Source organism: Miniopterus schreibersii (genome assembly GCF_964146895.1).
Source record: "Miniopterus schreibersii genome assembly, chromosome: 13".
Taxonomy (NCBI): domain Eukaryota; kingdom Metazoa; phylum Chordata; class Mammalia; order Chiroptera; family Miniopteridae; genus Miniopterus; species Miniopterus schreibersii.
Genome location: NC_138113.1, coordinates 18,830,865 through 19,407,580, shown reverse-complemented (window position 1 = coordinate 19,407,580; position 576,716 = coordinate 18,830,865). Strand labels below are relative to the sequence as shown.

Below are 576,716 nucleotides of genomic sequence, written 5' to 3'. Positions count from 1 at the left end.
CATAATCACAGCTGTAAACCTACTTTTGCCCCACCCTGCATATATTACAGGTCAGGTAGTTTTTCATGAAAAACACTGGCACATAGATGTAGCCATCGGTATAATAAGTCACACGCAAACGTACACGCTGCTTCTAACGCAAGTGGAAGGGAAGCTGAGGGTGACTCAAGACAAACTGTAGCCTCTGGTCATTTAGTGTGGTGTGTCAGGACAGTGCCATTTCCTCGGGATAGGAGTTTACATGTTCACATTCTGATGCTCCTGGTTTCTAGCTGGGTGTTATAAGGAACCATTTTAAGTTTTTGGGTCTGAGTTTATGCAACTGAAAAATCAGAAATATATATCAGATCAGAAATGTCCAGCTTATCTGCTTTGCCTGTCTATCTATCATCTATCAGCTATCAATTATCTATCTATCTATCTATCTATCTATCTATCTATCTATCTATCTATCATCTATCTATCTATCTATCATCTATCTATCTATCTATCTATTATCTATATCTATCTATCTATCTATCTATCTATCTATCTATCTATCTATTATCTATCTATCTATCTATCTATCTATCTATCTATCTATCTATCTATTATCTATCTATCTATCTATCTATCTATCTATCTATCTATCTATCTATCTATCATCTATCTATCATCATCTGTCTATCATCTATCATCTATCATCTATCATCTATCATCATCATCTATCATCATCTATCTATCTATCATCTATCTATCATCTATCTATCTATCATCTATCTATCTATCTATCTATCATCTATCTATCTATCTATCTATCTATCTATCTATCTATCTATCTATCATCATCTATCTATCTATCTATCTATCTATCTATCTATCTATCTATCTATCTATCTATCATCTATCTATCTATCTATCTATTATCTATCTATCTATCTATCATCTATCTATCTATCTATCTATCTATCTATCTATCTATCTATCTATCTATCTATTATCTATCTATCTATCTATCATCTATCTATCTATCTATCTATCTATCTATCTATCTATCTATCTATCTATCATCTATCTATCATCATCTATCATCTATCTATCTATATCTATCTATCATCTATCTATCTATCTATCTATCTATCTATCTATCTATCTATCTATCTATCATCTATCATCTATCATCTATCATCTCTCTCTCTCTTTCCTCTTTCTCTCTCTCTCTCTCTCTCTCTCTCATCTATCTATCATCTATCATCTATCATCACCTACTTACCTACCTATCTGCCTATATACCTAGCTACCTACCTGTTGGAGCAGAACCTTTCAAAATGAAATCTTACATGTGACCCCAAGTTGTAAAACAGATGAGAGGGGAGTTATTCTTGTTGAAGGTGGTGCAGGGCTTTGCCTCATTGGCTCTTTCCCTTTCTTCTTCCAAAGATCAACCAGAATCTCCTGTCCTCCTCTAGCCTCTGTTTTCCACCCGGTAACCTCTCAGGATAATATTATTCTATGAAACATAATTTAAAAAACCCACAAACAACAGGTGCAGATTATCTCTCAGTTTTCCTTATATTTGAACACTTAATGATTGAATAAAAGGAGGGGACCCTTAAAATGATTATAAATTTAAGATTAATATCTCCTGCCTTCCCTCCCTTTGAAATCTTGCTGGAGTTTATCAAAGTGGATGGTCTGAGGTAAATTCTAACTGCATTTGTTTATAAATAGGTAACCAAATCAGTTTTTAAAATAAATTCATTATTCTCACAAATTTGTAGGTTCTTGGGTCAGTGTCATCCTGTTAAATACGCACATTCAAATCTTCTGAAGTACTTATATATTGATTTGTACTTTTATTTCTAAATATCTTAACTATTCCTACATATATATAACACCACACAAAATTTAAAATCTTTGATATACATTTTAATGAGTCTGTAATTTTCTAGTATGTATCTATTGCACTTCTGATTGTGGTTTCATTACATTTGTTGTGAACTGATATTGAGGTAAACTCATATTTTCACTAACTAGGGTTATAGTACATGTTACCATTAATTATATCTCCTTTTATGTTTCTCACTAAATTTCATGATTTCATTCATGTGGGACTTATATATTTTTTGTTAAATGTGTTCCTAGTTATATTTTAATATATAGGGTTTTCTTTTTTATTATTTTTAATAGGATACTTTCTTTCATTATATTTTCATAATTGATAAATGTTGGTGTATAGAGAAAAGCTACTTTTAAAAAAATATTAAGCTTAAAACTATAAACTTTTACTGGTTTAAAATAAATTTCTGGTTATTTTTTTGGTATCCAATCATATCTCACCCAAAGTGATACATTTATCTCTCCTTTCAAATACTATACCTGCTGGGAATATTAAATGATACTTTTGGTAAAAGAGTCGACAGCTTTTTATTAGCTACACTTACCATTTGGCCCAGTAATGTAATTCTTTAATTATAAATACAAGAGAAATAAAAACATGTCCACTTAACAGAAATAATTCCTCTTACTAAGTAAATCTATTTTGGGAAATGAAAAGCTATCTAAAGAAGATTTAAATAGTTTTGTTTTCTGTTTTGCTTGCTTTTTATGAATCACGAGTGTAGGAGTTAAAAGTTGGACCATGACAGGGAGCTTTACCTGGCAGTGTCTTGACTGATTTGTCACACACGAGTCTCGAGAGGCTGCGATTCCAGGGGTGCTACTCAAGGGGAGGGGGATAGGAGAACCCCCGTGGCAGAGGGGAGCCTGAGCGAGGCTTGGGCACGTAGGTGATGTTGCTTAGCCTCCTGGCCGTGTTGCTGGAGGACGGGGTGGGTGGAATTCCTCTGTCGCGGGGGGAGTGGGGTTCTTGGCGTACCCCAGGAGTAAGAATTTCTGGAGGATGAGGTGTGGTAGAAAGCCTGTTTGCATGGAATTGTATTTCTTGGTTTCCAAAGTCCCATTGTCTTTACACCAGGCCTGGAAAATATGCAGCTGGGGGTTCAGTAGAGCTAAAAGCAGGGCCAGTGTCTAGAGTTTTCGTTCCACGGTGAGCTGGGTCCGGTGCAGCACCAGGCTAGTGAAGGCCCCTCAGTCCATCGCGTGGGCCCCACATGGCCGTGAGCCGTGTGGGCGAAGGCAGGGAGCTGCCCCTGCAGCAGGAGTCCCAAGAAGGCAGGAGTGCCGAGAGCACGGGAGAGCTTTCTTTGTGCAGGGGTTAAGTATTTTGGTCCCTTGCAGTCGCCGTGCGTATACTGGCCACGGACACGCTCCCGGGTGTGACTGACAGCTAAGGTCTTCCCACGTCACCCAGACCTTACTGGGCATGCATCTGTTGTCCAGTCCCCTCCCCCGGCGACATGCAGGGAACAGGCTTGGAGAATGCACACTGCAGCTTCCTGGCAAAGCGGTATAAATGGCACGCTTGTATTAGTTAGTCTCCCTTCTACTCCTTTCCTGTTCTTTAACATCCAGGTTATTATAACAGTATCGGCAGGAGTCCTTGGGTCAGAGGACTCAGAAAGGCAGCAGCAGCTTGGGACATTGTAAGGGCAAGGCCGTATTTGATCAACAACAAACAGCTGTTGGGTGAGCTTTCATGGGGTATTCAAAGCAGATAGACTCTAAATGGCTAAACATTTGTTTGTTTGGGCTATGTTTTAAATAATTAGATGTGTAAGGATTTGAGTCTGGCACTGGCAGGCTTTTGAGCTAAAGGGTCTGAGTCTTCAGTGAAGAAATAAACAACCTTAGGGCCAATACATAGAGGCTGTTTTTTGCTCATTTATATAAAGATGATGCAATAGAAAGAATAGCAGGTTAGATTCATAGCACCTTGACTGCCCTTGAGGTTTTAGGAACTTTGCTTAAGTATGTCACTTAATATCTCTGAATCTGCTGTTCCTCTTCTCTAAAGTACAGATATTAGACGAGGGGTCCACCAACTACGGCTTGCAGGCCAGACTTGGCCCACCGCCTTGTTTTGTAAATATTTTAGTGGGACACAGCTGCCTTCATTGGTGTATGTGTTTCCTATGGCTGCTTTACTTCTGCAAAGGTAGAGCTGAGTAGTAAAAGAGACCATATGGCCTCCAGAGCTAAAATATTTACTGTTTGGCCTTTTGGAGAAATGCTTGCTGAGCCCTGGACTAGACTGTACACTTTCTTCAGCTTAAACTATTTTGATTAAAAAAAAATAAAAATCAAAGCCCAGCTCTTATCATATTTATCAGAGTTTCTGCTTCTTATTTTTACTACCTTTTGAAACATCAATCAATACAGTTAAGCTGTGGAGCTTATTTGTAGGTTTCATACCAAACGTCACAAGCGTCATTTCTCATGCATTTAAGGAGATGTTGCCAGTCTCCCTGAATAAATCAGTAGCTATTACATTTTCATGTCTAACCTGAAATGAAAATGGAAAGAGAAGACAAAAAGAGTGCAGGAAAATGAAAAATACAATACTTAATTGAAATAACACGAATATTTTATGTTGAACAAAATGTAATTACCTAATCGGGTTTCCGCCGGTGGCACACTCCCCTCCCCGCCCTAGTGTGAGTGACTGGTCACTTCGTCTCTGCAGGAGTTCAAGCCTGCGTTTCACCTCTCACCTGGCAAAAGACGAAAACTGGTCAAAAACAACCAATTCACGTTAGTTACTAAGATTCTTATTTGGCAAGCATTGTTCTTAATTATTAATTCAACATTTCATCCATCAATCACTGGTGATTATACAAAGCTTTAAATCACAAGAAGTCAAACTGAAGCCTCTAAGAAATCATTCTTTCCGAATAAAGGTCAAGGTTGTTTTGCTATACGCTAAATAAAATTTTATGCAGATTTTTATGATAGTGCCACTCAAGAATAGAAACACATTATAAAACTGCATCATCTGTACTTTAAAATAATTTAAAGCATGATGGATACTCTTCTAAAAAAAAGGACATGTGCGCTTCTCAGGATGTTTTTGTTACATACATTCAGAATAATTCCTTCATGGAAACGCTGCTCAGCCTGATTGAAATGACAGTTCATTTATATTTAGTCCTACCGTGCGTATTGCAGCTGTAGTAAAATGATAATGGCCGCAGTGTTTCATGGATTTTCAAATAGAAAATGCAAGATGGAATTGAAAGCCTTCCAGTATGCTTTCTGTTTACGTGAAAAGTAGGGCATGCGGTTCGACCAGGTTTTCTAATTTCACTACGTATTACGTTGCCGCCTGTGGAAACTTATAAGGAACCGGGTCAAGGTCTGGCTGACACGGCGGAGTAGTTACAGTGTTGCAAGTGCTGCCTTGATGCTTTACGGCTACTTCCCAGGCGCTGGCTGCAGCCCCGCTCTTGCTGTTGTGTGATCTTGGTCTTCACGCCGCTGAGGACGCTGAGGCCGGGTAAAGTGGACGTGAGAGCCAGGACAGAAAGGCAGCAGAGCCAGGCTTCACACCAAGGCCCCTGCCTTTAGACACCCAAACACAAGGGCAAAAGTATTTTCTCTCCCAGCAGGCTAAGCCGACGCTGATCCTGCTGCGGTTTGCTGAAACCGACATCAATAATGAGATGGATGAAATCTCGGTGAAACAAAATGACAGTGAGAACAAAACCCCGTCCAGTGCTCTCTGAGACTTTCCATTGTCGTTTGTCAACTTGACAAATATGAAACATCAGCAAAAACAAAGAGTAGAATGGACGCAGCGAAAGGAAAGACAAAAGCAAAGAAGCCAATATTAATAGCAAAGTCAAATTGTTGCGGGATGGTTATTATTTAAATCATATTTCCCCCCAAATGTGCATTCTCTTCGTTCCTCTGCTGCTGCCTGGTGCCACGGCCCCTTGTTTTCTCTCAGTCTAATTCCTGCCTCGTCTAGGAGCTGCCCCGGCAGAGCGCCCGCTCGGCCCTGCCCAGGGCCGTGTGAAGGACGGGGAGGGTGCAGCAGCCGTCCCTGGGCCTGCGGTTAGCAGGAGCCCGTGGCCTTCGGCAGTCACCAGGTCAGAGGGACCTGCCTCCTTAAGCGCAGCAGCTCCGCTGGCCCCGCTGCAGCTCTGTGGAAGCCGCGGAAGCCACCGGCCTGTCCCTGCAGCAGGCTTCTGAAGAGGGGTTGGCCTGCTGCTGAGCAGGGCGCATGCAGGACCTCATGGGCCTGCTGGGTGGCCGCAGGAGCCCTTAGCCCAGCCCCTTCCTGTAGAGCTGCTGGCAGGTGGTAAGGAGCCGAGGGGCGCCCTGGGTGTGCAGCGAATGGCTCGTGCCCTCGGGCACACCCCGGCTCCAGAGGCTGGGCTGTAAGGCCAACGCCAGCAAGTGGTCAGGCTCTTCCCCCAGATCCTGCTGCAGAAGCGCTGCCAGGGCTCCTGATGCCGGCTTCAGGTCGCAGCGGGACGCCTTTCACTAAGAAGGACTTTAAAAGTTCTAACCAGTGCTTGATATTTCTGTGGCAAAATACAATTCTTTAGAAAAACTGTCTGTGCCTATTGCCTGTGGGCACCCACTCCCCTTCCTAGAGAATTATTCTTTCTTAGATGGTGTTATTTCCTTCCTTGAGTAGAAATCCTCTCTCAACCACTGACTGCTTACCAGACGACTGTTGTGTAAAGAGTTTGTGATAAGAGCTTTAGAAGCTTTACATCTAAAGTCTGTCTGGAGGCCCCAGCAGCTATTTGTATAGTTATCGCTGCTCAGCGTCTTCTGAAGGCGCAGGGGGACTGGGAACATTCGGGCCCAGCCTGCCCAGGCTGGAGGCCCATTTCTGCTCCTAGACTTCCTTCCATTAGAATCTGACCCATGGCCAAGGCTCTGTGTCAGACACGCACATGAGAGTCTGACTCAGGAGGGGTGATGTGGGGGACGATGCCGGGGGAAGAGACACAAGTGTGGTGAAGAGGCGTCTGTCTGTCAGGCCGTCCTGGGACAGAGCTGACAGCGAGTAGGCCAGGGCTCCAGTTCGGGGGCAGCTGCAGGAAGATTTCCGCTGGAGTGGCCTGTTAATCGAGGGACCTTAACTACATTCCTCAGCTCTCTCTTTGGCCTTTGCAGAGACTCATTGAGCTGCCTCTATTGGTTTAATATATTTTTTGTAGGCGAGGTCGTGATATAGCTAGACTAGGTATTTTTACAGAACTCTCAGTAGCAAATAACCAAACTTCCAAACATTACCTTTCTACGGTCATTTTGACATCTCGTGTAATCCTTAGTAGAGAGAGTATAGCAGATGAATTCCCTTAGATACCCAAATAATTTAATCCATTCTCTATTCTCTTTCTCTTTACTTTCTGTAACTGTTCACCATGTATTGGTATATCTGTCTTACTGCCTCAAGATTATAAATTACTGAAGTAACTAAAGGCATGACTTGTGCGGAAATAATTTTGTATCTTTCACATCTATCCAAATAACTTTCATATAGTGGGTATTCAATAAATGTTGAATATATAGCTCAATGCTTCTACCTAAAGCTTGGATATGAAGCAAATTATATGTATCAAGCTCTTGAAGGCAAATTTGCATCATGTTTATTATGAGTAGAAAATGTAACCTTAGAACATAACAGGTTAAAGGTAACTTAAGGGAGGGAGTAGAAATAATAGATGAAAAGAAGGAAGGAGGGTGGTAGAACAGGAAAAATTATTTATCATCTACAAATTTTTCTTTAGTTTTGGACAAAGGGAAAGAAATGCTTTTATATAAAAATTTAAAAAGAAACATTGTCACTTCAATTCTTTGAAAACAAATATGTCATAAAATTTAATAAAAATTGTCTGGAATATCGTTGTGTTATTAGTTTTTACAGTGAAGTGTGAAAAATGCAATACAAAAGATAAAGTAATAAGTCAGGCTGCCAGCATGATGCACGTTGTGGGAGTAACGTCACAGTTAGACTGGCCTCGTGTTTACCGGGTTGACAGAGGCTAATAAAGTTAGTCTTGAGGCCATAGGCATAAATGACTCCAACTCACACAACCGCCAAGGTGGGGAAGGAGGATATGATTAAGCCAAACACAGAATGAGATATGTCATTTTCAGGAACTAAAGTCACAACGTCTGAGGCTTATTTGGGACAGTATTCTCATTTGGTTACCCGTTTCTCTATTGAATTTTTGCAGTGAAGTCAAGTTTACTTCCTGTCAAGTGTCACCAATTCAATTTTCAAAGTTTGCAGGTCTGCATACACTTCTGCCTACCCTGAGAAAAAATTAATAAGAATCCTTCAACCATGAGAGGAGAACTGGGTCAGAAAGCTTCTCTGTTAAGACTGCGTCACCCTCCACAGCAGGCAAAAGATCAGCAAAGTATTGCGAGATACAAACATCACTATATTGAAGGTGTAGGGTCAAAATAATTCTAGACGGCAAAGGAACTGGATGCCATGTTCACCAATTTTCTTTTCCCTTAGGAATCTTTTCAGCAGTATTTCTGGAAGATGGTCTAGTTTCTGCTGAAATAAATTGTAGTGGTGGGGACTCTGTTTCCTCCTAAAGTCCCCATTTATTTATTCCAAAGTTGCAGGTTTGATCCCTGGTCAGAGAACATAAGAGAACCAACCAATGAATGCATAAATAAGTGGAACAACAAATCTATGCTCCCCTCTCCCCTTAAATCAATCAATAAATAAAAATTTTAAAAATTCTTCACTTAAGCCATCTAGACTAGAAAAATATCAAGAAAAATGATTAGACTTGTTTTTATCATAAAATCAAGGGTTCTTTCAAATGTGATCTCTAATTAATTTAACCAATTTTGATTATTTTAATATCTTCTTTAAAAATTTATCTGTATTATAGCTGGCCATAAAAATACCCAACATTGGCTATTGATGTTATTTTAGTATACGTATCTTCACCCAATAGCTTGGATCAGTAAGGTTCAATTCAAGAGACGCCCTTGAAGGCTGTGAATTAAAGATGTTTTTAAAATCTCTCCAGGTAACATGTGGCTTCTGCTCCCTGTGCCATGGTGACCACAACAAACTGAATATTCTTTCAAGTTTCAAAAAGACAATAATAGTGGATGACAGAAATGAAGAAATATGTTGAATGAACTGGCTAAACAAGTATTTCCTGAGTAAATAGTGGCAAATTTGGCAATTACCAGGTGTTATCATAGACTCATAGATTTGCTAGATGGTTTGATATTTTATCTTAAAGTTTGTATCGTATGCCCACGTTTGTTGTGCGTGTGTAATTTCTGCATGCATGTTTGTGTGTAGTTAAGCAGGGTATTTGACAAAGTTCCTCTTGATACCTTGCAGGCAATATGGGGTTAAATAATTACCACATTTTACTGGTTCATAGCTGGTTGAATATTTACACACCGATTATTTATTAATGAATAGATTTAAACCTAGAATGAAATCTCTGTTGCAGCAAGTTTTCTACTTTTCTATAGTTTAAACATCTGTGTCTATGACTTGAATGCAGATTAAAATAAAGCACAGTTATGAATTTTTGAGTTAATACACAAGGTGACAGAATCAAGGTTCCAAAAATATCCAGCAGCAATGGTAGTCATAATTTTAATTACTGCATTTTGGAGTAGCTACTATGTGCTGACTAGGCACCTTTATACACTGCATCTCATTTGATTATTACAACTACCCAAGCAGTCATTATTATCCTTGATTTAAAAATAAAGCACATAAAAATTAAATGGCATACCAGTGGCAGAAGAAAAGCTTTATCTCAGCTCTGTCTTACTCAAGAGCTGGTGCTATACCTATGCCTCGCTAGTTTATACAATTTCTGAATAAGAAACTGAATAGAGACAAATACCAATACCTTTGTATTTAGATACAAAAAGTCATTGTCCTATATATAGCACGTTGACTTGAATTAAAAATACTTCTAAAAAAAGAATTTAGTATATATGAGTAAAGAGTCCATTCAGCTGCTAATGAAGATAAAACAATCATACATCTTAGGCTGCATGGAAAATACTAGACCAAAGGGATAATACTTTTATTCTGTTTCTGTTCGGCCAGGTCACATTGAGACTACTGTGCCTAGTTGGTTATTCGCCCCTAAATATTTATATAAACAAACTAGAGAGACTCTAGAGAATGTGAGTAATTAGGACAGTAGGACCTTGAGCATTTTCCTTGCTTATCTGTTTATTGTTATTCCAAAAATGTGTTGTATGGGAAATGTCCCGAATTTCTGTTTGGAAACACATGCAACAGTACTCCACCTGGTCTCACCAATTAATATCTCCAAAACCTGAGAGTTAGGGTGCTATATAAGATTTAAACTCATATAAACTTACTTGATAGATAGGATCTCTGAATGACTCTTAAGAGCATCATGAAATACTTTTAAAAAATACAAAGCAAATATAACAATGCAAACAAAATCTCATAGGGCTATCACACTCAGAAAATTTAACTCCCCCTAAAAAGTATAATATAGAGGAGCATAACTAGGGTTTCTAACTATGTGAAAATATTATAAGATATATTTATAAACATACATACTCATGCAAGCGAGGGGTTTACATGTTCTGTAAGTCCGACTGCTTCTAAGGCGCCATGAACCTTTCTATAGCCACCAAGGAGGAGCGAGCGGCTAATACGAAGCACCCTGGCAGAGGCGGCAGGGATCCGGGGCAACCTGACCAGCTCACAGGAGTTACACTCTGCTCCACCTCACGGTAGACTTCCAGACAGTTCGTTCAGCCTTTGATTTGTTGAGCATATAAACTTCCACTGGGGCTTTCAGACCAGTTCCAGCTGATCTGACAGGAGCCTGGGAGCCTTCTGCTTTCAATTTAGGGACTATGATCCAGCACATGGTGAGTGAGATTTTCCACTGGCCGCACTGGTTTTCTTGAGTGCCTCTAGCTATGACCGGACGCATTTTCTGTTCTTTGAGGAAGACTAAGGTAAGACTAATTTAAAAGAAATGCCTGTGGCTGGAATACAAAGAGGGTTCCACTGTGTCATCTGGGGAATTTTCATTAACTAAGAGGGAGTGAAGCAATGAAAATTGATGTTCCGTGAATATTCTGGTTTTGCATCCGCCAAATGAATTGAGAAACTCTACCAACTGGAAAAATTATTACTTTAGTCTTTGTCAATTATGTTACCAAAAAATGCTAGCAAAGGTCATAAAGGTAAAAGTCATAAAAATTTCCACAAATACAGCAAGGCCTATCAAGATTACTTTATTTGAGTCACATTAGTTCTCTGTGCCAAGGACCATAAAGTATTTTTCATTTATATTAGTCGACACTGTTGTTAATGGACATAGCTTAGATCTGCAGCAAATAAAATTGCCTCAGGTGATATTTCAAAGGCTAAAAGTTAGAATTGTGTTCACTGAAGAGAAACACTCCATTTAAAAAGATATATTCTATATTTTAAACAAACAAACAAAAGATATATGCATTTCCTCAGTACCCTTCCTCCATATAAAAATGAAAGTATTGATGATATTGCCCTGACCAGTGTGGCTCGGTTGGTTGGGCTTCGTTCTTTGCACCAAAAGGTTGCCTGTTGGATTCCCATTCAAGGCACATGCCCAGGATGCTGCTAGATCCCCAGTAGGGGGCAGGAGGCAGCTGATTGTTGTTTTCCTCTCACATGGATGTTTCTCTCTTCCTCTCCTTTCTTCTCTCTCTAAAAATCAATGAAATATATATTTTAAAATTTGTCTTTATTGATTTCAGAGAGAGGAAGGGAGAGGAATAGAGAGAGTAGAAACATCAATGATGAGAGAGTCATGGATCGGCTGCCTCCTGCACACCCCCTGCTGGGAATCGAGCCTGCAACCCGGGCATGTGCCCTGGTCAGGAATCGAACCCCAATCTCCTGAATCATAGGTCGATCGATGCTCAACCGTTGAGCCACACCAGCTGGGCTCAATAAAAATATTTTTAAAATAATAAAGTATTGATGATATTATTGTTAATGCAAAGAACGCACTGAGCTATATTTATTGGCTTAGTTAGAATATCAGGCCTCTGCATTCTGGCATAAGCGTGAGTTTAGTGCAAGGCTTTCAAGCAGTTCAGTTCATGTACTTATTAAAAATATTTATATTATTCAGTTGACTGGCTCAGGAATTTATTGCTAACTACAACAGAATAAATAGGATATTATTTTAAAAGCTTATTATTGATAATTTTGTGCCTCTTTTCTCTGGGCATGGCAGAGGTCATGTAGATCAATTATATCATAAGAAAAACAATAATGAACATTTCCATAATTTTAATAGAAACCTAGCCTGGACTGATTATCTAGATTATTCAATCTGGTTTATGACCAAGATGTCCAAATTAATCAAAAGCATTGGGTCTTTTGCTTATGCCTCTGCTTAAATTCCATACTTTGCTGTATGAGGCAGAGAAAAGTAATATAAATGTGGAGACGGGCATGGGTCAGTAGCCCCTCACCACAGCCGTGTGGGAAATGGTATCCAAATCAGGACACAAGCCATCATCTAGGAATGTGCATTTACATTCATGCAAAAACAAAATAAAAGCCAATTTTAATATATCTTCTACAAACAGGAGAGTGTCATGGCGAGATTTTCATAGGGAAGGGTACAGTGGAAGGGCAGGAAGCAGCTTGATGCCTCTTGTCAGTGCCCTGCAGGACATAGAATTAAACTAAATAAAGCAGGAGCATGGGGAAGAGGTGGGAGGAATGATTGTGGGTCATGCAAAGAACACAATCTACAGATTTGGGTGGTTGAATATTAAGCAATGAGAGAGAAAAGTATCAGAGATGACGACTGTGGTTCTGCTATTCCCAGGAGAGAGTCTAGGAGTTAAGAGAAATGTGCTTCCTGTCGCTATGTCTGAGCCTTTGGTCATATTTTCCTTTAATTCCATTTTAACAGAAGAGGTAAAGCATATCTCTTTTAACTTGCAACTTGTCAAAGTGTATGTTGCTTCAGAATGTAATTGTTCTACTGTCTAGCAAGTTCTGTTTGGGAATTGGAAAAACATTTCCTAGTGACAAGAGCATATTTCAACTGAAGCAGTAAGTTGGTTTCGAGTCCTTAGGTTATGTTTCAGAAAATGAAAAGCAACCCAGTCAAACAGAAGGATAGGCGGGCCTCACAGGCTAACCAAAGCCTTTATCTCTTTCTAATTTTGCTTTCATGATTCCCACAGAGTAAATGATATTGCTCAAAGTGAAATGGGGCACTGTATGTTCACTCTCTTGTTTTTTGTGTATATTTCAAAAAAAGCCAGGCCTGGAGCAAGTCCAAAATTTAGAGCCACACTGTCAACACCAGTGACAGACGTTTGCATCGTGCATAGCTTTTTTATTTTATTTTTTAATTTTTTCAAGAAATTCACTTCAATCAAAAGCAGTCCTGGGAGGGCCCGGGGTGGCAGCTTGGGGGGGTTCATGATTTTGATCTGTGAAACACAGCCAGCAGCCGACGTAGCCGCCCCTCTGCTGGAGGAGGTCAGCTCCCTCGGGGCCGTCTCATCCTTGCCCGAGAAGCACATTGTCTTTGGATTGTCCGCTGCTTCTGGTGCCCTGGGTCCCTTCTGCCCTGCACTTTCCCCATCAATCCAGAACTTTGATTCAGTGAGATGTAAGTACTAAAGAGCTGTGTAACCTGACATAATTTGGAAAAGGAAAACATATTCTATATTCAAAGGGACACATTGTTAATCAAGGAATATTAGAGGACATTTAAATAAATTACTTTTCTTTTGCTCAGAGGATTCTGAGCACATTTCTCTAACTATTAAACACAGTATGGCTCTGGGTAGCTATTCTGTTGCCAACACTCTAACATTTAGCTGAATCTCTAAGTCTGTTTTAGTATTTCAGGATTACATTTAACCATCCTTTCCTTTCCCCATAACTCAGAGTCGTCATCATTGTAAGCTCTGATTATAGCATATTGGCCAAAAACAGGAAAATATTTTTCCTTTAATGTTCCATTTTAAAATAGTGCCTGGGGTGCCTTTAAATAAAATTGAAGTTTACTATATACCTTCACATAATTCCTTCCCTCTATTAACTACCTTCTTAAATCCATATTCTTTATACCTGCATTATTTATCATTCAAATTTTATAACTTTGTTCCTGGGATACTTCATTTAACTTATTTTCCTTATTTACTGAGCCCCTCTGAGACATCTTTTTTAAAATAAGGGAATAAAACTCTCTGTGTGAATTATGGAAGAGTCCCCAGGAATAAGTAGTTGAATCAATTTTTGGGCAAACAGCCATGCTCTATGAGAAGTAAAACACTAAAAACATGTTAGCAGAGGTGTGTGTTGTAATTACACAAAAGACATATGTTTAACAATATCTTTACTATTATGTTGCATGATAATTAAGCCTAAGTGGAAAAGTCTAATGTCAATATTTAATATTTCTCATGCTGAACCAAAGCATGTTTTTTCACCTGCTTGCGTGCTTTCCAGGATTGGGAAGCAGCGTGCACTAAAATGTGAGTTCCCCAAAGGGAACTAGCATCCTGTTCCCAGGGCATGCTCTGGTCTCAGTGCCCTGTCTGCTTTATGGGAGTTTTACAATACATGCTGAGTGAGTAAATCTGCCTATCTGTACACTTACGTTGACAACTGTCCATGAAAACATGTATTATATAAGCATCATTTCAGATTGGCCACTGGCCAACTGAGATGATCACACAAGCCCACACCATTCTGGACTTATTTATGAGTTCCTTGTTTGTATCTAGCATGGTTTATACTCAGATCTACAAAAAAGAAAAGCCAGAGCCCATGCTCTTCAGCGGCTAACAGTCTAGTGGGGAAGGTAAATAAAATAGGAAACAGTGTGGAATGGCTGGATCATAAATCACCTAGGAGAGAATCAAGAGGCTGGAAAATCATGCATAGCAGTTGGATTATCTTAAAAGCAATGGGAATATCTTGAATTATTTTTAAGCACGCGGTGACAGGAAACACTTATGAAAATGTAAGCAGTCTAACACTCTAAAAGCCATAATTCTCTGTATCCATAACTCTAGTTCAGGTCTGAGAATTCCTATAACTGCCTTTCTAGCTTCTAAGTGGTTCTCAACCTTATCTGCGGATGAAAATTTACATTTTAAAGCATATAAAATGAAGTCTGGGCTTCAGTACTTATTCTGACTTATGGGTATAGATTGGGGACTCAGACATCGTTTTTTGAAAGGAGCACCCCAAGGCAGTTCTAATGTTGGTTTCAATCATGGTTGAAAAATTGTGGTTCTCCGTTTGTTTGTTTTTTCCTTCTACAACTTGGAAGGACTAGGCTTCAGAAATTCAGGCAGGAGGCTACAAATGGATGACTAAACAAGTACTAATATGGTATGGCTGTAATGCTGTGAGAAGTCATGTGACTTTGTAGCTCACCCATGTGCTGGTTTGAAACAAGCTAGTGATGCTCTGTTCCCCCCACTGACTTAGCAGCTCTTGGTAAAGTCCCTCTGGCAGTGTCAGGTAAGCCAGGTCCAAATCTTACACAGATCTTTGACCTGATTTTAGGGATGATGGAAGAAGGGACCTAAGATGTGAAGGTGGGGATCAGGATGGAGAAAGGCAGAAGTAAAAATGACTTGAAATTATAAGTCGCTTTTTGACCTCATTTTGCTATCATACTAACATGGGTCCCACAGAAGTGGAACATGCCTTCTCCCCAAATCTGGAGAAACAATCTAATGTGAAAGTGATATCTTTCCATAAAAAGGAGTTACTTATCATTTATATTATTTATCTTGATTAAAGATTTATGTTGTTCATACAATTATAGAAAACAAATTACTCAATGTCTATTTCCATATTTTATGGTTGCATTTCACACACACACACACACACACACACACCCCTCAATATGAACACACCCGTAGCTGTCAGAACATGATGTCATGGCCTTGAGGGGCTTTACAGTAGCAGCAGGCTCTTGCCTCCCTGGTCCTCCTCGATGCTCAAGAGCTATGTTTTTCTTCATAGTTATCTTATCCCTTGAGTTGGGACTTTTATTAGCAAGTAAGTTTAATACATTTTCTTATGTCTCAGTTGGGCAAGACCAACAGATAAAACAATTTTTGGCTTCCAGACCAGAACAAAAGTGATAGTGGGGGTTACTCTGAAAGGCTTTGTAATCAATTTTTTAAGTACATTGGGGACAAGACCCCATTTCTTATATAATTTAAAATCTAGATCTAGAAACATAAAGCTCTACTCTAGTTGCTGAAACGGAGAGTAGCTTAATTTTTTAAGTAATAAGATGTTTGAAGTTGGACTCCAAGATGACAGCCAATGCCCAAGGACCTAGTTCCTTATTTTCTGTTCTGCCATTTTTTTTATCATGTGGCCTCCACTCTCATGATCACAGGATGGCACTGCTCCTGAAGGCGTGATGTCTATTTCCCTTCAATGGGTCTGCAAAGTTAAAGGAGAAAAATCCAAAGTTCCATGCCAGCTGAGTTCATCTGTTTTGTAAGACTTTCCCAGAAGGCCCACCCACAGATTTTCTTTCACATTTCATTGCTCGTACCTTGATCATGTGGTCACCACTACCTGCAAGGAAGACCAATATGGACTAAGCTGGCCAGCCTAGTCCACCACCCAGTTTCTCTCTCCTATTTACCTCACTCCAACTTCTTTGTTCCTAAACTCTAATATCTGGAATGAAATTAAGAAGACCAGTGAATGCCATAAAGCTTAAACTCATTGTTAAGACTGTTGATATTCACCTTAGAAACCGCAGGTTAAGGCAAGGTTGGAGAGTGTGAAGGGTCACCTCAGACATGGAGAGGAGGAAATGGGGCTTTTCTCCTATCAGCGCTGACAGAACACTTCAGAACTTCAGACTTTAATAATTGAGTAGCTGATTTGACTTTAGTCAGTTCTTACTAAGAATTGTGCCTCTAGATGCTCTTTCAGAATAAATAGAAAAAAAAATAACTGGAGTAAAAGAAACACCTGTGATTTTCTCTTCAAACTATCTTAGGATCTAGGCAGCAATTAGTGTTGCCAAATTAATACAGGAAGACATTGTGGTGGTGGTGGTGCTTTTCCTACATTATTAACTACCAATACCACATACCAATGAGGGAACATAGATATTAAGATTAATAAGTTGTTACTGCATCCAAGAAAATCAGTCACAGCTTTTATTCCTGTGGGTGTTCAGGGAATACATTTATTAAGCTAATAAGTGTGTCCATGTTACACCTAAATAATATATACTTGTTTTAAAATCCATCGTTTTCTTAATAAATATTTGCACCTCCATTAGAAATAGCAATTTCCAACCTAATTACTTGTTATTGAGTTTTTCTTGGCACATGACCACATACATATAAATACACACAAAAACTGAAACAATTCTCTATTCTCCATATTAAACTAGTATTTCTTACTCACTGGTAGTGATAACAGTTAAACACCCACACTCACATGCCCATAATTATCCCTGAGAGTTATGAAGTTTACTTTCCTGGTTCTCTGAGTTAAGAGAATAGAACTTTCATTTTGCTTTGACATTCACTACAGCTTAATAATTTAAAATACTGAAAAATAACAACCCACCGAAATTACTGTCCTGTTTAATTCATACAAATTAAATTGTATTAATTCATAATGAATGGTTCTAGGAATTCTTTTTAGGAGAAGTATTTAAATTTCACTCTTTGGTTCTAATTTGGATGCAGCAACTTTTGATGAGAATTCAGATCTTGGTGAAGTACTGTGAAACATGTTTATCAAAAGGGTTTCAGTTAATTCGTCACCTTGTATTTTGTGTTATGACTTTCATGTTTAAAGCAGTCATGACATTGCTGACAAAGAGCTGTATGTGTTGTAATTTTATTGTCAGTTGAAATTACACGTGAACTGCTTATATACTCTGAGGCAACGTATCCCTTGCTTGAGGGTCAAAGCTTGGATTTTGATCACATTGCTGTTAGTTTGCAGACACATTCACCTTTTGGTTTAAAATATGTATATATTATTTTGTCATGAGTACAAATCTACAATCTCTCTGTACCTAACCTTGGAAAGTAGGCTGTGATCAGTCAATATAGCACATATATCGAAGGATGAGATGGGAAGATTTTAGGAAGAAGTTAAGATGATGCAATTTACTGTATCCCAGAAGTTGATATTTTGATGTGGACCTGGAACCACAGATGGGAAGGAGTGATGCAGCACTTTCTGTAGGTATTTTGCAGAATTTTCTACTCTATGGTACAATAGAAAGGTAATAGGGATCTTTAGGAGAACTATTTTCAATTACCAAAAATAAAAGATAAAAAACCCAGAGAACAATGTTGATCCCTCAAAAGGGAGCATAAAATTTTGGGCACAAATATTCCAGTGGTATCATCAGAAAACTGAAAGTTAAGCTGAAAAGTGTCCAAACATGTAATTAGGCAGAATTTTCATTTCTTACCTTTAGTTGTTTAATCTAGATGTTTAAATGAAAAGTACTACAAAACTATTACAGAGTCTATCAGTACCTCTTCCATATGATACTTAGGTCTACTGCATGCTTACTGAAAGACTAGGCATTTTTACATATAGGACTAGGCAATTTTGCAATAAAATTATCATATTTCTTTTATGTATCCTTTGCAACTTCTGTCTGAGGCAAAGCCTAAGGAAGGAGTTTCCCTTTCGACAATTCTCTCCTTTTATTTCAGAAGGTCTGTAGCTGTTAAAAGTAACCTGAGATTAGGGATAATCTGTCTCAAGACAGTTAGTGACATATGTTTGATTGAGATTGATAGTCATGCAGCTGGAAGATTAGATTGCCAAGCCATATACTTAAGTTGAGCGTCTGTATTTATTAATTAATATTGGGAGAACATCTCAAGGAGACAGAGTCTAAAATCTTCTCTGGAGTTCGGAGGGTTTTGTGAGCTTGTCCCTGGGAAACAAGGTTTGTGATATAACTTAGAGTATGGTGATAACATGGTAGCAGGAGCCACATGTAAAATAAGATAGGCACTTACTTCAATCATGACCTTGGAAAATTTCTCAGTGACAGTGTGGGAGGCTTATTCAGGAATGCAATTGGAACAAGATGTGCTGCTTTTCTTGAGTAAACTGTGAGTCTTTTAAATAGTCTTTAATTACAATTTCTGTGCACAGTGCTTGATGGTGCCGGTGGAGCTGAAAAGCAATGCTGTTTATTTCATTGTCAGGGAGAATATGAGGGAAAAGACAGTCTCTAACATGCCCTGGAACCAATTTAAACATTCTGAGGAAAAATTCATTGCTTCATAGTCATGTAAAATATTGAGTAAACTTTGAATTCGAGAATAATTTAAATCTTCTCTAAGAAATTTGTTATTAACAGTTATTTATATTTTATTTAACATATTTAACAATAAGCAATGTAAGAAAGTTGTTTTGCAGGGCACTATTTTTTTAACCCATAAAGTTATTTTTTGTTTCATGAGTTTACAAATATTGAAACGTAATAATTTCCTCTTATTTATACATTTTTTTCTTTTTTCTTTTTTGAATATTCTTTTAAAATTAAGCCAGTGACAAAATAACTATAACTCAAGTAAAATGATATCGTGAACCAATTGACTCAAATGAGGTTTGGTCATTAGGTTTTTAACTCTTATATAATAGTGTTATTTTAAAGTTGGCAATACCATTTGTTACTCATACATGATTTGATATCAGTAATCTACGATGGGTAGAACAAGCCAGAAACAAAACAAATAGGAGAGTAGGTAATGGATACGTATTAAATTGAAAGTAGAGAGAAGAAGCTTATGGAACCAAACAATAATCAGATGGCCTGTCAGAGTATTCAAACCCAAGATTTATGGAATTCTCTGGAAAATGACATTTGATAACTTCTGGGATCATTGTTAGATCTGCTTTATTTTACATCATATTTGGGTTCTTGTTTTAAATAATCTTTAAATGAACAAGAGAAATATGCTCTTTAATGAAACCATTTGTTAAAACTGTTCATAAAATACCCCCCTGGCAATACAAGCCAGAGTTCTCCACAAAAAGTCTTTATTGTACATATCCATTAGTTAATAAAAAATTAACACACAACACTAATATACAGGGTGGGGCAAAAGCAGGTTTCCAGTTGTGAATACACAAAACACAGAGTTTATTCTAGTATTATTATTTATTGTTGTATTATTTATTATTATCATTAACCTACTTTTGCCCACCCCTCTACTATATAGCTCATCAATTCTAAAATGCACTTTTTTCAAATTTCCAAAATCAGTATGCACTTCACAGCTATACTCAGGTAGCTACCCAGTTTAATAATTTCAAGTTATGTGTCTTGATGATTCTGTGCACACTGAGTTTAATTGCTATTTAAAAGTCTTCAAAATGGTTATCCTGTGATTCCAAGGGAAATAAAAAGATTGTGTAATCAGCAAAGCATGACAGCAGGGTGGCAGAGCACAGATCCAATATAAATGGAGCAAATATGTCTTTGGAAGAATGACTTCAATGCCATATTTTCTTCCAAAGCCACAAAATTTATTACATATCCTGAGGAAGGAAGATATTCCCAAATAAATGAAGCTGTTATATTAATTTTTAACAATTTCTATCAAACACCAAGTAATACAACTAATGATAGCTTGAAAAATGTGAATACCTTAGAATAGATTAAGGAAATTACAAAGCAACAGCTTCTATTTTGACCAATTATATGTCATTCTGGACTCTTTTTAAAAAACATGTGTCTTTGGATTTTTTTTGCCAATGGCATATTTTTCTTTCCTAATGTTATGACTGGTTTTTATCTTGGAGCCTAAATGTCACATAGACTATGGAAATATGAGGTATTATGATAAATCAAATACTTATAAATGAAATACATGTAACACTTGCCTGTTTTATATTAACTTTTAAAATAATTTTTATCATCACTTTGAATATTTACTGTCAATCTCTTTTGGCCTGCAAGGACCTACAACCAAGATTGCTCTACCCAGAAAAGCTATCATTTAAAATCAAAGGACAGATAAAGAGCTTCCCAGACAAGAAAAATCTAAAGGAGTTCATCACCACTAAACCAGTATTACATGAAATGTTAAAGGGTCTTCTTTAAGAAGAAGATAAAAAAGATAAAAAATATGAACAATAAAATGTCAATAAATACAAATCTATCAATAATTGAATCTAAAAAACAAAATAAATGAATAAGCAGAACAAAAACAGACTCATAGGTACAGAGAACATTTTGACAGTTGCCTGATGGGAGCGATGTTGGGAGGGAATGTGTGAAAAAGGTGAAGGGATTGGCAAGTACAAATTGGCTGTTACCGAATAGTCATGAGAATGTAAAGAACAGCATAGGGAATATAGTCAATAATATTCTAATAACTATGTATAATTGTCAGATGGGTATGAGATTTATTGGGGTGATCACTTAGTAAGTTATATAATGTCTAATCACTGGGGTGTATACCTGATACTAATATAATATTGTATGTCAACTGTAATTTAAAAAAGTAGTTTTTATCAATTATTTATATAATATCTATAGAAAAGTATTTTGTGCACATGCATTCGTGTTTTCTTTTTGAATGACTAGTGGATATTCTTCAATGCATACAACATACATTGGAGAACATCAACATAATCAATCCCCTCTCATAGGAAAGTTTTCTTCACTTAAGTTATAATTCATTACTTTTTATTAAATTGCCAGATTTGAATTTTTTAAAATCATGTAATAAATTATTATCTGCATGCTTACATGTACTGAATACTGTGACGTTCTCCCCCTACCCCACATCCTGTCTTCAAGTATTAATGCAATAACTGTTGGGAATGTCAGATACTAAAAGCTCTCAGCTTTTCCCCTACTGGAACATGTCCTAGGCCACGTAAGACTGTTTGCCCAAGGTTATGAGCCTTCCCAGAGAGCTGCTCATGTTCAGTGCTCATATGGAAACACAAAGGCCTGATGCCCAGGCCTCAATTTGGAACAACATTAAAGGGCCATCTCAGCTTCAGAGGTCCTTACTGGACCTAGACAAAGGCTTTAGTGGCTTCCACATTGTGACTCAGCTTCTCTCTATGCTCAACCCTGCCGTTCTCTTTCTTACAGGTGTTATCTCCCAATAAATCTTCACACCACTCCCCATCTCAGCGTCTGATTCCAGGAAACCCAATCTATGGCACTATATCATATTCTAATTCTCACTGTAGAGAGAACTTGCATGGAGTTTTAAATGGTAATTAATCTATAAATCTTTTTAATAGATTTTATTTGTAATAGAAACCACAGTGCCTTGAGTTATGGTAAGAGAATTAGAAAGTGCTATTATTAAGGAAAGCTGGTCTGTGATTAAAAAAGAAATAGCCTGATTACATAATGACTCATACAATATAGGAGGTTATTTTCTTCCCATGAAAGAATGGTGGGTCTGCTTGTGAGCATTTAGTATTATTTATTCCACAGTGTTCCTTCCCCATTCCCTAGGGCGTTACTATAACTTATATCCTGGGGAGAGCAGAATTGAAAGGAGAGTATAGGATGGGTGATACTCACTTCTTTAAAGCTGTAGCCTAAAAATTGCATAAATCACTTTAGTTCACATTCTATTGGCCTCAGTTACTTCCTTTAAGGGAGGCTGGGAAAGGTAGTGCAGGTGGGGCCCAGGACTAAGCGGAAATGGGTTTTTTACTAACTACCAAGTCCTTTGCTTTGCACACCTTTCTCAGAATGCAAACGAGCTCCCATGAAAGACGGTCAAGTAAATGCGTAGTTACTAAACTCACTCAGTCACAGCGAAATGAGAGCAAATGAACTGGCCACAAAGAATTTGAGTCATTTTAAACTGAAATTCAGGAAGTAATAGGACCTCATACCGGTGTTGGTTGTTTAACTGGATAGCATACAATTTTTTAAATGTTGAAGAAGGAACTCCAAGATATAATATACACCTTCCTAATATAAGCAGAAAGTGAAAGTATATTCTAACATATCCATAAACAGCTTCTACCTTGAAGGGGTTGGAACTAGGGGTTTATTTCAACCTTTGAGGAAATTAAGAAACCTACTTGAAGTCCAAATAAATTCCAAATGGGATTTCAAAAATTAACAAAATGGCTCTTCATTTAGAATAATAAATAGATGACACTAGTCAGTAAAATATTGAAAATGAAATGTAATTAAAGAATTTTTTTTCCATTTAAATGTGCTGAAATGAATTAAAACACTGTGGTACTGCTATAATAATTGACAAAAAAATCAACACTTAGTACAGTGACTGACATATAGTAGTTGCTTGAAAAATAGTTCTTCAGAGAATGAATGAATTAAATGATAAATAACAAAACTGATAAAATTATAAACATTAATTATGTAATTATATGGCATTTCAAATGAGTAAGGAAAATATGACCTATTCACTAAATATTGATAGTATAATACATTTATTACCTGGAAAAAAATGAATCTGTGTTGTGTTAGAAGCAACCAACTCCAACGTATGCATTTTGTAACTATTTTATTTTTACGAAATAAATAGAACCATTGTTTATCTTCATCATCTTTCATTAGAAGAAATTGATTTTAGAGAGGTTAAGTTTCTCTTCTAAAGGCCAATTAATTTATTAGAGAGCAGTAACCAGTATAGCCAATTCAGTGCTTGTTCAATATTATGCTTTCTTTAGGTGAGAGTTAAATCCGCATAGCACCTGCTGTGAGGCTCAAATTTAATTCCTTCACACTCTTATCCACAGAGACATAAGTGGAGAATGGAATTAAAAGGTAATCAAGCATGTAATCTTAAAATATAACTATTTCCTATTTTCAAAAATCTCCAATAAAAGTAATTCCACAGCAATTTTTCCCAGAGTGAGTCCTAGGATTTAATAATATACTTTATCTTCCAAATGTCTAACCTCAGTCTCATCTTAATCTCATTTGCTGCAGCTTGTACCTTTTCTCTCATGTTGCTCTTGAAGTAGTTTATGGCAAATTCCAAAGAGCTGACATTCATCAAACTTGAATTTAGTGGGAATCTAGATATGACAAAGTGTGCACATTTTTTCAAGTAACGTTAAATTAGTTTGACTCTATTTTCAAAAGTTTATAAGAAATGGCGCTGTCAATGGAATAGGCCCTATACAGGTATTCTATTGATATCGGAAGGTTTAAATCATTTTCTGTAATGGTTGGCGTAGCCCCGAAACACTCCTGTTTCTGGAGCTGAGGTGTGTCACTGTGCTGGGTGCCCTGCTCAGCTCCCCTTCTCTAGCTGGTGCACTCCTGTCCCAGCCTCTGTTGAGTGTTGGTTGCTAACAGCTCAGATTCTCCCGAGACTTGCCACCTGGCCTGATATACCTGGAAAATGGTGAGACCTCCACCAAGGGGTGTTTACAGCTCATGACTGGCTGATACTGGAGTACAGAAGATCAGCTTCTTGTCCACAAGGGACATTGCATTACTATTCAGGCTTCAGAGCTCACCTGGGATCAGACTGAGTGTGGGGTTCAGCTGAGCCCACGCCTCTGTCCAGGTTCCTGGTACCTTGCTTCCTGTGCTCCCTCACGTGTTTCTTCTGAGTGCACTCCCTCGCTAAATTGCTTGCACAAAAATTCTCACATCAGGCTCTGATTGTAGGGGACACTATTTACGACAAGGAATGGACAAGGAATTTCTTTGATCCCCACTGAGAAATTGTTTTCCTTTGAACCATTATTTAGGATAAACAAAAGAACCCTACTATTTGAAAATGTGATGCCCTGTTAATATTGTATAATAATCTGTGTCTACCAGCTCCTAAACAGCTTCCTAAATTCCTTATCTCTCTTCATATGGAAATATACACTTATTTCTTCCCTGTACTTAGCTTACGACACTGTCCATTGGTTTAACTACAGCTACTCCCCACCCCCCCATTTCTCATACGGAACCGGGTTATAGCCAAAGCATGGCTTCATGATCCATTTCACATATGGCTGCAAGCAGAGAGGCAATCACAGCACCTGGCCCTGTCAACCAGGGAGGGGGGCTCTGCGGTCTCTCGGGATGGCAGTGCTGAACTATGAGGGCCATGTACACAGAAATGCAGAAGCAGCCAGTCAGTCACTTCTCCATTCAATCATACATTCAGCAAGTTTGTGTCAAATACCTTCTGTTGCCAAGAACTGTGCTGGGGCTAGAAATACAATGGCATCCCTGGCCTAACACATAAACCTTCCTTTAAGGAACTTCTATTGGTGGAGGTAAGAGAACATTAATTCAGTAATTATAATAAATGCTATAGGCCCTGTGATAGTAAAAGCAGAAGGTGATCACTAACATATAGCAGAATCATCCAATGCATGGCTTCCTGGAGGAAGCAATGCCCCAAGTGGAATGTGAAATTTGAGTCACAGTGAGCAGGGAAAGTGAGAAAGTAGAGAGCGCGCTAGACAGAGAAAGGCCACGTATGAGGCCCAGAAACAAAAGCTGTCTGATATTTGAGGAAGCGGAGTGAGTACGGCTGGACGGGGGGCAGGGCAGTGAGAGGTGAGACAGCGACTGGAAAGGAAAGGGGCCTGTGTTCCTGTGTAAAGCATCCGATTGTCTAGCCACCATGCTGTACACCTGAAACGAATGCAAAGTAATATTGAGTGTACACTGTAATTGACAAATAGCACTTAAAAAACAAACAATAAATAAACACAAAAGGGCCTTGTGTTATATATGACAGAATAAGATGATTCTCCCCCACTTCATCTCTGAGTCTGGGTAGCAACAAACTGCTCCTCTTTCGGTAGGCACATAGCTTTCAGAAAACAAGTAACGTTACAGTTTATTAGAACGTATGTGTTCACATTTCGGTCAGTGACAAAGCAGGAGACTTGAAAAGCAGTAGCATTTTGGGGGCCTGGGTAGCTGTATCCCTTCCCTTTGGCGTATCAGCTCAACCATCTTTGGCAAATGTGCCGCCAAAGTGCTGCCGTATCCTCATAACAACTCACAGCGACGCGGCGCTTTGACCTTTACGAAGATCTCACTCCGTTTCCTGGGCCCAGCCCACACTTTTGCTCTTAGCTGCTAGTGACTAGTTCTTGTTTATTAAAGTGACATTTTCTATTACATTGGTCAGATAGGCTCTTTTATCACAATCATATAAAGGAAGGGGAGGCTAACGGCTTTAAATGACTTTTGTGAATTAACAGATCAAGAACAGGTTGATTTCTGAAGCCATCCAGCTCTAGATTGTGTCCAAAGCTCATTCTAAAGCACAGCATCCATCACAGTCCATCTCAGTCCCTCCCTTGGCTTCGGGTCTTCACTAAGTAGAGGGCTGGATTCAATACTTACAATTTTGTTTAAAGTCTTTAGTGTTTGTAACCTGAGGCACGCTATGTGTGACTATGTCCTTGCTTCATGGAAACAAGGTGGCTGTTTTTTTTTTTCTTGCCAAAGACAGAGAGGGGGGAAAAATGAAGAATATCATAATTTGAAGGTTTAGTTTTTAAATTTTCAAGTTTTCAGTCATTGCACTAACAAATAAAAATCAATAAGTAGGATTATTCCATATATAAGGATTACTTCAAACAGAAAACAAATGATGTTTTTGTGTTATGTAGTTAATGGAAGTGATGGCCAGGTGTTTGCATGACCACAGCTGAATTATCAAGTATAGAAATGCATTAAAAAGGCAGATGGAGGTCTAGAAGTCAATTAAATTCTGCACATTATAGGGTTGGGCAAACATTTCATTTTCTAGTAGGTGAGATTGTTTTCATTTTATTTTTCCTGATAGTGATAAACCTTTTTGTTATTGTTATTCTTCCTCTGTAGGAAATTAAGGACATTACTTAAAATGTTAAAAGGTCTCACTTTTTCACGTGTTACATGGGGTAAAGTTTTTCCATGGTGAGAAATATTTAGATATTGATGTGTTAAATCTCTTTCCTTTGTGATAATCACAAAGACTAAATCATGTCTGTGATCACACTTCTTCCGAGTAAAGGAAAAAGAGCAGGGGGTGACCCGGCATGTGATCAGGGACGTTGTTTTCAGTACACTCTGAAGACAAGTGTGAAGTGTGAAATAAGACAGCTTCCTTTGAGGTCCTCCCTCATCGGCAGCCAGTGCCCACTTTTATGCCTTGTCGATCTCATCCTTTGTTATGGTCTCCACTCACTCCTGTGTCTGTCCCTGTCAGACTTAGCCCTTCCATAGTGAGTCACTGCTGTTGAGACACTGTCTCTCCTATTGGGTGTTTGACTTTGAGTTCAAAGGTTTCTTTATTTTCACTTTCTACTTTATGTATTTTTGGAATTTTTTTGAGGATACATAAGTTTTATAATGAGAAAATGAAAATATATTTCCATTTTGTGAAAACAAGGTGTTTGTGGGTAAAGTTGTTTTTTTTTGTTTGTTTGTTGTTGTTTTTTTGGTGACTTTTTTTTTTAAAGACTGGATTATAGGAAAAGTTCAATGGGAAAATTAATGGAGAAGATGTTGCCCCATTATTCTGTTCCACCACAATCCATTTGTCCCCTGAGAGTGACCGAAAACACTTAAGATATTTCTAACAGAGGGAATTTAATAATGGGGATTGGTTACATGCATGATGGAAGAGTTAAGAAGACAAATGTGGTATAGAAAGAAAGCATGGCAATTAATAAGTCATTATTAAGTAACAGTAAAAAAATAGTGACTGATTTAAATAGGAAGTTTGTAAAGATGACTTCAAGATGATACCATATTTCTTCTCAGGCATTTCTGGAAAAATGATCCTATCTTTAATAGAAAATAGGAACCAAGAGCAAAACCTGATTTAGAAGATAATGTAATGATTTGAAGTGATCATGGGAAATCCAAGCAGACATTTTTTAGTATTATTATCAGTATTTGGCACATAGGAGATAATGGTTACCTGTGCTTTGTTTTTTTAATGTGTGAGAAATATTAAAAATATAAAGGTTAAATCATCTGTATAAATTCAATATTTATCAATAGTGGATAAAATCACAAAGAGCATATATAGGTGATAGATAAAAATGCATCTTCACTTTAATTACTATGACTTCTTATGACTTGTCTAGAGTGCCTGGCCCCCTTCGTCCATCCCGCCCCACACACACTGGATTTTATCATGTTGCTTTTCTCCACAGTGAGAGAAAACAAGGGAACTAGCCGGTTCTCCCCACTGGTTTCAGAATTGCTTGGAGTGTGAGAATCATAAAAACAGTAATTTGTAAACAGTGTTTCCACTGAGTGAAGAACAGTTGCCAAGCTGATGAGCATGACTACTGTACTCCGATCAGCAGTAACTGTGAGCGTCACGCTTTTCCTGGTGATATCTCAGCCACTTACCTGAGAACACAGGAAACGGGAATGCCGAGAGTCTCTGTAGTAGGACGAATCCCTCTAAGAGAGGACCTCCCAGCAACAGTCTGGCAGGTTATACTCTAATGGTGGGAAGTTCCTGTTTCCTCTTCGACTTCATCTCCTGCTGCCTCCTTGCCCCTTGCGCTCCAAGCAGGTTGGGTTCCTTGATGTCTTTGAGGATGACATCCCTGTTCCCACCTCAGAGCCTTTCTTCTTCCCCGAAATGCTTTATTCCAAGACACCCGCCCATTTGTCAGGATGTTACTTAGAGGCAGCTTTCTCAGCCAGACCTTCCTTGGCCACCCTTCATAAAACTGTAAGCTCCCAGCCCAAAATTCTATAGTCTTTTCCTGTGTATTATTTTTTTCTCTGTAATATTATTTATTCTTTCTTGTCCACCTCACCCCACCAGAATTTAAGATTACGAAGCAGAGGGTATTTGGTGGTTCCCCAGCACATGGAATAAATACTCAATAAGTATTTGTTCAAGGAATAAATTGCAAAGACACCAATCTAATTCCAGAAGTCCAGTTGGTAGCTTTAAAAGTTAGTTATATTTTATAATAACTCTGGAAGAAGTGGGGACATTATATCTAATTTTAAATACATTGTCTTAGAACAGCTTGTGAGTCCTTTGATTTTATGTAGTAATTCATGAAATAGGGTGCATTTAACAGTGGGTGATTTTGTGGGGAAGACATACTTGGGAAGAGAGTTAAGTCCTTTCCTGATAAGAGAATTCAGTAGAGTTACTTTCACTTCAAATAGTTTTACCATATTCAGGCCAGGGACACTTATGCTATAAAGTAACCATAAATACTACGAAAATACTCTTCCCTTCTGAGAAGAAGCATGTGTGTGGGAGGAAATTCTGGCAAAGTGGTCACTTAGTAAATTCAGCCAAAATTTTGATGGTTTAAGCAGAAAATATGGGTATTTTAAAAAGACATACCCCAGAATAGAATACTTGAAGGTTGCTTTGGTTTAATTATAGAAAATTCACTGACCTTCCTGATCTCCTAAGCCAGCTGTTGCCAGCTGGTCGCGTTTTATATGGAAATAGCACTAATGCAGCCACACTTGACATTAGCTCTTGGCTCTGCCTCTTAAAGGTTTCTCCAGTGTTGAACTGTATTGCTCAATCCTGATCACACTTTCTATATGTTTTTAAGATATTTCTCCCATACCAATTTTGACTTGCAACATGAACCAAGAGTGGGAGGGGGCTACATGAATCTGAAGACTCTCATATATGCTGAGGTCATAACATTAGAGAACAATTTGTGGATTTTATTTTTTTCCTTATTTTTATTTTCGGACCCTCTCATTTATCCCCTACACTCTAAGTATACTCAGCAACCATAATTCCTTTATGGTCACCGATGAGCAAGGAGGAAAAGGGATTTTGAGCTTCTTAAATGTAGGGTTCAATTTGGGAAAAATATAAAGTATGTCTTAGATATTATCATAGACACCAAAATACAGTGTAGTGTTTTTCTAAGATCCTCTTTAACGTAGTAATTGCACCTCTGTCTCCTTTATGGGATTTTTCTACTCAATACAAATATCATCTCCTTTGTTTTATTTAAGTAGTTAGCACCTGAATAGCAAATTTGTAAATATAAAGCAGACAAGAGTTTGAAAACCCACATGGTTTTCTCAGTTCTTTCCCTCTAGAAAATAATAAACCTACACAAAATAGTGATTAACATTCTCTAACGAGAATACTTTCAAAGAAGCAGTATTAAGCTTTCCTGCATCATCTGATTACATAAAGCATCTTTAATATTTCCATGAATCAACTATATTCGCTATAACCAACTTTCTCTTTGGCCGAGATAATTTTCTAACCAGGAGGTTTTTCCTAAAACTCTCAAATTGCTTTTACGTTTCACTGTTTACATTTTACATTTACAGTTATGAGTGTGTGAAATAGAGAGTTTATTCTTGTACTACTACATATTAATTATTGTATTATTTATTTGTATTAAAACTCTAAACCTACTTTTGCCCACTCCATATGTCTGTGCCAGTGTAAAATGAGAAAGCAGTGGCAGTCAGAAGTTCAGGACTAAATCATAAACTTACTAATTTCTATGGCAGATAGTCTCTTGCCTTTGCAGTATACTGCTAAGTAAATATTAAGTCAGTTTTTTTTATGTGTATGAACCAAAGCCATATCTTGATTTCATTTGGCCCTTATTTCAATTTCATTATATGGTATAACCCAAATATATTGATACTATAAAATTAACTCCTGCCCAACAAGGGGAGTTATCTTTTTAAATACAAATGACATTCAATGCCTTGGAAAACAATATAATTTATATCAAAACTTTGTTTGTTATTCAAAATAATTAAGTTTGTACATATATCTGTAAATGTAATGTTGTAGGACTTAGAGCAATAAATATAAACAGCAAAACCCATAAGGTATAAAATCTTAGCATTAATCCTAAGATTCACAAATTGGTTAACATTTGATTTACTCTAAGGATTCCTAAAATATACATGTCAGATGACTCTTATTACATCAACTAACTGAGAGCTCAGTCCAATGAATGTCAGGATCTGGCAGCTGTGATGGTTAGAAATGTAATTCTTATACTGAGTGAAATGAATTCATTCTCTCCTCAGGTCATATCTCACCTGTTAATTAGTATGCAGAAAACTCCTATATCTCAGTCACCAGTCTTGCTATCCCTAGAAATTCCAGGCTTGAATTTCAAATTGTCATTTATATAAACACCAGTACAAAGAGTGAACCCCTCTAAATCACCACCACTCGAATTGCATCTGAATGTTCTTAAGCTTCCAACATCTGCAATATGTATTTCACACCCTCCTGCTGGAAAACGTCTTTAATTTTGACCTCTACTTCACACCGTAGAGTCAGTCCTTCAAAAATGTATGTCGATTTCACTTACAAAATATTCCTTCTATTTATTCCCTTCTTATCATTTTCATTTCAGCAGCCTCTGCAAGTCCTCATCAGCTATCCTCCCCCTTTCTTTTCCTTCTGTCCACTCTTGGATTCAAACAATTGTTTTGATCACAGTCCCTCGTTTGTGATGTATTGCCGTAATTACTCAGCACATGCACCTCTTGCTATTTTTCTCCTGATGATATAATGAATGAACATTGTGGCCACATTTCTGATCCCTAGAACTGGAAAATTAACAATAAATATGTGCTGCTCTCTGATCCTAAAACCCTGTTCCCTCTAAATTCCAAATATACCAAATAGCCTTCACTTCTAGAGATTTGTTTTTTTTAAATGAGTGCTAATATCTGGTGTGGCAATCTTCTTCCCCTTATTCTTTGTTTCAGAAGAATCTAGAAGTCTCCTGGCCATTTACCCTTCCATACAGATTTGAAATGAAAGTTCAGTGTCACATCTCATGAAAAATCTGGTGATAAATTGTTATTATGGTATCATTGACTCATTAGAAAGTATTGCTATTTCTATAACTATAATCTTATTGATGACTATAGGATCTCTTTGCATTTATTTGTCTTCTTTATTAAATTTTAGCACGTTTTTATTTATTTTTTTATATAGGTTTTGCATGCCTTTTGTTAGAATAGTCCCAAGTGTTTTTAAGTTTTTGCTTTTTATTACTATAAGTGGTGTCTACTTTAAAAAAGCTTTTTATTAAAAATAATACACATGCAGAAAACATACATATCAAAAATCCAGCTTAATGAACTTTAACCAAAGATGCTATGCATCAAAATCAAGAAAGAGACTATTCGCTGATGACTTTTTGAAAAAATTCCCTTTTTAATTTTTGTGGCATGTTTTGTACAGCTATCAATTCCTTTACGATATTTTATGATTGAGATAATGATCATAGTTCTTAGGACAAACTACCAGGCAGGAGAGAACTTTGTAGAACAATGACCTGAAGGTGTTTAGGTGAAGACCCTCTGCAAGCCCTAAGAGCTTAAGCAGCCTTGGTCCCCTCAGATCACCATTTCCAAGGCATTAAGACACATCAACCTGGGGCAATCAGAGTTCTCCTTGTTTGTTTCCAATTCTTCCAGGATTGCTGTCCTTTGTTGCTGATGTGTGGTGATTATAAGCCAGTTTTCACATATTTTGCTCTTTTGTCTGATTGCTCCAAGTGGGATAATAATTCTAGTTCCTATTATTCCATTTGAAGGGAGATTGATTTCTCCTTCTCATTTCCATTTTAACTCTCTTTTTCTGTCTAATAAAACAAAGAAAACTTAAGCCAGAAGATAGAAAGTTTTGAACAGAACTCAAGTTGTAGAAATAACTATCAAAAGGAAAGAGGGAAATGAGGTCTAGAATAGACAGGACCTTCATTGAAATATGAGTTTTGCTTTCCGAAAAGCATTCTTTACTACTGGCATTAGCATCTGAAGAGAAGATCATGAATAAACATGATTTCTCTAAATGTGATCTAAAGCTATGTCAAGGTAACCTATAAAAGTGGTACGTGTAAAAATATTAGAAATATTAGATACCTTTAAAATAGACATGAAAAAAATCACAAACTCAGTCCCCAGAAGGCTTTACTCATATTTTTTTTAATTTTGTTGATACTGGAGTTCACATCTCTACATCCCACTTGATCTTAAGATTAGTTTAACTCTCTTGATTACAAGAAAGCCTTCTAAACAGTTCCAGGCTTTTAAAAATTGTAGCATTTATAAGTTAAAAAACAAATTTCAGTATTTTATGTTATTTTATTATGCGTTGTCAATTTCTTTATATCACAGACTCCTGTGACAATAGAAATCAACTGCTCTCTCCACATTGTTAGATGTTTACATCCATTTCTTTACTTTTATTTTCTTATGGCTCTTATATAAATTTACTGGGTATCATTGCAGTCATGCTGTTTTATTTCTTACAAACTCTACCTTATAACTGTTTAGTTCAGGTTTTAAATTCCTATCTGCCTTCATTGGTTAGGTGTAGCCAAAGGAAATGGCTTGTACTCACTTTACTTTTAAAAATGTATCTATTGTTAGTAAAGGCTATTTCTGCAAGGCCAGTAATAAGAGTTCTAAGTCAAATACAGAGTAAGGAACACTAGGAACAGAAATCTAAGTACTTTAGATGGAGCCAACCAGCTAAAAGAGAAGCCAAAGGAGGATGTCAAGTATTGCAGGGAGAAATAGGCTTGTAGCTGAGATACAGAACCATTCAGAAATCGGATGGAAACAGACAGATTGGGAGAGTATAAAGAAAGCAGGTCTTAACCTACCCAACTGCAGGCCTTTGGAGAACTTCTTGGATGGCATGTGGTAGGGATCAAGATTTTTCCTCCGTGAGTATTCAATTGAGTCAGCATCTTTTTATAAAAAAGTCTAATTTCTCTCACTGCTTTGTCAAATAACATCATTTTTATTAATCAGGTGATGCTTTACATATAGGTCTGTTTCTAGTTTCTATTCTGTTCTACCTGTTTATCTTTTAAAGTTTATATTCTTATATCCTTAGAATTAAATTACTAACTTTCACAAAATAAAAACTCTTAGCTTCACAAAATAAAACCTAGCATTCTCATTGGACTTTAATTGTATCTATAGATCAATTGGAGGGAATAGATAATATTACCCTAGTGAATTTTCCAACTCACACATATGGTTTATAATTCCACTTATTTAAGTCGTCTTTGTTTTTGCTTCAGCATGATTTATAATTTCCTGTGCACAAATACTTCACATGTAACTACCAGAACAATTTTAATCTTTTAAATTATCCTTTTAATAGTTTTACTAATAGCTTGTTCAATTTTCCCCCTTTAATTATATTTTTAATGCTGAAGTTTTAAAAAACATTTACATAATCCTAGGAAGTCCCTTTGTGACTCTTCCCAGTTAAGCTTGAACCCCCAGCCCAACCAAATATATATATTTTAAATTTCTGTCATCACATAATAGCTTTGTTTATCCTCAAACTTGATATAAATGGAATAATACAATGTGCAGTCTGTTGTTTTTGGCTTCTTCCTTCATTCAGATGGTTGCATATACAAGTAGTTTGTTCCTTTTTACTACTAAGTACTAGTCTGCTGTTTTACCATACTATAACTTGTTTATGCATTCTCTTGCTTTTGAACATTTGGGTAATTTACAGATTTTTATTATTATGGATAGAGTAGCTTTGGGTATTCTTCATAAGTCTTTTCCTAGGCATATTTTTTCAGTTAATTTTGGTAAGATATTTATCTAAGAATGGGATTGATGGGTCATAGTGAGTTGCATGCTTAAATTTATTAGAAATGTTCAGTTTCCCAAAGTGCTTATTTTACATTCCTATCAGTAAATATTAGAGTTCAAGTGGCTCTATATTCTTGTTAACACCCGGTATTACCAGTCTTTTAATTTGGGTGAATGTATAGTATTATCTCATTGCGGTTTTATTTTGAATTACCCTGTGACTGATGATTTTGATCCCAGTTTTATATGGTAATTGTTCTCACAAATATCTTTTGTAAAGTTCCTCTTCAAGACTTGAAGCACTTTTTTGTTTTGTTTTGTTTTTAGCAAAGAGAGCTACCTTTTTATTGTTGAGTTCTTTATATATTCTATAGATACAAGTCCTTTGTCAGAAATATATATTTTACATATTTTTCCAGTTGGTGGTTTACTTTTCCACTTTCTTAACATTATTTTTTCTCCTGCTTAAAAAAAAAAATTATTTTGCAATAATTGTAGAATCATCAGAAGTTCTAAAAAATGGATTGGAAGGTTCCTTGTACCCTTCACCCAATATAACTATAGGACAATACTGAAACCTGGAAAATGATTTTGAAAGCATTATATGAAGATATTGAAGGGGGAAAATAGAATGATTTTTCCCCTTTCCTATGGAGTATGCATCTATCAAAAAAGCTTAATTTTTAGAGAAAAATTAATTATTTTGGGTTCTCACAGGCTTTGAATTCTTGTGATTCTAATTTACATCAACAAGAAGGCTGGTTTATGGGAACAGGGGTGAACAATGCCTGTACTTTGATGTCAGAATGAACTCTGCTCTATTTTCCTGAAACTTTTGGGAAAATCCCCAAATCTGATATGCTTCACTTTGAAAGAGTTCCTGTCTCCAAGGAGATTTATAAAAAACAGACTTCTGGAAATGGGTCTAACAAAAAGCAATGCATAGTGATGACAGATCACACCCAGCAGGTGGCTCAGAAGGATGCCAGTGGAAGCCCTTGGAAAGTGGTCACTGTGAACCACTCCAGTCCTCCATTTCCAGGTATTATTAGTTTCGAGGAGAACTTTGAAAAACCCCAAATGGAAAAGTCTCTGAACACTTAAATCCTGGAAAAGTCATCTTTAAATATTTATTTTTTAGAAGTAGTTCACATATTTTTCAACCTGAACTTTTATACAAAATCCCAATTTAGAAAACTAACAAACACAGATCAGTTTTTGCAGTGGGAAAGGGAGGTCCCGCAGTGCAACTTTTCAGCTCAAAGTGTCAACTCCACGGGCCACTCTATGAGATCCAGTGTAGGCAGATAAAAAATAAATATAAAAACAAAAACTTTCTGGAGGCTTTTACTTATAGATCATTTCCATGTATATTCCTTAGTGTGTGTCTTTCAGACCGAACTTCTTGAATATCACCTATGACTTTTCTTTGCGAGGTCTTACTGGTAATTAACAGATTCCCAATGAACAATCGCAGGCGATGGGAGACCCAGCAAGGCCACCTCTGAAGCAGTGCATTCTAAACATCCTTTGTGCAACCACAGAATAGCAGTCTACATCTGCCCTTTGCGTGTTCACAACCGACGGAAAGCAGTCCTAGAGCCATACTCTTCCAAGAGTTCTGCCCAGGGTCAGAACTATTCCTGATTCATTTTAATCTCAGAGTCACTTGATTATATTTCACTTTTAGACAGTGTCACATTCTTTTCTGGAATATAGCTTTCTGTTTCTTTCCTATTATTTCTCCTACCATGTATATTTTCCAGGGCATATTTGATTCCTGGTGGCACCTACACCTGTTTTGTAATGAGAGGTACTCAATGAATGTTTATAGTGGTAAGGAAGTGGGGACTGGAGCCAGAAACACTGGATTTGAATATAGCAGGTACATAAGTTAGCTACATAACTTTCTTTTATTTATTTTATTTTATTGATTTTTAGAAGAGAGGGATGGAGGGGGAGAGAGAGAAACACTGATCAATTGCCTGCCACATATGCCCTGACCGAGAACCAAGCCCACAATGTGGGTTTGGGCCCTGACCAGGAATCAAACTCGCAGCCTTTTGGTGCACAGGAGGATGCTCCAACCAGCTGAGCCACACAGGCTAGAGCTCAGTCCACTTCTTTACACTTCAGTCTTTACATAGCTAAACAGGGATAATAGTTCTAAACTAGGAGTGGGAAAAGAGGTTGTGAGGATTAGAAATAATTTTTATATAACATATCTAGTATATTATCTAGCACATGGTAATCTTCTGAAACACTAGTTGCTTTATTTTTTTAATGAATATTGTTAAGGTCATTGCTGAATTAACTCTTACCTAATTCAATGTAATAAATGCTATTAGCCTACTGGAAGTATTTTTAATTTTAGTTAGACTTTAGAGGTTTGAGCAAGAATAATTTCTTTATGACTTGACTAACTTTATTTGTGCAAGAGAAAAATACTAATATACGCTAACGCACTAGAAAAGTTTAATTCCATGAACCCTGAGGAATACTTCCAGGGTATGAAACAACAAAGCCATAGGCAGTGTCACTAATCCTAAGGTTATCAGCTCCCCTGTGTTAAATTGCATAGGGGTAAAACACAATACCTAAGTTCTCAAAAATTAGTCACTTTTTATTTTATAATTGGAATCATCCTAGAATATTGGATACAATGTTAATTCTAACCTTTTAAAAAGCATTTTATCAATTTCCCTGAAATGGTATCTAAAGTTTAGGCTTGATACTGTTATATATTAAGGTATATTAAGACCAATTAGGCCCCCCTACACTGTTATAAAAATAACTTTAAGGTGACCTGTCAATTGTGCATTGACACAAGCTTTAATGGGTACAGCCGAAGTATAGGATCATTCAAGTAGTGCTAATATGACATTGCTAAACCGGCAGAGGATATGAGGTCCGGTTGTAAGCCTGATAGGTGTACTTAGAGGTGTGCAGCATCATTAAACCTTCCAAGCTATGTAGATCTACCAAATACAACATATCCTGAAAGTCTGTGTCATCTGGAGCTTTGATAAGTTCAACTTTTATTTAATCATCTGCACTGTTTATTGTAACATATTAAGAAAAACTGTTCTTTGGAACAGAATGCTGATATCACTGTTCTATCTACCTTCTTCCATTGTCCAGACCCTGAGCCATCAATCTACTCCCCTTAAGTTTAACTATTTTGAAGTAAACGTCTCAGAGAAAATTCAAATTCAGCTGTTGACCTTGGTAGTGGATCCTAGCTTCACAGGCTAACTTGTGAAAAACAGAAACACTAAAACAAACTTCCCACCTTGACAGTTCTATAAGTTACATGACTTGCGCCATGCACAGATTTGCAGGGTATGCTATCTGCTCAAATTTAAATTTAGTTACAGCTCAAGGAAACCAAAGCAGAACTCCAGTATTTCTTCTGGCTCTCGCGAGGCCTGTCAAATGAAGTGCCAGTTGTTCTTGGATTGGGGCAAAGGGCTGATTTTATAAGAATTGCCGTTTCCTCCTCGCCTTGCTCCATTCGCGGAACAGCTGTTAGCAACAGGCTATGTGGGGATTTTTGTTATTCGAACATAATACCAGCATCGCTCCTTAGCAGAGCCCAGGAGGCGGTGGAAGAGTCCATCCCATTGGGCTGCAGAGTGCGGTGGGCCAGTCCCAAAGGGGAGCCGGCCTGACTGTCCCCTGGGCCGCTGCTGAGAAGGTGGAAACCCCTGGCGATGAGACGGGCCGAGAGCCACAGACTCACAGGCCCAGGCCCGAATATAGCCTGGCAATGAGAGAAGAAATGGAGGGGAGCCCAGAGAAATCAGCTTTCAACTATGGCAGCAAGTCTAATGAGATTTTTGAAGTAATTAATTTTCTAAATTTAGACTTAGTTTTGATTCTAGGGTTAAGGGAGAAATGAAGTAAACGTCCTGCTCCGAGCTGACTGTGGCAGTGGGAGGCCCACTGAGACTCTGGGTCGGCGCCCCTGCAATGGGTCGTGATGGAGGCTGCACAGAGCGATGGGCAAGGTAAACCCAGCAAAGGCGGTAAATGAGAGGGCTGAAAGTATGGGTGAACTCAGAGCAGCTCATAGGGTCATAATGAATATTTCCCGGCAAATAATATGAGTGTAAAATGCACGTTCCACATAAATGTGATTCTCATTGAAGAAAAGAATATAGAATGTTAAAAGTGCAGTAAGAAGGAAATGGCACCAAGCTCAAAGTAAATATTCTGCTAAGTAAAATTTTAGAGGGATAGACTGTTGTGAAATACAGTAAATCCAAAATCTTGGAAACAGCTTTGCCTAACTGAAAGCGAAATAGGGGTTAGGATATGGAGCTTAATAGTACTTGCGATACTAAAATGTGGATATAGGCAATCCAATTTCTTACCTTTAAGTACAATGTTACCATATCTTCTCTTTTAAAAAACATTGAAAATATTAATTGAACACTAATTATATGTCCAGAGATATATGTTAAATTCTGGGCTTAGGCATGTTTGTTGGGGACTCATGAGAACCAAGGAAATAAGGAATCAATAAATAACTGAGCTTGTCAACTGGTTAGGGAACACAAAACAAGACACAAGGGACACTGAGAACTAGGTAAGATAATGCTCTTGCCTAGGGTTGTGGAGCTAACCTTTCTACATCTAAGAAGTGATTTTAGGATGAAACAAAACACTATTCTTTTAAATTAAAAATGTTAAATATATATTTGAAGTGAACTTAGACTCAAAAAGAGCTAGGCTAATATCCATACCTCCAACAGCCATGTGATCTCTATAAGCTTTTATTTCTTATCTATAAAACAGGAATCTTGTCATTTCCTTTTAGAGTCATTTTGTAGTCTAATAAGTTAATACACTTAAAACATTTAACACTATGAGTAGCACCTAATCAATATTAAATAAATGTCAGTTACTTGTGGTCAACGCAAATAGTCTGAAGATATTAAATAGAAAATTCTAGAAATAATTTACATGTTTTAAATTGCTCACTATTCTGAGTAGCATGATGAGATCTGACACAGTCCCACTCCATCTCATCTAGGGCATGAATCATCCCTTTGTTCAGCATATCCTTGCTGTATAAAGCTACTGCCGATTAGTCACTTAGTAGTCTTCTTGGTTATCAGATTGTCCTGGTATTGCAGTGCTTGCACTCAAGTGACCTTTCATGCTAAGTCACAGTGCCTACGTCATTCATGTCATCACATAGGCTTTGTATCATTTCACATCATAACAAAAAGGGTGAGTACTGTGCGATAAGATATTTTGAGAGACCACATTCACATAACTTTTATTACATTATATTGTTATAATGCTATTTATTACTAGTTATTGTTAATCTCTTACTGTACCTAATTTATAAATTAAAGTTTATCATAGGTATGTATACATAGAAAGAACAACAACATAGTATATAGAGGTTTTGGTACCGTTTGTAGTTTCAGGCATCCATTGGGATTCTTGGAACATATTCCCTGTGGATAAGGGGGTATTACTCTAATTCACAGCATTTCTCGATACCAGGAAAACTTAGTAGTCTGTACAATATGGTCTTCACTGGCATTTGCCATTGATTTATATTATATTACTAACTGTTAGTAATGGGATAAAGTTTCTGGCATTTTGGAGGGCCGTTAATTCCAATAGCTCATTTAATAACAATTTCTATAATAAGTATGAATGAGACTCAAGGGCTCGTAACAGATAATGTCCCTGGTAAGAGGTGAGCAATTCTTCCTTTTTTCACAGTAGAAAAAAATATAACAAGCACAAGGTACATCTTCACTTAGCAAAACGTTAATTCTGGAGTTATTGGATGCCCAATTAACTGTGTGCCCAGAATAGAATCACAGGTAAAAAGAAAACAGTGTGTTCACCTGTATGACAGCCCACAGCAGCTAAGAGCAGTCCTGACTCTCTATGGTCACTGCTCTTTCCTCCACGGCTCCATCCAGTTCTAGAAGGGGAATGAAAGGGTGTTGGAACAAACAGTGTTTACAAAAATAATAACTGAAAATGGCTCCAACTTGGCAAAATACTTACACCTGCAAATTTAAGAAGCTGAGCAAACCCTAAACAGGATTAAGTAAAATATATAGAGAGATAAATATAGATATATGCCAAGATATGTCATAGTCAACCTTATGAAAACTAGTGATAAATAAAGCTGTGAGTGAGGAATTACACCTTACCTGTAGGGGAAGAGCAGTCTGAACGACAGCAAAGGCTGTCTAATGAAGCATGGACGCCAGAAGAAAGTGGCACCATGTTTTTCAAATGTTGAAAGGGAAATGTCAAATCAAAATTCTATACCCAGAGAAAATACCCTCGAGGAATGAAGACCAAATCAAGATATGCTCAAATGAAAAACCAAAACAAGAGGAGTTTTTCACCAAGTCTCTACTGAAATAATGGCTGAGGGTTGTCATCTAAACCTAAAGGACATGGTAAAAACAAAACCAAACCAAACCCTCGATTTCCTTTATAAAAAAATTCTAGATAATGCAAAAAATCTCCTGTGACAGAAGATCAACAGTCACCTAGGGAATGGATGAGAGGACATCGGGAAGAAGGAATGGGTTGCAAAGTGGCCAAAGGGAAAAATTTAAGAAGTAAAAGTACTTTAAATAATGAATTATTTCTCGCTTTGAAATATAAGATATGAAGTCAGAGATTTTTATTATGTATTTGTAGACCCTGCCATGTCCTTCTTCTCCTCTCATCTTCCTAAGAGCTCTTTTAATGGCATTGGAATTACTCCCAGACTTTAAAATAAGAACCACAAAGCCAGCTCTACCAGAAAAATGTCTTCTCATATAATTGAACCAATGGAATAATGTTGGTACTTGTTCAATCAAGAATCCAAACCAATCTGAGTTTATCACATACATAACTCCCATGAAAGAATCCAAAGATGCTAAAGAGTTTTGTCATATTGCAAATGCTTTGCACAAAAGAATATTTGAAGAGTAGTTTGCTGTGGAAGGCTTTCCTTTAAGTGCTTTTATTTAGTCTATGTTAAGTCTACTGCTTTTGAATTTTAAAAAGAAAACAAATACAAACAAATAAAAATCTATCAAAATTATCCTAAGATTGAATTTGCATCTATTTAAAGTTTCTCTATTGAGGGAAACAATAGCTATACATCCGTACACACACACATGCAAACACACACACTTTTTAGATTGTCTAAACTATATTTGACTTCATGGGCACATTATTGTGAATACATGTCATTCTTTGATTGTACAGAGTTTCCTTAGTGCTCTGTTTACAATTCTTGATGGAAAACTAAATTCTCTAAAGCAAATTTTATTATTCTTCATAAATAGTTATTAGAAAAGTTAAGGAAAATTAGCCACACCGAAGAGAAAAACCCAATGAAATATGAACTGTAAATATTAGAAAGTCATGTCAACAAAATTGCTCTGACATTGCATTATAATTAGATGACCTGTTTTAAATTCAGGAGAAGTGATATAAAATATGTACACATGAAATTAAAGCATTTTTATTATCAATTACTGCAACCCAATAGGAGTCTACATGACCATCTTCTTTGATATTGCTTCGCTAGCTTCTAGTCCCCCTCTTATCACTATAAACAAATACATTCAAACTAAGAAACTTAATTGAGAATGTTTAATAAAACTGGGAAATTCTTTTAAAATATCGTAATTCAGAGATATTTGGAAACATGCAAGCAACTTTCTGATTCCTCATGTGCTTAGTTGTATTCACAGAACTAAACAAAAATTTATTGGGAATTAATGATACTTAATTTTTTTGTTGTCTTAAACTGTCAAGAGATAGTTTAATTCACTACTGTGGCTTTCTAAAGGTGTGTCTTGAAAATGTGGATCTGCAAGGATCACCTGGAATTCACAGTTGACTGTACATAACCTGTCCTTTGACTAATATTTCCTTGCTTCACTCTTAATGCTGAATTGGGAGCCTAGGGTTTCAAATCACAGTATAGAAACAGAGAATTTAAGTAAAGGAATTCAGTTAAAGCTACTAGCACTGTGGATATGATACTGTGCAGATATGGGGGAATACTAAAAATCCTAGTTTGGTTTCTGGATCAGCAGCATAGTGGATAAAAGCATGTTCCCTGGAGGCACTGAACAAGTTTTCAAATTTGGAGTGACCTTTCCTATGGGTGACCTTTTCTATGACTCAAAATTGTGCTAATAAAAGTAAATCACTAAAGGAAAAACGAAATGATAAAAGTATTCGTACAATCTGAGACAAATCAAGAAAGGAGAGTAAAGAAACAGAATGAGGCTACATAGTATAAAATAAGATGGCAGATAGAAACCCAAATATTTTGGTGATTCTATAGAATGCAACTGTACTAAATGCTCCACGTAAAATATAAATATTTCGAGAATGCACTTAAAGTTTTAAAAATCTAACTATGAGTTGTTTACAAAAGGCACATATAAATATACTGATATAAAACTAATAGAAGAAAGTTGAAGGAAAAATAAACACTTTATAAACTGTATCCACAAGAAAGATTGTGAAAGATTGTGCAGCCATGTAAACATCGGATGAACTAAGCTTTAATGCAGAAAGGATACTAGAGGTACGAAGAGGAATTCCAAATGATAAAGATTCACCAGGGAGATACAGCCATGCAAAGTTTGTATATACCCAATAAAATAGTTATAAAATGTAGAAAGCAAAAAGTGACAGATTTAGGGGAAGAAACAGTTAACTCCTTATACAATTATAGTGGGAGATTTAAACCAGTCTCTTTTAACATTGTATAGAAAAAGATGAAAAAGTTAATATAAGAAGAGCACAAAACACAAGAAAATAAATATTACTAGTAAATAGAGTTCCCTCAAAAATTCCTGGTACAATAACTAATGTCTATAAAAAAGGAAGTTATTGTATCACTTCTACTAGAATATCACTTCTATTTGAGGTTATGAGGTATAAAAGTCAAGATTCAGTGTTGTCACACATTGGAAATGACACAAGCTAGGTTTCAGTGCCGAGCTTGGAGTAGCTATGCATCATCCAGTGAGACTAGTTTATGAGGCCTAAACTGAAAAATGGTTCAAGACCTCACCCTCCCCATCTTTTCCACACTCCTGTTCACTCTGTGAACACTCCGTGCTCAATTCCCTGCATTCCATTAGTAACTTGACAAAGTCAAACCCATTAGCCTAGCACAATCTTTAATAAAAGAACATTTATTATTGCTCCCCCCACTGCTTCTTAAGGCAAGATTACATCAATAATGGACTATTCCATTTTCCAGTTTTCAGCTTTATTAGTTTGCAGCCAAAACTTAATCAAGATTTAAGGTCAATGAACACAGAGCCTGTCTAAGCCCTTGAGGGAGTGAAAGCAAAAAAAATAAATGTGACTTGGGCAGGTTCTTATCACTGCCAGTAGAACCGTAGAACATAAAATAGCAGCTAGATGTTTAAAGACTATTTTAACACTAAAATAGCCTGGCTTGCTTATAATTTGGAAAAGTTAACCCAGTTAGGGCCAGTTGGTGCAATTATAAAAAAAGAGAAGAAAACTTGATTGTTTTCCCATGCATGAAAACATTAAGAAAATTACATTTTCCCCTTTTGTCCAAGTATTGACTATAATTATACATAGAAGTGATTCTTAGTTACTATAAAATATGGACGTGCTTTTTTACATTGCTCCCAACTACACTGCTGATTATTAAAGGAGCATAGGAAGGCTGTGGTTTAATGAGGGCAGTTTTGAAAAACAGTGGTGGGGGGAGGCCATTACTGCATAATATTGCTGCCCTTTCATCATTAACTTGAAAGCACAGCCAAAGCTGAACATGTCTAAACTAGTTACGCTACCATCCGATTATTATTTTCCCACAAGTTGTTCTGTTACTACTTGCTCTTTCATAAAAGAAGGGGAAATACAGATATTTAAGGCTGCATCTTAAAATCAAATTAGATTACTATTTTCCTGTAACATGGTTTAAAATGTTCTCAGCCTGGTAGGAAAAACAGAAGCTCTTGCCTTTTATTAGTATATTTTTAGAAACAGAATGGAAACTAGGGAACAGAAGTGAATGATAGACATCAAAAGAAAAGAGATGTTCTGAGTCTGAAAACATAAGTTGGAAGTTCAAAGGAAAGTAAAAAACCGCACAAAACAGCATGAATTACATTGTAGGCCATTCAGATAACTTTGCCATAGTCTTAGTGATTAGGATTATTATTTTTACAACTGTCTACTGCAGGACTCAGTGGAGGGTCATCAGAGAGCAGTGTGCCTCCTAAGGTTCCTTCTCCCTTCGCCACCAAATACCTTTATTCTTCCTCTTCTGTCTTGTTCTCTTTAGCTTCAGGCCCCGTGGTGAGTGGAGCAGTGGAAAGAGGAGGGAGGGAAGCGGGACGTTCCTGATGACCGGCGTCACTGTGGAGATCCGCCACCTTCTGAACTTGGCAGATGTTCACGCTGACTCTTCCTCATAAAATCCCTGTCACTTTGATCACTCAGTTTAGGTTCCACCCGCATTGGTGAACTCTCTCCATTCTTCTAACTTTTCCCTTGTGATTCTTTTAATAGATCTAGGCATCTATCTGTCATTATGTCCAGCTCTTTCCGCTGAGAACTTGAATATTGTCCTAAAGCACCCAATGCTGGCTTGCTTTCCTTTTATCTAGTCATGCACATGTGTCAAAGGAAATTCTCATGCATTCAGTACCCTGAAAACCCTGAAAAACTTGCGAGTGCGGGCCAGTTCTTAGACAGTCACAAATGTTCCTTTTCTCCGCCAGCCAAGCAACTGGTTAATCATTCAGTAAACCTTCAGATTTCTTTGTTATATGTCAGAGGCCAGTCCATGGTGTCCCACAGACTAGACTGGAACCATATCAGCTCCACTTAAAGCAACTTCCCAATGGAAGTCACTCATTATGCTTGAGGTAAGGGATGGGCCCTCCCTTAAACCTCCTATAAACAGTGTGAAAAACAACATGCCAATATCTTTCTGTCAAAATTATATTACCGCCTCAAACCCACTTATTTCCTCAATGGGGATGGAGGCTCTAAAAGTCATAACGGGTTGACAGACACTTCTGGAATCATGCACTTGCACCTCTATTTGGAATGTGGTGTAAACTGTCATGCTCCTTCCACTACAACTTCCATTTAACATTGTGCTACATTATTATTAATGTTATCATTGTTCAGCTAGTTTCATCTGAGATATCATCATTGAACAAAGTTAGTAGATTAATCTCAGTTTTGGCTAGAAATTCAGTGAAAAACAATTTTAAGGTGCTATGGTCTATTCAAGGTGAGTGTTTATGATGATTAGTGCATACATAATATTATGTCCTTTGGCCAAATATAATTTTGCTCTTTAGATGACAGGAGCTCTAAAATATGACATTCTAATTGAGTCCTTGAATAACTGTTCAGAAATGCCTTACATATTCATTAATGTGTTTTCCAGAAAGGTTTGGTAGAAAGGTGTCCAAATCATTCTTCTACTTACAAGAGTAACTAGTAAAGAAAGCTGCTGACAGTAAAGACTGCAGGGCCAAGTCCAAGAAACCTGGATTTTCCCCTTCATGACAGTGTCATCTCACATGAGACATTTAATTTCTTTGAATTTCAATTTTCTTGTTTTCCAAAATGTTCAATAATCCTATACAGCCTGCTTCATAAATGGTAGAATAAGCACTACACATAAAAGTGCTTAAAAATTTTAATAAAAAATTAAGTCATTTTATTTCATTATTATCAAATAATGTCTTGGGGACATTATTTAAATTATCTAAATTTTAAAAATTATCTAAATTTCTTCAAATTGGTAGCTGATGACTAGTTGTGACTATTTGATTACTGATTTAAAAAAAGAAAAGAAAGTCCTATTAGACTGAGGTTATGGGAGGTGTTGTGAGAGAGCAGAACCTTTTAGTGTGATATCATACACTTCGTAGATGGAGCTCATATTAATATTTTCGAAAGATCCATTAAAATTTTTCATTCCCAGTCTTTAAAGGTTGTTATGGCCAAAGTTACTCATCTGTAGCTGAAGATTCAAATATATTTTTTTCCATGAATAAAGGTGCTACTAGATGCACAGGCAACTCGTAATATATCTATTTTGACAGGAAACTCAGTGTATCAAAAGAACGATTTTGGCTTAATCCAAATCAAGTGCTAGAAAAAGTAAAAAATCAACAGCACTCAGTAAAGCAGTAAAGTTAGTTACATTTCCTCTAGTTTTCAATGTCTATATTGAAAACAGCTGTGACGTTAGAAATGGATCCAACCCCAAATGCCCAAGCTGTGCCAAAACCTCAAAACCACCAAAGGTATAAAACCACGTCCTACTTAATTGAGGCTGGATGAAGAATGATAGCAACATATTGCTTGCGGTTTAGCGTGGAGCTTGCCTCGGGCCAGGAGGAAAAGCGGCCCCAGATGCTCAGGGGGCCCACACGTTTCCTTCTCCGATGCTCTCATGTGGCCTCCCAGCTAATTGTTCATAGCAGATCCGAAGAAGAAAAAAATAACATTTTAGCTTGGAGACTATTTCCAAAGATGAATATCTGGACATACAAAGCGTACTTTTCTCACTTCAACTTTGAATCTCATAGGAGTAAAGTAATGTGGCTTCTTCAAACCGCAAAATGAAACTAATTCTTAAATCATAGCAGTTTGCTGTCTGGCTAAGGAAGCACCAATTGAATAGTTGTTTAGCACAACCTTTAGCTCGGGGTGGTGTAATTAAGATCTAATTAAGGCTCTAATTTATTTCCCCCATAACCCTTTGCCCATCCTGCACCCTCCTCCACCTCCACCCCGCCCTCTGCAGTTGCCACGCTATTGCCTACGTTCATGAATTTTCTCTTTTTTTCTTTTTTGCTCAACCCCATCCCTCCCCCCCCCCCCCAGACAACGCTCAGCCTGCTCCCTGTCTGTGATTCTGTCTCGATTTTGCTTGTTATCATTGCGTATAGTCAATTTACTACCTTTCTTATTCATTATAGGCTCAGCGTCATAGGAGCACAGGCATGATATATTACTTTTTTTGAAGATGCTTTTTCTCTCTATGATTTTCTCTTCATTGGGATCTAGGTTCACAGTAAGGGACAAAGTTAAAAAGGCATGCATTTTCTGCTGTTTTCAGCCTTCAGGAAGCATTATTTTCTAAAACATCCCATGAACATAAGGACCTATTTATAATTTGTGTGTGTGTGTGTGTGTGTGTGTGTGGTTGTTTCTGAAAGAACATTATTTTCTCAGAAGCATATCCAATTCTAACAGCTAGGAAAACCTACAGTCTTAAATAGCTTTATTGTTTTGCTTTGTTTTGTTTGGTTTGGAGGGGTGATATTCTCAAGGGACCATCATTATTCTCTGGAGAAAATTTTATTACCGTTCTTGTTTTTGTTTGTTTTTTTCTTATAGAAAACGTGTAACAAAGCAAAATAGTTGAGTGTGATAGCTGCGTTATTTGCGCTTGTATGTAGGACTATGTTTATAAAATGTCTATGACAATGCTAAATGAAAAGTAATGTGCAGTCACACATACAACAGAACTGCAACTAAAGGACACGTAGAAAAGTGATAATCAGCCAAATGTTCACGGGGTTTGTGCTTGAATGGGATAGTAGGGATGTTTTTCTGCTTTTACTCAGTAATTTGAGTGCTTTTACTTTTAATATAAAATGAAATGAAAAGGATTAATTCTATATAACTTCAGATTTCTCTTATAGCTTAATTTACACATTTCCTTCATTTATTTTTTATTTTTGTTTGCTTTCTTTGCTCACTCAAATGATCATTCTTGGAAAAATAGTATAAACTGGAAAACTGTATACATTTAATAAACCCCCAAACTTTTATTATGTAAATACTTTTATTTAAATCAAACACATGTCATTTACTTCTACTTTAATGTTTTTCCTTAAAGTTGGTCATAATTCTAAAGGATCTGTCACATTACATTTGAAGATTCTGAGTAGGAAAGTACGAAACGGCAAGTGAATAGACAGAGGTCAGGTAAAAAACATGAAATCTAGTTGGAGAACATTATCAAGTGCTAGATAACTCAGCCTGTGGTTTTTGTTCTGTTCACAAATGTTACTTAAAAAACAAAACTGTGACTGCAGGGCAGACTCCTGGGAAATCAGAGTGTTGCCATTTAAGCGCTGTGATTTTAGAGCAGCGGGCGGCCCCTTCCTGTCTTAACTTACTTGGCTTCTCCAATGGCTTACTCCACTGAGGCCCCAGCACACGTGTGTGTGTGTGTGTGTGTGTGTGTGTGTGTGTGTGTGTGTGTGTGTGTGGAAGAGAGGAGAGGGGAGGGGAGGGGAGCCGGGAGATGGGAGAGCAGTTACTCTTGCAGCCTTATACTTAGTGAAATTATAGAGTCATAATTATTGTGGGGACAAAAGGCAGGCGATGTTACGCTGAGGGGCCAAAGCGTTGTAAATACTGCTCTCCTTGGCTTCATCCTTCTGTAGCTTTTTAAAAGAAAGATTTGTCAGCGTTCTAGGAATGGATTTTAGGTGCAATAGAATCCATGCAACTCAGTAAGTAGTTGAGTGGGTATATGGTAGACATTCTTAACAAAATGAGTCATGTCAGATTTGCACGTGAGTATGAAAGTCTTGGCATTGAATAGAGGGATGATTTTTGTCTTCTAGCGTTTTGAACATTATTTCCCATTTGATGTTTTTGGTAGATTAAAGAGCATTACGTTAATGCCCTTACTCAAGGTAATAAATATATTGACTAGGAAAGGATTCTGACATTTCCATATGAGATTTTCCTTTCAGTTTACATTAAAATTTGTCATCAGTTGATCTTTCGTTCAATTGATTGCTGATAGTTCTATACAATCATTGACCCCCATGAACATTTTGTAGCTGTTATAGCATTATTGAGTTCCTACTGTGTGTACAACATTTTATTAGAAGACTATTTACATGGCACTTAGGGACATTACATATGCTATGTGGATTAGATTGTAAGAGAAAAGTCATTAAAGGAACTCTGGCAATGGTTTCCACATGAAGGAATAGTTTTTAGCCATTTATTTGGACACCACCTGTCCTTCCTACCAAAATATTATTATTTCAATCTACAGGCCACTTCCTCATTTATCTATATTTAGCTGTTTAGACAAGTGTAGATTTTTCTATGTTTATATGATGTCTCCAGCAATGTGGATATTCTATTTTGTCAAAAAGCCCTTTTGAGACCTGTCAATAGAGGTCTGGAAAACAACTTAGTCTTTGGATAATGGAATGATCTTTGAACTGGAATGATTTAGCGTAGGTTTCCTAACAGTGACGATTAAACCGCTATCTTATAGTCATCATTCTTTGGTCATTCACAGCTCCAGAGAGCATCTGTTATACATTTACTGAGTGAAAAATCTCATAAAAGCTTTCTTAGCTCTTTGATCTAATTATACACCACAATCTTTTGGGAGAAAAAAGTGTTATTTGGGGCTCAATGACCTCAAAAATATTCTTGGTTTCAAAAAGCACAAGGAAAAGCATAAATATTAAAAAGAAGACAGGAAATCTTGAGTTCAAAACTTTACAATTTACAGAACTAGTTGAGAAAATTATTAAATTTAATTAAATGGAGATGACATAGCTTCCATGCTTACATCAAGAGATTTGTACAAGTGCCCTGAAGTGTTCAAACTGCTCTGCAAATATGAAGTATTGACTTCATAAAGTATTGTCTAAGGCAGTAATTATCATTGTTATTTTTAAAAGTAAGAAACTCATATAGAGCTCACCTTACATTTTAAGATATATACCTTGCTCAACCTCTGTTGGTCCCTCAAAATGGCATTGCTCTTCCTACAAAGATACTGTTTTGAAGCGCATTACCAACTAAGGGGAACAGGATGCTCAGAAATGTTAGGCTGCAGGAAAATTTGGGAATAGTTATAGAAAAGCTTTTTTTTAAAATCTGAATTATTAAACTTTTAAGTTTTCTACTTAAAAATTTTTTTTTTATTATTGTCAGCTATATTGGCTCTTTGTTCATAACATTCTGCAAAGTTCTATAAGAGAAGGTATATTTAAAAATTGACAAATTTTCTTACTTATTTATTTTTATTAAATTTATTAGGATCATATAGGTTTCAAGTGTACATTTCTATGATACATGAGCTGTATATTGCAGTTGGTGTCCACCATCCAAAATTTTCTGAAGGTAATAAATAATATACATTATCTCTTGCATTAGAAAGGGTACAAATCTAAATAGAATTGACCCTTCTATTCTCTAATTTAAAAAATAAAATAAATAAAATCTATCTCTCCTGTAAATTCTTTTTGAGTTAAAATGTTGCTTGTTAGAGAACAATGCTATAATTAAAAAGTCTTATTTGAAAACTCAAATTCAAGATCATCTGAAACTAAAATTAATGCTGCGTACTTGCAGTATTTGACTAAGTTCTGTATTATTTGGGTGTCTTTTTTGTTATTTGATTATTTACTAATACTATAAGTATTTAGTGCTGTCGGTATGTCTGTCTCACATTTTCCCTTTTCAAGATAAATTTTCTTTTTAATGGAGGGAGCTTGGAAGATTTTTATTGTTAAAAATAACCAATTTCTTTGCACATAGTGCTATTGTAAAACAATGGATTGCAATGGTAATGAAATCACTACCTCTGTGTTGTAGATATTCCTGGAATATTCTAGGTGCGTTCATAGCCATGCTTTATCAGCTCAGTATAATCCTGTGATTAGTTCTAGGAATACAGTCAGAATGAAGTGTTTCAAACTTGCTTTTTGTAAATGGTCTAAGATTTATAGCTTCCAGTGTCATAAACAGTAGAAATGCATTTGACTTATATGGCATGGATTTAAATGATTATTACCAATAGAACAACTACTTTTTAAAAAAATTATCTGCTTCAACTACTAATTCACAAATTAAGCAAGGTTTAGGCTGTGTTTCTTCTATTTTCTATGGTCAGTGACCACTGTATATAATTACATAGAGGTATCTTATAGAATGAAAGTAAGTTTACTGGGCCTGGCAATGGCTAAAATTATGGGGAACTAAAGGCTGGAGAGGAATGGGAATTTATTAGTACAAGAGTCCACACAAAGACTTCAGAAAAAATGATATAAGAATTAGGATATAATTCAAAAAAGCTAAAATGTTGGCCTTTTTAAATTCTATAGCTCTGTACTGCTTTTTATAATTTGTTACCCAACTGTTAATATTAAATTCACAAATGTATTCAACCACTTGGTGTATTAAGTGCAGATGCTATGAAAGGCCATGAATCTGTAGCTTATTTACAGGTCATTAAATTCGGTCAATAGAACAATAAGCATTTAGTGTGCATCAGCAGGTCACAGAGCACTACACTAAAGGCTAGAAGTTATATATGGTTTCACACAATCCAAGAGAAAGATTTTCTCTGTTTTTTCTCAACAACAGAAAGATGACCATGCAATGACCATGTTAGGTGCTCTGATTCTCAGTCTCTGTCTAACTCAACAGAAACAACAGTCCACTTATCTGATCAGCTGATCTTGTTTAGAACTCAAAAACTTGTGTTAAATTGCTAAGCCAAGATTATTTGAGATTTTAGAAAATTAAGTTGTTGGATTTTAGAGAGTAGGAGGTATGTAATATGGTATTAATATTATATACACATGAGGCATATTTTTGAATTGCATGGGGGAAATTGATGTATGTTTAGAATTATATTCCTCATCATTTATATAAACTTATTAGGCTATAGAAGTTCCTCAGACTGTTTCGATCTGCCCTTCCTCTGGCCCCCTTCAACAACTCCGCATCCTTCCTCTGCTCAGAGTGATCGCTGCTCTCTCCTCTTTGGCGGTGTCCTCAGGACAGCTGTCTTCACGTTCTCTTGTTGGGACCTACCAGATTTCTTCCATTGAATCACCCACTGATCAACCCAGAAGTGCTCCCGCAGGTCAAGATATTCCCACTTTTATGTAGCTTTTATACACACTAAGCCAACTGAATGAGAAAACAAAACACTATGATCATACTAATAAGCATTAATTCAAAATTTTAAAAATGAGAATTCTATCCAATTCTGTGATTGAGTGAATTTATGAGAGCAGGAACTCTCGATCCAAACCTCAAAGTATCTAATCCCCAGCCCCAATCCTCACAAAATAAGTGAAGTAAATTGCTGATAAGATGTTTTTCTGACTACTAAAGTGTTGAATACAGAAAGAATGCCCTTATTTATAGGTGGTTGTCTCAAATACCCACTTAATTGCTATTTTAGACTCTTCCAAAAATAATTCATTGTCACCATCTCTCTGCAAAAAAATGTATCTAAACTCAAAAAACAAAAACAACAGCAACAACAAAAAACAACCTCTCAAGTTTCTACAGAGATGATGTGTCTGAGAGAAGTTGCCCTCCAAGCTCTGTTCTTTTTGAAATATTACTCTAAAAAAGGTCCCAATACAGATGTCTCTCTGTCACTCAGGCCTGGTATGACAGCGAAGGGAAGGAAAATCTGTTTCATCTGCTTCCTAAAGGAACAGGAAAGGAATGGGTGGCTCTTTGATGTGTTCTCTTAGAGAAAAGTTTAAACTGAGATATTGAAAAATAAAATCAGTGTACCACTGTGTTGGTACTTTCCTTAAGATTATTATGGATTTCGTCAATGTCCTGGTTACAGAGTTCCACAGGTTTTGAGTGGTGGTCCTCAATACTATTTCCCCCCATAATTTCTTAGGTTTTTCTGAAGTTTTTTAGAAATGCATACATAGCGCTGGAGCAGAGACATTTGGTTTCTCTGAGCTGTGCTTGCTTTAAGTCGGGGAGAAGCACTGAGGCTTGGAGGGATTATTCCCATTCTGAAGTATAGTAGTAAACTTGAGGGGTGCAACTTAATGCCTAGTTCTACTCAGTGAGGGACTTGGCGTGGAAACAAGATGGTCAAATATTTTTCACGTCACTCAGTTCTTTTCAAATTGGACTGTATGGCCTTAATAGAGAAAGGATTTGTTTATTTTTTATAGTTAACACATCTTGTTTCTGAGCGCTAGGATGGTGAGCTAGGCCTCATCAATTAAATATTCCATATTTGTTTTTCTTCTAACCAGGTGTGAAATTTAAAAGAATTCACAAGGTGTAAAGTCTGAGCCTAAAATTTGGCTGAGAAATGGGACTGATTGTGTTGAAAACCAATCATGTTACTTCATTTGAACACATTTTCTTAAGATGTAGGGACAAGAGAAGAAAATGAGGGTAGTAATTACTCCTCAAATTAGGATCGTGGTGACCTTGTGCAAATTCTCCTATAATTATGAGTAAAAAGACGTATTTCACAGCCCACGGTATGTGGCAATAATTACAGAAGTAATTCTGGAAGAAAAAAATATAGCCTGAAGTTGTTGACTCCAGCTGTTCTTCTGAAATAAATCAGAAATTGAGCAGGCCAGACCTCTCTGAAGAATAGCTAAAATTAAAGGGGGGGTGACAATCAAAGATACAAGCTTGCAGAGGAGGCTCTCCCAGACAATATACCGATCCTGCTCAGAAACATGCACTTGAAGAAGAAAATTAATCAATTCTATTAATAATCACAAACATGCAAATTTTTTCTCTTTTAAAAAAATTATCTTTATTGTTGAAAGTATTACAGGTGTCACCTTTGATTTTTTTTTTCTTTTAATTTAACAATGATAGCCCTGCATCATAGGTGGAGGATTCTTTACTTTACTTTCATATATAAGTTTATGCCAACCAGTTGGGGCGACAATGATGCTGTGATTCCTGAGGCTGGTAAATTATGAAGTAGTCATTGTTCAGAAATCTGGATGAACTGAGAAGTAGTGGAGCATTGTGGTTAAGCAGAGGGTCTCACATCAGACAAACTGATGTTTGAATTCTGGCTGTGCTGTTTATTGTGTAACCTTGGACATGTAAACTCCCTAAGCTTCAATTTTCTGTTACAACAAAGCAATAAAACTCATGGTTGTGTTTTGATGTTGAATTTAATAATGCCTGTAAAGCCACTGTGCTCAGTAAATTTTAGATCTGGTTAGACATCAGGGTAGCCTACTAACTGGATGTAGATAGATAACATTGATAAGTTAAATTGCACCTTGTTTTTCACAGCCATAGACCCCTCCAAGATCATAGGCACTCTCAATCCCATCCCCTAGAATGGTCATCATGTCTTGTTCATAAGGAATGAATTTGTCTTTTCTCAAGGGAATGCATTACCATTTAAAATATATATATATATCTTTATTGATTTCAGAGCGAGGAAGGGAGAGAAAGAGAGATAGAAACATCAATGATGAGAGAGAGACACTGATCGGCTGCCTCCTGCACGTCCCCTACTGGGGATCAAGCCTGTAACCCGGGCATGTGCCCTGACCGGGAATTGAACTCCATCTCCTGGGTCCTAGGTCAATGCTCAACCACTGAGCCAAGCCCGGCCGGGTGCACTACCATTTTTATGTCTCTGAGTTGGAAAGAAGCCATTGGCAGTCAGTGTTGGGTTGACCCGAGGTCTTTCCTGAAACTTTTTGTTTTGATGCTCATGAAGGCCTTGAAGCTGAAGGGAAGGGGGAGTAGATAGATTTTTTGTTATGGGAACTAAGACCTAAATACTCAGAAAGGACTAGAAACAAGGAGAAAGTGGTGGGGCCCGGGTACCAGTGTGCCATATCTTGAGGATTCTGCAGTGAGTCCACTACCCAGGTAATGGGTGAATGGATGTATGGGGAGAATTTTGGAAATATCCAAAGAATGGTGCTGGATCTGAGAAGCAATCTAAGCCCTTCTTTCCAGACAAAACTCCTTAAAACAATGTGAGAATTGCTTTTGTCTTCTGTTACTGAGTGCAATCGAAGGGACACAGGGCTTACCTGAGATCAGAAACTTGCTCTGTAAATTGCAGTTTTCATGCAAGTGGAAAGAAAAGCCCTGTGCATGGCTTCAGCCTTTGAGTGCCATGTTATTTGGCTACTCAATGAGGACACCTCACTGAAACCCCTGCCCCAATGGAAGATTACCTTTGGGCCCCTATGGCAGGAGGGGAATTTCTTCATTTGTCTCTTAAGGCCAGTGTGGGAGTGCATTAGGTGATCCCGAGCTGGGAAGAAAAGAGAGCAGACATTATCATTAGAATCACTTTAATATATTTCAAAATCAAGACCACTGTTTGATCTTCTAATCATGGGTAAGGAGAGTTTGATTAAAAGCCTTTCACATTTGAACTCTCAGGAACAGTTCAGCTCTACAATTTTTGAAAATGGAAAAGTGCTTTCTACCCAAATATATTAAACACTTTTCAACCTTCACAGAAGGTAGTTTGTTGTAACTGTTGTTAATTGTGTTGCTTTGTTGCACCCTGGAGTCCACCAGATAAATGGTGGTTTCATTAAAAACCCACCAAGTAGTGAAGCTCTGAATGTATGAGGAAAATGAAAAACATGATAGTGTTTTAATCCTGGAAACCAAGAAAAACATGTTCTAAATGAAAAGATGGGAGTGGGCCCTATTGGGGAAGTCAGGGACAGATCACCAACTACCTCCTTCCTTTAACATATAAAATAAATGTTTTTCATTCCTTCTTTTTGGTTACATTGATTCTTTCCATGGAATCTAAGTACTTTAAAAAGAGCTTTCAGAAATCAGTTTTTTAACAGGTACAGTTAATATCCTTTAGTTTAGATGGACTAGAAGACTGCCAGAGCTGGGAGAAATTAAATCATGATTGACTTAGAAACGTTGAACAGCAGAACACAATGCTCCTACTAGAAATTAAGAATCTTGTCCTGTTCAACAATTTTAGGAAAATGCAGATTTGAAACAGAAACCTCCCAAGAAGTTGAGCTTATAAAGTTTCCAGAGACGTGTGCCAATCCTTTACCAAAGCCAGGGGTGTGTAGTCCTTTTAAGAGCTGTTATGTGTGACTTTATTCTGAGAGGGAAATGTAAGTAATTATTTCCATTTTACAAATCAGTTGCAGTGTACCAAAGCATGTGCATGTGCGATGTTACACATATAAGCCTACGTCATAATGTGTTATATAAGCAAACAGCACTTGTCATTCTTTCAGTGATTTTCAAAATATTTTATTTTTTTATTTTTTATATTTTTTACTTTTTAAAAAATATATCTTTATTGACTTCAGAGAGAGGAAAGGAGAGGGAGAGAGAGACAGAAACATCAATGATGAGAGAGTCATTGATCGAGCCCGCAACCCGGGCATGTGCCCTGACAGGGAATCGAACTCTGATCGCCTGGATCCTAGGTTGATGCTCAACCGCTGAGCCACACCTGGCCAGGCCAAAATATTTTATTTTAAAGCAAAAATGATTAATATGCTCAGAAAAGAGAGTAGGTATGAAAATGAAATGGATTTATTAAATCTTAGCCAATAAATAAATTTGAAATTTCCATGATCACTCATCTCTATGTAATTATTACTTCAGAATTTGTACCAAAGTAATATGAAGCATAGTTAACAAACAACTAGATATTTTAAATAAACATATGGTTCAAATCAGATTTGATCAGTATATTTTTTATTCTACCATTAATATCCTACTCAAATTTATTGGCTAATTGCCTGAGGGAAAAAAATGTTGCCTACCATGTACTTTTGCATACATTATCTCTTTTTTTCCAATTGTTCTATGATTATTGAACTTATGAAAAGCACATGTAAATTTTATCACATTGAATAGATTTTAAATTGTAGATTTTTTTTTGCTTTTTTGTTCCCCACATTGTAGGAGAATATTCATTTATTCATAAAAGATGTACATAATACCTACCCAATGCAGACTACTGTGCTAGGCACCACAGGGAAATACAAAGATAAAAAAAGCCCTGATCTCAAAAAAATTCATCATAAGATATATACAGATATTTATAATAATGGGCATTGTGATCTCTTTTAATTTTCAGTATGACCATGGGCAGTTCATTTCATTAAATATCAGAAAGGTTAATTGAATTGACAAAAATCCTTGCAGTATTTTGGTCCTGTCCAAAATGTACACAGAGACATTTGGTCCATACTGACCCATCTACCTCACTCCATGTGACATTACCTGCTAGGCTACTGAGGTTAAAGGTTACCATTAGCAGTAGAGCCACAACACAATTATTGGACTAATAAAACATGATAGTGTTTTAATCCTGGAAACCAAGAGAATTAAAAAAGTGTTATGAGCTATTTGAACCCAGGCACATTTCCTAAGCCTGGATGCTTTTGACAGGGCCAAATAGCAAGGACAGTTTGACGTAGGCCAAATATGCTCATGGACATTTTTATATCACCAAATATCAACAACCTTTTGGCATGGACCAGATGTCTGCATGGATATTTGGACAGGGCCAAATGCCTGCTAATCAACAAAAGTCATTCAGCTAGTTAAGTACCTAAGCCAGAATTCAGAACAAGCCCCGTCTCTTTTCAAAATTCTTAGCTGTAAAACATGAAATATATACAAGATCTCTGTAATAGAAATAGAAAATAGTATAGCCCTGGCTGGTGCCCCTCGGTGGTTAGAGTGTCAGCTGTGAACCAAAGGGTTGGGTTTGATTCCCAGCTCCAGTCAGGGCATGTGCAGGAGGTAACCAATCAATGTCTCTCTCATCTCCCTCAAATTGATGTCTCTCTCTCTCTCCCTCCCTTCCACTCTCTCTGATAAATCAATAGAAAAAATATCCTTGGGTGGGGATTAACAAAAAAAGAAAGAAAATAGTAAAAAGTCTAAAAAGTAGGAAAAATTGCTCAGATAAATTAAAACAGACCCAAATATATGAATTATGGAGTGTACATAGATTATTATAATATTATAGGACTCAATACTATTTGGGGGGGTATGTTTTTATTGAATTTTAGAGAGAGGGGAATGGAGAGAGAGAGAGGGAGAGAGAGAAACGTTGATCTGAGAAACATTGATTGGTAGCCTCTCCCATACACACCCCAACCAGGGATCAAACCTACAACCTGGGCATATGCCCTACCAGGAATTGAACCCTCAAGCTTTTGTCGTATGGGATGACTCCAGCCAACTAAGCCACCCAGGGAGGGCAATACTGTTCAAAGTTCCAATATCCCCAAATCGATGTACAGATTTAATAGAATCTCAATCAGAATCTCAAGTTAAAGATATTGACACATTAATTCTAAAATGTGTACTGTAATGCAAAAAACTAAAAGTAGTTTAATAAGATGAACAAATTTGAAGGATTTAAACTGATTTCAACATCATGTAAAGTTACAGTGATGACAAGAGCATGGTGTTGATATAAGGGTAGAAACATAGTAAATGGAATATAAAATCCAGGAGTCAACTTGAGCACATGTGATTAATTCGTTTCTGGCCAAGGTTCCAAATCAATTCTGTGGGAGACAAAAATCTTTTTAACAAATGGTGCTGTAACATCTGGATATCCAAATGGGAAGAAAATGAACTATGTCCTCTACCCCAGCTAGACACAAAAATTAATATGGGGTAGAGCATACTTCTAATTTTCTAAGAAAATTTAGCAGAATATTTTTGTTACCCTGGAGTAGGCAAGGATTTTTTTAAGCAAGACGTGGCAAGCACTAACCACAAATGAAAAGTGATAAGTAGGACCTCACAAAAATTTAAATTTCCTGTTCATCAAAAAATATCGTTAAGAGAATGACAAGGAAAGCCATAAACTCAGATAAAATAGAAATACATATATCTTTAAAAAAATAGTTGTATCTTGTTAATTGTGAAGAACTCCTGCAAATGAACAATAAAAAGAGAGACAATGAAGTCTGTCAAAATACTGCAATAGATAGTTCTCAAAAGGTATGTGGAAGATCAATAAGCTCATGAAAAGTGATCAAAACTTTTGACCATCAGAATAATGCACATTAAAACCCATAGTGTAAATTCATTTCAACAAATTGGACTATGTAAAATAAAAGTAACAATGTCAAAGGATAGCAAGGATGTGGTACATCGGAAACGGTCATACACTGTTGGTGTGAATATAAAATTGCTTGCCTACTTTGGTGAACTGTACCAGTTGTTCATAAAGATAAATGTATACCTCCACTAAGAGCTGGCAAACTTTTTCTGTAAATGGCCAGATGGTAAACAGTTTAAGCTTTGCGAGTCATATGGTTTCTACTACAACTACCCATATTGGCCCTTGCGGCACAAAAGCAGCCATAGATAATACATGAACAAAAGAGCATGACTGTGTGTTAGTAAAATTTTCTTTACAAAGACAGGTGGTGGGCCACATTTGGCCCGTAGATAACAGAGTGCTGATTCCTGACCTAAACTCTTCATAGAAATCCCCCTCTTATAGATAAATGAAAATGTTAGTCTATTAAAAGACTCAGATGCTAGTGTCTATTATAACTTTATCTATAATAGACAAAATATGACAGCAACCCGAGTGCCTATCAACAAGAGAAATGAACAAATTCAGTTATTTGTATAATGAAATACAACTCAACAGTTAAAAAGAATAAAATACAAATGCATGCAACTAACATGAATGAAATTAAAAATTTTAAAAAACCCACAAATTTAATGACAATGCCACATGAAGATGACTGAGTTGTTAACACAGGCACAGTTGGTTAGGCTGTGGAGTGACCAGAATCATCACGCATTGCTGGTGAGAGTACACTTTGTACAAACAATTAGGACATTTTCTTTAAAGTCTAGTATACATAGAATACATGTTAGATGGATTAGATATACATTTGCTTTTATAAAATACTGATAATTTTCCAATGTAGATGTACCATTTTACACTAATACCAGCACCTACTGTAAGACTCAGCAGTTCCACTCTCAAAGAAATAATACCCTCAGAGAAACCAGACTCCTAAGAGAGGTCCCACCCTCAAGAGAAATGAAAGCATATGTTCATAAAAGACTTGTACAAGAATGTTTATAACAAACTCATTCATAACAGCCAAAACTTGGAAACAAGCCAAGGGTCCTTCAACTGAAAAAAAGGAGATAAAATGTTTGACATAATTCATACAATTTAATACCGCTCAGCAATTTTAAAGAAACATACAAATTACTGATATCCTCAACATAGGTGATTCTCCAAAACATTTTGTTGATCCTTTTTTTGAGCCAAAGAGACCAGAGACAAAAGAAAACTGTAAAATCTAAAATAAAGGAAGAAACAAATATATTTTGATAGAAATCAGAAATGGTTGCCTCAGCTAAAGTGAGTTTATTGACTAAAATAGAGAAAGGTACATTCTGGGGTAGTGTGAGGGTTCCAGCACTTGTTTTGGCTGGTCATACAGAGCTGTATACAGTTATCAAAACACAGAACTGAAACTAAAATCAAATTTCATGGCATGTAAATGATATATCCTTTTTTTTTTATACACAAAGAGAAAATGCCAACAAAGACCAAATCATATACATTGTCAAATGTTCCGATTTACCAGGAACATCTGACTTCTGCAGCAATCACTATATATGGCAAAAGGCCAGTCACTTTTTAATTTTGACATGTCTATTTTATATCCTTAAGTGTCCTTTTATGTCATCCACATTTCTCTGGGTGGTGGAAAAGAGACTTACGCAATGCCATCATTATGCTTCATGGTTTACAAAGCACCTCGATTTATTTTCTCACTTAACTCTTAATATCCCTATGAGGCATCAACATGTTAATTTTGCTGTTAAGAAATTACGAGTAGAAATAATATGAGGGATTTCTCCAAGACCCAAAAGTTAGTAACTGACAGAGCTGAACTTGACTACATTTTCCTGACTTGAGAGCTGCTGGCACATTACCTGTTCTCTATGACTGTGGCTGCCACAGACCACATCCTGAACTGAGTCAACTACTACACTGTATGTGACTGTGTTTCTATAAGAGAATTGTTTCTAGTTTGTCTTACTCATCTCCCAGGGATCCTTGTCAGCCTATTTCAAAGAAGAACAGACTATTAAGACCGTAAGAATGTTATGTTGTAAAAGAGAAGTGAAACTGAACAATGGTTTTCACACAGGGGGAGGGATCTGATGTGTATCAATATGTATAAAGAACTAGGACAAAAACATACCAAAGATTAATATTAGAGAAAATTATAGTTGAAATCTATTCCATTTCAATTCTAAAATCAGTGGTGTATCTTGGGTTGTTTACAGATCTTAGCTATTGTAAACTGTGCTGCTGTGAACATAAGGGTGCATAAATTCTTTCTAATTGGTGTTTTGGGTTTCTTAGGATATATTCCTAGAAGTGGGATCACTGGGTCAAATGGCAATTCCATTTTTAATTTTTTGAGGAAACTCCATACTGTTTTCCAGTCAGACGAATTTCAGAGGGAAGGTGGGGTTGGAGAGTGTGTGTGTGGGATTAATCAAAGAATTTAGATGCATATATACATGACCTGTAGACACAGACTATAGTGTGGAGAAGATGGGGGGGGGGGTTGGGGTGGATGCCTGGTGGAGGGGATCAATGGGGGGAAGGGGACATTTGTAATACTTTCAACAATAAAAAAATCAGTGGTATATCATGAATGATCATTAAAAGTAGTTATCAACTCAAGGTTGTTAATCATCAGAGAGATGCAAATTAAAACTGAAATGAGATATCACCTCACACCTGTCAGAATGGCTCCATCAACAAATCAACAAAGGACATGTGCTGGCGAGGGTGTGGGGAAAGGGGAGCCCTGGTGCACTGCTGGTGGGAATGCAGACTGGGGCAGCCACTATGGAAAACAGTATGGAGGTTCCTCAAAAAATTAAAAATGGAGCTGCCTTTGACCCAGTGATTCCATTTCTAGGAATATATCCTAAGAATCCTGAAACACTAATCAGAAAGAACATATGCACCCCTATGTTCATAGTAGCACAGTTTACAATAGCTAAGATCTGGAAACAGCCCAAGTGCCCAGCAGTAGATGAGTGGATAAAAAGCTGTGGGACATTTACACCATAGAATACTATGCAGAAGAAGGATCTCATACCCTTTGGGACAATATGGATGGAGCTGGAGAAAATTATGCTAAGCAAAATAAGTCAGTCAGAGAAAGGCAAGTACGACATGATCTCACTCATATGTGGAATCTAAAGAACATTATAAACTGATGAAAAAAATAGATTCAGTGACATGGAAGCATGGATTAGACTGATGAATCTCAGAGAGAAGGTGGGGGTGGGTGGTGAGAGATTAACCAAAAAATCTATATGCATATATGCGTAACCCATGGACACAGACAATAGTGTGCTGAAGGCCTGGGGAGCAGAGTGGGTGGGGGGGTGGAAGGGGTCAATGGGGAAATAAGGGGATATCTGTAATATTTTGAACAATAAAAAAAAAAAGCTGTGGTATATTTACACAATTGACTACTAAGCACCTGTAAAACAAAAAGGAAATTTCTTTTTCAACAGCATGGATGGACCTGGAGATTATTATGCTAAGTGAAATAAGCCAATCAGAAAAAGACAAATACTATATGATCTCACTAATATGTGGAGTCCAATGAACAAATAAATTGACAAAGAAGATAGAAACAGAGGCATGGATACATGGAACAGACTGACAGCTGTCAGGGAAGGGGGACACAGGGAACTGGGTGAAAAAGGTGAAGGGATTCACCTAAGAACATATATGCATAACCCACAGACACAAACAACAGTGTGGTGATGGCCAGAGGGAAGGAGTCTCAGGGCTGGGTGGAGGGGAGCAAATGGAGGGGAAATGGGGACATCTGTAATAGTGTCAACAATAAAAATAAAAATGCATAGTGTTGGAATAAAAGAAAAAGTTTTCACACCAATTTTAGTGACCAGAAGTTGAATTTAAATATTTTATAGTATGCATAGTTCAAGAGATAGGCACGACAGCAATGTTTGAAAAAGTTATAACTGCCTGTGAAGACAGTCCAGGCTCAGGTTGTAGTGATCACCTTCAGCCTAGGACCAGAATGACAAATGGGTTTCTATCTGCATGCCAGTTCACAGTGCTTGGTGGTGACTACCTGGATTACAATGATGAGAAGGATTCATAATCTCTGGGTGAGCTTCATGGAAGTGTCATTTATTGTGCTCACGATGGGAGAGTGGTATACATTCCTTGACCATGACCCTTGGAAATTTCCACTCCGTGAAGACAGCTTTAGGAGAGCAGCCCTCCCCTTTTCTTCTGAGCTTTCTGGGCTTTCCCCAAGCCATGTGCCTCCAACGGCCAAAAAAATGCAGATTAAGTGATTCAAATGTCCAAAAAATGAGAGGATTTCAGGATAGGCAATATACAGAAGTGTGCAGTGACAGATACAATGCAGTATCAGATGCAATGTCAAGCTATGTCCAGTTTAGGTTAAGACCTCCCTGGAATCTCTTGTCATAGTAACTATATCACACAGAGGTATTTTTATTTAATCATAAGCAAATACCTTATTCATTCCCTTAGAACCTTCAGTCGGCTCATCCAAGAAACTTTTTTTAGTTTTATCTTAACTCTCCTCTCTATGTAACAAAACAATGATAAAAGCACTATTCTGGATATATATGGCATTTTACAATTTACGAGACACTTTCAGCTCTTTCCTCCTATCTGATACTTTCAATAGCTTTCGGAGGTAGATTAATATTATTCCCATTTTTTATAAAAGAAATAAAAAAGAACGAACAAAAGGGTAAGTCATCAAAGAAACAATTTTCCTTCCTAAATTCGGAATGACTCAGCTACCTGACTTTTAAGTCTTTAATACTAATCCTCAGTTAGTGAGCATGTGCGGACATAGTGTGTGGAGATGTAGAGTTAAGGCAGATATCCAGGAAGAAGCTGGAATATATCCTCAATATATTGAGAGAAGTTTAACAAAATGCCATTAGGCATTGCCCTGCTCTTTGAGTTAAGTCCTGTAGTGGAATTTCTGACCCTGGTCAATTAGGTCCATGAATGCTAAAGTGAAGTGTGGTCTTAGAATGCTCACCACATTGTCAAGAAAAGGTAATCGTTATTCGGAAAGCCCCTCAGTACATGTCCTGCTACCTAGGACATAGGAAATCTAATGTCAGATCAACTAGTGGAATTATAGAACTGCATTGATCTCTAGAGAACCTATTTGAAAGGTTTTTCTGCTCCTTGGATGAAACATTTGTGTGGTGTGATTTGCGCAGCTCCATTGTAAGTGCTGCACATCCTGTATTTAGCTCTGGACTAAAGCTTCTCTGTGCTGTTTCAATATGCCCGCTGGCCTCCACAAAGACCTGATGCAATGCAATGGTAATTTGAGGTAATTTGTCAGTAGGAAACAGGAAAATCAATTATTTCTTTTCCATTCATGGTAAACCATTTTTCAATCTTAATACTTTTCAGATGTGTTTGTGGGGATACAAATGTTTTCTCAGTATAGTTTGTGTCTAACCATCTTTCCCTTTTAAAGACTAGGAGATAAATAAAATGAATATAGCAATTAAGTTTAAATCCTCTTTTTCATGTTTATTTCTGATGCAATCAGAAAGAATAAAAAAATATATAACACTCCAGGATTTTTCAGAACATTAAATGACATGCCAAATGGGAAATGATGGTGTCAATTATAAAGAAAATCTTTTTAACCTGGGATGCAGGGTCCAATTGTTACTATCAAAGGCACCAGGGTCTGTGAATAAATTTTAGAAAATTGAGAATACCCAGAATTATAGGAAACATTTGTTTGTGGATGTACATCTGTAATGCCTCACATCTGAGTGTTGTTTTTGCTGTATATCAGTGTTTTTCTTAGTAACATAAACAGAATTTCTCGTTCTCATTTTATTGCTGAAGAAACTAAGAGCAAATGACAAGTTATTTAAACAGGATTCTGGGTATCAGGACCCAGTTTTCTTGATTCTAATCTGTTCTTTCTACTGCAATGAACATACTTTCAAAACCACGGGACCAGGATTCTGCTTGAGTCTATCTTTCGTGTGATTTCAAGGCGCAGAGGCGGCCTCCGTTGTTCACAGCTTCCTTATACATACGTCTGAATGCTCTTTGTCACCCTCCACTGCCGGTCTTCGGTCTCATGTGCGTAGGGGACCGAGTCAGCCACCAGCATTCCTGCCCAGGGCCTGTGCTCACATGGAAGTTTCTGGGTGAGGAGCTGCCCTCTGCTGGAATGCAATGGCACATGGAGAGTGTTCTAAGGGACTTTCTTTCCGCAGCTATATTTCAGCTTATACCTTATAACTGGCATTGTATTAGGCACAGGGAGAAAGAGAATCCAGGCTCTTCTAGCCGCCTGGCTTGAGAAAGGTCTTGAGCTGCGGCAATGTCATCAGGTTTGTGTTACAGAACGTGAGTCACTATTCTTTTTGGAGAGCAGGCTGGTGCTTGGTGCAAGGCCGAGGGACCAGGCAGGATGGTAGTGTAAATAGTGAGGAATGGGGCGAGGGGTGGCAGTGGGATGCGGGAAAATGGGTGAATTTGGTAGATGTTTAGATATTTCAATGGAAAGTTTTTAGAGGCCGTTGCACTGACTGATGAGAGGAATGGGGGGAGCAAGGGGTTGAGGAAGGTGCCTGGGTTTCCTTCTCAAGCATCAAGGAAGATGAGGGTGACATCATACCAAACTTGGGGGTCAGTGGGACTTTTTTGAATGAAGACAATTATTAGTTCCCACTTGGAATGATTTACTTATTTTCTTCAGAGACGACTTTAGAAGATTAAAGAGCTCTGTGAAAAGGCTTGAAGAGGGTTTTTGCTTGCTTGCTTTTTGGACTGGGGCATGATGGCCGGCCCAGCCGCGCTAACACGCAGCAGAGACGTTTTCCACGGCTGAGGCTAGCTCTCACCGGGGTTTCAGTGGGATGAACTCTCCTGTCTCACCAGTGGGGTAATTTCCACGCCTGTCATGTTTCAGTGTGTCCTAGAGCCAGTCAGCTGGCAGCAGTTTGTTCTATGTACTGAGAGCATTTGTAGCTTGAAATCGATTTGTTAGCTCAATTCAGTGACTGCTAAGCGTGCTGAGAATAGGAGGCTGAGGGGCGTGTGTGGGGGTCTCAGTGTCCTGCACGGTGGCCTGAGAACTAGGAATTCTTTTCAGATGCACTTGCTGGGGCTTTTCACCCGTTGCCTGAGCAACCTGAGGACATTGCCACTGCCTTCCCCTCCTGTGAGATGAGTGCAGTCCTGTGGGTATGCGCTCCTAAGGGCGAGTGCCAGCAATGTTGCCATATTTTAGCATTATGGGGCTAGAAGATTCAAGTAGAAAACACTACAATCGAATGTGTGAAAGAAAAAGCAACACACCATGAGCAATACTTTTTATAGCTATATCCATCTCTACTATGACATTTATTTTTAATTCTCATGTCCACACTAAGATGTAGGCAATAAGGATTATATGTTGTTTTTAAAGATAAGAACATAAACAAGACTTTCCATGACTTGCCCAGGGTCATTTTATAGTTTATGGTCTAGACCAAAGCACGAGTCTGATCATTCTTGGCAATAAATAAGATCAGGGTATTTTGCCCCTTTAGGAGACACTGGGCAATATCTGGAGACATTTCTGTCACAGATTGAGGGTGTGATGCTACGGACATCTAGGTGGTAACAGTCAGTTATTCTGTTAAACATCCTACAATGCACAGGAAATCCCCCGACAGGTACACACGTGCACGTGTGCACGTGTGCACACACACTCACGCATACACAGGCCAAAAAGTTATCCAGCCCCAAGTGTCAAAGTGCTGGGACCCTGGGTTCAGGCAGGGTGAGCCTAGATAAAGTCTGCTGTTGATCTTAGGGAGTTTGCTTTGTCCCACATACTGTACCTTTTGCAATTCCGGGGCAGGGGTGGATCTGATAGATATGGAAATGGGCCACTTAGCTACATGAGGAAGTAGAAAGTGTTTATAGCTGTTTCCACATTCCAGGGGAAAGGTGGGGAGATTATTCCACTGTTTACTGTCCACCGATTACCTAAGTTGTGACCTACAGACCTCTCCATAGTCCTTTCCCCTCAGCATACATCTCCTTAGCTTGTCACTGCCCTCAACATTTAAACTCCTTTAGGGCGGAGTAGCAATCTTTCCCACTTTTATATTCCCAGTTCGTTATAACAATAATATAATGTAGGCAGTCTATAAAATTTGGTTGAAATAATGAAGATGAAAGCCCAGGGCAAGCTCTGGACAAGGCGATACAATTTAGCATAGATTTAAATGAAATTACAGTACAGTGAATTTTAAATGACATACTTAAGACTTGGAGAAATCATCGGCAACCTGAGCTCTAGCAGTTCCTCCTGGGCAATGGAGATGAGGCAAAGCAATTAGAAGGGACCTAGCTTCCTTCGGAGCTGTGGCAGCCAGAAGCCACTGTTGTCCATAACTGCCTTCACATGGCTCTAATATCTGCAAAGCCAAACTAAATTCCCCCTCAAGTTAGATCTTGAAAGAGGTAATACAATCGCCATAATAAGAAAGTGGGTAGAGTGAGCCAAATGCAGTGAGAAGGTGACCGGAGTGCTCCCCTAACTAGTATAAACCCCCTCATGGTCCAGCAGTGTATCTAGCCCTTCATAGGGCTTTATAGCAGACACTATTAGATGCTTCCTAATATATATTCTCCCTTTCTTCCCTGTTAATAGAATCTGGATTGAATTCAGAGAGACAGTGTTCTTGGCGAAGCAGTCATTCTCCCAGCCTCCCTTGCTGGTGGGCGTCCACATAAAGCTTTCATACCTCCTGTCTTCAGATCAGCCCCTCTGACCAACCCCCTTTCCCCCAGATAATACACAATCTATCCAATTCCTTTTCCAGAAATTCTTCTCAGTTATTAATTTATATTTTCTTTTTCTAATTTCTTTACTCGCACATGATTATATATATATGTATATATATAATTTTTTATCAAATTTATTGGGGTGACATTGGTTCATATGGTCATACAGGTTTCAGCTGTGGATTTCTATGTTACAAGATCTATGTATTGCACTGTGTCTCCCATGATTTTAAACACATTTCAATCAATCTTTCACTCTGCCGCTCTACCAAAATCCTTCTCACAATCACTAACGCCCTCCATTTGTCAATACAATAGTTATTTCTCAGCCCTCCTGCTCTGGATCACAACATCCTTCTTGAAAAACTTCCTTAATTTTCTTCCTTTGGAACACCACTTTCTCTTCAGTTGTCCTCCAAATTTCCCAGGCTCTTGTTTTTGTTCTCTGCACTGGTTCTCCTTCCTATGTCTGAACTCTGTGCGAGAGTTGCTCAGAACTAGGGCCTTGGAACGCCTCTCTCCTCACACAGTCCTTTGATCACCTCAAGTATCAAGTCTTGAACACACCATAAGTTCACTGTGAACTCCCCAAATTTTACCTTTGGTCCAGATTACTTCACTGAGATCCACATTCTCAAACTCGTGATATTTCCACTTAAATCTCAAGCACTCATCTAAAATTTAACAAGTTCAAAACTGAACTGATGATTTCCTTTAATCCTGCCCCTTCTCTGTCCTAGGCAACTCCCTAGTTTCATTTGTTCACGCCAAAATCTTCAACATCATGCTTTATAATTCTCTTTTATTCACACACTACATTGTCCAGTCACTCAGTCCTGCCAGGTCTACAAGCAGACTAGATGCAGAATCTGACCACACTGGTTCAAGCCACCGTCGCTCCTCACCGGTTGTTGCAGTATCCTTCTACATGCGCTCCTGTTTTCACTTTTGTTCTCCTTATGGCCTTTCCTCTACAGAGAAGCCAGAGTAACATTGCAGAATGTAAGCCATGGCACATCACTTCTCTGCTCAAACCCTCCAGACACTAGCCTTTACCTAAGATAAAAGCCAAAATCTTTAGGTGACCTCTGCAGCCCTGTGTGACCTGTCACTCTCCTGTCCTGACTTTCTCTTCTGCACTCCCGACTTGCTCCCCTCATCCTACCGACACTTTATGCAAGGTGCCATCTCAGCATTTGCAATAACTCTTGTCCTCCTCTTGTCCTGCATACCCTGCTCTGCGGCATTGCCACCTCACACATAATGCATATGAATATGTTTATCGTCTGTGGATTTTCAGTAAAATAGAAACTTTAAGAAAGCTGGCTCATTTTTTGCTTACCTAAAGTAGTGTTTGGTACCTTGTAGAATTTCAGTGAATACTTGTCTAATGAACAAACAAGGGAATGAATGAATAAATGAATAATTATGACTGACTTCTATGCACTAATTAGAATTTCGTGCATCCCCAAACTTGAGAAGACATGAGAAAATCCTTAATATGCAATGTTAAGTTGCCAAAACAGGCAAAACACTGCTTTGAAAAGATAAACCCAATTTTTCATAATGTATAATCACACACACACACACACACACACACCTACACACATACACATGGGCAAAAGCAGGTCTACAGTTGTGAGCACATGTAAAACAGTTTATTCTTGTATTATTTATTAACTATTGTATTATTTATTTGTATTACAACTGTCTTCCTGAAAAAGGACCATCATTTCTGAAGTTTAGGAGAAGACTGGAACGGACTCATGTTTCACTAACCTTTCTATTTTGAGTTTTTTATTCCCAAAAGACTGTTATAAGTCATTAATTCTCATTCTTCACACCATAAAACAGGCTTTTTTTCATTACCCTTTACCCCTATTGGCAAGTATTCTGCACTGACCACTCATAACTTCTTAATAAGAAAGCTTCTCTGAGTAACAGCATTATCTGCAACAGACTGAGTCCTTACCAGAAAGTAAGTTTGGGAAGGAGGAAGGGAATATAGTTTGAGAATGCTGAAGAAAGATTTCAGGTACATAAAGCTAGTACATAAAACTAATACATTTTAACATAGGTCAATACATATATGTTTGAGCACCAGGTGTCTTCAGTTCTTTGCAAAATTCACCTAAGAGATTTTTACGCGAGTATCCTTATTTTATGACTGCTATTTTATAAAAGGCAATTTTTGTAAAGTACTTTTTAATAATCAGCTTTGTAATAGGTAAGAAATTATTTGAAATAAAATAACAACTTTTGTGGTAATCAAACCAATAAAATTTGCTCTATAAATTTGCATAAGGGCCACACTCCTCTCTTGAGCCAGAGTATACACCATGGAGCTGATTTGGAGTCTTGAACCAAATAAATGACACAAAGAAGTTCTTAGCTATAATTTCTCTTTGCTTTGGAAAGCCACCCTTCTTTTCATTAATATTTGAGGGAACTTTCATTTACAGAGTATATGTGCTCACCACACTCATTTCTTTAAGTAAACAAAAACCCAATTCAGATTGTTGACCATAGTCCCCTCTTATTTGCAGAATTTCTGCCTTAAAATCCATTTTTGAGTGAGTAAAGTATTAGCTTTTCTAGTCATAAGGCACCATGAAAAACATTAAGTCCATTTTCATTCAAGCTCATGGAGGGGTAAGCTATGGCAGAAGCTCTAGACATAATAGCCGAGTCTGTGTCCATAGTCTGTCTATGCAAGTTTCTAGTAGAAAAGTCTAGTTTCAAGGGCTTGATCTCAGTGTTCTAGTAACTTGGGCCATAATACTACTACCGCATAAGATTACGAGAATTAAAGTTATGTATAAGAAAGTAGTCAACACAGGGCCTGGGACTTTGCAGACTCTCCATAAAATCATTTTTCTTTCCAACGAAGATGAAAGCTATCATGTTTATTCTAATGCTATTACTTTTAAATAAGCAGACAAAGGCTTAATTTGAATCATAGGTAGGCTACTTACAAGACTAATACCAGTAGTCAAGTCAATTTAATAATTTAGTGGTACATACAGATACGCACACACACATTTTATGTCAAATGTAATTGACATTAACATTCATACTAAAAACCTTCACTTTAAGTTTTTCACCCAAAGATTTTCAGCAATTTGTTTGATGTTCTGTAATTTTATTCTCTTTAAGAGGTTCAGAAAAGGAAACAATGTATCTACTTCTCTGAGATTACTTGTAAGAAGTGATAAATTCAACTATATAATCCAAGGCTAAAACATTTAGATATATGTAAAGTCACAAGCTATTTCGGTAAATTGATGAAAGAGATGTATTTCCCTCTGAAATATGGCTTCTTAAGACAGTGCATTTTGTTCTCTACTTCAGATTTACTAGGGTGAATAAAAGGAATTTCAAGAAAATGCCATGTCTTATGGTTACACAGGGCTCTACCTGGAAAATAGCATATTTCAAAGACTGACTGAAATCTGGGTTCTTTATTTTTAACCTTAGGTTTTAATCAGAGTTTTATGACACAAAAATGCCAAATAAAAAACAAATTCAGACTTGTGTAGGAGAGCCTTTCTCAGAATGATTATTACAGTAGAGAGAGAACAGTTGCAGCATAGAGAGAGCCCAGGCCATGGCCATGGCAACTGCAGGTGTCTCTAAGGTCAGGTAGGGGAGGGTGCTTCTTATATAGGAGGGAGTAAAGCAGGTTACAAAGAACAGGTATCAGGCGGTGGATCAGGAAATGTCCTTGTTCTGGTCAGTGATTTGGGACATGGGTGGTTAAGGAGGGGCTGTTTCTTGTTCTGCTGCTGCCTGAGGCTATGTGGGTCTCTAAGTTCAGGGTCCTGTGTGCAGGAGAAAAGCTTAACTCAAGTTTGGTCAAATCAATTTCACAACCATTTTGTTTAGATTGATGCAGGGACAAATGGTTCAGCTAATCCTATACAAGGCAAAATGCGGAATTTAGAGGGTCAGTTGCAAAGTGTAGTCTTACCCAAGTCATGTGGGGAAAGGTAGTTATTTGTAGTAAGCTGTTTTCTAGAACACATGAGTGGGGGGATTTCTTTAACCATCTCTGTATTTTAGGATCACAGGTTAAAGTTGAACATTTTCATAATCTAGTCAAAATGTCTGAACTTCTAATTTTTCAACATTTGGTAGGCAAATAACAATAGAGAGCTAATGGTTTCTGACTCATATTTGTATCAGAATTCACCCCCTTTCATGTGGAAAGCTAACATGCAATTTCCATGGCTCTAGCCTTGCTACCAGATTCAAACAATAAACTCCTAGATAAATAAGTGATAGTGGCCTGGTTTAGTTTCTGAAAGGAAATATCTTAGCCACTCCTTTAATTAGTGTTCTTTAATATACAGAACATTATCCAATAGAGGCAGTCATTATATGCTGACTGAATTGCATTAATCCATATGTACTTAATTATTATTAAAAAAGAGACATTATATTCACTAATATATTACTTGATTGGACTAATTGCTATATTGTAAATATTACCTATAATGTCCTTCTTAAATTTTAGAAAAGACCTTAATGTTCAAAGTGAATACATCCTTATTCCAAATAGGAGCATTATAGTGTGGTGGAAGGATGCAGAGTAGAATGCCCACATAGACAGTTAATTTTGTTGTTGCAAGTGTGTTTCAGTTTGTCTATTGTCTTTCATAGTAGTAAAAAGAGTTAAAATGGAGAAAACTTAGTATATTACCTATGGCTTTTATTTTCTGATGCTTAGGCATCTTGGGGCCTTGCTGACTCTGGATGGACTACTTCTCCCAGGATTAGCTAATTCCTAGCAAAAACTCACTCATACCTTTCATATGAAAACCAACCAATCCAGAGCCCATAGTGCTAACAACCTCCTCTATACTCTCATACCCTGAGTCACTATTCTTCTGCCCAGGGCCAAGCATCAAACAACTAGAGACAGCCCGTGTCCTAAAACCTGCTGAAATTATTCAAACTACTTGATCCTAGGCCTGCTTACCCTGACTTGCCCATTCTTTCTAATGGAAACCTCAATAAAAGTTCTTGCCCATATTTCCCTGTGCTCCCTCTGCCTCCTGACTGACCCCTGTGCTTCCGTGTGACTCCCACGTGGCATCGCATGCCCTTTTCTCTCGGGATCTATGAGCATAACAAACTACCTTTTTAATGACAGTCTTCTGTTGGCCTTGCTATACCTAAATAATAATAAAACCTATATTTTAAAACACAACCTTGTTCATAAAGGAATTTAGAGTGTAACATTGGAGGCTGAATAATTCACACAAGAGAACAAAAAGAAAACAATCACACAATATATAAGTAGCGCAAATCTATGCAAACCAACTGCTAAGGTACTGTTGGCAGCCAGCATGAAAAGGCTCTGTGAGAGATGAAAGAAAACAACGTTTGGAGAAATGTGGGATGCTTGTTGAATAAGAAAAGGTTCAGGGTCTTTTTGGAGAAGGCTATGAATGAAGCAGTGAATTTGGAAGTGATTCCCCTGCAAAATTAATTGAAAGAGGTGTGGCATTATAATTTTATTATAATCTTTCTGACATTTTTTTCAGAGGCAAATGGAATCCAAGCTTTCATTTTGATTTTTAAAGGAAATATTCTGAACAACATATGATGCTTATGGACATAAACTTCTGTATCCAGGCAACACTGCTTTAAAGAAGGGGATAGATTATTGACATTTTAGAGCTGGGGTTTCAAGAACACAAAAAGAAAAGGCAGTTATGGAAGCAGAAATATCCCACAGGCCAGGGCTCTTAGAAAATTGGGATAATTACTGAAATCAATTCTGGCTTACAAAGGACATAAAAGCTGAACACACACTGTTAAATTGCATTCTGCTCACCTGTGGTTACCATTTTCTTTTTTTTCATAATGCTCAGATTTTGTAAAGGCCAAGTAGAGTTTCTAACAGACCATTAATGAGAGGCACTTGTGGCAGTAATGGGAACACCAACCTATCACAGCTCTTAAAAACCTATATCTTATGTAACTTGGAAATTCATAAAAATGAAATAAAAACTAAGTCAATTCCAGCAAATGACATTTATAGGTAACATGTATATGGAACTACTTTTTAAAGCTTTTAACACTTATATAATTCAATTTATTTATGATGTGGTTAATACTGCTTGGATTTGAGAAGTCATATGTATATGAATAATCCCATGAATCTTTGGTAATTATTCATTCATTCATTACTGCACCCTCCCCGGTCCATGCGTAATTCATGAATCATGTGGTTGATTTTTCAGGACAAGAGATAATGGTAGACATAAGTCCTATGGTGTGAATGGCTGCGTCAGCACGGACACAGGGTGAGCCACAGTGTGCTGGCAGCATGCCCAGTGCAAAGGAGACCGCATGTACATGATCCCACTGCCCGGGAGGAGGACAAATGCCCAACCAGAGGAATGGTATTAATACGACTTCAAGTCTAGTTAAACCACAGGACATTTAGACAAATTCAGCGCAACTCTGCTGAGGCCTAGCAAATGGATTCCATAATGTGTTCTGCAAGCATGTTGTTAGAATTTATCAGTGATAGTGAAATTCATACTCTATTCCTAAATTAATATAATTCATACCTATGCCAACTGTTTGAAGAATTACAGGTAGCATATAAAGAGTAAAGTTTTTTGAGACAGATAGGCCTAGTGTTGATTCTTAATACTGCAACTTTATAAAAGAAGAACTGAACTTCAATTATTGAACCTTTTGGAGCTTTCATTTTGCTCATTTCTATAAGTATACCACCTATATAGTAAAGACTTATTAAAATCAGGTCAACATATAAAAGAACAAGGCTGGGCCATAGCAGGTACTCAAAACATGGATTAGCCTTCAAAGAACAAATCCCAAAACAAATTGGGATTTTTAGAAGAAATGACTTGAAGTCACCCTTGATTCTACTCAAAACAGAAAAGTGAGTGGTTTACGTCTCTCACCATCCAGTTTCCCTTTCCAAACCATTTGCTTTTTGTGTGGTGGCTTAGTGCCTGTCATTATTCTTGATATGCCTCTTCTAAGGAGAAAATCTGTAATTCATTTACACTGTGCTTTAATGTTGATTGAATTATCTCTGTAAAGGACTTAACGTGGTTTTGAAGCCTAACTACAGAACTGGAGACTTCAGCTAGTGAATGCTTATTTTTGGCCTAGGTGTATATGTGTGTTTGAGTGGGACAGAGAGGGGAGAAGGAGGGAGTTCAGAAATTGGGAGCACCATGGGGATAGCTAGGATGCTGATTTCCTAAATTCACACATTACCCAGGAAAACAACTTTACTTCCCGAAGGAAAGGTTTCTGTTCTCTTCTAAGGAACTATATGTGATTAATTATATTCCGAATATTTTCTAGGGACAGATTTCTATGCAATGTGTTTTAAGTAGGTTTTTCTTCTACAGAACTTTTTAAAAAAATATATGTTTTTATTGATTTCAGAGAGAGGAAGGGAGAGGGAGAGAGAGAGATAGAAACATCAATGATGAGAGAGAGAGTCATTGATCAGCTGCCTCCTACAGACCCCCCACCGGGGAGCTCACAACCTGGGCATGTGCCCTGACCAGGAGTCAAACCATGACCTCCTGGTTCATAGGTTGACGCTCAACCACTGAGCCACGCTGACTGGGCTCTACAGAACTTTTAAATGGTTTTCTATCCAAAAGTGATCCATACAAAAAATTAGTAAGGAGAAAGTTATATAATATACAGTTGACTCTTGAACAACACAGATCCACTTTTATGAGGAATTTTCAAAAATAAATACCTGTACTGTTTTTGATCCATGGTTGGGAATCCATGGGTATGGAGGGCAACCTATATGCATTGATCTAACCCATTTTATATGGGCCACTTGAGCATCAGATTTTGGCATCCATAGGGTGGGGTCCTAGAACCAATTCCTGAAAGATACCAAGGGATAATTATTTTTTTAGGGAGTCAAAAGATATATGCAGATTTTTGACTGCATGAAGTGATGTAATCCCTGCATTGTTCAAAGGTCAACATTATTAAACAATACAAAACCCATGTTCTTATAAGACTTTAAGGAAATTAGTCTTTGTGTTGTCTTTGACATTTAATTTTATTCACTTGCTTTTGCCATTTCCGGATGAATGTGCTTCCTTACTTTCTACTCAGTGCTGACTGTAAGTATTAGAGAGAAAAACACGATTGCAAGTTTGGAGTCCTGATATTGAGAGGCTGAATTACTAAATGCTGAATTAATTTTGAAATCTCGGATTCTGGCATTCATATCTTCAATGTAATATTTCTATCATCATTCAGAGGACATTTTTATTAAAATTTCATTTCCACTCATCAAATATCTCTACCCTCTTTCCCCATCTGAACAAAGGATATCGATAATGGTACTCTCTCAATCCTTTAGCTTGATGAAAATAAAAACACACAGTTTCTTTATTGATTCCTTTATTGTCTTCTATTATTTGCTTGGGGAAGTAGGTTGCTTTGGAGGCGGTCTCAGCTATCAGTATCATCTACTCTCAGCATGAGTATGTGTGTGTGTGTGTGTGTGTGTGCATGCGCGCCCATGCACATGAGGTTCTCTTCATGAGATTTTAAAATTATAGCACCTGTCTGAAAATAATCCTACCCATATTTTTTGTACAAGAAGATCCAGTGCCCTCAACTGGATTTCAAATGCAAAAATAAGAAAATATACATTAGTTTCATTCCCTTCAATACAAGAGATAAAAACATAAAAAAAAACAGTAGAAGCAATAAGGATAAGTCAGGACTTCTTTATATCTTCTCTCTAAAATGGCTAGATTGAACTAGATTTTGAGAAAATCAATTTAGTCATTCTTTCATTTTCAACTTTTGTTCTAATTGACTAATTCTATCAATCAGCAGCTGACAATACTTTTTCCTAACCCAGGCATTAGATTTTCTATCTTGGATAATGGGATGGAAGTAGCTAGATGTATTACTATTGATGTGGTCCTATTACCTAATTCAACCAGCAATGTGTATAGCAACTTTAAATTTGGGATAATTAAGCCTTTGAAATACTTATTTGCTGATCACTATTCACCTTAATTTTCATTCAGACAGATGGTCTCTAGTGAGCACTGCCTCTTGGTATTGATGACTTCCGTTGAGTGTGGGCTTTACCTAATGGCTGGCTTCTAACAAATAATGGATTCTAGTAATGTGAAGTAACTTTTGTAATTAGGCTAGAAAAATACTGATTGTTTGTTTTCCCCCCTTGGACTTCCATCTCTTACTCCCTGGCTCACCTGCTCTGTGAGATGACAGCTGGCATGTTGTGAGCTGGAGAGACCCACACAGCAAGAAACTAATGTTACTAGCCAATAGCTAGTGAAGACCTGGGGCCTGTCAGCAGATATGTGAGTGAGGTATAGGCCAGATATATCAAGGGCCATGTTCACAGTTAAGCCTTGTGATGACTACAGCCCTGGCCAAACACCTTGAATGCAGCACTGTTAAGACACTCTGAACCAGAGGTACCCAGATAAATACTCCAATTGATGATCCACAAAGACTAAGATAATAAATGTTTGGTTTGTTGCTTTAAGCTGCTAAGTTTTTATATTTGGTACTCAGCAATTAATAACAATACAGTCAGATTCTCTGTCTTTCTGATAAATCTCTTATCAATTTCTATTTTTTTTCTTCCCAAATTCTATTCTGTTCTGTCAAGGACTATATATAAACCATAAGTTTAAAGAAAAGAGCTACCATCACACTTTTTGGTACTCTTTTATTTCCAATTTGTGTTCCAAGTAATGTATTTTTTAAATATTATACAAGATTGGGGATTTCAGGCTAGCCTTTTTTATTTTACCAAGCTATATTTTTCTTTAGAAACACTACTTTTTCTCAATGAATAACAAGTCAGTAAGAGAATATATTTCTTTGAAATAGATTAGCAGAGATATCTGCATAATCCATTTTTTAATTACAGAAAAAAATAATGAAGTCAAATAATTTAAATCATGTGGACATCTTTTTATTTTAAAAAAATCTTCAATTAAGATTTTCATTCAATAATAACAAGACCCTTAATAGATAAAGAAACAAGAAATTAACCTATGTTAAAAAAAATATTGGGTAACTTCTAAGTGTCATGCTGTGAAATTCTTTCCATGAGACAAAAAGCCTTATGGAGAAGATATGACTGGATTTTTATTAGGACATACAGTTTTTAGAAGGTTTTAGAAAGTTGAAGATATGGCGTTTTGATTGACTCTCCAATCTTGTCCCAGTAGGACACACTAGAAACTAACCACAGTAGTAGTTATGTTTTAAAATGTTAGTTTGTGGCATATTGAAATTAACCAACCACATTTGAATATTTGGTGGGAAACTATCAGAAAATATTTATCTATTTATATGTATTATAGAATGATTCTATTTACTGTTTCTAGAGAATGTGTTTCTTGATTTAAAGCCATAGCATCCAGGCTGTTTAGTTACTATGAACTACTCTCAGAAAATGGAGTTCCCTGTGCAGGAAATGCCAGATACAGAGTTATTAGAGGGTAAGAAGCTCCCTGAGGAACCTGGGGGTGGATCTGTCAGACGCCCTCTTGGTTTCCACAGTCTTAATATAGAAGCTTCTCCTATGTGTATATTCTTGTTGTAAGACAGGAAAAGTATTTTGCTAAATGTCTCTTGGAAACCAAGAAGTAAGAGGTAGAAAGAAGTTCAGAGGCAGAACTGTTAGCATGAAGTATATTTTTATCAGTTCTGTCCCTCAGAAAAGACTTCCTCGGTATTTTCCAAGGAGGAGAACATTCTTCAAAAATGGGATTTATTGAAAGTTGAATATAGTCTTAAGCAAGTTTCCCAGTGCAACATATTTCTTGGTTGAGGAAAGTGTTTATATACCTAATATTAACATGCAAATCAAGTTGGTTTGCCATTTCCTGTCCTATTAAATTTGACTTTAAAAAATGCTGTTCTTTCTTGTAAAGACATGTGAGGGAGGAACAAATAATTTCCTCCTACTTTTCTAAATTCTTCTGGCTGGCTAATGAAATTAACATGAGACAGATTAATAGGAGAAAAATGCCAAAATTTATCATGTATGTGCATATGGGGTTCCATAAAAATATGAGACCCAGGACAGATTGAGCAGTTAAACCTTGATTACATAACAACTTGAGCTAAGGAAAATAGGGGATTGTGGCTTGAGACTTCAAAGTAAAGGAAAGCAATTCATATGGAGCCAGAAAAGCAAATGTTTGGTAAATAAATGTTTGCTGGGCCATCTTTAACAATGGGACACAGAGAGGACTTTGATCAAGGGACCCTGTGCTAGGTTCCTCCCTATCACACACTAGTTCATATTAAACTATGTTTGTGATGATAGCTTCCTTCCTGGAGCAGGTCCTCTAAATTCTTTTAGGCAGTTAGGGGGAAGGTCAAAAGTTGTTCCTGAGTCTTTCATTTTTTGGAACTAACCAGCTTAAGATAATCAATATCCCACAGAGGCATATTTTGGGGTGGCAAATTCTACTCTCCTCAGAAGTTTACTGGGGGAAATCTGGAGCTATTGTAAGAGATAGATAGATGATAGATAGATGATAGATAGATAGATGATAGATGATAGATAGATAGATAGATAGATAGATAGATAGATAGATAGATAGATAGATGATAGATAGATAGATGATAGATAGGTATAGATAGATGATAGATAGATGATAGATAGATAGATAGATAGATAGATAGATAGATAGATAGATAGATGATAGATAGATAGATATAGATAGATAGATAGATGATAGATAGATAGATAGATAGATGATAGAGAGATAGATATAGATAGATTAGATAGATAGATAGATAGATAGATAGATAGATAGATGATAGATAAATAGATAGATAGATGATAGATAGATAGATGATAGATAGATGATAGATAGGTGATGATGATAGATAGATGATAGATAGATAGATAGATAGATAGATAGATAGATAGATAGATAGATAGATGATAGATAATAGAGTTGTCTGTATATGTATCTTTAGCTCAATCTGTCATCTATCTAAAGGTATTTTAACTTTAATATATATATATATATATGAATTATGCTTATAACATTAATTTTATTAATCATTTTAGCATTTTCTAAGATTTCCCAATGGATTCTTTATTATAACAATAGATTTGATAGTATTTTCTAGTATACAGGAAGTTCTCAAGAAATTGAACTTGTGGAAAAGAATCTTGTTAGAACACTTGCAATGAAAAATAGAATGGTAATAAATTCTTTAGAATATTCAGTGTACTCAAAGTAATATTTCTTTCAAACCTGAGGCACAATTTAGTTTTTCTTGGCAATGTAACATTCAAAAAAGTTTCAAGAGTATATATTTAAAATAAAAACTAAATGGAAAAGGAAGCAAATCTTATCTGATTTACAGTTATTGTTGCCTACCAACATTACCTTTCTCCCCCCAAAAGTTCTTGTTCCTAGTTCTATACTGTTGGCAACGTTTAATTTTTATTTGAGGTTTAAATGTCAAAATGAACTTGTCTTTAAACTTGTCTGTTTTCAATCTGCAGGTTGTTTTTCTTCTGAATGAATGGTTGTGATTGCAAATTCAATTGGTATAAAAAACATCTAGTGTTTAGAAAACAGAAATAGGAAACAGCCAAGACATTTGATAACAAATAATTTGCGATATTGTGTTTAAAAGGATCAACTAATCAGTCCTTGAAGGGAAGTACTTTATGAACAAAATGCCCTGAAAGGGACTAAAATAATCTATAAAGATGCAAGAAAATCTGCAGTTTTGGATAATATAACAGAAAGAATGTCACTTGGAAGGAATTCTTTTTACTTATCCAAATTGCTGGTTTTTATTTCTTCAGAGAAAATCTAATTTCAACATAGAACTGTCACTTTATTTTGAGCTTACCAATTATTTATCTGGATCAGCTAATGAAAAAGTTTAAGTATTTTTGATTTAAAGAAAAGGCGCAGTAATTTTGAAGTAGGATTATGTTATTTCAAAACATACTGTTTAAAGCAAATAGTCTTATATAAGCTATTTAATTTTTTTTTTTGGTAAATAACACCAGAAACTAATGGCATTGAAGTTATTCACATCTGATCATGACACCCCCAATCATTTTCTGTGTTGTTAAACAGAAAACTAAACAATGATTGATGGTTACACCAAATTGATATATTTAAAAGATTTCATTAAATGCATCCTTTGGTAGGTCAGGCTCATAGGAAGCTATCTTATCCTTTACAATTCCTTATCAATATAAAACTTCTGAAACTAAAAATCATGTTTAAAACTTAAAAATCAGTAATAGGTTGGTGACTAGGAAGAATGTATGCCTTGGTTAAGGGTATAATAATATAGTAATTCATGTAGAAAAGATAACTTCAAGAACAGGGTTTAAACGAATCAAAACATAAATTAGCAGTTTGCACGATGCAGATAAAGCTGTGGTATAGGCGGGTAATGGGGTTGAATGATATCGGGTGGGGGAAGGAAGTAGAAAAAGCACACATCTCTCTGTGTCTACATGACATGTTGAGGCATTTTCTTAGGCACCTTCTCTCTTGTTATAATAGCAATAGAGTGGTGAAGTAGATAGTATATTCATTTTACAGCTGAACATGTGGACAAGTGACATTCCTTAGCCAAGGTCAAACAGCTTATAAGTTTTTGATCCAATTACTTGTAGTATCTTGGTTAAAATACTTCTGTGAAGATTACTTGAGAAATTCAAAGAAATTTGTCATTGAACAAACTCACATGTGTGATGCAAGACTTTCTATTCCTCATAGTATCGTGTGAGCAAAGCAGCAATGAGATGTGAAGCGTCACAGTGCATATGGGCGGTGGGCATGCGCCTGAAGCTTAGGTTAGGAGGTAGTAATGGAGCCTGTAGGTTAAAAGGCAGCTTGTAATTTAACTTTCCAAGTTAAAGAAAACCTTAAGTACCAATGTAAGGAACTTGGACTTTATGTTGCACTCAACAGGGAACCATCAAAGATTCTGACCAGATGGCAACCAAATCAAAATTATGGTCTAGTATTTGCATTTCCCCAACTTGTTCTTGGGAGAAAGCATTCTCTAACTTAGCATCATTTCCAAAAATTGTTTGACTGAAATGCATTATGCTGTAGTTCTTTTAACTAAGAAGTAAATTTAATATAATTTAAAATTAAAATGATATTTAATTTAGGAATAAAATATAATATAGCTTTATAACAATTTATTTACATCAAATTTTGGTACCTTAATTTTTTTAAAAAACTAAATTAGGAAATTTCTTTTTAATGCAAAATCTTTCTTATAATGAAAAATTATCAGTCCCAAAGGGAAATCTTAGGAGACTATAGGTGGACAATATTTATTTAAAAAGCCAAAGTTTACAGTAAAATGTATTAGAAAACATTTCATGGGATAAGTTTTGAGGTGTAAAGGAAACATGGAAGATTTCCCCAGCCAAACAAAATTACGGAATGCCTTCTACATGCTAGGAACTCTTACAGCTTCCAGGATCATATACAGCAACGAAGGCAATCCTGCCCCTTAGTGACCTTTTATTTCAGCGAGAGGGAGACATTCAATAAACAAACAAATAAAGAAATAAAACTCTGATAAATACAATAAAATGGGTCAAGCAAGTAAGGATTTAAGGGGTGGGTGGGGGGACACTGCAAATAGAACACTTGAGTGGAGGCCTGAAAGGTGTGAGGAAATGAGCTAACTGCAAGCTAATCTGCAGGTCAGCAATTCTGGCAAAAGGAAGAATGAAGGCAAATGATTTAGTAGAGTTGTGCCTGTGGCGCTTCAGTCCTCCAGGTGTGCTTGGAGCATGTGACAGAGCGGAGTCTGCGAAAGGGGAGAGACACAGCAGGCTAATATCAAGCAGGTGGCTGGGGAGGCCAGGGCATCGGAAGACATTATTTGACTTTTGGCATTTAATCTGAGAAGGGAATTTATTAAATAATTTTTTGTAGTAGGCAGCCAGGGCAAAAACAGGGATACTAGTAATAAACAATTACAATTATCCAGATAGAAGACAATGATGGCTTGGAGTTTGCTGTAGAAGTAAAAATCTGAGAGTTGCAAAATTCCTGATCTGTTTTGAAGCTCTAGTCAACAGAATTTGCTGATAGTTTGGGTGTGGGATGAGAGGAAACAGAATACTCCAAGAGAGAGAGATCGAGGAGCGGAAGGTGTTGGGACAGTTAAGGAATCAAGAGGTTAGTTTTATTCATGTTAAGTTTGAGATGGATCTTAGATATCTGCTGGTAGATGCTGATTAATTAGTTTTATATAAAAGTCTAGAATTCAGAGTAATAGTCGTATTTAGAGATGTAATATGGGTAATACTAAGAATATAAATAATGTTTACTACTGTAAGATTGAATGAGATCTCTATGGAGTGAGTGTAGGTCAAGAAAAATCTGAAGCCCAAGCCCTGGGGCTTTCCAAAACTTACAGGTTAGAAGGAAAAGGGAAAACCAACAAAGGAAGCAGCAGGAATGCAGGTAGGATGCGCATCGAGGGAGACCGATGTATTGAAAGCCAGAAGAAAGAGTTCCTGAGGGAGTGAGTGATCAGCCGTCCTGGTAACTAAAACCTGTGAACTGAGCAACGTGCTGGTCCCTGTTGACTTTGACAATAGCTGTTCCTCGGAGTGGTACAGAAGAAGGTCTAATTATACTGACTTAAAGAATAAGTGAAGGATAACAAATGGAGGCTGTTTTTTCAAGGAGTTATATTGTATAAGAGAGAAAATAAATTTGCAGGAGCAGAATGTGGGCACAAATACATATTTTATAATGGCATATATTATATCAGGTTTTTATCCTAATTGAAATGATCAAGCAGAGATGAAAAATTGATAATGAAGCAGAGGGAGGGGAAATTGAGTAGATGAGAGAAGATTAAATGTAATGTATAGAAATATGAATATTTTGTCCATAATAACAGAAATATAGGCAGGCTGGTAGATGTAATCTTAGGAACGTCTGCAAGTTTTCTTTGAATACTGTTATTTGGGTTCACATTATATCCCTGTTGTCTGTTTAAAAAGATATTGCAAGTCACAGATTTAATTGTTTTTTGTGAAATACATAATGGTTTTTAGATTAATTTAAAAATTTCAGGTACTTTTGCTCTCAAGTAAGTGCTTTTTAAAAAAATGATTTTAAATAATTAACATATTTAGCGTCATAAAAGGCTTGATAAATATAAACATTATTTTAATGAATTCTTCTTTTCTGACTTGCTTTCAATTTTGTGAATGATATCAGTAATTTTCTAATGTTCTCTTTCTATTTTCTAACTGGAGCATGCTAACTTCTTTATAATTATAGATACTTTTAGGAAAACAAAATGGGAATGTAATTTCTTGGTTGACATCACTTTATGGCACTTACTTGAAACTCCAGACATCCTTTATTTCTATACAAATCAACTCTTCAAAATTTTGTTCAACAGTAGGAAAAGCATTTTACTGCACATGAAAAATGAGAAGAGCCAACTTTATTCTGGAATAGTAGCTTCCTAAACTACATACTCAGCAAGACAGTCACAAACATATGTTCATTACTGAGAAACTTTATTTTAATTTTCAGGTGAGTTCACCTAAATGAGTCAGCAGTACCTCCAAAGATTTGATTTATTTCCTGGTAAAATTGTGTAAACTCAAATCATGATATAATGCACTACTAAGAGCATGGTTATTATTCAACTTTAAATAAACTAGTTTTGGGGATGACTGACTTCTGGGTGAAAGTAGTAACTTCCTTTAGAGCAGAATTCAAAAGCAGATATAGAAGGAAGACCACTGTCTTAACAATATTAACATTTACTAAATGCCTTCCTCTCTATTTTGACGTCCTATCCATGGAGTATTTGAAATAGAGATGTTTTCTGCTCTCTTCTAATACCCATGTGAAAAGAAGTGAACCAACTCCTAATTTTTGTTTGTATTTATTTTAATTGATCTATTTGACATAGTTTTAGAATGATCCTACATAATCTTATACAAGAATGATCTTATATGACCCTAAATATTTATGATACGATGGATTGATATTTTACCAGAGTCCATTATGAAAGAACTTACAACCAAGAGGGAAATCAACCAAATTGATTTTAAATATTTAGCTGAAAGTTACATCTAATATATTGTTCTGAAAAATTGCATACTTAGACAAATATATGCACAGTGACTAATTTTCACTGTTCTGTACTAACTGCCCTCTCTGTAAATATCAAACGTTGGATGATTTAAAATTTTAATTCATGTCAAAATAGAATCCAGTCAAAATAAGTGTCTCTTCCTTTAAAATGCTCAGTTTTATCATTAAGCTTGTGACATATCTCATTCTACTAATATAAATTTCAAAAGAAGGGGCTGTTTTTATATGCTCGGCAAAATAGAATGGAAAACTACAGGATTTTTGGACTGTAGTTTATGAAAAGGAAGGACTTATTGTTACTTGAAATGATCCTGTCTTTCTCATTGGATTTTTTGTGTGAATGATGCAATGCATTATCTTTCAGAGTTCTACTTGAGGACACCACTTTTTACATCATGATGGAAAGTTATTTGGGCAAAATGGTGTACTTTGTTTTTCAATGAAAAAAATGTTTGTTGCAATCAGCACACAATGCATTTTTTTAAAAAAACTGTTCATATTATGTTTTCATAGGGAGTTTAGAATGACCAACATGAAGTAATTATTTGAAATGAGAGCACTCTTTCCTGAAACTCCATCTCACAGAAAATAAGAAGATACTATAAACATCTACTATTTTTAACAAAATTATCATGTTCAGGGTACAAAAATTGTTATAGCATATGGTGCCTTATAGAAAACTAAACTCTCTTCAAGTATTGGAATAGGCTTTCTAATATTTCTTGTTTCTAACCATATCCAATTTTATAGAAAAGGTCTAGAACTCTAGGGATAGCCATTTTTCTTATCAAGTGAATATTTTACAAGTGATTGGTCAAGGGTGATGAAATCTGAATCATGGATTCTCTGAAAGAAGATTAAAATTAAACACAGATGCAAAATATTTCATAATAATAGTATTAAGTATGTATCAATCATGACATGTGAGGAACAGTTTCACATCTCACTTCTTTTATTATTTTTTAAATTTTATTTTTATTGTTGACATTATTACAGATGTCCCCATTTCCCTCCCTTTTGCCCACCTCCACCCAGCCCCCTTCCCGCCTTCCCTCTGGCCCTCACCACACTGTAGTCTGTGTCTATGGGTTATACATATATGTCCTTTGGAGAATCCCTTCACCTTCTTTCATCCATGCCCTCCTTTCCCCTCCCCTCTGACAGCTGTCAGTCTGTTCCTATCCATGTTTCTATTTCTAGTTTGTTCATCAGTTCACTTTGTTCATTAGATTCCACATATAACTGAGATCATGTGATACTTGTCTTTCTCTGACTTGCTTATTTCACTTAGCATAATAGTCTCCATCTCACTTCTTTTAAACTCCATGTGTCAGATACTTCTATTACCTACATTTTGTGGGTGAAAGGATCCAGGCATTGAGAGGGTAAGAAATTACCTATGGTCTTACAGATGCTAAATGGTGGAATTGGAATTTAGATCCATGTACTTTGTGTAAGTTGCAGAATTTACATGCTTAGTGATTATATTCTATTAGCTCATCCATCTCATTGTTTGAAACACAAGTTTTAGATATTTTTAGAGCTCTCTCCTTGTAGAGATTGTTAAGCTTGTAATAAAGTAGTGTAAACCTGCCATGAAGAGGCCTCCTCCAGAGACACTAAAACGCTGAATTAAAAGTAGGAAGTTTCATATGAACTTTCTTGTTTTGCTCTAGGGCTTTCTGCCTTACCCACTCATCACCCTCAAGTTTTACAGAGTTTTGTGTTATGCAAAGAAAATAAAATAAAATTGATGCTTCTTTACTATTATACACACACACACACACACACACACACACAGAGATTTTTATTTGTGGGGAATTTTTAGACTACTTCATTCAAGATGAAGACTTTAGATATTTAGTAATTTGTTTGCTACTCTTGTCAAACTAAGAATTCTGGAATTAAATTAGTATGACTTCCATTTTTAAATCTGATATGGTAAGAAACCAAAGGCAGGAATATTTTGCAAAGTTTTTTTATCTAGAAAAAATTATTAATCCATTTTTAAAAAATTAATGGAAATTGCTTATTAGACTACTTCACCTTATAGTCCCATTTTTGGTAAATAATAAAATATGTAGAATTTTCATTTACCTCTTTTTCAAAAATAAGGCTGGAAAGTAGATTTATACTGAGCTGAAAATTACAACTCAACTAATATTGTTTTTAAAAAAGTAAATGTAGTTATATGTCGATTACTCCCAGTGCTCACCTATTTACTGATTTCAAGGCATTCAAGGCAACACAATTTTCCTGTGATTATTCCCAGTAAAGGGACACTAAGAAGGGCTGAAAAGCGCTATCTGTGAGCCTGGCTGTGAGTTAAATTAATTTCAAAGTAAGTGCTTCGTTCAGCATTTTAATATCTTGTTTGTTTTATTAAACTTGAGTTAAGTTTTTTCTTAAATCTATATAGGACAACCTCAAGAACACTTATTTGTTCTTGAAGTAGAAAATGCAAGCTAACACGACAAACATTTACTTAGTACAGAGTGTATATATTTTTTTAATGAGGTGACTGTCCGATACTGAATTGTTTACCAAATGCAGAGAGAATCTAAGTCTTAATTTTGGTTGTTACATAACTATAGGAAGAATTTAATGCACACACACATGTACATACACAGAGGCAGTTCTTGTTTTGCAAAGCTCCAACATGCATGAATTTTAGTTACCGTATTTAGTTAAATTATATCACTCCCCAGTTACACAGTTCAAATTTTAATTACAATATATTAGCTGTGAATAAATGCATGAAATACAAACTTTACTACTAGTTCTTTGGCCCACAAACCACTGCATAAATAATAGAAGTGCCACATGATCGATGACTAATCATGTCACTTCCTTCAAGTCTGTCCATGAGTGGTCCCTGCTCTTGTTATTTAGTTCATGAAGTGACAACATGTCCCAGAGCATGTAATGCTAGTAAAATACTCCACGTTAGAGAAACTCGCAAAGGTATTTCACAACGTTGAAAGCACAAGTACTAAAATGTTGGAAGCTATTCTAAACTTAGAGAGAAGTATGACCATTTGCTAAGGCATAGAAAAGGTGCTTGCTTCATATTTTGTGTTACACAATGAGAATTAGGCAAGCACCGTTCAAGCTACCTTGATAAGTTTATTACCAATAAAAAATTACCTTCAGTCCCAATGGTTCTAACATTATAAATTGCAGTGTACTAAATAAATATTGATTCTACTGCTTTTTCATTTTCTTCTACATTTATAACTGACAGTAAGAGCTTTGAATGTTTTGACAAAAAGTTTATAGATCATAGAATAATCGTAATTTTTCTAACCAGTTACTAAGATGAATTTGTATAGATTCAGGTTTCACAGTCATTTGCACAGTCCTGCACTGCCATAGAAAGAGAGGACTGCATATATACAAGGAGATTAGGGTTTTAATTTCCAATTTGGAATAGATGGATGCATCTTCATCTGAGAGATCTCACTATTGGAGACCTTAGCTGATCAATAATAAAGAGAAAAATATTTCTGGTGAGAATTGTAATTTCTTCCTTAACTGTAAAGAAAACTGTTCACCATTCTGATCTTAGTCCAAATTGTAAGAAAGGCGTCTATAATAACAAAAGGGAAGTGCTTTCTCAAGGACAGAGTTGATGAAGAAAAGATCTCCCATGCCATCTGCTGACTTAGCAAGATTAAAAATGGGAACTTTCTGTGGACCTGTCTCTGTTAACACTACCGTTAATGGTCTATTACAGCCGCAGGACCGTGTGTCTCTAGGTTATGTAGCAATGAACCATCATTCATCAAAAGCAAACATTCTCAAGCTCGACTGTTATTAGATACACAGCAGAGATCAAATCACAAAGATTCAAACTATGCAGCAAAGAGAAATTTATGATGCACATGACAACAAAGAGGAAACACAAAGTTGTTATTCTTAGTGAAAGAAGTCAGACATGAAATAGTCCATATTGAATGATTCCACTTGTATAAAGCTCTAGAAAATGCCAACTCATCCACAGTGATAGCAAGCAGATCAATAGCTGAGTAGGACATGGGGTTGAGGGAGGGATGGACTGCCAAAGGGCGTGATTGAAAATGTTGCAGTCGATAGAAACAACTTTTGCATCTTGATCATGGTGGTGGTTTCTCAGGCATATGCATCTGTCAAAACTCATTGAAATGCATTGTTTAAATGGGTGTAGCTTGCAGGATGTAAACTTTATCACAATAAAGTTATTTAAAAGTTATAAGGGATTCAGGATTTCAGAAACATCAGACTAGATTGTATCAAATCCTAGAGGAGCCAAGGTGTATAGATGTATTCTTTGAATTTGATACGTTTCTACAATAATTTTTCAATTCTATTCTCTCAATCACAATGAAAACTTATAAAACAATGATGTAAGCATTTTCCACAGGTGACAACTTTCTTGTTTTGTACTGACAAGTGCTATTCAAACAGATGTCCATTTGTGTGTATAATCATTTGGTGCTACATAATAGTCCTATGGTATTTTAATTATTGCGCTATGATCAGAAAAAAAGTGATGTAGATTTTATGTGTAAATTTTGCATCCCCATTTAGTGCACATTAATTTATGTCAACCAACTAAATATCCATAGAAGCTCAGAAAAAAGAAAAATATATTTTTAAATCTCCACAAAGCAGGTATATTGTTTATATCTCAACTTAACAGTGCTTGCCATGTTCACGTAATGAGAGGGAAAAAATATCTTTTAGAGTTTAAATTTAATTTTACTTCTTGGTTTTATAGTTTTTCTTATAGATTTATAAAATATACAAGAGCCATATGTCATATACACATAGTTTATATGCATACAGGTAAAGTATTATAATGACAATAGCTAAAAGTCATTTTTATTTGACAGAAAATTTTAAATTACTCTGGTTTGAGAAAAACCTAAATATCACTTTGAAAATGTTGATAATTTTATTATAATTCTATATCTGGTAATGATATTTCTGTCAAAAATAATGTCATTAAAATTCAGTGTAGAAATATTCTTTTGAAGTCATAACATTCCCTCCAGTTGTTTATTATAAATATCCTATATTTTAGTGATATTATAAAGTCAGCAAGAACTTACTGGCTTGTCTTGATAAATAACTATGACTTCAGACACTAAGAAAACTCATTTATGTTTGTAAATTGCAATTCATCAAATGTGTTAGAAAACAAGCAATTCACAAATTGGGATCACTGATATGTGTAGCATGATTTTGGAAAAACTGGCAGCATCAATATGCTTTTTTTTTTTTAAACTGGATATTTAAAAGATATTCCTGATAGTTTTCCTGGTGGTTATATTAAGTACAAGTATGTTTTCCTTGGCAACTAGGGTACATAAATAGAAAAGTGAAGATTGATAAGATTCCTTTAGCCGATTTGTTACAGCTAAGGCTCAATCAGTATAAAGGCATTCCCTGAGCAGTGTTTTCATGCCTCTTCATTTCAATAACCCTGGAACACACAGCTCATGCCTCCAATGGAAACAGGCAAGCCAGCTGGGAATTCATCCAAGTTTCCAAAGCAGGAACAACAAAACGAGACTACCTATTAGCAAAAGCCAAAACACGTTCGGGCGAGAAGTGCTGCCTGTCCTAGCTTCCCTGTCACCCCACCAAGCCACCAGCTGGTCAGCAGGTGGGCCTTGGCGTCTTGGAATACTGGCTTTCTACAGGCAACACAAGGACCATATTCCTGGGATTTTAGTAGAGGTTTTCCAAAGTGAATCCTTGTAACGATGGGCTTAGTGAAGAGAAGGTTATTTATATGGGAAAGCTAATCAAAGCTATTTAGGACTTAAAATGAATACATTTAATGATACCTTCAGTGTAGCCAGTTATTTTTACACACTGAAATTTCCCTAATATCAATTTTTACCAATTTTGCAGAAGGAGAATAGGGAAAAGGCTAATCATATATTAGATATAAATAAGCTACACTGGAGCTTCATTTTATCACTTAATTAGTTAAATAGTGTGGAAGCCAACATTATCCAAGGTAAGAGAGCTTCATGATTCTGGAGCTGAGAGATATTTTTATTTTCACTGGGCCTATGTTGACGTCTGCAAGTTATTTCCCCTTCTGAATCTGTTTTATATCTTCAAATGAAGTAGATAGACTAGATCTGACATTTTAAATCAAAGCTTAAATGTATATACCTCAGAGGCCCCTAGGGACCTAAACAGAGAGTGACTGAGTAGATGTCTATCAGCCTGTCCCTCACTGCCAACCATACCACCAATCAACAGAAATACACTATTTTGTTTTTATATACTGTACTGTATTTAGTGGATTTCTTTTTAGAGAAAATTGATGTTGAAATATGTTTTTAAGTGCTGGTAACTATTAGAATGGATTATCCCTATGGTGCCTTTTAAGATCTGTACTTAGACCTACGAGCATTGGAAAGTGGAGTGCAGAACTTGTTATTACTGTTAATAATGACACTAGCATGTCACTAAAAGACAGACTTTTAAATATAATAAGTTCTCCACTTAAAGCCAGGCACATATTTGTTCAGAGTTAGCTATTTGGAAGATGATGAAAAGCGTTTTTTCCTCCATAGAAACAGTTTTTAAGGTGAAGCAGTTAGGCTACCTGGAAAAAAAGAAAACTAATTTAACTGCCAAAAGAGGAACATCCATTTTCATTAAAGAAGGGTGTGAGCCTTGGCCAGAGTGGGTCAGGTGGTTGGAGCGTCCTAGGGCCCACCAGTGTGGCGGGCTCAGTTTCCGGTCAGGGCGTACCCAGGTCGCAGGTTCGATCCCAGGTCCTTGGGGGCAATTGCAGGAGGCAACTGATCTACATTTCTCTCTTGCATTGATGTTTCTCTCTCTCGCTTTTATCTTCTCTCTAAATCAATTCAACAAAAGAAGAGTGGGAGAGCTACTCTCACAAAAAGTGCAGTTAAATTCAGGAAGAAAAACTATCATAAGTGGACTTTTTTCATTTTAATTTTTAATATTTGAAGACAAATGACCAGAGACATTTAATCTATTTCACCATCTTCTTTGGTTTTAAAAGTTATCCAGAGACATGATTTGCTCAACCCCATTTATATCCTGATATCCCTCTTCAAGCTAAAGAAAGCTTTTAAAATTGGTGTTAAAAGTAGGGGAAAAGCAGTGACAATAGCTTTCACTATCTAACTTTTCCCACCTTTGATCAAATAGGTAGATTTCTAATCAAAAGATGCTGATAATTCAGGGAGTAGCTCTATTCAGACTGGTGGAATGTTGTTATGATTTTAAAATCTATCCTGAGATTAAAAGTATGTTATAAAGATCAGTAAATGGCGATCCAGGAAAAAACCCCAATTTGAGTCTAATATCTAGATAATTTAGTCAATAAAATGCAAATATTCAGTCATTTTGACTGCTAGTTATTCTACTTAAATAAAAATATCATACTAAGTCTATTTCACTTATGCTGGAATATTTTTCAGCTAAATGTTGTAATGGGAGGATTTGGTTCAGAATCGATGGCTTATTAGTACATTGTTCAACATGCTAAATAAATGGGACAAACTTCAAAAGTGATCATAATAATTTCCATGTTCTCCAACTTCAGTACTTAGATGTTTATATGGCTTGTCATTCTTGACCTTCCAACAGTAGAGTAATTGGCATCCCACAAAGATTTTAGTTTCCATGAGCCTGATTGTGGGAAATGGAAATTCCATATTATTATATCCCAGCATTATACTTGTCATGGAGAGAGTTACATAATCATTCTGACCTAAAGGTTAGTACACAATGGATATTCTGCATATGTTCTGAAACCTTGCAATTAGGAAGGAAAATTTTTAGTAGTTAATCTGTAACTACTATAAATAATCAATCTGTATTGTTTCATCATTAAATAAGAATTCTCCATATCTTTATTTTTAAGCACTAACATAGGACTTTTTTTAATGAACTACAAATACACAAAATTCTTTCCCCCACTTTTATGATAGGAACGCATTAGTGTATTTTCCCATAAAACAAAAAAATATTTCCAATTCCCCACTTCCCTTATTACAGCACAAATTTAACTGAACAAGAAATTTGAAGTTTGAGTATATTCCCACAAGATTTTAAACATCAGAAGGAATGTGTTTCCTTAGGCAATTATTTTTAGGAAGGTAGTATGTACTTTTCCCGGCAGAGGTTTCATTTTGATATGAGCATGACTGATACATCATGCATAGTAATTCTATGTCATTTGCGGGAGATAGTCATCACCAAAAACACACACATGCGTCATGTGGTATATGAAAATTATGGCTTGATTAAATTTTTGTTTAATTCCAGGAAATACTATAGTTTCTTGAAAACATAAATTTTAGAAGAAGAAAAAAAGATTCCTCTTTCTGGGAAAGCAAAGTGAAGGGGCCAACTAAGACATTTTTTTACAAAATATTCTTCCAACAATGTTAGCATATTGTTGGATGTGCCCTTCTTTCTATCTGCCTTCCTCCCCCTGACTGGAGAGAGAGATTCCTACACATTTCAGGGTCTTCAGCAGTGGTCTGAACCTTCTCGCTGCCCTGCTTCATTATCTGCATGTATAAATCATTACATACCTAACTAAAATTTTTGTTTACTATAAATTAAAATTGTATTACAATATTCTAAAAATTATACTTACATAACAAAAATGTTACTGTTAATTTCTTGCCAAATGCTATTATATAAGATATACTCTTCAGTGTTTCTACATCTAAATCATGATTTTCCCAATCATGTAAAAAGACAATGCCTTCTAGAGACTCAAAGATTTCTTGTATTCTATCAAAATTAATCTAGCTGGTATTTTTTTCCTTTTTATGGAATTTATTGTGGTGATACTGGTTAACGATTTTATACAGGTTTCAGGGGCACAATTCTACAACACATCATCTATACACTGTCTTAACTAGAATATTCCTAGAATTTATAATATATGCGCTAATATAGAATTCTAGTTCAATTCAAATTAAGACATACTCATTTCAGAAAAGATATTGAGTTGGATTACAAAATATTAAAAAGTGGATTAATTCAAAATGGAATGAAAAATAAGATACAATATTTGGGATATAAAGGAGAAAATAGAAATAAGATTTTAAATGTCTTAGGTAGTAGTCAGCTAAGTAGCTAGAGTAGCTAAAAACCAAGAAACTTAAAATGAGATATGCCCATATGCAATAACATATGTAGATCTCCTAATTGCACCCATTTTAATAATATTCCTTTTTTTAAGAATATTATATTAAAGTATAATAAAGTACAGCTTGAGCAGCTTCTACATGTTTGTAGGCACCCAGGTAACTACCAGTCAGATTAAGAAACAGGACAGTCAGACATTTTCAGTAAATACCCTGCACACCCAGGATAACCACCACTCCCTCTAACGCATCACAGTTGGTTAGTTCACATAGAAAATAATCCTACATTATATATTTTGTGTGACCATCCCCTTTTTTACATCTTTATATCTGTGATATTGAGTGTAACATTAGTTCATCCTTTATTACTAACTAGTAGGCCCAGGATTAACAGTAGTAATTACTTATATGAACATGCGACTGGTAATGGTCAGTGCAAGCCTCTCGTTCTCTCTACACAGGTTACTCGAGCATTTCCACCGCAGTCCCTTTGTCACCTCTCATCTCCAAAGGAGAGGAACAGTGGTCAAGCCAAAAGCGGAAGACCCCATCTTTTGCAGGGTAAGATGACATGCTATTTCTTCGTTCCCTGCGTTTCGATTACCATGGATAAGTAAACCACTGAGCTCAGAATCCAAAAGCCACAAAGAGCCGCTCCATTCCATCCCTGACCGAATGGCAGGACCCGGTGGCTGATGAGCGGCGATCATCTCTGACAGCTGCAGGCAAGAGGGCAGGCCGGGGAGGGAACTGGGTGTGACAGACGGTTCAGCCATTCTTCAGGGGCACGGGGCACGGGGCACGGGGCTGGGAACATGCAAGCGCCAGCCACATAGTGATGGCTGCCATTTGAGAAGGGTGTTATGGGGAATATTTGAGGTGATGCATGTGAGAACTCTTGATTTCAGCATCAAAAGTTACTTTTGCTCAGTAGGTCTTTATACAGCGTTAGATCTAAAATATGCCTTTCGCTTTTCCCAGCAGTTCAAGTAATTTCTCAAACTAAAACATGTGAAGCACATTGTAGTAATTAACTTATTATAGTTTATTTCCTATTATCTAAGTGCCTCTAGCTGTCTCCTTTGCTAGGGACCCAGATGGCAGCCTTTTCATTCTTAAGTATGGTTTGTGTCTCAGCAAATACAGTCCTATATTATGCAAGACCAAGGTCATTCTTGAGGAAGTTCATGTTTTCTGCAACAGTTAAATGCGTTTTTATTATAAACGTGTTTTACAAACCTCATCAACTTTGATAGAAAATATATTTTTAAATGATTTTGTAATTTCATTTCTGTGTGCTTTTATATTTCTAAAATAGGGAGAAATTTTCTTAATGCAGCATGTTGATTTTGAAATAAATAACAGGCATTTTCCAATTATGTGTTCCATTTAAAAATAATACATAATTCACAGTTTTACTTATTTATTGAGTTATTTACTCTTATTTCACTTGCCTCACACTCTAAAATTTAAACTACATTCTCTTAACTTTTTTTAAATTCTAGAAAAATTTTGACATGTATAGATAAATCAGTTGTTCACAGAGTAAATACATGTCATAAATTATATATTATTTAAGATAATAAGACATCTATAATTTATACATATGATTATTCTTAAATGTTTATAAATATTATTTTTCTTACCATCTTTGGTATTAAAATAAAATAAAATACTTTATTTGGTCAGTAATCCATAAGTACCTTTTTTCTCTACATCATTTTTCATTCTATTCATGTACCCATTCACACAAGAAAATATATTCATTTTTGAGAAAATACCATAAAATCATGGTGATTAGTTTTGTATAAATAATTTAATACCCAACTATTTACATAAGGATTCTGTGTTGCAGGGTTTTGTTGTGAAGGATCTTCACCCTCCCGTTGGAAAGCCGACAGCAAGCTCTCATTGTACTCAAGCTCTCACAGTGAGTCAATTTCTCTCATTCTTTTTAGAAAGCTTGTTTCTAAATCATGGAGCAAATTTGTTGCTTTACAAACCAATTTCTGTAGAGAATACATTTTAAAAGATAAAAATTCTTAAACTATAAACTCTTCTAACATTTTAAAACATACAATTATTATGGATTAATGTAGTGTTATGCATCGATGCTCGCTTTTCAATGATTATTTAGAATTGGTGATATTCTACAATCGCCAATTAAAAATTAGAGAAGGGAAAGTCGGTAACTGGATGTTAACTGATTATACTATGGTAAGTATTGTTTTGTCCAAACTAACCTTATTTTCTGGGGTGACAGGATTGGCAAATTGCATGTTGTTGATAGAATAAACCTTTAACTTTATTTGGGCACTACCGAAATCTTTCACGCTATCTCTTCCAAAACGTTGGGAGAGACACATTGTATGACACAGCAGCATAGTCCACTGATATACTCCAAAGAGTGTGGTGTAGTGGGTTCAAAGCAACATGAAGGAAGGGCTTTTACTGGCTCACACAGAGCTTTCAACAACTTCATCAACAACTTTGAAGATGAGAGAGGAGACATGGTTATTAAATTTATAAATGACTATACACCTGAAAGATTAATTAATGTAAGAAATAAGATGCAAGGAAATGTTTATGTCTATGATGAATCAAGTCCACAGATGAAGTTTGACTGGTAAAAATGTAGAATATGGATTCCACACTAAAAGATATGTAAAAGTAGCAGTGGAAACCAGCTTGATCATGAATATGGTGGTTGTGTGTGTGTTGTGTGTCCATATGTATGCTGGTAAGAGACTTTGTGGTTTTTATTTATCAATAAAGTTAGTCTTAACTAAAAATATCAGATGGCAATTAGAACGGCTAGAAGGTTGAGTTGCATTAATAGAAAAATAGTGTCTTGACCTAGAGAATTACTAGCTCCTCTGGACACTCTCTGGTTGTACCACAGCATTATGTACAAGTTTAGGAACCACATTTTAGATCAACAGTGACAAACTGGGTAACTTTTCTATCAGTGATACTTGATCTTCTGGAGATCACAGATAGTATCCCATTGGGAATCTAAAAGAAGCTATAGATATCTCCCTAGGAAAAGGTGCTTTATATATATATACATAAACATATATAGGTGTGTGTGTGTATATATAACATAATATATAATACATAATACATAACACATAACAAACACATAATATATAATACATAACATATAACACATAGCACATAACATATATAATATATAACACATAACACATAACACATATATGATATATACACATAGTATATATAATACATATATATACAGAAGTCTATAAACAATTCCAGAAGGTTTATAGCAATCTTGGAAACTGAACTATGAATTCCCTAGAATCTCTGATTCAGCTTAAGAATCTGAGATCTAAGGCCAAGTGGTGAGGTGGTGAGGATTGTTGATTTTCTAACATATGAAAACAGTTAAAGGAATTGGAGATGTTTAGTCTGGAGTAAAGAACCCCAAGAGGTAGGAACAAAATAGCTGCCATAAAATATTTGAAGAATTTTCATGTTCAAGAGTTATTGCATTTATTTCATATATCTCCAATGAGAAGAATAGCAATACCAGAGAGACATATTTTGCATAAGTAAAAATAGAAAAAATGAGAGAAATTAATTCAATTTAATATTCAATCAGTGCTCTCCACATGGTATGCTAGACTAGGAGGATGAATGCAAATATCAAATGGAAAATACCATCTATTTCCTTGAAATATTTAGAGAAAAATGTTCTAGCTCAAAAAGCAAAGTGCTTTTAAGGAGAAATCTTAAAAATATATATGCCAGCTCTTTTATGACTGAATGGCATAGATAGTTTGGCAATCTAGAGTAGATTTCATTCTTAGAAAAATGATGATTTGAATGGCCACACTTAGTAATACAAATGGATACTATTTTAATAGGGCTCATTGCCCTGTGAAAAGGATGTGACAGTGACTTTGGGGGCCACTGATAGTTTTTATTCTGAAATTTCCTTGATGTACAGAGGTGATAGCTGGAATGTGGGTGAAAAAGTAAGTGTAGGGCATTTGGAAACATAGTGCTTCTCTAGGCTAAGGACAGGGCTGGGGAGAGTGGTGAGGATCTATTCCAGAACAGGTGCCAACAGAGCCCTTCTTTCATGCTAAGAATCATCAAAGACATGCCCATGCCTGCCAGGGCACAGGCTCCAGGGCACAGACACCATTAGCTGACCTCCTGGGGGGTTCTAACACTGCAGATGACTGCAAACTCACTGGATTGTGGGCATCTTGAAAAATTTACATCTCATTCTTCTTTTGGTATCTCTAATACATAGAACAGTAGGTACTCAACTGGAGTCTTCTTGAACTGGCCCTATGAGTCCCAGAAAACTATCCAAGAACATGTGGCTCATAGTGGTTGCAATGAAATTGCACTGAGCACTCCCCTGCCTAGCAGAGTCCCTTCCCCAAGTCTCCTGCTTACTGTTCAAGAGACCCATCTTCTCTCATTATCATGGGTCTCCTCCCACTTCTCTGTTAATCAATCTGGCTCTCACCCAAACATGATGTGATAATAAACCCTGTAAGTGTATCAATGGCTTTGAATTAAAAGCAGTATGGGGCATATTGGTTAAGAGTGAACACTCCAGTGTAGTACTCCCCGAGGTCCTGTCTCTCTTCAACTACTAATTAGCTGAATGATGTTGGGCAGGTGACTTAGTCTCTCTGTGTCTTAGTTTCCGTATGTGTAAAAAAGCCTGTGTAGGGAGCAAGGAGCATCTTGAGAAAAGGGAATATCTTTTGTGTCTCTTTTAGGATCCACTTTATTAGAGCCTCTGTCTTAGACTGAAATATTCCAGATGGGTATCTCCTTGTAGGAAAAGAATCTCAGACTAAAGTTCCTCCTGAAAGGTCACAACAGGTCCTACATATTCTTGGGCGAGTGCTGGTTCTAACAGAGCATGTTGTTTAGGCCGAAAGCCCTGCATGACCCAGCCACATGGTCAGAGCAGTTCCACTTTAAGTAAACTGAGCATGCCAGTGTAATCCAGAAGTACCGAGAGATCCTCCGGCAGTCTCTGCAGGTACCTGGATCGGCAAAGTCCTCTATGAGCCACTGACTGCAGACATGTTAGACTGGGTGGCATCTGTTTTGAACGGTGACAGTCTTTGGGTTGCAACAGAAGGAATGATATCTGGAAAGTGGTCACAGTAGACTTTCCAGCCCTCGTCCTTCCTGGTGAATGAATGAAATATACCCCTTTAAAGTAAATCAATCCTGAAGATTTTGAAAATAATAGGTTGAGGAGCATAAAAAATCAAGAGGAAGATGCTGGTTTTTCTAGTGTGTTGGAATTATTAATAAAAAGAGGAAGAATAAAACATCAACATTTGCTCAAAGATCACTGAAACTCAAAGGATTATATCTGAATTTGTCGGTTTGCATTTTCCTTTCTAGTCTTGTCCATTACAAGTCAGAGTACTCATGGGAACTGAAAAGAAGATAATGTTCTAGTTTATTTCTTCAAATTAAAGTCCAAAAATTATGCTGGATGGAAACAAGATCTACTGACTGATATAATGCCTTGGTCACTGCAAATAACCTGCTCACCTTGAAGGGTATTTCTGTGTTCAGTTGGTTTACTATGAAAACTCTAACTCTGGGTACTAATAGAATAGTCATTCTTTAGTAAGTAGGCATTATTATCAAATTGACTATGTCCCACCCAACACTAAATAGAAGTCTATGGGTTTGGTGCCTAGTCATCAGTACATATTTTTAATTAATAATAATTTGGATGATTTTAATGTGCATACAGGGTTGAGAACCATTACCATAGAGCAGTGTCTCTCAAAGTGTGGTGTAGCAACATGAGCATTGCTTGGAACTTGTCAGAGATGCAAATTATCTGGTCCAATCCTAAACTTCCGCATCAGAAACTCAGGAGTGGAGCTCAGCAATCAACATTTTTAACATGCCTCCAGGTGATTTTAACACAGACTCAACTTTGTGAATAGTGTCATAAAGTATTGTCATTTTTCTACTCATTAATGAACACAAATAGAACTTGTTCATTAACCAATGACAACCAAGAGGTCATCTGGAGGTAAGAACCATATCTAATGCTTCTTCTGTATCCACCCAAAGATAAACGGGTTAAATATACCCATGAGTACTCTAACTTGTAATGGACAAGACTAGAAAGGAAAATGCATAAAAGGCCTGGAGTGGGGCCGAGGTTGGGTGGAGGGGGGCAAGGTGAGGGGGGAATGGGGGATATCTGTAATAGCATTGACAATAAAAAAAAGATTCTGGATATATTTTGAAATTAGAGCCAATAGAACTTGTTTATGAATCAGGAGTAGATGGGGAGAAAAAGAGGACTCGCAGATCATTCTAAGGTTTTTGCTCGGACAACTGGAACAAACTATTGAAAATACAAAAATATATTTATAGTAGTAAGACTATACATGCTCAGAGATTCCTCCCCTTAACTCTAAAAGTGTTTGTTTCTGATGCCAAAATAAGGAATGCGAGCCCTTTACCCACTCTGTGCTTGTCTTTATGCCAGTTGATGGCTGAATTTAAGAACCGTGGTATCTATGTCCCTTAAGCTGCTCACAGTGCTTTCTCTGAAGAATACATACCTAACAAATTTTATTGGTTTATGTATATATGTAGCGAGTGTTGATCCAGCTCTAGCTGATGGAAGACACTGGTGATAAATTACTAAGACAGGGGCTGTTAATGTGGAGCTCACAATAAATGAGGTAGAGTGATCACACAGGACCCTCTGCTTCATCTTGACAACTCATTTTATTGCTCTACCTTTCCTGTACTGTCTGAATGATACTTTAGGAAAGGCACTCTCTATAATTTGGCTGCCAGATCATGACTAATTCTGGGAAAGAATACCTGTAGAATTAATATAGGTGTAGGCAATGTGGTATTTCTCAGTATGAGACAACATAGAGAAAGGTGCAACCAACATTCTGTGAAGCCATTAAGGAGCATGGATAACGTGAACCTGTCTGAAATGACTCAGGCAAATTCATTCTTTTTGAACAAGCTCTCTGTATATGAGGAACATAAATATGTCTTACATGCTACATAATATAATTTACAAAGAGCTCTGACCTACAAAAGCTTAAAAAAATAAACTAATGTCTTAACCCCCAAAAGAAAGATCCTAAGTTACATTTAGGAAAATAATAATACTCCCTAAACACTGATTTATTAAGAAGATCATTTGTGTTTTCAAACAGCTCTTGGTGGGTCGACAGATATTAGCAAAGTGATTTCCAGGAAAAGCCAAAGACTTTACTGACATATTTGTTTCCTAGAATATTGAAAATATTATATGCTGTGAAAGACAACCACCAGGAAAACTAATATTAAAAACTCTTATTTTCTAATTGGTACAAATCCATTTTTTTCCTAGTATTAAGCCTTTAATTATGATTTCCCCACCCCAAGGAGGGTCATGAAATAATTTGTTGAATTAGATGCAATTCATGCATCATTTGATGTGATTTTTCTATTTGTTAGCTCAGAGGATCTCTTACATGCAAAAAGATAAAGTAAAAATATTACATTCTGAACTATACTTTAGGGGAAAATTATATTCCTAAGGGCTGTACCCATAGAGAAGTGATGGGTTCCCAGAATATTGTTACAAAATATAGTTCTTCTTTATTCCCTCTCTACTCTCAGCAATAACACAAACAAACAGAAAATATTGCAGAGAAACCACTTTGCCAGGCGGGATTTAGCCAGTTCAAGTGCAATATGTACCGTCCTTTGGCATAAGAGGCATTTTTAGAAAAATGATTTCACAGTATCAGTTCACAGCCATGCTTCCGCCCTGGGCAGCACTGCCTGGGAAGCACAGCTAGTGCCCAGCGCCAGTCCAACACCTCGAAGCTGTGCCAAGCAGATGCGGAGCACCATGGTTTTCACCATGGGAACTTGAGGAAAGTATGTGGTTTTGTGTGAATGTATTTCCATGAATACAGAAATTTCAAGAAATTCTAAAGCATAGGATAGAGAAGATAGGTGGGAGAAGAGAAAGATTTTCTGGGAGAGATTAGTATATGAAGACTGACCTAGGACCATTTTCAGAATAGAATACAATATAACTATTCTAGGAGATATCTCTGTGGTCCACAACAATAACTCGTACGTTATCAGCAATGCATATATGTTTCACTAGTTGTTGGGTTTTTTTAAAAAAGATCCAGGCCATTGTTTTATAACATGATGCATTTATGTATGTATGTACATAGTCCATACAAACCATACAGACATGCAGGGGTCAACTGATAAGAGAGCCCTGAAACTCCTCAAATGGACCAATAAAATTGGGTCTATTCTGGAAAGAAAAGAGCAAAACTATTTTGCATGGTTTATATCCTTATAGAACTGAAAATTCTCCCTGGATCCTTAAACTCAATTTCAAAGGACTATCTCTGCCTTGCTCTGGCACATTATGCTTATCACAGAATTATGTTTTCTTCAAAGTTATTACTTGAGAGAAGAACAGATGCCAAATATAAAAAATTAATGCCTGAAAATCTCATTTTTCTTTATAGATCAAGTAATTTTTGTTTTAAAAATTTTTTTTGAATTAAAGTTTTGGATAGCATTCAAAGTTCTTTTCAAATTTTAAGCATCTTGGATATCTTGCCAAGCATATAAACCAAATTTTATTGGAAATGTAACAGTTCAATACGCGGTCTCAGATATTGCCTCCCCCACCCACATGGCAGGCCTCTTTTTCATTAGAGCCATCTCTCACCAAGCTGCCAACCTCCTTTGTGCTAAATGCTCATAAAACTTCCTCTTCTCATTGACTCTCATCTTGAATTCACATTTTGTTCTTCAAAGATCTATTTTCTCTGAATCTGGTAATTACTATATTTTTTTCTTTCTTGCCACCACACATCCTACACCCTCTACCTAATGTCACTTGGAAATCACCTTTACCTCTAGGACACGTTGCTGTTCCTATCAGGAGGACAAGGGCTCTGCATGTAAAGCCCCCTCCTTAACTCCAACAGCAAAGGTAGTGTTATGAACTCGGGGTTCCAGCCAGCCATAGCGAACTTCTCTTCAGGTCAAACACATTTTTTACCCTTTCTGTTTTCTCTGAAAAGAATATTAGCTCCTGTAAGTAGTGGTGACAGTTCTGGAGAAGATGAACTTCATAATATTGTGGAAAAGAACAATAATAAAAGAAATATTTCTGCCCAATCTTTTCCTGAGTCTCCAGAGAATATATGAAATTAAATGAGTTATTTAAATAAAGTACACAAGGTCAGTGGGTCTGGCTCATTAGTTTAAAAAAAACAAACACCTTTGTAAAGCAGAGAAAATAAGGTAGTTTTTCTGTTTTCTTTATAAGGTATAAGTATTGTTTCTTCAAAAGAGATCTTAAGTAAAGGAACCAATGTAAAGTGTCAACTTTCCTAGTCAAAAATATACGGGGGAAGTTGGGGGCCTTCTCTCCCACTCGCAAGTCCCTCGACCTCCCTCAGAGAGGGACAGTCAGCTATGAAGGACTTTAAAATCGCTGAGGATTCTCAGAGCACTATTGGGAAACAACAGTGCTAAACAACAGCACTAAGAGATGCCAAACTCTGAAAGGCAATGTTTATGATTTGGGAAAATCTCCTTATGATATATTCTTATCTGGTAATTGCTTGAAATTATCACTTGAATATATGTATGTTTCAAAAAAAGAAATATCTAAAAAGAAAAGCATTATAAACAGGTTTACCTCTTAGACTGTTATGTTGATATTTCAAAGAGAGGTTCGAAACTAACTAAAATATCTATATCTCATTCCCACCTTGAACGATCTTCTGCTTAAACAGCACGGCAAAATGTAGTCAGATTCCAAAAGTATTGCTTCAGCTGTGGTTCACAAAGGAAAAAATGTATAAGGAGACAAACTTCTTTCTTTTGGAAAGAAATTTTGCAACTGCTTTTATTTTGATACAAAGAGTAGTTATGGTAATTTTCATCACTCTCCCCATTGGCATTTTCCTGGAAATTACTAGGGAGGTAAAATTATGATGGTACTTCTTGTGTGATTCAAATAGCATTACATAACTATATTTTCCTTTATTTAGAAAAGATTTGATTTTAAGTTAGAAATTTATTCATTTAAGGTAGTTTTTTAATCTGATAGAACAATGAAATTCTCTTACTAGGGTTCTTTAAAAAATTAATATTTTCTTTCCTATCATGTGCTTTTTTGTTTGTTTGTGTTTCTCTAAAGAGCTATTCTTTTGCATGACATTTTACATGGTTCCATGTTGATGTGGTATAAAATAAATGTCCCAGAAAAAAACCCACGCCTATATGACAATGAATTTTCAGTGAAGGCACCAAGACTACACAGTGAGAAAAGGACAGTCTCTTCAATAAGTGACTCAATTTTGGGCCTTTGTTTTTTCTTTAACACCTATCTCAACATATTTTTCTTTCTTTCCTTTGCCTGCTATCCTTTCTTTTAGTCTTAGAAGAGCGGGTTCAGACTTATGTGATCTCTGCTGGCTGTTGCCATTTTCTCTCCACTGTTTTTGTCCTTAAGTCCCTACAATCTTGCTTTCCTCCCCAGCAATTTTCTACTCAAAAGACCTAATTATTAAAGCCAAAAATATGTTGAAAAGTAATACCTCAACCCTTCTACTATGCCTTCTGGTCACATTCTTCACAGCTATTTATAGTACATGAATCATCTTTTTCATCTTTTTTAACTCACCCAACACTCTCTACACCCTCCCATAACTGATAATATCCTCCAACCAATTCACTAAATTGTAAGTATTTATGCCTGAAATATTCTTCAAAATTTCATATTTAAAAGAGAATAGTCAGATTTTTCAATGAGGGGGGAAAAAAGAAGACCAAGAAGGAACTAGATCTAAGTAGAAAAGAAAGCAGAGAAAAGCTTGCTGGTTGAATCCTGGCCTGTGTCAGCTTCCATTGCCCTGCCTGGGCACATTAATTGTGCCAGTGATTTTTAGTTTCTTGTAAACTGTGTTAAGAAAATTTGTATTTTTCATTTTCAAAATATTAAAGTAAGTAGTAATAATTACTGATAAAAAATTTTAAAGTATACATGTCTAGCATCACAAAGTTCTGGAGATACTAATATTTCCCCACCCACATAGCAAAGTGAGCATGAGAGTCCAAGGAAGGGAAAGGTCAACTTACAAGTAACATACCAAAGTTAAAATCCACAAAGTGTATAGAAATGTGAACTGAGCCGAAGCTCAGTGACAGAAAGTTCAAAGTGGACAGTTTTCAAATTGCAGAACAAATGAGCCCTTTCAGTAAATATCAAAATACCTAACCAACTCTCGCTAATATATTTGTAACTGGGAGAACTACCCTGGGAAACAAAATACATATTTCTAATGACTGCATAGATCTCATGGACTTCCTTCCCAAAAAGACATCTCCACCTTGTAGGACTTGAATCGGAGAGATAAAGGATCAAAATCGACTATGGCTCTGAAAGAAGAGACAGAAAACATTTAGGCAGGAACCCAGGACTATCACAATGGAGGAGAGAAGAGAGATAGGTTCAGTGAATGCTCTTGTGCACCATCAAGATCCCTTCTTTTGGACAAAGGCATTCATTCATTCTCTTCAGCCACCAGATATATTTCCTGTTGATGGCTTACAACTGAGTCCTCCCCAGGATAAAGAGGTATGCCTTGTCAAGGTTATATCTCTTTCCAAGTAGCCTACATCTAGTAACTCTTGATGTGAGGTTACAAAGATCCAACCTCTTGCCTCAGTTTGGTATAATTCTGAAGGCCAGTCAAGCTCCACAGTTCACCGTGGAATGGGCTGAGACCTTCCTTGCAACTGCAGCATAGTTGAGGCTCTCTGTGAACCTGAATCTGCCTTCACTTCCTCCCTCATGGATGTTGTCACCAAGCACACTCTTATGGACTGAATGCTTCAAATTCACATGTTGAAATCCTAATCCCCAGGGTGATGGTATTAGGAAGTGAGGTCTTTGGGAGGAGATCAGGTGATGAGGGTGAAGCCTTCATGAATGAGCTTACTGTCCTTATAAAAGAGACTCCAGAGAGCTCGATGGCCCTTCACCCACATGAGAACATAAGAAAAAGACAGACATCTATGAACCAAGAGGTGGGCTCTCACCAAACACCAAATCTGCTGGGGCCTTGATCTTGGACTCCCCAACCTCCACAACTGTGAGAAACAAATTTTTTTTGTATTTAAGTCACCCAGTCTGTGGTATCCAATATAGCAGCCTGGGGAGACTAAAACATACATTTCCCAATAAAATTTCTGTGCAGTAATCTGTCTCTGAATCTATTTCCTGGGAAACCCAAGCTAAGATATCAGGGTTAGGTTCAGTTCTACAGTGGGTCAGAAGAAAGTCAGAGATCACCTACTCAGTCTCCTTTTGCAGAATCTAGGAAGAAGTCTACTCCATGGACAGGGTTGCTGCCCGGGAATCTGAGACTTCCCCAGAGCACTCCTCTCAGAAGGGCTGGAAGGGGTTGTATGAGGAGAACCAATAGGAAAAAGGAGAGCTGATCAATCTTGTTGACCCCGTGGAAGTGTATGCACCTTAGAGTTCCAAAAAAACTGAGCTCTAAATATGACTTTGCTTCTTGCTAACTATGTGATAAAAAGTGACTTCTGTGATTGTTAGTTTCCTCCTCTGTAATATGTGGATAGAAAAGGTGATTTTGAGTTCTATATTAGGTAATATTTGTGAAGTGCTTAGCACACTGCCTGATACAGAAAATTTAAGAGGAGTACCTACTTATATGTTTACAACTGTTACATCATTTGATTCTCCCCATAATTTTGTAAGGTGGCATCTTTTGTCTGCAATGATAAGGAAGTAAGTAGCATTAGAATGCTGGAAAGAAGAAAGAAAAAGAAAAAAGGAAAGGAAAGGAAAGGAAAGGAAAGGAAAGGAAGGGAAGGGAAGGGAAGGGAAGGGAAGGGAAGGGAAGGGAAGGGAAGGGAAGGGAAGGGAAGGGAAGGGAAGGGAAGGGAAGGGAAGGGAAGGGAAGGGAAGGGAAGGGAAGGGAAGGGAAGGGAAAGGAAAGGAAAGGAAAGGAAAGGAAAGGAAAGGAAAGGAAAGGAAAGGAAAGGAAAGGAAAGGAAAGGAAAGGAAGGGAGAGAGAGAGAGAGAGAGAGAGGGAGGGAGGGAGGGAGGGAGGGAGGGAGGGAGGGAGGGAGGGAGGGAGGGAGGGAGGGAGGGAGGGAGGGAGAGATCTGTAATAGTAACTTATAGGTTGGGAGGAAGGAAAGAGCAAATGGCCCAGAATGACAAGTGGCTTTAAGGGACAGAGCAGGACTTACAACAGAGGTCTTTGGGGGCTCTTACTCTGTGCTCTAGAATTTACTAAATACTTGATTTACTTAAAAATCAATCATATAAGGCAAAAAAGGGAAAACTTGACTTATGAACAAAAGTTTAAACAGAAATTGTTAGACAGAAATGGAATAAAAATCCCTAAAGAAAATCATTTCGATAATTGGGGACAAGGAACTTCTGGAACTGTGTTCTTGTAAGTGTTCCACCTCCATAATTCCATACTTAAAAGAAACCTATTAGTCACCATACTCTGAAAAGTGTGATACTGTGTGGGAAGTGTTGGGTTTTGCTAATGAAATATTCTCTTTGCTCGAATGGTCATTCACAGAAGAAGACATGGAGGTTGTTATCAATTTTTATTTGCATAGTAATTGAGAAGGAGAGTTTTCAAGCTATTCATTTTTTTAATGAGTGGTCCCCTGCTCGGTAGTTTATGAACAGTGCATTTCATGATTATTCTGTATTAAGGGAACAGGAGGGAGCATTTTTCTCTTTTTAAAAAATTATAGCACAATGGCTAGTTTTTCTAGGGAACAAATAAGTTTATTCACATTTCCATCCTAATAACATTTTAAAAATTGGGACATGCTGGGTGTTAGCCCCGTCACCTCATTCTTCCCACCCTATTTTCCTCCGGCAAATGACCTTTGCTTCTACCATGGTGGTAGCAGGAGTCTAGCTAATAATATAAAGTGACACCAGTAATGCCTTCGGGCAACACCTCGTCAGTCCCGTCTCAATTCTGAACCTAGCCCTCCGTTTCCTGGGGCCCGGAGCAGTTGTTAGAATTCCTAACACGACAGAAGTCAGGGAGATGGACTTACATTAACCCAGATCTCAAAAGAACAAAGTGTACATGTACGATTTCTTTTGAAAAATATAAGTTGATAGAAGAAAATATTCAAATGAGCTTCATCTTTTTATTCACTCTCAGAAACCTGCAACTGAGAATATAGAAAGTTCGTTTTAATTGAAGTATGGTGATGGAGTGAGATGCTTTCAATGGATTTTGACATCAGTCTTTAATAGCCTGTTGCATCGTCACTGCAGCGAGTACATACGCTAAGCAGACCTGAGCTAAGGACCGTGGTCCAGAGGACCCCACCCTGGGGCGCTGGGCAATGAACTGCTAGCTCCTCTTTCTGAGTCTGGCGTTTCTATGTTTCTAATCAACCATCTCACTTCAGTGGATATCCTTTCCCTTCTTATTTATTAATAGGATTGTCCTAGTCACAATCGAGCCATGCTGATGGAGTCATGGTTAGATAGAAACTACACTCTCATCTCTTCATTAGGACCACCTATTTCCAAGAAGTAATTACTTAGGTGGGTGTTTTCCCGTATAGCTGACTTCATCCATTTACATATTGATTTTCTGCAATCTGTTTTCAAAAGTTTAACAAATTTCTAATTCTGCAGAAAACATGTGCCCTTACCACTCTTTAGGATGTGACTGAGAGTTTAATCTTTGTATCTATACCTCTCTTGTGGTTTATTGTAAATACTATCTTGCAATAATTTTAAATTCAGCCTACATATTTAGGCTCATGATAAATAAGTCTTAAATAACCCAGGTAATGACTAGTTCATCCTTCCAGTTTTTAGCCTGAGCGACTGGAAATCCTGCTTGCTGTATCTTCACAACGCATCCCGAATGGGACAGCTCTGTTCTGCCACTCTCACCGTGGGCCAGGCTGCCCTCTTGCCTGATAGGATCGCTGTGTTCCGCTTCTGAACAGTCTGTCTGCCTCCACTTTAGTTCTGTAAGGTTTAAACTTAATAGCAACTGGGGGAATCCTTTAAGAATATATGTCAGTTCGTGCCCCTCTTTTGCTGGAATTCCTCAGTGGCTTTCCATTCTGTCCAAAAGAAAAGCTGACGTCCTGCACATTGCACACAAAGCCCAGTCATTCTGGCTTCCCACTGTCTCTCTGACAACTTGTCCCCCACTAACCTGCTTCCATCACACGAGTATTCCCCCAAAATGCCACATATTCTCCCATCCTGAGGATCTGCACTGGTTGTTCCTTCCACCTGGAACTCACTTCCCCCAAGTATCTGCTTAACCCACTCCCTCAGCTTCTCCAAATTTGTCCAAATGTCACTCTGTCCATGAAGCTTAGCTTCGCTGGCATTCTCCCTCCACTTTATTCTATTTCATATTTCTTCATAACAATTATCATCATCTAACATATTCTATAATTATTATACATATATGATTATGTGTATAATCTTATGCATATATATGAATTTTTCTGTTCCGTTTCCTTTTATATTCTCATCAGTTAGAATAATGCTGGCGCATAATAGGTACTCAATAAATATTTGTGCAATGACTAAATTTATTTCTATTCCTAATCTTACAGAGAAAGATAAATTAAAATTCAAGAAGATGTCATTTTCACTGAACAAATTGGCAAAAACCAAAAGTTGGGTTTCAGTTTTAGAATAATTTTTAAGTGCAACAGTGATAGTTTAATCTTTTCATTTTCTAATTTATGTCTAATTTATTAGCTAATAAAACAATAAAACACAATATCTGTGAGAGAGAAATCCCTATAATCTCACCCTTCTGTTCCTATTCCCATGGTATAGAAGCCTGTAAATTAGATGGAGCATTATGTACTTCTATATCACAGAGGGATATTCTCTCAGAAAATTCATCACAATAATAATTAATTCTTCATTGTCTATCTCTTCTTATATTGTGAGTTTCTTAAAGGTACATTTTGTCTACATTTTATTATTACATCCCCAGGCACGTAGTACTCCCAATAAATATACATTAAGTGAATTATTATACAACTTAACAAAGATTATATAACTCAGTTTAAATAACATATAGCAATATATAAACATCTTTTTGTCTCTAGACATAACTGGTTCTTAGCTTGAGACAATGTACTATAGTACACAGAGCAAAGGGTCCAAAGCCCAGCAAATCTTCCCCTTCACCCTCTGCCTGTGTGATTTGGAGAACACACATTAATCTTTCTAATATCAACTTGTGAAATTCAAATAATGTATCATCCAAGAGCTCCTGCGAAGGACAAGTGAGATGTTACATGTGAAACGATCACTAAATTCTAACCATTCCCCTTCTCTTGGAACACATGCTCTTCAGGAGGGTATTGACTTTAGTGATGGTACTTTTGCTCTGTTTCCCCACAGGTGTTAATTGCTGGCCTTTGGTTGTCTGTGTTGCGGTCAGTTCACTCCTTGCATCTCACCTTTTCTTGTGGGGGGAGCTTCCGCTCCCTCTTCTTCTGATCCTGCCATTTAGAGCCCTTCTCTAATGCATCACTTTGTACCTGTCCAGTCAAATTTCTATATATTCCCCACTCCTTCTGTTTATTGAGGACAGTATTAATAATAAATCTCTCCTCAAAAAAAACCAAAAACCCATTTCACCATGATGTATTAGCCTGAATGCTGCCATCTGTGGTTCAAATGGAATCTCAGACCAATGAAGCTCCTCCTCTGCCCATCTGCTGAGGGAAAGATGGACACTTAATGGGGAAAGGAAAACAGAACAAAACAAAACAGTGTCTCGACTTGCAGCATTCTTCTTCACTTCAATAGACCCTAACATGGAAATTAGGAAAAGCCATGACCTTGAAACCCTGTCCCTCCAGGCTCACAGCAGGAGATGACATCTCGGCCTGCGCGGCACTTTCTCACCCAGCTTGTTACCCAGCTCTGCTCCACAGGTTAACAGACACGATAATTAATTCTTCATGGGAGGCATTTCTATCTATTGCTATCAATTGCTCTCTGAGAATTGGAATTAGAAGACTTACAACCATCCCTCAAAGACCGAACTTGAAGCTGAATTGATTTAAAATAAGCCTGACGCCATGCAAGACTGAGAAATATAACATGGCCATCATTCCTCTCAACAAATTGCTAATCAGTAAGACTTGCAGGGGGTGGGAGTTGCTCTTTTCAGGCTACAGTAATTAAGGTAGTGTGGTTTGGAGAAACTACTGGAAAGCTATGATGAAAGGCATTGTGACTTTTTATTAAGAGAATGCCAAACAGTGCTAACAGTGTCTGGAAAATAAGATTACCATTTTTATTCTGGGCTCTGGAGGAGGGAGAAAATAGCCAATTAAAACATTCAGTACTAGGATTACCATGCTGAGCAATTAGTTAAAAGATATGTTCCAGTATTATTTTACCATTCAGCATATTGTCCTTCAACCAACCCAATGTCCTAATAACCATAGTGCGTGTGCTGGGGGCGGGACACACAACTTTTCCTTCTGAAAAAAGGAACCACCCAGAGTTTGAGTCAGAGTCCAGGATTTATATTTTAGTATTTTTTGTATATTTGTTATTTTAAGTATATTTTATATTAAAGTAAATCAGCAGAGAGGAAATTGTGAAAATAAATAAAAGGGTGCATAGAATGAAAAAGATGAAAGGAGGACTGGAAGGAGGGAGGGAAGGAGGCGGGAAGGAAGGCTTCAAGTAAATGACATTTAGGAAACACATGTGATAACGTTTCACCACCATTCCTTTTAACCAAGGCTAAGTGGCTTTTTTTTTTCTTTAGTGTCTCCCATATAATCATTTGTAAAAATGTCAAAACTCTCTCTGTCATTATTTGACCTTTAAGGATGCTTAATGAAGACTGAACAGTTTCCTTTCTGTGTCCTTTCTTTCTGTTCCTCTCTTACCTTAGGCAGGCTGCATTGCGTGAGAAGAGATAATAAAGGAAATTAAGAGAGCGGTTTCTATCTCTGGCTAATGAGTAACCTTCCTGTTTTTGTTTCTTCATAAGAGACTCCCATCGATAATATTAGCCGGGAGGACTTGTCACAGTAACTGTGTTGCCCTCTGCACCCGCTTGTACTTGTGCACCCACTAGCCTTAAACTCCATGGGGTTTGGTTTTACCCTCCTTTGCCTCAGCCCCTACCATCCCAGTTACCTAATTCTGCTCCTACCTTCCCGTGTTATAAATGCGAATAACTGATGTGCTCTGCAGTGAACCCCACATGCCCTGTATTAATTCCCATAATAACGATGTATCTTGTAAATTCATTTATGGGGGTCATGAAGTCAATTAGTTTGAGGTGCATTATTTCAGATGAGTTAATACACTTTCTCAGGGCTTCTACTTCACTATCAGATTGAAATCCCAGCTCCTATTTTGTCCAAACCTCTTAGAAAATGTGTAAAGCTGTGTCCTGTTTGCATGTAAGTTAGAAAGACGATTGATACGATGTAGCCTAAAGCAGGTTTGATTATTAATGTTTTGTTTAAGGTGCCTTCACTTGTGTTGAGACACATGTAAGAATACTTGCAAATACGGGTCAACGTGGCTAAAGCAATGTGTAGAAATAAGTGATGTAGATGTCTTGGGATATGCTGGGAATCCAACATACAGGCCAACAGCAGATAGAAATTATTTCCAACTCCAGAAATGTCAACCTCGCTTCCCACCCTTCTCATCGCCATGAGCCTCCTGGGGCTGCACCTCCTTTCCTCCTTCCCTTCGCTCACTTGTCTGTGTTAGGAACTATGTTTAGGGCAACCAACAGAAATTAGAAAACCACCACCTTTATTTTTTCCCAAACCTCACTTTACACTATTAATTACATTTCTAATGAAATTTTCATTTCCATTAGAAAGTTCCTCAGCACATTTCCATGAATTATTTTCATAAGGCTATGAAATTTCCAAGTGATATGGCACAAAATTAAATACTAGTATCTTAGGGGTAAAAGATGTTAGTCCAACCTTCAGCTGACTGCCCCATCCCAGTCCCTTTTGTATGGTCTGAAAGATCGCTACCCAGCCTCTGTTTGGAGTCCTTCAGTGATCAGAAGCCCTCTTTCTCACATGACCACATATTCAATTCTTAGTCAGTTTTAGTATTAAATAGCTTCCTATGTCAATAAGCTAAATGTTGCTTCTCTCTAGCTTTTATTCATTGGTCTATTCTCTTTACATATGATATTGTTTCAAATATCTGAAGATAACTGCCAGTAATTTTTTAAGATTTCTCTTCTTCAGGCTAAAGACATCAGATTTTCCCTTGTTCATATGTAATGCATTATTATATCCATATTTAAGTATGCAATACGATGCTTTGATTACTGTTTATATTTATGTTTATATTTATATTTATCTCTCTCGCTTTCAAATAAGAAAAGAGAAACAATGCCTCTAGTATTAACTGGGCTCAGTTAACTGTAAAAAGTATCACTTCACCTCCTCATTGTTAAAATAGAAGTGATAACAGTCATCCATCTTGTGGAGTTGCAGAAAGTACTTAATAAGTTACTGCATTTAAAGAACTTAGAATAGGGTCTGGCACATAGTAAATATTCAGTAAATGTTGGTATCATCATCATCATTATTAACAGACCACAAGTTTTCCTTTTTAAGTATTTCAAAACACTTTGTCAAGTTCTATTGGTAGCCTCCAGCACTACCTTCAATAAAATCTTCCTACCAATGTGGTGCAGAGAAAGACATACACATGAATATCAAGAAAAGAAAGCTGGACTACTTTTCATAGAAAATAACTCCATGTCCCGGAGCAGATGAATTACCCACCGAGCCTGAACCCAGGTTCCTTGGTCTCTCAATAAACATTTCCTAATTCTAAATCTCTAGGTGCAAGGTTAACATTTTAAATCTCTTTTTAGAGCATCAGTTGGTCCATAGAAATGTGTCTCTAGTCAAGTTAATATCTGACTTGTTATGTGGATTAAATTTGATTTGGCATCCTGGGCATCTCTGTTTTCCAAATTAGATCTTCTCTCTTATTTTAGGCTGCTTAAAAGGTTAAAAATCAAATTAAAACTTGTTTAATTAATTTAGGTTGGTTTTAGTGGTCATGTGTATATCAAAGTTAATAGGGGCAATCATATTAGTACTATTTATAATTCCAGGCCATTGCATGACAGAATGAAGACAAGAGATAATTTAATCTAGCTCAGTTTGAGAAAACCAAGCTCCAATCTTGGCTTTGGTTCAAATGCCTGAGAAATTGAAACACAGTTCTATCATTTGAAAGTGAAGCTCTGTGTGTAAGAATTTTGAAGATTTTGAATTATTAATTGTGCTTCCTCTTGCCCCTCCCCACCTCCACAATCCTCATACTAAAATGGCATTCTAGAAACAATAACCCAGGAAACAATAGGATTGGCAGGTTGTCTCTGATAATAACTGCCACAGTGGTTTAAGACTTAGGTTAAGGGCATGAACCCTCCTCCCAGAATAAGTGAGTCTGTGTGGTGTGACAGAGAACACTGGACTGAGTATAAAACCTGAATCTGCAGACAACTCGTGATGCTTCAAGAAGTTATTTTATCTCTCCGAGTTTTAGTTTCACTCTTTGAATAATAGGACTAAATCATACCTATGTGTTTGGACTGAATTAGGTAACCTGTGAAAGTACCTAGCACAGTGACTGATAAATGGTATTAATTCAGTTATTATTAATGCCAAGTAAATGTTAATTTGAAGCTTCCACCTGCACTATCACACCACCCAAAAGATCCCATTATAACTTTGTTCCTAAGAATCAGTGTGAAGTCAGCAACTAAGGATTCAGGTGTTGTAATAGGGGAATAATAAATGCCCTATCTTAAAAATCATCTTTAGCCTCCAAGCAACACATTCCCTTAAAGTGTAGCATCTAGCCATTCTTCATGCACATATTGCAACAGCAGTGCTTGTTTTGTAAAAGATATAAAGGTCAAAACTACTTTGGTCATTGGAGCAAGATTTATAATGTATATGTGTTCCATAAAATGATGATGCCTATCATTAAAAACCCTTCATCAGGTCCTACTCCATTCCCTTGAACTACCTCAAATATCACTCAGGTTATATTTACGATCTAGTTAAAAAGTTTCCTTGAACACCAAAGGATTAGCTAATAGATACTCATGTCTGGAAGTACATCATGGACAATGGAGATAAATTACAGCACTAGAAGTCACAGCAACATCCAAAAGGTACCTATGAAGGACTACTCATAGGTGAAGGATGACTACAGGCACTGGGGAATAATCTTCAGTGACTACATAAAGTTTCTTCCCACACAGTGGCTGGGATATGAATAGATCCAGAACGGACTTGTGGGACAGATGGGGTCAGTGGTCCAGCGCTACACCCAGAGAAATCGAGGGCTTCTCCCTACCTGGGATTTGGTCTATGACACTTCTACTTTAAGATAAAATTTAAAGTAATTCTATTAGATATTCAGTACAATAACGATTAAAGGGATAGAAACCGTACTGCTATTTACTTTGTATTTGTCTGTAGGGTACCATTTCCAAACCATCAGTTTTCCTGGTCAGAACGTCTCAGGTTCCACAGACTTTTTGCCTTATACATTAAGGTAGCTGCTCCCAAATACATTTTTAAAGCCATAGTTAGTGGTAAGGTAATCTATGCAGTAGCAACCATTGGAAAGTTGACTATTGAAGTACAGTTTTAGTGACTTAGTTATTTCTTACCCAAAAAACTCTGCCACCAAGGTATTTGTCTAGGACTACTCCACTAGTCATCAGGTGTCATCCACCTTTTTCACCGTCAGAATTCCCTTTAGGTCTATATATTTTATGATATATTTATAACCAGTTCACATTTCCAAACCTGATTTTGAATTTGAGTTATCTGTGGAGTGTACAAGTGTTTTTTGGTAACTTTTATTTTAACCTCAAACTTTAGCTATAAAATGGCCCAATGATCTATTTATCAGGATTACAATCTGATTTTCTACAAATGCATACCTTTGGTTTTATAGTCAAATGCTAATGGCTCAAGTCTTGAAAGTTATGAAATGATGATTTGTCATCAAGTTACCAGTAGTATATAATATAGTCTCAAGAAGAAAAGCTTCAGGTGGGTAGGACTGTCTGTTTCTTTGGTGAACTGTATCCCAAGCACTAAGAAGAGTGTCTGGCCTTCTGTTAGTGTTTACAAAAGGAATGAGGAGTGACTTCCAGATCTGGGATGGAATGGCCCCTATAACCATGTAGCTAATGTTCAGATGTTGAATGGATAAACTGCAGCCACATGCTACATTATTAGAAATGAGCATTTAAAAGTATTTTCATAGATGAAGAAAACATATTCTTCAATTGTTTTTATTCCCCTCTCATTTAAAATTCCAGTGTATTTTGGCTGCTTCTCATATATATCATTCAAGTTAGTGATATTTATGGTCAGTTAATTCATCTTAATACTTTCTGTCTTTTTATGTTATATTGATGAGTATTTATTCAAAGAAAATATTCTTAAGATTATCTGTACATTTGAATACTCAACAAATGTGTTTTAGAATTTAAATAGAGCCTCAGTTCCTTCAAATCCTATTATTCTATTTTTAGAATAGAGTCAAAATCCAACAATTTCTTACCAATTCCACTGTTATGTGTCAAGCTTAGGGCACCCTCGTCTTGCACTTGGACTGTAATGTTTCCCAGCTGGCTTCCTGGTCTACCTTTACACCACCACCATCACCACCACCACCATCACACAGACACACACAGACACACACAGACACACAGACACAGACACACACACACGCGCACACACACACACACACACACACACACACAGAGTTATACTCCATATAGCCACCAGGGTGATTCTTTTATAATTTAAGCACTTCCTCCATTATGTCCTGACCTCAGTAAGAGAACTCCAAGTCTTTGGAGCAGCCTGTGAGACCCTAAATGATCTAACTACTTGCTACAGCTCTTTCCTCCTGCTCCCACTATTGTCTTTCTCATTCATTTTCCTGCAGCCATGCTGCCATTTGTGCTATTTCTTGAACATGTTAAACACCTACTTCATTGCTCTTGTGCATCCTGCTTCCCCTAATTGAAATTTCTTCCCCCAGATCTCTGTGTGGTTCTTTCCCTACTACTTAAATGTTGCCCTTAAAGAATGTGTTAATCAAAGACTTAAAGCCATGTGGCCTTTAATAAGGCTTCCAGCAAGAGCTTGCAGGAGAAGAAGGTAAATTTAGAAACTTGAGGAAAGGGGATCCTTGCTCTGTGGTGGCAGAAAAGTGTAACAACAGTGTTGCCTGTAGTAGTGAACTAGCTGAGATTTGCAAGCAAAGTGTTAAAAGTGTTCCCTGGCTTCTCTTGCTGCTTATAGTAAGTTGCAAGAGTAAAGAAAAAAACTGACACCTCCCGCCAACAACAAGAATGAGGGTTGAAGTACCTTCTCCAGCCCCATTCAAGTCTTCAGAGGCAGCTTGACCGCCACCTTAGGAGAAACCCGAGAGGCAGCATCCAACTAAGCACTCTCGGGTTCCTGACCCTCACAACCTCTGTGAGATAATGTTTGTTGCTTTAAGACGCTAAATTTTGAGTAATTTACTCATTACACAAGAATAGGTCACTAATACAATTGTCTTGTTAAAAAATCTTACCTCCTATGAATGCTCCAACATCTGGCCTGTTTCTCTGGAGTTCGCTGCGTAGACAGATTAACAACAGGCCAGGGAGAGGAGGGACTGTGGCGTGGGATCGGTGCTGCCTTTCTGGGTGGTGTAGGCAAAGAGTTCCCTGCTGTCAGTTGTAACCTTCCTGTTCTTTGAATTATTGAGGATTTTTCTTCTTTTGAATACTATGTTGAGGATTCTCATCGGTTTTTTGTTTGTTTTGGTGCTAACATCATTTTTTAAAAATCCCCACCCAAGGGTATTTTTTCCATTGCTTTTCAGAGAGAATAGAAGGGAGAGAGAGAGAGAGAGAGACATCAGTGTGAGAGAGACACATTGACTGGCTGCCTCCAGCACATGCCCTGACCAGGGCCAGGGGTCAAGCCTGCAACTGAGGTCTGTGCCCTTGGGTGGAATTGAACCCGGAACCCTTCAGTCCATGGGCCGACGCTCTAGCCACTGAGTTTACAAGCAGGCAGAATTATCTACTCTTTTTTTGCGGAGTGCCTTTCTGTGTGTTTTCTTCGCAACCCTTTGAATTTATTAGGGTTTTCTGGCTTCCCAGAACCATGAAAGTAGGAGTTTTGTTGGGACAGGGCAGTATAGACAGAGGGATTGCTTGACACTTGGGGGATATTAAGTGGGAACAACAAGACTAGTCCTAGTAGAAGGGTATTCATAGGTCATAAAATTATCACTCCCATTCTTACCCAGCTTTATCCATTGAATTTATCAAAATTTGTTCTCTGATAATTATGTTGTTGATGAATTAAATGGAATATTTACTATTTAACAGTATAATAGAGCAATATTATTAAACATAAAGATGGCACTTTAAAATAATGTTCTTTTATTAAAAACAGTTTTGAACAGCCAATAATTTTTATTCAAAATCTATACCAATATTTCCTTTACATCTTTCTTATTTCTTCTTCATATTTACTTTTCAATAAAGCCTTCATAGTCTGCTTCATATTGATTCTTCACTGATACCAGGGCATTAATTTTTATTATAGAAATCAGGTTTCTTTTCAAAATGTGATCTGTTTTCAGTCCTGTATCATTTTGTTTAGTCAGTCTCATTTTTAGCACAAGATAGTTATTTCTGAGCTGCTGATGCAAACACTGAAAATTGGGGCATATATTTTTACTATGTAGGAGATACTAAATTAATATCTTCAAATTTATACTTAATATAAGATATATACATATGTATAAGGGTTCTACTATTTACTGGAAATGTTGCTAAATCTCCTGGACTCCTAAAATTGCCTAATAATGGCTATTGTAAAAGTTCAATTCCTGAGAATTTTAATCTTTCCCCTATAATGCAAGAAACAGAATCTAACTTAAAGTAGCATAGTTAATTTGGCTGTAGAAAAGATAGGTTTTGGAGGAATGAGTATGGAAGGAGATCAACTGAGAGATTTTAGTAATCTTGGCAAGAGATGATGAAAGACATAACCAGTATTGTGGGTAACAAAGGGGATAAATTAAGAAAAATTTCAGAAGTAAAATCAGCAAGATTTGTTGCATAATCCCTTAACTAGAAAAACAATGAATGAGTATTTGGACAGGATTACCCTAGTAATATCAATATTTTGCATCTTTAGGCAAGAAAAACACCAGAGAAGGGGGACTCAGCTTCTCTGCCTTTGAAAGAGTAACTGGTAAGAGAAATTAGGGAAGCATGCTATTTAAGTTTCATGTAAATGCTAGAGGAAAACTTTTACAAATATGTAATGTAACTCTTATTCTGAAATTCCTGTTTTATTTAAGAGGCTTGAGTAATTTAATAAGCCTCTCCAGCCCCCCATTAGAGGTAATGGTGGGACAAGGCCCTTTAGACTTGTCAGACTCAGTAATCACGTGGAACCGTGACTTGTATTGAGAGAAGGAAGAAGGTAGCTATTGTTGGTTGTGCACAGAAAGAACGAGTGGTGTAAAATAGGCTTTATTCATCATCTGTCTCTAGATTGAATTTAATATCCACCGATTAGAAGCTTTATAGTTGGGGCTGATGGAAATTGACAAGAGTGACTTTATAAAAGAATCCTAAGCACAAAAAGGGTTTGCCCCTTGTTCATGGGTGATAAAGGCTATGAAAGGGTGGCACAGAAACGGGAGGGGCTCTCCAACCCGCTTCCCTGTAGATCCCGGCTGCTTTGGCTCCTTTGATGAGTGGCAGCGTGAGAAGCCGTCGTGGGCAGCACGCTCCAGTGGACAGTGTCAAGAGGCTCTCTGGGAGGTAGGGAGCCAAGCGTCGTGGAGGCTGTGATGGGCTGCACCTAACGAGCCGGTTTGTAAGCTCTGTCCCTTTTGGGAGACAGTCAGCAATGGCAGTGGATGCTTTTAGGAATGCTGCATTTCTATTCGGGTAGATTGATGAAGCGGGTTCAGAGCCATTATAACTTGAGCTTTCAAAAGTATTTAACAGCCGATATCCGATCACATTTGGATGACGTGTAGGATGTGATCATTGCCCACAGTCACAGGATGTCCCGAACTACACTTCTTGACGTCCTGAGGCCAGCCTGCCAGTCAACTAAGGCAGCTTTGGTAGATGAAGAATACACCTGCCGTTGTAAATGTGAACACACAATAACAGAAGATTGTACCCGAGAAGCAAGATCTTTCTCTAAATCGGTCAAGAAAATGTCTTAAAATTGCCAGTGTCATAAGTGAGCGGTACTCAGTGTGTAGCTCTAACCAATAGCAGCATTACCTGGGAATTTGCTATAAATAAAATTTTCAGAACTTGTTTCAGACCTAAAGAAGCAGATCATCTGGGGTATGGCCTAGGGATCTATTTAAACCTGTTCTCTAGACAATGTTTTTGCAAGTTGAAGGTTGAGAATTGCCCTAAAGAATAAATGTACGTATGGGACTTCACACTGCATGGCGTCTCCGGGGTCCCCTACAGTCTCTGCTCTAGACATTACACCACAGTAGGGAGATGGGGAATGTGCAATATGAGCAAGTTTATCAGAAAACAGTGAGACAAAGAGCTCTAGACATGCGCATTAATGATGGTCAAACCGATGGGAAGAGGCCTGATTTGTGCTAAAATGGAATGCTCTGAAAAAGATCCATGTAATGTTTGAATTAATGTAAAGTAATGAGAGAGTGGCAGATGAACTGAATCACTGCAGACTCTCTTGATAGGCTGTTGACACAGTTATTATATAGGGCATCGGGAAGCACTTGGAAACTTTGCTAAGAAAACTCAGGTCAAACTTAACTTTCACATAAAACTCAAACTGACCTTTGAGGTGGTTTCGATGACCCTGTTCTTTGTCATTTACAAACAGTTACTAGTGTTGGCACCGCAGCAGAGAGGGCTGAGCTCCAAGTTAAGCAGTACTACTTGATACCTCATTTGTTCGTTTTGTCATTTTAAAAATTTATTAGATGGTAAGAAGACAAAGTAGTTGATGGGCCCCCAAAATGGAAGACTGTCATAATCTCAGAATTCAACTTTATAACTATAGGTGCAAAGCTAAAGGGTATTGTTCTCATCTCTTTCTTGAGAAAAAAAGAAAATCTCTTATTAAGGATGCAGCAATGCTTCGCCATGGGAATGTAGACAGAACATCCCTTATGGGAATAGACAAGAAACACCTTAGTCAATTAGGACATGATCCCTGGGACCTCCAAAGGAAGAGAGAATTTTCTTCATGCTTTTTTCAATTCTTTTTCTTGTGAAAAGAAGACATGTATAAATATAAGGAAAGGAGTTATATTTTTTATACTTGCTGAAAAGTATCTTTATGACTCTGTTATAGGAAAAGAATTCTTAAATGATACATAAATATGCATGACTCATACATTTTGCTAATGAGAAATTATACTGAAATTTTAAAATGTTATTAATTAAAGATATGATAAGATAGGGCACAAAACATGAAAATATATTTTTACACACATTGGGAACAAAGCTACATAGCTTTGTTTATAATTTTAGTCTAAAACTTGATAAGAGAAACATATATAACAGAATAAGAAAATAGACAAATGACATTTAAAGATATTTAACAGAAAAAGAAACAAACTCATTTAAAGTCTCAATTCCATTAGTCATCAGGAAAATCCAAATTAAAAATGACAGGCAGATAATATTTCACAACTACCATATCAAATATGAAAAGTTTGACTTCAAAGGTTTTAGACAGTAAATGGATAATAAACATTCTGTATGCTTTTGGTGGGGATGTTTTTAATTGGTCAAATCATTTTGGATATCAATTTAGTGATATACAATTGGCTACTATACAGCAATAAAAATAAATGAAGGATTGCAATATACATTAAAATGATGCGTGTCAAGTAATTTGCTGAGGCAAAAAAGCAAGTCATGAAGAATATCTCCATTTCAAAGGAAGCAAAATTAATGGAAATCAATTGATGTGAGATAAAACTAAAATGACAAGCAAGGATGTGATAAATCAAATTTAGTATGCATGTATTAGGGAAGGAGGTAGTGCAATTCAAAGGGACTCAGGGGGTTCGAACTTTTCAAAGAGGGAAATATATTGTGCAAAGATTTCTCTAGTTGCAGGAGGAGGGCGGAATGCTCATATGTGAATAAATCTCCCCTCCCTGGTGTAAGCTAATACTTATGTGATCCCTGTCTTCTATAGGATTTTCTATATTTTATAACTGGAATCATTTCCATCCTTCCATTTTAATGATTTTTAAAATTATCGGGTGAAGCATTGCTATTCTAAATGCTGCTAGCTATCTACAAATCTCTCTGTCCATCACACCAAACTCCGTGCTTCACTGATTCTTTCTTGCCTAAGTTCCATTACCAGTTTATATTCTGACTCTAAAAAAAGCCCTCCTCAAAGAAAGCCTGTTATTGAATTTTAAAATTTCCCATTGGTATGCATTTTCCAAAAATGACAATGGTACTTCAGTATAGCATTTTCCTAATAAAAGCACTTGCTCAATTTTTATATATCTTCAGACATCATTTAACTCAGATGAAACTGTTGAGATTTATTTTGCTATAAATTGTGTATTATTTGCCTACTGAAGGATGTTGATTAGGCAATACAGATTGATGACACTAATTCAATTCAGAAAAGCAACAGTAGAAGGAAGACTTTCTGTAGCAGAAAAAAAATCACCTAAGAGCACATGATAAAAATTTTTGAAGAAGACAGACACAGATTTAAATTCCTACTCCACAAATCAATATTTGTGGCACAGAGTGAACTCTCTAACCTCCCTAAACTCAAGGGAATTTATGTCCTATACCAAGTTCCTTGGTTGTCCTAGGCCTGATCTATTATTGGTGTCAGAGATATATGAAACTGTCAGCACAGTTCCTAAATGAAAGTAGACAAACAATAAGCTGCACCATTATTATTGTGAGTATTGGTTTGCCATTGCTAGAAACAGTTGGAAATACATATTTAATTGAAAAATATTTGACATTTTCTTTCCCAGAACAGCTTGCATTCTGAAATTGCTTCCATGTGTTAAAAGTTGGTTTCAACATTTTATGAGAATTTAAAATAATACTCTGACGGCTAGTTTTTATAGCTAGAAGTAGCTACAAAAAAAGGCTAGGCTAGTTTTTTGCAAGGTGTATAATTTAGTAAGAACCACCACCTCTCTTTTTAATGATATTGAAAAAAATAACTGTCGTCTGATTTTTCAAGCCAACCAAGGAAGGTAATTTGCTGACTTGAACCTCTGTGGATAGCTCTTAACAAGACAGCATGTCATTACATTAAAATATTTATTTCCCTATAACTTTCATCCTTCCCTTTTTCTTCTACTCACTGATTCTGTTGATTCAATCACTCATTCATTCACTTATTCATTCATTCCTATGATATCTATTTGGGCAACTAATATGAGCTCACCTTTAGCTAATGAGTACAATTCTCTTTCTTTTTCTCAGTACAATTCTTCAAATACTTTGACACCTATGAAACACTTGCTTTCCCTCTTAAGCATCACACTTCCATTTACTATTTATCATTCCATGTAGTTTTTGTGTCTTCACCATCGTAATCTCTCTCTTTTGAACATTTAAAAAAAAATCTCTTAGAAGGTATGCTTACAATTGGGTGAAAGTTTTGTTTTTTGGTATGTAAATTTTATCTTGCTATATACAACATTATCATAAAACATATTCGATAATTCCACACCTACAAATGTACTTACTGGAGCTACTAGATTATGTTGTAATTGATTTAAATTATTGATTTCCAGTTTCCTGGGAGCTAAATATCCCTTTGGGAAACTTATTCATATATAGATCGCTAACCTTCAATGTTGGATGTTTTTATTCAGTAGGTCCGAGTTGGATCTGGGGATTGCATTTCTTTTTTCATTTTGAAATAAGTACTCAAGTGATTCTTTTCTTCAAAGAAGTTTGGAAAACCTTGCTATTATTATAAATACAATTATATTAATTATAATCAGCAGAGGCAATTGTACAAAAATTAAATTCACTCACTGCATTTGTATGTAAAGCCATGGAATTTAAATTAATGCTATACTGAATATTCAGAGTGGTCTCATTGAACTCAGTGGGCAATAGAAGCAAAGCCCTTGGAGAAACAAAAGCCCTAATCTGACTCTGTCACTGACTGTGTAGCCTTGAACCATCCACTAATTTTCATGATCTACACAAAGAAAGGTAGTATTTGCATATATTTCACTGAATCTTTGAAAGATAAAGTAATATGGTTATAAACGTGTAATGGGATAGAACTTTATATAAATTCAAGGTTGTTATCATTACACACATTCAATAACATTTCCAGAGATTAGTTAAGGCATAATGAATTGATTACAATGAAAGTTTCCTAATATTTTCTCAGTTACTAAAAATATTAGGCATTTTAATCTTATGCACATCTGTTTCTCAGTCCTTTTCTTAAGAAAGATTATAGCCCAACTGGTACCAAGATGCTGATATTATTAAACACATTTTCTCCTAGGTTTGGACACAGGTGGAAATACAAACAACTATTTATTTATAAAATCCCTGTCAGTCAAATTGATTCCTCAGGGTGGAACGGAAGTGTAATCAAACTTACGGCTTTTGTGTTAATGAAGCCAATCTAAGGATCAAGTGCACTTGACCTTGAACAATGCATGGTTGATCGTTACATATTTTGATCAGATAAACAAGTGAAGGTCTTCTGTGTGCATTAATACATAATCAAGTCTGTAATTTTAATTTTATTTCAATATTCTCAGTTGAAAAAAAACAACCAACACCAACACAGTTGTTTTCTATGATTAGGTTGTTTGAACTTTCAATTTTCTCTTTGTACACATTCCATTTCCTTCTTCATTTTTAAGTATTATAGAATAAAATGTACTTTTCAATCAATCATTCTTTCTCCTTCTCTCAGTTTCTTAGGGAAAAGTATGCTCTCATATTTCCAGCTTGTGTTAAGGGTATTCGGCCTTGCTCAGGCTTTTGAGTAGCAATTCATGACAATAATCAATAGTATAATGTTGATTAGATTCTTCTAACTTAATCTAAAGTAAGAATGAATGAAATATACATGCAGACACAGCCTGTTATCTCATAATCAGGGTCCTGGTGTGGATTCCAGCCAAGGGCACCTACGTGGGTTGGAGGCTCGGCCCCAGTTGGGGCACATGCAGGAAGCAACCAATCGGTGCGTCTCTCTCACGTCGATGTTTCTCTCTCTCTCTTCCTTCAACTCTCTCTGAAAAGCAATGGAAAAAATACCCCCCAGTGAGGATACAGATTTAAAAAAAGAAAGAAAATTCTTCAGAAACTGTGAAACTATATGGAAATCTTAGTTGTCCTTGAATTGACAAGTTGGTTTAATCAGTAATGCTCAGTCTACAAATCAACATGCTGATTCCCAACAAATGGTGTTTTCTCAGTTAACATATTTTCATCTTTATAAAGAAAACTGCATTGAAAAGGGATGAGTCTTTAAGAATACAAAACAAAGGAGAAGATAAATCTCCTTTATTCAACAGGCATTTGCTCTTTCAGGTATTATTCTGGGTTCTGGAGAAATATAAAGGATCATAAGACAAGGTATCTTCTTCATGCAATTTAGGATGAAATAAGAAACCAGGTGTACAAACAAGCCACTAAAATGTAGAATGGCAAATGCAATGATAGAGAGAGGAAAGCACAATATCCAGAGATAATGCAGAGAAGGAAGTAATTAATTCTGCTTGAAGAGTGAGGCTGAGTTAAACAATATGCTGCAGAGAAATTAATATTTGAGTTAGCAGATAAGTAAAAGAGTTTTAGGTAGATAAAACAAAATGTGCACATTCATAGGAAAATGAGATGGTATTATGTGCTCCTGGAATATCAAGTATTGTTGCAATATAAAGTGAAGGATAGAGTAAGGTGGTAAGAAATGCAGCTTAAAGGGTAGGACAGGTGAGAGCATACTAAAGCATTCAGCCCTGCTAAGCTGGGTGTAGCTCAGTGGTTGAGCATCGACCTGGGATCCAGGAGATGGAGGTTTGATTCCCGGTCAGGGCACATGCCTGGGTTGCGGGCTCCATCCCCAACGGGGGGCGTGCAGGAGGCAGCTGATCAATGACTCTCTCATCATTGATGTTTCTGTCTCTCTCCCTCTCCCTTCCTCTCTCTGAAAAGATATATATTTAAAAAACGAAACAAAACATTTGGCCTTTTGGCTGCAAGGAATGGGGAGCAAAGACAGAACTACTTAGTCCCATGTCTAAAGTCTATTGTATGAGAATATGAGGGAAGATGAAGCTTTTTGATCTTACAAACCTATGCAAACTTAAATAAATGACAATGCTTGTAGGAAATAGAATATATAAGAATACTTGACAAATGACCAGATGAAACATATGTAGACAGCCCACATGCAAACAGACCTTTAGAGATAATGAACGAACAATTGCCTGCTCCAGAAGCCTACACAGTGCTGAATGTACCATTAAACTGCTGCTTAAAGATCACCATGTGTGATTCTTACAAAATTAAGAGTAAATCATTGGGAGAAAAACCAATTCCACTCTTCTTGATTTCCTTCACAGAAAACTTTATATTTGGTTGTTTTGTAGTAATTTCATTTTAATACAGTATACTTTGTGCTTGGACTTTGAATGAGGTCAAAATATGACATTTTAGAAATTCCCTACTTCTTCCTAAAGAAGGGAAAATGAAAACATGAGTAAACAGCAAATATTTTGTTCAATCATCACTTGTGCAATAGGTACTGGAAATTTGTTTTAAGAGGCAAGTGTGATGAATTGAGTGGTGTTGACCTTTCCTCCTGGAAGAAGATAAGGAGCTGTGACGTGAGACAAGGTTGTGGCTTTGGGTCGAATCTAGAGCCTGACCCTATTTTTGCCAATAGCATACTCAATAATCTTAAATGGTCTTCAACACTCTGAGCAACAGAGGTTCAACCAAATATTCCCTGTAGGCTGCTTAGCACAATGCCTAGCACATAGCAATCACTCAATAAATAGCAGCTTCCTAGGTCATACATTGTAAGGTTTGGACTATATGATATCTAAGGCCACTTTTGGTTCTAACATATGATTTTTTTATACCAGAAGTGAAATATTTACCATTTTCTTCCTTTTTCTTAGTCTTTGATGGTGCCCTTCTCTTTCAGAAGTTAATTACATAGCACTGATGACCCTGGGTCATCATTACAGTCTTTTCCAGGGGGAGGGATTCTCTAACTGGTGGCAGAAGAATCACCTTGGGAAAATGTAAAATGTATAAATTCATGAACCTCACCCACCAACATTTTGATTTAGTAGATTTGTGGGGTTGGGCAAAGATGATTCTCATCATGTGTTCTCAAGACCACAATTCAAGAAACATGTTGAAAGGGCTAATATTGATAGCGTGACACTGTATTGAAGAATAGCAATTTTGGAGCTGTGAAAAACATGGGATGTTGTTGTTGTTAAGAAATAAACAACCCATCTAACTTTTTTCCCAACAGAGTAAGCTCCAAATTAAAATTCATGCCCAATTTCTTTATAAAACTGTGTCCTTGCAAGTGCTTGTGCCATTGCTCATCCTGACATTACCAGACTTGCTGAGTGCACTGCAGATCCTGGTAAAGGACCACAGATTCCTGCAATTGCAGCACTTTTCGCCAAGCAACTACTGCTACCCTCTGTTGCGTTAGTTACAGAGGCAGGAAACAGTAGCCAGAGAACCATATAGATTTTATATGTGTATTGCAGCTTTTCCAGATGCAAAAACCAAACAAACCAAAACAAACAAAAAACTCTTCAAGTATTATTTCAGTGGTTGGCTATGCAAACCCTAATGACTTTTTATGGGGGAAGCATAGAGTTTCAGGTTTTAACTAGACTGTTCTTACTTGACAAAACTGCTGAGAATACAAATGATCGGAAAACAAAGAAAAATAATGCTTTACATAATGTGTTATTTCTTACTAGAATTAATAACCCATCCCTCAGTTCACGTTTGAGGTTATCATTATATAAACATTAATTATAAAAGTTTCTGGAAACCTCTTGATTAACAAATAAGAGGAAATCAGAGAAGGCAGACTTAAAATGCAAAGCCAAAGTCCCAGGCAGAATCAATAGGAAATGCTCATCTGAGATTTCAAAAGAAGCTTTAACTAAAGCTTAAAAAGAGGTAATGAAATAACTCCTCTAGGAAAGGCAGTCCTCTTAAAATATTCAACTACTTCTATCTTGTCATTCTATGGGGATTTGTGCTGAAGTCTGATTTATCTATCAATTAGAAATGAAACAGTACTATGTGAAATTCTTAAATGTCCAATTTCTAAAGTCACAAAATTAGCAAAAAAGACAAATCATATTTCTTTAAAACTCCTTGCCCAACAGAATAGATAGATTCTAAGGTATCACAACTTGGGTAACACTTTGAGTGGAAAGACTTCTCTGAGGCTTGGCTTCAGGAAACTGATTGCAGTGCAGGGTGGAACACTGTTACATTGGCTGGTAAATCAGAAATTTAGCCTTTGTGATTGTAGAGCCAGAACACAAGAAGGACTCTATCTTCTGAAACAGAAAAGAAGTGTGCAGGGCTGAAAGCAGAATGGGACACAGAAAGCAGTAATTCAAAGAGGAGTATTCATGCCATTCAAACACCTAATGATCTAAAACAGCTATTGAAGCTACGAGGTTGAGAGCTAGAGTCATTAACATATGGTGAGGTCTCTAATTTAAGTGAGAGTGATCTTGGATGTTTATCCACCATCAGCAACATGAAATCTTCCCAGGGTAACAGGCCAGGGAAAGGGAAGTTGTCAGGAGAGGTCACTAGGGCAGACTGGGATAAGGCCAGGTAACCTAGTTATCATTTTCCCCCTTCCCAACCCCTGGCAACCACTGATCTTTTCACTGCCTCCATAGTTCTATCTTTCCCAGAACATCATATATTGTTGGACTCATACAGTTCATAGCCTGTTCAGATTGGCTTCTTTCACTTAGTAATATTCATTTAATTTTCCTTCATATCTTTTCTTGGCTTGGTAGCTCCCTTTTCTTAGGGCTAAATAATAGTTCATTGTCTAGATGTACCACACACCATTTATCAATTCACTTACTGAGAGACTATCCTATGGGTTTTTATTTTGGTCATTGTGATTTTTGGTTTAAAATTTTCCATTTGGTCCTTCTTTATATCTTCTATTTTTAAAGGAAATTTTTAATTCACCCATGGTCTTCAACAGTGTTCACAAATGCTTGCTGAAGCATTTTTATAATACTTGCTTTAAAGTCTTTGTCAGAGAATTCCAACATCTATGCCAGCTTGGTGTTAGAGTCTACTGATTTCCTTTTCCCATGCAAGTTGAGATTTTTCTAATTTTTTATATGTCAAGTAATTCTGGATCTTATCTGGACTTTTTGAATACCATGTTATAAGAACTTGAGTCTTGCTTACATTCAATAGAGAATAGCTGGTGGTGTGTTAATTCAGTTCTTAATGCTTTTGAGACACTATGTAGGATCAGATCCATGCAGTCTGGTGTGCTCAAGAGTTTTTTAAAAACTGTATGCATCACTTCATTGAGTGTCTTCCTTTCCATGTTTTCCCCAGTGCTTTTAAGTTCCCTGAAGTTCTTCCTTTTGGTCTGCTGGTGAAAAATCTGGGGTTTTAATTACCCCATTCTGCCATGAACATCCCCTACTGCGCCAGTGTCTGGGGTTAAGCAACAGGGAAACAAAGAGAGAGAAAAGGCAGTGGGCCTCACCCAGTCCTCTTGGAATCAGAGCCTTGTAGAACAGAGGAGAAGGTCTCATTTCTCAGAGTTTGGACTCCCGCAGAATTCTGTTTTCAGTCTCTGTCATCACCACCATGGGCTGCTGGGGCGCTGGGGCAAGAGAGAAGAAAAGGTGGGGAGAGATTTCTGTATTTCCTCTGAATGTTAGGTGTTCTCTTTCCTGCTTCTCAAGCCAGAACTAAGGGATTCTTCCAGCCTCCCTCTGTGTCTCACTGTCCACTTCTGGTGTGCTGAGATCAGGCTAGGGGATACTAGAGGGAAAATATGGTAAACTTACCTCTTGTTCCATGGAATTTCAAATTCAGGTCTTCTCTGATCCACTGTCTATGATTTGCTTTACAGGGTTCATTAGCTGCTCTATGCATTCTGTCCATATTTCTTTTTGTATTCAGTGGGAAAGACTATACAGAACCAGAAAACCTAGTGTTGATTTTAAAACAAATAAATAGAAAGCATATTTAAAATATTCATAATTTCAAAATTGTTAAATGTAATTTCTTTAACACCTGGAAAAAAGAATAAATATACATAGTATGTGGGATGATGTATACATGTGTGCTGTGTGCATGAACATGTTCACAAGCAAATACATGTGTGGAAGTGCATAGCTAAGAACGTTGGAGAATGGATTCACCCTTATGAAATTAAAAGTTCTTTGCCTGAAATGACCATCATTAGTTATTTTTTGGCTGAGCTCTTTGAAAACTGATATCAAATTATACTGTTAAACTGAAGAAAAAAATTCTAGCCAATAATTAGTCATTAACTTTAGAATGGGGAAAGTTGAGTACGTAGTAAAATACAATCAAAGAAACCTGCTATTTGTGCAATTTTCTCATAGAAACACACTCTCCAACATTGTACATTCATGTTGTCAGCAGGCTTCAGTTGAGAGAGGTCCATCATGATCTCATAAGTAACTAATAGAAGATTCCCTCTTTTTCTTTCATTGCCCAGTTTTATATATCAAGTTAATAGAACACATATTAATGAAGAAACATCGTTTTCTTATAGCTACTGAAAGCTGCACTTCAGATTATTGAAACTAATATTTCTAAATTTAGTGCTTGCTAATGCACTCATGACTTCACTTGAATTACGAGAATTGCCTGGACATTTTTCCTCTGTTCATAATCAAAGTACATTTGCAAGTTTTTAAAAACCCTTTCTTAGGGCTTGCTGTGACAAAGACAGGGAACTTGTTAGCAGGTATTTTGAAGTTAATGGAGTTAAATATAGTGTTACATACAGAGTCTACCTCTAAGGGTTTTAAATAAACAATTTTGGATTTTACAAAGAGCAAAATGGAAAATTTCTTCTAACTCTAATCAGCTTATGGCAGGCATGTCAGTAGGCCGATGGCCTCAGTGGCATCCTGAGCACAGGGACCGAGCACACAATGACCGAGTTCAGCAGGCAGAGCTAAATGTGATGGTGCTTTTATTCAAGGTGCTTTTTTATTGGCTCAACCCAGGTATGTGCCCTTGACCAGAACCTAACTGAGACCCTTCAGTCCAAGGACTGACGCTCTAACCACTGAGCCAAACCAGCCAGGGCTGATGTGTTTATTCCATTTCCTCTCCTGGTCAGTGTGTTGATCGCTGAACTGGAAAGGTGGGTGGAAGACACTGCAAACGCAGTTAAGTTTTATGGAGGAAGAAACCATACAGGCCAGAGACCTTTCAAGTCATCAGAAGAGGCATTTTAAAAGTGTCCAGTGGTAAGAAATTAGAGTTTAAGAATGAGATCTTCGTCAAAACAGGCTAGGAATAAAATGTAAAGAGATATACTCTCCCGTGCAGGTGAAGCGGGCTCAGAACCCGAGTGCCAATTTATCTGCGGGAGAATACAGCCTTGCAGCTGCCTGCCAGTGGGCAGCACTGGGTAATTTAGTGAATAACATTCAGTTTCTCAGGCTGGCTCATTCATTTAGTCTGTTTAAAAAGGAACAATGATTTATCCATATCTTTACATAGAAAAACATCAGCTGGACATGCAGCTTCAGTTTCTGCACTCTGCGGCCAGACTGCCCATGTTTGATCTGAGCGCCACCATTTGTTAGTTACAAAATACTAAGCCAATTATTTAACTTGACCTCTAAGATTATTAAATACTAAGACTCTTAGTTGATGCCAGAGAAATAGTCAGACTATTCCTATTGATTCTGGATTTGGTGGCAAGTAGGAAAAATCATTTTGAAAACTCCTTTTGTATGTTGGCAGGGAAATTCTGAGCTGAAGTTCACTAAATAGGTTCTGGTAGTCCTTGGAAAGCCTAAAAGTGATGAAAAAAGAGTATAAAATATATTGTAGCTGTGCTAAAATTAGCTATTTGGTCTTATTGAAGCCAATACAGAACTTGCTGCTGTGTTTTTCCTTTAATGATAAAGAAAATACTTACGGGATTTGAAAAAAATATTTAAAAAAATATTGGCTCCATAGAACTGCAGAATTGAGTAAGGTTTGGCTTTTATTTTTCAAAATAACTAGTTCAAAATTTTCATTAAGTCTGCTGGAAGTTTTTTCATCCCATGATATTCCATTATATAACAAAACAAAAACCATTTAGGGAGTATCAATATGTCCTGACACTGTAGGGAAAATTAAATTTTAAAATGAAATCTACTTTCTGTCAAAAACATATTTTAAATGTTTGGACAATTCAGGAGGATTTTATTGATCATGTTAGAAGTAACTAGGAAATTTAGTAGTTTGCAGTTTTACTAAGCGTGGAAGCACAGACCGTGGTAAACAGAATAGGAGGGGAGACCTGTGTATTTATTAAGGGGGTGGACTTTTCCTCAATTATCAACACAGTCAGGAGGGAAACAGAAAATTCAGAAGACTGCGGAATGCTGGGGAAAGTGCCTCAACTGAACATCTGCTGACCTGAGCTAAATGAAGAAAATTAATCATATGTATGGGCTCCTCTCTCTATCTCATTCTGAAGACCCATCCTCTTATGTTATTTATTTTTTTATTTTTTTATTTTATCTTTATTGTTGAAAATATTACAGATTTCCCCTTTTTCCCCCCTTGCCCCCTTCCACCCTGCCCCGCTCCCCCCCTAGGCCTTCCCCCCGCTATTGCGTGTGCCCATGGGTTATGCATATAAGCCTGTAAATCTTTGGTTTATCTCTCCCCTCCCACCTTCCCTGTGAGATTCATCAGTCTGTTCATGAACTATCCTCTCATTTTAGACTCACCTTTTACTGGTCCTTTCCTACCCCAGATTACAGTATATTACTGTTCTCCCGTTCCTAACCCCCAGCTGTAGAAGCTGCTTGTTTTGCCTCTCTCTTCAAACCTCAGGCTGGGGAAAACATTATTTTCATTTTCCATAACTTTTTACTGATATTCCATGGTGCCTCCAGTTAAATCGAGGCGATATAGGATAGCAGCATTAAGAGTTCCTGTTCTGAATTTCACCATGGCACTGCCCTTGTCCTCACTCTGCCTTCTTCTCTCAGCCTGCTCTTTTCCACTTTCTAAAAATCTAACTAACACTACACTATAAAGTTCTGTAATATCAGTTGTTCATCAGAATGTAAAATTTCATGAGAACAAAAGCCAAGCATTGTTCAACTCTGTCTCCAGCACCCAGGAAAATGCCTGACACGTAGCAGCTTCTCAAAAATGTTTATAAAATGCCTAAATGAAAGAAATGGTTTCAGTGACAAATATTTTTTCCTCCTAGCCTGTTTACATCTGCTGCGATCTCTAATAATAACTCAGAATTCAGGATAAGAGTGGGCAGTAGAAGCCCATTGCTTTAATTAATACTGATGCACATACGAATACATTTCTCCTGATACTTAAAGCTAAGTGTGTGCCTTAAATGGGTTTTGTGCATTATTATTAGCAATCTTATTTCCAAATTCATGTACACAGCCACATTTTTTATATTCTGACAATCATAAAAGGCAATCTTAACTTGCAGTGGTACTTGTTGAGATTTAAATAGCACAGATGCACTCAATAACCTGTTGAAGGCATCCCTTCCTAAACTGTACAGATGAGCAATGAGTCTCTGCTCTCCCATCCTGGTAATCTTCCATGATGCAACTGAATATGAGGAATTAGTAATAAAACTTTCCAATAGCACTGACAGAGTGAATCTTACTTGACATTTATGAAATCAAGGGAATATGTTGACAAGAGAGTTTAAATAAGTACATATTGTAAAAGTGAAAATAAATGCCTTATATTGCAAATACTATTTATAAGCTCTCTTTCACTCCAGAGCCAGTGAAATTTTACTAACGAAGTTAGAACACGCAGGCAATGCAAACTACAGAATGCATGCTATACAGATACTACTCAGAAATACTTGGTAAAAGACACCATTTTGCTTAATGACTCAAAGATATGAATAACTATCCCGAAAAGCTCAACCTCAGGGCCTGGGGGGTGGGGATATACAGCAGCTGAGAGATTAGGGAGAGGTCGGTCCTTACAGCAGGTGAGGTGGCCATGGATGGGGCAGGACCTGGTTGCAGGGAACAAACATCATTTCATTATGAGCTGCTTTTAAAGAGCTGAAGGGGATTCATGAAGAAAATTTTGTATTCAGCAGCATTATAACAAAAGATAGTTATAGACGCAAGAAGAGGGTTGTAGCCCAGAATCCACAGAACAGCAAAGAGAGAGAGCATTTGGCCGCATGACCACACCCTGTCTGGGGAAGCACTGGGGGGCATGCTCCACTTACCCACATGCACTTGCCATTCAGCATACCCCCTTCCAATGTCTCAAGTGGCATGTCTTCTCGCTGAAAGGGATTCTTTTGGGAGACATCCCACTACCTGTAAAAGTGACCGAGGCTGCCATTAGTACAGGACAGAGGCAGCCTCTTAAAAAGAGAGCTGGTGTTGGGTAAGGACTATTTATTGATAAAAAGAAGCTGGGGAAAATAATGCTTAAGGGCATGTACTTTGTGATTAGCAAAGACTGGTTTCAAATAATGGACATGTCACCTAGGCTATGTGACATGAAAATGTTTATTTAAATCTCCTACCCCTCAGTTTCTTTTGTGAACCTGACATAATACCAGCCACTTCATAGTACTGTCAAGAAATTTTCATGATGTACAGTTTATGAAGTGCTTAATGCAGCACCTCATCTACGAAACAAAACACTGTACCCCAAAGCACCGCCTTGCAGCCCCAGCCTCTCAGTAGCGGATTAAAGATGGACAGCTGACTTAAGGCAAACCAGTTCATAGGGTAAACTAAACCATTCTTTCTGCTCCAGTATTTTGATCAAAGTGACACCAGCACTGTTGTCAGTCTGTGTTGGGGATGCAATTGAAATGCTGTGATTTTAATGGAGCAGCAAGTGTGGTAATGGAGCAGCCATAACAACCATGTAAGAAAAGGAAAATAGTCCAGAGAGGGAAAGTGGGGAGACAAATGAAGCGAAAGTATAGAGAAATGGAGGTGAGAGAGATGTCATAATACCTAAGATACTGAAAAATTACCCCATTTTCTCACATTCTCATTCCAGCCTCATAGAAGGCGTGGCTATACCATATTTCATGGCCTGGGATGACTGAAAGGATTTCTGTTTATGAGTGTGACCTGTATGTGAACTATAGCCTTTTCTGTAATGTGAGATCCAGTTGAGATTGCAACAGCATCTGTCGCTTGTCAGAGAGGGAGGCATGGTAATTATCCTCTTTGGCTTGAACTAGTTTACATCTCTCTTCCTTGCCACCTAAATTTCTTAATTAGAAGAGAAAGAAAGACCAGAGATGTAAAAGGTCACAGTTTCAGGGGGAAAATGTAGCATAAGAACCAGTCGTTGAGAAAGGTAGGCATTCACTGACCCCTAGTGCCATGTCCTTGCCTCTTAAAATCCAGTTTGTTGAGCACCGTCTCCGTATGCCTTTCCTTACATTACCTCACGATGCTCTAACAGCAACTGCATATTAATTGACATCTCAGTTTTGTAACTGATTAAACACGCTCAGAGAAGTGAAGTGGCTCAAACACAAATATTATAAGCACTGTTCCATGTGCCTTTAAGAGCATCCTGTCCACTTTCTACAGACATCTCGTCAGAAGGGGTTGAAGCAATAACAAGAGACAGTCTTCTTTTATCCTTGTACCTTTGCCAAAGAGTTGGGAGAAAGAAAAGTCTCTGCATGTCTTTGTCACTTTTTTGCTCTCTCAGTCTTGACAGCCTATTGTTGTCTCAAATGCAAACCAAGCCTTTCTGAAGAGCTTATGCATTCACTAGATGGTTCATTATTGGTTCTCTTCATGGTGAGCGGCACCAGATGTTAGACTTCAGTCCGCTAGGAAAAAATCCAGAGCCCAGAACTCAAACACAAACAAAAGGTTATTTAGAAAGTCACAGAGGTGGAAGAAGCGAGCCATGGAAGGAGTGAGCCAGCTGGGCCGTGTGGACTGAGGAAACAAGTGGGACAGAGGCAAAGGACACTAATACGATGCGAGAAAAAATCCTGTGGTGTCCGCTGAAGGGAACAGGGCTTACTTATCTTACCTTTTGAAATGCGAATAATCTCTGTAATTACCCATCAAAACCAGTTCTAGAAAATGACCAGACAAATGTCAAATAATATGATGGGGGAGGGAGCAAAAAAAGAAAAACAAAACAACAACAAAAAATAGAAACACTGAGCGGGAACAAAATAGACGCTCCCCTTACCCTTCGTAGTTCAGCCCTGAGCTTTGGAGAGTACAATCCATTTATCCACCCCCGTCCTGGCTCTTATGAATTAAACACAAGTTTGTCGAAGTGAGGCCTCAGTTCCGCTAGAGCAGAAGGGAGTGTGTCTGTGTGTGTGCACATGCACCAGAATTTGACAGAAGTGAACTTTGGAGAGGAAAGTGGAATGATTTGGAGCAAAACTCTGATTTTTTTACTCCATTTCTTTTGTTTGAACTGTTACAAAATGCTGAGTTGGGGGGGGGGCTGTAATTTAAACGTCTAACACACCCTCAGATATACACACTCATTTTTCTCTTTCTGTTGCACACAAACAATCCACACAGGAACACACGAAAACATAGTCTAAACCTAAAGATTAAGTTTGAAGGTAATAAAATGATTGGCTTGGAGTAAAAATCAAATATTAGCTAATAATATTCATGATTGTAGTAGTGGGAGAAAAGGTCTTTGAAACTTCCTTTTCTTTATTTTTTTAAATTTATTTTTTATTTATTTATTTTTTATGAAAACTCTGTATTTCATTTATTTATTTTTTAGTTTTTTTTTAAATTTATCTTTATTGTTGAAAGTATTACAGATGTCCCCTTCTTACCCCCATTGATCCCTCCACCCTGCATCCACCCCACCCCCAGGCCTTCCCCATACACTTATAAGTGTGTAAGCTCTTTGATTAATCCCTCCCCACCCACTCCCCCGCCCCCACCTTCCCTCTGAGATCCCTCAGTCTGTTCCATGCTTCTATGTCTCTGGATCCATTTTGTTCATCAGTTTATTTTGTTCATTAGATTCCACGTATGAGTGAGACCGTGTGGCACTTGGCTTTCTCTGACTGGCTTATTTCACTCAGCACAATGTTCTCCAGGTCCCTCCTTGCTGTCCCAAAGGACACCATGGGACAACATGAAATGAAGCTTCCTTTTCCTGACAGAATCTTCACTGGGCTGTCATTTCTTCACCAGTCACATAAACAGGTGAGAAAGAGGCAGAAATGAAATAAAATGAGTAATTATTACGCAGCAAACAATACGCCAAACATTTCACCTACATAATCTCGTTCATAGTGAAGAAAGTTTTACTATTTTCATTTTAGATGAGGTATTTGAGACTCGACAAAGCTAACTAACTTGCTGAAGGTTACCAGCTAGTAAGTCCTGAAGCCAGAATTCTGGGTGAGTCTTTTTCCAAACCCAGGCTAATCCGTCAAGGTCTCAGCAAGAATAGTATGCTCGAATTGTATAATTCCAGGAAATGTTGAGAGAAAGGCCTATTCATAAAAATTGGGTCATGGTAGAGGGAAGCAGAAGGGATAGTGCCTTTCCCAGGACTGGTAACTTCCAAAGCTGAGCATGGTCATGGGAATCTGGAAGACAAAATGTCTCTCCAGAGAGGCCGTCTGTGAGAGCCGTGGCCTTCCCTTTCAGATATTACCTCTTCCAGGAAACTCTAATCACCTAGAGAAATACACTGTCCATGTGTTACGGGATTCCTTTTGTAATTAAGTCTAAATTGCCAATGGCTTATTTTAGCACATCCCCATCCATGAAGGAGGAATTAAAAGTCTCAAGTCACCATCCCAGGTTCCTTTGCTAATTTACAAGAATCACTCTGTGAAGGTTTTTATTCTCTTACACAAGATATTGCGATGTTCCTTGGAAAGCATTTTCTTTTATGATTCTCCATAGTGATATTGTGAATGCATTGGTGTGGCCTGGTCCCCCGAATCATCCAGTAATTGGATAAGCCAAGAAATCTGTTCTGCCTCTTTCTTGTTTCTGATGCCTGATTAAGAACAGTTCACTGTTCATTAGGATATCTTCAGGAGGGGCCCAGAGGACACATAATTAGAAACTCACTCCCTGATTTGACTCCTGTTATGAGCAAATATGGAGGAACTTAAGAAGGGGACCTAAAATAGCAGAAAAATTGCCTTTAAAATTCACTATGCCATCATATCAGCAGAGGGTAAATGAGTACTGGGAAACACAGAAGACATTTATGGGGGAAAGAACCCCACACTTGCACAGGATTTATGAGATAAGACTATGCTTTATTGAATAAGAGATTATGTGGTTGAAGCAAGCATGATTTATATTTTTAAAATTGCATACATAATAGGGATATGAAAGGGATGAATTTGTGGTTCTATTTTAGGGAAACAGGAAAAGAGAAAAGCACAAACGACTAAAGTCTGCAAAAAACATAAGAGAAGAAAGGCTTTAAAATAAACATAAAGCATTAAACCACGTGTGATCAGGGAGAGGAACTCCGCATTAGTATTTATTTCAAAGAATTCCAAACGGGGTCATAACAATCTATTGAACGAACAGTGGCATTTTATAAAAGTAGAACTATCCAAACACAGGTGAGCAAACTTAAAAGCTGTTAAGAAAATATTCTCTGCTTTGAATTCTAAAACTATACCTGAATCGCTTAACTTGCAAAAATGGCTTTCAACCACATATAAATAGACGATCGTATGTGTAACTATAGTATTAAATAGTCCCCACAATGGTTTGCATTTTGCATAGTAAATGCATCTGCAATCTAGGATGCTTTTTTATGCCCTGGAATTTTCTCTCTGTAGAGTCGCTTTGCTCCGCATGAGTGGCAAAGTCAGCAATCCTGTCCTTCCTTAGAGCAGGGATGAGCAAGACAGTTAACGTGAGTCTGGTCGCTGGAATGTGCTGTAATGTGAACAGATGAAAAGTAGCGAGTCCAATACTGTGATGACCTTGTCCATGGCATCACCATCCCCAAAGGCGGGTGGCAGAGCCTTATGCTTACGTGGGACTAGAATCTTCCTCTATTAGCTGTGTGACTATGAACAAATTATTTAAGCTCCTTAACTCTAGTTTCCACATCTGTGAAAATTGGGATAACAGCACTTGCCAAGGCTGCTGCACTCAGTTGCACAGGCTGGCACAGCGCCGAAGGATGCCGCCAGGTAACCCTGGCGCTCAGGTGCCAGGCGCTGCTCTAGGGACCGCCTATATTGTCATTCAACCCTCCTCGCCATCTGCGAAGTAAGGATCACTGTTGGTTCCAGCTCAGAGGTGCGGGAACCGAGGGATAGGGATGTTAATGTTTAAGGACTTTTAATATTTGGTCTGAAGAATCATTAATCCGTGGCAGAAGATTGCTTGCCCGATTTATTTTATTTTATCTGTTTTTTGAAAATAACCTTCAACAACTGAAGGAAGTGCAAAATCAGATTTCATATTTTAATAGCATAGATGCTTCTCAAATTGGACGTTGTTCCACATGTTGGGATGACATTATTCTAATGAACTATTTTGATGTAGGGGAAGCTCTCTTGTGAGCAATCAGAGATGAAGAATTTAAAAGATGTGGTTTAAAGTGCTTCATTAGGTTGGAGTGCTTGACTGGAGCACTTGGTTAGACTACAGGACTTGGTTAGATTCAAGTGCTTCATTAGATCAAAGCGCTTCCTTAATTAAAGTGCTTGACCATTGGTCTGGTTGTCCCAGGGCTGCACCTTGAAGTGTTAAAACACATTAGATGTTTGTTCTCAGCATAAGTTGTACATTTGGGTTATACCTAAATTCAGTTACTGTACAGGTGGACTAGGAAAGACGTGGTTCTTTGATGGGAATAAACCACATAGCTACTTGAACCGAGGTCTTCAAAGTGTCAGAAAGCATTGCGCCACTTGAGCCGGGTTGCTCCAGCGCTCCTAAGACGCAGGCACTGTAGATGTCGAGCTCCCGTAAAAGCTGTGCTGGAGGGGATCCAGAGGAGCTCACGAAGCCAATCCACTACGATAAGAATATATCTGTGGCTCACCCCTCTCTTAATCATTCCTTAAGAATAATTCTGCATTTATTATAAAATATAATCCTAGCTCAACCTAGTATAGCACCATTGTTTCATAATAGATTTCAATAATGCACATGCATTTCCCTACATTTCATGCTGCCCAATTCTGAATAATCATGTCCTTTAGTGGTGTAATGGATAGCATATAAGTAGAGTTTGAAAGAAATTGTTTTTAAATTTATCAAAATATCCTACACGCTAGATTAACATTCTCTATTGCACCTCTCAGTTGTTTGTTTTTTGTGCTTGAAATGCAAGGAGTCCTTTACTTTCCTGGGTAATCCATTTAATTATTGAACAGTATTACGCTTTTCTTTTTCTAATTCTAAAGTGGGAAAAGGCAGCACCCTTCCTCCATCCAAAGTCTATGATCTCTCAGAAGAAAAAGTGATGTAGTCTCTGATTCAGCATTTCCAGTGATGTTTTTCAAATCACCCTTATTCATCCAGGTTTGATGCCATGGGCGCTGTTTCTTACGCTGGATTGGATACCAGCCCCACCCATTGCTCCCTTCTCTATGTCTCTAAGGATACGCAGCGAAGGTCTTGTCATCCCCCTGCCACGTGACAGCACTCCAGTTACTTTAAGATAACTATCATGCCCCACTGCCTCCAGGGCTTCTATTTTTCCAAGGCGCGCATATCATCAGGTTCCCGAGCATTCCTCCATGCCCACGTCTTCTTGCTTTGAGGAGTCTTCTGTCTGTAGAACTTGGGGGGATCATGTCTTCACCCCTGATGAGCTTCCAAAGTTGTAAGTGCCAATCCTGAGTTATTCACGACCCTAGACTTCATGCAGCAGTAGGAAGCAAAATCGACAACTTCAGTCTCTTTTCTGCCAGCCAAGAATATATCAGGGACCCATTGATATTGGTCAGGTGATTGGGTGAACCTTGTTTTCTGCCTAAAGACATCAGGAAGTTTTAATGTTGCTAAATGCTATAGTTACTCTCAGGAAGCCCGTTTATGACTGAGGCAACTGACAAAGTAACAATAAGGTGAAAAAATGCATTTGTATGTAATTATGACGTTGGGTGTCATCGTAAGAAGGGAGAAAAGGGCAAAAGCATTGAAAGCAGTAATGTAAACAAGAAAAAAAGACACACTCTGCTGGCTGGAGTATATCACACAGGAGCAAGAGACATACCACCAAGGAGAAGATTGGGAGATTGGACTTCAATAGCATGAAAAACATCATTACAAGAAAAAATTCATAGAGAAATATAAAGGAGAAGCCACAATTTGGATAAAATTATTTTTAACCTGTGCAAACTATGTAAGACCAGCAGCCGGCAAGTATAACTTATATAACACATAACTTATAATAAATCAGTAAGAATAATTTAAAATAACCAAAATGAGAAACAAGCAAAGGTTTTGCATTCATGGGGAGGAAATATAAATGGCCAAGAAGATACTAAACTTCACTCCTGAAAAGCACCATAATATGTAATAAATTAAAATTACATCTATAAGATTTGCAACAAATATGTTAATATAAGTAGGTAAACAGTAACTCTCATTCATTGCTGGTATGAATCTAAATTAGTGCACCAACTCTGAGAGTAATCTTACAATATCAAAGTTGTTTGAATAAGGGAAATTATAAACAATCTAAGCGTTTATTGAGAATGAATGAGAATATGTATTTGATGTAATCACACAGCTGTATATACTACAGTATTTCAAATTGATGGACTAAATTTACTTGTGTCAATGTCACTAAATCTGAAAAATAATGTTGAGTAAAAATATGTATTTAAATCTTAAAATACACATGTAACTTTGGGAGAAAATTAGTAAATCATTGAGAGAAAGATACATATGAAAATCCAGATGGGATTATTTTAGGAGAGAGGCAAGTGATTAGTGTTGGAAGAGCTATTCAAAGAGTGCTTCTTATGTATCTGAATTTATTTTATGTCTTTAAAAGTGTATCTGAAGAAAATATTGTTAATTGTTTAAATTTATTTAGGCTAGTTGATAGTTTCTATAATTGGTTTAAAACTTGTATACATTTTTAATAAATTATTCTCATATTTCCCATATGTTTGAATATTTTATAACATAAAATAACACAAAATAAGATAATCACCAAAATCAGTATATGAATTAAACCTCTAAAGACGATATTTATATTGTGAAGATAAAAGAGATCTTTACTTACTTAATATAGTTTAACATTATTAGAATTTCTGCAGTGAGAGAGTTTTCATACATTTAATTTCATGAGTAAAATATTAAACCATACAAATATAAAATAAATTTATATAAATAAAAAATAAAATAAATATATAATGATATATGTGTATGCCTGAAGCCTACACTCAAAAACATAGAAACTGGATGGTCATCCATGAATAATGTGTATGTAGAAAATGCTAAAACATGACTTCCTGGTCATCATATTTACACGATAGTTTTAAAAAGTCTATTTGCCTTTCTTTACAATTCCTATTATGTCACTTTTAAGTTGTGACACTCACTCCTAAAAATAACATTTCAAAAAAATTAAAATAAAATAACATTTCAAGTTGAGTGTAGCCAACCTAAATTAAAACATTTTCTCTCTCCAATATATACTTTACAAACATAACCTAAGATTATATTACTGTTGTTGTACCTTCGTCCCACAGTTGTCCCATGCTGTGCTTATATTCGGTGAAATGACCTGATTCGTCTTCATGGGCGGTATCGGTAAGCCATGGGCTCAGCCTGTGGCAGCCTGTAGATTCACCATCTTCCTTAATCCTCACGGCGTGGTGTGCCGACCCTCACTGTACAAATCAATGCCCCTTAGCCTCCACTAATGGAAAGGTTCTAGCGACCTTATAGAGCAGAACCATTGATTAAACAGAGCATGTTTTATTTAGGAATGAAAACATAGCTCTCGAGAATCCTATACTATGTCTATAACAATATAGTAAAGTGACACTACCTAATTAAAGTCACACATTACCTTTGACTCAAAACTGGTAAGTATAAATATAAATTAAAGTGTAGCACATTGTAACAAAGCAGTAGGTTGAATAAATTATTTAAGAGATATAAAACATGATAGGCCGGTCCATAGGCTGCAATAAAAGAAATTATTCTGATTTATCTTTGTCTCCAGTGAAACAATTTAAAAACCTCCCTTTATTTATTCTTATTAAAACTCACTTCAGAGATAAATTGATACAAGAAAACATTTGTTTTATAAAAAGCATAGTAGTGATATCCTATGCCTGAGCAGCTCCGCAGGCAGAGCCAGAACTTAGCACAGGTCTCTTGACTCCAAGGTGATAATTGCTTTGCATTGACTGCTCTGAACATGTCGTGTCGATGGGTTACAGCACACACACACACACACACACACACACACACACACACACGGTGACTTGAGAGAGATTAAGCCACTGAGAAGCAACCAGCTGCCTTATGGAAACCAGCATCTGTGTCTAGAAGGGCCACAGCCCTCAGAGAATGTGTACACGGTCCTCTGTTTCTCTTGTGAATCTGCAGTGTGTACATTTATCAAGAAAGAAGAAAGAGGGTATTGCTTGTGAGGAACAGAAGACCTAGCTCTACTGGGGATACAGAACTTCTGACAAAGAGCCCCGGCCGGCGTGGCTCAGTTAGCCGGGCATCATGCCCTGAGCCGAAAGGTTGCCAGTTTGACTCCTGGTCAGGGCACATGCCCAGGGTGCGGGCTTGGTGCTCGGCAGGGGTGTGCAGGCGGCAGCGATCAGTGTCTTGCTCTCACATCAGTTTTTTTCCTGTCACCTTCTTCACTGTTCAGTTTTCACACCCATCAGAGTAAGTGGGAATACGGGGGTGCGGAGGATCTTAGCCAGAGTTTCCCACACAAGTAAAGCGATGCTCAAGGTGCTGCAGCAAGGCCTCTACCTTATGTGGAACAGGAGATGCCAGATGTTCAAGCCGGGTTCAGAAAAGAAAGAAGCTCTTGAGATCTTAATTGCAGACATTTGCCGGATGCTCGAGCGCTCCAAAGAATTTCGGGTTAGTGTGTGTTTTACAGACACAGGAAGCCTTTGGCCGCGTGGATCATGGGGAGCTACGGTCGTTCTGCAGGAAACGGACGCGCCTCAGCACTTGATTGTCCTGATGGGTAACCTGCACCGTGGACAGGAGGCCACTGTCAGGACAGGACATAAACAGAAAGGTTTCCTGTAGGCAAAGTTGTCAGACAAGGGTGCATTTTATCTCTTTCATCTCTCTGTATATTTGTACTTTCATGAAATGGAGTCTGTCCTGCTAACCCTAGAAATGGATATAAAATTACTGAACTCTCCCTTACACCCCATGCAGAATGCTGGCTGGCCCTCCTAAGAAAGGTTTCACACGAGTGGGAACACGATTTTCAGATTTGTGCCCTGACCCTCACTTATCGCTTAGGAAGTATTTTGAAGAATCCACCACTTTTAACTCTTTAAACATTCCTTAGAGGAATCCCTATAGAATCATGAAGAACTGCTACATACTTGGAAAAAGAAATAAAAAGAAATGGGTTTTTGTCTGTTTCTGAACATATGTAGAAAAAGCACTTGAAGAAGAAGAAAGAAGTTTATACTGAAAGTACAGATCTGCGGAGAGCCACTTTGAGAAGGCTTTTCAGTTAGCACAAGGGACTATATACAAATCAGGAGAAAAGAGTGGGCGGCAAAGAATACACTGCTGATGTTGAAGAAGTTACAAGAAAGCCTGAGCGAGAGGGCGCGGGCTTAGGAGAAAGGCACAGTTTCGGAGCAAGGTCCTTGGAGCAGAGTCTGTTGTTTCTGCTTGACCAGCCTGGCTTCCTACACCCCACGTGGATTTATTTGGGGGCCGCCAGTCATAATGTCATCCCCCTGGCTGCAGTAAGTTTCTAGCAACGGCCTGAGACTCCTGAGTGCCTCCTACAATCTTTTATATGGAAGCAGGCGAGAGACGTTCTCTCTTCCTTTGGAGATGACAAACGTTGAATTTTATAAGCCGGGAGCTATCAGCAGGCACACTCCTCCCTCTTCATTTCTCATCCTGGCACCAGGAGAGAAAATGGCCAACACGCAGACAGATCAACAAAGGTCTGAAAGGGAAAGCCTTCCAGTGGCATCATTCAAAGCCCTAGAGTCATCGGTGCCAATCCTTGGGCTTCAGAGTAATGGGAATAATTTTTTCCCCCTGAAACTAGTATGAGTTCAGGTTCTGTTGGCGGCACACAGAAACCCTAACACAGCTGTCTTTTAGGTTGAAAGGCTAAGTTATCCAAGAACTTAAAACATGCATATATGCATAACCCATGGACACAGACAATAGTGTGGTGAAGGCCTGGAGGGTGGGGATAGGTGGAGGGGGTCAATGGGGAAAAAAGGGGGACAAATGTAATACTTTCAACAATAAAGATAAGTTTTTAAAAAAGAAAAGGCTAAGTTATCTACAGATCTATATTGCATTATTCTTTTTAAAAATGTAATTGTAAGGGAAAAATAATTGACAGCATTACATTTCTATAACATCTTTTTTTAAAAAAATATGTTTTTCTTGATTTCAGAGAGGATGGGAGAGGAAGATGGAGAGGGAGAGGGAGAGGGAGAGGGAGAGGGAGAGGGAGAGGGAGAGGGAGAGGGAGAGGGAGAGGGAGAGGGAGAGGGAGAGGGAGAGGGAGAGGGAGAGATAGAAACATCAATGATGAGAGAGTCATTGATTGGGCTGCCTCCTCCATGCCCCTCATTGGGGTTCGAACCCTCAACCTGGGCATGTGCCCTGACTGGGAATCAAACCATGATCTCCTGGACCATAGGTTGATGCTCAATTGCTGAGTCATGCTGGCTGGGCTATAACATCATCTTTAATGTGTGGAAGGAGCTCAGGTCCAGGCATAGATATCAATAATTCTATATTTTCTTTAATTATAAAGATTTCATGAAATACTATTTGTATAACATTTAACCATGAAAAACAGTTAAACAATAATTAAAATCTGGTTTATTGCCACAATAATTGCTTAACAATTTTACAAAAGAAATTTCATTGAAAACAAGGAAATAAAAATATACGGTCTATAACCCAGTAACCTTGGATTATTTATTGAGGCAACGTACAGTGACAAGTCCCAAATTGAAATGACTGGGACATAGGTCCTGAAATGGCATGATTGATGGCACATTTAGATGGTAACCTGCGACAAGAAAGCTATCTGGATGCAACATATGGATTTTGTCTAGCTCTAGGTTATTTTGTAGCAGAAAATATATTTGTAATTTATCAAACCATGTTCTCCTGTTCCTCAGCCCTTTCACTACCTATAATTTAGAGTGTGGTTGGGTGTTGGCACTGCCAGCAGGGGGATGGCACAGAAGTAGGCAAGGAAGCTGGAGGAAAATGATCATTATCGTTAAAATGAGGCTAGAGTTGTAGGTTTCTACAGTTTTCCATGATCTTTTCTTAAGGAGTCCTTTAAAAAACTAGACAAATGTTATACTCTTTATCCCAAATATTAAACAGGATTATAGAAAAGTTGTTTTTATCTCCAACTTCACTTTTCAGGTTTGAATAAAGAGCTTTTTAAAGGACAAAGTGTTTCTATAAACACCTTGAAAGATCATTTTCTTTCGATTATATTAGAACATTTATCAACATAAAACTAATAATTCCTTCCAGCAACAAAGAGGATTTATAACAACCTTTAAAAATAATTTTATTCGTGATGGGTTTTAGTCAAAGCAAAGCATTGTAAAATATTGATTCTCTGGGTGTAACAATTCAGAATTTCATTATATGAGGGGAAATATAATTTATTTTAAATTAAAATAGATACTCATCTCAAAGGTTCATATATTTTTAGTTGTGGACTCAAAGTGCTTTTGTTTTAAGTTAGCTATTTAGATTATTTTCCTTTTATTATTTTCACTGCATTTAAATATTTTTGATAGGATAGCCTGCTGTAATAGATGATTCTGTATATATGCAAAAGGTTAACTATTATAAATACATGTAATTATTTCTGAAAAGTATTTTTTAATCCAAGCAAATATTTTAGTTGATAAGTGTATAAAGTAAGTAAAAGTACATTATCTAAAGTAATTTAGATGCATTTCTTTTCATGATGCATTGAATTTTGGTCAAGGGAGTGATTTTTAACCTCACTGAGCCACTGATAACCCTGATAAAATTTGTATATCTGTTGCCAGAAAAATGCACACATACATCCCACATATATACCATTTATTGGGGGTACATGACGGTTGACTTAGACAGTAGATTTAGAACATATTTTAAAGTCAAATCTGTTTTTAATGTTAATTGTAAAATGTAATCACCACCATCCTTATTTGATAGTTTGTATAGATAGATTCAAAAACTGAAACAACTTTTTCTAAATGATTGAAGAGTTGATTATTGATTTGATCTATTTTCTAGAAAACAAGGTCACTATTCTCACTAAATTATTATTTGTTTTAAAAAATATAATTATTTTTACAAAATATGGTTTCAGTATAAATATACAATGGCTCCTTTATGGTTGTCTTTAATGACTTAATAAAGATATTAAATATGTCTCAGTTTTAATTCCTAATAATATGAATAAATAAAATCCATATAAACTAAATAACTTTGGTGTCATCCATGTAAAGGAGTCTTGAAACTAAAAAGATTAGGAACTGCCACTGTATAGATTGATTTGCAATGTATTTTTCATTACTTTACCATCTATCCAGAACATTTATCTATGTCGTGTCAATATATTCACATCTGCAATTTTATTTCTAAATGGCTGAATAATATCCCATTGTTTAAATGTTCCAAATTTATATAACCTAAATGTAAAAGGACTAATTTTTTAACAGAGAAGATAACACAGATTATATTAGTTTATGTTTTCTTTGGGAAGAGAGGAGAGCTTGCTTAAATTATAAGAATACATTTTTCAATGGAGCCCACAACTGACTGTGTTTAGTTTGTTTTGTTTTGTTTGAGGTTTTGTCACCATGGCAATTCCCTAAACAAACTTGATAACCATGAAATTACCTCAGGAAAATGAAAAGCCAGTCCTTAATTAGGCATTGTCTTATCAGCTTTAACAGAGCTCATATAGTAATAACGGCCATGGGGAAAGAAACCAATGGGAAATACCAAACATAATTGTCCCGAAATCCGTGAGTACCTAATTACTGTACATTTAATCGGTAACAAAGAGAGTTACCTTATGTTTCACTAAGCTCATAAGATCAATGTCAACCAAGTAAATACAAATTACCATTTAGTTATGAGCATTATTCAGGGATGCTGCATTTAATCTTGAACTCTGTAAGTTTTCTGAGTTCTATCTATTTTTGTATATTTAAGGAGAGGCTGAAATATTAAGCCCAGTATGTTATCCAGATTTTCAGAGGTCAGCTCATGCTCAGGGTATCAGGGTCTCAATGTCAGTAAACAACACAATAAAAACTCAGTATTATGGAGGAAAAACATCATAAATAATTCAAGTTTTGACTTGACTTTATTATAAAAAGAAAATCTTTGTTATGTTTATATTAGCTTGCTATTGCTGCTCTAAAAGGTTACCACAAACATTGTGGCTTCACACAATACAAAGTTATTCTCTTACAGTTCTGGAGTTCAGGATTCTAAGATTATGTTTGATGTTAGAACGGTTGTGCTCCTTCTGGAGACTTCAAGAGAGAGCTACTTCCTTGCCTCTCCTGGTTTCTGGAGACCACGTGCATGACTTGGCTAGTGGCCCCTTCCTCTGTCTCCAAATGCATTCTTCCAACCCCTGATTCCAGTGTTGTCTCCTGTTTCTAATTCTGACCCTTTTGTTTTCTTCTTACAAGGGTTTGTGACTTCATTGTGTCCCCCTGGATAATACAGACTAATCTCCCCATTGGAAGATCCTCAGCTTAATCATATCTGCAGTGTCCCTTTTCCCATGTAAGATAACACACTCACTAGTTCTAAGGTTTAACCTGTGGATTCTTTTTTGATGGGATGCATTATTCTGTCAACCACAATGTTTCACGCTAAACAGATCATTTTTACTTAGAAAGATTCTTGGTAATTATACTTATAAATCTCAGTGCCTACTTAAAGTATCTACTATGAAATATATTAAATAGATTTTCCAAAGTGTCTATGACTTGAAACAATTATATGTATTTATCTTAATCGCTATAAAATGTGATAGCAAATCGGGAATATCAGTTGATTTGCCAGAATACACCTAAGGTGTCTGCAGCAAACCTTGCTTTCAAGTTTCAATGGCCTATTTTGTTGACAGTTTCATGCATTCTTCAGGTATTATCGAGGATTAGTAGTCCTGGAAAAATCACCATATTAAAAAGAATGATATAAGATACTCTTTTCAGCAAAGAAAGGTACAGTGTTTGGGGTGGGGGAGTTATCTATGTTTGGACATGCGTATACAAATAAATATCATAAGTCATTATACAACAAAAAAAACTAAAAAAGAAGTATCTACTAAGAGAAGAACAAACAGTGCAAGTAGTGCAAAGTGAAAGTTTAAAGAAGAGAGAAGTCTGTTGATGAGAAGTGCATGCGAAGGCGCTGCGGCCCAGAGAGGGTACTGTAGGAGCGGGGCATGGACCGGCCCATCTGGCTGGCCTGGGAACTGGCAGAAGACATCCCAGGTGCAGGGAGGAACAGCGACATTCAAAGGGTACAGAGAAATAAAGTTAAAACACTAAGTTTTGACTTAACTGGAAAATGTCTTGAGTGACAGGTACAGATTTTGTATATTACTATTTAGATAAACAATAAAGATAGGAATAAAGATGAAAGAATCCTAAGGTAGAAGAAAGAGGTATAAACAAGAAGCTTGACCTTTTGAATTTTGCTAGCGGGGTGAGTGTGACCATGGCCCCTGCCCTTTCTCAGTCTCAATATTTCAAATGAAAATAATAGCTATCACAATAGCTATCCTATTCTTATAGTGTTTGGAGGATTACCTGAGGTCCCACATGCTAGAATTTTTTATAATTTCAAAGTAGCATAAAATTAAAGGTGTTATTAAAGTAGTAAGTAGAAGATTAATGCCCTGATATGAGCAAATCTTTATTTGCTCCAATAACTGTTGGCAGAAATGCATCTTAGTTTAGAGCAATCCCCTTTTAGCCCTAAGGAGAATGTGAACAAGTACATAAAAAGGAGAAAGGGGGGAGAGAGGAGAGACAGGGAGCTCATTCGTTTCCTTTCCTCCTTATGGTGCTATGAAACAGTAGATTGTTTCATCCCTAAGATTAAGAAAACAGTCAAATAAACAAAAACAGGATAAAAAGAGATATGCTAATGAACCAGACTTTTACACTGAGTCCTGTTTATTTGATTCAGACCTCCTGAATCTGGTACATTCATTCAAAACTATTTTAACAGCAAATATATGTTTTTAATACATTCTGTTTGGTATTGTCTCTTCTATCCTCTATTAAAAAGAGTAATAAAGAACAGACTCTATTATATGCAGATATCAATGGATATGTTTTACATTCCTCCAGCTTCAAGAGGTGCTTGGAGTTCATGCCTACCAGAAAAAAAAAGGAAATTTATAGTGCTGTTCTTGTGGGAACACTTGAGTGGAAATGTTCCTTCATTAAGAAAAGGAATGTGATCAGCACATTGGAATGTAAATTTCTTAGGCACATGGGTTTCCTTCGAGTATTTTAATAGAGCTTGACTTCATGGTTCCCTTAGTTTAAGAATTTGTTGGGCATCCACACAATTCCAGTCATTTCCAATAAGCCCATAAACAGATAAGAAAATATTAACAAGGTACAAGAGATTGCGTTTAGTTTAGATTTTTGAAACAACCTAAAATATAACAGTATTAAACTAGACACAAGTTAAATTTCTGAGTGATAAAAAGGGCCTTTAAGACTGTTTTACTTGTACCCTCCTGCCCAGACCACGGTCGGTCTTGTCCACCACTAGAGCCACACACATATATCATAGCCCACTGTGCGGACAGCATTGTATCCTTCTGGAACGTTAGGAAACTGTTTGTTTATCTTAGAAAAAAAGTGAACTGAGTATTTTCCATGGTTATTTTCAAAGACATTTGTCAACCTTGATTCTGGTTCTGGATCTGATGCCCTCTAGTTGTTTGACTCTCTATGAGATGAGACATTTAACATTACTGGGCACATCAGACATGATAAGGCAATTGAAAGTAATTTGAAAACTATCTAATTAGCAGTGTAAGTTGTTCCCATTTGTAATGGTGTTTGTAATAGCATAGTTTAGCAATGCATTTCATCTTCTCTGCACAAGGGGGGGGGGGGTTGCAGGGAGAGAGAGCCCCTTCTCAGTAGTTCTTTAAAAAAGTTTTCTTTTAATTGGATTTTAAAAGTCAGGAAGTGGAAGGAGGGTTCAAGACCCTCAGCCACCTCATCCAAAAAAGGAATGCATAAAAGTTATTAGAAATTGTCAAGAGAGTTAAGATAAATATGAAATAGCATGACAAGGTAAAATAATGCTGTATATAAAATGCACTGTTATTAAACACACAAAATTTTTGTGAAAATCTTCATTACAGGCCGATTTGACATAACAGGTTAGCCACTACACATTCTACAAAGCATAATTTAAAAAAGTATTTGCCTAGAAGGATCTATTTGCTAACCCTTGGGATCTCTTCCCCTTAGGGCTAGCAGAACAGTTGCAAACTAGAAAAAGGACTTATCTGAGGAGCCCTTGTACCTAAGTTAGCAGGGCAGGAAATCTGTACCCATTCGTCCCCGGGAGTCTCTGTCCTAATAAGTGACCCAAAAGGCCATCCTTATGCCTTAATATCTGTTCCTTACAAATGCTAACACTACTAGTGGGATTTATATTTGAGTTGGGGCAGAATGTTATTTCTGTGAAAATACTTCTTCATAATCATAACTTCCATTTGTTGAGCACAGTACATTCTCCTAGCTCCTTTCCATGTGCGCTTCTATTGGCCTGGGCATCCCTTTCCCCCTTCCCTCCTTTTCCCAGTTAACATCTACACACTCACTTGTTAATTATTGGTTCTGTTCCCTTTGGCATTCAAAAAACACCATTTACTGAGAATGACGAGAAAAGTGGTCCACCTGGGTCCTCACTAGAATTCCCATTGCTCAGGGCAGAGCTCCGAGTCCCCTGGCTATGCCAGCACCTCTGATGACAGATATCATGGGTCCCTATGTCTCCTCCACAGCACGCTCTCAACTCAGCTAGATGCCTTGCCTAACTAGACACAAGCTCTCAGAGCTGGGACATGTCTACCAAATTCTCAGTGCCTTGTGCGGTGCCCTACAGAGTTTATGTGCTCAGTAAATAGCTGCTGAATAAATCTGTACAGACACTTCCCCTATAACATTGTATTGAATTAAAAAATAATAATTCTGTGAGGCAGATGGGGTGATGTCCATCTTAAGCATGGAGAAGCAGAAGAAAGCAAGCATATAAATTGCTCACGATTACATAACAAGTGTCGTGAAGAGAGTGTATTTCACTGCAGCAGGCCTGACTCCAAGCCCTAGGTTTTATTTTCTTGTTTTTCTTTCACTGTGGGAATGGTTCCTTTGCATCAGGGCTGGGAATTTAAAATAAATTATAATAAATTAATCCTTGCTTTACATACAGTTTATAAAAACTCAAGGTATACAAAAAGTGGTATTGAGTTATATTAATAAATGTGAGGTTTCTCTAACAACACATGGATAAGTTATAGCTACTAAGCACAGGGCTCTCCGTTTTCTTTTGTTTGTTTTTATTGAATCCTCTTTACCTTTTATATTCAGTATTTAGCAGTAAATGGTGATTAGGTTTCATCGATAAGGTTAACATTCTCACTGGCTTTTTGAACCTTGGACCTAAGTTCTGTATTGTCCAAAAAGTCAGCCAATGAGCAGAGTTTCTTTAGTTTATCTTCCTAAACAAAAGCAACCTAAAGGTTTGAGGTGAGTAATCACCTAAGGACAGGTACTATTTTATTTGCATCTTACATGTAGGGGGACAATGAAGCCTGGAGAGACTCTATGACTGGCCCAAGCTGAAACCACTATTAAGTGGTAGGGCAAGATTTATCTGACATCAGAATCTGACTTTTTAACAATACCCAGCATTATCTCTTGCTAGACCTCTGTAAGCATTCAAGGTCAAGAAGCTTTATCTTTAAAAGCCACCAGAATTTTGTTACTTCATTAGAAATTATGTGTGCTTGTTATATAAAAGCAATTGCTTATTTCTCCTCAAATCTTAGAGTTAAAATCGTTGACTCAAGGAGGCATGACGCATTTGAGTCTCTGCTTTCTCCCCACCAGACACACACCAGGCCCAGTTTGAAGCGTACGGGTTTAAGAGAGTCTTGTGGATATGATTTGGCTCAGCAGAGGTTTGAACTGGAGCTAGACACAAAGAATGGAGAAGGCATAACAGACAGAGGGCCGAGGATCGGGGTGCTCTCCTAGCTGCACATTCACGTGCATCACTCACTGTGAGACTCTCCCCACCCGTTCTCTACTGGGTGGGGGGAGGGGGGAGAAAAGCACAGCCAAAGGAGAATGAATGAATGAATGAATGAATGAATGAATGAATGGATGAATGAATGAATGAGTGAATGAATGGGAACCTTCAGGAGTGCCTGCTTGTCACCTGTTCCTGAGCCAAGACCATAAATGAAGCACTGCCTTCCCTTCCCTCCAAGTCACCCATCTCACACTATTTTCTACTTGCTTTGGTTGGACGGTATATTGCTCACTCCACACATTAGATTTATGATTCAGAACTAGGTGATGCATGAAGAAAATATTCTTTTGCCTGAAGTTTCTGTGGCAGCTTGAAAATTCACTGGGGAAAAGCATGACTTTCGTCCATCATTCACGGTGGTAAATTCAGCGGCATGTGCGGCTTAGGAAATAGAGAGTGAAAGGAGAGGGGGAACAGTTTGGTGACTGGAGACCATGCCAGGCAGACTCACAACTAGAGAAGAGATCGCCACGATGGCTTTGTTTTGTTTTGTTTAAAGAATTTGGCTTTGAGGAGAGTGGCATTTTGCTGTTGCCATGAAATAAATTTCTTTGGGGAAAAAAATCTCTGCTGGTGCAGTTTCTCAAGGTGACCTGGTAGGCTCAGGATTTAAACTAGAAATGTCAACGGCAGAAATGAGTGGGAAGGAAAATAGTGCCGATGCCTTCTGAGAAGAGAGCTCAGGGATTTCAAAATAAAGTTGGGGCTTTAGATGCTTGGCACCATTTCCCCAAAGAAATTATGTTCAATTGCAGTTCAGACCTGAGCACTGTTCCACGGTGTGGCCGTGGGTTTTCAATTCTCTCCTCAATAGTAACAACCCAGTCAGATGAATTCCTCCCGTTCTGAGGCTGAGAAGGTGTCAGGACTTGTTAATGTTTCTGGAAGAAGAGAGGGAATTTTGCTTTTTGTCATGTGTGTTGGGTGAGGGTTAGAAATGTTAAAAATAACCTGTTGTTGGAATGAAAACAGCTGAAAACCAGTCTGTGAAAATGTTTGTAGCAGGCTGCTCGTGACATAAGATTCCCCATGACCTAGTTGCTTTGTAACCCCAGTAGCCTTCAAGCAGGGGCCTATTTTGATTCCCATTTTACAAACGAGAAAACATAGGCTTAAAAAGACATAGGTTTTTTTCTCTAAAAGTTCAAGAATTAAACCTACATTAGTTGGCCCCAGATCCTTAGTTCTTATGAAGCACTCACTGCCCAGCTATCCATTGAAGTTCTAATGTTCTTAATATTTTCATACTCAGCTAAACTTAGAAAAATTTATATTAAACAAACAAACAAAAAAGGTGTTTTGGGTTCTTTTTATTGCAAGACTCTTGCACTGTGAATTTCCATGAGCAGGGTATAATCTGTAGCATTTCTCACATTGGTATACTTAAAAAAATCTTAATTTTCTGTACATTTTCATCAAACAAATTTGGAAATTTGGGAAACAGTTTTGGGAAAAGACACAAGTGGTAGCTAAGTGTAACTATTAGTTTCTGTTATTGTCATAAACCGAACACATGGCAAAAGGATAATTTCAGCTACCCGAGAAGATAGGTAAGGAAAATGGATATTTGGTGACCCTTTAGACTCCCCATTTAAATTTACCAGGTGAATTCTTGAAGTTGCTTAGTGACTGACAAATAGGTTCAACACCCAGTTCTGCCATTTACCAGCTGTGGAAACTCAGATAAGTTACTATACTTCTGTGTGCTTCAGTTTCCTCATCTGTCAAATGGAGATAATAATAGTATCAGCCTCATAGGAATGTTATGAGGATCACATGAGTGAAAAAGCATTTATGTGAGTGAAAAGCATCCTAAAGCATTTAGAGTAGTTGCTGATACAGAATAACCTCCATGTAGGAGTTCAGTAAATAAACAATGGAAATCTGCCTTACTGATCTGTCATGTACTTAGATTTTTTTTAATAAAAGCCAAAAATTCATCTAGAGGAATGTTTATTTAAATGAATTATAACACCATGATAAATAGCAATCAAATGTTTATAGGTTTGATAATAACTTCTTTAAAACTTTGCATACACTTCTGGATCTACACTATTCCAAGAACACAGGTTTGAAAGACAGAAGGACTGATTCTGAATCCTGTCATTTTCAAAGCTCAAGAAAATTACCTAAGCCTCACTGAGTTTTAGTTTTCTCACCTGTTCATCAGAAATGATTCTCCTAGTCGGCATGGCAAAGGGGTTGAGCATCGACCTATGATCCAGGAGATCGAGGTTCGATCCCCGGTCGGGGAACAGGCCCTGGTTGCAGGCTCCATCCCCAGGGGGTCGTGTGGGAGGCAGGCAATCAATGCCTCTCTCATCACTGATGTTTCTGTCTCTCTCCCTCTCCCTTCCTCTCTCTGGAATCAATGAAAATATATATTTTTTTTAAAAAGTAAAAAATAAAGAAGAAATGATTCATAGCTGTTACTTAGCCATGTTACTTAGTGCATTTCAGGTCATGCATGTAACAGACTCATAGGGGGCATTGGGTAAATTTTAGATGCTGTTCATTGTTCCTTGTTTATTGCTAACAAGATGGTGCTGTGGCCTTGAGTGCTATGGACTTGGCAATGCACTGGCCTTTTATAGCACTGATCTTACATACTTAGTAATAAAGTTCTTTTAAGGAAACTATGTGAACATCAACATAATTGTCAGTAAACTCATATTCTAAAAATATATGAAATTGGACACCAATTATAGACAAGAATATAAAGAAAAAATAATTGTGTGCCTTTTAATAAGTTCATCTCTAATTTAACTTTATTTTCCATTGTTATCTAGCTGGATCTAACATTTCTATGTTGCTTTTAATTTTTTTCTTTATTTTCTCTTTTAGTGCAAGCCTTGGTAGCTTTGATCTGCTAACAACTAGTAAAGGTTTTAGCTGACTTATTGATATTTTAAAACAGCTGAACTAATTGGATTACTCAACTTTAAGAGTTGTCTATTTAAGCTAAGCAAATTCTAATTTAGGATGCCTTTGCCTTCTCTCTAGTTCCTACTTCATTTAAATTAAATTTTAACTCTCTGATAAGGACATAGTGCATTCTTAGCTCGCTTCAGATCCCATTATTGCATTCTGTATGTGATGAAGCAGGAGTTCTTTGCACTGCAGTGCCAGGTCTCACATCTCTCCACTGATGGCTCTGCTCTCAACTCTAGGGGACGAGATTCAGCATAAGTCTAGAGCAACAATTTTCAGCCTTTTTCATCTCATGACACACATAAACTAATCATTAAAATTCTGTGGTTGATCTGACAAAAAAAATAGGCATAATTTTAATTTAACCACTCTGGAAGGCTACTGTGTTGGCTGCTGTCATTTTTTTATTTGACAATCTAAAGGAAAAGAGATCAGTGCCCCTGACTAAATAGTCAGGTATCACGTTCTGAAAATTCTTCCATGCCAGTGTGGCGTGGCACAGGGGTTGAAAATCACTGGTCTAGTCTTGTTAGGCAGATTGTTAGGTAGCTTGGGATATGCAAAAGGGCACTGGTCTGTGAGTTAGAAGACTGAGTTCTAGTTTTGCCAGGTCAACGCTTGTCTCTCCCCTGTGATTCTTCCTCTGCCAGGAAGGGAGGCTGGGCTAAAGGACCCACAGGGTTTCTTGCAGTCAGATCTTTTTAACACCTCTTTTAATTTACTAACTAAACCCTCTCTTTCTTTGAAAGCTGCCCTGTTTTTAAGAAGGTGTTATGAAAATCTTTATATTATTTATTTTGCATGAAAGACACTTTATTTTAACTGTCATAGCTAATTCCAAACACAAAGTGTGGGGAATTCTTTTAGATAATTATATAACATGAGAGTCTATTGTGTGCATCATTCAGTTGATCTATTTGCATCCTAGGAGTCACCTTTGAGGCTCCATTCTCTCCTCTCCCATAATGTTGCCAATTAACATCCTCTCCCCCCCTTTCTTTGATATTTGCTTTAGTTGCAGAAACCAGCACCCCATATGTACAAGCAGCTGGTAATAGATAATAGTATTAGAAAATCAACGAAGTGCAATTATTAATAAGATCAAAAAAGGGGGAGGAAGTATTGTTGAGGAAAAATTATAACCAGAATGTTGATTGACTAAGACCTTTCAGCCTCTCAGCTTACTCTGAAATGAAAATTGTCTTAATTTTTTTATCTACTAGAAACTACTCTATACCTAAGTAGGCATAGTCCTCCAATTTATATTAACTCTTACATATTCAGTGAGAGGCTTAAGAATTAAAGGAGTACTTGGCTGCCTTTCCAGTTTTTACTTAATTGCAATATCACTTAATTTCAAAGTATTTAAACAGCATTGAATCATAACAAGAATATGCCTCCAACTTCCCTATATATCCTGTGCTTTAAATGAAGTTCAGTTTCTCCTGGATTCAATCTATTATACCCACATGTGATATGTGGAGTTCATTAAAATTAACTTCAGCTTGGAAATATTAAGACTCAAGTTCTGTACTTGAAATAATGGAGAAATAAAAAGGTCATATATTCTTGAATATATACATAAAGGCAAATCACACACCACATATAGCAGATATTATACATATTCAGATATATTTCACTGAAACAATATTGTAAACTTAAAATTGAAAATTCAAGGGTCACTTTTGACTCAATAACTTTTATAATTCAAGGACCTAAAGGAACTGTACATAAATCTTATAAGCTCAACAATAGAGAATCCTGTTCCCACTTCTTCAGAATGTCAGCAAACCAAAAGAACATCCCTGCTACAGAATGTTCACTTACACAATTATGTCATTTAGTATATGAAACGTACAAGGACATTCACGCCATTTAATCACTTTAAAAATATCACTCCCGTACCTTGAGGCCCCGGAGCTCCTTGAAAGTTCAGCCTCAGTCTGAGTTTCTTACCTATTCTTCTTGTACTTTATAAAAGCTTTATCATCTTAAAGCCTGTTTTATTTTACATACTGAAATGCAATCAAGTGTGTGGGTAAGAACAGAGAAATACTTTGATGGGAAACTGAAGTGAGAAAGATAGAAATGATATTTAAATTTTTTTTGAAAACAGAATAACAAAGAGTATAAAATCTGTCAAGAAATCTATATAAAAACGTGTAGATTTAAACATGTTTAATAAATAAGTTTGTATACAGGATAAAAAAAGTTAAAGCTGGATATTTAAGAATAATCACGCGGTTGATTCTTCTACATTGTGGCAACCGCTGGCTTGGTGCCCTCTCCCTTTTAAAGTAGAGGTGCCCTTGTCGGGTTCCACTAGGTTATGTTAACATGGTGAAGTAGATGCTTATGTTTCAGTGATGAGGTAGGTTGGCAAACATAACTGATAGTTATTATTTATATGTGAAGTCTTAATTCACTAGCTTTGTTTTTCCTTGACATGCCAATTTAGAGAAACATTTTGTTCCCAAGATTGTTGTCACACCCTCCATCATCTGGCCTAAGTTGTTTTTTTTAAAAATATGTCTTTATTGATTTCAGAGAGAGGAAGAGAGAGGGAGAGAGAGACAGAAACATCAATGATGAGTCACTGATCGGCTGCCTCCTGCCCACTCGCTACTGGGGACCGAGCCCGCACCTGGGCTTGTGCCCTGACCGGGAATCGAACCTCAGTCTCCTGGATCCTAGGTCTACGCTCTACCACTGAGCCACGCCAGCTGGGCTGGCCTAAGATTTTTATCTTCCTGCCAAAGTTTGTATGTTGGGACTGTTCTTATATATTAGCTCACATATGGAGACTGTTTCTGACTCAGCACCTTTCTCAAGGAGCAGGTTCCCCCACAACTCATCAATTTTAACCATGCAGATCACACACCTTCGCACCAATCTGAAAAGAACCAAAGTTGCCCTAAAGCACTATTAATAAAGACACCTGGGATTAGTATTTCCTTCCAGACAGGATTCCCAGAGTACCTTTGCCATACATTCCATGTGATATAGATTTAGAATTTTCTCCCTGTGATGATTAAGAGACTTTATATTCCAAAATCAATTCTCCCATCACAGTGTGCCATTGTCCAATATAGATTCTGTTTAAACACACACACACGCACACACACACACTCTCTCTTTATTCACATTTCAAATGCTGCTTAAAGCTCCTGTTGATTTTGTGAAACATTTTTGAGATTGAAGTACTTCTACCAGTTATTTCCACCCATCTGTAAGGGAGTCTGTGTTAAATTTTCAGGTAAGGAATTGGCAGTTGTGAGAAGCTATGTGGTTTTCCAGAACATCTTGGTAAATCGGAAACCTAACACAGATTGCCACTTCTTACTATGGCTCCTTATAGCTATATTTCTCCAGAGAGGAGATCTGTGGGACTATTTGGGACACACTGAAAGAAAAGAGAGATTGAATTTTAGCCAGAAACCGACTTGCTCTGGAGACATCAAGTTTTGTATAGCCCTTACTGATAACCTCTGCCAGTCCTCTCCACTTGACATGGCCTGGTTACTAAACAAAAATATCCCTCAGCCATCAAGCAGTTTGTTAGGCCTAAAACTCCATCCGTATACATATATACAAATGGATATATTGTTCCTGTATTGTAGCAGAATTTTAATATATGTAGTTAGTATGTTTTTACTGACAAGATTTGATTGGTGGTATATCAGATCAAGTATATATTTTACTGACATTCAATTATGCCTTAGGGCCAGGAAACCTTATGAAAATAATTTCAGTACGTAGGTGGCAGAACAGACCTGGCTTCACTCCCAGTTCTGACATTTACTACTGCATAGCAGGGTTAATAATTTAAGTTTCTAGTTAAGTGGGGAGGGAAAAATATATCTGTTGTACTTCTATAGCTCACTGGAAATAGTAAATGAAATTGTAGCTATTCTAATAATAATGCCTCGCTCTTTCATTTTTGTTTCTTTTGGTTTTAAACAATGCCTATTCTGAAAATATATAGACAGTTTAAAATTGCACATCCTGTTAAGACTAATTATCTCACTCCTCTTCCTTCTTAAGATGGCATCTTGGAATATCAAAAGGCTATGGTTCCCGTGGCGTGGGGCTCACCATGGGGTTGTGGTTGGTGGTTGTCCCTGTTTCATGCTGGTCCCCGGGCTGCACTCCACTGGCTATGTGGAGGCTGGTATCCTTGAGGTGGGGTTACTCTGTTCCTGTCAATAAGCATCCTACTAATGTACATTAATAGCTCTGTCCTCCTGACCTAGTCACAACTCTATAGCTCTCCCTTGCTGCTGACTCATTCCTGCTAAAGACTCAAGACCTCTGTATCTTCCTGAACCGTGACCAACTCATAGCTTAAAATTTTATCACTCTTAATTGCGACTATATCCCATAACGGATAAGAATTTTATGAGTATAGCCGCTTAGGGGATTTTTGAAACAGTTCTGCTCAGTCCCACATAAGTACTGACTCCATGAAATTTCCTTCCTACAAGCCATTGAAAAGCAACTTCATTCAAAAGGTATATTTTTAGTAAGGCTGATTGAAATCTTGAAACACACAGCACACAGAGGCTCATATCTGATGAAAGACCAAGGGGTGGTATGGAAGCTATTGTCTACATGTAGGCAGCTTGACTTGAATGGCAATGAGAGGAACACTAATAGGGTTCGAACCCAAGCTCATAAAGATATGGATTTGGTCTTCCCATGATAAGCCGCATCAGGTTTTCTTACTAATTAACTCAGCCAATGGTAATTCAGTCTGTGGGGACAGAGGGTTCTAGATCTTCATCTAAACTATTTTCTCATTTTATAACACTCCAGATTGGGGGGGGGGGGTATAACATATAGCCACTAGAGGACAGCAGAGAGCCAGGAGCAGATGCAGAGGGGGCTCCATACACTGACAAGTTTGAAGCAGCAGTTGATGTAGAAGAATCAGTAAATCGGAAAGGGCAAAAACAAGGTGTGAGCTTTATTATTGAAAGCTGGAGAAGAGGAAATGAAAATGACAGGTGAAGAATACTCTTTCACAAGTTTGTAATTTAAAAGAGAAATAAGATTCTGGAGGGGGTAATATTTTTAGAAGGAAGGAGAAAATTTATGAAACTTGGATTCAGTCATTGGTAAGAAACAGAAACAAACAAACCTCTTTGTGCTTGGAGTATGGGGGAGGAAAACATAATTTTTCCACTACCCTTTTAGGTTCCTGGCTGAGACACTGCCCCTCCCCAAGAAAATTAACAGGAGAAAAACTAAAAGAAGCTTAACAACAGGTGTACCTCTTATAGACATGGGAGATACTCTGGAAAACTGAGTAACTCCCCCAAATGGCCTAAACTACCACCTTAACTATCATCTCCAGCTAAAGACACAAGAAGATGTTGGTGGGTGGGGGAGCCAGTGATGGGAGGTTACCAGAAAAAGCAAGGTAAAGGAGGGTACGGTTGTTATGCAAATAGATATAAGCTATTGTCTTCTCCATGGACAAGTTTCTAGAGACTTAGCCACCCTTCTCTTCCTGGTTCAGAGAACCATTAACAAATGAAGATTTCCCTTATAAATGTAAATATCTCTTACAAAAGGATAACTTCTGCTCAGTTTTCAGAGCTTTTCCTATATCTGCTGCTTCTTAAAAACAGCCTAAAATAATTCTATGCCAAAAAGGCATATTTTGGAGTTGCAAATTCTGCCCTCCCTTTTGGGAGCCTTATATAACACATTTGAACCTTGTGCCGAAATCATCCCCATATAATTATCTTATAATTAAGAACTTGCAGTACTTTCGATAGCTAACTGGACAGAGTTCTGGCAGTTTCGGTTTATGGCCATGACAAAAATTTCATGTGCTAGTTATGTTTAGTGAGTTGGATGTAGCCCAAGTAAGAAATGTGTTCATAGAGTGCATTAGGTTCATTTCATTAGGCTGCTAGGAGAGCTTATAATAATGATATATTGCATTTATATACAAGTATTTTCATCACAGAACTCAAAGCACTATATCTTTCTTTGAAAGTTCTGCATACTTACTAACTCCTGTAATACCCTTGAGGAGAGAAGATGGCAGATACTGGTGTGTGTGTGTCTTTTTCTGGCAAAGGTACCAAGAAGCAATGTGTGTTTATAGAGACACAGCAGGACAGTACCTGATTAGCTTAACCTGGATTTATGAGACATAATTTATCAGTGTGCCCAGTGTCTGCAGCAAGCATGATAACATAGCCTGAAGAAATACCACATCTACTTAACACGTGGCAGGCTGTTGCGGGGAGATGGTGCGGGAACAATGTGTTTATGACTTCTATAATACACGTCTACACCATAGGAAAAATCTTATGAGGTCTATCTGTGTTAACCAAATAAAGAGAGTAAAACACTGGAGTAATTAAGCAAGCACCTTAATATACCAATTTCCATGCATATCTTTTTGCTAGACTTTGTAAATAGATATAATGAAAGTCTGCTTTCAACAAAAAACTGGCATAAAATAAACATTTGGGACAAATTCTCATGGATGTTGTAAATCAAAATTAATTTTAAACTTTAATAAAGGATAAAAAGCATTTACTTGAGCAAAAAGGAACTGCAGGCTGGGAGATACAGATTCAGGTAGCAACCTGAATTGTGTTCCACTGAGACAAAACCACCTTTTAAAACGAAACTCCCCACCCAAGTTCTCAATTAGGTCTGATTTATGAAAATGAGGTATACAAATTGTGCAGTTCTGATTGGACAGGGAAGGTCTCAGTGCTTTGGCAGAAAGATGAAACCAGGGTTTCCTGCAGTAGTCGGCTCAGATAGCTTAAATAAGCAGGGCACATAGAAAGCTGAAGTTTAGTCTGAGGTTCTTCTCAGCATGCAGAGTATGTGAAGGCCCTGTCAGCAAATGGCCACTTGCCACTTATTATTTATGAAATTTGGGCCCTCAGTTGACCGTGGGGAGTGGATAAAGTCTTTCAGTTGTTAAATACACATTTAAAAATACATGTGTTGGTCTATTTCCAGGAGCCCAGAGGGAAAGGTAGAAAAAGACAATATAGTGATCAAACAGATTTGGCAACTCTTATTTTTCTCATCAGTCTAAATGTTTATGTTGGGAAATATATTAAACATATAGATTTTAGATTATGTCATAGATCTGGAAAAGAGAATCATATACAAAGGACTGAATTTCATACCCCCGGCAAACCAAGTAGGTATTTACTGTTAATTATTTTAGAGTTGCTTTGACAGCAAGTCTCGTTGTTTTCAGTAATCAACTGAAGCCAAGGTGTTTAAGAATTCCTTTTCCCAGGCAAAACTCATCAGGCTTTATTTTAAGTATTTTTTAAATCAAACTGTGTAGTTCACTGAGGCTATAGTTAACTTTATCATAAAATCTATTTTAAATCCTGTGTATAGTAGTGTATTACAATATACAGTCTTCTCCCGGATAATTCATTAACTTTTCTCTTAAAATCGACATTCCAGACTTTGGCTATTTTGTCAGTATCATTTTAGATAAATCTATACATTATCTATTTCCATAGCAGAGACAATGACGGAAAAAAGAGACGGTGACCATTAACTATTAAACAAAACCAATGATTGTGAAATAAAGAAGAGTCTTCAAAGTCAAACTAAGCTATCCAAAAGAGAAATAAGGCGATTCTGTGTTAGAGAACTATTGTCTTATTATCACCATTGTCCTGACACTACCTCAGACAGGGGGTAAAACAACCGCCCTTGTGTGTTTCAGTGTTTAAGGGTGCTCTTCAGGCTTTGATCTGATTTAATTATGGTTTCCCTAAAATATGAAACTGATTGTGCTGAAAGTTTAAATCACTCATTAAAAAATCAAATAATTAATATAAAACGTTGTTATTCAGAGTCCATGCTTCCAATTAAGCTTTCTTGGAAACATTTATAGCAAATTATATAAAATGTGGCCGTTGGACCAGTGATGATGACTATCATAATGGTCAAAATCACTGAGCAGCTTGGCAAATAGATCTGTGAACATCTCTTTTAAAAAAAGTGCATTAGAATTCTGACTATTGGCACAGTTTATTTGTTGACTAAATGAATAAACAAATGGCTGTATGCATATGCTTAAACCAGTTGCCATGCTGATTCTTTAAACAAAAAAGAGTTTAATTATTTCCTGGAAGCAAATTGTACTAGAACCAACCAAACAGCAAAAGTATTCATTTAGTTACATCTTTGCATTAGTAAAAAAACATTTGCATTTTATGGAAATAGAAGAAAAGTCATTTGTTTAGAGTAGAAAACCTATGTACTCTCTGTTAATGAGACATTTTGATTGAAATGTTTTTCAGCAGATTCATCTGAATTAATAACCATAATTTATTAAAATCTTCATAAATGTGAGAATTATAAACACAGAGTTATAATTTAGAGTGTCTGATAAAAACAGGCACTCTTACCTAAGAAATTAGTACTATAAATGAGAGACTACAAATGTGACCTGATTGATATGTATCTATCAACCTACTTTAACATTTTTCATATATGTATTTTTTAAAAGCACATTTGAAATGGTCAAAAATTCATCTAGTTGACCAAATTGTTGAATTATAAATTATTCTTTTTGTGTAATATTACAAAATAAAATATTTAGCCACCAGCAGAGCATCACTGGTATGAAATACATCCCAGCTTAAATATTTTCAGTTATTATATATACATTTACAAAAATACTTGTGTTTATTTATTCCCAGGAGCTCAGGGAAGGTAGAAAAGATACCAAAGTGATTGAAGAGATTTGGCAACTCTCATTCTTCCCATCAGTCTAAATGCTAAATTATCTTAAATTTTCTTCTTTCAAAAATCTCGTGGTAAACACTATGCCAGGTTCAAAACAACTCCTAGATTCTTCTGGGGAAAAAGATAACAATAGGTATCTTGCAGATTCTGTCTCCGGGGTAGACTTCCTGCCTGTTATACCCAAGGATATAATCCAAAAATACGATCCTAGCCCTTTGCTCTTGCACAATCTTGATTAGACTTCACTTTGCAGGCAAAATGGTGGCCTGAAGTGACAGTAAATGCAATGAAATTAGGTGATCAGTTTGCAGGAGCATTTAAGTAACTTTTTTTCGTCGGTAATGGAAGATGCTGTCTCTGTTTTGAATGTTGAACTACTGATCGGAATAACCCTAATCAGTCTGACTCCTTGGACTTCAGTGTACATTTATATAAAGAGCAATATGGGAATGCCAAGGAAAATGTCCATCAGTCATCTGATTCAAAATGCCCTTTTCTAGCCTGAGAGATGTCATTCCACTTTAATTAGACAATTCAAATTATACCTTTCTTTTCTTTGAGCAACTTTGCTGCGTTATGTTCAGTGAACTTTGAAAAATAGTCATTGTGCTTCTTTCTATAACCAGAGTAAATTAAACTCACCATTTAAAAGAGAAATGGGGAAAGAAATTGAGTTCTCCAGTCCAATGATATATCTGGAGGCTCATATCCTACAAAAGAAATGTAAAGTCCTAGGATTTCTGAAAAGCCTATCTTCTCATAGAAAGCAGGGTTGTCAGTTGGTCTTAGACAATTTTACTATAAATCAGAACACCTGTGCCCTGTTCTGAGCTCTGTCACTAAAGCCCCTGTATCTTTCACGCCTGGCCTGTTTCTCAGCTTGCTCACCTGTGATGGGCGGCTAAGCACACGTATCTTACTCGTCTTCAGTTCTTTTTTGTTTATTTTATATTAAAGTAATTTCAAACTTACAGAAAAAATGCAAAATAGTAAAAACAAAAAATATTCTCCCATATATCTTTACTCAGATTCACCGGTTTTCAACATCTTGCCACAATTGTTTTGTCAATCTCTCTTGCATATTTATGTGCATCTATATGATTTACATACATATAATATATAAATTATTTTATGCATCATTTGAGAATGTTACATTCATGATTTCCACTTACCTATTTACAATTCATTGTATATTTCCTAAGGTACAAACTTATTCTAATTTTATTAAAATCTACAGATTTTTAATACTGTTTTATTTTAACTACTATAAATCACACATGTAAAGTTGAAATATGAAATTTAAAGAACTACTAAAAGTGTAAATTGTTTTTCTTAAGAAACTAGCCCAAAAGTATTTTATAAAAAAGCTACATTTCAAAGGAAATTATGGAACTTTCTTTTCGGAGATTTGGAAACATCATACCTAGAATATACCTACATGAAAATCTACTGAGTCCCAATTCTTATTTTTATAAATGATAGAATTAGATGTACAATTACCAGTAGTCTAAAGAGAAAATAATTCAGACTACTCAATAGGGAACGTATTTCATGCATCAAAGCAAGTCAATTAAGCTTAAATTAATAAAATAAAGTAGCTTTTAGTCACATTGTGTAAATAATAGACTAAAATAGAAGATGCTCACTCCTGCATTGCTAAGATCTTTCTGCTTTATTGGCAACATGTTTTTATATACATTTAGTCACTTTAATGCATCAAACGTGTAGAGTATATTTAATACAGTATCCTTTTGAACAGAATATTGCCAATTGCACAGCATATTCATTTCAGGATAAGTCTTCAAAGAGCATCAAAAATTAGCTAATGAAGAGAGAGATTTGAATCTGCTGCTACTTCCCACCCACCAAAGAGAAAACAGGCCGCTGTGTTTGGGATGATGCTCGTTTGAATAGAAGTCACGCCCAGGCTGGGCTAACAGAGCAGGATCTCCAGAGACCAGTGAGCTGCTTTTGAGAAACTTCGAAAAAGGCCTAACAGACCCACCTGAGCTGGGACAATAGCTGAGTTAGCTCTCGGGAGATTCATTACGGCAGAGAAAGGAAATGCCTACATGCGCCTCTTTATTGCCTCCAGGAGGCCAAATTTTTCCGTAGCCTATTGTTTCCTTTTCAGTTGCCATAGCGAGTGATAGCATGAATTGTTAAGGTTCTTAGAGAAAAGTTTCTTTTGAAAAGAAACCTTGCTTTCCAAAGAACAATGTTCTATACACAATGTGGTTCTCTGAGTCATTCGGGATTTTGATCATTGTGATTTTCTGCAGCATCCATGCAAAGCTCTCTTAATAAAGACTTTTTCAACACTCTCTGGCAGATTTAATATTTATTAAAAAATACATTTCAGAAGTTGTACGCCTAACTGTACCACCACAACAGTGTTTGCCCATCCCCAAGGCCCATCCATCCTTAACATAATAATTAATTATAAATATGATTTAGAAATTCGGCAGGTGCTAGTTTCATGCCTAATAACCTGACAAAGGTATAATTTTATTATACAGCTATTCTTTCGGAATTTTTAATTATGTGATAGAACTCTAGTTTTTGTTTTGAAACACACACATGTACATGGCCTGATAGTATTCTTTCTCTGTTATCCACTGTTAAAAAAAGGTACTAATGAGATTTTTGTACTAGATAATATGTGAATAACGTAACCTAAAAACTCTTTTATGGTAGAGACTTCTAAGCCTTTTCCCATGGAACTAGACCTTCGATTTATTATTGGTAACTGGTCACTGAGAGTAAAGGCTATGATTCTTAGGCAACTTCTGAAGATTGTGGTTATATAACTAACCTATAACACATAAGCTGAGAGATCCAATTTGGGGAATGTACCCTTGAAAGAAAAAAGTACCCTTTCTCCTTCCTTCAAGTCTTCTCTGGGAACATGACTGTGTTAACTGAAGTACAATTTGGGACTCGAGGCCAAGGGCTATAATATAGAAATTATAGAGCAGAAAGTTGAAAACACCCCAAGTCCCAGGAAATATAAAATCTTAAGCTGCCTCTATCTGGACTTAGCTTTTCTTTATGTGAAATAGAAATAAACTTATATATGGCTTAACTAATTTTATTTTTAATATTTTTTATTTTGAGATAATCATAGATTCACATAGAGTTGTACAAATTAATATAGAGAAATCTCATAAACCCTCCAGCATTTTCCCTCAAAGGTGACATAATCATAATCAGGAAATTGAAATTTTATGATGGGTCTCTGTTGCAAACCTATTTAGTGAATTAATTTTTATTTGGAATGCACAATGTTTAGGTCTTTGTTATACATGTAAGTTAAACATATGTCATAGCTAATACTCTTCATGCTACAAATTATTAGAAATAAAACTGCAAATAATAGTTTTAAGTCCTTTAAAAATTCTTATTATTCTTGCATAAAATTAAAGAATGATCATAGATTGAAACCAAAGCTAGTGAACATGAAGCTAGTATTAAGCCATCAAGCTGAAGCGGAGCAGTCCTGGGATGGAGATGGGAAGGTGCCAGTCCTATAAATGATAGAACAGGTTTTTTCCTGCAGTGTAGGAGCTGAAGACATGGCCTTTGGTCCTCAAAACATGGAGATTGGCTGTACTTTCAGTGAAAGGGTGGACAAAGCAAAAGCAACCAATGCAGGAGGGATGACCAGGGTGGAAGAAATGCTCTCAGGGATTTCACAGTCAACTGCTCTACCTTCTCACATCAGTTGGGAATGCAGTTTACCACTAAACCTTACGTTATTAACATCTCAGGAAATTGTGCTGTGAATATTTTCATGTGTTTTTTTTTTTTTGCTTTTGTTGCTGCTTATTATTAATTTTTCATTTTTTACTGTGCATTTCATTTTATTTTTGTTAAATTTTTATTTGAATTTTATGTCCTTTTTGTTTTTAAAGTGTTTATTTTATAGATTAAATAGTACATTAGACATGTACTGTATATAAGGAAGGTTAAAACAGGGAATCATTTGAGGGTCCAGAATGGATTAATCCCATTTGCATTACTTCCAATGGGCAGAAATGACTGGGTTTTCGAACAAATCACTTCTCGATTAATCACTTCTAGAACAAATTAAGTTCAAGGATCAAGGTTCCACTGTAATTCCTCATGGAATTTTTTTGAACATTAAATATGCAAAGCATTTAGAACATTAGCCAGGCACATAGAGTGCTATGTAGTTGTTACTTATTATGTCAAAATTCTGTTATGATGACTACCTCCAAAGACCTACTGAGAGTTAGGGACTATAAAAATATTAAATAAATATTTTAAAAAAATTATTATTACAGCAATAAACTGATGCCAAAGCAGGGACTGGTAGTTGCTCACCGAGTAGCAATTCTGTCTTTCTTCCTACTAAAAGAACCTGCTTTTATCCAGTGCAACAAAGCAACTGAATAAAAGATTATATTTCCCAGTCTTCTTTGAATCCAATGAAATAGGCACAGAAGCCATCAGATAGAGTATCTAGAAAATTTTTTAAAAAGAGTGACATTTGTCCCTTTAGCTTTCCCAGCTTCCTCTGTCTTCCTTCCTGGTACACAGAGGTACTGTCCGGAACCGCAGGAGCCCTCTTGCGTCATGAGGCAACCTCAGAGAGGGAGAATGTGTGCTAGGAAGGGCAGAATAGAAAGATAGAAAGAGCCAGTATTCCTCAATGTCAGTGAAGCTGCCCTACCAGCCCTGGGGGAGGGGGTTAGCTCCACAATCTTTGTGAGGCTCAATTAAGCTTCGATGATTATAAAAGCCTCTTTAATTTGGGTTTTGCATTATATGCTGCTAAAGTCAGTTCTGACTGGCACAGGGGCCTGTGGTGATTGCATTTGGCCCATAGTAAGAATATGCTTAGAAAAATTGGCGATCGAGTAAAAGACAAAAGGTAACCCTTTAAAATAATATGAATTCAGAGTCTACCACAGAGCCTTCGATGAGAAACCTTTTTCAGTTACTTTATGTTTTTGTTTTGGAAAAGAAGTTTCTGTTTTATAATTATGTTCCTCTTCTGTATCATTAGAGTACTTCTGTTAATTTCTCCTGAAGCAGATACAAGATTGGAATGCTTACGCTTGCTATTGGTTTTTCCAGCGTTATGAGCCTCAAGCTTTGATCGAAGGTTTCGTTGGCCTCGCACGTCTCAGGCTGCTGTGCAGCAGCGATCAGAGGGCCGTCGCCGTGTTCCTTGTGCTCAGTCAATAGCAATGCCGTGGTGTGTTCGTCGGCAGTGCGTGCACGCGGGGTTTAAAGATCAGGGGACAGAAGTCACAGTGGCTTTTCTCATTTAAGTTCATTTCAAGGCTCTCATTTCAAAGATGCACGGAGGTCTGTGATATGTAAAATATATATATATATATGACACATATTGTTACATGTTATAAGGTTTACATTTTTAACATAGACTTACAAAGGTTAGAAGAAATTTTGTCACTCTATTGCCTTACATGGCCTACTACTATTCCAAACACTGACCGTGTTATAGGGCCATAGAGAAGATGAAGGCCCTATTTGCTACTGGAAATATACTATTCATAAGGAATACCTCCGGTCATCTCTTTATGAGCCTGTGGCAACTTTTAGAACTGGAAGAAGACAAAATTTAACAGTCTCAACCCAGCAAAACAAACCTTTGTTTATATTGTCTTCTCCCTCATCAGTTAGAATGGAAAATACAGACATTTTTCATGCACTCATAACACTGTCGTTAAGATTAGAAACCCTATCATCAGAAGGCCTGTTTTCATTTTTATTTTTTCATACCAACATCCTTTGACAAAACCTTATATATCACATGAACCTTCTACTATATCATAAAACTTCATAATATTGTCTTTTAAGAATATATAAAAAATAAAACACTGTCACTTAACATCCCAGAATCCACAGGGCAAATTATCCAGGCATATACATCCTAATTAGCCACTTTAAATTCTTAAACTTTCAATACATTTTAAAATGTTTCCTTAACTTCTAACACAAAACACACAGCATACTATTTCTTTTTTTAAAACTCTGGAGCATTATTGGGATGCCAATTATTCTCTTCTGCATAAATGAAAGAAGATGTGAGAAGCACTGTCTAGTAGAGCTTTCTGTAGGGGCAGAAATATTGCGTGTCTCTGCTGTCCAGAATGTTAGACACAAGCCCCCTGTGGCTTTTGAGCATGTGCAATGGGGCCAGAGCAACTGAGGTACTGAATTGCAAATTTAATTTCAATTAATTTACCTTTAAATATCCACATGCAGCTTATGGCTACTTTATTAGACCACACAAGCCTACAGTGTTGAATTGTGAGGGGTTTAATATCTTACTGCTAGTTTCTATAGTTTTTTTTATTCTATCCATTCAAGAAGTAAATTTCCCAATCTCTTTTTATTATTAATAAACTAAAAATATTTTAAAAGACATTTTCTAGAATTAGACCCCTATTAAAATCAGCCAATTTAAGGGAAGGCAAGAACTTCTCTCTTCACAGGAAGGTGCTGTGTTATTCTAAAAAGATGCTTCAGTAAAAAGACAGTCCAAATAAAGCTCCATGTTAGTTGTGCGAAAGGATTTTTTGTAGGTCCCCACCATGCACCATAGAGTTGATTTACTAGACAAGAGTTCTAAAATAAAAGAATATGACACATTTATGAAAATTCTTTGTGCGTCAATATTACATTTAATTATAGTGGGTATTAAAAACCCAGATAGTTGTTGATTGTCGCTGCTATTAAATACAATTAAAGAAGATCTAATAAAACAGTTTGACAGGCTCTGAGACACGGACCCAGTTCTTGTCAGCAGGAATCTTATTAAGGGATATGAAGCTTGGGCTCTTGAGAAGGTTGGATAAGAGAAAGATTATTATTTTCTTAGTGTAAGCAATTAGATAGAAAATACTTGGATTTTTTTGCATATGAAACATTGCCCTATGAAAAATTCCATATTGGGACTCATCAACCTTCCTATTAAAATTGGTCAACTGCCACACTCAAGAACATTGTTGCTCTTACCTGACTCATTTTTCCTGAGCAAGGAGAAGAAAAGGCCATGCCTCACATATAGCTGTCCAACAAAAGAGAAAGGCAGTTGTGCTCAGTGCGTAGGTATATCAACTATTAATAGGAAAAATTAACCCACCTGTTCAGATCACTCTGTCGGAATACCGCCGAGTTCAACAGAACACTGGCTTTCAACGCTGTGGGATAAATTGTAAGGTGCTAGCAAAGCAACTAAAGTTGCTAATGCAAACCTAAGTATAGTCTTCAGATTAAGGGGTGTGATTTATTCTGCATTGTTCAGATCACAGAAAGAATACTGAGTTTCATTCTCAGCTTTGAATTATAATAGAGAAGGAACTAATGTAAAGTACATATAGAAGAAGTAATCCAAGAAACTATATAATTTAATGAACATTAAAGAACAGAAGACTAAGCAGGAACATTCAAGCTGCCCTCATCTTAAAATGCTGCCTTATAGAAGAAAAAATAAGACATATTACAGGAAAGAAAATTCAAACAGTGAATAAACATAGGACAATACGATCAACTTCAATAATCACCAGGGACATGCAAATTAAAGTCACATTTATCATATTGGCAAACATTTTAAATCTGATAGTGTAAATGTTGGAACGATGTAGAGAGAAAAATATGCTTCCTCATTTGATTTCCCTCTTGGTGGTCTCCTTCCTTCTTCAGTGAGGGGGAAAATGTCCTCTATAGGGGTTTTAATCTGGTGATTTTGATTGTATCTGGTACATTCGTCTAAAAAACTGCAAGCTCCGATGACCTTTGAGCTCCAGAATTTAGGAAGAATTCAGAGCAAAGGTGAACTCTTATGCACACATAGAACAGAAAAAAAGTGAATAGAAAAGAAGGATTCTATAAATGAAGTAAAATGCTCCACATATTGGAAAATATGATGTTTTTCCCCTGCTTCCCCTGAGTCAAGAGGGAGCCGAGAAACTGCAAGCTTTGAGTGGGAAACATCTCTCTGGCCTCTGTATCTCTGGCAAGAGAGAAGCAGCAGCTCCCAGAACTCCCGCCTTCCTGGCCGGGGGCCGGCCCTTCCTTTCCCCAGCACTTAGTCCCTGTAGATAGGACCCAAAATTTTTAGTTACTGGTTTTGTCCTGTAAACTAGGAATGTTCATTCCACTTTTTGATTTGATTGAATGCCATAATCGCAATGAAGTTTAGGAAATGCTGTATTTTTAAAATGTGTTCAGTAACTATGAGAAATATTGAAATGAAATAATATAGGACATAGAGACCTGTTTTAATTAGGCAGCCACCCTCTTGGTTACTGGAGATAATGGGATCACTTTGGAATTATGGTATTATAATCACAACTTTATTTATTTACTTATTTCCTTTTTGGTGCACTGCCTATAATCAGAATTAACCATTCCCCAAGTAAATGCTGGTTAGCTCCCTGTGGGTGAGTGACTACATTCAAAATGTGTTAAAAATTTGAGGTATCATAGCTATTAATACATTTATCCATCGTATCAGACTTTAAATATGTTCTCTTCAAAGTATTAAATATAGCAACACTAAAAAACCCTATAATAGAATATGATACGTGCAAAAGACAAGAAACAAAAAAGGAAGAAACATTTGTGTTTTCCTGAAATATTAACTATTATAAATTATAAGACATGACAGGGAAGAAAAGATGCATATATCTAGCCGAACTGTAGATGACACCAAGAAAGGAGACAAGCCAGAGTAACTGCGTTCCAAAGAGGAAAAAAAGTGATGATTTCAGAATTATTATTATTATTTTAAATACATCTTTACTGATTTCAGAGAGAGGAAGGGAGAGAGAGAGAAACATCAATGATGGGAGAGTCATTGATGGGCTGCCTCCTGCACGCCCCGACTGGGGATCGAGCCCGCAGCCCGGGCATGTGCCCTGACCGGGAATCGAACCCCGATCACCTGGATCCTAGGTTGATGCTCAGCTTCTGAGCCAGGCCGGCTGGACCGGAATTATTTTTAAATGTTCTGTTTAAAGAATTATTTTTAAACTTCTATACAAGAGCGGAAAAATTAAAGAAAAAAAATACAGTCCTTCTAATTGACACTAAATTCTTTAATATCAAACATTCCCAGGAAGTTTCCTGAATTTTTGTTCTGTAAAGATAATTCTATATTATTTTCCATTTTTAAAAGATTTCTGATGGTTCTACAAAAAATATTGTGACCGACACCTATGTGTGCAACTGAAATCAACAAGATAGTTTATTTTTTTTTTTAAGAATTAAAACTGGAAATGTGACTATTTAAAAAAAAGCTTCAGATTAGTTCCTGTCTCCCCTTTTTTTAAAGTACATCAAACCACTCTTGTGAGACCATTAATTTCTCATGCAGATGTTTACTATTGTGTTGGATCATGAGGACTTGTGACATCATCTGAATTTTCTTTTCTTCATTCGGCTTGCATTCTTCGTGCTTGAAGTGTGTAAGTGGGCAAAGAAAGAGCGACTTCTGTAACAGGCACCGTGAAGGGGGGTGTGGGTGCCGCCCTCACTTTGACAGCGAGCTGTATTAAATTTGTCGCCACTGCCTGCAATCTTTCCTTTCAATGCCAGCTCACAAAATTTAGGTCATCATTCGCCGCTCGCCAAGTTCACCAATGGCTTTTAGATTGCCCATTTTAAAGTATTTTACTCAGCCTGGGTGGGTATTTGTCACAACTGAGCACTCACATCCTGAAACTCTCTCCTCTCTCGGCCTCACCCTTTCTGCATCTCTCACCACTTCTCTTTGATCTTTATGAAATCACATATGTTGGCATTTTCTCGGCAATGGACCTGGGAGTTGTTCTCTGCCGAGACGCAGGTGAATGCGTACGGTTGGCTGGGGTGACGCTGGATCTCACCGAGAGAACGTGGCCCAGCCTGGGCTCTTGTCGCTGGCAAAACCTTCCATCCGGTGTCTCACGTCAAACACCCGCAAGCAACTGTGTACTCCACCCGCTTCCTCGCTTTCATTAACCCGCTTCTAAGCCCTGACACCTGTCAGTTCTAGCTCCTAAATATTGTCAACGCCCATTTCCTACTCTGTTAGTTTCTGGCACTGCCCTAGGAAGCCCCTCACCGCCCTCTCCCAGCACTGCCCGGGCTTCCCTGTCACATAGATCATTTTACCCCCAGTGCATCCTTCACACTTTTTCTAGTGTTAATTGTTAAAAAGCCAAAAGCCAGTCATGTTATTGCCACATTAAAATTCTTTAATTCTTGCCATCATCCAGAACAGCACTTCTCAAAACAGTGCAAACGATCAGCATCAGAATCACAGGGTGAGAAACACTGGAGAGAGGCCAGGGACCTTCAGCTGTATAAATTCTCCAGGTGGTAGCAGAACACGCAACACAATCTGAGAAACGCTCCCCGGGAGGGAAGCCACCCATCCACTTACAAGGCACCGGCTTCCCTTTGCTGTCCGGTTCGAGGCTGTTTTTCCCTACCCCCTTTCATCGTTCATTCCGGCATTCCTGGACCCATCGGTAACCCGCAGGCACCATTGCCTCTCACAGATTCACTCGTTGGAACAAACTGATCCTTCAGCTTGAAATTCCTTTTCATGATCATTTCCTGGGAGTTTTTATTTAACCTTCAAGTCCAGTTATTTGGTCTTGGGGAGCGATTTTGAATCTCTGTGTTCTCCAGGTCTAGCAGGCGGCAGACATCTATCAGGGTCTAGCATAAGAGCCACCCGAACCCCCCATCCCTGCACCCCAAGTTACCCCTGAGTTACTCCCTCTCCTCTCACTTATGTTAGTTACAGGAGCCCTTTCCTCCCATCACCAAGGCTCGGCCCCCTGACCTGTCCTCTGCTCTCTGCCCTTGACCTGAAACAGGGGCTGATGAAAAAAATGTCAGCTGCATCAGTTACCAATTGAATGTCAGAAATACATAAAAAAAACCCAAATCCGTGACGTATGAGGAGACGTCAGACTCGGGAGCAAGAACCCTGGAAGCCTGCAGAACTTTGTTCTAAGCCTAGATTGTTATTAATGAGCAGCGTGAGCAAACCTCTCCCTGCCTCTAGCTCTGGGGCTTCGAAACAGAAGAGCAAGAGGCTTTGGATGTTTGAGTGGCTCCCAGGGGCTTGACCACGACGTGTGGGGTTAGGCTCCGCTAACCCCGTCTGGGGAGAGGCCCTGCAGGCCTCCCAGGCGACTTCAGCGGGCTGTTGGGCTGGGCTCCTCTGCTGCAGGTGAGGATATTGTGTCCCCTCGGTGTCCTTCGCCCTCTGTGACCTTGTGGATTTTCACGTGTGAAGAGCGAATGTTTGTTAAGGTTTCTGCGCTCCCGGGGAACAGCTCAGTGTCTTTCGCATGACGTTGCTGTTTCCGGGAAAAGTGCACCTGGTCTGCCTGGAGGCGGTGACGTGGGCACAGTCTCGGATCCCTCACTCCGGGGAGTAGGACAGAGGCGTGAGGAGAGCTGGGCCCAATGCATTTGTTTTCATTTCCCCAAACACACATCCCCCCCTTTCCCTGCGCTGAGAACAGCACGCTCCTGGGCACCTGTCAGAACCTCTGTCCTTTCGCCCGTCGGGGTGCATTGGGCCCCCTGGACGTGACGTCTCTGAGGCGTGCAGAGCGGAGACACGCTGACCCAGGCTCACTGTGATGCCACAGACTAGTGGACACTGACCTCTCGCTCCGGTCCTGCGCCTGCTGAAGGAGCCCGCGAGCGAGAGGCAGGGGGCGGAGGCCGCGCAAAGGATGCTCAAGGGCTGACGCTGCGAATCTCAGTCTGTCCCCCAGAATCACCGACCTGTGCTGTCAGCTGCCTGCGTGCTGCGGCTGCTGCCACTGAGAGAACCGAGTGCTGTGACCGTGCACCCGGCGCGTGCGTTTCAGCAGCTTCTCTCCCCGCAGCCTCCCCCTCCTGATAAAGTATTCCAGAGAAGGCCGGATCATTAAATTATCTACCAACAGTGAGCCCAGCAGTGTTTCTTCTAATTCAGACTGACCATCGAGTAGCCTAATGAAAATTGTTAGATTCTTCCAAAATAGGTTTTTTTGTTTCATACGTTTCGTAGCCTTTTACTTCTGAAGTATAGAAAAGGGAGACAGTTTTCTTCCTTGGCTGCATTAATAACCAATAGCCAATTCTTAATTCAAGACTCAAATGACTTCACAATGTGCCGATAAATAGGAGCTATTAATGAACAATTTTAAAAATTGAGTTGGCTGTGTGTGAGTCAAGTAGGAATTGAATAACAGTATTCAGTGAGTTCCTGTGAAAACTAATGATGCGTCCCATCTAATCAATGTGATAAAAAATATAGATTTTGCTCTCTGATTCTATTCTAATGTAATATTAACAGAAGTTCTTATTATAAGTAACTTTCAGTTAACTTAATTTATAGGATCTTTCTATTTCTCTACGGTTATTATGGAATAATAATACTTTGCAGCAGCAAAATGGAACTGATTAAAAGATTTTATAGAAGCATTTTCATAGGGAAAAATATGATTTAAAAAGGAGACCATCCAAATTTTTGTTCAATATAGTTTGTCTTCTAAGCAATGAAGATTTTTTTTATATCTTCAATGGCACCTGCTTAGTGACTCCATAGTGACTCATTTATAAAAATAAAGGCAATATATAATATTTATTTTATGTCAACTCATTTTATAGTTCCATGCATAGTAAGGAAGCATAGACAGAGCATAAACTGTGCTCACTAGCTTCTAAAATGTTCTCAAAATATACCAATAACTCAATCCCGTCACCAACATACTTCTTCTAAATTAAAAGTAGAAGAGTCAGAGTGATCTTTATTCCTCACTTTAATTCCACAGCAGCCTGCTTATGTCTGCCATGTTTCTCTCACTGCATTATATTTAAGAATACACTCTTCCTTTTATTTTTTAAACTCCTTCACTTAAATAAATGAAGGAGGAATTTATTAATGGGCCACAAACTTCTTCCATACAAGCGTGTGCACATTTAATGCGAAATAGAGTAAAGCACATGACAGACTCACCAATGTAAGCATGTAATAGTCACAAGACCAGGCTCTTGTCATAACTGTCATATATCAATCACTTCATAGTGGTCCATTAAGTATAAAATGCTTACATGTTATTTATGTAAAAGTATTCCAGAATAACTTCATTCAAGAATTCTATAACTAATATTTAAGATAATATGTAATTATTTCACAGAGCCCCAAATCAACATCTTTTATTTTCTTTCTAAATCAGACAGGTTTTAATTTAATCACTTTAATTACTATCTTATTTTGAGATTATCTTACTTTTAAAAATAGGATTTATTTAAAATAAATGGCTAATTATAAATTTTTTTTCACTTTGTTTTTTAAAACACTGAAATGAAGTACTTTGAAAAAAATGATTTTTGACTCAAAGATACTTGTAGAAAAGATGCACTGTTTGACTATATTTTTAAGAACCAAACTTACAAATTCACAAATTAGCTTTCTTAATAAACTGACAAACAAAATTGGTCCAGAGGCATGGATGCATGGAACAGACTGACAGATCTCAGAGGGGAGGGTAGTGGTGGGGACCGGATGAGATTAACCAAATAACTTGTATGCATAGTCCATGGACGCAGACAATAGTGTGATGAAGGCCTGGGGCGGGGTGGGGGCTGGGTGGAGGGGGCAAAAGGGGAGAAAATAAGAGACATCTGTAGTACTGTCAACAATAAAAAATAAACTTTAAAAAGATTATCAAGGGGAATATCAAGTATTAGAGTCAAAGAGACTTAGGTTTGACTCTCTAATGTTACTTATTAGTCTTAGACAATTTCATTAAGGTCTTTGAAACACAGTTCTCTTACCTATAATATAGGGATAATAAAGGTACTTAACCAATTGTGAGAATTCAAATAATAAGTTCTAATAGTGTTTGGCACAATGACTTGGATATTAGTATTAATGCAGTCATTATCTTGGTATTTTATTTTTGAATCTCATTTTCTATAAAGAAAGTATAACATCAGAATATGAATGCTGCCTTTAAGTATAAAAGTCAGCTTTTTTTGTCCCTAGGTCTTATTGTTCTCACACTCCTGAAAACCCAAGAGAGTAAAATAAGAATTCTTCTAGTATTATTAAATGTAGCAGTTTATTTTATATACATTGATACTTAATATGATTTTTAACTACTTAAAATATTATTTTTTTAACCTTTAGATATATAAATTGCTATTCAGTGTGTTATATGCTATCTTATTGTTATATTTAAATTAAAACTATACACATACACACACACACACACACACACACACACACACACATGTCTTTAAATGGGTTTACCTTCCAGTTTCTTACCCTCTTCTCCCTAAAATGATTTTGGACTAAAGTTCTCCAAAAGTAGGTTTTTCTGAAGCAACCCCTACATTTTAAGAAAAGATTCCTGGATTTGTCACCCATTTCAATAGGCCCAATAATCCCATTAATTGGCTCAAATGCCTTTAAGTTTGTGTTTATCACCAGAAGAGCAAAGTCAACCCAACTGCAGCCTGGAGCAAGTGACTGCAAACCGTAGAGCTCTCCATGGTCCTGTCCGTGATGCACCTGATCCATCCTCTCACCTCAGGCAGTGGGAACTGACATTTGGCCTCTTGAAGATGTATTGATCCTACTGCCTAGATTTAACAGTTATGACTTCCCCACCCAGTTGCCTTGAATTTTGATTTCATTCAACTGGTCCCTAAGTTGTCTTCAAATAATCTCATCTCTCTACTTTTTAATACTATGTAATCAACTGTATGAATAATTTGTGAAACTATTGGGAGAGAAATTATGAAAAAGACTATGTGTCTATTCTAACTGTATTCACTATAATTCATATAAGATATCCATGCAAATAATTGCATTTTAAGTGAGGATGACATCAAGTAAAAAAATAGTAGAGCAATATGCAGAATATGTGGAAATACAGACATGTAAAAATTTCTGGGGAAATACCATAAGATATGAAAATGGTGGAAATTTGTGTGTTCAGGTACAGAGACTCACTATGACATTTTTGAATATCTTTATTTTTAACATCTTTAACATTTTCTGATCAAGTCATACATCCTTAAAAACCAAAAAATTATACAAATATGTGAAATCTACTTTAGACCCAATATGGAAAAGGGCTGAGATATTTTGATAACACAGAGTACTTCATTTTTCTATGTGATCACATCAATATTGTTTATTAATATTTCAAAGACCCGAATTCTAGATCTCATTCTACCACTCTCTCCCTGCATACCTCTCCTGATCTTTGTTTTCTTATCTTTAAATTGAGAAAGCTAGACTAGATGAGCCATTAGTTGCATTTTGGTTTAGATGACCTACAAAGTCTGATTTAAAATGTGCTTTATAAATCTCTTTATAATATTGCTAATCATACAACTCATATTGACAGATGATCAAAGGCACATGGAGTTCTTAAACTTCCAGTATATTTAAAAATGGAATTTTTAAAACAGACACCAAAATAAAATAAAATGTTTAAATGAGTATACTGTAAGAATTCACAAGAAGCTGAATCTGCAACACAAAAAAAGTTTAGAAAATAATAAGAAAATCAGTGATTTAGTGATCATCAATTTGCTTAAAATTGTTATTTCTTAATTTGAATCTAATATATTAATCGTATATCTACTACTTTTAAAGATACTGACAGATATCATCCAAGTTATGACAAATGTATCACTTATTCTCTAATTTTTATTGGATGTAAGAGGTTGTAGCAATAAACATTGTGTCCGTAGAAGATTCTTTAAATTTTTTTGCCCAGAAGTTGCCGGTGTTTTTGGAAGTTATCTGGTGTACTAGTTTTCTAGGGCTGCCATAACCAAATATCACAGACCGGGCCACTTAAACACCATAAACTTACTGCTTACAGTTCTGGAGGCCAGAAGTCCAGGATCAAGGTGCTGGTGGGTTTGGTTTCCCTCGAGACCTCTCTCCTTAGCTTGCAGATCGCTGCCTTCTCCCTGCGTCCGCACGTGGTCTTTCCTCTCGGTGTGTGCACCCTGGCATCTCTCTCTGTGTCCCGGGTTCCTCTTCTAATAGGGCCACCATTCAGGTTGGGTTGGGTCGCACCCTAAGGACCTTATTTTCATTTAATCACCTCTGTACAGGCCCTATTTCCAAATACAGCCACATTCTGAGGACTTCAACGTATGAATTTTGTGGGGAGGTAGGCAGAGAGACACAATCCATCCATAATAACTGGGGCAGAAGGCAGGGGTCTCAGCATCTAGTTCATTCCCCAGTTTCCAGAATGTGTCCCTGCCCTCAGTTCTGTTTGCCGTGCCCAGGAGCAGATACACTCTTCACCTTCTCCAGAAACTGAGCCTTCCGTTTCCTGCTGGTATGATTTCACTGTTCAGTGTGGAAAAGGGTCAGACATTTCTTCTTTATATTATTTAAATTTCTTTTTAAGCAGTCTTTTGATCAATTCTATTCTTATTAATCCCAGTTTTATTGTCATTCTTAAAGTTATGAGTGCTCTCGACTTTTGTATGTTCTAGTTATTACACAGTATTTGATTGTTTCTGGGCTGCCTACTCTACCGGCTTAGAGATCAGAATTCTTTAGCCTGTTGAATCAAGACCATTTTGGCCACCTGTTTTTTAGCTACTGAAATTGTTTATTGAAAGCCAAGAAATTATTGTGATCTTGTTTGGAAAATCACATTGAATACTGTGCATTATATTCAAGAGAAAAACAATTCTATTTTTTCTTTTTAAATTCTGAAAATTTATTTTGCTAATTCCAATTAAAGAATCATGATGTGAAGCTCTAGTTTAAAAATAAGCTACTTATATTTTCTAATATCCTAATCAAGATGAGAGAATTTTGGTGCATCTGCTCCCTCATTTTTTTGTTGTTGTTGTTTGCCAAGATATGGCTCCAGGGTTTTTAAAATAAGAATTTCCACATGAAGACAAAAATGTTTGTAACATATTGGAACAATTTTGTTCACTTTCCTTTTCCATCTAGATTGATTCAAGGAAATAAACATAAAAATTAAAAAAAAATCCTGCTCACATTTATTGAATACTGGGCAAGGTCTGTCTGAGGACAAGGACAGTGTTGGCTCCAGCAGTGACCTCTGAAAAGCATCCAGGAAAATGTTCAGCAATAAAAATGGTGTTTTATAAAATTTCCCAAGATGGCTCAGTACATCGTAGGTTATATAACTCTATGTTTTCACACCAACATTCCTGTGGTTGCATGAATGACAGAATATTGTGTCAGTAGAGAGAACCTGGGCATGTGGTGCAACTGACATTTCTATCGCAAGAGTAATTTTTTGTGAAAGATATTTAAATTTGCATAAAATTAGGCCAGTTGATGACCTCTTCAAAACCTCTTTGAGGTCCAAAATGGCATCGGAGTTACCTTTACTTAGATAAACAATATTTTTGTTTTAATATAAACAAATCATATATAGACAGTATTCATAATTTGAAAATAGGTAACAGGCATGAACTGTTTATGAGTGAGCAAATTTTCAAATCTCATTTATTCTACCTATTCCCCAATGTTTCACCTCCAAACTCAGAACAAATGAAACCATCAGGAAGGGTCCCTTGTCCTGTAGCTGTCATGATTTCTCTTCCAAACCGCCCATTGAGAGTATGACTTCCTCCATGAAGTTGTATACGCATGCTAAAGATTTAAAACATAATGCACTCATCACCTATTAGTCAACATTTGTTACCGACTATATTCATGCCTCGCTGCGTATTTGGAAAATTTGGAAAAATCAGTCGCCGAGCTGATTTCCTATCTTTGGTCTTCTTGACTTCTACACTGTGAAGGTGGGCAGATAGGGGAGTAAAAGAAGACTTCAGTAGGACCAAATAAGCAGATCAAGTTGAATTTCAAAAAGTATGTAAGTGCATGTTAATGATTTCCAAAGGGTGAATATCTAAAAAATTATATACGACTCTGTTTTTGAAGATTGTGTAAATATTGAAAGAGAACCCAGAAGTCACATTTATAACTACATTCCAGATACTACTCTATTATGTAATATTTTTAAAATTAGTCTTTTCTTTGATTCTATCATTCCCTCATATCTGAAAAATTATTGATATGGTGTAGAATGCATGAGAATTAAAGTTTTTAAATAAACTTTAATTAAAAATCTGAGTGATTTTTTTAAATACAAAGCTGTGAGCCTGAGGCCATTACAAAGGCAATGCATAATTATACCAAGGAAAAGAGAAGTTACATTGTGAAGGGGAGAAACTACAAAAATTTCCTTTCGACATTGCAAACCAGTACAAATTTTTAGAAAAGGTATGTGTTTGTGTGGGATTTTCTTTTAATGTTTGTTATTGTACACGAAGGGAAGAAAAATAGGCAGCTGCTGGGAAATAAGGTCATCACGAGGGACAGGCATTGAGGCTCCTGTGCCCCCCGCTTCCCTGGGCCCCAGACGGTCCGCAGGAAAGGGGCGGTGGCCCTCGGGGCTGAAACGGGGACTCTCTTTGTTACGCCCCTGCCTGCTGGGGCCCAGTAGCTGGGCCTACCCAGGGGCAGTGAGACTGTGGGAGGCAAGTGCTTTGAGCTCTTTAGAGAGCTGGCTTATGAATACTGTTATTATTACAGCTGGTGTTAAAGCTGAGCCCTGGCGGGCGCTGCTGTGCCGGTGGAGGCGCAGCCCCCTCCGCCCTGCCCTCCGCGGGCGCACCCTCTGCCGGCCCGCGGGCGCTTTCTCGGGGCGCTCACCCGCCCATTCCCAAGAAGGTCAGTCCCCAGAGAGGGCGCCAATCAGGCAGGAAATCTCAGAACACATCAAAGTAGCAATTTCAGTAAAAATAGCTGGATTCAGCCCGCGATAAAGTGTGTTCTCACAGAGTTTGCTTGACGCACACACTCATTACTGTACATCTCTCCCACTCACTGCAGGAACCCAAGGTGTCAGCTGGCAAGGAGCTTGGATTCTCCTCGGGCCCCCACGATTCCTCCAGCTGCCTCCCAACCACCCGCCTTGGGCTAGGAGACGCACTGATCCATTGTGTCCTGCCTTAATGTGCGCATCTTTATGTGCCCGAGGCAGCCCATTTTATAGAGCTGTTTTTGGATGCTTTTCTTTCTCTCTTTATGATGTCCAAAATTTAATTTAAATTTAAATACGTTTTACTTGTAGCTTGCACCTAGGAAGACTCAGAATCATAATAGAAGCACATATAGATATAGGAAAAAATATGCCTGTAAGGGTTGGTTCCCACAAGAAACTCTAAATGAGAAACTCCCCCAAAAGATTCAAGTTGATGTTGAACCCTGCCACATTCGCCACAGTGCAGTTGCAGAACTGGGTACTTTCTAAATTTTAGACACTTCATTATCATTATTTCAAACAGCACCCAGAAATACATGAAATTAGTATCCCTTTAATGTGAGCAATAGGGTACAGAAGAGTAGAGCATTTACATAACAAACCTTTAGGTCCACCAGAAGCCAACTTTTAGAGGCCACCTGCCCCAGACCAATCAGTTCAGAGATGGAGGAACTGGAGCCCCGAAAGGTGAAGTCCCTTTTAAATGTCACTTAGTTCATGGCAGAGCAGGGACCAAGGTCAGGGTTTTTTCTGAGTCAATGAATTTTCTGTTCACTATTCCTTCCACTGTTACATTGTATTAGTTTTATTCCTTTTGAGGAGCAGGAGTAAAAATTCTAAATAAAAATGCAAATTTTAGTATTAAAACAACAAATTGTATTAGTGGTTTTAAAGATTTAGGAACTCTGTAGTTCCTTTTTGGTTTTAGATTAATATATGTTTAAGACAAAACATATAAGATGATTGGAAACATTTTGAAAATACAGAAAAATAAACACAAATAAAATCACCTCCCAGAGAGAACAGCTATTATTTTGATAGAGTTTTTTTCCCAATTTTCTCTCACTTTCTTACTGGAAAAATAATTTTATATATTTATTCTTTCCTTTAGCTTCCATTCATGAACATTTTCCCATGAGTTTATGTATTTTTTAAAATGTTTTTCTTAATTATATAATACATTATGTTCCAGTTGGCCAAAACTTCAAACCATCTTCCATTCAAGGTATATTGTATTTTATATTTATCTTTTTTTCCTGTTTCCAAAAGGGAGCTAACACCTACAATGGAACAATATACCACTGAACCTAAAAATAAATTAATTTGCATTTACAAAAAGTCTAAAACCTCCAAACTTACATTTGCATTATAGTTTGATTTCTGTGGTCATTTCTACCTGAAAAGCCTTTAAATCAGGATTGAACCCAAGACAGAGTAATTCTTCTCTTTCTAGGAGATATAAATGGCTATAATGGGATTCTTATGGCAAATAGAATGATGGAATGAACATTTTGCATTTTAAAATAAATAAAAAAAGAATTGGTTGTGAAATCTGGAAAAATAGCTACATCAGTGCAAGGATGAACCAGGAGAGGAAAAGCTTTAAGAAGTTTTGAAATAAATTTAAGTTCTGATTATGCAAACTGCAGAAAATGGTACTTCTAATGTTAGCAAAAATGTCATTGCATCTATAATATGCCAAGCCCGGCATTAGGTGGTGGGAACAAGAGATGCATAACACATGAATCTAGTCCTAAAATAAATCACATCCTAATAGGATATGCCCATACACCAGTCACTACTATAAAGCTGTTCAACGTAATAATGATAATGGACCTACATTTCAAGTGATGTGGAATGACCAAGAAATCATTGATTTTGAGCCATGCTTGGGGGATGTAGAAGACTTCTCAGAAGGAAGGAGTTACAAATCACTCCTTCCCAGGGGTAAGAGATAGCATGTTCCATGATGAAATTATGAATACATAATAGGTGGTGTGCTGGAGAAATAACAGAAGAGTCATTCAGTCACTTATTTAACAAAAATGTACAGGACGTGTTCTACATGGCCCCCTCTCCTTCCTCTCCTATAAGATCCTGCTTGGCCTCAGGGAGTTACCTGGTCTTCAGATGCTCTCCGATGAGCACTGGGTGAATGAAGTCTTTACCTCTCCCTGAGTTTCCTAGACTATTTCTTTTCACCTTGGCAAGAGAGATGGGGCAGTAACTGGAGAGAGATTTGCCCTCTCGGGAGGTTATAAAGACAAAAGCCATTCTGCTTGTTTCTAATTAAAACAATCCTTACTGTAAAGAGGGAAAGACTCAGGATATAAAGAGAGTGGATAACTGCAGGAGAAACGTTTGTGTATCCAAACAGAGATGGGATCCAGTAGAAAGGTGAAAAGAAGAGAGCAAGGAGAGCGTACCCATTATTGGCGGAGGAAAGTAGAGACCTCCAGCGCAGGCCATGAGTGATTTGGCCATGGGGAGAGAAGGGAATTCTTTCCTGATGGCTTCTATTTGCTCAATGAAACAGCAGAAGTCATCACAGAAGAACCAGGAGAGAGGAGGGGAATGTGAGCATTTTAAAGAAAGATGAAGAACTGGTATCTGGGTATCAATAATATCTAATTTATTGGATTACGATGCTGGAGTTTGGGCTTGTAGCTTGCAATGCTAAGAGACTCTTTGAGATGGTATGCTGGGGAAACACAATTTAGATGCAGATGAGAAATGACCAAAAAAAAGTGTTTGAATGTTATTTTCTAACCAAGGAGGACATATGCTTTTAAAACAAGTGTAGACAGGATTGGTTCTAACATAAACATGTTCCTGCTTTATGATAACTTTTGACAATAATTTGTTCTTAAAATATATTTCTTTAATTCTCCCTGTAAAATAATAATGCTAATCACTGTGGGCTAAGAAATAAATAATTTGTATAAATGTCTACCTAGTAATTTTTAAAATCTGGCTCCATAATACCTTATAAACCAAATAAACTACTTTTAATTTATTAATTGCATATTATTTTCTCATATATTCCCTTGAATGCCATTTGAAACTATGAATATTTGGAAACAAATTAAGACCTATATGTTTCGTGAACTATGTTTCAAAACATTATGTCTTTCTGATCACAAAAATAATACATGCTAACTTGATAATTTGGGTAATATAAAAATTTACAGTAAAGAAAATAAAAACTATCTGTATTCCTTAGACACAAATGTAATCATTCTAATAATTATAGTATATTTTATTATATACATCTATCACCATTTATTTAATCAGTTATATAGGTCATTAACAGATGTAGATTGTATTTACAAAGAAATTTGCTAATGGACAATTGGAGGAGTGGGAAAGGGGCCTGCATGATTGCGACCCAAAGCAGATGCTTTTAAAACTACAGCATATTAGAGAATAAAAGGATGTAAAATCATGACAGAAGCATCCAAAGATTTTGAAAGATTTTATTATGGGCTCTCAGCATGCAGCTCACTTCCCTACTGTCCCCCGCTTTAAGTCTCCTACATGACCTGGACCCAAATAAGGAATAAACGTTGATTCTCTCTGAATCATAGCAAAATATGTATTGTATTACTTTGGGAAACTTCAGATCAAATAAAACCAGGTCAGGTTAACCCTATGGCAGTATTCTGTAAGCTTGCAGCAGTTCTTTTATCAATGCAGCTTATTGTGGCAGGACAAGATTTTCTGAGTCAGAAGCCATGCATGAACTGGGCCAGCGTTTTCATATCTTGAAGACTTTTAAAAATGAAGCATTATATACAAAATAGAAAGAGCAAAAGTGCTTTAAAATAACATTGGAAACTACCTTCTCTCTTCAAAAAGTAATTACTAAAACCACAGGATTTGAAAAAGAAGTAGGTGTTGGGAAAAGTAGATTTCCATCAAAATCACTTATTTTCAAGGTAACAATGCCCATGTTTAAAACCTTAAGACAAAAACACACACAAACAACCCTTAAGATTTCCTGTATTTTTTTTTATTTTTATTTTTTTTGTTTTTATGGTAAAGTCTGATGTTATAATAAGGCGATCTATTTTGTTTGTGGGTTTTTTCCCACCTTCACTTGTCCAAATCACAGACTATGAAGTACAGAGATAGTAAAATCAACATCTGCCAGGGGGAAAATTGAGTTCAGGGAGAGAATCATTTTAGAGTAAAAGAAAGATTTCAAGTTAATTGTGTCTTGCTTCAATATCAGCCCACTGAGGAATTAGCAGCCAAAATGAAAAACAAAGCAAACAATTACAGAAAATTTGTGACAAGATGCATTGGCTTTTCTCTCTCCCTCTCTCTCAGAGAGCGTCCTCCGAATTATAGATGCTGGACACGCGCGTGGGCCCTGTCGCAGGGTTGGCCTAACCGGAATGAGATTGTTCTGCTGGAGTATTAAACCCAGGGGTTGGTCAGCCATAGGATGATAAAGTGACTTGTCAAAAGAGGTGAGGACAGGCAAAAATCAAGCAATGGGGAGCGTTTTGATTTTAGCAGACTCTAAAAGAATGCTGGAACTGAACTGAGTTGTAGCAGGAAAGCTGTAGAGTGATTTTCAGGAGCAGGGACCCGTCACAGGCAACCAGGCAGGATTTTATTCCTTAAACAAACCACATCGATGAGCTCAACCTTCTTTTCTGAAGGGGCTCATGTGATGGGAAGGGGCTCCTGCAAGCATGACAGACACTCAGAAAAAGGAATTTTAGATAGAGATTAAATCTTGATAAAATTTTAAGGAGTATAGATTTTATAGAATATACTGTCTAATGATTCAGTAAGTTTTAAAAAAAAATACTCGGAAAGTAAGAAATATTTTTGATAACTCTTTAACCAAAAGGGCATCAAATGTGAAATTTTAAAACATCTATAAATCAATTTATTGTGGACAACCTATAGTTGGGTCTTGTGTTCTGACCCACTTTGATAATCGCTAACTTTTAATTGGTGCATTTATACCATTGATGTTCAAATAGTTATTAATATAGTTGGATTAATAGCTACCATATCTGTTGCTTTGATTTGTTGAACTTATTCTTTGTTTCCAGTTGTCTTCTACTCTTTTTTCTCCCTATAGTGGTTTTAATTGAGTATTTTATATGATAACATTTTTCTCCTTTCTTGACATATCAGTTATACTCTATTTTTAACTTTTAAAAAGTTATTGAACTAGATAGAAGCTCCTTCTTTTAGCACCAAGAAGTCTGCTTAAATATAAAAAAGCACTTGACCCAGTGATCCCACTGCTAGAAATATATCCTAAGAATCCCAAAACACCAATCACAAAGAACTTATACACCTATGTTCGTAGCAGCACAGTTTATAATAAATAGCTCAGATCTGGAAACAGCCCAAGTGCCCATCAGTAGGTGAGTGGATAAAAAAGCTGTGGGACATTCACACCGTGGAATACTATGCAGCTGTAAAGAAGAAGGACCTTTTATTCTTTGGCACAGCATGGAGGGAACTAGAAAGTATTATGCTGAGTGAAATATGCCTGTCAGAGAAAGACAAGTACCACATGATCGCACTTATATGCGGAATTTAATAAACAAAATAAACTGATGAACAAAATGGATCCAGGGACATAGAAGCATGGAACAGACTGAGGGATCTCAGAGGAAAGGCGAGGAGAGGGGTGTGGGTGGGGAGAGATTAATCAAAGAACTTATATGTTTATAAACATAACCCATGGACACAGACATTGGTGTTGGGAAAGCCTGGGGGTGGGGTGGATGCGGGGTGAAGGAGATCAATGGAGGTAAAAAGGGGACATCTGTAATATTCTCAACAATAAAGATAAAAAATTTTAAAATATATATAGAGTAGATATAAAACACCATTTTAATGAGATCAATTGTTTTCTATAAACTTTGTTATATTCTTTGACTTAATTATTTAATTTAAGGAATTCTTCATTTAAGAATAATTGCAGACACGCTAGGAATTTATCATTAAATGCCATCATCTTCCCAAGAAATATAATACTTTTGCTAAAGAATTTTGACACACAGTAAAATTGAACACCAATTCTAAAAGAAATAAAGATACTTCTTCACAATTTTATCAAGGAAAGTTACCTAGATGAAAGAATAACAATGTAGAAATTCATAATAAGTGCAATAATGTTAATTATATAGAGAATTATTAGCTCTTTTATCGAATACACATGTGGCTCAGATTTTAGCTGTTGTGCACCAAGGGCCCATGGTAAGCATTCATTTTGCTTAATGTTACGTCACCTTGTCTTCCTCAGGGGACTGCTGAGTCCTCCAGAACAGCAAGCATATTCTATTTACCTTTACGTGCCTCTTCTAAAAGAGAAATGCATTAGGAGAAATAAGTTAGACCTTCATTGAAAAAACTATTCCTACGTCTATGGCCATCAGACGTGTCAGTAGAAGACACACAAGTAGGATACTAGAAATGTCACTGCACATTTATTTGGAAATGTGAAGATCCCAAATAAATTTAATTTGATACACTTTTGCCTAGGTAAAATCTTTACTGTTATCCAAAGACAAAGAACAGCAAACCTTCATTAGTTGACATTTTCTTCCACCTCTGAAACGACTAGGACTGCCAAAAGCAACAACGTAATACTGACAACAAAAATCACTGAAAGGGCTTTCAGTTTATCAGGACACTAGACTAAGAGAGTTACAGAAATATGTCCTCTGCCCTTTAGACGCGCATGATTGATGTGGAATAACAACTTATAAGCAAATAATTAAAGATATACAACAGTATCACAATAGCACGCACACACTCTTCTTGAGTTTTGTATCCCGACTAACCCGAAGCAATTAACTTTTGTTCTTATGGCATTTTAATTTAAGAGAACAAAACATACACACTTAAGTTATTCTAGATTTATAAATACATGACAACAGAACTGCTTGTGTAATCTGGATGCCTGATGGAGTGCTGAATAAGTGAAGGAGTTAATACATAATTTATTTTTTTGTAGATTCCTCAATGGTTTCTGCCCCATTTTGATCCAGGTGTAACCACACTGAATTTTCCTTTCCAGGGTACCCCTGGCTTAGGAAAGATTGCCTTGATTTTGAATGATTTTGAAAAAGACCTTTAAAGGGTACTAGGAAGTCATGTGTGAAATGAGACCTGAATTTTTATGTGAGTGCTTACCTTGTGGTTGGTCCGTTGCATGTATTTACATGGTCTTGCTTACAGGGGGTGACATCTTAATAATTTTTAAGGTCACTAGCTTCAATAATCCATTGTTCTAAGACAGAAATCTTTCAGATAAGTTTGCTATTTGGTCTTATTTTTGACATCAACTAAAATTATTTTGTGCAAGTTTTTGTGCCAAACAAATTGTACTTCATATGTCTTCATTTCCTTCCCAAGTGCCATTCTGTCAACACAGTCTGTCCTTGTGAATTTTAATCACAGAATGGTATTGGGATAGTACGGGACATACTGGGGAGAAACAGAATGTGAATATGCATTCCATAAAATATTCCCAATAGTGATTCACATTGTCTGTCATATCCTGTGACTCCAATGGCATTATAATCATGAACAACAGAGAATGCACACTTATCATTTTTGTAACATATAATTATGCTACATGAAATGAGCCATATTCCCACACTTAACTGAGTGTGAATAAGATAGAATTAATTTTAAAGAGTTAGACATGAAATAGCCTTTTTTTATACAAATTTATTTAAAAAAATGAGTCAGCTATCGGAAACCACACTTTTCCCCATATGCCTGTTTATTTATTAGACATTTTATTTTTTTCTATAATAACAAATCCTTCATACTTAGTAAGACAAATTTTTGGTAGTAAATAAAAATATTTTCTACTTGTAGCTTCTTTCTTCCTTTCCCATATGTCTTTGAGATCTTTATACATTTGGACCTCCTATTTAAACAATGTTCTGGATTGTATTGGAGGAAAGAGAAAGAAAGGAGTCAGCGATGTGGTAAATTACTGTTTCCTTTGCTTTACTTTAAATACAATTTCTTCCCCACTCAGATACGTTTTCACAGAGTATGATGCTTGCATCAATTTTAAAAAGCCTGTGAAGCTAAATAATGCAGACATAGGAAATGATGAGGATATGTCTCATGGAGCATTCTAAATATCCATTTGAACAATTTGAAGGATTTAAATTATTTTCTTATTCAGTAAAATTCATTGTTCATATCTATAACTAAAGATATTTATTTTAAACCTATAAAAAGTCTTGCCTTGCTTGTAAAAGTAATGCGTGCTGGGCTTCACTGCAATTTACTTTAAATATTCACAGTTGTTTTGTATATATTGTCAGAGTACAAGATTAATTATTTCTAAAAGAAATGAAACTTTTGGAAAGTGACAAAATAAACTCCCCTTATTCAACAGAGCTATATGTCAGGATAAAAACAAGCAAGAAAGAAGGACACATAGGACTAAAAAAGGGAGGGAAAAGTATGGGGCCAGTTCCTAGTGAGCTAGGAATCTGCCCAGAGGGCTGATGGAAGTTGAGGTTGGTAGATGAGGGCAGGGGACAGTAGGAGCTAAGTAGGAGAGGAGTTGTTAAGAGCATCAGTAAAGGGGTTGGAAATTAGAAAACAGTAGAAGTAAATGTGGTCACATGCAACAGGGAACTGGTTCTGAAATCTGGTGCATAGCATCTTTTGAACATTGAAATATTTCTACAGGGATAGGCATGTGCCTTGCAAGTTTCCTTGCAGACTGTCTTGAATGTGTCTTGTATTTGTTTTCCATTGTTGCATTACATATTATCACAAACTTAGCCACTTAAAATTCTGTAGGTCAGAAGTCTGGGTGAGTTCAAGTGAGTTCCCTGCTTAGAGTCTCAAAAGATTGAAATCAAAATTTCAGCCAGACTGGGTTCTTATCTGAAAGCTCTGTGGAATAGTCCATTTCATGGCTCATTCAGATGGTTAGTAGAACGCAATTCCTTGGGACTGTAGGTCTGAAGCCATTTTTCGCTTTCTGGCTCTCAGCCAAGGGCCACTCTTAGGTCCTGGATGCCACCTACATTCTTTTTCACACGGCCCCCTCTATCTTCCAGCCAGCAATGGCCCATCAAGTCCTTTTCATGACTTAAATCTCTCTGACTTCCTTTTAAGCCACTAGCCACAGAAAACTTCTGTTTTTAAAGGGCTCACCTTGTTAGACCTGACCCACCCATATAACCTCCCTATCTTAAGGAAGCTGGATCAACTGATTAGTAACCTTAATTACATCTGCAAAATCCCTTTGCCATGTAACATATATAGTCAGGGGAGAAATGTCACATTGTATCATAGAGGAGGTAATTATACAAGAGCAAGAATAATTGAGGGTCATTCTCAGAAGTCCAACTACCATATCCTTTCTGGAATTTTGATGACCAGGTATTATCAGATATTTATACTTAACTCCACAAAAGCATATTTTCAAAAGTTCATTAACACATTGATAATTCCACATAATCAAGTAAAGATAAGTCATAGATTCTCCCTCGAAAATAAAACAAATTAAATAAAGTTATAACTACTGCGTACTAGCAGTTAGCCAAAGAAAGAAAACATATCCATACTATGATCTTTAAAAAATATGGATTGGGGGAAAATGACAGAAGATTCGGGGGTTTACTACTCTTTCCCATATTTCTTCTCAAAGAAAGACTGCGTGGTAGAGGTGAAGATAAATGTACATATATTTCAAAGCCTCGTAAACAGTTCCCCAATTTGGAGACCAGGTAAATGGCAAGGTGTGGCTAAAGCCCAAATGCAGACAATTCCTTTGGCGCAGAAGCAGTCCTGGATTTAGTAATATACTAGAGTCAGAAAATTGCCATACTTATCTTTTGCTGTTTTCAGGCTGGGAAGCAATTTAGAAGGAGGAGACCTGTTAATACTAATTGCCCAGAGGTATCCCAGTAGTAAAAAAAAAATCTACCAAAAAGAGCATTTTAGGAATAAGATCACGTCCTCCGAAGGATCATGAGGTAAGTAGAGAATTCAGAAAAGGGAAATCCTCTCCACCTTACAACAATAAAAGGAATTAAGCTTTATTATAGTTAGAATTTTTTAAATAATTGTGTAATTTAAATATTTTTCACAAAAATGTAATAAATGCAACACTAAGTGTAATCAGGAAATGAGATGTTCCAGATGTTTGTATATGAGAAAAAGCAAAGGACAGCTAACGAGTGTGGTTACCCCTTCACTTTTCCTAGAGCACATAAAGCCTCATAGGCTTAGAATTATACATGATAGCATTCGACGGTGCCTCTAGAAAGTAAGTCTAATAGCATATAGTCCAGGTCTCTCCTTAACAGGTGTTTTTTTTTAATTTTATTTTTCAATTACTGTTTGTATTAGTTTCAGGTGTACAGCGTAGTAGGCAATCATACTTTACAAAGTGTTCCCCCTGATCCTTCCAGTACCCACCTGACACCATGCACAGTTATTACAATATTATTGACTGTATTCCCTATGCTGCACTTTACATCCCCGTGACTATTTTATAAGTACCAATTTGTACTTCTCCTTAATGTGTACTTCTCCTTAAAATGCTAATTATTTTTGCAAGTTTTATTATATATGTTGAGATTTTGCTTATGATTTTTCAGGGTAACTCAACACTTCTGAACTTGCGTAAAGCCTTGCTTTACTTTCAGTGAAAGTTGCCCATTCTCATCACTACGTCTACAGAATACACAGTTTGGCATTTGCGTATAAGTTTTCTTCAAGGTCATGGTTTAGAACAAAAAATTGGAAGCTATTATGGAATTTTTGCATTAAGAATTTTATAAATTTTATTAGTGAGTAAAGTTAGGAAGGGCAGACCCTCTCACAGGACATGGTTTATACTGAAAAGAAAATGATGGTTGGCAGCAAATCAAACAATTACAGTAGAAAAAAGAATTAGCATGATATGTAATGATTCTATTTTGAATCTTTAAAGAAGATTCTTATGTGCTTTATTCTAATATCTTCAATCTTTTTAGTGTTTTTGTAAACATTTTAATTAATGTTTAATTAATGTAATTAATGCCCTTGAAAATAACTAACTAGGTTTAAGAGAGTGTTAGAACCAAATAGATTATAACCAAGTTGAATTAATAATACTCTTAGGTTGAGTCTTTCACCTGTGCAAGAAGACTAATTTTGAATCTAAACTAAAGTCGCTGATCTACCTTTTCTTAGAGAAGAGAAAAGACAGTGTGGGAAGCAGGAATGAGTGAGCATAATGCCAGCTTCATTTTACCTCATATGTTGCCTTGGAAAAGCACTAGTTGCATTCATGGAAATGACCTTCTTTACTTTATTATATTTCTGACCTAGTTAGGGGTGGTGTTATACTGCTGAGATAGAATATGAGGCTTATTGGATTATTGCGGTTTCTCAGGCTCAAACTGTAACCGTGTCAATGTGATGAAAGCAGTTCCAATGAAAAGTGGAAAATCAAGCTGTTCTTTTGCAAACTTTAGTCTGGAGTCTTCTCTTGCTGGCACAATAATTTTCAAACTTCAGTTGAGGTAAAGATATTTTATAAAAAAATAATGTTTTTCTCTGAGCATATATATGATCTTTTTGTATTACTCTTAAAATGAGAAATTATCTATTATTTAATCGCACAGCGTATTTCCTCTTCCTTCAGGATAGTATTACTGATACTTTACAGTATCTCTTCTCACGATTTGTGTGTCCTTCTGCTACCCCATTTCCCGAATACACACCAATGGACAGTGTGAGTAGCTGGTAGGCAGCCGAGACCGACAGTTACGCGCACAAACGCTGGACAATCGGGCTTAACTTATTTTGTGAATAACCATGAAAAATGTATTGATGATGACACAACGTATCTTCTAGAAATTTAGAAAACCATGATGTCAAAGTGTTCTATTTTTTTCTGGAGTGGTTTTACATGGAAGTCACATATAGCACTGAGACAGCAGAGAGCCAGCGCAGAATACAATGAATTTCACGGCCTGACGGGAATGTGAAGAACAGAAATGTAGCACGCCTCTCTCATTATTAGCTTCCACTTCCAGACCGGATTTTATTTTATTTTTTAAATTGCACTTTCAAGCTTAGCTTATCTCTGCAACGTCTTACCCACCAAAAAACTACCTGGAATGATTCATAGCTAGATTGAGTGAATGGATTCAAGATGGAAATGCACTCATTTTCATGAAAGCGATGATAACAAGTGATTCACTTTCCTACCAGTTTTAGGGCGTCATTGGCCTTGTTAATAAAAATAAAATACATAAACTCAATGCTGTATGCTCAAAGGGATTATGCTGATTTTTTCCTATATTGTGTATACAGTGCAAATCATAACCAGGATGGTTAACATAAAATATTAATAAATTTCCTGAGACAAAAACAGATTAGTCATAAAATAATGATTATGATTTTTACTGTTGTAAAGGATAGAATATTGGACATAATATACCAAAAATAAGAAATTGCCATCATTTTTATAATAATATTTTGATGACTGCAATTTTTGTTTGCAAAAGTTGTTGTTATGAATGATGCTGATGGGAAATTAATATCTCATTGCTAACAAAACTATTTTGAATTACCTTCAACTGTTTGTCTTCTAATTTTTCAGCTTCCAAGATCTTGGATTATTTTTTAAAGAAAATTCCACACCTCACACATTCACACACATACATATTTTTTCTTATTTAATAAAAAACAACAACAAAAACCAAGGTATTCTTTGGCAGGCTAGATAATCTTCAAGCAAAAGCCAGTATTTTTAAATGTGTTCGCAGGAAACCTAAAAGCTTTATTTCTGGTAATACGAGTCAACATGCCGTCAGTTACCTCCTCCAAGATGCAATTAGAGTCAGCACTAAATTTTGAGCTTCCGGCAAGAGGCTATATTCAAAACGGTTTCCACAGACCTATAAGCAAATTCACTTCTGGAAGAAACAGCAGAGCAAAATCCCACTGAAACTATTTTCTGGCAGTTAGATCATGGTGGAAAAGTTTGGATATCAGCTGGTTTTTATTACTGAATATTCCTTCAAGAAGCAAAAACATTAATATCAGTTTTCCTTTTTTTTAAATTTTTTGTTGTTTTTTAATTTATTTTTAATTTATCTTTATTGTTGAAAGTATTACATGTGTCCCACTTTTCCCCCCAATTGACCCCCTCCACTTCGCTTCCACCCCCTCCCCAGGCCTTCACCCCGTCATTGTCTGTGTCCGTGGGTTATGGATATAAGCATATAACTTCTTTGGTTAATCTCTTCCCACCCTCCACCCCCCTTCCCTCTTTCCTCTGAAATATGATCGTCTGTTGCATGTGTCAATGTCTCTGGATCTATTTAGTTCATCAGCTTCTTTTGTTCATTAGCTTCTTAAAGAAGACCCTTCAACATTTCCTGTAGTGCTGGTTTGGTGGTGATGAACTCCTTTAGCTTTTTCTTATCTGTGAAGCTCTTTATCTGACCTTCAATTCTAAACCATAGCTTTGCTGGGTAGAAAATCTTGGTTGTAGTTCCATGTTTTTCATCACTTTGAATATTTCTTGCCACTCCCTTCTGGCCTGCAAGGTTTCTGTTGAGAAATCAGCTGACAGTCATATGGGTGCTCCCTTGTAGGTAACTAACTGCTTTCCTCTTGCTGCTTTTAAGATTCTCTCTTTGTCTTTAACCTTTGGCATTTTAATTATGATGTGTCTTGCTGTGGGCCTCTTTGGGTTGCTCTTGTTTGAGACCCTCTGTGCTTCCTGGACTTGTAAGTCTATTTTTTCCTCCAGGTGGGGGAAGTTTTCTGTAATTATTTTTTCAAATAGGTTTTCAATTTCTTGCTCTCTTTTTTCTCCATCTGGCACCCCAATAATATGAATGTGGGGCCTCTTGAAGTTGTCCCAGAGGCTCCTTATACTATCTTCATATTTCTGGATTCTTTTTTCTTTTTGCTCTTCTGGTTGGGTGTTTTTTGTTTCCTCATGTTCCAAATTGCTGATTTGATTCTCAGCGTCCTCTACTCTACTGTTGATTCCCTATAAATTATTCTTCATTTCAGTTTGTGTAGCATTGATTTTCTCAATTATTTTCATCATACTCTTACTAATATCCTTGAGCATCCTTATAACTGTTATTCTGAACTCTGTATCTGTTAGCTTGGTTGGATCTATTTCATTTAGTTCCTTTTCTAGAGATTTCTTCTGTTCTTTCCTTTGTGACATGTTTCTTTGCCTCTGTATTTTGGCTGCTTCCAGGTGTTTGTTTCTATGTATTAGGTAGAGCTGCTATGTCTCCTGGAATTGGTAGAGTGGCTTTGTGTAGCAGGTGTCCGGTAGGGCCCAGTGGCTCAGCCTCCCATCACCTGAGCTGGGCCTTCTAGGTGCTCCCCTGTGTGGGCTGTGTGCACTGTCCTGTTGTAGTTGAGCCTTGGTTGCTGTTGGCGTCACTGGGAGGAACTGACCCCCAGGCCAATCGGCTGTGAGGACCAGCTGCAACTACAGCCAAAGAGCTGCTGTGCTGGAGACACCCCTATGGAGCAGGATTTACTTCAGTGGGGCTTTGGTGTTCACCAAGTGCGCCCCTTGAGTGTGTCACTCGTGGATGTGGTAGGGTTGTGATCCAGCATGGTCGAGTCTGACCACCAGGTGCACTGTCTCTGGGGCCTCCCAGGAGGTGCAAAGTCAGCCTGTGCCAGTGCCTTGCCCAGGGCCACCCAGCATGAGCTACTCAGCAAACCGTAGTTGGCTGCTCCTTGTGCTGGGCTTGGAAGTGTCCAGGAGAGGCCAGGCTATGAGCCAGCGCAGCTGCCGCTAGTGCCAGGCCTGGGGCCGCTTATCAAGCCGTATGGGGCCCGCTGCTGCTTGTTTGAGGGATTTTAGGAAAGGCCTAAGCATGAGGCTCCAGAGGCCACTTGCACAGAAAAGCCCCTGGAAATGGCCCGGATGAGCTGCAGGTGGGGAGGGCGGGGCCTCCGGGAATCACGGGGCGGGGCCAAAGGTGTGAGTCCGGTGCTGGTGATTCAAACATGGCGCCTGCCCGCCGGCTGTGTGTGGGGAGGACTCGCCACAGGAGCCATGGCCTCCGCCAGCCCTTCTGCCCGGGAGGAAGCCGCCCTCCGCCTCTCGCCCGGATCTCAGGCAGGTTAGTTCCTCCCCGAGTGTCCCGGGTCCTTTCAGGCTGCTCCCGGCGCTGGGCTCAGAGGGAGCGTCCGAGTGAGTCCGTGCCGGGCCCTTGAGAGGAGCTGCTGGGGCTCCCGCGGCCTCCGCGACCCTCAGTGACAGTCCCGATGGTTTCACAGCCCGAAGTTCTGGAGACTTCTCTTCCCGGCCCTGGAGCCCTGGGCTGGGGCCTGCTGTGGGGCTGGGACCTCTCGCTCCTCGGGGAAACCTTCCCCGTGGAGATTCCCTCCCGGGTTTAAACCGCGGCACCGGGGGTGGGCACACGGCGGGGTCTCCGGCCCTCCTCCGGGTCTCGGTGCTGCTTCAGCTCCCTGGCTGCAGGGCTTCTGTGCAGCCGGATCTCAGGAGGCTCCGAGTGAGGGTGGTTCTGTGTTTTAGTTGTGATTTTGCTGTGGTTGCGGGAGGCGGCGGGTCAGCTGTTTCCTACGCCGCCAGCTTGTTTCCTCTCCCGGTTTTCCTTTTATAAATTGCCAAGAAATTCTTTGTGACCAATTTTCAATTTTTTGAGAAGTGAGAGCAAATTTAAAAGCCACCTGCAGTTTGTTGCGGCTTGGACACTGAATGCCCTATTCCTCTTACCATGCGAAATTAAATGGCAAATCATCCACCTAACTCCCAGACATTTAAAAACTTGTGTCTCATCCACTACTTATTTATATTGAATTCTCCCAACAATCCTATACGATAGGTAGATACAACTATTATTTCACATATGAGAAAACAGAGCAAGGATGTGAAATAACTTCATCAGTCACTCTGCTTATAAGATATGGAGTTGGGATTTGCACAGAGAGCCCGGAACCTGAGGGTAGCCTCATAGCCACTGAGCTGTAGTAATTCCTTACATTAAAAACAATGTAAACAATAAAGGAAAATTAGTGTTGTACTCCAGCAGCTCCTCAAATAATAATTTAAGCAAATTGGTTAATAAAACAGAAATGGTAACACTTAGATAGTCTTGAAATAATATATTACAGCGTATTGAGCAAGAAATCTTGTCTGTGGAATGTAAAATTGGTTTGATAGAGAGTACTAGGCATCTCTCAATAGAACCAACTAGACTCTTAGGAGCCTACGTTAGAGACTATTAAAGTCTCTCATTGACCTTATCTGAGGACTTAGGGAAAACACTGAAAATTATAGGAAAATATACACTGAAATAAATTAATTCTCTAGACTAATAGACATCATATTTCAAAACGATGACTATAATGGATGCTAAGGGATGTAGCAAACTTGTGAGAATAAAAATTAGCGGAAATCACTGAAGTCCAGGGTGTGCCCTGTGTCAGGTACCATGCAAGGGAATATAGTTTGAATATGAAAGTCATTCTGTCTGATCCTACATTTGTTCCCTGACATCTAATCAGGTAATCATCTTACTATATCACATAAACACACAATTACCTAATAAATTTTTCAATAGGGATTTAAACACTATTTTATGTCAACATATGTTTTATAGGCCCTAAAATCTTAAAAATAATTTATTGAGGTGAAGTTCATATAACACAAAAGTAACCGCTTTAAATGAACAATTCAGTGGCATTTAGTACATTCACAATGTGGAACCACCTCCTCTCCCTAGTTTCAAAACATTTCCATCACTCTAGAGTAAAACCCCACATATTAAGCAGTTCCACCCATTTTTTTTCTCTTCTCTCAGACCCTGACAACCATCCATCTGCATTCTGTCTCTATGGATTTTCCTATTCTGGACATTTTATATAAATGGAACCATATAATATGTGACTCTGTGTGTCTGGCTTCTTTCACTGACCACACAGTTTTTGAAATTTGTTGTAGTATGTATCAGTGTTTCATTTTTTATGGCTGAAAGATATTCTACTGTATGCATGTACCACAATTTGTTTATCCATTGGCTTAATCCTTGGATTGATGCGCACTTGTACTGTTCCCACCTTCTGGCTATTTAGAATAGTGTTGCTATGAGCATGTGCACTAGTGAACTTGTTTGAGTAACTGTTTTCAGTTATTTGGAGTAAAGGTCTAGGAGTGTGGTTGTGAGATCATAAGGCAAATTTGATTAAAGGGACCAACAGTTTTCCTCAATGGCTGAGCAATTTTATATTCCATCAGCAACCTATGAGGGCCTCAATTTCTCTACATTCTTGACAACCTTGTTTTTTGTTTTTTGTTTTAAATTATAGCGTCCCCTGAAATTTTTCATGTTTTAAAATACAGTCCTTGAAATCCTAATTGCTTTTAAAGGCAAAAACAATCAGAAAACACATAAAAATAAAACAAAGACCCGAGCCACGTTTCCTATACTAACCCCCCCCAAATCTGTTCTGCTCCAGTATTTCAGAATTCTCATCTTGATGACAGGCACACATGGGCATGTAAATATATGTTAGGATACTTCCTTCTTCTCTTTTAATGTGGTTAGCAGAGTGCTATACATGATATAAAAAGAAATGTAGAAGCCTTCAAAATAATTAAAATATTTATGCACCCCGGTGGGATGTTTCTATGACAAAAATCAAAAAGGTTTAATTAACAGCTCATTGACTGAATCAAAGTTAAATGCGCTCTTTCAGCTAGAGCATGGATGTTGCATTTAATGAGTCAGAGCTCACACAGAAAGTAAATTGCACACCAGTGATGAGTAACTATCCCTTTACAGTAGATTAACTCACCAGGCTGTGTCTGTTTAAAATAGAAAGCTATAAAGGGTAGAGAAAAAGAGAGAATTGGCAACTACAACAGTTGATAAAGAAACTTGTCAGCCCTCCAAGAGTTGTATGTATGTGTCAGTGAACGTGATGCCCTCACATTTCAAGTGCAGCACTTGAAGCAGGTAGGTAATCAAACACACACACAAAATGGTAACATTTCTGAATAACCTCGAGTACAGGTTAACTACTCAATTAAACCCTTCTCTTTTGGTAACTCTCAAATCCGACTATTGAAGTTTCACCACTTGTGCCCACAAGCTAAATGACAGTGTTATTTTATTAATCATGAAGGTGAGCCATCTTTATCACAGTCCAAATAAATGATTTTAGATGATCCTTTAGTACATAAAGAACTGCTTAAAACACCTGGAAGTAAGCAGATATTAATATACCAGATAAAACATATTGGACTCCTACTCTGTGCTGGTCACTATTCGAAGCACAAATATTTTATCTTCACAAATATTCTATAAGATAGGCAATATTATTATTCTGATTTTAAGTTGAAGGAAACAAATCTCAGTAAGATTAAGTAAGTTCTACCAAGTCACACATTTTGTAAGACACACACCAGATTTCAAATTCAGTTCATCTAACTCCAGTATCTGTGTCAATACCATCTGAGCAATTTAAAAAATTAAAAACTTATACTCCCACTATACTACCATGACCACCATTCTGGGTTGTTTTTTTTTAAACCAAGGCAACTCTATTGTTTTTTCCTGATTATAAAGCAGTATTTTATTAGTATAAAAGAAGTAAAGTGTAACGAAAACAGGAAATAATAGTCTATAGTGCCACCACACAAAGATAAGACTTCAATAAGCAGTCACATTTATTTCTAAGGATACAAACACAGATATAGTTTTAAGAAAGAGGGAGAGAGAGAGAGAGGAGCGAGATGGCCTGGAACATATTAAATAACTGACGTTATTAACTTTTTAAAAGATATTATTATGGCTCCATGTAGCTGTAGTTCGTTTATCTTTATTGTCATAAAATATCCTAGGGTATAGATATACCACAATTTATTTAGCATTTCTTCCTTAGATGGATATTTAGATTGTTTCCAGTTTGAGTCTATTGCAGATAATACTACTATAAGCATTGCTTTTATATCTTGGTGCACATAGTACATACTGGTTCTCTGGGGGTGTGGTGGGGAAGAACCCCAATTTATGGCATTCAACAAGGTTCTAATGTAAATACTAGTGCTATGACCAACCGCAAACTAATACTGGTCTAAGGGTCAGATCGCAGATCACAACGTTTTTGAAAATTTGACAGCTGGCTCTCTGAGCCAGCACTAGCTGGTTTGAACACATCATTCCATATTTATACATATAGAACCTGTGGATTATAGAGTCCATACATGTTCACCTTTAGTCAATAATGCCAAATAGTCTTCCAAAGTAATAGTACCAATTTACATTCCTACCAGAAGCACACGAGAATTCCCAATGTGTGTCAGACTGTTAAATTTTAGGCATTCTGGAGGGTAAGTGATAGTATGTAATTGTGGTCTTATTTTCTATTTTCCTGATTGACAATGAGCTTGACAACCTTATCATGGGCTTATGGCTATTTCAATTTTCTTAGGATTCTTCAAGTTATTCGCTCATTTCTCCTTGTCTATTTTTTCTTACTGGTTTCAGAAGACCTTAGGTACTTAGGATATATCAATGTTTTAAGTGTTGAAAATTTCTTCACAAGACTATAGCTTGCATTTTTACTCTCTTAATGGAGTCTTTTTATGAATAATCATAATGTGCTCATATTTATTCACCTTAACCTCCTGATTAGGCTTTTTGCTTTGTTCAAGTTACACTTGTCCAAGATCATGATGACACTCTCCTTTATTGTCCCCTGATTCTGTATTGTTTTGCCTTTTATACTCTTATTTATTTTCTACATAAAAAGTAGATTTTGCATATGACATAAGGTAGGAGTCGAGTTTCATTTTTACTTTTGTGGTTATAAAATGCCCCGGCATGATTTATTGAAAAATATTTTCCTTTGGAGTAGCACTCATTTTATAAACCAAGACTCCACATATGCTTTGGTCTTTTTCTAGACTCAATTTGATTCCACTGCTCTGTTTTTTCTATCTTTACATATATATAACACTATCTTTTTTAGAGAAGCATTATGCGAAGTATGGATAGAACAAGCCAACCCACACTGTCCTTCTCTTCAAGGATAATTATGGTTACTTTAAAGATTTTTTCACAGATTTATTGAGGTTTGATTGATTCACAATAAGCTGCTCATATTTAAAGTGTCAACCAAATTAGTTTGACACACGTACACACCCATACACATGATCACAAATCAAGATAGTGCATACAAAAGATCGTTTCCCTTGCCCATTTGTTATCCCTCCATCTCACCCTTTAATCTACCTCCATTCACACTCAGGTAACCACTAATCTGTTCTATTGGCATGAATTAATTTGCCTTTTCTAGAATTTTATGTAGAGTGTATATTACATACTATCCTTGCTGGTTTTATTCACTCAGTATAATTATTTTGAGATTCATCCATGTTGTGTGTATAGTTCCTTTTATATCACTGAGTAGTAGTTGAATGTCTAGATATTCTACAATTGGCTACCCATTCATTTGTTAATGACCATTTTTGTCATTTCAAGAGTTTGCCTGTTACAAGTAAAGCTGCTGTAAACATTCATAAGTTCTTACACAGATGTACATTTTCATTTCTCTTAGGTAGATACCAAGTAGTGGAATGACTGGGTAATATATAGGGATGTGTTTAACTTTGTAAAAAACCTGTCAAATTTGTTCCAAAGTGGTCGTACCATTTTATGTTCTCATAAGCGATGGAGGAGCCCTCGGGGAGCTCCGCGTCCTCAGCAGCATTTGGTATAGCCAGTCTTTTTAAGACATTCAAATTGGTGTGTAGCAGCATCTCATTGTGGTTTTAGTTTGCATTTTCTATAAAGCTAATGACGCTGAGTATCTTTTTATTGGTTTATATGCCTTCCATATGACTGCTTTGGTGGAGTGTCGTTCAAATACTGCGTCTAGTCTTTTATTTTGGATGCTTATTTTCTTAGTGAGCTTTGTGATGTTCATATATATATAAATACATATATATATGAAAATCATGTATACACATATATATTCTTCATACAAATCTTTTATAAGATATGTTATTTACAAATATTTCCTCCCTGTCTGTCGCTTGTCTCTTCAGTCTCTTAATAGTACTTTTTGAGGAGCAGGTCACATTAAAATATTCACCAATATAAAGTTGTCATGATCATCTTTGTGCAAGAAACTTTGGCATCACTCTATGTCTTTCGTATATGGATAAATAAAATAAATTTCCTAGGTGAAAGGAGGAGTTGTTTCAGAATTTTCATACATGTCCTCAAGTTGATTCCCAGAAAGCGTATATCAATTGCACTCTGAGAGGATCTATAAATGCCTTTGTGTCACCATCCCTCATTAACATTAAATGGTGCATCCTCAAACCTGTTAATTTGATGACTAGGAAACATATTGCTATATATTTCTCTGATTATTCGTGATATTGATCTATTTTTAAATTTGTATTTGGGCTCTTCTGTGAAAATTTTGCTTTGAACCCTTTCTTTCTCTTTCTATTAAGTGTGTATGTTGCCTATGAGTTAGTGCATAAAAGAAAGAGGGAAATAAAAGATGACACTGAGAAAATATTAATATGTTTAAATGCATAAGAAAAATACTAATGAAATTTTGCTATGCAAGATTGTTTATGCCTCTCTTTAAATGCCTAAAATAAAAGCACAAAGACAGTTTTCTAAAGAGCCATTTTTCATGAGGAGAAAAGGTGAAGGAAGGCAGTCGTGCCACAGGTAAATCCCCATAACTGTCAGGTCCATCCCCACTTCCGTTACTTTTCTCCTTTTGGCATATCTGATGCTCAGCTTTTCCTACCTGAAAATATTTGTATCGCCTTGCTTTTATTACTCTATTTCTTAGAATATAAGGACATCTTCCTGCCTTTTCTGATGACAGGGCTAAAAAGTCCAGGCCCTGCCAAAGATTCTTTAGCCGTGTCTTTGGGGGGAGATCCCTGTTTAACTCTTGCCTAGTCAATGGGCACCCACTCCATCTCCACCTGTGATGTGCTCTACTGAGAGGTGCCCCTTTGAAAAACAGATTTCAGAAATGACCAGAGCAACTACCTGTAAGAATTTGATTTATGGCTCTTATTTGAAACCATTGATGGCCTTTTCAGTAGATAATCTTAATGACATTGCATATTCTTTACACAACACATATTTAATGATCAGGCTTTATGTGCCAGGCAATTTTCTAGCTTTGGTGTAGGAGAGTGGGAAAAAAACCACAAACCCTACTTCATGGAGTTTATATTTTAGTCTACATCTCTCTGAATAGATGGCACACATCTTGCTGTGACTCCCTTTCAACTGTTCTGAAAGTAAACACATAATTAAGATGTCTAATGAGCCTCTAACATTGTATAGTCCCTGTGGCCTGTATTTCTTTTCAAATTTCTCCAAATACCTCTTTCCACATAGAATAAAGCCAATATATTGAAATGTAATTTGATGTCTTCCTATGAAAGAAAGCTTGAGAACAGGTCGTTTTAAGTGTTTCATCTAAGTATGCATGGAGATAGTTTTATTGAATAGTTGCAATGAAGACACATGTGAGGGAAAATAATGACATGACATTAAACTGCTTTTAAATGATATCATCTAGTATTTCTTGAGCACTTACCATATCCCTCGCATTTTTCTAACCCTTTAACTTATATTAATGTGTGAAGTAGGTACTAGAGGAAAGCAAAACACAGAGATATAAATACTTGAACAAGATATTCATGATTAAACAATGAAAATGGGGGGGTGGCAAAATTAGGGCTAGCATTTGTAATCACTGTGCCCAAGTCCCAGGCATCAAAGTAATAGGACTCTATGCTCACAATTCTCCACTGGTTTCCTTCTTTTACTGGGACAACTAATACCAAACTTGCCTTTCCTCTCTTGCTCAAACCTCTAAGGTCTTCATAGGACAGGTACTTATCAACATAATATGGCAACCCCAAGATTTATATAAAACACATATACTCACAGTAACTGGAGGGGAGGGTAGCAGGAAGCTCGGAAGACAATGTCCCTTCCTTTTCCTGTCCTCTCAATTTTGGGGCAGCCTTTCCTGTCAGAAAGTGGTTTTGGGGAAAGATCAACAGAGACAATCGATGTTTTAAGCCTTTATCAATATCTGATGACATCATAGTCTGTACAAGATAGAGCTTAAATGTGATAAAAGCCACTCTTTAAGCCCATTTAAATCACGACTAACAGGAGAATTATTCAGACACTTGTAAAAAGGATAGATGAGATATAAAGAAATATTAGAGTGACTAATGGAGTAAATCCCTGGGCCTGAACTGGTCTGATAGTCCCACCTGTGGAACAGAAGGTAGAGAAGAGTCCATAACCACTGAGCCTGAGAGTGTAATGAATACTAAGTACATTCTTAATATAATTATAACTCCCTCTGCAGCTAATGAGAGCCTGTTATGTGGACTAAGAGTGCAATGAAGCAGCATACCATGACTCCCAGAAATTCTTGAAAGAAAAATATAAAAACTCCAACAAAATTAAGAACAAAATATCTCAAATACAGACTGGTGGTAGGTAGTAAAATCATAACACGGGGTTTGAAAATAGACTAAGACCAACATCCCTATTGCTATTTAGATACCCTTATGCACATCACAATGTGTGGGGAAAATAAGCAATATCTAAATTCCCATAAACATCCGAAGAACTGTTTTACAACTCAGACAGTGACAGCAAATCGGCTCAGGGACATGATGAAAAACCAGTAGGGCCGCAGGGGCTGAGCTGAGGGACTCCAAACAAAGAGGGTAAAATAGAATTACTCACAGAGCCCTCAGGGCAAGACCAAAACCCCACTTTAGTTCATTCTGATAATCTGTGAAGGTAACGATATAAAAATGTAAATTGCGACTAGGAAACTGGGAAGTGTTGAAGCTTCAAACACCGGAGAGAGCCCCGGTCCCACGATTAGCCTCACTGTAAACAAGAACACGGTGTTCAAGTAGGCAATTACAAATAATTTTAATGTTTCAGTGGCTATATATTTCCTAATGCCATGAGGAGACTGGTTGTATTTGATAAATTCCCCATAATTTGCTTTCTCAAAGTTTTATAGTGACAAGTCAAAATAAACCCCACCCTAATTAAAATAATCTAAAATATGGAAAGCCCAGACTAATTAATTCATCATGAGTACAGGATGCTCGTCTAGAAATTGCAGGGATTATTTCAGTCTGTAGGCCACACTGTTTTGCTGGGAAGAAACCTAGTCCATGTGGCAGTCACGTTCTCTGCCAGGGAGAGATTGGAGAAGGAACACACCGTATGGTCTTCTGATTTTTATCACATTGATGGAACCTACACTCCTCACGTTAGAAGCATTCAATCAAGGTCCCTCAGAAGCTGGTTTGTTTGAAATGGTTGAAGGAATCTTTCCAAACGTCTGGAATTCCCAGTGTTCTCCATGAGGGTTTACTGGTCTGGATTCATCATAAATGGACCAGTCCATTCATTCCATTTACTTAAAGAGTTACCGAATGTTTCTAATATAAATTTGGCTGCAACAGTATTCAGGAAGAATAATAAATCAATATTCCTTATTTAGCAGAGAAAAGTCTTTTGCTCAAAACCTTTACCCAGTCAAGCTTACTCTCTCTGAGTAAATGAAAGTGTTATACATGTGTGTTCATGTGAAATAAATGCATTAAACAGACTAAATCATTTTATTCTAATCAATGTCATGCCAGTGTCAATTAGTTGTATTTCATATTTGTAGGTGCTCTGCTTTGTTCTAAAAATGGAAGAGGGAGATGAAATGGGAGGGAATTTTAAAAAGTAGAATATAATAATGTACTTCAAAGATTTATAGCCCAATAAAAATATGTACAGTAGCAACAAGAGAGACTTAAAGTGTTGGAGGAAGATTGGAAAAAAAAATTAGACAACTCATTTGACAGGTAAACTGAAGCTAAATTTTTCTATGAGGTTAAATCTCTTGAAAGATATGGAGTAAATTTTGGCAATCCTCTTTTCTGTAAAAAACACTATCTTTTGTGAATAATACAGCAGCAATCTTTACAAGATAGTTATTATAAACCCTCTGTCATTTAAACGAGCAAGTGTTACAGGAATTCAAAGAAGGGAGAGATTAGAATGGAAAAGGCAGGACTTGGAAAAGGGTCGGAGTAATGTGAACGGAGAGAGAAAGGACGTTTCAGGTGTGCAAGTCCAACTGCTCAAAGGCAGGGTGGAAAGTCAGCGATTTACTCGATTGGAGCAGTAATTTGTGCCGGAGAAATAAGGCTGAAGAGGTACATGCGGAGTGACTCTCAGCACAGCAGAGGGTTTGGAAAGCCTACTTGTGGATATCCGAAATAATTAAATAAAAAACCAAACAGGTTGTTCATTTTCCAGTAGATATAAGTGGCAATTAAACTTGCTGTCTGGTTTTACAGTCTTTTTTTCTCCCCAGTTTTTCTCCTTTCAAACACCCTATTCCTACCTCACTCCCCCTCCCTGTGTTATTTTGTTTACCCCTTTCCTTCATGGAGAAGTGTTATTTCTGAGGATATTTTTATTTATTGAAAGCATGTCACTTTCGTTTTCCAGTGAGAAGTTCTAAGGTTTGAGCAGCCATGCTTTAGGTGACAGTTTTGAACCGTCCCTTTCAGTCCCCTGCCAGGTACACGTCAGTCAGATGGCAGACGAAGGGGATCAGGATGCTCGGGGTTTGCTGCGCCGGTGACTTTTCAAATGGGTTTTCCTGGCGCCCCAGAGCTCCAGGGGAGCCGCTTCGAGCAGAGCTGCTGTGCTTTTATTTATTTTATATTGAAACCCTGAATAAGTATTTATTTGGAAAAATGCTTTGAACACTAGCTCATAATTATTTTGCCCTAAGTTCAATACTGCCTCTCACCTAGGTTTTGTTTCTTCAAATGCACCAAATGTGGGCTCAGGTTTCCAATTATATCTTCAGCTAAGAAGCACGCGTTTAGGACAGACTTGCAGAAGCAGCTAGATTGCATCTATTTCAGTCTTTGTTAAAAGACTAGAACAACAAACCTGAAAAGATAAATGACATGTCAGAGCCATGCTGAAGACATGTGGTAATTAATAGGCAGCGGATAAGTTCACTTATCAAAATTCTGGTAGCGCACCATTCCTACTTTGAATTTAAATATTATTTGTGCATGTAAAATTTGTAGCATATACACTGAAAAATAAAAATTAAGTGTTGCAATTCAAAAGCAGTAGAGGGAAACATTTGAGTTAAATGAAAAGCACAGCCAATCAAAAGTAAAAAGAAAGTCAAATAGTAAATAATAATAACAATAATAATAATATAATAGGGGGAAAATAAGATAAAAAATATTCTAGTATCATTATCCTAACAAATTAATATTGTTTACTCTGTAAACTACATAGTAAAACTACTAAATGTAGTTTACAGAAATAAAAATTGTCAGACTATTTTTCCAGATATATGTGAGGTTTATAAGAGTCATATTAAAAATAATTTTAAAACTATAAAGCAGTAAAATATTACATTGCAATCATAAACTTATGCAACAGCATGATGAGATTTTATTATACTTCTATCAGTAATTACAGACAAAGCAAACAGAAAAATCAGAAAGAATACATATATTTGAACTGTATGTTTAGCAAATATGATCTAATAGGCACATATAATATCTTGCACCACACAATTGGAAAATATTATTTTCAGGCATCCAAGCAAATGAATAAATTTTGGCTACATTCTAAACCTTAACACAAGTCTCAACATTTTCCAAACACTAGTATCATATGAACCATTTTTAAACAATAAGGTTAGGTTGGATATCAATAATAAAAATGTAAAAAAGGAAACTATGAATTTGAAAAATTTTAAAAAACACTTTAAATAACTGGGTCTTTTGGTCTTAATTCTTTTTTTAAAGCAAATCTTTTTCTTTTTTAATTTTATTTATTGATTTTGAGAGACATTAATTTGTTGTTTCACTTATTTATGTATTTGTTGGTTGATTTTTGTGTGTGTCTGACCAGGGATGAAACCCACAATCTTGGCCTATCGGGACAATGCTCTAACCAACTGAGCTACCCTGCCAGGGTCTGGTCTTATTTCTATTAAGTAACCAATACCCTAGAGCTCAAGTGAAATTCTAGCCCTATAAACAGTCCGTACTCCTGAGTGCTCTAAAAATCTCTGAAGAGCCAATTTGCTCCTCTGCGAGGAGTCAGTAAATACTCTGTGTACAGAGGTGGCTGAATTGCACAGAGATGGAATGAGTCTCAGAAAGAGAGACTCAATGATTGCCTGGGGAAGCTGGAAGACTGTGCTGATGACTGCCCTGGAAACTGACATATATCACAACATGTGGTCCACACAGTGCTTGTGTGTGAATTATTTTATCTAGTTCTCATGAGCATTCTACAGGGTAAGCATAATCCCACAGTGGAGGAAACAAGTTCAGAGAGGTTGTTTTGTCCAAGGTCACATATTAACAAGAGGCAAGGTCGGGTCTCAAAGGCAGGTGTGTTTCCAAGCCCAGGGCTCTTTTCACTAACTCTGAATCCATGGCCAGATCACATAGAGATATTAAAGTTTTCCACTGCAAATATATCAGATACTCAGAGAAAGTTCTGTGAGCCCAGGATGGCTGAGATAGACTTTGGTTAGGAGGAGACATTGGACTAGAAGCTATGCAGATGCATTAGCGGAGGTCATTGTACCGAGCAAATCAGTGGAGCATCTGGGCTTGAGATGACCCAAGGACACATTATGCAATGGAGAGCCTGGTAACAGGTGTCATGGGATTCATGGACAGAGAACATTAGCAAGACGTGTTCATATTGGGGTATCTTTAACATGAATCATCAAGATTCTGAAGTACATTTTTGCTTAATGAAGAGTGGTCTTCAGTGTGCTGATTTTCTTTGCATTAATAGAACTTCCATCTGCATACTGTGGACCAGGGGCTTTCAAGTAGAGAATTGGAAAGAGCTGACTGGAAGAATCAATGGAGCGTGTTCTCTAATGTCCTTGTGGGATTGGTGCTGGGAGAACTGGGACGCCCTGCAAACGGAATGCTGTCACTCTGCCATTTCTGTCCTGAGCTACATAAAAATGCAACACCATGAATGGCAGAATGCTTTGCTAGCTGAGACACTCTTTCATTTCCATCATGTTAGGGTTATGAATATGACATACCTTTCACTTAAACATCAAATTAAAATGGAAATGTTCTTTACCTCACAGGTTTTCTTTCAAAACCATGTGTATTAACATTTGCTTTTATTTCCCCTTGACTGGTTCGATAACAAATCTCCCAGCAGAGAAGTAGTTTTCCTTGATAAAGGTTCTCAGATATGCCTTTGAAAAGCTTTAAGTAAGTTTTCTATTTTCCTGAAAAAAAAAAAAAAAAAAAAAAGGTGATCCTAATGTTATCTTCTTTTTTTTCTTCTGCTTTCAGAGATTTCTTATTGAACAATATGGTTGAATTATGAGCTAAATTAATACATATGTGTGTGAAATGTATTAGTATTTGAATGTATGCCTAAGGGTTTTTTTTGCTGTTGAAATTGTATCTAAGGTTTTCAGAATCTCTTTGAATAATGCACAGTCTTCAGAGTACTTCCTATAGAGTAAAATGTTTTTTGTATCCTATTTTCCAGTCTTTTAGGATCCCCTATTATATTATTTCATGGTAGTAAAAATCTCAAATATTTTATCAGCTTATTGGGTATTATTAGAGTTTTTTTAAAAACTCTTAGCTTGGATGACAAAAGATGCTATATGAGTATTTAGAAGAAATGGAAAGTGGTTGAAAGTCTACTTTGTGCACACACTTTTCCTCACCTTATATGATTTAATTAATAAATCAAATTAATCAATCTTGTGAATTTTTTAAAAATTTCCCCTTTATAATGAGAATTTAAAATGAGCTCAGAGAAGTAAAGTATTTTCCCCATACAATTAAAAAGTGACAAATGTGACATTTAAACCTATGTATATCTAATCCTAACATCTTTACTATGTCTATTACGCCATGCTGATTTTTTAAATTCAGGTATGATCCTTTTCTTCCATACATGAATCTGTGTCTCCTGGACTGTAGCTTCTTTTTGCTCAAATAAATATTTTTGATTCTTTATTACTCTAAAATTAATTCTGGTTTATGCTTTCACACCATGGAAGGAGAGATGCGCATTTATCTATCTGACTATAAATGACAAAGTAGGGCTGGTCTTAGCTCAATTGTACCTTTGTAAGAATTTCTAAAATGGCATTTTTTTCTTAATTTGTTTTACTTTGTTGGGCAGGAGAATTATTGTAGTAAACAGACAAAACCACAACATTTGCAATCTGAACAATACTCCAACCTGTGCATGATACGCAGTGTCTTTGTAATTTAGGAACATTTGGCAGAAGCTACCAGGAGACATTCCAGCTCCAAAGTGGGAGGTATTTCTAACATAGTTTCTAACAGTCAGAATGAATTGTTTCATTAAGGTGCAAGTCCCCTATCACTGGAGGAATTGAAACCTTGGCTTAATTAAACTCACATATTAAGTGGAAGTTATAGATAAGATTTTAAACATAAGTGGTAGTTAGACTACGTAATCTTTAATGATTTTCCCAATCCTAGAATTCAATATTCTATTTCAAAAAGATTTAGTGAAACTTAAAAAAATATATAAAATATATCTCCTCTTATATACCCAGGAAAGTACAGACATGGCTTTAAGAAAAATAAATAAATCTAGTTCAATTTATTTCTTTCCTTGAAGAATGAAGGAAATGTCTCGTTTTTATAAATCTTAATGTCTTGTATTTATAAATCACCCTTCATGCACATGGTTCCATTGGTTTCTGAAAACAATGGGAACCGAAGGGCAAGTGTTAATTCCATGTTGAGATGAGAAAGCAAAGGTTCAGAGATCTGGTTTCACAAAATGTTTTGTGAATAAAAGCTGAGGAGAGTCAACCTCAGATCTTTTGATGTCCTGTCCTTACTCTCTGTGTACCATTCTTCGTCTAGAAAATTTTAAGTTTAATTCTAATTTGCCAAAGCAAAAATGGAAATATAATAAGCCATGCAATTTTTATTATGTGAAAAAAAAAAAGTTTGTTTGGCAGGGCATCAAGTGAGACAAACATTTTTACTACTATAATGTATTTGTTCACTTGTTTGTTGAACGATTTCCTACTAGAATGTAAAATGTCTTAAGAGGAGTCTGCCTCTCGCCTTAGCTAGTTTCTACCAGCTAGGCTCTCAAATATTAGCTGTTTGAATGAATAAATGGTTTAAACAATTAATTATGTGGTCTGTGTCCAGTAAACCTTAGCTAAAATATGAGATTCAACAACAGTTTTATACATAAATCCACCTTAAATATATAACCAGAAAAGCATGGGCTTATGAAATGCTACAAATAGGACAGCCTAAATATCAAGATTAAATTTGTGTAGACCAGATAATCAGGTGATTGAGTGCATAGCCCCTTTTAATGGGCTGTTTGGACAGTGTACACAAATGGTTTTTTGTATAGTCAAAATTGAATTTTAGCTCCCAACTCTTGGTCCCTTGCTATTTCCATTGGGAATCACCTCTTCTCCCCTCTACTCCATATTAGTTTCCTGTTATTTTCACTAACAGCACAGGAGAGGGTTTGTCAGTCCTGATTGAATTCAAGATATAAAAAAGATTTTTATCTGTTGGAAGTATTAAATAATACACAGGTAGGAAGAAAATGATATGCAAATAGCTCCAAATAGGGTAGGACACAGTAGCTACACTGCAGAATCAAGAAGCTACTACCAAACAATACATTGCAAACCGGACCTGGCGCTGATACCAAAGCAAAGAAGAACAGAAGGCTTTGGGTGATTTTTCTTCAAGTGGCATCAAGTCTTCTTCCATTTGGTTCTTTGAGGAGAAATTTGTTAATTTAATTTTTTTTGTATTTTTACTAAGACTCTTTTTCTAGAGCTGTATTGGGTTCTCTGCAAAACTGAGTGAAAGATACGGAGGTTTCCCATGTATCCCCTGCCCCACGGGCACAGCCTCCTCTATTACCAGCCTTCCCCTCTAAAGTGGCGCCTGTCACAAATGCTCAGCGTTCATTGGCACATCTTGATCAGCCCAAATCCACAGTTTGCATTCTGTTCACTCTTGGGGTTGCGCTGTGCATTCTGTGGGTTTGGGCTAATGAATGATGACAGGAACGCATCGTCATGGGCCCGTGCAGAGAATTTTCGCCGCCCTTAAAATCCTCTGTGCTCCACCTGTGTATCCCTTCCCCCCCGAAGCCCTGACAACCACTGATCTTTTTAGTATCTTAATTGTTCTGCCTTTTCCAGAGTGTCATAGAGTTGGAATCATACAGTATGTAGCCTCTTCAGATGGACTTCTTTCACTGAGTAGTATTAATTTAAGCTTCCTTTGTGTGTTTTCATGGCTGGATAGCTCATCTCCTTTTAGCTCTGAATAGCAATCCTGTGTCTGAATGGACCAGTTTATCCAGCGCCGACTGAAGGACACCCTGCTTGCTTGCGGGTTTTGACAATCCTGAGTGAGAGTGCTATAAACATTCGTGTGCAGGTTTTTACATAGGTTTTACATAGTTTTCTACTCCTTTGGGTAAATACCAAGGAGCATGATGGCTGGATCATATGGTAACAATATGTTTAGTTTCGTAAGAAACTGCCAAACTGTCCTCCATAGTGGCTGCCCCGTCTTGCATTCCCACCAACAGTGGATGAGCGTCTCTGAGGCCCCACATCCTCACCAGCATTTGGTATTGTCAGTGTTCCATATTTGGGCCATTCTTACAGGTATGTAAGAATGACTGGTTCCTACTGTTGATTGAATTTGTATTTCTTTGATGACATATCATGTGGAGCATCTTTTTATATGTTGTTTGATGTCTGTATACTTTCTTGAGTGATGTGTCTGTTAAGGTCTTTGGTATATTTTTTAAGCAAATTTTTTGTTTTCTGATTATTGAATTTTAAAGTTCTTTGTATATTTTGGATTAGCAGGCCTTTATCAGATACGTCTTTTGCAAATATCAGCTCCCAATCTGTGGCTTGTCTTCCAATTCTCTTGACATTGTCTTTTGCAGAGCAGGTTATTTTTTAAAATTTTAATGAAGTTAATTTATCAAGTATTTGTTTAATGCATTATACCTTTGGTGTTTTACCTAAAATACCATTGTCATACTCAAGGTCATCTAGCTTTTTAAATTGTTTTTTCCCCAGAAAATATCTGGAAAGAGTTTCTCTGCCTTAGAATTACAGTGCTGACTTTGTTCTCTTGGGAAAAAATAATGATGTTGAAATAAAAGCCTTATAGATTGGTTCTATCATTTTTCTTAATAAGAATTAAAGCCCTATTCTCTTCAAGAAAATACGGTAAGCTTTCGCTTCAGTTGCACTCACTCCTTTAAAGTTATATGTTAGCTACCTTTTAGTCTGCATCTTTCTTTTTATAATTGATGCCATTAAATAAAGAAGGTGCTGATTTGAGGAGACAACTGACATTTAAAATGATAAAGATAAAATACTAAAGAGAAAACTAACAAATTTTACAAGTCTGTGGGAGAGGGAAGTCATGGCAAGGGAGGCAGAATATCAATTATAACAAGATGTTAACTATTTTTAACAAGATAAAACAGGAAGAAGCTAGGCATACATTATTTAGAAACAATTGGCGTCATCAGGCAACATGGTATTCATGATGTTGGGACACGTAATCATTGATATTCTGACCACAGTTTAACTCGAACTTACTGAACCTTATGTTTCTGGTGCCACAAAACAGCAAATTCAAATCATCGTTTGTTGGGGTGAGGGAATGCAGCAGGGAAGGGGGTGGCAGAGCCTCAATGATATAGCAACAGCTTAAGAACAGAGAAGTCTGGGTTCTAAAGATAGTAAAGCAATATTGCCAAAGAGGGTGGTGTTGAGGGAAGTCTTTAGAGAGCAGTCAAGAAGACAAAAACACAGGGGAAGGATGAAAGAAGATCTGAAGAAATTCTACAGCTTCTGAGGAGAGAGTGGTTTGGAGGCTGTATCTGTCACTTTCTGGGCAATGAGGTTGCTTTGGCTGATGTCTCATGAAAAGCCACTCCCTCTCTCCCTACTCTAGGATGTCGCAACCTCATCAGGGATTAGCCGTTCTTTCGGTAGGGATATGTTTTCTTTATGTTCCTCTCAACTCATTTCCCCCTTCTCTTGGCTTTCCTTTGTTGTCTTGGATCTTCTTTAGTACTGAAGACTGCGGCAGAATTGCTACTTGGTGGTATTTTTTTGGCACAAGCGCACCAGGGGATATTAAGAATAAGAGACTACTGCCATATGGGATATTATGTCACTTAAAATGTGTTGCTACAAGGCAGTCAGTGTTACAGGAGAAATATAAAAATATGGAGAAAAAATTGTTTGTAGAACTTTAAAAGCCATAGGAGAATCTTAACCTTTTAATAGTCACAGCAAACATTTGCACAGCACTTACAATGGGCCAGATATACTTCATATATGAATGAACTCATTCACTTCTCACACGGTAGATACTTTTATTTTGCCCACTTTACAAATGAGGCAAGTCTACACCACTGTCTTGTTCTAGAGACCTTAAGACCCAGAAGGTGGAAGGTCTTGCTTTCCAGGGGAAACAAACACAGATTTCTTTGCATTGACAGCACTAGAGCTCAAGGTAGGGTTGGATGTAAGAGGAAACAAAACTCAACAGCAGAAAAGAACTTTTGAAAGTCAAAGTAGGTCTGTTATATTTCTTATATGTGAGTTACCTAGTCATAGTTAGAAAAGTAATTCTAATTTAGTTTAATTTTTTTTCTCACTTAATCTGAGAGCATTTCCATTTCCCGGTATTTTCAGACTGAATTGTTACTAGATGATGTTGATTGAAGCCAAAACAATGACTTAGTACCACCTGGGAGGGGGCATCCATGACAGAGATGGTGTTTTGAATCATAAGGATTTAAAACATTTTTGGTTTTCTATTTTGTGTGTTCCTATTAAAGGCATGCATTTTTAGGAAATATTTCATTAAACACTTAGAAGGTTGGGGGTGAGGGGGATATCATTAAGTGATAATATCAATAGAATAGAACACTGTCCCAAGATAATGCTCAGCACTCCTGCTGGAGCATAAAAGGGGGGACAAAGCAGAAGCACTGATTTTCCAAGCAGGAGACATTTGTTCAGTGACAATGTCTTATTACAATTAATTTACTCTTAGTATACAAATGACGAATACAAGAGTAATTGCAGCCCCCGCAGATGAGGAAACATTGCTCTCCTGGTTCCTTTCTTCTTGGCCGGTACAAATCGCAGTTGGCAGCTGCTTGCTGCAGTGTTTAATATTTCCTTCTGTCTCGATCTTTTCCCATTATTATTTTTAGCAATGATTTTTCCTATTGACCTCCTCACACCCTCTCATTCTCAGTTTCTTCTACCTCATTGCACCCTGTCATTCTTAATAGTGATTTTTCATTTATTTATCTAAGATAGATTAAGAAATTATTTCTAAACCTGAATGTACATCAGAACCAGAATGTTTTATTAAAAATAATGAGTTCTGGGCCTCATCCCAGGAAAGCTTAACTAGCCATGAAAATCAGCAGTTTTAAAGTCAGTATTTTTTAAAAGATTCCGATATGATCATTATTTGCAGTCAAATTTGAAGATCCTTAATTGATATCCTTTAAATTATCCCAGTCAGCTTTCGAATGGTTTATTTCAAAGTGAAAGAACTTCTTAGATGCAAAATCAATGCATCATCCAGTTCAGAACAAATGCTCCTACACAGAAGCCCAAGTATACCTGCTCTCTGAACCTCCGAACAGCATGTGAGCTCAGACGTGGGTTCCATGTTGAGTATTTTTCTGATTCCCTACTGTTTTGATGAATGCAAGATTAAGCAGGCAGTGGACCTCCCGCCCACAGAGACCGTTTTGAAAAAAATGGACTCTGATTGCAAAGCTTCCACTTGGAGTCCAGTCCTCGCAGGAGAAACCTTTCTAGATGAGAGAGCAGCCAGCTCCTTTCCTGAGATTTATATGCCTCTTCCGCCTGAGCTTTTATACACAGTTAGAAGAGACAGCAAGCCTGGCAACTCTCCTCTCATGCATTTTCCAAAATATGTGGCAAACATCTGATAAGCTCAGAGAGGCTCCGTTCGCTATTATTAGGCTGGCTCTTCAGTGAGTACATGTGAAGCTGAAGCCTACAAAGAGCCCACAGGCCCTGTGGACGGGTTTGGAGCATCTGCAGTCGTGAATTATTGAACGGCCCAGAGCGTTGTGACCACGACACCAGCCCTTACAATGCCTTTGGAAAATTACATTATTATGATTCATCGTGAAAATATATTATTTATGGGAAATTTTTAAGGGTCTTTTGGAAAGTATCAAGTATACAGCTTTCAGTGCAGTGAAAATAAAGTTCTTATGTGATTTTTCCAGACAAAAAGCAAAGCAAAGACATAGTTCTACTATTCGAGCAGTATCTATTTATTTAAATTTTATAGGGATAATACAAGTTTGCTAGCACACCTTTCAACTCCATGAGCTAAGTCACTATTACTGCTTTTATGTACTCTTAGGGTAGCAGATCACGTAACCTTAACCAGTTAGTTGTGATAGTTAAAATATATATTGAGTGGTCAGATATATATTGAGTGGTCTAGTGTCTTGCCAGGTACTGAATTTATTTATTTACTTTCAAAATAAAAATAAATGTACATTTTCCTTGTTATGACATACACAGTCATGTTCATTGTTTTTAAAAAATAGACAAGATAGGAGAAAAGGGAAAAAATAACCCCATCAGAATTTCACACATGCATCGTCCGTCCGTCCACAGTCACATTTCAAAAATCACACTTCCTTCCAGATGTTTATGTATACGTGCACATACACACAGAGACAGAGACAGACAGAGAGACAGAGAGAGGATTGGGCCATTTCATACAATTTTTCTTCATATAATAACAACAATATGGAAAACAATATGGAAATTTTGTCAGTAGATACAGACCTGCATAGTCATTTATATAAATATAGAGAATGTCCTCATATGATTGCTCTACAATTTATTTAATATACCCTTTTACTGTTGAACACTTAAAATGCTTCTAATTTATTGCGCTCAAAAATGCATTAATACATATTAATACTTACTGTACATATGTCTTTGCATATTTGTATGCTTATTTCCTCAAGATAAATTTCTAAAAGGAAAACTACTGGCCCAAATTTCCCCACAGACATCACGGCTAACCTTCAAAACTGTGCTCTTTAGCCCCATGTCACACATGAAGGAAACGAGGAGAATTAGCCTGCGCAAGACCACAGGGCCATTAAAAATCTGAATTCAGATGAGGATTAGTCAAGGTGGTTGCTGATCTCATCTAACTGGTGCTTTAAAAACGTATTAAACTCAGACTGACTCTTGATACAATCAAGAGGTTAATTCCAAGTCCTCCTGGCCTTTGAGGTAATTATTTCCAAATAATAAATCTCAAGACCCATGCCTTATGTAATGGGAAGCCAGAACCCCAACAAGATTTCAGAGGCATATCAAGCACCTTATAGTCTTCTGATTGTCTCGTGTTCCACGGTTGAACTCTACAGAATTCTTGTTTCGGCTCTTCCAGTTGCTACTCTTTTTTGGTATCAATTCTAACCAGAAATGGACCCTTACTCCCATTCTCTCAAACCCCATCAATACGAGATTGTTGCATGTAACTCAGTTCACCAAAGGTAGGGTATTAACACAGGGGAAGGATAGAACAGCTAGAACAACAAATAATGTTAAGATTAAATATTATCCAGTTCTTATTTTAAAACTCCTTTGCTCTTGCCAGTTTGGGGGATTTCTTACCATCCATCGACCCCCATTAACTCCATCCTGAGATGTGGTCAACTTCTCCCCAGCGAATCTGGCTGAAAATTAGAATTGCTGGAGAGGCTTTATCAACATGTTGTAGTCCAAGCCCCACCCAGGCCATGTAAATGAGAATCTTGGGCGAGTGGAACCAGGGAATGAGTATTTTTCAGCTCCCCTTGTTATTTCAACCTTGTTATAACTGGGTTGACAATCACTCTTTCAGACCCTAGTCCAGTCTTCCTCTTTCAGTTCCTGGGTCCCCAGTCCTCTGGCCTACTAGCCAAAACCTGCAAACTAGTATTTCTTGCTTTTGCAGAGCAAGGTGTTTCTTTTTTCATATCATTCATCATCTTCTTTTTCTTAACCTCTCTGCACAATGCCCTAAGGCAAGACCTTTCCATACTAAAAAAGGTGATTTCCTAAATAAAAGTGAAGTTCTCTCCTAAGGGAAAATCTGCTGTTTTTTGAGTGCTGGGCCAAACGTCAGCACTCTCCAGCGATGGAAGTTTTTCCTTTCCTCACTCATCTCTGTAATAACCTTTAACACATTTAGTAACAAATAGGCATTTCTACCCTCTAGCGAACTCCATGTTTGTGGCATCCATGGTAAAATACATAAATAGACTATTAAGTTGGTAAAGCCCAAATAATCAGCCAGGGAGTCCTCTCCTAATGGCCATAGGGTTGTGGGCCTTGGCTTAATCATAGGATTTAGGCGGCAATGGATGAAAATCAGGATGTGGCCGTTGAACCAGTGCATGCCTTTTGTCACAGGACGCATTCCGCTCACCATCTAAACTGTGAGTGCTGCCCCCTCTCCATGAATTGCTGGCAAGTGTCCACTGTATACTTTCCAAAGTTGCTATGCGTCTGTCTAGTTCATTCATTTACCTCCAAATTTGTTAACATTTATGGCACTTTTGTGTCATAAAAGTGTCACATTATGGCACTTTTAAATAAATGAGAATTCATAGCTAATATGTTTCTTATTGTAAATTATACATTCCTAGAAGTTAAGCAAATGTCTGCGACTCACTCTCAATTTATAATATTCTACAGTGCAAGGACACTATCTTTGAAAAAAAGTTTAATTAGGTGCTTGTATAACATAACAAACCTTTCCTGGTGCAGTTATGGCCTGGAACTCTGACACAAGCAGCCATCCCTGAAAGACAGGTCGAGTGGATTGTTTCCATCTTTTCCCTGGTGACGCCTGCCTGCCTGCCTTGCCTGTAAAACAACAAAGGAGAAATCGAGAGGAAGTTCAAAACTGGCTCCTTCCAAGCAGAATACACACCGAGTGGGGCAAAAGTAGGTTTACAGCTGTGAGTATGCAAAACACAGAGCTTATTCTTGTATTATTATTTATTAATTACTGTATTACTTTCCACACAAACAAGTGTAAACCTACTTTTGTCCCACCCTGTACATAAATGAAGCAACTCGTCCGGTCAAGAGTCATAATCAGAATTTGCATCATGATTAAAAATTCACGTTTAAGGACTGGTCTCCTTCGAGTGGGTTCTATGTAAATCTTAATGGAAAGACACATCAGCCTTTCTTCTTTCTGACATTTCATTTACTTCGCTACCTGCCTTCCTTTCTTGAGAGTTTGGGACTTTCCCTGTAGAAAGTCACAGGACCTGTGACTGTTAGGAGAAGCGACATTGCTCTGTATCACCCACACAGAGACAAAGTCTGCTTTTGTGTGAGATCTCCAAGGCGAACTGCTTTTCCCAGTCATTTCACAGACTGTGTTCTGTTTATTTTGCAGAAGTTCATCCCATCCTCCACAATCTCATTTAAAAAATACACTGCAATGTCCGTTGTGTGCTAATTGTTTGTGAATGGCTCTGTTTCAAAGGGTGGCTCTGCTGTCTTAAATTACCTATTAATTTTTTTTTTTAAGAGAAAGGATGTAAAACTGACAGAAATGATCAATTGAAAAGCTGGGTTCTGAGATAAAGGAAAAATAGAAGATGCAAATTCATATCTAAAACATCTAAGCAAGGAGTCAATCCTAATAAATTGTTGATGGTTAGTGGAGTGCATTAGGTGATTCTGTTTTTACTTATTTCATACCCAAATGGAGTTAGGGCATGCCAGTGTTCAATCTCTGCAAAATGATACATGTGAGAGAAGTAGAATGTTTGTTAATATCTTGCTTCCAAGTAACATTTTTCAAAATTGGTTTTTCTTTATGTTTAAAGATTTAATTTTTCCTGTGATATGATGAAATTTATTTGTATGGAAAGGAAATAAGTTTTTCTGAGGCATTTCCCCTTTTTATGCTTTTAAAATCTGGTGTTCACATTGCAGAGAGTAAGAAAGGGAATGCAGAAATAATTAAAATAGAGAGTGACTAGTGGGTCTTCTAAGTCAGTGAAAGTGGAATTCTCAGAACTCTAAGGATAAGGCATGAGTTAAAATGATCTTTTAGTAAAATCTCTTTATTTCTACTCAATATAAAATTAAGGAATTATCAGAAACTACCCTTCCATGTTTCTCAGTTCTTTGTCTATGAACTTATTTGCCTCAATTTCTCCTGCTCTCCTTATTTTTAATTCTTTTCATTGTATGGCCCAAACTGGAAATGCCACTTGTCTTTAGGGGACAAAAATACAGGAGTGTCTACAATGGAGGTCTATGAACAGAGCTGGTCACAGCTTTCCTTCTTTCAGATATGTCTTCACATTTAACGTTCAAGACAACCGACAATGATGACATAGAATTAGACTTTTTCTATTCTCATTTGGTGTAATAACAGATACCTAATAGATATTATAGTGAAGTTATGCAATCTACAGATGACCAGGTACTTATTTTATTGCTTCATCAGAAACCACATTACTTCTCTTATAGAACTGGCACGCCCTATGCTTTGTACCACACTCTCTTAGTGACAGTCTTATCGAGTCCCGATGTTCCTAGATGAAGGAGGCATTATCTCGGGACAGATTGCCTGGCATGCCCAGAGCTGCTGCTGGGACTATGTACGCATCTCCTAACCTTGAGAAGGCCTCTGCTGAAACTCCAGTCAAGCTCTCCCAGCAGTGGGAGAACACAAGGAAATGGAACAAGCACCCTTCTTGGGCAGGGAAGGGAATAAAAGAGTACAGACACTTGTACCAGATGCCTTTAAGCGTATAATTTTACCTAAAAAAGAACACAGAGTAAATGGGACCTATAGACTTAACCTGAACAATTAGGATATTTAAATGTTACTTTTGTTTACCTAAAGAAAAAGATCTTTTAAATAATCAATGGTATTCATAAAGTGTTATCAGTTCTTTCCAGGACAACTCAAGTCAACCAAAATAAAATAAAATAAAATTACACCAAGTTCCTCTCCTTCGTCTGCACATATTTGAAACAGTTCCATTTTTTAATGACAACTTTTCATTTCAAAAGTAACTCAAATCAGTTTTGAGAATGTTTGAGACAGGTTTTCCTTCTCCGCTTTCTTTCAGTCTCTTTCTTTTCTACCTCTTGTATGCATCGTCTCCCAGCAAATACTCCTGAACTCCTTGAAGAGAATTAGCAGGCACACAAAAAGGAAAGCCAGGTGTCATCACAGCAACTCAGAGAAGGTCCACATTGGAAAACGCACATCTATGACCAGAGAAAAATCCAGTTAGGGAGGCATTCCCAGTGACCTCTCCCAGCCACAACTAATATATACAAGTAATACTGTATTTTTATAGTAAATACTGTATTTTACAGTAATACTGTATTAAAATGGAAAATATCTTTCATCAGTTGTTGGAGGTGGTTGTTTTTTATTATTTTGGTAGCAGTATTAATTTTCCCTTAGTTGACAAATCTGTCTACATTTCCATGTGTAAAATCAAGTTTGAGTGAGCCCCAGATGCATTTGTAAAGCATTCATTTTTCCAACCTGCAGCTTCCTGATGCTGCAGTGGGTAGAAATATAAATAGCCAAGAGATAGAATGTGCCTGATAATAAGAGAGCCCATGGAAAGTTTCTTCTAGTCATAATGTTTCTACTGCTCATCCTTTAAAGGGCTTGCTTTCTGTGCTTAGACTAGGGAAATGAGCCAAAGAGTAAGGGTGATCACTTACTTTGCTCTTATCAGTCCTTTTGATGTTGGCCCCTACTCCTTAGCTCCAAAAATAATTGCAGCTGAGAGTGGCAACATATTTATCACTATAGTATAAAAAAACCCCTAATGAACAATAACCAGACAGACAGATACATACACACATAGAACTATTTATAGATATATGTGGAGAGAGACACAGAGGGGGAGAGAGAGAGAGCAGTTTATATTTTCATATTCCAGGACAAATTCTCTTCTAACCTCTTCTGATTCCATGAACAGATGTATTCTCATAGAGTCCATATGAATGTAATATTAATAGTAACAGTACTGAGAATATAAAACTTGTGAACTTCATACAAATTTGATGCTACAACTATGAGAGGTAAGAGAGAAGAAGACAATTCACAGTGAATCAAGTGCTTAGACTTAATACCTAAGTGGTTGTTGTGCAAGTTTATAATATCTGCATCTTGCTTTAAAAAAAATGACTTCAGTGGCCAAAGTAATATTTGGCCTAGTCTAAAGGAGCCATTATTAGATATTATTAGCATATGCAGAGTTAAAGAAAGATTGAGTAGTGATTCTGTTACCTGATAGGTTTTCTCCCACTTCCCTTCCATTTCAGCCTTTATGTGCTCAGAGGTGAGTAAGGGTCTTGATCGTAGACGACCTTGATAGATTTAGTTGGCTCAATGAAACTGCAATTAGTCTTTACCTTCTTGGACATTCATGATTTTCCAACTGAAATAAATGAAAATCATAATAATTAACATACATAATCATCACAGTCTCTTATCATTTCCCACTTTTCCATTTTATGGACTACAAAGCATTTAAACGTGCCTAAGGTTGTTTAAACAGCAAAGTAATACCTCGAATTAGGTGTTTGCTGAGGTGAAGAGACTGAGTAGCCCTGACCCAATGCCTGAAGCTTTTTCAGTTCGCGCAATGTCAGTCATCAGGGTTGTGGCAAAGCCATTTCGGTAGCCAGAGGCCAATGTCAACAAGGACCTGGAGTGCAAATATTTTTCTGTGTTCTTCCTACTTGTATTGCTATGCTTGTTAGTGGGATTGTAAATAATGAATTTGTGCTCTGAAAATGGATTCCACTATGTGACCTGGGACAAGTATATTTACCTTAATACCTTCATTTGCAAAATGGGCAAAATAAAATCATCTTCGTAATTGGGTTTGTGTAGAAGTTATGTAAGATGGATTAGCTCACTGACTGGCACATCATAAGCTTTTAATACAAGTTATCATCATAATCATTACATTATTCTCTTGATTAATGATCACCGAGCAATTTCTTAGTTCTCTGATTGGACTATTCTCTTATGATCCAATCCTGTAAGGACAAGTCTAAAGATAGAGTGACTTATATTGCCCCGTCTCCACTGTCATTTGATATACTGCTCATTCTTTACTTGCATAGCACAAGCTTAAATCAATAATTACCACCCAATTATACCTAATGCACCTGCTTTGAAAATGTAATCACAGCAAAGACAATTTACCAGGATAGTGATTGCAAGATTGTTTATAATAGATAAAAAGCCATAATTAACAAATGATCTAAATGATCATCAATAGAAAATTAAAGGAACTATGGTTCAGTCTCAGGATAGGATACAATATGTTTAATAAGAATAAAGATGCTCTGTACACTTGAAAAAAACACCATGAAATATTTAATAAAAAGTGTGTTAGAAGAGTATGTATGCTGTAATGCTATTGATATTTTAAATTAAATAGATTGAGATACATTATACATAGCATGTGCGTGCATACGCACCTAATTATGCGATTAGCCCATCATGGAAAGATGATCTCTGAAGTGTGAGCATGTAGAGTTAGCTCATTCTTTGACATTGTATTTGCTATTTTATTATTTGCACTGCATTATCTGCGGGGACGGTGCTTTGGAAGTTGTAGCTCTTAAGAATCATTATTCTCACAGCCACATATGGAAGGAAAAATAATTCTCATAAATGTAATCCACCCCCTTTTGGGTTTCAAGATGCCTCTATTTTCTATTTAATTTCTTTCTCTAAAGGTCTGAGTTATCAAATCCTCAAAAGAAAAATTAATTTAACAGAAAAGATAAGGTACAAAGCAAGAGAAAAGAATGTATATAAAGGCTATAAACAGGATTTTACAAAGGCAAATAAAAGCTATGACTAGACTTTAGTTATGACTAGAAAGATTTCTAAGCTGTAGTGGTAGTTTTGGCTTTTTTAAAATCCTCATGGAAGAATAAAGCTAGTCAATCTGCACTACCCACCTCAGGCCCCATGAGCACCAACTAAACAAGCAACAGATAAGAAAGCAGAATTCTAGTGCCTCCTTTTTATTTATTTTTGTTTTATTGAATTGATTGGGGTGACATTGGTTAATAAAAGCATACAGGTTCCAAGTGTACAACTCAATAAACATTATCTGCACACTGCATCCTGTGCTCACCACCCAAAGTTAAGTCCCTTTTTGTCCCTATTTATCCCCCCTTTGCCCACTTCCACCTCCCCCACCTCATCTTTCCCTCTGGCTGTCACCATACTCTGTGTTTTCCATGTCACACATATATTTTTTTTGCTTAATCCCTTTAACTTTTTCCTCCCAGCCTCCCAAATTCCTCCCCTCTGGCATCTGTCAGTCTTTTCTATGTATCTATGCTTCTGTTTCTATTTTGTTTAAATTATTTTGTTGATTAGATTCCACATGTAAGTGAGAGTCCTATGGTATCTGTCTTTCTCCTGCTGGCTTATTTCACTTAGCATAATGATTTCCAGGTCCATCCCTGCTGTCGCAAAAGGTAAGCTCTTCTTTTTTATGGCCCAGTAGTATCCCATTGTGTGAATGTCCCACAGCTTTTTATCTGCTCACCTGCTGATGGGCACTTGGGCTGTTCCCAGATCGTGGCTATTGTAAATAATGCTGCAGTGAACATAAGGGTGCATATGTTCTTTCAAGTTAGGGTTTTGGGTTTCTTTAGGTATATTCCAGAAATGGGATCTCTGGGTCAAAAGGCAGAATGAAGGTGAAACAAAGAGCTTCCCAGACAAAAAAATGTTAAAGGAGTTCATTACCACCAGCAGGTAATGTGAACGATGTTAAAGGGCCCGCTTTAAGGTGAAGAAAGAATAAGAGAAATAGAGGAGAGAGAAACAATGGATAGGAAAACATGGCCCGTGTGTCTGCTGTCTGCAAGGAGCCCGCCTGAGAACAAAAGGTGCGCACAGACTGAGAGAGAAGGGCGGGAAAAATTCCTATGCCAATGGAAACCAAAAAGAAGCTGGGGTAGCAATACTCAAGTCTGACAAAATAGACTTCAAAGCAAAGGCCATAGCAAGAGACAAGGAGGGACACTGCGTAATGATGAAGGGATAGATCCAAAAGAAGCTATCACCTTTGTAAACGTTTATGCTCCCAGCCTAGGAGCGCTTACAGATAGAAAGCAGATCCTGGTGGGCACCACGGGAGAGACTGACCGCAGGGCGGTCATGGCAGGGGATTTCACCCCCACTCACATCAGTGGGCAGGTTTCCCAGACAGAAATCCACAAGGCAACAGTGGCCTTAAGTGACATACTACATCACATGGGCTTAATTGATAGTGCCTCCTTTTTAAATTTTTCAGCCCTATGTAAAATTTTAAGTTAAACTCAACTTTGCTAGGAGGCTTCATAGATTAACTCAATCCAAGGAATCATTACACAGTTATTTTGAAATCTGTACATTTACTGTTATTTGTACATTATTTTAAATAAAAAGTTTTCACTATGAATGTTATTACATGACAGTTCACAACCACTGAAATTGTGATTTTTTTAAAAAAAAATTCAAGAAAAATATTACATTTTTTCAAATAGTGTAAGAGCCAGTATAGCCCTGGCTGGGGGGCTCGGGTGGTTGGAGCTGCACCAAAGGGTTGTGGGTTCAATTTAGGTGTCATTACTGTAATATTTCAGAAACTCGGCCTTTGGCAGAAATATTTTTGCTAGCTTACAGGAAGCATGCGTATAGCTTTCTTTTCTTGAGGGAGCAAGAAAAGCTTATAGATTGGACAACTAAGGACAGAAGATGTCAACAGCAACAACGATTTCAAAGGCAAACAGTACTTGAACCAAGGCTCTCTATTCTTTAATGTCAATTCACCCCCAGCTATATACACACCCTTTTCCCACTAAATAAATCAAGCCTGTTCCTTGTGCTGTCAGATCTTCCTTGGCTCTACCTAGCAAGGTCAGAGCCCAGGTGCCCAACTCTGAGTCTCACTGTTAAACAGATACTTCTACTTTGTGCTTTTGATCTCAGGAAAAGGTGTTCTACAAATGTGCTGTATCGCCGTTAAATACCAACTTTCCTTTCCTATATTTTGATCACTGACATTTAAATGGTCCCTAATTAGGATTTGCTTAAAATACCACTGGCTGAATTTCTACCAGAACATATTTTGAAACTGGCAAATATTGACAACGCTTTTAGAGACGTTTAGCAAACGCCCACAAAATAGGGAAAACATCATTTCTTTTATAGCCATTTTGACAATGCAATTATTTTACGGAAAAGTTGGTGGTATTGGGCTAAAAGTTCTAGCTCATGCTGGACTAGAATTGGTAAAAAAAATTAAAAATTAAAAAAATCAAGAGTTGTTTTCTATTCAAAAGTTTTCAGTTGCCTTTTTTGACCCAATAAATAAGAATTGCTACAAAATGGCTAGTTCTCATTTCAGAATGAATTCTCTTATGCAAAAAGTGATTCTGGGCATCATTTCATTTTCCTGTGAAGCAGGAGACTTTATTAGCAGAGATCTGTTTTTCTGGTGGTGGAGTGGTTGCTGGTTTTAAGATAATTGACATTTACTACATTAATGCTATGTAATCTTCTTTTAATCTCAAAAGTTGTCAAGAAGTGAAATTTGTGCCATTGTATCATGCATTCGGAAGAAAGTGTGTGTGTGTATCTGTGTGTGTGTGCCTGCATACACTCATGCACATGTGTGCACAGCAGAGATGCAAGAGAGAAACTAGAAATGACTTCATACTTCTTTAAAGGGACTTTGCCCATATGTGCGTGTTTTTACTCTCTATACTCTATTGTGCCTAATATCCTCAATTCAAAGGAAAGCTATGGGTGTACATCAAGCTGTAGTGACCCAGAAGGTGGAGATATTGATATACATAAATGAAAGGAAAAATGTGATTTAGCACAGAGAACAGAGCCAATGGTCCACTTCTTAGATTAGTGGCAATGTTCTTGTCTTCTATCAATGTCTCTTTGGTGACTGTTCCGTTTTAAGTAAAGAACTGTGCTGATCAGATCACAAAAGTGAAATCTGTCCAATTGGCACTGAGATGTCTTGGCGGCCAGGCCAGAGGGAAGATGAGAAGATTGTGGCTGGCAGTTAGTATACTTGCTTAATGCCATGACACTCACCTGGAAAACAGAAGGCTACATGGCCGTACTAATAACCCACGAGAGGCATTATTCTGGAGGAATAATTATGCTTGTGTTTTAAGTCTATCTATAGCTTTCTCAGATTTGGTCATCCATCTCCTTGGCACAGCAGAAGTGTAGTCCATTGTCATAATGTGGTACCTATTTTAAACAAGAAAAAGAAATTAATATTTATCCAGCATTAATTGTGTGCCACATATGTACTTGTCATGAGACATGCATTACCCCATGGTGACAAGAAAATAATGGTCCTGCAAAGATGTCCTCGCCCTGTCCTCATCACCAGAACCTGGGAATATATTAATTTGCATGGCAAAGTGGATTTTACAGATGTGATTAAGGACTTTGAGATGGAGAGATTATCTTGGATTATGTGGATGAGTCCATTCCAATCCTGAGTCTTTACAAGTGCAGAATCCTTTCTGGCTGGTTAGAGAGCCAGAGAGATGAACCCATGAGAGGGACTCTTACTACCCTTGTTGGGTTTGAAAACGGACAGAGGAGGTCATGAGCCAAGGAATGTGGGCAGACTTCAGAAACTTGAAAAAGTAAGGAAATAGACCTACAGAAAGAATGCAGCTCTGCCAACATTTAGATTTTATACCCCAGTGGATTTCATGTCAGAATTAAATTTGGATCATTACTATGTCAATAAAAGTGTTATAAAAATTAGTTATTATTTCTAAATACCAGAATATAATTATAAGGAGATTAGACACAAATTGATTTAAGCTGAATTTACAAATGCAAATTCATTCACATTGCAGGTTAATACTTTGTTCTTCTCTGCAACTTTCTTGCTTGACTTGAATATTCTATTGACTTGCTATAGCTGTTAGGGGTCTTTTTTGCTGTGCCAGGATTTACTAGCAAAGTTTCTAAAACATTGCTGTTTATCCCAGAAAATCTGCATGCACTATATCACATAAAATTTTAATTGAAATGTTTGTTCTATAATAAACAATGTAGCCTGGCATTGTTCTATCTGCTTATGTAACAGTATCTCAATTGATTATACTCATTCATTGTTAATCAGCTTCTTACTAAAGGGTAAGAGTTTCTATAATATTCTTAGCAAATAAAATAATGGAATATAGAGAAACTTAAGAGGCTCTGAAGTATCTACCATATTCCCAGACCAGCTACTTTAGTATTTAAGTATAAACTCAGTCTATTATTGGATGCTGGGCTCTCCCCTTAAAAACAAAGGGAAACCTGCCAACCTGCTAAGAGCACTGGTATCGTCAGCAGGAGGGAAACCCACCAGAATAACAACACAGTTCAGGCCAGGAGCTTGGTAAGCTTTTTGGAGAACATGTTTGAGAAAGTTTCTATTTTCCTTCCACAGATTTTTTTTTAATGTATCAAAGGTATGTGAGGACTTTAAATGTAATCCTTAGCAATCCCCAGCTTGTCTTTAATAATTGCAAAACTACTTGCAAGTTTAGAGTTGACCACGTAAAGGTTGGTTATTTTCATTTTCATTTTGAGGTCGTAGATAGTATTCCACAAACTTCTCTTGTCTTATGGTCTGCAAAATACCAATTCCAGATTTTCCGTTTGGTACTTGCATGTCTTTCTGGAGCTGTAATGGATACCTTTTGTCCCAGGTGAAAAGCAACAAGAAAAATACACCAAGGCCTGGAATTCTAATGCTTACTGAAGCACTGGATCGGACATTAACAATTTAAGAGACAGACAGGTTGAATTTAGTTTTGGAAGACAATCAGACGTGGGTGTGGGTCTGTAAAACATATTCCTGGAAGAAAAAAAATACAAAAGTCCTGGATGGTTGAGACCACCTGGGCACATATGCTGGTTTGGGTTGTAATTCTCCATGTAACACTCTGCATGGGACACCCCCTACCCACCCTGTTCTGTGCATTTGCTTGAAATTAATTGGAAATCTTTAACTAAGTGATTCAATAAATAGGGTGCCAAAATGTTTCAGCTTTTCAAGCTTTAGTGAATTGCAGTTATTGGAAATAAACCAAAAGCGAACATATTGAAATATATTTCTACAAAAACAAGGAGGAATAGAACAAATGAAAAGCAGAGAGAGAACATATAAAATTTAGTATCAAAATTATGTAATTGTGCTCTGTGATATCTTGATTTTGGGAAAAAAAATCTTTGAATAGAGCTTATAGTTTTAATTGGATTCATATCTATTTTGAGAAGGCCTCTAATTTTGCGGTGACTAAATTTGGCTAAATAGTCAAGTGAATCATAAATAAGTAAAAATCATTTGATGAGTTTTGATTTGTAAACATATTTGTTTTAAAAAAAAGTACTTTGAACGGAGGTAAAATGATAGTACTTGTGAAAATATTTGAGTTAAAATATTTATGCATATTAATAAAAAGTTGAATTGAGAATACTCTTCAGAGATATTGCAGGTTTGGTTCCAGACCACTGCAATAAAGCAAGCTCTATTCAGAGATTTTTCCCAAAGCCAAGATATTACAGGGCACAGTTATGTAATTTCAATACTAAATTTTACATGTTCTCTCTCTGTTTGATTTGCTCCTTCCCTGCCTGTTTTTGTAGAAATATATTTCAATAGGTTCACTTTTGGTTTATTTCCAATAACTGCAATTCACTAAAGCTTGAAAAGTTGAAAAATGTTGGTACTATATTCACTGAATCCTTTACATAAAGATTTCCAATTAATTTCAAAGCCAATACAACCAAAATTTGTTTTATTTTTAAAAATTAGCAATAGCATCTATGATAATTGTCAAATATATTACCTTTTACTAAACGAAGTTTTGAAGCATGAGTTGGATGCTATGAATTTGATGAAAAAATTTGAATTATTTTTGGAATTAGTTCATTTCCTTTTCAAACCAGGTGACAATGATAAGATACTGACATTGTTTAATGCTGCTAAGTTCTTCTGCTAGTGGAACTAACATGCGAACATTTTTCATACATGTATAAGAAAACTTGAAATTAAAAATTAATGAAATGTGTAAGAAAAATTACTTGATCTAAATTAAAAATAATATATAGTAATATGAAAGTGTACTTTCTGCAGCTCCATGTGTGAAATTACCGTTTTTGTAAACTCTTCTTAAAACAATCATTGGCTTTTGAAGTACATGCTGATGCTTACTCAGCAGATTTGTTTCTTGTTTGTATACGTCCAGTGGCATCACCACAGCCGTCACAGAGAATGGTAAATGTTGACAAATAATTTGTGCAATGTAACATTAATCATCAACTTGAGAAATGAAAATGTAGTACTTAATTTTTTTTCACATGCATTTTCATTTTTTGAGCTCATTGTTGTTTAAAGAATATCTTTCAAAAAGACAAAAAGCAAATAATATAGATTTACACAGAACTACTATACTAAGGGATTTCAGACTGCCCCCATGTACTCTGTGGCTGAAGTACTTAGCCTCTCTTTTCTGTACATATTTCACATACACGTAACCTATAATTTTCCATATTTTCCACTGATCCTACGAAGTGGTTGCCTGGTGGCCTTGTGCATCCTGCAGCCAGGCACTCGGGCCCCAGTGCAACTGGCTGTAGCGTCAGGTAGCTGGCAGAAGCAGCAGAGTTGAGCACTTTCTCCCATTATCACCCAAAACCGGAAAGATGCACCTCACCCGAGCTTTCTCGGTCAACACATGCTGGCTAATACGTAAAAGAGAAATGTTTGATTAATTCTGGAAAAGTTTGGAGTAGCAGAGATGGGTTATCACTGGTCTTCTTTAAGGTTTAATGACCTGTTCAAGTAAGAAGTTTATTTACTATACATGCATCTCAACACTATGAGACCATTGCAAAAGCTAAACATTTAAAGTCAAAGAATAATAAATTCCTCCTGACTTATTTTAATGCAGCTACTAATAATAACTTACTATTTTTAAAAAAATGTAATGAATGTAAAATTAAACAGATACTTGGGGGTGGGGGGGAAAATGAACTAGATCTATTACATGCAAAATAGGATGTATGATCTTTCTAGCTCATAACCAGTATTCTACAACATTTGGTAAACCCAAATTTAAAAATAATAATAATAATACTTCTTCTCATCCTTTGAAGCCAAGAAACACTTAAACCCCAAATCTTGGAGTATCTAGCCTGTCTGGAAACTTGTATTGGCTCCTGGGGTGGAGTCTAAGCATCCTCCAGGGGGGCGTCGCTTATCCCCCAGCAACGGGCCCAGTCATTCCATCTCTGTGGGCAAGACGCTGTCGGTCACAGTGTCTCAATAATGACAGTCTACTGGCCATTGTGCTAGTGCTTGAAGCCATCACGCCACGTAACAAGTCGACAGATATTCCGTGTGCTTATTTGAACTACTTTTCTCTCCACGCAGCTGGAGTGAAAAGTTGAGTGGCCTGGGGCATGTGGGTTAAATGTCTATCAGGGGGGCTTTGGTTGCTTTCTCACTTAGGATAATTATCCTCTCTTGAGATATCTTCTCACAAACGACTAGGAGCCTGACAATAGCCTGAAAATAGCACAAACCCCGACTCTCTGACGCGATGCTTTCCCTCGGTGCTCCTTGCTGGTGAATGAGCTCGTCCCTCTTCTCACTGGGCGGTAGTGAGAGCTACGTATGAGCTGTGGTGTGGAAGTAACCTAAACTAGCCTTTGAGGCGGCCTTGCCTCCAGACTTGCTCAGGATGGCTTGGCATTGGTAACAGTGCTCTCCGTGGGGTCCAGCCTAGCTCTTTGCATCCATCTTCCAGGGGCAATTGAGGTAAAAATCTCATCTTGTCCTTAGGTATGATTTTGTTTTCATTTCCTTCCCTAAAGAATGTGTGACTAGAGTTGATTGGTTAAAAACCGAATACAAATATTTCTGTGTCTCTTAGCCAAATATCTTTGCTAGCCACCAACATACTCAATACCTTTAGAGAAAATATAATTCTGAACATGTGTCAGATGAATAGACTTTGCATATTATCGAAGATCAATAGTCCAAATCCCTTAAGAAGGTGTTGAGCTCTTCATGCTCTGGCTCCGCCCTGTACCCTTCAGTGCAGTGGACATTAACCTCATATGGCTATTTTAGCACTGGAAGGGTGGCTAGTTCAAACTGTGATGTGCTGTAAATGTAACATACACTCGATTTTGGAAACAATATTTTTAAAGGTAAAATATCTCATTTATGTGAGTTGATATTATGTATATGAATTATAAGTTGAAATAATAATTTAGAAATATTGGCTTGTCAAATATATTATAAAATTAATTTCACTTGTTTCTTTTTATTTGTTTAAATCTAGCTACTAGAAAATGTAGAGTTACACCCGGGGCTAATAGTTCATTTCTATTGCACACCACTGGCCTAGATCTTGCCTCTCAACCTGAAGCCTTGTTCTTTTTACTGTCCTGGCTGTAGATTTTTGCTTCAGCACTTTGTAAATAGAGTGTTCTGAATACATCACACTGCCTGCACAGCCATGCTTCACAAATGTTCTTCCTCTCCACGTCTACCTCACGATACCTGATAGAACAAAGATGATTCTGACACTCAATAGATTAATAGCTAAAAGGCATTTGTATGCCACTCTTCTGCAAAGCCATATCTGTTCTCCAAGATAGTTAACTGTGCTAATTCTATGCCTTATGCCTACATATAGTAATGGATTTATGACACTATATTGTAATTATTATTTACATGTGTCTACTTACTTGCCAACAAACTCCTTGAGGTCTGGGATCATGACATATATAATGAACACAGTACATAGATTTCAATGAATGTTTCATGAACTGAATCAAATAATAGCCTAATATATCCTGTTAATTATAATTAATTAATATTAGCACATGTTATGTCAACATTACATTAAAACAAACTGATATTGAGAACTTATGGATACTGAAGTAATTGAAATAATGAATTCTAAAAAATAATTTAGAAACTGAAATTGAAGATGGTTATCAATAATCAATATCATGTACTAAAGTTGCTTTTATATAAAAAGCAAAATTACTTAAAAGCAAAAAAAATATTTTCTGAAAGTTAATCATTACTAGCAATGATTGAGCCCTTAGTATGTGTGTGGCACTGTGTGAAGCACTCTTTATATGCTGTTTCGTTCAGTTTCCATAAGCTATTATCATGTCAGTTTTAGAGATGAGAAAACCCAAAGGTTAAATGACTTGTCCAAAGTCACCCATAAATGGGGTCAATCTGGGATTGAACACAGGTACTCTCACTTCAGAGCTCTTGAACTTCACAAACTTTTGGAGGTAAATTATAATACGTGTGGCTCCAACGTGTTTAAAGACCAATAGAAATGGAGTATTTTACAACATCCACATAGATAGATCTATTTTCCTTCATTCGAGCTAGGTTCTCTGTCCTCAGACTGGTTAAGAGGTTTACAGCATCACAGGCGTCACTGGGCCAGTCCTTTGCAGTGAGGATGGAAGAACATAGAGCAGTCTCAGCTGCATTCTCCAGGAGAGTATCGGGCCAGGATAGAAACAGGGAGACTGGCAGAGAGGAAATGGGGAGGCTGTCTTTAAAAACAATACACACCTCATAGAATAGCTCTCGGCTTTGCTTTGAACTGAAAATCTAAAACCACCGGTGAGCATTTTTATCTTCACTCTCCCATGCTATTTTTGGTCTGTATCTATTGTTCCTGGATTATTGAATACTTTCCTCACTGAGCTCTCTTTTCGTGCTATTCCAAAGCAATCTGAAAAGCATTGTCAGATTAATATTTCAAAAGGCTGTTTTGCATAAGTCAGTTGCTTAGCTCTAAAGTCCTTAGAGGTTCAGTACTATCTAGAATAGGGTTCAAGGTCCAACTGACCCTTCTGGCTTCCATAAGTATCTAATGCATCTTTTCAGTACTCAGCTACACTCCCGCCTTCCTCCACATATATGTATGTACATGTACTTGCAGCCTCTGCTCTGAGGATACGAGTGTCAACAGCCCCCCAAACCTGTCACCCACATTCATAGAGCTCTGCTTTTATTCATACTATTCTTTCAGCCTAAAATGTTCTCCTCCCACTCTTCATCTATACAAAGCTTATTTCTTCTTATAGTTGCAATTCAAGTCCTACTGTTTGCCTCATCATTTCAGATACAACATAGATCTTTCCTGCCCTGTACCTAAACACCAGGCTGTCTTATTGTTATTATATTCGCATTGCCTTGTATTTATATTCCATATACATATACTTACTCCTCTCAAAATGAGCAGCTTTTTCAGACACAGGTCATTGACTATACATCTTATATATTATTTAATACCTGATATAGATCTGTATGTATAATCAGAGCTAGTACACCTTTATTCTATTAATAAAACCCATTGTTGATTAGTTATTTCTCAAATTACCAGTTATAGAATGTATTAATCTATTGCAGTGCCAAGCAAATTCTTGGAGGATGCCAAAACTTATTAACCATGTTCTTATCATCTTGGTACAGATTGGTAGTAAAATGGTGAGAACTTTCTCTGCTCTGTGAGATAAACGTGAGGAAGGCTATAAGACTACGCTATAAGAAAGGTGTTCCGGATGCACAACCAGTAAAGCTGGGGAAGACTTAAGTCAAACTAACTAGAATAATGAATGTTGTACGTACTATGTGCTTTTGGGTTACTTGACCCACCCCAACTTAGTCGCACCTGATCTAGAATCCGCCCTCAGTACTTTATTGTATCAGCATCTTTTACCACCCCGTTGGCATTGCAGCGAGACAGGCTGCTGCCTCCCGTTGAGGAAAGAGAGAATTTATTTTGACATTTGCTCTCCCACTGGTCTATATTGTTATAAAGGTAACCAGGTAATAAAGAGATAATATGATTCAGACTGTTTTCAGTAGAAGTGTGGTTTTCTGAACCAAAGTGAAAGCTTTATAATGTTAACATTTAAAAAGTACAGAAAGGATGTTAGTATTATATAGTGAAGAAAACAGAACTTCTGAAAAGAAAGGAATTAAAACTAAAAATTAACTAATAAAAATATTTATATTAGAAAAATCCAGGCAAAGGTTTTTATACTTTCATGTTAGTTCAAATCTGTATTTCAGGAATGAGGGAAAGACGTTTTTGGTTTTTGTTTTTCATATGGCAAAAAAACCCTCACACAACCAAAATGGCCTAAAGACTATAACTGAACATACAAAGACGCATATATTTAGACACTGGCAAGATTGGAAGAAAAATTGGAAGTAGTTAAAGATATGGCCTTGCATTATAAATTATATGGATCCAACTTCCATGGATCCCTCGCCCAGTGCCCTCTTAATGTCTACCCCTTGCCACCCTGGTCCCATTCACAATTAAACATAGATTATATAAATGATAGGCACCTACGTCCAACCTGTCAGTCTTATAGATGAGTTTTTGAGCAATTTCTACAACATAGGTGGCCATGGATATGTAGACAGATGTTTTTGGTCTCTGAAATCAATGGTTACACATTCATGCACCCAAAATTATCCTCTCATTTAGAGGTCACAGGTGAGTCCCAGACTCTCCATTCCCATCGTTGTCTTCCTTCCTGGGCCTGTCTCCCCCAGACCTCCGCACAGGCACAGGAGGTGGACCTTTCTACTCTCCTCGATGCCCTCTCTTCTCTCTTTCTGCTCAAGTGTTTGTGTTTTCTCTTTATTGCTTTGCTTCTATTTCCTTGCATCGAATAGCAAGTGTAATTTCTCCCCACACCCTCTTCCCAATCACACAGAAAACATTCTCATCAAATGCAAGACCCCCTTTAGGGGTTGGCCCCAGGTATTTGAATTGTGGGGTCTTGACCTATGCTCTCTTACCTCTAGTTCTAGAGGAACCACTCATTTTGACCCGATTTTCAAACAAACAATTTAGTAACCATTTGTTAGGTGATTATTTTGTGCCAGGCTCTGTGCTGGGTTAGGGAAACTAAAGGTGAGTAAGTCAAACACCCTTCACTCCAGTGGCCGGCTGGAGAAAACAGGCAGCCACACACGGGGCACACCCTTGCTTGCGTGGTGTAACGGAAATGCCAGCAAGGGGGTGTGGCAGCAAATACTTCTTGCTTTTGCAAGACCCATGAGTGCGTTTTACAGATCTTTTTCTTTTTCAGGCAAATGAATGTGTTTTACAGCACAGCATTAAAGGTGGCACCTGCCAACCATTTGATAGAGACTTGCTGGGGGTGGGGGAAGAAGACCTGCGTCACCTTTACGGCTCTCTTCCATCTGATTGTTCTTGGTTACACCCCCTTGGACCACAGCCCTCTCTTCCTCTCTGCTCGTCTCTGCACCCCATGTTGGTATCATATGCCACACCTAGCATACTGCCTCTGGTCTCTCCCTCTCCCTACTCACTTTCTCTCTCTCTCCTCTCTCTCTCTCCCCCAAGAGGAGCAACAGGTATGAATTAGATTAAGATAGATGAAGCCACACTTTTTTTTAAAAGCAAAAAGGAATAGATAAAAGAAGATTAAAAATGGAATATTTATCTTTATAAATGAATAATTCAGATTTCTATTTCAAAAAATTAATAAAGGGAAATTTCTTTTAGAATCAGATTTACAGCTGTGTTCCCATATACACAACACGCTCAAAGTCACATGCAGCCGTTACCAAGAAGGGAAAACAGACTCTCGGTAGCAGCCGCCCTCTCCCTCGGGATGTTATTAGTTTGGCGGCAGCAGGATGCGGAAGGAAAGGCTGTTACTGGATCTCCACGCTGGAGCACGCAGACCCTCGTTTACAAGGCCGCACAAACCTTGGTTTTGTGCTGTACACTCACGGCCGATATTCTGTTGTTAAGACGCCACTAAGAACCCTTCTATTTAGCAAAGATGTCCCACATATTCACCTAAAAGTCTGTTTTAAATAGATGCAGCTGGTTCCCTGGGGGAGGAGTCCAGTGTCACTAGTTCAGGACAGCAGTGATAGCTTCTAGCTACACTCAGCTTCCCGGATCTGTTATCTGGAAAAAGAAACGAGACCTAGGATGATACGTAAGGAGGTGTGTGCAAAGCTGCTTTCCCCGGGGGGATTTAGGCAGCTCACAGGTATTGTGTTCAATCTGCCACATGGATCATAACATCAGGTGGAGAAAATATTGCAGATGTTGTTAATATCTGAAAATGATAGAAAGTAATGAAGAAGAAAAATCCTTCTATCGGCAACTCTCTGGCCTGCTAAAAATAGAAATTAAAGCCTTTGTAGGATTTTCCCCACAGCCCTTTATCCTAGCACCCTCTTCATAGATGGATTTTATTTCTGCTGTGATGTGTGCAATCACTGTTATTATCATGTGTAAGAAAACATTTAAATGGCATGTCGATTCCAATTAAAATAGCTGCTGTTAGAAGAAAGGATGGCCTGCTGTAAGGATTGCTGCTTGGCCTCAAATGTTATTTACGATGTATAATGTGCTGGCTTATGAAGGGATCTTTCAGATGCTAGAGTTTACAGTTCAAAAATGACTTTTATTTTGGGGGTAGAATGAGAGCGTATGCATGTCTTTGTGTGTGTGTGTGTGTTTACATGTAGCAGTAGATACCAATAGGTACACAAAAACAATTTTGTGCATAGCACTTCTTTCCTTGAGTTAATTTATGTTTGTGGGAAATTATGTGACCTCTAGTGAATTCATTCATAATGAATTGAAAATACCCAAGGGCAGGACACTGCTGGGGAGGTAGGAAGAGATGCATTGTTTATTGTCTCTCAGTTCTTTGACCTTTACTGCATTTAAAGTGATGCCAACACCTGGGAGCAAGGCTACGATATTAGCAACATGAGAAATATTCTCTCTTTTCACTCAGTGGAAATAGACCTGGGAAAATAATGCTCATTTACTTTCTATACTAACAGAGAAAACCAGGGGGTGTACTCTTCTGATTTAGGATGTAATTACCTAGGAGCATGCGTTCAGAGATCCCGTTCATATTTTGTCTGTCTCTTTGCTCCATTTTGTATTTAATGATATTTTACAACCTTTTAAAGAAGGGGCTCAAACACCCTTCCTCTGCCCCTGACACTCACTCGTTACTGATGCAGTACAAGAGCAAATGCTCACAAACTTCAGAGTTTCTCGGGACCAAAGACCTGGTTCCAGTGGACAGCAGGTTGTTCTGTGTGATCTGTCAATAAGCCAGAGATAGCTGACTAAAGAAAACCTGCTCCCAGTTGGATGAAGCAGGGAAGAGGGTCGTTGCTGACTGCTCCAGCGGCATTAGCCCATCACCACCCCGGCGAGCTGTCCCCAGTGTGGCCCTCGGCACATAATGACAACGGTGCACTTACTGAGACATCAGTCAGGACCTGACTGAGCGTCAGCTCTGTTCTAGTCACAAAATTTCATTCCACCCAGGTGAACGGTCTCTATAAAGACCAGACAGAATATATTTCCTATTAGAAAGAGAAAAGGGCACCAAGAAAAACGAACCCAAACACAGCAGCAGTGACTTACACTTGGGGCAGACGCTCGTGAACTCTCCTAAGCAGGGACTGACCCCTGGGCGTTTGTGGGTAAATCCTGGGCAGAGCAAATGCCAGACTGTCCTCCAGACCCCACAGTGCCTGAGTGTCCCCATCTGCTGGCTAATCCTGTGGAGCCAACATCGTCAGCGGTCAGCACACGCAGAGCTTGCGGTTCTTGCCTTTACAGGCCACGACCGCCTTTCTCTCCGGCTCCCGTGGCCCTTCTGTCTAAAGAGCTCCACCGATACTGAACACAACAGACGCTCAAAGTCGCTGTTTCTCCAGACCCAGAGGTTTGAGGGATTGAGTAGGAACCTGACTTGAGTTTGCTCTGGATAAAGGCTAATTACAAGGTTATGGGTTCTCAGGGCCTCCGTTCTTTGCTAGATGAGACATTCTTTTTGATATAAATGCCTCCAGGGATTACCTTTTCCCACCTACTGTTCCCACCTACTCATCCACTTGAGGTCAGATTTGTCGGAAAGGGGTTTTGGCTTCTGCATCTGTAATCATGCCTGTTTAATTTCTTTGGAAGGAGAGGAACAGTGTGGTAGCTTCATCAGGGAAAACTTGGCCCTCTTTACCACGAGATTTTCAGCTTCCACTAGGATCCGAGTGAGCTTAGCTAAAGCAAGCGGCGTGTGGGGGACTCTCTCCGTAAAGGTCGGCCTTCTTAATTAGATGAAAATCAGGCAGCAGCCTTAGGAAATGAAATGACTGTAGCCCACGCTCTTTCTGAGGGGCCCGCACGGAGTGTCCAGCCGACCCTGCTGAAAGCCGGAGAAGCTGAATTACTCCCGGGCGGGTAGGAAAGAGGCTGCAGTGTCACAACGGGGGCTCCTTGTGTGCAGACAAGTAGAGTGTGCGTGACCGTGGCTGAAACGGAGCTTCCAGTCCGTGTGTTCTGTGCCCAGTCCATCTTATTGCACCTTCTGCTTGACTTACCACCAGCACGGCTGCCACCCCCGGATACTTTCTGCTTTTGCTGCCAGTCTTTCATTCAAGGCCAGTGTGGAGGAGAAATCAGTACAGAGGCTCGGAGCCAGGCACTTCCACATGCAGGAGTTCACATAAACCCTGTGGCAGAAGTATGGCCACTTTTTTTTAAGAAGAGCAAATCGAAATTCAGAGAGGTTAATTAGTTTACCCAAGGTCACACAGCTAGTAAAGCATCAGGCTGGGCTGGACTGTCTGCCCCTAGGGCCCATTCTCTTTCCCTGAGAGCTAATGTCAGTATTGCTCCAGTTTCCTTCCCTGCCTCGCTTGGGAAGCTCCGGCCCGGCGTGTTAGGATGACACAGCACCTTCCCAGGATCACAGCACAGACCACTCTGTCTGGACATTCAGCCTGGCTCTGCCCCTGGGTTTTATTGCTGTTTTCCAATAGGACCCTGGCCCCTTCTGCTTGGCCAGGAGCTCTGGGAAGGCCTCACATGGGTACGTGAATCCAGAGGTTCCCCAAAGCAGTGGGCGCCTGCAGGGACTGATACCAGCCGCGTTCTCTGACTCCCCTCCTCAGACGGCTGCGTCGCTCCCGCCTGCCCCCACAGCCTCTCGGTGAATAGCGATGCTGTGACCTTGCTCTCCGTTTCAAACCCTAAAGAATTCCGGACCTGGGATTGTATTCATTGATTCGATTTGTATTCCGTCGAATACATATGCTGATTGTGGTTCTTCATAAATACATGGGACCTCTTTAATTGTTAAAAACTATCGCATAGCCCTAAGAGTTAAAAACACTTTCCGGACTCCGATTGCCTTAACACAGACAAAGGGTTCTGATTCAGCATACTTACGAAAACCCTCGCGCTCGAAGGCTTCTCAGAGAAGGTTCGGTTGAGGCACAGGGCCACGCTGCGTGATTCTGTGGGCATTGCCTGCGCTGAGCTCCAGGGGGAGCCCCCGAGGCGGCGCGGGGTCGGGGCCTCTTCCAAACGCCAGGCAAAGTTTGAAGCAGTGACTTGCAGCTGGGCTGCGCCTCGAGTTGCCAGGGGAGCTCTCAGGAGCAGTGCCTGAGCTTCACTTGAGGCAATTAAGTCGAAATCTCTGGGGTTGGATCCAGGCATCCGGAATGTTTTATTATCATTATTATTATTTTTTTAATCACTGGTTGAGAGAATAGGATCTGGAAATATCGAACCTGAATTTGAACCCCAATTATTAAATTCTCTAAGTGTCATGTTCTTCATCTGTAAAATAAGGATATGAATTGTTCTTACTTTATAGGACTGTAAATATAACCCCTACCATTGTATTTCTAGTAAATATTTTAAAATTATTATTATTATTGAGAAACATCACTGCTGCTCAAATACTTTACTATTTTTTAAAAATAAAAAGGATAATATATTACTGATTAAGTCCATTGTTTTCTCAGAGATTCAAATGTATATAAAATATGATTAATATAGGATGAGTGAGAAGATAATTCATTCAGTCACACCTGCATAAATCCTACTAAACTCTGAACGTGGAGCATTCACTAAACATAAGACCTGGCTAAAGTCTGGCAATGAACACCGTGCCCCCGGAGTCTTATCTTTCCATTCTAACCACACTCTGCTTTATCTGGTATATCCACATTACTTCAGCTCTCTCTCAAACTCTAAGCCTGAATTTATGGTGACCTGTTAGTTGTCTCTAGTGACCTCGAGTACTTCAAAGTTAACCTTCTCCTAAGTATTATTGCAGCAACAATTGTGGACTTTATAACCCGACTTTCTGTTTCCTACATGATTTGTGATACTAATGCATTTTTAAAGGACAAGTATTAGTCTACAAGCTAGTATAGAATAAATCTTGGTTTGTAACTCCAAATTTTGACTTCTACATAATTTATGAGACTAATACATTTAAAAGAATTATTAGGTATGTTTTTGGATACACAATGTATAAAAATGTAATTCTGTGACACCAAAAGGGGTAGGAATGAAGCTGAAGAGTAATAGACATTTTGTATGTTATTGAAGTTAAGCTGGTATAAATTCAAAACAGTGTGTTATAACTTTAGAATGTTAAATGCAATCCCCATGGTAACCACAAGGAAAATAGCTACAGAATATAAACAAAAGAAAATGAGAAAGGAATTTAAACACTTCACTATGAAAAAATCGACTGAACACCAAAGAAAACAGTAATGCAGGAAATGAGAGACAAAAAAGCTTTAAGGTATGGAGAAAGCAAATGGCAAGTTGACAGAAGTTCTTCCTTACCAGTTGTTACTTTAAATGTAAATGAATTAAACTCAAAAGATAGAGATTAGCAGAATGGACATAAAAACAGAGTCCAACTATAGGCAGTATACAAGAGACTCACTTTAGATGTAAAGAAACAAACAGATTGAGAGTGAAAGGAAGGAAAAAGATATTCCGTGCAAACAGTAACCAAAGAGATTAGGGATGGCTCTATTGATATCAGCAAAATAAACTTTAAATCATAACAGGCTACAAGGGACAAAGAAAGACATTATATATTTTAAAAGTTTTCATACAGCAGAAAGATATAACAATTAAACATATATGCACCTAATGACAGATCATCAAAATGTATGTAGCAAAAACTAACAAAATTGAATTGACCTGCCATTTGACCCAGTGATCCCACTTCTAGGAATATATCCTAAGAAACTCAAAACACCAATTACAAAGAACGTATGCACCCCTATGTTCATAGCAGAGCAATTTACAATAGCTAAGATCTGGAAACAGCCCAAGTGCCCATCAGTAGGTGAGTGGATAAAAAAGCTGTGGCACATTTATACCATGGAATACTACGCAGCTATAAAAAAGAAGGATCTTTTATCCTTTGGGACAGCATGGAAGGACCTGGAGAATATTATGCTAAGCGAAATAAGCCAGTCAGAGAAAGACAAGTGCCACATGATCTCACTTATATGTGGAATGTAATAAAATAAACTGATGAGCAAAATAGATCCAGAGACATAGAAGCCTGGAACAGACTGAGGGATCTCAGAGGGAAGGTGGAGAGGGGGGAGTAGGCGGGGAGAGACTAATCAAAGGACTTATATGTTTATAAGCATAACCCATGGACACAGACACTGGTCTGGGCAAGGCCTGGGGCTGGGGTGGATGCAGGGTGGAGGGGATCACTGGGGTAAAAAGGGGACATCTGTAATATTCTCAACAATAAAGATAAAGAAACTTTAAAAAAAACACTGACAAAGTTGGAGGGAGAAATCGTTCTAGAGTTGGAGACTATAGCCATTTCAAAAATGGTTATGGATCCAAAAATCAAGTGACATAAAATCCATGTCAGCTTAACTTTGTTGTCCTCAAGCAAGTCCTTCTTTATTTTTTCCTGAGAAGAGAAAGTGAAAGAAAAAAAGATGAACAAGAAAGTAAAAAGCACAGAAGAGTAGGTAAGAGAGGTAATGAGGAAAGGAAGAAAGGAAAGGCCAGGGAGACCAGGAAAAAAGCTGGAAACAGTCATGGCCACTTGCAGTCAAACAGTCAGAAGCCTCTACGTTGGTTTCCCTCCAGCTGCAAGACTCGGGCTCCAGACGAGCCCTCACATTGCCTCTTGCACCGCACTTACCATTGCCAGGGACACTCAGGGGGCTGCGTGGGCCTCAGATCCTCTTCCGAAGCCGGAGGGGTATGAATGGCGCCATCGCGGAAAGGAAAGGGGCACAAACCAGTGGGCCATCACTGCTGACGCCGGAATAGATGCCCATAAGCCGTCATCATCAAAAGAAGCCCTCCATGATTATCACCCAAGACCGCTGATCTTACAGACGAGTGCTTATCAATTGTGGCTTGTTCGAATCAACCAAAAACCAGCAGCCAGAGCCCACCCTTAGGGATTCAGGCTTGGTTGGTCTGAAGTAGGTTTTTATACTTTTTATTTAATTGCCGAAGGATTAGAATGTGATCTGAAGATTAACACCACCTTTATAAAAGGACAATTTCTGAAATATGCTGCCAGCTTATTTATTGATAAAAGAACTAATTTTGACTTTTGCAAACTGTTCATCTTTATTTCTTTGAAATCCGAGGGCATTTTCTCAGCCCTTTGAATTCATCTGACAGCATAAAAAACCAGTCATCAAATTGTCTTTAACACACATACATGGCACTGTGGGACAACTTTTGTATCTTATTTTGGCCACAACCTTACAAGGAGCTCAAGTCAGTCTGGATCCAAAGCCATTAAGTCCTTGATCCAAAGCCCAAACTCATACCTCGGTCACCGCACTTCTCAAAAAGGGTTTTAGTGTCCTGTCCTCCACAATTGGTACTGTGCTGTTTGTGTGGAATGGAAGTCAGTGAGCATCGATCCTGTACCAGTCCCATCCTTTCTTCCCGATTTGCCTGTGTCAGAAACAGAGTGAACTGCCCACTGCTGGCCTCCTCGCGTCTGCTGTGGGGGAAGCCTCTGGCTGTATTAATTGGTCTGCTTTTGAGACGATGCAGTGAGTGTGTACATATCCTCCTAAAGTCTTACATCTTATTTTAATAGGCTGTTAACATTCATCGGGGCAAAGCTTTAAAGTTTCTCCTATTTTCATAATCGAAGCCCCTCATGAAGCCCTTGAGTGAACGACAGGATTTCCCAGAGGCAAGTTCAGGCGCTACTGATAACAGTCCCAGAATAGAGACGCTGGAATGAACAAGTGGAAAGAATCCTGCTGCTGCTTTCGGAAGATACAGACTGAAACTGACCTGGAACCCTTCCAAGCTGCATGACCTTGAACAGATCATTTAACCCTTCCGAGTTTCAGTGTCTTTCCCATGGAGAGAGTCGTTTCTGCCCCAGCCAGACCAGGGATGATACAGTGAGCACACAAGAGGCCACCTTTAGGGGGACATTTTGTACTTCTGAAAAGTACAGAGCAAATGGGTATTTTTGTTCTGTCTGGCAATCGTCTCCACTCCCTTCCATGAGGGATTTGGACTCGCTAAGCACCAACATCACAGACACAGCTCCATGGAAGAGAAGACGTCAAGTGGCTGAGCAAGGTGACCCATGCAGGCGGGCTGTGGTCAGAGGTTGGCCTGGGTGCCAGGGACCCGAGGGGACAGAGACACAGTAGGAAAAAGAATCAGAGGGAGGTAATGCATACCTCTATTATGCTTTCTAGAATGAATTTTGCAAAATATTAGAAGTATTCACTTCTTATAAGTATGCATGTTTAACAACATGCATATTCTTCATGGAATAATCAAAGGATTCTAAGAAATAAGAACAAGGTTATCAAAAGTGCTTCAACAGAAAGCTCACTTGAAAATGCGTAATCATATTGGGAGAGAAAATCACACTTGATCCCCAGATGCTGAAAATGTATGACCAGGTGTGACCAGCAATACAGTCCCAGAAACAGGTAAGACAGCATTAGGAAGCCCAGTATGCTTACTGACAGTTGTCTGACTATAAAGGAGAGAGCAGGAGTTAAAACAAAATAAATATGTTTCTGCTATGCAATCATAACATAGCCTGAGCCTAAGGAACCTTCTTGCATGTTCCTTTGTTCTGCATATTAAATTAATCATAGAAAAGTAGATATTTCTTACTAGCAGCAACTATCAGTACTGTTGTTATCTCAAATGATTTTCAGTAAACTTCACAAAGCAATTACTGTTCCACCCCTTCCCCACTGTCATCTGCAGGTTGGAAAATGGAGACTCAGAGAGACAAAGTGCCAAAGTGCATAGAATCTAAGGGGTTTTTGTTTCCTTTTTTTTGAATTATCCCTTTTCCTCTTAGAGTCAAAAATTTGCCTTGGCTTAATAATTAACCATAGGAGGATGCACTTTTAGAATATAGAAAGATCTATATTCTTTGCAAATTGTGAAAGCAAAGATTGAAAAAAAAAAATCTATTTCTATTTCCTTAGTTTCAAGTAAGTGAAAACTGGGGGAAATTTATAGCCCAAACTAAAATCTTCTTAAAGCTAAGAAACCATAAAAATTAAATTTCCAATGGAAAGAAGCAAGTTTGTAGATTAATAATAGATGTAGTTGCAACTAGTAATGGAACAATGATTAATAGAAATGAAATAGCTGCATATTTCATCAATATGTTAATATGTATGCCACGGAATTATTTTTGAATCCATGTTTATTTGGAAAATGTTTGCTGCCTTTAACAATAAGACTTATGTTTTGCAGGAGTATAAAAATAAAAATGTAAATGAGGTGCTTATGACAACCTAATGCTATTGACAACCTTAATTAAGAAGTCATTTAATGATAATGTTGATAAATTGGCATCTCTTTGAGTCAGGTTGACATTACTCAAGACACAAGCATAATTGCTGTTCCTTCAGTAAAATACAGAGTTTAATCTGTGAAGGAACATCTGATGTCTATAGCAAAATTAAGGTCAAGGACTTGGCAAAATATGTTATAGACTGTAACAGATGTTCTCAGATTAAATCACAACTCTATTAAAAGCTATAGCGATGCTCAGTTGATAGAACCTAGAATCACAGAGTTGTTGAACCAAAAGGGATTTTTAGAGACTAGTCATTCCCATTATTTTAAAGCTGAGGAAACTGACATGCAAGAAAGGTTAAGTGATTAGCCCAAGGTCCCAGAGTTGGTTATCAGGGTCTGGACTAGAACCTAAGTCTTTCTACTATTCTAAGTTGTCTCTCAATTGTGACAGATGAAGGGATATTTTAATATTTTACTTAAAAATACAGTTAGGGTAAGTTATCCTGTGTGGTAAAATTAGACACAGGACTATTAACAAAATAGACCATTGCATCTTTTGAGGTCTTACCTGACTCCCACTCCTGGCTGTCGCCCAACCTTATACTTAATATTAAAGTCCAAATTCCAGGAAAGCCACCATTCTCTGGGCATTAAAAAATTATGTCCAGTTAATATTAAGTCAGCAACACACATTTATTAAAACTTTAGTAGAATCATTAAAAATCAGCAAATATTAGCACCGTGGGTGGCAGTTCTTTGAATTTCGATGATGAACATTCTCAGTTGATCTTTCACAAGCTTTATTGTCCACAGTTTGGGTGCTAATAGTAAACTTCTACGAATCACGAGTGGCAGCAAATGGGAAAATACTCTAACAAAATCAAAAACACCACAGTGTGTTTAATATGCTGTTTTTCATGAGGAAATCAACTTGACAGTGAAGCAACAACATACTTAGAGGGGACAAAATATGTGTTCTAAGATGCATTTAATTTACCACTCATTATTTTTAAGACCTTATAGACTGGAAATTAGAAAACCTGAGCTCTATCATCTCTTCTCTCATGTCAGGAGGGATTATGGCTCCAACTTTTCACTGACCTACTGGCATGCACTTTCTATAGGACAGACACCAATACATTGAGAAGAATACAGTTGGGCTTCATCCCAATAATGAAGATGCAGAGCTAATAGTCTCTCCCCATCTTTCCCAGTGGCTGAACCGGTCCTTATTCCCAATAACCTGACAGTTAATGTGGGCTCCTCACTTGTGCCCAACCCCCATATCTAACCAATCAACTTTATCAAGACTATATCTCATTGCCTTAACTTTACTTCAGTAGTTCTAAAAGTATGGGAATCAGAATCTCCTGGGGAACTTGGTAAAAAATATAAAGGTTGAAGTAGTATAGGTTTATGTCCTATCTTACTTCAAGGAGCCTGGGCCTCTGTGAGCTTCATTAGCTGTAGCTGATTATGAAATGCAGCAAATTTGAGAAACATTACTTTAGTGCATGCTCTTAAGATCTCTCTGCCAGATAATTGCGTTTGCTTCTTAACTGGTCTGCTTGACTCCAGCTTCTTACTGTACCAACTCATTCTTCAGCCAGTCAACAAACCTGAAAAAGTTCAAGCTTCAAAACAAAAAATTAATGGTTGCTTATCACACTCAAGAATAAGTCCAAATTTGCTCTGCATCTAAAGTCTTTCAGAACTTGGCTTTTGTAGTCCTCTCCCTGTCTCATTTTTCATTGCTGCAAAGTACACCCGCATTCCCCTCATGCACAAAGCTTTCTCAAAGTCTGGGTCATTTTCATGTACATAAACATGTTCATTCAAAACTTATTTATTGAGTTCTTATCATTTGTACAACACTGGATTTAATATAGGGTGGTGAATAGATGGAAATCATACCAGTGCTCCTTTAATATGTTAAGGGGAAGGGAAAATATATACAATTGACGAAGAATGGACATGATGATGCTTGTGTTTATTTTCTGTTCTTGAACTGAACATGGACTTCCAGGAAACTGTGTTTACCGGAAATCCACAAAAGTGGGAGACAGGAATTAACCTTTAAGCCCCAGAGGCAATAGTAGTCGGAGACATCCATTCTCACCCCTTTGTCCTAGCCTCTGCTCCTCAAGGTTGCAAAGCTAGAAAGTGACTCCACAGTGATGATGATCTTTGAGGGGGAAAAACCTAGGTGTCTGTCAGGAATAAATGAACTCTCCAAGAATATGGCTTTCACTTTGGTACACTTACCTTTTGCCAAGTTGCATCTGTTATGCAAAGATTCACATTAGTAGGGGGCACGTAGGAGGGAAAAGCAACTCGTCCGCCAATTTGGAATGGATTTCTTACCCGCCTCACTGCAGATGAGGGCCATTATTGATCTGATTTGGGTAGTTCAATGAGCAGAGCAAGCAGATTCCTAGACCAGAGAAAAGCTAAATGACTTTTGTCCTTGACCTAGAGAAATTACCTAGGCAACCAGTACTTAAAGTTTCTCTGTCTCCTAAATGAGCCTGGTCAACGGTGCACCATCTACATGAGTGAGTCTGATACAATTTAGGAAACACTACTCTAAATATAAAGATTGTAGGGAGCTTTTGTAAACAGATAAGTTTTACTTGCCTTCCCTCCCCTAAAATGGGGTAAACACAGCCTGTGAAAAACAGTGTCAGTTTCAAGCAAAATATATACTACCTCAGTAAATGAAAGTTAGTAATTTGAGGAAAGTATAATATTGCCGTAATAAATAATGCTTGATGACAAAATTATTTGGTTATTTTACAGTATTGCTAAAATGTGGAAATAGCACAAATTATAACACTTTTTTTTACTCTTCTGTAGCAAGCAGGATTCTCTAGTTGCAAACATAAGAAGCCAACTCTATAGTTTAAGGAGAAAATAAAAATTGTGGAAGGTCATAGGGGTGGCTCATAGGAACAAAAGGCAAAATGATAAAGAAGCTGGATAGAGACATGAAACACTTAACTCTGGGGACGTGGGTAGTCTCTCCTAAGGGGCAGTTGAGGAAAGTGAGTTCCTGATCAAATCAAGTGACAGCTTTTATAAAGGATATTCAAGGAGGAATGAGCCTGCATGAAAGAGTGATGTCTGAGAAGAGGCAAACACACTTTAGAACTCCTGAAGCCCAGCCAGTCAACATGCATAAACTTTAGTTGGTGTTGACCCCTTGATGAATTACACCAATTTAAAACTGGAAACAGCCCAGCGAATATTCTATCTAAAGAATGTACCTTGAAGACAGACTGCTTGAGGAATAATATTTTTTTAAACCTGACTGTTCTACTTTGACATCCATCAAAGTAATGTAAAAATATAGGTTAAATTGTGCAATGATAAACTTAATAAGGCTGTCGAGCCACAAGAGGTCATAGGAGGGAGGGGCAATAGAAAGAAGAAGGAAACCTACCTTCTAAATGGAAAAATAAAACTTGATTTGGGCAGTATTTAAAATGAACTGAAAATTAGTTCCTTTCGACGTGTGTGAAATTTTCTTAAAATAAATACCCTTTAGAGAACCATGAGGATGCTCAGCCCTAGTCAATGGATAATTTTATTGAACTGCTATTTAGTTCAACAACATTTTAATAATTCAGATGATACTGCAATGTTAATTGTCTCAGAATCAAATCCATAAGTCTTGATGATATAATGATAGAGTTTATAAGAGTAATGACATGAGATGAAATATGTCATTTCCCTTATACAACAGTAGAGTAGGGAGAGTAGTTCTCATTTTGGGGCCTGGTGTTCAATCTCACACTTGTTATCTATGTACTTTTAGGCAGCATTTGAACCTTTTTGATTCTCAGTATCATTGTATGAAAGACTAGTAATGAATTCCCAGCCTCTCTCACAGGATTGTGAAGTACATCAGGCAAAATGATTGGTGGTAAAATCACTTTGCCAACCCTACAGCACCCTGTACATCTAAGGATTGATTCTATTTACATTGACATGCTATTTAACAACAAACTTCAGGGAAGAGTTGGGATGCTTTGGATTTCTTGACTAGAGGTCTTAAAAGCAGTATTCATAGAATTTACATGCATCACAACCATTTGGAGCAGTATTTCTCAAACCAAAACAATTTTTTCAAAGAGTTAATGCCACTGTGCTAAGTTTATAGTATAGCCCTTAAAGGAAGTAATTTATGTCTATAACGTGTCTATCTCCGTAAACGATTTCTTATTTAAGACCGTGTGAAACAGCACTGAAAAAGCTGCAGCTGGGACTCCGCCTTTGACATGACAGAGCATGAGCATAGTTAATATTGCATACAGATATCTCCAAGTATTGGGTAGTGAGCTCACTGCTTAATTGTTCTGAAAATGATAGGGTATGTTCCCTTTAGGCTACATCACCATGGATTTTTTTTTAATTGCCCTTTAATAGAAATCATACTGTATTTTTAGTCTAGAGAAAACAGTGTCTGTGGGAACCACCTCTCCCACCCATGTCTTGGCAGTGGGAACTAGTGTCTCAGATCAAGTCTATTTACTGATCCCCATGGCAACAATGTGCTTTATCTTGGACGGATCCTAACATCGTAAGAACCCAATGGTTCTTTAGTATAATATCTCAACCCTTAAATAACAATCTTGATGTGAACTATAAATACTGTAAATAGAACCATTTTTAAATAAAATATTGGGATAAAGCTAGAAAGTTGTATGTAGTCTCTTCACTAGATTTTCATTTGGGAATAAATCCTCTGACTTTTCTGAGTAAAGACACTGGACCCTTGAAAGAAGTGGCTGAGTTAAAGTCGTGCCTTTTGTTACTTGATGGGGCGCTAAGTGGAGTGTAACAGTGTTGGGGCTGGGGCGCTGGTGTCCCTAGACACACGTAGCAACACTCTATGGAGACACTGCCCAGGCGCGTGGGTTGCCTAGGTTTAGGGACCATTCTCCTGTTGTTTTCCAGGTTTATGACAAGAAATTAAATCCCTAAAAGTTTCTACAGTGAGACTTTCCAGGTTGCTACATGTGTTAAAGCACACTGGCTAAGATTCTGACAACATGAAAAGATTGGGTTATACCCATCAATTGCTCTGGGGTTCTCAATAGAAACAAATGCTGTATGAACACCAACACGTGTATTATTATTCTATCGCCTGGTCAGACCTGACAGTTCTCAAGCTTACAGGATTACACACATTTTAATAAAATCCATGTTCCAGAGAACGCACTCCCTTCCATACAACTGCATTATAATTTTTGCTCGCGAGTGTAGGTGGTGGCACTGATATTCCACTTTCTTTGACAGCTTCCCTTCCAACGTTTCAAAGGCATTAACACTCAGCAGGAATAATTGAAATACTTTTTATACTTCAAAACCATTCCCTTGTATGATCTCAAATGATTGCTAAATCGGGGTTGAGTGAGCTGTAACTGGCAGTGTCGTTCATTGATTTTTGGGGTAGAGATTTAACATTTCTATGCATTTTAACACCCCCTCTTGGGAACTAAAGCATTGGGAGCCCCCTCTTTCTGTTCTCTCCCGAAGGCCTGCTGTTCTCTCTATCACTGCATGACCAAATAAAGTAGCTTGGCATTGTCCCTAAGAGGAGTGTGTCGGGACTCTGAGCCCACTGATGTTGCTCAGAACCACTTGCCTCTGCCCTCTGCAGTGTACCGGCGACCAGATGAGAAAGTGTTGTACGTCGAAGCGGGGTCGGAACAGTTCCCCGAACTGTACAGCCCGCCCAGGCTCCGGCCTGCCTCCCGAGGGCCCAAGATGAGCGGCGTCTGTGTCTTCCCCGGCCTGCAGTTACCTCGTGCGAGTGCTGGCTGGCAAGGTCTGGGCAAAGAACACAGATGACTTTGGGTGTCACTGAGGCCAAAAGCTTCATCTTACTCACATGCCTGGCGTGGTGACTGGCCCCTCAGCGCCTTACCTGGTTCTAGGAGTGAAAAACGAGAAGGGGCAAAGGGAAGATCCCCGAATCACACAGTGGTCTTTCCTTGTAATATAAAGAGGAGGCAGGTTTTCATTTTTAGCATAATTATAGTCAGAAGGAAATTCTAAACAAAGCACAAAGTGTAAGTTTGGGAGACATCGCTTCCGTAGTCATGTGTCTGTCTTCACCTGTCTGTGACAGTTTGTGTGATACATGAAGCATGGCTGTAAAATAGGGAGGCTTAAAAAACACATATTAGGATAATATATTTGTTTTCCAGTGTAGTTTGATTAAATAAGTTATGTTAAAGTGCTTTGCAAACTCCTAAAGTGGTATCTAAATATAAAATGTTGCAATTATAGATTGTTCAACAATATTTACTGAGCAGCTTCTATGGTCTACATCAATCAAATAATAACGTTGATCCTGGCCAGGTGGCTCCATGGGTTGGAGTGTTATCCTGTACACCAAAAGGTTGCTGGTTTGATCCCTGGTCAAGGCGCGTAAGGGAGGCAACTGATCGATGTTTCTCTCTTACATCAGTGTTTCTCTCTCTCTCTAAAAAAATCAATAAACATATCCTTTGGTGAGATGATAAAAATAATAATACTACTAACATTGGTAGGGACTAGGAAGAATGAAATGACTTTGCCCATAGCTATACTACTACAGAAAAGGGAGGACAACTAATATAAAAATAGATGGCACTGGCCCAGCCGGGTGTGGCTCAGTGGTTGAGCATCAACCTAGGATCCAGGCGATCGGGGTTCGATTCCCGGTCAGGGCACATGCCCAGGTTGCGGGCTCAATCCCCAGTCAGGGCCGTGCAGGAGGCAGCCGATCAATGACTCTCTTATCATTGATGTTTCTATCTTTCTCTCTCCCTCTCCCTCCCTCTCTGCAATCAATAAAAAAAATTTTTTTAAAAAAAGAAATAGATGGCACTGTATATTAGAGACCATTAAATGATGAGGCATTCTTATCCAATATACAATTGGGTTTTGAAATATATTGTTTGTTTCTGAAAGAGCCATTTTGTCACTGTGATTTCAAATGACAGCTCAGAAGCTGTCATTAGGAATCAAAATTAATTGAAGAACTTTTTCCTCCACAGACAACATTGCAATCTACAGAGGCTCTGTGAGCTTCGCAGCAGAAAGAGACATGCAACACGACAGGTCCTCAGGAGCTTCACCCCTGCAGTCACCATTGGCTGCGTTTGCACTTACTCCCCGCTGCACTCAGCCTCACAGTTGGACAACGCCTCTCATTCAAAATAAACCTTCCGTTCCTGATTGCTCCATATCAGGTTGCTGCCAATCCCAGCTGTTTCGTGATCAGAACATAGTGCTTTCAGATTTGTCTCCTCATGTCCTTGAAGCAAATGCACAAGCACAATGATAATGTTGTTATTGAAAAGTTGTAGTTTCCATTTATCTATACTGGTGGACAAGAAATTTGTTGAGTTTTTAGGACCAGAGATTCTCTCCCTCCATCATGGTTAAAGTTTTACATGCAGGATGAAAAAACTGAAGAAAAGCAGTAATTTGTTGAACTTGTTTCAAACAGAAAACAGTCTCATTAAAGTTGCTTGTAGATAGTTCTAAACTATCTTAAATGAGGGGAGCTCTTATTTGGAAAAACATATATCTCCGTGTAATGCCTATGCATTTTTCTAAACACTTGCTGAGCCCTTTTTCTGTGTTAATGAATGGCTCAGATGACATATGCAATAATTTACCGACTTAGATGGCTTTAAAGAATCTCCAGACATGGTTAGTTCCTAAGAAATGTTCAGTAGCACGTGATTTTTGCCAAGTCTCTTGATTTTGCTTTGGATCCAAAGGCCAGGTGTGTTCGGATAAAGGCTCCTCTGCTTTTTAGGCTTCACCATCGTCTCTCAGTTCTCCCAAGTTAGTGCCGACCTTATTGACTCAACTCAGTCTGGTTCCAACCAGCTTGACAGGCTGCCTCCTCATTAACCAGGGCATTTAAGTCCCCAACCCCAAATGTTTCCTGCGTGCCAGCTAGGCTACGGAGAGGGAAGGGTACAGCATTCCAACTTTTTCTCTCTATTCTATTGTCCAGCAATTGCAATCAAAATGCCTGAAATTGTTTACCCTTCTTTCAGCTCATCTCTTTAAACTCTACCTACTTTAACTAAAAAAACAATAACACCCTTCTTAACTGTACTTTATTTTAGCATTTAATGTCTCTGCTTGTTCTATAGAGATAAGTCCTTGGACATAATAATGCTTAAGTACATAGAAAGCTATAATAAACTTTAAATGATACACTGTTGTAATGAGTAAAGCCTTTAAAACATTGATTTTCTTTTTTATAGCTAGTGTCTGGTGACAGTCTTCATAACAGCAAAATCTGAGTGGATTAAGGGAAATATCAGTTCACAAATATTTTTTTGAAAATGTATTTATTTAGGAATGCAAGACATTATTAGGTATACAAACAGATGAATTCTTACTCTATTTTTCTGATCAAGAATTTATTAATCTATCCTTTTAGCCATTTATTCAGTTAAATATTATATTGAACGTCCTTTGTATGCTTAGTCTTAACGACACAAGCACAAATGAAATCTGTTCTCTGACTTCATGGAACTTGAAGTCTAATTCAAAAGCAAAACAACAAAATAGTAATTTCCCTACAGTTATAGAGTGGAAGGGCAGAGTTGTGCAAAGTGTGCTTCAAAAACCTAAATCATATCGGAAGAGCCATGATCTCCCCAGAGGAGAAACTAGCTGATGTAAGACTGAAAATTCAAGGAGAATTAGCCAAATAAAGAAGAGAATGAAGGATATTCTCAGAAGAATGAAAAGGCATTGGAGAAATAGCATGAGTGTGAGGAAAACCTAGGTTTTCTAAGTGGTCAGGCTGCACATGCAGTGTATGTCATTTGTAGTGGCTTCCATGAGAGACCCTGGTGGGTAAGTGACCAGAGATGAGATTAAGATGTGAACAGGAAGTCGATCTTGAAACATTTCTGAGAACTAAGTTAAGAAATTTACATGTCATCCTAAATGGTTTTGGAAAGTAATAAAAATGCTGAACAGGGAATGGCAAAATCAGAATTTGGTTTTGAATGACAACCAAATACTTAAGCCAGAAATCTATCAGGCAGGCATGTTATCACCCTCTCTTGAAACCTCTTACATTTAATCCACCAAGTCTCAGATTTCTCTGTTAAATATATCTGGGCTCCACCTCTACTTCTTTCCCCTCTGCTGCTACAATCTTAAACCAGGATCAACCAAGATGCCTTCAAAAATGTTTGAAGAATATGCTAACTGGTCTCTCATCTCTATCATCTACACGATAGCATGAATGATCTTGGAAAAATGTATATCGGACCATACTGTACCTCTCCTTAATAATGTTTCATTGATGTAATTATAAAAAGATGATTAAATAAGATCCTTCTGAGAACAGTATCTCTGAGGTGAGGCCCACAGGGTTGATAGAAGCTAGCTATTCAAAGAACTAGGGGAAAATCAGAATGACATCAGCAGCAGCACCCAAGGAGTGACAGAAGATATTTAAATAACTAGCTGATATACACAATTAAAATAAAATAATAATAAAAGGCACAAATGGAGTCCCTCCATGAAAGAGAAGCGAATGACAATTAGCACCAGTAAAGTCCTGCTATGGACTGAATGTTTGTGCCTGCCCCAGATCTGTATGTTGTAGCCCTAATTCCAATTTGATGGTATTTGGATGTGGTGGGGCCTTACGGGGTAATTAAGTTTAGATGAGATCCTGAGGATGGTGCCCCCATGATGAGATTGGTTCCATTGTAGGAGGTTGAAGAGACAGACGCTCTCACTCTGTCGCATGAGGATACAGTAAGAAGGTGACCATTTGTAAACCAGGAGGAGGGCCTTCACCAAGAACCCAACTATGCAGGCACCCTGATCTCAGATTTCCAGCCTCCAGAACTCCTGAACTTCCATAAATGTTTGTTGTTTATGGTATTCTGTTGATGCAGCCTAAACTAAGACAAGTCTTAAGGAACAGAGCAAGATCCCAATTTGAATTTCTCTATATATCAGTCACCAAGATGCCCAATCTAAATGGCAGAAAGGATGAGGTACAGGCAGAAAGGATGCCTAATGTTAGGTAGACATTTTGCCATCAGTTGGTGATTTCAGTTTGATAAAATTATATAAAGATCAAAGTGGAGCTGCAGTTTTAAGAAGGGCCAGGAAGAACACCTGCCAGCAAGGCAGTCTCCATCCTGCTCACTGGTTCCTGGTGAAGACCAGAGATACAAGCAGCACCTGTAGGTAGACTGAGGGGCTCAGTGCTTTGAGTTTCTGATGCTTCCATCTGAGAATGCTACCAAAATTTAAGAGTTCCATTTCCTTTCAGACACTTCAGTACTTGATCACAGAGTAGAAAAAAGTTACTTCAGAGTTCCACTAGCTAGTATGCTTCTGAGATAGAATGCAACCTTTTTTATTAAAAATAACTACAAATGTGTTGAAAATGTGGTATTTCATTAGAATCAGAGCAGACAGTCATGGAAGACCACATCACAATTACATGTATTATGTAAAAGGTTACATTTTAGGCCCTCATATTAACATACACCCCCATGGTTCAATATTTCTTTGCCAATTTTTGCCCTGATCCTGGCTCCAACCTTCATGTCTTTAATGATTAGTTGCGAGTATTCCTGCCCTTGGGCTGTCTATAAGAGCATCATATAGATGAGGCAGTTTGTGCAGTCTTATAAAACAAGGTAGTAGCTATGCAGCCATCAGTCTGTGGAGATGAAACAGAAAAGAGAAAGATATGATTGAAAGTCATTCAGTCAGTCTAAAGGAGAAGAAACAGACAGAAAACACATTGGATAATAAGAGGAAAACATTAAAATCAAGAAGAATCAAATAGGAAGTTTGGTAGTTTATCTTCCTGAATGCTGATGTTTAACAGGGACACCAGGGGCAAGGGGAGCCAGCTCTGTACCATATGCTTGGATTTTTAAAGAATCTGAGCCAAGTCAGAAAATTACTAGCCATGGAATTATATTAAACTCATATAGCTTTGCCAATAGAGCTATCTCTTTTCATTAAATCAAACATTTATAACACATTAATGAACACTACAACTTTACAAGGTTAGTGATCGATTTCTGCATTAGGTGAAAGGGAAATAATTATAGTTAATATTAAAGTAACCAAAACATTTACTAAGCTATAAATCTGTATAAAAAACAAAACAGCCAGCCTCCTCCTACCCCCAAATTGTTCATTTGCCACTTTTGAAAGACCTTCTTGCCTCCAGTGGCCCTCATAAATTCTAGTCTCCTTAACTTTTTATATACTGCCTTTCATAATGTTGTATAACACTTAAGTGTTCAACATTGTTCATGTGCTAGATAAAATATTAACTAAGACTTAGCTCCAGCACTAGGGAATTCATGGTATAATCAAAGAGTCAATGTAGCACTATAAATTGTACAAAAGAGACATTAGCAAAGTTCAGGTGGAATGTGGATGGAGAATTCGAGGAAGGCTTCACAATGAAAGTGACTTAGAGTTTGATCTTGAAGGATGAGCAGCACTTTGAAAAGAGAAAGAATTCTAGGTGACAAGAAAAATGTGTGATAACTTAGTTATAGAGATTTTGATGTGTGTGAGGTGTAGTGAGGAGTTCATTAAAATTGGAAAATAAGCTAGAGGAGAGAGTGATAGGATATATAACTGGACAGGCCATTGAAGACTGAAGTGTACTTTGTGATCACTAGGGAGCCAGGCACAGTTTGAAAAGAACAATAAATATGGAAATTTGTTGTTGATGATGATTTCATTATATATTTATATTTGAGGACATAACTCAAACGGAAAAGTAATATATCAGAAAAGACTGGTATGAGGAAGATCAGATCAGGAGCCTTTTCCAGGGAAGAAACAATAAGTCATGAGAACAGTGTTGTAAAGAAAAACTGAATTTAAGAGATATTTGAGGTGATCTTATAGAATTCGTGGTTCTTAAATGCAGGGTGGGTGCAGAAGGAACAAATGTCACTGAACTTTCCAACTTGAGAAACTGAATAGCTTGTACTCTTATTTCTGAAGAGGAAATCAGTATACAAGGAAGAGTGGTTTGAGTGGAAGAGTGCTAATAAGTTCAGTTTCAGACATGTTTTATTTGAGGTAATTGCAAGATATCCAAGAGGAAAGATCAAATACAAATTAGAAATATAAAGAGAGTTCAAACGAAAGGATGTCATGAAGAGAGATATATATTTGAAAATTAGTAGCTTATGTGGTAATTGTGATCATGGAAATTGTTGAAATAACTCAGAAAGGTTAGAAAAAGAGATAGAAGAGAGAATAGATACCTGGGTTTTGTATCTGAGACCTAATTGTCCTTCAAACAAGATCCTAAAATCGAAAGTGCTTGTGTTATATTTTTTAGAAAAAAGTTTGTTGGGTTCTGTACTTTTGTAAAATAATTGTAATTTTAAATAATGAGATAAATTTAGTATTCAATAAGAATTACAAATTTACTTAATTATATCCTTAGATAAAATTTTAAGGATATAATTAAGTAAATTTGTAATTCTGATTGACTGCTAAATTCAAACTTGGATGTTAGTATTTAAAAATGGAGAATTAAAAAGAAACCTTTCATTGAAACTTTATTTGGTTTAAAACAAAGCCCTAACAAAAGCCTGCTCTCTCTAGCCAAAGAACCAAGAAAAGGGTGTCCTAGAAAGACAGAAAACATTTAGAAAAAAACTGCTTACTCCAGCTAAACACCACAAATAGACACAGGATTGTAAAAATGCTGAAAATCAAAGACAAGGATAAACTTTGAAAGCAGTAAAAGAAAAACAATGTGACATTTACAAAGGAACTTCAATAAGATGGTTTTCTGACTTCTCAGCAGAAACAATAAAGGCCAGAAGGCAGTGGGATAACATATTCAAAGTGTACAAAGAAAAAAAAAACCTCTCAACCAAGAATCTTATAATCAGTAAAGCTATTTTTTAAAGAATAAGGAAAAATAAATACTTTTCCAGATAAACAAAAGCTGAAAGAATTGGTTGCTAGCAGACTTGCCCTATAAGAAATATAAAAAGTTCTTCAGGCTGAAAGTAAGCAAACTTAAATGGTAGTGTGAAGCCACATAAACAAAGAGCACTACTAAAGGTAATTAGGAAAATATAAAATACACTATAAATAAATATTTTTTCCTTTCTTCTAACCAATTTAAAGAGGAATTGTATAAAATTATCTATATAATGTATCGTTAAGCCTATCACATATAAAAATGTTATATATGTGTAATGTATTTGCCAATAATACAAAGCACAAAGGAGTCAGAGGGAGCAAAGCTATATCTGACTAAGAAAGTGACTAAAGTGATAAAGTAATAATTATAACAATGTATTACTGGTTTGATAACATTAATAGATGTAATACATATAACAACAATTCCACAAAAAGGGGGATGGGAGTAGAGCTATATAAGTGGAATATTTCTCTATATCACTGGAATTAAGCTAGTTTAAATCTGAGGCTGATCCTAAGATGTATGTATAACCCTCAAGCAACCAATAAATAATAATTCAAACACATATTTTTTAACAAGAAAAGAGATATAAATAGTATTCAGAAAACTACCCATTAAAAAAGGCCCAGATGACTTCCTTTTCAATCTGAAAATGAAATTAAGAAAAGAATTCCATTCACAATAGCATCAAAAAGAATAATATACTTAGGACTAACAAAAGAAGTGCAAAATGTGTACTCTGGAAACTATAAAATATTATTGAAAGAAATTAAATAAATGGCAAGCACCTTGTATATGGATCAGAAAACAATATTATTGAGATGGCAGTGTACCCTAAGCTGATTTATGAATTCAACATAATTCTTATCAGAATCTCAGTTGACTTTATTATTAAAATTAAAAATCTGATTCTAAAATTCTTATGTCTTGAAAGGGACCTAGAATAGCCAAAATAATTCCAAAAAAAAAAGAACAAAGTAGGAGGACTCACGCATCCTGATTTCAAAACTACTACAAAATAATGTAATGAAGAGACTGCGTTACTGGCACAAAGAGAGACATATAGGTCAACAGGAAAAACTGAGACTCCAGAAATAAACCTACACATCTAAGGTCAGCTGATATTCAACAAGGGTACCGAGACTTTTCAATGACAAAGAATAGTCTTTTCAGGAAATGGTGCTGGGACAAATGGATATCTAGGTACAAAAGAATGAAGTTCATTTTATACAGTAAAGTTAACTCTGAATGGATGAAAGACCTAAATATAAGAACTAAAACTATAAAATTCTTAGAAGAAAGCATAAGGACAAATCTTCATGACCTCACATTTGGCATATGATACCAAAAGTATGAGCAACAAAAGAAAACTGCAGATCAATAGAACATCATCAACATTTATAAAACTTCTGTACTTCAAAGAATACCATCAAGAAAATGAAAAAAAAATCCACAGAATGCCAAAAAATATTTGAAAATCATATATCTATAGAACTTGTGTCTAGAATGTATAAAAGACATTTACGACTCAATAATAAAAAAGACAAAAACACAGTTTTTAAAAAAAATGGCCAAAGAATAGATATTTGTCCGAGGAAGATACACAAATGAACACTGAGCACTTGAAAAATTGTTCAACATCATTAGTCATCAGGGAATGTAAATCAAAACCACAATGAGACACCACTTCACAAACACCAGGAGAGCTAGAATCAAAAAGTCAGATAACAGAAAAGTCAGGTAACAAGCACGTGGAGAAATTAAACCCTCACATTCTGCTGGTGAGAACGTAGATGGTACCACTGCTTTGGAAACCAATCTGACAGTTTCTCAAATGATTAAACACAGCATTATCAACAAGTCTATTCCTGGGTACACAGCTCAAAGAAATGAAAACAAATGTCCACGCAAAAACTTGTACAGATGTTTATAGCAGAATTGTCCAGAATTCCGAAAGATGGAAAAGATGAAAACCATTCAAATGTTTACTAATGAATGAATGGGTAAGCAATGCACGGTAGATCTACACAACGGAATATTATTCACCCATCAAGAGGAATGAAGTACTGACTCCTGCTACAAATGGACGAACTTTGAAAAGTGAAAGAAGCCAGTCACAAAAGACCACATATTATATGATTCCAGTCACATGAAAGTCCACAAGAGGGAAATGTACAGAGACAGGAAGTTGATTATTGGTTACTTAGGGCAAGGAAGGATGGAGGGACTGGGAGGTTGTAAAAATGTTTTAAAATTGATTGTGATGGTTGCACATCTCTGTGAATATACTAAAAACCATTGAACTGCACACTTTAACTCGGTGAATTGTATGGTATGTGCATTATATCTCAAAAAACATTAAAAAAAGAAATCTGAACATTGTGTTAAGGGAACCCAACTGAGACTAATTATTATGTTAATGGTGGTACTGGAAACGTATCAAAAAAATCTCCTTAGAAGAGGTGATGTTTGAGCTGGATCTTTAAGGGTAAAAGCCATGTTTAATCTCTTTTCCTCATTTCTAGCCCTGCGGGATGGAATGGAAATTTTGCTATTAATTTGCCTTCAGGACCTTTGAAAACTTGCTGTGTGCCTTAACAAGACTTTTATAAAAGATTACCCACATCATTAGATGAAAAACAGAAAAGAAACATTTTTTAAATCACAAAAAATTAATATCTACAGTCTTTTAAAAACTTACAATCCTCACCTCTCTTTAATAGTAATAATTGGTATCAGCTATCCACTCTACATGGTCTGTGCTAATGTAGTGGCCCATTGAGTTGGGTAACTAGAAACATTAGATAATCTTCCTGGATGAATCAGGATGATGTCAGTATTTCTGAACATTCTGTTTTCTGTCTCCTTTGAGTTGACAGACCCTCCTCAGATAGGCAATGGGATATTTGAGATTCTTATACCTTACACAGCAGGGAGGGTTGCTCGGCTAATGGTCACTAGTTGAGAGTACACTACCATCTACTCATTTTACACTCATTTATTAATGCATTTAATTCTTCAACAATCTTGTTATGGTTTGCTTACTACAGGATGGACACCATAAGGAATGTTGACGATATAGAGCTGACGAATAACAGGATGCTCCCGTCCTCTAGGAGCTCACAGTCGAATGGCCAGGGGCAGACAGGTAGGAACAGACTATAATAAAATGCTACACGTGCTTTAGAATACCTGGCTGGGAGGTCAGAAAAGGCTTCAGAAAGGAAGAGACACTGAGCTGAATGTTAAAAGACTGAGAATATGCTCTACTGGCAAAGGTGGAATGCGTGTATGTGTGCACATATTTTGGGGGGAGGTGCAAAACACCTCATTGAGAGGAACAGCCTGTGCAGAGCACTCCACAGTGACACAGCAGGCCCAGAACACTGTACTATACCCGTCCTTCAGGGACTGAGGCAAATTGATGTCAATACATTAGATCCTAACCTAAGTTCTGCACCTATAGGGTTCATAGGAGACCAATTTAACCTCTTTCTTGGGAAGCATGATAGGCCTTTAACCTCTTTATCAGGAGATCTTTTCCTATCCACACATCCCACAGCATCTTCCAGAACTGGGAAAGATCACCCAAGCCCAGAGAACTGAGTATCCCGGGTAAGGCAGGAAACTGGCTCACTTCCGCAGCTAACCTCACCAAGAACATGCCATCTCAGTTTGGCCAACCCGCACTAGGAAAATAGATTTTGGAATATACAAGCTTTTCATGCCTTGGCTGTTCCTAACCTCAGAGCAGAATTCATAAGAGGTTTTAAATTAAGCCAGTCAAAGTGTCTGCAAATTCTTCTCTGAACAGAAAGCAGACTCCTAGTCCCTGTTACACGTAACTGTGGAGTCACTGTGGGACCTATGTATCAACTACCCTGTATATTAAATAAACACTTTACATTGCTATAACCCCTTACAGCTTACGAATATCTACCGCACGCATTAACTCATAGGATAATTCTGTGGTTAGCAGGTCGAGTGTTCTCTTGAGTAACACAGGAGAAGATAAAACTTTGTGATGTGACCAATGTCATACAGCTAGGAAGTAACAGACAGGACCAGAGCATAATCTTTTCATTCGAATCCTGAGTTCACAATCTAGAATCCACTTTTTGTATTAATCTTGGTTTTATTTTTCTCACAAGACAGGAAGTCCAGAGGTGGGTAGTTCAGGGTTGTGGCAGCGAGTCCATGCTGTCTGTTTGGCCCACCTTCCTTACTCCGTAGGCCTTTGTCCTCTGCTTGTTCCCTCCTGGTCACCAAATGGCTGCTGCAATTTCAGGCTTCCAGTTTTCTGTCTCAGAAGGAAATAAGTGGAAGGGGTACAGGGACAAGAGGGACAAAAGCTGAGCCTGCCAGGTTTTAACAGATAAATCACAGCTTTCCTGAAGTCCCACCCAGGGGATCCTGTTTACACCTGCCTGACCAATACGCATGGCCATGCCCAGCTGCAAAGGACAGTGAGAAAAGAGAGTTTTGCTGTTGGATTTCTAAAGTAGAAAAGGGCAAGAGAAGAGAGGATACCGAGTGCTCCAGGGCAAGGTTATCATCTACTCTGTCCATCACTGAGCTTTATTTGGTCAGCTTTTTAAATATCATATATTCATTTTCATTAGATATAAACTATTAGTATATAGAATATATATGCTATTACATATATAGTATGTTATTATGCAGGTATTATATATATTATTTAGAGAATATATAACAGAGTATATTATATAAAATATGAAAATATATTTATATATCTGATTGGATTTAGGGGGAAGAGGTTAGGATGTCAGTATTTTGAATGAAAAACACAACCTTGCCCCTTCCTGCTCTGGCCTAGTGCTTTTGCACAGAGGTTACTAAATTCTAGGATTCCTCAAACTTGTCATCCACATGTCTGTTTTGTATTCTTCTCTCTTTTTTCTTTTATTTCTTTTATAGAAATGTTAAAATATACACAAAGTAGAGAGGATAATATAATGAACCCTTATGGACCAGTCTATAGGTATATCTATCTATCGATGCAACAGTTATCGTTTTGCCAGTTGTCTATCCCTCCTTTTTTTCTCTGGAATTTTTAAGTAAACTAATTTCATTTCAGCGCACCAAAATGAATTATGCCTGCATGCTTCAAATTTCCTTTTTCTTCCTGAAACAAGAGACTTTATGAGAGTTTTAACATGATTCTGAGAAAAAATTACGAATGGAAATATGTTATTTGGAAATTACTTTTCTCTCTCTATATATATATTTTGACCTCTTGTTACACAAGAGTAACAACAAATTTAAAAAAGAGAGAAATTTAAAACCTGAGAAGCTAAATTACAAAGGAACTGGAAAGCTAAGCAGAGTTTGGGCAACCCCCTGAGGGAGTACCTCTCACCTACTACACAGAGCAGGATTTATCACCCCCTCCCTTCCCCCCTCATAAAATTTAGGCCACAGTTATGTGTCATTTAAAGTAACGCTGACACTTAACAAGTGTAGCAATTGGTTCTCTATTTAGGTTTACATTCTTTAACATTAAAAAAAGTTTTCTAAATCTCAAACCATATGCTCTACAGTAGCTTACTTAGTAGGAACCACCACAATATCCTAAATGAGAAGCTGTTGAAATAAGAACCTGGCCTCTCCTTTCCTTTTAGAGATTTTGATTACTTTAACCTTCTGCTGCTACCTAACCCTTTGAAACAAATCCAGAGCATTAGCAACTATTCCTAATTAAATGAATACATTATGTATGTATTTATTCACTCACAATGGCATCCCTTTGCTCGGCCATTCATTTCTATGTTCATTCATTCACTAAACACCTCTCGGGTCCCCTACCTATCTTGCTGCTAAAATCTTTAAGGATGAAGATCCTGGGACCCTAATCGTACTCTGTTGTCATAAAGCTAAACAAAGCCCGGTCCTGCAATCTCCGTGTGGGAATCGGAGAGAAACTGGTAGTTCTCTAAAGGTCTGGAGAGGAGGAATGTGAGTCTGGAAAGGGTATTTGCAAAAAGGCACAGTGGCAGGATGGTGGGGTGAGAAACGGGCCTGGCTGGGAGGATCCCTATGGGTATTTTTATCATCTATGTGTTGGATGAAGCGGGGAGCTGCCAGAGAGCTTCTTTTCGACAGCTTGGAGTTACTGTTGGGAGCAGATCCATGTATGGAAGCGAAAGCCGAAAGGCACAGATAAGCAGAGATCAGCTATGCAAACCATGTTTAGAGACACTTAAAGGACAAGCATCCCAGGTCCTTTCTTTCTGGTAAATTTGGAGAAGCCATCACACCGGGTCTTTTTTCACCTCCAGCCCATGCGGACGAGCAGCCCAGCTTGCCGGAGAGGTAGGTGCAGGGCTTTTGTGCTGCAAGTTATCTGAAGGAGCATTCGAGAATGTTTCCTCCCAAGCTCTTGATGTTCCGTAAGGGAAACTGCCAGATTATATTTGGGAGAAGAAAAAAAAGATTTGGGCTGGGGTTCGTGACGAAGAGGTATTTAAGGGCTCTGCCTTCACGAGACAGGCGGCTTGGTTACAGGGGGAAAGTGACAGCCCAGAGTTGTTGCCAGATGCAATCCCCGTGGCCGGGGGCACTTACCGTTCAGATTTTTGTGGATCTGAGTCTCCCTGGAGGCTGCCAGCACCTTTGGAATGGCCGCGGCTTCCAGAGGGTTCTGATGGTGTGTGTCTGGGGGTGGGGGTGGAACTTGCCCCGGTCTTCGCTGGCTCCTCCAGAGCCCGCATAAACCCGCGTGGCCGGCTCTTCCTTAGACATAGGAAAAGCTGCTTGCAAACGACATTATTATTTTTGGCAGCCCAAGTCGCCTTTTGCAGTTTCTCAGCAGATCGGAGGCTGATCACTTCCTGTTCAGAGATCCTTGCGTTTCTTTCACAAACGCGGGGTCTTGCGCAAGCTGCAACTGCTGAGAGCAGCTGGAAGCCCTGCTTTTCTCAGCACCCTTCGCGTTCTCTTGCTTGCCTTTCTGGTTCGTGACTGAGCACTTGGGACGCTGGGGAGAACATTTTGCGGAGGTTATCAGCGTTCTGTCGCCGGGGTGTTTTGGGAATGGATTGGGGCAGGATAACAGGAGCCGTATGTCTCAGGGGTCCGGAGAAAAAGTCTGACCGTGAAGGCAGGAGCGATGCTGGTCCTGCCGCTCGTCTGTTTTCTAGAATACCGGTTAAGGAGCCAAGCCATATCCATTACACTTGAAATACTGCTCCGGTTAATCACCAAATTGTAATAATTAGATCATTAAAGCAGTTCTTTTAAAACTGTTAGAAAAATCTGAGAACTCCTGCAAATACTCACAAAAGTCAAGGGAAAAACGTTACAGGTCACATCTACAAAATGTGTGTGTTTTCAGTATTTAATGAAAAGAAATTTTACCCAAGATAATGGGATTGAAATTCAAGGTGCCTCTTGTTGCAAATACTGTGTCTGTAGTTCAACTAGCATTTGAACCCACTGCTCACGTAACTAAACGTTTTCAGTCTTATGCGAGAGCACGAGAGAAAAGGAAAAGTTGAATGTGGCATTTCCTTCCCTGATGACACAGCGTGACGTGGAGAGAGATGGATGAGCAGGTGTCAGAACACAATGAAATGCTTGTAGTGCTGACCGAGGAGATGTTTCCTGAGTAAGTTAGCCAGCCGGGAAAGGCGCGTCACAAGGAAACACACGTTAAATGCCTTCAGTGATGTGGTGGCTTCCTTCAAGTTGCAAATGTTCCGTGATTCCAGAAAGTGGCAGGGGGGAAAAACCATATCGTTCCATCTCCATAATAATATATTATTACTAAAATAATAATAATACTACAATATGCATGTTTTCATCGAATTACTCCTTTCCCTGCCTATCTCCTTACGCCGGCAGCACATTACATTAGCAACACATTCGCACTTACCCTCTCCACATCTCTAAAACAGGCCGCTTTACTTCGGTTGACAATCCTAATTCCGTATGAGACAGAGAGAGAGAGGAAGAGAGAGAGAGTAAACTATGCCTCCTTTTTTTAAAACGAACAGAGACAAGATGTCATAACTTTAGCTAAAGTGGAACAGGCCTACCTACAAAAGTATGATTTGAAAATGTTTAATTAAACACTACATACCAACCAGGTTTCCAAAAGGGACAGCACCGCAGGATTTCGGCAATTTTCAATGTGTAAACGATTATGTCACTAGTATTTGTGATCAGAGGCAATGCGCCTATGACATCATAGAGTGTTTCCTCATTAGCTTACTGGCAAGCGCATTTCAAGTGTGCGCACCTCATGAGAAATGTCTGCTTCTGTTTTTCTTTAGCAAAACTTTATGATAAGTGTAGTAAACGTAATAAAGAATAACTTACTGTTCTTTTTATATACAGCATGTCAACAACTTCTATGGGGAAAAGGTGACACACAGTCAAGCTAGTTGACCTTTTGACATATGGCTTCTTAAGCATTCAGTGACGCCTTTACAGGTGGAAAATCTTGAAAAGATATTTTGAGAAGAGAATGGGAAGTAGTGACAGTGTCTTATGGAAAAAAAGATGACGTATGCTCTATCTGTGCTACAGTTAGCTGAGAATGGAGCAAATTCATGGTGGCCAAGAATGATAGAGAAGTTAAAATTTGTCCTAAGACCATAGAGCACACATTTAAGGCCTCTGTCTGTGTAACAGGACCAGACTGGATCCTCCTGGGCCTGGTCAATGAGCAGGAGGAGCGAGTGTTTTTAGGGGCTTTGATGGGGAACAATATCCCTGAATACTGGGGGGAAATTTGTATGAAAAGTAAGAGTGGAGATTTACTCTTCCAGAGGTATGGAAAATGTTAGCCCACAGGAAAGGCCGTTAAGGTTCACAGAAATGAGTGCTTTGGTTACTCTTTTTAAAAAATTCCTTTGGGAACTTTAGATAAAATAAATTTTACTCAGGTAATTAAAAACTGTGGGACACTCAGACAAACTGCTGAAGGTTTTAAGAAATTTAAATTGACAGAAAGCATGAGACTAGGAGATGGTACCGGTGAGGAGCCTGAATGCTAGAGAGGCTACCTGCTTTGTCTGAGGCCAGTCACTGGAACAGAGGGCTCTCCAACAGCCCAGACCACAGGGCTTTCTGATCAGAACTGCTCTCCTGTGCTGCACCTCTTCCAATTTCTTCATCTTAATGGTATATAATATTTTCAAGTGTCATGGCAAGATATTAGAAAAAAATTTCATGCCAGAAATTTTTTAAAGTAGTTTTAAGGTATGTAAAGTAATGGAAGGGGGACAAATTTCCACGACATTTCATGCTGCTGAGGAAAAAATGAACCTTCCTATTCCATTCACTTCTTCCCCTGAGATGAGTCACAGTTCTCAACTCTAACTGCACATTAGAATCACTTAGGGTGGGTGATGTCCACACCACACCCCAATGATCTCAATATGCTGATAGGGCGCAGTCAAGGGCAGCTAATATTTTCAATATACCTCATGATATTGGGGTTATTATTATCCTCAAGGTGATAATAATAGATATCTTATAGGTCAGGTGTCTATATTATTGGACATTGAAACATTTTTGAGCATAAAAGGGGGAACTATTAATAATTACACTGGATCAACAGCAGTGAACTGAGAATGTTCCTGGCAAACTGGGACATATGCTTGCACTAATTAAAGGGCTGTTTTCAGGAATAAATGAGTACTGAGGAGGTATTCAAAGAAAAGCAGCTAAAATTGATAGCTACCAAACTCTTTCACCAAATACTAGATTTATAACATATTAATGGGCTATAGACTAAAAATAATTCTATAAAAGAACACACTAGAGACTACTAGATTAAACCCAGGTAAATTGATTATTTACTGAAGACGTTCTTGGAGTTTTTAATAAGCTAGTCTGCCTTAAGAATACCTAAGCCCTGTTTATGGTATGCAGTGCTTCTCAAAGTCGTTTGTCCATAGATTTAATTTTTTCAAGAAGATAATATCTGTTAACTCCAGCCTTCCAATGAACTCAGTATGGGGAATAGTCAAAGGTATGGTTCAGGGATAGAGTGGAATGGGTGATGAGTGTGATTCCAAGGTTTTATCCAGAAATTTTAGTTAGATTGCAGGGCAGATAACTCAGTGGTGTGGGAATTCCAAACCACAATTTAGAAACAGTGTCACTCGATTTAGCTGCTATCAAAATGTCAAGGTTGTTCTGATCTCCTAGAGAAACAAAGAAGCCTCTTCCTGTTTTCCATGAAAATCTAATATTTGCTTTGTTCTTGTGGTTCCACAGACTTCAGTTTATGCCTGGGAATTTTTAAAAGCAGGTGCCCTCTCCTTCTCCTCCAGTAAGGACTTGGGATCAGAGTCAAGGACAGTAGGTCAGAAAAAAAAATTTTTGAATTGCCATTGACACAGAAGCCAGGAACATATATGGAAAACTAAAGTGTGTGAGATATGAAGGCAAGAAGGTGAGCTCAGAAATGGAAGAAATACGTAACCTGTTAGATGCTCAAGCAGAATGTTGTCTGGGTCCTGGGGGGGAGGCTATTGCTGGCAGCAGACTTCCCATACACTCTGATGGGAGTTATGTAGGTAAACCAGCAACCAGAACACTTGGGAATGTTCACCAACTTCTAGACACTGGCTAACAAATGTTCTGTAAATTTTAGAAAGCTGTTTAAATGGTACCTCTTTAAATTTCTTCTTTTACCTAATATTTCCTCAGTGGGATGATGGGTTACCCTCTATGCTCCTATAACTACCGATAACAATGATAGCTAGTGCATAAAGCAATTCTATGTGCCAGGCGCTTTTCTCCGTGCCGTTACATACATTAACGCATTGAACCTTGACAATAACCTTATGAGCTGGATCCTACTATCATTCTCTCAGATGAGAAAAATGAGGCAGAGACAGACTGAGTAAATCTTCCCAAGGTCACACAGCTTTTAAATAGTAGAGGGGGACAAATCTGGCTTGAAAGTCAGTTATTACCCACTCCATTGTCGGCAAATGCATCACAGAGATTAACAGACAAAGGCAACTTCTCTTATCTAGTAATGATAGTTCTAGTCCTTATGATCACATAGAACATAATTTTATTAAATTTATTGGGGTGACTGGTTAATAAGATCCTATAGGTTTCAAGTGTACCTTTCTATGATACATGATCTGTCTATGGCATTGTGTGCCCAGCACCCACAGTCAGATCATCTTCCATCACCATATATTATTCCGATTGACATCCCTTGAAGTCTCTGAAGACCAGCAGTTACTGCATTTTTCTTAAACTTTCTCTATGACTCCAGTTCCTTTAGTTAGTTCTCTTATGACATGCATGTGAATTCCTGCTCACTTTAATGCCTAAAATCTCATATTTGGAGGTGCACTGATTTGTCTATTTTATTATTTATTTAGTTGATGTATTGAGGGGGTTGATAGCCACAACTGGGCCAAGAAGTACTTGTCAAGTAATTCTAAGGGCTCCATGTGTAGGATCTTGAGACCCAACACTATTAAATTAAATCTTTTAAGATCTTTGTAGATCCTAAATGTCACTCAGCCTGTTTTCATTCTTCAACTTTGATATCTACTGCAAACGTAGTGAGAATGGTTTTTTTCTTTCAATCCTCTGACAAAGTGTTCGGCCAAAGCCAAGGACAGCACCAGGCAGAACACCACTCATATTTTATCCATCACAAGTCAGCAATCTTTAAGCACAGTTGTTTAGTAGGGATTCTACTTAATTGCAGTCAGTTCATATTCCTCCATTTGGTACAGAGTACCTTTGTGTAGTTATGTAAAACATCCTGATGAAGGTCAGAAATCAAGTGCGAGCAGCATTTCTCTGCTGGGCTAGTTTAAGATCCTTTAATGTTATGAGGTTAGGCTGATTCAGCTTTGAACATTGACACTGTGCTTATTTGCCATCTTATGGTTCCTCTTCCAATCTCCAGAGTTCCTCGAAGACTACTGGTTTGTTCAGCATTCTTTTGTGAGATGTTTCATGCATTAGAATGTAATTTACTTATGCAAAGCACCTGAACAAATTTAGAGAAGCTATGTACAGTTTTACCATCACTTTTATTTTTGACTCTAGTTTCCCATTGCTAATGTTTACTGTCCACCCTCCCAAACATACACCGAACTATCTATTCAACCCATTTTTGCAGATCCCCTGACTCCATACTTCACATGTTCAAAATTAAATTCATCATTTTTACTATCCACCTGGTCAATTTTTTTGGTTTATCTAACTCTTTGTTTAACCTTAAACCAAAATGCAGCTTAGACATTTTCCCTTGACTTGCTGTCTCCCCACAACAAATAAGTCCCCAAATCCTATAGTCATACCTCCTGAATGTCTCTCACATCCATTACCCCTGCCTTTTATAATTTACTACTTGAGCGATTGCGATAGCATGCGATAACATGCCTTCCACCAGCACGGTCGCTCCCGAATATTCTTCACTTTGTTGCCACAGTGATCTTGCACAATTTTGATCGGGCATACTCATCTCTAAAATCTTGTAATAAATCCCTATAACTTCCAGGATAAAATCCAAACTCATTAGCTTAGTACCAGAGACCCTTGAAACTGTAGCCCTGCCTACGTCCCCTAAGCGCGCCGCTCTCTACCTCCCAATGAACATTCTTTGCCGCAGCTTTACCAACTACTTATGATTCACTACAGTAGTCAAGAGTGCGCATCTCTCCTTGCCTTACATGCTCGTTACCTTCTTTCTTCAGTGTGTATGTTCTCTTTTCACTTAACAAACGCTGCTGCTGCTGCAAGACTCAATGTAAGCACCATTCTCTCTGTGACTCTCCCCTGCCATTACCGTCCTGATGTGTAGTCTGTGGCCTCCCTCGTGCTCCCGCTGCACCCGCACACATCGCCATGACAGACCTAGTATTGTCAGCGTGTGTTTCTGCCTCCTCATCAGACTCTAAGCAACGTGGGGCGTGCACTCACCTTCCCTGGCCTCACACACGAAGGGCTTGGCACAGTGGCCGGCATACGGTGGGTCTAGTCCATTAATGCTTATTAATAACAAAATAGGTAAGTCAAAATAATTCTCATTGGATGAAGAACTAGAAGAAAATGTACTCTAAGGACCTATGTTTTTCTTTGGTCTCCCACATACCCCAAGCAGAGGATCTATCCCTTCCTCATTTAGCTCCAAAATATTCAGCTAATTTTAAGAATCCTATTTGTTCTTTACATTCTAAGGTCCACCTGACTAACTTATCAACAGATTTTTGTAACATTACTCATTCCCATGTTGAAGGATGTGTGGGTTTTGGTGGTTGATTAACTCTGAAATAAACGGTCTATTTATTGTAAGGCTATCCAAAGTCACCAATCTCGAAAGCTGTCAACCTCGCCAGCCTCAAAGTGAGAGGACTTACACAGAAGAGAGGGTAACTGGAATCTTTCTCTTTCAGTTGAATATTCTCTTTTTAATTATTTTATCTTTCAATATTCACAAATATTCTGAGAATAACTTTGTAAAAACCAAGCACTGGTTTATCTGGTTATAAAGGGCAAAACAACACATGGTGATAGCAAGAAGTTTCTATCGGCATTTTTAGCAACATTATCCAAATCTTAATTCAGCTGTTTGAAGTACTTGCCATGTAGCAGTATTTTCTCTCTTCCAATAGTTCCAAAATTGGGGTGGGTAATACTTTTAGAAATTTTATTTTAATCACAATACCACACACCACTGGAGTAGTGCCTCCATTTGGATCTGGAAGCTCGTCTCAGTTTACCAGTGTATACAAGCGAATATGCCAAGTATACCTAGTCAAGTAATCTGTTTACTTGAAGCAATGGACATGCCATTTAGATAACATCTAAAAATTGAAATAGATTCTAAAACTTGACTTAGCCTTTGTATTTTTCCATTTAGCAATATCAAAGTGTCTCCTACCAGTGAGAATAAAATGATCATGAATAAGGGCTGGGTGCCTCAGAATTGCTGAGTTTTCTCCAGAGCTCTTCAAATGTAGCTCCTGAATGGGTCTGCTTTATTTAAAAAAAAAAAAAAAAAAGATAAATGATACTATTTGAGAACCAAATTATTTCTGGCATCTAACAACTGAATAATCACTGAGAGTCCTTTATGACAAAGGCTAACCCTGTTCACAAAGGAGATATGTCTTGAAACAGGCACCAGTTTCAATGTGTGGAGACAGAGAGGTAAACAACTACACTCAAAATCCTAAGTCCTGGCTTCAAGTTCCAGTTCTGTCACAAAACAAATAGTTAGCAAGTCACTGATCTGCTCCAGACCTCTGTTTCCTCTAGGGGCGAGGAATTTGTATTTCATAACCACTGGAATGTTTTCTTGCCGTAAAGTTCATGGTCAGAAGTTGGAGTAATAGACTTTTAAGAAGGTTCTCCTTGTACATGTTGGTTTTTCACTCACTGATACATCTGCGATTTGTTCCTACGCCCCCTCTTTGTTCTCGATATTGCTTATCATTTTTACATAAACTGGCCTCGTCATTGTCATCTGATGCAGAAATAAGGAGACATCGTTGGAAAAGAAATAAAAACACACTTTAAGGGTTTGTCCTGAACTTGAAGGCTTTTTGGTCCTCCTACATATTGAATATAAAAGAGGTTGACCTCCGGTGATGCTTTACTTTCAGACACAGAGAACAAGTATTATTATTATGACTATTATTTGTTGAGCTACTACACTGTAAGCAGACGTGCCAGCATTTGAACATATGTCTGCCAGACACTAAAATCTATGCTCTTTCCACTATGGGTTGTGACTCAGATACTGGTCACTCAAATTGGCAGCTTTTATTATCATGAAATCTAAAAGAAAGCATGTCTATGAAAAAATCATATACTTGTGTATCAACTGATATATAACTTCTCCAATTTTATCTTCACTTCATGTAGTATAGTGCTTATGTTAAGGTGAACGGATACAAAACTGACAAACCTGATGTCAGACTTCCAGTCATGCTCCCAGCTGTAGGAGGTTTCACTTCAGCTTTACATTCAGTTCTTCGTTTGTAAATGAGTGATAGTAATATCGACTTCACTGGTTTGGGGGAAGGGGCTGGCCAAATGAGGTAATAGATGATAGAGCATAAAAGCATGATGTATGACAAAGAATCCTCTTTTGTTTTCCCCCCTTTATTTACCTCTATATTTTCATTTAAAAACACAGCTGAGATCACCAGACAGAGGCAGGAGCAGCTCTGCCAATGGCTGACACAAATTACATTCATGAATGAATGACATGAATTTTTCTGAACATCAGCCAAAAGAAAGATGAAACTAAGTAATCTCTAGGTCCCATTTGGCTTCACATATTATATTTATGATTTATTTAACCTCAAAAGCAATTTCTCATGCTTGTGTTTCCTCTTTGAAACATAAAGCTTACTTTAAAACGTTTTTCCAAAAAGCTATTGGATTGAGGACAGAAATGTCCAGGTCCCTAAAATAAATTACAAGCTAAATGGATGAGTCACCAAAAGGCAGTGGGATAGCCAGACATGTCAGATCCTTTCGTTATTAGAATTTGGGCCAAGTGACTCAAATATTTGATTGTAGTGATTACAAAGGCCTGTAGAGGGGAGAAGGCGCACACATTTTAGTAGATCAGGTCTCACCTTAAGTTTCTCAAAGTTGCAAAAAGGGGAAAAGTATCAAGTGTTAAAAATAAAAATTAAAAAAATTGAGAGAAGTAGAATGAAAAATGAGAAAACCCCATTCCAGAGACAGAACAGGGCTACTGACTGGTTGTCTGTTGACTAAAGTAATACAGGAAAGATTGTCGTATTTTGATGGAGGGAGGACTGGAGTCTAGGCTTGGTTCTCCAGCTCCCCAGTTCTGTGATCTTAGTAAGTTTATTTTCATTTTCTGGATCTAAGCGTCTTTGACCAAAGGTCCCTCACAGCTGTTAAATTTTATGCACAGGAGAAGCACAGATAATCTTATAAAATCTCCATCCTTTTTTATACGGAGAGGACCTCCTTCTGTTGGTTTGTCTTTGAGCCTTACCAATTCAAAAGAGAAATTCTATACAGGGTGGGGCCAAAGTAGGGTTACAGCTGTGAGTATGTGAAACACAGAGTTTATTCTTGTATTCTTATTTATTTACTATTAAATAATAAACAACTGTAAGCCTACTTTTGTCCCACTCTGCATTTTAACACTGTTTTTTTTATTTTCACATTCTTATATTGGAGAAATATAAATTTGGTAGGCAGTATAGTGAATGGCAGGATTTTCAAGTCCAGATGTGAGAAAATATCACTTAACCAATTGCTCGTTGTTTCTTATTTGTAGATATTCTCACTCTGTGTCTAGTTTAATGAATATATTTCTCTATAATATGAGTGGTATCTTTGCCCATATGTTCCAGGCAGATGGCAGTCATCATAAAGTTTTACTGCACCTTGTAATCTTTGCTGCTTTTTCTCTGATGTTCTGACCCCTTGTGTTCAATGCCTTTGACGGGCATCAGAAGTCTCCCATTTTGAGTTTTATTCTTAGACATCCCTGGCTGTCTGAATAGGTAGTTGTGACCCCATGACTCCTTCTTCCCCCCAAATCATCTCAGAGCATCATCATGTTATATTCGCCTTTGCACCTTAGCACACACAGAATTTTTCATTTACCGAGGATTCACTGAGTGCCTAAGAGATAGTCATCTCTGTTTCCTCACACTATTGGAATGCCAGGTATTAGCAGATTCTAATCAGTCTTGAATAAGCTAAAGTATTTGTGTTTATAAAAAGAAGCACAGTTTATGCATTCCAAATACGAGTGACGGATTTAGAAAAACAATTAGGGCATATGAAAGGAATAAATGAAGATCCTAAAATTTCACAACAAAATTATTCTGTTTAATACCATGTGAAATGCTTAGGTTTCTGTTCAGAATCTGCATCCATAACCAAAGGTTAACGCAATAACAAGAAACCTCTCCCTCCACGCTTTCCAATGAGCCACATGTTTTAAAGTCAAATGCATGGCATCTGCCCTCATAAATACGTGATGGCTCCTTCCCAGTGACGGATGATGCTAAATGGTGCAGCTTTCCTCGGGTGTAAGTAAAATATCCACACAGTTTCACCAGTTTCTTGGTGGAAGAAAAAGCTTATACATATTTCAAGGCATCAAAGTTTTCATGAATGTGCCTTGATAGGGGGAAAACAATTTTCTGTGTTTGTTTTTCACACACAGATCGCAGCCCAAAGTAAAATGCTAGAAACGCCCCCCTCCCCCAGCCCTTGGCAACCACTTTCTGTTTCTTTCTACTGTACTTTCTTCTTTCTTTCTTTTTTCTCTCCCTTTTCCCCAGTCTGGTAACCACCGTTCTACTCTGTGCTACAATGAATTCAAGCAGGGCCTTATTAAGAAATAACTGACATGCATCACAGTTTGAGTTTAAGGTATACAGCGTAATGGTTTGATTTACATTTATTGTGAAGTGATCACCAGGATAGATTCAGCTAACATCCATCATTTCATATAGATACTGTAAAAATAAAGAAAAAAGAAAAAAAAGCTTCTCCTTGTGATGGGAGCTCTTAGGATCTACTTTCTGAACAACTCTCCTGTCTGTCATCCAGCAGCGCTGGCTCTGGCCACTGTGTACTTTACATCCCGAGCACTTATTTATCCTGTAACTGCAAGTTTATATCTTTTGACCACTTTCCTCCCGTTCTCCCTCCCCCTCCTCTTTGTCTCTGGTAAAGTCGGGTCTCTTTTTCTTTGAGTTTGATTTTTTTGTTTGTTCTTTGGGGGTTTTGAGATTCCATATGTAAGTGAGATTATGCAATTTTTTTTCTGTGTCTGGCTTATTTCACTTAGCGTGAAGTCCTCCAGTGCCGTCCACGTTATTGCAACTGAGTCCTGGAGATGGATCACGGTGATGCTTGCGCAGTAATATGAATACCCTTAAAACCCCTGAACTGTACACTTAACATGGTTAAGACAGGAAGTTTTATGTTATGTGTATTTACCACAATAAGTAAATAAATAGAATTTTTTTAAAAAGATGTGTATCCTCATGTGAAGGTTAGCTCCCTCACTTCGCAGTGGGCTGTAAAATCTGAAAACTGGCTTTTTAATAAGGGGCTACTGCCTCGGCTCCTTGGGGATCCAGAGCAGTGTTTCACTGGCTGAAGTTTTGGGGATGGCGCCTGCGGGACACCTCTGCCGGCAAATGTTCTGGTTCTTTCCCTGCTCCCACTAACCCCGTGGCAGGCTGTCAGGAAGCCGTTTAAGGGCTCTCGCTGGCCGAGGCCTGAGAGCTCAGTTCCGCATCTGTCTCAAGAGAGAGGACGGAGCCTGTCCGCTTTCCCACCCTCAGGCTTTCTTCTGTCCTCTGCCCTTCACCGAGCAGAATGTTCTAATCCCAAAGTGAAACCGAATCTTCCCCCCACTTCCCCTTCCAGAAACATGCCGCAGTCCTCTTCCCAGCAGACTAGACAGGGCTGGCCTGGCATCTTACAGGAGCAACGCCGAATGTCAGAAAAGGCAGGGGAGACGTCCAGGTGGGTGAAAAGGCACCGACCACGGCCTTGGGAGGAAAAGTCCCTTGTCCTTTGCTCTGCCTTGTCCTCGCTAGGAGCCCATTTCCCATCCTGCCCTGGTCAGTGTGGCGGGTTGACCGCCGCACAAGCACTTTTGCATATACACATATTTTTTGGTTTGCAAGGCTCACGTGGTCCTATGTAAGCCCAGCACAATTTGAGGTAAATTAGACCCTTGTTTTACAGATGGTGAAGCTGAGCAGGCAGACCTGGTTTCTAATTCTGTTTCTGTTACAAATCACCAGCAAGGTGGCCCTTTAGAAGGGTTCCTTTAGCTCTCTAAGCTCCATGTCCTCTCTGGAAAACAGGATCCCGATAACTGAGGAGGTTGATGCAACCGTTACACGAGATATTTGCAAAGCACTTAATGCTACGCCTGACACAGAGTAAGCACTGGGCCGATGGCACTTACTGTCGTGACAGTCTTGCTGGCACTGTCATTACAAGTATCTGTGGACCCCTAGCAGGCTCCTGCCTCCGAGCTCAGCATCTTTCCTCTGCCGCAGAACCACAGTCTCATACCTCGCTGCAGCCCACCTCCTGCAGGTGGAGGCCCAGCCCCAGAGCCCGGCGGGTCCCCTCGCCACCCTTCCTGAAACGTCACAAGTGCATCCTCTGTGGAGGCATTAAGGATTCTACGACACGAGCACAGCCCTGGAAAATCTGCCAGGTGAAGGAACCAAGTTACCGTAGGTGACACCAAAGCCTTTGAAAGTAAAGATGGCTTGGGTGGGAGGAAAACAAAACAGGAATGAAGAGATTAATAGCTTAATGCAAAACGGTTTGGTTTTCTTTTCCTCGCCCCATCCCCCAACCTTTGGTCACTTAAAAAAAAGCCACACAGTTGGTTTTATTCAAAAGCACACTGTCATATGAGACTTCCCTTTTGACAGTTAAAAGGGAACATGTTCATTCCTTCCACGTGCTGAGCAGACTCACACACACACACACACACACACACACACACAGCCCCCAAACTTCAAGAACTTCAGAATCGTGTTTCAAGAGAATTTGCCTGCACAGTCACATCCTATGAAATGAGATGGCGAGAGTCAATCCTAAGAGCATTTTAATGGGCTCGAATCTGTTAAATTCTATCTCTTGGCAATTCTCTGGCTTTTCCAGTCTTTCACTAGCTTTCTCCGTGAGTTTGGGGGAGAGGGAAGAGGAGAGTTACGGATAAAAAAGCCTCTACTTTCTCTCAGTCTATTTCTATCCACAAAAAGTGTCCCCCTTGTGGTAACAGCAAAGGCTAGCCTGGCACTGCATCTCACCTTGTGAGATTTTACACATGCACAAAGACCTTTGGTTTTCTGCCTGTTCACTCTTTAATAGTTCTTGCTTCTAAAAGGTTAAACTTTTATCCCAACACTCATTCCGATCTGAAAGTTAATGCTAAACTCAAAGCCAGATAGGCAGGCAGCTGACTTTAAACTTTTTAACCTCACTTGTTATTATTTCGAAGTCTTTCTTCCCTGGGACTGGCCGCATTGCTTTTCCATGAAGTGGTATCCGAGATTAAGATGGTATTATCTGCCCATTAACCGTTGACCTACTGGAGCATGTGAAGTACTTAAGCACAGAGTCTGTCTCGGTGCCACGGCTGACCATTAAGCTTTCTCAGTTACGCAGCCCAGCTCTGCCTTTCTAGCGGCGATGAGAAACCAGTCTGAGTCAGCAAGCACCACCACGGGCTTCTTTCACCCCTGTTCCTCCTCCCTGCAGTCAGAGTAAACACTAAAGTGGTGAGAGTTGGCAGTTTTGCTTATTTTTAAGGAAGTATCTCAGCTGAAAGTCTGGTTCTCTGTTTTGAGCAGATAGTAGGAATTCACATTTTTTTCCTCTGTCTACTATGCTGACATATCCAATTATCTTCTCTAAAACTTCAGGAATGGTAAAGGTTTACATAGTGCTTTATGCAAGAAAATGAAAGGTGATTAAGCACTCTGAGACAATCATCTTACAAAGGAAATCCAAACCAGACTCTCTCTTATCGGAGAATTACAGAGAGAGAGAAATGTGAAATATTTCTCTCAATTAGCTATCTTCTAAAGTAATTTCTAGGGGAAATGTGTGGTATAGACTTACAGTGTTGAAAATTGTCAAATATTAAAGAGAAAATCGGAGTAGTGGCCTGCAGTGTGAAATTGGCATTATTAGATGAGGAAGACTAATATGTTGGCCAAGAAAAATGGCCCCAAATCCAACTATGGCTGTCGTATAACTTGCACAGCTAAGGGAAGCACAAGCAGGTCTCAGTTATTATTTTTCAAGTTCATTCATTCATGCAGTCATTTATTGAGCACCTCGTATGGGTCAGGTGGTATGTTAGGTGGACCCGCTTGATACAAGGCACTATGCTAGATTCTGGAATCACCAGAGGGAACATTCGCTGCCCTCGATGAGCTTACAGTGCAGCGCAGAGCTAGAGATTAAACAGAAATTACACTCATTGCAATTTTCACTCTTTATTATGCTAAGTGCAATGTATGAGGCAAGGGACCCGAGCTGGTCTGGGTAATCGGGGAACGTTTTCTTAAGGAAATGACATGGAGCTGAGTTATGAGAAAATCACCACTAAATTTTAAAGCACTTACAGAATAAAAACAGCAGTTCCCTACCAACAAAGTGAAAATGCGAAAATACAGACAACGGAAAAGGGTGTAATACCATAAAGACGCATAAAATATGTATATAACATTTACAAAAGTCATGTGCTATTTACACTATGTCATCCTATAACCTACTTTTCAAAAAAGAAGTGATCACACAAGGCACTTACAGTAAGAACACTTGTCCAGCAGGTAACTAAGTACACTGAGCAAAACTGAGGCTGAATATTAGTGAAACATTCTGAAGTAGTCCTTCTACCTCTCAAACCATGATGTCTGTGAGACAACCCGAAATGCAGTTGATGAGGAGAAATATGTAAAATGTTTGACTGTCAGTGATTAACATTAAAATTTCAAGTATTGGATACGGGACTGAGGCATATTTAGAGTCTCTGTCCTTTCCACTGTATTGATTACTTAACAGGACTTCATAAATAATTATGGAGCAACTGGTGCTTTCTCTAAGTCTTGAATTTATTTATTTAGAAGGGACAGATTTTCTCTTTTCTGACAGTGCTTTGATAATTTACTTAATATTAATCCCTCCAAAATAATCGTTTTACTATGTGGCTGCTTTTTAATAATTAGTATTGGCTCTCCAAGCATGACCTGGTTGATTTTTTCCTGTGATCAAGCATCTGCTCACCTTCTATACCACCTCATGCCCTCCACCAGCTTCCTCCGTACCCCATCTGCTTTACAGCCACCAACGACTCCATTTGTATAAGAGCAATTTATTTTTAAATTTCTTTGTTCAACAGATCCTGAATGTCTGATATGCTCAGATCATATGTGAAGTTTTCTACATAGTATTTTTTGAGTATTGCCAGGAAGGTGCTATATGTATAAAATGTCTTCTCCTTTTTGCTAGAAATTCTAGCATTGGTGGGATTACTTCTTATTAAGGTTATTTTCCTGGACATCTATTTTATGTGGTAACTATTCTATAGAGAGAGCAACAGTTTTAGCCACTAGTAATGTAAAGAATGTTCAGTTTGAAAAGCTGTCCTTTTTAGGTGTTCATTTGATGGGAGGAATCAGAGCAAAAGGACACTGGTCCCTAAGATAAAGAGGGGCGATAACCATGATGAGAATAGACCACTTCCCTCATCATCTGCTTAATATCTCCTCATATTTAAAAGTAACTGTATTTTGAACAAGCAGGACTTACAGGGAGTGATCATCAAAGCAATATTGTTTTTCCTCCCACTGTTCTTTTCAACCTCAACACAAACCTGGGCAGTAAGCGATAAAAGGTAATTGTTAGTAGAAACTCTGCAATCATTTTAAGACATTAACACAGTCCCAATTCAGAAAGCAGAATGCCTGGTCCCATATCATGAACAGTTTAATCTGATATAACCTTGAGCCCTTTTCCCTGGGCCCTGCCAAGGTCGGCTGTCGGCTGATGACTTGCAGGTTGAGGGCTGGGGATTGGGGGTGTCTGTTCTCTGCTTGTCTACCTGCTTCCACTCCCCCTCCGCTATTCTTAATCAGACTTGCGTTGTGGGGGAAAAGAAAGAGGGGGTGGAAATAAGAAAGTGCCAGAAAGCTCTTATTGTTTATGTTTAGTACGATAACTTCTCATAGTTGTACAGGTGTCTAACTTCCTCTCAGTGGAACTATCTTGGATTCTTAAGAGATCCCAGCAGTTAATACAATAAATGATAATTCCCCAGACTCAAGGGACACATTGCCCTTTTCTATGACTTGCCCTTCCATCCTCAGCATCTCTCTGCTTAGGTCCCATCATATGCCAGGTGGCCCTAATGGACAGAACCTACCATGACCACACACCAGCTCTCCTGTGTTCGTGGCCCCCATCTAGTCCATGAAAAAGACTTAACACATCCTTCGAATGCTGCCTCTGGCTGCTCACTTAAGTCCCAAATGCAGGCCTCAGCACCTCTCTCCTGCCCTGCTAACTCAAGTGACAGCACCAACTTTCCCTTTTCCCTTTTTGAGTATATGTCGGGCATGCTATTCCCCAAATTTCAGGAGACACATTTCAAGCCCTCTCACTAGCTCTGGGTGATGAGGACAGGAAGTGCTATGTGTGCCATTTATGTAGAATCATCAAGGAAAGCCTCTATGATAAAGTTACATAAAAATAATTTATTTTAAGGATATTGGGAAGCCCGTAGCATCCCTGGGAAGTGGAGAAGCAGAGTTGAAGTATGACCAGAAAGAAGGGAAAGATGGGCACTCAGACTCCATGCTAGTCCAGTAAGGACACTGCCTTCAGATCCCTGGTACCCAGGTTACACCACCACCCCTTCCATATCAGATAATGCTGTTCCTTCCACCGGGCACTACGATCACTGCTGTACCTAGAAATTGGATGTGGCTGCTGGTCCCACCGCCCTAGAGTGGATACTCCATTGCTCCTGTTTCCCTGCCTCACTAGTTCCCACTGAGAGGCAGAGCCAGGGGTCTTCACTGATCTCAGGTTATATGCCCACATTCTAGGTGCCCGGATACTAGTGAAAATTATTAGACTTTCCAACATCTATGGTGAAAGTGAGCTCTGCCTTAACATTTACTGACTAAATAATCATTACTGAACGCCTGCTATCTACTAGGCACAATTATGCACTAGGCCCTGGGGCTGAGCAAGACAATAAGATATGGTGCCCCACCCCTCATGGAGCTTCCATTCTAGAGGAAGGTAGGAGGTAATGTTAACAGGTGTTGCAGGAGGAAATAAAGCATGAGAGAGGACTGGAGAGGGAGTAGAGGGAGTTATCCAAATTCATATGGTGGAGAATTTCCCAAACCAGAAAAGAAAGAAGGTCAAATATTTAGAAGCAAAAAGAACCCAATAAATGTCCACTACAGCATCGTAACTTAGAGTAAGGTGTCAATGGAAATCGTCTGAACACCGTCCCAAAGGTAAAGCTCTAACACTAATTTGACTAATAGCGGTATGATTGGAATAATAATATTTTCTCCCAAAGTGACAGTTTGTGGGGGATGATTTTATTTGAATACATAATAACAATACATTTTTTAAAAAAGTAGAGTCAAATAATGTTAGTTATAGTTATACCTGTTCTGTGAAGGAATCTCCTCAACAGAATGATGGTTGATGTTGATGTCAGCATTCTCAGTAACGGTTTTTATCAGTTAGGATGAAGGTCAGCTGCAAATGACAAAACCTAAAGTAAACATTTGTCAAATACGCTAGTGGTCTGTCCCTCTATGGTGCACACCAGCTGGCGATGGTGGTCCAGGGCTGACAGAGCAGCTTTATGATCCCTTAGACCCCTTCGATCCGTCTTGGTGCTGTGTCAGCCTCAGTGTGCTGTGTTGCATGGACCACGGTGGCTGCTTAAATCCCAGTTCTGAGTCTGCATTCAAGCCAGCAGAAAGGAGAAGGTCATGGGGCACCTGGCAGCTGTCTTTCAGGAAGGTTTTCTGGAAGTTGTCATGTAACACTTCTGTCTCCATCTCATCAGGCAGAACTTAGTCATGTGGCCATACTTTCCTGCTTAGTCCAAGCAGTTAAAACTGAGGGATCTGCTAGCAACAGAATATTGGACGAGGTGGTTTGCAGTCTGTAATTTTTTTCATTGGTTTTGTTTCTGTTTAATGCAGCTATCTTCCTGTGGAGGTTGCGACTAGGCTTACTCTCCTCTCTGAATGGCCAAGCTTTCCCCATACTTCCTCCTGCTGCTTATAAGTTTATGGCTATTTCGCCACCCTCCCCCTCTACACACACCCTTGGTTTATTAGATTATGAGCTTCTGAGGGTCAGAGATGTATCTTCTTTTACTTTTCATCACCCAGAGTCTTGAGTGATTATGTATTTTAAATTTAGATTTTAAAATATAAAAATATCTAAGTAAATAGAGTAGCAATAGTCACTAATAATGCAAAAATATTCAACTAATCAGTATATCTTTTTACTTATTGTCATCAGCACTTCATCTCATCCTGTAAGAGTGTAACTACGGCTCTTATAATAGAAATAAGGAGAAACCTTGTCTCTCTATGACTTTCTGAAAACAGGAAGTAAATATAAGCGACATTGTGTTGTGGTAAACAGAAGAAAGGCTCTGGAGACAGAGTGCCTGGACTGAAATTCCAGCTCTGCCCCTGACCAGGCAAGTTACTTAGCGCCTCTGTTCTCCAGTTCCTTCATTGTGTGAAACAGAGGCAATTACAAGGATGGATGGTCATGTGTTATTCTGGATGTACCGAGAAGCTAAGGAAGTTTTGTCCAGGGACCCTCATATTCACAGCTTCCGCCAGCGCCCAGGCCCTGGGAGGAGGCCTGGCCATATGTTCCCATGAACATGTGCTTTGGTAAAATTTACAAAAGTAAGATATTTTTGTTTGTTTTGTTAAAGCAGGCCCCCAGACTGTATAAGCTTTAGTCCCTACAAAACCAAACCCTCTCTGGCAGCTGTGCACTAAATCGGAAGCCACAAATGACCCAGCATCAGTGGATCCTTGAGCTAAAGAGCCTATGAGGCAGGGAGGGTGGCTCCTGTGGGTGCAGGTCAACCAAATCAGAGATACGTGGGATACCTGTTTTTAAAAAATGCAGGAACCTCAAATGAGTATCTCCAGAATGAGAATCGTTGGGGATGGGTCCTGCGAATCCTTATTTTTATCAAACTTCTCAAATGATTCTATTGTGTCATCAAATTTGAAGTACTCTATTGTAATATCTCTTTCAACTATGAAATTCTAATATAAAATTACAATTCTGACTCAGAAATCACTAACCTAAAGGCTGTGGAAGAGTCAGATACCTGGCCTCCTCTGGCAGGAGTTACCCCAGGTGAGGAATTCTCTGAATTTTGACAGAGACAAAAAGTAGTAGAGATGTGAAGACTTGGGATCCTCCTGCACAGCAGGTAAAAGCAACTTGTCTGAAAGGGTTCAGGCTTATCAGCCATTCATCTTCCACTGGTACCTTTTCAAGGACAGAAAAACTCTTCCACTTTCTCCTCCTACCCATGAGCCCAGTGGTAAAGATTATGATAATTTTCTGCAATATGCGATTTTATTAGCTAAAAGCAAGCTATGGTTTTCTGAGGAGAAAGGAGAGGAAGCTAAGAGTTACTGACTGTCATTCTTTCTAAACACACTGCTAGATGTTCTGCAAATGTTTTCTTGCTAAATTTTTACAAGAACTTGCAAAAAAGGTGGAAATCCTATTTTTGTGAATAAGAAAAATGAAGCTCAAGCAGATTAACTAATTTTGCAAAAAATCACATGGCCAACATAGAGCAGGGCTTTAAACTCCGGTATGGCTGAATTCAAGGCCTATTTTGCCTCCCTTCCCCAACACCGTGATGCTCACAAATAAATATGGCATTCGTTGGTCTGAGAGGTGACTTTCAAAGCTGCAAACCTTTGAAAGATATGACAGGATATGTCTCAAACCCAATCAATTGCCCTTTGTTATATCCATTCCTCCCACGGTAACTCATGTTCTTTAAAATACTCAAGTGCCTACACTCACACACGCGCACACACACACAGAAGAACATTTGCTTCTGTTTAGAAAATGATCCTCACCGATGCCTGGATTTTCTGACACAGTTGTACCTAAGGGCAAGGAATGCACTCCTCTCTCCCCTCCCACAGAGAAGCATATCACTATAATTAAAAGGTTGTGGTTGTGATCTCTTTTATTTTTAGGCATTTGTGTGTAAACATTGATGCAGTTATAGACACCTACAAATTTCTTCCAAGTATAGGATTAGGTGATGGGTGCAGGCCTCAGAATCCCACGGCCTCCTCCTTTTAGCATATCACTGAGCGCACTCACTCCTGACCGGGTATGGACTGGGAAACAGATTGTAGAGCGGTCAGTGCATCCAGCACAACTTGAAAAATCACATCTCCGAGCCCCTGTCACCCAACAAGACTTGGTTAGGGTTCAGCTAATACGCTCAACCTCTTTCATCAGAGCAGGGTCAGGGCAGCCTTTGAGGGCAAAAAGCAGTTCATTTGGGGACAGGAATAACATTTGACTCCCTCTTTCAATGTTTCACAAGGTGTTGGGGTGTTTGTTTGTTTTTTGCTTTAGTCCTAAGATGAAATGTTTGTGGTCTCTTTACTGGCACCAATGAAAATCAGAATCTAATTGGAAAAAAACAGCAATAAAAATACGCAGCTTTTGCCCTGTGGTCTGTCCTTAGCCCATGTTCCTCCCTTTCTTCGCTAAAATCAAGTCACTGTGGAAACCTCATCATGGGCCCTCAGGCAGTGTTCATGGCTATATCCACAGACCGTGACATCAGGAAGAGGCTGCCCCAGGACAGTAAGTGCTGTCCCCTGGGTGGGGATTGAGGGTAAGAAGTGACACAGCGACTGCTAAATGGACCACGATGGAGAGATAGATAAGGCAATGCGTGTTCCATGGGCTTGTAGTTTCCTCCCAATAGTAATGACTTTAAAATGTTTTCTGCATATCCAGAGGTGCTAGGGTGCCAAAACACCTTGTACTCAAAGCTGAAACAGAAACACTCATTTATTATTAACATTTTAGTGATTTTCCCCAACTAAAAAGAAAACCAGTGTTTTAAGAGATGAGATCAAAAAGCCCCTACTTATTGCCCCTGAAATAGTTTCTGTTTTTGACCAAGATGAGAAATTTCTGTTTCCTCCTCTGTAGTACGTGTGAAGTATTTATCACTGTTATCTCTGTATCAGAATACCTTGAGAGAAAAAAAAGCAATCCTCAGCCAGGTGACACAGAAAGATTTTTATGAGCTTCAAGAATATTGATTTCCCTCAGCCTGAGAACATTATGATCAGAAGATAAATAGTACATAAGGAATTTGAGGTTTCGATTCTAGGGTAACAATGAATGCATTGTGACTATATGCTTAAACAGAAAATAGTCAACAAGTATAATTTTACATTTATCAGTTAAAATCAAATACAAAAAACCCACAAATTCTGACATTTATTTTTAAAAATATTAATTTAGAATTGAATTACCACCCAAAGGGAGCTGCCACATTCAGTCAAATATATTTTAAACATTTATTCAACAATAACCACATGTCTAAATGTCCACACGTTCTGAATCAGTGGTCTGAATTGATGAAGCTTGAAACTTCTCCTGAAGTTTAAAATTAGTTGGTGAATAATGAAATTCAACATCCAGCGAAATGGGCGTGACTTTCCTTCAGAAAGTTTAGCAAAGTATAAAAATCATTGAAATCTTGCTCTCTCTGAGATCCTTTGGAACTGAACAGAAACTGATTTTTTGAAAAAGAGAAAGAAGGTCACTATACTTTCATGAGAGCTTTTCAATGGAAAGAACTACTTCAGCTTTTTTCCACTTAAACAAATCACAGACTTTTAAGTGGATAGTCCATTTGATTTGATAGCTTTAAGTATTTTTAATTACTGCTCGGATGTAGAGACACAAAATGACCGCCTGTTGCCATTTGTTGGAGTGGCTTCACTCTGTGAAGGTCATGCGGCCTTTAGTTGGCCTGAGCAATACGTAAACAGGGCATGGAAGACACTTGGCTCAGCCCAGTACTCCGCTGATTATGGCTCAGGTAACGGTCATTCTCACTATGACAAGTAGGACTGCCGTAAGCAGGTGTCTGGTTTTGTTTTTCAGAAAAAACGGTAATGGTTTTGTGCGCGTGTAAGGGAGCAAGCGAGCGAGCATGTGTACAGTGATTATAAAAACTGGGCGGGGGAGTGACTCTGTCATCCCCAGCCAGGGTGTAGCTGAATATAAAATGCAGAACAAAGATATTACCGCTCAAAGAAAGTTAATCAACAGGAAAAAGACAAAACAAAACCAAAAAAAAACAGTGCTTAAAACTCTCCAGAAACTGTATCACTGGATTTTTATAATTTGATGTCAAAATATGTGGCCAAAGGAGGCAGACTGGAATAATAACAATGCCGTGTCATACACTAACATAGCTTTTTTATTTTCCTGAGAAGTTCTTAATCCATTGTGATCGTCTCTGACCTTTCCTGAGCTGCAATCCAAATAGCTCCTAAAAAGTACTGAGTCACAGCTATGCTGGAAACTCATATGGCATGTCAACCTACTCTAGCTCAGAAACAGGCGTTTACTGAGCATGTTCTGGGTCCCTTGAAACTTTCGTAACCAATGTCTTTGCATTCAGTTCCCACATTGACCAAATCTTTCCCTGCACACACACAGGCATGCACATACAGGCACACACAGGCACAGGCACATGCTCACATACACACATATCTTTATTGAAATTCAGCAGTTCGACTCAAGGGCAAATTACTCATGAGGCTTAAGTGTACAGAGCAGAGAAAAATGCAGTTAAGTTCATCACCAGCCAGAGGAAGGAAAGCTTTCCTTGCCAACTGACCCCTGCTCTTACTTCAGCAAAAGGTCAAGAATCTTTTCATTTGGGTAGTGCCTGAAAAGTGAAAGTACTGTTGCTAAAACATTGTCTAAGTGGCAAGAGATTATCCTCTTTTCAATAATGTGGGACAAAGAAACAGGGAGTGAGCTGGAGGAGTGGGGCAAGCGGATCATTTTACAGATAAACAACCCTAAACAGAGCAGATAGACTTGACTTACTGGCCTGTATTCAGAGGTTCTAAGAACAGGGAGCTACAAAACTTAGCTCTCAATCTAGCACTAAATTATAAGATCTGTATCTTTTAAGATAACAGAAACCTTGCATCTTCTTCACACTCTGTAGTATTCCAGCCTATTAAAATAAGCTAAAAAGATCATGTTGCCCAAGAAATTCACGTATTTATTGAATGAGCTCTCTGTTTCTGTTTTCAGAGAAAATAGTATTGCATGGTTTTAAACATTCAATGTTGCAAATAATGCCTGACACTGTCATTGCCAGCGTTGCCTGCTATAGGTAAAATGTGCTCAAAACATCAGAGCAAATAGTCTGATAACTTTTATTTATTGATTTACTGCTTCACTCACCTCTTCAAATATTTAATGTGTACTTAATATGTAGTAGGCATTAGGTTTGGTGCTGTGAGTAAAGGAGTGACCAAGACAGATAATGGAAAGATAATTATATTAGAAAGTCTGAAATGGGTGAGCACTATTCCTAGATACTCAGAGACCACGAGAACACTGTAGGTCCTCTACCCATTCAGCTTCCCTGGAGAGAAACGAAGTGTGCATTTCCCATAGGATGCTCTGCACTTCTTGATACAGTCATTACATCTGGACCGAAGTTAATATTGGAGATGCCAGCCTCTAAGTGTGTGCCCCACTTTTGGGAGGTTTTCACTGATAGGTTTAGAAAAGACATTAAAGTCCTTTGTTCATAGGAAGTAATCAATAAAACTCATTAAAAGAATGATTGGACCATCTAGTATAGGGATGGTAAAGAGGTTTCGTTCCACATCTGAGCTCTGAGAGTTGCTACGGGAGCTCCTGGAGTGGCTGTTACGGGCTAAATTGTGTGTTGATGAAAATCACTCTGAGAGTTAAGGTCTTATGTTCAAACCTCAGAATTCATGGGAGGGATTTAAGGGCCAAAGCTCAGCTACCTAAATGACCACATAAAATTAGTGACAGCCCAAATCCTTTTTATGTTTTTTTGATTCCTCAATTAAAATCTCAAGTTTGTATTGGAAGGGCCTGAACAGCCCTTTACTTCTCAGGCCTTATTTCTCGCCACTTTCCATATGCATTAAGCATGCTACACACATCAAACATTTTCACATCCCAGGATGCAAGTTGATCCCTCATGCCACTATTGTTTTTCATGTCACTGCTTCCTCCTGTGTTGCCTTCCAAGACAACCTCTAGGGGTCCTTTAAGAATCAGTTTAGCCGTCAACTTCTCTCGAAAGCCCTGCTCTGCCCCTCCTCATTTCTTTCCTCTCTGTGCAGAGCCGGCCCTGTCTCCTCTCTACACAGTATCATCCAGACTGTGCCTCTGTTCTGCAGTTGCTGGCCTGTCCGTCTATCTGTCTGTCTTTGCATTCCCCAAGCTTGAAATTCCCAGAAGGCAAAGATTTTGACTTACCTCTGTCTCTCTCTACAGACCATGCTAGTAGGACTGCAGTAAATGTTGGTGGACCAGATGGATTTTAAAATGGATGAAAAGCAGCGTTCCCATGGAAGTTAAGGATCCACTTTTCCTCAGCTTCTTCCCTTCTATATCTAGAGCCAGGGTAGTCACTACATCTGCAGTATTTCAGACAAGTTCCAGTTGCTTAGAGACCTCTCCATTTTCATTGATTTGCCCGGAGGTAGCTGCCTGCCGCAGAGGACAACTGCAGGGGTGCATGTAAAGCACTCACAGGGTGTGACAATTACTCTTTCTGAGTCTGATATTGGAACCTCAGAACCATTTCTTATGTTGTCATTTCTTTTATGTCATTAATTCCCCACCAGGACTTGAGGCCTCAGTGCTGACCCATGTGAATTGAGCCTAAACCACAAATGCACTGCCCACATCATGATGTCTCACCTCCTCCTAACTTCTGTTTTTCTTCCACTCTCTATGGACTCTCCAGACAACTTCTGCCTTAAATCATGCATTGTTCAGCCAGACCCTGACTCCACTTCTCTGCAAAGACTGTGATCTGAACCCTTACCCTTGCTCTTTTGTTCGCATTGACAGTCCACAGCAACGTACAGTCCAGAACAGATACGCCCCCTGCCTCTCCTTTCTGCTGATTCAATCCCAATAAATTATCCTATTAGCTGTGCTTAGAAAATATTATTTTCTGTTCAATCAATTATTCTAGTTAGTGGAGTTTAGCTATGACCACACATTAGTTTCTAATTCTAGAAAACTGGAACATGAGATATTATGCTTAACCCTAAAGGATACTCACTGTAATTAGTTTTTCTTTAATGACTAAGACTTTGGGGACCATATATTAATTTAGGATATCATTATGACTATCAATTATTTTCTCATAAATATGAAAAGGGTCCAGTTAATTGAATGCCCCAGAAAATAACTACTAAACAGTTACCTTATTGTTTTTGTGCATCTTGTTGTATCCTTTGTTTTCAGTTTAATACAGCAAACCAATTTGCTTCTAGTGGATAAATAGGGTGCTTGTTTATTAGTAAATTTCTTTGTGAAATGTTATGCTAGAGGAAAGATGACTTTGAATGGGTATGGGGCAAGGATCCTGGTCTTTGACATTGAAAGCATGCTATGACACAGGATAGGGACAGTCCAGGAAGCGAGTAAGAACAAAATAAATGGCAGGACATCTAAGGTGAACCCTTAGGTGTAGAACCTGTTGTGCAGAAAGGAACGTAGATGGAACTAGGCATCAGGTACTCAGGCGGTGTTTTAAAATCAGGAGCAAAGGGACTGTCATCTAAGGTGCCTGCTCCCTGCTTTTCTAAACTCTTGTGTTAGGTGCTTCCCAGGACGCTCCATTCTCCTTGCTCTCTTCATAAGTCAATGGCCACTTATTCTGGGTTCCTTCTCTGGGCTCTCCTCTTTTCTCAGTCTTAAATACAGGCGTGCCCTGGGCTCAGTCCTCAAGGCCCATCTCCTTTCTTTCTACTTTCACTCCTTATTTGATTCCACCCAGTACCATGGATTTTTGATGACCATCCATGTGACAATAATGCTCAAATTTTTATCTCAGGCCTCAACTCTGAGTTCCAGACTCATATGCTCAATTGAGAAGTCAACATTCCTGCTTGAATATCTACTAAGCATCTCAAACTTAATACATTCAAAACAAAACATTTTATTTCTGCCCTCTGGATTCCCTGTCTTAGTAAACGGTAAGCATGTTCACACAATTGCTCAGTAGAAAAATCCACTCAACCTCAGTTACTTCCTTTTTGATCTATTGGCTAATGGTGTGGTCTCTACCATCCAAAAAGATCCCAGATTGGGCCATCCTGTCCCACTGCTCACATCTTGTGAAAGCCATGAGCAACTCTCTACCCATTGGTCTCTCTGCTAGGCTGATGGAAATGTACTCACAGTGATCCTCTTTAAACACGACACTCTTCTACTCAAAACTTTCAAGTAGCTTCTGGCACTTTTTAAATAAATTGTAACAACCTCTCAGTTCATCTGCCTCTACCACTTGTTCACCCAACTCCAGCCACATTGGCTCCTGCTGTTTCCTCAAATGCAAAGAAGCCAAGTTTCTTCTTACCTTAGGGAATTAAGATTTTCTGTGACCTCTACCATTACTGCTCTTGCCCCAGATATAGACTTCTCCCTTACTTTTTCAGAGCTCCAGGCAAATGTTACCTACTAAGGGAGGCCTTCCCTGACCACCTTACCAAAACCCCTTCCTTGCTATTCTCTAGCCCATAACTTGCTTAACTTTTTTCTAGGAATCATTACTACCTAACATTAGATTATATATTTGTTTATTTTCAGTCTTCCCCAACTGAAAGCAAGTTTCATAAGAGTAAGACTTTATTTCTCTTTCCTTAAATGAATAAATTGGCTCCAGAAGGTATCCAGAGCTCAACGTCTTTGCCAATGCAGTCAGATAACCGGGTTTGGACCACAGTGCATGGTGGCCCTGGGGAACTGAGATAGCCATCTGCTTTACACACTAAGCCCAGAGTTTTATAGGGTCTCCTTTGATGAAGACAAGGGAAAATGGGTTGTTGCAAATTGGATGACATGAAGAATAGGTGCATGGGAAAAAGTCATTGTTCTTGAAAGAGAACCTTACACTTGCATGAAAAATCAAAATGTTCCACAACTAAACTCAGACTGTTCTAATTAACTTGTGAATAATACTTTTAATTTCTCATTACTTATTTATTTCCATGCTTTGAAACAAAACAAAAGCTCTTAAAGATAAAAATAAGTCTGAGAATATGTTAAGGTTGTTGACTGTATTTTGAATAGAAAATTGCTTAAAGGTGGGAAATTCTCCCAAACCCTTTAAAAATTCTGAAGCATCACAGACTGTTATGTTTGGGGCAGGGGGCGGGGGGGGGGGGGAGACAGAGCTGAAATAGGAGAACCTACAGCATATCTAAAAAAAACAAAAGGTTTATTTTGTTTTTCTTCTAGTCAATCAGTCTAAGACAGCGGTTCTCAAAGTGTGATCTGGGGATTCCCATCATCTCAGAGACTCTTTCAGGGGGTCCATAAGGTTAGTACTATTTGCATAAGATGTGAAGATATTCCTTTCCTTTTCCATTCTCATTTTCTCACACGTGTACACTGGGGTTTACCAGAGGCTACATGGTGTGTGATATTACAACAGGTTAAATGGGAAAATATATATGAAAATTCAACCATCTTCTCTTAAGCCAAAGTTTTTAGTATAGACTCAGACAATCGTTTTAGCTTTTGAGCATATATAGCTAACCAAAGCTTTGTGAACACATATCCAAATGGAAACCCATGGAAAGTTTTAAGGTCTAGCATTGTGGCTCTGAGCACAGGCCTCCCAAACCAAACTTCCTAAATTTACTCAACCTTTCTATGCTTCAGTTTCTTTAACTCTCAAGTATGGATAATATTAGTACCTAAATCAAAGGACTGGTAAAAAGATGAAATAACATCATACTTATAAAGTATCCAGAACAGTGCTATGCATATTTCATAAATGTTAGCTACTATTGTAGTTCATATATAAATGTTAGCTGCCATTATAATCATTACTGAGAATAATACCAAAATATTAGTAGGAACTGGGGGGAGGGGAGGGAAGCTAACAATAAAACTGTAAGAAGTATTGGGGTTTCAATGTAATTAGAAATTGAAATATAAATTTAATATTACCATTGAGGCAGTATCCTTTTCTGAGAAATCAAAGATATTTCATTCAAAAGTAAACTCCCTCTCTGATACTCTATTCAGTAACTATGTGATTAGGCAACTTTGTGCATATTATATACATGCCCCAAAGAAGAAAACAGAGACTGCATATTATGAAGATCAGTAATTAAGGAAAAAATAATCTGTTAGTGTGAAGTGTATCATTTCCTGATAACATTGCTTCCCAAGCCAGGAAGCCATATCTAAAATCAGATGACTAGAGAACAGTTGTCCTGACAAAGGGTAATGGGAGTCCATGAAAACCAGGCTTGTAAAAAGACAGTCTGTTGAGAGATCCAGTCTCACCCTTTGCACTACAGAAAGGACAACAGGGAGAATACCCTTAAATGGAATGCCCTAGATAATGTAAATTACTTTTATGTTAATACAATGGCTATAACTTGTGAAAGTTATATTTTTGGCATGTTTTTTATCCTAAACAGGTCTATATCTACATTGACATTGAATATCAATTCATATTAAAATTAAGATCACTAAATAGAGTTTTCAGAGTTGCAGAATTTGGTCCAATGTAAGAAGAAAATACAAAAAAATCAGAGTTGTCTACATATCTAATTTGAGGTAATGAGTTTCTTGCCATTAGATATCTAAATCATTTTATCAGAAAAAAAAGTAATAGGTCTACGCAGTTCTACTCTTTATCCATTGCTCTTCTATAATAGAAATAAACTGCTCTATGAGGCAACTCTCATTCATTTATTCAACAAATATTTATGGTCTAGACATTCTTCTAGCAACTTGAAATATATCAATGAACAAAACATATAAAATTCCTGCCTCACATGACATATTATTTTGAGACTAGGCTGATTAATAAATAATAAGTAAGTAAAAACTATATGTATCGGAAGGTTTTATGTGAAGAAAAATAAAACAGAAGAGGGATAAGGAATGTTGGAATGGAGGTTAGGGGACATTAGTTAAGTATTGAGGGATGTTCCCAGAGGAAATAGAGGAGGTGGGAGTAAGGATTTTATTTGTCCATTGATTAAAATTTGCTACTGGGAATCACGTCAAATAATTTGTTTTAATTAGGTAATTATGTTTGTCTTTAATATTCCAAGCTAAATATCTTCAGTTATTTTATTATCTACCATGTGCTAGGATTTCTAGTTTCTTCACGTCTTAGGTCTCTCCCTTGGACAGGACCACTGTAGTCTAAAATACAGAGTGGAATGGGAAAATTGCCCACCACCCCTTTCTGTGTTCTGCCTTCGGTGTGAGTGGTACTTCCTTCAGGATGCCTTTCTGACTCCCAGATCTGAACTATGTGTCTCCTCTAAGCATTATCTTAGCTGCATTATGTTATATTATAATTCACCTTAAACTTGGCAAGCTCCAGGCTGCCTTCTAAGCCATAGCCCCACCACAACAGATAGGGTGTATATTCTGTTCCATCATTGTGCTTGACACATAGTAGGTAGGTATGCAGAAATGTTTGTTGAGTTGGGCGGATTAATATCCCTCACAATCTAGTCGTGTATAATTCTAGTCTCTGCTGACTGGATATGTAAACTCCAGGAGGGCAGGAAGTTTTATTGTGTTTACTGCTGTGCCCGGGACACCTAGAATAGGACTGGTACATAGTAAGCACTCAAAAAACATTCGTTGGAGAACTATACAGCTTTGAAACAGCCAATAGGATAACAACAGTTAGGACTGTGTAACTGGCAAATAATTCTAAAAACTCAGTCTTATATTAATCTAGTGCTTCATGCTTTACCAAGTACATTCTCATGTGTTTTCTTCCACAACCTCCCCAACTCCGCGGGGTAGGTGGGGTGGGATGCTTCATTTCCATTTTATAAAGGGAGCAATTTTACGAGGCGCACTGAGATTAAGAGTTATTTTGATAGATGTTGTCAGGCTTGCATCCAGATCTTCCAGTTCAAGGTCTTACAGTTTTTTACAGCACAACACACAAATATAAGTTTACTGCAGGGTTGTCATGTAATATGAACATTTCTTTATCACGCCCAAGTCAGAACATCACTGGTGACAGCACTTGGCTTCCCATAGCACTTAGATTCCTCTGCTCTCATGCCCATATGTTTATAATGCCCCTGGTCTAGATATAGGTCAAGTTTGTTCACAGTCAATCTCAGTCTATTTCTTTCTCTCCTGTATACTCGATGCTCTGCCCTTTTCACGTATTAGATGATGCATGATAGCTGGATAAACATCTTTTACAGTTTCTTGGGTTTTTTTAAAGATTTGCCAGCATGTAATAGAAACATGTATATTAAAATTTAGTCTTAAAAAGTTTTGATTAAAAAATGAATCTTGCCCGATCTTGCCAAACTTATCTGAGATTCTCACTATTTGTAATTTCAAAAAAAACTGTTCCAACCTCTTGCAATGGCAGTAATCATTTCAGGTTTCCTGTCAACTTTATTGCCTTCGGGGGTATGGACAGGGTATTTCCAGACAGATGCCTGAGGTCAGTAACTTCTTATTTTAATGAAGGGTGTGCTTCCTCTATATGACTGATGGAGAAACATTATTTTTAGGCAGACAGATCAAGTTGGTGTGGTTAGCTCACAATTTATTACCATCTTAGTACATGTGGTGATGGGAGAAGTAGTAGGTCCCTGTTTCACAGGCGCTGAAATTGTGCTAGTGCCATGAGAGTTTAGACATTGACAAGTAAGGTAGTCTGTTCCAACAGAAACGCGGTGGCAGAGAGCGAAGTGAGATGGTTTCTGTGGTTAAGGCTTGTCAGAGATTTCAAGGCAGAAAATAAGTGCATAAGATTGGAAAAGCAGGCAAAGAATGGGTTTTAGGGTAAAAAATGCTGAGTCCAAGTCCAGCTTAGGTGTTGATTAGCAGTGTGAACACGAGCTTTTCTCCCATCTGTAAAGTAAGGTTATCAATACTTACATAAGAGAGTGGTTCTGAAGATTAAATAGCATAATATGTATAGTTTTCAAGAACCACAGAGCATGAGCAGTGAAGATTTCTGTTTGAGAAACTAAACCTTTGGTGGAAGGCTTCCAGCAGCCTCGTTCAGGAGAAAATCAGCAATTTCACATGTGATAAGAAGCATCAAGTCTAAGCATAAAATTTTAAAAGTTGGGTGGTAGATATTATAGTAATAGCAAAAACACATCTGTAATCTGTACAGTGAGATTTAAAGGGAGAAGAAACAGTGGTACATGGTTGGTTTAAATGGCAATGAGCAAGCACCTTCTTCACTGACAAATTAAAATTGGTTTTATTGGGTGTTTTGCAAGTAAATATTACTTTGTTAATTTGGATAAATATTCATGTATTAATGAAAGTAAGTAAAGTGGAAAGAGAAAATTACTCAACACCACCATCCAGAAATCAGTAAATATGTTACATTTGAAAGATTAGCTTTTCAGAATTTTCCTATGCATACCTATACATCTTTATTTATGCATGTAAAATTATTCTTTTTATAAATATACCATCCAACTATATGTGATGTTTTGTCACCTGCTTTTATCACAATATATGTTCATGTCAGCATAGATTTATATTCTGTATTGACCCATAGATCATTCCGTTCATGTCAACATGGATCTATAATTCCATTTTTAATGCCTGCCCACGATTATCATAATGCATCAGACAGCCTATTGTGGTTGGACATTTAGATTGCTTGCAATAACTTTCTGCTATTAAAAACAATGAATTTTGCTATTACACATAATGAATTCCAATTCATAAATTATCAAGTAATGTTACATAAAATATTACCAATTTGAAATCTCCAGTGAAATAAAGAATCTGGACAATAGTCATCAATAGTTGCTGAAAACACTAGTTGAAGAATTTGAATGAATTAAGCTGAAGATACCTGAGCACACTAGTAAGTTTAACAACACAAAAGAAGGCAACCAGACATGATTTGCTTCTTAATGTGGCAAAATGGAAGATATATATACAACACTCCCTATGACACAGTCAGGCCAGCCAAGCATCTAAGTGTATAGAAAAGATAGGGGGCAGAAATCCATAAAAAGATACCACAGCGATGCAATCAGCATATTGCAGAATGAGTGAAACTTGACAGAAAAAAGGACTTGAATTCTTAGGGACTTTAAATTACAAGAATAAAATGAGAGGGTGAATTTATAAAGAGGGTCTTAGAGACATTTCAGGCATGTGTAATGTTCTAATGCTATTTAGATCAGTATTCTCATACACCAAGTACAAACAGGTTAATGAGAGTCAGAGAAATTTCTACATTAAATTAAATAATAATTGTTAATATTTTAGGCATGATAATGTTGTTACAGTCATGAAAAACAAAAAAGAGTCATCTTTTAGAAATATACACTCAAGTATTTATTGATGAAATAATGTGATATCCAAAAGTGGCTTTAAAATAAGCAAGCCTGAGAGGTGGAGGGGACACCTGGATGCCACAAAATTGACCATTTGTTGTCAACCGGTGATGCTGAAAATGGGTACATAGGGACTCATCCTATTTCTCCTTCTATTTGTATGTACTTTGAAATTTACTATAATAAAAAGTAAAGAAAATAATGCAACATAGATTATTATGCACAAATGATTTATGCATACTAGGAATACACAAAATACAGACAAGAAATGCTACTTTTAATTAAGAGAAAATTTAAATCAAAAGAGAAAATTGTGATAATCCTAAATTCTTTCTGTTTCAGTTAATTAAGGAGCTTACTTAATCCTAATGGGCAGTGCTAAGAACCCGACTCCCAGATCTGAGCTATGTGACTCCTCTATGCATTATCTTAGCTGTAATGTGGAGAGACATGAAAAGTCTTCATAATTCATTGAGTGATGGCTGATTTTGAAAAGTTCTGTTTAGATGGATAAAAAAGCGTATTTCTGTAAAAAGAAATAATAGTAAGTAATGAAAAAAATACACACCACTTATTTTTAAATAAATAAATGGCACTAAAGTTAGTGTTATCTCAAGGTTAACTTTCCTGAGAAAAGGAATTACTATATTTTGAGCAAGATAAAGAGAATTCCCCATCATGGAAGCTTCTAATAATTCCATGTCACCTTTCTCATAAGGTGCAATGTAGACCAAGTGATGGAAAGTGAGCTTTGAAACAAGGGGCAAGCTCTGAGAATTTATATCATGAAATACCAGTTTTAATGGAAAAAGAGGCAGAAGTCACCTCCACACTCCCATTTTACAAATAATCAACCTGCAATCTAGGAAGCTGAAGTAATTTTCTTAAAGTTAAAGCCACAGAACAGTAATTACATTTATTTTTGCACGGTCATATGGTCACATGTAAAAAAAGCCTTTAATCCCATTTTGTTATCAAAAATTGCTTGTGAAGATTACAAAGGTGATAGGCATACAAATTTAAAATAATGAATATAATAGATAAAGATGGTGAACATACTAGTGAATTCGGGTGTCACAAAAAACCACCATTGTTTTTTCTTTGGGAAAAGGCGGAAATTAATCAGGATTTAATGAAAGTGAACAGCATTCTGAAGGCAATAACAAGGCCAGAAGTTATTTATGTGAATGTTAAATGCAAAGAGACATTATATGACCTTTAATTAAGGAAGAAATTGTCTCTAAAAGGAGCAAAAGGTAGCAAAATCATTATTCTGTAGAAAAAAACAAAAGGAGACAAAGACTGCAGCCACCCATGTGTTTCACTGGGAGGAGGACGTGGCCGAGACCGCGTGGCCTCCTGGCCTCCTTCCTCCACACCCGGCAGCCCGTCACCCCCCGTCAGAAGCAGCCCCGATCCCCACGCTGCTGGCCTCCGCTTAGGAGGGCACCCTGCTGGTGGTCTGTGGGGTGATACTACACAGGGCAAGTCCTTTCCCCCTGAGTTATTTCTTTATCAGAGAGATGGGACTTCATCAATCCCCCATCACACGCTCAGCTCTGTGCACAGGGAGACATTTTCAAAATGGGCAGCTTGAGGTTAACAGTGGAGTCTTTGGGCAGGGAAAAAACTGAAACTGAACGACCCTCCTGAGGGTCAGATACCTTACATGGCATTATAAACACTGTGTTCCAACCAGCTCGGCCAGCCTTTCAAAGGATTTAATTAACTGCTCCCCTCCTGTGCGCAGGTGGGATGTCACTCTCAAATGAATTCACCTTTTAAAACATATCCAGCTTCTTTCTTTCTCTGCATATTTTGTTTTTAGATCATCAGTTCCTATAAAATATATGATTAACTAACCTCGATATTTAGACACGATTTAATGCTCTCAGACCATTTACAAATGAGTTAATGATGTCATGTAATCATAAATAGTGTTTTCAAGTATATTATACATGTGAATAAAGAAATGAAGCATCATCCATTGAAAATTTAGAGACCAAGTCAAAATTTCCCTCTCTGTGTTCTTTGGGTGTAAAGAACCAACTCACATGAGCAATTAGCTCTTCTTACATGCACAGCTTGGGTCCAAGTACCCTGGATGCAAGAAGGCATGGTACCGTACTTTCATCACAGGGGACTTTATTTATACTTATTGCCCCAAATGATTCTCACGATAATATTGAAAGAAACAGAAAGTTATTAGCATCCTCAATTTGTAAGGGAAACAAGGCTCAGAATGGTGATGAGTTTACCAGCAGCTAGTTCGTAGCAGAGCTGAACTATACATTCTTTCCACTCTCCAGGTAGTTGACCAACCAATTGGATAGAAAAGCTGCCAGGAGGACCCTTAAGTCATTTTCCAGTGATAGGCCCCAGTGGGGGGCTGCAGAGTCTCCTTTCCTGAAGAGGCTCCCTGAGGGGCATATCAGTCCAGAACTGCTTCAGTCAGTTTAAGTTATTGAAAAAGCCTCATTTTTTGTAATTGACTCATTTCTATTTGTGGTTAAATTTCAGTCTCATAATCCATTTAAATTTCTCTCCCAAATCCTGCCCTCGCCACAGCAGACAACGCTTGCAAATTGGTTGAAGTTACAGCCTTGGAGAGGTTATCGACTTCTTCAGATCCAGTTTCCCCCTTTTGTACCCAAATGCTGTAGCAACCTCTTCATTATTCTGAAAGTAATTATAACAGCATATTCCATGATTATTTTTCATATTCTATGACATAATATAAAACTCTATAATATAAAAGGAGAATCAATGTCAATATTTTATAATAAACGAGCACATTGTTCATTTCATGAAACTCACATATGACCACGCTAGAGGACAGGATGGAGCAGTCAGGTGCTTGTCCCAGGCAGTGCCACCAGGGCAATGGCTGCAAATGCTGATCAACAGCAGCATGGCCACCAGTGAAGCGATTTTCCAAAATGGTGAACAGCTCTTGTTAAATTCCAGACAGAGCAAAGCGGGATCTCTGCTCACTGTGTCCAGCAGTTACATCCCCCTGCTCCAGGGGTACATGATGCAGAACTCAGCTGAAGGCTAAGACTGGAAAAATCAGATGACAGCCTCTCCTTCTTACACTCTTTAAAGCAATTATTTTGGGTGCCCCCTCTCTTCGCTTCAGAGGCGGAGCCCGTTGAGTTCTGTCCTTCCACAACGCCTAACAGAGTGGGCAGCGGGCAGCGTAATCTCCGATTTGTTTATATACCACAAAGCAGAAATTTTAACTTCAAATACAAAGGGGGCAATGTCGGAATCTTTTAAAGTTATGAAATGCATTGCTTCCATTCAAGAATTTATCCGGTGCTTTCCTTTTTTGTTTACTTGAGCTAGCAATATTTCTTTTATCTATAAGATAGTGACTTAGAAGGGCATGCCTAGGAGATGCGTAGGCGCGAAAAGAATGGGATTCCCCCACATGATCTGAAAAGCACACTGGGGGAGAACTGGGGTCATCGTGGTGACTACTGGTAATCACACGGGAGACCTGACAAGGCACAACAGTGATAAGTAAAATCATGTCTAGAAAATATGACTTAATTTGTTTGCAGTTTTCCAGTTGTTAAGTCTCTCCCTTAATACAAAACTTGGGATTCTGGTAAAGCATGTGTGAGCAAGGAAAGCAGGAAAAGTGAAGTGTTTACTTATTGTAAGGCTGAATTTTTCCATAGAGAAACTAAGGCAAGTTCTCAGAAGGAAACAGATGAATTATCTTGATCTTGGAAAAAGACCGAAAGGCCACCTACCTGCAGCCCCTGCTAACATCCTATCCCCTCATATTCTGTGCTTTACACTCTCTGATCTTTTTTCATTTCCTTAACTGCTCACCCCCAGGACCTTTGCACCTGAAGCTTCTTCTGTCCAGAACTAAACTACGCTCACTCAGCTCTTCTCCTAAACAGTTCCCAATCTTCTTTTTGAGCTTTACAGACTCTCCTAAAACAGGTCAGCTCCCTCTGTTAGAAAATTATACAGAGTGATTAATATCTCTTTTCCTTCCCAAGATACAAGCTCCATTTGTTCATTGATGATTCCCTTATGTCTAACATAGTGCCTTGCTTAACAGTCACTCAAAAATACTCAATAAATAAGTGGGTAAATGAATAACTAATTTTTATCTATGATTAATAGCTACCAGGTAATTAACAAAATGCAAGGCCACTTCCACAGAATTCAAGCTCATATCTGCTCTAATCATGAGATGCTATTTCAAGGAAAGAGGAAAGAAGGTTCCAAACTTGTCAGGAAATTCATCAGACATTTTCCTAACAGTAGTATTTATATATAAATAAAATTTTATTTTATTTACTTAAATAACTTTATTTAAACTTACTTAATTTTAATAAATTAATAATGAAATGTATTAAATTGGTTTAAATAAAATAAATAACAATTTCACCTTCAAACAAAGGGCTAAACATCTGATAATCTAGCATATGCTTTCCATTTAAAAATATATCTCATAATGTCAAGTAGTGTTCATGTTAAATTAACACTAGATTTCTCATAATGATAAATGCATAGTTTTTAGTTTGTGTCAGATTAAGGGTGTGTCACAAGAGATGTCAGGAAGACGTGGAAAATCAAACCAATTGATATTATCCTTCGATCTATTATCCAGCAAATAAGACTGCTTTTAGCAAAATGTTGTTCTGAATATATATACGATCAAAAGAGAAAAGATTTGATTAAATGTTACAATTACATTCAGGTTTCCTTCCCTGATTCTAATTATTTCTGAAATAATATTAAAAGCAGCTGTAGTTAGGGGCAGCAAGAGGCTCTTTATGAAGCCCGTACTTCATTCATCCAGCTTGGCTCCTTTTGGCTTTCACACACCGTGGATTTAAATGTCTGGCGATTTACTGGTGGAGTGGTGGGGTGCGTGTAGGTGGAAAGAATCTTTCACAGGCTCTTTAGATACAAGTCAGCTCTATGTTGTAGAAAGAAAATCAGAAATTCTCAACTTCCTATAACCTATTTAAGAGTCAGCTGCACAAGCAGGGGCCAGGCAGTGGGAGAAGTCTATCAAAGGGGCAAAGAATAAGTGGGCACCCTGTCTGCAGGGAATCGAAACACAGTGATCAAACCAACCCAGGGTCATCTATTCTTTGTTGTCACCATGTGCCATCTCACCCATGAAATGCTCTCCCTGCCTGCTGGAGCAGACCCCCCCTCCACGTTAGTCTGCCGCTCTTCAAGGGAAAACTTTCCTGTGCAATACTGAGCCTTATAGAAAGCATATGTGTTCCAATTGAAACCATCCAGAATGATCCCCCTGAAAATGAAAACTCGGTATGTTTTAAAATACTGGCCTGAGGGGGTTGGGGGTGGGGTTAATGGTATTCAGCCAAGAATTGAGCCAAAGAGAAAAATAACTATATTCTTAGCTTTCTTCTCTGGTCATTGTTTAGAGCCCTCTTTTGGACCTTCTGTGTGACAACTGTAGTCATCTTCTCACGGGTCTCTCCTTCATCCCTGGCCACACCCACTGTCACATATCTCATACGCTTTTCAGATCGCACCTTCTTCGTAAAGCAGATAGCTGGCTAGAGCATTCATGCCAAAAAATCTTTGGTCTAATTCTAGCTATGAGACTTAATTCCAAGAAGTCATACATGGTGTCTAATTCATTTTTTAATCACCACAGAACTTAGCTCATGGCCCTGAATAGTCACTCGTCGTTTGCTGCCTGATTTAAAAATTCATCCAGTAAATCTGCTTCAAAAATTCCTTTAAGTGATTGCCCTATAATGAGGCATGTTCCATTAATATGCATCATTTATTGAACACATATTCATTGATCATCTATTATGAGTTAGGTAGGCACTTTGCTGTGTTGACTAATTTTTCTATCCAAATCTGCCTTTCCTTGAGCAATTTCTACATACAGAGGCTTTGTTTGTTTGGTTTTTGGCAAAAGAAACAGGAAGGACAAAAAACTTATCTTAAGATCCCTAAAGTACAAAATTCAGGATTTGGGTTTATTTAGGTTTCAGATCCATCAGTGTTCATGTCAAGAGACCAATGCATGGGTCATGATCTACGTTAGACTATGAGCCTCTAAGAAGACTTGAAACCAGATATTTAAGATCTGACAAAAGACCATTAATGTTAAATAAAATTAGGGGAAAAAGAGGTCAGCTATTATTTCTGTGTTAGTTGCAAATCTGCAAATAGTGATTTTCCCACAATTAGATATTTAGCAACAGTTAAGAACCATGTGTGTGGATGAGTGTGTGAGTTTGCATAAGAGTCTGTGTATCTGAGAATAGTATGTGTGTGTGTGCATACTAGTTGTATTGTGTAATCTCAGATAAGAGTGTAAGAAGGAAAAGGGGTTGTGAAAAACTCATGGAAAAAAGCGCTGGAGCCATCATGAAGTCACACATATGTGACTTCCCTTCCTCGGCACCTGGGCTGTTGACTTGCGGGCACGAGGTTTCAGCCATGGGAGCCCACTGTTGCAGCTTCCCATCTAGTTGCTTTAATAGGATGCTGTTCTTTAAGTAAAACCAAAGGGGGCACTCAGGATTCTTATAGCAACTCTGCCTTAGAATCAATGCAGCCGTTTCCTGCGCAACCTCGGGGGGCTGTCTGCCTTTGGGGAACAGCTCTGGGATTCATGTCGTGTGAAAGGCTTCTGAATGCGGTGGTAGGAGCCCTGTGACCATGCCCTGCGGCTAACCTGATGGAGGCAGTGGCTTTGAGATGGGAATTCCTAAGGGAACCTCAACTCAGGGCAAAAACAAATGATCAAACAACAAAACCCTGGACTCTATAATTTCATCTGTTTGGGACTCGCAAGAAAGGGATGACATCACTGTGAAATCCTAACTTCATTCAGGTCTCTGCAGACTGACCATCTAAACTAGCGCTCGCTCTTGGATCCTCGCATCATTCTTTCATAGCAGTCCCTCCATCGGACACCCTATAATGTGTTGATGTGTTTATTTTGCTCTCTGCCTCTTGTTTTTCTAATGGCATGCGAGTCCCAGGAGGGCATGAACTTTGTTGTATCTCCAGGGTCTCACACAGTGCCTGGCCCAGAGCAGGTCCTCATAAATATTTGTTGAATGAATACACGAAGGAATGAATGAACAGATGAATAATATGACTAGTCTCAACTGTGTGTGTGTGGGGGGGGGGGGGTGCACGAGCGCATTATCTCTGCTCTGCCCAGCTTCTTGCCTTTGTAAGAGTTGCTTGACCACTGACTTTAAACACAGCAGGAAGTTCACAGGTTTCTTGATTCTTGAAAAATAATAAATGAAAATACAAGTATAATACCCATAAAATATGTGCCTAAAGAACCCCTCTTAACAGGAAATAAGAGGTTCTCTGACATGCTTACAAACTGGGCCAAACGGGAGCTTATAAGTAATTCCTGAGATAACCGACAAAGGGTCAGCTTACAGGCGCAAGCCCGAGGCCCGGTCAGATTGCCATCTCTGTGTGGTCTGGCCTCCTGCAATGTCACAGACAATCTGTCATTGCAGAGCAGGTGGCCAGGCAGAACTTTGGATGTGGATACAGTGACAATGTCAGTTGCTAACCAGGGCCGTCACTGTGCTATAAGGAGATGATTGCTATTAAGTTGCAATTTGTACTGGACAGGGGCCAAAGAGTCTCCCCATATAGGCCAGTCCCCATACAGGGGACATTATGTGCTTCATTAATTCAACTGCACACACTCAAAACTGCTCTAGATGCTGGGGACTGAGTGTGCAATGAGACAGACACGGGCCCTCCAGTCCTGGACTTCACTTTCCTGATCACATCTGCCGAGCTGCTTATATATCTTTGTCAGGCCATTTACAATACCCACCTGTGCCTTGTGGGGACTCAAAAGACCCTCAAACATTTGTAAGTTCTCTTAAATTTCCAAGAAAAGTCCCCATTTCTATATTCTGCTAAATATCAATGTTCAAGGGAGCAGCAGAATAGAAACAGCATTGTGGCAGATATAAGGAGATGTTTTTACTTGTTTTTACTACTAATTAGCAATTTGATATTAGGCCAGTGGTTCTCAGCTCTGGCTAAACCTTAGGACCACCTAGGGAACTTAAAAAAATACCAGTGCCCATCCTCCACTTCAGACCAACAGGAACAGAATCTCCAACAGTAGGGCCAAGACTGGGCAAATCTCTGTACTTTCTTTCTCAGTCTTTAAAATGAGAGTAATCACAGCTTCCCCAACTAGTCTGGAAGGATTTCTTATATAAAACTTAGGTGGCAAATGGCAAATAATTTTAATATCTACATAAACAATGTGTTTATTTTGGTCTACGCTCAAAAATGCAAGAGTTTATCCAAAGATGACTAAGCTTTTGTGGATGTGACAGGGTAATAGGTCAAAAGAAAAGGGAAACAATGTAGTTTCTGAACTTCTCTGCCCCTGATTGCTCAGGACTCTTTAGGTCACACTAGATAAGATTCTGAATTTTTAAAGAGACAAGAGCAGATAGTTTTGTAATTTCTGGACACTTCCAGTGGTAGCAGAATCAACATCATTAAAACCATGAATTAAGACACCCTAAGTTCAGCTTATTTCCCCCTTAGGTATTTTTGTTATGACTGTTTTCAAGGGCTACTCCCTGGGCACCGCGGTAACCACTAAAACATGGGCAGTTCTCAGAAGATTCTCATCAGTGCCCAGCAACTGGAGATGCGGAGGAAGCTATACATCATAGGTGATGCCTTATAAAGGAGATTTATTGAAAAAGCTCAAGTGCCGTCTCTCAGGGACATTGCCTCAGAACTGGATTGCAGGGAACAACTGCCTGGTACAGAGCACCCCGGGGGCTTCGTCTTGAGTCCCTATTGATGGAGAGCCCTTGAATCAATATTGAGGGAAGTCTGTGCAAACTCGGTGAAGAAGTTTATGTTCCAATAAGATCCCCTGTTAATAAAATTAATGTGACAACCAAAGTCTTCATTGCAGTGGAATTTGTTTAAAATGGCTCTATTGGAAATTATGCCCTCAGATTATAAGAGATGGGACCAAGCGGATATCCAGACATAAACAAAATAAATATTGTGATTCAGCCAGAAGGTGCCCCTTTATCAGTCACATAACCACATTCTTTACTTAAAAAATCAAGTAGCTTCTTTTACTGCATTCAGGGGAAGTATTTTCGTACTGTGGAGGCATCCATTTTCCTGGATTATTTGTTGTACAGAATTCTGTATGATAACATAGTTACTATCAGTAACGAAATGGTCTGATATGTGATAACATAATTATTATCAGTAATGAAATGGTCTGATATGTGAAACCTAGTTGTATAGAAACTTTTAATACCCTATGTATATTTTTTTTATGGAACTTTACAAATAATTATACAAACATTATTAAATAATTACTATAATCAGGAACTATGTCAAGCACATTACATACATTTTATCCCCCCTATAGCTCCCTGAAGGAGAATTTTACTATCTAGGTTTTCTTGAAAGAAATTGTGACTCAGAGAGGTTAAGAAACTTCCTCCAGGTCATACAGCTAAAGGTGATGTTCTGATTCCAGATATTCTAACTCCAAAGCCTTAACTCTTAACTAGTCTCTGTTCTTTTCTGACCCACTAGCTACTCTAGATAATGATTTTGCTATTGAGTTACTCATTGGCAGCCTTACCATTGGCCAAGTTGTGGGATGCAGGCCAGATGTGTCCTTAACATAATAAAGGGCAAAAATGAGAAACGAAAGGGTTAGGATTTAGTGCAAGCCCAACCCTTGGCTATAATTGCTCAAATGCAGAAGTACAGGCACCTGATATCCAAAGACTGTGACCAATTCATAGGAAGTGGGTGACTGCCCAGCAATGGAACAAGGGGAGATGGGTGACAACTGTGGCTCTACGAGTAAGGCTGCTCCCACCAGTAGCAGGGCCCACTTACCAAATGGGGTTCCACTGTGGTGCTCAACTATTTAAAACAAAACAGAGAAGTAAAAGTTGAATTGCAGGAATAAGACCCCAGAGAAAGAACAAAGGCACTTAGAAGCAAACAAAGAATCCTGTCACCCCTGAAGCAAATAATCCCTGAATCCCATCAGCAGCAAAGAAAACCTAAAGGACAAATGGGGCCAGAGACCCACCTGAGGTTCCTAGGTATGAGGAAATGGTTAATGCCAAGCTCCACTAGTTGGCCAGGCTGAGGGCATTATAGTATTTTTTTTTTCTTATGTAGAAATCAGTATCAGACTCAGCCCATGAATGAGCAGAGATCTGAATGGTGACAACTGGCAAAAGAGTTAATAAGGTCAGGAAGGACTATTAACACCAAGCACTAAAAAACCCCCAACAAAACAAAATAAGACGAAACAGTGATGGTACCTCTGACCTAAGTAATTCAAACTAAATAGAAAGTAATTACATTATAACAAAGTATTTTTTCCTATGATGAAAAATTAGTGGGTGTTTTAGTAAAATATTAAATATATATATATTTAATATATTTTAAATATATATTATATATTTATAATTATATTATAACATAATATATTATAAATTTGTTATAAGTATATATAATATAGTATATATTTTAAATATATATATATTTTTAATTTGGGTACCCCTGATCATATGCCTAATTTTTCCCTAGACTGGATAAAAAGTCACAAGTTTTATACTTGGTCTGAAAATGAGCTGATTAAATCTCCTGAAAATTTGCAGGAAAATAGTTCATGGAAATCTGAACCATCTTTAGAATATATCAGACTTAGTGAGTCTCCACATGGTCATGCCATAGTGCTTGGGTATGTAACGGTGGAAACCCATAGCTCTGAATGTCAAGTCCAAAGGAAAGAATGGCAATTAATATCCAAGAATACAATTAAGAAATACTCTTGCCACTGGAATGTAAATCACCACCTTCCTATATACAATATTTCTTGTTTCCAAAGCCACAGCCTGCAGCAGCCTCAAAATTTCCTTAGCTAGAGCCTTGTGCCAGTGATGTAGCCTTTGATAATTCTTGCAATAAAAATCCAGTCATGCTTGACATTTAGGAGGGAGCAAAAGGTTTGATTTGCCTCAGGGACCTGGAACCCTTATAGAGATACCTTTAATGAGAAATGAAAGGCAAAATAAAAATTAGGGGTTCAAAAATTGAGCCAAATAAAAAAGGGTGCCAAATTACTAGGCACCGGGTGGCCTTTAAAGGTTCTAGGTAAAGAGAGGACCATTTAGTGGAGGTTTTTCCTTGTCAGCTATTGGCAAGGTGGATTTTGGAATAAAGTCCTTGGGCCGCTGGAATAAAGACAATTAAGAACAAGGCTCCCTCACCCACCTCACAAGCATGCTTATACTTTCAAGAAAATCTGAGCTTTCACTAAGTGGCCCATAATAGCAGTAACAGACCACACCCTTTCTATAGGATCTAATCCAATGAGATGTGCTCCACTCACATTTTCATTTAGCTCTTGCACTCAGTTCCTTGGGTTAGCTTTGCCCCATTTCCTATGGGTGGGGTCTCTAGTTATGTGCTTTCCTCTGTCATGTAAAAAGCAGCCATTTTACTCTCCAAGCCCCTTTTGTTGAGTGTGAGCCAAATGCCTGCCTGTCTTTTCACATTCCCTTAAAGTCAGGGCCCTAAGTAATTTTTGGCTGAGGACATGCTCTAACAGAGATGGTGACCTCTGTCTCCCCAAGTGTGCTTCTGTTCACACCCGCTAGTCAGCGCAGTCTAACAAAAAGTTTGTGTGCAGATGGCTTCCAAGAAAATTTAACTCCTAGCAGGGGAAGGAAAATGTTCTTGGAGAGGAATGATTCCTGGGAATACGCAAATAAGACAAGGAGAAGCTTGGCATTTCCTCCACCAAGCCCAGTGTCCATAACCACCGGCTGGAATTCCAGAGAACCTCCCTAATTACAGTGAGGGCCTCCTTCAGGCAGCACCACCATCACCAGTGAGATGCTGAAGCGCAGATCCCAGGCCTGCTCCGGATCTGCTGCAGAAGAAACGACGCTCCCCAGGTTCCTCGTATGCAGATTCTTGTTCAAGGAATATTGGCCTAGGACAGGGAATTTAAACCTAGGTTACATAGGAATCAACCAGGAAACATAAAAAAAATTACTGATGTCTGGGTGCCACCCCCAGAGAGTCCTAGCTAATGGGCCTGGGGTGTGGCCTAAGTACTGTGATGTTTAAAAGCTCCCCAGGAGATTTTGAGGGGCAGTCAGGATTGAGAGCCACTGGCAGAGGCAGAGGAGGGCTACTTCCATTACACCCTCTTTGCCCTGCAGTCAAACAGTGGGGTTCCTGGTCAGAAGCTCTTTTTCCTATGGGCTGGCTGCCCGGAGCTGCACTGTAAGTGGGGGGGGGGGGGGGGGGGGTCTGCTAAGAAGCTTAACCTTCTGCTTAGTGCCCCGCAGCTCTCCCTTCTCCCATCTTCCCCAGGTAGCTGTCAGCTGTCCCTGACCCCCCCCCCCCCCAAGCACGCACACCTTGGACACCATGCGGGCAGCGAGTATCTCTACCGGTGCTTTAAAAACACAAACTTGGAGTCCCGCTTGAGAGCGACAGCGTCGGAATCTCACGCCGGGACGCTGAAATCGGCATCTGTAGCCCGCTGCCCGTCCCCGAGGGGCAGCCAGGCTGGTGAGCTCCACCGCGGGCGCTGCCAGGTCTCGAGGGACCTGCGGGGCTGAACGGGCCGCGGAGAGCGGGGCCCGGGCCGGTTAGGGGAGCGGGGCGCGGGCCCTGACGGCGCTTCCCCTGGAAAGGGCAGCGAGCGGAGCGTGGGCTCCGGCGCTGGGTGCTTCCCAGCTCGGCCTGAGCGCGCAGCTTTTACTCCTCCCTGGAGTTGAGCAGCTGCGTGGCTGTCACATCAAACGGCCTCTGGGTCTCGATCCCCGGCCACCGCAGCGGTTGCGGGAAACGCGGCGCGGGGCACCTCGGGGAGCGGCGGGGAACACCTCCCTCCCCTCCCCCCCCGCTGGCGTCAGCCCGCGGGCCGCGCGGGGCCGCCGGCTGGGCAGGGAAGGCGCGGAGCGGGGCTGGGGAGTCGATGGGACGCCCCGGATCCCCTGCTGGAAGGACGCGTGCCCTCGCGCCGGGCGGGAGCGGGACGGCGGGCAGGCAGGTTGGTTCACCGTCTGCGGCGAGAGGCGGCCGGCGGGCCGGGGTGGGCGCTGCCCGCGCCAGGCGAGGGGCTCGGAAAGAAAAGTTGCCGCGCGGAGCGCGCGTGTCCCCGGCGGCCGGGCGCCCGAGAGCGCTGCGCGCGCCCAGGACGCACTGCGGGCCGGCGCCCCGGGGCAGCGAAGCACCTCGGCGGCGCCGGCCGGCTGGGGCTGGGGCGGGAGAGGCGCGGGCTGCGGGCGGCGGCGGGCGGGCGCGGGGACTGCGGGGCGGGCGCGCGGGGAGCCTGCGGGCGGCGGCGGGCGTGCGCGGGGCGGGGGCGGGAGCGGGAGCGGGGAGCGCGCGCCGCCCGCCCGGCCCTCCCCGCCGCCGGCCTCCGCGCCGCCTCCCGCCCGCGCGCACCGGCCGCCGCCGCCCGCTCGCGCCGCCGCTGCGCCCGAGCCCGCCGCGCGCTCCCCGAAGATGGGGGCGACCTCGTCCCGATCGGGGGCTGCTTAAAAGGAGGGAGCGCGCCGCGTCCCCACGGGCGAGGAGGGACGGCGCCGGCCCGTCCGGCTCCCGGACCAGGTAGGCTCCGACGCCCGGGCGGGAGGGCTGTGCTCCGGGGCCGCCAGCTGGTTCCCGTTTGCCGTTCGGAAGGCTGGCTACACGTCCCTGCGCTCTGACAAAGGGCCGGTTCCAAAATTCGGTGTGTGTGTGTCCGTACACATTTTCTGGGGTGCCTGGGGTGCCCGGGGAGGCGAGTGCTCGGGGCTCGTGAATGAGCCTCCCCCGTGCCAGCTGCGGGAGGAAGAAAGGGCTGCCCGGGGAGATGCTGCGCCCGCAGCGCACGGGCTCGCGGGGCTGGGGGCGCGGGGCCCCGCGACCGCCGGGACTGCAGCGCCGCGGGCGCCAGGCGTCCCCACCCCCTGCGCCCCGAGGCCACCCTCCTGGCAATCCCTGGGGGCCGCCCCGAGGCCGCGCGCGAGGCCCCGCTCCTGGGCGAGCGCCGGGCGCTCCTTCGCCGGGACTGCGGCGCAGAGGGAGGTGTGGCCGCCGGGGCCCGCGGGGCACAATGCGGCGGGCGCGGGCTGGGGGCCCCTTCTCGGGCGCCGCGCCGCCGCGTGCGTTGGGGCTTCTGCACAGACTGGCGTTTCCCCAGGAGACTGGAAGGGAACTTTGCAGCTGCATTATCTGCCCCTGGAGCTCTGGGGAGATGGACTGTTCTGAGATGTGAGGATACCCTTCTTGGCTCCACCTTAATGAAAAAGAGGGAGGTCTTACGGGTGGACACTAGGCTGAAGAAACCAAATCCGCCCAGGCGATGCTTTTAAAAACACAGTATGTGTGCATCCTTGATTTTTTACCCCCCCCCCCCCATTCTGCTGACTGATGAATGGCTTGGGCTGGCAATTCATATTTCCCTCTCCAGACAGAGTGGCAGTGGTTGGGGTGAGAGCGGAGCGATCAGATTTAACAAAGCATTTTTTGGAGAGAGCGAGGTGCATGGTGCCCGCAGCCACTGGAAAGAAAGTCGTGCTTTGCACTAGGTGTCTGTCTGCCTTAACCCCCTTGGGCCTGGCTCCCTTGCGGGGCGCCCTGCCTCACTCCGCTAGTCAGCCACTAGTGGTTGTGAATAGAACAGTACAAACTTTGTCCTGCTGGAGGTGTAAAGACTAAAAGAGGAAGAAAGGATATCAGTAGGAGGGGTAGTGGAAGGAGCTTTTTAAAAAATGACAGATAGGGTAAAGACAGCACAGGCATCTTGATCATGGAGGAGCTGGCAGAGTAGGTGGAGATTCTGATCCGGTCTGGTTAACGGCAGAGCTCGAACATCTCCAAATATGAGCAATGGAACAGCCGCGCTCCAGCGTCTGTGTGCAGATTTCCTAAGGGAAACCTCGGGGGCAACCAGGAGGAGATTCACAAGATGTACATCCCGCCCAGGCCCCCAACACGCACACACACACCCCCCACATGCTTTCCCTCTCTCCCAAAGCTATCCCTGCAGCAAGTCAGGAAAGGAGGGAGGAAGATGTAGCTAGAGGTTTCATTCATTTCAGCTAAGAAAACAAAGCCTAAATTGGAATGATTGTCTTTAGGTTCCTCTTTCAATTCCTGTGTTACTTGGATTTAGCTCGGTGGGTTTTGCCAAACTTGCTTAATTGGGAGGTTAGGCGGGTATGAAAGGGGGAAGGAAGGGAGAGCTAGCTTCATTCTGGAGGCCTCGTGAGTGAAAAGGTGGGGGGAAGACCCACTTATTTCATCCAGAAGTAAGATGTGTTTTCTTAAATGGTTTTCATTTTATACATCCTGCTGGCTTGAAGGATTCCTTTTGGATCTAAAGGCGCTTTCGCTAAGATTTCTCGCAGCCACTATAAAAGGATCCATGCTTCCCCCCTCTAAAATGGCTGTTGTCTTTTATTAAATATGGAATGCTTAATTCCTAAGGAAGAAAAAAAATTGACAAAGGTAAATTATTATTCACTGTTGAGCTGTGCAGACGTGGCAAAGGATGTATGTGTCCGTGACAGTCAGACTTCATTTACTCTGTCTTGCAAGCTTAGCAGGGCTGGAAGAGAAGGGCAATGAATTAGAAGAATGTGAAGGTTATGCTTTGTCATCTATTTATCTATCTACCTACCTTCCTATCTAACTGTCTGTCTTTCTATTTACTTTTTACTATTACTGTTTCATGATTTCCACTGTATCTTTTTGGATTAAGATTGAGAACCAGATAACCCTTTTGCTGACTATGAAGGGAAATAAAATGCATGGCAGTAGCAGTACTTTAGCTCCAAATAAAATTACAAAAGGCTGGTGAAATACAGTCAGTAACACCTAAGGACTATTTGCAAGAATTACATTAATTGCTCTTTTAAGCTTACTATGTTTTGAGAGAAGAAAATATTCCAAGAGAGCTTCAGCATTTTGTTAGCAAGCTATATTTAACATGTTTTTTATCAGACAAAAATAGACTTTTATTTATCTTGCAAAGTAAACGCATGGTTCCTTCCCTCTAAGTAGTTAATGTGTTTCTTTGACAAAATAAATGATGAGGAAAGCTCTGCAGATCCAGTGAAGTTGCATTCCTTCTTTAAAGCAGGTTAAAGGTTTCATGGAGCTCATGGATGTGTTTCTTCCAAAGCGAGTGCATTTTAGGATTTTACCACCTGATTTTTGTGTTGCGATTCAGTGAGAGGAGCCCTATCTCCATGATGCCTTCAGGTGGAGGGAGAATAGCATGTAGGTAATAAGCAAGCAACCTGCCCAATCAGCATGGAAACAGGTGAGAGCAAAACAGATTAAGTCAGCAAAAAGAAATAAGCAATTCAAAGAGGATGGTAGAGCACATATCTTTCATGGTTTATATTTTTGCAGAGTGTATGTATGTTGCTTTTAACTGAAAATTACATCATTGCTTTACATTTGCTAAAAACTTAGGAATCAACATGCGATGATCTCTCTTTTCTTCTTCCTGATCCTTTTACCCCCCCCCCCCGTTTTGCCATCTAAGAGATAAATGTCTCTTGCCAGAACATCTTCCCAGATCACCCAGACCTCATAGTTAGACCCCTCATCAGAACCTCTGCCAAACTGTCTCCCATCTGGCCAGCTTCTCCTGCTCCCTCTTGTGGCAGATGTTCTCCCTGCCTTTCCCTGGGCCCCAGAATCCCATCCAGCGCCACCTCCAAGTCCCTCAGCTTCCTCTCCCTCGGGCTCCAGTTCTCAGCAGTGACTGTGGCTCACCAAGCCAGAGGGTTGCTGACCTAGCTGTTTCCAATCTCCCATCTGAACGAAGGGGTGCGTAGGGCCTGGAGACACCCTTGAGATTTAGACCCATGGGGATGGACTGGATTCTGGGAAGGTGAGCTTTAGGAGTCTGCCTCTGGAATGTTGACTTGGACTCAGGGCTTCTCTGCTGGAGCCTCATCGAGTGCAATGGGATTATTTCCAGTTTTCTTTCTTTCTCTTGCAAAAGATACCTCTGAGTGTGTGTGTGTGTCTGTGTGTCTCCATCTCTCTTCCTGCCTCCCGCCTTCCTCAGCCCCTCATTTCTTCACACACACGTCACAAAACGTATTTTACATAACACATATTTTGAAGACTCAAACTAATCAAGGATTAGGTTCTCACTAGGGTTTGTAAATCAAACGGCCCATTTTCTGTTCTGAGGACTCCTAGGGTAAATTCTCTTCCTAGTGTGTTTTTATCAAGAGAAGCTAAGAACACAAATGAGGGGTTGGGCGCCTTCCCCGGGTGCGAACTTGGGAGACAGTTTCTCGCGGCCCCACTGTCGCTGCATGCGGGTTTTCGGCAGCTCGCTTTGCTCACAGCCCTGCACTGAACCCGAGTGTTTTCTATCTACGTGTGACTGTCCTTTGGTCTGCCCAGCCAGGAGCTGTAGTAAGTAACAAGACAGACAAAGGTTCACGAGAGTCATATTTTCTCCTTACCTGAAACTTCCCAGCCAGTTTCAGGAGGAGAGAAGCCCTGAGGGGAAGGAAGTGCGTTTGTGGTCAAGGGCAAGTACCTTACAGGCAGACGTCTAAAGGGATTTGAGGAGAGCTAAGCGTCCCTAGGTGCGAAGCATTTATCCATCGGCCAACGCAGGATTTGAAATTCCCATTATCAGAGACACTCCAGGGAATAAGTAATTCTACCCAGTAGATACCCAATAAAATGCAGTACAGCCTGAAAGGAGCTATCATTAATTCTCACAGACAATTAGCATCTTACTCTTTTTTCTAAACTTCAGTTGGTTTATCAGATCAGCCAGCAGAGAAAGGTCCTGCGGGCCTGGAACACAGGAAGATGCGGAGGAAGTGGAAGAACTTTGAAACTAGGTTGTACCTACTTAGTGCCCTCCAAGGGCCCCTCTGGGGGGGGGGGGGAGTGTGTGGGACCTGAGTGCCTGGGAACCGGCTGCCCAGAGTAGCCAGAGGCAACGATAAACTCCAACACTGAAATTTTACCTCTGGGCCAGCACTGGGAACAAAACTTTGATCCTTTCTTGAAATGTTAGCCCTTTTAAAGTCTTCTGAGAAATGGGCAAAATCTTTTCCCTCGTGTGGAGCGATGTCCGGAAGCTCTTGACCGCCTTCTACAGTTTCAGTTTCGAGTCCTCAGGCCAGTAACCTCGAAGGCTAGGGCGCAGGCTCATGGGTTCATGCACAACTATTAGACAGAGAAAAATACATGTAAATAGTGGCATCCAGCTTCATTTTTTAAAAAAGAAGGAAAAGGTAATCACGTCGTAGAAATCACTGCATGTGAAGTCAGCATAATTAATAGCCGGGTTGAATCCAGTGTGACGTGAAGTCTAACAGGCAAGAGGGTGATTCAGCAGTTTATTCCAATCAGCCGTGCTATTTAGTGAGCACTTACTGGGCTTTGCAGAGAGTGCAGATGAGGAAGGGGAGTTACTCGACATTTGTTGAGCACCTACTGTGTTCCAGGGACCAGTCTAAGCGCTCAGTGCACACTTTCTCACTGAATGCTCTTCGGTGCCCTGCAAGGGAAGCATTCTTTTCCCGACTGAAAGATGAGGACCATGGCTCTGCTAAATAACTGTCCAGGACTTAAGAGGTGGTGCTTCCAATTTTTGAGGCTGTTCAAAGCCATGTTCTCTGTTCTTAGAGATGTTCTTTGGCCTAGAACAACCAAATACCTGGCCGAGTGAGACAGACCGCTGCAGCTCATGAACCAAGTGCTGTCGAGTCGAAAGGAAGAAGAGAATATTGGAAAAAGCTTCATGGCGGAGGAGGCATTTTAATTTGTACTCAGAGAGTGAAAGAGACTTTAAAAATAACTAAGTCTAGCTATTTTTAAATAAACAGCCCCAGCTAATTTACGACAAGGACTACCCTGGAGCAATGTTAGGGCCGTTTCCAGACTTTCCAAGTCAGCTGTCTGTCACAGTCAGGACCATGCCATGGGAACTGTGGATCTGGAACAAACGATGGCATACGCCATTGCACAAATGTGTTTTGTACGTGAAACCAAAATGTATGATGAATTTCCAGCACAGCCTTGAAGGAGAGAGGCTGTAACAATCTGAGGGGTCAGGCAGGTGACACCTGCCAGTCTCCTCCTCTCTTGAATCGGATGGTTATGTTTTCTGAGCCATTACAGCTGTTTATTCTGTGTTTGGCACTGAGTGTCTCTGGTGCTTTCCCCCTTGAGCTCCTTGAGCTGCTCCAGCTCCTCAGGCCTGCTTCCACTTGGACCTAGGGCTCTCGCAGCCTGCTCTGCCCGATGGGTAGCATCCAGGCCTAACAGCAGGTTTACAGAAACGGGCTGCTTACTCTACCTGCGAACCGAAACTTCCTCCCTAGGCCGTGGTGGAGCTCCAGAGTGAGCAGCGTCAGCTGGGGCGAAAGGAGAGCGTTTGGGCAGGTGCTCAGATGCCTCTCAAAACAACCCGCCTTTTGATTGTTGGCGGATGTGAGCCCCTTAGAGCTTAACTTTGTGAGTTGGTGCTGGGCAAAGTTGATGGCTCTTTTCTCCCTGACTCCTCACTGCCTTTCTTCTGCTGGACGTTCCTCTACCTTATCAGTGGCCTGTTTTAAGAGCTCCTCCTTACCAGTCCTCTTCCTGCTGAGCACCACAGCTAGCTGCTCTGGGAAAGACTTCAGAGATCATCTCTGTGTGTTTTTTAAACAAATAAGCATATGAAGAGCATATGAAATTAAATTATTTAAGAGTGGAATTGGAGATAGTGGAATCCAAGATCGATAACTCTGAAGTCATTTCACCAAAGTTACATCTCCCTTTTTTCCTAGATCATGTAGAAGGCTCCAGAAATATGCCTGTGTTTTCTGGCCTTAGGACTCCCTGGATGAATGACAATGATTCCCCAGAGTGGAAAGAGAATTATGCCTTCTGCTTCCAGATTGAGGATGTTGACTAATCAAAGGAAGGACCCTAGAGTACTCAGAGTAACATCATTTGAATTCAGCAAATGGTGTATTTAACACCTGTGCCTCATTTTCTTCATTTATTAAATGGAAATAATAATAATAGTAAAGAGCCTTATGGGATTTTTGTAAGGAATACTACATTAATACTTGTAAAGCATTTGGAACAGTTTCCAGCACATGAGTGCTCAGCAGATATTGTTTCTTAGCAGATATTGTTTCTTAATACACGAGAGAGAGGTAGTAAGAGAGCCCCTGTCCCTGACTGTGCACCTTTACATGAACGTGCTCACTGTAGGGCATTGCCATGGGCAGGTGAAGGAAGACAAAATCATACACAGTGACATACACCGAAGGTCACATAACTGTCTTTTAAAGGGCGACAACATTTTTGGCTTTAGGGACCATGAGGTCTGTCACAATTATTCAACATGTTGTACTGAGAAAGCAACCACAGACAATACTCAAATGAACGAGTGTGCCATGTTCCATAAAACATTATTTATTGACACCGAAATGTGAACATTATAGAATTCTCACATCATGAAGTATTGTTCTTTTTTTTTCTCAAATATTTAAAGATGTAAAACTTAATTTCATGGACCTTATTAAAAACAGGTAGCAGGCTGAATCTGACAAATTTGACCCATTGGCCATAGTCTGCCAACTCCTGACACACAGGTAGATTGTGAGAGAGACACAGGCAACAGTGGGCTCGGGGAATCTTAGCAATTGGATCGATGTTGTGTGAAAAGAGATGACCTAGAAACTCAGAGACCTTGATTTAGAGCCTAGCTCTGTCATTTCTGAAATGTGTGGCTTTGAAAAAGGTCTTTTAGGGTATCATGGCCTGAGTTTTGATGTCAGGAAAAGGGAGAATGGACAAAGTTGGGTGACTTTTAGGGGACTTCCTAGCAATCAAAGGAGTTTTATGAAGGGAAGTTGGGCCTTTGAGACAGATCATGGAGGTCAGGGAGAAAAGCATGAGAAAGGAATATGTGGTGCCGGTTTGGGCACTTTTCATTTAGTGGCTCCGTTGACCTGGGAGGGAGGGAGGTGCTGTGGTATGGTGATGACCGCGAACGCCAAAGTGAGGGACTAGAATATCACAGCTTCAGACTGTCAGCAAAACTTCCCAAGTTGACAAATCAGGCTGAAAAAGGACAAGTGACTTGTCCACGGGCCACATGGCTGGTCAGTGAGAGCCTAGTCCAGCCCCCAGGCCAGTGACCCTTCCAGCCACACATTGCCCCCCAGCAGTGTAGTAGAATGCAGTTAACTGTAGCTGCATAACTGTGACCTCGGAGGGGAAAAGTCTCATGTAAATTATGGTAGCTGCATTCAGTATTTTCTAAAAACAAGATCTCATACCCCAGTGTATCTAACAAGGTAGGGCTGTGAGTAATCCCATTGCCGAGAAAGGTCATTGAAAAACTGTCAACCTAAGGCCTTGCACTCCAACAACCTTTTGCCTGGCCTCCTGCTGAGTGTCTTAAATTTCAGCTCACATATTATTTCTTCAGCAAAGCCTTTCCTAATACCCTAGTAGGTCAAGTCTTCCATTACTTATGCTTACAGGATGGTATTTTTCCTTCACAGCACTTATCAGAGTTAATAATTATGTTTCTTTTCTGTAACAATTAAATTAACATCTGTTATCTGTGTTCCCAGCTAGATAATAAATTCCAAGAGGAGAGAAATTGTGTCTATTTAGTTTATGGTTCTAGTCCCAATACTTTGTACATAGCAAGGCACATAGTATACCTTTGTTGAATGAATGAATGAATGAATGAATGTTCTCTTGTTAGTCATTGATATTGATGAAAACAGTCCTTACATAAGCAAAGGCTTAATAGGCAGAAGTTACTGTCTTCATTTGCTGAGTAAATGATTGACATTTCTTCCTCCACTAACTTTTTTCTCTACATTTTTAATTGGTCCTCTCCTATGGATCTTCCGATCACAAAAAGACAATTACATAATAGTCTTGGCATAGTTATTAATATTAAAGTCATAACACTTAAGCCAATATTTAAACAATTCTTCAACTACAAGTATATAGGGTTGGCTTAAAGGCCATATGCACTAGATGCCTTATTTTGTAGAGAAACTGTATGTTTCATAAACTACGCTCAGAGATTTGTGTAAACACTTTATTTTTTTCTATATAAGCCACTCAATTTATTCCTCTAAATAATAAAATTTGGCTAGCTCCTTTCTAAGCTGCTTCTATTTTTAAAAGTAATTTGTTCTGTGTACCTATACACTTGTATTTAGAGCCACTGAGTATATTGTCAGGAACTTCAAAAAATTTTAATGTAGACTATTGATGAAGGGTTGCCATTACCTGAGCATCTCTCAGCCTGAGTTCTTCTTTAAATATTTCTTTTTACTTCCTACTTTTGCTCTCCTCAAGTGCACCTTATTCATTCAAGGACTGTGATTTGAGACTATGCAGGAAAATTTAAAAGACTCACAAACCTCAAGTTTGATAGGATTCCATCTCCCGAAAAGCAATCTACTTGAAGATGAAGCTTAATGACTCAGGAAAAAAGCTGATGAAATTCACCAGCCTCACATACCCAGCATTTTCCTTGTTTAAAAAGATTTTTTTTAAAGCATTCTAAAGGTTCCTATCACATAGCTTGAAATTGGATTTTGTATTAAAACTCCCCTAGTCCCAAGGGGCAGACTGGAAAGCAAAGAGAGTGACCGTGAAGAGTTACTGTTCAGTGGAATTGAATGGGGGAGTGGATGACGGCCCATAAAGAGCCTGTCCTTTAAAGAGCACAGCCCTCCTCAGCACCAGGGCCTCTAGCCTGGGGTTTATGTGTCTGCATATTTTCTACCTCTGTTCAGGACTCGTGTATGGAACCTAGAAAGGAGGTCTCTGAAAATTCCATTCACGCTGGGTCTTCCTCACATGTCCATGAAGTGTCCCAGCAATCCTCACCTGTTTCTACATAGGGAAGGCAGGACTAACCCTTGGCAAAATTATGAAGTAGATGTAAGTTATTCCCAGTGCTTTAGTCTCCTTTTTGAGGGGGCCCCTGTGATCTTCTGTACGGTTCATTCTTCTCTGCCCTCCTCTCCCCTGCCTCCCACACACACTCACCAAGGGGCTTCACGTTTGATGCTGCCTGGAGTCCAGTCTGTGAGAAGGAAGTTACCTGAGATCTTCTTTCACATCAACATCTGCCTGATATTACAACAACCACTATCTTCTATTTTTTAGGCATTACCTCCTGTCAGGTACCTTATTTAAGTTCTTTTGCTCTCCAGCCTCTGCTTGCTAAACTTGTCCCCTGCCTTTTATGACACGTCTACACAGTTCTACCCTTTCAACCCTTTATGCCGATTTCTCACAGTGCCTGGTGCCAAGACTGCCCATATCAGAGTCACCTGGGGAACTTGTCAAAATTCAAATTTGGAGATTCCTCTTTAGAGCTACTGCATATGTGATTATCAGGCCCAGTTATTTGCATTTTAATGAGCTTCCCAGGTGATTCTTACCTGAATGGAAGTTGAAGAAGCATTGCTTTCATCATTTCTTCCTTCCAGAATGTCCTCTCACTATCTCCAGTTTTTGTCACCCTTCCAGTCCCCTCCATTTATGGAATTTTCCATATTCTTCCTAGTATTCATGGTCATTTGAGTAATTATCACTTGAAGATTGTAAATTCATGAGTGCAAACACCATGTGTTAATCACCTTTGTAATCCCCACAGTTTTAGGCCTGGGGCTTTGCACATAGAAGCCACTCAATAAATGCTTGAAGAATAAATGAATGATTCACTCTCTAGAACTAGAAATATATGCAGGGCTGTACTTCACTCAAAAAAAAATTTCTTAAGTTGAAATGTCATCAAGCTAGTCTGGAAAATATTTGTAGGTAGGAAATCTTTCTTTGGTGACTCAGATGTAAATACATGTATATGACCTCATTTTTTTTCCGGTGTGTAAGGTCAAACATCAAAGAAAGGCTGCTCTTTCTCTTCAGAGTGCATGGTGAACAAGTTATTATCTGAAATGGTTATTATTGTCCATCGTGATGCCCCTGAAAGATCCACAGAGAACATAAGAGATGCTCCAAGGCCCTGCCTCCAGGAGCTGATTACACTTGGAATCTCTCTGTTGCAGGACTGTAGGATGAGCGGTTTGAAGTTTCTAGGACCCTGGTTGTACTAACCGCAAGACCCCATTAACCCAAGGTCCGTTAACCTGGGGACTGTGTGGCCCACTGTCGGAATGCCTAGGAAGTCTCCTCTCTCCTGGGATTCCCTAGGGATGAAAGAGTCCTATCTTTTATAAAGGGGACTCACTCCTTGACTCTTGTAATGCCCCACTAGAATTAGTGGGCCTCACTGGGGATATTCTCTTACTCTTTGCAACACAGTATCTGGCGCACAAGAGTGTCTAATAAACACTTGGCAGACAAAACCGTGAATGAATGTGTTGTTTTTCCATTTCTTTGGATAAGTTACCAATTAAAAAAAAATTTTTTTAATGTCTTGACCCTAAGACAGTTCATCTGTGAGCTGCATTGAAATTCTCCAAAAAAATATCGATTTATTCTTATTTGAACAAAGTATTAATTCATTATGCCAAAACTTGATATTCTCTCCAGCTCCACTCATTGCCCTCTTTTATTTTAGTTTTGCTTGCTCACTGCTAGGAGTTCTTTCTCTCTTCTCTTTTTTCCTGACCAAGTGGAAAAACCTTGAGATTATTCCATGATTTTGGAGTGATTTCAGACGTCAGGTTTTAGCTGATGATCCTCTTTTCCCTGCTACGTGATGAAGTGGTGAACAGGAGCGCCTACGAAACCCTCCCTTGGGGGCTGGAGGGGCAGGAGACAGGCAGGAACACGAGAGACAGTGCACACTACTCACGCTGCGGGTGGGAGGAAGGTTGTTGTGCGCTAAGTATCTACGGAAGGAGCTCTTGGCTGCCGCAGAGCAGTAGTTTAGCCTGGACAGTGAAAACAAACGGGAAGGTGCCACCATTTGGGAAACCACTATGGTATAGTCCAGAGTGCCTGGCCCTTAAGTTTGCCTCCCTTCAGCCCGTTTACTCTTATGAAAGATTGATTTTCCTCACTTGTAAAATGGCAGTGTAACCTCCTTGCAGTATTGTCATAAAGGTCAGGGAAAATGGATGCAAAGCAATCGGTACAGCATCTGGGACAAAGCAAGGGCTCAGTCAGTGGTTTCAGTCATTGTCGTCATGAATGCCCCAAGTCGGGTGCTCACACTGCCCGTGGCGCTGGCGCAGTGGATCAGGGACCATCGTGGCTGGCGTGACGTGGAGCTCTCTGAATTTCCTCTAACCTCCTTGTCATTGATTTATTACTGGAAGACTCTCTTTATTCTCCAGCTTTCATTCTCCTGCCCATATTTCCATGTCAGTGGGCAGAGTTAATATATTTACAGTTAAACTCGATGCACTTTCCCTTTTGTGAGGCCTTGGTCATGGAGGTGATTTTTGGTTGGTTTTGACTGGATGCCTTTTTATTGTACTGAAAGGCGAAAAAGATATGCTTTCTTGAGAATGTCCAAACTATTAGGACCTTCTCATCAGAACACATGGTCTTGGCATTCCAGCAAAAAGATCAGCAAGTTGGGGCTGGTGTAGGGGGACCCCCAGCCAAGTGCTGGGGAAATGTCAAGGCCCCAGCCCATTTCTTTGTTCTGGAGATCAGAGGTTCTCTGCCCAGGAGCTGAGATACGTTTCTTCTCCCCCTAACACTGGCATTGGCTCTTCAGTATGATACTGGCCTCTGCTCATTTTAGGGAACACTTTTAATTGCAAGTGCCCAGGCCCAGCTCCGGATTCTGATTTGCTATCAGAGATTTGGCGGGCCAGTGCACAACCGTGTTTGAATGATGTTGTTCATTCAGGACTCAGGTCCTGTGCATCTTCCATTTGCCAGACTCTGCTCTAGGACCCAGAGCTACATCAGCAAACAAAAGAGACACAGATCCCTGCCCTATTAGAGAGAGAAAGACAATAAACAGAACCATTAAGTAAATTGTACAGCATATAAAAAATAATAAGTTCTATATAGAGAAACAAAATAGGGGAAAGGGCCCAGGGGTACAGCTCACGACTTTTTAATAACTTCTTCTTTATCCTAAATCCTAAATCCATCTTTCCTTTTTTGGCCACGTTGCCTGACCATTACCCCCGTTACTTCCTTTAATGAATGACGGTGGGTGTTTTCTGACATGGGACAGGATCCTCACTCTAGTCCTGTAAGTTCAGGCCCAAGGACTTGATCCTCTTACATGACCTCTCACTGCCTGTCCCCTTGAGGACCTGTGCCAATTTATCAGGCAGCAAAGAGGAAACTGTCTCATTGAAAAGAAAAAAAAAAGGGAATAGCCGAGAGCTACGTGGAAACCGAGCGCCTTCCTGAAGTGTGGTCAAGCCTGAATGCCTGGGACTGGGGGCCAGGACAGTAATTTGCAGCCTCGATGAGTAGTCAGATACAGAAAGTCAAGCTCTGGCATCATGTCTTTTGTCTAGAAGCATTCAGAAGTGCTTGCCTCAGTAGTGCGTAGAATTTGTGGTTGCTCGGAGCAGATTAATTGCTTAGCTTTGAGGCTTTCAGTCAGCAAGCATTACATAGAAGGGAATTCCAGGTCCTGATGGAGAGACAAGGAGTTCCTTGGAATAACCCCAGCTGCCAGTCAACAGAATGAGATTAGGCCGCCTCTTGCACTGGACCAGTGGGCGTGCTGGAGGGATTCCTTGTCTCTGACTCAGGTCCTCCTTGCTAATCAAAACGGCTGTAGCTTTTCACAGGAAACCCACTGCTCTGCTGCCTCACTGATCCCCAGGCCTGTGCTGTGGAGTCTTCCTCATGCTGTGTTTACACGGGCGGTTCGATGCAGGCAGGTACATGCTTCCATTCCTGTGAGATCTCCCTTTCGCGTAGGTTAGTGGGCTCACTCAGTTGGATATCGTTTCACCATCCTTTGCCAGTGCCATTTCTGTAATCTGCAAGTGGTGGGGTTTTTTGATTTGTTTTAAAATAAATAGTGAGCGAAAGATAATTCAGGTATTCCTGATCTTGTGCTGAAGACCCATCTGGACGATGTAATGGGTATTTCCAGGCAAGAACTGGCCATGGATGTAAAAATTGATCTGAAGTCACCGTTAAAACCAGCCTACCCCTTGTTACAGAGTTCAGTGGATTCAGTTAGCGCAAAATACTAGAAAGCCAGGCAGCAGACCAACATATCGACAGCTTCTATTTCCTGCTTAATTTTCATGGAAATATACATTTGAGGGAAAAGTGGGGCGGGCCAAGTAGGTCTACATCTGATGACAGAGGAAAGACCCTGAAAGATTGGAGGCAAAAGAAAGGAGAAGGAACTCTTGCTTAAGTAACACCCATCCCACTTCCGCACAAGCCTTTGGATTTGCTGTTAACTTAAGAAAGAAAGAAACCGAAGCCCAGAAAGTTCTTTCTAGTTGCTTCATTGACAATAAGCTATATCAGTGATTTGTATCCACTGATTTCAACATTTATAATACTACCCGTTTTCTAATATAATTGTAATGTTTTTGAGTTAACCTCAGAAGCCCCTTCCTTGTTCTCTGATGGCGGTGATGGATTTTCACTGCTTCATCCACCCATGCACATCTGGTCCCCTTTTGGCTAAGAACATACTGTGAGATGTGAGTTGGGGCAGGGCTTTTCCTTGGCCGACCTACGAGACTGCCCCGAGAGTGCGAGCAGGGAGAGGATGCCAGGTGATTGCTGAAAGGCTGGAGAGTGAAGGGCAGCTGTCTCTAGGAACCTGCCAGCCCACGTTACATCGCAGCTATTGATGCTTGTCTGTTTGACTCTCTAATCCATGAGATGAGAGCCAGGCTGTTGGAAACCTTCCATGGGACTTTTGCCACTGAGGCCCTCCTACCCTACATGAAAGCCAAGACGTTTTCCAATGGGCTCGTCCAAGCCCAAGTTTACTAGTTCTCAAAGATTACTTCACACACTATCAGGGATGATATAATGGAGCAGTAGATTACATCAGCCTCAGAGACAGCCCAGGGTTTGAATCCCAGTTCAGGAGTTTACTCTCTGTGTCGGAGCCCAAAACAGCACTAGGTGTTAGACCAGTGGAGTCAGACCAGACCTGGATTCAGCAACTTCGGTACTTGACTTCTGGATAAGAAAGAATTCAGAGCCAAGCCTCAGACTATAAGCAAAAGTTTAACTAGAGGTAGAAGAAGTGAGCTGTAGAAGAAATGGATTCAGGAAACAAGTTATAGAGGCAAAAGAAGGGCCCTTGGAGCTTAGGAAACAAAAAGGTAAAGGTAAGGCACTTGGGGGGAAGAAGAGGGAGAGAGGACAAGAAATGTTGGCTCCAAGGAGAGCATGCTGGGTCCTCTGTTCTAGGGCTTTTAAGGGTGGAAATTTCAGGGGTGGTCCCAGGGAAGTATCTCAATAGAATATTCATCTGCTTTCCAGGTATGTCCTTTTAGGGTCATGGTCTCCATGATTGGTCAGCACCAGGACAGGGGGTCATTGGTCAATGCAGCTGGTCCTGAAGCAGCTGTGGTATCACTTCTTTGGTTTTGCTGCTTTTCTGGGCCTGAGGCTGAAACACAACTGAGTCCTAGATGTATTTGTTGAGGGTCAGAACCTCATTGTCCTCCGGGTTTAATGCTTAAGGGCTGTTCTCTGGCCCCCTTGTTCATTGCCCTCTAAGGGGGTCTAACCCACATGACTAGCAACATACCAGACAGGGGAAGGTCAGGGGAGGGTCCAAAGTGCATGACCAGTGCTATGAGAAGTCAGAGGGTCTAAACCGCATGACCAGAGATATGCTAGGGGAGGAAAAGTTACCCTGGGGACAAGGGCCTGGTTTTCCCAGTTTAGCCCTTTGCTAGGCACCCAGGGTTTTCCACTCTGGTGACCTTCTTCTATACCAGGCCCATCATCCTTGCTCTGCTCATATCTGTCTAACTGCCTACCACATCTGTATGACTTTCAACAAGTACTTAACCTGTCTGAGCTTCCGTTCTCTCACCTCCAAAATGCGCCAATAATATCTACTGCTGAGGGTTATTATTAGGTCACTGGGCACTGCACAACCGCAGGGGGTGCTGTGATGGAAATAGCAGCAGTAGGAGCTGTGTAATGCAGCAGTGCTGGTTATTGTAGGTATTAGATAGAACGATCCATGTAAAGAATTTCAGCATGGTGTCTGGGGTAGTGTTGAAGAATGGAACCTAGTGTTATTCTCTTAGGCAATCAACTCTCATTTGCTATTGTGCTATTTTGAAACTTGCTTTTAAGAAGGAAAATAGTTTAGGGCACAGAAAACACAATATGCAAAGACCTGGAGGTAAGAAAGGTGTGTGTTTTTTTCATGTTCAGACATGAGACTTTCTATATTCTAGAATTCAGAGGCTACATCCTAAAAGATCTGAAACAGCCTATTGAGGAGCTTGTGTTTGTCTTCAGGGCAATAGGCAACCAATGAAGAGTTTTAAGGGGAGCAAGAGAGTCAAACTTGCCTTAGGAAGTTCATTTTGGCTGAAATGTGAAGAATGCAATGGATAGTGAGATTTGGCAGCAATTTGAAGGCAGTGGTTAATCATATCAGTCTCAAAGACAGGTGCAAGTTTGAATCTCTGTTCAATGTTTACTGTCTCTGTTCTGTACCAGTCTCTGAACAGCTACTCACCCTTTCTGATCCTTACAGTCTCCGAAGACATTTTAAGTTACAAATCTTCCAAAAGGGTCACTACAAATGTGTCTTTTACCTTTTTAAACTTTAGATCTCTACTGTATCATTTTTATACCTGCCAGGCATTGGGATCGTTTATAAAACAGATTTTTTTATAATAGTCAAAGCTGGTCTTTTTGTTTCCACCCTTGTCCCTATAGTCTTTCTCCACTGAACTAGAGATCCTTTTTAAAAGGAAAATCAGCTCATATTATACTTGTGATCAGAGACTCCCTGTGGTTCCCATCTCCCTCACACTCAAAAGTCAGTGCCTTATAGTGGCCTCAGTGCCCCTCATGGTCCTTCTCCCCGTATGCCCACCCCTGTGCCCTGCTCCCTTCTCTCATTGCCCTCTCATTACACTGGTTTCTCTGTGGTTCCTACAACATGCAAAGCACACTTCCACTCATCAGGGTCTTGGCACTTATCTGAAATTGTCTTCTTGCAAATATCCATCCTTAAGACATGGTCCCTTGCCTCCTTCAAGACTTTGCTCAAATGTGCCCTTGTCAGAAAGGCCTTCCTTAACCATCCAGTATAAGTCATGCATGTCGTGTGAGTGTATACACACACACACACACGCACACACACACACTCACACACTCCTATCCCTTTATCTTGTTCCCACTCTATGACAGCACTTTTTCCCATCTGACATTTCCATTTATTTGTTTGTTTCCTTCATTGACTAATTCTCAGGACCTGGAAGAGAGCCTAGCAGGTCATTCTGAAGCACATTAGGTGGCACAAATAAATATTTGTGGAATGAAATGGCTGTGTAAGGGAGTCAGAACTAGACCTTCCACTACTTTTGCAGCTGGTTTGACGTCATCCATTTTAAGATATCCTGCAACCCACCCAAAGCCTTATACTGTCTAAACAAGCAGCCATAGTGACCGTGGACTTTTGCATATTCTGAACATACGCTTCTGTTTTTCTGCCTATTCCTTAGAATGGAATCCTACCACCACAACTCTCTCTGTGTCTTCGTTAGCATGAGGAAAATGTCAGAGCATATCTCCCAACAGTGATGAAGGGCCTTAGGTGAGGGTGGGTTCTCTGAAGGTCTGCCAGTGTGCTGGGCCCTGGTGCAGTTTCCAGTATGTGCCATCAGCAGCTAACATGGGCCTGTGAATACAGGTGAATGTGGGAGAGACTCAGACAGCCTGAGGCTATGAGAGACCAATCCAGCTCCATTTTGAACTTTTTATTGGGCCACAAGGCAGTGTTCTGGCTCAGGACCCCTTCCTGTCACCACTTTGCTGTCATAATTAACCTTCTAGACCAAAGTTACCCTGACTTGGAGCAAACCTTCCTCTATTCCACCAAGCCCTGGAGGCAGAGGTGATGTAAGCTCGAAGTTGAGTTTTGCCTAAGCTGGTGGGTGAATTCAGAGCCATGATGGCTCAGTCCACCACTTTGCTTTGCTTTCCAAGCTTTGAGCTGCTCAGTGACTCTGTTGCCATAACCCTAATTGCCTACAGCCCTTCATCATATGTCACTTTGTGGTCACTGTCATTCTGCCACATGAGCTAATTGAGATGGAATTATCACTCCTGCACTTTTTGGTCACTTGAACCCTCTATAGAACTAAGATGTGTTTTAGAAGGATCATGGAAAGTATGACATCAACACTAAGAAGGAACACTTTATGGCTGGTAACACTGATTTCACAGCCTGCCAGGAAAGAGCCTTGCACACACAACCAGATATGGGCCTGGTTGTCTCCCTTTCCTGTTGTGGACAGCCTGCAGATTCTCTAGCAAGGTCTGTACACAGATATGAAGAGCTGTGCTTGAAGGACCAGCTGCCCAGCTGCTAATGCGTCAGGAGACCTGGGCTTGCTGAAAATTAGGAGGAAATGTGCTCTCATCAAACATGCTCTTAAAAACTGTACTAAGTGTGTGGAAATATTGCATTACAGCAGACTTTTTTCCTCAAATACAAATACCACTGAGGTTTGATTGCAGGCAAATGTGAAGATATCTCTGTGTTTCCAAGTAAGTTAGGAGCAGTAAGACATGATTTCATGACATTTAGTGTAAAGTGTGCTCCAGAGTTTAAGATGATCACCAGACCCTGTATTGGTAGGATTTTTAAATTCTGAACTTCAAACCATTTTATTTTCTTTTTCTTAGATTTATTTAGGTTGATAAAAATTAGCAAAATCTTCCAAAGCAGCTTCTACCCACATTTTACATAGGATTGGGAAAACATCAAATACTATCCATGGAAGGGGGGGAGATGGCTTAGGAGGTAACATTTCTGACCTTAATTGCCTCATCCATGAAACCTTAGGACCACCACTAAAGCATCAATCTTATAATAGGGTGATTTGGTCAATGAAACAGTTTCTGGAAGGTAATTGTAGTAACCAAAATTTAAAAGGAAATCTGCTTCAGCAACAAGGAGAAAGTTATTTACCGCTTCAAGAGTTTGGTTTTTTTCCTTCTAATTGGCTCTTAGCATACATCAATGTGCATGCAGCCGGGCAAGGCTATCACTGAACTGTTCATTTCCAGTAAGTCAACTGTGTGCATTGCTCGGTGAACGGGGACTGCATGTAGACAATCCACAAGCAGAGAGACTGAGCTGTAAACTTTACTTAATCACACGTGGATTCTTAGAACAATGATTCAGCATCGATGGTGATAGTGACATGTAAGCAAATCATTGGTTAAATTAATAAAAATAAATAATTAGTCGTGCTTTGGCTCTGGCTCTAATGATACAATTTCTTTTTCCCACCCAACCCCCATCTTATTTTTAGCAGTAGGTTGGGACAGTTGGAAGCCAGCCACCGTACATCATGTTGCGAGTAAGTCTCTCACCCACCTTTTCCCTGGGATTTCATCTGTTGGCCATCATGGCTGTCTTATTTTCCCATGTGGACCACATAAGTGCTGAGGCAGAGATGGAAGGAGAAGGCAATGAAACTGGTGAGTGTACCGGCTCATATTACTGTAAGAAAGGGGTGATTTTACCCATTTGGGAGCCCCAAGACCCTTCCTTTGGGGACAAAATTGCTAGAGCTACTGTGTATTTTGTGGCCATGGTCTACATGTTTCTCGGAGTCTCTATCATTGCCGACCGGTTCATGTCCTCCATAGAGGTCATCACATCCCAAGAGAAAGAAATAACCATAAAGAAGCCCAATGGAGAGACCACCAAGACAACCGTGAGGATCTGGAACGAGACGGTTTCCAACCTGACCTTAATGGCCCTGGGCTCTTCTGCCCCCGAGATTCTCCTTTCGGTGATCGAAGTGTGTGGCCATAACTTCACTGCGGGGGACCTGGGCCCCAGCACCATCGTGGGAAGCGCCGCCTTCAACATGTTCATCATCATCGCCCTTTGTGTCTACGTGGTGCCCGATGGAGAGACCAGGAAGATCAAGCATCTGCGCGTGTTCTTCGTGACGGCGGCCTGGAGCATCTTTGCCTACACCTGGCTTTACCTTATCCTGTCCGTCATCTCCCCCGGGGTCGTGGAGGTCTGGGAAGGTCTGCTCACTTTCTTCTTCTTCCCCATCTGCGTCGTGTTTGCCTGGGTGGCCGACAGGAGGCTTCTGTTTTACAAGTATGTCTACAAGAGGTATCGGGCTGGCAAGCAGAGGGGGATGATTATTGAACACGAGGGGGACAGGCCGTCTTCCAAGACTGAGATCGAGATGGATGGGAAAGTGGTCAATTCCCACGTTGACAACTTCTTAGACGGCGCCCTGGTTCTGGAGGTCGATGAGAGGGACCAGGACGACGAAGAGGCCAGGCGGGAAATGGCCAGGATCCTGAAGGAGCTCAAGCAGAAGCACCCAGATAAAGAAATAGAGCAGTTGATAGAATTAGCGAACTACCAGGTCCTCAGTCAGCAGCAGAAAAGCCGGGCCTTCTACCGCATTCAGGCCACCCGCCTGATGACCGGAGCGGGCAACATTCTGAAGCGACACGCGGCCGACCAGGCGCGGAAGGCCGTCAGCATGCACGAGGTGAACCCAGACATGGCCGAGAACGACCCGGTCAGCAAGATCTTCTTCGAACAAGGGACCTACCAGTGCCTGGAGAACTGCGGCACCGTGGCCCTGACCATTGTCCGCAGAGGTGGCGACCTCACCAACACCGTGTGCGTCGACTTCAGAACCGAGGACGGCACGGCCAACGCGGGCTCCGATTATGAATTCACCGAGGGGACCGTGGTCTTCAAGCCCGGCGAGACCCAGAAGGAGATCCGCGTGGGCATCATCGACGACGACATCTTCGAGGAGGACGAGAACTTCCTCGTGCACCTCAGCAACGTCAAGGTGTCGCCCGAGGCCTCGGAGGACGGCATCCTGGAGGCCAACCACGTGGCCGCGCTCGCGTGCCTCGGCTCGCCCTGCACGGCCACCGTGACCATCTTCGACGACGACCACGCGGGCATCTTCACGTTCGAGGAGCCCGTGACTCACGTGAGCGAGAGCATCGGCGTCATGGAGGTGAAAGTGTTGAGAACGTCTGGAGCTCGAGGAAACGTCATCGTCCCCTATAAGACCCTCGAGGGCACTGCCAGAGGTGGAGGGGAGGACTTCGAGGACACCTGCGGGGAGCTCGAGTTCCAGAACGATGAGATTGTGTAAGTTCTTCTTTTAATATATACGTATGTGCACGTGTGCTGAGTGCGTTCATGGATGCGGGAGTGTGTGCATGTTCTTAGAAACTAGATGGCGTGGAAGGGATGGGATAGTCCCTCTACCTGACCGCTTTCAAATCTCAGCCCTCGCTGTGTATCATCCACGTGCTCTGTACACAGCATCTTAGTTTTAGTTTTACTTTTGCACTTTTATATATTTTAAGTACATTATAGATCATGATAAAATAAGTCTGCTGACACTGTTTATCAAACCACTTGTGATGGGTTGAAAAATTTGCGTTCTATTTTGGATCACATAATATACACACAGTAAGGGAATGTTTAAGTCATCACAGCAGGTCGCCGATTCCATTGCTGAGTACTAATTGGGAAAGCCCAGAGAAGACACACTTCTGAAAAGGATTTCCTGGCTCCCAGGGCCGGCTGAAACAGTTTCTGCGGCTTTTATCCGACACTGTGGTTTTGTGGCAGTGTAAGATAATGTTTTGCGTAAATGTTAATGCTTAGTTATGACTTAATGACCAATCCTGCTTTTTCAGTTTTATGCCAGCGTGGAAAAAGTCATGTAGCACCTACTTAGTTCCAGTCTCATTTTACTTTACATGATGAAAGAAACCCTTTCCCCGGCTAATGCACTGATGGGGAGAGAAATGAGATTCTGTCCAAGCATTCTGCCAGGGCACAGGTCAGAGAATAGAAGCGGGGAACAATTTATTGCTCCTAATGCCACTTTACGGTGACATTTGCCAACATTGTAACATGTAGCGCCTGGCTGTGCACTGGTTTTTCCGTTGACAGTTGCTATTTAGAGAGCTATTCCTCCTTTCTTGCCTAGGAGGGGGCATTGCACTCACCGAAAACAAACCAGAAAATTTGACTCAATGAGCACTGTCCAAACTGGACAGAAGGAAGAAGGGAAACTATTTACAATATCTGCAATGCAGCAAAGGTCAATAATTAAATGATTCTGTCGGTTGAAGCATTGCCAACGTAGGAATTTCAGGAAAAAATATAAAATATAGTTTGTTCTATAAATGGTTAACTCTTGTGTAAATGGCATATAGATGTCAAATGACAAATATAGTCTCTCCAAGATGAAATTTCTCCTGCTAGAAGTATAGGGAAAACAAGCACGGGGTGGGGGTGGGGTGGGCAGAGGGAACACATTTTTCTGAGCCTTCCAAAGCCTGACATTGTTTTACAGAGATGAATAATTATGGGTGTGATATCACAATGAAATCAAGCACAACAGAGTATAATATCCATCTTTGGATGTGTGTGTGGGGGATAGCTTTTGATGACTATCTCTATTTTATGTTGGTGCTTATAAATGTTAATGTTTCACTTATTGAAATGTGTTTTCTTAGGGCACGTGTTTTGTAAAAAGGTGATATAGTAGCAAATGAATATCCTGCGTACACCCAGGAAGGATTTTCCCAAAGGCTTTGTGTCGTATGCGATCCTGCCCACGTTAGCGTATAAACTGTATTCCTTTGCAAGGAATATAATTTCTCGTTATGTTTTCTAATCATTTCAGTTATTTAGCCTCTTGTATTAGCTAGCATGTGGAAGCCATATAAAAGTGTGTTGCATATCACTAAAGGAGCACTGCATGCTATCAAATGAACTCACTAGGGTGGCCCCTAAATATCACCAACTGGGTGTTTTGTTTTGTTTACTCATTTGACTTAGGATGGTTTCTCATGAAAATTTTGTCTTGGTTTCTCGTAACGGCTCTGTACTTGCTTATTTGAGAGGCTTCTCCTATATATTCTGCTGTCCAGAACTTTTACCGAACCATAAATAAATAAATAACCTTCTTTTGGGCACAGTGTAGAAGCAGAAGGGGGGAGAAAAGACTGAGTGATTTGATGGAAAAATTTCTTCTGCCAGCTCCATGTAAAACACTCGGCCTATGCCACTAAGTTGATTTAATTCTTGAGAAGGAAGGAGTATTGCCAAACTCAAGCTTTAGAAATCTATATATCTTATGAAAGATGGTAAGAATTGGTGGAATTATTAGTATGGCATCTCTGTATACATGTTCTTAGGATTATTATAGACCAATCGCCAGGTCCTATTTGTAAAATCTCTCACTGAATTTTATTCACTAAGTTGAAATGTGGAATTTTAGAAGTGGTGAAACATTGTATTTACAAGTGGAATACAATTACAGCCCTATATATTTTTCTTTAACTAGAATTTTAATTTTGAAGAATTTTTATCTTGACATTATAGAGTTTTACTACTGATGAAAAACTTGGTAGATGTTTTAATAGGTCTCTTGCATAAATAAATTTGTTTGGGTGACTGGGACTTAGCCTTAAGGTAGGCACCAAGGATTCAAACATGTTTCTAGAAAAACCTAATATTATCACAGTTTCCTTATTCTATATTTTTTATGGATTTTTTTTTTCTGGTACTTGCTTCTAGTGTCATTTCCACACAATCAGATCCAAATGAGAGAGTTTTGTCCTCATGCAGTGAAATTGAACTTTGTAGAGTCAACTCAATTTATCTTTAAGAATGAATTTTTATCTCCTCGAATTACACAGTTAATCTCAAGATTACTTTCTTAAAAACCTGCAATACATAGATGGGACCATTGACACCACTGAGCTTCATTAAATACTTCAAAAAAATCTTTTTTGTTTGTTTGTTTGTTTAATGATCTGTGCAAATCCAGAATTTATGATTCTTGTTAGAGCACCATAAAGAGATTCCTCGACATGTCTGGATGTAAAGGCTATCTGATTTTAAGAAGCCATTAACCAAGGTAGAAACAGAATCCAGTCTGATCAGGGGTGGAGATGAAGAGGCAGTCACCTTTATTGAACCTTTGGTTTTTAAGAACAAAATAGATTCCTAATCTTTGATCTTATTTTTAGTACAGGAGTCATTTAAATTTATAAGTATGTCTGTGACTGTTCATTTATATTATTTTATATAAATTAGTTGAATTATTTCAACCTGACCATTTTATGATCAAAATCTATATTTGAGAAAATACTGATAAGTGATAAGTGGTGCTTATGGTCTCTAACAAAATGTTTTCTTGGCAAAACACTTTATAAGTATAATGGATAAGCCCATTAAATAGATATAATTACACATACATTTGTATAAACTCAGTCAATGACAGATATTCAACTCATGCCAGCCAATCTTGACTTTCAACAGATAATTCTGTTAACAGCTAATAAAAAGTAAATGAAGAATATGCTGATTTGATTTGTGGCTTAGTAGGTGATATCCACAAAGTTGATGTGCTATTAATGGTTGTTCTTTAATGATGCTAGTTCAGTGGTAATAATTATTACAAAATGTTATTTGGTCTTCCAAGGTCTAACCTAGTTTGACTCTTCCAGAAAATGTTAAGGTTAATTAACTAATATAGATACATATCCATTTTAATTATAGCACTTAGTTGTAGCTCAGCATTAATATCATTTTTGGAAGACAACTCAAAAGATCACCAGCATTTACTATTACATGTTTAAAATGTAGAGTTGAAAAACAAAATATGTAAGTTGGAAAATTTATATAATATATTTCTTAACAAATCAGTTTCCTGGGCATTCTAGCCACAATATAATTTATTAAACAATAGATCTTTCCAAAATTAATTGTTTTAACAACTCTTACATTTTCAAGTATGATTGTAACTACATTAACTAGGAAATAAAATATGCAAGACATCTTAACAAATATACCTATTTGACACTAAATATTTACATCACATTTTTGGGGGAAAAGAAAATTTCATTATTATATAGATTTTATGGAATTATTATTATTATATTCCAGAGAATATAATACTTTGTGTTTGCTGTTTATATTACCAATATTCTTTTGCTTTATAGAATTCTAAGGAATAAAGACCTAGCTATGGGAGAGAGTGCTTCAGTTCTGAGCGTAGATGAAATATGTAATACAAGAAGTCAACCAACTGTAAAAAAAAAATGAAACAAAAATATTAAGAAAACTTGAAGTGGTCTGAAGAGTAATTATGTGTTTGGGGAATCAGAAATGATGAAAAATACTAGAGAAAATAACGTTAGACAGGAAAGGCTCTTAGCACATATTACCTTGAGTCCAATACAGTGAAGACTTACTTCATGGCAGAAGAATTTTATCTGCTACATTTAGCCTATGAAAGCGCAACCTACTTAATTAAAATTAAAAATAGGTATTTTACATTGACATAAAATTTTCCTGGGTAATATGCTAATTAAGAAATTTAGATGGATAATTTTCGGATTTTAATGGATTTGTTGGACTATCTTTTCAGACTGAAATGTTTATTACTTCTTGGAACCAAATCGCATGTAGTAGTATCTGCAAATATATATTATAACTACAAGAAATGTTTTTATAGATGCATCTGCTTTCATGAATGGCAGGGTGAAAATAAAGAAACAAAACAGAACATTTATGCCTTTGAACTCGCTGCCTCCAGGAGCCCTAATTGATTATGTGCGTAAGGGTTGTTTACACCTCAGCCAGATTGCCGCCTTTGCTGGTGTAATTTCATTTCCCACTGCTAATTAGAGTTTGGGGTTATAATGTAGTATGCAAAGAAATTTTATCTTAGCAAGTGAGGAGGTTTCAGAGTTGAGACACGCTGAACTGTTTAAATTATGGACTCTTTTCTGAGTCATCCTTCCAGGCCATTACCTAGCAGGCCAAATGCTTCACTGGTTCAAGGCTAGAAAAGAATTTATATATCAGCCGATCTGCACATACTTAATAAGCTCTGATTTGTATCCAACACTAGGCTAATCATTGTGAAGGAAACAGAAAAATATGCCCCTTACGCTCTAAAACCGGAGGTGAAATAGCTCGTATTTTGGTAAGTGCAGGCATCGTTATGAGGACAGGGTGTAAGCTGCAGGAGAAGCCCTCATTCGGGACAAAATATCCGCGTTTACTTTTGAAGGACAAAAGGCATAATTGGAGAGGAAAATATGATGTGCATTTCGAGATGGAGCCTTATCTCGGTAACCCTGCGAGTATGGACAGTTTCACTGAACAGACAGGATGTTTATCAAATGTAATAAAAAACGGGGTGAACAAGTGAACATTTCTTTTCTTTAATGGAATTTTAAATCATTGTCAGGGCATTTAAATTAATCTGAGTATATGTCTCTTTAAGCCAGTCATGGAGGGACAAATACTGCATGAATGTACTCATATGAAGTATCTAAAATAGTCACTCACAGAAGCAGAGAGCAGGACTGTGGCTGCCAGGGACTGGGGGGGGGGGGGCAGAACTGGAGAGTTGCTGATTAACAGGTATAAAGTTTCAATAATGCAAAACAAATAAGTTCCAGAGATCCGCTGCCCTACATCATGCTTCTAGTTAACAGTATTGTATTATGCGCTTAAAAATCTGTTGAAAGGGTAGATCTCATGTTAAGGGCCTTTACTACAATAATATAAAAATTTTAAAAATGGAAAATATAACTGATCCACTTGAAAAAAGTAAGCTTATGTGCTTGCCCTCTGTACCACGTTGCCTTTCTCAGTTTCTAAAGAAAATTTACTAGATTTCTAGTAAAATGTAAATTTTTTTTTTTTTGCACTCTGAATTGGTCCTTGGTCCCAAGGAATGGTTTTGACCCACTTCAGTCCTGCTGCCCCTCGGGCAGCCCTTAACCCATTTAGCCTCCCACTCGCACTGCATTTTCTCAGAGTTACTGGTGTGTGGCCACCATCTTAGTAAAACCTGAACAGATTCTACACTAAATTGTAAAGTGGGAAGAAATTTTCTTTGGTTTTCTTTCCTGAGGACACTGCTAACTGGGGAAAGAGATTTGAGCATGCCTAATTCTTTTGAATGGAGCAGCCTTGAGGGTCTAACACCTCAGATAGGATTAGTTGTTGCTCTGCTGCTCTGTCCTTCTTAGCTGAGGTGTGGAAAATTTTCTATGGGTCACAATAGCTTGAGAACCACAGAGGTTTTCCTATAAAATACAGAGTGGAGCAGAAGTAGGTTGACAGTTGTGAGTATGCGAAACACAGTTTATTCCTGTATTAGTATCTGTTAATTTTTTGTTATTTTCCATCTGAACAACTGTGAACCTACTCCTGCCCCACCCCGCATCTTCATCATGGTCAGTCGGAGATTCTTTCTCTGGGATGGGAAAGCTGTTAAGCCCCTATGACACTGTAAATGCCATGCAACCAAGTGTTCTCTTTGCCACAGTCCAGTGAATAGAAGGGGCTCTAGGCCAGGTGACAGGAAAGGAAGAGAGAACAGCCAAAATGGAAGATGGGTCAGTGGCACCAGAGGTGATCCGTATAAGCAGCCACCTTGGGTGGACCCCCCGAGGGGAGCCCGGGGAAGTGCTTGCTGAGCAGGCCAGCAGCTGCAGCACTGGTGGCCATGAGCTGCTGGCTCCCCACACTGCCGGGCACTTTCTGACCTGGTGGTGGAGAGTCCGGAGGTCCTGGGAGGTAGAGCAAGCAGTTGACAATATGGGCAGAATTAAAGGAAATCTCCTCCTTTGCTTCCCCTCCTGGCTCGACGTGCCACCTACGTAATACCCATCTATCTGCCAGAGGCTGAGCCGGCCAAGGCTCGTTCTTTTCACAGACCTATGCAGCTGTCTCAGTGTAGGGCCAGGCGGAATAAACAATGCCTGCTCATTTCCTGCCTTTCTCGGAGGACTGGTGCTCTAGATGACATTTTCTTTCCTTCTTATAATTGTCTCTGCAGGGTCAGACGGGAATAGGCATTGTGTTCTTTGGTGACAGTTGAAGATATGGAGGCAGGGGCAAAAACAGAGCCAAAAGCAGGGCTTGGGTCCCTTGCCTCTCAGGCTGGTATGCATGATAAGAGGGGAACCAGGGAAATTTCACTTAACCTGGTAATTCAGATATTAATGAAATAGCCTGGGATATTTTATTTCCAGATACAGTTTTTCTTAGGCTTAGATCTGAGAGATCTGGAGTTCTGGGCACCCTTGAAGCCCTGTAGTGACCCTCAAACCCAAGATTACACCACTTTTCCATGGTAGACTTCCTGAGATAAAGACAGATTTAGGAATGGCCCGCAACTTGGATTCCACACCTAAGTTTGAGCTCTACTCCTGTCCCCTACTAGCTTTGTGGCTTTCAGCAAATTAATTAAGCTCAGCTTATCTGTAAAGTGAGGATGATGGTGGTAGAGATGGTGGTGGTAGTAACTTGTGGTGGTGGTAGTGTTAATGATGATGGCGATGGTGGTGGTGGTGATGGTGTTGGAATTAGTGATTTTGGGATATGGTGGTGGTAACGGAGGAGGTGGTCATAATAATGACTGTGGTAGTCGCAATGGTGGTGGTGGTATTGGAGGTGGTGGTTTTGGATATGCTGCCAGTGCTGGTGGAAGTGTTGGAGGTGGTGGTGGTGCGGGAGGTGGTGGTGGTGCTGGTGGTACTGGTGTTGGTGTGGGAGGTAGTGGTGGTGTCGGTGATGGTGGTGTTGGTGTTGGTGTTGGTGTGGGAGGTGGTGGTGGTGCCGGTGATGGTGGTGTTGGTGTTGGTGTGGGAGGTGGTGGTGGTGCCGGTGATGGTGGTGTTGGTGTTGGTGTGGGAGGTAGTGGTGGTGTTGGTGATGGTGGTGTTGGTGTTGGTGTTGGTGTGGGAGGTAGTGTTGGTGTTGGTGTTGGTGGTGTTGGTGTTGGTGTTGGTGTTGGTGTTGGTGTGGGAGGTAGTGGTGGTGCCAGTGATGGTGGTGTTGGTGTTGGTGTGGGAGGTAGTGGTGGTGCCGGTGATGATGGTGTCGGTGATGGTGGTGTTGGTGTTGGTGTGGGAGGCAGTGGTGGTGCCGGTGATGATGGTGTCGGTGATGGTGGTGTTGGTGTTGGTGTTGGTGTTGGTGTGAGAGGTAGTGGTGGTGCTGGTGTTGGTGTTGGTGTTGGTGTGGGAGGCAGTGGTGGTGCCGGTGATGATGGTGTCGGTGATGGTGGTGTTGGTGTTGGTGTGGGAGGCAGTGGTGGTCTCGGACGTGGTGGTTGTTTTGGAGGTGATGGCGGTGTTGTTGGAGGTGGTGATGGTGGCAAAGGCAGTAGTGTTCTAGGGTGTATTGAGAGCCAGGCTTCCTGCTTTTTTCTTACACTGTTCATTTGATTTAATTGTTGCAACAACTTTATTAGGTACGTCCTATTATATTAATTTTACAGATGAAACAGTTGAGGCTTAGAGAGTAACTTTCTTTGGGTCACACAGCTAACAGAGGAGGACCTAGAATTCAGCCACGGGACTGCCCTACTGTAAAATCTGTGCTGCCCCATCGGGGCTCTTCCCCCCTCGAACGGCTTGCAGAGGCCAGGATGAGCATGTAGGAGGCCTGGGATGCAGTCACCTGCCCACAGCATGGCCACACAGCTCAGGAAGGAGAAACTGGAGCAGTCGTTTATCTTTTCTGCAATTCTTGAACGTGTATTAACCACACTGCACCCCACCCCCACTCTTGAGGAGCCGCGATTAACTGAGTTTGAGAAGCAAGAAAAATCCTAAATGCTATAATCCCTCCATGGACCTGACCTGTCCGTTTGCTGTCTATTATGTCCTTTCTTGGTATTTATTTCCCTTTGCTCCTAAATGAAAAAGAAACTTTTCATTACCAGCTTTCTGTCATTGCCGGCACTGGCCCTGTAACGTTTTAACTTCCTTATATGGCTGAGCAATGACTGAAGCTTTCCTCCATACTTAAAATAGTAGCTCCTTGGCCTATCTTTTTTAGATATAATACAAGACGATGTAAATTAGTGACGACAGAGAACCTGTGCTAGGGAACACTCCTTACCTTGTGTCAGCGCTACAGAGAAGTTTAAACATTATATTCTCTATGTTCTCTGCTCCTGGGGGTCATTAATAGTTAGAACCCTTGGTTAGATTTTCCTAGAATAAGTGACCCATGTGGCAGTTTATCTGATACACACCTACCCAGAGCAAATGGAATTTTCAGATACTTTTAAAAATCCAATTCCAAGTTGCTCTTGCTTCTGAACTACATTTTCTGTAGGAGACGAAAATGACAATGACAGAAATCTTCTCCCTAGAATCAGGTGGCTGTCCAGTGACGACTTGCAGACACTTGATACAAGATCAGTATTCAGGCGTTTGTAACTGATTTGCTTTTTAAGTCAAGTAGTTTTACTTTATTTTTTTTTTTTTTAATTTTTGTAGGTGGGTTATTGGTCTTTGGGAGTAACTCACTGTTGATGTGTTTATAAATATAATGAATTATAACCTTTAACAGAAGCCTCCAACCATTCCCTTTCAACAGAAAACTTTTCTATTACACACACACACACACACACAAACACTTTCTACCAAGGTAAAGGTGGGAAAGTAAAATTAAGTCCTATTTACATAAAGTTTATAAAGACGGGAAAGTAAAAAAAAAAGTTCTATTTATATAGAATGTAATTTGGGGGCGCAATAAAATGAAAACAATTCCCAGAGGACAGCTTTCATTCCCACACGCTAAACGTTAGCAATCTTAACTTGACACTGTTTTTAAATGAGCTGTTCAGTTCAGTGTGTACCTGTGTGTGTGTGTGTGTGTGTGCACGCGCGTGCATCAGCTCTGAGAGGGGAAGAGGGAGAGAGGCAGGCAAAGAAAGAAGGGGGAAGGGAGGGATCAGAGGGGGCAGAGTGGGGATCAGGAGAGGGGCAGCAAGGGACTGGAGGCAGAGAGCGGGGAGGGAGAGCAAGGGGGGAGAGAGGTGTGGGAACAAGGGGTGACAGAGCAGAAATAGAGAAGGGACACGAGAGGAAGCAGAGAGAGTGGGAGGGGGGAGAGGAAGGGGGAAGGAAGGGAGGGAGGGAGGGAGGGAGGGAGGGAGGGAGGGAGGGAGGGAGGGAGGGAGGGAGGAAGGAAGGAAGGAAGGAAGGAAGGAAGGAAGGAAGGAAGGAAGGAGATTCCCCCTCTATCCATCTAGGTATCTGTCTGCATCTCTACTTATCCCTGTGCCCATACCTCTGTCCATCCGTCTGTAAGGAGAAAGAGAGGAGGCGGGAACTGGAGGGCTGGCCCGAGAGGCGGAGGCAGGGCGGTAAGGGAGGGAAGGTAGGAGAGGAGGGGGGGGGAGAAGAGGAGGGAGGAGTGCGGCAGGCAGAGGGATGAAGGCAGCCGCTGAGAACACACAGCCCCGCTTAGATTTCAGCGATTTCTAAAGGGAAGCGAAGCCTGGGATTAGTCCCGAGGACAGTCTGCGAGCAAGAAAGGAAACGGCCTCACTCAGGCTGCTGCTTTAGTAAAGGCCCACAGCAGCTTCTTTGAAATCGAAGGTCTGTAACGGTTGCCCGAGCCCGTCCGAGGAGCCGGGAAGCTTGTGGACGCTCCCTGGGTTGGAGAGAATGGGTAGGGCTGGTACCTAGTCACTGATTCCTGCTTTCAGCAGATGTTTTATGAGCACCCATCCTGTGCCATGTGCTTCCGCAAGATGCTGGGACAGCACTGGTGACTGGGACAGGCCCTGCCATGGGGAGCCCTGGCTGGACTTGAGGCGGGTGTACGATACTTGGTCACACACCGACATGGGTGTCCCGTTACCCCCAAAGCCCTCTGTGCCTCCCTTGGCATCCTTCTCTCAGTGCCACCTGATGGGGTCTGACCACTGGTGTTTAGGCTGAGAAGGTGTGACTATGAGCCAGCTGTCCGTCCGTGTCGCCGGTGGCCACCCCTGGCAGCCGCAACCCACTCTGTGTGCCTGTTTTTTCCCAGAAGAGAGCAACCCAGCTCCTTGTGGGTCCCCACCTTCATCCCAGATGGCTCTTGTCATCCTTTGGCTGCCCTGTTAGATGGAGACCAGGAGAGCAGACACTGGGAACAGTTCGGGTCTGATTCATTGTCGTAGCAGTAATGACCTCCAAGGGGCAGGGAGCAGGGGAAGGTGGCAGCATTGGCTTTGAGCCTGAACTGCTACCTGTCGTCCATCGTCCTAATCCTGTGCATCACCAAGGGATGTTGTGCCACTCATGTCCAAGTCCATCCTCTAAAATGATATGATTTTATTGAGCCTAAACAACAAGGCTGTTGCAGACGTTGGAGCTACCCAGCCAGGCATTCAATGAGCCGGGGCTTGGTGCCTTCAGGCCTCACACTCAGGTAGCCTGAAATCTCAGAATATCTGAACGTGGTATTGAAGGCGGATGGACAGGTCACCAAGGAAAGGCAGAAAGCTGTGGGGGCTTCTTGAGTTGTTAATAGGGGAAAAAAACCTCTGTATGGGTGAGTTCTGGATGCTAAATTGATCTATTATAGGAAGCAGTTCACCTGGCCTGCACATGGTCTATCTAGTACCATGCTATATGGGAGCAGTGGAGTGTCCACTTCTATTACGACTGCTATGAAAACAAATTCCCAGGTGACAATGTCAGAATCACATTCTTACCTTTACTCCAAAATGAACAGTTCTGTGGAGTCGGGCGATTTCTTTTCCTTCAACTTTAATGCTGCCTTAAAAGAAACCCGTTAACATTAGCAACTTACCCATGAATCCTCATCCTGGACTCTGATCCTTCCTTCCTTCCTTCCTTCCTTCCTTCCTTCCTTCCTTCCTTCCTTCCTTCCTTCCTTCCTTCCTTCCTTCCAGCAAAAATCTATTAACTTCTTAACTGTGGCTTGATTTATGCTTAGTCTAGAGACTTGAAGATTTAAGACAATTATGTATGTCCACTCTATTGATTAAAGTGGTCATATTGAGTTTGTTTCAATGTCTTACATAAGTTGACATTCCCGTCACAATGCATGTAGGGTAACCCTGTAATTTCTTGTGCAAATCGAAACACATTTTTAGTAAAGGGAGGCACTACTAATGATTATGCATATGCAATGATTAGGAAGTGTGGCATAGTCACCCTATGCTAACCACCCTCTAGGTGTGTGCTCTCTCAGAAAAGTATAGATTGCTTTTCTGTTGAAGACACTTGCTGATACAAGAGCGATAGTCATCAGAAATAGAAGACTTTGTATTTGATGTTCCTGTCCTTTTTTTTTTTAAATGAAGCTATTCAAAAGCATCTTAATACAACTTGGCTAGTAAACATGTCTGCTGGAATGGAGAAAGATATGAAGAATTAATTAGAGGCAATGGAAGAGGGAATCCATTATGCCTAAATCACAGCTCCAGTGATTTGCTACTCTAACCACATTGGCAGGTTATGTATGTATGTGTGTATATATATACACACACACACACACACACACACACACACACACATACATATACACACACACACATGGATTAAACAATTGCTTTTTCTTCTTTGTCTTCAGGGAAATTGTAGAGTGCAGCTGAAGCAGCTCTGTGGCCCTGTACTATAATGTTGTCTCTGCAAAACTCAAAAAATTACTATTTATGTCTTTTAAAAAAAAAGAAAGACTCCACGAAGGCCATTAAGTCCTCCCAGCTCTAAAACGCAATTCGTCAGCAATGTTATACCCCCCTGAGACTCTGTGACCTTGTATTCATGATCTTGCCCCTGGCCTTGGTTGCCCACGCCTGGAGACATGCTGAATGTCCCCTAAGTCACTGTGTGCTGCCTTAGTCCATTCCCATCAGCTTTCTTCAAGCATTCCATGGACGCCCCTCAGGGCCTGCCCTTAAATACACTTCCATTCCCTTCCACAACTTTCTGAGCCAGTTAATCCATGTGCTTTGGTATCCAGATGATGCAAATTGATGTTCCTTCTTCCCCAATATTGCCATCTCCAAAGGGTTTTCTTGAATTGAAACATATTGTCCTATTATAAATATACACCACATAAATATACTTATATAAACATAACCAGTAGTATTTCTCAGGATGGCTGTGTAGGAGAAGAAAGAACAGCATTGATCTCTAGGCATAGGCCAATTCATTTCCAATCAAGCTATCTGTATATGTTCTGTAATATATACATTGTCTCATCATGAATGTGTGACAAATTAAGCTTATTTATTAATTGAAAAAGTGGAGGGAGGTGTTGCAAAAGTACATGAATAGTCAATAAACCTCTAAGAGACTAAAGCAAGACCCCTCTTAAATATTAGGCTGTGGGTAGTACAGAAAAATAATTGATGAATTAAGTATTTTAATTAATAAAGTGCCAGGTATTAATAGATCAGTCAAGGTAAGAACAATATAGAATTTAACACAAGGAAAAATCAATCAGGCAAATACAGTATCAGAATCATTAGACCTGGAAATACTCTTAAGTATATAAAAAAAAAAAAAATCTGAGGGTTTAATTGACTACAAGTCTCAAGTTGCTCAGCAGAAAGCACAGGTGACACTGTGTAATGTCCCAGTGCGCTAGGCACACGTCAGTTACACTGTTGCATGAAAACACACCTGGGCCTACATCTCACGTGGGACCTTATCTACGGCTACAACTCATGTCGGGCCTTATCTATGTATATAGATAGATGCTTCCCCAGCATCTACGTGTCTCAGTGGCTAGAACCTCAACAGTTCCTAGAGTTTTGGTCTCAATCTAGTATATTGTTTTCCAACAAAACCAATACCTAAAATAAAAGGCAGCAAAGAATGCAGTTTCGCTCAGCAGTTCCATAATCACTTTGATTTGTGTCTCATTTTAGAAGACACTCGAAGGACATGAATAATATCTTTACACTGGAGAAATCAAGCTGTTCATTGCCCATTTCTAAATTGCGCATACACTTGAGGGGTCATTTAAACATTAGGCTATTTCTCTTGCAGAATTTTCATGAATTTTCTTTTTCAATTGGTATAAAATACAGTACTCAAGAAATGGATTTTCTTCCCAGCCCTTAGGTGGTAAATCAATCTGTATTATTAACATGCAGCACCTAGTGAGACACCCCATCATGTGCCTGCAGTGGATCAGCTCGTAGTTCACGAGAATATAACACATCTTCTTCTGTTTACCTCCATTATATTCCCACCTGTTCATCATGGATTAGTAAATATAAGTCTGCCTTATAAACAAGGGGAGTTGGAATGAGCCTTGACACATATCACACCTTTGTATGCCTTTGGGTGCCTTAAAGGGTGTTGATTTATATCATGCTGTGCAAGGTTATTATATATCATAAAGCCTCAAACAAGCTACGGCACATAAGCGTTTTCACTTGCATTTGATATGAGGCTTGCATGGTATTTGGAGAAAAGGTGGAAGGTAAATCAAACACAAAGTGTAAAGCAACATCTGAATTCTTTCTAACTTTTTTTTTTAAGAAACAAGGGATCTGTGGGAGGTAGAAGAGGGTGAAGGGGGGAAGGAGACTTGACTTGGGATAGTGAACACACAGTAGCGTATACAGATGATGTATAATAGAATAGTACACCTGAAACGTATATACTTTTATTAACCAATATCACCCCCATAAATTCAATTAAAATACAAAAAAGGGATCTGATTGTAGAGATTCTTAAATAATTTTTAAACTCATCAATAATAGCCAGAAAAAAAGTGCTCTAAATTAGACTATAACTTTTCGGAGGACCCTTAAATAAAATCATAACAAAAGAGTCCATCAGTAATTTTCACCCATAGTGAATTTATGTTTGTGTTTTCATAGTTGATACTCTAATGATAAAACTTTGTATTTTTAGTATTGTGACTGACATGCCTGTGCAGTGTTAGCAGCTGTGGTTTTTGAGACATTAAACTTGCCAGGGCATTTAACAGGAATTTCTGAAACCAATAAAATGACCTGTGTTGCCTTTGATTTCTGCAGGCAGTGGTGCCTAAAGAACGTATTTTACCAAGGAAGCAATTTGAATCTCCCTGCTCTTCGAGTGGGGTGTTCCCTTCCCATAGTTAGGAAATAGCTTCATTAAAGAGTGCATGCTCCTTCCAAAGAACTGTAAAATGTATGGCCGAGAACACTGGAACAGCCTAATTATTCCCAGACTCTGGTCCACTATAAATGGACACAGATGGTTGTAAATGGACATGATCTCCCTCTATGTTAAGCAGCCTTTGGATTCTCAGGATTAAGAAGCAACACATTCATGAAAACTGGTTATCTCTAGGGTAAGTTAATTACATTTACTACACCATCAGAATTACAAGCCATCTCACCAACAGGGTTATCGAATTTCATAGACAAGGGTCACAGTTGCAAGAGATCACGTCTCATGAATGTGGCCTGGCCTGTGTAATGTGACCAGTGTAACACGGCCTGAAGCGCATGAGTGCTGGAGTCCGATGACCTGGTTCATGCCCCAGCTCAGCTATTTACTTGGCAGATGACGTTGAGCTAGTTACTTAACGCCTCTCTGCCCCAGTTTCCTCATCTATTAAACAGGATAAGTAGCTGTACATCAGTGATTTTTAGAAGACATAAGTGAGTTAATACGTGTGAAAAGGTTAGAACCATCCCTGACACATGGCAAGAACTCAATCCATGTTACTCATTGTTAAGATACTGACTTTAAAATAACCCAGGTGTTTGGATAAAAATAATATACCTAATATATTTTCATAAGATGAGAAGAAAATTGTAAATATACCAGAACCAGAGATTTTTACATTTTAGTATATATAATCTTTGGTTTTTTTGTTTTTTGTTTTTGTTTTGTTTTTTGTTTGTTTTTTACTGTGTAGGTCTGTGTTTAAAGTATTTCTTAAATAAGTAAAATTCTTTAAAATATTAATAGCTGAATAATATCCTATTATAAAAATATAATTTACTTAGTGAGGCCCCTGTTATTGGTTTTGGTTTTAATATTGTTTGGTTTTGTGTTCTTTTTACAAATGCTTACACATAAATAATGAATGCCACCGTTAACATTTAAAAAAACAACAAAAACTTAGTTGACATCTTAGATTATTTCTTTGACTACATACTTAAGTTGGAATAAATAGACCAAAATACTTAGACATGTTAAGGCTCTTAATAACTTTCACCAAATTCTTTTAAGAGAGTATGTACCAATTTACATTTCTAACATCTATGCATAATTTTCTGATGAGACCACTTATTTATTAGAAAACCTTATCAGTACTTACACATGGACATGTTTCCTTTAAAATCTTTCACTAGTATTCAATGCATGTCTACTTTGTGCAAAATATTGTGCCAGCTATTATCATACTCTAAATTTGTTACCTTTGAAGTGCACCTGGATTCCTATATATTGTTGTTCAAAGCCCTTCTAAATTACTCTTTTGAAATTATCATCAGAACCATAGATAACATCTATTTTTTAAAATTTCCTATGGCATTATCTTCTCTGATCACTCACTTTATTCAAAAGTCTTAGTGCCAAACACCTTAAGGCTGGTCCCCACATTAAATTCAGTCAGAAAAGTGTATTATTTCAAAATCATTTATCCAGCCTGCAGTGTTTCTGTAGTATTATAGAACGAATACTGTTCTTGGGGTTGGAAAATCATTTGCTGGCCTTATAGAATAGCTAATTTAACTATATGTTAAGACTCACTTCCCTTTGCTGAAAAATGGTGACAATAGTTCTTCATCAAAGCGCTTTGATGAATATCCTGAGATAAGGCATGTGAAAATGCTTTGTTAATGAGAAAATGGATTTGACAATAGTATTATTAGCAAGTATTGAAGATGATTTATAGGTGAATTCAAAGAATGGTAACGCACGTATTAAAATGGCATGTCAGAATTATGATGATGACTCTAGTAACACAGTAGGAAAATCTCATTCACAGTTCCACTTTCTCCCTGCTCTTCCTGCAAATAGATGTCTGCGAAGTTTTATTCTTCTCTGTAATGCTCACAAACACTACAATATTGGTAGGATATATAAGCCTCTTTTACTAGTCACTGGAAAGCTTTTAGTACCAACTAAATAAATCTACTTCCAGTGTGATCCCTAGTACCGGATGTTGATTCCATCCTAGTTTCGTCAGTCACAAGTCAAACCGAAGGATTTTGCTGTGATTTCCGTAAATCGGGCTAATTTAGTGTTCTCATATTCTGATTTTTTTATTACATCATTTCATTGACCTCAGAGAGGTGCTGTAATAACCTAACGAACCACCTCTAAGACTTCCTGCCGACAGCTTTAGTGAAAAGGGGCATGCATTCTATCCCCTGCCCCAAGATTTATTGAAAAGCTAAACTGGAAAGTATGTATTTAATAGGTTTCCTGTAGAATTTGCTTCCAGAGGTTACCTCTTCCCTTTCTGTCTCATTTCCCCCTCTCCTCGCTCTTCGCCCAGGGCCCCCCTATTCCCTGGGTCATTTGTTGCCGGCTCACAGCACTGCGTTTGGTGGCGGAGGTGGAGGAGGTAGGGAAGGGCGGTATTGATAAATTGGCAGCAGATTGGTCGGTTGACAGAAGCTGTGAAATTGAAGGCAAGGCCGGAACGAGCCGACTGTGCGCGTGTGGCTCCGCTGTCATTACTGCCGCTGCCGATGGTGACGGTTATGTGGCACCGGAATGCGTAATTCCCGCTGCATGCAGAGCGCAATGCTTCTAGCGTGACTTCTCCCCAAAACCCGAGCCTCCGATTTCCCTTGTTCGTTCTCACTGTCCAGCCTCATTATTTGCCACCATCTCCAACTCTTTTCTGCTCGGCGAGCTTGGTGACAGATGGAGGTTGTGCTGTAAGAATTAAGAGTTGTGGTCAGAGATTCTAAAAGGATGACCCCAGATCCACTCTTGATAAACTGAAGCTCTGATGTGGTATTTTTCGGGCATGTTCCTGAAGGATGGTGAATTTAAAAATCTTTGGAGGGTTCAGATTTGTTTCTGGCCAGCTGCTTGCTATGAACAGTTCTGAAGCAGGAATTCTTGACCAAGAGCCTCAGATTCCATTACCTTTTGGCTATGGAGCTGGGCAGAAACCATGATTTGTCTATTGGCTCCTGGCAGATTTCTGAAATTGAAATCTACAGATTTGTTTTCCCAATAGGAAAAAAAAAATCAGAATATACCTCTATAAGAAAATACGATTGGGTACTTATAGGTGATATTTTATTCAACCAGTAGGCAATTTTAAATGAGTACCAAAAGCCAAACCGGTATGACTATTTCAGGGAGATTTGTTCCCCTTAAGGAACATCCTTACATCCTTGGCTCATGGTCTCAAAGATAGGAAGAATTTTATAGGCCTTTCTTGAATTGATATTTTGCAGTCCTATCAAAAGTGATGCTCATATATATAATCATTTACTCGGATTTAAAGCATGTTACATAACAATAACATTTTTTCATTCCTGTACAGTTGTTTTGAAGTTACCAAGGAAAATTAGTTTTTTTTAAAGCTCCTAAGCCTATAAGTTATTTTCTATATTAATGTCTTTTAACTCAGTATTGCAGTTAAAATTTGCTCCAATGCTGTATCTTTCATTATAGAGGAATTGGACAAGCCCAAGGGACAAGTAATTTATATTGCTAAACCTTGACCAAGTTCATGAATTTTAGGTCTCTAACTACAGCCTCTCGGAAATATGGGCCTTTGGTGCCGTTTTGCCACTTTTGTGAGCACGAAGACATGCTTCAGTGTGTTCATTAGCAACTATGTCATTGTAGTTTCGGTTGCCCCAGTTGAGCCTCCCACTTGTCACCCCCTTATTTCCCAGAGCTATTTTAATTGCTGTCTCCCTTCATCTAGATTCAAGCAGTCGAATTATGTTTCATTGTGTCCTTTGTGTAAAGGGAATTCCGAAGTGCCAAAACCCCATGTGGTTTTAAGGAAGGAAATGTAGAAAATAAAACAAGAGACAGTCTCCCCACTTAGGAGTTCCTAATTGGCCTCTGTTTGTGTGAATCTGCAGAGGTGTGCCACAGCACTAAGGACAGCCGCGGTCTAAAACAGAATGCTCAAGTGAAATGGGTAAAAGGGCCAAAAGGAAGATATTTACATCCCGGGGATGTGATGCACAGCATGGTGACTGTGGTGAGCAATACTGCATTGTGTATTGGAAAGCTGCTAAGACAGTAGATCTCAGAAGTTCTCATCACAAGAAAAAAAATGTGTAACTATGTGTGGTGATGGATATTTACCAGATTTATTGTGGTGGTCGTTTCATAATATATACAAATATAGAATCATTATGTTGTACAACTGAATCTAATACCCTGTCATATGTCAATTATATCTCAATTAAAAATATTGTTGATAACCCTGTCAAAAAGTCAATAAAAGAAAATGTTGATAAGTTGAGGCTGGAAGGGTTATCTGAATGCTGGCATATCTTACCGAGAACGGCACACAGAAAGTCTTTTGAGGGTATGAGTTTAGATTGAATACGATCTAGTTTAACCACCAACAAACGTGCGGTAGAGATAACTAAACAGTATTTGTTGCCCTGAACTCTGCCTGGAGCTGGTTGTCAGGGAGGAAGGAAATAGAAAAGGTCACTTAGAGCCACGAAGAGAGCATGGCCCTGCCTGTGGCCAAACTCAGTATCTCGTAGGAGAGAAGATTATAAAATTGTTATGGAGACAACATATTTGTGACCCCTGGTGTCCGACACAGTGTCACCACTGAAGTCGCACAGTTCAAAAAGCGCCTCAGAAGAGACAGAACGTAAGACTGGCTCTTTGGGAAGAGAGTTGGCCCGAAAAGGGAAGAGGGACTTCTCTTGACCATTCCTCTGTTGAACGGGACCCTCCAGAAGAAGGTTAGGAAGGTCAGTTATTTCCCAGGTATTTATTGAATGTCACAAAGCTGGGCAGGTAGAATAAATAAAGGAGGGGAGGTCTTTGTTGAAAGTAGCTGGCAGTTGGCGCGGCAGAGCCATCGGGAAGCAGCGCCGGGAGCGGCCGGAGGGCAGTTGTAGGGAGACAGACTTTCCCAGGCAGGGGCCTACGGGCTGCGGGGAAAGGCCCCACTGAGGGGAAAGAGTGAAAATTCAAAAAATGGAAATGGAGGATAGACGTCGGCAAAAGGCAGCGAGGGGGCAAACTACCAAGAAAGGAGAAGCCATTGAAATCTGGAAGTGAAGGAACCACAGGTCACAGCTAGTTAAGTGTCTGCTTTCACAGGTCAGGCCGCAGTCCAGGGAGCTCTGGTGAGTGACTGAAGTGGATCAGGCGGCCCGGCAGGGGCGGGACGGGCCTAGAGCCCACTAGCCCAGTCCTCTGGCCGCTCGCTTTGCTTTGCATCAGGAAGCAAGGGGAGACCACAATACAGACGGGCGCCTTGCCCCTGATCTGTGTAGACGCGGCCGGAGTGTGCCACAGGTGTGGGAAATACATGCCAGATGCTACCTTGCCTAAGTTTAAACCCCGGGCGGTAACTGGGACATCAGGTCCTTCTGCGGATGTCTCTGAGCTCCTGAGAAGTGACCCACAGATGGTTTAGCTCGGAACCAGCAGAGGACGAGCTGACGGTGGTCAGGCTGTAGAAATGGTGGAAACGCAGAGCCACGCCGGCCGGCTCCGTCTTTGCGGCCTGGCTCTCGGCACCACGCACACAGCGGCGCCGGGTGGCAGAGGCCCCTGTGCCCGGAGCTTCGCTGCACCGGATTCATCGGCGGCCTGGAGGACCCTCCGCTCCTCCATCTCACCAGCGCACTCCCCCTCAGCCCTCCCGTGTCCACATCCTTTCCTCCCCTCAGCTGTCTGTGAGTGAAAAGCTGTAGACATGGTCGGCTCTACAACTCCTTCAGGTTTAAAATTCCCTGCTTATATGTATATATAATATTATATTAAATATTAAATATATTAATATATTTATTATATTAATATATTATATTATATTATATTATAATATAATATTATATTATATTATATTATAATATAATATAATATTAATTATATATATTATATTATATTAAATATATTATATTGCTTGGAGAACATTCTGCCATCTTCCAAAATAACTGCATTCACAAAGAATTAGAAAGTCAAGGGATGCACAAAGCTCCAGGAGCAGTGATACCGTCGATTATTTTTAAATTGCATATCAAAGGGAGCACGCTCGAAATGCTTCCTGAGATCATATTTAGCATCATCTCTGGCTTATTTGTATGCATTTTTGAGGAAATGCAAAATTTTAAAACTGGAACTTCTTTGTGTGTGTATGTATTTATGTTTATGCATATTTTATAAAGATGGCTGGCAAGATGAGTCCAATATTCATTGCATTTTCCCATGAGTGGGAAACATTCAGAAACCCTGGGCTGTGGAAAGAAAATGATGTATACGTAGCACACAGTGGTGTAAGATGTTGCCTAAAATGATTTTGTCAAGATTGTGATAGCGTTTGAGAACTCAGCTAACAGATTTTTCAAACTCATGCTAGTCAAAGACCAAGGCAAATTTATGGAAATTTAAATTAGATTTCAGGTCAAAGCTTGTTCATATAATCAGATACCTTATAGCTAGTGTGTTACATGGGTTGACCTGAGTAGAAAAAAAAAAGTAGAGTGAACAGAGAAAAAATAAAACACCTGTTGACTCAAGTGCAAACATTGTATGTCGTTAAAACTGCTCAAGATTGAGACAGTGGAAGAATTAGCTCATCCCTCCCATTCTAACGTTTCTAAAAAAGAAACCTGCCCAAGCCAACCCTAGAGCATCATGCAAGCAGGACAGTACACAGGTAAAAAGGTGAAGCACCTTCTCTTTGCTGGAAACTGGAAGATGAACGGGGGCTTGAGGCCCCGAGAATTCCAGTTTGTAGGATGTGCTGGAAAAGGGGCCAACAGCTATGCCGTGATTCATCCACTTTGTTTTAAAGACAACCTCTTAAAAACTGCCATTTACAAGATATGGAAACATCCATGTATTTTCCTTCAGCAATCTATATTTAAGACATTCCTTGGCTTTGATCCACAATGTTTTCCAGATTTATTTTTCCTTGCAGTAATTGTTTTAGCAAATGTAGATAGCCAGCCAGCCCACCCTAACTCTAAACTACGAATTCTGCCCTGACAGCTTCACTCAACAACGAAAATGGGATTAATTTATGCTCTAAACTGTGGCGATTCTGTCCACTAATTAGAGTATTTCTTATGGAACTTGGAAAGCATGTATTCCTCTCATTTCTCTCTCTCTGCCTATGAGGACTACCTTACGTGCAACATTGATTCCAATTCTTTGTTGAAATGAGTGGCATCCTGTGGGGCTGGGGCTGGGGAGAAGCATGGACTTGCTGGGTGATTCAGTAAATTACAGCATTTTCATGGGATTATAAATTCACAGACAGAGATCATTGCTGTTACCCATAAGCTTTCATTGGCTTTGAAAAAAGGAGAAATCAGTCTTTGTCAATTGATTGGATGTAGCTTGTCTATAAAAACCAAAAATCACCATGGCACCCTACTTCTCAGCATTTATTTGAACAGCACTGGGGTCATTTTTAGACAGTCTGTTTAGCTATTTGACAACTAGCTTCCTGGTTAATTAAGCATTTCAAGCCAGGAAGCAATGTACTCGTGCCCGCTTGAACCCGCTGAAATGCTTTAGTTCTACTTTCCAATCATGAGGTGCAAGAAATATCATCCTAAGTTATACCAATCGTCCTTAGAGCCCATATATTATCTTTTAAAGAATCTAGGAGATTGAGGACCAGTGAAGAAATGATCATTCATTAATTTATTAACTATTTCTTGGATTGGGTTCCCCAACATGCACACACTTTGGGGATGTTGAATTGAATGAGTTTGATAGCTGTTGCATAAAATCATATATTTTAATATGGCCCTTTCAAACCACCATATCTATTGCAAAAAATGTATTCCAGAAGGCATTGGCAGAAGCAGTGCGTTACAGATGGAGTGCAGAAGTGATCTTAGTTTATGCAAATGACTACAAATATGCAAGATTTGGTGATCATGCACACATAAGGACGACGCAGAAAAAGGATTTGCTGTAAGATATGTATCAAGAGCAGCATTTCTTCCACTGATAATTGACAAGTGAGAAAGCTGTAGAGAAATACAGGGGTTGGCAAAAGTAGGTTTCCATCTGTCATGCAGGTTATGATATTACAATATTTTATTAACTCAACAAGAATAAACCCTGTATCTCACGTACTCACAACTGTAGACCCACTTTTGCCCACCCCTGCATGTTAAAATTCATGGATCTGCTGTATCTTGATAGTATCAGGTGAATATGTCCTATTAGATTCCAGTGGATCTGTAAATCCATGATAATCTTAAATTTACAAAAAGTTACATTTGTAAATGATCAAGTGAAATAGTAACACTTAATCATCGAAAGCAGCAAAAGCTTTCTACCTATTTTCTTCAGGGCACATGTGGCCTTCCAGGAGTTTGCTTTTCCTTCATAGCTGTAGTCTCAGGCTCTTGCCTTCACAGACCATGCCGTTAACTATTCATTAAGTTACCCATTTGTTTGGGATGCCAGAGTGCTTTCTGTGAATTGATTCTGGACCTTTGGAATCTCTCACAATAAAAGTTGAATTTCAAGCTAACTGTGTATGAACAGAGAGAGGAAATTGTAGCCAAAGGGTTTTTCCAGGTTACTGAGAAGATCGCCTAGAACACCTAGGAGGTCGACGGTCAGTGACTTGACTCTTTCAGATGAATGAAAGGATTCTACTGATCCTACTGAATTTGCTCCTGTGGGGAGAGTGAGGGGAAAGAACTGAGCCCTCGCTTGGTGGTTTCTTCCTTTAAACTGCAGCTAATGGACAAAGGTGTTTGCTCTGGGGCTTGGGGGGAAGAGGGAGTGGAGTCTGGCTGGGGTTCTTTGGAAGGGGGCCATTGAGAAAGCACCTTGGGTTGTTGACAGTGCTCGCCAAGGAGCAAATGCACTTCCTACTTGAGTAATTAAGAGCCTACTTTCTCCTTAATGCTCGGGTGGTAGGGAGAATCTTTTGCTTTGCAAAGGGTTTGCTTTTGAGTAAAGGTAATTGGCGTGCTGTACCGAATAATGCCAAATTGCCTGGTACTTCTCAAGCTTGCCTCGTTTTCAGTGTTTCCTATTCAGTGAGGGTTAACCAATTTAAATCTAAATTTGAGTTCCAAAATGACTTCATGTGGCGCTATTGATGTGTACCGTGCGTGCAACCTATATCTTATACATTGGAGCATCAGTTACGAAAGGCCCAGGTGCCTAATTCGGGGAGAAATTCATGGCTTTAATTCTGTTAACTGCGACTCATATCTGGAGCAGTAAGTCACAAATAAAAGTACAATGATGCAGTTGTGTCAGTGGCTAATAGCCAAGGCTCCCATCTGAGAGGTGATTTTCTTGCGCACAGAGTTAAAGGAGCAGGTAATGGTGTAGTCAAGGTGAGCAGCCAAACGAGTCCAGGACAGTACTTGCAAGCTTTCTTTTCACTTCCCCGTCGTGGAAAAGACGGGATGGGAGCCCTGGGGTGTGCTGAGGTGGAGACAGTTTTTCTTAGCATTGGCCATATGGCCACCATAAGTAAGGAGAAAGTGAATGCTAATCTGGGTCATAACAAAAGTCCAAGTGAAATTGGAGGTTCTGTTCAGCACCTGTGTTTTGATCCATAAAAGCCTAGAATTGTACACTTAGGATTTCAGATGTGGGACAGTCTAGTCTGCATGTGTCTTTGTAGTACCAACTGTAAACAATTTTTCAATGAGGACTGACTTCTGTATTTAGACTCTTAAACTCAACTAAGAAGAAGTACAAAATTTCACTTAATTTATTACAGGGCCCTACAGCCACACACACAAAATGTTACAGCAATACGTAGAAATAGATACAAATACTTTCCATAAACATGGGATATAGAACTCATTTAGTAAAATCTTATACTAATTGTGTGTAGGATCTGCTTTGGCTTCTGGGAATATGTTTTTATTTAATGTACAAAGAAATACCTATTAATAACTCAAAGTTGTTTTTTGACCAGCTCATTCATTCAAAACTAAGTTTTTATACTGTGCAAGGACTTTTTCTAGGCATTAAAATGAATACATTAAATTTAGTAAGAGAGAGGAAATATATATATAAATAGTACAAAGACTCATAATGAAAATATCATAGAAGAAAAACATATAAAGTGGAGATTTAGACCTTGAAAGATAAGGGTAACATTCTAACCATCCAGGTTGGGCGGAGGAGTTCAGGAGACAGAAATGGCCTGAGCAAAGACAGAGGCAGGGAAACGTTCAGCTTGCTTAAGGAACAGTACTAGTACAGTCTACCTAAGGTAGAAGATCCTGAAAATAAGTGGCTTTTGGAAGATAACACTGAAAAACTTAGTTGGGTTCAACTTTTCGAAGGCCCAGAATGCCACGTTAAGTAGACTTTTTAATATCATTGGGCAAGTGACTGAGCTCTTTGAGCAGGAGTTAAAATTACGTTCATGTTCTATGAAAGCTCGTCTGATGGGACCTTCTACAGGTGTGTCAGTTGAGTTTGTAAGAACTAGATAAGAACTTGAACATCAAAGGGACGCAGAATGAAAAGAAGAAATATGCCCGGGAGACTCTGTGAAGTAAGAATCTGTAGAGCTTGGCAACTGATTGGAAGTCAATCAAAAGGACAAATAAGGAATGGCCAGAAAGGCGGCTGAGGTTAGAAGGGGGGATTTTAGGTTTTAAGATACTGGATATGAAGCAGCCCCTGAAGAATGTCTGTGTGTGAAATTGAATAGACTAGGGGGAAGGACACTGGAGGGCAAGCCAAGTCAAAGCCAGGGACCAAGAAGGTGGTTGACCCCACAAATTGAAATACACATTTAACAACAGAAGATACCAAAATCAAACATCTTATTTTGCGATTACACTGAAATATGTAAGAATCTCAACCTGAAATGCTTCATTAAGTACAACTATGTGCACTGAATAAAATTAAGAACAGGATTTTTTTTTAATTTCTAAACTTTAGCAAGAAATGTAGACTAGGGGTAAATATAATTATTAGTCATCAGCTGTATGTAGTTTATAGTACGTAGTTTTAAGCAATCATTTCAGTTTTTGGAGTGGTGAGGAACCTATGTTACGAAAGCGTGGCTCTTCGGTGGCTGGGAATGTGGACTCTTCTCCCATACTACAGAGCTATGTGTGGAACTGACCTTCGGACTCAGCCACACACTCACCATGTGGGGGAAGAAAGCAGATTAGCTGGTGGGTACGTGTGTAGAACTCTATAAAATACAAACTTATTTTAAAGGCAACCTTCGAAAGACACCACTCATCATCTTAGAAATTTGTAAAGTAAATGAGGGGAAAATTATTTTTTTGGTGTAGTGGAGAAAGTTGAAAGCCTTTCAATTCCAGATGCAAAGAAAGGTGACTCTGCTGTGTGCTGATTGAGTTACCTTGGTCAAGTTCTCTAACTTTGTTGAGCTTTAGCGCCTCGCCTGTACAGTGAGGCTTAGATCTACCTTGCATGTTACTGTGAGGGTTAAAGATACTATATGTAGGACACGTGGCCCATAACAGGCTCTCAAGGAGAGCCACTGTTAGGATTTTCTAGCCTGTTACTGGGAGGTGGAGACTGAACCAGACGTGAGCTCTGCGTCTCTGTCCTTCGTGTCCAGCAGCCTCTCAGGATGTCATATTGCTCCCACTCCCCGCGAAGTGCGCAGTGCTGCCTGACCCAGAGGTTCAGCCAGGACCTGAATTCAATGGCAAAGTCGGCGCCCTCTGGGCCAGTATGAAATTAAATGAGGACCCCAGACCAGGGAAATGTTTCTTCACTGAAACAGATATTCCAGCACATACCCAAATCAATATGGTGTTTGGAGTCACCAGAAACCTCAGATTTGATCCTGCAGCTCGTTTAAGGCTTACTGTTAGAGAATTGTCGCTTCTCCGCAGCACTGGGAAGCCGCAGCTGGGGACACAGCAAGGCAAGGTGACTCAAGCTAGGAGAGGCCAAGGTCTGCCTTCTCCGGGGGACACTGGCTTAGGGGTTAAAGGAGATTCTCCTGGTGGCCAGTGGATGAGTTAGGACTTTGAGATCATGGTGTTTCCGGGATACCTTCTTTTCCTTCTAAACTCAGAGTTTGCGTCTTCTTTCCTTCTACCCTTGGGAGGAATGGCTGTTTCCAGGTGCGAGCCTGCCTGGTGACAGTTGCAGAAGTAATAATTAGCCATTTGAGAACGCATTCCTGTTCACAAGCCCTTCTCACCATACCCGCCGAGTGCAGGCCTGCCCCGGGGAAGCTGCTCAGATGCCGTAGAAAGAACATGAAATCGTCAGGCCTGCATATGAGTTCTTGCAATCAAATGTATCACTTATTTCTGCATGAAAATTTCTTCATCTGAACACTAGGGGCAATGGGTCCAGCCTCCCAGATCCCTGGTGAGGTTTCAGTGTGCTGGGGTCTGTGTTTTGTAAACTCTAGAGCACCATGTAAATATATAAAACGCGGACGTCTTCCTCACCAGGGTACCAAGATTGCATTTCCTCCCAATTTCTTCTCTCACTTGCATCCTTCAAATGTGACTTTTCCCACTGAGCTTCACGCTCCCTGCCCATTTCCTGCCTCTCCTTATTACGGAGAGAATTGGCATTCTGGCCCCTGCCCCCTGTGCCAGTTGGCAGAGTCTGTAGAAGGCAGATGCTCCATTTCTGACATCACCACCAAATTCTCTCTCGGTTTTCTGAGAGGAGCCCTCCCCGGCCCCTTCGTGCAAGGGAGCTGGCACCGTTCTCTGCCCTGGCGCTCTGTCCCCCCATTTCATTCCCCTCTGGGGAGGCGTCCAGGCACCGCTGGGCCTGCCAGCGGGAACACCCTCTCATTTCCTCCCTCCCGCCTGCCTCTCCCTCTCCCCTTTCCTCGCCATCTGACCCTCAAAAGTTTGTAAATGACGTTTACTCAGAGGCCAAGAGAAAACAAAATTGTAGACAGGAAGAATCCGGTGAACGTATGGTTTGACTTTAAATGAATTTTGTCCCTTGCCCGGGCGTTTGGACTGGCGCCACTTGTCACCTCCGTGGTGAATTCTCAGGTCACAGTCGTATTCCTTTTCTCTTTCTCTGCTGGATGAGTCTTTCCCCCTTCATCCGCCCTCATCTCTCAGTTCTAGGATCTGCCTTCAGCCTTTTTGGTAAATGGGGTTGAATACAGTGACCAGTGATACAGGTTCTTAGTTGGCTTTGGAATTTAGAAAAAGAATGGTTTTCATTTTGTTAGTTTTAGCAATTTTAAAGCAGCATCCCATTTTATCATCACTGATTTTTTTTTAGATGTCCTTGGTGAAAGAGAGAGGGGCTATTTATTTAATATTAGTATTTCCCACAGTGTAGCATTTTGGGAAACATAAGAATTTAAGGCCCCTAGGGAGCATTTCGATGGCTTTTCATTCTGGTGAGAGTCAGATAAAAAATTGCAGTCTCGTTATTTTTTGGAGCCCTCTAGAGACTGGGTCATTCCGGACCTGAGTACAGTTCCTTCAGCTGACGTCCCCCCAAGGCTTCTGCAGCAGCCGTGTTAGAGGGGCTGACCCAGAGCAAGGTCCAGTGGCCACACCTGCCTGCGTGTGCTCTGGCTCACACTGTCCCCAGAAGGGCCATGATCCCAGGGCGGGGGGGAGGCCAGGGAGGGCCTCACAAATCCTGACAGCCGGCCTCAGCCTCCGCCTCCGCCTCCCCAAGGCAGCTTGTTAGCTGCAGTGTGCCTCCCGGCGCCTTCCAGGTTCCTCGTTGGGAAGAGCCTGGCAGAGGACATTCGGTCTCTCCCCCGAAACGGAGAATGTTCTCCTCTAACCCAAGCAAAGGCGATGACGTGAAACCTCGCTGCCCTAGCTGTTCTGTCCTCAGTAGCCATGGAAATGTTAGCAGATAGGAGAGGGCTTTCTAAATACTGATCCTGACAGGTGCCCCTCTGAGATGCCGTCTCATTCGGGGCTCTGGTCTGTTGGCGCCTCCCCACTCCGCATTTCAGCGTTTTGGGGTTTGTTTTTTTCACTTCTAGTGGACTTTATTGCTGTCGTGCTCTAACCACAGTAAAAGGGGCCTGCGCGTTCCAGGCCTGCGTCACACGTCACCGCAGCAACACCAGGAATCACTCGGACACGTTTCCATCCCACCCCAGCCCTAGGCACAGGATGAGTACCTGTGACAAGAATATTTTTGTAAGGAGACGGAATAGATTAATAACAAGTGACTAGGAACCACAAGTGACTTGAAAACTTAAATGGCAATTTTAAATGGCAAAGGGGCAGGAACCTAAGACTGGGCTTCTCCTAGCCCGTTCGCTTTTCCTGACCAGTGGCGAACACGTGGTGACCCAGCAGTGCTGCTTTCGGTCGAGGCATTCGGATATGACAGTAACGCAGATTGGTGTGTTTGCTGCTCAGCCACAGTGACAGGCTTTGTAAACATCAGAGCCTGGTGCCTGCGCCTCGGTGGGTGGGTCATCATTGGTCAGTCGTGATGGCTTAATAGCAGTTGAACAGCTGCAAGTGTCATCGTAGCATAGTTTATAACAGCAGAATAGTCAAATCAGCCAAATGTTTATCAATATGGAGACGTTATGTAAATTACAAGGAGAGATTGTACCACCCTTAAAAGGAATATTCTAAGTGAATAATTATTGATGAAGAGATATTCACATACTCTATTTCATGAAAAAGGAAGATTGTGCAATATTGAATATTCTGTGATTGCATTTTTGCAAAACTAAAAAAGAATATGTACATAGGAAAAGTGTTTGGAAACTGTTCACAGTGGTTAACCTTTGGTGGTATGATAATGGATATTTTCTTCGTTTGTTTATGTATTTTATAATGAACTTGTATTGCTACTGTAATTTTCTAAGTTATTTAAAACGTAACAACATAGGGTAGAAAAACCAATATACCACCAACGGCCGGGAAGAAGACAGACACGTGACGTGCGGCGGGGAAAGGATGTTGATGTGATGCGTTTGCGAGCGACGTGGCTCCGAAGGCCGCCCTGCTGATGGAGCCGAAGGCTGGGCTTCTCGGGAGAGCCAGCCAGCTGAGAGGCCGGGCCGGTCCCCGAGCAGCAGGAGCATATCGAGGCTGGAGAGGCCCCGAGGCGCTGCGCTTCCCCGAGCCCGGAGCTCGGTTTGTGTTGAGAAAAGCTGGGAAAGAAAAAGCAGCTCCGTATTTTGAAAGCTGGAAGGCCATGGGCGTTGCTGGACTATTTTCTTTCCATGGCTGCAGGGCAAACGTGCTGCTTTGCCCAGCTGGCACCGCGGCAGGTGGACAGAGGGGCTCCCCGTCCTGTGGCTTCCCTGGCAGTGGCAGCTTCCGCTGGCTCGGCTGGAAGTGTAGGCGCAGTGGCCCGCGGGCGCGCTCCGTAAGGCAGCGGCTGCCCGGCCGGAGTAAATGCAGTGCCAGGTCGACGCAGAGCACACCGTGTCCCGCTTTGAGAAGGCGCGCTGGGCCCTGGAGCCAGCCATGGAGACCGTGCAAATGCTGGTGCATCCCGGGGGAGAAAGAGAATGTTTTTCTTTGACCCATCAGCTCTGTTTCTGGCGATTCACAGGGTGTCATCCTGGTGAGAGTTGTGTCCATTCCAGAAGCCTTTGTTCCGCTTTTTCAGTGTGGGCCTGGGCATGGTCGTGTCTATGAAGCTTACACGGGTGATTTTCATGTGCGGCCAGTGTTGAGAAGTCTCATCTGGAATGGTCACGCTTATCAAATGCATCCAGATATGTAATAATGACAATATAAACACTTTCAAGTGCCCAAATGGTGCTCATGCCCGTGATCAGTGGGCCCTGCTCCTCGCATTGATTTTCCACCAGTGAGAGCAGGTCTGTGGCTGCTTCTCTGCCCTGTCCTCTTTGTACGCAATGAAAAGCTTGGCTGAGATGGCCTTTGACTCTGAAATAAGACAAGCCAATTAATGAATCCTTGTCAGAACTGATCCTTAACTCTTTTATCCATAATGCTCGTTTTTACCCACTGAGAAAAGCTAGACCATCAGGTGGGCACATCAGCTCAAGACCTGTTCACGCCACTAATGCTGACCACTGAAGAGCAGCTCAGACAGACAGAGAGGGCAGGTCGTACAGACATGACTGAATACCTACTGTGTGTCAGGAACTGCTTTCAGGGCTATGTACTTATTTTTACTTAATCTATAAAAAAACAGTTTAGTTTGTTTCTGTTTAGTAAAATTCAGTGATCTGGCTCCTACATGGAGTACTGAGATACACTCGTTGCCATTTTTCAGGTAAGGAAGTAACACGATTCCTAGGGCCGTAGGAATTGCGCGTTTAAACCCTGTCTTCCTGCTTAGGACCTGTCAAATCTTCCGCAGACTGAGTGAGACCAGCGGGGGGATGGACCGAATCATCACTGGATTAGTTGTCATCGACACAGCAGCTTCTAGTTTTTCTGGCTTGTTTCCTTTATTTCTCTTCTCATGTTTTACTTGGTTTTTAGAGATGATGGTGGCTGAAAGGATAGTGCTTACCAGAGATAAAATCTTATTTATGCAAATAACTTTTTGCTCTTTCTAGTGAACCATCAGGTTCCAGGAAAAGTTAAGGAGTTAATCAGGTATTTCTCACCACACTTTTTCATTGGCAACTGTTTTTTCCAGGCTGTGTAGGTAATTGAAAAGGTGCTGCATTGCCTGTTACTCTTTGATGTCGCCTTGTCTTGTAATCCATTGCTATCAAATTTCGATCATTGTTTTCTAATGATCTTAAATTTGGAATAGACTACTAAGATAGAATGGTATTATTATCATTATTATTATTATTTGGCAACAGAATTGAAGTCTGGGCTATAAGTGGTTTGCAGACCACCCATAGCTTTATGTAACCTTAGAGATCATGACTGAGTGGACAACTGACATCTATAAGTGATGCCTCTCAAGTGGCTGCCTAAGGAACAAATACTCTCTTTTGTGAACTGAGGATCTAAAGCAGAAGAAGGGTCTTAGTGCCAGTTGAATGCATGTTTGTTCCCAATTACATATTTCTCACATTTTCCCTTAGCAATTGGTTAATTGCTTTAAAAACATTTTATCAAAGGTGTTTGTTTTTCTAACAGAGGTGCATTCTTTTAAGAGTATTTTCAACAAAACATCCAAGGTTTCAAGAAGTAATATCAGGATGGCAAGTGGGTTTGACTTGAGAAATTGGGAAGAAAGTGGCCTCTCCCGCTTAGAGTGTCAGTTATAAAAATCCAAGTCATCAGACAGGCCTGGACCCAGTTCTGGATCTGTCTTGAGAGGCATGTTGTGGTCTGAAAAGCAAAGCTAGATCAGATCTAAGATCTGATTCATGTAATAGTGGAAAGAGTTCAGCCTGCCAGGAGATTCAAGCAGGACTTTGTTTTATCAAGAATCGAACAGTTGATTTTGGTTTCCTCAACAAGATGTTCCTACTTTTTATATTAGTCACCTCAGTGGGTTTTTTTGTTTGTTTTTATTGTGGTTGTAGTTGCCCTACCCTTGGAGGTAAGTAGATTAGTTGTCGTTCTAAAAAGCATTGACTAGTCAGTCCCTGTGTTCTGAACATCAGTGGTCTTTTAAAGCTATATTCATTAGTTTGTTGAGACAAACATGATTTTCTAAGGGAATTTGAGGTTTCACACTCTGCTGGGAAACTTCGTGGAAAGGAAGAGAGATCTTGCCTCCTTAGTTCCAGAATCTTTTACTTCAGTGACCCATTTCCTCTCTGGGATTGGGGTAGAGTTCTTGGCACAAAAGATACTGACAATTGTCTTTCTGGGAATCTTCGTGTAAATGACAAAGTCTCTGGCCTTCAATTCCCCTAAGCCAGCACAATGGGTAGATTAATACGTTCCTTCTCGGCAGGAATAGACACTGATTTTTTTACAGAAGGAGGGAAAAGCATGTTGGGCTAAATCAGTGATTGCTATGGCAACAGGTACTCTACATGTTAGAAAAAGAGAGGGAAAATGCTATCACAGTTCTCTAGAAAGGAAGAAAGCAGAAAGCAGTCCACAAACATTTTTTTACAAATCCATAAATATGTATTAGACATCCATGATATGCTCTGTATAGTCTTATCAAAGAGTATAGCAGAAACTCTATGGTGAAATTAAATGTCATTTGCTTTGTTACAATGATCACTACTGCAGAAAACCACAAAAAACACATTGTACACGCCCTATTTTAAAATTTTATTTAAATTTCACTGCCTTGATAAATCCACATTAACAAAGGCAAACATCTTATTGGGGTAGTGGGCATAACCATCTAAATGGGGACAATTTACTCCCCCTAGAAGGGCTGTCTTTCTCCCTCACCCTCCTAGAATGTCGGGGTTTGCATAACATGTTACATCTTCATTGGACGTCTAGTTCTTAATGTTTAGGGCAGGGTTTCTCAACCTGAGCACTGCTGACATTTTAGCTCAGATAATTCTTTGTCATGGGGCTGCCCTGTGCATTTTGGGATATTTAGCAGCATTCCTGGGCCTTACTCAACTAGATGCCAGTAGCATCCCCCAAATTATGACAACTAAACGTATCTGTAGACATTGACCCATGTCACCTAGAGGGCAAATGGTCACGGCTTTATAACCACTGGTTAAAAATAACCTAGTTGTGTTCTCAGAGCTTGTGAAGTAACCTGAAGTAACCCTCTGCCACACCAAGGGTAATAAGCGTAAGTATGAACGCTGAACTTTTCAACTTTTTGGTTGATAGGGTAATTTGGGTGACAACAATCGGTGATTTAGCTCACTTGGCTTACATTAGTCTTTGTCTGGTGACAGCCTATTGTATAAATAAAATCACTGATTTTTCTAGCTGTGGTATTTAACTGTGTTACAAGGTGAATTTTGACAAATCAAAAAATGCAAGGATAATATTTCCAATCTTCATCCCTTTATGTTAAAAAACTGCTTCCTAATTGTTTTGCTGGGAGCATCTTCATACGAGTTTACATGGAATTAGAAAGGGTTTACGTAAGTTGGAGTATATACCCAGAGCGAAGATTTCACAATGGAAAAGAGAAAAGAACATAATATTTTACTGCAGTTGAGAGTGCAGATTGTTTTTATGGACTGAAAAACCGTTGAGCTAAAAGAGAACAGATAAACATTTGGAGCATGGAAATCCTTCCTTTGGTCTTGTAAATGTCTTCTCATGAATTGTACTTGTGAGATTGTATTATAATGCCAGATAAAGTGACCACAAGCAAAGCTTTCTAGGTTTCTTAATGTACATGCTCTGAAAATCGACCCCAGAAAACAATAGAGTATCCTTGGAGGGTAGTGGGATTTTTTTCTCTCTAACTAAATCAAGACAAAACTGTGAGGTTGGAAGTATGTTCTGATCCTCACACTTTTTGAATTTTCAGAAAGAATAGAGGTGATGCTCACTTTTGTGTTTGGGATGTTGTGACTCTGTCCTTGACATTTTGTAATTCTGTGAAAAGAGGTATCGAAGGTTGTAAAAGATTACACAGTTTACATACTTTCTTTAATTTAAGTGAGTTTATATATCTGGGCTAAAGATGAAAGGCCAATAAAGTCAGTACTGTCACTGATCTGACAATATATTCCTTCTGCCCCTTTTTTGCCTACGGACTCATGCCAGGGAAAGTGTGTGCGTTTACCAGCTCACTGTGCTCTTGAGGGTTCTCACGAGGCACAAACGATAAGTATTTAACTGCACGTAGGGTAAGAATAAGATGAATACTGTAATGTGCCTCAGTATTTGCAAACATTGATGCCCAAAACCCACCTTTGCTAGATAAATCATAACCATGATGTTTTTCGTGTCCGCTTGCTCGTTTTATCTTTTCCTCTAATATTTGGAGCATCAGCATTTTAGTACCAATAAACAAGAGTGAATGTGAGGGAGGTGGATGAGGGAGATGGTTAGACAAAAAAAAACGAGAAAATTTTTGGAAGTTTCAAAGATTGTTTTTAGCAAAAGCACAGAGCAAATTTGGTGGCTCTTTAGCAGTTAGCACTTACCTATCGCAGTGAGGGGCAGCTTGTTATATCAAGGTACCCGTGATACTACATAGTGCTACTTAGATGCATGGGGGGATTTTATTTTCCCCACATTCATCAGTAAATAAGTCTAAACACTCATGTGTCCTAAATTTATCAAGGCATGTATTTTCCTTTTTTGGAAATCTTCATGAATAGTGAGGTTTCTAGCTGTTTTGTTCTATTTAGATATTAGATGCCTGTTCTGTTTAGATATTCTATTATTAATACCCAATTGCAAGGGGAAGGTAGGTAAGATGATCTCTTGTAAGTTCCTCCAACCATGAAGTTCTCTGATAAAGGATCTTAGGTGCACGGATTTATTTTTTAGAGAAGACAAACAGCAATTTGCTGTCTCCGTTTGAGGATGAGTGAGACGAAATGATGTTGAACAGGACCCTGGACCATTTAGTGCAGCTCCGTGTGAAAACACCCAACGATAAGGGTGTTCGGTCACCAGGACGATACTGGCGGTGACGGAGGCTAGTGACATGAGGCCGCGCTCCGCGCCTGAAAATGTGGAGTCCTGGCTCTTCATCACTGTGTGGTGGGGACAGACCTTTTGCCCACCTGACTTCATTTCATCAGCTGACAAATGGTTTCAGCGGCCTCTAGATTCCCTCCAGGGTTCAGGAGTTTAGAGTCTAGGACTGAGAGCTCAGTTGTGGGGAGGCAGGATGGTTGCTGAGGGCCTTGGCTCTCCTAGTTCCAGAAGACTCTGACGTCAAGGCTCTGGGAAGGACAGGGCACGAAAGACCTGCCGCTGTCATAAACCCCGGGCCGGTCACAGGAGCAGCTTTCACGGTGAGCACCAGCTTCCTTAGGCTCTGACGGCCCCGTGCAGAGTGGGGAGAGAGAACTCAGCCTGTGGCCTCCTGGCTTACCGTTAGTCAGAATGATTGATTTTCGTAAAATAGGAGATCAGAGTTTTCAGAAAGTGTTTCTTGGTCTATACTCTGCTTTTTCAAAAGGATGCACATTCCTATTTATTCAAATACCTTAATGACACACCAGCAATACCTTCCCATTCTGAATAATAAACAACTTTTCATCCAAGGAGCCTTTCCCAAATATGGAGTTAATTAAAAATAATATTATATATGTATTATATATATATTAAATTTAAATATATATATATTATAATCTATCTATATATATATTTGAAAGGCTACTAGAACTCTTGACAGGAAGGATTAGTGGAGGAGCACTCTAAAGAGCACATTTTTCAAGTTAGAAAGAAACAAGAGGAAATAAAAACAGCTTCTGTCTCATCAGCAGCCTGCCTGGAAGCAGTCGCACAGCACGCTGGACCTGCCTCGAGATAAATCCACAGTCATTTGGCGGCCTCCGTATTTACTGTGTCTCTTCAGGCAGTTTCCTACCTGAGAGTGGAAATGCTAAGATAAGATAAAACGTCCATCGCATCGGTTAGAGATCTTTGAAGAAATTTACTTCGCATTTTCTTAAGCAGCTTATTGGGAATGGTCTCACCAAAGTGTTCAGATTAAGATAGATGCAGAGCAGTGATATGAAAAGGCCCCCGGGATGAATGTTACACATCAGACAGTTAAAAGAATTGGTGGGTGCCTAGGTGGGTTTATGCTTCTGTGAAAGTGGCCCTCAGCAGCGGGACCTGTCCCTGGGACGATGCTTGAGCAGGCACCTAGGTCACCCGGAGGCCTGTTAAAACAGCGGTTGCTGAGTCTCACTGACCCCCAGGGGTTATGATTTAGTCAGGCTGGAATGGTGCCCCAGGAATTGGCATTCTAGCAAACTCCCAGGTTTTTAAAGTTTCTATAATAAAAATGTATGTGAAAACATTTTCTCATAATTTAAACACCTCTTCTTTGTTCCCCTACAGCTAGTTGTGAGGCCCACAAACGGCCGTGGGGGCTGGGAGAGGAATAACACTGGGTAGATTATGGCTGCTCCTTTAATTGGCTGATATGGGGTAAGAAGTTATTTTAGATGAGGCATGAAAGTCCTTTAAGTGGTAGACTTGTAATTTTGGTAACTGATGCAAGATTTTTGTAACCATGCTAAGTCCCAACCATACTATAGCAGTTTCATTTGCTAAAATCTTATAGTTAATGATAAATATTTTAAAATACTGTATCTGTTGTTTCTGTCAGGATGAGAAAAACCTGGTAGCTTAGGTTAGGTTGTAAATAGAAAATATTGTGAATTTATGGATTAAGATTGCCATCAAAGGGCTTAGGAATTAGGTGTTCAGATCACCCACTTAGTACACAGGGCATGCACCAGGGGGTTGGGGATAAGAGATTCAGATCGCTGTCTTAGGCACCTAAAACAGAGGTGGAAAATCCTCTCTACACTGGCCAATCTCTGCTAATTGTCAGTACGGTCTCTCTGTTAAATAAGTTTATCAACAGGATCAAATATGAAATGGGAATATTTTGGGTGAAGCTTCAAGCCATCATTGGAAACATTATTTACACACACACACACGTAGCAAAAATACGTATGAAAATAAAAAATATGTTTCCGCTGATGGATAGTGAACTTGGTGGAAATATTTCTCGCCCTGGTCACATTCTCTCATAGGAAACATTCTCTTATAGAGGGACCCTCAGATTCTGAGTTTCTTTGTTCTGGGAAAAACTTCTAACTCAGACACGGAAAGGTCTGGAAACTCAGTGAGTCGAAGCTGAGGGAGGAAAAGAATCCAGCATGTCACAGAAAGAGAGACATTTTTACTGCCCTATTTTGGGTCGTATCTGCAGGGTGATTCGTTGAAAAGTAGCACATTCCCTAAAGAAGTAGGACACCTGGTAACCTTTATTTTCGTAGAAAGACCAAATTTGGCTATAGCCAGATTAGTAAGTAATTTCTGCTTTCCTGAAGTTGTCAAAAGCCCTCTGACATCCAGTGTGGACCCTCATGCCTCCCGAAATTCTAGTAAGTGTAATCGTTGAAATTCTAATAAGTGTAGCAATAAAATTAGGAAGGCGCTCATCACTGGCCACAGGGTAGTTCGTTTTCCCTTATTAAGACGGTGAGGCAGCTTCAAGTGCAGCTGGCAGGACCCACTTGTGCAGAATAATTAGTGATAATTTCCGTCAAACTTCAACCGACAAACCAGAGAATTATCTGAACATCTGTCTTACAGTCCTTGGTTGTTCTATTTTTTTAGTGGGCTGACACAAACACTTCTTTTTCCTTATGAAACTTTTCTGTGAAGACGCTAGAGCACCGTGAACAGTGAATAATTCACATGTCCATCGCAATCAATGCCTCCCTTCGTGACATTTTATGCAGTTCTCAGGATTGATTTAGTCTTTTCAAGAGTGTTTTGTAACTAGGCTGTGGAAGCAGGGACCTAATATCCTTGACAGACACTTGAGTCTAACTGCTTCTACCTCTCAGCACGGCCTGGGGGCCCTGCACCTCCCCAGGCCTCAGTTTGGTTATATGGAAAATAAGTATAAGAATATTTGTCTGACTTACCTCTTAGTATTGCTATTGAAATAGAACCACAAAAATGCGTTGTAAACTGCAAAGCACTACCCATCTTAAAAGTCTGAATATGCAATTTTATATAACACTCATTGTGGACATCATGATGCGATTATAGCGCCACAGAGGGCTGGTGTGTGGCATCAAGCTGCACAAACCAGGTTTTAAATGTTTTATTAATGTTCACATCTCAAAAAAACATTAGAGCTACTAGAATTATTTCTTAATAACTTTACATTGGCAAAATATTTGAGTGAGCTGTGAAGCTTTTATGGTGGGGTATGTTTTACATTAAATTTAGCCTGAAAATGGGAATGGAATAAAAGAAAGAATCAAGTCATCCCTATTAGCTAAAACTTCTTGATGGTCACAGACACTCACTGGATACAGAATAATAGTTATCAAAGCGTGGCCCTTGGAACAGCAGCAGCAGTATCCCTGAGACAGTGACCAGAAATTCTGGACGGTCCAACCATCCACATTTTAACAAGCCCTCTACATAGAAGAACCACTGATATGGGAGTAAATAACATTGGGGAATTTAAGCATTTGCATTTATTCGTTTACTCAGATATTCTAGAAACTGGAGGTAGAGCAGTGAAAAGATGGACAGAGCCTGCCCTTGCGGGGGGGAATTCTGGTCTGGGGAGGCAAACAGTAAACAAGCAGATACGTTGATAGTGTGATGGAAGTGGTGATAAACACTGAGATGACAAAACAGAATAAGAGGATAGAGTATAAGAAGACTTTTATTTTAGAAAGTGTTATCAGGAGGTGGAGGGAGGTAGGAGAGTGTATGGGGGGGATCATTGGTGATGGAAGGTGACTTGGGGTGGTGAGCCCATAATACAGTATACGGATGATGTATTCTAGAATTGTACACCTGAAACCTATATAATTTTATTAACCAATGTCACCCCAATAAATTCAATAAAAAAGAAAGTGTGATCACAGAAGGCCTCTCCGAAGAGGTGACATTTGGGCCCAGCCTCAGTGGAGTGAGAGGCAAAGCCATTTTCAAGAGGGCAGTGAGTGAGCTGGGCCGGAAGGAGCGTTCCACAGGAACAGGAGCGTGAGTGGGACACCAGGCTGGGTTCTCCCCCAGCCTCTGACCTCAGCCTCTCTCCACATACCCGACCCGTTCCACTTTCCCTGCATATGGGACTCTGCTGCTTCTGTCTTGGGTCAAATTTGAAACTCCCAATAAAGAATGTAATTTTCCCAGACACTCTTCTGGTCAGATCCTCACCTGGCTTCCTGCCCCATTCGGAGGCAAAGCTCCCCAAACCTGGTCTCCTGTTGCCTCAGACCCACTCTCCCCACCATGGGCCCCATGGGCCTCCTTCACTTCTTCTTCCCCTTCTACTTCAAGGCTTCTACTCCAACAGAGCCTTGTCATTTGTCCCTCCTTCTGCCTGCAACACTTTTCTCCTAAAAAATTGTCTTGTCTTGCTTCGGTCTATCCTTTGGGCCATCACTCAAAAGGTCATTTTCCCCAAGAAGTCTTCTCTGAGACTCTAGAAAATAAATATCTTTCCCTGTGCTTTTCCTCTTTAGCACTTATCAACATCAAATGCATATTTTGATTGTTTTGTTATTTGTCTGTTTCCCTTTCACCAGAATTTAAGTTCTACAACTCTGTGGGGCTTTTGTATGTTCTGTTCACTACTTTATCACCAGCTCCTAGAACAATGCCTGGCATAGTAGGTGCTTAATAAACATTTGATGAATGAATGGATGGATGCCAAGAGGTGCAGGATGATTTTCTACAAAGCCTGTGAATTGGAGGCTTGTTTAGTGTGGGAACCTTAAGACAATGAGAAAGGTTATAGTTGGGTGGAGTAAAGAATGTTTCAATGGGCTGTGAGACTTTTAAGATGTGAGGCTTCGGTCTATGTCTTCACCCCAATGGCCTTGAGGGGGTCACTGAGCCTTCCTGGGACTCTACTTTGTTATCTGTCATAGGGAAAGGCTGGTAGAAGCAGAGCTGACTGAAGAGGAAGGGAGAAGACTAAACAGTGCCTGTGGACGCTTTCCAGCTCTTACTCTGTAATGCAGCACCTGGAGCTCAAAGACCAGATATGTGGAACAGAGTATGTTATTGTCTGTCTAGAAATTTATTTAGCTATATCTGAGAATAAACAATGTGGTATATGTGTGTCCCGATTCATTCCGAGCTCTGCTCCAGGGCTGTGAGCATCTGAAGCACCCATCCCAGAAGTGGTGCTTAAAGCACTTCTGATGTCTTTATCATAAATCATATGTATTGGTTTTCTATTGCTGCACAACAGATGACCAGAAACATAGTGGCTTATAGCAACATACATTTATTACCTCACTGTTTCATGTGGTTAGAAGACCATGCAGAGTCCAGGGCCTCTGCTCAGGGTCTCACAAGGTCTTCTTCAGAGCTCACCTGGTCGCTGGCAGAATTAATTTCCTTGTGCACTTGGACTTCATGGTGGCTGAAGCATTCAAGGCCAGCAAGAGCATCTGTTTGAGAATCTTTTCATTGAAGGCTTGGATCCTCTTTTTAAAAACTTACCTGATTAGATCAGATCCACCAGGAAAACTTCTTTTGATTAACTCCAAGTCAAATGATTAAGGACCTTTAGGACATCTGCATACTCTGTTCACCTTTGCCATATAAGGTAATCTAGTCCTGGGAGTGGCATCCTATCACCTTTGCATATCCTATTGGTTAGAAGCAAATTATGTCTCATGCTCAAGAGAAAGGGATTGTACATGGTCATGGGTCCTTGGGGGTCATCTCAGATTTCTACCGATCATGGCATAATAGAGTGTGGTAATTATCATGAGACAGAACAGATAACTTCCCATTTTGTAAATGAGAAATATTCAGGCTATTTGGTTAGCCAGCAAGATTTTATGAGCCCCACTGCCCCTGCATGAAGGATGTATAGAAGCTATAGGTTTACAATGTCTATTTTTGTGCCTGCTTATGGATAAATGTTAAAGTTTTGCAGAATTTAGTCTAAGATTTGTTTTCGTGGAAAAGACCACTTGATAGGGAAATTGTAGGAAGCGAGATCATAGCTATGGTCTACCTCTAATCTCATGTGACCATGAATCTTTACCAAACTATTGAGAAGCAAATTGGCTTAGCCCAGTTTACTTAAGAAGGAAAGCATTAGGGTGCTTCCGTTGTACATTGTCACAAGCTTGAGGTTGCCAAGAAATACTAGAAGGCTATGTTAACAGTTAAATCACGAATTTGTGTAGCAATTAGTGAAACTTAAAAATAGCGTGATAATGATGTTGGGAAAAATGTGCTCTGGGGAAACTTTTAAGTTGAAAAGCCTGTCTCTTTACTCAGTCCTAAGTATCTTTCTAAAAGGATCAACCTATAAACCTAAACGTCTGACTCCATATAGTTGCTGAATTTTTCAGTTGCTTCAGTTTATGAGGGATGGATCCAAGCTTATCTAAAATCTCTAGTACCTTTTAAGAGAATAATTGACTAGAAAACGCTTAACAAAATTTATTTAATTGTGTCTGTGCTGGTGATCCTGGAGTCACATGTTATACATGGAAGTTTCATGAAGATGTCACAGTATTTGATACCATGCTGAAAACAGAACATAGAAAATTGTTCTAAAACTATCCAATGAAGATATCTCTTTAAAGCGAACTGCACTTTGCTAAATGGATATTTTGTAAGTTGTTAGGTAGAAAATACCCTCTGCTCCAGATTTTATTGTTTTAAAATTCCCTAGTTGGGTTGAAAAAGAAACCAAACAGAGGAACTGGAAGGGAAATATTAGCAATATTTTGAGTCAGTTATGTGTTGAATTCATCAAAACCAAAGGTACCGACTGGTAACTGCTATTCTGTAACTCTCTTAGCCTTTCCCTTTTTGTTTATATTGTGTTTTGTGGTGGTTGATTAACTGATTGAGCATTCCTTCGATCTCTAAATTTCTTTAAAATATCAAGCGTTTCTTGTGACCACCATCAGCTGCAAACACAGCATCAATTAACTTACCAAAACGGAGTCTTTGGTGATTAATCTATAATGACAGGGCTGTTCTCCCTCCTGATTAAATTCATTATCAAGCAGCCAGAGGTAGAGCACTTCCCAGGGAAGATGGATTGCTCTGGAGCTACCTTTCTGCCTTATACTGATGAAGCTAGAGCTGAGAAATAAGAAAGGTGAGAATGCAAGGGGCTCCTTTAAAGTGACTAGCCTGGCCCGGCCGGGCGTGGCTCAGCGGTTGAGCACTCACCTAGGATCCAGGCGATCGGGGTTCGATTCCCAGTCAGGGCACATGCCCGGGTTGTGGGCTTGATCAATGACTCTCATCATTGATGTTTCTAACTCTCTCTGTCCCTCTTCTTTCCTCTCTCTGAAATCAGTAAAGATATATTTAAAAAAATAAAAATAAAAAAAGTGACTAGCCTATATTTCCAGTGCCTCAACTCCAAAAAGCAAAGTACAACCGTCAGCATGTGTCATATCTAGTCATTCACAAAGCCCTCGAAACTGTTTTATTACCACAGTGGTGGAGTGATGGGTCTCCACAGGGTCCTGTGTGTGAGTCCAGCCAGGAAGATGACTGGCCTTGTTCTTTCCACACTCACTTTGGTGCATCCTAGCACCAGCAAAGCTGGACTTGGATAATAACTTTCTAAATGGTTTTCTGGCCCATTTTCCCCTCTACAAGCCTATCCATAGCCAAATTAATCTCCATTGCTGTGATCTATTCTCCCTTGTGCAAAATTTACAGTCTATAATTCAAAATTATTCACACACACACCAGAATAGCCTTAAGCCTTTTCCGTATTTAAATTCCTTTCATTCATCCCATTTTTACTTTAATTGTTTTGAATCTTCAGCGAACTTGTGGGTGCCCGAGGGTAGAAAAGTCCAGACTTTTACTTCATTGTGCCCTGTGTTTCACACCAGGTCAGGCGATGAGTCTATCTGCAGATAATATTCTTTCTGAGGTTTCTTGGGAAGATAACGTGTATGTATATAATGTCTTGAATCGCCTCCTAATCCATCAGAGCCATACTCATCTGAAGATACATGTAGGAGAATACCTAAGCCTACTGTCTGAAAAATGCTACGGGGGCAGGGGCGGGGCCAAGAAGAGGGGAATGGAGAGTGGGGATACGCACAATGAAATGCAGTACCCCCTTCCACCTGCCATTGATCCCTGTCTTGTTTTGTTTATCAGGTTTGTTGGTTTGTTTGGTTATAGGCAGGAGATATGAGAATTCTGTGCTCCAGATCTTACTATGCGATTCTGATGATCACTCACCTCCTCAGAGCATTTGTTTCCTTTTCTGTAAATTAGATATAATAATACCTAACCCATGAGTTGCTGGCCAAGTTAAATAGGGTATTCTGTGTAAAGCAACTTGCAAAATACCAAGCTTAAAAAAAAATACTCAAGCGATCTTAGTCTTCCCCAGACCGTGAATTAGTCTTGGGGTAATGTTAGTGGGAGGGAAGGAGGCTGACTCTAACTTTATTATTGGTTATTTAGAATATTACTCATATTGACATTGAATTCTAGAGCATGGGACATTTAATCACAGCTGTGATTATTTATTTTTGAAGAGCCCTGCCTTTGCTGAGGTTGACCCGGTGGAGGACCTGTGGGTGGAAAGCGGGTTTAATCATTCAAGACATCTGATCATCCCTTTACTCAATCTTAATATTATAAAATCTCAAAATGTAATAATAACAGCTTTTTGAAGAGACATCCTTCAAAGAAAAAAAAACAACAACAACTAATAATAACGGTGATGCAAATAAGCGTTTTGACATTTCTGGACTTCCTCCTTCAGTTTACAGTTGATGACATAGTTCAGATTTTTCCGAGTTGGTTGGGTAAGTTTCAGTGCGGACACAAAGGCTGATGCAGGTATTTCATATGAATCCCTTTTTTTCCTTCTAGCATCTGCCCTCCTTTGTATTCCCTCAACACCCGTCCCCATAAACCACCTGGGATTGCCTTTCCATTCAGTAGTAGGGCGAGGCAGTAAGAGTGAAGCCAGAGACAGCGACTTTCCATTGTTACACTGGGGAAATTAATGAAACAACCAGTATCTCCCTGTAAACAATGGCTTGTTCACTGCAGGAGAGCAAGTATCTTCAGCAGGATTCCTTAGGACCCAGACTCTTTCTGGAAGTACCTTCAACTTAGAATGTTGCCATTTCCAAGAATATTTGAACATTTTCAAGAAATATTCTTTCTAACCTAAAAGATGTAGAGGGAAAGGAGGAATAAATAGGAGAGAAAACACTCTGGAAGTCCCACAAGAAAAATTTCTCTCTCTCGCCCCCTCTGGGGCAGTTCAGTCTCCAGGATGTGAACTCCAGTGGTCTGCGATGTTGGTCATAGCAATTTTATCTGTGAAGAAAGTACTTCAGCGTGATAAACAGTGAGATTTCCCAAAGGCAAGGGAGTTTGTGGCTTCTTACAATGGAAAGTGTTACATGTACTGGAAAGCTGATTAATGAATCTTACTCATAAACATTGCCAAGGTTAAGCGATCCTTATGGTAGAGCATACACACAAATTAGAAGAGCCATGGAGTCTGAGTTTTCCCTCCTTCATTTCCATTTTCTTCCCCTTAGGAGTTCTGTGACCATATATAGCCATGGCATCAGCTTATGGTTCGTAGGATTAAAGTTTTCTGTTTAGATTCATAGATGAAAGTCTGGGGTTGAATGTGATTATTGTAAATATTTCTTGATTTCTGGTAGCAAGCTGTCTAATCCTTCCTGCATTAAGAGGGGCTTATCACAATTTTCTTCTCTTTAAAGCACTTGGCTTTCGCAGCCATGCCTTAGAAAAGCATTTACATTGCTCTGAAAGAAGAAACAGTGCTGATAAAGTAAGAAATGGGCAGGACATCGCAGCCCGATTTCATGTACGAATATAGCCCTGCCTTTGGTTCCCAGCGCCGGCCCAGGAGACAGACTCTGGACTTCCTTCTGTTGTAAAACTGTGTTGTCTGCCTGCGGGGCTGCTGCCGGGGCAACGGAGGAGTCAGTGATGTCACACGCTCAGAACCTGCCTGCCAGAGACAGTGTTTGCACAGAACAGGGTCAGCTCTGCTTGGAGACAGTTTTGCACACCCCATTCCAAAGAAATATAGTTTAACCTTTAGTTCTTTCAAGTTCCCTCTTTAAATATATTAGTCTCTGTTTGTTGTATCTCCAGAATCAGATAAAATCTTATACTAGAAAGAGCTAGGATTTATTGAGCATTTATGATGTGTAAGTTACTATGCACTATGCTTTGCTTTCATTATCTCATTCAGTCTTTACAAAACCCCTAAGAGATAGTAGATATTATTTTCATATTTCCTGTAGGAAATCAGGAAACCAAGGCTTGGTCAAGTTGACGTAAAGCTTTGGTAGATACCAAAGCCCATGTTCAGAATCATTGGGAACTGTAGGCGACTTTCACAGTCAGGCCTATGATAGTTGACAGGGCCAGCCTGGGACTTTGTCTAACAACCCATTTTTTCCCTTATTTTTCCTCCCCAAATGCCACCCTATTTCTAAAGCTCTGATATCTATATGAAAGACAAAAGGAAGAAATTTAACTTGAGAAATTCTGTTTTATCAAAAGATGACCACTAGAATGGAAGAAAATGCAAATCTACACTTGAAATCCAAGTACTTGTGTGATGACCCTGAAATGAAGTGACTGGGATCTTTCCAGGGGTGGGGCAGGGACCACTAGTATTATACGCAGAAATCCTTGAATCTTGAGCAGAATTATACACAAAAAATCCTTTCTAGTTATTGCCCCCTTAAACCAAACCTTCGGAGGGAGCACAAGGGGCAGACAGTCTTAGGTCTCCCAAGTCATAAAATGACATTTATGTGGGCCTTATAGCTGTGGAAGTCTAAGACATGGTTTCAGATGATTACTTAGTGTGCTAAGGAAAAAACTAAATAAAATCCACTGAATTGAAATCATGAGCTTTGGGGTGAAATTCCTCAATGTCCCAAGTAACTTAATTTCTCTGACCTTTAGTTTACTTATATAATGGAGGTGGTAATAGTAATATGGTATTAATAATACTGTTAATAATATGGTTCTCATAATAAGAATACAGGTGTGAGTATGCTTTCTAAACTGTAAAACACTAGAGTTGGTATTAATTTCTTGAGATATTGACCAAAGAATATAATAGAGGCTTTCTTTTCTTTGATTGTAATATATTTATTGACTTAGTGTACTTTGAAAATTTAACATATTTTGTCATTTATTATTAGAGTTAAACACACTTTTAACAAGAAGCTTAAGTCAGTCTGATATCTAAGAAGTACAGTTTCCACCAAGAGACTGGGGTAGAGACTTGGGAATAGGTTAGACTGTTAATTCCACAGAAGAAAGCAGAGGCCAACACATGAGATCAAAGTGAAATGAAGAGGAAAAGAGAGATATTTGAGAGTGCTTTTGATACAAGAAGTTGGGGGAAGTGTTTGCTGGGAATGTACATTGATTTCCTGAGGACCTGGTTTCCTTTCCTCTGTTTACCTTCTAGAAAAATGCCTTAATGCCCAGGAATTCATCACCTTATACTACAGTCAGAGAGGAAACTCGGAAATGTTTAAGACTCCTGCCCATACGGTGACTCACTGGCAAGCACAGAGAAAAGAAATCCTTTTCCTTAATTTTTACATGTAGTATATTGCTGTTGAATCTGTTGCCCAGAATTTACATCCAGAATTTACAAATGTGTAGGTATAAGATTGCCACATCTCTCCATGCCTTGTTTTCTCAGACTGAGAGATTTTTACAGTCATCTCAACTTCTTCACATCTTTGTGGTCTTTATTTCATAGACCTTTATCCTAAAGATATCAAGCTGAAGGGGACATTTTGAAGTATTAGTTCAATATTTCTAACCAGTGTTTTGCCTCATTTCTTTTCTTCCTCAGCAGTAGTGAAGTGTAATTTAGCCTCATGATGTTCAGCTCACAACATTGGCTGCCAGGCTTAACCCACAGATGATCCCCTTAATTGGCTCCAGCCAATGGCACCACAGCTTAACCGGAAAGACATTCGTAAGAGCTGTTAAAGAGAATCCAAGTGGACTCGCCAGGATTCTGTTTCCTGCATACCCCATGGTATTGGCGCTGACACTCATCAGAGTGGCTGACAGCCATAGACAGAAGGACAGGGGCTTTGGGGATGGCTAATCTGTGACCATATAAGCATTACTTAAACAACTGAGCTTTGACTGGAGTACAGCGAAACATCCCAAGATAACTGATGGCTGAAAAACAAGACAAAATTCCTAAAATTAGCACGGTTAACACTACCCTGTTTTCTTAAAGGGGGGCTGTGGAAGCTCATGCATATTAACAATTAAAAGATTATGTGCTGATGCTTCTGTTCCTAACTTAATGCTTTATGTCCTCAGCTGCCAGCTGCCATGTAGCTGTTAGATCCCTGAACATCCTGGAGGATTTGCAGACGCAGCGGAAACAACCCATCTTACATGATGACAATGTGGAAAGAACAGTAATAGTAGAAAAATGTTTCTCAACTTTAATATAAAGAGAAAGAGAAGCAAAGCCCACTTTTTCCTACTAAAATTCAAAGTCAGAATATCAATATTATATCAACATAATAGTAATTATATTAATGATTAAATTAATGTTATATTAATTAAATGGCATTTAATTAATACTAAATAGACAATAGAAGGAAGTTGGGAGAAATATAAAGGCATGAATTTTTGTTCGAAATAAACACCAAGTGCGTGATAAGGATGTGGGAGGCCTGGCTGGCACCGGTCCTGTGAGCAAGATAGGGAGGTTTCTGTTGCCTTTGAGCTTGAGGTGAGTCGGTGGTGTAATGTGTCTGTGGACAAAGCTCGTGTAAGCCTAGACTGCACTGGAGCAGTGTATCCAGAGCCTTAGATGTCTTCATCTCCCTACACTGGCTTGACCACAGCTGAGTATTTGATTGCACTTTGGACCTGCATGTTCAGATGCCATTGACACTCTAGAGGCATCCAGATTAGATAGTGAACAATTAGGGCAGAGTGGTCCCACTGATAACATACCCACCTTTGCCTTACTTGAGAGTGGGGTGGGTGGTTTTCAACAGTGTAAAGAAACAACTTACTGCACAGTTTGTAAATTGTGTTTCCATTGGAAGAAGCCATTTACTAACATTTATCAGAAATCAGCAGAGCAGGGGCAGAAATGGGGCTGGGCTGGTATGTCAAGAAGTTATAGCTTGGAGGTAAGTTAGCAAGGGAAAAGGGGACACGCGGGTGCCCTGAATGCAGAGGGCAAAGTGAAGGTCAGAGTTGGATGTTAGAACAGTTGTAGTGTAAGCCAGAGCCAATGTCAGGAAAGTCCAATATGGCTGGAGGACATAGACAGAAGCAGCTTCTGATGTCCAGTGAATAAATGAAGGCAAAGACTTGGGGAAAGAAAAGGAGGCCAGAGGTGGCACCTCACAGGCCAGCACAGGTGAGAGAGTGAGGACTGTTGATCCTAGGTGGTGCCCTCTGCTTGATTAAGCAAGAGTCGGTAAGAGAGTTTGCCATGTGAAAACTTGTCTTTGGGGACCAGCACACCGACAGGCAGCTGAGCTCTTTAGAGAGACCTTATAATTCTACCAGTTTGGTTTTGTGAAAAATACCTGTGAAATCACCCAGAACCCCCATAATTCATTTCTCTTTTTTGACACTTTCACCATCACACCCTTAAAAACCAGATGCCAAAGGTTAATCTTAGGTGGAATTTTAAGATGTTCAGTATATGTAACCTAAAACTGATAGTTAAAGCCTTTTTAAGAGGACATTAGGTTGGTTAAACTTGTTCGTTATTGTCTTTGGGTTACTGCCATACTTTTTAAAAATTCTTTGGTAATAACAAAATATCCCTAAAATATAAACTATATTTTCATCAATGTTATCTAATGCCATTTACACAAAACAAATATAGCAATGAACGGAAGTAATGTTATGGAGAGATCGTAGCTCTCTGCATGGAGGAGTTATGGAAGTAGGAAGAGTACTGGAATTGGAAGGGACACAAAAAGACGTATATTTTTTGTTCTGAGTGTTCTTATGTGCCATCTAAATGACCTTGAAAAAGTTACAGAATCCTCTTTAAGCATTTGCCTCATCTATAAAATGGAGATAATCATATCTGCAGAACAGTGTATATGTGAGAATGAAATTAGAGAATAAACATGATAACATTTATTCTGCACTTGGTAATTCATAAATCATTTGACATATATTCTATTTGATCTTCATGACAGTCTTGGGAAGCAGTCTGCATTATTGTTGGTTTTATATTTTTATTTTTCTGATGAATTACTTCCCCCCAAGTCTCACATTGGCAAAACTGGGACTCATTTAACATGCATGCCCTGAGCATTTGTTTTGTGCCTACTATCTGCCAGAGCTATTTTAAGAAGCCCTGGCAACTGTCGTAATAAAACTAAAAGCCCACATTTAGTGAGTGCTTACCATAAGTTGCTCTAAGTGTGCATGTCTGTGAGTCCAGTTAACAGTGCCCTAGGGCGCAGGTACTCTTACTATCCTCATTTGACCATGCGGAATATAGCGATAAAAGAGGCAAATCCATTGCCACTTTTTAGGGAGCTTGTAATGTGTTGGGGAAGAGTGGAGCCCTGTTGTCCAGCTTCAAAATGTATTTTAAAAATTTTTATTTATTGATTTTTTAGAGAGAGGAAGGGAGTAGAGAGAGACACACACATGCATACACACATGTACAGAGACAGAGAAACAGCAATTTGTTGCTCCACCCACCTGTGCATTCATTGGTTGATTCTTGCATGTGCCCTGACTAGGGATTGAATTTACAACCTTGGTGTGTCGGGATGACTCTGTAACCAACTGAGCTACACGGCCAAGGCAGAATCTTTTTTTTTTAAATATAGTAAAGCATTTTTTAGACTTTCAAGTTCAATGCAAATGAGTGACATGTTTGTGTGTATTAATGTAGGTATGGACAGATAATTTGCTGAACAGGAAACCTGACCTATGCCATCTGCTTAAGAAAGAATACTTCTGAAGAGATCTTCCAAAAGGGACCCAGAGGCTTCCCACTGTAGGGATTCTTGAATGATGTGATTAAGTCCAAGTATAGAAAAATACTGTTTGGCCACATGTTTCTATGGACAGTTAGTGAACCATTTCTCTGTTAGGTATGAGTGCCAAATATTTGGATAATTATAAACGCAGAAATCATGGATTTTATTTTCTGCAGGTTATTCAGATATTTAAATTTATAACAACATAGTCCTGATGTAAATCCACACTAAGCAAGTATCACAATATGATATATTAATATATAGCTGCTAGAAGGACCACCAGTTTGGGTGGCAGAGACTGAATTCTTGTCCCACTTTCAGCTTTTGGGTTTAATCCTAGGTAAAATGCAGGGATTATACCTTTCTTGCCTACCTTACGGTTTTCTGAGATTCAAATAAGGTGAAGCACTTAAATACACTCTAAAAATGGTGAGGTACAATAACTAACTCATTGAGAATATGGCCAGTATGGACCAGTCTCAGTCGTGTCAGTGCTAAAAGAATACGTGCCATGCAATACAATAAAATCATAAAATAACTCCAGTCCCTTACTTGATATCTCGATTAAAGAGACATGTGCTCCAGCAATCAACTTAAAATCCCTCTTCTCCCATCTGTTATCAGCATGCATCCTGAAGCTGCTCCCTTTCTTCTCTCATCAACCAGTGATAAAAAGGATAACAAATTGCATCTGTTGTCCCTTCTTATCCGCATCTCCTCTTTCTTTCCTCCTAATTGTCCCATAAAAATAACCCAGTAACAAGGTAGCAAGTAGGACTTTCCTTGGGGGGCAGGGGCCTCTAATACAGGAAAAGGAAAGCCTGGGTTTGGATGTTTTTCTAATTTTTAAATTAATTTTTTCCATTCTATATTTGTAATGAATGGGGGTAGTACTAAGAGCATCTGGCACATTTATCTGCTGAACAAAAATAATCTAAGTTTAGCTGAGAATGGAAAATTAAATTGCAACTATTTGGTGGACACACATGTGAATGGAGCAAAATAATTGTTTAGGGGGAGAGCGAAAAAAAAGTTACTCAGTTTTATTAGATCTTGGGCTTTTTAAATGGAAAAGCAGTAATTTTTTTTTGTTCTACTAGCAATATTCTCCAGCCTATTTTATTTACATTTTTAATGAATCAATAAAATATATTACTCCAAAACAAACAAACAAAACAAAACAAAAAAACACCCAAAATTTCTTAGTGATTAGACAATTTCAATGAGTTTGAAATTTGATGATGTTTATGACCTGAAGGTTTAAGAGTTATGTGGTTTTTGTTTTCTTCCTCCATGTCCCCATCACTTAATTTACCTATTGATCACTGAGGAAAGTCAATGATCAATAGGTAAATTACTTACTGTTATTTTACTTTATTTACTGTTATTTCTTTTTAAAAACCTGAAAATTATGCTATACTAAGAACAAATTGTGTTATCAAGCACTTACACACTTTTACTATCTTATTGAGAGAGAAATAAAAACTGCTCTTATAAATTAAAATGTCCTTAGTGCTGTGGGTGCAGAGATAACAAGGTGAATTAAGAGCAGTTTGAATGAATCAGTTTTATATTATAATCACATTGTCCCCCCAAACTCACAGCCATACATATAAACCCTACCCTCCCCCAAAAAAAAATCTCCTTTGGAAAATCGCTTGCCCTGTTGTTGAATCGGCAAATAATGTGACTGTGCAGGATCGATCAACCCTAAAGACATGAATGTTACAACTCAGAGCCCAAACGCAAAGCTGCATTTGCTGCACTAGACACTGTCCTAATGACAGCCGGTTATAAACACTCTAAGCCAAGCCCATGTATTGTTACCTGCCAAAGAGGTGCAGGTCTAAAGGAAGCCTCTTGTTCTGCATTTATTTCCATGCATTTTTAAAGAAATGTATTGTCCATGGTATAAATAAATAACTACTGAACAATTGATTTGATAGGAAGACATGCTATTTTGAGTTACTGCTTCAGAATGGTTTGGGATTTAATAGTAATAGCTTTTGCTTTTTAATCGTTTACCATGTGTCAGATGTTATGCCCTGTTATATCTGTTTTCCATTTTCCAGTTTCCCTTTGGATAGCTTCAAATCATTTCTCTTACATCCAGACTTATTCGTTATAAGAAAGTATAACTGTCTGACTCCTTATTGTAATTATTACTGAACAACTGCATATATAAATACATATTATTTTATTGTAAATTAATATTTTTAATTGTTAATTTATATTGCAATCTGGGCATTCCACATTTTAATTAGGGATGCAGGTAAATTTAAGTATCTAGGAGTTTTATGTCAGGATAATGAAGGTGCTATAAAATATTTATTATAAAAGAAATTGGATCTCATAGAGTTGATAGCCACCATTCTAAGGAAAACTATGGAACTGCTGCTAATTTAGCACCAGTCCTTCCGATGATCGCTCATTATTATTTTTTTCTGGGTAATAAGTTGCATGAGGAAATGTGTCATAGGTATTGAATGTGATGAAAATATTATCAATTGGACTGTTGTTCATTTGGGGAGAAAAGTACTCTCCCTTTGGGGCCTGTAAGGATGACTGTGAGGAGTTTGAAGCAGTTGCTGTTCCTGCAGATGAGATAGAAAGAGAGTCACAGAAATACCATTGGTTCCTCTGGTGTGGGCCTGTTTTTACTTCCAGGCTATGTGTCTGGGAGATACCTGTTCAAGGTAAATTGCAAGATGGGAGGAGATGAGCCTGGAAAGGACTGGGGGCAAGGGTAATGTTGTCCTGTGGAGTTGTGGCTTCAACTAGTAATAGCCACCTTCACAAATTTTTAAGCAAGTTAGTGACGCGACCAGGCATTTATTTTACAAATCTAATTATGACACAGTGTAGAGGACTTTTTGGAGATGAGGGCAAACTGGAAGAAAAGAAACCAATTTGGAAAATTATTTTAATTTTACAGAGTGGTAATGGGAGTGGAAAGGTGGACATGGGTTTAAAGCTTACTTGGAAAAGAAATTTGATAATCTGGCGTCTGACAGGATATTGGCAGGTGAAAGAAGGAAGAAGAAAGATCTGGAAGTAAACATAATTCCAAAGTCTCCACCCTGAGTAAATGTCCACTCATCAGGATAGAAAATACAGGGTGGTAAGGAGGTCTGTGGGGACCTGTTAGGTTCCTTTGGCGTGTGAGCCATTTATCTCTGGACACCTTTGGGTCATCCAGATAGAGATGTTAACCACTACTCTCTTTGTTAAAATCTAGGCAGATAAATAGTGGAGATGTTTTATAAAGCCTAAAAGTAATATAAAGTACATTCCTACATTGTAAATCTAATCCAAGTTTTCAAATAATCTGATCTTCTAAGAGAAAGAACCTATAAGAAACACAAACTAGTAGAATTTTTATTTTTTGCTTTCTTTAAAATGTCCCAATTGCACAAGTTTGCTCAAATCCATGATTTTGTCTACAATTTTTTTTTTTCCTAGGAGCAATGCGAACATGGGCCAGGGTTCCATCAGTCACCATCTTAGCCTCCTTCCATCTTGCAGAACCAATTCTAGTACCTTCCATGCCAATTATCCTCAAAGAGCAGTTTAATTTACTGTTGCATTAAATATTTGAATGAAATTGTGCTCAGGCTGGGTGGCTCTGTTGGTTGGAGTGTCATCCCATACACCAAAAGACTGTGTTAGACTCCTGGTCAGAGCACATACCTAGGTTTCGGGTTTGGTTCCTGGGTGGGCAAGTATGGAAGGCAACCGATCGATGTTTCTCTCTCTCTCTCTCTCTCTCTCTCTCACAAAATCAATTAAAAAAATTTTTGAATGAAATCAAGTTTGATATTTTTGCTAATCAAAAAAGCCCTGATGTATTGTTAAAGAGAAGGAACCCATTTTCAAAGAAAACGATATATGTGTTTCAAAGAATCTTTTATTTGGTGAACTTCAAGATAAAAATGAAAAAGTACTGTTCTCTTTGTTTTGGATTACAGAAAAATGAAACAAATGAACAAATAAGCTTCACCACTCCCAGTGTCTCAATTTCTAACCTTTTCTTTCCAAATGAAATACATCTGACCAAACACTGTTGAATGCCTTTTTTATTTTTTTATTTCTTATGTTCCCAAATAAATACTCTGTACCCTTTCTTTACTAACTGCTCCATCCTTCACTCCACTCCTTAGTACCAGTCTTTCTTCTCTGGCCTTAAGAATTTTTGTCTGAATGTTATAAAGGTCATCAGAGAACACAGTGAAGAATGCTGTCCTAGAACACTCTTTTCCCAATGTCTTCTAAAACTGTTAGTTTACTGACAACGTTTAATGTGGCATACACCAGTAGTTTTATTCATTCATTCACTATGTGTTGAGTGCCTGCTATATATGCCAAGACTTATACCAGTTGCTAGAGATGCGGGAAGAAAAAAGAGAGATACAGGATCTTTGCCCTCCTGGACATGAGTCTAGCTGAGGAGACAGACAATTAGACGAGCAGTTATACTGTGGGGTGATGAGTTGTCTGACAGAGTAAATGCTGGGCATTTTGGCAGGGTTACCTCTCATGGCTCTGGGGTGGGCAGGGGCGGTCCTCCCGACCATGATGCATGGCCACTTAGCCCATAGAGCACTTGGTCTACTTCCATGATTTCAGTGACTGCAGATGACAGCATTGAGCAGAGAAGCATCCTGCTGTTCTCAGTCTCTAGGCAGAGTCACTTTATCGATTAGAACACCTTATAATGACGTCTTGATTGCACTTCAGCCCATCTTGATGGGGCACCAGATGGGTTCCCTTTATATGAAATCACCAGGCACTGAATATTGTTTTAAGCTTTTTACAGTAATGGCAAGACTATTTCTTTTCAAAAAATATAAAACGCGATTCCTTTAGGGATTCTATGAATGTGCATGACAGTCTTAAAGTATTGAAAGGAGTGAAATGTTCCCATATAGGCCCATGTTTGCCCAACATATTTCCAAATCAGAGCACTAAGCCCTCTTACACATCACAGAATCGATTTGTAATTTGACACTTGAAGTAAGTGGCACATACAAAATGCCTGGATGGCTGGTCATAACCATCCAGCTCATTATCTGAGCTGTTAGCAAGCACTTAATGCCCAGTGTGCTTAGAAAGTACTGTAACTAGCAAGCCCCATTAGTGAACGAACAAGGGTCTCTTCAATTCACGGGTAACACCCTACTGCAGCGGCTTCTGCTGCTGGGAAATCTGCAACTTACTAAGCCCATTGCTTCACCTCCTTTCCCTGCTCTATCTGATGCCATCAGAGATGAAGAATAGCTTCCTGCCAGGGGAGATTTCAAGACCCCTGGTAAAAGTGCTCTTTGCAGTGCAAGATGCACATGAGACCCGCAGGTTCTTTCTCTACACTTTTTGTTCTGAGTCTCCAAATGTCTGCCTCAGTATTTAGCTTTGAATGATTTCTTAGATTCACATGGGGGCGCCCTGACAAGCCATCACATTGTGTGGCTCAAGGAGAGGGTGCTGGACCAATGACAGGAAGACAGACTTTGCCCTAATCTTGGCGAGACCTTTGTAAGAACCAGGGTCCCCTAGTTGTTAAAAGTGTGATATGGACTTGTGAGTTGGGTGTCTTGGGTTTAATGCCTTTACCGCTGTGTGGCTTGGAGCAAGTGACTCAGTTTCCAAGTCTCTAAAATGAGAAAAATAATAGTACCTGCCCCATAGGGTTGCTAAGAAAGAAGCATAAATAAGATGATACAAGTAAAAGGTTTACAGCAGTGCCTGGCACTCAGTAAGTTTTCAAGAAATGTTAACTATTCTTATTATTCAGTGAAGTATGGGATCACCATCCGCCGTAAATAAAGAGCCCTCACACAAATACCTATTAACTGCAAACTGTGATTCTATTTTTTCTATTCCAATGTTGATACTATTTGCTTGAGTAGATGTACAACAGGGTTGAAATGTGGCTCGGCCTTTTTGAGCTGTATAACCTTTACTCACTCATTCTACCTAATTTGTTGAGCATTTAGTATGTGCTCGGCAGTGTATTGGGCATTAGGGACACCGTGGAGGGCAAAACCAAAACGGCCTCTGTCTTTATGGAGCATCAGTGAATTTTTTAATGTCTTTGAACCTCATCTCGCTTGTCTTTAAAAGGGTATAACAAAATTGACCTCATCAGTTTCCTAGGAGGATTGAATGAGTTAAACCTATAAAGCTCCGGGCACATGCTAGTAGGCATACATAAATGTTATTCTTTTTTTTTCTCCCCCAAACAGCCCTTTCACAGTCTCTTGCACGTAGTCGATACTCACTGCCTATCTGTTGATTTAAGTTCAACTCTGGTTAAAGGATGTTTAATGTCCCAACCGGAATGCAATTTCTTGACGTGACGTTGGAACCTGATTTTTAATGGTTCCCCGTATGAAACAGAAGCAGCGGCCGTGTTGTCCGCTGCGGAGAGCACATCTCGCTTCTGACTTTGTACTCCCCCTGCACTGCATTCAGGCCCCTAGTCTAGGATTCTGACGCTGCATTTTATGTCCATATATATCTCTGTGTTCCCAGCTGGACTTCTGTCCTGTGGAGGCTGTCAATATCCAATTCACTACTAGTTCCTCTTGATGTTTTCCTGCTAATTATCTCTTAAATCTCTCTACTCATCTCAGTACTTTTTCACCCTAAACCAAGCTGGTACGAGGCTTCTCGCCTGGCCTACTGCAGTCTGCACGCAGCTCATTTCCCACGTCCTCTCTAGCTGCCCTTTAATCTGTTCTCCACCCAGAAGCTGGACTGATCCCATCATCTCTCTCCTTAAAGCCTTCCAATGCTTCCCACTGTGCTCAGGATAACAACTCTTGTCCAGGATTAAAAGGCTATGCAAGCGCAGACCAGCGCCGTTCAGTAACACTATCACGTGAGCTGTGTGGGTAACTTTTCTAGGAGTCATCTTAAAAAGTTTTAAAACCAGTTACATTGATTTTAATAATATACTATAGTTGACCTGATATATCCAAAATATTATCATTGCAACATGTAATCGATATGCACAGTTATTGAGATATTTTGCATTTTTCCTGCTGCCTTCCAGATCCAGTGTGAATTTGACATTTACAGCCTGTCGCATTTCTGTCTAGCTACACGTGTGCTGGACACTCCCTCCCGACCTTGAGCTGCACACTTTCACTTCTTTCTGGCCATTCCCAACTTTCCAGCCGCATTGACCTTTCGGTTCCTCCTCCTCACTGTGCTCTCTCCTGTCCTGAGGTTTTGACACGTGCTGGTCCCACCCAGTCACCCAGTGCTCTCTCACTTACCTCTCAGTTACGTGCCTTCTTCAGTGAAGCCTGTCCCAGTGTCCCTGTCTGTGTTGACTTCTTCAGCAAGTTTGAAGCATGCCCCTCCATCAGGGGACACTCTTTGATTTGTCATTAAAAATGTATTAGTGCGATTAGTTTATCAGCATCTGGCTGCCTACGAGACTCAGAACCCCATAAGAGCAGCAGCCTTGACTGTTTCCTCTCAGCCTTGTAGTCCTAGCAGCACACAGGGCAGTGTCTGGGTCACTGTACAGGTTTTGAGTGAATAGATGAACGTATGAGTGAATGCATGAACTAAATGGCTATCGCCTGAATTAACTTACTTGATCCTCAGTTCAGACCCATAAAGAGAATAAATAGGTTAAGACAGGCTAGTTCTCAAACTCAGGGATTTTTACACCTAATCTCTTATTCTTCCTTAATGTTGCTGTGAAAAAGAAAACCAAAACCTGGGAAATTTCTGAAAACTGAATTGACTTTAATGTTTCCAAGTACCTAAAGCTATTAGCTCTATCCTTTAGCTATCAGGGTGTCTATGGGGATGTACTGTTAAGGGGACTGCAGATATTTCTGCAGCTACATTTTTGGGGATATATCTAAATGTAGGCACCATGTGGTAGGATTTTTAAAATAATTCTCTGCCTAAACCTCAATTTTTAAAAATATGTAGATTGGAAGAATGCTGTAAGAGCCTCAGTAGTTACTGAACTTGCTTGAATGAATAATGAATGGATAGGTAGGTGAGTGGATGGATGGGTGCTTTCCCCAGCCTTCCCCTAGTTCCCTTATTCATAACAGGGAGGAACGGTACATCGCTACCAGCACTCTTTTTTTTTGGATTCATATAGATTTTTGGCATTCACTGAGGAAAAATAATTTTTGATGGATTTCCTTTTATTTCCTTTTATACAAACACATAAGGACAAAATAACATGCAACTCAAAATCAAACATCTGTTCTTCTGGCAGCTGAAGTCTCCCTAAAGTCAGGGGAGAGGGAGTCAGAGAGAGAAGCCACCAGCTGGAGTTTCCCTGAGAAGGATCACACGTGCCAAAGGAGCGCCACGTAAGCTGGGGGGCTTGACTCTAGTTCCTTAGCATTCAGGGGTGTAGCTGGCATTTTAGGTACTGGTTATTAATGTGAGGAAGTTGCTTCTACCCTGAGCATAGGCATGTTGCTGTTTACATCTTTTCTTTAAATATTCTTAAACATCTTTTAGAATGTCATTTCAAGAGTATGGGGTTATTATTAAAAATGCAGAAAAACACATTTGCTTGGATATAGCAGGAATTCTATTTTTTACATGCCACCTACCCCAACATACTTACATTCATAAAAATGCTCACTGCAGTGTACTGCAGATGTAAGTGGCAGATCGACTGGTGAGTGGTAATTATACCCCGAGTGCTTGTGGAGGGCCCCTGTTTACAATAGGCCAGGATGGTTGGCGGCAAGAAGCAGAGAAGACATGGCATGTACCTTTCGTCACTTTTTTGTAATGAAGGATTAAGGAGATGTAAGGTTTGTGTTTGTGTAATTAAGCTGGAAATGTGATTGCTGTCCTCCAAGCCTGATCTCTCCCCACACTGACAGGGTGCGCAGAAGGTGGACGTGGGGAGAGCTGACAGCCTGGAAAGACAGGCAGGTTCACACAGTCTCTCCAGCTCGGTCTTGGTCCGCCCTTGCCTTTGGGCCCTTCCCTGTGCGGCACCGTGACTCAGATTATCCAGACTACTTTTGGAGGTAAATTTGAAAATGTCTTCATAATTCAAGAATATTTATATATTTAAGAGGTATCATGCAACTTGTATTTAAGACATCATAAATGCATTCTTGGACCTCTTAAGTAACTTAAACAAGTTGAACTAGATTTTATGTGAGCTTTGAAAAAAACAATTGTTTCTTCATACCTTGATTCAATGGGTTATAAGTCTGGTACTTCCTACGTGGCAGTCACCAGCATAGGTGCTGAGGTGCTAGACACTCAGAGGGGAAGCAGGTGTGTCGTTGTATAAGTGTAATGTTGGTCATCTGCAGAAGGGGCTGCTTGGGAGTACGAGTGGTGAGGTAGACATAATTTAGCCTGCGGTGAGGTGAAGCTCGGTAAGGCTTCCTAGAGGAGGCATCTGAGCTGCGTCTGTGAGGAGTATGGAAGAGCATTTAGAAGAAAACAGCATGTGCAAACCCATGAATGACTTTGTACCTCTAGCTCTCAGCGGAGTGCCTGGCCTATTGGAGATGCAGCACATTTTATGACTGAAAGAGTGAAGGGGCCAAGCAAAGAATCAAGCTTTTCCAGCAAATCCCACATCAGGGATTTGTAGAACTCGATGAAATTTTAACAATTTAGTGACATTGACAGATCAGAATCTCTGTTGTAATAATATGGCATAAAGCTCTGGGAAAAGGAAATGCCAGAAAAAGAGAACAATTGTTATATGTCAGTTACATCTCGATAAAAACAAAACAGGGGCAACAAAATAAATAAGTACAACAGCACTTTTATATAGTGAGGTGTGTCTAGAAATGGGGTTCTGTAGGCCACAGTGATGGTCAGATGTGAGAGGTCTTTTTTAATATTTCCTCCCACCTTCCCTCCCTTCTTTCTTCCATCTCTCTCTCTCTTTTTTTTTTCTTAAAATTCACACAACTTACAGAAGTGTGAATACTACGTTTTAGAAAAAGGAGAGGACAAATCATCCAGGCAAGGTCCCAGAATAGCACAAAATACAAACTTACGGGATAAGCAGTCCCTCCCTACTGCGCTCTGGAGAGCCGTCTTCCACACTTCACTCAGCTTCTGCCAAACCAGTAACTAAGACTGACTGTGGGAAGCGCGAGGTCTTGAAGCCCCTTTGCTCTTCTGATGCCGACGTCACCTCCATTCTAGAACATGTGTAAGCAGCATTGGCTTTCGATCTAGCAGATGAGGGGGCTGTCCATGGGTTGTGATTTGAAGGTAAAGAAACAGCTCTTTGGATTACAAAATGCCTCCTGCCAAATACAGGAGTGTAAGGGAGAGTGCAGATGGCCTTAAACATATGATAAACTCACTCGCAATAATGTAAAACCAAACTTCACTGAGAAACTATTTCTCATTTGTAAGACTAGCAAAAATCCAGCAGTGTTGACATTGCACTGTGTTGCAAAGCTGGGGGAAAACAAGAACTCGCAGAGAGTTCTACAGGGAGTGCAAAGTGGTATAACCTTTATGGAGGGAGATCTGGAAATAATTAACAGAATTAGAGATGCATTTGTCCTTTGACCTGGCAGCCCCACTTCTGGGACTCTGTCCTATAAAAACATCTGCACAAGAATGAAATGACTTACGTATAAAGCTTTTCAATTTGGTGTTGTTTGTAATTGTTCAACCACTTACTGTCTGGGTAAGGAAAATGATGATTACTAAATGTCTCCTTCCCTTTCCCTTTTTGGAGCCAGAAAGAGGGTCGGGGGCCGTGAGGAAGCAGCTCCTACTCTCATTGATGTCTCTGTCCCTTGCAGAGGGCTTTACCTCAGTTGAAGGGTGTACAGGTGGGACAGTGGCAACTCTGCTGGTGCCATTTACCCTCTCAGGCACCGGGGAGGGAAATGGAAATGGAACAGAAGTGTCCAAAGGAACAAGTAGAAGGGGACTTTGGGGAAGGTAGTACGAGGGCATGTGGGCAGTGTCCAGGGAGCAGGTACCATCGACGGGCTACCCTCCTTTAGTTCTCTCTCAGTTCTCAGGCCTAGAATCGTAACCTGCCCAAAGTTCACTACAGTTGGGGTCCTTCTCATTGTTCACAGCTCCAGAGAATGTCTTTTACTCATAATAGTAAAATGGTGGACTCCATGAGTTAGGGATGTTGTAATGGGACATGAGGGGAGGGAGGGGAGGGTGGAAATTATTTAATAATGGGTGAGGGCCATTTTCCTTAATGAAAACGCAACAGGACTTGGAGAGCCTGTGAAGAACATGTGAGGGTCATGGATGAGGCCCAGTTTTCATAGTGAAATGACCAAAAGGATGGGACCACAAGGAAGGGCTCTTGGAAGAGGATTGCTTTCTTTGCGAACTTCTTTTTAGCTGTCAAGAGTTCATCCCCAAGGAGACTGAGAAATATAGCTATATGACAGCTAGCACAGATTGGAGTAAGGGAGGATTTGAGCAGGCAGGAAAATGTTCTCCGGAAAAATTCTCATAAAAAAAAATGTTTAATATTGAAAAAGATTTACCCCTTTTTTCTCCCAAATAACTTTGTAATTGATGATAGAAAGTTATAGGTGAACCAGGAGTAAGTCAGAAGTTGAACACAAAAGAATTGCTTGGAGGTCTCCACCCCCTCAGGAAGCCAAAGATAAGACTTAAAATAAGGTGGGTGTGGACTTTCTGTAAATGGGCTTCACACCCTGCCTGTGTTAACACCCTCCCTGGTTTCTCACAGATGCACCAGATAAGCCACAAAGACTTGGAAGGCTCTAACTTGGTGTAGACCTGGCTGGAATTTGGGATTAGCTCAACTGGATCCCGCAGATAAACATGAATGCCTATTTTCCAAAAAACTTGGAATCCTGGTGTTAATTTAAAGCAACACTCTACATTTTAAAGCAGTAAAATTACATGAAAAGTTCACTTTTTTCTGAGTAAAATGTAACCACATAAGTAGTATTCTCATAAGTGCCTGGGTAGCCCAAATCTTGGAGACTTAAATCCTATGCATACATAAAAGTCACCTTAAAAAAACGCTTAAGCAACTCTTTGTCCATAAGCCAAAATTACAACCAGATTTTTAGAGACCAAAGTTGTGTGTTATAGTCTTCATAATCTCTAGGAAATTAAATCCCACACTCATTTTTAATAATGAGTTCTGATGGCTCGCAGGCATCTTTGAATTCCCAGAAATTGCAGAAAGAGAACTTGTTGGGGACAGAGATGTTGAACATGCTCTGTTAACTGTGGTTGTGAAATGGGGAGGGCAGCTAATAGGAATAGGACCATCGTTGTTTAATGATTATTCACCTTACTAACTATAGATAAGAAGTTTTCCTACAGACCTTGGGTAACTGGAGGTTGTGCTGCAAGAAGAACAATAGCTGTAAAAGGATGTGACACCTTGGAGCTTGGATGGATCCATTGCTCAGAAAAGAAAATGCATTTTGAGAACAAAGGACAGGATGCACTTTGATTTGGTTGCTGTGCCTGGAGCCTGAACCCCCTCTGAAAGTTCACCTCAGGCATGCCGACCATTCACAGGTCCCAGGGCCTGATGGAACTGGGTTTTAACACCATTGAAAATTAACTACTTTCTTATCAAACTTTAAGATCCTGGAAGGAGACACAGGGACAACAGACCCTGCAGCCATCCTCCAACCCCTAACCCTTTCCCCCTTGCATACAGTCCTATATAACAAGCCAGGTAATAAGGGAAGGGCAGAGCAGGTTTTATGTGGACAAATCCCATTGCTCTCCCATTTTACTGGCAATAATGGAATAAGCGCTCATATTTGATTCAACTTTGTCTCTGCTTAATTGGCTGAAGTAGCAACAGGCAGCCGGACCCATTGTGTCCGGTTTCAAACTCACTAGCCTTTGGATAGAGAGTAGAAACATCCATTCCCTAGTGGAAAGAACAAGCATAGGAAACTGTAAGGTAACCATTTGAGACAGTCACTGAAATATAACACCCCCCCCCAATAAACATAATGGATTATTCTTAGTTATTGCAAAGATAATAATCTTAATTTTCTGGGCTAAATTTAGCTTCTGCTGCTTCAATTTCCTAATTGAGTTTGCTCTTAAATTGAATTCTTCACAGGATGTATTGGCTTCAAACTCCAATACAACTGCTGCTTTCTTCTCTGAATTTTTGTGAATAAATTAAATTTTGTTAAAAAGAAAAAAACAAGTAAACTAGGCATATACTTGTCTATATACTTCTGAAGGGATAACATTGAAGATGTTTAAGCAGAAGAATGCTAGGGTCGGGGTTAGACTTTAAAAGGGATAACTGATCACAATGGCTACATAAAATTGTTAGTTAGCTTGACTTAAGCAATGTTCACTTTAAAGGGCTTTCCCATTTTCCTTATGTTGGCTTTTTGCTTCTTTGAAGTAAGACCTGAGTCCTTTATGAACACACATACGCCTGTTTTGTGTGGTGTGGGAGATATTTGCTCTGAAAACCCCGTAATTTGTACTTGCCGTACATCACCTTAGTGTCATAGGGGAGCCCCTCGGATTTGTTGGTTTGATCTTTCATTTGGGTAATCATAACCTCAAACACTGGGGCAGGCGAACCCAGGAACTGTGATGTAGAGAGCTCCTCGCCGTCTCCATCAAAAAGGACAATAGACAGGCTCACTTAAGGTAGAGAGAGACCTTTGTCAAGGAAGATTACAGGCCTAGGACATATCTACGGCCAGGGCTCGCCTTTAGTTAGGAAATTTTCATTTCAGCCCATCCTGTGTGGTTACTGTTGGTCTCTGCGTTTGTAAGGCCACCGTGCAGGCCTCCCCTGAGCTTGTCAGGTTTAGTATGTGGCCCTTTTTCATCCACATTACTATTTATCCAGTTGCTCAGAGCAAAAACCTAACGGTCGTCCGTGATTCTTTGTATCAGTGTATTGCTTAATCCTCCATCAAAAACTGCCCTAACTCCCTGTTTCCCGTCACTTCCACAGCTTGTCCGAGCCTCCACCATCTCCCCCCAGGCCCCCGATCACCTTTCTGCCTGCTGCCTACTCCCTCCTGGCAGCCCCACAGCAGCTGGCATGATCTTTGAAAGTCTAACCCAGACCCTAGCATTCTTCTGCTTAAACATCTTCAATGTGTTCCCATCACACTTAAAAAAAAAAGCCAGACACAGGACAAATACTACATGATACCACCTATGTGAAGAATCCAAAAAAACAGTCAAACTCATAGAAGCAGAGAGTAGAATGGTAGTTGTCAGGGACTGGGGGAAGGGGAATTAGAAGGGTCTTAAGAAAAGGGCACCAAGTTTCAAGTTTACAGGATGAGTAAGTCCTAGCTATCTGCTGTGCAGCGTGGTGCCTGTAACTAACAATACTGTATTGTAGACTTAAAGATGTGCTGCAAGGGTGGATCTGATGTTGTGTTCTTACCACAACACAACACGCACACAAACACACATCCATACCATTAGCCACAGGCCCCAGGTGAGCTGGCTCTCCTCTCCTCCTCCCTTCTGCCTCTTGGCCATAGCGGAATCCTTGGTGTCCAAACCACGCTACACTCATTTCTCACTTGGGACCTTTTCACTTGCTATTTGGAAAGTTCTTTCCCCAGATAACCTCACATCTCTCATTTTATTTAACTCTCTGCTCAAAGAGCACAGAAGCTTTACTACTCATTCTATTTAAAGTAGAACTTCTACCATCACCCATTTTCTGTCCACACTACCCTGCTTTATTTTTCTTCATAGGATTGACATGATTTTATATATGTATTTATTTGATTTTTTTTAATCTTCCTCTGGGAAATTTGTTCCATGAGATCAGAGTATCTTTCTTGTTTACAATACATGTAGTATTTATAGCAATTTTTGGTCATAATAGACCCTCAAAACGTTGCTGTTGAATGAGTAAATCAACAAATGAATAAGTCTTACAGAGGGTGAGCTGGTTGTTACATTTCAAGGAGCCAGTAAGTGGCAGGGCCAATATCTGAACCCAGGCATAGAAAACTACCCAGATTCTATCTAAAATGCTACCTATTACCTTGATGCTATGGAAGTGTTCCTGTCACAATCTGTACCTTCATGTATATAAAAAAGAATATGTGGGAAATAGAAAGTGAAATAAGTGTTTTTCTATCTCTTAACCTGCTTGCATGTGGGCTGATTACTCACTCAGGAGAGTAAAAGCCAGCCTGAAACTGAGTAGAACACAGGTCCTGGCTGATATGTGCTCAGATTATTGCTCAATTTAAAATTACTCCAAACTCTGAACGATCATTGAGCTCCACTGAGACTTGTTTTTCCTTCCCTTTATTTATTCTCTGTAAATTTTAGTGCCTTTAGACAAGATGCAGACAAAACAGTTGAGCCATATGGGCCATTCTTCTCTGTTTAGCACTTGGACTTTTCTCTCTCTCTGCCTTCTTATGTCCTGCCTTCCATTTTGGGGAGAGCACTCAAAAGGCCAGACTTGTAAATTCGACTATTCCATAGAGCTCTGATGGAAGAAAATAAAACTTTGATGGAAGCTCGCTGTCTTTGCCAGGAAGGGTCATGGTAACTCTGATGGCATGCTGTGGCCCCAGGAGGAATGGTGCTGTGACCGCAGAGCAGGGCTTGTTACAACACTGAGTGCTGGGCCCTGCTCCCAGAGACTCTAATTCATTTGGGGTAGAGCCCTAGAGTGTACAGTTCTAACAAATTCCCAGTGATGCTGATTCACTTTAAATGGAGTATAGTGCACTTTCTCACCATATGGCAAGAAGCTGCCCATCTCAACTCTAGCAAAAGAGCAACTTGGGAAAGAGAAGGCTCAGCCACCTTGTCACTCTCTCCATCAATTACTTCCTGTTCTCAAAACAGGGAAACTGAAATGACCCTGAATGTCGGGAAGGATCCCAGGCTTCCTGAGAAATGAACCAATTCACAGTCTTAAGCCAGTTCTTGTTAGTTCTGAAGAGTACAGGAAAATTGGAGGTTTTCAAAATGCAGGTTTCCTGGTCGTTGTAAAGCATATTGGCCCCGAGTTGGGGATATTTAGACACAGATTGCTTCATTTATTTATTTTGTTCATTGACTAACAACTCTAGGACTGAATCAGTGGCCTTGTCCCTCTCAGAGTTGAAAGGAATCATCTTCCATGTGCTTGACTGTACGGATTTTTTTCTCTGAATTTCCCCTTGGGCAGTGTGGCTCACAGGAACTTCTGATTGCTTTCCTGCGTAGCTAAGATATAAATGTTTCCTTCCCCATGACACTCCAACTTCCTTCTCAGATAAAGGGTAATATAATTTATGAAGCACCTTTAACACTTTTTGAGCATGTTTATTTTAAAATACATATGTTGTTATTGATAAGGTAGGGGTACAGTGATTATTTTAAAGTTTGTGGTAAAATGTAAGAGATCTAAGAACAGCAGTAGCACCCAAGGACAAGGCCCCTTGCTCTGCATTCAGTGGGATCAGAGGAGACGGAGTGTTACAGCTACTCTTCATAATCATCACTGTGAATGGTGAGCATCCACCACACAACCAGAGAGTATCTTGGCTCTGCTGTGGCAAGCAGGATTGGAAAAGCTTTGCATTTAAGCTCAGACTACCCAGATTGAATCAGTCGTAACATTTGTAAATCCTTGGCTTATAACATCTTGCAAAAACAGTGAAAGTGACTCTCAGAGCTCCCAACAGTTTGCTCATCTTGACCTGTGCTGATTGGTTCGTTGTATGGGTGTCAGGGCAAGAGAGTGGGGAAGTATGTATATGGGCTCTGGGATCTCATACGCTTATTACCCTGCCCAGTGCTCAGTGTTGAGTACTAGGGTCAGATATTCAGCATCACATCAGTCTGAGAATCCAAGTCCTGCTAGGTACATGACCTAAGGCCAGTTCAGAACAAGAGCTTCTGGGTAGGCCCAACCTCAAGATATTAAATGTGTGTACATTGGGCCAGATTGGCCAAGACTACAGCCACAAGGAGACCTGGAGCTTTGTGAATTTTTCCCCTCATATTTAAATATTGGTCCATAAGATTGCTTACTTTCCACAGATGCTTTTTGAGTGCATTTCCCCCAGATGTTTATCTCTCTAATAGTTTACATTAAAATAAAGAGTGGATCTGGGTGTCTTACTCAAAGATGAACTTCCCAGAGCCAAAACCACTATGGCATGTTTGCAGTGCATACCTGGGATGATCTAGGGTGAGCTGTTTGTCCCTAAAATGATATTACAGATTGCATTTTATTCCAAAACCTACATTATTTTTGTTGCAATATATACTGGCAAGTTTTCATACATATACATAAAATATCTCATTTAACTTGACTTTTGTATTTTCTTTTCACAATCTATTATTATAGTCATGTTTCTAAAACAAATTCTAAAACCAAGGGTATATAAAAATGATGGAGTGACTTCTGCCTCTGCTTGACTTTGGAGAACCCTCAACTTCTCTGTAACCTGATTGCCAAAGCTCATGAGAGGGATCACAGCAGTGCTGGCACTATCGAGATGACAGGTAAGGGGAGAAGGCACATTACCTTTATCTAATCACTGGCCATCGTTGAACAGGATACTCTGATCTGACGCAAAGCACGTACAGCTTGCAAGACAGCATCATGACATCTTAGGAATGAGTAACCAATTCTTTCCACGCTCCCTAAGAACTAAACAAAGAAACACGAAAGACGATGCCAGAGGCAAATAGTGAGCATTTGTTTACTAATTTAAATCATCTCGGTTCTTGAAATTCTGACGGATTCTGTGTTTGTGTCGTTTGTGTTGTGGGCTATCTTATTTTATTTGCCTTGGCAGTGCAAGAGCAACACATTATCTGATTCATCATCTCTGGCTTAAAGGTAGTTCTGTCAGAAGATCATGTGCTCATTTGTAACTTAAACTATAATTCCTGTTTATCATTTCAATTATTTTTATATTATGTTTACTTTTGTTTATGTTGTATAGCATATTGTTTTCAAATATGTCACGTCCCGGCTATGTGTAGTTTACCCGGCATTGTACTGAATTCCTATAATGTATATAGTACAAAGACCTATTAGGAAATTATAAAATGCAGAAAATCCAATTACTAAAGACATTCACTATCTAATTTCAAAGTAAGAATTGTCACAAATTTTGTTTTATTGTGACTTACTGATAGGAACATGCCTACAGTCTTATTAATTTTGCTTTGCAGTAGTCATTCACGTATATTTACTTAGTGCTTTCGGTAGGGTCTGAGGCAATATGAGGACATTTACAGAGCAGCCATCGAATCAAAGACCATGGTTTGTGGGCCAGAAGCTTTGACTTATGCTGCATTCCATCCCAGAATAATCTTCAATCAGTAGGCTCAGGGTTTTCAGAATAGCGGGTGTTCATTTCATATTATCCAATTTATAGAAAACTGGCTTTCACACATACATGCTACTGTTTGTTTTATAGATTAGTAGATGCTGAAGTTATTTTTATATGTGTTAAGATTTGTCCTACAGGCAGGGTGGCCATGTTCCTATTGTGAATCCTCAGATGTCTCTGTCTTCTGGAAAAGTTACCAGATGCCACCCCACTAAGATTATCCATTGGCTGAATTTTAGCCTCATTGAAGCAAGAGAGAGAGAGACAGACAGACAGAGGCAGAGTACCAGAGAGAGACAGAGACAGAGAGATGTTGGTTAAGAAAGAGCACAACTCCTGGATCCCATATTTCCTAAGTTCATTGGAGCTGGCTGATATTATTCAAGATACTTTACTTCCTGCATCTCAGGGACTTCCCTGCAGTAACAACTCATAATAAAACAGGTGATTTTTTTGAGCCAAATATCAGACAGACCTAATTTAGATTACCTAGGATTATTCAATGATCGATAAAAGAATCAAGGAATTTAATGTTTATGCAGTACTTTAGAAAACTTAAATAACTAAAATAAGGAGACGTCCTAGAATCATCAGAATGCCATATTTCTCCATGAATAGAAATGCTAATTTTATATTTTCCTGGAGACATAAATGGGAATGCGGGAATATAACTAACAAGAAAGATAAATAGAATGGAAACCAAGAAAAAAGTTTAGGAGACTATGTAAAAGTATCTAGAGAAAGAGAAAAGCAAGAAATTAATCCATACTGAATAATATCACTGAGTGCCCTGCCCACTGTTTGGATTTACTAATTACTAGTGCTTTATTGAGGATGGCCTGGATGGAGGCGAGTGGCTTGTGGTTTGAATTTGATAAGCTCTTATTAAAGGTAGTCATTTCCTTAAAGCTTAGGGAATTCAGGGTCTTCAGATAAGAAAATAAAACTGTTTTGTATAAGTTAGCTGCCTGGAGCACCATTGTGATGCTGATAAAACAATATCACTATTTATGATGATGTATTCTTGCCTGGAAAACCATTTCTAACAAAGGATTACAATTCAGGTAAAGCTCAAAATAACATTCTAAGACAGCGAATTCATTTTATTTTCCCTCTTCTTAAAGGAAAAGGAAAAGAAACTTTATATTTTTAAAGATACACAGCAGCTAGAAAATGCCCCGTACATTAAGTAAGCAATTAACACAGTTATCATGGTTAAATTGAAATGGAAGCAACATTTGCCATGTTTCCAGCCATTTTGAGAAAAATTGGTTGGCTTTTGTGCATTATGAAAATGTTCATTACTTTCTTAGGCATCTTTAAGGCCACTAGTTCCAGGATACCTACTTGGTGCACTGTGTCAGATGCATTGTATTTGATGCTCATTTCCCCCTATGAAGTAAGTAGTTATCCTCATTTTCCTGGCAGTGAAACTGAGGCTCAGAAGTTAACTCACCCAGGATCAAACAGAAAGTGGCAGAATCAAAATTCAAACTCAGATCTATGATGCCAAAGTCCAAGATCATTCCACAGACTTTTTAAAAAATTTTTCATTTGAAAAAGTAGTAGAAATAAAAATGTAAAAGGATCTTAAAATGGAACATACTGGCAGGACACAGAGGTTTGTGCCTGTTTTGGTGGTGAACCAAAGTGACCCTAACAACCCGTATCGGCGATAGCATCTCCAGAAATGGAGCCTAGACCAGTAGCTGGAGCAGTCCCAGTGGAAAGGGTCAGTTTAGATAACCTCCCTCAGGGATATGAAGTTATTTTTCAAGCAGCTTGGTTAAACAAGATTAATCTGGGGCTCAGAGGAGCCCTGTGGACTAGTTTCAGCCTCTCAGGAGTGCTCAGAACTGTCTATAATATAGGGCATTCTGCGTTTTTCTTAGTGAATGTCATTACTAACTACAGGCAAGAGTGGCCTCTGCAAGGCTTTTGCTCTCTCGGTTAAATCCTCAGTCATTCATGATTTGTTTAGTCATTTGAGTGCATGAAATATGTCAGACACAGGTGTATGTGACATAAGTATGTCCCTTGCCTTCAAGTGGAGGAGACATGCAAACAGATTATTATGATGCATCATGATCATTGCTATGTTAGTGATGCTCACATGTCTTTGAGGTTTCACCTAAAGTGGTCAGTCCTAGGGAGGCCAAAGTCACCCTTGAAATCAGAGCAGAGTGAGGATCTTAGACACCAGCCTTTTGCCCTTAACCAGAGGCGGAGATTTAGCTCAGAGCCACGGCATGGCATTTTAGGGACATGCACTGCCCCATTTTCTCTGACTTGTACATTTCAATTATTTGGGGATACAGCTGCAACATCACCCTCTATGGGACTTTACCTTTCTTCCCACTCATTCTCAAGTACTTGGTTCATATATCAACAAGTAGTGTTTTCCAATCTTCATTCATTTCTTTCTTTCTTGACTTTTTCCCATAGACCCATTCTACTTATACTGATAAGGTCAGATTCTATTTTGGTCAATAGCATTTATGCCAAATATATTGCTTTGTTTATCTGATAACAGATAACCCTGGAAAAGCTCATCAACCTAACTTTACTCCTGGCAATACCGGAATGATCCAGCTGGATGGTTAATTTTGGTAGTCTGAGATGATAAACTCACTTCAGAAGACTCTTGAACAGGTTGGACATTCCTTTCCCATAAGAAAGTCTATATATATTTGACCTTTGGATTTAAGCCAACTCTGTTCTTTTCTGCAGCATGGTAGAGAGTTGTGTTCCTAACCTATTTCTGACTCACTGACCTTTTGCACTCCCTTCATCGCCACGCAGTGCTGAGGCGTAATGTTTAGAGAAGGGTCCGAAGAGGGAAGTTCAAGGAAGAGTGGGATCCTTTCGTTCAGATGGACTGGCTTGAGGAACATACATAAGGATGCATAAGGGGAGCCCACACACACTCATATTGGAGAGAGAGAGGATATTCACTTTGTTGTTTGAATTGAATTTTGTGACAAAGTGAAGGGTAAATCCAGAGTCAGGATTTGCAGCTGCAAAGTTCAAAGCCGCTTAAGCAGCCAGTTGCTAGTGGTGCTGCAAAGAAAATTATATAGACCCAGAATGTGACCTTTAGAAAGGAATAAAAGATTTAGAAATAAAATGCTTATAGTGTAAGCACATCACCACAAAAACCCTTCAGTAAATCTCTATTTAGAAAAACCATCACAAAGGGAAATAACTGGTAAGGTTCTATACAAAGTCCATTCCATTTGATGGATTTAACTCACATGAAACTCCACTAACTAATGAGACATTTTCTGATCCTCCTGAGATTTCTTTGCTATAGGGTTGTATATTCATCAAAACGGCCCATGGCAGTGAATCAGAGAAATAGCAAGAACAGTTGGGCAGTGGAGGAACTATTTTCAGTGTGTGTGTGTGTGTTGCCGCTCACGCGTGTGTGTGTGTTTGGACTAGATTATTCTATGAATGTTCTGTAGAAAATGAAATTAGGAACACTATCTAGGCTGTTCAATTTTTAAACCTCGTTTAATAATTATAATAATAAAAACACATTTATTAAGAATGTATCATGTGTCAGACACCAAGCTTTGCATGATATATGGCATTCCCTCAATTAATTCTTAAAACAATCCCATAGCAGAGATATTGTCACCCTTGCTTTGTGAGAGCAAGAGCAGAAATTGAGGTGTAAAGAGGTTAGGTAAATTCCTGAGATCACAGAGCTGGTAAATGTAGGCAGAGCCAAAATTTGAACCCTTGCCTGTGGACATCAAAGCCAGTGCTCCCAGCTTGTACTTGTACTGCTCCAAACTATTTAATAAGCTCTTTATTTCACTTGGGGAAAAAAAATTATGATTATCTCAAGACAATTTTTACTCATTCTGTTTTGTATGTGGCCATGTTTCCAGGTAACTTGATAGTCACAGATCAGATATTTATCTACAGTTAAAGGCCAATATTTAGCAAATGTGTTCATTAGATTCCAAATCTGTGAATTCTGCAATTTGCCCAGAATGTTCTAATGTACTGAAACATGTCAGTCAGTTACTTAGCAGTCAGTGCAAAAGAGGGAATATGTTTTTATTGTTTTCTTTCCTGAGCTAGTAATTTGTGAAGTGATGACTATTTCTGCATTGACCTTTGCAAATATAAGCAAGCAATAGAGTAAGGGCATGAGGCGTTCCTTGTATAAACAGTCTTCTCTCTGTGGGATTGTAGTCTATTGGTGGGTAGGCACCAGGTTGGAATAACTGACTGGTTAATTTAAGGAAAGTATCAGCTGCCACTCTCATATTTTCCAGTTTTCTATTTCATTTTAATTTATCAAATGGAGTCAGTCTTAGAGATTGCTTTTATTCCTCACTGGTTGTTTTATTCTTGTCACACATTTAATCCAACAACATGTGTAGTTTTTCAACAAGTAAAACCAAATTCCATGGGAATTTTAGCCTGAAGAGTAACAGGGAGAACTGGTCTGGATGAGACATGACCATTTATCCTCACCACTTTCTTATGTTTCTTTTGCCAATTTCACAGTCTCACTTGAGGCAAACGCAGATACTCTCTCTGTCCTGCCTCCACCACTCCAAGGGAAAAAATACAGTGGCCACCTAAACGTCATGAACCCAGGAAGTCAGAAATAGGTCTTGGGAATAACCTTGAATCCCAATAAACAGGGCGGCATGGCCCATTCAAAAATATCGCTTAAAATCCAGTTTTCTTTAAATCTTTAAAAAAAGACTCATGCCCCACACCCTGTTTTACTTAGAAACATTAGTTTATGTTTCTGATGTTTTAGCTCCTGCTCTTTAAATAACTTGGCATTTTCCCCCACCCTCCTTTTCATTAGCTCAGTACTTTCCCAGGGTAAGTGATAAATAAAGCTGGAGCATTGGTAGCAAATTCCCTTCTTCTCTCTCCCTTCTATCCTACCTCAGACTTATTTGGAGACCAGGGCATCGCACAGTGTGATAGGATGCCAGGCAGCATCACTGGGATGGGATGGGATGGGATGGGATGGGATGGGATGGGATGGGATGGGATGGGATGGGATGGGATGGGATGGGATGGGATGGGGTGGGGTGGGGTGGGATGGGATGGGATGGGATGGGATGGGATGGGATGGGATGGGATGGGGTGGGGTGGGGTGGGGTGGGGTGGGGTGGGGTGGGGTGGGGTGGGGTGGGATGGGATCAGGGAGATTTGTGGCCTGGGAGTCTTCTGAACTTAAAGCTCTCACCTTAACCTAAGTGAGGACAGAAGAGCTTAGCACAAGAACTTACATTTACAATACCACATTCCTGTTAAAGAACCCATTATGACAAGCAATTAAAATTCTTGGCCCTGTTTTGAAGATGTATCATAGAACTGATTGGAGGGGAAAATCATGGGTAACTTCTCAGAGCCTTTTCTCCTTCTTTCCCCTCGTCCTCTCTGCACCTGTTGCAGGAGGGTTCTACTGCACATCTCCTTGAAGGCTTTTAGGTTTAGCTGGCGATCTTCTAATGGCCCTTTATCAAGCAACTGGAGGAAGCTCAGTGTTTGGCCAGAGAGATTAAAAATTTAAACACACGTGAATTTATTGGGTTTCTTAACTTGACTTTTCAGAACATCTTAGTTGTGCAGACAGAAACATAAATGAAGTACTCTGTGCTGTGGAATACTGGAAGTTAGAGTGTAAGAGTTCAAGTGGAGGAGACAGAGGTCTGGGAAGGCTTGTGGGAGTGATAACATTTGGTTGGACTGAATGGTTGTTTAAGATTTCAGTGAGGGTATTCTCTTCTCAGGAAACTGCAGGAGAGAAGGTTCAGGTGGGTGAAAGCCCATGTCCATTTTCAGTGAATTTTAAATAGTCCACACTGTGTGTGTGTGTGTGTGTGGTGTGTGGACTATTGTAGTGTGAAGAGATGTAGAGGACCAGGATTAGGAGAGACACATTAATGTGCTTGGATTTCACTCTGCCAGCTGAATAGATCTATTGCGTAGACAAGTGACATATTCTACTCCATGCTTTAGGAAGGTACCTAATGGTGTGGAGCGTCGATCGAAGAGGAAGAGGCCAAAGGCAAGCAGATCAGATAGGAACCCTCGCAGTAGGCTAGGTGAGGGATTTTGATGGCCTACAATAGGAGAAAATGGGATTCGCTGTGAAGCTAGGACCAATTTTGGAAGCTCAATTGAATGTGAACTATGAGGATGAAAGTGACATCAAAGATGATGTCTTTCTAAACTGTGGGGCTCTCACATGATCTGAAGAACACAGAAGGAGTTCGGTTTTGGACTTGGATTTTAAATTCTGTCAGTGGTAGGTGGAAATGTATGTATCAGACCAGAAAGAAGAATTGAGAGCTGGAAATTGAGATTGGGGAGTTAGCAACAAGAAGTAACGGCTAGAGCCAACAGAGCAAGTGACATTACCTGCAGAAAGAATATAAAGAAAGAAAGGGACTGGAAAAGAACTTGGAGAAATGCCTTATTTGAAGGGGTCATTGGAGGAAGGACTTGAAAGAAAGAAGGACCGGTTAGAGGCAGAGGAGGTAAACCTCTAGAGTATCACATCAAATGTAGCAAGGGCAAAGAAGGTTCCAAGGACAAAGGTGACTACTACTAGTAATGGAATCTATGTGGATCAGACTAATGAGTTACATTTACTCACATGGTGCTTTTGGGTCACAAGGATTTCCTTGGATTGCTTAATTTCCTTTCTTATTACACTATTTACTACCCTGAATATTCTCCCATCTCAACCCATCCAAACCTACAAATGTCCTAAGACTCAGTTAAAACTCTAACTCTTGCCTTGGCTGGTGTTGCTCAGTTGGTTGGAGTGTCTTTCTGGACACTGAAAAGGTTGCAGGTCCGATCCCCAGGCAGGGGGCTTAAAGAGGACAACCGATTAATGTTTCTCTCTCACATCAGTGTTTCTCTCTCTCCCTTCCTCTCTCTCTAAAAGCAATAACAACATATCCTTGGGTGAAGAGAAAACAAAAGTCTAGCTCTTCACCCACTCCTACTCATAGGATCTTGTTTGTCTCTGAACCCCTGTAGTTGATAGAGTTGGTTCTCTTTTCACATGGAAATGTCTTATTTCTCCAAGTGGACTGTATAAGTTTCAGGGCAAAATATTGTGTTTTAAACTCATTCATTTCTGCCTCAACATTTAACATAATGCTTTTGCACAAAGAAGGTGCTCAAAAAATTGTTTCTTTGGAAAAAGCTATGATGTGAAGTTTGGTAATATGTATTAGGTGTCATAGAACAGTTTACTCCTTTGACCAAGTAATATAGTCCCTCTTCTGGGACTATATTCTACAAAAATAATCTGAGATGTATAAACGTTACATGCACGAACATGCCAGAGTTCTAATCAAAACAGTTCAAAGGTCCAGTATTATAGTAGTGAAATGCTTATGTGAAAATACAAATATGATTTAAAAAGCAGGGCACAACATTATTTGGGCACTGTGGTTTCAAAGTTAGAAAATGTGCATATGAAAATATTGGAAGAGAATAGGTTGAAAGTTTTAAGACAGAGAAAATTTCAAGTGGTTTTTTTCTTTCTAAAATTTGCAGTAATATATTATTGTTATAAGTCATCTTACATTAAAGCAATCTTTTGTTTGCTATGAAGGACCAAATACTGTGCAGTGAACTTGGAAGGTTACATGGGCTGTTAGAACTTTCTATTAATGAGCCAGGGTCTTAGACCCAGTAGCTCTGCACTCTAGTTAGGACTCTTCTCTCGTTTCCACACAGTCATCTTTAAGCTCACATTGTTAATCCAAATAGATCTAATAGATTTGATTAAGGCAACATGTAAAGCACAGGCCCTTCTGTAAGTGGATAGAAGCTGTCCTCTTTAAATATAGAAGTCATTACTAGGCTGTCAGGATCCATGGTAGTGACCATCAGCATGGATCAATAGCACCAATTTGTTTCAGCTCATAATTTTGGTCAAGGGGACCATCTTGTGCTTTAACTCTTGGCAGTTCTAAGGTTTAAAGAGAAAAAAGAGGAAAGTTAAGAGGATAGAAATCCAAGAAACTGGAGGGGGGGGCACATAGCATATAAGTATGTCTGCCTCTCTCTCTGATGTTCTTTCTTCACTTTTTAAAAATCTCTTCCCTGCTGCTCAGTGGAGCGTTTCAAACAGAAGCACTGTATTTTCAAAAGCTGTGACTATTTTTGATCTTTCCTCTAATCAATATTCTGAGGTGGTCTTGGCAAGAAAGAGACCTACTCTCTTGAATCCCGGAGTGAACTACACTAGAAAGTTCAGCATCACAGGCAAAGACAAGTACCAAATACTGGAGTAAACAGAATACTGGTGGCAGGAAGCAGGAGATGAGAGGTGGGCTCCTCGGGAAACTCTGGGGTGCACTCTCCAGGCACCAGAGAGCCTTCATCAGCTGAGCTCGAAAAGGCTGGTGCAGATGAGCCTTTCGCTCTGCCACCTCGGCCGGCCCGAAAAAGCCAGAGCAAGTGCCCCTCCATTCCAACACCACACAGATCACACAGCAGCTGGCAGGAAGGTGCCGCACACCTGGGAATCGGTCCTGGACAGTTCAGAGTTGCGAACCTTCCTTATTGGGCTATTGAAAAGGGCAGCTCGTGCTTCCTGGCATCAGGCAGGCCCAATAGGGTGCCCTAGCACAGATATTAATTTATCTTTTTACCCATTCTAGGTCATCTATAAAGGACAGTGAAACTTAAAGAGTTTGCAAAGTTTTCAAAACGGTGCTTATTTTCTTGACAAATCAAACACCTATTAGAATGATTCAGGTTTTAAGACTGGATCTCAAAGAACTAAGCCAAAACTTTTTAAATGACATTATTATAATTCAAAATATATTATAATATATAATATAATGATGAAATATTAAAATAGGTCCAACCTTCTTATATGCTTGAAAAACAGCTTCCATGGACTAGACCAGGATTCCTCCCTGGTTCCAGAGGCCTAACAGTCCACTCAAAAAACAAAAAAAAAATCTTCTCTCTGACCTACCTCCAAAGGGCAAGTTTTCTCATTGCCCTTACTAAGAGGGGGCAGAGTTGTGTTTTCCTTAAATCACCAAGCATCAACCTAAAGCCTCACAAGTAAACTGTCTGCTTTCTTTTCTGGCTCTAAAACCGAAAATGTAAGCTATTTTCTCTATAAAAGGATTAATTGCAACTTTTCTCTACAGAGTTTGTAGGGAGAAAGCAGACCTTTAAATAAATAATTGGGTCATTATTTATTAAGGAAAGAGTGGGAAGGGATGTGGTGGGGATTTCCTGGGAATAAAGAAAGGGTGTTGACGTGTAGCCGGAGCCATGTTGAGCGTCCTGTCAGGATCTGGAGGGAATTATAGGGGGGAAATAAGCAAGAAGTAAAAGCTGTAGCGCAAACTGTGGACCACATCTTTCCCACTCCATCTGTGTCCTCACCTAGCAGCAGGTGAGGCAGTGCCTACACTGTCACCTGCAAACAGCTGTACCATCAGAAGGTGCTGTGGACATGCTTTCGTAACATGACGCAGTGCTGTGGCATTTCCAGTTAAGCCAAGGACTTGGCAAGATACAGCCTTTGAGTAACCAATAATAGCATGTTCCTGATACACTTAAAATCTGAGACCTTTATGCTTCTAATTAAAAGAGAGAGAGGAAGAGAGGGAGGGAGGGAAGGAGTAACTAAATGTCCCAGTTTTCATGAGACAGTCTTGGTTTACATATATTGTAGTTATTAATAATGCCTCTTTTACTCACCAAGTACCCCAGCTTGGAATAAAAATTCTATGATAACTCTTTATAAACCAAGTATACATAGAAATAGCAAAATATTTTACAGGCTTTTATATTTGAATAAATCTTTTTAAAAAATTAAACTTCTGTAACTGGAATCACCTCTGTCATAATTTTCTCATACCCATTACAAGATGAAATAATCCCCTTGATAAGAGATCTAACTTTCTGACATCATTTTAGATGATCATTTAAACAATTTGGAATATTTTTAAATCCCTGCAAAGCATTTAGAGTCTAGTTAAACACTCCTAGAAGCTGCTTGATAGGAGAATTTGGTTTTGTAGTCCCCACCGCCCCAATTCTAAACACCGGGCAGTGGGAGAAATCATCATCTCATCAAGTTGCAGCTGTCTTGGTCACATGCTCCTTCATAATGCCACTCTGATAATTTTGCTTTGTGCCATTTCCTGGTGTTTGAATTTTGTCATACAAATATTTGTGGAAAAGGTGATAATCGAATTTTAAATGCGGGATTTTGAAAAGAAGATTCTGGCAGGCAAGTAAGCCAGAAATCCAGACTTATTTTATGTTGAGTAGACTATTCACTCAGATTTACTTTGAGCTGAGCAAATTGACATTAAAAAAAAAAAACACAAAAAAAAACTGGTGATAAAGTAATTTGAAACTCAGAAATGACAATTCTATTTGCAAGACCTTTGAGCTTTCTATTGGCAGTAGTTCTTATGGGAGTCAAAGTCTTAAGTTCCTTTTGTTTGTATTTCAAATGCTAAAAAGGAAATATTGACGAAAATAAGGATCATTATTTATTAAGGAGACACTATGCTATGGATATCAATCTTGATAGCTATTTAAAGAAAATGATCAGCTTTGTAATTTGTCTCTGAGAAAGACGCTAGAAGCTCTTGGGAAGGAAAGCATTATAGTTGACTACAAGATGTTGCTTTACAAAGGATTAAGAATACTTCTGTGAATATTTTTCTCTGCTGTCAATAAACTTTGAATTTAACATTCATTAATTTTTAACTATTTAACCAAGTGAGTTTTTAATTATAAAAGCTCTTGGACTAAAATTTTAGTAGCAATGGAATGGAATGTGACTCTGTGAATAACGGATCTCAATTTATTTATCTTTAAATATGGATTATAAAACCTACCACACGAGGTTGTTCTAAGAGTTCAATGAGATTTTATATACATACATAGCGTATAGGTTTTAAATATAGTAATATCTGTACATATTATGTATATTTTAATAATATTATATATGTATATCCTCCAATGCATGGAAGATACTATAGAATTGTCATTTATATACTCATCTCTGTTATTACTTCATACTAAATCATTCAATCTTGGCTTAATGGCAACTTGTGAAGACATGAAATTTGAGAAAATTATGGCTTCCTTTGTCTTCAACAAACATTTATGGATTACTCATTCTGACTATGGGATAGTTCCTTGAAATTTAAAAAAAAATGAATAAAATTGTTCTGTGATTCAAGAAGCTTAGCTGATAAACCAAGAGATACATGGAAAACTCTGTTCTTATGTTATACAAAGTCACAGAGCAGCCTTTCTGAAGTCATTACTATGCAGTCTTATTTTAAGCTCATTCAGTGAAGTGGAATAGCAGTAAGGAAAGTCAAAGAGATTGATTTGCAGCTTAAGAATATGTGAATTTTATGAATAAATGTTATATCAACTCTAGTGGCAGACATCATGGTCCTTTCCATTCTCTTAGAGATTCAGCAGCAAATCCTAAGGTGACTAATGAGTAACAGGATTCCTTAGTTGAAGCAGAAAGTGAATAAAATAATAAAAGCCTGTGCATTGATGAAATGAGTTAGGAAATACTTTACAGTGTCTCAGGTGATTCATGACATGCAAGGTAACAAGCCACAGACTCCATGCCTTAGTAAGAGCCTCCTGGTCTGTTTTCAGATCACTGCCTGCTCGAGCACATCCATCCTGAGGCTCCGTTCTTTTTCTGATGAACAGAATCCCAGTTAGAATTGATGAAAATGGCCATAGTGGTTATGGATGTCTTAGATAATTGACTTGTGTAAACTGCACACCAAATACACAAAAATATCAGAAAAGTCAATTATATTCCTTAACAGATGTTTTCTCTGCAATGTTAAAGTAATTATTTGAAAGGCAGAAATCCAGCTGTCAGAATTGCATGACAGAAAGAGATATACTCTACTGGGACTTTGGAAGAGATCAAGTTTCATATCCCGTTTAATGTGCAGATGGGGAAGTTGAGACAGTGGAACCATAAGTAGATGTATGACCTTAAAAAACATCTGGAGCCATATCTAACAGTGTTTCTAACTCAAACTAGGGATTTTTATAGCCTTTCGTCTTTGGTTTGTGTAGCCCTTTCTCACTTCCATTCCCTCCACCTGCATGATTAAAATGGGAAGTCCAGGGGTACAGGCTATTAGACTGCAGGGATAAAAGCTGTTGATGACTTAAAGCCAAATTGGCTGATTTTTTTCTGAGCAGCGACTGATTGAATGTGCTGTAGACACAGGGAGAGAAGAGGTCAACCACATTTGATTTTAATGCATTTTCATTAGTTCATCAAATGCTCTTTTGAGGAGACTTAAAAAATCAAGTTTAAAAAAAATACTGAAAATAGAGGAAAATGTCCCTTTTAAGTATGGCCTCCTATGTTACATGATCCATTTAAGATCAAACCATTCCTGACTTGTCTTAACAAGGAGACGCACATCAAAGCAATTCAAAGAGGAAATGTTAAGAGTTTAAAGAGACCTGATATTGCTCAGCTGAAAGTGATTTCCGTATTATTTAATACATTTTGGAGACTGGGCAGATCCCATTCTTTTTCATCTTTAATATCAGCTTGCAGTTTGATATGGATATGTTTAGAGTAATCCATAGCTTGAAACATGCATGAAATGCCAAGAAAGCTGACTATATGTTCAGAAAGCCATCAGCTAATTCCAGGTGGACTAGACAACTATGGACAGAAGTGCTGTGGGACATGATGGTTTGGGAAATCGTGTAATGTTGTCCCCTCATCATCTGGTCATTGATCAGTATTTTGATGGAGACATTGGATGTTTATTAAGTTTTCATTGACTAACAGAATAATTATTCAAAAATGTTTTTCTGAAATAAACTGAATATATTTAAGTGTGTATATACAAATGCACTATGAGGACTTAAGTTAAAAATAAAAACACCTACAACTCTATAGGCTGTGACTTAGGTAATATGAAGATGATGGTGATGATGATGATGATGACAACAATTACAACAAATACTGATGTTTACTGAGTCCCAACTTTATGCACAGTTGTGTACTTAGAAATTTACCCATATCCTTCATCTTAAAAACAACTTTACAAGAGAGGTACTATAATTCTCACATAACAGATCGAGAAATTAGCAACTTATTCAGGAAAACATTGATTGAATGCTTCCTGTTTGCTCAAATGTCACAAACATCATGTATTGAAGGCAAACAATAAAGTCCTTCCTAGATCCTAAGACTTTACTTGTTTGTTCTGTTACACCATTTATCTTCATGTGGGTTAAGTGCACCTTATAGTACGTGGCACCCAGTGGGTGTTCAAAAAGTAATATTTACTTCCCATGTTTATAAAGTGCAGCACTTAGGAAAAATAATAAGACATTTTAGTTAACTGCAAGTTGTTGCTTACCTAAAATAACTCATAAACTCTTAAAATCCATGTTGATAAAACATACTATTTTTGGAGGGGGCAGGAGTTTTGAGAAGAAAGCTGAAGATTCAAACAAAGGAAACTGCAGTGTTCAGCTCGCATTAGGAAGATTGTGTTCAGTTCTTAGTGCCACTTTTTAATAGGGACATAGACAAACTCTGGAGAAAGAAGATCAGAATTGTGAAATATCTAGAATTAATATAAAAGAAACAATTGAAAAGAATGTGGAAGAAGAATTAGGACTTAACGAATTTGTAATAACTTCTTTCAGATATTAAAGGAGTTCGTTGCCAGGCCAGTGTGGCTCAGTGGTTGAGTGTTGACCCATTAACTAGGAGGTCACGGTTCGAATCCTGGTCAGGGCACATGCTGGGGTTGAGGGCTTGTGGGGTGTGCAGGAGGCAGCCGATCAATGAGTCTCTCTCATCATTGGTGTTTCTATATCTCTCCCCTCTCCCTTCCTCTCTCTGAAATCAATAAAAACGTATTTTTTTTAAAAAAGGAGTTAGTTGCCCTTAGCAGGAATTGTGCATAGTTCTAGACAGGTAGAATGATGGCTACTGGAGAACATTGGATGAAGGAGATTTCTGCCTAACATTGGAGTTTTATGACAGGCAGAACTGCTCACACAATGAATTATGGCATGGGATGCGTACTGAGCCAGGCATTCTTTCATTCATTTCATTGTTTGTTCAGGATACATGTTTTGAACACTCCTATAAGGAACATATGGCCTAGAGTGTGATCAGTACTGCCAAAGCTGGACCAACCTGGTAACAAAGGGAGCTCCAAGAACGAATTGAATAGCAGCTGTAAAGGTCCATAGTACAGAGAGCCAAAGAGAAAAATAAAAACCTGATGAGATGAAATCAGGTATAATGGCTCCCTTGGTCCAGCTGCCTCTGAGCAGAGTGAAGCGAAGCGAAATTAAATAGAGTCACTGTTGAGCAATTTATGTCTTATTCCAAATGGTACAATCTGGTAGAGACTTCATGAGCACCTGCTAAGTGTGCCACTTAAGAAACTAGAAATTCTTGTTGTGATCACATGTGTTTTGTAAAATAATGTCTCACTTTGATTTCTCTCTGTTGTGAAATAAAACTCTCCTTATACCCCCCAATAAATAGGAATTAAAGGCATTGTCATTATGTCTACCTATATTATATTACTCATTCACCTGGGCATTTATGTCTTCCTTTCCAAATCCAGTTTCCTGGAAGCTGAAAGCTTTCCTGTAGGCTTTTATAATACAGTCCTGCACTGCTTAACGACAGAGACATGGCCTGAGAAATTCGTCATTAGATGATCTTGTAATTGTGCGAGCATCACAGAGTGCACTTACACAAACCTACGTGTTACCATAAGCACACCTAAGCTATATGGTACACTGCTATCATATATGCGGCCCGTCATTGACTGAAAAGTTATCTGGCTCATGACTATAGTGACAAATCCATAAAATTATTGTTCAGATTCTAGTGACTATAGCATTCACTTGGAAATATGCTCAGAGAAGACCATCGTGCCCAAATCAACCAGGGTTATTTTCTCTAGTAATCCTGATAAGATAGTCTGATCTTTTGTCTTCTAAATTTATATCTTCGTATGCAAATATGTTTACAAAGCATGCATTTTTCCTTACTCTGAGTTTTCACTGTGCATACCATGCCAAGAAGCTAGATACCCATAGAAATTATCTTGCAAACAGAAATTCAGGTCCTGCTGGGAGACCAAAAGACTTTCATATGATGTGTTTTTTCCATGTAACGCTTGAATACAAAACCTATGAACCTTTTTCTGCATTAGAAGGCCTATGGTACACAATTTAAATTGGCCTGAGGCCAGAGCAATTACTTATCTTGGTTGCATGCCCAAGTTCATTTCTTGATATAGCCCAGTGACAGATGTTCTCATTGCAAGAAGCTTTTGAGTATTTTCCCCCTTTTGTTTCTTAATGTACTATAACCATGTGCCAAAGGCTACATAGAACCAAGGTAAAATTTAGATAAATTCATATCTATGGGACCCTGTTACTGGAAAATTGTTTCCTAAGATGATTGCTAAAATAACATCATGAAAAGATTTTAGATAAGTATTCCAGAAGGTTTATTTTGGATAAGAGAGTGCCATTAAAGATATATGACCCATTTTTATTGTTTTATCTATTTTGACCAATTCTTCAGGCAGAGATCATGATTGGGGCCACATTGTTACTTCCTTATCAACTTTAAAATTCACTTGTGCCTCTTCCCTTTTTTCCCCAGAACTAACCCAATTGGATCTAGCAAATGTGGGCAGAAAGGCAGTTGTAACAGATTTAGACAATTAAAATTCAGAAGAGAGTTCTTAGGAAAGAAAATATTTATCTCATTCACTCTAATCTAATGTCACACAGACAGCTACCTTGACTAATCTTTTGCTTATTCAGAAATTGCTTTGTTCTGGAACTTAGCAGCAAAAATAATAAAGTGTTAACTATTATTTTGCTGATATTATTATTATGATCATTATATTAACAAACTAATATAATGGAAAAATGTATGATCATCACAATAGATGTGGAAAAAGCAATGACTAATTGCAACATCCATTCCTACTAAAAACCCTCAAAAAACTAGGAATAGAAGGGAAGTTCTTCAACCGAATAGAAGACATACATGAGAAACTTAAAGCTAACAGCACACTTAACAATGAAACACTGAGTGCTTTTCCCCTAAGATCAGGAACAAGACAAGGATATCAGATTTCAACAATTTTATTAAGAGTTATACTGGAGATTCTAGCCAGTGCAAGAAAAAAAGCATCCACATTGGAAAGGCAAAACTGTATTCACAGAGAACATAATGGTCTATATTGAAACTCTGATGGTATCTACAAAAGCAAAATTACTAAAAGTAGTAAGAGAGTTTAAAAAGTTTGCAGGGTAAAAGATCAATATGCAAAATTTAATTATATTTCTATAGACTTGAAATAAATTCGAATTGACATTAGAAAAAAATATCATTTATAATATCATCAAAAATATGACATACTTAGGGATAAATCTGACCAAAACGTGGGCAAGACCTGTACACTGAAAACTAACACACCTTGATAAGAGAAATGAAAGAAAACCTAAATAAATAGAGAGCTGTAACTTTCATGAAGACTCATTATTTTAAAGATATGAATTCCTTCCAAATTGACTAGAGATTCAACATAATCCCAATGAAAAGCCCAGTAGGCTTTCTTAAAAAAGGAATTGTCACGTTCTTTCTAACACTTACGTGGAAATGCAAAGAACCTAGAATAACTAAAACACCTTTTAAAAAAGAACAAAATGTGTTCCCTTTCACAAGATGCCCTTTGTATTGCTTAATGTTTGAAGCAGAAGAATTGAGTGTTTTCTGAGTTCAGAAGATGGCAAGGGCACCTTGGTTTTATTTTTGTTATAGGTTCTAAAAGATAGTTTGTAGGAGCAAGTAGTAATGAGTGCATTTTGCATCACAATGAAGCTATTTTTAACATTTTTAATTGTATGAGAAATCGTGTTCACTGTTGAAAAATTAGAAGATAAAAATACGAGAACAAACACAAAAAACAAAAAATAAAAGCTCGCATACATAATTCCACTACTTGGGGATACAGTTCTCAATATTTTCTGGATGTCCTTCCAGATAGTTTCTTTGTATATATGATATATAAAGACATCATATTTGAAATAGTATGATGAACTGTAACCTTTATTCTCTCAACAAGTTGTCAAACTTTTCATGTCAATAAATATACATCTATACCGCCATCTTAATGCCTCCAATTGTCCAATTATATGAATGCGCCAAAATGATTTTGACCAATCTCAAGGCTGTTAAGCTCTGTTTACTTTTAATTTCCTTTTTTTCTTTTTCTTAAGGAACAAAGATTTCCTCTTTAGCATGATCCTGGCAGAATTTGACTAAAAAGCTACAGCTCTGAATTGTAAATGGTAAAATGCTTCTGGAGTCATGCCCCTTGAACTGTTAATTTTACAGTGCTGTTGAATACTAAATACTCTTTAGTGGTCATGACAGGATATTTATGTGCATATTCTGGGCTTTATTGTTTTAATCTCAGTACAGAAGTAAGCATTTCCCACTGGGTGATCTCATTCACTTCTTTTAGCTTCTAAACTTATATATAGATTGATACTAATTTATGACATTTATTTAAAATGTAAAGAAACCCCATATGTTTAGACCATTAACCAATAAGGATTAGGTCAAAAGTCACCAAACATTTTTTTTAAGCTAATGTAAAAATATTTTAAGACCTTCAGCTGGCTCTTGCATAGCACTAGGGTGTGTGAGTATATGCCTGCTAAGCTGCATTTTGACACTAACGTGATCAAATCTAACTCTTGGGACTGTGCTGTGAGCTATTGAAAATGTATCATGGAGAGGAAGGAGACTAAGGAGGTAATCCTTAAGGCCTGTGAGCTTGGGAGATCTCTTAGCCCCTCTGAAGCTGATTGTTCATCTTTCAAATGGTGGAGTTGGAGGAGATAGCTTTAAGTGTTCCTCCAGCGCAAACATTCTGTGGCTCTGCCCTGAGTCAGGGCTGTTGCTACGGATTCAGATACTTTAGATCCTTGGCTGCTTGGCCTACATCCCTGGGCACTGACCTCAGCAGTGGGCACACTGCTCTTTCTCTCTTATTTGGCCTCTCACCTTGTACTGAGCTCTTAACCATTCCCCTGGGTTACCTTCTTCATCTTGTCCTTTCTTTCCTCATTCCCCCGTTGTATCCTGTCTCTTGCTTGTGTTCTGTGAAATCTGTCACGATCCGCTGGGTTAACACAAGTATTTTTGGTCCCAGTGACCTTCGGCCTCCACTGTAAACATGCTGCCTGTGACCATGGCATCCTAAATTGCTCGTGAGGATTGATTGGCTCTGCTCCAATTCCCTACATCTGGAAGAAAAGAAAAGCTTTAATACTACCTCGCTGTCTCATACACAGTAATTGCTTAGAAGATATTAGTACTGACGTACGCTACAGTATGAACTTGAAAACATGTTAAGTGAAAGAAGTGAGCCACAAATGGCCACATATTATATGATTCCATTTATATGAAATATCCACAATTGGCCAATACAGAGAGACAGAAAGTAGGTTAGTGATTGCCAGGGGCTAGGAGAAGGGGAATATAGGAGTGACTGGTAATTGGTACAAGGCTTCTTTTTTGATGATTAATGTTCTGGAATTAGAGAGTGGCGATGGTTGCACAACCTTGTGAATATAATAAAAACCACTGAATATACACTTTAATAGGGTGGATTTTATGGTATGTAAGTTACATCTCAATAAAAAATATTTGTTGACTATGTAAAATATTCAGGTAATTAATTATTTACACGATATGAATTGCTTAGCCATTTAGAATATTTCAATAACTAATTTTAGGGAGATAGTTGGGGGTCATGTAGGTACAGTCCAAAACACTGTGTACCTTTCAGAACCTGAAGTACTTTTCCCTAGGGCGGAGCTTCTCTTGATCACTGGAGAGAGAGAGCAGGAGCCGCAACAAATATCTGCAAACTCTATGCCTGTGTTGAAAATGTAGTTCTTGTCCAAACATTAAAAATGCCTTGACTAAGAAGGTAAATAGGGAAGAAATGAGATTTCTCCTGAAGCTCTGTCAGCTTGATATCTGTCCCCTCAAAAGCTAAACTCAGTAAAAATAAATAATAATAATAATAATAATAATAATAATAATAATATCAACAGGCTGTATTTCACTAGTGGCATTTTTTTTTTCCTGCAAAGTAATAGGTTCAACTAGATATTTCACCATGTCTAGGAATTTTAAGTTGAGTCAACATAATCTTTATATCCCCAGTTAGAGTGGGAGCCCAACTGTTCCCAGGACCCACTGCCTCAAATATTTTAGAAGGCCATCTTTTCTTTTCACTTCCCCAGGCAGGTTTATACCTGCTGAGAGTGTGTCCTATTTTTAAAGGCCTCCAAAGAAAAATCTTCTTCAAAGAGATGGGATGACAAAGCTTTGCCCTATGCTGCATTCCCAGTGGAGCTAATCAGGCAGGTGTCTGATCTCCATGGTGTCTACCTGGCTCCCTCCTCCCTCACAGGATGGAACGCTATTGGAAATAATTGTGAGCCCAACACACCTCTAGGGGTTTGTTTGGATTTTTTTTCCAACAGAGAAATTCCTTCTGTTTACTGAGTAAAGTATACAGCACTCAGATATTAGTGATGATTCCCAGAAGTCCTGGTAGCTCAGAGCCTTGCTGCATCACTTCCTAAGCTTCTCATTCTCATTTGCTGTTCAGCAGAAATGACCCAAGTTCCCTCAAACTGGAGTCGCTGGTTAGTTTCCATCACACATTGCATCAGTGTGTCCTGTGACTCTTCCATTTCACCCTCTCTGTCCCTTCATGGCAGCTCTGAAAGATATCTGGCTCAGTCTTGTCACATTGCAAAAGAAACTAAGATGAGCTACAGACTTCCCCAGGATGACCCCGTAAAGTGATTGATGGAGAACCCAGATCTGGAGTTCTAGTTGGGTGATTACTTACTCCCAGCATACCATGCTGCCATTCTGTTCTATTCCTATCATTCCAGTTAGATTCATGTTCCTTTCACCACAGGAAAAATAATGTCACTGCAGCAAATCATGAGGCACTTTCTACTCAGAAACTAGCAAAAGGCAGATGCCACAAAAAAAGAGTAACTGTGCTTTAGTAGAGACCAGTGATTCTCTAGCAGTCTGAATATTGCACAAGATGGGTTTCTTAGGCTTGAGAAACAAAACTCTTGAATTAGTGTTGTTTGGGTTTGTATTATTTTATTTCATTTTATTATTTCTATTTTCTGACTCGTTCAGTGGTTTTTTTCTTGCAGTTAATGACACAAACCTGGCAACTGTCTTCAGAGCTTGTGCTCAGGATGCTACATTAATACAACCCATCGCTGCCCGTGGCCCCTAACACAGACTGCAGGACTGTCCATGTCCCCCTCTGGAGGGTTCCAGAGCCTTTGCTGCTATCTCATATCACTGAAAGGCACAAACTAGACAGACCATTGGACAATAGTCCTAAATTGACATTTGTGGATTTCTTTCCTTTATATGAATGAAGTGTGTTACTAACTAGACACCTCCGGTAACCAGGAGCCTTGGCTCTCCATGCTAAGAAACCTAACCAGAAACTGTACCCCTCTAGCCAGTTTCTAATACTAAAACCAAAAGGGAGTGTCCTTCAAGGGGTTTTGGTTTTCTGTGGTTGGATTATTTATATCATGATTTTTCTCAATTTTTGGACTGAAACAGAACCATCCTTCATTACAGTAAATGCAGGAACACTGTTCATTAAGCAAAAAACTCAGAGATTTGTCTTCTGACTCATCACAGTATTCCTTCAACACAGACTGGAACGTATTAGCCTCCCTATTCTCCAGACAGGAAAACTGGAATAAAAATGTTGTTTCACATAGACAACCAATCACAGAGCCTGGCCTGGACCTCAGATCTGCTCATTTCCACTTCTGTGCAGAAATTGACATTGGGGCTAAAATTAAGAAACTGCATTCTGAAAGGGAAGGTTTGCCATTATTTGGGCAAAGGCTTACTGACTTTGGCAACGGGACCAAGTGTCACACTTTCCTTTGGCAACTCTGGGTATTCCCAGTCAATCGGTGTATATTTCCAAGAACTTTCCCGTGGGCCTACTTTTGGCTTCCACTTACAAAATGTTAAGGAATCTACCAAGTACGTGTCTAAAAGTTCGCACTGACGTGTTCTGTGCTAGGCACCCCCTTCTCGATTCTTCTTTCTGTTTGTCCTCAGATGCCCTTGTGGCTCTGTCTTCCCCAGTCACAGACATTTTGCTCTGCCTGAAACATCCTTCTCTATTCCTGCCTCCACATTAAGATAAATAACCTAAACATCTTCAGCTCTGACCCCATTCTATGAGTCCAAATGCTGGATGTAATTTATCTTGGCTACCATCTGACTCTAAGACCACAAGCCCACAGCTCTGCACCTCGTCTCCTCCATTCCATAAAGGGGGACTCTCCCTGGCTTCCCTCCCACTCGGGTCCCCCAAGCTTGTCTGCTTGCTGGCCTGTCATCATAGTGTGCATGGTCAGATGTCAGATGCCCGTGTGTAGGAACATGAGCGTCAGAATAAACAGTGTCTTGGAAATGCGTTCGCCCTCACAGAACCTGTAGGGAAAAGACACAGCTGCTTAAGAGCGTGCATTGAGGTGAGCCAAGCTACAAAACATTTTCTTCTGCTTGAATCCACTTACAGCGTTACATGTACACTCCCCCCTTTTTGTCATTTTCTAATATGAGTGGGCAAATAATGCCAAAAAAGGCAGTATCAACTTCCCTTTAAATAACTGTTATTTGTTATTGTAAGAGTCTCATTTTCTTACAGATATCCATACTCCATGTGGATTATTCTGAAAGACAGGCTTGCTTTCTTCCATTGTGATACACCTGATAAATATATCCAGGGAGATTCATTATGCCAATGAAGTGGTTAGATGATTATCTTTGGAAAATGCAAGGGTGGTTTCCACTAGATGAGGCCATAAATGTAAATTATTACGGTTACCAGGGAGTGTGAAGAGATTAGCAGTTCATTTGTTTATGTCACAAACTCTTCTTGAGCATTTACTATGTGCCAGATGCTCATCTCACACTCTGAAATGATAGTAATTCCTTTTCTTGAACAGGGTGTACACAGCTCTGAAACCTGATCCGTCATTTCAGTTATCAATGTCCATGTCTGTCTCCCCCCTACACTGGCGGTTCTCAACCAGGTACAGTTTTGCCAGCTCCTTACCCCCAGGGCATATTTGGCAATGCCTAGAGACATTTTTTTCATTGTCACACTGGGGAGGTACTACTGATATCTAGTGATTAGAGGCCAAGGATGCCGCTGAACATTTTATAATCCACAGAGCATCCCCCCACAACAAAGAATTATCAGCCCCAAATGTGAATAATACCAAGGTTGAGAAACCCTGCCCCAGACTATGTGTCCTTGAGGACAGAGACTGTCATATTTGTCTTTGTATCTCCACTACCACATACATAGAAAGGCCTCCCCAGCCCATAGTAGCGACAGTAAGGTTGAAGTGCCAGGAGTGCAAGGACGACTGGGCCACAGCCCCTTTCCTAGATCCTCACCACTGAAATGTGACCCTGACTAGCAGAATTGCCCTGACCTGGGAAGTTGTTAGAAGTATAGAATCTCAAGCCCCACCCAGACCTACTGAATTAAAATCTGCATTTTACCAAAACCCTCAGTTGATTCATATGCTCATTGAAGTCAAGAAGCACTCACCAAAACGGTTTTTAAGTCAAATGGGTGCTCAAAAGGAAACATCCAAGTTTACCTGGTAGCAGTGAGCAGGATTCCACCTGGGTTCATCCCTAGAGCACTAGTTCTAGGTGAGCTTGGCTATAGCCCAGAAAACGGCTGGAGTTGGAGCCTCGGGGCCCCAGCCGGGAACCCAGGCCGAACAGCGCAGCACCGACAGAATAGACGGCGCTGGTGATGACCGAGCGAGCGGGTGCTCCGCCCAGGTGGCAGCGGCCGCGTCGGGAGGGGTGGGCCAAGGCCCTGGGCAGCCAGGGCAGAGGAGGAGGCCAAGCAGCGCCAAGGAGGCTGACAGTGGGAAGGACAGGCCGTGTGCCAAACCCAGCAGAGGCCAAGGCCCCGCGACTGCGGGGTGAGAGGCAGCAGCCCAGGCTGGCTGCGGCTGTTCGTTCCATTGTCTGGGCGGCTGGAGCTCGCGGGGGACCGGGGGACTCAGTGGCTCGCAGCCCTTCCAGGACTTGATAATGCGGTAATTAACACGAGGGTTCCAGGAGTGCCTTGCATTTGGGTCTTGTCTATCATGGGCTGATATGTCTGGAATCTGGATATTGAAATTTTCTCTTCCAACTTCTCCTTATTTTCTTCGCTAAGGATCAAGTGGACTCAAAAAATCTGAGTGAAAGGGCAAATGTGATGTGAGCTAGAGGAAGGAAATCTCTGGGGGCCGCTCTGGTAGCATTTGTCGTTTTTCCCAGCAGCTCTTCTATATTTGCTTGTGGTTGAAATACTGCCATTGTGTTTGAACACTGTGGCATTATTAAAGTTTATGAGAGATATTAGAGGTCTTTGATAATGTGCTTCTGTTATTTTAAAATATTTTAAAAGCCACTGGATCCCCTTTTTAAGGAGATGGTGACTTAACCAAGCTCTCTTGGTAAATGACAACTTGTTCAGGGCTCCTCTCACAGCCCAACCATGTCCAGGAACATTTTACTTGCTCTGGAAGATGAAGGAGAGTTGACAGCTGTCCAGACTGTGGTTGGATGAAGACCCATGTCCCTTAGTAGAGTAACTGGTCTTCCTTTCCCTGTCCCAAATTAGGTTCAGCAATTACCTGTGTCTCAGACTTCTTGCAGACTTGAACAACGTGAGGTCTGGAAAACCCAGAATCCTTCACATTGCAAAGAGGACAAGTTGCTTAATCTTTTGGGAACTCACCATTGTTTCCTCTGAGTATGTTTTTATTGCAAATTATACTTCTGGGTTGTGTTCATTACTTCATTTCGGATTATAAGTAGGCCTTGAATATCAGTTTATTGCCATCCACGCTTTTCTCTTCCTCCAACACCTTCAGGAGTACACGAGAATATGGGCAACCAGACACCTAGACATCCTCCAACCTTGAGATGGCCCAAGAGAGGCAAAGCGGAGTTAGTACAGTATTTTGTTCCTGACACAGGCTGCACTTTCCAGGACCCAGTGTATTCTGTCCATGCAGTGCATTTTATAGCGAAGGCATGAGTAGGTGCCTAAACAATAGCTCCTCCTTCTACCCCTCCCCACCCCCACCCCCACTGTGGGCCCTGTGGGAACTCTGGCCACAGGTTAGACTCTAAATATGTTAAGTGTGTTTGCAGCTAAGCAAGTAATGATCCTTAAAGTAAAATGTCCTCCTCTTAGGGAAAGACCCTCTTCTGTTGTTGGGGAGATAGGAGGAAGGTGGTAAAAACCTGGGATAGTTTTTAAACTGAATGAACATAGCATCATGTAGTCATCTGAGAATTGTACTTCAGGAAACAGACACTTGTCCAAAATAAATCAGATTCGGGCAGGGTGCAGCCACCGTATTCAGATGCAGTTAAGTTTTCTAGTGCTCACAGTATACAAGAAAGGATGAATTTGAAAATGCATCACTGGTTTTGCCTCTTTTAGATGTTTAGACCTCCATGGACTCCCAGAGCTAGGCTGGCAGGCACTTTTCATAATTTTATGGATAAGGAGACTAAGACATTGAAGGACAGGGTAACCTAAAGGTCATAAGTTTTGAGTTTTGGTTTCATATTTATGTTCTGCTACTAGCTTAGCCACTAACTAGCTTTGTTGCCTTGGGGAAGTTATATCAGTTCCTCCAGCCTTAGTTTCTAAGAGGAGACTTATACCACCTAGTTTAGGGGTTGTTCTGAATCTTAAATAATACACATATAAAATGCATATTTATATGCATATATAAATGTATATAAACATGAATACAAATATATATTTTAGTAAATATGTATATAAAGCACTTAGAAAATTCTTGACATACAGAATTCAATGAACAAAAGATGTTACCCACTATTTTATTGTTTTTTTTATTGTCCAAGGTCATGGAGCCAGTTTGTGCAAGAGGACGCAAAGCTGGACCTCCTGACTCCCAGCCATATGAACTTCTTTGACCTCCTTCCTCCCCCTATTCCTACAAAATTGTGGGGCCCAATCACAGTTTCCTATTTCTCTCCACTTTGAAAAATTCTGTCCTTAAGAAGTATGGTTCAATATCTATTTTTCCTGAACATGAACCAAGTCGCCTTAGCCTAGCAATGTGAGATATGTGTTGGTAACCCCTTCTTAGTCTTTGGTTTACATATTTGGGTAAATGCTTTTCCATATGTCTCTTTAAGATCATTAACAAAAGGGCTCTCTGTAAGGCAAAAAAAAGAATGACCACTGCTATGGCTGGAGTGAGTTCTCAGAAGGCCACTATTTGTCTTAGGCCTATTCCTGACTCACCTGCTCAACCCACTTTGCTTCTGGGGAGCCTTCAACAGCCCTTCCCAGAGGACTGTTCTCTGGTCCCCAGAATCTGAGCTCAAGTTCCAGGCTATGGTATAATTGAGGGGACTGCAGCTCAAAGTTTGTGTCTGAGGTTTGAACTGCAGAGAATTCCAGGCTCACAGGGGCACAGTGGGACTCAGAAGAAGAATCTGATTGACTGTACACTTCTTGTTTCAGCCTCATTCTGAGGAGCTGCAACAATACTTTATCCTGAGCCAGCAGAGGAAACAAGTAGGAAATGTACAGTGTCTTCTGTATGGAATTGAATATTCTAGATTTCAAGAGCCCAACTCTCTACATCAGTGAAACAAAAAGGCTTTGGAATCACCCAAAGCTGGATGGAAATCCTGGCTCCACAGTTTACTAATTGCATGATCTTCTGTTAGTTCTGTGACCTCTCCAAGCCTGTTTTCATTTCTTGTATGTGCAATAGGTGTAATAACAATAATGACTTCATAGGATTGCTCTGAGGATAAAGTGAGACGGTACTTACACATGCCTGGCATATGGGAGAGGAACTGAGTGCCCTAGATTTTACTGAGAGAGCAATCGGTGCATGGGGAATTTAAAGCCCTGCTTGTTAAGCCTCTCGCCTGCGGAGTATTGATGCTATGTGCTCACTTCCTTTCCCAAGGGCCAGGATTGTGATGGAGGCTCTATGTGTGCATTGGGGTGCATGCGTTCAGGAGGCTCAGGGAGATTTTGTAGAGATTTTGATACTACTTGGTCACCACGGCCCTAAACTGATTAGTGGAGAAAGGTCTACTCCTTGGCGAGTCTCTCCGTTTATTTTTCTCATGAGCATAGACTCTGGCCCAGGGCTTCCTGCGCTAGAACTCTCTCCACCCACTGCATTTCCACTTCGGAGGGTGTTTGGGCAAAGGCAGATGAGAAGAAGCTCTTGCAGGTGCAATCTAGTGATGGAATGGAAGGTGAAGAAGGACCCAGGCAAAAAGCCAGTCCCCAAATTCCTCGGATCATCACCCTCCCAAGGCCAAATGTCTGCAAAACACAACGGCGCCCCTTCCCGAGAAGAGTCAGCAACTTATAACTGTCTCACATCTCCCTTCCCTTCTTTTGTCACAGCCAGTTTCAGAACAGGATGAACACATGTTTCAGGGCTCTTGAATTCAAGATGAACAATCCAAGCAGAAAATGAGTTTATCTCCAATTTCTATTGTAGAATGAGAGAAAGAAAGAAAAAGAAAGGAGGAGAGCCTGACTGCTGACAGTGCAGTCTTGTGGCTAAAAGTGTCTTTAATAGCTTCCCCCATTCCGTAGAGAGCAGGCAGATCGCTTAGGCAATCAACTCCTTTCATGGATAATGACTATGGACATCTTTCCCGGGATCCTGATGGCACAAGATGTAGAAACAAATTGTTTGTGACACAGAGCCACAAAAACATGAGCTGGTAGGTGCTCCACACCAACCTCACATGGCTCTGCCGCCCAGCGAGGTGGGTTGTGCAATGCCACCAGCCTCGAATCCAGGTCACTAGGTGTGAGGTGCCCCAGATAACTACCTGCCTGGAGAATTAGGAGTCGGGAACTTTGTTTTTTCTTATTCTTTCAATGGTAACCTACACCTCTGCCCCCAGTGGACCCTGGGTCATTACCAGGCTCCTTCCTCCCTCTACATGGCCAGGAAGGGGGGCCGGGTGGGAGGGGTGATGTCCAGGGCAGGCATGGACTGACTGACTAGTTGCTATAAACAGCTACATCCTTCCTTCTGAGTGTTCTTGGGAAACATTTCTAAAATCTAAATACACGATCACCTATTTCATTTCACCATTGCTAATAGTACTCTAGAATTATATTTAACATTCATAGAAGCTTCTATAGTTTTCAGCACGCTTTCCTGTGCCATCTCTCACGTCATCTTCACAACACTGCCCCAGAGTATGTGAGTTATTACTATTTTACAAATTAATAAACGTTGACCACAGTATTGAAACCATAGCCTTTTAATTTCTTTCAAAATAGAGTAAGTGGTAGTTCCAGTTCCTTATCTGGAATTAATCTAAAAAGATTAAACTAATTCATCAGCTTGAGGGACAGCAAAATGGTGGTGAATGCTGTCTGTGTATGTTTTCCCCTGAAATTAACACCTTCATTTATTCCCCATAAGTATGCCCATTCCTCCCCCTCAAAAATTTCTTTAATAAATTTCTCTCTTTAATAAAAACAGCATATTTCACTCATAAACCCCATTAAACTAAAGCTTCTGAAAACACAGTATACCCAGTTTGCCAATCCGATAACCAAATCCATTTGAGAAGAAAATAGCCAAGAAGTCGGTGTAACTCCCAGTGGGAGGCAGGTGGAAGCAATTTGCTGGACAAAGTAGCCAATTTGTGTTTGATGTGAGTGCCCCATTTCTGTCACCCGCATACTAATTAGCCACAGTAAACAGAAACACTGGTTTTTTTAGAATATGCATTTCGTAGTTCTCCCTATGTGTATGAAGCTCACACTTAAATCATGGATTTTTCTCTTAGTTGTGCCCAGAATTCTTCTGTTTAATGTATTAAAATAGTAGACCCTCTTCTTGGAAGGGCTGATTGAAGATGAGTCATGAAAGATTCACTCAATCCCTGGAATGTCAGTCTGCTAATACTGAAATCACTGTGCTTCCAGTAATATGTTTTAGGGTGTCAGAGTTAATATTTGTGTATGTTAAACAGCTGGACAAAAACTCCAATCTGCATTACTTTTCTAAGCTTACAAATGGCTGGCATCATATGGAGTTTATAGATATGGGATTAAATATTTGTTTTACACAATATGGAGACAACACACCATTTTTATTTGAGGATGTATTGACATACTATATATATGTCAATTATATATATATAAAATTTCTTTCAGAAATCTACATAATTAGGGATATGGGTCATCATCCCACTTTGTTACAAGGGAAAGAATGGTCAATCTCAGTAGAATTATGTACCTGAAAGAGATCTTAGAACTTCCTAGCACTTTTTTGTTTCAGATTTTGAACCCAGAAACTTAGAGACTAAGAGTCACACAGCAAGAACATTTTTAGCAGATTTTTGTCATCAGTTTTGTTTGATTTGGTAAGAAGGGAAATTACAAAGAATCAGAAGTAGAATTTAGGAAGTTGTACTATGAATGTATTTTAAGAGGTAGGTTTATTACCAATGAAAACTTTGGTGATAGTAACTTGTTTTGCACAATTCTGCATGACTTACCTTCTTCCTTAAAGATACTCCATAGGGAGGCAAATTTTTACTCTTTTCTGCTTGCCTTAAAGCAATAGTTTGAATTTTGTACATTAGATAATGAATCTTTTCTATTCAGTATTTTGTTTCAACACAATTGCAGAGGAAATGATGGATGTTTTAAGTACAGAGTAGCTGCCCCTAGTGTTTCCCTTCGTCAGCATGCATTTGTAGATAGAAAACATGCAATTTAGCATTCAGTTGCAATTTCAAATTCTTGCTTACTAAAAGTCACTCAGTTAATGGAGATTTGAAAGAGACCACAGCTAGTTTTTCTTACCCATATAGTTAATAGGAAAAAATAGAAAAATGTTTCTCAAAGCCATAGAAGGTAGCAAAATCTCATTTTAACTGGAAGTTTAATAGAGCTCTTACGTGAGGCCTAACATCTTCGTGAAAAGGAAATCCGTTTTCTGCTATTGCTTGGCTGGTATCTTTACTCTCTCTCATTAGATCACTGGATATTCTTCTTAGGAGTTGGGCGTCTGCATAGTTCACGTTGTTCTCAACAAGGGGATATTATTCCTAGAAGTTTTGGGATCTAGTCATTCTGCCCTGGGGCTCTCTTAGTTAAGAAAAAAATACCTGAAGCACTTTCTAGCATATTTTTCCCCCTAGAATCACTTTTAATATTCTTCAGTTGCCATGGAGGGAGTACTAATGTACAATGCAAATCAGATCTGACTAAATGAATTAAGGAGGCTGGATTGAGGCTTGTTCCTTATTTCTTTGCAAAACTGAGAAAATCATTAGGTGATCCACCCAAAGCCCAAGGGCAGTAACGAGTTTTATAGGCAGTAAGGGCAATTCTCAAATTCTCAATCGGGCCCGTAGACATTAGGAAAGCCTTACTCTCTTTGCCAGCAGCAGCCTCCTTTGCTCAGGCTCAGCCTCCTCTCTTCCCTCATCTCTACTCACAAGAGTGAGCTGCTGGAGAAGTAGCAGGGGACAGGAATTCCGCCCTTAAGCCTTAATGATAGCTGTGTCTCTGCACGTAAAGGTATTCTAAATGTAGATTATGGATGGACTGAGAGTAAAGTAATTGATTAAAAAAAGAGGAAGAAAAAAGATAATAGGTAAGATAATAGAACATTCTTTTTAGCCTCTGCTGGCACTGTTTAAGGTCTAAAATCCCCTGGCCCAGCCTTTTGGTCAGAATGACTTAACAAAAGACAGATCAAAAAATACAGTGGTGTGTTGAGAAGGGAACCATTATTTTCTGAAGTCAATTTACAGAATGCTTCCAAGATTTTATTGATTTGGAAGATCACAATCACTCCTCTGAGTACACTTCTCTCTATTAGGTCTTCAATCCACACCACATTAATTCTGAAGTGAGCTTTCCCAGGCTAGATTTGTCCCCATGATGGATAATCATGTAAGTCATGGCAAGTGACCAGGGGTGTCTCTAGAGGGGCGTCTCTGGAAGCAGCTGTTTCGTAGCAGCATGACCCCAAATCCAGCTCCAATGCTGGAGACAAAGTCCAGAGCCCTTTGTGAGATACCCTGGTTGCTTCCTAGTTTCATTGCTGAACCTTCCAAAAGGCGTTATGATGCAGGGATAATAAAATGAGGGAAAGGATGGATCCATAATCTGTCTTGTCAGCAGTAGGCACTGGAAGTCTCTTCTCGTGTATGTTCCTAGGTCGAAAAGTCCTGAAAACGATGTATCTTCTTTTGTCATTGCCCTGATGAGAGCGCATGTGTCATAGAAAGAGAAAACTCTGTGCATTGATCCCATGGCTTCCTTTTCTTCTTTCTTTTCTTTATTTATTTCCACTATATCACATGCAAAACTCTTTATGTAGTTTCTATTTAACTCACCATGTACATGTAAAGGTTAAACACAAATAATTATACAGCTAATCCCGTGGTGCTAGAAGTTAATGGGATATGTTGATGTGCAGGTGTTTTTTATGATTTGCAACCTGTAAGCATTTAAAAGGGAGCTGGTGGGGGGTGAACGAGGTAAAGGTGCTTTTCCAACAATCGACGTATTGTTGTGTCTGGACATGACTTCAACCTCACAGTAAAAGTTGAGTGAATCCATTCTAGCTTGGATTATGAAAATCTGATGAAAACTTTACAATAATGGGAAAATCCAATGGATAAAATGCATGTACATAAAATAACAAAGGGCCTTTTGAGGGACATGGGGATTTATTCTTTAAATATTTGAGGTCATATGGTTCTTTCAGAGGCAATGGGAGCTGTACTGCTCTCAAGTCACCACGAGGCCATTTCAAAATGCAGATTCTCATTATGCCATTTATAGAAGTGTACCCCACTTTCCTGCCTCTTTAAGAAAAAATGTCCCAGTTGCTTTTCTACAAATGGGAGTGGGTCGTATCTGACAATGGAGCCGGGTTTTATCAAGAGACTTTCAGTTTGGGATTCAGGCAACATCTAGAGTGTCAGCAGGGAAGTTACCTCTCTATGGCTAATGTATAGACTTTGTTTTCATTTTTAAAATTTTATTGAACATAGTATAAAACTGAGATATAAAGCCATGGAGTCATAAACTCTCAGAACCACTGATTTGGCACTGTGGACACGCCTTCCATTTGTTTCTCCTGTAGCTTTTCATTGTAGGCTCGCAATGAAAAAACACTTCTAATAATCATGAACACAGATGGTTAGTTGGCATAAACTTTTCCTGCTCATGTTACTGAATTTTTTTTTTTCAAATATATCTTCATTAATTTCAGAGAGAGGAAGGGAGAGGGAGAGAGAGAGATAAAAACATCAATGATGAGAGAGTCATTGATCGGCTCCCTCCTGGGGGGAGCCCGCAACCCGGGCCTGTGCCCTGACCGGGAATCGAACCCCGATCTCCTGGATCCTAGGTCGATGCTCAACCACTGAGCCATGCCAGCTGGGCTGTTACTGATTTTTTTTATGTCTAGAAAATAGGCCCAGTGGTTATACATTTCTGTCCCAGGCACACACCGTGGAGAAAATAGCACAGCTGCTGGGGGATGTCAGTTAGAGTTTACTCAAGTTACTTGAAGCATTTTCGGTTTTGGTTTTTAACGGCCATTTGTCAAAAGTGAAGACAGGGGGGATACCAATGTGAACGACTTTAGAGTGTCTATGAAGAGCTAGGAAACCTCATTCTTACTATCAAATACAGTAATGGAGTCTTTCGGGTCCTGATGACTAAAAAACAAAATTACCTACAACAACGAAAATAGTCTTTGTTTTCCGGCCTCAAAAAAAATGCATTGTGTTTTGCAGCCCCAGTTTCCCTTTGCTGCCATTCTGTTATTTCTGAGCTCCCCCAGAAGACTCCCAGGACAGGGGAACTGGTAAGGAGAAAGCGGCAGCCTGTCCTGGGACGCCCATTATTGTCCCTGGCTCTGGTTCTGTCACAGTCGTCTTCTTCAGCGGCTCAGCATCTTGGCTTTGTCATCTGCAGGAGGGGATGAAGTCATCCTCGTGGAAAGAACATAAGTTTAAATCAGATGTTATTTCCACACTTGGTGAGAACTGATGCTGTAGACGGGTCACATAGAAGATGTAGGATTTGCCCAAGAGTGTGTTATTTCACCGATTTCTAAACTAAGATAAGAACACAGCAGGGCTTTTGAAAAACAGTAATTTTTCCCTTTCATACTACAGTCCTCATTTATTAAACAGATATTGATTGAACTTGAATATGACCCAGGCCCATGAAGGCAGAACAGTGTGGACAGTACAGAGCCCTTGATGTAGTGGAGACGATGGTACAGCTCACAAACTTGAGACCAGATCATGGGCAAAAATTCTCTCTTCACATTCCTGCAAGTGCCCTTATATTTAGTCCTAAATTCGCTATTGCAGACCTCTGCTCCAATAGAACACTTGCTCAAGACTTCCCCTGATCTAACTACAAAAACGTTTGCCCTCAACCTCACTCCCTCAAACCCCATCTCGGTACACTAATCTGATAATATATATAATTATATAATATATGATAATATTACGTGTGTGTGTGTGTGTGCGTGTGTGTGTGTGTGTGTGTGTGTATATATATATATATATATATATATATATATATATATATATGTAGTCTTTTTTCAAAGATTTGTTACCTTTCCAGGGAACTAATTTGTATTTTAATGAGACTGTCTCAATGCCAAGGGAAGATTACAAGTAAGTCATTTAAGGCTTTAAAGCAAGCTGGTGAAAAAGTTGTTAGAGGCCATTTGAGATTCCTTCACTACCCCCAAATGTGAAATTATGTTTATAACTTGAAAAGGGAAAATTTTGCATTGTAATATAAATCATACTAATCATACTAATATAAATCATTTTAAAACCCAAAACATTATTACAAATAATTTAACATTTTTTCTCTTTTTGTTTTGACTCTATGGAAGCAAATGTATTCTTTGAAAATCAGGACTCCTTTAATCTACCTGCTTTTTTTATTCTTTTGTAACTTGCATTCTTATACTTTCCCCAAAGGAGAAAAATATTACTTATGATTTTATAACACATTTGGTGAAAAAGGAACTGTTGTATATGAGCATTAAATTTACTTCTTACCTATTGTATATTTTTGTAGAACATATAATAGTCTTTAGTCATTTAGTAGCAACATCTTAGAAGGTTCTCAACTTTTTGAGGTTCTCTGAAAAAACTGTTCACTTTTCCCCAGTGGTGTGCTGATAAACTCTCCTCCTCAAAAGAAAGTCCTAATTTGTAGCATTTGCCTGTTCCCATGATGTAAAATCTTCCACCGGGGATGATTTCAGGCTACTAACACGAATTCACTGAACTCGGGGTTGGGAAGAGATACGCGCATTTCATTCTCAACAGCCAGGATATGCTGGCTCCCGCACAACATGTGAGTTATACTCACTTTGAAGTTATCCTCAGTTTGGGTGTTTCAAGTGAGGTAGAAGTGGAGGTGGAGGTGGGGGGGATTTTCAGCCAAGTCACGGGCAACAAGAACATCCCCTCATACTAATGAGCCACACTGAAGCCAGAACTTACCTGGGGGGACCTGTAGTTTCTCTTTTTCTTCAGTGGAACTATGTTGCCTTTAAAAGTTAATTGTAAACTCTTATCTCTGTGTCAGATTTTTCAATGACAAATGATTAGCTTTCCTAAAATGTGATTCTGTTCAATAAAAACAGAGTAGATGAGAAGTTCATTTTGTATGCAAAGCCCGAGGAATAATTCTCCATGGGTGGATCTATTTGGCGTTTAGATAAAAATCCTTGCAGACACTGTCATGAATCCAGGTCCCTTGCAGGTTTATTTCCACAGCAGACCACCTTGCCCTCAGAACCACCCATGATTTGCAGGCCGTCTGCGGGGGGCTGCGCCCAGGACAGAGGAAGGGGAAAGCAGAAGTGGTTTCTGAGCCAAAGGACCCGAGGACTGCTTTCACAATAGAATCCACTTCTTTTTCTTTTCCTTGTGGCTTCAGGCCTCCGCCCATGAAAGTTTCCTAACCTCATGGGTGCTCCTCCCCTTCCCAGAATCCCAGCTGGAGCCAGGGTCAGACCTGCTGCTGGGGGAGGCAGGGTGGTGTCAGTGACGATCAGCCAGACAAAGGGAGCGAGCAGGGCCTTCTGTCTCCCTCCCTCCTCTCTGCCTCTACAGCCAGCCAGGGGTTAAAGGAGAACACAGCAGCTCTCCCTTTACCACTGCGCTGGCCTGTCCTGACGTAGAGGAAGAAAGTGCCACCTTAGTGTCACACGGCGAGTTTAAGCAGAGCTGGTGGGAGGAGAGGGGACAAACTGGCGTCCTCCCACTAGCCCAGATGGCTCTTCTTTATCACGCCCTGCGGAGCACCCATTGCGGCTTCCCATCCTCAAGTCTCCCTGCCTCCTCCCCTGTTCCTCGCTCCAGCCTTCATGACCGGGCCATCTTGGTGTAGTGAGTTAGAGCTAAGGAAGCCCTTGACCTTGCCTACACACACACACACACACACACACACACACACACACACAGCCTTTCCCCTGCCTGGTTGGCTGGGGAGAGAATCACGAACAGGGTTATCCGCTGCAGGCAGCTTCTGGGCAAGTGTACCCCTGGCTTCCCAGGTATTGTTCCTCTTGGAAAACAGCGTGGGTCTGTATACTTAAGTCTGTGACTCGGGGACATTATGGATAAATAATATAAGCTTTGTAAGTGGCCAACTCTCATCATTTTTCTGAGAACATATCTAGATTGCTGCCAATACACAAGAGCTGTTTTAAATACTCTTGACTCAATCACATTGCGACCAAGCACTTGCTCTGCACCTGGACTCGCTTGTCCTGCTCTATAATTATATTTGTGTGTGACTCTTCTACTCAACTAGACACCACAATACTGCAAAGTAAAGTTATACTTCACTTTTGTCTCAAGGTGGTGGTGTTCAATAAATACTGACAGACTGATAACATGGTGGGTCTTACAACCTTTTCAATATTCTCTGCCAAGCAAGATTTGGAAGCTCAGTATAACATCACTTATTGAGCTCTGACTTGTTTACAGACCTTTTAGGAAGGGGGGGGGGGGGACTTGCTCACCTAGAAGAGGGCAGACATTACTTAAGGACCTTAGGAAGTCGCTTTTTCAAGCCTGACTCCAAATTGCACTCATAATGGCCTTAAAGGCATGTTTCCAGCCTGCCCATGGTCACATCCACCTCACTGTGTCTAAGTTGAGAATACGAGGAAGAATGTGTGTGCAGAACTGGTTTAATCATAACTTTGGTCAGCATAAGTTGCCAAGTTTAGTCATAACTGGAGTCATCAGCATAAGTTGCCTGATACAGAGTTCATCAGATTGGTACCTTAGCCCAGCTGCCTTAGAACTTAAATTTCACATCTTACAGACCAGCTATTAAGGTGCAGCCAAGTCCTTTCTCTTCTGGCCATCCAAGGAGTCACAAAACCCTCTTCTACAATCAATGATTGCATTTTAAAGAAAGCTCATGTAGTAGTTTTAACATAAGCATGTTTCCAGCATGGTTACCTCTCAAAATAAATGTGCATCAGGCAATAGGAAGCCTATCTGTTGTGTCCTGGTCTGCGTGTGCTGCTTAGATTATAGTGTGGAAGCTTGGATCAGAAACAAATCAACAGAAGGTGCTCTCCTGTGGACCTGGGATTATCCCTATAATGAAGCGCCTTCTCTTTGAAGATTAAATGGAGTAAAAAATGGAATGAAAGAGCTCACCTCTAGAAGCTGCAGAATGCACTATAGTAAAGGGTTCCATTTACTCATTGAACAGGTAGCTATTATCTCCGTTGTCTGCTCTGTGCCAGGCACTATTCTAGGCACTGGGTATCGAAGAATGAACAGCACAGGCTTTCCAGCTCTGGCTCTTAGGGAGCACTTCTGGTTCTAACATTTTTCTCTTAGGGATTTCCTGCAATATTACTTGTATCTCAAGCATTATTTTGGCAGTTAATCTCCAATCAGAATATCATGTAAGTACTTCAGGCAAAATATTCTGTTATTAAACACCATGAAAGGAAGTCAAATGAAAAGTAAAAAAAAAAAAAATCCATCTTTTGCTTTAGTCCCAGTGACCACTGGGGCTGATTTTCATTTCTATCTCAGTTCATTGGATTAATCATTTATTTTGTTGTTAAGCCCACATTATCAATGTGTAGTAAAGAGAAGCAGACAAAATTGAAAACACTGCAAGTGATTTAACTTGTATGAGCAAAATAATCGTACTCTGTTTCATCAAGAGTGATTATTTAACTTGGCATACGAGGACCAGAGAGAAGCCAGATTATCTTGTGTAAACACTGTGATCTCCCTCTTTCTGTCTGTGACAATGGGCTACTCTCCCATTGCCATCCCCTAGGGTTGGACAAATCACACTCAGCATTGGTGGGGTGACATAAAAACAAAGATTAATTTTTAGACCAATTGTTAATTATATTGTATTTGAGAGAGAGAATGTGAAAGAGCAGGGCGCCTGTTACACACACACACATGCACAAAACCACCCTAGAAACCGACCTCCCAAACCTGCCTCATAGTCCACGATGCTGTTACTGAAAACATGAGTCTGTCTTTACATAAGGCCCCTCTCCTACAGCTGTGAAGAAGTTAAAGACAAGGTCTGTCAGATGTATATTACAGTGGGTAAAATATACATTATTCACGTGGGCATTCAGAGTCCTCTAGAAATGGAGTTGTTCTGCAAGTGGCGGAAAGGACAGCTGACTTGACGCTCCATAAAGAGCTCTGTTTTGACTTTTCAAGGTCCGGGTGCAAGAGAAATGAAGCACCATCCATTTTCGCTCTTTGTGCTTTGCCTTGTTTTTTTCTTGCGTTTTGGAAAGGGCTGTCACAAAAACTGTTCTGTGGGAAAGATGTGTCTCCAGTGTCATTGCAGCTGATGGCTTTGTGTAGGTGTCTTTGAGAGGGAGGCTCTGAACAATCACCTTTAAAGTGGTCCCTGGTGAACCATCTAACACTCTCCAAATAGCTGCACGCTCTCCAAATAACTGTTTGTTCAAATCTTCTTTTGTAAGTCACTGCCTGTCAAAGACTTGTTTTACCTTGTGTTGAACTTGTTTTTCAGGTTTATCAAAAATCAAAGATAATAGCATCCAGCTCCTAATATGGCATCAGTACAACTGATTGAGAAGTTATGCAATTAGTGAAGACACTAGTTTTACTCTATCTTTACTTTCATGTCCCCCTTCCACGGAAAAGGAGTTTAAAGTTTGTGGATTTCATTTTGTTTTGTTTTCACTGAGCGGGCCAGTTCTGACATGATGTTGCAACCTCAATAACTCCTAGTTTGTCTTGAGATCTGGTAGCATAGTTAATGTAATAAAGTGAAACTAGTGGCTTGATAAAGAATCAAGACTTTTTTGAGAATAAATGAATGAAAATGAAAACTAATGAAAATCAGATCCCTCCAGGGAGAACCTTTAATGAGACAGGACCAGCTGGGTGTAAGCACAGGCCGTCCTTGTATGGACTGAGGAGTAAGGCTAACTCCAGGTTCTTCAGGATTCACAGAGGGTCAGAGAGGTGGAAGGGCCCATGGGAAGGATGTCTGCATCGGCTGGCTGAGTGTGGCCCAGAGGTCAAGTTCCCCTTGCAGCCAGCGTTTAGATACTTTTCATAGCTGTCCTCTGTTTCTGGGCAGGACTGGACAGGAAGGGAAGACAATCCTTCCTGGCAACTAATTCCACCGAGAACAAGATCTCACCCTTCTGCCCAAATCTATGGCATGTTTTCCTTCTGGTGCTAGATCGAACCGAGCAAAGGAATGTGTGAAAAGAAAACAGACGCATCTCACCTAGCATCGCAGATGGTGGAAGGAAGGTCTCTTGAGAGCAGCGTCTTTTAGTTTCTACTTATACTTTTAATCTTGGGTAATAATAAGCCAACAGTCTGTGTGTGCCTGGGTGCATGAATGAATGTACATATGCAAACGGCAAAATTAGCCAGTCTTTGAATTTCAGTAAGCGTTGTGCATGCTCACAGTGTGATGCTCGATGTTCTGGCTGGAAGGAGACACCGAAGGTGAGTCCTTGCCCTCAGCTGAGTGTGAAGGGAGACTTCGCTGGTTAACTGCAATACCCCTTCTCTTGTTTTCCCAAATACTGGTTTTACTGTGTTTTATACTTGAGATGAGAAAGCTGATTAGCGGAGCTTATCCCAGATCAGAAAGTACTCCCTACTTCTCCTTTAATCTTAAGGATTTTCAAAATGTTTTCCTTTCAGATTTAGTTAAATTTCCCAGCATGCCTCTGAATTAGGCAAGGAAAATAAACGCCCTAGGAAAAGAAAAATACAAAACGAAATAGAAAAGTGGCCTTTTGCTGCATTCTGTCCTTTTGTCGCTCAGGGCAGGAGGAAGGGGGGCCGCTGATGTCCCCGCTGCAGCCGCAAAGCTGTGCCTCCCGTCGGCGGAGCTGGAGGGCAGGAGCTCAGCCGCTGTCCTCACACGGATTAGGGGACACAGCCGCCCGTGTCCCCAGCTCCGAGTGTCAGGTTAGGGCGAATCCAGAAGCGCTTCACTCCGCCCAGGATTCAAGTGAAGGCAAAGCCGTGGAAGCACCAGGGTGAAGAATCACTTCCTGAGGATTAGGGAACGTTTACTTTTAATAACCACGATTAGCTGATTCCGGCGGACAGAAATTCCCCGGGGAACCGGTGTTGAAATCATCGCTGCCCTCTGCTCCACTTCTTTAAAAAAGAAATTAGTTTTACATGATGGGCCGTCCCTTTCCAGAAATTCCCAGCTCCACATCTGTGAAGCTCTCCTTTGCAGGTTGCCTACAGGAATGCTCTGAAATGAACTCCTTTCTCTGTTGGACCGGGCCAGGCCCTGCCCTGTGCCAGGGCAGGTGGCTCTCTCTAGAAGTATTTTCACCAGTGCTGGTTGGGACTCCAAAGCCATGAGGCAGGGCTCACAAGCGCAGGGGTGACTTGACTTGCCACTCTGTTAGCTACTTTAGGCAAGTGGCCTGGGTCAATATGACCTATGCGACGTTTCCCTATTTAGCACCTTTCAACTGAGACACTGAGAATGTTGACCATCGCCGATGCTTTTTTTGTTGTTCTTATTGCCTCTTCCAAAAACTGTGTAGAAGGCAAAACAGTTCCGACTTCTCATTCCAGCCATGCCACGTGAGAGTGCATTTCCCAGACCCTTTTTCCACATGACCACAAAAATGTCTGCAGGATGACATTCCTTGAAAAGATTAAGAGACTTTTCCCCGTCCTGTCCCTGGGAATGGGACTGTGTTTGCATAAAGCAAAGGGGCTCCCTTAGCGATGAGGGGATCCCTGGGTGTTTTGGTAAGTGCATATTTCACAGGTGTTTCTTGGGAAATCTCACTGTGACTCATTCATTCCATCAAACCTATGCAGACAAGTTATAAGTGCAAGACAAAAAGGGAGGTCCCGGGATGAATCGGCCTGCTTCAGAAAGTGAGCGTCTGCTGAGGGAGACTTGCATGTAGATCAATAAAAACACATGTAACATTCATGCTGACAGAAATACAGACGGCGTGCTGAGGTGCTATGTATGAGATTGATTAATTTTGTCTGAGAAATTGCAAATGCTTTTTTACCCATCTCTGCTTTTGCACGAATCATTTCTCCTGCCTAGAGAACCTTTGCCTGGCTATTCTAATGGGGCAGAAGGTCCAGGCGTCACCTTCCCTGACTCTGCCGGTCTGGATGCATCCTCTGTCCTCGGTTCCACCTCGTATTTATCTCTGTCACAGAGCTAGTCGCGTCCTATCCTAATGGTTTGGTGTTTCACTTCCTGGCTAAAGTGTGAACGCCTGGAGGCAGGGATTAGTTTTTGATTTCTGCATTCCCAGCGCCTGGCTGGCACTCTGTTTTCAAACAGAAAGAAGGAATAAATGAACGAGTTAATTAAACTAAACAGGATGGTGTTACAACTTTTGTGCTTATAGGAGTGTCGTGATTGAAGGCAAATGCGACGTTTGTGTTTTTTGACCACTGGCTTTTTTAAATCTAGAAAGAGTAGTTATCTAAAATTGGAATACATATTTCCATCTACTCATGTGAAAACTCCTCGGTGAGTCTTTTCAGAAGTGGCTTTGTGTTACTTTTCCATTGGAACAGATGTTTTATCCTGTGACTGGGAATGGTGAAATTCAATTTCAGGGCTTTTAAGGAAGAGAAAATAACCTGCTGTTTTCTAATGTTTATTTCCTCAGGTTTTATTATCGTTAGAGTCTTTTATAATAGCAGACATTCATATTTTAGAGTCATATTTTAGTCGGGTTTGTGTTGTCAATGTTCAGGTCTGCTTTTGCAATTTACGTGGGCCTAAGATAATCCTAAAAAGTTGCAACCACTGTCTGCCGGCTAGGATCTTCGATTCTTTATTCTTCTCACCTTCCTCATCTAACTTCTCGGTATGGCATTGAGTGCTCTCCATGGCTTGCACTTCAAAAATGCCTTCTTCTTTTAAAGAAAAGGTGGGTCCCCGGATTTTAAATATCATATGGGCCACATGGTCTACCGCATACAGATACAATGATATATTAATCTGAATTTTTTTTTAAATCAGAATGGAAAGGAAGCAGGGAACATTGTCTTTATTCAAACATTTACATAGTGTTTTCTCTGTGCCTGACATACTTCTAAAATTTTGTAAACAGGAATGAATTTAACACTCATAACAACCCTATGATATTACTGTTAGCACCATCTTATGGATAAAGAAACTAGGAAATAAAATGTCAGTGTAGGATGGTTGGAAATAAACAATCCAAAGGCTAAATAACAAATGCAAACAATGGTAAGGTCAAGAGTTAGAGCTTTTTAGTGAAGTCTGCACGCTGGAGACACATTAGAGCCAAAATACAACATGTATCAATTTTTCACCCTGGTAACACGTTTTCCTCTGTGTGCCAGCATACTTGAGGTTGGTCCCATTATACCAAGGCTGATATAACATCACTAAAACAGTGAGAACAGATTTCCAAAGCACGCATGGGAAGAGATGTGCCTGGTTCTATCCAACATGGAATCAGATAGAGCACCTCCAAAATCACGTCCACGTGCAATGAAAGTTGGTTAGTTTGCCCTAAAGAGTTGCTTTGTTCCTCAGTGACATCAGAAATTGTCCCATTGCGTTTTAGAGGTCACAATGGCCCAAAATTAATATTATAGCTATTTCCTACTACTCCTTATACTGAAGAAATTATCAACCCCTGATCCTAGTTTAAGTAACTTTTCTCAGTTTATGGCACTTGTTTTGTTGTTGTTTTGTTTTGTTTTTTATTCGAGTCATTTTCTGTTTCGCCAGCATTTAAATAAGTCACTTGTTTCAAAAACCCGAATTTTAGATTATTGCTAAATTGTCCAAGTGTCCTGTGAGTGCCTGAATGCCGTGAGGCTACAGTGTCCTACAAGGAAGCTAGAAAATTGCTAATTGAAGGGAAAGCTGTCTAAAATGAGAGTGAAATTAGCAACAGCCCCAGGAGGATCAGCTCCTGGACTCTCCATGATCTTGGGCACAAAGACACAGCAGCTGTAAACCGCTTGTAAATCACTTGTAAATAGCTGTGGGCCACACGTTACAAAACGTCTACATCAGTGGGAAAACAGTTTTGATTCTTAAAATTACAGACTTGATTCAGGGTTTTAGCCTTGTAAAATAATCAAGCTGTCACGTCCTAAAAGTCTGAGATCATATTTAAAATTCCATGGCTCTGGAGTAACCATTAAGATCCGGAGCAACCAATATTTAGGCATCTGGGCTTTGAAGACAAGTCAAAAAAAAAAAAAAAGTAGGGGAAATCATTATAAAATAAGAAGGAGAAAAAGTTATTGAAAAGGAATATTGATGAAGTTGTACAAGATTTTTAAGAGCTCCCATGTTAAGTGGGGGTCCTGTTCTCGTGTACAGGCGTTAGTTGCAGAATAGGAGTTGGATGTGCAGAAAGAAAAGAGAGATAAAGGGCCACCTTGCCTACACCCAGACACCCCGTCACTGCGTCCCTCATGTGAAAAAATGGAAGAGAGATCAGAATGCCCCAACCCTCCGGCCCTCGCTCTCCTGACCCTGAAGACTATTGCTTCGGCCACACTTGGCATTGGATACTTTTCTTCTGTGCATGTGAATAATGCACAAAGTAACTCTAATTTCAGCTTTTGTGATGCCTCTATTTTCATAAATAATAAAAAATAAATAAATTGTGGAGTTAATGACTACTATAAAACAACTGTTGCATATTTTTAAAAAACAGAAACTAATGATGCCATTAAACAAGATTATAAAAAAACAAAATTTGTTGATCACTTCAGAAAACATTGAGATACCTGCAGATTGCCTTGCCTAATCCTCTCCATGATGTAGACTTAAGGGAGTTACTTTGCCTTTCTGTGCCTTGGTTTTCCTGTCTGTACAATGGGCATAATGACATATTTCCTTTATAAAGCAGGTAGTAGACAGAATGCTTACACATATTTAGGATAGTGCTCAGCACATAGTAAAAACCATATACGTATTTGTTTTCTCTTTCTTTTTCTTAGTTTTCTGCTTATGCATGTAGTCAAATGATAAATGTTATTGATTTTATTACAACTGATGTTGAGTGTTTACAATATTTCAGACACTGTGTTAAATACTTTGCAGTGATTATTTTATTGATTTAATTTTTATGACAACCTTATGAGGTAAATACTATCACTATCCCTATTTTAAAGATAAGAAAACTGAGGCCCAGAGAGGATAACTTGTTAGGGCAACAAAACTAGCAAGTGGTAGAACCAGAATATGCCAATATGTGGTGCTATTATTATTATCAGCATCGACCATGTATTTTTATATTAACTTCCTGTTCCTCTCTCATCGCATGTCGTGCTGTAACGTTCATGGAGCAGAATCCATCCCTGGTTTTTAATTTAAACATGATATTATTCTTAGTTGAGTAACTGTAGGCTGCTGGGTAAACTCTCATTGACTTTCTACTTAGACTTTCTCGCCTAAGTCATTTAACTCAAAATAGCCATTTGAAGCTAAATCACCACAAAAGGTATGTTTTCCCCATAAAAATCCATTGTAAGTCAGGCTTTGTCAGTGTCCAGAATAAATCATCTAATGTGAATCATTTTAACCATGGGAAATAAAAAATTCTTGCAGTCTGGAATAAAGATGTCCAATAAAAACAATGGCCTCTTTACAGTGCGGTTTGAAAGATTAAAGAAGTAGTCGTCCCATGGAACTATTTACCCAGGGAACACGACACAGAAAGAAAAGGACTGTCCTTCACCGCACCCCTCCCAAATATTTTATATCATTCCCTGCCCTTGATACGAGTAGACACCACTAGATTGCTTTGATAGCCGAGGCTCTGTCCTTTAAAACCACAGTGTCCACAAAGGAAGAGTGAGCTCGGCACCTTCCTCCCGCCGGCTAGAGACCGATGCAGAAGGAGCAGGCACCTCTCAAGTAAGGGAAACGCATCAAGTCCGTTCGGCGCTTTTCTTTTCGCCCATTGTTCTCATGAGGCCGTGGGGGTTGAAGGAACATAATCTCAGTGCCGGCTTCCTCCGTCTGCACCGCAGGCTGAAGCGGCCCACTTCCCCCCAGACAGTCGGCTGGGGACGCGGCCTGAGCCAGGCCCGACGGCAGCTGCCGGGCTCCGCGCCCCTCTCGCTCTGGCCTTGTAACGGGCGGAGGACGGGAAGTGCAGGGAGAGCGGCTGCTCATCAGCCCCCAGCCTCAACCTTGCCGGTCTGAAGCCATCAGACGGGCAAAATGTAGACCAGAGGATTTCACCTGCTTGATTTCTACAACTAGCTGTACGGATCTGTCCGCCAGTTAGGACAGAAACACCCTCGGTGCTCAGCCAGCTCCCCTGATGGCTTAGGAGCTGTGGCTCACGAGCCTTTCAGAGGCTGACTGTACTGTGGTGTGCAGAGGGACCTGGCCTGAGGGGGTTCAGCCCCCCCTTGGAGGAGGTAACCCCCATGCAGAGAAGTCAGTGAGTCCCCTCACCCCGGCACCCATCGGCTGGGAGACTGGCCTCCTGGCAGAAGATTCAGACGCCAGTCTGGACTGCCCTGCGCTGCCTTCTTAGAGCAGAGGCACCTCGGTTTTCGAACGTTTCGGAACTCGAACGGTCTTCCAGAACAGATTACATTCGAAAACAGAGGTGCCTCTATAATTTCTACACTTACAGAGCACCTTCCACGTAATTATCCCATGTGATCCTCACCACAGTCCTTCGAGGTAGATGGGGCTAGAATCCTTATTTTCATTTGAAAGCCAGGAGAAATCAGGCTACAGTGGACCTCGGCCAAGTGGACTCACGTGAAGGCCAAGTCAAAGAGAAAAGTCTCAAATCCAGGCCTTCTGGCTTTAAATCCATTTCTTTTCCCACACAACCTGCTACCATGGATGAAAGCAGGCTCTACCCCAAGCAACACAGGATGTGTTGCTTCTGGAGATTAACTTTAAGAATTTTCTCTACGAGTAGAGTGGTTCATTTGCAAAACCTAGTACTCTTATTTGAGCTTTGAGTGGCATTCGTAGCCAACAGCTAACTCTGGATCCTTAACATAAAACAAGTCTCTCCTTTGTTCAGATCATAATGATTTGAGTCTCACATCCTGTAGGCACCTCGTGGTCAGAATCAGTGACTTAACTGCAATGGTATCTACAGTTTCTTCAGTCTTCTATCTATTTCACTGGTGCTTGCGCCTGTTTTTAAAAATTGTAATACAGTAGTTTCAACTCAGTTTTACTTATGAAACATAAGTATTTATTTCCTGTCCCATTCATTTAAAATAAGGTAATGTTGGAAAAAATGACCATTTGTCAAATACTATGATGCTAATCTGATTAATCTTTATATATTAAATAAAAATGCTTCAACTTTGATGCACTTTTGTAGTAGAGAAAGGAATGGATTTATATTTTTCATAGTTTGCCTGTTGCTGTGGAAATCAGGCATTTTGTGCTGTTATAATTTCATATCTATATATGGCCTCAATTTAACATAAGGAGAAAACCAAATGGCTGATGCACAACACAGCTCCGACCCTAATCCATTTGCTGAGGGACCGTCTGATAAGTAATCTCTGTTATAGCAACCAGAATATGTGTAGGAGCACTTTGAGCTTTCATAAGTGTTTATTGTTCTTTTTCTAGGGGAAATGATAACCTTTAGTCATTTATTTTCATCCAGGCGGCCATGTAGCATTTGATTTATTGTCAGCAATGAACTTAGTTTCAGATGAAAAGAATAATAATTCCTATATGTTTCCCTACAGCACAGATAGGAGCCTGTTGATGTGTATATGTCATTACCTAATCTTTTGTAAACCCTGTTAATGAGCATTTTTGTGAAATGATCGAGAGGATTTCACATCTCCTGATCACGTTCTTTCACACAGAGTTGAACAGTCTCTCCTGCAGTCTCATTGTCCAGAGACAGCCCCCCATCCACGGCTTCTGACCAGGCTGTGGCTGGAAAGTCTTGGGGCTCAATTTCCGTTGCCTGTTTGTGTTGGGCTGGGCAGCCTAGCTTTGCTGTTACTAGTTCATTTATAATCCTAGAAATTATGTGTTTATTTCTAAGTTTACAACAAGCAAACTTGGGGAAATCAATACATATACGTGGGGCTAAAAATACAAGGGTGGGCAAAAGTAGGGTTACAGTTGTGAGCACACGAAACACGGAGTTTATTCCTGTATTATTTATTAATTATTGTAGTATTTTCCATACGAACAACTGTAACCTGCTTTTGCCCACCGCTGTATATGATGCCACGCCTCAGGTTTCCTTGGTTGAAAACAAATATGTGAATGTCTTCTCAGGAGACAGACGGCTGAGAAAGCATGAGTGCCCAGCCTGGTTCATCCATAAAGGCTGCTGCACACCTTCCTGTGGTCCTCTGGCCCCAGACTCTTTAGCGAAGGGAATGAGCAAACGGGACTAAGTGAGCTAAAAGCAGTGGTGTGGCGCCTTTTTATAAGGTGGCAGGGAGGCTGAAGGGCAGGGCTTGGACAGGTGCACAGCCCCTCACCTGAGTACCAACACCCAGCAGTCCTGGGGGCCACAGAGTGCCCCAGAGAAGTGAGACCACCTCTCTGGGCTGCAGCCCAACTGAGCTAAAACGAGGAGAGGAACATGGCATGTTAACTGTTTCTTCCCCCTTCTCCTGTTTGCTGTGCAAGGGCACCTTAGTGAGAGAGGAACTTCACTCCATCCTGAGGCATTAAACCAGAGGGAAAGTTCAGACTGACCTAGAATTGCTGTGGTGTCATTTAACAACCGAATTTAGTTAATTACTGATCACTGAACCTTTCAAAGTGCAGAGTTATGCTTAGCTCTTATTAGAGTTAATAAATAGCATCTTATTGTGGATACCCTGGATAATTCTTTGGGGCTTTCCACATTGCCTCTACTTCAATAAAGTTTCTGACATCAAGATTTTTTGGGCCACAAATCAGGGCTAGGATTTACCTGCCTTTGTAGCTTCTCTAGCTTCTTCTTGGCTCATCTGTTCATGGAAGCATCTCCTTATACTTCTGAGTAATGAAGAGTATTTAGAGTGCATTTCCCACTCAGAGCGCAGACCGCCTCTGCGTATCACATCTTGTAGTACACACAGGGCGTGTGTCCCTATCCGATTTGCCATAGGCAGTGAGGCAGCTCAAGGTTGAAATTAGCTCAGACAAATTTAGAACCATTTCTTTAGCGTATGTTCTCGAAGTAAAACAAAACTGCAAGCACAATGGCGAATAAAAAGTGGGCAATGTTAAAAGGGCATTGCCTGGTGCCTGGTCGCCTAGGCTGAGTTGGGAATTAGGACTGTGCCCCTATTCCGACTTGGGCAGTAGTAAACTGGTGTTGCCCTCCTATGACAGAGAAAGTGGGAAGATCCTGGCATAAAAGAGCAGGTTCCTGAGTTTCTCCATAAACACAGTGATGGTAATTCTGGGGCTCTAAACCCTTCTTTATGCTTCAAGGATAGCGTGGTTTCCATGGGTGCTGGCCTGAGAACCCAGTGAGCATTTAACACATGGGTTTTTGTCTAGTTGGCCACTCTGGACTAGGGACTTTTATGCTATCTTTTTTAATTTGGGAGTTCTCAGACTCTCAGGCAAATCAAAAGGCAAATGGTGTAGATATGCCATTCATCCTCCATGCCGCAGGCCCTGGGAGACCAGTTTTCTACTTTTCTTTGCCTCTGCCTACGTGGTGCTTTACAAGCAGTAACAATCAAAGTGACCTATAAGAAGTAACTGAACGAGAGCCTGATGATGGAGAATAACAACCTATAAATTCTGCTGAGCCCAGCACCCACCAGTCCTCTGCTCCACTGTGATGAATAGCCTCCTGCTCCAAGACTTCACTGAGGTTCATATCCCAAACGAGCTTGATAAATCTTTTTCTTGCTTTAAAATTCTTCAAGCAGTTCTCTAACTTATTTCCTGTAATAGAAATAGTCAGTAATTGAGTTGAGTCCTCAAAGCATTGTGAATGCTCACTACCCTTTTTACCCCAGGTTCCCTGATTCTCTTAGGTCTCATAGGACCATCATCCCCGTGGTTTCCATAGGAACTTGAATGTCTCTAAGTCTCATGGGCATCGTGAGTTCATATCTGAAGTTCTTATGCTCTTCAAATTGTGTTTCTTAATTTCATGCTGCTCTCTAACTTCAAGCGAGGTTACTTTGGAGTAGAAATGTGTTGTGGAGGGGTTAATAGCTTTTAACAAGTTTATTCCACACTTTATTTTGGGGGGAAGATTTGCTTTATGTGTTTTCTTGTTATTGAAACTCTTTTTCTTTAAATGTTGGACTTTCTCTGACCTCTTAGTTCTGGGACTGTCACTCACTGAAGGAGGTGGGGGAGAGTGGGAGTCCTTTCAGGACTTTGGAATTTGTTGATACAATGGAATAGTTTCCAGAAAGTAGCTTACCAACTGTGACCTATTTTCGGCCCTTATACGTGTACATAGGAATCCAGATGGTTTGATTAAATATAGCCTCTCCTGGTTCTAGAGGGAACACTTTCCAGCACAGAATATGGAGAATTAGCCACATGACTCCCATTAACATTAATGGGGGGTACCAAGGCATTCCCCATATTCCAAGCTGCAAATGCAATCCTAATGCTTGTTAAAGGGATATTTCTTCCATCTGTAGACCATCTGGCCCTTAGTATTGTGCAAGTGCATGAAAAATTTCTTGCCCCAAGAATGTGCATTTAGAAGCACATGGACATAGTACGCTTCTTTAACTTCAGTTTGCTTTAAAACCATCTAGTGAGTTGCCAAAAATGGAGATTCCTGGGCTCCATTTTCAAGAAATCCACTTTAGTGACTCCAGAGCAGGGCCCAGGAACCTTCATCTTTAGCACCAATAGCATGTTCACTATGAACTGGAGTTTGGGAAAAGTCATTGCATCTCTCCTAACTTTTGATTACTCATTTGATTCGAAGACTGCTAATGTCAGCATGATAAGTCTGTTTTCAAGATTAAATGTAATAAAATATGTGAAACACCCTCCACAATTCAATGATTGTGTTTTCTTTTCCCCTCTCATCCCATTGACTAAGAGGTAGGTTCACAGGAAAGGCAAGCTGTCATTAATGAGTCTCCCCAATGCTATCCTGTTGACCGGACACAGGAGACTCAGGAATATATTTGGGAAAGATCCTGATTATCACAGAGGAAGGAATCACTGTGTCCCAGACTCTCACCTGAAACTCACTGCAACTCTTTTTTTTCTCCAGTAATATGAGAAAAATAATATCTATTTTATAGAGTTGTTATGAGAATTCAAAATATGATTACTGAAATGCCTAACACCACCGCCTGAAGGTACAGAGTAAATGACTGACTCAATTTTTTTAATCATTCATTCCTTTATTCATCCAGCACATAGTTGCTGAATACCTCTGCACACCAGGTACTGCAGTCGCTATGGGATGTAGTCAGCACACATTTCTTGCTTTCATAGAGCTTACAACTGAGTGGGGCAAGCAGGCAATTAGAACATTGTGTGTTGAGTATTTAGTGTCTTTCTCAGGACTGGCATTCTTAGAGTCTACCACAGAACTCAAGAAGAAGAAAAGCATAGTACACAGAATAGTGGCATGACAGGAAAATATATGTTACTAAGGAAATACGAAGTTTTCAGGATATCAGTCTTTATATTCTCCCTGCCTACATACCTTTTCTTCTGTTCCTTATAAGTGATAAGAGTTATGGCTGACGTTGTCTGGAGACATAAGAACCTCTCTGGGTGACTCAAACAAATGTAGTGTTTCCCCCCATGGGAATGATCCAAGGTCCTGCTAATAGGTCAGCAAAGCCCATGCTCTTTTTCCAGTTTTATATTCCAGTTGATGAAAGTGTTTCGGTATTGATGGTGGTAGAGCAGTCTTCTTTTTTCTACCCTATTTTTTATGCTTTTTTCATTTGTTTTTAAAATTTACTTTTAGTTATAGTTGACATACAATATTATATTAGATTCAGCATTTGTATACCTTACAAAGTGATCACCTTAATAACTCTAGTAATGGGATGGGAGGGGGAAGGTACAGAACAATTGTTCAGTTGTGGCGGGTGTTTTTTAAATGCGTATATCTTTTCACATTTAATCCTGAAAGGAAACATCATGCTGACATTTCCTACTCTATTTTAAACGACTTTGCCCACCATTTTGTCCAGAAAAACCTAACAAACTGGGCTTCCCAGAGGTGGCTGGCAGGTGAGGACTCCCATGCACAAAGCAAACTATAGACAGGAGAAAGAGCCCTCCCCCTCCCCCTCTGGGTTTACATCTTTTACTTCTAGAGGGCTTAACAGACAACTTGTATCCACAAGATATTCATCCTTAGTCATACCAGTCCTAGCCATTTACGGATGAGCTAGCCACGCCTTTTAAACAATTCAAGTTAGTGAGAGTAGAAGAGCCCACTAGTTTTATTTACTACCCTCTTGAGGGATATGGCCATGCTTAATGAGGCAGGAAATAGTGGTCTCTGGGCATCAACCTGCAGCTTAACCAGACATGAGCCCCGCGAGGGGAAAGCACACTGACCCGAGGAGCAGGAGGCGGTGCAAAATGCTCAGGAGTCTGTGAGCGGCCTCGCACGTGGCGCTGGCGACTGACCAGGCCAGCTCTCCTGACTATTCCCTCGGGAAGTGTTGTCCTAGAAAGTGGTACAGGATAAAGTGGCAGGTGCTGTTCTGCACAGCTCTCTAACCTTCTAGTGTCTGGAAGCAATGGGCAGACTTCTTTCCAATGGCCTCATTGTTCCTACTTTCCCTCCTTTCGATTCAAGGTCTTTAAACCAACTCTAAAGATTACAAGGTGAAAGGAGATGCAGATGACCCCCCCTCATCAAGTTATTGTGGGCCCTAGATTAGGGGTTTCGAGATATACCGTCAATAAGGAAATTGTGAACCTTTTCCTAGGTAGGGTTGGCCCTCAGATCGTGATGAATCTATTGGGCTCAGGCTGACAAGCTGGAGACTGGGAACCCTGAGAACACAGCCCTTCTGTAGCTTTGAAAGAAAGAAATAACTGCATACAGTGTCCCAGAAAAGACATATTTATAACAATTTTTTTAAATGCACACATTTCAAATTAAGTAGAAATAAGCTATGTGCATCAAATTCAAGGAACTTTTTAAATTTACTATTTTGGAGGAATAAAAACCATACGAATTCTAAATGCTTTACCCTCTCATTGTTGAAGTTAGTGCTGAGTATGATTTGATATAAGAACAGCTCCTTTTGGGGAATTAATTTGGCTCATTTATGTTAAATGGGTTGAACTGAATAGATTGGAAGGTTTGGACTTGGAAAGTTTTCACAGTGGTTATGTCAGTGCATGTTGAGATCTTGGGCTTTTAGTAGATTTTTTTTCTCTTTGCCTGGGACTTCAGTAAATAATTTCATGCTATAGAAGTGTCATGCTCTCAAATCTTGTTTCCAGTAATGTACGAGGAAAGGCACACTATAAATAAAAATTAATCATTTTTCAACATCTAAATAGCAGCCTGAGTGCCACACAGGGAATGAATTACTGCCTTTGGTCCTGAAGAACATCACATAAATCATATAAAAATTGATTTTGTAGCTAGAGTTGCAAGCTTTTGATAAGCGCCTCCCTTCATCCTATGTAATCTTCAGGTCATGAACCTGGTGGAAATAAAGAGTTCTGCCAAACTAATGGATCTTTTCAACCAGTGTTATTTTCTGACCACCTCTCTCCGAGTGTTTAGTTACCTTCCACTGACCTTTGCTTAGAGAATTTTCTTTTTATGTCTGTGGAAAAACATTAACTTTTTTCCAAGTCAAGAATAAGAGCAACAGGAAAGTGAATTTTCTTTGGGAGAAGTTATATCCACGGAGTGTTTTATTTCCAATAAGCAGTGAGGAGATCTGTGAGGTGGCACAACAAGAAGCATTGGCCTTAATATCATGAAACCTGAGTTTGAATCCTGGGTCTGAATACTGTAGTTTCGATCTTGGGCAAGTCAGGATAAGCCAGGATTTGCTGCAATAACAGACAACTCCAAAAGTCTCAGCGGCAGAAACGACAGATTCACCTCTTGCTCATGCTGCAGCCCATGATCCTTAGCAGAAGGCTCTGTTGTACATTTCCCTCACTTCAGGGCACAGGATACGGGACAGTCCTTCTTCTTGAATATTGTTTGGGATGGCAAAGGGAAAGGAAGATGGTTTTAAAGGCTTCAACCCAAAAGCAATACATGCCTCTCTGACTTATATTTCATTAGCCAAAACAAGCCACATGGCCACATTTAACTTCAAGGTGGAGGTGAGGTGTAATCTTCCCCTGTTCCTAGAACCACTGAAAATATTAATGTTCTACCCCATTAATCCTCAATTTTCTTACCTGCAAATCATATATACTTCTCTCCTCTGAGTGTTGTGATGAATAGTCTTAAATGAAATGTATGCTCTATCTGTTGAGTAACAATTACAACGTAATAATAACACTTATTCAACTGTTATTTGTCACTTAAATTACCATGCTAAACATACACTGTATTGTTTTATTTCATATTCAGAACAACCCTATAACCTAAATATTGGCGCCACTCTGGAGATGAAACTGATGCTTAGAAAGATTAAATAACTTTTTCATGAAACTTATTAACTGGTTCCCCAACCTATGTTTTGGCCCTGCTCTATGGGTTATTCAAAGTTTAGGTCATGCACTGAAAGGATGTTTATATTGTGGATCCACTGTAGAAATGGCATCGCCATATCATGGAGTCACTTCCGTGCTTAAATATCTTGCCTTGGGAATGACAGAAGGACCCTTTGCGATGAACAGTGTTACTGCACTGATGCCTGGGTCCTCTTTGTCCACTTCATTCTGTGCTTCCAGGTGCGCCTCTTCCTTTCCCAACTTAGTTGGTGAGAGAGGTGGCAGGAGAACTAAATATGATCAAAATTTGAGCGAGTCTCTCATGGTACCCATATCATTTGTTTTGAGCAGTTTGGCCTACAGCTGCTATTTGGGACTCCACGTCCACCAGTCCCAATCATATATGCATTACTAGAGTGAAAGCTCCAGGAGAAGCCATATGCCACCTTCACCAGGAACCAAGACGACTTCCTGGTACAATGCAAGGGCTCAGAATATATTTCCTGAACGAATAAGTGGATGCTATAATATTTTGTCTTTTAAAAAGAGAGTATTTCTCTCTTATAGCTTAAAAATGGTTTACAAAGCAAGATACCAAAATGTACTAGGAAATATTAGAATTTTACTCATTTGATGTCTAGGTCAGATATTGCTAAAATTACCAATGTATCAAAGACCATGTTAGCAACTCGTCTTCTTCATTCCATCACTGGCTTTCGTCATCAAGCCTCAAGAAAATCCATACTAACGTCTCACTTGGAAAAGAATGGGAACCACTGGTTTAAAGGAGACAAAGTGCTTATTTTGTCCTCTCTTCCAGGGTACCAAAAACTGTGGTGGGTATCGGTGATATAGTGCTGAACAGAGTAGACATGTTCTCTGTCTCCATGGAGCTTACAGTTTATTTGTGGAGCAAGCATTAAGCAAACAAAACACAAAAGAAGACAGAATTGTAAAGTTTAATGAGAGTAATCAAGGAATCTCTTACCTACCCACAAACCTCACTTTATATCCACCCCATAATCATTTTCTCTTTGTCATAGACAGGAAGACATGAGAAAAAAAGTGTTTGTACTTATTGAAAATCCAGTGGAAAGTCTGAGCTGCATTGCTATGCAGTGCTCACACTCACATTTTCCTCTTTAAATAATTCATTCACACCTGCACACAAATGAAGGCATAGTATCCTGACCTCCAGACAAGCAGGGGATTTTCCTCCACCGAATGGCTGATGTAAACGCTGCCTCGTTTTCAGGGTCTACGAGACCTCCTGTCTCAAAACTAGCATTGCCTAAGTCTCTGAGAGCAGGCAATCAAGTCAGCCAAGTGAGACGTTGGGATTGAAGTCACCCAAAACACCCTAAAACTTTCATCACATTTTGTTTGTGCATTTCAACCCTAATAGAACCCCAGCAAAATAGTAATAGAAGAGTTTCTAATATATTCTGTTAGATTGGTGTCCCTGCCTAGTATGAAGGAGAAACCTTTCCAGCCAAGGGGGAAAATGACAAATAAATAGAATCTGAAAGGAGCTGAAAAATGATTGCTTCTGCCAGTGCAAGCTGTTAGTGTATGTGCAGAATACTGATGGCCTGGGCTTCCCCTGTTTCCTATAGAAGAGAGACTCCACAGGGACTTGCGGGTAATTGATCTTGGCACAGCCAGTGAGCACGCCCCAGACTGGCCTTCCAGTTCGGGTGATAGAATGCTCTGCCCTCCTACTACAGAAGCTCCTCACAGCCAAGATTTCCCAAAGCACAGCTAGAGCCACTTTGACCTGTTTCTGTTGCTGTCTCCGTGTGCTCAACATACTTAGATTGTAAAGAAAAATTTATAAGAGCCCTTCCATCTCTCTTCTTTCCTGACTCTTTGCCAAACTGTATTCTCAGTTGTGGCTACATGGAGTAATTTCACCTCTTTTTAATGTGCGGGTGGAAACAAGAGGAAAAGTTCTTGAAAAGACTGAATTCTGAAATGTTTGCCACATACTCTTAGGTCTGATGATGAAAGAGAGAAAACTGTATGTCTAGCTTTCCTGCCTGAAAAGGTCCAGACATGTAAAATGAGCCACTTTGTTTCAGAGATTGTGGATTGTGGTTACATGTGGGAGATTTAAATATAAATTTTTTAAAAACCCAAACTTCTCTCAGAAAGGAAAAATAGTATTTCAGTAGACATGTCACAATTGAGATCCAAAGGAACCCAAAGTTACCATTTCAGCCTCTGCTTTGCTGGAGGCGTGAATTTATCGTATTCACATTACCTTTCCTCCAGTGAGTATAACTAATATAAATTTAAATGTCTTTGAATTTATTCAGTCATCAACTTTGGCAAGAGAGAAGACTTCTAAAAGAAGTTCGTTTATTTTGGTCTTTACCACTAATGCTTTTGTTTCTGATCAGCCTCAGTCGATCAGAGTAAGTTGAAAACCCATGGAACAAAAGGGTTTTAAAAATTGATTTGGTGAGGTTGGTCAAGAAGCTGTTCTTTAACTTCAGAATTGACATCACAGACTTGCTTTCACAGGCTATAGATCTTTGAGCCGTTAATTCTGTAGCAGAGATGGGTTTTCAGTGAGCTACACACAGCTGTTACCTGGTCTCCCTTTTTGGTTTGCCCTTGAGAAACAGCTTCCAGAGTTAGATGAACAGGTTGTGGGGGCTGATTCACATTTATCTATAAAGAGGAGAGGGGGGAGGAAGAAGGAGAGGGAGAGGAAAAGGGAGAGGGGGAGGAGGGGAGGGAAAGAGAGAGAGAGGGAGAGAGGGGGAGAGAGAGGGAGAATATCAACCGCTGCTCATGTTTTTAGGCTAAGGAAATGAGTCACTGTTTATGGGTAAATGTTAGTTGGTTTGCAATACATTAAAGTGTTCAGATATAAGCTGCCAACACCCTAATTTAAATTAGCCCATTAAATTCGCTATCAGCTTTCTTAGGTGGGAGACGTAGGACACATACATTTTGGCATGAAAGATGGTTGGAAAAGGTCTGAGCGCCATCTACTTGGGCGTAATCTAGTGAGACGGTCCCTAGACAGCCGGAAGTCAGCACGAAGGTATTAAATACCTTCTGAAAAGCTTGATGGAGAAAGATACATGGTCAGCGGGAAATTAGAGCTCATTTACTCTGTGTGCTAACCTGTATGATTTGTCATGTTTCGGGTAAAATGACTGCTGGCTGTTTCTGAAAATGGGAATCTGTCTAAATAAAATGAAGATTTATTATACTGATGATACTCAATGGCTGTCCATAGTCTAACAAAAGAGGATCATGAGAAGAAAAGGTTCTCTTGTGGATTTAAAGATTGAGAAGAGAGTGAAGAATGGAGCGCAGAGAAGCTGCTAGTGGTAGAAAGAAATAGCTCTTCAAACAAGGCAATGTCTAGAGGATCGGGGCTCCCACTGTTAAGTGGATCTTGATGTCAGGACAGGAGTGGGGAGGGGGCGCAATTGAAGACAATGAAGATCTGAATCTTAGGTCTGTTAACAGCCAAGTGTTTGTAATGGAAGGGCTACCACATCCCCATACTTGGAAGCATTCCAGCTCAGAACATCAGCCAGGAAGATCATAGACAGGCTTTCTCTCGTAAGCTGAAAAGGTAGATCCTATGACCTACAGGGCCCACTGCAACACAGCAACCCAGGTGTCTAAATTAGAGACTGCCTATGGACTTTGTAGTAATAATATTAACATCTTACATCTCTCATTGGCTCAACATCTTTGAAAGGATGTCTCCTTGCAGTACTTCTCTCAATTTATAAGAACTTATCCATAGAACCATGCCAACCTCTAAAAAAAATTGGATTAGAAAAGTATTGTTTCCATTTCTTTTTCTTTCTGCTTCAATTACAGCCACTGGAGGCATCATCAGAAAATTCGATTTTATATTGAAAAGATCAAAGCCCTAAAAATACACTTTAACCAAAGCCAGAGCTCCAAACGAGGTCTTGGGTAGAGAGGGATGAAGACATGATAGGTAGGAGCCTTAATGCAGAAGACGGTTATTTCAAGTTTTAGGGCCAAGTTGGACTAAGAATCTAAAAAGGAAATACGGATGTCAGTTATTTTATTTCATTCTGACGTCTGAAGGCAGTGGCTCCCCATGTGTTGAGAGGTACTCTGTTCCTCTCTCGGCACACTGGCTCTCCTGACAGTGGCTAGAATCTACCCCGGAGAACTGCTGGATTAATGAAGGAACACGTTCCTGAGTGTTGCAGCCGCCAGTGGAGATGTCAGTCTGCAGGCAATCAGAGAAGCCGAGGGTTGTAATTTGAATAAAATGTCACTGCATAGAGATTTTTTTTAATGTGTTTTTTATGCTATGATAAATCACAGGCCCATGCAGGGGGAAATAACACAAAATGTTTGACAGCTTTTCTTTCAATTGTTTGGCATCCTGTTTGCCTAATTATTGTCAGCATCACCCACACTGGTAAACTGTTGCAGCAGAGCACTGAGCAGCGACTGTCAGAGTGTGCGCACGCCTTTCCCCGGCCCTCCTCTCCGCTCCTGTCCCTGGGGCCACCGGTTGGGCATCTGCGATCTTTGCTGTGTGAAAACACTTAATAAACCTTGGATTCCTGTGTCCGTGTGGAGATGTGGTTCTACCACCTGACCAGTTAGGAGAACAAAGCAGAAAGAGTTGGTGGAGATTTTCTGAAAGGCCATGTAAGATAAAGGATCGTTTAGCTCAGCAAGGTTCTTCGACACACTGAGCGCAGTGCAGAGAAATCACTCTCCTTATGGGTAGGGGCTGGAAAATTGTGTATTTATGTAATCACCCTGCTTTGAAAAGGAAGGGAATTAATTGTTTTAATTAACTCCAGTAAAAACTAGATTGTCGCAGGGGGAGTGTTGACATAGTGTGCCTTGCCATATCTGATATGCTCTTGGAAATAGTTGCTATCTGTGTGGCCATGTTCCTTTCTCTGGGACCTCACTGATGTTCATAAACTAGGCTGCCCATGAGGAGGGTCAAAAAAGAAGGGAAGGTCACAGAAAGGGTGATAAAAAGTTCATCCATAATCATCATTGATTTTTTTTATAGGCGTTTTGTTATCATTTCTTGGGTTTCCTCTGCTTTGGGCCCACCTAATTTTCCACCAGCCACTGAAAGCAAGTGAAAGGGACATGGTGAGTCAAACGCCATCGTCTGCTTAGGAGCTGTGTGTTGAGAATTTGTTGAAAAGATATTCCCCTGTGGTGTATTTAAAGAGGTTTTCTGAAATACCTGGAACTGTGCTGGGGGTCAGGAAGCCTCCATAGTACACTAGAGCTCATTTAAAATGAGCTAAATTCTGCAAGTAAAGTTCACGATGCCCTTAGCTAAAATACAACTCAAAAGATTTTAACACGCCCAGCCCGGCGTGGCTCAGCGGTTGAGCTTCGACCTAGGATCCAGGCGATCAGGGTTCGATTCCCGGTCAGGGCACATGCCCGGGTTGCGGGCTGTAGCCGATCAATGACTCTCTCATCATTGATGTTTCTGTCTCTCTCTCTCCCTCTCCTTTCCTCTCTCTGAAATCAATAAAGATATATTTTTAAAAAAATAAATAAAAATTAAAAAATAAATAAATAAAAAGATTATAACAGACTAGAAGATTCGGGCTGAGAATTATGAATATATATGTATATATGCATGCATAGTATAGATTTGATATGTAGTATATGTATATAGTGTGTATGTAGTATATATATGTAGTATACATGTATAGTACATATACTTTTTTTTCTTGATGGACTCAGTTCCCCATTGCCGTTGCCCATCTTGTGGCTTCCGTTGGATCTCAGGGATCCAGCACAGCACTAGGGGCAGCTCCCAGGGCCTGTGAGCCCCCTTCTTCCAGTTTGCAAACTGGGATGACTATACCATGGCCTTAATTCCAGTTCTGATACACACTTGCACCCAAGGGTGGTGCCACTAAAGGCACCAAATGTAGTCACTGTCATCATTAAAGAAAGCCTTTAGGGCACAAGTCCTGCCTCCTAGTCATGTTCTGGGATTTCAGTGATACTCTACTCTCACCACAATTTGCCAACCAAGGCAAATGAGACAACCCCAAACTATTTTCATTGTTTTCTTAATGAAAAGAATGCACGTCTTTTCCATATGGAATCATGGAATTTCAAAGCTGGAAGCTCTCACTTTAGAAATTAGAAAACCAAACTCCAGAGAGGTGAAGCGGCAGACTGAGATCCCATCCATAGTCGCAAAGAGGACCAGAAGACCAAGGGTCCCTGACACCCGGTCCACATCCTCTCTACACAAAACAGCTCAGAAAAATGGTTTCCATTTTCCCTTTGAATGTCCATGACAAGAGGTGGCCCAGTGGCTGGGAGGCGGCGTGAGCTCTGGGCCTGCCACGGCCGCCTCCCCAGCGGCGTTCTGCCCACTCGCAGGCTGCTGGGGTGCAGAGGGGAGCACCACTTCCCCCGTGGAGGTGGGAGCCACAGAGGCGCTGTGTCCTTTCAGTCTCTTTCAAATTCCTCGTTTGTCAGGGGAAAATTCTGTCACATTTGCCGATGTTAACCAACAGCTAGGAAGAAGGAATTCTTTCAAGTCCAGCCACAGGGAGATGCCATCCAAAAACAATCTGTCACAGTAAGGGAGGGAGGGAGGGAGGGAGGGAGGGAGGGAGGGAGGGAGGGAGGGAGGGAGGGAGGGAGGGAGGGAGGGAGGGAGGGAGGGAGGGAGGAAGGAAGGAAGGAAGGAAGGAAGGAAGGAAGGAAGGAAGGAAGGAAGGAAGGAAGGAAGGAAGGAAGGAAGGGGGAGAAAAACAGAAGGAGGGAAATCTAGGGAGAAACAGAAGTTGGAAAGAGACAAGCTGGAAGGATGGAAGAACAAATAACAGGATTCAAGGCCACACTGTTCTTATAATTCAATGGTGCCCCGCACATCAGCCCAAATGTTCATTCTTTGATATAATCACCTCCTCATTAACATATGCAGAATGACTGCTGCACAGTGTGAGCTCGCCAGTGGAGATGTCAGTATTACCATAATGTGCCTGTCAATCTTGTGAAAAGGAACAGGATCCAATATGCTGGCAGAGGTTCATCTTCTCCTGAGAATTCGGCGGACCTGATAAATTTATAACTATTCAGACCGACTAGACAGCGTCGGTGTGGCATGACCTTGCCGACTGTGACTTAGAGGTTGAAACTTAGCAATTTTCTGGATGGAAATTCAAAATAAAATAAAATAAAGTAAAATCTTAAACCATTTAAAGAAAATGATATTTTTGAGAGTTGCAAATAATAACGCTTAGCTTCATATTTTCTAGTGACCTTTCTAAATAGGTTATCTGTTTGATAAGCGTTCTAACAGCCTGTAAAGAAAAAGCATGCTGAACAACTGAAATCAGGAGCAGTTCGATAGAAAAAGCGTGTGCCATTAATTGAACATACCAATTCTGAGCAGACTGCTGGCTGCCTTCTTACCAAGTGCTGTTCTTTTCGACCCTTACAGTGTAGGGAAATGACTTAAGACCTCAATCTCATTTCTATTTTTAAGTCTATTGATGACTTAGCAATTGGAAAGAACTCTTTTTTTCTTTTAATGTGTAACTGCCAATGCTAACATTTGCTTTCTGATTAAGTGAAAGCTTTCCAATGAAATGGAGCCGGTTTGTAATCTCACTTTATCCCCCTGCAAAACAGTCAGCTTCTATGATCAGAGGTTTGAAGAGACACATTAAAACAGTCATTTTCTTTTTATAAAATAAACAAAAACTTGCAAATAAACTCACAGATGTAGAAAGAGCTGTTTTATATCTTGCTTTTGTCTAACTTAATCGTGCTCGTCTCAGACTGCAAAGTCCAGCATCTGAAACCAGATTCACATTAATCAACTGTAAATTCTCATACAGGTACATTATAGAAAATTTGGAGATGAACATAAAAAGAAAGGAAAAAACGACAATCCATAGCTTTTACAGCCATCATTAATGACTACTACTTATTTATTGTTTGCTCGAGTTTTTGTAAAAATTTTGTTCCTACACCGCTATATAATCAATCACACTCCATATATAGTGGTTTAAAAACACAAAATCTTCTCACTAAATTTATAATGAGAGTGTTTTTTATACCATGCACCATAAACAGTTTGAGCAACTGGATTACTTGTAAATTCACTGCACTAACCTACAATGCCGGGTATGTATTGAGTAACGCAAAGGAGATGGAAATCAGTGCATCTGGCTCTATGGTTGGATGAGACGTGCTCCTAAAACAGTAAAGAGACGTAAGTCATAAGAGGCTTACTGGTGTGTGTACTTGGTTCCTAAACAGTGACCTCAGGCAGGCAGCCTGTCGCTCCTTCTCTCCCCAAGTCCAGGCATCGCTCCCGCCTGGGAGGCACAAAGTCAGCATAGGTTGAGTGTCTGAATGAAAAGACCTCCTGTGAGACAGCCTCCTCGCCGAGCTATCAGAGCACAGGGTAGAGCACTAAAGGAATCATGAGGCAGTGCACACGGGCCTTCCCGGCTTTATTTCCAAGCGATTTACCAGGATGTCAGGCTGGGTTGGCTGGATTCATGTGTCGGACTCAGAGGGCCCCCTTTAGAAGAAAGACTCTCCTATTCTTGTCTCCCTCTCGCTCTGCCTGCCACCTCTTCCCGCTGCCCTGAAAAGAAGCATGCCACACAACAATGGAGAAAGGTTTTCCACATTAGCCCTGCTGCCAGCCAGCCACTTCCCCTTGTTTGTCTGCTTATGCAGTCTCCTTGGCAACATGAAGTAGAAGTAGATTATTTTTTGTATCTCTGACTAGCAGGTTTGGTTCTCCCTTTGTTTGAAGCTTATCTACCTCACACACCGAGTTTTCTCTAGTGAGGGTTTTTTTTTTTATTATTAATTTTAAAAAGAGAATCACTTCACACCTTAGTTATTTGAGCAATATCTTATTCTAGACACCCAGTATTTTTTGAGGGGGGAAGTTCTTAAAAATAAACTTCAAAATGATGACCGAATGAAACATTTCTTTATAAAAACTTGCTAATATTTCATTCTTCTTGGTAGTTGCAGTAGGTTCTATAGATCTGTACACACTCCCGCCTGGGGCCTTCACGTGATGGCTCGAGAGGCCAAGGACCATAAAGCAGAGGAAACTACAAAACCCTAAGTGGGGATCAAATGCTCACCTCCCTTAGTTCTGTGATGCAACCAGTGGAACTACTGAACTGCCATAGGCACTTTTTTGCATGCAAATATACTGAAGTTATTTCAGCTATGTTGTGCTGAAGTACTCTAGGAAAACATCCCATTTGTCCCCAAATTCCAAATTAAATATGGGCCATATTGGTACCCTTGACTAGGAGAAAGTTTCTTCAGTAGCAGATCATGGCAGTGACAACCAAGTCATACTCCCTAAGTACATCTACTGAAAAGATTAACATTAACTGGACCAGTCCTTCTTAACCAGGAGTGTGCATCAGAATTATCTGGGGAGCTTTCTCCAAACACTCAAGTCCCACTCTGGATTTAGACTCTCCTGTCTTAGGATCAGAGCATGTGTATGCTGAAATTTGTCCAGGTAATTTTTGTTGTAAGGTGCCAGTTAATAATCACTGATTTAAATGACAGTGGAAATGTTGAGCACCTATTATTGGCCAAGATCTTGGATTGATTTCTCCAGTTAGTACTAATAATCTCTTTATAATGTGTATATCATTCCCATTTTCTAGATTAAGAAACTGAACCTCAAAGATGTTAACTAAATTGTCTGTCACATGGTGATAAAGCAAGAATTTTAATTCAGCCTAATTCCAAAAATCTTAATCTCCTTATACTATATTAAATTTCTTCCCCAAAATAATAAAGTAATACTTAAGAATCAATTCTCTGTATTTTCAGAGAATTTTTATTCTGATAATATGTTTTCATATTCATAACAATGTCCCTTTTATAGGTTTAGTTAAGGAATGGTTTCTAGGTTGTTAAATCAGGGTACGGAACAGTGGCTTGGTTTGAATTACTTAAAAAATATCACACACATGCACATAGAGAGGTTTTGAGAACAGATAAGTAAATCAATAGATTTGCAAGTTTACTTCTTAATATAACTGCAACACCTTTCTTCGAAACAACCATTGCTACGTATCAAAATGCATTCTTTTTCAACTAAGATCTGCAGATTGAATATCAGTGAGTCATTTCCAGTGAAGTCGCCACCCTTGACTGGGTAGATAATCAGACCAGGAAGCATTTTGAGTGACATAATACATTATAGTTGGTTAATACTCACAGGATTTAAATGATTCTTTGGCAATTTTTACTACCTACAACATGAAAAATGCATTGCAATTATTCCAAACAATGGTAATATTCACCCTGATTTTTAAGTAAAAAAATTTTTTAAACCAAGTTTTTAAAAGCTTGAATATTTTCGGGGGAATCGTCTAGAATAGTGCTGCTCTCTAGGATAGGAGTGGGGAGAAGGGAAACAGCTCGCCCTCTCTCCCACCACCTTCTTGGAGACTGCCAGGGTAAGCCCTCTCCACCCATTTGAGAAGCATTTGAGAGTTATGAAAATATTATGGAACGTGGTGGATTATGCAAGTGAACAGTACCAAGACTGAGTTTTGAAGACCACCTCTGTAATGGGACACATTTTTTAGCATTTATCCCAAGTAAATGTACTTAAAATTTTTGCAACCGGTGATCTACTTCTTTCAAAAGGTTTTGAGACTATCTATTCTCAAAATGGATAGATTGGACATTTATAGATGAATAAAGCTGTTCTCCATTTGACAGATACCACAACAGAGACATTTCTAAGGAGCTAACAGCAGCTCTGAGAGGTTCAACACCAATCTAATTGATCTGCTTAAGTTTTCAGCATGGTAGTGCAGAACTTAGCTTGGTCTTCTTCAGCAGACATTGTTTGATTTAAAAAGAAAATTCAGCTGCATATAACGTCATGAGGAACACTGGAAGGAGCCATAATTCCATCTCCAGAACAACAGAGTTTTGTGGAAGTCAGTTTTCATCGGGTGTTCATTTCCTAGAAGGAATTACAGCAGGACACTAAGGACCCTGTGGATATTGGCAAGTGGATCACATCCTCAGCTCTTCTGGTCATCTTGTTCTCACTGAATGTCCCTAGAAATGAAAACTCATTTTATCCCTGGTGAAGTGCAATCAAAGTGAAACACATCACTGGGTGTAGATTTGTTGTTTGTTCTGAAATTGCTTATGGCCTAAAGGCTGCTTTACAATGAACAGACAAATAACACAACCCCTTTAAAACCAGAAATGACCTGAGGTTTGAAAGATTAGGGCTAGATTTTCTCTATAGTAGCCAATAGTATCACCTTTAGTCTTAATTTGATTACAAATACCAATTCATTTACGCGTAAACCATACATCACTCAAAGGAGACTTGAATACAGGTTGTTAAACCTAGCAAAAAAAAACCCCAAACCTGATATTTATTATCTCCTTCAATAATGCCTCAGTCGGGAAACCTTAAAATCAGTTCCAAATGACTGTGGAAAAATGCACCTTAGAGTTGGTGCTTTATTTATAATCCACAGTCTAGAACATTCAGTTCTCTTAATGTCATTGAAAACTTTGAAATTTTTATTTATCCCTTGGAATGTGATTTATAAAAATGCTACAAATATTTTTGGTGTGATAGGGAACTAAGATTTAAAAAATCAAGCCATTTATTTTAAGGGACTCAGAGTCATTTCCTTCAATCAAATTTGAGGTCAGAGAGCACACACAAACTATTGGAACATTTTATTGAGAATTAAGCAGAGTTGACCTAAGTTTCTTTTTGCCTCTGAGTCTATTGCAGGTGATGGCGGAATAGCATTGAACATGGAAGCAGAGAGCCCACATTCTGATCATAGTTCTGACACTGATTACCTGTAAGGCCTTTTGCAGATCATTCAACCTCTTTGTATTTGGTTTGATTCTTGACTTCATCTTTAGAATGAGGGTTGGAGGAGATAATCCCTAAGGTCCTTCTCTCGTATGCATTTTTGTTAGAATTCTATGTGCAAATTTGTATTTTCTATTCACATATTGCCAAAAAATTTAAAACAGAGCTATAAACAGGAGTGATTAGAATGTCTGTCATTTGAATGTTGGCCAGTACAGCTAATGTGACATGTATGCCCTGAGCCTTTTCTCCCCCTCATTTTCGTAGCACCATCTGGTGCTCTAGCATATGGGAGAGTTTATTTAAATAATCACATTAGTTAAATCCATGCCTTGCACCCATTCTACACACACATACACTCTCTCTCTCTCTCTCTCTCTCTCTCTCTCTCTCTCTCACACACACACACACACACACACACACACTCACATACACACACCTCTTTGCTCTGTTCTAACGTTGCTTTGGTCAGGCTTCTTCCATTTCTGAGACTAAGCATTTCCAATCCCGTGACGAGTGAAGTGAACAAGGTGCCTCTGCCTTTAGCCCACTCTTAGAGTCAGGACCACGGCGGGCCTGAGCGAGGCAGTGCCCCTCGCCTGCGCCTGCTGTGCTCTCTGGGGGCCGGGCCTCTCCGTTCCAGGCTGCAGAAGGCCAGTGACCTGCGCTTGGAAAATCCTCCCAAGCTCAAGGCCTCCGCATAGTATAGAGTCCATTCTAAGGTACCAACTCCCAGTTCTGCCCAGGAAGATGGCCGAATTCTCCTCTCACATTTGTTGATAGGAAATATGTGTGGCCTTCCCCCTCCAGTGTGTTTTCACACGAAAATGATTGTTTCCCATCCTTCAGATATTACATTTCAGAAAGTGTGGCAGGAAGATGGAAGGACCTGAGGCAATAACGGAAAATGCTCACTTTTTTTTCTTTAAACAGAAACCTGTTAGAACACGAGTTTTTCCAGGCACTGGCAGCTAGACTGTGTTGCACAGCCCTAATCACCTCTGACCATTTTCTTTTAAAGTAATAAAACTAAAAACAAATTAGAAAAATCTCCTCTGAGGTATCGTAATAGAAGTCTTTGAACAAATAGTCATAATTTTAAAAACTACGTTCAAGAGAGTGCAAACCTCCCATGAACAGCCTGAGTGTGAAAGCATATGAAAGCACCATGCATTCACCATCCACCCTCTGAAACAAATGAAATAGCAGTGACTTTCTTCATTAAGGTCTGTTTGGACAGCAGTGCTGGAAATACAGCAACACACTCAACCAGCAGGTCTTAAAGGCCGGATGTGCAGAAGGATCGATTCCTGAACAGATTGACCAGCCCAGTGCTTGGGCTACACTGCTGCTGTCTGAGGTTCTGTTGAGTGAGACCCAAGGAAGCACTGCAGTGAAGAAAGTCTGTCTCGGGGACTGATTGGAAACATGTACAAAGACCCATACTAAGTAAAACCCGAGGAGAAAAATTGGGTTGCCCTATTGGGCTCTGGGCAAAAGTTGCATGATTATAGGGTAATCCCAATAAAAGCAAGCATTCTTAGGGGGAGTCAACACCATGTTCAGAACATGTGTCTAAAGCAAGGTCTGGGTGGATGTGCATCGTGTGCTCATAGTGTGGGTGAAACCACCCATAACCAAGAAGTGCAGCTATGTATGAAGTCCCTATCTGGAGTGTTTGCTATAGTTCTTTGTTTTATTTTTCTTCATTTGAACTTGTGTTTGGACAGCTTAAAATTTAAGTCATTGCCTAGCCAGAAAAAGAAGCACTTAAAATCTGCTAAAACTCTTAAAAGAAGAGAGGTTTATTGAATAGCTATTTTATAAACCAGTCCAAGATAGGCCCTCTAGCCTAATGATTAAGATCATAAGCTGCTGAGACAGACCTAGAGAGTCCAAGCTCAGCTACTTACTAACTGTGTAACCTTGAACAAGTTGCTTCACCTCCATAAACATCAACTTCCTCATTCATAAAATGTATTTTCTGGAATAAAATACAGTAATATATATACAAAGCAATCAACATACCTCTGACACATAATTATATAACTGTTGCATATTATATAATAACATATAAGATATCACTGTAGCTTAGAAACTAGATATAGTGTCTAAGTATATTTGGCCTGAACTTAAAACCTTTTGTTTGTGTTTTTAATCACAATATGCATCACAAGAGAGAGGCAAATAGTGTGGGGAAGGAGTGATTATTTTTTAGAGTCAACTTTATAAGTAGGATGAAACCCAATGAAAATACGAATGCAAGGACATGTCTGGTTTGGTTTGGTTTGTTCTGCTAAATTAGGTAGTTCAAGTGGGTCCTGTCCGTCAGTGGTTCTTTTCCAGGCAAAAGCAAACAGGTGCATACAGCATAGAATCAGAGCGTGCAAAAATTGTACCTTGTCCGATTTCACGCTTGCTAAATTCTCCTCCCAAGCACTCTGTCCTGAGACGAGTCCGCTAATCCACGTTAGATTTGCGCTGTGTTCTTCCTAGGTGGACACTGGCCTTTTACTGTAAATTTTGTCATGAGGGGAAAAAATGTCTTAAACATATTTTTTAATCTATGGACACTTAATGTGAATACATAGTATGTGTTAGGAGCTGAAAAGGGGCATCACCTCCAAACTAAAGAGATGGGCGTCATATCAGGAGAGAGATCCGTTCATAGAACAGCCCAGAGGGGGGAATTCCAGCCCTCCTCTCTGTGCCACATCCACAGGACTGTGTTGATTGGAGTGGGAACAGTTCTCAATTTATCCTGAATTCCTCTTTTGTGTTGTGTGTGTGTTTTTTTATGATCTTAACGTATGGTGCTTATCATGACCCGTTTCAGGTCACTCAGTTATATTGCTCTCCTATTTTTAACATAACCATTTATATGACTCTTTCAAGAGCCAGGAAGCTACCTTTGAACACGGCAAATAGTCAGGTGGTCTTTGATTTACTAGCATTCTTATCACCTGGCAAATATATACAGCAGACGTTGTCCAGAGAACGAGCGCGGAGAGTCTTACCCTCCGGACAGTCCCCCCCTTTGTTAAGCAAACCCACCGGCTGCGCAGGGACTCCAGCCACTCCGTCCTTGGCAGGAAGAGGCCTGTGGCTTTCAGCACCCCTGTGGCCGCTCTGCAGCGTCACTGATCCTCTGATTTTCCCCGAGGCTGGCTGGGGTGGCAGAGCAAAAGCCCAGCTGAAAATTGAGGTAGAATCTGCCCATTTAAAAATATTCTCAGCAGTAGGGAAAGGCCGTGATCATTTGCAGACAGGCTGAAATTGACGAGTGCTTTCTGTCAGAAAAAAAAATTTTAATTTTTTTTTTTTTTTTTTTTTGGTTTTTCATATCATGTACCACACTTGTCTGTTCAGCTCCAAAAACAACATTCTCTCAGAGCAATTGCCAGGGAAAAACATGAGGTGGAAAAATCAGAGTAACGTCTTCCCTTAGGGCGAGATTATACAGGAAAAGTCATTGGACAACTCCCAGCCTGGGCTTCATAGGTTGGCAGGGAAGGCTGACATTACCTTAGCCTTGTTGAGAATCTTAAAGAGATAATGGATGTGAGGTGCTCAGAACAAGACTCTCCATAGTAGGTGCTCAATAAATGCTGGTGGCTAGCCTGGGGCCCTGTTCCTTAGCACTGACCCGCCCCTGATCCACCTCCCACCACTGAGTCCAAGAGCCCAGAGCTTCTACTTACTTTCTAACCCACTAGTGAGAGGGCCTGGAAGGCTTCAAAATTTTTACATAGGACAGCTTAGAGGAAGCAATCTAGTTGGAATGCGATGTGTGCAGCTGTGTTTTTACAGCTCTTTCCATTAAATTGCTCTAGTGTTCATTTTTTATATCAGAGAAGGGGGCTGCTGATGGGGAGTTATACATCCATCCAGCCCTAGAACCCTCTGCACTCCGTCTTTACTCAGAAATGTCACCACCTACCTGCAAGCTGTCCCCATGCTACCTGCTTTCCTCTTACATTGCTCCTGACTCAAGTGTCCCCTTGAGGTTTTAGACATGATGTTTGTTTATCCTGCACTTAGACTCATCAGAGGGAGACGCTAGGGCAGTCACATGGAATTCTTGTCCCAATTGACTATTTTTTTATCTGTCAGGGAAAAAGATAGATTTCACTGTAAATATGCAGCTGAGTTGGTGCCCCTTTCGCTGTGAATGTATTTCCAAGTGCCCAGGCCAACACATCACAAAGGAGAAATGCAATACTCTTCAGAAATCTGCGGTGCTGGTGTAACATCATCTTCCTTCGTTCCATTTCTAGAGTGAGCTTATGGGCAACAGGCTCCAGGCGAATGATTTCTTAGTGTAAAACAGGTAAAGCCAACCCTAAAGCCATGATGTCACTACCTTTTTAAATATTGAATTTAGAGCTGAGAAATTTTTCTACTTTCTTTTCATGAGTTGAAAATAGCTCCACTGAGTACTACATCATTGTAGTCTAAAGATTTAGGGATGTCCTCAGTATCTAAAGCATCTAAAAACTAAGGGCTGGGCAACGAGTCTTCAGTGTCACTAGTCCTGCTCTTACTGGCATTCAGTAGGCACTTGAATCCATGTTTGTGGAATGAATGAATGAATGATTCATTTTAATTACATTATAGATCTCCTCAAAGATCCCAGATTTGGGAAAATAATCTCAATAACCATGGAACAAAGAGTAGAGCCTCGGTAGCTTTGCTTTTTTTAAAAATGGAGATGGCACAAAGTATACTCTGCATTTCAAGTTTGTCTTTCCAGTCTGGCTAACTTTGCTCAAAGACACACATTTAGTCTTTTTTTTCTAAGCAACCCTGGGAAGTCTTGAAATACAAGTCATGGTTGTATCCCTCTATGTCTCCTGCTATTACTGAGTAATGTAGACACAGCATCTTAAAATCTCTGGTCCTTGGTTTGCTCCTTATAGGACTGAGAAGTGATACCAAGAGTAAATATTGAAAGAGGTGCCTGATGCAAAGAACCAGGGGGAGCTGTTCTCCTAACATTTTTAGGCTTTTGACATTCAAAATGGTATCTGCACCACCATGTTTCCTAATAGAGCTTCAGAAAGGGAGAGCTGAGTTGCTGGGAGCAGCCGTTGTGTTTGTTGGTGGATGGAGATTTATAATTATGCCCTTTCTGCTCAGAGCCCGTGGCAGAGGGAGAAGCTATATAAACACAGGCAGCCTGACGGGGGACCCAGAACAATAATGAGATTACAAATTACACAAAGCAATTTCACCGCCATGAAATAAGCTTTATTTGCAAATGTGAAACGCAATGTAGACTTTTCACTGTTCCGCTTTAGTTTGTTTTCCAAAATGATATTTACAAAGAACTAGACAAGCCTACTTAAACATCTTTGATGTTTTCAGCTCTGGCTTGCGGTGAAATTCTACTGGACTCATTTTTTCTAAATATTCTTGTATACTCCTCTCTCTCTCTCACACACACACACACGCACACGCACACGAACTAACCACATTTTTTCACATTAAGGAAGTCACAAGGCATTGCTTCTCTATATAACAATATATGTAGTCAAAGGTGAGGCATCATGGTCCCATTATATTCATTTCTTGGGAGTCTGACCCAAAGTCAATAGCAAGCCAGAGGAAATAGACCAAACTGTTGGGTAGAACATTGCTTGAATTGTAGAATTGTATATAATTACTCTTTTCTATTGTATTTCTTTATATCTTTCATCCCAAATATTCAACACAAATATATTAATTTTATAATCAGAAAAATAAACAGCACCTTTTTGTCTAATCTCACTAGATTTGGGCAAATTTGCAGATGCTTATGATGCAAAAGCTCCCAGTCCTCACCGGGTATGAGAGGTGAGAAGGCACTCCCCGAGTCTGTGGAGTCCTTCTTTAAAAGCAGAGGGTTCAGCAGGCGTGTCACAAGCTCTGCTCTGGGCCTGCGATGGACCACTTTTGCACCCTCCCTTCTCTGTCGTGTAGAGGGTGGTTTGCAGAATTTGGAAGGACAGAAAAGTTATTCATATCTCAAAGCTGGGGGGTGGCAGAGAAGAGGCGTAAAGGGAGCTCATATGACAGCCTACTAGACCCCATGTGTTTGACGCATGCTGTGTCTTTTAATACCTGTGAGGAAGGAATTCATTATCTCTATCTTAAACGTGACACATGTGTGTATGTGTGTGTGTGCGCGTGGAAGCACATATCCATATTGGAACAGCATGCTTGGCACTTAGAAAATGCTCAAGAAATACTTATGGAATGACTTATTTTAGTAATATAGATCTGTATAACTTCACATTTCTTCTATATCTGTATGTTTATACAAGAAAGTGTTTATAGTGCACATTCGAGTGAAAACACATGAGTGGCAAAGAGATGGCTCCTCTGGGGCTTGCTGACCATGGCAGGAATTTTCCTTCTTTACTACAACAGAGGCGTTCAATTCAAAAACTCCTCTTAACCAACCCAAATAATGTCATTTCCCAGCTGCAGAGTTACATTGGGTCCAGTTCAAGTGCCAAAAGCTTAACCCAGAGGAAGCCAAAACAATCACATCGTGATCGGGGAGAGTATTTTCCACCCATCAGCCCTGTATGACACACTGTCTCGGGGACCTCCTAGAGCCCGGGGAGTCCTCAGCTCTGCCAGCGACTGCCACACCGTCAGCCCTTACCGAGTTACATAATAAAGACTTTCTGTCTCTGGAAGTACCCACTTCCCAGTCATAATTTATGACCAAGAGGGCTTTTTCCCCCAGTATAATGCCATAACTATGTGCTCAAAATAATATACTAGTGTCCCAGCCATCATCAGATAGCTTTAAGCTAAGCCCACCGATGTGTTTCCCAGGCTCTTGGAGGTGAACACTGGTTTCACAGTTGGCTTTATTACGAGCCTGGTATATTTGATTCATACAATTTCAGAGTACAGAAGAGGCGAAGCAGTGATTACACATCGAGAAAACTTTCCCTACTTGTATTACATTAAGGTATTAGATCAGTTTCCAAGGTACAAAGTCGTAATCCCCAGGAAATCAATATACTTAGTGGGGAGATACATCCTTTCAGGAAGAAGTTAAATTCCGTTTCATTTAGCAAATGGGACTCGCTCCTTTGAAGACATCAGTGGGCAATGAGGACCAGATACTGAAATTCAGAGCCTGACTTCCTCCTTTCGTGAGCGTGCAGCAGGGGCAGGGCTGAAATGCACAGGCGGCCCAGCCATTCTGCGCAGCAGATGCACCTATGCGAGGGGCCTGAGTTCTGGTCCTGCCACATTAACTTTTGCACCTTGGACAAATCACTTACCCTTTTAGACCTTGGTTCCCTCATCTGTAAAGTAAGGGGCTTGAATAGATGTCCTTTGGGCCTCTCAGCTCAAAAATATTGCAGCTCTAAATCTGTTTACCTCATAGCAACAGAGAGCCCAAAGATGACCGAAACTCGGAAGAATCTGCAGATAACTCGGTGATCTCCGTACATACCACCCAGACAGCTAATGCTCAGATATGCTTCAGCCAACAACAGGAATAGTGATCGAAAACGGTCCGTGTTAAAGAGAAACGTTAAAGAGTTAGCATTCGGGTGCTTCGTTTATCTTTAAATAAACCTTCTGCATGTTCTTTTTTGTGTGCTTGACATTTACTGACTGTTGTTTCCTTTTCAGACAAAGGTTACCGCTGTGTGGTTTTAGTCAGATATTAGTTGCAAACTTCACTAAATAATTTAGAAGCCTCCATAAAAAAATTTTTTTGCTGCTACAATTTCATTAAAATTCATTTGGGAAACTATACTGCCTCAATAATAGAATCGCATCTTATGTTTTGGAACCATTTCCATGGTAACAGTGACAGGTGCAAGTTCTGGTGCATGCGTATGTTCATTTAAAAGGTTACTGCCATTACCACTGTGAAGGTAAATTGTATTGCAAATAGCATCTAAGTACCTACAGTGTTCCTCGTAGGAGAGACTAGCTTTGTGCATAATGATATATATTAATTTCTTCCAGAAGAAAAAAAATTTATAAAAAGCTTATTCATAAAAGGAAATCTTGGAACAAAACTTGAGTTATTTTTATATAATAGAAACTTATACTTAACTTCATAGAATATACAGACTTAAAGAATTTAGAAGACTTACTGCATAGCTCTAACTGGAGGATATTGCCAGTAAAAAACAGAAGAGAAAGTTGGATGGTAACCGAAAGTTACTAGGAAAAAGGCCATTCAATTTGAGGGTATGGATTAAGTCTCCATGTTTTAATTGTAACCTCTTAATCTCCAATCATTTTGCATAGATAGATGCTGTCTAAATGGCACATCACCCTGAATGTATAAACCTTGTCATTCTTTGAAAAAAAAGTTGGACAAAAAAATAGTAACCTGTGCCACATTCACATGCTCCACCTCTCTTAAAATAACATCTGTTTGTAATCAGAGCAACTACGCGCCAACTGAAAGAGCACACACCTGCCTATATGCTTCTGATTTCCTCTGCCCCCCATTACTACGTTCCTAGGCCCTAGGTTCAAAAGAAGGCAGAGTGCAAATAAATAGTCTTTCCGGTCATGTCCAAGGTCTCCCTGGGGTGTCTGCTTCCACAAGCCACTAGTTTCTGACCCTTTGTCTACCTTGACTTTAATAATCTACCACCCCTCTGAAGCCTTGCTTTACTCTTTGACCCTGACCCATTGCCCGCTAACACCCTCCTGGCCTGCTCTGTCTTAGGAAACAGCCTTATTCTGTTCATTTCCTTATCTCAGGAACTTTAGCTCATGCCTATTCATCCCCTTCCATCCCTAGTCCAGTGCCTCCTACATTATAGGCATCCCAGGCCAGAGTCTAGGGACAGCCAGGCCTGGCTCCAGTGTCCCCATCCCGGGCCAGATGCATGTTCAGACAGGAATGCTGGGGAAAGAAAACAGGCTCCCAAAGGCAGATGCTCTCGCAGGTGGCGGTGAAGGTGGGTGCTATTGATGGGGGTGTTGCTGGCTCTCGATAAGAAATGCACAGACCCTAGAGCAGTGTACCCTGAAAGGTTTGTCTTCCGAGGGAGATTTATGTGAAAGAGATGACAGAACACAACTGCCCGAAGCTCGGGGGAGGAGATCAGTGTATGGAGCTCTGCAGAAGAATTAATTTAAAGAGAATGGTGAGAGCACCAGATTCACAACAGATAGAGAAACCCACATGAAGTAAGTCCTGGAAGAAAAGAGTGAATAATTTGACCTTGAATCAAGGACAAAAAAGATGGGTCAAAATAAAGGACTACATAGCCATTTTGAAAGAGACAGCTGTCCCTGACAGGTGTCACCTATGAAGATAAAATGGGAAGGTTTGGAAACTTGAGCCACCATAAAGATCTTTAGATGTGTAGCAGGTGCACACACACCCAAATTATGCATTAATGCTAAAAGGATAAAGAATATTTTCCATTGCTTTTATGTATATTAGAATCTTCAAAATTTAACTCCATATTTGCTCAATATTTTTCCTACCACCATTTTCAGTTCAGAAAAAAATTGTGCCAAGAACCAGTACAACTCTTTCACAAGTGGCATTTGCTACTCTTCTGAAAACACTGAGAATTCCTAATCTTATGTCCTAAGACAACGCAAGTCAGAGAGACTGTAGCAACAGCAACAGGCCCAGTACGGAGACACAGGCAAGGCTTGAGAGAGGCGGCAGAGCACTCGAGGTCTAGCTTGAGTTCCACCCTCCCTCTTGGTTCAGTGACACAGTCTGAGCATTTGACCACTTGTGCATCAAAGCAGGTTTGTTTTAATCAGCTTCCAGCCACACTCACCACTTTCACTTCCCACGTAAATGGCAGCAGACACCTGCAGTGGAAGACGCCCTCCCACGTGAGGTAAGCTTCCCAAAAAAGACAAAGGGGTCTTCTAAATGGAGAGCAAACAGAGCCATCCTTTTCATTGCTTATGAAAGTATATCTAGCTCCTGTTCTTTTAGGCTATAAAGTAAATATGGTAAAGAGCAGAACTTGATTTACATACAAATTTGCATTAAGTTTTATATTAAATATCTATATAGGATCATTCATTGCAATCATTCAATTAGTTTAAAGGAAAACTGAACAATACGTAAACATTTCCCATTCATTGAACCATGCATAATGTGCTCCTACCTATTATATACAGACTTTTAGTGATCAAGTGAAATCTGAGATGGAAAGTTGTAATTGCCTCATTTGTTGAACTGAGGTTGTGTAAGAGGTGAGAGCAAGTGTTTACATTGTTTTGTGTGTGGATCTCAACAGTGCTTCTCATTTGCCCTGAGATGTAATGTGTGAGCTTTTAGGATGAAAGTCATCCTCTGGAATGCAAATTAATGGAATCACAATGAGGCCATGAGTGTCAGAGCATTCTAAGAAATTGGAAGGGCACAAAGTCCTAACAGCGAGAAAGCAGACGCTCCAGGTTCTGATGGGAGCTGAGGATTTGTATACACAAGAACAGGGCCACAAAGCAAATCCAGCAAAACCTGAGTCTTTAGGGGAGCCCACAATGTTTCTGGACCAGCTGGAGCTCACCATAAGCCAGTGCCCTTCTCATAATCCTATGGCTTGCCTTTGAGCCTGGACTTCGGGAAAAAGCTCCAAACTGGAGATCCAGAGGGTTTATTATAGCCACAGCTCTGGAGCTTGTAACAAATCAATTCATCTTCTAGACCTCAGATCCCAATCTGAAAAAGAGTTTTGGTTTAGTTGATCTCTGAGATCTTTCAAAGATCAACAATAACAACGCAAAAGGTTGTTACTGGTTAGTTTCTGTCTGTTGAATAAGAGGGGAACTATCCTAGCTCTTGGGACTGATGTCATAGTCATTAGAAACTAGACCCTCTTAGATGTACATTTTTTATAGGTTCAACCTACATATTTTTTCCTAATACTCTCTTTTACACATGAATAACTTGCTCCTTAAAGAACCAAACGCAGAATACAACGGAGTGAAAGATAATATGTCTGACACACAACACAAGTGTTGCCAGGCTGTTTCCAGAGCATTTTTAGAAAAGTGTAGTCCTGAGGTGATGCTCAGAGGATCATAGGGAATCCTTCCAGGAAAGGATGTGGGGATTAGGCACATGAACAACGGTGGTTCAGTGCTGTGGAAACAGGGAGCGCTATAAGTATTGTTTGGGACATTTGTCAGTAAAGAGTCTTGTATACAACATCAACTCTTGATTGACCACATGGATGAATTTTTGCAGCTGCATAGAAAACGCAAAAGAGATTAACACCAGGACAAGTTCTATCAGTTTTGAAAAGAATTAAGTTGTTTCTCAGACAACTGATTTTTTTGAAGTGTTTTTTCCGTTAATTAGTTCCGAGTTACGTGATTTGTGTTCTTAAATACAAATAACTTTATTTAGGGAAAATTATATTTCTCTGGAAGTGGCACCCTTATTTTTTATTCTATATAATTATGAAAATCGTACTCGTGCAACTTACTGGGGTCAGAGGCCATTAGCTATCTCTAACTGGCACCTTTTCCACTCTAAGTCTTATGCCTGTTAATTGCACATGGAACAAATTCGGTGTGCATGTGAACAGCAGCCAGGTAAACAGCTTCTTGGAACATAGTCAAAATGAAAGGTAGAAATTAGTTCAGCTTTATGGTTATGGTTATTAGATTATGCATAAAATAAATCCAATTTATTAGCATGTGAACATTTTAGCATGTGACCGATAAGCAATTAGCTGTGACTGGCACCTACTAGCCGTTCAGTCAACGATGGCTTAAGTGCATGAAAAGAACAGTTGCTCCCCCTTCCTTATGGTTAATAAAAGGGCAGCAATTTAGCAAGATACATGATTTGCAAGAAGAACCGAAAAGGGAGCACCTTTCCCATAATCAAATTACTTAGCAAATAAGGTCGGTAACCACAGGCATGGCCTGCTTCCGCCGCCGCGTGCCCCTCCCCCGGCTCGGTGGTGCAGTCTGAGCATGTGACTACTTGTGCATCCAAACAGGTTTGATTTAAATCGCTCCCAGCTACACGCTTCTGCCTTCCACACAGAGGGCAGCAGATACTCATACGTGAGAAGCTCCCTGCCAGACGAGCCTCTAATGAAGACTAGAGTAGGGCAGTAATGACGCTGGCCCACAGGAAAGACCCGGGGGCCTTGTCATCAAGTGAAGTTCAGTGGTGCCAACCCACTGATGCCAGCGCCAGGCCCGCAGCAGGGCCCCTGACACCCAGGCTGGGGGCCGCCGCCGGTTGCCGCTGCCGTCCAGGTCTCAGCTTTGTTTCTCAAGCAGCTGCAGCTGCCTCCAGCCGGCAGCAATTCCAGCGTCATGCCAGTGTAGACGGCAGAGTTTTCCGCAGCCTCTGCCACACCATCGAGCATCCCTCAGAGCTAAACCCGCTTCTTCGTGCTGCTTTATGTGTGTAAATTCTCGAGCAAGCGCATTTGGATCCTGTTTGGTGTGCATGTGGCCTGTACCTAGGCACGTTAAAGCTCCCGTCCACCGCAGGAAGGAAAAACGAAATCACACATATGCTGCCAAAGCTTTACGCTAAGGTGAGCTGTATGCAGAAAGACTAGCTTAGGTGAGCTACTTTGGTTCAGAGCAGTGATGGGTTTGTTTTGTCCCCCGTTTTATTACATTAGCAGTTTTACTGCATTTGCCTTCTATTAATATGTGCTTACTAATGGCACTCCTATTAATTAATTTCAGAATTATACCAAGTAAAATCTACCAAGTAATCTTTTAGAGCACTCATTAGCAGTCAGATGCCTTCATTTGCTACTTTTATGGACATTTCATGTGTGGACATGTTAGTCAGGGACGCTTCCACTTCATCTCAGAATGAAATAAACTGCAGCTCAGTCTAATATCCACACTGATGGTCCTCTGCCTGCGGAGTGGAGGAGGGTCAGGCAGGGCCTAGGTTGCTGGTTGGATCCCCGGTCAAGGCTCGTATGGGAGGCAACTGATTGATGTTTCTCTCTCACATCAATGTTTCTCTCCCTCTCTCTCTCTCAAATCACGGGTGGTGGTTTTAAAAAATCATGGAAGTTTGCAGTACAGTAACACAGACAAGGTGTACAATGCTCCCCAGCTTCCGTCCTCTCTTGAGCCTTGGAGAATTATGTAATTACAGAAGAGCTGAATAGACTCAGCAAGGTTAGGTGTGAATAATTTTGTTGCAAGACTGGAACCAAACAGTATGCCATTCCCTGTCCTGCCTATCACCCAGCAGGCTCCACTGTGCTTATAGAGTAACTGTCATATCAAGGCCCTGACTTCTAGAGGGAAAACAATAAAACCAACTGTCATCTGATGTACTTTAAAACAGGTAAGTTAGCCAGAATAATGGGAAGTGAAGCTGACTTGTGAACTCATCATAAACCTGCATGGAAAAGAGAGTACTGCTTAGCATCTTATTTACTTGTTTGCTAAGCTGGCTGAGCTGAGCAATTATGTAAAAGCATCAGGACTGTCTGCAGAGTGAAGTATAAATAGAGCAACTCTAACACTGGAGCTCACCATTCAAGTGCTAAACGTACTTGTCTGTGTCTAGCAGCTCATAGGATGACACCAGATGAGTCTCTTTATCCAAGGGAGGCCAAGGTAAAGTGTGATGCTTAGGGAGTGGTGGGAGGGGCTTCCACCTCCCTTCCCCAGTGTCCATCAGCCCCCTCCAACTGCCACCAGAACACACTAAGAAAAATAAAGGGTTTGATAGTCACAGGGAAATGCAGCTTTGAGATAAGTCCCTGACCTGACTCTCACATTGAGCCCCTTAAACAGGGACTATGTACCCTCCACTGGGTGTGAGAGATTCCGAACGCATGATCTGTTACTGTCCTTGAATCTATCCCACCCCCAGTGCTTTTTCCCCAGTCACCACATTCTTTTGTTTAAAGAGAAGAGGGAAGAGAAGAATGGGACAAAGGCCACTGTCTGGCCAAGAGAAAATTGTCAGTAGCCATAAAGATGGCAGAAAGAACTCCTACCTACTGAGTACTACTATGTGCAAGGCACTATTCTAACATATACTCAGATGCAGTTTGAGGTAGTGCCTGTCATTCCCACTATACAAAGGAGGAAACTGAGGCTGAGCAAGGTGGCATGCCCACCATCACACAACTAACCAGAATTAAAACCAGTGCAGAGCCAGCTGCCATGCTCTTTTCTGTATACGCTGCCTCCAGCAAATATATTCCTTGTTTTTCTCAGAACAATCACTCATAAGATAAAGTAGAAGACAGTTGAAAGTCTTACTCTTACCTACTCAAAGCCTAAGACTTCAAGCCTCCAGGGAATCTGAAGTGTTAAATGGAAAAACCAAGGAACCAGAAATTATTGACACGTGTTCAAACCGAAGTCGGTCAAACGTGAACTTCACTTCCATCTTCCGGAGAAGACAGGGTAGTATTCCTGCCTCAGAGTGTTGTGAGAATTAAACAGGTTGTTTTCAACCCTGCAGTGACTCAGAAGCATTTGGGTAGCTTTAAAAAACTCCACTTACTTAGCTCTAACCGAAAGCCTGAGGAATTGGATTCCCTGGTGGGTGGTGGGTTGGGACATGGAGGTAACTATGTATTTTTGCGTTTCCATGAGTGATTGAGATGCACAGCCATGACTGGTAATCATTGGATTAGATGAGGTATGTGAACCTCAAACCACTGAGCCCAGTGCCAAGTCCATACTAGCATGTTCTTCCTCTCCAGCTGTGACTTCCTTGACACTGCGTGGGATTCTGCTTCCTTTCTCCTCAAGCGATGGTGTGTAGGTCCTGGTATCTCCCAGTTCTAAGTGAAGTGAGTAGGAGCTTTTAGGGAGACCCGATTCCCAGCAAATCTGTAAGAGAGGCGAGGAGTATCTTTGGCTTCTCTGACTCTATCTTTCGCAACATCTTATGAAAAGAGTCTCAGTCTTTTCAGACCTCTTCAGGACCCCAAACAGCCTCTAGAAACAGTCTCAGCTCCTTTAAGCACACCTTTACTGTTGAGAGAGTTAATGTGCTAAGGAAGAGTTTACGGTGACTCCATCTCACTAGACAATTAGCTATCATTTCCCTGCCAAATAACTTCTTGTCTGAGTCCCCACAGAGTGAAAATTCCAGCACCTTTGATACCTTTGTGGAGGATGGACCTGCGGCTAAGCTACGAGAGGCCCACATCACTTAGGTGGCTGGCTACCTGTGTGATTTCTGGGCAAGACCCACTCGGACTCGGGGAGGCTCGTTCCTGCTTTGTCTCTGATGGTTGTGGAAATGGCAAACTTCTTACTTATCTCCCCCCTATTCTCTTATTATTATAAATTAAAATATGCTCACTTCTAATACACTGTCAACCCAACAGGGTAAGGAAAAACCTGTTCTTGTGATAAAAATATTTCCTTGATGGAAATGAGTCAAACAGATATTTAATTATTTGTATATATAGCCCACTGCTTCTTGCTTTCCTGAGACCAACAGTTAGTACATTAGATAGTGTGATGCAGTGATCAGTAGAGCACCAGAGACTAGCTGCAAATAGGTCTCTACCCTCCCCCATCCCAATTAATTTCCAAAACCCAGGGAGAGAGAAAAGGTATAGAGAGTTTTAATTTTTCCCCTAGGAAAAATAAAGCACTCAAATAGCAATGACTAATACTTAAGAACACTCAGACGTCCTCTTAAGAAACTGCTATATATTTTTTCAAACTGTTCATCAGAATGGGGGCTGTTCCCTCCTTCATCCCGTCTGAGCCTGTTATAATTCTGCATCATTTTTGGAACACCAGGCAGCCTGTTAGGAAAAAGATGAACAAAGGAGACAGAACTGGGAAAAATGAGATGAATGCAGAGAGCTCTAAGCCGAGCAGAGCTTTAACCACCCCCCATACCCGTGTCCTAAAATAGACACAAAATTGCACACGCTTGTATTTCATTGGCCGGGTTAAGAGTTAGCAGAAATTAATAGCTGAGGGCCTTTTTCTTAATGGAAGCACTGCTTTGTCAGGAAGATTTAAAAAAAAGAAGAAGAAGAAGAAGAGCTGCGAGATTAAACCAGTGTCCAGATGAGCTGGCCAGCGCGTGGCAAACCAAATGCATGAAGACCTGTGCCCGGGGGCTGCCAGGCTTAGGGCCTTCGCAAGGAGCACCTGCACGGCCACGGCTGAGCAGGGGCTGAGGCCTGACCCTCTGATGGCCTCCTTTAGAGGGAGTGCTGGTCTCGCCTCGCCCAGGAGGCTAAGGGCAAGTTCAAGATCTCGGCTGTCAGAGCTGGCTCCCCCGCGGAAGCCCAGATGGGTACGGTTCTCTCTCCTCCTTCCCAACCTGCCTTCTCTCCTACCTCCCTTTCCCTTCCATCTTCTTCGCTTCACTGTTTTTCCCCTCCTCTCCTTCCTCCCTTGTCTTTCGCCTCTCCGTTTGTCTCTCCCTGGTTCTCATTTTTCTTAGGGGAAACCTATTAAGTCACAGCCATGAACAGTCCCTTTCCCAGGCTCGTTGCTAGCCAGTTGCAAGGCCCCAGTTTCAAAGATACAACAGCCAAGGAACTTGGGCCTCACTGGCCTGAGATGAAAAACAGAAACATATGAAATAGTGATCCGCGGATCTCAGAAAAGATAAAGATAATCTTGTTTACCTGGTGCAATTTCAGTCAAACTCTGCCTAACCAAACTCTGACGGAAAGATATCTTGATTAAAAAAAATTATCACTTAGTAGGGAAACTCCCGTGGGGCTAAATCACATTTTCAAGCCATCTCATGGATGGGAAACTGAATTGTAATCACATCACTTGATGCTCATTACGATACTGATTTGACTCCTACATGACTAGTTACAAAACTTAAAAACATCATATTTAATGATAATTATCATAAGCTGAAGTGATTTTAAAGACCTTTACCGTTAAACAGGTGAACTTACTAGAATGAAAGGATGAAGGAGAAAAAAATTCCTTGTAATTGTGGTGTTTGAGGCCTTTTAAAAAATGTTGATAAATTTTATTATATATCAGAAAGCATCACTGAAGGAGACCGCAAGGGTACATTTCCACTCCACTTCTATTTCTCTGGTTTGGAATTCTTTGGCAACACTGAATTGGACCGAGAATTTCTAATGTCTCCAGTGATCTCCTAAGGGTTGAAGAGAAATTGCAGAAAACGTTACCGATGCCTTGAAACGTTTGGAAGGAACTCCTTGCTCTCTTACCCACTGCAGACGCGCTGACAGCAGGGCTGGGGCGGTTGCCGTGCTTGCTTCTCATAAGCCTCAGCTGGTTTCTGAAGTTGACTTCATGCAGGAAGCCGACGCGGTCAAGCGGGAGCTGCTCCTCCTTTGCCCTTTCTTCTCGTATTCTGTGCAAACACCCCCCCCGGATTCATCTCCACGATCCCACCCCTCTCCTGTGCCCCTGTTGGAAGGGGCACATAGACTGGGTCCCCCCTAAACTAGAGTCTTACAGGCGCTCTTCCCTCCTTAACTTCTCCAACAAAGGTTTTTATGAACATGGCATTTATATCAGACCAAGGAGGCTGATCCAAGGTTGCAGATGAAAACAGGATTCAAATTTGATGATTATAGAAGGAAAGCCCCTTTCTCTGATGCAGTGGCAAATCTTGCTTTCTAAGTCTAACTTCAGCACAAGTTAAAAAAAGCACTCGGGGGTAACTCCCTGCCACAAAAGCTGGGCGTCCAGCCAGGACACTGAGCTGATTAGCCTCGGGGTGAGCCAAGATTCCCAGAACACCCGGTCAGCATTTTTCACCCAAAGATGGGGGTGTCCTGCTGCAATCTAAGAGAGAAGAAATAAGGTTACCAATCTCTGCAAGCCAGGAAGTTAATTGATTTTTCCTCCCAGAAGAATGTTTTCATCTTTTATAGAGCACTGTAGACCCGAGATAAATGCAATCACGCGTAAAATCAGAAAAGAACATCAGCTGAAGGCCTAGGGAATGCGTCCTCTTGTTTCCCTTGGCTCTATGTATATACAGTTCAATAAATGAAAACGTATAATAGTACTGTTAACCTATTTGGTCATAACAAATACGTTGCCATTCAGAAATAGTCTTTCTAGCTGCTCACATTTTATTCAAAAATGCTATGCTGAATTTATTGCCATTCCCTTGTTCAAAATGCAATAATTATAATTTATAATGAGTTTATAAAGGCAAAACACAACTAGATACAGAAAACAGGACATATTTTTAATGGTAGTCCAGGCATCCTAATAACGGGAGAAACAGGCAAAGTCAAATTTAGATCCAAAGTGGTTACTAATTGAAATTTTTGTTAAGAACTGTGCCAGATTTGTTAGTTAACTGTAATTCAGGGTTGCAGGTGGAGACCAGATTTAATTTTGATGTAGCTGCAGTATAATCTCCCATGACATTCTGAAGGCTGTGTGCCTTCACTAACGCACGGAGACGAATTAGTAGGCACCTCCCTCCTGACACGGGTCCTGGAGGCCAGGATGTGGAGAAGTGCCCTCGTGCAACCCATTCACCACATGTTTGTTTATTTCCGAATATAGAAGTGTTCACTGTTAGGAAAAATATAAATTAAGTCTGATTACTTGGTATTTTTCACTTTTTAACCCCAGTTCTGGTGCCGTGCAGCTATAACTTAGATGGGCTTATCCAGTTATATAACTGCATGAAATTAGCATTATGCGTGTCAATGTTGTGATTAAAATCTTCAAACTAGTGGTTTCACAGACTGACAGGTGGGATAATTTTAGCAAAGCCTTATCTTGTTCTGTTCATTTGGCTTCTACATATAGGGTAGAGGTTGGGATCCCAGTTCACTCTGAGCTCAGAACATCAAGAGCAGCATCGGGAAGCCCCGGGGAAGCAGAAGGACTTTGAGGGCGGGGAAGAGATGCATCTGAGAACCCACGTAGGACAAGGAGAACCTGATAAATGCCGAAACCCAAAGGAGAGGTTCGGGTCAAGAGACAACATGCACCAGGAAAGGCTTTAGATGTCAACCCACTGTCACCCTTTAGCACCTAAATGCAGATTACTTTGTCAATTATCAGACCAGGGCAGAGGAGTTCGGTAGGATCGTGAGAGACAAAAGGGAACTTCCATTCATTTTGGAGCTGGGAACTGTGGAAAATGGTTGGGATAGGTTTTAAGAAATATAGGTTCAGCAATTATAGGATAAAAATAATAAGAGCTAGCACATGTTAAGCTCTTTCTATGTGCCATACTCTTATGAATGTTTTAGTAGAACCAGGGAATGAAACTATGGAGTGCTCGTATGAATTAGCACACACAAAAATTAGGAAAATATTTCTAGTGTATTACAAAACTTTTAAGACCTTGTCTGACTTGACAGGGTTCCTGAATTTGAAAATAAAGACTGGCCCAAGCTGGTCTTCCAGGCCACATGAATTGATCCTGTAAAATCATTAACATACCCATTGAAACAAAAATCCTGAGACAAAAACTGAGCTAGCAGTCTGCCCTGTATGAACTGAAGAGGAAAGGAAACAGTGAGCTCCTAGCTGAGTTCTTCTATCCCACAAATCTCAACTGCTGGGGTTGCTTTCTCTGAAGTGAGAGGCATGATGTGTGGTCCTGGTCTGGATTTTGTAATGAGCAGGTCCTTGGGATGTCTACAGAAGCGGATGATGTGATCCCGGACCACGAAACTAGCAGGAGCATCTTAAGGCAGCTCAGGATGAGACTCTCAGCCCCAAATATTCCTCATTTGACCCACTAATTGCTCTCTCAAAATGCCTACCATCTGTTATTCCTTTGAATGTTGACCTGGAAATCCCTTATTAAATACTGATCCATTATATGAGTTAAGATAATATACAAATAGATGAAATGCTCAGCAGCTGCTGAACACCTGGCCTGGAAAGCATGAAAGAGAGCAGATATATTTAGGGAGAGATGAGGGGTGGAGGACAACTCCCAGCATGGCGCACGGATGTGGAGGGGGTGCTGTTTGGTTCCTGCTCGAAGGGGGCCTTGGACGATCCAGGAGGCACCATCAGGGCAGCTGGAGACTGAGGAAGGAGTTGGGGAAGCCAGACTCAGAGACTGTGAGGAAAACTCCACCTGATTCCCAGCTGAAAGGGCTTTAATTCCTTCTTGAGCATCCAACAGCTGTGTGTTTTGGTCTTGACCGTGTGAGAGTTCACATGTGCACGTGTATGCACATTCACACATGAAAATGTACAGACACCTGTGGAAGCAGGTGCGTATGCTGATTCTCGGACCCATCAGGCAGGCTCCCTGCCACACAGTACCCTCCCACACTGGCGGCACAGTCGGGCTTTCTGAGGATTTCTGAATATCCATGATCATCCGGGGCTGTTCATTTTCCATGGCCCATTTCATTGAAAGGTGATGCGGTTACTGTTCTTCTTTTAGGAAAGTGGAGTTTATTGCCCTGCTGCCTCTGGAAATGAGCCACAACTTTCAGATTTGGAACACCCAAAGCAAGCGTGATAAATTATCCCCACTGTAATATCCCCAGCGCTCTGCCAAAAGAAAGGCTTGGCAGCCTGCGCGAGTTGACATAGCTCTCCTCACTGTCACACCAGCTGCAAAGTGGACGTTCCCCCATCCCACTCTCCCAACAAACCACAGAGTAAAATGATCACTTTTGAAAGAAATTTAAGATGAAGGGGAAAAACTGAGCTTGGGATTCTTTCCCAGAAGCTGGGCTGATGTTAAGCGAAATTGTGAAGATACGAAGGGACTTTGAGGACCCCAAGTTTCCTCTGTGTCCTGCTGCTTACCTGCTGGCAACATCCCTGCTCAGTTCTTCACATGTCCGTGAATAACTGCCTCCTCTCTTATAAAACACTTCAGGTGAGAGCCATCCATGTCATTCATTACATTTACCAGCTGCCATTGCACATCAAGCTCAATATTTAGTGGCTGTGGTGGCCTTGTCCCTTTTTGAAAGACTACAGCATTAACTAGCAGGTATAGGTTCTGGGAACCACTTACTCCATCTACTGGTCAAACACATTCTGTTCAGGAAAAGGTTCTTTTCCTTGGCTGTGGACCTTGTGTGTAGGGTCGTGGGGAGGTGAGGAATGGAATTCTAAATAGACATCTGAGTTTCATCCCTGAGTCACTCTGTGATCTTCTCAGAAAATTATCTATGGATGCTGAAATCACCAGGAACTGGAATTTGAGGCTGAAATTTAGAAATGAAAATGTGCTATCATTTATGAAGTCAAAGGGGCAAGGGGGCTTGCAGGAAAGAATCCATTTGGTCCCCTACTTTAGGTTATCTTCAGCTAATGATGATGTCACTTCCGCCTCCTCGCATACACTTGGTCGTCTCAAATTGATGGATCTATACATGGGACTCTCCAACCAAGTTCTGCATGTGGCTGCTAGAAGAAGTCAGCAGTGTTGATTAAAGAGGAGCTCTGAGTTCAAGGCGCTCTGCCTAAGATTTTGAAAAATCTCAATGTTTCCTGGCGGAAAGAAAGAAGCCAGAATATCTTCACTCTTTAGTGTTTCATCCTTCCTTCCTTGAGGTGCTCATGATGCCTTCAAGACACTGCATCTCTTCTGTCTAGCTCTTGCTGATGAGTATCAGAGAGTCACCAGAAAAGCAACTATCTCTTACATGTCTTCCCTCAGGCTGCCTAGGAACTGTGTCCTCTCCCCTGTCCTTTCTCTGGGGCTTCTTGAAATTCTTCCTTTTTCTACTTCTCCTCTTCTTTATTGCTTATTTAAATTATATAAAACTTTATAATTTTTTTAAAGCTAAGACAGATGCAACATACTAGAGAATATATTATGAATTCACTCAAAATTCCTTTTATTTCTGCTTTACAATTTGCTCATTGAATTTTGATTAAGTATAGATCATGGTGTTATGTACTCTTCCATATTTTATTCATGTATCACCTTTTATGCCTTTGATGTTTTACTCATATATCATTCCACCCTTTAGCCCTTCAGAAAAATCATTTTTCCTTCTTTCTAAGACTAACACTCCTCCACTTGTCCCCAAGATTCTATTCACTCCCATGAAATAAAAGAGGATCACCAGTCCCTTGGAACCTGGCTTTTTCACCCATCACTTTGCCAAATCCACCCTCTTAAGGATGACTGATTTGTTTCCAAGTTCCAGATCCGTAGGTGTTCTGTAGTGATGACCCCTAAAGCACTGAGCATTTGAAGTACCCTAAAGAGCTATTCCTTTGGCTTCTCTAACACTCACAAATGTGCTGCTTAACTTTTCCTATTGCCCTAATGAATCAGTCTGACTTGTCTTCTCTTCACACTGCTTAAATATGAAAATCTCCAGGATGCTGTCAGCCACTGCTTCCCCCTCCAAGGGTCTCATTCTTTTGTGAAACTTACACCTGTGACTCTCCACCTCCTCAATGATAGTTTTCCCATCAATACCTTTAGCCCCCAATCTTTGTCGTAAACTTCAGGCCCACATTATTAGCTGTCCATTGGAAAAGCCCAAGTCTAGGTCCCATTGGCACTTCAAAATGACAGACAAAATGTCAAAAATTGAATTTGAAAGTCTCAACATCACTAAAAATTTTTATAGGGAAGACCACTGTAGTTATCTCAGATGTCCAATTTACATGAATTTCAGATCTAATGAGTATTCACAGTGAAAAAAAAAAAAATGAAAAGGGACAAGGCTGGCATGGTGGTTGTGACATGATTAGAGAGACGCCCACCAGCTCCATGCCCCAGTATAGGTCCTCAGTCAAAGGCAGCCATTCATGTTATTATTGAACTTGACAGAATTTTTTCTAGACTGGAAAGACAAAGGAAAGATCGGCTTAAGGACCGCTTGATTTCTCCAGACAGACCACTGGAAGGGAAAGTCAGGGCCTTGACAGAATCTAACCAGGACTTTGTCAAGTGTATGCTAACCCTAGCCATCTGTTTATAATTGTGTGTGGCCACACAATATCAACAGTGCCTTATAAACTTACCCACTCTAAGAAACTGTACATGAAAAAGCACAGAATTATGAGCAGACTAACACCAGGTAAAGAGAGTGGAAATACTGTAAAGGTCAACAAGCCTTCCAAGAAGTGGAGTGGGAAGGAGATAATGAGAATCGGTTCATAAGAGGAGGGAGTTCTAAAGGTCACAAACCAGTTCCCAGTGTGGGTGCAGAAATGACAAATGACAACAAGGCTTTGATTACTCAGCGTTCATTAGATAGTATTAATTTTTATTAAAACCTTTAGATCTTCTCTGAATTTCTAAAGCCTAAGTAAGACTGATATGCATAACATAAGGTAGGAAACAATTCCTGAAATCAAAAACACATATATAAGAATCCTTATGGTTACCCTTCATTTTGGCTGCCAGAGAGTTGCATTTAATAGGCACAAAAACCAAGGTCTGAGTACAGAGTAATTCGATCACTCTTTGAGTTAATGGGATTTTGTGACAATCGCTTGATCGAATAATTACTTACAGGACAGATTCAAATAAATGCCCCAAGGTGATGTAGTGACATCTTTTGATTCTAGAAGTAGATACTGAGCAAAGCAGCAGGTATCCTAATTTTAGGACAAAAATTCAATTGTTTCCCACAACTCTGATATTTGAAATAACACAGGCTTATTCACACTGACATTCCATAAATTAGGTGAGGACCCAGTCTCATTGGTTCTTTGTTGGTTCTTCATAGCCTCAGTCTTTTAGTTGGTCCCATTATCTAATTGCAAAGTAGAACCTTATTTATTCCCCCTAAATTTGGCGAATTCCTGAGAACAACATTATTCTTCCCCTAGCACTTTTTAGACCTAAAAGGTGATGTGTTTTTCAATAAAGATGTTTTTTAAAAAAAAAATAGGGAGCTGTTATTCTTTTTTCTTTAGGTTAATTCACAATTATGAATGGCTGTGTGTCCAGTGAATGTCCAGATATGAAAAGCAAAGTACTAAACTCTTGAAAAAGACTGGGAGTGTGAACAGTGGAAGGAAAATGCAGTGCAGATCTCACCACTCAACCTGCCTGTCGAGTGCAGGAGGCACATGTGGCTATTAAGTAATTGAAATGTGGCCAATCCACATTAAGAGATTTCGTAACTGTAAAATGCATACCAGATTTGACAGATTTAGTATGAAAAAATATATATCTCATTCATAAATTCTGCATTGACTATGTTAAGATGAAAATATTTTGGATATATTAGATATAGAAAATATTACGAATATTAATGTTTGCTTTTCTTTTTACTTTTAAAATAATTATATATGTGGCTTGCATTGTATTTTTATTGCATTAGTCTGTTTAACCTGTTCAAAATGAGACCGACTTTTCTCTGGTCTGCTCTGAAACAAGACACCATTAGCTCTGCCAAAGGGATGGAGTCATTAAAATGGGGTTAATTCATGGTCTCTCACTGGTGGAGCTTTGTAAATTCAATTAGCTAATGGAGTGCTGGCTAAGAACAAGGTCCATATGGTTGTTTTCCTTCAGTTAAGGGCAAAAATGTGGAGTCGCTTCTGCTGAAAACTGAAGTGCATCGTTGTTGCTGAGGTTACCCTGAACTGGGATGGAAAAATGGTCTGAAAACCTGTGGCTGATTTTCTTAAAGGGTTATGGGAAATGATAAATTCAAAATGCCCTTATGGGCTTATAGGAGCTTTCTATAAACACTGCACCTGAGATAATTTCACAATTCTTATAAAATAAGCAGCAAGTAGCAGTCCAATCCAATCTTAAAAGAAAACAACGTATCCCAAATGTAGGTTGTTTTCTGAACAGACATTCAAGCGAAATTCCCAAATAGCAACAGCAACAAATGGCTTTTAAAAGCATGTGTGTTTCAAATGTCAACTAAAGAACACACAGACCTTTCTACATTTTTTCTCTTCCTCTCTTAAACTTGGTTTATGAAACTGTTTTTAACCCTCCCTGTGCTAGAATTAGGAGCTCAGATTAAAGGAGACTCCCCCATTCGCAGCACTGAATTCGTTCATCTTTTGCATTTATTCTATTGATTTTCTCATATGTTGTAATGATGTGTGTTTTCAACTAAAACTTCTCTGAGCTGTTCTTGCAGCTCTCTTGGGCAACTAGTGGAAGCTTTAGCAGTAGGCATACTACGGAACGGGATTTTTCCAGTCCGGTGATTTGGGAATAGTTCATAAAGTGGAACATTTTCTGTTTCGGTTTTTCTGGAAGCCAAACCTGGCCAATGGAAAGAGCCAGAAGTAGTGCAATGTTATGGGGGAACAGAAGGCCTGTTTTCTAAATATATTACATTGAAGTTCTTTGGCTCTAAACTACCCCAATCTTCTGTGCCTTTAATTTGTTTATCTCTGGATGTACTTTGAGCCTCTTTCCATTTGCTAAGGAAAGCTGTGTCTCCAGGTTTATTACCTCCAGGATCAGGAATGCAGAGTTTCTAATAAGTGACATTTGCAAGAAATTGCCAGTAAACATGCTTAAGGGGGCCTGAGCAAAGCTGTGCTAACGTCAGCCAATTAGTGAGAGGACGGAAAGGCTGGGCAAAGTAATCCTTTTGTTTTATTGAATGTGAGCAGTTGGCATAAAAAGCAGCAATCCCGTGTTCTTGTGTGAGTGGGCTCCAAGCATGGCATCACTGTGGAGTCACTGAGTTCTGTAACATAGCAGTGTCAGCTACCATGGCCCATCACTGGGCACTTTTTAAAGCATGCCTCAAGTTGCTTAAATGGATGCCATTCTGGTTGGCACTGGCTTCCTGTAGGAAAGTCAGCAAGATACTCTCTCTGGGCCTAGAGATAATTTCTTTGTCATGAACACATGCTTTCAAATCAAGGGGTAACTGCAGTCCATGAACAGTGACTTTTTAATGGAGTGACATATTTTATTGGCTGTTGAGAGCCACGACTCCACTGACTTCATAACGTGAGCCGCTCCCTGCTTGTGTGGGTGTCCACAGCTGAGCAGTAGTGTACTTCTAAACGTTGTTAATGTTACTGGCTAATGTGAGTCTCAATACTTTATGCAAATGCTTTTTTAGAGTAAAGGGAATAATGCTGGCCTAGAAGAAGAAAAATATGTATGGACATCATTACATATTCCAATTCAATAAATACATCATGATTGTTTTCCCTACAATTCAGAAATAAAAAGTTGAAGCAGACAGAGATTTTTGTTCTCAACGTGTTAACAGCCCAGTATTGATGATCAGGCAGGAATAAAAATCACCATGCAAACCAGGATGTGATACAGGCCATGTGAATTTATGCCCCCCAAAAAGTGAGGTGGTAAATTCAGAAAACAAAGAGGTAGTTCTGAATGATGAATCATAGATGGCTTTGTGGAGGAGGTGGCCCTATAGCTGTATCATAAAAGATTGAGTAGGCCTTGGACCAAATTATGGGGTTTACATGTGCTGAGTCTATATGGATTCTTCAAAGCTCCAAATGTTAAGTAGGAAAGATAGTGCACAGGATACTCTTAAGCATTGGACCATAAATTAATTCAAGGTCACCAGAGCCAGAGAAGAAAGCAAAGAAAATAGGCAAGAAAAGAATTCCAGCCAATGAATCTCTGACATTCTCCGTAATTCAAGATCACCAGGGTCCAAAAAGGAAGGGCAAAGAAAAAAGGAAGGGCAAAGAAAATAGGCAAGAAAAGAGTTCCAGCCAATGAAATATTTGACATTCTCCCTAATTCAATATCACCAGGGTCCAAGAAGGAAGAGCAAAGAAAATAGGCAAGAAAAGAGTTCCAGCCAATGAAATCTTTGACCTTCTCCCTACCATAAAGACAAGTACCTGTAATTTCCTCCAGGAATCACTATAAAGGGTATTTTATATTGCAATGACTTGAAATATGCTGCAAAGAGATTCGGAGATGTGTAGGCTGTAAGCCAGCTAGTGAGTGCCCTGCGAAAATCTTAACTTCTCCTATAGTTTGTGTTTGGCAAGTCCTCTGGAAAGATCTAGCTCACCCTGTCCATGACAGTATACAGAGGAACATTAGTGTGATCTATTTAAGAGTGATGTAAGCTGACTTTGTTATGAAAACAATGTAATTTTAACATTGGAATGACATCTGGTCTCTGTCACAGCTCTATCAGGATGAATGATAATAGGGAGAGAGAGAACTGCCTTTGCCAAATAAGGCCACTGATGAGTAATGCTTTATTCCTCTCCCAGCTCCCCTGTTAAGACTGGAACTAAGAACAAGAGCCTAATGTAAGTCCTGTCAATGTCCAAGTGATCAATGACCATGTAGAAACAGCAACATGTGCCAAAATGCACAAACTATGGGGCTGATTTTTTTCCAGTTGTGCTTTTCTAAATGAGGAGAGGAATTTTGAGGACATAGTTTATTGGCAAGTAGTTGTAGGAGAATTTTCTCTGCTTGCTTCCAGAATCCTAATGCATATGGTCAGGGAAATACAGAAAAGAATTTGCACCTCCAATGATTTTGCATAGTCATTAAAGCCTTCCTTTGTTGTTTAGTCTGTTCTGGAGTGGTATCTATCCCCTAGAAAATAAATCCTGTTGGCTGTCAGCCTTTCGATCACCTGTGGTTATAGTATAGACAGACTATATACTTATGATCCTTATGGAGGTCTATTCTCCGTAGTCTGATCGTGATGGATTAAGAGTGCCATGTGTTGGTCTGGAGGAGTGCTACTTCAGGGGAGCACACCCTCCCTGCATCCAAGCTCCATCCTAAGCAAACCAGTGATCCAGCATTCATGCAGCCAAGGTTCCCTCGGGAATAGTTTCCATTTCCACCACTGCTGAAAGGCCTATCGTGCAGATTATACTATTTAATTCCAATGTTTTCCAGGATTCTGAGTAGCCCCCATCACATACTCTAAATCTGATGACTGAAAATATGGAAACATTTTTAGCCCGACTTTAAAATGGGGTCATGTTCATTTTTGGAGTCGTAAAAGTGAACAATTTTCCATGATCTTAGCAGCCAATTTCTGTATTTATTAAGTGCATTACCGAAGAATTTTAAAATATAGTGTCTTCCATCCAGAAACTTACAATGAAGAATCATGTTATGGGCCCTAGAGCAGTTTAACTCCTTTGAATTACTTTTTTCTCCAAATGACTTCCCGTAAAGCTGTGTGACCCCTCTGGAAGTTCACAGCATTGTGCACAGAGAAACCCCTTCGACCGCATAGCCACAGTGAAAAGGACTGGCAGCTGAGTTGATGTGGATTGTGGCAGAGTAAGACGGGCCTAGGAGCTATATCTTAGAGACCCCTCAGGGCAGTTAGTGCCTTAACCAGGGAGCCTACCCAGTGCACGCCTGTGTTCTCATTAACATGCTCCAAACATGCTCTCAGTACCACTGGGGGTTAGAGCACGTTCAAGGCGTCTGACCTGGCTTTCATTCCTCTTCCTCTTATTTTCCATACTCTGTGGAATTCATTTTTCACTTTGGGTTACGTTTCTCTGTTAACACACTGGGTCAGTTTTACTAAATACAGTCTTATAAAAAAATCAATAAATAATGTTCTCATAACAAATGGGATGAATAATACTTGAAATGTTTTATAGAAATTATATGAGTTAGATACATCACCAAGGGTTGTGGGCATCTCAGAGATCATACTACGTAAATATAAATGTTGACATTTATCTATCCTCTAAGTAGGGAAATGGAAGTAAGATCTCTGGTTCATAGCATTCCCTGAAAGAAAGTCCAGTTCACTGAGCCCAGTGCATCTGACTAATACTCCCTGTCAAATGCAGTTGCTTCCCACGTGAAGAGCCTTTTTGCAATTCTTATCTTCCCTACCACTAACTCCTTTATTTTTCATTTTACCCATGTATATACATGGCTCCATTGTCCCTGAAGGTTTCATTTGAACTATCACTAATTCATCTGAGAAATTAATAGACATACAATGACTTTGTCAATTCTTTAAGCTAGAAATTAATTTCAGTTATATAATTTCATCTTATATTTTCACAGAGAAATAGTCTCAAAGATGCCCAATATTCCCTTCTGTCTAAATGCCTGACCAGAGTTGGCAAAGTCCTCCTAGAAGTTTGGAGCTGAGGGTCCTCTGCTACTCCCCATCTGGCCGTTTCTGATGGGCACTCATGGGGTCCTTCTGACCCGCGTTCAGTCTGGTACCATGGGAAACTGCGAGAACTAACAATGCATTAGACAGGCAGTGCTTTTCCTCCACAAAAGTCATCCCCAAGGAGCATTCTGGGGAGTCCTTTCCTGGAACTAGGGCAACAGATCCAATCTTGAACCTCATGGAAAATACTGCTCCCTTGGTCCCACAGAGGTGGCAAAAAAGACGTAGCAAGATGGGAACATTTCCTAACTGGAAAGAGTCTTGAGACAATCAGTTTCACTCTGAATACTCAGTTATCTCCCATTCGAAGAGTGTTCCATTTCGCTTGACGTCGTCATTTATAAAAGAGTTTGGAAAATGGAAGCGAAGCCACGAAAACACCCAGCAGAGAGCGAGGGTGCAGGCAGAGGAGGGTATGAGAGAGAGATCTCTTGCTAAAGAGGAAAAGCAGCTTATTTTATCATATCCGTCTGCTTAATTAAATGCATTTCCTGGGCTGTTTTATTCATAAAAGTCAGCGTGTAGGTGAGGGAATAATTGATTGCTCAGAAATTGGCAAGTGCTTCCTAAGGAACATTTTTCTTGATGGTGTCTTTGGCATTCGTGGTCCACTAGCTCCATTTGCAGCCTTAGACACTGCACCATAAAATTATAGCTTCATCCTGAGGCACCCACTGTCACTTCTGCCAATAACCTCTGGGCTCAGAGAAAATAGCGCAGGTACCCACATGCATAGAAAGTGCATCCCTAATTAAATGCTAAATTTATCAGGAAGGCTATCAGGATTGAAAGGCACTGAGAATTACTCATCTGGCCCCCAAGTGGGAACTGGGGCTAATGCCTTTGTGTGGAGTGGTGCCAGACAAGTTGGTCCAATGCCACAGTGATAAATGCCAGACTTCCTTTTATTTGTAGCCACTGATGCATGTGGTCTGTCCAGGAGCATTTCTATAAGATCTTCTAATGGAAAGTTATACAGGGTAGAGAACAAATCGATCTGCCATGAAGAATACCACCTCTGCAAAATGCTTTACAGACTTAGTATTCTATGAAATAATAAATGGATTTTACCGCTAATCAATGTACTGAGAGTAGATTGCATGGAAAATGCACCTGCCTCATTACAGTGGGCGGAATGGACAAGGGCCGCAGAGAACCACCTTTTCTTTTGCTCCGAACAATAGACAGTATGATATCTGATCAATCTAAGAAAAATGCTATGGAAAGGGGTACATTTCATGAGCTGTTTAATGTGGAAAGTGAGACAGATACGAAAGGTGGGTTATTCTAAGGCTTCTTTCTTAGCGATATCTACTATTGAACCTCTTAACCTGGGGATAAGAGCAGATCTGTAAAATAGTTTCTTAATGTTAATTGATGGACCATTGCCCTAGAATTATTAGGGGAGCTTCTTTAACGCTATAGATCCTGCTACTCATCCTACATCTATGCATCCGGATATTCCGACTCTGTCGCGGAAGACACGAAATCTATTTGTCTTTAATCCTCTGCAGAAAATTCTGTTGGTCTGCTGGATCTGAGGACCCACCTTCTATAAACCCCAGGGCCTCACAGATTCAGAATCTGATTTTTCAATATGTCATGAGTCTTGTTTTCACCAGGAAATCATATTTTTAAGTTTTGAACCATGCTTAAGTTTTTCAGGTTACTTCTTATGGTAAGTCAGCATCCACCACGACTGTCCCTGCTATATGTCATCTCAGTCGCTTTCTCTCTTGGGTTAAAACTCTGAGTGCACTACCAACAACAGTACTACCTCAGAATCTTCTCTCCCTTCAGATCACTAGACAAATCAGCCTTTGGCCATATTCCAACAGTCTCCTCTTAACCCAAACTATTACCTCTTTTTTTTCTCTACAGTTTGAGGCTTCTGATTTTGACATGTTAGAGCCTTTCTCTTAAAGGACATCCTACCCTAAGCTTCAAGGACCTAGCAATTTCTCAGCCTTCCCATAACTGGTGCTTGGGTGTCTCTCTCTCTCCCCTTTTTCACACTGTTACCAGAGATGTTGCAGTATTGAGTTCTATGTGCCTTGGCTTTTCTTCTAAGGTCACACCTTTGGAGAAAGTCCATCAGCTCAAATCAGTGGCTTCAATTTCCATTTCAATATGCATGACAAATGAATAGAGACCTCTCATCTAGACACTTCATCTTCACTGCCAACGCATATTCCATATATTCTGTAAGACATTTCCCAGCATGGCTTGGATTAAATATATCAAGACTGGAGTTTATTATCTTCTCCCCATGAAATTCTTTAACCTTTCATATTATTATGTTAGCTATCTTCCAGGTTTCGCCCCTTGGAAACACTGTTAAGTTATATATTTAATAGTTATAAATAATCATAAAGAAAAATAGAGCCATACAGAAGAGATTTGGGAGGGAGCATGTAGAAAGAGTCCAAGGAAAAAGGCATTGTGGTGGCTGCAGGTTTTTTCTTCAGATTTTTTCTCACCTTTCTCCCTTTCCTCTGATTCTCCACAGTCCAAGACTGATCCCAACCAGCTTTCCCAGCCCCACTCCACCCTCACCTTAAGTAGGAAGCACTAGCCTAGCCCTCTGGGCCTCAGCTTCACAACAGGCTTGTTAATCATCAGATTCTGCCCTTTCCTCCAGTGGCAACCGTCCATTTATCAAACACTATGGCATTTCTATGCATCCTACGCATCCTTCCAGGCACTCAGGAAAAGAGCAGTGAGCTGCTGGACTCCTGAAATCTATCTAAAGTCAGGTTTGCTTTCCTGTCTGGTTTCTGCCTTCCTGTCCTGATTTCAGGACTTCGGTTCATCGTAAGCGAAGGCGCATCTTTCCTGTAATCAGTCCCCTTGGAGGACTGGTGCCTCTCTCGGGTGAGCACAGGGTTGTGCTGCACGGTGCTGTATGTAGTAGCCCTGTGTCCTTGACTTCTCGGTGTTGCTGTATTCTTGAGTCCACATCACTCAACTTTATGCCCGTCCCGCTTGGCCTCCGTCGATCATACATTTCCACACCCTCTGGGTGCTGCGTTTCACTGCTCTGGAAGGGCTCCTCCACCTTGGGTGGCTTCTACCCCTCATTTCCAGCTCCCTGCTCTAGTCCAGTGGGCAGACCCAGTGACAGTCCCATCCTCTTCGTCTCTTTCATCCCACTGTGATTGAGCAGGCCTGGCCCTCCGATATAACACCAACGACTGCTGCTGATCTTTTCACACATCATTTGCCTCCCTTATTACTTTTCTCATCACAGACCACAGATGCTTTCTACTCTCTGTCTCTCTGTCTCTGTCTCTCCCCCCACCCACACCCACGCCTGCCGAGTAACCTAAGAGTCCTTTTTCTCAGTGACTGCTGGCCGTATCAGGAGAATGAATGATACTCTTTTCACCCTTTCCCACACCCCGCCATGTACATTTCCATTTCATTACACTGTTTCGCTGTAACTCTCTCGCCTGTCCTCCTGCCAATACTGTGGAAGATAATGGACTGTGATAGCGACCGCCCATGTAACTCATTTACCTGAGGCTTGTTTTCGATACTTTCATTTAAAAACTTAATGTATACATCTAGATATCATTTTGTCATAAACCTTGCCAAAACCACTCACAGTTGATAAAAATAAAATGAAATATGTGCTCAGACCTGAACTGATGGTAGAGAATTAGCTTTCCTGTTCATGCAGATCAGGTCAGTTTACAATGCTGCGGCTGTCTCCAGCGGAATTTGTATTTTCTTCCCTCCGCCTTGCCATAGGAAACTGACTGTGCAGGCAAAAGGAGGCGCTCAGAGAGTGCATTTCATGCCATTTCCATTTGTTTTCTCCAACCCGAACCCGCAGGCAAGCTTGCCGGAAGGAGGGAAGTTGCAGAAAAGAAATTAAAGTTGCAGAAAAGGAATTAAAGCATAACAGCAGTTTCTTTCATTTCTTCAGCTTTGACAGATGTAGACTGGAGGCTGGGGGCCAAACTCTTATCAAAACACCTTGCTCAAGGGGCACCTGGCTGGGTATTGTGGTGGGGACTTCAGGCTCTGCTGGTCCAGGAGACAGCATTTTTCCTGTGGCTGCTCCCCTGCCCTCTTCTTCACTCCCTTTTTATTCTTCTATAGCATGAGCTTTATCCCAGAGTCAGATGATTGTCCTAAAGGTCAGAATTGATCACAGCAGCCCAGAGTCAAAAAGGCTCATTGGCTCTTTATTGCAAAATTGTGCCCACATGGCTTAGCATTTCTCCCGACCCTAAGCTCTCTTTCTTGACTTAACCTCCCATCAACCCTCGTCCACATACACCTTACATTTGAAAATGCTTAAAGTGTGAAATGTTCTTTTATATACATTATCTCATTTTTTTCATGTCAACTCCTTGTGGTTCTCATTTTACAGTTCATGAAATTGAAATTTAGAGAAAGTGACTTGACCAAGGTCATGCTGCTAAAAGCTATTATATTTCTATATATTTATAACTATATTTACAGCTAAAAGCTATAAATCTCTATTACAAAGGCAAATCTAAATCTCATATGCTCCCTCTAGCTACTTATAGTAGTTAGACTATAACAAGTGCAGACTTTGTAGAAAGTTTATAAATAGCATAAATTCTAAAAACAATAACCTTTCCCTGTATGAAGATCATGTCTGCGTCAAAAGCTGAAATCATGTGAGGGTTTGCTTTTTGAGCACTAACTGTGAACTATGTACAATTTATAACAAAATAAAAAATATATTTGAAGCCTACTTATAGATTTCCCCCTACAATCAATATGCATTTTTAATGCAGCTCATAAGAAGCCCTGTAATTAATCCAAGAATTGCTCACCAAGTACTTTCTCACTCTGTTTGGTCTAGTGGTTCAATTTTGTTCAACAGTGTCATTATCTGCATTCTATAAACTTGCTCTGGCTCTATAACTTCTGGTTCTGAGAAAAACTTCCATTATAAACAAGAAACATAAAAGGGAAAAAGAGGAAAATGCATTTCAGTTCAAAGCCAAGGAATTCTATTCTGGTCCTGGTTAATTTTGATGTGAAGCTCTAAATTGCTAGTATCAATAAGAAGCTCAATGTCTTCTTGCTGATTTTCTCTTGTGATGATTACCTATAAAGTGCCTTGGGTCCCTTCTGTTAAGAATATGCACTCCAAAATGATAACTGTTTGATATATTTTTAAACCAAGAGAAATACCTGGAAAATATTTAAAACTCCAAATAAGTACTGCCCTGAACTTTTCAGTGAGAGTCCATTGTCAGTGAGTCATTGTGTTTGGCAGAGAGTGGAAAGCAGCAGCAGGAAGCAGGAGATATACTGAGGCCCTGGATATTTTGTAGGTAATAATTTTTGATTCATAGTTTATATGAGTTCTAATTTATACCTGTTTGTGATTAGACACTCAGGAAGTATTTCACCATATAGAGGGACACTTATAAGCTTGACACATCGCTACAAAGCCAAGTCCTCCCATAACTACTTCCTTTGAATTAAGAAAATGGGTTTCTTTGAAGTTGGAAGTGTACTTTTTAAGTGGAAAAAAATTACATGATTATTGACCATTCTCATCGCAGTACAAATAGATCAGGTTTCTGACTTAGTGGTTGACAGGGGCACACCATGACTCTGGTCAAAGAAGGGAGGGAAAAGAAAAATGCAAAGAGGGAAATCTGCTCAGAGTGATGCCCAGACTTGGGTTGGATTTATTATTCTTTATTTTGTGTTTCTGTGGATGCTGTAGATTCTTTTCACATCAAAGACTCTCCAGGTTGTGATGTTATACAGCCATCCTTATTACTAAAGAAAGTCCGTGTGTCCATGGATGGGCCACTTAACTTATAAAGCATCCATCAATCAGTGTGACAGACAATAATGAAAAGCCAGCGAGGTAACAAAGAAAATCATGCGTATTTTCTTCTGCTATCAGCACCAGTGTTTACTTCATTAGAAAGAGGGGGCGAGCCCGGCCGGGCGTGGCTCAGCGGTTGAGCATCGACCTAGGATCCAGGCAATCGGGGTTCGATTCCCGGTCAGAGCACATGCCCGGGTTGCGGGCTCGATCCCCAGTCGGGGGCGTGCAGGAGGCAGACGATCAATGACTCTCATCGTTGATGTTTCTATCTCTCTCTCTCTCCCTCTCCTTTCCTCTCTCTGAAATCAATCACGACATATTTTTTAAAAAAGAAGAAGAAAAAGGGGGGGAAAGGAAAGGTTTCCTACAAGGAGAGGTGAATTGGATTTCAGCAGCACCAAAGAAGGAAAACACTAGGATAGCAGAGTGAACGGATATCAGACACGGATTTAGAGTCTGGAGAGGAGTTTTAGTCCTGATCCTGGCATCCACCAGCTTTGGGCATCAGCTAGTTTCAGTGAGTCTAGGTTTGCTCATCTGTATAATGAGAGGTGACCAGGGAGATTTCTGTGACTGAGAATGGAGAGACTGTGAGCTTCCAGACTGGAGAGGGGAGTGTTTGGGAAGGCAAGGGCTGGATTTGAGTGGAAAATGACTAATGCTATTTTCATGACAAACTTGGGAATGGGCGATTAGTAGAAGGCGCTAATCATTCGTATTTGTAAGTGATTTAGCACAAGGAATTGTTTGTTACGAAATGAACAGAAGCTTCGAAAGAATGGCCTTCGAGGGAAACAGCATTGACAGATAATTCCTGAAAAATTTTCCAGAAAACCTAGCCAGAAGGTTAGCAAAGACAGAGGAGAGAACTTTCCCTTTTTAAAATGGAGATGCAAATTTTCCTAGGGCACAATGCAGGCAAGAACTTCAATAGAGTCAGACAGAAAGAGGAGATGACGAAGGCTACCACCTAGGAGTCTGGAGTGGGGCCCAAGCATATAAAGAGGATTGTAGGGAAACAAACATTCACCTTGTAGGAGAGGAAAGCCTTTCCATTCTTCCCTTCTAGGATCTTTGGCTGGCCTGATAACTAAAGTGACTGAAGAGAGGTAACCAGAGAAACACAAATTTAATTCTGTACCTATGACAGCCTACAAAGACCTGAGAGGCTCCCAGACAGTCAGGCAATTGAGGCTTATACACTGTCATGAGCTCAGGAGAATGTGACCCTTTTCACTCCCTATAAGGGGTACTGTGAAGATCTCAGACTACAGATAAATATGTCATCCTAACAAGTGAAGAATCAGTTGTAAGATGATGAGAATCCTGTATCATTTTGCTAAAAAGTGCCTCTATTGTGTAATTTGCACAGTGCTACTGTTATTAAACAATAAAAAGAAAATCTAGACCAAGATCTATTTTGGTATATTTCAACATGGTGCCCAACGCTTTATTTTTCAGTAAATTAACAAATTGTCTCAGCATGTGCACTTAGGTAACAAAACCCAGGATTATTACTTTTCCCTCTTTAAGACTGAAGTTTATTGACTACAGAGGAGTAAGGCAGTGGTTAGGTATAAACTTTATAAATCATAAAACTACCATCACTTTTTAATACATCCTTATCATTTTCTCTTAGTAAACTTTACTTGTGATTTTTGTATTAACCTAATATGGGATAGAGCTTTGGGGGGGGGGGGTACCAGAATTCCCGGCATATTATCTATTGGAACAATATTTCTAAGATCCATGCAGTGTCTCTTTCAAGTGGTCAACTAGCATGTGTTCTAGATAAATCATAGGTTTTTCCTTCAAAACTAAAGCTGACCATTGATTGCTGAAAGGAGAGAGACCAAAAAAAAATTACATTTATTTCTATTTTGCACTGGGTAAAAATGAATTAATTGCCATTCAGTTTCAAAAGTAAACAGAGGAAAATAAAATAGGGCAAGGTTTTATTGGAACACACCCCACACACACACTCCAGTGCTCTGTGAAACTCCCCTGGTTTCCCTGGAGAACAGCAGGGCTTCAGCTGATCCTCCCTCTTGCCCGGCTTGAAGCAATGATTTCAATTACCACTTGGTAATGCAAAGAGATCAGCGCACAGATGACAAGGCCTCCTGGAGAATTACTTTGGTTTAGCTACTTTAGCAACTCTCATCTTTGGAGTTTATTTAAATTACACAATAGCATCATCCAGGCTTGTCAGGCTCTGCTTCATAGCAGGAGCTCCAAGAAAAGTCTGACTTCAGTCCCCTCTGTAGGTCTAGCTAATGTGGCAAGACGGAGTCTGGCAGAGCTGGGGCTCAGAAGCTGAACAGTAGCCTCATGCCCTTGCTTTGATGAGTGTTAAGATTCTATATTTGGATACCCATTATATGGAATGTGATCCAAGCTACATATGAGAATGAATTTGAGGGCATTGCCTGTTACTCCATCAAATATTTCTTGACCCCCACCTCCGCCAACTGCCCCTTTTGGTGACTGAGTGAACAGGCAAGTAAGAACTACAAAGTAAGCCACTCCTTTGGGAGGAATAATAACTCTTTCTAACATTTTATAGTTACAGTCCTCTGCAAAATTGTTTTGCATGCATTAGATCATTTGATCTTTGAAGCAGTCCCTGAAGTTTTGTTTTCCACAGTTGATGAATGATGATACCCATTATTTGGTCATCACAACACTGAGCATCCAAATCACTGTGAAGTGAGTTTGATTATCCCCCACTTGATAGGTGGTAACATTGATGTTTAGAAAGATGCCAGAACTGGCCCAGATACCTCAGCTAGACAGTGGCAGAGCCAAGTTATGAACTCAAATCATCTGAGTCCCAGTTTGGTGCCCCTGACATTTCAACAAAGGAAGCAACAGATTGGAGTCATGATTTATTTCCTTTTCCGTGACCATCCAAGCATGGAACCCAGAACAAATTCCCAAGTGAATCCATGCCCAACGTTTTTCACCAATAATCTAAAACAGTATAAAAATATCATTAGAACTCATTTAAATAGCAGCCTGTCTTACCCTATTTGGAATGTTAATTAGATAGGAGAGTTGATTTGGGTCATTATGGAAACTGACAGGAATATATGCAGGGGTCTTCTCTTCTCTGACTCCCACTTTGTTTCCCTAACTGCAAACCACCAAGCAACTCACCAAATCCATTTTTGAAGAGAATAAGAAGCTTACAATGGTCCAGGAATTTAAACAAAGTGACACAAAGGCAACCCATAGCAACCATACCTTTCCTTGTAGGTGGCGACAAACCGATGCCAACAAGGGTGCTGGGTAATGCCCACGGTGAAGAGAGCAGTTGGCTGCCAGGGCAGCAGGCGTAACCTAGGGTTATAGGCCTTTCCTTTCCTTTTAAAATAAATTCTGGGACAGAAATGCTGCTTCTGACGTTGTCATAATACTTTGTACTTTGGGGAAAAGAAACCAGCCAAGGAAGCCAGGCCTGCGGTAACAGCCACCAGAAATGCTTAGCTGTCAAAGCACAGCATCAGTCCCGCAAAGTACAGAGCCCTCCACCCGGAGGAGGCAGGGAGCAGCCTCAGGGCAACCCGGGGGGGACGGACTGAGTGGCAGTGGGGCTGGCAGACACAGCAGTGGCTCTTAGCTTTGATGTCCGTGGTTTTCACTGGCTCATGGCATGTGGCACCCAGTTTTCTGTCTGGCGGTACCAGCAAAATTTGAAACTCCTTATTGAAAACCCTGAACATTCTCATTCCTTTTTCTCATCCAAAGAAACAGCATTTCTAAAGACTAGGATATATCCTGAAGCTTGCTTTTTATTTTTAAGTAACAGCCTTATTAAGATATAATTGGCATACCGTAGAATTCACCCATTGAAAAATACACAATCCAATGGGTTTTAGTGTATTCTCAGAATCGTTCAACCATCACTACAATCAATTTTAGAATATTTTTATCACCCCAAAATAAAATCCCATTATCCATTAACAGTCACCCCTATTTATTCCCCAACCCCCCAGCCTTACGCAACCATTGATTTACTTTCTGCCTTTGGATTTACCTATTCTGGACTTTTCATATAAATGGAATCATACAATAGGTGAAATTTTGTGTCTAGTTTATTTAACTTAGCATTATGTTTTCAAGGTCCATCCATGTCATAGTGTTGGGGAGAAAAAATAATTTTTCCTTCTTACCCTCCATAATTCTTGGCTGAAACCATGTAATAAAAAACAGATTAACAAAAGAAAAACAAATTAACATGTATGCTTCATGTGTACATGGGAGATACTGGGGGGGAAATGTGTCATTCTCCAAGGTGGCTTAAATACCTTAATAGAGAAAGGGAGTGGGGGCAGGACTCTTAGTGAAGGGTAAATGATTTGGGGGAAAGATGAATGAGCCAGTAGAAGAACAGATGGGAGATATGACAGTTTGTGACAAAGTTTGTCTGGGTCTAGAGCTGACTTCAGGTCTCCTCTCCTGTGGTAAGAGTCAATCTTCCCTGGTTGATGAAACTCCCAGGGTGGAAATTTATGACAACTGAGTCCCTTTTGGAGGATCTGTGTTTAGGCAGGTAAGTGGAGTTCACAGAAAGCTCTCCCTGCATCTGCTGTTTTTCAAGTGTCTAGAGCTCAAAATAATCACTGTACTGACTTGGCATATTCTGGGGAAGCATGGTATGTTACCCTTCAGCAGCATGTACCAGAATCGCGCTCCCTTTTATTGCTGAATGATAGTCTATTATACGGCTGTGTCACATTTTGTTCATCTGTTCATCAGTCAGTGGACATTTAGGTTGTTTCTCCTTTTTGGCTGTTAGGAATAATGCTATGAACATTCATGTACAAGTGTTTGTGTGGACATGTGTCTTTAAATCTCTTGGGCATATACCCAAGTGGAATTGCTGGGTCATATGGTAACTATTTTTCAACTTTTGAGGAACTGCTAGACTTTCCCAAAGCTATTGCCCTCTCACATTCCCCCCGGCAGTGTTCCAGTTCCCGTGCATTCTCCACCGCACATGCTGTCTGTCTTTTTTGCTCTAACTGTCCTAGTAGGTGTGGATTAACATCTCCCCGTGGATTTGATTTGCATTTCCTGACGACTAATGATGGTGAACATCTTTATGTGTCCTTATTGGCCATTTTTAATCTTCCTTGGAGAAGTGTCTATTCAGATTCTTTGCCCATTTTTAAGTTGATTTACTTGTCATTTTGAGTAATAGTTTATCCTGAAGCTTGTAACATCAGGTGTACTGGGGATGAAATTTCAAACTTGCCTTACCTAATGACGTTCCTCTGCGGTCAGAGAAGTTGCCAGATCTTCCTCCTTCATGTGTGGTCAGTCCCAAGTCACTTTGAGTGTGGTGGCGTACAGGTGGAAAGTTCCCATTCCCTAGACATGGCCCTGCGCTGACATGGCTCAGAGCTCTCTGGGGGGGGGGGGGGGGTAAGAGGCATTGCTGTCTTCTGTGGCAGTTGAAACCCTTAGTGTTTTCAGTCTCCAAATAGAACCACTGTTGTGTAAAATCCTTTTGCTAGAGTTCCTATCACTTTGTTAAAAAGGAAATCACTCTGCATGAGTGTCAAGTCTGTTGCCTGAATGATAAAGGTGTTTTCTCGCCTATACTATTAAGGCTGTCTGGGGAGACCAGCATTTCATAAAAGAAGAAAACAACCACTTTCGGTACTCTGTGTAACCCAAGGAAGGACAAATGTTTCTCTCATGTTTCAATCTACATTGCTAATTTGATCTAAAATTTCGCTTTCATTCTGACATCCTCACATTCTACCCATTCTTTATTTAATACATTCTTTTAGACATCAAGCCATATATTCTGGCTCTCCATTCACCAGTTAGAATCACCTGGAAAACTTTTTAAAACTATATGCATGTCAGGGCTCCACAACCAAAAAGTTTGACTTCACTGATCTGGAGTAGGCCTGGCCCAGGCATTTACAGTTTCAAAGCTCCACACGTGATTCTAACAGGTAGACTGTTCCAAAACATAAGCCTGGCTACCACCAGTCTCTTAATTCATTATCTGACTTAATAGAAGAACCCACTACTCTCTCCAGGTCAGCGCTTCTCAAACTTTAACTCCCATCTGGGGATCTTATTAAATGTAGATCTGATTTGGTGGGTATGGAGTGGGCCCTGAGATTCTGGAATTCTAACAAGCTACCTGCTCCAAGTCTTCAAAGTTGCAGAGTCTCTACATGTTCCTGGCATTTTTCAATTAATCCTAATAAAGCCTTTATCTCTTCAAGGATTTAACTTTTTAAGACAGCCATCATCAAATCTAGTATGTGCTGCACTTCTTTTAAAAACAGAATTGAAAACCTATTATGGTCCATCTAGGCAGTCTTTGTTAACAGAAAGATAGAACAATAAACCTCTGCATTAATTTAAAATAATGATCCAGTTCCTTTAAAGTGGTCATAAAAATACTGCACAGCTGAATGAATAAGGGACCTTGTGGGTGACATAATTGAAAGGTTTGGTCTTTGGAGACAGTCGCAGGTGTCTCACTTTGTGATCTTGGAAATTACTTAAGTTCTCTGAGTCAATTTTAAGTAGTAGAAGGTATTTCTAGGGGTATTAGGAGAACAGACAACATGAATTTGTGTTCTCAGGGAGAATTCCTTGTGACGGTGCAAAAGCCCTGTGAATATGGGACTGGTGTGGCAATGGGGGCAGACTGGAGACCTTTAAGGTCCCTTCAGTCCTGGAGATGCTGTTTGTACTGCAGAACTGTGAGGACCAGAGGCATGCTTCTGCTGATTATCAAGATGGTGTAACTGGAGTCTTCACCAAATCCACCCCACCTCAGCTAACATCCCCTGTGGTGGAAGGAGGGGTAACAGTTTCTTTTGTGCATTAGGCTTGGAATGTGAGCAGAATTACATGCCTTCATCTTACCTTTGCTAAGGGGAGAAATAGCTCTGTTCTGAAGCTAAAGGTGGACATTACCAGTCCCTTTTTATGTTTACCTGCCTCAATCCAGAGGGCTAATTCATAAGGACTGACTTCACCCTCCCTCTTTAAATTGATTGGCATGTCCTTTAAAAAGTGTTTCAATTAATAGCTTTACTGTGCAAGCAGAGCAAAATCAATATAAAATGTAATGGCTCCTCCTGTCAGGGGCCCTATTGATTGTGTAAGTAATGATTTTGAAATGATATGCCATTATGCAAATCCCGTGTTGTAGCTGCCTTTGCCAGGCACCCACAGAGGGACTGTGCCCTTTTTCTTTAGCTTTGATTTTCCAGGGTCACAGTTATCAAATACTGAAATAATTTTTAAGGATTATGACCCTAGTGAATAGTGATAGTCTAATGATAAATTCTAAGTGTTTATTATACAAATTGTGTCGGGCCCTGTCACACTTATCAGCTACTCAGAGTATAGAAAATAAAGCTATTACAGCAGCAAAGGATTAAACTCATCAAGGATAAGAAACACTGTGTTGTTTGGTTGTTTTCATTTATTTGTGTCAAGTGGTCCTTTGAGCGTGAAACTGGTAGCTTTTCCTAAACAAACACTTGCCCTATTAAGCAAGGCTACTCTAAGCATCTATGCTGTGCTGTCTTTATTTCTACAATTGAATAAAATATGTGATGAGATGCAGGATGGGTTGGGAGTGCAGGATGCAGAAAAATAAATCAAGTGTATTTAATTAATATGAGCAAAAGCACTGCAGCAAGACATCGAGTTTAATGTACCCTATCCCAAAGAGCTTTGATAACCATTCTCAGGCCATCAGGTCCAGACAAAGGTACCATGGCCCTTCTAATACCCATCAGTACTTTCCCACACATGGTCTCATGGTGCTCAGTGCTTTAGTAGAGATGTGCACTATAGTTTATGATTATAAGGAGTAAGATGGAAATTAATACCTAAAATTCATATATTTTATCCTTGGGGGAATACTGAGGAATGATCCCACTTTAGTCAGGGCAAGCTGATTTTTTTTATATGCTAAGTAAATAGGTGAATTCCAGAAATTTGTTCTAGAAGTTGGACTGGAACTGTTCACTTATACATGTAGTTGGACTTTGTTACGTTGTTGGTAAATATCTAACTACCTTAAAAAATGATTGTTCCTTTAGTCATTTTCAGCTGCTCTTCTAGCTTTAGTAGTTCAGTCTTTGAGGACAGAACTGAGATAGAAAAGGCGTTATCACAAGCTCCAGCTCCTTAGTAGGGAAAAAGTGAGATGTAAGCATCATGTGGGGACGTTCTGTAGCCAAGGATCAGAGAGTAGCTATTGGGCTGCGAAGGACCTGAACCAATCATTTGATCTCATTTCTACAAGGCTAACCCAAGAAAGCAGGACTAAAGCATTTAGCATCAGGGGCTGAGAAACTCAGAGAATCAGAATCAACTTCTACCTGTAGCTTCCTTTGTTCTGGGAAAAAAGACATTAATGCTCTTTGGCATGCACAGGTCTAAATGAAATTATGATTTGGATTCACAAAATTAAAATTATATGTACAAACCAGTTTCTTTCCAGAAAACCTGGAAAATTCCAGCAAAACTAAATAATATCCATGCCATTAAAATTGTGTGTCTATATAAACTCACTGTTTCAAAAACTTTAGTCAGAAATGTTTTTTGGCCAATGTTACTGAAAAATATATATATATTTTCAAAGACAAACAGGTATTTAGGAGTTCTGAGTAAGTTGTAATACATGAAGAGATTAACATTAGATATATTTTCGGAGTCATCAGGCTTCTGGGAAGTTGAGATTTGTATATTTGCATTTGTCCCACCTGCCTGTCAGTCACTGGTAACCAGAAGACCGTAGGGCAAGAAGCACTAGAGGGTGGGGTGACAGGAAGAATTTTTAACGTTATACTTCGGTGTATCAGTGGAGTTTGAAAGTAGAGCAAATGGTGCAACTTGTGAAAGTTGAAACTCAACTTTGGGAGGGAAGAAAATAAATAACTATAGCATCATAACGCCTCACCCCTCACTTCTCAAGACAGCTGTTGAGAAGTCTCAGCTTCCTTCTTCGGAAAGACAAACAGCATGAGCAACTTCCCCCTGTGATCTCGGTGGGAAAGCTGACTAACCTGAGTAAGACTTTAATCCTAGAACATTGGGTGGGGTAAGATAAAGGACTTTATATTCTCTTTTGCAGTGTTTTTATACATTTATTATTTTAATAAAATCTTAGGTTGAAGATATTACGTTTGGAAATACAGTAAAGCACAATGAAGACAAAACGGTAACCTATAAGCCTAACACTCAGAGCTAAGCTCTGTTAGTATTTTGAAGTGATTTATTGATTTGTTCTAAAGGAGTGGTTTCCAGGACACAGCTCAGACAAGCCTACAGTTAAGGCATTGACGAAATAAATAGATTTTTCTTTTCTTATCATCATGGCCAGTGTTGTGCTCTCCCTTTGCCTGATGATGATAACCCTGTTAGTGCCGTGTCCTATGTTTTGCTGAGATAACTCGAACCCTGGGCAAGGCAGCTGCGCCTTGGGTGACCCGTCCAGGCTTTGAGAACTCTCCCACACTCCTTCTTGAAGGAAAAACTCACGTGTGGAAGGTTCCCGGCTGCTGTTCGCCTGGGATGCGGCTCCTTAGCCTTGCTTTCCTCTGCTCTATGTTCCTCCTCTGCCCTTTTCCTTTCCCCTTGTTCGTCAATTTCTATTCTTCTCTGTTTCAGCAAAACAATATCAGTCAAGGTAATTGATGATGAGGAGTATGAGAAAAACAAGACCTTCTTCCTTGAGATTGGAGAGCCCCGCCTGGTGGAGATGAGTGAGAAGAAAGGTGGGGGAGCTGCTCCAGGGCTGAGCCCAACAGCTTCTGCTGGCCGGGGCCGCCCGGATGCCTGCGCTCTTCAGAACGTGACTTCCAGTGCACATACCCTCCACCTATGTAACAGGGCATAGACCTCACCCGGGCCACAGGGCCGGGCCTGCAGCTCCATCAGCCAGTTTGGGCCGCTCTGCGCGTTACAGGGCTGAGCTACTAATTTTCAGTGCAGTCCATCGAGCCTCCGTGTCTGGGAAAGTTCATGGCAGATGAAGCCAACTGTCTGGTTTCTCTTCCTAATTCAGGGTACCTCCTGACTGCTAATTGGAACAGGAAGAACTTGCGAACGTGATAAATTAGCAAAGAAAACTTAATGGGGGCCAGCTGAGAGCACCCGAGATGCCCTTTTACATACGTCAGGAGGTCCATGTGTTGCCATTTCTCCCTCCATAACATCACAGTAACATTCGGCTTGGTGAACACCTAGCATGAGCGTGTGACTCCAACCATTTGTTTTGCCTTTGTCTTGTGTTCCCACAGGAAGATCATTACCATTAGAATATTTGACCGTGAGGAATATGAGAAAGAGTGCAGTTTCTCCCTTGTGCTTGAGGAACCAAAATGGATAAGAAGAGGAATGAAAGGTGTGAGAGTATACAAAGACGTACCAGCGAGAAATTGTACTCTCTCCGTGTCTCCCTACTCTCACACTTAACTCTCTCCTCTTCCTCGGCTTCCAAGTACTATACTTCGTTTCCTTTAGGCTTTGGCAGTTTCATTTCCCTTTCCTAACAAGTGCAACCCAGCTCGGCCCATTTTCTTCAAGAAATGCCAACTAACCTTGATTGAAACCAGATTTAACCCATGCTGGAAGAGATTTCTGGCACTCAGAAACGATGACATAAAAGAATGATTTATGTGTTTATTTTTTCCCTATTCAGGGATCATTCTCAAATTTGGTTCCAACTATTAAATTTCCCCTAAAATGTTAGTGATAAAAACTACTTAATACCTACTAGCAGTGGTAAATGAGTCTAATGTCAACTAATAGGAAATTTCAAAAGAATAAAATAATTATGTTTCTCCAGAGGATCCAGATTTCAAAAAGATATTTAATAAGAACTAAGATCCTTAAAGTGTAGTGGTATCTATATTCTAGTGTTCACTGAGGCATAATATTTTTATATGATCAAATATAACATTTAAAAGGGATCATATATATGAAATCATAGTCATATCAATTTTCTTTAAGTAGGAAGGATATGGCCCTTCAGTAAGATGTAGCCCTTGCTTAAGGCCTATCCAGCCTATGCTCCAAAATCTTTCTTTCCTTACAGAATTGACAAATTTCTAACATGTACAGTAAAGAGAAAAAAATAAGCAGCCATATCCTCATAATTAGATTTTTTTTGTTGATATGTACTTGTATTTGTAGAAAATATTTGAGTGAAGAGGACAATTGCTTTGTTCTCTTTTACTTTATATCTATTTTATGAGGCCTATATTTGATAAGGAAGGGCAAGAATTTTATATCAGCTTTAAAGATAATTTTTTGTTCTGAATTATTGTGAGGACTTCCTATAATTATCCGTAATAGTGTAGATTTTAAAAGGAATTCTGTCCATTTAATTATATGCATAAAATGAGCATTATACATATTAATAGCTCTTATTCATTGTATACAAACAAATGACGATTAGATGGACTACTCTGCAAGAAATCTATATTTTTACATGTAAAAATAATCAAGTATATAGGACTAATTTTTATACAGACCCAATATTTGGAGGAATTTCATCCCACATTTGTAAGAACTCAATGGCCTCAGAGTCCATCAGAAAAAAAAAAAAGTTTGTAGTCCTGACTTAATCACATTCAAAATGGTAATAGGAGCCTTTGGAATATGGAGGAAAAAGCACTGGGGACCCATTTTAATTCAGCTTATTTAACATGCTCCATGGACAGTAGGCAGAAGGAAGACACTTCAGAAGATTGTGCTGATTTCTTACAAAGATGGGATCAAAAATGCCTCATTAACATACAGAAAGAAACACTTACTTCTAAATGAATTCCTCCAAAGAACTGTCTTTTATCTAAAGGGAGAGCATACTGAATACAGCTCTTTCAATTGTTGTTTTAATAAAATATGCCCTCATGTAAAAGCAAATTAAAATTCCTTGATAGCACTATCCAGTTTTGCACCCGCTAAGTGGGTTCTTATCACTATAAATAAAATTACTGACTTGTTTTTGACAGTATCCTCTAATGCCGCTACCATTAGAAGGAAAATTGGGCCTGAAAAACTAATTGTAGTTTTCCCATCTACATTTATTTGGTCCATTCAGCCAGGGAGCTTCACCAAAATGAAGTGCTACAGTATGGTCTGGGTTTAAAGCATATAACCTGAAAGACAAATTATGTAGGCCCCCCACACACACTCCCCCCCACACACACACATACCATGCCTTGTCAGTTTCCATGGAATTATGTGTCCACAGAAGCATTCTGGTTGTCCAGTTATAATGTGCAGAAGTCATCAATAAGGACAGATAAATAGCCCTAATTCCTGGGACTTGAGTTTAGAGGATTTAAAAAACATAAGCATTCCTTGATGGCCAAAATATCAAGCAAATAGAACTTACAGAGAGACAGCTTCACCTTGGGCCAGTGTCCTTCCAGAAAGGTTGGCCAAAATGAAATTTCCCAAGGTGTTTTATCTGTTTTCATTGAATGAAAGGTATAATACCTGAGATCCTGGATGATTTAAGACTTCCATACGTTGAATTTACTAACTCCCAGGCAATATTTCATGAAAAGACTTGCTCAAAGTTTAGGGTTAACTTCATAAAATGTTTCTACTATATTTGGTAAACTAGATATACACACTATCTGTAAACATATATAGTAGAAATGTTTGATTAAATGTCAAGAAATAATATACAGAGTGAAATATATATATGTAGTCAATCACACCCATTTGCAGAAATTAGTGTTGGGATTCTTTCTTTGGAAATATTCCCAATGCCACATTTCTTTGGGGTGCCCTGATTTTTTTTATCAGTGGCTCCTACCACTAGATCTGCCTGGATTTCTTTCCACTGATATTCCTCTTACTTTCATTATTCATCTGGTCTCTTATTCTGTGTTTGTCTTTGTCTGTTTCCTTCACAGCCCTGTTATTGAATGAGCTTGGTAAGCATTTCATTTCTTGCATTTCCTTTCCATTTTTCTAGAAATTTCCATTTCTGTCAAGTGATACAATAGTTTTTTGACTTTTATTTCTATTGATTTACTAGCAAGATTGTTGTTTAGGGCCATTGGCCTCATTTTTGTTAAGGTCAGATAATTTATATTCCAGTTTTAGTTTAGTATAACCTTTTTAAAAATCAGTGATTTCTTAGGTATGCACAGAATTAAATTTGTGCACTAAATCCCATAAACTTAAAAGAATGATTAGTGATTAAGTCATAAACGGATGTTTTTGTATTTTTTCTTAATTATAAATATAATTTGGCTAGTTTTTATGCCTTGGTTGGGTTGTCAGGCAGTCTAGTGTCACTGGTATTTGTTATTTAGAGTGTGAGTTAAGTAAATTGTAACATTTATTTATTTTTCTCTTTTTTAGGTGGCTTCACAATAACAGGTATGAATTTTTAAAGTCTAATGACATCAAGTTTTACTTTTTTTACTGTCTGTTTTCACCATGTATTGTATATATATATATTTTTTAAAAGCATTTCTCATTTTTACTTTCTTTTAATGAAGGAAAATGCCTGTATGGTAAGACAAATTTTTTAATGTTCCTCATTTTCTTCAAATACCCTTAAAAAACAAACCAAAACCTCATCTTATGTAACCTGTATGTTAACATTTAGCTGTAGCACATGGTGTGTTCTTGATGATTTTAGACATTTAAATTTTACACATTAACAATGTGTGTGTTGTGTTCATTTACACACAAATTTATATGGAGACCCTATAATTGTTCACATTTTGACACTTGGTGTGTTTATAAATGTTCACATAGCCCTGATGACATGCAATGCCCCCTGCTAGATGTTCCAAAAAAGTCCCAGAGTAAGTAAGACAAATGCTGGCCTCAAGGAAACATAGGAGTTGACATCTAAGATTTCTCCATGGCCAGCCTCAGGATACTAATAGTAACTAATACCCTGTTGGGAGAAGACAGAGAAGTCCCTTCCCATCATCCAACCACACCAATGTGAACAAACCCCACTTTGGGGATTTAAGTTTTAGCATTATTAACACATAAATACATGAGTAATATTTCTACCACTTGAGGTGCATTACAAAATGCTCTATAAAAACTCAAAATGCCAGTCAACAAGTTTAAAACCCTTAAATTTAGAATGGTATACCCAGCCTGTTCTGATTGAATTGTTTAGCACAACTCTAAAGCTGTTTTCTTGTGTACAGAAGGAAGGTATTTCCTTACAGTGTCCTCTCTTTTCATCCTTAATATTTTCTCACCCTTTCAGAATTGTCTAGGCAGAGTTAGAGAAGGAGATAAAGAGCAGACGTCCAATATACTGTGCAGATATCAGTATTCTAATACTTTTTTTAGAAACACAGACAACGGAACAAAAAAGAAATAAAAAGGAATATTTCCAAATATTCTCATTTCGAAATTGCTGTGGTGGAGTTTGGGGTTAACTTAAACCACTGTTAGTGTAAACTCATGATCAAGTAGCTCCAAAGTGGGACTTTCTGAGCAGGAGCAATTTCACATGGGCTCTTACTCTCTGCTGCCTCGCTCCAGACAAAACATTTAATGGCAGAATGACTCATAGGCTCTCAGAGACGTGGAAATTGAAAAAGATCAAAATGTTAAACAGGACAAGTCCCGGCGGAGGGTTCGTTAAATCTGATCCAGCAGAAGCTCTCCCCAGGTTCAGTCTCCCCAGCTCTGCACTGCCGTACATGCTGTTTTTAAATCCAAGACCGTTTCTTTTTAAAGTTTTTTATCTTCTTTTTCTCACCCATCATTTTAACTCATTGAAGTCTTCTGGGAAATATTCTGATTCTGTAAACCAGTAAGTTAGTTATCCTTGTGAGATGTGAGGAAGGGACATTGAGCTTCATGGCTTCCGTGAAGTGATTTTTTTTTTAAAAATCAACCATTGTAGAAATAGTATAATATTGAGCAGCACCTTCAGCCCTATGCAACCTGGTAATGAGACCTTTACTAAGAATCCTTGGCTGTAGAATGAACACCTTGTTAAAATGCGTTGAGGTGTTTGGATAGCTATCCATTTCCTTTAGCGTTGGCTATGTCAGGATTTTGCTTTTAGGGCCTTCCTTCCATATCACTGAAGCATCTTCTCTTTTGGTGTCTATGTAATTGGATCCCAGTTTTCTTTTCTCAGAAACCGTTCCTATAAAGTTCTAGAATCTCTGTCTACTGATGTCCAACACTGACAAAAAGGTGTCTGTCATTTCACATGCTTCATCAAGGTCTCTCTTATGGCTGATATTTTCATCTGAAATAGCAGTTTTTGTGTTGACACCACCTCTTCCCTAGACTTGAAATTGATGCTGTTAGAACAAGAGAAAGTTCCAGAACTTTGTGAGAATCTCCACATTGGCCTCTCACTTTACATGACTTTACATGGCCTTTCTCCTCTGGAACTAGGCTGGAACACCTCCACTCTATAAATGCTCTGTAGATGCTCCTGGGAAAAGGTCTAAAACTTTGTTCTAAACAGTCAAAAGCTGCTTTAAGTCCCAAAGAGTTTTCCTTTGAAGTGTGTTTGAAGCTTTGAAGTCAAGGCTTTGAGGTGCAGAGGTAGTAGAGAGGAATTTAACCTAGCCTTTGGATTTTTTAAAAAGATTTTTTATTGATTTTGAGAGAGAGAAAGAGAGAGAGAGAGAGAAACATCAATACGAGAGCGAAACATTGATTGGCTGCCTCCTGGAGAGCCCCCACCAGGGATGGAGCCCTCAACCTGGAATCGAACTAGCAACCTTTTGGTGCATGAGATGATGCCACACCAGCCAGGGCTAGCCTTTGGATTTTGCCTGCAGTGTTTGTGTGGTCTTGTACAGCTGAGTGTGAAAATCTAAATTTGAAGCAAGATATATGGAAATTGAAAAGTTTGGTCCACAGCCCAGTACTTATATTTCAGAGACCTCCTCAGTGGTGGCCATTAAGTTCTGGAGGTAGTTTCAGCATTTGTAAATCTTTACCTGTTGCTCCTAGAACTCGCCTCCCTGAAAGGCTCTTGTCTGGACCTATGAGCTCATTCCCCCTTGACCCTAACATGATAATAACCCCCATACATTATAGCTCATTAGAGGTCATAAAGCAACTCTTACTTGTTGTATCATTTACTCCTCAGTCCTATGGAATAAGATGTTATTGTTCTTACTTACAAGAGAGGAAATGAGGGTGCAAAGAGATCGATCGATCTGCCCCCCTTCACCCGTTCTCGACTCAGAGCCTGGCACTCTGACTTTAAGCCCAGGCCATGTGGTGACTGTTCCAGTCCCAGCACTTCTATTTCCCTCCTCTTAACCACTTCATTCCTTTCTGCATCATTACCTCTTTTCAATTCAAAGCCCAGCTGTTTCACATATGCCACCAGTATGAACACTAGTCATATGAAAAACCAGGGGTCCCCCAAAAGGGGGACATTACCGCACATTAATTTGGATATTTTTAATAAAATTAAGTATTCTAGTTCAGTTTGGAGAGGAGAAAGTTTGATTCCCCAAACAGGCAGCTGTAGAGTTCCCTAATTAATTAGAAGCATATAACAGTCAATATACCTCTTTTAAAAATTACTCTTCCAATTACATTATCTCATCATGTAATAGACTAAGGCACAGGGAAGGAAACCAAACTATGAAAATCCTGACAGTTAAAAACACGTAATCATTCCAGGACACAGCTTAGAGGAACAAACCCCCTTCGAGATCAGTTCCATTTTACAATTGAGAAAACTGAGTCTCAGGGAAGAGAAGTGCCTTGCTCAAGTTTAAAGAGCAAGCATATGACAGAGTTGACACCAAGTCACCAATCTCATGATTCCCAGGTTAGGTCTTGGTAGAAGCCAACAGCAGGTGGATGTGGCAGCCAGTTGAACCAGGAGTGTGATGAAAACCCTAGGCCTAGGTAATCCAAACAGCTGCTCTGACCATGGTGTACCTTGCTAGTGAATACAACATTCTCTCATTCAGAATGCCCAGGAAATATATAAACATGTTCCCAGATGTTATGTTACTTGACTCTCAAACAAACCTTGATGTGGAAATAGCAAGTAACTATTACCCCCTTTCACATCTGAAAAGAAATGGGGAATGACCTGCTCTGGGCTATGTTGTTGGCACCAGTAGGAAAACCAGGCTACCCTTCATCACACCAAGTGCTTTCCATTTTTTCATGATGCCTCTGGAAGCAATAACTTAAAGGACATGAACCTGCAGGAATCTGGCTGTACCACTACTGTGGCATGTGTGGTCCATTCATATGATCTGGTTTGGCTTGCAGAACATTTGCCCCATCACCTCTCACTTCTGCAACCTACATAGGAATGACCTGTGACCACTCAATTCTCTAACATTGCTTGTGATGTGTGCATCTCAATGTGCTGTTTAGCTTACTAATTCCACAGAGCTCTGCTAGCAAACTCGTGCAATGCATCCTGCTGATTTTCTGCCTGTCCTTTTGCTAGGCCAACCTGTCTTCAGGAAAGTTCACGCTAGAGAACATCCGATTCCCTCTACTGTAATCACCATTGCAGGTACTCGTTTCATCATGGTCCTGGAAAACCAGTGTAATTAATTGAAGTTAACTGTCTTCAAGGTCATTAGCCATTGAAGTGACACAGTTTAGCCTCTGTCCCCTCTAAAACATTACTAAATAATGCAGTGGCTCTCTGTAGCTGGGGGTTGAGGCGGATCAGCAGCAACGGGACAGGAGGCATGCGTGGTGGAGGGAGCAGCATGGACCATCAGAGGAGACTGAACCTGATGGCCACTCCCCCTAGAGTTTCAATATATTTCACATTTCTTGCAAATCTTACTTCTCAAGCATGGGTTTTTAATTCCAACTTAAGTGAAGTCTCTCTGCAGGCAAACTGTATTTCTTCCCAGAGCCTGCCTTTCCTGCCTTCAGCGAACATGATGTGAGCCATATGTGCACAGATGATAGTCCATCTGTGGGGCTTCTCCAGAGGGGAACATTGACAGGCTGACTAGAGGATTCCACCGCTGTCCCAGATCTCCGTAGATCCAGAGCCTAGGAACCATCTCCTTGCCCTGCATCTCTAGATGAGGACATGGATAGTCCCTCTTTCATATCAGCAAGGTCCCTCACTGGCCATGGCAGTAGAAACACTTCTGTCTGCCCCAGTAACACCTTCTTCCTCCCTCCTCTCCACCTCCCACACCCCCACTCAATAATCATGATACCCAGCCCGGACTGCAGAGTTGTTCTAGAATATTCCTCATGGAAACAAAAGTGCCAGTCTCCTGAGGCTCTTATCAGAGAGGCCAGCCACACGCTGAAGACTCTCAAGAGGTCTCTGCTCTCAGACTTCCAGCATAGATCTGAGTCAAGGATTAAAATAGCCTGGAGCAAATTGTTCCACCACTGGCTTCTACCCCTTTTGGAATTCGACATTGTTTGTTAGGATTAAGAATGGCAAATACTTGAAAGAATATCCGCAGTAGCCCCTCCGGCACAGACCTCCTGTGGGTTGTATTGTTTTCTAATAGGGATCACTCTCAGCCCTTCGCTGCTCACAGTGATGCCGCTGTACAATGCAGCCTGAGCCCGAAACATCAGCAGTAGCTTGTGCATCATTCTGCTTTGTCCAGATCCCAGGGACCTCCTAGCTTTCGTTATTTCCCATTTGCAAAATCGATTACTCAGGAGAAGGGAGGTTTCCCTGCTGGTGATTTTATCACAGGATTGTTTTATGTCCTATCAATACTGATTTTAAACAGTGGCTATTAATTATGCATTTGCTCTTTAAGTTGTGTTGGTTGGTTAAGACCATGATGTTGTATGATTATGAACTTGTCAATACAATATAGTTTGAAAAGTATACATGAATATGTGTGTGTATAGTATCTACATATATACATGTATATGTACATATATATAAAGAGAGAAATAATTAATTTTCTCACTCTGCATTAGGGAATGAAACTGAGTTGACCGTAGTAAAATGGATTACATTTGATCCAGCGCTCAAAGTGCAAAGCAAACAAACATAATAGATAATCAAAAAATGCTGTTAAACTATTCCTCTTTTCAATAAAAGTTATCAAAAAGAGGACACTTTTTAAAAAATAGACTCAGCCCTCTTCTTTGCAGTGTCAAAAACCTGCACCATAAATGCTAATTTATCAGTATCATTATAGAGTAGTAATTGGATTTTTCCAGTGCCTTTCTTCAGTTACATATCGTATAATGGTCTCTTACATGTTCATGACATTTAGTCAGTGAAATTAGCCCTGGCCCTTCCGTGGCACTATGCCCTTGTGCTTTGACCTCTCTCTGCCTGGAATGCCCCCTCCTTACCTTGCCACCTCCTAGCCATCCTTACTACCACCTTCGCCTGGCAAGCTTCTGTACGTGCTTCAAAGGCAATTTGAAGAACCTCCTCTTTCCTGAGGCCTTCCCGACTCCGTCAGGCAGAGTGAGCTGCCCCTCCTCCCGGGCCCCTCAGCCCTTGCCTTGCTGTACCAGAAGCTGTCCCGCCTACATGCCTCACTTCCCATTAGGCCCCGAGTTCCTGGAAAAGGGGGAAGGACTTCAGGGGGAAGGACTGACATACTGTAGGAGCCCAATGACATGGGTTAAGTGAACAAATCATCTTTACATACAAAGAACAAATAAGAGGCTTTCTAACAGTGAGTTGGAGAGTCTCACAACAAATATTTACTGAGCACCTACGGCATTTTATACGCTGTAATAGGCTCTGGGGGTTGTGAGCACAGTTCGAAGAGTAATGAGACGTATTCTGTCTCACTCAGTAAGTTTACATGCTGGATGTTTATTAAAGGTAACTTTAAAATTTTTTAAAGTATATTAGCAGGGTTCCTGTTCAATACAACAAATATTAGGGAATTAGTATAAGGTTAGAGTGGTCATTCCTAATGGGTCAATCGGGATATTTCATGCAAGAAGAGGTGGGGTTTTGTAAGATAAGTTGGATTATCTGGATGGAAATAGGGAAGCTTTTCCAGATGGGTAGACAAGAGAATAAAAGTGAGGCATTAAATTCAAGTCAAGTTTGGAGCAAGAGTGGGAAGTGATAGAAACAAGGTGTCTTGCTTTCCTTTAGGTTAGTGTGAAATCTGTTAAGAGTGTTTCCTAAATTTTGGTCACTCTCCAACCTCCTTTATAATCTGTGCCTTCACTGCACACCAACTATGCTGTTGTTTACTTCATGTGATTTTTTTTTTAATTGCCTAATGTTTCTACTTCACTAAATTTGTTTTTTAAAGAAAATCTTGTCAGTAACACAAATGGAAAGCTAGTATCATTTATCATTAGTAGAAAATAAGGTTAAAAAAATTAGAATGGAAAGAAGTTATTAAGTTCTAACTAAATACAGTCAAATGCCCTTTGCCTGAGGGCTGTTTTCTCTTTCTTAAATGGTACAAACCCAAATGTCAGGAACTAGTTACAGACATAACAGCACCAAACTAAGCAATTCTTCCTGATCAGACGGAGTGAAGGGTGATTAAAAAGGGAATAACCTTTCCACTCACTGTATGATTCCATTTCATTTCCTACCATGTCCATTTATTCAACATCATGTTCCAAATCATTTCATTTTGTGAAATGCAGTGTGAAACAATGCCTTCACACCGCCTTTCTTTTGTAATTTCTCTATTACCTTGAATCCCATTAAAATGACCTTGATCCCATTAAAAGCAACTTACCATTTATAAGTAAAGCACAGAAAAGGGGGAGGCATAATTCTTCCCCAATGGCTTTGCAGTTCAAATAAAAACCCAAGTTATAGTAGTTCTTCTGAAAAAGTAATTCTAACTTGATGTAAGTCTTCAAGGCATGCATGTTCAGCCAAGGTTTGGAACAAAGACATTAATATAACCTGCTACCAACAACATTATCCTGGATTCAAGGATCAGATGGCAGTAAAAATCAAAACATGATGGATTTGCACACTGGACATCACATATTTAGCCCACCCCCTGGACTACACACTCTTAATTTCAAGGACAAATCTTAAGGACGCCAATCACAACGCTTTGCTTTCCCTTGGGTCATAACTTCCCTAGTCTACTTTAAAAAAGATGACCACATTTACAGTTAAAATTAATCTCCCTGCACCTCTCCTTTGCATCTGCTAACATTCAGCAATTTCTGGCCCATCCAAAATCATTGCTTTTTAGTCTTCATTGCATCTCTTCAGGGCCCTGTAATCACTGGGGATAGGAAAGCAGATTCTGAAATATCCTTTTAGGAAGACACTATTGAATGCATACTAAAGATTTCAGTGATATGTTATGTTCTGCTTTGGACTTCAGCTGGTTTTTACTCGTGGTGTATATAAAATGCTAGCAGTGCCTCTAGCCCGTCTGCTCTGTGCCCTAGCAGGGAACAATGGGCCTAGGAACCAGTTGTTGCAGCATTTGCTAGAGCATCAAATGGAGCCACCACAGTGGAGTCCCTCGGCAGAGGGAAGCCATGTGTCTTTGGAGCGCATAGGAGGTGTGGAGTCCTACGGAAGTTGATGCCTAAATGCAAAAGACAGGAAGCCTGGGCTAGAAGTCCCTCCCTTTCTGCTATCTCCTCAGTCCACAGACTCCCACTGCGTGCAGTTTGCCTGTTTAGTTCTAAAAGCGAGGACGTCAGGGCCGAGGTCTTTCTATACCACCGACACTACTTCCTTGGAGATGCGATTTATTCAACTTGACTCCGAGGGGAAGTGGCCTTTCTTGCTGTAGCATCCTGGGCCTGACTGATAAAGGGGCTGAGTGATTATAGGAACAGTCTTTGTCCTTCACATGTGCGTGGCCTTTTCAGTCTGGGATTTATCCTCATGACCTTCAAGCAGAGAGGAGCCGACTGTGAGCTTCCCCTCATTAATGGACTCTCCAGTCCATTAACATTTTGCCAGCACCCCCTAGCCTCCCTGGAGTGTAAGCTACATGGTGGTTCTGGAAATAATCACGCTCACATGGTGAGTAGTATCGACTCCCCCAAGGCCTCACCTCCACCCTCCCTGTTTACTTTAAGATTAGCATGGTCAAGGTCTTCCTAGCACATTTCAGCTTTGCACCAGAGAGGAAGCCCTGGAGCAGGCATCTTACTGAAACACGGGATGGATGTTTTCCTTCTTAACTTGCAACAGAGGTTCTTGCCAAGTGAGAGGCTAGGGTCAGAATTTCCCTTCCATCATCTCTTTGGCCCTGGGGCATTTTCTGTTGCCTCTAGAAAGTGGAGAGAAAGAGGCCAGATTCCCTCCCCGCTTGAGTCACTCTTGCTGTTCTAGTTGTGTTTCCTTTTGGTCACGTGCTGAAGGAATATGTAGAAACAGCCAGCTGAGCCAGCGTCGCAGGGGACAGCCGGGGATTCCCACAGCATGGACAGCGAGCAGGCAGAGTCTTTGTCAGCGAGGTGACCCCATAAGTTGTTTTCCCTGGTCTCCCTTTCACATGTGCTCAGGCTGTGGGACATTATCATCTCTTGCTGTCCTAGCGATGTGCTGCCTGACACAGCAAGCGTCTGTCCAGTCCTCCCCTCCAGCCTTATGATCTCACCAAGGGATTTTCAGTAGGTCATTAGGGCTTCCTTCCCCCTCAGTTTCCTGATCCAGGGAGTTCCAGATAAAGCTGAGCACATGGCTCACTCTCTTGCCCATCCCTTTCACAGAGGAATGTGACGACAAGCAGCCGCTGACCAGCAAAGAAGAGGAGGAGAGGCGCATTGCAGAAATGGGGCGCCCCATCCTGGGAGAACACACCAAGCTGGAAGTGATCATCGAAGAATCCTATGAATTCAAGGTACGCTCACCCGCACTGCCCACCCGGGAGGCCAGCGCCATCCTGGGATCAGAACTCTTCATAGTGTAAGATCCATTGGGAAAGAGAGGCAGATGTAACTTCAGAAACTTGCTCACTAACCGAGAGGCCTTCAGAGCAGAATTGGAATTAGACAGTAAGGAATCGAAAGTTCCCACGAATCAAACAACATCAGAACCGGGCTCAGTGGGTGGCATCTGTCAAAGGGTCAGAGGTGGCCCAAAAGGAGGACTGTGTCTGAGAAGGTATCAAGGAAGAAGCGAAGGTGGGTTCCAAGAGAGTGTCACGTGTGCAAAGCAACCACAACGAAATTTAGGTGCCTTCGGTTAGGTGCTGAAAATTAGGAGGCTTCTGGTTTGGAGAGGAGATGGTAAGCTCTCCCTATGGAACATCCCCTCGACCAACTCCCTTTTATATTTAGTCATCCTCTTAATATCCCAGGACATTTTAGCACCATCAACATACTGAAGGTATAGGCCTGTAACCAGAGAGCTTGTAAACTGTGCTGATAAAATTGGATTAGCACTTCTCTCCATGATGACACTGACTTTGCAGAAGTTAAACAGATGGGCCTTAGGGTAAGCTGAGGACTTGGAGGTGAAAGTCCCTGCCCACTCTTAGCTGCTCCCTCGTCCCCTCGCCTACCTCCCATCCCGTCTCACTCACACAGCCCTAACATCTGAGAAAACTCCAGGGGAGCCACGCCGTAGTTCAGCAGGGGGAGGGGAGGGCGTGAAGAAGAGCAGCCTTTCTCTGGCGTTCCAGAACTACACATCCAGAGCACAGCAGTCTTTTCTCCACCTGTGTTTCAAAAGCTGACTGCTTCTGTCTGGGAAACCAGAATGAGGATCCCAAAAGGGAGAATCAGGCCACCAACTTAGAAGTCTCGGTATTTTATCTGGATTTTCCATCTCCGTGGCCTCTTTTCCTTTAGCTGGGCCCATTAATTATCTTTTTTTTTTTTTTAGTTCACAAATTGAGGTGGCTGATAGAAGACAAGTGGAGAGTAAAAATGCCTTTGCAATTAAAGTGGAATTTTTAAAAGATAGAGATGCAATTAAACTTTCCCCTTCAGGCAACTGAAAAAAAAAAAATCTGTTAACTTTTCCTTTCACTCATTCCCCTAGAAAAACAGACAGGGGTAAATTCCAGGATCAGTGCTTTCTAGGCGGTCCCTGACCCTCATAGCGCACCTGTTGTTTGATCTGGAAGCTGGCTCACTGCACACACGACTGGTACACACACAAGCTCCCTGTAATTGCAGAATACCAATAGCTCAGACCGTCCGTTTCCATGGGCCAGTCTGTCCAGATGTGTCCAACCTCCCTCTTCCTCATGCACCTTCTTTTCAGCTGGAATCAGAGGGCCTGCTGCCACTTGCTGCAGCAGAGACTCTACGGCTAGGCATTTCTGTAGAAGCTCGTCTCCCACCCCTTCCAGGACACTGATGGGGAACTGTGTTCTCTCCCTTACAGCAGAACCCCCAACCTTGCCCTTCCATGTACCTGGACTAGGAAGAGCAATCATAGTGCCTTCCTGTAGGGCGCATCGGGTTGGGTATGGCAGGGCAGTCTTCCAGACAACAATGCTTTCTTGAGTCCAAAGCTCTCTCTGGTAACAACCCTAGTGATCTGAGTATTTGAAAGTCCCCCAAGTCTCTTTACGTAAGTCTAGTTGTTTGGGGTAGTTTTCTTCCTAGAATAGCTTCCTTGGACTATTTCCTCCCATCTCCTCAAAGTTCATCAGTACCCTTTCTGTTATCAATAAAGGGCACCTTGGGGGCATTTTTCCGAAGTACCCTCAAGTATCAATTTTCATCTATTATTTCTTTAAGAAATTTCTTTTTCTAAACCATGGCCACTTTAAAGAACTTGCTTAAAGGTCTCAGAACTGCATTAAAATGCCAAAGCCAGATGACACCTTACAATGCCCCACTCGATTTTGCCCGCTGGGTTCTTGTTTACTTGTGACTGAGGGCTTGGCTTTCCTAGAAGCCGTTGCTGAAGGTGAGGTTATAACAGTCACTCCTAAGGCTTGGGCAGTGATGCCACTAACATATAGGAAACCTCCAGGTAAACACAGATGGCACTGTCCCAGTTCAGGTGCCTGAACTTCAGATTCAGCTTATTCACTCTACCTCCTCCCATAGGTCAAAGGAGGACACATATGCAAATTAAGTCCTAGGAAGAACCCAAGCTATCCCATAGTCCCCCAGGGTTAACATGAACTGAAGTTCACAGTCTATCCTGAGTATTACATATTTATAAATTTAAAGTTCTATTTATCTTAAAACGTTGTTCTTTAGAGAGATTTCTTGAGGCATTCAACTGTTAGACCAGTTTATCTGTTCAACTGTTTATCTCCAGGTGATAAACATGGGATTCTCTGCCCAGGCTTCAGAGCAAAGAGGGTTCCTTTGGAGAGAGACCTGCCCCAAGTTTCCGTTACATTTAGGAAAAATCAAGGCCATTTCTTGCTACATTCTACACAGAACTCTGACCTGGCATCAACCAAGACAGGGTGCTTGATGAGATGTGGCTGAGAGAGAAAAGCCAGATGCTTGCCATGTGCCTCAAGTTCTGGTGGCCAAGAGCAGTGATGGCTACAGCTACTGTCAGGAGCACTGGCAGTTCTAGACACAAGGCCAGAGGCTGAAAGGTCACCACCTTAAGGACAAACAAGCTAGCAAAGAACCGTGTTAGAAATCCAGAGTGGGCCAGTTGGAGATGGGCCCTTTCATGTTATGTCAATATTTCAAGCCAGTTCAAACGCCTCTTGTTGAACTAACACACTTGATATTCTGATAGCTTTGGCCCTCTGTACAGGCTCAGATTGCTTTTTTTTTCACTCCCAGTTAGCTGATGATGTGCTCTCTCTCTCTCTCTCTCAAACCATAGTCAATTCAGGTACACTGCATTAAACATGTACAGAGTTTGACCTAAGACAAATAATACGTGTTTTCTGCCTCTTTGCAATTAGTGGGAATTCGAGGATGCTCTGACAGTAAGTGTGGTTGTGTGGTAGACTAGTCGATGTGGTGGTCCCTCTGGGAAGAGCAGCCTCGTGTTCTGGACATGACCCTCTTCCCTGTAGTGGCTGTGATGTGTGGTAGTGCTTTGGATGCATCTGCTTACTTAGTTTTCTTGCAAATGCTTGGCTGCTCCAGTTGTTACATTAAGTGACAATTAGAAAGCTAGAAAGTGCTAATTGTAAAAACCAAGTACTTAAAAAAGGCTGAAAGAGAAAGAAAAATAAGAGGTTCAGTGTTAGTAAAGCAAGGGGGACTCAGTGCAAGGTAAATTGCAGTGTGCCCTAAACTCTATGCATTGACCTTTTCTTATCTTGTGCTTTCTTGTTTGCAACAGGAGTAGGGTGAGAGTGAATTCTCTTGACAGCCCCTGGGCTGACAAAATCGGGAGCCAGAGAAAAATCCATTTATAGGTGATCATACAGCAGCACTTTTGAGGTTCTGCTGTCTGACTGCAATGTATTGATAAACAAAGTACCACAACAGTTTCTAGTTTTATAATCTCTCTGCCAATTCAGGTTATTCGCAGATATATAACTGCTGAGTGGGGCATATGTTAATTCAGTTGCCGACAGCACACTATAGATGAAGCCTGTCTAGAAGCAAGTTCATAAAGCATTCAGGGGAAGGGGATGGGCTTTTGCAGCATCTGCTAATCTGAACATCGAGGCCATTCTTCATTGGCCATTTAGGCGGTGAGGGAGGCTTGTCTTTGCTATGAAAAAGAAGTTTCCATTTCAGCATGTTTCCAAGTAAGGACTATGCCTGTTTGCATAATCATAACAGTGTTTGATGTCAATACTGTTGTTCTGAGCCTAACATCTGCTACCCTTTCTTTATATAACTCTGGGGTTTCAAAATCATCAAAGTCTTAGATTTTCCAAGGCCTTAGCTAACCCAGCAGTTATTTTCTTATTCATTTCACCCTTTCTAGAGCACCGTGGACAAACTTATTAAGAAGACAAACCTAGCCCTGGTGGTTGGGACAAACAGCTGGAGAGAGCAGTTTATTGAAGCGATCACTGTCAGTGCTGGTGAGTAAACCTTCTCTGCATGTTATAAATTCTAATGACCGAGCTCCGCTTACTTTCCCTACTGTGGCCACTGGTCTATGTCAAAGCACCGAAGAACTTCCATGATAAAAATTAAAAGAGAAATAAATGTATTGGTAGCATGTATGCACATTTGGGGGACTCATTTAGACTCTCTAGATGAAGCCAATGTCCTCAAACAGGACACTTGTCTCTACATTGCTTCTTTCCCTCTGGAAATTGACCAGATACATTTAAAGCCTTTTGGGTCTCTCGGGTAGACAATCATGAGGCTTTGTCTGGAAAATTCCCTGAAAGCAGAAGTGGCCAAGTGAAGGTCACAAAAGAAACAGAAAAATCCTAGGTGGGACAGGCTGACAGAAGACACTTTCCACCACCACCTGCGTCATTTTACACTCTCTTCAACAACGGCTCACAAATACGTGTCCACACCAGCTCTAGATGTGGAAATAGAATCACATTCTCCTCCTTCCTGTACAAGCAAAGTGTAGAGTTTTATTTAGGAAAATCCTACAAAATGAAGTGTTTTTCCAACTCAAGGAGCCAGAGACCTGAGAGGATTAAACGTAGAAAGAAGTGCCCCTCTCCTGCGCTGTCACATCTTGTCCACTGTGTGGTTGTATATAGAGGAAAATCCCTGTCTCAGACTCATGAAAGCAACAGCATAGTGGGATTTTTTTATTTTTTTCCCAGTTCTTCTGCTCCTTCTCCACTGGATTTTTCTCTTTAAAGATCCCTGCAGGCTCATCTTCTCCTGTTATAGCTCATGAGCAAAGCTAGAGTTTTCTAAATAGTAATTCCTAAACTATAAAATAGGGAAACTGCACCACTAGCAGTTGGGCTATGACTTCAAACACAACCCCCTCTTTCCAATCTGCCTCAGAACCATTTGACAGATCTCCCAAGTGCTGTGGGAACAGAGGGTGGTAAACATTTTTTTTTTTGCCTGTTTATTATTAGTGCTGTTTATAATCACAGTTTGGTTTCTTGCAATTGAGTATACAATGGAAATTTGTGAATATTAAATGGTGAGTAATTGCTTAGGAGAGTAGATTTAGAATTTACATGTAAATTCTGATAGGGGGAGGGGGAAACTCCCTGGCATTTGAGCTGCTTAACAAAATGCCATAGACAGGGTGACTTATAAGCAACAGATATTTATTTCTCATAGTTCTAGAGGCTGGGAAACCCAGGACCAAGGTACTGGCAAATTTGGTGTCTGGTGAGAGTCCTCTTTCGGATTCATAAAGAGCTGTCTTCTCTATGTGTCCTCACATGGGGGAAGGGGTGAGGCAGCTCTCGAATCTCTTTTATAAGGGCATTAATGCCATACCAGAGGAGTTTTCTCTTGTGACCTAACCATCTTCCAAAGCCTTTTCTTCCAAATACCATCATTTTGAGAATTAAGTTTCAACATATGAATTTGGGAAGGACACATACATTCAGTGTATAGCACACTCTCATTACGGCTTAGGTTTTCTATAAATCTAAGATTAGTATCTAAGACAAGACCTGCACTCCCTATTCACAAAGAGAAAAACCGAAAGAACAGAGATAACTGGAATAACAAACCACTGATGACGCCAATGGTAGAAGACATGAAAAATAACCAAATTATTTTATTGTGGACTTTGACACATCAGAATTGAAATCTTAAAAGCAACCTAAGTCTTAGTGAGCCATTCCTAATAGTTCCCAGGTTTCCTTTGGCTGAAGATACATGAGCATCTGTATAATAGTCGCATGCTGGACACGATCCATTCATTTTTCTCTATGTCAATCATTGTTCTTGGTGTGAGAGATATGAGAGAATGAAACAGACAAAAACCCCTGCCCTAGTGAACTTACATTCTAATTGAGGAGACAGCATATAAGTAAAATAAAATGTATATATGATGGTGAGCTTCTCATGAGAACAACCAGGCTATGGAGACAGGAAGGGTGTGTAGGAGCCCCACTGGGCAGTGGCCGGGAAGACGCAGTCAGTAGACGCATCAATGCCAGGTTTGTCTTTCTAGCAGTGGATCGGTTTTGTGTTGGTTCATTCACACATTTTTGTAACTCTCAGGGACCAGGGTAAGCATTTTATGACTAGTCTATGGCAACGAAAAGTGGTTGTTTTAAGCAAACAGAGATTATGCTGCAGACATGGCCAGAGTTGTGTATTTGATCCTGGTCAGAGTGGATATCTAGAGAACCACCAGAAAGATGCTATACTTCCTTACTTTAGAAAAGGAAAGATTCTGGTTTGCAAACATTTTTATTTATCAGGTAGAATTAAGTCAGCTCAAAACCCCATGAGCTATGTTTTAAGATTATTACTACCTTCTAGAGGAAGAATCTGAGCTCAGCTAGGCAACACTGCTTTGCAACATAACTCAGAGCCTTGATCCACTAAATACTAGTCCAGTGTCCACTGACCTTAAGAGAGAGAACTTACAAAGTGAGAAAATTGCTCCCCACCTCTGTCTCATTGAATGACACTAGTCATGTCACTTCTCCAGGTGCCACTTTCATGATGAGACTAACTTCTGCCCAATCCTTTGAAGAAATGTTAATGAATGAAATGCAAAACCTCTCAAGTGTTCTTATTTGTCATGCAACATACTGCATTTTTATGTTTCTAAGTGACTGCTGGGGAGTAAGACAAAATTGCTTAGGAATTTGCAGGCTGCTGGGTAAATGGACCTTATTTACAATTTTGAGACCAGATATCAGAAAAGCAAACCCATCTTTTACAGGCACTAAATTATCTGAATGACAGTTGGAAAGCTTAATGTTTGTCATTAGGGTTAAATTTAAGCACCTAAAGAATGTTAATTTTCTTAGGTTGTTAAATGGACAATAAAATTGGTAAAGCAGCATTTATTAAAAATAGACTTTGATTGGATTTTAAGATTTCATGGCTAAATAGTTGCAAATCAGAAAGATTTGCCATATTAAAAATATTAAATTGCTTTTCAATGGTTCTACTGAGAGGTTTTTCCCTATGCAATTTTCTGGGCAAAATTAAGTCTATATATCTTGCTAAACAAAAATAATAATTCTGTAAGTAGGAGTTTGCCTCCGTTTCTCACTGATTATATTCAAACTAATTTCAAGGTAGCCCCCTGGCAGCCTTTTTTACTCCCCTGCTTTCCCTGAATTTCATAGCTCAGTAGCTAGGCCTCCTATGACTGGAATGTGTCTGTAAACCAAGTTCTTACTGTTCAATATTTGAGGAGTTAAAGGATTTATGAGACTCCAGAGATTAGGAAGGGATTAAGCAGTCAGGGCCCAGCAGTTCTCCCATCCTTTCCTGGGTGGAATCACCAGGAGCGGTGGCTGCTGCAGTTATGTGGCTGTAGGAAACTTATGAGGCCAGCCCAGCACCCCCACCAGGTGCTCTGAAGATGTGTCAGCAGATGGGTGTGTGTCTAAGTGAAGCCAGCGTGCACCGCATGTCCAGTTTGAGTTTCCCGCAACGCCTCCTCCTTCCCGGTGTCTCTGCCGGGGCAGAGTGGAGGGTTCCTTTAAGAAACTGTACCAGCTGGGACACAAGGGAGCACAGTTGTGTCCAGGAGAAAGGGCCACATCAGCTGGGTAAAGAGAACCAGATGCCAGTGCCAATTTCACAACTACCACGTTGCTGTTCTTCATGGAAGCCTTGGGCCACGGTGAGGTGACCAGGAGAGCAGTTGCAAGCCTGGCTTTGGAGGCAGCTGTGGGGGTGTGTCCCAGGCCTCCAGAAGTCCCCTGGGTGACACTGGGCAGATCACTTCACCTCTGCACCTCAGTTCCCTCATAGGGAAAGTGGAGACCACTGCTCCTCACTCTTGGAGCCACTGTCAGGATCAGTCAAGGCAGTAGGTTGTTTTCACGAAGCAGTCTGTACTTTTGGATACCATCTTTGGTGGCTTGCGAGGCAAATCATATTGAAGGTGCTAGAATAAAATATAACCTCAGTGTGTGTAAATGGAGTCAAGGCCATTTAATTACTAAGATGTCTAAGCGACTGAAAACACTGCTTGGCTGTTTTGTTTATAGTATTACACATACCATTTTACATATAAGAAAATGGAGATTCAGAAAAACAGCATAACTTGCTCAAGGAGCTGGTACATGGCAGTGCAGGGTGCGGATCAGCCTGGGAATCACGCCCGTGTGAGGAATGCGCCCCCTTGCTGTGCCTGGGGCCGCGCCCACGCGCACACACACTTAACACTGACACGTGTAGACAGTAATTCACTGGAAAGTACTGTCAGCCTGAGGACTGATCCGCTCCATAGTCCTAAATAATTAATAATAAAAACGGTCCCTCAAATGAGTTTCAAGGGATTGCCGTGCAAGCCGGTCTAAGCAGGTATCTTTCTAGCATCTCCTCTGTTACTGATCATCATTACCAAGGAGACACTCTTATCACTTAATGTGTCAACCCTGGGTCATAGGAAAATCTCATTTAAGCAATTAAAAAAAATAATTTTGCTGGGTTAGGTTTGACAGAGCCTCGGTAACTACAAGACAATCAAAATAAAAGGTGGGAAGGAGAGGGTGTTAAAGATTGGAACTTAGCCATTTCCTGTGTGACTATAATGATTATTAATTATGCAAAATCATAAGCTGACTGAGATTCCTGAAAAGTGATGTAATTTCATAAAAAAAAATAGTAGTTACAACTGCCTTAAAGGAAGTCTTTCAAAAGCCTATATATGCAGTTGGGGCTCACTTTATGCTTAAATAATGTTACCACTTATTGACTGCCTATTGCATGGCCACTGCTTTATATATATATTATTTCTGTTCCGCACAGCTATACCATGAGGTAAGTGCTTTTGTCCTAAGTTTACAATCAAGAATCCCCAAGCCCAACATGGTTAATCAGTATCACACAACTAGCAAGTGGCCAGATGAATATAAAAACCCACCTGAGTCCAAAAGTAAGTAAGCTTTTAGCCCAACCCTAGGTGTCGCTCCTACAACTTTAATTCAGGTCTTAAGCAGCCAGGTTTCCAGTGAGTTAATGCGGCCAAAAGGGACCAAGTTGGTGAGTCTTGCACCCTCAGCTACACGTGGTGAGGTGAAGGGTTTGGAAGTGAGGGTGCAAGCATTAGAGAGGGATGCATAAGGCCCAGGAGGAACATCACTCATGGAAAGGAGACAGGATCAGCCACCACATTTCCTAGGAAGTCCAAGTTTAATATCATCATGAGCAACCCAGAGGGACTTCCAGATTCTTTCTGTGGTCTTGGAATCGTATTTATATCTGCTGCTGTAAAATGGGTCAGGTCTTCTGAAGCAAAACAGAACTGATTCCCGGCCTTTGCTCTGAGCTCCCTTGGTGGCATTACTCAGGTAGGCTTTCATGCTGAGGGTCACCAGCGTGCTTGAACTAACGAGAATAGCGACATTGCAAACTCTAAACGGGAGACGTGAAGAGCACTGCCGTCACCCAACTCAGTCCTCTGTTTTCAGTATACCGCCAGAATATTCACATGATTTGTGGTAGTGCTTTAATACGCATGACGAATAAAGCATTTAGTGTAAGAAATTATATGTCGGGATGTCTGGTTTCTCTGGAGATTTTAGTTCAAATGGTGAAAGAGCCACCAACTAGTGTGTAGCCCTAGACAAGTCCCCCGACCTCACCAGCGAAATCAGGGCATTGAAATAGATGACTTTGGTCTTTGGAACGTGGAAATGCAGCGGTCCTCTAGCGGACCCTTCTTTTTCAGCAACCAACGTCAACTTGTTTTCCTTGGTACTGCTCCTTGAAATTTGGGCTCTGACTTTCATCAGATGGAATATCTGCCTTAGAGTACGTGTTAGATAAATTGTGTGATTTGGCCAAAACTCATTTAAGACGTCCAATACTGAAGACACGCTGTGGAATGGTCACATTAACTAAATATAGTCACTGCTCTTTCTCACTTTGAACGAGTTATCAAAGCTTTTTAGACTTCTTAACAGTTTCAACTTCAAAACTACCCTCGCTGGATTATAATTTAGTTATAATTTTAATTTTTACCTTTAAAGTATAATATTTGAAAATTATTACCTTGTCTTTCCTTAATTATTCATGGTGTTACTATCTTTTTTAAAAGCATGATAAATTCCCACTTTAAAGTTTTGTTTTCCCAGAAAAGTGATTTTTATCATCTCTGCAATTAGAAAATCATAATTATATAATTCAATGTTTTCTTATTTGCTTTGGCCATCAGGAAGTTTAGTCTTTTTTTCTTTTTTTTCCCAAGTGTTGAAACTTTGCTCAGCTCAAGTGTCTGAAAGCATTCTTTATTTCTGGTTTTGTGAGACATTTTTTGTTCTATTTTATCGTAAAGTGCCTTATGTGTTATCATAATAGATACAGATCTGCTCACAACCTCTTAGAAGTAAATTAAAATCCTTTTTAAAAAAAATAACAGCAAATCTGTCCTGTTTACCACTATTTCTCTAGCACCTAAGATAGTGTTCAGCAAGCAATGATAACTATTTGTTGAATAAAGAATGAATGGATTTATGTGTGAATCAATGCTTTTCAATCCATACGTAATGGATTAAAAAGCCTGTTTTTATTACATCATACTGCTATGTCTGATCTAGAAAAAATCTAGATAAATACATACCTATTCTCACACACATATGCTGTGTTTCAGGAAGTTTCAGACATGTAATTCATGTATAATAAGTACATATACACGGGACACACAAAGACACATATGCATGGATTTGTACACATAAAATATATTTATTTTTGCATGTGCAAATTGGGTTTGCAAATCTGTATTTAAGATGGCATTTTCTGTCAGTGTTTCTAGTGGAATTTTACTGTTATTTCGCTAATAATCATGATCCTACCCGAGAAGGAAGAAAAACTAAGGGCATGAGTGAGAAAGGGTGACAGTAAGTTCCAGAGAGAAAGCTATTTGTGAGAAATATACTGGGGCCATGTTGGTAGGGAGGCAAAGCAAATCTAGGATACCTATCAACTTAAAAAACGTCAGTGAGAGCAGAATACAGAGTTAAATCAGGAGGCTTCTCCCAGTTTCAGAACGAGGCAGGCCGGCTACAGGGGTGGGAGGACGGGGCAGGAGAAAGAAGCAATTATTTTCTGGCCCCTGGGTATGCTTAGCTGGTATTTCTGAAAAAAATATTGGCTTGTTGGGCTGTTTTTCTTGAAATTGCTTATTACAAAATCTGGAGGAAAACTCTGTATTGGAAGGCTCCAGAATGATTCAGCGCTCTCATTTAAGCCTGAAGTCACGTCCCTAATGCGGCTTTTGTCTGGAGAGGCACAGCTCAGCTCTGCAAACAATGTGCCATCACCGGATCCAGTCACTCTTTTGTCAGCAAGGCTGCTATGATGTGAATACCTTTTGCAATGTGAACGCAGTTTTAGTTGTCACTTACTAATCAATGCACCAGCCATGGGGGGCTTCTCACCCCCAGGTGGGAGCCTTTGAACGTGGTTTTTATTGGGGGAAACATTTAGCATAATTCTAAGGCGGAAAGAGGAAAACACATAGCCAACATGTACACATGTGCGTGCACACACACGCACACACCAAAGGCAGAGAAAAACCTCGTAAGAGTGACTTGCAGCATTAATTCTTGCTGTTCACAGCCTGCTCTCTCAATAAAGACCTTGTCATTCTGATTCCTGCAATCAAAGCCACTTGCCTGAACCCACAAGCTTTGACACACACTCCTCGCCCCTGGAATCTCTCTTGCTTTGCCTGTGCCTGGTCGTGTCTGGCTGGGTGGTGTTGTCTTGAGTCCCATAAGAGCATCTTAAATCAGAATCCCAGACAGAACTGAAAAGGAGCTTACAGATCAGCTGTTCCAACCTCTCCTGGTTTTGGTAAACAAGAACCTGAGACCAGAGAGGGAAAGAGTTTCAGCCGAGGTCATACAGAGGCTGTTTCAGAATCCAAGGTTCTTGCTGGAGCACACAGCATTGCGCTCATTTTTATTTTGGAGTTGGCCCTTGACGTTACCTAAGGGCCCCTGGGCTTCTTCATGATGTGATGCTTCAGGATTAGGCAAAGCAAAGACCAAAACTTTTCTAGGCCAAAAACATACAGGCATTGAATGGCGTGAACAGCCCTGCCACTGATGAGCAGTTGTTTCGTGTTCACACAAGCCTCGCAGCAGCCCTGTGCAGTAGGTATTCGTGAACCCACCTGTGAGATGGGAAAATGGAAGTTGGGATTCACACCCCAGCCCAGGGTTCTGATTCCAAGGTCAGTCCTCTTTCCATCTTGACCCACTTGTGCCTCCCAGAGTTTACTGTCTTTAAGCCACAGGCTTAATTCTATTCTTGGCCTTTTGCTCTTGCCTCAGGGCCTGTGCACAAGCTGGTTCCCCTGATGGAAGCCTTTCCCTCTACATCTGGATTTTCTCATCACTGAAGTCTCAGCTCACTGATCACCTCCCTCCTCAAAGGAGTGTCCCATCTGCCCAGCCACACTTCATTATATTACCTGACTTCACTGTCCTCATAGCCCATATCAATATCTGAAATTATCGTGCTTGTTCGTGTGTTTTATTTGATTGCTATCTCTCACCCTTGGAATTTCCATGGGGCCTATCTTTCTACATTTCCAATGCCTGACACAGAAATGATTAATAAATACCACTGAACAAATGAATGGTACAAATAAAGTCCCTCTTTCAACCATTCCATTCCCTTTGAAGATTTACTACAGATATGGGTTGAAGTTAGGGGTTCAACCTAGGCTTGTGGTACAAAATAGTGACCTGAACTACCTATAGCGCTCAGACCTATAAACTTAATAGCATTTGCACTATGCCTTAACCAAATAAAGACAACAGGCCATAGACTTACTAATAACAAGAGTGAAAGAGATCTTTTTAAGATGGTTTATATTGAAGAAAAGTATCACAACAGCTTGGTTCAGGATTATTATTTGTGAAAGACTAAAAAGCCACTGGCAGACAGACAAAATCGATTCTCAACACCCACCTTAACCAGCCTACTCTCTTAAAAAAAAAGTATTCATGCGCAGTGAGGGCATGGAGGTCGTCCATCTGAATTCCACTAATGAGCTAATCCTCCCACCACAAACCGATATTACTACATATAAGATCATAGCTTCTCTTAAAAATTTCAAGTATCTTGTTAGCGGTACAAAAGAGAAAGTTATCAACTGCTAACATCGACTTCCAGGACAAGAAATGGAAGCACGGGAGCATCTGTGAGATGCCAGGGACACGTAACTCATCAAAGTCTCTGTTGGCAGTGGAGGACCCTGGTTACTGGAATCTCTTTGAAAATCACAGCAGAGGGGAGAGAGCGGGCAAGCAGATGAGGGGCGCCCTGAGTCATCGCAATTGCTTTGCCCTGTGCAAATGGACGCCACGATCAGAACCTTAGATTCTCAGCTGTATCACCACTTTGCCAGCAAATCAACTCACAAACCCTGTGATCAGAACAAAGTCCCTTCAAGGGATCCTGAGACCAGGAAAGCAGTCACCGAGGAGGGGAGTTGTTGTTGCTGAAGGTCTAGTAGAGTCCTTCTCATTTGCTACACAGAGAGACAGATACTTGCCCAAATGAGAGAATCCCACTTCCCAACAGGGCCAATTTTCCCAAAGATAAAAAGAAAACCAGACTCTTGAGGAAGAAGAAAGGAAGTAGAGCCATCCATTCATTCCCTAAAGAAGCATTCAATGATTTATATATACCATATGCGAGGGCTACTTTAAGGAGGGTAGTTATTTCCCTATTACACTTTTCATAAAACAGCTAAATGAACTCAGATTAAGTTATCGGAATGGATTTTTGCTGGACAAACCACAGAGATTTTTCAGTGGGTCAAGTAATTGCAGTGAAGTAGTGGAAAGAGTCTTAGATCTCATAAGCATCACTTAAACTGTCTGAGCCTTGGTTTCTTCATCTTTAAAATGGAGAAAACAATACCTACTTTGGACAGGTTGTTGGGAAGATGAAGATAAAGTGGGGTGTATATAGTTCCCCACATGCAGGAAGGTAAGCACTCGCCAAGTAAACCCAAATTCACAGATTAATCACAGCAGCATCTTAAAATCCAGATGGTCTTCATACTCCTCTGCGTGTGTGGCAGCCTCTAAGACACAGCAACCCAACCCTTTATATAAATGTCAACATTTTCCTAGGGCATAACATGGAGCAGTTTGTTGAAAACAAAAGGGTTATTGCTGCCCAAACAGTTCCTCCAAGGCTCAACTTCCCACAAGCCAGGAGGCTAATTCACACAGCTGCCGATTTACAAAGTGTCAGAGCCCCCAGGCCAGTCTTAGAGCCCCGTATGCCCACCTACTACCCACTGTACCTAAACCATCTCAGCCAGCAGGAGGCAGCTACCCTTGCTGAGTATCAGTACCTGTTGAGGGTTTATTTCTTAGGTGCACAAGTCTGTAGGGAATATGCTTCTCTCTATTGCTGACGCCTGGATTTCTGCTAATCCTACAATCCATAAAGGGTAAGAGGACCCTGAGTTTCAAGATTATCAGCCTGATGTGGACTTATTTTACAAAAACAAACAAACAAAGCTTGGGTCAAAAACTCAAAAGACCAGTTGTGTCAACCTAAGCTCATTTAGGAACACTCAGAGCACATAGAGGAATTCTTAAGAGAGAGACAGGCTAAGCAGTCGGTTTTCCGCTTTAACCTGATTCATCTTGCCAACAGTCAACCTTGCACGGAGCTAGAACTCCTTAGTGGATCCATTTTTCATCTTGGCTGTGGCTGCATTTGCTGAGAAATATTTCTGTCACATTATATATATCTTGTGCTCTATTAACCATCCTAACAAGGTCCATAATGGCCTGAGCTGGTAAGCATTCTGTTGTCTGTGGGAAATTTCACCCAGATGTTCATTTGTCCAGACAGGATTGGAGGTTATTCACAGAGAGTGAGTTGCCTTTTCACATCCTTTCAAGTACTGTCACACGTCACCTGTGCCTCAACTTCCAAAGTCGAGCTGTAACTAGCACTGGTACTATGGGACAGAATGACCCATAGCTGTCTCTAGCTTGAACGTAGAGGGTGGGGATGATTCATAGGACCTATACAGGTGTCCTCTACAAACGGGCCAGCAAGCCAAGTTACAAGGCTATAACAATCTTGAACTCAGTCTCCTAGATATGGGATTCTAGGCATGGAGTCTCCACACTAATTTGGTTTCCCACTAGCTAGTGAAAGAAGATGTCTCAGCAAACCACCAGCCTCGCTCTCAGGCCTTTGGCTGCATGGGACTAGGACAGTAGGACTAGAAGCCAACAGCCAGGGCTCACATCCTCCCCAAGGACAACCAGCCACACCAAGAGACTTTTTCACAGTCCAAATAAATTCTGAAGAAGGCTTCAAGAAGGAAAGTTTTTTAAAAAAAGAGCTGCAATGATGTCAAAGTATATGTTTCCTACTGACAAGGTTTAACTTGGACTGAAAAGATAGTAAGTAGTCATTTGGATAGATGAATGATTGTACGGTTGTGTCCCCAGAATCTGTTACACCAGTGTGGGAAATGGAAGGCATGACCTAGAAATGGCATTGAAACAGTGGGTTGCTGTTAATTGATATGTGTCAGTGAGCTCTATATCTGACAATGTGCAATGTGGCCACCAAAAGCCCAATGCATACATTGCTGAAAGTCAGTGTGTCCAGAGGGAGAAAGGGGAAAGGCTGCCCCAGGGCAGACAAATTAAGTGCCTCTTGGAGCTGCATTCATCCCCAAGCACCATGTTCTAAAAAGGAAGGTTATGACTAACTTAAGAGTGCTCAGAGGAGCATGACCAGCCTGACAAAGCATCCTGGGGTGAAGACAGAGAGTGATGTGAAAGTGACCAGCGACAAGTGCCTGGAGGAATGTCATGTGGAGCCAGATTGAATTTGTTCCTTATGGCATAAGGGATGGGACCTGGACAATTAGTGGAACCTAAGGGCCCAAGATGACAGCTTGAGCTGCTAAAGCTTGACTGTGAGATCATGAAAGCCCTATTAGTTGAGAATCAAGGGCGGCACCAGTGACCATTTGGCAGACATTTTAAAGGAATTCATGTTAAATAGGGAGTTGACCTTGGCAAGCTCTGAAACCCTCCCAATGCTTTAAGTCCAGTTATTTTCTAATACCTATATGTTTCAGTTGATAGAATCAAATACCTGCCTTTTTTCTCTGTCTTTGGAAACCCATAGATCTATAAACTTGAGTATGTGTTTTGAGGTCTCTCTTGATAAGAAATTATCTTATAATATAGTTGGTCAAAAAATTGCACCATCTACTTTTCATCAGAGAATATATAAGTACTTCCCGACCATTAGGTTACAGGGAAATGTTTATAGCACTTCTCCCAAATCCAGAACAAGAGGTAGGTCAATTCTTGTTAGGGTATTAAATTTAGAGGTATATAGAAATTGTTAAGGGTCGGAAGAGATGAATAAATGTTTTCTTACTAGAAATAAGATACAAGCATGTAAAAGGGAAAGGAAGAGAAAAGTTTTTAGATCACTGAGTGAGCAGGATGGTAAAAGTTTAACTCAAGCTGAGTTTAACTCAAGCCCTTGTGTATCAAATACACAGACACACACACACACATACATACAGATACAAGAAAACAAACAAAAATTCATCAATTAAATCACAGTTCTCATTTTTTTCTCTTAAAATTAGAAGGGGTAAATTAGCTGATTGCTAAGATGTCTCTCATCTTAAATATTTTATGATTTTGTAAGAACCTATGAAAGCAAAGACAAATGGAAATGTACAACGAAAGAGAAGAACTTGATTTGTAATGACTATGTATCAGGTTGCGAAAGAAAGTGATAGATATGGAGGAGAAAGCCCATTCCATCAAGTTAACTTGATAATTGGAAAACAATGAACCTTGGTGCTCAGAAACTAAAGAGACACAAAATTACAATCAACGCCATTTGGAAAAAAGGGAACACAACTTCAGGAAGAAATTACGCCCCAAACAATGTGCCTAGAATGTAGGAAACCACTATAGTGATCCAGCTTCACAGTTATTGGTTTGTACATTACGCAGGGCTGCTAAGTAACACTTGGGCTCGGGTCACATGGACAGTATGGTTGGCCACAGGTATCATCCTATATCCATCCTGTCATAATTCTGGAAAGTGTTCTGAGCATTCTCACTATTCCATAGTGAAGGATCCTCTTACAGAATAAAAACGCACTAATTATGGATATAAATAAATACCCAGAAAGAATCGAAAGCCAGACACTTCCTCAGGGTAACAGCAGCATCCATTCCCCAGACGACTTCCCCTTACAGAATTGTGATGATGTAGGCTGTTTCCCAACAGCTAGATGCAAACCAGCATGTTTGATTCCAAACTAGAATGGCTGACCTTTGACAACTAGGAATGGAAATAAGAACTTGTCACACTCTAAATTACTAATTCCAAAATGACCGCAACTGTGACGCCCTCCCTTTATTTATTGTCTAGTTTTCTGCGTTTTGTTGATTCTCAAGGGCTTGAGAAAGAACATGTGGCTGACTCTGCTGAAAATATATCTAGAAAATAAGTTAGAACGTAAGCATTACTGATCGGTGTTTTCACATTCCTTAAAAAAGCAACGTTGCATTTATATAGCATTTAGGCATAGGAAGAATTTGCAGATTGAAACTTTGAATCAATCTCTGACAGATGCTATACTCAACTTGCTTCAACAAGACATCACGAGCAGTAAATGGCCCCCAGGCTGTGAGGTCAAATGCCAACGCAGCCACTTGTCAACTGTGTAATTATTTTAGAAAGTTGCTTAAATTCTCTGCATTTCACTCAGGTTCTTCATATGCGCAATGGGATTAATAATGCCCACCTCTCAGGGTTATTGTAAGGATTAAACAAAGTCAGGCATCCTACTCTCTCCCTCTGTTGGTTTCTTTTCTTAAAATCAGGCATCTTGGAGAAGCTGCAGGAACAATGTTTCATTCAAACAATGTAGATTCTGTGAACTCTTACCACCTTCCTTCTGACAAGTAACAGTGATGGGACATGGCGCGTCTGTCTGCAGAGGGGCTCACAGTTTTAGACAGCTCTGGGGTCTGGGAGCTAGGAAACTCATTTCACTGGTGAGGAACTGAAGCTCAGGAAGCTCAAGTGTCTTCCCCCAAAACAAGCGATCGGAACTAGAAATTGACTTACACTTTATGGCCCAAGTGTCTACTACACTCCAGTAGCCTCTTTTTCTGGTTCTCAAAGCCTTCCCCGAGGCCAAGCCCGGAGCGTCTGTAAGGGATGTAAACTCATCTCTGGTTTACTTTAGACGTCGTGTGATCGCAGGTGCCACGCCCAGGGCTTGCCTTTCGTGATCGCTCTGTTCTCATGCTCCAGAGCAGGGTCAGCGCAAGTACTCTTATATCAATAGCTGAAGTGATACTCTTTTCACCTATTTGTGGTTTTAATGATTTGGCTATTTCTGTAGTTGTATTTTTAGGACATCCAACATGTATCAAGAAAACCATTTAAAAGGCCATGAGGCAGATTAATCAAATACAGTTTTTTTTGTTCTCTTTCCATTAGCAGAATCCATAAAGCTGAAAAGAAGGATTCTGAGCTAAGAGGATCCTCTGCTTGGGCTCCTATAAAAGGAAACCCACCATCCTGCCTGTTTCTTTGCTACTGCAGAGGAGGGGCTGGAAAGAATGGCGTAGCCTCTAGGAACCTGGGCTGGCAAACCTACAGACCTGGGCAGATTACAATCAACTTTGCTGTCACGTAAAAAGTGCTCCTGCCCTGGTTGGTGTGGTTCAGTGGCTAGAGCACCAGCCTGCACATCGAAGGGTCCCAGGTTCGATTCCCGGTCAAAGGCACGAACCTGGCCTGCAGGTCCGATCCCCAGCCCCAGTCTGGGAGCATGCAGGAGGCAACCCATCATTGTGTCTCTCTCACATTGATGTTTCTCTCTCCCTCTCCCTCTCCCTCCCTCCCTTCTACTCTTTCTAAAAATCAATGGAAAAAAATATCCTCTGTTGAGGATTAACAACAACAACAAAAAGATGCTCCCAGACCTTTTTTTTTTTTTTTAATGTCCACTGATCTTTGCAAGTAACCGACTTTTAAGTATAGTCCAGATGGTGATGGATGAACATAATATTTCTCTGTCCTCCGAGACAGGGTAATTGTGCATCGCGCACAGCCGGCAGTGGTCATTTTTAATATTTAAATGACATCTGAGTTGGAGATTAAAATTTGTAAAGAGCAGCAAGATCCCAGGAAAAGGAATGGAAAGCCACTTCTACTTTCAAATGCAATAAAACAGATGGGCCTCCCATTCCAGACACAAGCATTAAAATATTTAAGATTCCTTGTAATGCTAGAAGCCCACAGGAGGAAATCTCAATCTCCGTTCTTCCTCCCTCCCTCCCCCTCTCTCATTTTGCATTGCACAATTATAGATCATGAAGTTGACTCCAGAGGGCAAGATTACATATTGTTTTTAAAAGCCTAGAATGCAACCTTAGGACCCCGCATCCTGATTAAGCAATTAAATAGGGAAACACAGTCACAATCCTTAAGTAGAGGAAAAGTCACACCCTTTTCAACCAGCTGACGTGACTGACTCAAGTTCCCTACCAAATTAGTCTCCCAAGGTGACCCCAGTCATCTGCTGGGGGCTTCCTCCCAACAGTTCATTGGAGACCTTACAAAGCCTCAAGGTGAAGCTGCTTTCTCCACAGATCCTCCGAGTTGGTTTGCATAGTAATTCTGACCATGACCTCGCGGAAGAGTGGGCCACTGCCTCTTCTCTCTTCCTGTAAAGTGACAGGTGACAAATCCAGACATTTCTCTTTCCATGTTTTGTGAGAGGCACACTTCCCCCAAAGCTCCTCTGTTCTGAGGGTTTTTCCAACATGAGCTGCACCAGACGGCCTCACCGCGGAGTGTCTCTCGAGGAGCACTCACCTTTGCTCTGTGTTGGCAATCGCAGGTCAAGCAGTCGTCCAGAGAGTCGGACAGCCTCCCCTGCCGCCAGCTGCACTAGGTGAATGAGGGACAGTAGATCCCTGGTGACAAGGTTGGGGGCTGGGGGTGGTCAACAAAGTCCTCCAGGAGAAATTCTTCTTTCCAAATGGTCACAGAACATAGGAATATATATGTATCTGCTACCACTTTAGAAAGCGCTGACATTCAATATCCCAATTTTAAAATATATGAATGGGGATTATGTCACATTATAAATTGTCTCCATTTTAGAGTACTGTTACTGATTTCTAGGTTCCTTTAAATAGTAAGCTTCATGCATTTCTTTCTGCGTTGATAGGATAACCTAATTGGCAAAATTATGATATGTGTATATATTATGTAGTTAACTAGCTATATAAAGTCAGTAGAAATTAATGCATGTATTTATTCACTTCACAAGCGTTTAACCAGCTTATTCCACATGCTGGAAATGGGACCAAACATTAGGAACACAAAAATGGACAAATTCCTGCCCTTGAAGGGCTCACTGTTACCTGGGGAAAAGAGGCAAAGTGATCAGGCATAATCTAGAGACGGTTTCATTGGATTCATGCATGACAGTCACCTAGAGGGCCAGTTCAAACAGATTTCTGGGCCACCTCCCCACTGCCCTAGTTTCTGATTCAGTGGGGCAGAAATGTGCTTTCTAACAAGTTCCCTGGTGGTGCTGCTGCAGCTGGGGGTCCACAGTTTGAGAACCACTGACCTAGTGTTACAGGTATTGGTAACAGGTAACAGGTATTGGGGGGGGGCTGTGGCAGCTCTGAGGAAGTTCCCAGCTCTGGCTGGAAGGTGAGGGGGTTCAGAGAAGGTTTCCTAAAGGAAGTGAGTCTTAAAGGACAATGGGGAAGGATAAGGAGAGGGGATTGGGACATGCCAAGTACATTTAGTTCTAGAAGACAAAAGGAGAAAGTACATATGGTTTGAAAAAGAATGCAGATCATTCCATTTGGCCCTGGAGATAGAGCTGGAGAAACAGGCAGCTCCAGAGCCACAGCTGAGGGCCCTGTGTGGACACTGTCCTCTTAGTGATTATGGACGCGTGACTGTCCAGCGCTGAAGTTGGAAAACAACACGCGTTCCAAGAAAAGACTCCTGGCAGGAGAATCCTGTCAGTTATCTTTCTTCAGAAGAGGCTTCCTTCTGAGCCTGGCATGGGGCTTTCCAGCCTCTTGGAAGAAATCCTGGTCATTTCTCTGAAGTGACCAATCTCACTGGAGGTGACAGGAGAGTAGAAAGGGTATGTTGATTACATATAACCAGAACTGGGGGAGGGGGGAGTTTTTGCCATTGACCCATGACGCTGAGCGTGACACTGAACATGATACAATAATTGTTTCATTACGATTGACTCTTGGAAAACCTTAAGCTTCACCCACCTCTAATGGCCTCCTGGTCACTCAGAGTGGAGGGGTGACAGGCCTAGGAAGGAGGGATTGGGAGACGGAGACCCTGACAGCAGAGGTTGTGATGAAATGTGCTTCGTTCCTCTCTCTCTAGGAGAAGATGATGACGAAGACGAATGTGGGGAGGAGAAGCTGCCCTCCTGTTTCGATTACGTGATGCACTTTCTGACTGTGTTCTGGAAGGTCCTCTTTGCCTTCGTGCCCCCTACTGAATACTGGAATGGCTGGGCGTGTTTCATTGTCTCCATCATCATGATCGGCGTACTGACAGCTTTCATCGGTGACCTGGCCTCCCACTTCGGCTGCACCATTGGTCTGAAAGATTCTGTGACTGCGGTAGTGTTCGTCGCGCTTGGAACTTCAGTACCAGGTAGGGAATACATCTGCCTTATGATCTTATCCTGCCTAACAATTTCAAGGACTGTGATAACAAACCAGGCTTCTGAAAGACAGGAGCCCAAAGATATAAATAATGTCACTGCCAGAACATTGTCATGGCATTTGTCAAGGTTGGAAAGTTGGTCGGTACCATCACAATGACAGGAAAGCGTCCCCAGTGGGACCGCATGGCCTGCATGGCGAGAGCGCGTTGATTTGATGGATTGGTAGATGAGCTTCCCAATACAATTAGCCCTCTCAAACTGACAAAACAAAACAAAATTACAGAATCATCTTCAAGAACAAAATTTCCATCTTTTCTATAATTAGTCAAGTTTGGATGATTTCCATGAAACACTGTCTTCATTGGGTAACTAAGATAAATACTTCCTGAAGACCTGTTATGATAGTCTCTTGACTCAAGTATTAATGGGAGTAAATAAAAAGAGGCAGACATTGATCAGGACAGGGGAAAAGTAACCTCACAGAGTGCTCATTTCATGGCCATACCTCCATTCATTCCTATAAGCTGAACTTTTCTTCCAGCCCACAACTGTAGCTCACTATGGTTGCTCAGGCTTCTGAGTAAGACATCCTCCTCCCAAGCATGACATTGACAGCAGTAATTTTCAAACTCTGAAGAGCATCAAAATTATCTGGGAGTTTTCTTTAAAACACACAAATGCCTGACACCCACCACCAACCTCTGGAATCAGAAGATCTAGAGAAAGAGCCCAGAGATGTGTTTTGAGCTCACAGGTGGTTCTGCTGCATGTCAGAGCTCTTTGTGACTGAAGTGCTAGCCCTGTTCCCCGTGTTGACATGTTGACATGTCAACCTCATGTCAAGATGTACAGCCTCAATTTGAGCAACCTGAATTCTCTACCAAGTAGCAGGTCCTTGACATGGGGGAAAGGCAGGACTTGAGAGGAAATACCACCCTGCTGATGGTACCATTCAAGGTTCCACAGTTACCACAGCCTTCATGCCAATGCTGTGATTTCTAACACTTGCCATTGTTGGCAGCCTTGGCTTTTGGTTTTGAGTCTGAAAACAAATACAGTTTAAATCACATCTCTCTCTTTGTTGAAATCCTCTAGTTGTTTCCCACTCAGATTCGTATCATCTCAGTGACTAAATATAAGTTACTTAACTTCTCTGAGCCTCGGTTTCTTTGTTTGTAAAATCTGGATAACCATACTTAACTTGCAGAAATGTGGTCAGGACTGGAAAAAACACCTATGAAGTATGCATCTAGTAAAGCTACTGGGACATGGAAGTAATTTAATGAAATAGTAGCTTTTGCAATTATTTATGTTGCATAACTTAGGAGGACCTGACCAGAAAGCATCTTGACACCCTGTCCTTGAGTAACCAGGGATGAAGTGTCCAGATTTACCCTGGTCAACCACAGCACATGTGCTACCCAACTGATAAACCGTTTGGGAATCCTAATCAAGAGGCCTGGCATGGTTTTGGTGTCCCATTGAGTCGATGGAGCCGGGGCTTTAGAATGTATGCTTACCCTGCCTTAGGGAGCAGAGCTAGGGCTATGCAAAGTCTTCCAGTTGACTGCTGGTCCTCAGAGCAGAGCAGGCTTCCTATCAACCTCAGCTCTGTTCCAGCAGTTCCATGTTTGGTCTTTATTCTGGATTTTTTCCAAAAATGACCAGAAATTTACCAAGTAGGAGGAAAATTGTAAAATATTCATAGTTCAAGTTGCTTTGTTTATATACAGCTAACGGAACTAAACATCATGGTTATCCATTGCTCTGTCTGTGGTTATTATAGGAAATGTTTTGGGGTCTACTTTGCCTAAGGCTTAAATTGCTGTATCAAATGGGGCCCACATGAGCACACACTGTTGGCTGTGGGTTTTAACCCTTGAGGAGAATATGTTCAAATTATGGTAATGAAGGCAAAATTGGGTCTCTCATCACAATTATTCAAAGTCAGCAGTTGGTACTAGCAAATGCATCTTTTGCTTTCAAAAGGATTTTGAAAATGTTTTCCTACATCAAATCCTTATTCCAAAAAATGTGTTTTTTTAATTTCCCAACTCCTCATCACAATACCTCAAAACTGGCTCCTTTGTCTAATACCAATCTTCCAAAATGGCTTTCTGCATCTTTTGCATTAATGCTTTTGAATAGTGTGCAGTCATATGATTAAAAAATATTTTTCCATAACCTGAAATGTGTATCACAGTAAACCTGTGTTTGGAGGAGTCACTTGTTCTGCCACTTAAAGCCAGCTCAGTTCCCAGAGAGAGGCATCCAGAGGTAAGAAAGCCTACTGGGGCACATGTAACAGAATCATTTGTTGTCAAAATGGTTTCCCTACACTGCCATCAGTTCTTCCATTGGGATACAGATTTCCTTGCTGTGTTATTGGGAGAATTTCTGTAATTTGTTGCAGTATTAACTGTGCAGCATGCTCCCCAAACAATACATTCATAGGTAATTGCAAATAATCATATCTATATAAACAGACTTTTATTTTCAAAAAACAGCTGTGCAAATTGAACAAGATGCGGAATGAACATAATATTTCTGACTTTATTCTTCAACACTGATGATTCTGAGCAGTGCTTTTATCTCCTGACTTAAAAAATAATAATAATGTGGTTCCCAGATGACAAAGCCCAGTTGCTACAGGCAGGAGGAGAATGGGGAAAGCTCACCCTCTTTGCTTCTCGCCTCCCATTAATTGGCATTGGTCCTGGAGCCCAGCTTTTTCTCTAAGCTGATGTCTTTTTCTTTCTTTCAGGACACAATGTTTTATTTATTATTTCAAGATAGCATTAGAATTCAAATATATTAAGCCAAGTTGTGTTTTTTCTTTTTATTGTTGACTCTATTATAGCTGTCCCCCATTTCCCTCCCCTTTGCCTCCCTCCACTCTGCCCCCTCCCCTCCTACACCTTCACTACATTATGGTCTGTGTCCATGGGCTATGCATATATGCATATATATTCTTTGGTTGATCTCTTCCTGTCCTCTCTACCTGCCTCCCCTCTGAGATCTGTCCGTCTGTTCCTTGTATCCATTAGGCTGATGTCTTGACACTTTTCCTAAAGTAGAAGAGCTCCTGGCTAGTGTCCAATATACTGCTGCGTCTTTCTAGGTGAGACAGATTCTTAGTTTGTGCTGGCCTGAAGGGCACTGGAAACTTTCCCTGCCTGAAGGCAGGATTAAATATCATTTGAAGTATTTTTTACCATATTGCTCAAAGTTCATGGGAAAAAGAGATTGACTTTCTAGGCGAGACAGCTTCTTCCTCATACCAGCTGGTAGCAAATGCTCATTATAACCTGCTGGCAGAGAAAGATTTCTCAGGGTCTTCCCTCTTCCCAACCATAGGGATGCATGGGAGAGCTTACAAACCCATGCAGGTTAGTAGAAGAAGGACCTGCTAGTCCTGAATCACCTTTTACAGAGCTACCCATCTGGAGAAGAGTCCTGAACAGTCTCTTTCCACTTCTGTGCATCTCTTGTATTCATAAACTCTTCAAAGTGTGGCAGCCATGCGATTAAAATGTTTTTCTGTGACATGAAATGTGGATTGCGGTCGGGGATGAGCTAGGGCCTGGTCTCCAGCCCTCTTCTCTTCTTGGCCAATGCTCACTCCCTGGGCCAGCACATCAATCTTCATGCCTTAAATGCCATCCATAGGTCAATGATCACCAAATGTGTATCTCCAGCCTTGAGTTGCCCCTGAGCTCTAGATTCATATACCAACTGTTTTCCCTGTATCGAGGCCAGATGTGTAATTTTCAGCTCAAAATTACCATGTCCAAAATAGAACTGTTGATTTCCATTGCCTAAGTGCCTTATCCTTCAACCAACCCATTTCTCTCCAGGAAAACAGTACCATCATCCACCCAGGTGTCCTTCGTCCCTTCTCATCCCCACAGTCAGTCCATTTATAACTCCTGCAGATCTTTCCTCTAAAGTGTATCTTGATCGAACCCCCTTAGCACTCTCTCTCCCACTACCCTTCTGGTCTAGACAGTAGTTGTCTCTCCCTCAGATCTGCACCGTAGCCTTCTATCTGTCTTCCTGCTTCTGCCATGGATTGTTGTAAGATATAAATCAGGCACATTTCAAGAGCTTCCTCCTTCACTTAGCATCGCTCTGGCTCATAAAGACCTATGTGATTCAGCACTACCCATCTTTCCATTGCATGTCCCTCCTTGCCCACTATTCTTTAGCCCCACTGGCCTCTCTACTGTCCTCCACGCACCAAGTTCCTTCCTTTCCCAGGGTTGCACTAGCTGTCTAAGATGCTCTTCTACAAGACTGGCCCTTTGTCTCAATCACAACTCATCTTAAATGTCACTTCTTGGACGAGACCTTTCCTAACCATGCAATGTGAAGGGGTCGACCAGTTCTTCTGTATTATATCACCCTATTTTCTGAATTTATTACTTTCTGGATTTTTTTTATTTATTCAAATAAATATTATTGTTTAACTCTCCTCACTGAAATGTAAACTTCACTGGAGCAGAAACCTTGCCTTTTCCCTCTTTGTCATATCCCTGGCTTCTAGAATAATACCTACCTAACACCATCTCTATAGACGTTCGCAAACTACAAGTATAAGTAAGATATATTTGGTATTCATTGCTTTGTAGATACATGGATTTTTATACATTTTAAAACAGCTTCACTATCCTCCCCCCACAGTAACCTTGGCTCGTATAATAGGAATTGTTGGAGGAAGTATCGTGCAATGGTACTTGGAATTAGGCCATGGGGTGAATCTTGGGTAACACCCCATGTTTAATGATATATAAATGCTAAATGTCCTTGGCCAGTTCAGTCAGTTAGTTGATCACAACACAGTGCTAAGGAGGTAACTCTCATAAGTTCAGCTTCTTACTCTCATTCATTACCCAGCACGTCACCCTGGACCAATACAAGCCCAAGGAAACCGCGAGGCAGAGAGCAGAGACCGAGGCCTATTGAACAGAGGCCATGAGCATGATCTCCCTGCACAAAGAATGACACAGTCTCGTATGACACGTGGTAGATTCGAAAAAGGGAAATGTGGGCTATAAAGAAGCCCAGCTTAATGGCCACATCGTGGGTACCGCATGAGCAACAAAATGAATTTAAGGCCCGCTTGTATTTTTAGAAGGGAAGGCAAATAAAATGCTAACTCAATTTAAAAGGCAGACTTTACATGTGACTATAAAAGAATTTTAATATCTGTTGGGGAAAGTGCATATTATAGCTATGAAATCATGGTGCTTGGCATTTGTGCGCAGTGCCAGCTGGAATGCCATCATCATTCCTCGGCACACAGACCTCACATCCTGCCTTTTCCTGGGAATGAAACATAAGCTACATAGGGCTTGTTTATACTCTGCTTGATTCCAGAAAAGGATTTAAATCTATAAAATGCCTTCACGTTGTTCAGCTACCTTTTCTGGCACATGATCCAGAAATGTTAAATCTATCTGTGACCATATTTGTTTAGCTCAGCACATATAAATCCTGTATTTCGTGCACAAGGAGAAAATAGCTTATTTTGGTTCTGTCACTTACAATCAGAAAGTTACGTGTTGTGTTTGTCCCCCTCCCCCCCCCCAAACACCCTGGAGCCCAGGGGGCTTTGGGGCATGGTCTTCTATAAACTGCAGCTATTATTAGGTTATCACTGTAAAGATCATGGCTTGAGACAACAAGCAGGACTTGCTGTAGTTCTGACCTAAAATGACCCCCACTGGGATCTGCACATGGGCCCAGCAGAGGACTAATTGTACCTTTTCATTCCTGAGAACAGTTGCAAAACAACAAATAACCATCAATGTGCAAAAGGGTAATGGAAATGTCCTTCTCCGAAGGATTCTCTGCAGGGTGATGTCAGATGGCTGAAATACAGCAAACCTGAACCAACCCCTTGTCACACTGGAGGGCGTCAGCTCGGGCTGCTCAGAGGGGTCCCCCTCAGTGTAAACCACCTGGTTCCAGGTAGTACCTGCCCACCCTTCCATCTGTGCTTTACTCTGAGGGAGAAAAGGGACAAGCCTGGCATCAGTGACTTCTGCTGTGTCAAGTATTCTTAATCTGAGAGTGAAGATTAAGCTCTGTCCTGCACAACTTCTATGCCTGAGTTGAGCCTACTGTGGAATATTAGTGTCAACTAATATTCAGAATTAAAAAACAACAACTATGTTCCGACAGACAATGCCAACCTCTAACTAAGAAGCCTAACATCAAATATTCAACGGATCTTCCCTCTGTACTAGTCATGAGGCACTGAAAAGGAGATTGATACCTTTTTTAAAAAAATTAAAGCGAAGGAAGCAGTGCGATGGAGTGGCAAGGCGTAGGCTAAGAGCCATTCTGCATTGGTTTTCATTTGGTCATTCTACAAACATTCTGTGAGCTCCTACTAGGTACTAGGCCCTGTTCTACATGGTGGGTGGAGGTGGAGGGATAAACAAGACAGACATTTTATGTTTAACCCTATGAAGTTCACACTCCAGAGGGAGGAGACAGATACTTAAAAACATGACCAAATCGCCGATAGCAATGAGGATGGACACTTGAATAAAACAGGATTACGGGATCCTGGAATGGAGTGTGTACGCATGCAGGGGTATTTTAATAGGGTGGCGTGACTGCTTGTACCACTAATCTTTGGCAAATTACCTAATCACTCAGACCTCCGGTTTTCCCAAGGCAAATTTACCCAGGCAGTTCTAGTCTCAGGAATTATGAAAATGTGTTACTTTTTCTGGGTCCCACTTCAAACAGTAATGCCTTTGAAGTATAGCAGGTCCTTGAATAATGTCCTTTCATCCAAAGTCATCTCATTATAATGTTGATGAGATGCCTCAGGAACTTAACTCGTTTATATCAATTTACAGATGGTAAAATAAACTCTTGTTTATATCAATTAACATGTGGTGAAATTGTTGTTTCACCAAAGTCCTAAGAACCTTTCGCTGACCTTAAATGAGGACTTAAATTATTTGGTGTTTTCCTTGTCTGGCACCTGGGATGCTTTTACAGCCCCCTCTGTTCTTACCAGCTAGTACCAAGTGCCCTGGGTTTTCATCCCCAGCACCCATTCTCGCAATCTAAATATTCTGGGTTAGTTATGACTTTGGAATATTCACCAGATGACCCACATTAAAGCATCAGTGACTAATGATGGTTTCATAAGGGCAGAGCATTTGCATTTAATACAAGAAGTGTTTCAACAATAACCACATTTGCATAGCTTCATTGTTTAAAAAGTACATTTGTATAATTTATCTCTTTGGTATCCACAGCAGCCCTGAAAGTTAGGCAATCTGAATGCGTTATCAGATTCAGAGCATGGGGTAATATCTGGCAAGAACAGGATTTGATGAAGGATCCTGGAAACAAGCCTGCAGCGTAAGGACCTGGGCATTAGGAATTAGAGTGTGGATTATAATCCCACCCCACTCATATTCCATCTGACCTCTAGGGAGCTTCAGTTTCCTCTCCTGAAAAAATGGGGCTGATGGTACTGTTCATCTCAAATGTCAGGAAAAGCAATAATATAACAGTGCACTGAAAATTATAAGACATTGTAAGAATAAGGGATACTTGTCAAAAGACTTTTATTAAGTATCTACTCAGAGCTGTGCTAGTGCCTGGGAGAGAGATAAAGACAAACTTGACATTAGGGCTCAACATCATAGCATATTCTTAACAGCTTGGATAGAGCCCTACACCTTGTTTTCTGGTCTTTGCATTACAAATTACATGTCTAGTAAGAGCCCAAGTACCGGTGATGAAAGACTTGGGTAGTATGTCCCTTCCCAGATATCTCAAGGGCACAAATCTCTTAACAAGCTTGTAAAAAGTATTTTTCAGGTCATGTGAATATGCAAAGCAGCTGTGGGTTGAAGTCAATAAAACATACTGTTAGTAAATAAAATATAATGTTGCTATAACACAGAATGCAAATTAAGAGAGAATTTTGGCTCTATTCTACAGTCCATCATTGCTTGACAGGCGTGGTGGGAAGGAAACAGACAAATACACATCTTCCCTCCCAGCCAGTCCTGGGCAAATTTTATAATCAGTGAGGTGTGTTTTTGAGGATTCTTGTCCCACTTAATGGCCTGTCCCAGGCACCTCCTTGACTCTAATTGCCTGGATCCATAGATTTAGCTTCACACCATCAGAGTCCTTTGTAGCTCATTAAGGCTACCTGGAGGTGAGAGTGGGAAGGTTCTGATTTAATTTTTCTCCAGGTTTTTCTATCAGAGCCTTCTCAGCTATCTCTGGCTCTGGCCTGGCGTGGGCGCCGATGGCTTTACCATTTCTAATTATCTTGAATATAGTTATTGTTGTTAATCTCTTACAGTGCCTAATTTATAAATTAAACTTTATCATAGGTAGGTATGTATGTATAGGAAAAAATATAGTATATATAGGGTTCGGTACTGTCCCCAATTTCAGGCATCTGCTGGGGGTCTTGGAAGTATCCCCTGTAGATAAGGAGAACACTGTTCTCTGGGATTCAGTTTTCTCATCTATAAATTGGGGATAATAATAGTACCTACCTCATACAGTGTTGTGTGGATTAAATGAGAATCCATATAGTGTCATAAATGTTAACTATTGTTTTTGTCGTCATCACCATCATTTCTAGACATCAAGGACAAATACATTTCCCCATAATCCTGCAAAAGATCTCTTAACCCTAAATCACCTAGCTGAAGGAAACCATAATGAAAATTATAACATCAATAACATTTGTCATCAGAACATGGAATTCTAAACGATCATCAGCAATATTTGCTGTGCACCTATTAGTTTTCTTGACACCAGGCTAAGCCTTTTTGCATTACTTCTTTTAGTCATCTTTATAGCCATATAAATGGAGACATTTATCTTCCCTATTTTACAGATGAGATATCTAAGGCTTAGGGAGGTTAGTCATCCTGAGGTCACAGAGCCAGTACCTGGAAAATGGAAGTAGGCTCAGGTTCCATTCCACAGCTTAGTACCTTACTGCCATACCTAGACACACTGCGCAGGCCACGGCAGCTAGGCCTGGCCTTCTTCAGTAACAATGGTGGTTACCCACGGAGCGACACGGACTCAGGTGACCAAATTAGCCGCTTCCAGTAGCCTCAGCTTACTAAATATCTCCACGCCAAGGAGAACCCCTAATTCACATGAGCCAGCTGGGGACTGCCAGAGGCCACGCTCAACATTCAGCGGCCTGTTTACCAGGCTGATCAGAGGAGTAAACAAGCAAGATCCCCACAGCGAAGGTGCCACACCTGCCGGAGCACACAGAATCTGACCCGCCAGAACCACGTTCGCCCGGGTCCCCGGAGAACCAGCTCAGAACACCCGGCTAGTTAGTTTAGGGCTCCTCTCTGACCACCGTGGGGGGGCGGGGAATGACCAAGCCGTCAATCAAACAGAATAAGTACCATCTCAAATAAACTCTGAGTTCTTTCAAAGGCTCAAAATGGTTTTTGTTGACATCAAAGAATTAGAACCAGGGATTTTAGAAAATTTTAGCGCACCCCGTGAAGCTTGGGGTTGCAGGAAAACTTGGATCCTCTCTTGAGCATCTGTGAACATCGTACTGAAAAATAATCCCATTCTGGGTGTGTTTAAGAGAGGAGTATTATCTTTTTTCTTTTTAGAACATTCATCAAATTACAGTTTGAAAGGCAGATCAGATAGCACGGTTGCTTAGTGCTCCTCCTCTGCCTTGTGTTCCCTGGGGGGAAAACATCCCCAGTATTTTTCTCTTTTAATTAAAATTAATATTTTTTTTAATTTAAAATATACCAGGATTTTAGATTCATAATAGAACTAATTCCCAGGGTGCAAACATTCAAGTTATATGAAAAAGAAAAATAATCTGTGTTTTGATAACAAGAATGGTAGTTTTTTGTTGATCTGTGTGTCAGAGCTGTTCCGTACAGGGAGGTTCGATTACTGGTGGGGCACATGCCTGGATTGTGGGCTTGATCCCCAGTGGGGACATGCAGGAGGCAGCCGATTGATGTTTCTCTCTCACATCAGTATTTCTCCCATCTTCTCCCTTCCTCTCTCTCAAAAAATCAGTTTTTAAAAAATCACATGTAAAAAAGAAAACAAAACCAGTGCTCAGGCCCACTCCAGACCTATGAAGCAGACACTTGGGTGGGGCTGGCAAGTTGGTATTTTTCAAATGTTGCCCTGGTGATTCTGATTTGCAGCTGAGGGCGGATAGACGCAGGTATTCCAATCTGTCAGCACAAGTTCTCCTGGGCTTTTTATTTACCCCTGTTTTCCTCTTTTCTAAAAATAAGTCATGCCACTGTCTCTGTTACTTTTTCATTCTCTTCAGGGACAACTTTTATGGGCAGCAATTTTAAGTGTTTTTCCCTTTTTCAGTTTTTACAATCCCTCTCCTAACTGGTCATTAATCAATCCAGCATCTGTAATTCCCTGATCTCTTAGACCTCACTTGGAAGCCAAACAAGGACTCTTTTTCATAAACCAGTGAAGTGCGTGTATGCATGTGAGTGAGGGAGTGTGGTTTTCACACTTACTTGGTAAATAAGTATCACAACTAAAGACAAAACCTTGTTAAGGTCCCAGTGACAGCAGAAGAATTAGTGTATAAATAAATAATATTTCTATTTGAATTCTAAAAGAGCAAGACAAGCAGTGCATACAAGAGAGGCAAGAACAGAGAAGAGGAATGCACGCATCATTTAAGCAAAGACTCCTGCCTTTCAGCCACTCATGAGATTAGGGCCTTAAGCCAGAACATCTCATGTCTTTTTATGACTTGGGGTATATGGAATTTTCAAAACAAAGAATCTCTTTGATTTTAAGGAACAATTTTATGCTCTATTATATTTTTAAATGCAGAGGACCATAAAGTTAATACATCTTTAAAGAGTGCTATAACTCCCCCAAAGTTTAGAATCATTACATCAAGTCAGAATTCCTTACCACTTGTGGGTTCTCTTGGGATCTGGCTCTGTTGTATTATAAAAATAGCAAATAATATCGAGCATTAAGTGGCAGGTCCTATGCTGAGTGCTGTTCATGTTCACTCATTTCCTTTAAAACCCTATAAAGCAGGTAAGCTTCTTACCTGGCAAGTGGAAGAGCCAGAATTCAACTAATTTAACGGTCCTCCTCCCTTGGCCTTTCATGGTACGCCTGCTGGAACGGGGTTTTGAAAAAATAAGCACAGCATAACTTGAGTGGGAGGACTTCAGAGTTAAGCAGTCCCAGCCCTTCCACCAAGCCCACCCAAGTTGTTTTACGAGCAAATGACCACTATATCTGAGGACATCACTGTCTTTCAGAGAAATCAGCTGCTCCTTACCTCTTTCCAATTAGCTGCTTCCCTAGAACTCACAGATCTTTTCCTCCCAGCAAGGCCCCCCAAACTGTGGGCTATTGGAGCAACAGCTTCTATTTCCATGCCTTAAAGCTTTGGTTCTCAAGCCTCGGTGTAAACAAGAATAACCTAAGGCACTTGTTTAAATGCACACCCCTGTGTCTCTTTCCTCAGAGGGTCTGATTAAGTAGGTTGAGGGTGGAGCCCCAAATGATTGTTTTTTAACTAGGCTCTCCCAGTATTTCCGATGCCAGTGGTGTGCCAGCGTGTTTAACATTACACGCAGTGTTTGAAACACAATCATTGCTGCTACCATGATGGCTGGCCAATATGATTTCAAGGAAATAATTTTGCCAACACTTCTTATCTGTTATTGAAAGATAAATGACTCTGTGTTGTGTGGTTTAATTTCATAAATATTGCCACAATATTGATCAATGGCAGTATCTTAAGGTCTAGAGACCTTTCTTCCTAAGATCTTCAAAAATTTCATTTAGGTCATTTATTCTTTAAAAGAAGATATCATCATTAGTCAGTTCTAATGAAGCAAGGTGGTCATGGACAAAGTCCTACAAAAAAAGAAAAGTCATACCAAAATCCTGTCTGTGAATTGAGTCTTTTGATGTATCCTGAGCAGCACCCAAACAGTAAAGTTATGGAGAGTCTTAGAGATGTTCTAGTCTAAATAATAGATGTCAAAACCAGAACCTAAACAAGTGAAGTGTCTTGCCCAAGAACATACCGTTAGAAGAGCCGAGAGCGTCTCCTTGATAAGGCTTCTCCCACTCCTACACCACGAAGCTCTGTACCCCCTTAATCTGTCTCATATCGTCAGTAATCACAGACGCTGGGGGATGCAAGCATGCACCCATCAGCAGGCTGCGCTTCAGGTAAAATCACTTTCAGTGCCGGTTCCTAAGCACAAATCACTTGAGAGTCAACAGCTGGCCCCAAAGTATGCTAAGAGTCAAGAATAAAATAAATCATCTGGGGTGAAGCCCTTGCTCTAGAGATATCCATAAATGTGTCACCTGCAGGACTGTCCAAAAGAGCCTTTCTCCAGAAGAGGTGTTTAAGGCTTTGTCTATATGTAACTATAAAGTTTGAGAAATTCAGGTAAAAAACAATTTCTGGAAGAAAAGGAAGTGAGTTGACCTATGGCTGTGTACCACCCAGATGACCTAGCCAAGGTTATATATAGTGAAATCGAGACAGGTCTACAGAGAACAGTTATGTCCTGACTCGATGATGTGTTGTTTAATTCCAGCCACAGCTGCCTCCCAAACAAATCTCTCCTGCTATTGATTTACAGTCATGGGTACCAAGGATTGTATGACTAATCAAAAATTTATTAGAATTCAAGGTGGCAGTTAAAAGCAAAAATTCCTATTAGAAATCTGGCCTGAAGCATACTAGTAGACCCCACAGGGTCTGATGTAGATGGGCTATGATCACTCTGAAAAATGCTGGCCTGTAAGTTCAGTATTACTAAGAACTGCGGTATCTGTGGGTAGAGAACTTGACCAAGATCACCTGTTACAGCCAGCACTGAGTCCTCGAGTCCTGACACCTGGATCCTGTTGTTCTGACCACCCCAGTGGGACACCAGAGAACGTCACAGCCCTGTGGGGTCACTGGGTTTCCACTGGGGGTTGATTCTGGAGTACACAGCGGAAGCTTCCAGCACTCCCCACCCATCTCTAGAAGGCTCATTAAGTATCTTGCCTCTTTGCTCTTCCTCTGCAGACACATTTGCAAGCAAAGTGGCCGCCACCCAGGACCAGTACGCAGACGCGTCCATCGGCAACGTCACTGGCAGCAACGCGGTGAACGTCTTCCTGGGAATCGGCGTGGCCTGGTCCATCGCTGCCATCTACCACGCGGCCAACGGGGAACAGTTCAAAGTGTCCCCTGGCACGCTAGCTTTCTCTGTCACTCTCTTCACCATTTTTGCTTTCATCAATGTGGGGGTGCTGCTGTATCGGCGGAGGCCAGAAATCGGAGGTGAGCTGGGTGGGCCCCGGACTGCCAAGCTCCTCACGTCCTCCCTCTTTGTGCTCCTGTGGCTCTTGTACATTTTCTTCTCCTCTCTGGAGGCCTACTGCCACATAAAAGGCTTCTAAAGGAACATCAGATAGAGTAAATTTATATATATATACATATATACATACAGAATTATGTACAGTGAACAGAGGAAACTGACACTTGTCATGTTCTCTTACCTGCTGATGGAATCCAGCTTCAAGAGCATTCTTACTAGGGCTGAAGCGAGAAGCCATCACCTCCCATTCCCAGGGGCGTCGTCATTGAACGAGGCGTGGAGGCAGGGCCGTCTTGGCAGCCCGGCCTAGAAGGGCTGTGTTCTCTCCAGGTTCATAAATCGTTAAGTCTTTGATTTGTTTTCTGTTTTGGCTTGTTTTGGGTAGGGGTTGGGAGGTGGTTGATGTTTGCCTTTCATTTTGTTTTAGTTTTGTTTTGTTTCTTTTGTTGGGAAGATGGGGGTTCTCGCTTCTCTCGTGGGAGGTGACGACCAAGCTAAATGCAAATGGATTTGGGGGTAAAAATTTAAGTCTATAAGATTACTCTCCCTTCCCCCAAACACTTTAAAAGTTATTTTGGATTAAGAAAGGATATGGGCACAGAAGAAGAAAGAAGCACGTCTTCACTATGTCAGTAAACCGGAGCTCAGCTCTGGAACAAGAGCAGAGGCGAAGTGCCTCCGAGAAGCCCGGGAGCTGGAATGGAGCCAGGACAAGTGCGGGGTGCAGATTCCGCCTGCCGTTTAAGATACACTGCCTGGCACTCTTGTTCAACAGGTACAGGAATAACGCGCCTAGACCCCCGGGAACACGCAAAATCCTTTCTTTCTTCTCCCGTTAGCTCTGGATTGTGATTGGCAAGGCCCTCATTCTGGGGTTCCAGCCCAGCTAACGCCCCAGGTGCCCGCCCCCCCTTCCCCCTGCCCCCCCCATGCAAACAGGAAGAACAAGTAGCTCCATTCAGAAAGCTGTCACCCTTCTCCATTTGCATCCATCCGTGTCCCAGTCCCACGCTGCTGTTGCCTGGGCTCGTGCTGGTTTTACTTTCAAAAGCATCCATGGCTTGCCCAGCCCCGGTCCGGTCACGCCGGAGCGTCTGCTCCCCTTCGTGTGCCTGTTTGGGAATGTCGTTGTGATAGTTACACGGTGCATGGACGAAAACAAATAAAACAAAGCAAAGCGTTCTCTGTATATAGTAGAGCATAGCGCACACCCATCTCCCGGTCGGCAGCGCCAGGGGACACTGAAGACAGGAGTGAGTTTCTTTCCAGCCCGGCTGTGGCTTCCGTGCAGGGACTGCGTCTGTGACCAGGGCTGCCAGGAGGAAATGGCTCGTGTTCGCGGAGCTGCACATTCATTTCTAAGAAGCAATAACTGTCACGGGGAGAGTGAAAGCTGTGGGGAGGACAGCAGGCAAAGTGCAAAGGATCTTCCTGGAAAATGAGCCATGTGCAACTCACCAGAGCCTCTAAAAACCCGCCGCTGCGTCGGGAAGGCCCGGGAAGGTGCAGCGGGGGTGCGCTAGGCGCGCCTGGCCTTCGGGAGCCTCTGTTTTCACAGCGCCCGCCCCTGAAGTATTTATTTCACATCTGCTCTGTCTGGCACAGATGGTAGATAGTGCTGGTTTGTTCCTTTTATTTTTTTATGTGAAAGGCTATTTTGAGCCCTGTTTCTTTCACGTCCAGACCCCTCTGATTGTATCTGCAGTTCCTGAGTAGGAAAGAAGCCAGGCTGACCAAAGGGTCTTCACAAATGAGTCTTCTGCACTCATGACTAAGGGGTGGGCAATTAAAGGGGAAGATGAGTGCCTCCCGGCAGGGCTACACTGGAGGTTTTAACCCTGGAAAGGGAATGGCTCTTTCTATTTCAAAATACCAAAGAGCACGGATAAACCCACATTCCATAGTAGTGAGTCCGCTAATGAGAAAAAACAGAGTCACGGTGGTCCCCTCGCAGAGACTTCTCAACCTGTAAAGATTCCCAGGCTGGAGACACTCCCAGCCCTCTGTATTGATTCAAAGATACTTAAGAAGTAAAAACTGTTGAGAGCTATTTTCTCTTTTTCCACTCAATGATCATGATCATTCATCATTTACTAGCTATTTAGTGACTGAATGAATAATTAAATGCTGGCTACCCACTCAATAGGCCAGGTACTATGTTACCTCCTGGGGACTAAACCATGATCCCTGCCTTCAGGGGGTTCAAAGTTAATGTAATTGCCCTTTCCATGAGTAACAGTTAACCCAGCCACAAGGAAACAGATTTATCTTGCAAGGAAAAAGACAATTATGAAACTTTAAAAATAAACACATTGAAATTGTGCAAAATACAATTATTCAAATGCCTAAGGATTTTGTTGTTGTTGTTGTTGTTGTTTGAACTAAGAGAGTATAAAGAAAGCATAGATTAGGAAAAGCATCCTAGGTGTCCTTGGCCAATCTTGCAGATAGCACATCTCCTCATCTTAAACCAAGAAAGGCAATCATGTCGGTATTCCGAATCACTGAGAAGGCCCAGTTAATCCCAGTTTGTATCTTGGTTTAGCAACAATACTTTTCTGTGCCCCCACCTCAACAATTCTTCTTATCTCCTGGAGACTCGCTCCTGGCCCAACACACTGGTGGCCTAACTCCTTTGGGGGGTCACACTCCAACTCCCTTTTTTTCCCAAAGATTTACTAAATGGAAAGCTATCCTAGAAACACCAAGTAAATATTGTCAAGGGATATAAGCTGTTTAAACATTAGAAAGATTTTGCACTCATTTTTAGCCATATTTGGAACGTCAGTGATCCCGTAGCAGATTGTCACAGAGGACTTTTGAGGAATTCTTGCCATTGGTCAATTTCAATTTCAAAGCTTTTCGGTTTGTTTGCTTTTTAAATTTTTATGTTATAGGGAAACTATGATTCTGGTTGTTCAGGGTTTGTTAGTAATTCTAGTTGTGTAAAATTATTTTATTTTGTTTGATTATTTTATTTTGTGTGTATTGTGCACAGCTTTAGGGGGAAATGCATTCATCGTGCGGTTCCTCATCCATGGTACACGTTATGGACACAGACGAATAAAGCTTCTCATTGTTTCTGACTTAATCACTAGTGATACAGCATATTCTGTACGGAATGTTTTCTCTCTTCTCATTGTCATCTACTTCATTCTTTTGTTTTCATGTTTTAAAGAAATAAAAACCCAAAAGGTATTATTGTGCAATTGGTATCCTTGTCCAAAAGAAAGAAAATAGGTATATTAGTATTCGACTTTTACAAATATAAACCCTTTTCAATGTCCCAAGAGAGCACAGTATGAGAATATTGTCTATCTGACAGTGTTGAGATGCATGTTGGACATGTCACCATCTCACTAATTGTTTTCTTACATCATTTATTGCCACTTTATCTGCATCCTTTCTGCATCCAAGAACATGAGCCCCCAAACAGTTACACATCAGACCACTTTTTAACACCTGGGGTATTGTATCAAATCAGTCAATTGGGATTGACTGATTTGATACAATCATCAAAAGTGTGTAACTAGTTGCTTCCCTAATTGTCTAGCGTATACATGTAAATAACACTTTATTCACCTGACCGTCTTAAAAATTTTTAGAATTCCTCATTATACTCATATTTGGTCATGTGGGAACACTTCCATATGTGAAGGAAACAAGGTATAATTTAAACATTTTATTGGATCAACAATGAATGTGTTTCTTGGGATCCAATCTTTGGTTTAACAAAAAATGAACAGCCAACATTTACTTTTTTAAATGGCAAAAAGTAATTAAATGACCAGAGTCTCCTTGACTGTTTAACAACCCTTCAGCAAATGTCGTAACCCAATGAATCTCAACCTTTCATAAGCTAACTTTAATTATTTCAAAGATTCTAATTCAAGCCTGCCACCAGTGAAGATTTTACAGAACTTTGGTATCTGAGGTTAACAACATAGTCAAACACACTAAGTTTTTTCTTGCTGCTTTTCAAAGAAAAAATTTTTTATAAAATATGCTGTTTTAAGCAACCCTACAGATATTCTAATAGGTGGCTGTCATCCACAATGAGAATCCCTAATGCAGCACCTTTCCCCCAGTGGCCTCGTTACTAATAAAAGCTCACTGTCCACACTGCCTTTCCCCAACAGGGCTTGATTCACTGTTGATCCCATAGCCCAGGGCCCCTGATCCTAACCTGTTAAAATGAAGTGAGATTGACTGACTGACTTGCTCTGCGTACATCTGAGAACTTTGTGGAAGCAATTAGAAAAATAACAAATTTCCTCTGGTAGATAATAAAGCCCTCCGTTCTCAGATAGTGACAAAACTTTCTCAAGAATATAAACCAGCCCCTTTAAGGCTTCTTTCAACGTTTCCTGGCTCAAAGTGTGGAGTCTCTCTTTTGATTCTGGTTTTCTGTCTCTGATGTTGGGCAGTTACACCCAGAGCAAGTCTTAAGTATAGTTTCAGAACTTCAAGAACACTTGGCCATTTCATGACTGACCATGTACAATACTAGATCTCACCCGGACCTACAATTGGCATTCGGCTTTTGTTGTAGTAATCACTCCACTCCACTGGGTCATGGCATTCTAGCTATTGGTAAAAATCAATTTCAATCGATAAAAGAGTGCAATATGTAGAAAGGACTTACAAAGTCATAGTTATCTTACAGGGAAAGAAAGGTGCTGTTATGAGTGGGTTCGTTGGCTTTCATTCTAATCCACCTACACATTTTTGGTAACGGGTTGCATTTCTTCTCTCCTTTTCAAGAATCACATTCTCATCACTTCTAGCCACATTCATTGTCTTCCACCCACCATTTTTCAAGTGTAGGGTGGTCCTGATGGTATTTCACCAACGAGGATAACACAAGAAGGGGAAGCAATTGTAAGTTAGATATTTCATTTTTGGCGCTTAGTTAGGCCATGGTTAATCACCTCCCAAACCAGAGAATGTGTTGTTATCTATAGAAGGAGCTACCACTGAGAGGTGGGTCTCCCGAGGGAGAGAGTGCATCTGCTTTCCAGCCAACAAGAAATGGTGAGTATCTAGCTTCCTGTGACATTTTCCCTGCCTGCCACCATGTTGAAAAAGACAGACTCAAGAGGGTCTCCCAATTTTCAATTTTGTCAAAGGTGCTCTGATTTAATCCCCCCATGGGACATTTAAATCAGTGGTCATTGCATAAAAAATTTATTTTTATTTATTTATTTGTAGGCAAAAACATTACTTCATAACTTCAGAAAGCCACGTGACTTTCTAGTTAAAACTATGAGCCATGCCTTAGCAGGGAGGCTTGCTTGCCTGGAAGTGCCTGGCCCATCTGTAGTCATTGCCGTACTTCACGGATGCTTGACCGGCTCACGTTCTTTAGGATCATGCAGTCCTGACCCTTTCCAAAGATCCAGAGATGTGTCCCTTAGGGAATATGCATTCTTAATCTTTCTTTTCCCTGTTTCTGGCCTTTGTAGTTTTCCCATGGCTCCATATTCATTATCCTTAGTACCACTCACTCTTACCTTTCAGCAATGGGGAATGACTCACAGACATGTTTTTCTGAAAGTGAATTTGTCGCAGGAAAAATTAAATACAGTGACATTCCAGCTACGAAACAGTCATTAGATAATAGCATGTCACTTCTATAAATGTTTAGGACAGAGTATACCCCACAGCTATACACTATAGCAGATTGTTGGTTTTATCCCTCTTTGGATCACATGTTTCATGTTTCAGTGCCCATCTACCTAGCCATTTCTATCAGTATATGTGGGTATGGGTAGGGGGTAGGAACCCAAATATACGCCCTCAAAGGTGAAGCATGTAAGCACAGAAAAACATCATATATAGTTTCCATGCCTCCAAGAAATATGAGTGGGTCAAACACTTCTCTATATACAAATGATAGGAAAATTCACATTAATAACCAAACACACCAAAAGAAATTAGCTATTTTTAAAATTTTTTTCAATAACAGTTTATATTTGAATTACTTTGTATTAGTTTCAGGTGTACAGCATAGTGCTTAGATAATCATATACTTTAAAAAGTGTTCCCTCTGACATTTCCAGTGCCCAACTGGCACCATACGTAGTTATTACAATATTATTTTATTAGACCCCTTGAAGCCACGTGATAGGACAATAGGTAAATTCTCTAAGGAGATTTTTCCTAAAAAATGTGATTTTAGGTTTGCAGTGACCCATATTCTAGTGTGAGGATCCCATTCTTTCCAAGAAGGAATAATTCTATTAAATAACCAAATATATAACCGCTTTTCAAAATATTTCACCTAAAAATAGACTAAATTACATAAATACTTAAGAGTGGTATGATCCATGTGTCTAGTTTTGAGAAAAATAAATTTCTCTACAGGTACCTTAGTACCTTCTCCTACGCATCTTAACATTAAACTTTGAAAAATACTCCAAGGGAGAAATCTTGAATGATTTCACATTCTCATAATTCTCATAAAATTGAGTAAGATGGCTAAAATCATGATCTGGGTGAGAATTATCTATGTGATTGTCAAGAACATATTTTAAAATGAGAGAATTAACAAAAAGAACGTGTGTCGATGTTTCATCACAGGCTACCCTCGTCTAAGGTATTTGACAGTCATCACCCATACGGAAGATAGATGCTGGGTCTCTAGCAACAACAGTACAACTTAAACTTGTATTCTCAGTTTTTATGTAAAAAAAAAAAAAAGTATGCTTTTGGCACACTTTTTCCTATTACTATTTTGTAGAATACACCAGACCTCCCTTATAAAAATGCCCTCAATGATTTCACTCCACTTTTAAGCCATGAAGTTTCTAAATTTCATAACTTAATACCTTGACAATTTCATTTATAAATGGCTGATTCCATTTATTTAAATTAATTGTAGAGGGAAAGGAAGGGGGAGGGGGAGAGAGACATCGGTTTGTGGTTCCACTTACCTGTGCATTCATTGGTTGATTCTCGTATGTGCCCTGACAGGAGACTGACCCTGCAACCTTGGCATAGCCACCTGACACTCTAACCAACTGAGCTACCTGGTCAGGGCATGGCTGGTTCCATTCTGATGTTGTTGTTTATATTTCAGAGTTTGTCTTAATATTTCGAATAAATCAGCACATCAGATGGAATATCGAGCTTGAGTCTGTCCCAAATAAGTAATAAAGCCCAGACAAACCTACTAGTGATTAAAAGGCTTCTGAAACACTGGCCTTTTCTTTCACAGCAAATAGATCTGTTGTTTTCTATATTCTTTCTACCAAAAATGGCCATTTCAATCAGTGTAAAAACAAACAAAAAAGATTGAAATGCTAGTTTGAAGACTGTTTCTATGTGAATCAGCCATGGTTTCAGCATTAAATCCCCTCTATCCCACTCTCCCTAGAGCACGGAGATACAAACATAAATACAAAGAGAGGTCATGTATGTCAAGTAACTTGAATTGCATTTTTAGGTGTCTAGGATTGCCCTAAAAACCTATGTTAGGTTAGTGTTCCTTTTTATCAGATCTCTTTTTTAGATGGAAAAAGGGGGTAAAAGGATGCACGGTCCTGATTTTTTTTCCCCTTTTAGCTAAAAATGCAAATTCAAAGTTGTTTGTAACTACTTAGAATACTGTTAATTATATGTAGCCTTCTAAAAGCATAAGTAGATTTTTAAAAAGAAAGAAATTCATTTTTCCTATATTTAGCAAGCATTTCTGATAGAAAGTTTTGGGGGTCGATTAGAGCTCCTTTCTGACATTTCCCATTACCCTCTCTGCCTTTTCAAAGGTATTGAAAAATTTTCCTTGTCTAGGTCAAATCATGGGGGATTAAAAGGATATGATTTTGTATTTTCCATGGAAACATAACACCAAGCAGGCCTGCTCCCATACATCAGCTGACGTTATCTAGAAACGTATTCTGGCATCTTGGGAGAAAACGAATGGGAGTCCCACCCAGTTCTGCCAAAATACCTAACAGTCTGTCGCCATGTAGCACCTTCACTAGCTGTAGTTTAGCTCAGATGTTTTCAACTGAACCAACTCAACTTTCATGGTTGTCTTATCCCTAGCATCCTCCTGCCAAGGTATTACAAACAGGCAAACTCCCCCTCTCAACTCCGGTACCTGAGATTCCTCCAAGGGGAAGGATGACCAGTGGGTGCAGAGAGGGGCATAATGTTGATGCCAAATCCCTGGAGCCTATTTAACCATCTGCCTCATTACATATTGGACCCCGTATGGGACACTCACTATTGGGAAGACTGGAAGGATTTTGTGTTGTTGCAATTTCATCAAAAGTTTACTGGTATTGGATCTAAGCAAAGGATAACACAATGGAAAAACAAAGTTATTTTTATTACCTACAACTATTATTGTTAATAATCTGCAAGAAAACATTTCTTTGCTGTTTCGGTCTAAAACTCTAAGGAGAACAGGTTTCTGCTGCCATTGGTAACCCTATAGGAAATTTGACACTCCAAGTCTTCTTTGAGACAGATGATGTTATGGTTAATATATGCATAGGGCTTAAAATAGCCTTGATATTCTCAGATTGTTCTCACAGATTCTTCATAGATTACTCTTTTTAAAAAAAAAATCTTTCTCATCAAATGAATTGGGAATTTTCCCAATAACTGGTTTCATTTTGTCGAGAAGTGAGTCTAGCACCCGCAGAAGCTGTGAGCAGTAGATTGCATCAGCAGCTCTGCGTCTGTGTCCCCTTTTCCTGCTTCTGACTTCATCTCTGCGCACATCCTTCAGAAGCAACTGCAGATGGTGAGAGAAAGCCAAAAGGGAAAGAGTTATCCTCCTTTCCAAGATGGACTAAATCTGCTCAACTTTAAAGATGTGCTTAAATTTTTAAACTTTAAATGCAAACCAAAAAGAGATACTTTTAAATACCAAACTGAAGCAAAAATTGCATTTTTGAAAGCTATAAAGAAAATGTACATGAATTATTGAGACACGGGACTTAGTATCCTCAGCGCTCAACTGCTGCGCCCCCCCATTCCGCCGATACAGTGTCCAGCAGCAAGCAGGCGGCCGGGCAGGGAAGACGGATCCCGAGCCAGCCAGTTACTAGGTAGGGTTAAGACGAGGCAAAACTGATGGGCCAGCCCCAGTCTCTGAGCCTGCCCGCCACCCTCGCTCACTCCTGTGCTGGGTGCGGCCTGTGAGCATTACAACAAGGCCAGAAGCATTTCTGACTCAAACCTTCCCAAAGTCATGCAGCTCAATCACATGCTATTGCCTGCGTGGAGAGTGAACCATCTTTTCAAACTGGTCGCCATGGAACCAATTTTTGAAAACACTGAAAAGCAACTTAGCCAAGTGGATTGGACCAAGCAATGAGGAGTCTACTCTTGGATTTTTATTATTTATTTATTTATTTATTTTTGAGGAGCTCTGACATTCCAACTCTGAAAGTGATTTCATTAATAAAATGAAAATAATTGCTTTGTTGCTGTTTAGAATGAATCCACACCTCTTCAGAGCTTGAAGCTTCCACTAACCGAAATGAGATCCATGGTAGTATTAGGATGACTTTACCCAAAGACCTGATTTGTCTTGTGAAGAAACCAGAATTGGCTTGCGCCTCTTTAAAGCAACAGACAAAATATTTCTTAATATTTGACAACAATGGAGATGGTTCAGCACAGGTTCTTGGGTTACAGAGGAGGGCAGGGCTTCTGACAGGACCTGTTGATGTTTTGCTCCCTTTGTGTCCATCTGTCCTGGGTCCCAGCAGAATACTTCCCAGCACTGGTTCAGTGGGAGGATACTGACATAGGTCCAGGCTCTGCCTTTTATCGCCTAACTCTCCCTGGAGAAACAGCCACTCCAGAGCTTGTAATATAAAGGAAAAATTGACAGGTGTCTCATTGGTTGATCCAGAAGCTTTATAAAAATACAAAGACAATTCTGATAGTCTCCATATTATCACTGTACTCACCAAATGGCTTCTTTTTTTTAAGTGACTGCAACCCAGAAAAAAGATTTGAGGAAATACCTGCAACGATTGATCCAAAGTTAGACCGAGCTTTGATGCCAGGATCTTAAAAGCCACTTTACTTTCCTGCCCAGTCTTTGCAAATCCTTAAGGGGTGATAGATTCAGAAGTGTTTGGACAGTGCTCATCAATTAAAATTCAGATCTGGATACTGGAGCTAGATAAATATCAACTAGAAAATTAACCTGCAAGAAGTTAAACCAAAGAGGGCCGAAAATTAGTCAATTTAGCAAGTCTGTCTTCTAGGATCATTAACTTGCTTTATATTCAATTAAAACTTGTAAGAACATCTATACAGTCAAGGCAGTGGAGCAATTTTTAAATCAGATGTCAGAGTATATTATATTTTTTCAAGCACCAATTTCATAAACCTCGAGCATTTATTTTGTGCAGAGTATTAAGTCCCCTAAGATGGTATGAAGAATTGAAGACAAAAGTAATTTCAAGAAAACTAACACTGGCCCCGAATGCAGTCAGGAAGTGTCCAGTTATGACACTATAATTAAATTAACCTTCCATTTTTTGGTCTTGAGACATTTTATCAATTTGAAACTGCTTAATGGAACCACTCTTAAACCTATCAAGTAACTTTCTTTTAATAGAAATAGAAAAACTAATTTTTTTAACTTCACCTTCTGCCTTTCACCAATGAGATAAATGGATTCTGACTCAGCTAACACATCTGGAATCTACAATGAGCCAAAGACGGTGTGAAGTGGATATATAGTCTTTTATTTAACATTATCCATAAAAACTTTTTCCCAAGATTATTTGCCTCTCCATTACTAAATTTTTTTCCATTGGGTGTTAATATAAATTCATTGCTGGATTTTCTTAACTCTGCCTGTTGCTCCTTGAACTGTGAGGCATCTGGCTGTATCTCAATAAATTACAACCCCAGCTGTCACATTTTAACAGCGACGTAGAGGAGACAACCTTCGTCCCTATGTCAGTACATAATGTTCTCTTCATTTTAACATCAAAGAGTCACCAGAGAGGAGACCCCCAAGTTTTCCTCTTTTGAAAAATCAGCATTTACTTGCTTCAGAGGGTTATGAATCTTTAGCTTTCTCTGGACTTGAACTCACTCGTCATGACGTGCAGGGACTTCACCCGTAGCTTGGTTTTCCAGCCCACATCAAGCCCTGCATGGTCCATGGCTCCCTGTTGTCATCCACTGGATGTGGGTTGACGGTGCTTTATGTTGTGAACCATTCGTTCCTCATAATACTTAATGACCAGGGCAAATATCAAGCCAATGAGACCACACTAAGTCTAACAGGAATTTAAAGATTTATTTTGCAATAATTCTTTGTGTGCTGCTGGGGGGAAAAAATGCCTTTCCCTAAGGGGAATGGAGTTTCTCCCTCTGGGGGATGCCTACAACAGAAATTTAATAAGCTTGGAATGGATTCCATATCAGTGACCTTCGAAAGGCTAAACCCATCATCCCTCTAAATGGAAACTAATTTCACGCAGTTTCCCATGATAATTCCTCTTTTATTTTCATTCTTTGTACTTATTGATGACCTTTTAGGAGAAAGAGGTTAACAGCAGTTATTTTATACTAAAGTGTGTGAACACAAACAGGATGTGCACTGACTGGGCAGAAAGATTAAAAGATACAAACACTCTAAAGGAAGAAAGAAAGAGAACTGCACTTGCTACCAATTCAACTGCCTTTTAAATTTTCCCCTGTTCTGGAGAAAATGACCACCACTCAGAAAGATTTTACGAGAAGACTTAAATCCCAACCCTAGCAATCAGCAGGTTGCCACCGACCAAATGCCCCATCAGCGATCTGAAATTGCGTGCAGTTGGAGAAAAATAAAGAGGATGTAGATATTCCCATGGCAAAGAGAAAGAAAAAAGAAGCGGCAACCATGGCGAAGGCTGCTTATATAAACAAAGAATGTGTCAGTGGAACAAATGTAAGCTTTCTCCCGAAGGAATCCCAGTTAGAATGTCATCGAAAATGGCAAAACCGCTCCAACATCACAGCGCTAATACATTCCAGTTTTACGAGCACTAAGACTCAAAGCCAAATTTGTCGGGGAAAGATTAGCAAAAATGACCAGCATTGCAACAAATAGCGTGATCTTGAGAGCCTCACTCTTGAGAGAAAATTAAAACAGATAATATTTTTGTTATAACTATCATCATTTCTATGACTTCCACCGAGGCATAAAATTACTTGCCCTTCTCTCATTCTAATCTTTATACAGAGCTGCCATTCAGTTGCAGTAGGCATCGTATTTGCAAGTTTCGCTAAGTCCCTCATGTTCAATTTGACCCCCATTTCACATTTAATTAAGAAATCCTAAATGGGAAAGGTAGGCTTTCCTGTCCTCTTTTGAAACAGTCTGCTCCATAAGCATTTTCTGGGGATGACGGCCTTACGCCATCCTGGTAGCTCTTGTCAATCAGCCGGAGGTGCGGGTCTAAGGCAGAGAGCCCAGGAACAGATGGGGCCTGCCTTCCACCCAGGCAGCTGCTCATCACACACTCGCCTCTCCTGCTCCTCAACTCCTTGTGCCAGTCCCACCTCTCGACTGACCCAGGTCCACGTGACAATCAAGCAAACGACACGTGGGGACAGCCTGTTCTGCCTAATTTCTCATCAACTGAATTTCGTGGATTGCCCCTTGATGTTCTTGCCCTGCCTTTACACTTGTACGCAGGTTCCTGCATTGGATATACTTTAAAAAGGATTTTACTAGAAAAATGTTTGTATTGAGTGAAGACACTGAACAAATATAGCTGTAATCATATTGATTATCCTGGGGTAACAGGGAGAATGTCACCCTCTGTGGCAAGAGAGAAGTTTAATGCTGTTATCAAAATAATACTCAGAAGAGAAGCTGTAGTCTCCCACCAGTAGCTTCACAGGGACTCAGATTTAATGATATAGAAAAAGCATTCCCTTTAGAGGAAGGTCAAGGTTAGAGCAGGAGTTGGGGTCATAGTTCACTTGCAGGTTTGGTGTATATGCTGATATGATACTTACACTCTGACCTCTAGATTCCCCATGCTTAAACTAGCACAGATTGACTATGCCCCTTACCTACATTATAAGAACAGCTGGAGAAAAAACCTTGTTGACTTTCACAATCTCCATGGACAAGTTCTGTCCTGGGAGTGCAATGCAGGTGATTTGGGAACTATAGTGTTTTAGAATAAGCTACCACAGGGATTTTTAATGCACAGTCCCCGGCAAAGCAGCATCAGCAACAACTTTGAAATTTGTTATTATGCAAGTTCTCTGGTCCCAGCTGAGACTGCAGCCCAGACCCATGAATCAGAAATTCTGGGAGTGGGCCCAGCAATGTGGGTTTTAACAAGCCCTTGTGGTGATTCTGGTGTACGTCCAAGTTTGAGAACTAAACAGTGCTCTGAAGTGGTCAGGAAAAGCTAATGTTACCCACTGTTTAACTCTGCTTCCTCACAGGAAAAAGCTTAAAAGCTTAAATGGAAGGTTCCATCTAGGCCCAACACATTTTGATATATGGACAGAAATGTCCACCGTTTGGACTTATAATATAATTTGAGGGAAAATTAATCTTTACAAATATTCTTTACTGGATAACTGAGCTTCAGGCAGGCTCTCCAAATAGACAGATTTCTAATCATCTATTCTAGTTCTTTTTAAAAATCAACAACTAATCTGCTTTGCCTGACTGCCCAGGGCCCAGGGAATGACCTTGGACACCTTTCTCTTAATTGATTAGCTCTGGCCCATTTGCCTTAATGCTAGACCATCTTGTAACAGTACTGAGTTCTATTCAGTGACACTGGTTTGAAGAGTGGGTGTTGCACTGACTGAGCTGAAATGAGTACTGGTTATGAGTGACTTTTGGTTTTAGAAGACAGTTTCAGAAGCTCTCGTGGCTTATAGAATCTGGAAACCACAGGCAATGTAGACATCCATCCTGAGACTACTGGGACTCCTTTCTAGGTTCATTTGAGTTGGTGCAGAACCAGAGCAGAGAATCCTCAAGTGATTTTACTTATAAAAGTGGCTTAGGAAAGGAAATGTAAGACTGTGAGTTATGTGTGTGCGCACATGCTTCCTTAAAAACTAACCTGAAAATGTCACATTTACAGGTACTTAAAACATCCATATGTATTTTGACGCTTCCTAATTCAAAATATGCAAAAAGAGGCCTAAAATGGAAGCCCAACAACGATGTTCTGGAAAAAAAATGCTAAAACTATCCCTCTGCGTCTCCCTTAGAAGGAGCCAAATTCGTTAGCTATTTTGGAATGACTGCTTTTTTTCAGGACTTAAAGAGAATGACCATTGTATCCTAATATGCTCTACCTGCTTCTCTAGAGTCTGTGTTCCTCTCCTGCTGCTGGTC

General features: G+C 39.7%; 1 protein-coding gene and 1 long non-coding RNA gene across 5 annotated transcripts; one reads left to right on the top strand and one right to left on the bottom strand.

Annotated features, from left to right (window-relative positions):
• Nucleotides 1-220,553: 220,553 nt before the first annotated feature.
• LOC308566145 lies at nt 220,554-270,029 on the bottom strand. The gene is made up of 5 exons (XR_014000132.1): nt 269,628-270,029; nt 231,450-231,611; nt 226,605-226,755; nt 225,437-225,562; nt 220,554-223,180 (listed from the first exon to the last, which is right to left on the bottom strand). It is a non-coding gene; the product is annotated as an uncharacterized lncRNA (long non-coding RNA).
• Nucleotides 269,021-565,666, top strand: SLC8A1 (solute carrier family 8 member A1). Of its 4 annotated transcripts, XM_081156220.1 has the most exons (12): nt 269,021-269,375; nt 297,174-297,255; nt 334,774-336,611; nt 514,016-514,122; nt 517,279-517,299; nt 517,733-517,750; nt 521,802-521,870; nt 526,985-527,115; nt 531,096-531,195; nt 548,684-548,959; nt 562,072-562,329; nt 565,365-565,666. In XM_081156220.1, the coding sequence occupies exons 3-12, from the start codon at nt 334,813-334,815 to the stop codon at nt 565,604-565,606; spliced, it is 3,021 nt and encodes a 1,006-aa protein (XP_081012346.1). In that variant the 5' UTR covers nt 269,021-269,375; nt 297,174-297,255; nt 334,774-334,812; the 3' UTR covers nt 565,607-565,666. The 4 variants fall into 4 exon arrangements, with proteins under 4 accessions (XP_081012346.1, XP_081012347.1, XP_081012348.1 ...); XM_081156221.1 differs by lacking the exons at nt 269,021-269,375; nt 297,174-297,255; nt 514,016-514,122; nt 517,279-517,299; nt 565,365-565,666 and adding exons at nt 315,817-315,925; nt 514,648-514,751 and having other exon boundaries at nt 562,072-562,557; XM_081156222.1 differs by lacking the exons at nt 269,021-269,375; nt 297,174-297,255; nt 514,016-514,122; ... (1 more) ...; nt 521,802-521,870; nt 565,365-565,666 and adding exons at nt 315,817-315,925; nt 514,648-514,751 and having other exon boundaries at nt 562,072-562,557.
• Nucleotides 565,667-576,716: the final 11,050 nt, after the last annotated feature.

Excerpts from the sequence above, each read along its gene's own strand:
- SLC8A1 (XM_081156220.1), top strand. The coding sequence starts at position 334,813 with ATGTTGCGAGTAAGTCTCTCACCCACCTTTTCCCTGGGATTTCATCTG. Across the intron at positions 514,123-517,278 it reads GGAGATGAGTGAGAAGAAAG|CCCTGTTATTGAATGAGCTT; the intron begins GTGGGGGAGCTG and ends TTTCCTTCACAG. Across the intron at positions 527,116-531,095 it reads AAGAATCCTATGAATTCAAG|AGCACCGTGGACAAACTTAT; the intron begins GTACGCTCACCC and ends CACCCTTTCTAG.